The sequence below is a fragment of the Athalia rosae genome, chromosome 5 (assembly GCF_917208135.1).
Source record: "Athalia rosae chromosome 5, iyAthRosa1.1, whole genome shotgun sequence".
NCBI lineage: Eukaryota > Metazoa > Arthropoda > Insecta > Hymenoptera > Athaliidae > Athalia > Athalia rosae.
The window spans coordinates 5,243,361-5,775,148 of NC_064030.1; the positions used below are offsets into that span (position 1 = coordinate 5,243,361).

General features: G+C 45.4%; 3 protein-coding genes across 17 annotated transcripts; 1 reads left to right on the plus strand and 2 right to left on the minus strand.

Annotated features, from left to right (window-relative positions):
- Positions 1–3,997: 3,997 nt before the first annotated feature.
- On the minus strand, positions 3,998–378,551 carry LOC105684152 (teneurin-m). Of its 9 annotated transcripts, none has more exons than XM_048656241.1 (16): positions 377,200–378,551; positions 249,708–249,787; positions 178,167–178,466; positions 23,925–24,107; positions 20,969–21,053; positions 19,757–19,920; positions 17,026–19,644; positions 16,056–16,333; positions 15,276–15,900; positions 14,846–15,181; positions 14,522–14,729; positions 13,911–13,937; positions 12,894–13,110; positions 11,962–12,797; positions 9,568–11,876; positions 3,998–9,482 (listed from the first exon to the last, which is right to left on the minus strand). In XM_048656241.1, exons 2-16 carry the CDS (start codon positions 249,721–249,723, stop codon positions 7,261–7,263), a joined length of 10,425 nt encoding a protein of 3,474 aa, XP_048512198.1. In that variant the 5' UTR covers positions 249,724–249,787; positions 377,200–378,551; the 3' UTR covers positions 3,998–7,260. The 9 variants fall into 9 exon arrangements, with proteins under 9 accessions (XP_048512198.1, XP_025601787.2, XP_048512201.1 ...); XM_025746002.2 differs by having other exon boundaries at positions 16,044–16,333; XM_048656244.1 differs by having other exon boundaries at positions 16,044–16,333; positions 19,507–19,644; positions 377,200–377,628.
- Positions 378,552–432,889: 54,338 nt separating this feature from the next.
- On the minus strand, positions 432,890–435,484 carry LOC105688174 (protein app1-like). 6 transcript variants are annotated; one of them, XM_048655126.1, is made up of 8 exons: positions 435,366–435,484; positions 435,238–435,285; positions 435,117–435,164; positions 434,996–435,043; positions 434,875–434,922; positions 434,737–434,802; positions 433,995–434,651; positions 432,890–433,715 (listed from the first exon to the last, which is right to left on the minus strand). In XM_048655126.1, the coding sequence occupies exons 1-8, from the start codon at positions 435,426–435,428 to the stop codon at positions 433,020–433,022; spliced, it is 1,674 nt and encodes a 557-aa protein (XP_048511083.1). In that variant the 5' UTR covers positions 435,429–435,484; the 3' UTR covers positions 432,890–433,019. The 6 variants fall into 6 exon arrangements, with proteins under 6 accessions (XP_048511083.1, XP_025601801.2, XP_048511080.1 ...); XM_025746016.2 differs by having other exon boundaries at positions 432,890–434,651; positions 435,366–435,483; XM_048655123.1 differs by lacking the exon at positions 435,117–435,164 and having other exon boundaries at positions 432,890–434,651.
- Positions 435,485–447,104: 11,620 nt separating this feature from the next.
- On the plus strand, positions 447,105–449,650 carry LOC125500888. 2 transcript variants are annotated; one of them, XM_048655043.1, is made up of 3 exons: positions 447,105–447,686; positions 447,753–448,207; positions 449,412–449,650. In XM_048655043.1, the coding sequence occupies exons 2-3, from the start codon at positions 447,955–447,957 to the stop codon at positions 449,570–449,572; spliced, it is 414 nt and encodes a 137-aa protein (XP_048511000.1). In that variant the 5' UTR covers positions 447,105–447,686; positions 447,753–447,954; the 3' UTR covers positions 449,573–449,650. The 2 variants fall into 2 exon arrangements, with proteins under 2 accessions (XP_048511000.1, XP_048510999.1); XM_048655042.1 differs by having other exon boundaries at positions 447,105–448,207.
- Positions 449,651–531,788: the final 82,138 nt, after the last annotated feature.

Consider the following 531,788-nt stretch of genomic DNA (forward strand, 5'->3'; position numbering starts at 1 on the left):
TGTAGTCTGTGTATGTGTATATTGGGGTGGGTTGGAAAACAATTTTTTTTTATTTTAGTAGCGTGGGGGCGGAATTTGTACCTTATGGAAAAAAAAAAATTTTCAAATGTGGAAAAGATTTTTTACTTGACATTTTGAGGTAGCCCACTAGTTATTTGCATAAATAATTGATCAAGTGGGGTACTTCCAGCAAAAAAAAATTTTCCACCCAATGATTACTCGATCGATTGCATGAGTAGATGATTTTGGCTTTCAGATTTGGATTCCTAAGCTGATTATATGTGAGATTCCTCTTGAAGACCAAAAAAAAAATCGATTTTTGAGCAAAAAATAAATCTTTGTTTGAATTGGGTTTAATATGCTTTTCTGACGTATTTTGACCTCAGGAATCCGAATCTGAAGGAAAAATTGATTTATCTCTAAAATTAACTGAGTTATCGCCAATTTTCAGCTTATTCGGGTCAAAAAAAAAAAATTGATTTTATAGTCTATATTAATGTAATTTGAGCTCAGGAATCCGAATCCGAAAGAGAAATTGATTTATCTTCAAAAATGACCGAGTTATCCCCATTTTTTCGCATTTTTTACCATAAAAATGAAGATATCTCGAAGGCAAAAAATCGTAGCTCAATTTGGACAACGGATTCGTATTTCTGAGGTCAAAATACATAAGAAAAGTGCTATACGATGAATTTTAGAAAATAAAAATTTTTGGTCAAAATTTGAGATTTTTCCAAGGGGTACCCCTTACGATTTTTTCAAATTTTGGCTGAAAATTTTTATTTTTTAAAATCGATCGTATGGCACTTTTCTTATGTATTTTGACCTCAGGAACACGAATCCGTTGTCCAAATTGAGCTACGATTTTTTCCCTTCGAGATATTCTCAAATTTATGCCGAAAATTGCGAAAAAATGGGGATAACTCAGTCATTTTTGCAGATAGATCAATTTTCCTTCCGGATTTGGATTTCTGAGCTCAAATTACATGAAGATAAACTAGAAAATGAATTTTTTATTCTTGACCCCAAAAAGCTGAAAATTGGCGATAACTCGGTCAATTTTAGAGATAGATTAATTCTTCTTCCAGATTCGGATTCCTGAGATAAAAATACGTAAGAAAAGTGTAATACAATCAATTTTTAAACTACTTTATTTTTGGCCCAAGAATCGATTTTTTTTTTGGCTTTTCAAGGGTAATCTCACATATAATCAGCTCCGAAATCTAAATCTGAAAGCCAAAATCATCTACTCATGCATTCGATCGAGTAATCATCAATTATTCGCTGTTGGGAGCAGAAAAATTATAAGACATATCGATTGGTTTTAGTCGTAGACCCACTTTGATTCGTCGCAATCCATGCATGCGTCGAAATATTCGAATTTCTCAATTCACCAGCAAACCCGAGCTTAGCTGGAGTCAGGTAGCCACGGGCGCGCGGTTTGTTGTGGGGCGTCACCTCTGCTTAGCCCTGAAGGTGACGTCTCACAACAAAGCGCTACGCTGCTGGCTACTCAACTTCAATTTTAACTCAAAGAAAGAGCATGTGATTCTTCGATTTTATACTTGAATTACAAAAATAACAGGACAAAAATTTGAACAGTGAACGAGTAAAAAACAATCATAATCGACAATTTTGAGTTTTTTTCTATGATTTTGGACCACAAAAAAAATTCTATTACTGGAAGTATCCCACTTGTATAATTATTTATTTAAAAAACGAGTGGGCTACCTCGAAATATCAAGTAAAAAATTTTTTCCACATTTGAAAAATTTTCTGTTTCCATAAGGTACAAATTCTGCCCCCATGCTAAGAAAAAAAAAAAAATTTGTTTTCAACCCACCCTAGTGTATATGAATATATGTGTATTGTACCGATGGAGGTACAAAATATGCATACATAAATATACATGTATACAGCAGGAAAAATCAGCCCAAATGCATTTCGATAATGAGGGGAGGTACTTTGAATTGATTATAACAACGTAATATATTGTTGATCGACTAAACTTTAATTATTTATGATACCTCTGATCAGAAATGATCGAGCTTATTTATTATATATGTATAGGTATACATATATACACAGTTATCATTGTTGATTATATTATCGTTGCAGTTCTATTTACACGGTTTTATTTTACGTTCACCAAATAAAGTTAGGCATGTATAAATATATGGATATTTGAATTTCAGATTCATTTTCAATAAAACCCCAAACGTTAATTGCCAATTACTAATTGTTAGGTTCAATAATCAATTATAACTTTCATGTGTGTTACCTGTCTCAGGTGAGTTCTTCATTTTCTGGATCGGATCTACGACGCAGCTTCAGAAGATTGGTGATGCGCATATCCCGTCGATGCAACAAAAAACTCTCGCACCAGAACCTCGAGATTATTATTTTATTGCGAGATAATATTCGTGTAATTTATTTCCACCACGATAATGATTTGAGCAATCACGTATTTTAGAATTACCTAATCGAAAAGCAGAAGGAAATATATCTACGTCTTTCCTGGTCGATCGTTCTCACTATACTAACTCGCCTGGAGAGGTAACACTCAGCTCGTGTTTATGTTGATTCACGGGGATTAACGGGGATTAGGGAGACAATGAAAATCCGTTGACCTGACTTCAAGTCTAATATCTAGTTACACTCGTATTTCCAATTCGAGAAATGTAGTGATATCTTCATATATTACTTTCATGATAGAATGTGAAAAACTCTGTTACGTGGTTGCTCAAAAAATTTCTACTTAATTGCCACACCCTTCGTTAGCACTGGATTGCCTCGATGAATTTTCCCTTTTCCATCCGATATCTCGAAAATGAATTGTCGATGTGTTTCGGTGTCTTTTCGATCTGTAGGATGAAATTTCCTCAAGAACTTTCAAATCAATCGAAGCTTTGGAATGAGAATCGATGGATTTGCTGGGAGATCGCATGCTTATAATTTTGTTTCAGGTACCAGCGGCGGTCATCTTAGGCACATTGGGGATATGGATCAAATGAAATGTGCTTCAGCTTTGAGAATTCTATTTAAATGATACCAAAATAATTACATGGATAAAAATTTCGCAAACTGGGGCCTATTCAATATGCAAATAGAATTTCTTATACAGAATTATTTACACGCACGTATGGGGTATGATGGCACGTATCTCGTTGATATTATAATACCATTTTTTTTAATCAATGTCCAACGTTAATATATGTATATATGGCATATATATAATATACATTTTGGGGCTTATCGAGACGATGTACAACGTGATGGAACAATAGGAAAAGGGTTTTGGGTAGACATACACAAACACTGGGAAATTTTATAGATATATTTATTGAGTACTTATATTGTAAGAGTATAGAATATGTTCTTATATTAAATATTACATAATAATATAATATTGTAGTGTAAAATAAACTTGTGTATATAAGAATATTTACATAATAATAAATATGTACAATTTAAATTATAAAAAAATTTAGTTATTCATCTCCCAAACGTGTGCAATGGGAATAGTATTATAAATATATTATGTAACCATGGCACATGTTTGAGTGGTTAGATTTTTCGGTACAAGATGGAAAATGAGGGACGTTCATAGGAAAACGGGATAAGGGATCTGTTAAAAACAATCGTTCGTTTTGTTCTTCGTCAAAGTAAAATAGGGTAATGGAGGGTGAAGGATATTTCAAGGAAACAGTTTATGAGATGTAGCTATATACTATCGTGAGTATAATGTAGGTGTCTAACCAACATTAATATCGCTTCTGATTCATATCATGCACAGTGGTTTTTCTCTACGAACATTTACCGCTTTATCTGGTTTTTTTTTGCTTTTTCTTGTTTCTTTATAATCGTTTAGAATCCACAACATTAACAGAGCAAAATATAATTAATTATTATATACAAAAATTTGACGCAGCTTTCATACGTAGCTATGAATTTTTCATCTTTTTTCCTTGCCTGACATTCAGTTCGTTTTTTTTTGCTCATTTCAAAAAATTGACAGGCTTTTCGTGGTCATCGTTTCGTTTTTTTTCCCCCATTTGTCACAAACACATAATCGCTTTTACAATAATTACCGATACACAATTAAATATATTAATTTATATTATTTTGTTTCTCTTTTAAGACATACACGATAGTTATAAAGTATTGCTTTTCTTTGTCACGTTTAGCAACAGTATTAAATATCACCTCATCCAATATAAATTTTTTTGTTCTTTCATTTTTCAAATATTTGTAACGGTTTGGATTTTCAATTCAATACAAAACAAAATTCGACCGAACTGAACTATATATTGACAAAATAATCAAGAAAAAAAGTTAAAAAAAATCACATTGACAATTACGTGAGTCCAAATGATATAATAACCGTAAATATTCATATCATTCAAGTTTAATTATCGTATTACGTATTCTTTTGAGTCAATTTGTTATACTGAATATGCGTCTTTTTTTTCTTCAATGCATTTTTTAAATTATTCTTCATCCTGCAATCGATTAGCCAGTTTCCTACAACGTTCTAGCAAATCTTTTTATAGCACAATATCATGGTAGAGTTTACGGATATAGAGAGAACAGATAATAATCACATCGATATCTTATTTGTCGAGATTGATTTCTACATTATTTTCTGAAGGGGATGAACGAAAATTCTACGATTCGTAACTATCATACGTTCAGACGCTGATCGGTTTATGAACAAAGAGGCATCATCATCCGGTGAAGCAAAACCCGAGAAGTAATAAATGAAATATGACTTCATCTAATTATGAAAAGTGATGGAATTTCAAGTTCAACCAGTCTGAGCACAAATGAAATATTGATGTGACGAAAGCATATACGTATCGAAGAGTACTATTGAGTGTGGCTATACACAATAGATATGTACAGCATATAGCAGTTAAGTTAGTTGCACATTTCACTCGTCGACATCAGTCAACCGAGTATGTTGCATCATGATTATGTATTTAGTTACACCTATGAGAACACAACGGTGGAGCGACGGCTCGCACGTTGGCTCGCTGCATCCCTATTTATTACTTTCTATCGATTACTTTGATACAAACATTTGAAGTTTGATCTATTTTTCAATATTAAACACCGACAATTTATTTATTTATCAATATCATCATTATTATTATAATTATCATTATAATTATAATTATTGTTATTATTATTACATTATTATTATTATTAGTATTATTATTATTTCTTTCTTCATTATTGTTATAAGGGTACGTTTTTTGTTTTTTTCTTTGCTTAGACATGTTAGGATTTTGACGACACAATTCAAAAAATAATTTTCATTTCGAGTAGAAATAGATAGGCGCGGGGAGGGTATTTATACGAGTAATTCATGTTGGACATTACATCATTATGTTTTTGTTTTCTGATCTCTTTTACTTTTTCTTCTTGCATTTCTTTCGATATTAATTATGGGTTCAATTATACCGTCTTAAATTTATGGATACTTATGGCTAAACTTATTTTCTAGGTACAGTTTTTACTTTAGTATCTATATACTATTTACAAGGAGTCTATCATATCGAGAAACGTTTAAGTTATGTAATTTGTCATAACTACATTCATATACGGTACATTTTTATTTATTATTTTTTTTTTCTTGTATCCTACTTTCTGAACATGAATTAATTATGCTGAACGTTGACGGCGCGACTTTCAGATCAGTAGGCCATGTATGTATTGTATTTATGTTTACGGTATATATGTATGCACTGGACTAGTATATCGTTTTATCATTTTACTGATGCACATATTATGTATTATGTCACGTGAAGTTTTCTTTGTATTTTACTAACAATAAGTTCAGCAGACTAACATTGTGACGTTTTTTGAATTATTTTATTCTTTTCCCCTTTTTTTTCATCCCCCTTTTTAACTATTTGCGGCTCTATTATAATTGGTGTATATAAAAAAGCATTTCTTTCAAGATTTCAAATTGGACTTACCATCGTTATAATACGTATAATAATATCTACATTTTTATTATTATAATATAGTCATATTCCATATATTTACATCAGCTTCCACTTAACACCTTGTTAAAAATATCTGTTGTATTTTTTTTATTCTTTCTTAATCCTTTAATTCTTTTTTTTTTTCGTTTTGTTCTCTTTTGTGTGTACAGAGCATCGTTACTGGTGGTAATTAACGTGATTAAAATATTCGTCATTTGTATCACTGCACTATTGTGCAGAGGAGATAATTTTGGAGGCAATACATAATAGGCGCGTCGAAACACAGACTCAATGTCTGAATTTTCAAATATATAAGTTTTTCTATGTGTCATAGACCCTGTTATCAACCCATCAACTGTTGCGCGATTCTTATGCTCTGATTCCATCATGTTCCGTAGCTTTTTCATTTTTTTTTGTCAAATTGTTCTCAAAAGTCATGAATGTCACGCAACATATACATGCACTCATACAAACACATATTATCGCGATCGAAGAGCATTTATTATTACGTTTCTTTTATTTGTTAATTAATTTATTTGTTTTAATTAATGTTATTATTAATTTTTAGTCAGTATATATTTTTTTTTATACTTCGTGTTACTTATACCCCATGTAGAAACTGATTCTATACATTCAAATTTTTTCTGCACATTTATCAATTTAATCCACAGTACCTACTTTTTATCAAACTACACCTGCACATCATTCCTAAAGTACAAGATTATTTTATATCATACGCAATTGTTCATTCTATAAAATAATCACCCCTGTAACAAGCTTTATATTCATCATTTCATTACTTGCGACTAGTTTAATTTTGACACTTCATAGATTATTCTTCTTTTTTTTTAAAACGTTTTCAATAGTAATAATAAGAATAATAATGTTAATAATAATAGTGTTAATAATGGTAATAATATTAATAATAATAATAATATATATGGCACCAACAAGTTCGATACAAATAAAATAATATGTTACACGAGTCTCAGTCGTCTCATTTATTAAGTCGAGGATTTTCCCCATAGCAAAGAGATTTAGTTTATCATTCATTTTGTTTTTTACTTTGCATTTTCACTTTAGTTTATACTTTAGAAGTCTTGTTTTGATTGTTTTATTTCTATACACGTTACCATATGGACATATCACAATGTGTGTGTTATTTATACGTATTATTATGTGTTTTTTGTTTGTTAATTTTTTTTTTTTCTGTTTGTTCACATTGCGTTTGATATAGGTAAAAGTTTAATTATTCTTTTTTGTCAAATCACGAGTCATGCCTGTGAATTCTGTTGCGTCTGTTACCACTCTTTCGTCTTTTCCTTTTTGTGTCTCTTGTAAATGCGACATTTCCTGGATCGTCAGCGAGCTGCGGATACCTATGTACACTGTGAATATCCACACCCTCGTAACCATCAACGTCACCGTGATTTATCAATTCCTCCTTCTCTTCTTCCGTCCAGTCACCGCGACCTTGGAAACCGGCGGCTACTAATTGTTTTTCAATTTCCCAAGCTCTTTCCACCGCTCTTTTGTGAGCGTGTTTTAATATCCTATGCCTCTCTTGCTCGGGATCTGCACCGTATTTTATTACAACGGCTGCGTCTGGATTGTGCAACCTTAATTCTTTCCAGGTTCCAGCCCCATGTTCCGTTGTTTCGTGAGTGGAAACATTAAACATACCCCCCAGACGACGGAGTTCCTCCATATCATCCCTAATCTTCAGGGCATTGTCTTTCACGAAGTAGAATACATCTTGATCGTGAACACTGAAGTGCAATGGCAAAAAGAACGAACTGTTGAAGACCGAAGTTACCACATCTTGAACAACGCTGTTCACCCCATCAACTACGCTTACTAAGGCGCGACCTCCGACCCTTGATACCAGTACACCTTCTCCGAATACCGCTCTTCTGTGTGCGACTCTAGGAAGAAGATTTCGAGTCTTTGGTTCCAGCTTTAGAAGCGGTTTCGGGACGAAACCGAGGTCGGAGAATTTCTCGTGGACCCTGTTGACGATACATTGCAACCCGGACATCACACCGAATTCTGGTGTCAATTGAGGAGACGTGATGGTGGCACTTGGCTGGTAAACCATTTCCTTGGTGTATTCCGAACCGAGCATGGCCGAGACGTCGTAGCCGTAGAGCATGAGCCAACTTGGAAGATCCGTCATGTATTCGACGTTCTGTTTGTTGTTTATTGGGTCGTTGTTGCGGAATCGGTAGATGAATATATCAGTCGGAGTTGTAAGTTTGTTCGCCATTTGCTCCCAAGCTGGTGTCATCCATTGTCCAACCGCTGGATCGTAAAGGCGTTTTTTCAAGTACACGAGTCTTGTGTTAGGATCCAATAATCCACCGTGGAAGTCAATCGGAAGGTAGAAATCTGGATTCGTGTCTTTTATGATTTTACCGAACGGTGTTCTACCCATTTCCTTTATCAAGTTGCCGTTAGTGTCGAACAGTGCCAAGGGAGAACCATTCTGATCGGACGCGACGTAGAATCTTTGTTCAGAGGTCTCAACCGTGATCAAAAAGTCTCTCGCGTCGTATAGGAACCTGAAAGTCTTCGAGGACTTCGGGAAATGCACGTGTGTAATCAGATCTGGTGTTCTTGGATTCGCGTAGAAGTACTGCGTTATATTTCCACGATCGTCGTTCCACGCCACAAGTCTGCCGCGGTCGTCATAGAAGTACCAAATTTGGAATTTATCGTGTTCGAAGGCGTGGATCAGCTGTCCTCTCGAGTTATATCTGTATTTGTGTTCACCTCTTCTGACCACGAAACCCCTACCGTCGTAGGAATTAAACTCAACGTCTCCGTATTGAACAACACGATCCCCGCTGTCATAGCCCAACGTGATTTTCTCGTTCTGTTCCGTCACTCCGATGATGTTACCGTTCTCATCGTAACTGTATTGCCAGTTGTTGTCGGTGTCAGCGACTTCGAGAACGTGACCATCGGCGTTATACGTGATTTTGTCCATCATTGATTCTCTACCGATGTTGAACTTCCTCATTTTTATGCGATTTCTATTGTCGTATTCAAGTTCCATCCTGAACACATCAAGAGATCTTATATTCATCAGGACAGTTTTTATCCTACCGTGATCGTCGTAGTCTGTTATGGTGAAGAACTGCTTGCTTGTATCCTGCATGACGGATCTGTTGAACGTATTTCTGTAAATTCTCAGGTCGCTAACACCCTCAAGAAGTCCAAGGTTCTGGTTGTACTTGATGCGCAATTGGGGTAGTTCCTTTCCATTGATGTCTACCTCGAGTCCGGATATGCGCGCATTACCATCGTACTGGTAGCGATAATGCGCGTTGTCCATTCCGCTCTTACTGCCGAACTTAATCTTCTCATCCTTCACGATTCCAGCGTGGTATTTGTATTCCAGACGCATTTCAAAGTTTGGCTCGTTTACGTCGATACTTCGCACCAGACTCGTCGCTTCTTGATATGTGTAGTGAATTGATGACAAACCTGGAACAAGAAATAAAATGGTCAATCGTGCCCAACAAAACAAAAAGAATCGATATTCAGAAACCAAAATTTATCAGTAACAAACCTGCTAATGTAGTTTCTAGTTTTCCGGTGTGGTCGTAGACGTACGCGACTTTTCCGCTCTGGTGCGGGTAAACTTTGGCCAATATCTGACCGTCGTCATTGTAGAGAATTTCGTACGGATGTCTGTTCATTGGTGAGTAATACTGATACTTGTAGAAGCCAAGGGAAGTTTGCAGAGAAAAGGCGTGAATATGACCCCTAGGAGTGGTCAGAGATTGAAGAGCACCAGCCTCATCGTACTGTAATAGATAATCGCTGCCACGAGGAGTCGTGACTTTTAGAGGCAGACTGCTGAACATGTCTTTGAAAGCGTATATCATCGCCGTTCCATCGCTGTATTTTATTTCGTAAAGTCTGCCTGCCCTATCGAAGCCGTACGTTTCGCTGATATCGCCCCATGTCCAACTGGTCAATCTACTGAATCTGTCGTATTCCAAATCGACACCGGCAAAGATTCCATTTCTCGGTCCCCACTTGACTGGCCTGGCTGTTCTGTCGTAAGTGACATTCAAAAGCTCGACGCGGTCGTCCATAAATACAGCGACCGTATTGGACTCTCTGTCGTACTCGAGTGAAAGAAGATTTTCACCATTGATGCGAAGTTTTCTGCCAACTTGCGCCACTGCCTTGGCATTTCCACGGTTTTTATTTCCCTGTACTCTTCTCAGGAAATATCTCCATTCGAATCTGTTCGCTAGATCACCAGCGATTTCCGTTCGTTGTTTCGCTGGTACCGGATAGCTCTCTCCGAGCAGTGGTTCGATCTCCGCCAAAATGGAATAGGGGACTGTGTCCGTACTTACGGTGTGCAACCAGGGAGTTACTCGACCCACGCTACCATCGCCGAGAACAATCGTTCTTTGTTCCGCTTCTCCGACCTTAGTTACAACCGAGGAGCCCTTGATAAGCATGGAAACAGGCTTTCTGTTATTCTGTCCGATCTTGACGGTGGCACCTTTCACGCTGAGGTCGAATGTTAGACTGATAACTTTACCAGTCGGGGTGACGGCGGAAGTAAGTCTTCCGAATTCGTCGTAATTGTAAACGTAGCTCCTGCCGGTGCTGTCAAGTTTGGTTTTCAATAGTCCGGTGGGTCCGTGGTAATCGAAAGTGACGTTATAATTATCCGGAGTGCTTAATTCGTGGAGCATCTTCATCCTCGACATTCTCAACCTGCATTTCTGTCCTTTGGTATTCTCAATCGAATTTACTTGGCTGGAATAATCCCTTAGCAAGAATACCTTGTTTCCGGCAGCATCGGTTACGGTACTTAGCTTTCCGTTGCTCGTGTTAACGTTATAAGCAAATAGATAATTTGTTTCACCGGTGAGAATGTTTTTCGTTGCGATATGTTGGCCGAATCTATTGAAAACATAGATCTCCTGGGTATCGGGGGAATATATCTCGTACTCCCTTGCCCCACTGGCATCCGGTATGCTCGCCATAACAGATCGAATTCTATAGTTTGCTTGATCACCGATATGTACGATGCCGTCCGGAGAAACCGCTACAGCCGAAATGGTGTTGAATTTCGAACTAGACGCCAGGTAATGATCAGCTTCGAAGCAGTCGCATCCTCGTTCCAAACAATTACATTTTGACTCAGCACCGGCATATGGTGAAATTTTTCCGTCCGTCCCAATGACCCTTACGCGATTTATACGCTGGGAGTCACTTTCCGCAATGTATAAATCCCCAGCGGGTCCGAACCCGATGCTCTGCGGCATTACCAAAGTCGCGTGTGTCGCTAATTCGGTATCGAAAGTTGTCGAGGGTGAAGCGCAGTGTAGCGGACGTCCGGCCACGACCTTGACACGTCCATCGGGTGCTAATTGTAAAACCATGTGATCGTCGATCATGTGCAACGAATTATCCAACGGATTAATAGCCAGCTCGGTAGGCCACCTGAGATGGACCTCCTCAACATTCAAAGTTCCTTCGCAGGGGATCGGCTTCCAATGTGATTTGTGCATGTGGTTTCCGATAACGGTTGTAATTATTCCATCGCGATCCACCATCCTTATGTTCGTACCGTCAGCAAAGTAAAGGACGTTGTCTGCCGATACGGCTACACCTTTGGGGTAAGCGAGTTTCGCATCACGCGCCAAAGCTCCGTCACCGCAATGAGCTTCATCCCCTGGAAGACAACGTTCACCGGAACCGACCACGGTCTCCCAATTGTGTTCTGGGTCGGAGTAATCGTTCGTGTCGCGAACCCGGATTATCTGGTGTGACTCTGGATCAGATATGTAGAGGACACCGTCCAGTGGACTCAATGCTATGTGGTATCGGTAAGAAACTCTCGTCGCGCTGAAATCAGAAACAAGGACGAATTGACATGAGTAATCTTATCGTGATTTTAGAGAATCTCCCGACTTGATCATTGTTAACTTACTTGAGCCGAACGACGGTCTTCACAGTTCCGTCCACCAAAATTTTTCTCACGAGATTGAAGTCACCGACGAAAATTGAGCCATCGGGTGCAGCGGCAAGTGCTACGGGGGCGAGCAGCCTTTGCTTCGAGGCTTGACCGTCGCAGTCGAAGCAGTCCAACGGTCTCTGATGCCCGTCTCCCATTGATGTTAAAATTACTCTTGGCTTGTGTTTCAGATAGATATTGGAACCGTCTCCCTTCTGTAATATTCCTTCGTGGAAATTGTATCTATGATGAATGTCTAGATTCCATCCTCCCACTTCCGATATCGACATATCGTGTCCGCTTAGCTTGGTGGTTTGCACATCCCAAATAATGTCCTTGCAATCGATATATTCGTATCCCACCTTGACCATAGCCGTAGTTACTCCGTAAACGCGTTGCCGATAAACGTTCAGTCGATTCCAAGCGTAAGTGAATTTTATAATTGGGTCGGCTTCGAATGTCTTCTCGAACAAAATACCTTCAATAGTGATTCGCAAGTGAATCAAATTGAGGGACGGTGGAATTGTTTCGGGGGTCAATTGCAGTTGGATGGTTGACAAGTAGCCGGCAGCTCGTGAGCTGTGATACACGAGATTCAGACCGGTACCGGGTATTTGAAGACTCTCTTGTATGACTTGGGACTCAGCGAGAATGGCGCTCTTATCCGGGCAGGCTCCTTGGAATCCGTGTTTCCAGGTAGCGAGAACGACTGGTTTCATAAGATCGTAATCGTGTGCCGCACAAGCGTGGGGGATGTGAGAAATCTGTTTTTCATCTGTCGTACTCATAACGATTTTATCGATTATGATCACCTGAAATTACGTTTGGGGTTTTAGTTATAGCGGACGTTAGGGAATTCGTACAAATAAATTAACAGGATTTTAAGAAGCTTGCGCATGTTTTCCTACCTCATTCCACGGAACGAACACGATATGGCTTTGCGGTTTGAAAGGAGATCTTCCAAACTGAAGGGTGACGGCACCTCCTCCGTTAACGAGTAAATCGAACCATCCATCGTCTCGCGTTAGGGTGAAACCCTCGAGCGGAGTGCTGGTGCTCACTCTGACGCCCATGAGTCCGGTACCAAGGGCGGTAACGACTCGGCCACGTACCACAGCAGATCGGCTGTTGGAATTAGTGTCTGTTAGTAATTGAATTTTGCTTGCTGTTATCGGAGCAACAAAAGTTACGTCTACGGTATGTCTGGTGGTGCTTGATGGAAGAAAACTATAAGTATGTAAGCGATTCTATTCTCTAAACTAATCTACGATGGCTATATGATTACGGTATTTTGTAAAAATTGAACGCGAAGTTGAATTTGAAAATTCAAGTAGACACGAAGGTATTTCTGAATTTTTTTATTTTTTTTCTGGAAATCATGAATTTTTTTATTTTTTTTTCAAACAATGGAAGGTAATGACGCATTGATTTTCGAGTGACAAGACGATAGATGAGATTAAATGAAAGTTTGATGATAGAATCTTTACGGTGATGGATGTACTGTACAATGATAGATATTCTCATTGCAGATATAATCTTAAATCTAGGACAACACGTACAAGTAACACAAAGTCGGAAGCGTAACCAAAAAGGCACGAAACACAATGTAGGAATAATAAGGAAACTCAACCATGCAACAAATAGTGTGATATTGGCAAATGAGCTAGTGATTTGAAAATCTGGGCATAGGCTGAAACGGTGACGGCGGCACAATTGCGCCGGCCGGGCAGCCCCGCTGCCGTTGCGATTATTAAAGTGTAATATAACAATATATATTGCAAACACACACATATACATGACGCATCTATTTGTATATAATATAATATGAATACAAGATATTATTTAATATAATATGCACAAAATATTTTCAGCAGCTACCGTTTATGCTACTAACTTATCTTTTCGTTGCCGTACGTATTTCTTACCTTGTGTTGAAGTGATTCCAGAACACACTGACCCAGCAGCACGGATAAAACAAAGCCCAGTTAAAATTTTTGTTAGAGCTACGATATTTGCGTTCAATCCTTGTCTTTCTGTTTTGTTTGTTTATTAAACTTGGTTTTTGGTTTTTATTAAAACTACGATTTTTCTATTAATTTTCCTCTCTCTTTTTTTACTTCCTGACGGTATTTTAAAAAGTTCCTATATTTCTATAGAGCATGGGCATAAGCTTAATATGGTTAACATGGACTCATACATTCACGCAAGCGTCACTCGGACGGACAAGAGAGGTGCAAGGTACACGCTCGCTCACACGTACATACAAACATATGTACAAAACTGTTGGGATGTGATTTCACACGGGTCACAACAACGCATAGAATATTATAATAATATATAGGAAGGATAACAAGATATATATGTAGCACGTTATGCGTATAAGTATATGGTATGTAGTAAGTACATGGTATGGACTAATGAAAACAGTGTTACTGAATGCAACACTGATTCCGGGACGGACAGTGTCACACGGTGTTGGTGGTTTCAATTCACGAATGATTGTGTATTTGAGGAAAACTGAAAACTTTAAACGTACCTTTCGTTGAATGTCTCCTGGCGAGCGTAGTTTTGTAAACTGCCTTCATCGATCAAGAACTTCATTCTTTCGAAGAATGACGCAGTGATTGCTGGCGGCTGTTTCCGAAGTAGAATGTCGATTGGTTTCGGGGCTGAAACGCAGAGTTGACTATCTCGACAGTGATGATTCGCGCAGCACTCAGGATCCTCGCAATCGACGAGACCATCTGTTTCGGATAAATCAATACGTGAACTTGATGTTTTCGGAAATATCAGTTGAAGCTATAACAAATCTCTTCGTGATGTGATGGATGAGTAACTGGGAGAACAAAAATTCACTCACCCTTGTCATTATCTCGGCTGTCGCTGCAATTTTGCTCCAAAAGGACGCTGCAATCAGTTCCATCCCATCCATCGTAGCATCGGCATTCCCATTGCGCGTCCCCGTTCACCCTGCACTGTCCATGTCCCGAGCAGGAGTTTGGACATCCTTCCATAGTGCAGTGCTTTCCATTCCATCCGGTTACGCAGAGGCAGGTTCCATTTTTGCATTGCCCATGTTCGTTGCACCGTGGATCACATTGCTTCATGTTGCACAGTTCGCCGGACCATCCGGGCACGCAATCGCACGCGTTGTCCACGCAATGTCCGTGGGGTCCGCAGTCGAGATCACACAGTTCTGGAAGAAAAAATAAAAGTTTAAGACGATATTCTGATTATAATTGTTCGTCGCAAATCTGACAATGATTATTTTGACTGGTTGCAATTATTACCTTTTGAACAGTCGTCACCGGACCACATGGGTTCACACAAGCAAGTCTGCGTTTCCAGATCAAAGTTTCCGTGTCCACTGCAATCTGGGAGACACTGCAATGCTTCTTTATCCATCTGGCTGCAATCCGCGCCTTTCCATCCCTTCTTGCAGATGCATGTACCTTCGGCACAGAAGCCATGACCCGAACAAGTTGGATGCGGACAGTCGATTTCCTCACAAAACTTTCCCTTGTAACCACGAACGCAGTTACATTTCCCGTTGGTACAGTGACCGTGACCATTGCAGTCTGGAACTTCGCACTCGTCATGACGAAGAGAACACTCTTTCCCTTTCCAACCAGGATTGCATTGACACTCTCCGTTTATGTATTCTCCACGCTGACTGCAAAGCACCGGGCATACACTGTCGCTGCAATCTTCACCCCCGAAACCAGGGTTACATTGGCAATGACCCAGCAGACATTCTCCCTTGCCACTGCATCCGTTCGGACAATTGTGCGTCATGTCTTCCGCAACCACAGCTATGAAAGCAACTTCTTGTGGGTCGCCGTCGTCGTTGTAAAGAGACAAGAACCAGTGGCCAGGTTCCATGTAGTGCGTTACTTCCTTCTTTATTGACGGTTGCTAGAATTATCGGAAGAGATGGATCATTCGAGTGCCAATTTGCCAGATTCGGAAGTTACTATTATTTTCTCCATCAATTTAAATTCCACTGGTAGTGAAAGAAAAAATTTGACGATAGAATATGATAAGGTGCATGAACATACAATGACACTAACATGGGATGCCCGAGAAGTTCGAGCCTTGAAGCCGCTGAGGACTTCCAATAGATCGTATTGTGTGTGGGTTGGCAGAGCATTTCGCCTTGCGTAAACTCCGATACTCGCTCCTCTGGGGATGTTGTAATCGAAACGGACGTAGGCTGCTTCCGACTGATAAAATTGCATGTTCCAGTAACTGTATGGAGGAATTTCTTTGCTCAATCGCTGGCCGAGCGCCACTTGAGCAAACGTTGTGCCGTCTGGTGGGAATGATCGAGCGGGGAATGTTCGGGCACCTTAAAAGAAAAGCGTATTCTAGAACACTGATTTTACTCAGAGCCGATTCATCCCAAGGATATGATGTGGTATTTATTAGCTGATTTTTGGATGAAAATTAATTCAAAAATTTTTGATTCATGTAAAAGTACATCATCGTATCCAGGGATAATAGTCGGCATATGGAAAGAATGAATGAAAAAAATGCTTTAGCATTCCCAGCTCAGTTTGAATGCTATGCGAATTAGCTGCAGTTTGTATTACAAGATTTTTCGAATACGATTATTTGTTTTATATTAGTCAGTTTATGTAGTTGACTCCATAGAACTGCTAAAGCTCTGACAATCGATGAATCATTGTCACTTATTTCGTTTTTTTATCTATCATTAATGTTACGACTCAGACTGTATGCTCACTTGATCAAATTATACGAGAGAGTTTATGATTTCCTGAAAAAAATTGTTTAGAAAGGTTGATCTGGATCTTTACTACTAACTACGGGTGATTTTTTCACAAACACCACTAACTACCATCGGCACACTAGTTATATTGTAGTCAATCAACTTCATACGTGCAACTTGATGATCGCAACTCAAAATACCAGAAAAAGAAAAAGGTGCTTATTGTTTGACGATGCAAGAGAACAAGCGAAGAAGCGATGTTAGCTAAAGCGGTAGTAAAACGAAGAAAAGTGTAGAAAACGAGGCCTCACCTTCAAGAATCAGGATAGTGGGCTCTGGGGGAAGTGGCGTTGTCCCAGAACACCAATAACCTTCGGTTGTCGTCTCTGAGAAGTCGGTGGTCGACTCCGTGTCAGTAAAATCCGTACTATTTAACCAAGATTCTGTCGTCGACTCTTCGATCTCTAACAAATCTTCTAAATTATGTATTTCAGTGAAATTATTATTCGTTTCTGAATAATCTTCAGAACTGTTAAACAAGTCTGTCTCTTCGTACGAAGAATTGAAGCTCTCATTCTCAAAGTCACGAAGCAAAGCCTCTTCCGAAGCAGTCAATCCCTCTGAAAAGTTATCCTTTTCATAAGAATCCATGCAGGGACATGAGCATTCGCATTCACCACCCCAACTCGGAGGAGGTGTTGTCGGGGGTTGCGGCGGGGGTGGTATTCGTGTGGTTGTTGTTTGTTCAAGTACGACACTTGGATTGCTCATCATGCTCGACATTGCGGGTTGTGCGGGTAATTGTATGGGGCTGATGTTAATTCCAGGAAAACTGTTAATTTCACCATTGGTTGGCACGGACACAGACAACATGTACAGTGGGCGAGAAGCTTTCTTAAACTCTGAGGGGCCCGCGAATTCCTCCGTACCAATCGTCACATTGACGACTACCCGTCGTGATTGCTGTTGAAATTCCGTAGCCCTAGGCACTTCTACGATGTGCACTTGCTCAGATAGCGGATGTTCGGAAATTATGTTTGTGTTAGACGTGATAGAGTTTGCGTTAATCGATTGCGAAGTTTCATGCGTTTCATGCAACGTGGGACCATTGCGGGGGTTGTTAGATGACTTTGACCCTTGGTTTGATTTATCTTCGTGTTGAACGCTGTTATTGTCATCATCGTCATTGTTTGAACGGTCTGTTCCTCTTTGTCCAATCTTATCACCGATTTTCTCGGTAAATTCCTCCTCTCCGGCATTCACAATCATCAAATTTTCCTTTCGCTTTGTCGTCAGTGTCGGGGGAACGTTCTTCGCCTCCTCGATTTTCACTTCATTAGTCGCCAAGTTCGGGACAATTTTTGATTCCATAGGTGCGTCAATAGGATCGGTTCTCAGTTTTACAATTTCAATCTCGTCTTGGCCATAACTGAACACTGGATAATCCCTTTGTAATTCCTCTGACTTTTCAGCTTCTGCAGGTGTATCGCCACTTGAACCTTCGCCGTTAATAAATTCCGAAGAAGAATCTTCGCTGGACAATTCTCGAGTCTCCTTGATAACTCCAGGAGTCTCGAGTACTTCCGATTCATTCAACTTCTCCCTGGAATCGCTCAAGATTTTTTCATCTTGGTTGCTTACGGTTGTTCTAATCTGCTTTTCTTCCTGTCGAGTTTTTTCTTTGTCGGATATTTCCGATTCTTTCACACTGGCCGCAGATTTCGATTGCAGTTCTAATTTTTCCAAAGTTTTACTCGAATTCATACCAGTTTCGCTGTCCACGCGACTTACAACCAACGGTAAAGCGACAGGCAAAACTTCGACGGTTCCTTTCGCAGTGTCTGCATGGATCGCGGATGTATTTACAGATTCGATGTTATCTTGACCAAACGATAAACTAACGTCACCGGGATCTATATGTTTACTAACCGAACGAGAGTTATCTAAAACAAGATCTGCGTTTTCACTTTTATTTTTTTCTGAAGGATCATTAACTATCATCCCGAAACTCCCGCTATTACTTTTTTCATCTATGTTAATGGATATTGGATAATCTGTAGTGGACTTATCTTGCGCGTCTAAATTGGTACTGGTGCTACTACTGGTATAGACATTATTGAACGTTGTTCCCGAAGAACCAATTTTCGTTACAATCATGTCCATGTACTCAGGTACTACTTCGGTTATCGAAGGCACTTTTACATCGGATTTATTTTTATCTGTGGTATCGGAAGTCTCGGTAATTTTATCTTCGTCCGAATTCGGACGTAGCATCGGCGGAGCATCAATTTCAGTCGAAGACTTATTCGCTTTTGATGAGTTTTTCGGAGGAACGTTATCACTCGAATCGTGTAAGTCCGAAGCAGTTTGAAAAGAATGACTGACAGAAGTAGTGAGTTTTTCACGGTCAAGAGAATAGTTAGTAGAGCTAGAGACATTCACAGAAAGCACTGATTCTGGAGTAGACGATCCAACTGATTGTCTAGTTTCGACTATGGGAGCCAAAGTCGAAGTCTCGCCACTAACCTGGTCATTTTTACGCCCATTTAGTTCAGCATGCACACTTTTACTCATATCTTCATGCAAATAGTTCGCCGTTGTTGTCCCGGCTTTGTCGGTCTGCTCAGCTCGATCATTGGGTGTGGAACTATAAATTTCGCCAATACTTTGCGTTTCCAAAGGTGCTTCAGAGGTTTGCAGGAAAGTTTTGTGCGACACCGGGGCATGCTGGTTAAGAGTATCTCTACGTTTGCGCAAATACACACGATCTAAAATATATTTCCGGTAATTACCTCCCGATGACGATTGCTGTCGGGGTCTGCTTGACGAGGTTTTATTTGCCTCCGCAGTTGCCGGCTTTGATTCTGTTGTCTCACCGACGAGAACCGTGCCTTTCGTGCCTTGGTAAGACCAGTGCACCATGTTCGAGGCTGAAATGATAGCAGGCAAATTTGTTATTGCCAAAAGAAAAATTATTATTCATTCGAAAAATTTGTCCACGTCTTCACGATCGTTGACTAAAATCGATGACGTATCATCTACCTGCAACGTAGGTGAGTGCCGCGGTCAGACAAAGTGATAGCATGATCACGACGATGGCAATCAGTTTCCAACTGCACCAATCAATGCCTTTGCGTAGCTGACATCTGATGCTCTGTCTCCTCATGGGAATCATCGATGGCCCGTGGCCGTAAGGTAGCGTAACTCTGCAATGACGAAGCGATTGCGGGATTGTTTACAGGTTTTGCAGATACGATTTACATATAGACAGTTCGGAGGCGTTGCACGTATCGGATCGATCGGAGTTAAATAAACAAGTATAAAATGAAATGAACTTGTTATTCCTCAGCGCGAAGTTTGCGTTAAGCATTTGCCGGAATGGGAATGAGAACGGGGGGGGGGGGGGGGGGGGGGGGAAGTGGGGGGTTCGATGGTGCAGGGAAAATGTTATCATACGCTAACTTGTCCGCGCTGATGAAGCTCAAAGCCGAAACGAAAACTTACGAAAGTCTAACCAAAATATTTAAACGAGATAGTCAGATTCTCAGGGAAAGAAGGACCGTTTGTTTTATTTGCGGAGCTCCGCGACGCAATAAAGATGATCAAAGCCAGACCACTTCACTGGCGGCCTTCGAGTAGTACAAACAATTTCTATATGCCACCGACACACCCCTCCTTTAGAAAACCCGGCGCTTTTGCTATAAAAGCCAAAGGAGAGAACACAAGACCTGAGATATATTATGTACTTTGTTACAACGCATCCCCAATACACACAACTTGACGACGTCCCGGACTCTTTTTCAAAACGCATACACACTGCGGACTGACCGCATTCTCAAGAGTAGCGTAGACACGAGGGAAACAGGGAACGATACTTTTGTGAAAGGCGAGGGGATACGCCGAGGAATCCCGGCTCGACAGAATCCAGAAACGGTGTTAGAATTCAAAAGTGACAATCGCCATTCACCGAGCCTGACTCATTGAGCCCATGTAACTGGCTACTACTTAAAAAAATTCATGATTCATGGCGTTGTCAAGTTCAGCCAGGAGTTGGAAACCTATGCGTTGTTTCGGACGACCGAACAACAATAGCCACGACCCTGGTCATGTTTTTGGATATTTCTTGTAGGCAAACAGATGTGTCATTTACGTCTCCCTACCTCGGTTTATTGCCGTAAATCCAAATGTACTTCGTCATCGAATTTGTACATTAGTTCACCGTAAGACATATATTACAAAGCTGCATATTCTCACCTGTCCATATTGTTTTGTAGTTCCACTTTTATAGGGCTGTTTCCTGTCGATTGATTCTTATTGTTGTACTCATTCTTCGGTATCTCTGTAAGCAAATGAGAAAAAAAACGGAGTTGGTTAGTTAAACATTCCGCGTGGTCAGCAAAGAGAGTTTTGCGTTCTTCTCGGAATAACAATGATAAAATTACAATACTCTGTACAAGTGCATATACACATACATATACATATATCGCGCCATTGAAAATAAAGCACTCGAAGAGTGTAAAGTTTCCTCGTTACCAAGGAATAAGATAGATCAGACGGTGTTGATAATGGAGAGAAAAAGAGAATTGAAGGGGACACCCAAAGCGATCGGATTTTCAGATTACCTACGTCTTCGACGAGATCTCATTCTATACGGAGGAAGTGGTGAGAAACTATCGCGGGAGAAACGAGAGGGCGATAATCTTTGAGAAATCAAACACCGCGCCAGAATAAGAATAAGAGAAAAATTGTTTACACGAAGAGCGAATATTATAATTTTGTACATGACGAGTTCTGAGTAACAGCCGACAGCAGAATGGAAGCCATCGTTGTTTCGAAGGTTTCCAGTCAGCGGGAGACGAAGGGGGTTCTCATATTATCTTCAGGAAATTCATCGATCCTAAAAATGGAAAGGAATTAATTATAAGGCTCGCAGTGGAGCGGGTGAGTTTGGGGGTTGGGCGGTTTCTTGCGTGTCGAACTAATATCCCTGGCATGCGAGACACGCTACGAGGCTCGCTAACGTCGCGGCGATGTTTCTTGCAAGGAACGGCCATCACCGAGGGCTCTGACTGTGAGGCGGCATAGCCCTATACATAATACCGCCTACACACCTGATACGGATAGACGCCCTATGTTGAATCGATAACTATATGATTCACCGTGGGCGGCTAGGATTTCAAGAAAACCAAGCTGCACTCTCTACCGACCTCGACGCACCGCAGTAGGTACACACACACATATACAACGAGATGTACGCGTGAAAAAAATAGTTGATCCATATTCACCGTAGACGCGGATATGACATGTATCTTCCGAAAAGAGCCTCGGGCAACGTGGAAAAAAACGAGAAATTGGGAGGCTCCCCTATGGCGCGGCGCAAGTGTCGATATATATTACTTATTCACCTCGCTATGTAATTACCGGGGGTACCGTGCAACATCCCGCGTAGGTAAGATACCGCGCGGGGGTACGCTGCGAGTCCGTAACGTCGAACGCTCGATATTTCGAAGCTTTGTCTCAGGAGGAGTTTTCGCTTCGCCCTCGAAACCTTCATCCCGATAACTATACCTGCTATATGCCCGGTCTAATGGTCGTTACCGGTAACCTGTTACGTTCGAGTGCAGGGCACGTATAGGTATATATATATCGAGGGCGTGGGAAGTCCGTAATTTTCGAAACCCTTAATTGCGATATGGTGGTTCTTTGTATCCGTTTCACAGTGATTATAGCGTTTAGTATAGATATCAATATTCCCTTTGATTTTCAGACCGTTTCAAAACCCTTTGAGGAATCTCCGGTAGGAGTATACCGGGCGTTTGTCTTCTGAAACAAATTATGGCGCGGGTGTAACGGCCCGTGGGAGTCTGAGGGTGAAGAACTATTATCCCAATAACGTAGGTATACAACTTTGTTAGATAGTTCGTGGTTCGTCAAAGATCAGCTTTGCCTATCGGTTACACCGTGACACAAAGGCTTACCTCCGTTACGTAATTTTCGACGGAGAACATCAATTTCGCCCGTACGTAATCAGCTCCACAGTTATAGGGAGAGGATAAAAAATTCAGAACCGCTCGAGCTATCGTACCACGGAAACCGTGAACTATTGAAATCGATCAATGGTCGATCAATCATCGATTACATCGGTGTAACAAGCTCCGAGGTATACGAGTGGTCGTACAAAATCGTACGAGAGAGTTCAGACCACCGTCAAATATTATATCCACCAAAGCAACGATTGCCATAAATCATCGAACCTTGGTCCGCTTCGGGGTATAGGAAAAACGCGAGACTGTCCCACGCTTTGAAAGTTTTCTTTTCAAACATAACTCCGTTTTGGAGTATACATAAGTGAAAACTGAACCCATCTGCAGAGGATCTGTTAAATTTGGAGGGTCTCGTTCCACGGGATGAAGGAAAATAGGAGAGACGGGGGGTAGATTTCAAGGAGCGGTGGTCACTACCACGGCGCCTAGTTTTAACGGTCTCGTAAAGTTTTAACTTCCAACTCTCCTCTCGAGTTAAACCCAGAGACCCGTGTACCAGAGATGGTATGAGAAAGTAAGTAATTGATACTCTATCCGGAAACTGTCCGTTGGTTTATTTCTGGTCGTACTCGAGAAAGCACGAGGTTAGTTCTCAATTTCTCAGTAGAAAAGACGGGTTTCGCCTGAAACCGTTCCAACGGTTTCAAAGAACTTATCCAGATCACGTGATATTATGCGACACAAGAGTAATACCCAAAAAACTGTTTATCCAGATCTCCTCGAACATCCTTCGATAAGATAAGCCCCTTGATAAATACGAGAAGGACCTCTAGGAGAAACTTCCAACTTTTACCTACCGAATTTCCGTATTCCCGTCTACTGTACGGCGAGTGACGAGGGGAGGAGTTTGCAAATAGATAAGATAATGGTGAAAATGGGACTTTCCTACCCTCTACTTATTTTCCGTTCCGCTTTTACTCGACCTCCGAGCCACCGGTGTATTCTATTTTTTTACCCTCTCCACGTTTCTTTGTTCTTTTCGAGCATCACTTGACACTCCCCTGGCAAATTCCCGTCCATCAATCCTATTATAATGAAACGCCGAAAAGAATCCGTTACGTGATTAGAGGGTACGTTGCGTTCGAGGACGTCGTTTATCGTCAAAAAATTATTTAAAACTACCGACGCGATGGGAAACGACGAGTCGAAGAGACCAGCCCACTCACTTGGTATGTTGTAAAAGTTTCCAGACGGTGTGCGCACCAGACAGGATGGCTCCAAGTCAGGATCACGTTCGTGGTCACTAGTTGCGTGGCTCCCAGGTAATCTTCCGTTCAATCGGCTCATTGTAGGATTACGGGGGGGCACATCGGGTGGGCCCCGCGGTGCGACGTTGTCCAATAGACACCCTGAAACAAGAATATCGAAGAACCCATGTAGTAGTGATTATAATTTTGGCTGTTCAGTGTGTTCCTACGTTGCTTGTGGAATGCCTTTATTCCCAGCACCCTCTTCAAGAGATGATCATAATTATTACAAACTAGAGAGAGAGAGAGAGTTGGGAGCGTTGAAGACGGTCCGCAGTCACCCTAACAATCTCACGACCCTCGAAAGGGACTTATGAAAATCTTGAGTACCTTATAAGGAACCGGAGCGCTCGTGCAAGATCAACGAAAGAGGGAGAATAAAAAAAAAAGAAATCAGGCAAAAATTCAGTTTGTGTCTGTATGTTGACAAAGACTTTCTCAATCTCGCTTAATCGCTTGCTCATCTCTTGGCATTATATTTCTTTACCGTCGTGTTATCCCCCTTCATCCCCTATACTCGCCCGACGGATCTCTCTTGTACATAGACTCGCGAGATCCTTACGCCGTTCGTTTTCTCGGGACTTTTTGCACGCACAGACTGAAAAGTGCACTAAACCATTTTTTACGATCAAAGTTTTTGATAAGTTTCCTTTCTTTTTTTTTTTTTATATCGTCTACGCCGGTCGTCGGATTACATTATATTCTCACGTAGTACGATATCGAATTCATCGGCTCTCTTCCTCCCTAAAAAGATCACGCGTATTAGCGAGTTTGTTTCAAAAAAGACTATAAAGTTGTAATCTTTCCCGGGTTTAATTTCTGTTCCTCATCCGAACATCATCGTAGCTAAAAAAAAAAAATAAAAAAAAATAAGAGAGTTCCGCATACCTTAAGAAATACCGATAGCTAAGCTCCGAAACATCACTTAGACTAAAATTGCGTGTAAAAGCTTCGAACCAGCTGGGTCGCAGTGATCCCGGCTGTTTGACAGAACGAAAGAGAAAAAGACCGCACGTCTAGTTATTGTTGTTAATAGTAGGGCTGGGAGGGTATTGTGCATTTTTTATTTTCCAATTTTCTTTATTTTTTTGTCATCCTCCAGGTAGTGCGGGGTCAGGTACACGGGTTCGTTCGCCGGCAGGATAATGCTCCGTATGCTCACGAATCTCCTTTGCGCGACACTCGAGCTCTTATACGTATATCGGCGATCCTTGCTCGCTTGGAAGAAGGTCCTCCCTGGCTTACTTGACAAAGGATGGTACCCGGAGACGAATCCGTAAATCGAATTATGCACAGGTCGTTGAGCCACGCGGGGCAAATCCTGAATGAAATTTGGGACGTCCGACCAGTACGAGCGCAATGGAAGATCGAGTATGGAAGCAGAATATGGGTGCATACACACAACCGTGAATGTACGTACACATATTTACAGGTACACAGCCCAGCCCCGGTGAAACTCTTCTATAGACACCTATAAGGATCTAGACTCGGTTCAATGAGGGCGCCCTGGAAGTCTATAGAAATCGGATGGCAAAACGCGTAACACAATATCATTCAAGGATCCTACGGGCCAAGAGGCCGTGGCTAATGGAATTTATTAGCAAAGGCTCGGTGAGTGAGTGAGTCTGTCTTTTTTCCCGTTCTCTTTTCATTCTCCTTTATTTATTTTTTTTTTTTTTCTTTCCTTTTTGGCCGAAGTACGGAGACTATGATCCAGGTAAACGTTGGTGGGTCTAGGGCCACTTCACCTGGAATCAAGAGGTTCTCGGATAGGGAAAGAAACATCCCTCGACGTAGCATAAATGAGCAAACATAAGCGAGCGTTTATCGTGGAAAGGTCTGACGTGGAATGAGACATCTGTGAAAGTCTTTTTTTCCAGGGACTTACAACCACGGACTTTCGTACAATTGTTTTTCTCGTCTTATATATACACGCGTTAAATCTCGTTAGGAAATTTCAACGAAGAAGTGGCCGAGAAAGCTATCTTGAGTCTGGAGGTGAAGAGGAAATCTTGAAAAATGAGCGAACCCGGGAAAGAGGAGAGAAGGGTGAAACGGTTTTAATTGGAAGTGGAGTGGCTAGGGGGTTGGGAGGTTTCTTTACTGCTAAGCTTAGAACGTCCCGGCGTGATCTTACCTCTGTATATGTGTGTGTGTACGTGTGGGTGCGAGGCGGCAGAGATAGATAGGCACATGCCCTACACCTACCAAGATTATATACGTACGCGAAGGTATACATGTTTCGTCTATATGGACTGGGCGCACCTACACACCGCTTTACACAGCCGTGTGACGACTCAACCTGACCTTACATAACCCGTAGCTCGGAGTTAACCATCACCTTCCAGAGATTCTCACTGACCGAACCCTGCGAAAAAGCCTTTTTTCCCCACAAAATAGAATTCGGGAAGGTAAGAAAAAACCGAAAATAGTCAGCTTATATAGTTCCCACTTTCCTCATCCAACCTTTTCGCGCGCACCCTAGCAAAGGGTTTATTCTAGCCTAGACCGAACGAAAACTTTAATCTTACACACAGAGGGAACTACGACAATCCGAAGGGGGTAAAGGTTACAAAAAGATCGGGATAAAAATTTTCCTTTTTAAACATCGCCTAATCTGCCCAACGAAATCTACTTTTAAGGATCATCGCAGAGTTTACGTCCGACGATTTCCTTTTAGAGAGTAAAGTCCAGGCGTGCAGCTGCTTCTCGTACATTTTTTACCACGGCGCGTTCGTCGTTGTAGGATATAAAACGTTTGATCAACGATTCGGAAGAGTTGAAACACACTCAGTAGGTCATACAGTTTCGAAAAAGAAACGAAAAAAAAAAAGAGAGAAAAAAATTACGTGTATTAATTTTTCTCGAACAGATGTATTCGCCCGGAAGTTTTTAAACGGTGGCGCGGCGGTGGGGAACAACGTTACGTTGTAACCGAAATTGTCACCTGCGTGTAGAGTGAAAGGTATTATAATAGCGCTCGGTACAACGCGCGAAGATTCATGCCCACGCGTTGAGAAAAACCGGTTTCGGATTTGAACCGCACGTTCCATATAATTCTACAATCGCCGAGTGCAACCGATCAAGGATCTTGATTGCGTACGACACCCACGCGACCGCATCGGCGATCATGCGGGTTGATATTACTTGACGTTTCAACCCGTTTCGCACTGCGAAGAGACGCGACGGCCGCTCTTACAAACGAAAATAAAACGATCGTTTTGATCGACTTCGACAAGCCTATAATCCCGCAGATAATTAATCACGGTTCACCACACGATTCGTATGTGGACGGATACCCTTTCGTATAATAGCTACCAATTACGGGCAGTTTCATAATTATTATACTAAACCGCGAGAATTGAATATTGAAACGCGAAAGCGTGATGATTACATGCTCCATTAATGTATAATTGAATTTTTTACCAAAGCGATAATTTCTCAGTTTTTATCAAAGACGTTGCAGTGCATGCTTCGGGAGTATAATTTACGCTTTTTGAAGTTTATGGATATCGGCTGAGGATCGCTATAGCTGATGGGGTTTGTCGTGGTAGGGCGGATAAGGGTTGTAGGAAACGGAGGTTTGTCCCGCAGAAATCGGGAACAACGGTCCGGGAAGACCCCTGGTTCATGCGATGGTACGGGGATCTAATCTGCAATTAAACCTCGTTCGCAACATCGGACCTCACCATCGGACTTATGAAATCAATAACCAGTAGGAACGCGACGTAGCACGTGCCGATAATGAGAATTGAAGCAAGGTTCGAGTAATAGTTGGATATATTCATAGGATCCCCTTGAAACGCATTGCAACAGCTTACCCGCCCCAGTTCAAGCAGTATTTTCACTGTTATTACGAGACGTTAATTTTACCCGAATGTGTTCTCGCGTAACTCGAGAAGGGCTCCAGGAACGTGTTGCTGTACCCCTCGAAATTTTACAGCAGCCTCGATTATACCCAAGTGAATATAGTACGGTGGTCACAAAATATATAGCAGTGGAAGGAATATTGTCTACGGATGTCCTGATACTTATCTCGAAGGAAAGTACGTCTAAGCCGTTCGACGAAACTTCAGTTTTTCAGCAAAATCGCAAAAGGGTATCACTTAATTGTTTTGATTTGAGGGTAAAAAATCAATATTTCTCTAAACTGGAGCATCAAGGATATTCTGATAAAGTTTGAGCTCAGGAATCTGAATCCGAAAGGAAAATTGATCCATGCATAAAATTAATCGAGTTATCGCCAATTTTCAGCTTTTTGGGGTCAAAAATAAAAAATTTCTTTTTTGGTCTATCTTCATGTAATCTGAGCTCAGAAATCCGAATCTGGAAGAATAATTGATCTATCTTAAGAAATCATCGAGTTATCCCCATTTTTTCGCATTTTTTGGTACAAATTTGAGGATATCTCGAAGGGAAAAAATCGTAGGTCAATTTACTTAACGGATTCGTGTTCCTGAGGTCAAATTACGTTAGAAAAGTGTCATTTGATCAATTTTAAAAAATAAAAAATTTTGGCCAAAATTTGAGATTTTTCCAAGGGGTACCCCTTACGATTTTTTCAAATTTTGACCAAAAATTTTTATTTTAAAAAATTGATCGTATGGCACTTTTCTTGTGTATTTTGACCTCAGGAACACGAATCCGTTGTCCAAATTGAGCTACGATTTTTTCTCATCGAGATATCCTCAAATTTATGCCAAAAATCGCGAAAAAATGGGGATAACTCGATCATTTTTGCAGATAGATCAATTTTTCTTTCGGATTCGGATTTCTGAGCTCAAATTACATGAAGATAAACTAGAAAATGAATTTTTTATTTTTGACCCCAAAAAGCTGAAAATTGGCGATAACTCGGTCAATTTTAGAGATAGATTAATTTTTCTTTCAGATTCGGATTCCTGAGGTCAAAATACGTAAGAAAAGTGTAATACAATCAATTTTTAAACTACTTTACTTTTGGCCCAAAAATCGATTTTTTTTTTTTGGCTTTTCAAGGGTAATCTCACGTATAATCAGCTCAGGAATCCAAATCTGTAAGATAAAATCATCTACTCGTGCAATCGATCGAGTAATCATCAATTATTCGCTGTTGAGAGCAGAAAAATTTAGATGTCTCGATGGGAACAAATCATAGCCCAATTTGATCAACGGATTCGTGTTCCTGAGATCAAATCACGTTAAAAAAGTGTCCCGCAATTGAAAATACTTCATTTTTGACCCAAAAATCGACAAAACTCCAAGGGGTACCACCGTGTTTTCCATGCTATTCCTATGTATTCTGAGCTCAGGAATCCGAATCTGAAAGCCGACTGGATCTATCTATCGAAATGATCGGGCTATCGCCAATTAGTCGATCTAGTTAGCGGATTACGTTTCCACGTAAGGGTTCGAATAATGTCCTAGTCTGGTTTTTGGGGTGGAGACTGAATATGGGAATGAGTTTATTGCACTTGCACTTGCGCTCGAGCATCTCTACTACGTACAAGCAAAGGGAGACAAGCCGCGTGGGCATTATCGCCGCGAATTTATCACCTTGACGTTTCAAAATGCCGGTCTTTTATCAAGACGCCGGTACAAACGGACGTACGAAATCCAACATGATCGCACCTTCGCTACTGCACATTCTACTTCGTGCGATACAGGTATACCTCATTGGGAAACCTGAAGCGTTGCGTTGCGGTGCTGTGGCACAAGCTGCAGTGGCCGTAGGTATAGGATGTATATACCTACCCCCGCGTATATCGGTGATGCACAACTCTCGCCTGTATTATACACAAAATACCCGGGTGAAAACCACCCTTTGCCACCAACGCGTTTGTTGGTAGCCGTGTGTATACCGCGTTACTTTCATGACGTCACACACAATATCAAATTTGCATAATAAAACATCGCGTGCGGCCCAACCTCTCGACGAGATTCTGCTCGGGCTTGCCCGTTAACTAACCGTACATAGTCTCGGGCGGTGATTCGCCACCTACAACCTCCACTACCTTTATGCTACGACATTATTATTCAGATTGATAATTCGTTGAAGGTATAATACAGCTAGGTGGGGTGATTCGTAGCTTCTATTCCAGACCGGGGCGTTGATAATTGAAACTATATGTTAATGGGAAAAAGGAAGGTGATGAAAAAAATTCCTCTCGTAATTAGTGGAGAATCGAGTTTTCGGTGTAAACGCGAGCACCGTTAGCGCGAGTGCTTTTGGTCACGTGTCCATCGGTCCGAAACTGTAAGCCGAGGGAGCTTTGAATTTGTGCTTGCGGCTTACCGCTCGGCGCGCGCGACGGGGTTTGCGGAATGAGGAATCAAGTTGCGTGACACGTACAACTATATAAGGACGATGAAGGAAGGACGGAAGGACAACCGGACATTCTGCAATCCAAAATCTGGCGACTAACCTCGACCGCTAGGAACACCACCGGGACCGTAGCAGTACGCGTACTCGTTGTAATCCATACCGGGTCTCCCGAGTAATCCTTTTCGAGGGACCAGATCCAGAAGCGCCGTGGGATCGCACATCTAGAGAGATTTTAAGCTCGCAGGGGCCGAGGAATGAGAGTCGTCGTGAAATCGTTAAATTTATCACCGAACCATCCTTCTACTCCTACGCCATCCCAATTTTCGTTTTATTTTTTTTTTCTTCAGTTTTTTCTTTCTCTTTCTTTTTTTTTTGGACTATCCCCGTCGCTCGACTAAACTTTGATCGAGATTACTTTTCTCTTTGGACTTCCAAGGGGTTTTCAAAACCAGCTCCTCCGGCCTCTACCTTTTATCTCAAAGATACTTCCGGTGCGTTACCTCCGAACTCCGATTTACTCTGAACGAATTACTACCGTCGTTCTCGTATGTTTCGACAACTTCTTTTTCACTGAACCCACGCAATTTATGCCGATGTCTGATCCAAAAAAAAATTTCACTATCTATATTTGTACACAAGCTTAATATCTCACTTTTCTTTCCATCATTCAAGAATCACAGAAATTTCTTTTCACCTGTACGTAACTTTCAACAATTTTCACTCGATATTTCACAAAGGTTTTGAAAATTAATTAAGATTGAAAAAACGAAATTTCAATTTTTTTTTGTCAAGCACCATAAAATCTGTGAATATTTATTAACGCAAAAACCACCCCTATCGGATCACTTCAATGTACGAACAATAAAATAGTCGAAAACTTTTTCGGATATCACATTTCACTTTCATCACGATCAACCCGCCGAACACTCGAATGTCGAAATAAGTTCCAGGTTGATAAAAAAGAAACGAAAAATCAACGCAAAATAAAAATAAAAAAAAAGTCGAAACTTTGAAGAAAATTCAACTGTATAAATTTTTTTCACGCAAGTGACTCGGTGAAAATAAAATTATCGTCCGATCCTCTCGCTCCCGTAACGCAGCGACGACTGGCAATCCGCGCTAGATTGAAGTCCCCTACTGAACCGAGCACAACTCGGGGAATATAGGGGATGAAATTCGTTCTACCCGATCGGCTATAGACGGGATGGCAAAGACGCCTTACGCTTGCGCGGTCGGCGATAGACTGAGGATCGCTCGAAACCTCGATGACTCCGAAGCGACTGACTGGAGGACTCAAGGGTCCCAGAAGTGAGGGGCAGAGAACGTGAGGGCCGGCGGGGCGAGGCGAAGGGAAAATTTCTCATGCACTCTTTCGGTATCCCCGCGTAGTGGTAGGGGAAGACAACAGCCGGTCGTCGGTCTCAAAGCAGTCGAGCACCCACTGCACCGCGCTGCACCGCGATGCACCGCATGCTCCGGGAGCCGCCGTCTCGCAGTCGTCGTATGGGATATGACGTCGGTAAACGCATACGCACACGCACACGATGCACGTAACGCGCTCCGTGTGATCCGATACACAAACTCGGGGTCCGCGGTGTCTGCCGGTTTGACGGCGATGCGGCCGAGGATGCTCTGGATGCGACTGCAGCGGCCTTTTACCGTCGATCTCCCAAAGGGTTTCCGTACGGCTCATCCCCGCGCCAGTTTTACCGGCCCGGTCTTCTTTTTATTCTCTTTTTCTTCTCCTCGTCCCCCCCACATACCTGAAAGGGGGCCCCTGATTTGAGGCCTTCGAGTGCCGAGAAATACTCCCACGATCGGACGTGTGAGGGTTCGGTGTTTAGCGGAAGATCGCTAAATAAGTTTTGAGATTCACGCGCGCTGACACGGAAGGGGAACAGATATTACAAGCGGGAGAGTGTCGCCTTACAAAAAACTCGAGTCAATTTTCATCGTCGCACTTTTTACGAGAGTGTAATCCTTTTTTCGCTACCTCATTTTTTTCGCAGGGATGCATGGGAAAAGGGAGCACTGCGGATAAAACTTCGAGAAGTTTGATCGAAGCTGAATTGAAACAATGGGATATAATGTGGGAACGGAGTGGTGAAAAAAAAAAAAACGTTCGGGTATAGCTTTTACGCAAAACGTTCTAGTATATTTTTCACGTCTATAAATCGTGTCTGTTCAACCTTTTTTTTCTCCTCAAAACTCCATGTACCACGGTTTCTTTTTTTTCCATACGTTTCGTATACACAATTTTCGTGGTTGCGTCGCGCGATAGCTTCCGCATGTAAGTTCTCAATCCTCTTTTTTCCATCTTCTTTTCATCTTAATTTTAAAAATCGTCATATATTTTCTAGTTTATATCTCAATATCGTACAACCGCGAGGAGACCCTTATCCCCTTAATCCACTATCGGTTGTAAAATACTGAGTTAAGCCAATAAAACTAGCTAGGGTCTCAATGCGGGGGGGGGGGGGGGGGGGAGGGGGGGGTGGGTTTCAAGTTGTTTGCCATGTTGGAGGTACGGGGGGGACGAGCCCAGAGGGGCCATCGCATCTGCATACACATGGATGATAGCCTCGTAAATTGCACTACGCTCTTGGCGATGACTGGCTTCACGGTCGTCCGTTCGTCCACGTCGTACGTACCGGGTTAGCGATGCACGACGTGTCCCACGTTTCACCTAATTTATACTTTACGAAAGGTAATCTCAATATTACATAGGCGAGAATACGTAGCGACGGGTTGTCGAAATGGTATGATTTTTTTCTACTTTTATTTTCAAAGAGCTTTCCCTTCACATCCCTCGTAGAGATATCTTATTTCTCGCCTTCGGATTAGAAAATGATTCTATTTCGGATTTTATTTTAAAATTCTTACCCCGAAGCGACGTGAAAATTAACCAAAGAAAGAACGTACCGCATTCACTGCTGCACGTCGAATGTTATTTCAGTTGTCTTTCAGTTCTGTATTAGTAACGTAAAATCCATTAACTTTTAACGTAGGAAAAAACGGCGTATTACCGTAAAAAATTATTGTATCTACATATATGTACGTATAATTACTACTGCCAGTCTGTCAGCTCGGGAAATTATAATAAGTCGAGGGCCATATGACGAACGTAAAACCGTGCGGCAGTAGATTATACATATGAAGGGTGTAAAAAATGCGCGTTACAAAAAAATCTCCGCGTAGAACTTGCGCACTAATGATTGAACGTGGTAGACTGCCGGCTGTACTCGGATACCTTCCCTTGGCTGATGATCTCTTTTTTTTTTTTTTTTCAATTTTCACTTCTTCGAACCTTTTTTTTTTCATCTTCGGGGTTGACTCGATGTACGATTATCGCCGAATCATTACCCATCGAACCCTTCCTTCGCTGTGACAAAGGTCCGATGATCGTTAAAACCGGAAAGCGATGCCGATTATCGTGAAAAATATTTTGACAACGAACATCTGACGTAGGGTGTAGAAAATTTTTCACTTCCGACCTCACGATATTTTTTACAATTTCTAAATTTCACCATGGAAAACTGGCTATGCGTCCGTTGAAAAGTAAAATAAGGTCATTCAAAACGCGTTTCCCACCTCCCAGCGGGTCACTCTACCGAATATCAAGAGGCAGCATCCTCGGAGATCGCAGGACTTTGGTCGGCAGGATTGAACGCTACGTATATGTATAGCGGCATCCATGGCCGTTGCCCGCCTGCCATCTGGCCGATACGGAATCCGACTTAACCTTTTTTCGTAATCCCAGACGTTTTCCAATCTCGGATGAGAAACTTTTTCCATCACATCCCTTTCCCTTATAAAGAATCTACACCCTGTACACGCCCTTCTCAAGGAATAAGGTTCATTCCGGTGGGTGCCACCCTTTCGCAAGGGTCCATTCAACAAGTATATCAGCCCGAAAATCGGGATTGTCCAAAAATTCGTTTTTTTTTCTCTTTCTTTTTTTTCCATTTTATTATCATCCGTCCTCAGAGTTTTCGCAGACGGTTCGAGGAGGAAGGAATAAAAAATGGAGTAGAAAAGTATGATAATAATAAGAATGGTAAAAGGAAAGAAAGACGCAGGAAAAAAGTCGTTTCTCCGTATTCTTTGTCATATACCTTTCAACTTATACCTTGCGCTCAACCTACCGACCGTACAATTCTAAAATACCTACATCTTCCCGTAGGATTTCTTATTACAGTTCTGCCCCTAGTCGTACGAGTATCCACGGTGTAAGCACACACACATACGCCACAATCGCGTGGATGACGTGTACGAAGTCGGGTAAATAGATGCGGTATCCCTGTCAACTAGGAACATGGTATCGCGGAAAACCAACCCTCGTAGCAAAGATATCAACGACACACGGGAGCCTCTTCTAGTTCTCGGCTCCTTTGTCAGCGTCGCGTTACGTTAGAGTATTCGCGATAAGCGGCGGGTCTTCATCCTCAAATCTTATACTGGGATTGTTTTCCGGCTCGTAGAGAAGATCGCACATCTATTCGGGTTACGCTAGACGTGTGTTCGCCAGCTCGTTTTTTTTTTTTTATAAGGCTTTTCCATTTTCTCGCAGCTACTTCTATCGCGCTCAATTTATTCAAGTCCATCGATTACGAACACGTCGGAAGCCAAGTTTTTTTTGCCGCACCACGTGAAACGCATTCGGTTCGACTGGTGATTAACAAAAGTGGCTGAATCAACTGGACGCAACCGTCCAGGTTTCTTCCAAATTCATCCAACTTGACACGAACAATTTCTCGCACGACGGGGGTAGACCTCGTTACCTGATCCGGTATATGAAAACCTTATATTTCCTACGCAAATATTATATACATAGCTGTTGTTTTTTTTTTATTTTTTTTCTCTAGAAACTGTAAAATTGAGTTGGCGAAGGGCTTCGCCAGCTCTTTGCCCCCGTTATAAAATGTGACAAAGTGTTCGTGACTCATGGCTGTCGACAGTTTGCGGTGAGTCAGTTTTTCACGTTAAATCTCACCCCCCGTTCCCCGGGCTCCTGAAAGTTTCCCCGGTTTGCGCGAGACAAATTATTAAACGAGAGGGTGTCCGAGTACGTGTACTGCCGTGCGTTTACCTTGGCTTGCACCGAATGAGGTTGAGGTTGAGGTACGCCCTGCCAGAGTCTCGCTATTGCAAACTCTTTGATGCTTCGTTCTATGCGGCGCTACACCGGAAGGGTAGGTATAAACCGTACAGACGCCGAAGCTCGTTTACCCCGACTGTTGCTTTAAATACTGTATCAGTGTCATTTTCGTACGATACTTCGGGTCGGCGGCAGGACTTTCATTCTCCGGCCATCCGTCTTTTCTTCCCTCCGTCCTTCGGAAAAGTATGTACCCACGTACGTGTCCGCTGGTTATGTATACCCGTGTACACGACGAGCGCACACCGACTTTCTTAAAGCTAACCGTACAGCCGTGTGGCTGTAGTGTAACGTCAGATCGTATCGCATTCCTTGAGTCCCCCGATTCCCCCGGGTTTTCCTTTCCCCGTGACTTTACTGCGACGTATATACCGTGCGCACGGGGAGTTTCTAGGTACCGTCGACCTTACCGCTATACGAGGCGGTTTGTTGTCGCTTATCTCGAGCCTCGGGGGCTAGACTTCCGGCCATCCCTCTAGCCGACCGAGGCTTTCCAAGCTTTTAGCTTTACTCACTGTCTTCGTTGTTCTCGAGCCACGCGCGTTCCTACGACTTCCGTTGTCGCCGTTAAAACCGCATGCATATTCAAACACCCCTTTCGCGCAATCCGACCTTATTCCTCGAATTCAAATCCTCGCTGGAAAAATCGAAAGCCGACGCGAACGTCGAAGTGGGGGTCGAGTTTGAAATCGCTACGAAACCGCGGACCGGGGAGAGGAATAAATAAGTAAAAATTTAAAGAGGAGAAAAAAATTTTCATCAATTCGAATCCGCGAGTTCAGCCGCAGTCGTCCATGTAAATTGGAAAGCCAATATATTTTTTTAATAGCTGACGTGCCGTACGTGTGTACGTGTGCGTACGTACACTTCATGCCGGGGATAGGAATCAAAAACTATTTGGACTTTGCTTTATCGATCGTTACCGGCGGACCCGTACCCAGTGCCCTGCAATAAATTAAAGGGGATCGCCCGTTTCGTTTGGAGGGGTTGGTTAGCTGACGATGTAGAGAGTCACCCCGACAAAAGCTGTACGAACGCACGGAATCTATAGCGGAGAATTTCACTCGCATCCCCGTGCGTGTAGGTGCGTAGGTGGGGGATATTCGTTGCGATTCCGTGTACACCCCTGGGCGTCCTCGCGGATCAGTCGGTTCCAACGTCGACGCGCGTTGCCGGTAGAGACTCGAGGAGGGATGATTTTATGAGGAAATCGACGGTGACGCCGCGGACTCCAAGATAGCTATGAAATCAGGCCGGGCCCGGAGGGTCGCTCGGCGAAGATGTGCCCCGCTAGATAAGGACGGTAGCAGCGGTAATTGCCGGTAATCAAAAACTAGTAATACGGGCACGCTTCCGCGTTAATTGCGTAAGAGCCCGAAGCGGTCGGCGAACGAACACGCGCCGAGTCAGGTGCGGGCCGAGTGAAAATAAAATATCGCCGTGGGTTAGTTTCGAGGAAGAAAAATCTTTCCGATCCGAGTAGGTGTGTAGCGCGTAACGCGTACGTACGATTCCTTGGAGTTTTCTAGGACAAGAGGGGGCCGTGTTATACGAGGTGGTATTGAAATCGTTAGATTAACGTTACCGTACCGTATAAACGCCCCCCAATGTGCCGCAACGACGCCCAGCATCGTCATAATAATGTTAACCAGACTCGAGATCAAAGAACTCCGATAAATCAGGGTACACGTATTATAGATGTGTAACGCGTATACGTGCGTACATCGTTCTTGAAAAGCTTCCTCCGGTCGCAGGTCGTGAAATATGCCTATTTTTTTTTCTTCCAGCCACACCACCTCTTTTATTTCTTTTTCCTCTTTCCTCAGCCCTCGTTCGTAATTCAAGGATTCGAACGCGAAACTGTTCTCGGTGAAAGCGGGTCGAAAGGACGTGGTGTATATACAATACCGCGAGTTGGGGTGCGAGCGGCGCGATTCGAACTCACAATCAGCCGCAGCTTTCGACGAAGTAGGCAGCGCGGGATTTGTCCGGGCGCCATCTGACTCTCAGAGCGGGATTGCTAGGGGTGGAAAAGGTCTGGTTATCCTAAACGTGGACGCCAGTTCCAGAATGATTATGCTAATAACTCCATGCCCTCCATGTGGCGACGAGATGGCCAGGATTTTTAGGTCCTGGCCATTGCGTAAACCTTTTCAAGTGTTACTTGATGCGAGAGCACGTTCGGCCGAACGTACCGATCCGCGCCCAGGGGGGGGGGGGGGTTTAAGAGAGAAGACGGTCGTACGCAGTCCGATGAAAATGAGAAAGCTCGTTTTTCACGTGTAATCCGTGAGGTCGCCTCCTACCACTTATAGAAATTCGTGTACGGTCTCGGCTTCGGTGTCTGTTGTGCACGTGGCGAGACGACATTTTATAGCTTTCCACCGATGCGCGCGGTCGACTGATCTTACGAAGTGTCGAGGTACGAAGCGTTGAACGGTAGGATAAAAGGTCGCAGCGAAACGAAACGAATATTTGCTCCGTGGTTTTCTTAACATCGACGGTTTTTACCGAACCGTTGATGCGTTGTAACTACATCTGTCGTTTTCTAGTTGGCTTATAAAGTGGAGGAGAGTAGTTTTGTAGTCGCTCGTCTCTTTGATGCCACCGTTGATACGACGACAAGTTGATAAGCCGACGTGTTTATAGAGAGACGGTAAAATTGAATAGATGAAGGACGAAGGGAGTAAAACAAACGTCCAATACAAACAAGGTAGAATTAAACATTTAGCGGGCGCGGATGAAGACGAGTTCAGAGTCTGGTCGCAGTTGTACGACGACTACGTCGTACGCGCCATGCGTTTCGTATTATGTCGCGATAGTTCGACGGCAAGTCGAAGAGAGGCGATTCGCCGGGTATCGGGCCCCTTTTTGATTGATGTCGGCAAAAGGCCTTTCAAGTTCGTGGACCCCTCCGTGTGTCCCCGATGATTACCTAATACGCTTAGGGGATTCCATTCCATCCTATATATGGTCACGAACCGAAACCATAATACAACTATGTACACCGTTTCGGGCACCGCTTCGCTACGCTACATGCGTATACTACCCTACGCTTGTACGCGACACGCACACGTATTCGCGGGAACCTTTTTCACCTCCCTTCGTTTCCCTTCCACCGGCCCATAGAGCCCGACATACGGTACACGGGGTAAGGTATGTGTGTACGTATGTTACGATTGAAAAGCCAAACGAAAAAACAACCCTTTTCCGCACACGTACGACGTACAAACATAATCGTAATAATTCCTACAATTTCATACAGCAGCCAGCGCATGACGTCGTTACAATACTCGCATCTACATCGTTGTTACCATACGAGGAACGAATACGTCCAGATATATAGGGAGAGAGAGAAAAGAAAAGAGAAAAAAAAGAAAAAAACGGAGGGAAAGAAGAGCTGCTACATGGGGTAGGGTGGGAGGAGTCAGGTTTTCTCTCGGTGTTTGGGTGTCCCGTGTCGCATAACCTAGGACCGGGGGCGGTAAGGGGAGGTTTAAAATTACCAAGCTGCCACTCAAATTGCCCAGACAACGAACAATCAGCCCTATTACGTGGACATTTGTCAATGCCGTGCGTATAGAATGCGTGTAGCAACGCGGATACCGTGAATGAAACGTGTTACGAGGTCCCACCGAGTCGAGGCGGCGTTCGTACGAAACGATATTTCCTCCGTTCCGTGGCTGGTCCAGCCTTTTGGCGAACGATTCTATACGCATTTACGAGTATCGCATGATCCGTGTTGCGAATTTCTTTTCTCTTTTTCACTCTCATCACGTTATATCTACGTTAGGCACGAAAATCGCGAAAAATCATGTGGGGGCTGCGATTGTTGAGAGCCTTCCGCGTGTTGTTACGGAAGTGTTTGCGTTTACCCGAACAAATGCAACCCTCCCGAGTCTGGGGTGCTAATGGATTCAGCGAACAAAAAAAAAAAAAAAACCAAAAAAAAAAAACTGCAAACATTTGACGTGGGTATTGCTGCTGCTGTTGATTTTTTTTCTCTCTCGTTTTTTTTTTTTATCTCCTTATTTTTTAACCCGAGATAAAATGTTTGGGGCGGTGCGAAACTCTGGCGATTATTCGCCCGTGGGACGTAAACCTGAAGAACCCTCGAAATTTTGAGCTGGGTTGTTAGGAAATATGCGTCTGCCTAGGCAAACAGCTGGATGTATTCGAATAATCTCTGAAGAGAGAAAGAAAAAATAGAAAAAAAAACGTTGATAAATAAATAATACGGTGGAAGTAATCGACGACGGAAAATCTCTGTCTCACAGTTATTCCGGTAACCTCGATTCTTGGGTTCTGACACCATCCCACCGCAGCTTTCTGCAGTCACTCCCATAAATACTTTAGCGAGCACTTTGATCGATCTTGCGGTGGTTCACCGTATCTACGCCAAAGAAAAGAGCACACCTACGCTATTATCCAGCCGGTGGATTGCCGGTATGTTCTTCAACTGCAGCTGCGAGTGCCCTCAAACGGTCCTTGCAACAATCCGGTAATTTGATAAGACAGTTTTCCGTTGCTGAATTCAGATCTGGGGCGTCACAGATTTAAACGTTCGCTATATATATATATATACGTATAGTTTATTTCACCGCGGAAGTCGGCAATAATTAATGACTACCACCGGGTATGACGAGTACAATCACTCCGATGGAATTGCTTCTCAGGGAAACTATTCGTACCCGCGTCATGCTTCATTCATGAGAAAAAGGTCATTGTCCCGTCTCTGTGGTGCAACGAAATCAGCGTTAACAACGTACGACTATCTCAAATTCGTTCATTTGTAAATGTACGTTATTCACAACTTACTTCCATCGCGGGTATATTTTGTATTTTGTTTTTGTTTTTTTTTTGTTTTCGTATCTTTTTGATTTCTCTTTGGTTTTTACACCGGTCCGCGGTGCGTGGCGTGCAGCGACGTCGCCCCGGCGTTGGCGGAGTGAGTTTAGAAACGCTTTGATATGTCTTCCCCGAGAAATATGACCGGTTGTGGTTCGTTGCGACAGTTTTAAGAGCCTCTTAAAAGAACGCTTCACCGGAGGTTTATGATCTTTTATGTTCCACGCCCGCGAAGCTCGTGTCTCATATCCCTGGTTTCAGCGACAAGGTGATGGTCGTACCGCTGATTCCGTGTCGCTATTGCGCTCGTAACTGCCTCGGAGTCGGGCGAAGTTTTTCATAACGTCTTCACAGAAATGAAAACTATCGGGACAAACATAGATTCGGATGTAACGAGAGCCAGTAAAAATAAGATGCTTTGTTCATAGAGCGCGACCGACAATCTTTCTCCAATCGATGATCCACGATTTTCTTCAGATTTCTTTCCCAATATTGTAACGCGTAGTAGATGTTTGGCTATATATTTCTCCCCCGACGTCGCGCAGCTTCAAGGGTCGAAAATTCGCGGACGTTGAGACGTTCCGTACAGACGAACGAAAAAGAATAAAGGAAAATGAAAATGAAAAAAAACTTTCGTCGAAAAATGAATTTCTTTGTTTGAGTTGGCACGGGGCACTACTAGATCCCAGCCAGCGGCGCGGCCCACCATCCTTAGCCCGGAGTCCCGTAGCTTTCTGTTATATTGACTTCTAGGGACACTCCAGACTTCGCTCTCCCCAAAATACGGCAGTATCAGCACGCACGACTCCTTCTGGTATTGACCGCACTGACCGTAGAGCCAACCCTGTCCCGAGGAGTCTCCGCACTCGACTCGAAACGCGCTATATATAGAAACAAGCGCGTCTGCTTAATCATCGACGAGAAGAGAGGAGAAAAAAGGAAACAGAAAAAAAAAAAAAAAAAAAACGAGAGAAAGAGGAACGGACGGGGTGGACGCGCATAGCTTGATTTTACTTTTTTTCTTTTCTTTTTTTTTTTTTCAAGCAATTATATCCGACGTGAGTCCTTTAGCATCGCTGAGGCTTCCATACGACGCTTGAACAGTCCCAATTCGGGACACCACTTGAAAAATTTTATTCATCTTGTTTCCCTTTCTGCATTCGTGAAAAGAAAATCAACAATCTACCTTTGAATGTTCGACGCAGAGGGGAGACAGTATTACGGGGCTCTTCAGTTTGCTTAAGGGATGTTTGAAGTCTTCGGGGAATAATCAGATGTTTTGTCAATGCGGAGTGTGCGGCTACCCCTGCTGCACCCCTGAGTCTCCGCGCAGTCCGTCCCTTTTAGGTCTATCGGTTACGGTTTTGGGATTTACCAGGCGCCGTGTCTCTGTGGGTGTATAAAACTTTTCTGATAATTACTCTCGTCTCTTGATTATTCGCTGAAATCGTTTGATCGTTTACCTGCGAATTTACAATTTTTAGAAGACGTACTCGCGATAGTCCGTTTCATTTAGAAAATAAAAAACGCTTCGTTATTGTTAAAGTTTTGCGAAAACGATATTCGATCAGGTGAGTTTGTCGGCAAAAATGATCGAACCTTATACCGATTGTGAGACTAGCGAATGCAATTTCTGGACCGAAAACGAAGCCACGAAATCCCGGATCGAAGTAACGAAAGATTAAATGCGAAAACTTGAAGAAAGGGAGAAAGGGAGAAAGAAAATGACGAGCAAAGAAAAAATTAAAAACAAAAAGAAATGGGGAAAGAAACAAAGCCATGAAACTGAGAAATAAAAAGAGAAGCAGAGCAGAAGTGGAAAAAATAAAAATTTCAGATGACTGAGGTGGCGAATGCAGGTCGTCGTCGTCGTCGTCGTCGTCGTCGTCGTCGTCGTGGTAAAAACTCACTAGCCACAGCGTTATTTGTTCCTTCGCTCAAACAACTCTTGTATTTTCCACCAGCGCCTTACTATATTCCCGGTTTTTTACTTCGGGTGAAAGAATTTCGAGTAATTACTAACGTAGATCTATTGGATCAAACAGCGTTTCTAGCTTTAGAAGAGGTCCTCTGCGACGCGAGTTCTCTTCACAGGCGAGGGAAGCTTTTCTTCTTGCAACGCCCCGTCGGGACGATCGATAACTTAGGTTCATAGTTACGTACAGGGTGTGTCGTGCGAGTTGTTCAGCTATACGAGTATCGCGAAACGTTTTATGCAGGCATAAATATTCCGAAGTAGAAAACTGGGGCGTGCGAAGTGAACTGAACGAGAAATCTTCGTGGAGAAGTGGCTTGTGTAACGAGTAATTATAATTTTTAATGATCGAGTTCCCGTACGGTGTGATTGTTTTTTAATTGACATCAATGTGAAAATTGATCGCGTATGTGTTGAGTTTTTACTCCATTCCGTTTAAATATTCACCGCTCGCGAGCGAGCGAACACAGCTGGGTGCGCGGCGGCTCTCGCCGATTGATTGAAATTTGCAATTTTATCCGAAACGGGACACCCCGTGGATAACGAGTGTTTGCTGTTTGGCTATACGTTTTCAATTTTTCCGACTTCAAATGGAGTCGACGCGTCGAGTTTGACTTCGTAATCCCTGGAACTCGTGCTTCGCGTTCCACGTCGAGTGCGATTCAAATTTTTGTCACGATTCCCTCGAAGCTAAAATCGTAAAGTTGGAACGTCGAAAAACTCGGAGCAGCAACACTCTCTTCGAAGCGAGAACACCTTTCCCGCACCGGTACGAGATCTGATTTCTCGCGCACACGATCGGCGGCACTCGTTCTTTACCGTTTGGCAAACGACTCAACTGGAACGAAATGTAACCCACTCAGAACTCGAACGCAGCTGCTTATTAAATTCATCAGAGTTCATTTGGACCCAACCGGAAGATACTTTTCTCTGCCCCAATTGATCTTCTTATACCTCGAGGTCCCCCGGACAATTATAAACTTCCACGAATCAAACGACCCACTGATTTTTCTTTCTCTTTTGTGTCTCGTCGCTCAGAAAACCTCTTTGTTCCATGAATCGGGCACTGTGATGAAAAATTTTCGTCGGAAATCGAGCTAATTTATGAATGTACTTTGAGAGAAAAAAAAACAATTACGTCCATCTGTACTCTTCGATAATTATAAATACGTCTCACAGATACGCAGAGTTTCTGGCGCATTAAACGCCCTTGTATAAATATTATCAGCGTGGTTATGACGGTAGTTTCGTTATTACATCGAGGACCTATACGTAGCCGAATATAATAGCGTTGAAAATTGTCGACGGATAACAAGGCTGCAGTGCTTCCATGGAAATTGTGTACCAATAACGTTCGATCGAGTTAAAGCAATGATATCGCACGGTTTCGATCCTAGCGTAGAATTCACGCTGTAGCTGACAGACATCGTCAATAAAATTTTATCGCGTATACATATATATCCGGCTGAATATTTCGATGACGGTTGAGAATATATTCGTCTCATCGGCTCTATCGGCGCGATGACGATGTCGTCCCCGTTCCTATATCGCGAAATGATTATAATATACGATGGCCGCGCGAATCGCGCGTTTAAGTTCATGAATTCATACCGTGGGGGTGGATTTAGACGGGGTTTCGCGCCCCCTTTCCGATAGCTCGCGATGGAATATTCAACATATAATTGGCGCGATGAATTATCGGCGACGTGTGCGGAAGCATGTGTTAAATACGTGGAATTTTCTGCTATCGGTGGTACGGAAAAGAGATGGATAGGTGGATATATACGGTGGGTGTGAAATGTGGAGAACGAGGGGAAAAGTGACAGTGGAGGGGCTTAGGGTGCCGAAGCACCCTCGGCGGTGGCGATGTGGAGACCTTCGGGGCGTCTCGCGAGGCGTCGATCCGTCGTCGAGGGGATGCCGGAGCATTTGTATTCCGTTCGACGCACCTCAGCCGAGCGCTTGGATTAATCGAAATTCATTGGTAATTTGTTCGCCGAGAACGAGCCTCGATTCGGTATAGGTACAAGGTAGGTAGACTTCGCAATTACACGGAGGGGGTGACTTTTTTTTTTATTTTTTTTTTTTCAATTTTTGTTTTTTTTCTTCTCTCTCCTTCGAGAGCCGCGACGTCGAGATACCCTTTGATAGTCGAGACGCGTTCGAATCTCCGTACTCATTGTCAGTACTTTGAATTATCGTACGCATGCACGCCTGCGAGTAGGTATACAATTTGTCCTAGCGAAGTAGAGGTATATAATTGGAGAGCGGGTCGATTGTGAGATCGGTAGCACAAATCGAAAGAAAATAAAATAAGATGAGACAAAGTGAGACGATAACAATGAGAGGTATCGAAGAAAAATAGCTGTCCAACTGAAAACGAAAATCGACTCGAAGATTCGTGGAAACTGACTTTTTCTCACAATGACTCGAGTGCCTAATTAGTCCATCCTCCCTAATTGAACGCCGCAATTCCGTTATAGAAGCTCGCTGCGGAATACCGGCTAAGTAATCACTTTCCAAGTAGCTGGCTGCTTCTGCTTTTGCTTCTGTTGATTCTCGCCTCCTCGCGTACGGTCTGCGAGTACCGAGCAAAGAGACATTCGTGACGATGCACGCTTATTAACAAATTGCACACCGCAGTCCTCCGATCTGTTATTCGAAATAATTTGATTGTTTCAGGGACCACGTCGATGAAAAATCATTCGCGCAAGTTGATAATTTACTGTTATTTTCAAGTCATGGAGAAAATGAAGACGCTGATGATTTTCAGAATCTTTGACATCGTCGGAAACTCTAGAAAAAATTTGAATCAGTTTTCGAAGCTATGAATTCCCAACAACCTCGACTCACGAACGTCATCCAGCTGTTATCGTTATTCAATCATCCTTATTTTACCGCGAGAATTTTATTCGAAATTTCATATGATATTCGGTTTAATATCTGCAGCCCTTAAAGCTGACCGTGCGTGTTGACGTTGCTGATTTTTTGCAGTTTTGCCGGGCTATTCCGCGCCGGAGAGGAGCGAAAAAGAGAAACTGAAAGAGAAAAAGAAAAAATCGTTACGAGTATTGCGGGGGAAAAATCTGGCTCGTAAATTCACCGCATTTTCGCTATTGCGTTCGCGAAATTCGATTCTTGCTGATAATATACCGACGATTGAATCTGCATTTTTACAACGTTCAAAGTTTATGCGAATGAATATTCCTTGGCACTCGAACGGTTAAAGCCCACAATTATGGTAATTTGTGGGACTTATCTCGACGGTGGGCGAAAATTCAAAGTTAGAAAGCACGCATCCATCGAGTGAAAGGAGGAGGAGGAATGAAAAAAAAACTTCCGATAAGATAAGCGCTTCGTTATTTTGGCGGGTGAGTTCCCTGCATATAGCTTCGAACGTTGGGATCGCAAGCGCTTACGGAAGGAGAATCGGTATCCACGGGGATAAGGTGAACGGGAGGTGAACGTTTCGTGTTCAACTTTGCTCCTCCTAGTTAAATTTATCTGAGATTCTTTTCGGTGACTCCTAGGTGATCGATGGCGCGGCTGATTGCTATCGCGAGACCGGGGACCGGACCCCCGAGACGCCCTCGGAATATCCCTTGAGAGGGACGCTCGCGACGGGACTATTATAACACCCTAGCGAGCTGCTCGCCCTCCCCCCCAGATATCCGCGCTACTGTTCGGATCTTCCATTTTTACAACGAATTAAAAATTTTCAAATCACCATCCTGATTTCAGGCTTCATTCGCCGATTCGATATGATTCGAGAGACAGAACTTTACCGAGGATTTCGCTCAAAGAATGCCGCTGCATAGGAATCCGATACGGCCGAAGTTAACACCTGTCGCGGACGAGGGGGGACGTATTCGCGATCCTCCTCGTGTAGCCGCGGTGCAAGAGTCGAGGGATCTCATCGCCAATTGGCCCTTGGCCAATGACCCTCTCGGCGCGCATAGAAATTGCTTACAAGTCTTTTATCGACGATGGAGTCCGCCGGCCCGTAATTGATGCGATCGAGAAAGCTCTTTTTCCCGTTCACGACGGTGGTCGCGCAGTGCGACCCGGAAGGAGGAACTGAGGAGTTAGTTGGCCGGACCAACTTGCCATTCTTGCAACTACTTCGGCATCTAGCATGCACACGTGTATATATATATAAACCAGAGAAAAAAAATATAAAAAAAAAAAACACAAAAAATAAAAATGCGGCGAAGATCGTCGTGAAAAGGCGAGCTTGGCGCAGATGTTCGACGCATTGAAAAATGTCTACGTGTGTTACACGTTATCCAATTTATTGTTCAACCGCAAACATCGTGCTGTACGCGCGCTCTTTTCTCCCGTCCCTTAGTCGGTTTACGTATGCTAATTTACGAAAAGAACCAACCACGTGGCGATTTCTCGAAGCGAACCGACGTTCCACGATCGGGTATGCGACATTTGTTGTTTTTTTTTTTTTTCTTACTCAACTTGTCACGTGGGGCGCACACCTCGGGCCGTACAAGAGTTGTTTAGGGTAGGACAGACTCGCCGCCAAGGGACCGAAGTAGTTATCTTTCTATCTGCTGTGGAGCAGCGAAGGAATCGAGGTGCGTTGCCGAACCACCCACGACGGGAGGAGGAATCCTCGTGCGCGGCATTGTCCTCCGCATCGGAGGATTTGCATTTTGGGAGCGAAACACCCGTCGACGGGGAGGTTCCCCCGGCTTCGGACAATGGTCACGGCCTCGGGCGGTCAGAAGTATCGTGCTGGGCGAAGGATTTTTCTTCCTTTCAATTTTTTTTTTTTTTTTTTTTTGTTTGCGGTTTATATTTTGTTTATTCTTCTTTCTCTTCCATTTCCCTCCTTCCAGCAAATTTTGTGCAACTCTCGGACTCTGTTTTCGTTCGAATTAGTTTCGCTTGCCGATTCGACGGATCCCGCTGCGGCGTATAGTTATTTATTTTTTTTTTTTTTTCCACTGTTTTTCCGTGCCTTATAAGGTTTTGTGTCAGAAATAAGATTCTTAATTTTCTCCCCGGGGATACCGATTAGTTCCTTCCTTTGTACGAAAAAACTTTTAGGACCAAACCCCCAAAACTTGTATCCGTACGATACGTCGCGGAGTATCCTTAGCTGGTTGATATTTACCCAGGCGCCAGAAAATTGGAAAAATAAACAAGGGATCGATAACCGTGAAACGGGTCTTTGCAGGTATCCTGTACAGTCCTAAATATATCCTCTTTTACCTGGACTCCTAATAGCCGTCCTATACATACATATATATCCTCATAGCGCTTAAGCTATTTTATGGCTGAATAAACACGCCAATTTTCCTCATTATCTTAAGAAGCCAGGAATTCGTCAAAGAATTTCTACCATTGTGGTGGCGAGGAACTTCGTCTATGACGCGCTAGCGGAGGGACTGCAATCTCTGCGGCAGCTCGCATTTGAACGTACCTCACAGCTACATCGCTCCTATGTACAGGGTCGCGTTATCGCAGCTGTTCTCCGAAGGGTCTCTACACAATGCTTTTTTTTTTTTTCTATCTCTCTTTCAAATTTCTTCGTTTTCTTCTCTTCTTCCTTTTAATACCGTCACGTTATTTTCCTCGTGGTTTTAAATCTCTGTACACCCCGCACCACGTACGTACGTACGTACGTACATACGCTTCATACCTCACCGCGGCGAACTATTATAAAGAAGAGAAGGTATTCCCTGGAAATACGCTTTGGCTATGCGTCCATTAAGTGTAATCTTGCAATTTTGCATTCTTACTCGACGTGTAACGAGGTAATGGGAGGCAAGGCCTATCCGCGTGCGAATGGCGAACCATTATCGAGCCGGTGCCGCGTATAACGTACCAACTACCTAACCGTTCGTATCGTGAGAAAGAGACGGCGTAATTTTTCTCCACTGAAACAAAGCGATCCCACTCGAGTTCAATTATATATTTTCTGCTACGATATTTCATTCATTCGATAGGGAAAAGTTTTCACCTTGCTTCCGGTGAACCAAGGGCGCGTCGCGACGCCCGAAAATACCGACTAACAACGGCACCCGCGTTCACAATGCCGATTCCGTCGCGTCGCAACCTTATGTCGTCCAGTAATAATCCCCGCCACAATCGACCCGGGTGTCGGGGCCCCTTTTCCTTGTTTGGTTTCAGAAAAATCTCTGTTTTTTATTGGCCCAATCTGTAAACAAAAACAGGTTGGGCATTTCCATCGCACGTGAGGTGAGGTGTGCGGAGCGATTCTCAATAGTTGGGGTAGGGTTATAATACGAGACAGATGTTTTTTGGGCCCCGCGGTACGAGAATTACGATTCGGCAGCAGGTTGTTCATGCGGGACCTTTTCTTTTTTCCTCCGGGTCCCGGTCTCCGTGTAGATCGCGGGGTCTTATTGGGCCAGGTTCCGAGGTTCTCGTACCTAATAAGTCGTTCGCTTGCCGTATGTTGCCGCATGAGCCGACCGGAGTATATAGATATGAATTTTTATTCCGGCATTTATTTTGATTGCGTTATATACGGAACTGGAAATGCCCTCGGGATGTTCGTGGATCGGTGATCGTCGGGGAATTTTTCACGGTACGTGGAAAAATATTATTTTAACCCTTTTTTCCGCTTGCTTATTCGACGTAATTGACTCTAATCTCTTCCAAAGCTACTGACGTATATCTACCTTAATTCGAATTGTTTCGAATTACACACCGTATGTTTTCGGGATTCGTTAATAGAGACTAATTGATACGACTCCTCGTAAAGCGTTGCTTTTTGATTTTTACTTTTTCTTTTCTTTTCTTTTATTCATCTTCGGATACCACAAGCCGACTTTATCTCGATAATACCGAATGCATACTTGCCTCAGAGGTGAACGACGAGCTTACTTAGTTTCTAATCGTAAGGGGTAAGACGAACCGAACATACCTGGAACAGAAAAAATTTGGAACATAGAGTTAGACTGGCTATGGAAATTCGTAATTCGGGTCGGGTAATATACCTTGGGTAATATACATATAATACGTTATGTCATCGCGCACGTTGAATAATAAAGTTCAAAATCATAAAAAAAGAAAAAAAAAAATACGAACGAAAGTAAAAAAATTCGGGCACACACGTAATCGAAGCGTATATTATGAGGGTAAGGCTTAATGGCCGGAGCGGGATAACCAAAGCTTATACTCGTAAACTTAAACTTTTCTCCTCTCGCTATAAACCAATGACTTGCAAGTCCCCTTGTCGACTGTCACCATCAATCTTTGAGGGAAGGGAAGGGGGGGGGGGGGTTAGCAAACGGTGTATCGAAACACTCCCTGCCTGCAATATAGCACTACAACCCTCGAATAGTTGTCTAAAGTAGGCAACGACGCCCCCCTATTGCCTCTAGATTAAAACACTCCTGCGTAATGTTCAGCCAAATTTTTCTACTCTTTTCAGTTTTGTTTTTTTCTCTCTCTTCTCTTCTCTCCGTATCGTTCCTCTTCTTTTTTTTTTTTTTGTCACGTTACGCCACAAGGGAACTTTCGACGATATTATACGAGGGGAGAAGTTTGCAGTTGGGAAAGAAGAAAAAAAATTCAAATTACACGTGCCCCGTGCGTGTGGTGTGGACGAAAAATTTGGCGAAATCTATTTCTACGTACTTTTCCTTAACGCGTGAGACGCGATACGATTCCGTCGTATAGAATTCGAGGAATCCGGGTGTATCAATTAGGATGAGTCGGCGACATCGTGAGGAATTAATTATTCAACGATGGGTCCTCGCTGCTTGGGCTGATAAGTAATGGAAGAAAATAATAGTTTCTGCAGGCGGCTTACGTAGGATAGCTCCATAGTTATTGTAGAACAGCTACCTTGGCTAATGGCTAGAATGAGTCATGGCTATACGTGTTCTTACGATTTACGCGAGGCACCTACTGTATTCGCCGGGGGGACGGTATAATATCTCAGCTATTCATAAGGATAAGGGAAGATAGACGAACGCTGGAGCAAAGCGTGCGGGAGCTGGCCTAGGTATTAGCTGATTTATTAGAGTTTTAATATCGCCACGATCGAGTACGGGACGCAGCTTGATCGTTCCTTTTAGAGATTAATGATCTCCCGCCATATGCAGAGGGTGTTCGTTCCGCAGCGCGAAGACCTCCGCCTCCGAAGGTACCGAATGATACGCCGCAATAATAACCCAGAGCTTTTTCTAATTCGACGCAGTTGAAACAATATTGAACGATCGTTTCAAACTGCAGCGACTCACCGATAAATTAATCGCAATATAATTTTTCATCGCTGTACAAAGCGTGCCCAAAATCGAGACGATCGTCGCTGACTCCGTCGATGTATTTTTGTATCGAACTGTACGAATCCGGCGAATTATCCTCAATATTATAAGGAGGATTTATACCCACGGTAATGATTATACCGAGTTAATGAATTCTATTGACAACTACATCACCCGGGCTTCGGTAGCCTCCTTGGACAATAGAAGGTCGTCCTGTGTGGTCAACATCTCTTGGACCTCAGTCTCAGCTGTTCCCCCCCCTCTTTCACAAGAACGCTCCTCAGTCTAAGCCCTTTGATATCGGGGCTACCGACCGCCGCTGATGGAGCCCTCAGAATCTTTGGTCCACGGATTCGAGCCATCATCATCTATCTCGTCTCGTTCGCTTACTCATTCCATTAGGCCCAGCTTTTAGGATATATTATCGAGGTCGCGTGGTGTATTCGGTGGTAAACTGAATGCGAGGTGATACGATAGTCGATGAAATAAAACGGGGCGATGTAGGTGCAGCTACGTTCGTACCGGTCGTGGACCATTTTCTGCCGCAGGTTCAGAAATTCCTGGTGGATTAACCGTCGTTTTATCGACATTGAAATGGAAATTCGTTATATACGACCTGGGGGGGGAGTGAATCGAGTGAATGGTCGGTGACCGGTGCTCGGTATTTACCAAATGATGATATTCATAAAGATGCCGTTTCATTGTGATGCGAACGAACTATACATCGAATGAAAGTCCCGGCGCCCGCCGACTCGATCCATTCCCTCCCCAAGGGGGGAGCGAATCGCCGATCTGAAAGGAGTTTCGCTCGAACTTCATAGTTTCCTGCAGTAGCTTATTCGACGAAGAACGGTCATTTCACCCTATCACTTCCACAGCTTCTATTTCTTACAGATATTTCTTTTTTTTTTCTTCTCCGTCTGAACTCCTATCGCTTCGCCACCAACGTAGCGCGGTCGGTTTCCCGAGGGTTGGAGTTAGAATTTTACTTTTACTAGGGGGAAAGAAAAAAAAAAAAACAAATTTTGCGTAGGAGTTGCTTTCTCAAGAATGGAATGTTGAAGAAAGAAGAGAAATGAAAGACAGGGACAAATCATCACCTCGGGAGGACGGAGGGGACCCGAGGAGTAACGTCGTCGGTCGCCGACTTGCGGAACTGCGAAGTTTAATAGTTACGCACCCTCTTATACCAGCTGCGTGGCGTTGACGAAGGTAAAACGTTTTACTTCGTATTATACCTTAAAGCAGAGTTTTCCTAAAGCGACTTCGCCCCGGCCGGGCGAGTTAAATAGGTCAACCGGCAACCCGACATTTTTTGAATTCCAGATCACAATAAATCCACCGATTCAATTCACTCCCTCGCGAACAATTGGCCGATGCATTTGCCCATTTTCGCCTCATTTTTTTTCCCTTCTTTACTCCTTTTTCAAACTGACCCCTTTTTAGAGCCTGTTCCACTGTAATGGAAGGAGTAAAATATTACCGACCTATTTACAGTTCTGTGGAATTTTTTCTCCGCACGGTATCGATTCCTATCTATTCGTAAAAACAACGCTGCATGAGCTAATTGTAAGTGAAAAATTATGTAAAATTTACGTAATGATTTTGACGTGTCCGAAAAACGAATTGAATCGCTGTCGAATTCAAAAACCAACGCAGTCGCCAAAGTTTTCAGAAAAAATTCATCCGTTGCAATTTTATTTTCATCGATCCGTCGATCGACGAACCGTCAATCGCACGAAGACAACCGTTGACAGGTGGAATGACGTTACGGTTGAAACGACTACAAAGCCAATCAGCCCTGCAGAAAAACCGCGAACTACTCGTTGCTCTGACTTTTCCCGATACGACTTCCCCAACTCTCACACGACCGTCGCGTTCGTAATTCCATGTACTCCGTACAGCTGCGACAAACTCTTTCTTCACTTCTGCGTCGGATCGCATTGAGATTTCTTCAAAAATGCGTGTAAAAAGACCGGACGAGGTACGGGCGTAGGAAATGGATGATTGAGAGACAAAAGCTCTAGATATGTCGCAGACAGGTATCGAATGTCAAAGTGATTGTGAGTGACGGACAAAGCTTTCGTTTCTCTATCTATCTTCCTCTCTCCGCAGCGGTGGTGGATAGGATAGGTGGGTGGTTCCTTCCATCCCGCCTACCTCAACATTTTTCCCGAATCTCCTATGGGTCTTTCTCACGTACGTAATCCTTCGCTTCATCTACTTACAGCCGCAAGCGTGTTCCGTTCGAGCCACCAAATACTTTGCTGGTCGTTCCGTCTTTTCTGCGTTGCAATACCTAATCTCGTTATTCGCGGTATTGCGATGCGCGCACTCGAGAGCGTCCGTTGTAATTGTACGTCGAAGGTTCGCATTTTTCCTCGCTTCATAGAAACCGCTACTCCTAAGTAGACCGAAATTGAAAGCTCTTTTATGAGTCCTTCATTCAGCTCTCCAGGCTTCTCGGGGATGGAACGGAGTGCGACGCCACTTTGCCGCATGGCATGTGCGGATTTCAGCCCCCCCAAGCGTCTTGCGGTGGGTGTTTAAGAACCGTGTCCGAAGACTTGCGCGATGATTCTTTTTTTTTTTTTTATTCATCATTTTGTATCCCCGATTTGTCATTCCGGTTTTATTTTTCATCTTTTCAATTATTATTCCGCTCGTAACCCCCGTCGGTTTGCTCATCTGCCAGCAGGGTAGGTAGGGCAGTCATAGGTATCCGTTCCCTGCGAGGATCGATCTGTTTTTTTTTTGCTTAATACCGCCGAGGAGAATGTGATACGGGTGTAGCGGTAAACAAAAATAATAACCCGGATCCCTAGGTAATTGATACTTTATACAAACGAGGTCATACGTTGGGCATGATTCCGGGCAAAGTTACCGTCCGCCTTGATTTCAATCTGCTCGTATTCTCCGGTTATTTTTCCTCTATCCCTCCTCGTCGTTCCCCGTCTCTCGTACCCTCTATTTTTCGAGCTTTTCTCTCCGGATCTGCGTTGAAAGCGTAACGTCCGATTTTGGAAATCGTAAAGGCTGATCTCTTTGATGTCTCGCGGGTCGTGCAGAGGTACCTGGCATTTGTAATAATTTACATTATGCAAACGACCCTTTCAGAGAGGCTGGCTTCTCTCTGTGTCGTTGATTCGGGCTTCCCTCTCCCCGTAACTCCCTGTCTCCCATTTCCTCTCTTTTCTCTCTACTCCCCTCTCTCTCTCGCTCACTCTTTCTCTTCAACCGGGATCACCTCTATTCGAGATGCTATCCGGTCGCGGGATTCGTATGACCCGTCCCCGGAAACATCTGCTGGTTATGCACGAATTCGAGTGAAATCCGCAGTCTCCGAGTCGCGAGGAAATCCAATCCGCGTACCCGCATTTTCAATTTTTTTCATTTCTTCGATAGAAAGAAATAGTTGTTTCTTTTTCTTTTTTTTTTCTACAGACACGGTAGCGAGCGGTATAGAACATAGTTGTGGAAAATGGGTGGATTGATCGGTAGAGGGATGGGGTTTAAACGAGGGAAGATAATTATTCTGGTAGAGGCGTCCGAACAAATTTGTTTTGTGGCGCGCAGGGTGGATGCAGGCTCGTTTGTATACGTATAGGTAGAGAATAGCTAAAGCGTTTCAGCTCAAACCGTGGAACTTTACGGTACTACTCGGTTTAGGGTTCGGTGCGGTGAAATACGACACCGCGAGAATGTTAGCCAGGCTGTGCTCCACCATTAGCTATTTACAGAAACAAGCTGTAAATAGGGAGCAGTGCAGTTGTCATTCTACGGAACGTAATACCGTTCCGATGTTCAACGTTCATCGTTACCGCGTTCCCATATCGTATCCCTATTCCTCCTCTCCATACGAATCCGTTTTCTCCTCCTTGAGCGCGGCGTTACCGCATTCGGAAGGATCGAGATTTCGATGCGCGGGTTTAACGAAGTCACGGCGTTTCATTCGGTACAGATTTAAACACCGAACGCGGAGCAAGATAATCTTTTGAGATTTGGCAACTCGGATCCGTTTGTAATCCAAAATTCGTATCATAAATATACATTCGCCGTATCTGTATAGTCCGTGCGGCATTTGCGAGCAAGTGAGGCGACCGCAAGAGGACATCCGGTTGTGAATATTGCATTACACGCGCGTGCCGGTCGGAGTGCACGAGGTTTCCCCTTGCCTGCGAGAAATTCAGCGGTGATGTAACGTTATCAATGACTTTTTAATGTAATAATGCTCGAGACAGGAAATTAAAGGCTATGGTCTACGTACGTGTATTCGAAGCTCGAACGGGTTTATGGAGATGAGGAGATAACGCACCGTATCACATTCTATCGCGTGCCCGTTTTCCCGTTCCCTTTTCTTCCCTGTTTTCTTCTTTTTTTTTTTCTTCAACCTCGTCTCATTTTGCTTCGGACGTACGTTTCTCTCTTTGGATCCTCTTCGGAGAGGGAAAAATAGGAGTCTGGGACAGGAGCCGTGACTCCCAGTGGTCCGTAACGGGTCGAGAAGATTTATAAGCTCCGTGCTTTACAAAGCGAACGGATCAGCGCTTTAAGATTTTTAAATAGCGCGTGCTGTTTGGTTTCCTAATTGGCCCATTCATTATGCTAATGAAAGACTACGGGCTCCGTAGCAATTCGTTCCGTTTCATAAGGTAAATAATTATTCTTATTTGCATAAATGCAGATGTTTAGGAGCGGGGGCGTACTGCCGTGACGTCCGTGCGATCTGCAGTAGGTAGGTATATACATGTATGTATGTATATACGTAGTACAGTGCGCGTTGCACCCGTCGTCTCGATGGATAAAATAACAACTGCAAAATTTACTTTCTCCTCAGCTATCCCACAGCATTTCCGTACAATTTAAACGCGCTGCTCGTTATTAAGCAGTGTAGTTACACTACCACCGCTATCGTTCACAGTCGCAATTAATTAGCCACCGAAAGACACGCGAACCACGTCTGTTTATAGTTTGCTTTACACAATACCTATTGTTAGCCCACAAAAGTCACAGTTCACCGATTCGGTTATATTCCAGAGCTCGAAAATACCTGATCGCGAGGGCTACTTTTGCAGCTTATACAATAAAGATTAGAACCGCACGACGTTGAGCCATGCGGTGAGCGAGGAAACCGTCCGGTCGGTCTAGCATGGGGGCGTAAATTCCTCATAAAAAGGAAATCTAATCAACGGCTAAGCCGAGGTAGAAAAGGAAAGGGCTGAACGGGGGGGGGGGGGGGGGGGGGGTAAAAAGAAAGAAGGGGGGAGGGTTAACTCGTCCCTAACTCCGTAGACTACGCCGTCGAAAAGTTCGGAACAAATAAGGGCCGCGAGCCGTGATGCGATAAATGAATGGGTTTTCGGAAGCAGCCCTGCGTGTCATAAGGCTGCCTCCCTCCATTTTACTCGAACCCGGCGCCGCTCTCTCGCCGTCGATCGATGTTTCCTCAGCAGCTACCGTCGCCTCGGTTCTCTTCTTCATTTTTCTCCGTAACCTTTACACATCGCGTATACCTACCTATATAGAAATGGATAAGACCCACTAAATTCCTCGGGCGTCGCCAAAAATATCTCTAAAAACAGGATTTATATATATGTACCACTTTATGCACAATATTGCAGTCCAGGCGATACGATCGATAATGTATTTAAATACACGGATCGTTAACGTCCCAACTGTCTAGCGGAGATAAAAGAACGAAGAAAAAGAGTGGAAAAAAAATTGTGGCGGTAAACGACTTCCGTTTGCAGTTCTACGCGACTACCCTTACCTACCACTTTCTCTGGGTTTCCGAAGACGCGCGGTGAAGCTATATAAACGGATATGACTTATGGTAACGGACGAACCGTTTTAGGAAGATATGCGTTTCGATGTAGGGCGCGGGACGCGAATTGAATAAGTAATAGAGGGACACCGAATAAGTAATTCCGAAACACGAGTATTTGCGCAATACGCACAGCGATTTATTTATAAATTGAAAAAACTGAATGAACGAAATAGAGTAGAGAAAGAGAAAATGATTCGGAGGCACAAATTTTCGGAGATCAAAACGTGTATCGGGACCATTATCGCCGGTGCAGGAAGTTTTGTTGGAGCAACGGAAGTCGTAAAACTTGTAAAACGTATCTTTCGGAAAGTCGTCGCCGAGAAGATGTTTGTGTATAAAGTTACTCGGATAAATGGTGGATGTATATTACGGTGCGCGTGTATACGTACAAAGACAGACGTCTGCGCGACGTTCTCAATTTTTGAATGGTAAAAATTGATCCGCTCAAAAAAAATGAGACCATCCCCCGAGTTATACGGCCGAAAACCGTACGAGTTATAAGGTACGTGGGTTACGATCGTGCGACGTCAGCTCGCGCCGTTTTCTCGGCCGGAAATACCAAAAAAAAAAAAAAGAAAAAATGTAGGGAAAAAGTGGGAACAGGAAGAGGAACGAAACGCTCGATGTGGAACATTTGATTACGTATTCCCTTATTCGGACCTGATCCACCTAAGGCTGAAGTGGGATCCCCGGATTTCTCAAAGTCGATTCTGAATTCACTGACGAGCGATATCAGTCGACCGTGGGGAGATGGCGACAAAGAGGGTAGAGAAGAAAAGCTCGGAGGGTGAAGCGAGAGAGAGACAGGACGCGGGGGTAAACGAGATGCTTCCAGCAGGTATACCCGACTCGGCTGCAGAAGCGGAGAATCGGGGGTAGGAAAAAAATGGAAAATAAAAAAAAAAAAAAAAAAAGAGAAAAAAAAATACGACAGCCGTGTATTATGCCCGCGTTCTCGTTCTCCGGTCATCGAACGACGATGGAACGTATAACGTGCGCGTGGTTGTCAAAAGGCAAGAGCTTATCTATCGACTGTGTGTGGCCCGGGTGAGTAGGGGGATCGAGCGCGTTCGCCCGGGCAAAAAGCAATCCGCGTGACAAAGTTATACTTCGATTCAAGATCCCTCCTCTTGTTCGTCGTATCTTCCGATCGTTTTAGCCTCCTCGGGGTCAATCTGAAAATATTACCCGCCTCTATTTCCAATCCCGAAAAGATCTTCCGCCAACTTCGCGGGCTCGGGCCATTTTACATTGTTCTTTTCGAAAGAACGGAAATCGGCAGCGATAATCGCCGACTTTTAAAACGCGTTAACATCAGGATTCTCTCATTTTTCATTTTTCCTCTTGCCTACGTTATTTATAAACTGATACAAAAACAGAGGTATTCCGTTGTCGCATCGAATCACTCGCGGTGAACCGAGTTTAATATTCAACTGAGGGAATAAAGAGAAAAAAAAAATGAAATAAAATTGTGGAAAAGTATTACAACCCTCGTACAAACATAAATTATGTATCGTGTGGTATAATATGCGGAAAGTTTCAACGTCAACTTTATCATCGTTTCCCCAAGAACGACATTTTTACATACCTACCTACTTGCGCGTAGATACGAGGATGTGAAAAAAACCATATAAGCCTACCGCATATATTTACTCGCCTTTCATCTTTCTTTATAAAAAAGAAAGATGATATCGATGTACGGCGAAGCAAAGGCTGGATTTTAGTAATAATTATGACGAGGAAAAGCACTCCGGTTATCAGGTTTAACATTGCCATATTGGATAACGGCCGGAGTCGGTCGGATCGCGTAAATCCATCGAGTACACAACGTTATATACCTATACCCCAAGTACGAACAGAAGAGCCATCATTACTGTGTACATACGTATACACGGCGCACACCCTTTCCTAAAACGAGAACGAAGAGAGGGGCCCGAGGTTTCAGTGAAGTCAGTTGCTAACAATGGGCAGGACAATGCGAAAACCAGGCGGGAGCATAAAGCCCGACAATAGATCGCCAAAAAGGAAACCAAGTAAATACCCACTGCCTCTCATCTCGTACACGGGAATTACATTAATGAAACTAACTAATGCTAGAACAAAGAACAGCTCCGGCGGCAGCCCTGCAGTGCTCAACCGTACCATATCTTTCTGTACTTTGCTCCGCCTCGCTCTACTCTACGATCCTTTTATAGGTTGCACAGGTTTTACACGAAAAATAGATGAATGAAAAAAAAAAACAAAAAAAGAAACACCCGTAAATAGGTGAGAGTATAGCGAGTGAAATGTAGTTTTGGCAAAAAAAAAGCTCCTCTTAAAAACGGCCGCGCGGGAAATTCGATCGGAGAGTTCGGCGAATGGCGAATACGTCGTGTACCACCGTGAGACGACGTACCGCGATAAACCCGTAAGGCTGACCGGGTGAATCCCGGTGAAAAATATATCTTCCTCGCATGATAGTTCGCCATCAACGGGACACGATATTTTTCTATTAAACTTGTCTGAAGTTCGGCGATATACACAAAGTACGCGCGGGGGGGTTGGCGCTACTTTTCCCGCTGCTATCGCTGTGTAAGCTCCCGGGATGAAAGCAGTTTTTTAATATTCATCGGGTACAATCGGTCCCTTTACATTCGTGATAAAGGAATAGTGACTCGTGATTAATGACCCCACGTCTTTGCGATGCAACGGTTTCGAACCCAACGTTATCAATCAAACGATTCGGCTGATCGATTAATCAATGAAAGACAACCGAGCGCGTTTTAACGTGCCACATGCGCTAGAGAAACGGGAAAAAATGAAGATGGTATTTTTACCGACCATAGAAAATTAACATCTGCGATTCGAATTAGTCTTCGTTGGTTGAAAAATGAAATCCACGAAACGGTGTGTGAACGGAGCGAGAGAACGATGACCCTTACCCGGTGGGTTGAAATTCTCGGTGACCTGCCCCTCCTGGAATGACGTTATATTACGGACCTTTTAATGTATTCTAAACGGAGTCCGCGATCAATTCACCGTGGAATTTTTTTTAGAACTCTCAAAGGAATTCAGTGTGACCAATCTCCGACTGTGTTTCGATAAATGCCGCCCAACTGGCTGGAAGAAATTTCGGTTTTTTTTCTTGTTTTTGTTTTCTCTGTAAAAGAGTTAACGTTAAGAGCCCACCACGTATGATTGTGTGCGTACGTTCCGGGTTATAGAGAATCCAAAAATTAGTACCCGTACACCACTTCTAGTTTTAGAATACCTCGAGATATCCGATGAGTTCGGTGAGGTCGAGAGTGACTTATTAAAGGTCTGAATAAAATATCGCCAGTTGGTTTTAAAAGGTATGGAGAGACGACCGCGGGGTTACCAATCTCACGTTAGAAATGCATTCCGTTTAGAGCTTATCGGAAATGGACCGTTTTTAAGGGCCTGAGGGTGCGCTAGCAATACAGCGGCAGTCGATTGCTTTCAAAAAGCAGGGGTGCAGCGTAAGGTGGTATAAAACTTGAATTCAAGCACAGACGACGTTGACTAGAGGTTCCCCTACCCTCTAAGAAAATTCTCGCGATATGCACGTCGGCCGTACACCAGCTACGTCGGAGAAGTAAATCTGATTGCCAATATATTTCATATTCCTGTGAATTGCGAACCAATTTCGATCGTCTATTGCCAATCCCAGGGGCGTATAGTTCGGTTTCTAGTTGCTAATATATATATATATATATATATATATATATATATATATATATATATATACTAGACGGTATATTTTCCCTCGAACATAGTTTCATATTTGCCAAGCCGAACGGGTGTTATTTCGAAGATTGGATGATTTAATTATCAAATTGGGGCGCGACCGCACGCCGTTTGAAACTCGAACCGGATTTTACGAAAAATAATTTCGGATATTTTAGCCGTCCGACGTTTCGTCACAATTGTCAATCAACAACGTGGGCATAGTTTTTCTCCGCCATTGTACGTCGCCGAAGAATAACGCGTCTCGTGACTCGGACGAATTTTCCAACCGCCAGGATTCCGGCACTCGGAAATTTCGAATTAGATATTACAATTTTTCACCGCCAACTTTCGGTGCAGCTTTAAACGGAATATTCGAACATCTAACAACCGCGTACGTCAAGTGGGATTTTGAGAAACGTTCTCCATTATTCATGGGAACTTCGGCGACGCATCCATCGCCCACGTATATGTATATCTACTTTATACCCACGACAATAAGAAATTGATTCGGAGTTCCGGATTCAAAAATACGTTTTCAGGGGATTCTCCGCATCTAACACAGATCTCTTTCAAACAAAACATAGATCTAAGGCCTACTTTCAAATCCTGCCTATATTGTTCGTGTAGAATGACACCGAACATTTCTCCATTTCATGACCGCGATTATTTTTTTCTCTTTTTTTTTTGTCCCCCGAAAAAGAGTCCGGAGTAAAAATTCACGATTCGATGTAGTCCGCAGCTAATATTTCCAATTTATAAATGGCGAGTTGAAAATAAAAATTTGTTAATCGTGATACGTGTACTTCCAGCAGGACCTCTGCATAGTGTGTACTATACGCATTTAGTTGTTGTCCGATGGTTTTAGCGAACGAATCGAAATTGTTTTTATGCACCGGATATAAAGAGACGATGTAAATTGAAAATGAAAAATTAATTTCAGAGGAGGGCCAACGCACCTACACCGCCATTGGCGGCCGTACACGCAAAAATGCCGGTAAAATCCATATTCAGCAAATATAATTGGATGTACATATACGGATGTTATACGTACACTAATGTATGGGCGTATAGAATATCCGGTTATCAGCATATTCCAACGTTAAAAATACGAAGACCGAGGGTCGGACGTCCGTCTCCGTACATTACGCGTATACAGTCGTACGTTTTTCAGGGTAGACATAAGTTACGGCGCACGAAAAACTTTCATCGGCCGTAATTAATTTGTACTTTTTCCTTTGATGAAAATTATAGAGAAAAATAGAAGAGACGAACTGCTTCGCGTACTTTGTTACGTGGAGCGTAATTTTGTTATCACATCGTTTGATTTCAGTTAGCTATTTATCGCGCACTCGTATATTCCAGACGGATGATATCGTCGGCAGACATACGTAAAATATACGGGTAGGTTGTACGGAACATTTTACAACGTCGTTTATCACGACGACACGTTCGCAAGTTTTATACAAAAAATACCCGCAAAGAGAAAAAAAGAGAGAAGATACAACGCGACGAAAAAATCGAAAAAAAATCAAAGAACTAATGTGAAATAACACACAACAGCCCCGTTCGCGTCGGGGGCTTAACGAATTTGAATTCGACGTTCTCCAAGGGCGTGGGTGAAAAACGTGCGGAGCTCAACAAATTCAGATTTACATCGCGATAATATAACTGCGCGAGGTAAGGTAAGTTATATGAGGTAAATATGGTTAAACTTTGAGAAGCGTAGTCAAACGCAGGGTTGGGTTACACTTTCGCTCACATATCTTACGCGCACGTACGTGCACCTATACACAGGACTAAGAGAGTCGCTTGTAGGGCTCAGCACTTTTGGGCAGCAAGAATAGCTCCAGGTGTAGGTTATGGGCTTTTCCCTCAGTTCCCCCGGCTTTTCCGGATGTCTTAACTTTTGAAGCAACTCACTCTCGTATAGGTAGGTATGTTTTATCAGCAACATTTCTCAGAGTGAATCTTCCTTATTTTCTCCTTTTCCTCCCCCTCCCTCTCCTCCTCCGGTTATCCCAATCCTTCTCGTCGTATTTAATGTACATCTCAACCCGCACCCTAAATTTCAACTTGCTCATATACACGTGCGTGTATTTTTATTACGTCGAAACGAATACCTATGAGCAGTGTCTACACGTATATACGTGGTGTCTATATCTGCCGTGTAATTTACCGGAAGTTGTACGTCGCGGAGGTTTTGAGAGTAGTGTCAATTTTAATTAGCTCCTCTCATATCTGGAACTCCCCCTTCTATTTCGTCCCTCGGCGCCATCGTACTCCCGTTTGATTATTCTACGGAGGGACACTCCTCCAGCGACGCAAATAATACTGACAAAATTAAGAAGCGGATCTTCCGATTCGCGAATTCTTTCGTCGCGAGGGGACCGGAATCTGGTATGAATAGACATTTAATACACCGAGTGTACATACAGACGCGTGCGTTCACATCGAAAGAAAAATCTCTCCGACATTTTGGCCCTCCGAATAATCCTGAAAAAATCCATGTATCCTCGAAATGTGTGGGTTTGGCTGTGTTTCTTTTTTTCTTCTTCTTTCTTTCTTTTTTGGCGTCTTCTCAAATAATATTCTCGAATATCCGGAAGTCCCGTCGCACGTGTCCGGACGAAGACGGAATCCCCGTCCATTTCAATCGCCCCGTTTTTTTCTTTTTTTTTTTTTTTGGTTTTTTTTTTCACCAACATATTTCTCGGTCTCAGTAAAGAAACCGAGAATTTCTCGCTCCGACTGAAAAAGCCCCGTATATCGTAGGATTAACGAGCGTCGCGCGATGCAAGCTCGAATACGCTGGGACCTTATGTCCTGCGGAGTACGGTATCGGTTCCGCTTTCGCACTACGCTACTTAACCGGAACATGGGGCGATTTTTTTATTCTCACCTCTTTATTCGGTTCTTACTTTATTTTTCTTCTTCTCTCGTCGGCCTTTTCCTCTCTCCGTAGGAGAGCCGACGGTGTTTGCAGCGCTGAAAACTGCCGTATATGTACCCGTATTGGCAGCCTAGCGCGGTACAGATGTTGGCGACAGGTGACTGCCAACACAACGAATCAACGAAACGTGAGAAATTGCAGCCACCCCATTTTGCTACGTAGGTACGTAGATACACGGTTGTATGTATATATGTATATACACGCGTAGATATATATTGTGTGTCACCGTTGAGAAATCTTTCGACTAGATTTACAGCCGTGAAAAGTCACGGAGGAAAAGAAAAAGCGTAGAAAATTTTCAACCCCTCCGCGACACTCCAGAGTCCCGATCAATAAAATCGTGAAGCAGCCGTACACGATCGATCGCAACTTCCGATGTACGAAAAAAAGATCAAACGAGTAAACGAAAAAACAATTCGAACGGCAGTGCGTAAGAGACAATGAGAAAAAAATCATTTCACCGGTTGGAAAAAAAAAAGAAGAAAAAAAAACATTCATCGAAATCGAAAACCATTTTGAAAGATATAAATTTTCGAACGGTAATTAATCGCCGATTGTGATCCGTAAAGCCATAGATCGCCGGTGGTTTCCGGAAGAATTGTTCGGTCCGGGGTATACCTATATCCGTTGACTTGATATCGGAAACCATCGGTAATGTCAACCGTTGAAAAATGATCTTTGAAACTTCGATGAACAGTCGATGTTGCAGGTATAACGTGGCTACTATATCGAAGCAATCGCGATGACTTATGGACACGAGACGCGGCCATCAGCTGTGATCCAATATCTGTATTATTATACATCGTACGTACGTACGTACGGTATGGCGTGCAGCTTCGTTTAGCGTGCTACACACGGTGCGGTGTAGGTGTAGGTATCTGCAGGGTGTACGGGTAATCGTGGGTGTATTTTTTTTTACTGCCCCGTAGTTGGCGCGCAACGTCTAGATGCGAGACGCCGCGGTAGGGTACTCGTACAGCGGGTGGTTCTATTCCCTTTTAGTGCCCACTCGGAAGAATTTTACGAGTTTTCCAATCACGTCGAAACACACCGTGAGAGAAAGATTCCCCGCAGTTTAAAAGACGGGTTTCGATATAACCGGCGTTACATCGGAGGACGTTAAATCCCAGGAATTAACTTTCTTCCATCGCTTTTCGCGCTCGCTTAATAGCTGTTGTGCAGACGGCGAATTGAAAATCTGTCAAAACAGCCGAGGAAATGTGACGGGAAAATTCTGCGAACGAAGGGACGGTTTATTATCGAGCTAAAAGTAGTCCGCCCGAGAGATAACAGAAATATAATACAATACGACGTTTTCCCAAGAGTACAACCGACTACGTCCGTCCGATGTCCCGCTGACGGAAGTTAATCGCCGATTAACTTTTATATGCTTCGCGAGCGATATTTTTACGAGGATATTTCTATCCGGAAAATGTGTACGTCTTGTTTCGCGAAATTCCGTCACCCGTTTTTCCCTCGCAACTTTGCTCGTGTTCCACGTTTGACCAGCACGTATCGGGTCGCCCCGTTCCCCTGGCCTCGATCGCTCCCCGAGCTACGAAAACCACCGCGGAGCAAAGGGAATCCGACGTTTAATTTTCCTCGCACGTTTTTTCTCGAAAATATTTCGCGATCGCGGAAGATCGCTCTCTCGATCCCGACGATCATCCTTCCATTACTTCTACGTTTATGCGTAGGTACGTACGTACGTATGCTTTACTACGGTGATACTTGACCATCAAAATTTATAGCCGGCTACAAACGTCGGTATGGGGATAATATACATATGTGTGTGTGTATGTACGGTGATCAGTTAAACGAACGCGTTGTAAAGCCGACGACGCTTATCGACGCGACAGTGATCAGAGTTGGAGATTTTAGTAGCTCTGCAAGCACCGAATCTGGTGTTAATATTTACTCACTTGTCAGTTATCTCTCCGGAGTATTTACGACGATAGTTTACTCGACATTTTGTGATCGTTTATAGTATCGGAGCGTAGAGCGTACACGTACCTGAAACAGAATAAAAGAAGAACACAGGTTATTACATGGATCCGTGTGTTTTTCGAATCCGGCGTTATAAGGGAATGAAATCATGAACCGCTTTCTCATTTCATATTTATGCGCGAGTTATTTTTAGGGGTTTCCTTTACGGTTGTACGGCAAGAGGCGAGGAACGCGCGTCGGTAGTCCCAATAATAGATTCGCGGATTTTCGTGAATAAGAAAAGTTTTGAAAGTGAGTTACGAGTCGACCGGAGGTTCGCGTTCTCTTAAATTTTAAACCCGCCGGGGACCTCAGATGCGGCCGCAGGGTTCGCTACGGCTGAGGAGATGTAAAAAATTCGAATCCCTGCGGCGGATTTTGAAATGTTTCCCTTTGTTGCCTTATGGCATATACGGGGGACGTATTACCATCGAATTTTTACGTGCTCCGAAGTACCTTTCGTTGCGTAGCCCCGGTATCCCACTACGTGCCTGGTAACCTCGACGTGTGCGAAAGGATATATGTATATTCGGTCGCATCTTTTGTAAGTCCTTTCACCGCCTTTTCACCAACGCGCATATACATATATACATATATATATGTTTACCGATTCCCGAGCAGGAAACGAAGTGGGAAGATCGGTTGATTTTTCCGCGAGGTGTGAGGTACGATCCTTGATTGCTTATATTGTTACGGGGTATCGCACCGCGCGACCTGCATTCCCTCGTACGTGCTCATATCCAACGTTACAATGGAACAATCGGGACTGCAAACATTTCAGAGTGTGTTTTACTTTCGAGCCATTGTTGACCGGATCCCCGGTGGGAGTCGACACCTCGATTTTCTGAATTTTTAAATCAGTGATCCACAGGTACTCGGTCGCTCCTCGAGTTCGGGCGAGCGCTTATTCTTCCCTTTTTTTTTTCTTTTTTCCTACATTTTCAACGTTCGTTAGAACCCGATGATTTTTGTGAGCGAAAAATTATGCCCCCACATCGATTCGCGATTCGGTTAATTTCAGAACCCGCAGACCGTTCCGAGTCGGTCACGCCACCGCCTAAAACTCACCTATACGCTGCGTGATAAAAAGGAATTGGCGGAGAAAACGGGAACGGAAATAGCGAAAGAAAAAAAAAAATACAAAAATACAAAACAGGATAAGGGTAATGAAGAAAATTCAACGAAAACTTCACTCTGCTAATTGAGACCACGCAAAACTTAAGGGTATCCCCGAATTCCGCAAAACTACAATTCTTTACACGGACTGACGGTTGATCGGGATTTTTCACAGGCGTACAAAGTTTTATACTTTCATTCGTTTTTCGTTGGTCGGAATGGTCATAACTCCGTTCCAAGGGCATTGGTAATAAAGAAAAATTCTTATTTCCGAGGGGTAACTATTATAATGAGTCAGCAAGAACGTAATCGAACGAATGACTTCTCAGAAATGATCGAATTCAGGTATACCTAAACATGGGATCCTTATTTTTTGGGGGCTGAATACGGGGATGAGGAAAGTTGAGGCGGTGATAGTAATTACGAAACACAATAGACGAGCATCGATCATCGCGACGAAGCGGATCTCGCTTATCGCACAGGACGTTTCTTTATTCCCGTCAATTTCACATGTACGTGTGATATTTCATTAGGAACCGTACGTCGCCGGGAGAGTTGCAGAAGGAAAGAGGGAGCGGCGAATCGGGGATACGAGGAGATGCTCGTCCACGCAGGACTCGGAGCATTTGCTATTCCTCCGGTTGTCTCAGTTCCCTAGGCGCTGATCAGCGGCCGCGATGGAAGGAAGGAAGGGTCGTTTGTCTCCGGGGACCTGGATGAGGTGACTCACACGAGGCGTGCATTGGCATTCAACGCCATCACCAGCTATTGTGGATTTTCAACCGTATGAATACGATTAAAGGGTGGTTTATGGGATTTTCGTATATGATCACGTTGCGACTAATCAATTGCCCGGAAGAAAATCTGCTGGGGACCCGATGTTCCATTTTGTAGGATTTTCATACTATACGGCGGGGGATTTCACGTACACACGTGTATCGAAAGTTGGCGTTTCGTGTATCCTACCTATTTCAACTTTCAAGTGGCGGATCGATTGATTCAATGTAACCACGAAAAGGTAGCCATAGAACTCGAAAAATTTGTCGAGAGAGAAATTTGCATTTTCAGTTGGAACGAACGAACGAACGAACGAACGAACGAACGAACGAACGAACGAACGGTTGGTATAAAAAGTGGAATCGCTTCAAATAAAATGGCCAAATTGGAGATGATTGATAGAAACTTTTTCAATTGCATTTCACCCAAACTGAGCGTATGAATAACGAGAAAAAAAGAGAAGAGTAAAACAGAAAAACAAAAAAAAGACAAATAGAACTCGACTAATATCGATTTCGCTGTTTTAGCATCCTGCGAAAGCGGCGTCACAGCGCCGATGTAACGAATTTCAATGATCGTGTACATCCGGCCGAACTTCAGAAAAATCTTTGATCTCGATAAAACTGAATTCCGGTGTCGAAAAACCCTTCCGCAGTTACCTGTCACGTTCCCGCTGACGGTATATCTGAGTAAGTAATTGGGGCTCAGCTACTAAAAAAGTTAGCAAAATAGGTCCCACGGTGGTTTTCGGTGGCGCGTCGCGTCATCGTCGAAATGGAAAGAATCTGGATTGGGTTTAGCCAGAGCTCGTAGGAAGTGTGTATAGCGTCCGTTTCGATCCCCCTCGAAATATACGAACCGGGGAATGCCGACTACCCCATGACGTTATGCGCGCCCCTGCAGCAGCAACCCTCCCTAGGTGTAATCTGCACGTCCCTTATTGAACAGATAATTCCCGTCTGTTGCGATGTCATTAACTTCTTCTTATTGAGGCACGCGTGATGCCACGTCACACACGTACGAGTAACCGATATTACAACAACGCGCGAAACAACACCGGCAACATTATCACCCGCCCATACATGGCGACTCTCTCGAAACGAACAGTCCAGTTTTTCGGGCACCCGGATGAGAGATTTCGAGGGTCCGATCGGTGCCCGTTGAAATTTTCTACTCGGGCCCTTCATCTCCCCCCCGCTCGCTGCACACACTTTTTTTTCCGCCAAAAAAGCTTCGGCTCTGTTTGTATTTGCGATGCGACCCGCGACTGCGGAACGGGATAAATGTTACAATGGAACGTGGATGGCTACATAATTCAAAATGTTGGTCGGTCGCTCGAAGCTATCCACAAATATTGAATACGCTTTTGATTGATTTACGAGAAATGGCTTCGTGAATCGAACTATAGATTTGATCACCGTTCTATTATTGATGTGAATTTGCCTGGAACGCGAGAACGACGTACTCGTCTGCATGAAGCGAGTTCGGTTTTTGGGTTATTCGTGAAATTAAAATATCACGTAAAGTGACTCGGAGTATAGTGGTTTCAGTTCGTCGTCGAATGGAGCGGAGAAAACCGAATGATATTCGAAGGGAACAAAGCTGTGCACCGTTGTTTATATGTGATTTTCATAATAAAGCTCGGAGTAGCCGAAGCGAGGGATGAAGAATAAAGGAACAAGAAAAATGGAATAGAAATAGAAGTGCAGTGAAGGGTTCACGGATCATGGAGCATAGACCATAGCGTATCGCGTGGTACGTGTATACAACTCTACGTACGGTAACCGATTGTAGAGTGAATTTTGTAACAATATTCCAGAAATTTATGACACCCAGTCCCCCCCCCCCCCTCCCCCCCGTAAAGTCGAAACGGAAGTCGACGTCTGTTCGATTCGTTGAACAAAAATCGACTTCGAAATCTCCGATATAACTGAAATAACGGGCGGTTATTCCCTTACCGCAATGCCGTACTCGTATGGACCGCCGCCGCAGCGATGGCAACAAATGCGAAAGATCGAGAGGCGAGTAATAAATAAAAATCGGAAGACCGATGTTCTATGAATTATTCAAACAACCCTCCAAGTTTTTACTAAAATATTATTTGCGGTTTCACTTCACTTGGTGTACCTAGAAGTTTCTGCACCGAGCTTACGATACGCCCACCTTAACCCGCCCGCGTAAACGTATGTACTTGACAGGGTTATCTCTACTTTTTTATTTTTTATTTCATTTTTCATGCGGAGGTGAAAAATACAAGTAATACGTGTGCACCGGTGCACCTCTACGCGGGTACGGTGTCTTGGAAAAATCCATTTCTCTGAACGCTCGTAGGAGTTTACAATGTTATTTTTGCGGGCACTCGTTACGTTTAGTCACGTGACGGAGATCATATTATATATATATAATTTATTATTTGTTCAGCGGGATGCTTCGGTATTGCGAAACCATCGCAATATCGGTTAAATGGCTCGTCGTTCGTATCGTCGTAGCCGCACAGTAGAGTTCTACGCGGTTTGAGCTTAGGGGTAGTTAATAATTACAGGAGAGTTGCTCGTTTTCTCCGTTATTATTTGTTGTCCGTTGTGAATTTTCCAAGAACTTTCGTCGTTCCCGGGGGACAGGCGAACGTCTCCGTTATAACGGTTGTGTATACAAAAGTCCGTTACAACCGTCGCGGCTATCTTTAAAATTCCAAGCGATGAAAAAGAAGAAATTTCGTTCGATCGTCGGCGAACGAATATGGTACTACGCGATACGTGTTTTCTTCAAAATGTTGAACGTACACGATGAGATCCCGAGGCGCGTCAGCGTTGTTACGATTTAACGGCTACCGCAAAGTGGGTACCTAATTCGAAAGTGGTTTCCCCTAAGCTTTCTACACAAAATCCATTAGAATTACCGTTTCGAAATCCTTCTACGTTTAACAACCACGCTTTTAAGTACACGGGATTTACATGTCGGACTTTCTTGCCTCTTCGGAAGCTTATGCCTCAGATGTAGAGATAAAGAAAAATTCCAAAGTTTCGGGCGATAAAAACTGTATACTGTATAACCCCAGCCAGTTCGAACGGTTCACAGATCGCGAATGCGGCGGTCGTTAGAAAATTGACGAAATACGGGAGAGTGAGAGTTTGCACGGTTGAAACTAGACTCCTCCGTTTTCGAAACGGCAAAGTGTACGCCAGTTCGACGTAATACGGTACTTATACCCCCCTCCACCCCACCCGGTATACGGTATCCGTCCGCCCCGGTTGGTTTAACTTTTTCAAAAACAATATCACAAGAGCTCGACAAAAGGGGTAGCGGGAACAACAACAATATTAAACAAGAACAACGAGAGTAATAACAACTTTGGTTTTATTGCAATTAGTTTATCGACCGGCTCAGTACACATCCACGATACGTTATTGCGTATTGTGCCAGCGGAGTTGATGGAAAGAGAGTACCGAATAGGACGCAATAAACACAGTTGTATATCACGCGGGCAACCCTTTATGTATACCTAGTACTCGGTGTACAGAAGGGATGAGTCAACGTCCCCAGAGTCCACTACTCCTCTACATTTTCTACACCATTGATACGATCGTGAGCCGTTATTTCAGTACCTATACGCTGCACCCGCTTCCACAAGTGCCCGTCATCCATACGCCACGGACGTCTACGCTTTACGCCAGTCGAAGCCACGGGTCACTTCTATCCCGTTGAATCGAGTGGCGAATAGTGATTGAAAATTTCGTTGCCCTCCACCCCCCTGCCTGATCCCGTTCGATAGCGCTTCGTTGTTCATAATCCACAGATTCTATTTTTCCAGTCATTCGATTGCGCACAAGATAGTCCGATGTGGAAGTTGCGAACGTCTTCGCCTGACAATGAGTCGGCGAGTGCAACGGAGGGGGAGGGGAAACAAATTTCGCGAATAAACGTCGGGATGAGAAATAAATTCTCCCCCGTGTTCAACGTTCCATCGCGTTTCAGAATGAGCCTATTTTTTCTCGATCCACCTCGTACGTTATACTCGGACATTTATTCTCCAGTTAAATTAAAAACCCCACCCATGTTTTTGGCGATGTTCCGCGCACAACCCCCGTGTCTCACGGTGGGCAGTTTCAGTGACTCACATCAGCTGCTACCTATACCACCGCGCGCTCGTCGCGCGCGGTTAATTGCGTGTGTATTACGCGTGCTAATTAACCTCCCCCTACCCCCTACCCCCTCCCCATGTTACTCGTGTGCACGATCTACGGGGGTATCGTGGGGGCGACCGTCTCTCCCGGTCGTTAATATCCGCGGAATGATAGGCGCCACATGTGAGTACGGAGTTGGAAGTTTAACCTGCAGGCTCGCGGAGGGGCGGGCGCTGTGTATACGTTCATCGATCTTTTGCGAGGCGTGAAACACCCGCTGTACATATACCTATGTATATATATATACACCTATGTGTGGCGAGTTCGTCACACGTGCAGGTATACGATACATATACACAGGTACGGGATACCATGTACATCCGTATGTGCGACGTCGGAGTCTGGACCGTTTGATACATACGGATCGGAGTTTACGGATGTTTTTTAACGGAGTTCGCGTACCGGTCAGAATATGGAAGCGGCGCACTTTCGGGTCAGCCGGTCAAAAATCATCCATTACCCGAGCAAATATTTGACGAGGACCCGCACCCCGGGGTTCTGCTCGTGGGGCTGCTCGAAGCCGCTCGAAACCCCGTAGCACTTTTCCCTCCGTCGTCGCGTCGCGTCTAGCAGTCGTCGACGAACGATATCGCGCGAGTGTTGGGACGAATACGTTTGCACGTACGTACGTGTGTACGCGGGGGCACACGGCTCCTGTCAAATCCACGCATCGTTGCAAAAAAAAAAAACCCCGCGCGTGTCACAGGGGTATAAATAGGTCCGTTAGCACCCGTGCGTCAATCAGAAGATCACTGTATAGTTATCGCTCGTTATCGTCCCGATTCTACTCGAATGACCGCGTAACTTGTAGTCGAGCGCGTTTCTATTTTCGAACACGTACGTGCGTTTGTACCGTGCGCGCTTCACGTGTCCTCTATGCGCTTTACGCTCGGAGGAGATCAAAGTTATAAACGCGACGGTGGTACGTCATTGACGGACGCGAATCGCATGCGTGTGTACGGCGCGCGATACCGTTTGCCTAGAGATTTCGACGTTTCTCATTGCGTCGCGCTCCGACGAGCCCTTATTCGTTATCTCTCGTTGTACACGTAGATCAACTGCGGCGGACGAAGGTCGGCCGACGAAAAGACACGACGAAGCCACGTACAGTCGAGCCGACGCAATTATACAGGAGATCCGTCTTCGTCGATTTTTTTTTTTTACATCCACGTCGCTACGTCTGGTACGCTTCGTACGTTCATTTAACAACGTTATCCGCATCATCGCGATGCTGTCGAGAATAATGTTCAATTGGCACCCGATTCCAGGGGCCCAGATTCAGCGGTATTCGTGCGCAGGTTGTATACTATATTATACATAGGAATCGAGCTTTACAAAGTTTCACGTACAAACGTCGGGGTGTAGTCGTTGTTGGTGGTATGGGTGCACATGGTAAGTAAGTAGTACATACCGAATGCAATCCATCACGACGGGGTACGCGCTGCTGCAGCTGTGTAATAGATGATTCTGTTCCCGTCGACGCCGAAGCCAATGCAATGCCTGCACCTGCTCTGTCATGTTTGTTCGAATGTGTTCACGCGTGCAGACAGCCTTTATACGCATGTGTTGATACCACTAATTACGTATAAGGGGTTTCATACGTCGCGATCAAACAGCCCCGAATTATTATACACCTCGTATATTAACCGGTTATCGATTCGATTCTCTGCGTCAAATAGGTGCGAATAAAGCGAATCCAGAGATCGGATGATATCGTCGGATACGAGGGGATGCCTATAGTTTGTTCGCGCAAAATCGACGTGAGTAATCGAAACGGTTGTCGCACTGTTACAGGAATGCGCGTGGTAACAATTTCGAGAACGGTGTAGCGTAGGTCCGGTACCGCACGAGGTAAGTGGATCCAGAGGTCTGATGAGCATCCGATAATTTCTGAGAATTCGCTGCGTATGTAGGTATGGCGTGTGGTGTAATTCGACGTAAGTGTGTTACGTATTCCTGGATCGAAATTAGTGCCAATAAAACACTCGACGAGGCGTATACCTAATTGCGGCTCGAGTTCTAACTCGGTTAGACTAGTTCTGTGAAATTAGGAATGTTCAACGGGTTGAATTCTTGAGCCTTTGACCGTCCGCTCGTAACGGCCTCTGCTTAACGTGCCACGTTGCCCACAGAGTCACTCGCGCCTACTTTGTTAATTACTAATCGCGTTCAACGGATACGCTAATTTCTAATTTCTCTCTCTTATACTCGCTCACTTTTCAAAGCCACTTTTTCTCTCGAGAGATTTCCACACCTCCACCTCCACCCCCACCGCCTCTTCCCCCTTTTCCTCCCCTCTCGCTTCGCCCTCTCTCGTGTCCTATACAAAATTACTTCGCCGATTGACGTTACGCAGCACGAAAAACTTCCGCCGAAGAATCTCATAACGGACCTCTCACATACACGAGCCGAGGGTCTCGGGACGAATGTTAGTTGCGGCGATGACAGTCGCCTTTCCAGATCACGATTTTCGGAGAATCAGCTCTGAGATCCCTGTGGACTGTTCCGAAATTCTTTTACAGCCACTGCACGGGACCGCGAGGAAGTTCTTTCGCGTGGGAGTAAAACGAGCCACTTCGGAAGCTTGCTTGTTTTAATGGCTTTGGTTGAATTTGTACAATCTCGTGTATGGGGAAATAAAAAATTATTAATAGGGTAATAATCGACGACCCTGTACTGGCTAGTTTGGGCGACGGACTAGTTTTATTATACCGACAAGAATCATCTGAAAATTAGTGGAGTCATGATTTTCGTGTCTTATCAGATTTTCTTTGTAGAATACCCGACGCATCTCCCTCTACGTTCGAAAGACTTCATGCCACACTGAACCACATGGTATACATGTATAAAGAAAGATCGCCCGGCACGCGATTGATGCATCCAAAGTGATGTAGAGGCTTGGTTCAGTAATTTGGTAATAGTCATGATTTTCGGTTCAGAATTAGTTGGATTATATCTACCGCTTTGTTTAATTCTGGGGGCGTATCGTCCACGGAATAAAAGTTTCGAAAGAAGAAACGTCGTCGTAAATTGTCTGGTCATACCGTTGAGGCCGATTTGTTTTAATTATTACAAATTCGTAAAAGCTCTCGAACATCGCGCAACTGCGAGATCCGAACCGGGCCAAAAAAAGAGAAAATGAAAATAGAGAAAAAAAGAAAACAACAACAACATGTACTTTTATATACAACCTACTCCCTCGGAGTACGGGTAATTGTGAATTGTGTCACGATTGCAACATCTCTCGGTTCGTTAACGAAGAGGAGATTAGGAATCTCAGTTGCGTTTCGCTGACTCACGGGCCACCGTCAGAATCGAGTAATTTGGATGAATTTAGCTGGAGAAATTCACGGTTAAGCTAAACGAGGAATTTGTCGCGGCAAAAGAATCGGCGATGAGAAATAAGCGGAGAAAGAAAGAAGAGAAAGTTCGGAGGGAGGAAAGAGAAAGGATAAAGAGACGACGACGATGAGGAGGGTGAGGTGCGAATGACGAGCTCGGGATATAAGGAGAGAAAAAATTATTTCGCAAGAAGGACGCAGTCGGCCCCCGAGAAGACGAGGACGTGGATCAAACGGCTTATCTGGATAATATTATGCGTGATATCTCCGCCAGATTGGCAAGAGCTTTGAGTAAGAGGATATATTAGTTAAAAATGAATTAATATATACTTGAGCTGCGGGTAAGATTCCGCCCTTGGAATATCCTCTGAGTAGATACGTATCGGTTGGGTATATTCATACATAATTTAATTCGAGACAAAGTCATTATATATTCGACCAAATCTACTTTTTTATCCTATGTATCTCGTGAGCTATGAATAGAGTAAATATTGATGAGCGGAATTTTTTCTTCCCTCCTGTTTTCGCGTTATCGATTCGACGGTTTTTATTACCGGGGAGCTTTTTGATCCCGGATATCAATTATTGAGAAATTATAAGTCAAATATCTGGCACTGATTGGTCGATCCGCGAAGTAACGGTGAGCGACGTATATATATATATACGATCGGGGAGTCTGACGACGAAAAAAAGGGAATAAGAAATCGAATGGAATTCTTTTTTTTTTTTCTTTTCTTTCTCCTTCGGAATAAAATATATAAGAGGGGTAAAAGCTGGAATGTAAGGATATTCAGGGGGTTATAAACTTCCGGGATGAATAGCGATGGAGAAATGAATAACGAAGGGGAATTAATCAGAAAATACGGGGAAAACAATAGAATATGAATGAATAGGAATTTAAATAAAAATGTTAATAATAGCTCCCACCACTCACCCATCGATCCCCATCCTTTCCCCGTCCTCTCCTATCTCCTTCGATACGAGACTTAATGAATCGAGTGTATGATCGGTCTTGGATAAATAAGATAACCGAAGATTCTCCGTGGACCATTCGGGTGGGTAAAACCGACTCCATCATCGCTGACCCGAGTATTCCACTATTCGAAATTTTGAAAAATCTATCGCCGAATTTTCCCGCAATCCAGACGCCTCGACGATCACCTCGCTATCGCGGCGATGAAATACGACGCACACCGCGACGTAGCGGATGTGATAAAAATTTCCCTCGTGGTGCAGCAGCCGCAGCGGTAGTGGGAGAGCGTCAGCAGGTAAGACGAAAACTAATTACGCACTGAGAGGATCAGCCAAAGACATTTAATATCCCGCAAGCAACATATTAATTAAACTATTAATTAATTACTCAAACGAGCTGAGATCCAACCAACGTATTACTCCTTCGGAAGAAAGGGTGCAACGGAGAGAGATGGGGAGAGGAAGAGACGGAGCTGGGAAGGGGTTCCTCACCGCATAGTCAAGTCGAGGACGTCGGTGGCGGATGGCAAGAGGCAAGAGGTAAACGAGGAGGGTATTGGTGCGGCGCGGGCCCCGCCCGGGCGTATATTGAAATATAATTAGCGGCGGTTTAATAAGCCAAGGATTTACGACTAGACTATGCGCCGCGATATCCATTCATCGTGATGTGCCGCTATACACACTACGCATTTACCTACTTTATACCCACGTCTCGCGTACCTCGGATCGGATGGGGTGCGTGCAGGCAGCCGCGGGTGAAACGAAGTCGTGCGTAATGAGCGACACACGTAACGGGAGTCGGTATATTCAGTCACTACCGCGTGCCGTACGTATACTACGCCCCCGAACCAACGCAAAAAAACGTCAAAACCCCAACGTAGAGGTAGAGGTCTCCGACTCCCGCGAAGGTGCGATCCGGGGGCGGCAAAGACGTCCTCGAAAAAAGTAAAAACTGGAAGTCGCACGGGGTCTGCGACACCGCGCGGCCGCCGATCCATCCGTGAAAGCTCGAGTGTTGATTCAACTCGCCCTTACGTTTTATTTTTGCTTCTTTCTTTCAGGTTTTCAGGTTTTCTTTTTCTCTCCTCTCGAAGAGGGAGAACGAGAAAAAATTTTTACCAAATTGCGCAACCCCTGTGTTCCTCGAGGCGGTCTTAGAAACGAGGTTGATGAACGCGGGAAATAAAGTAGTGTCAGGTGTTAGGAAATACGTGCAGCAGAATTTTGACTCTGATGTAAATCTGGATTTATGGAAGCCTTTCTAACCGTACATAGGAATGTGCATAGGAAAATCTGTATCACGTGAATTGTACGCATAAGTATACATACGCCATACTATTCGTGTTATATAGCACTGTGTGAAACGTGATTTTCTGAATTATTTAATATCCGAGCAATTAGTGCGGTTAATTATGCAATGGCGCGTGAATGTCGGGCGTGTATAACGCGTCACGGGAAAATGTCGGATGAATATTACCTACTAAATAACGTTCTCGTAGAGTACCGCTGAAATTACATGGTGGGAACTGTTCTCAGTTACCGGTAACATCATGATTCGAAATATTTCATCGATGCAACCTACGACGTATTTATGTCTTTATATCGTTAATATATACCACACAGTGGTGACGTGGGGCCTCGAAGAGGAAAAGTCGTTTGGTTCAGATACTAACCATCGGACAGTCGTTCATGAATTTTATACGGGTAAGCGTTAGTTAACGTCGTCGGATATCGTTTCTTCACATGAAAGCGTCACCTGTAGCATCGTATTTCTCACCAAAAGATGATCGTCCTAATAATAAACTTTAAAAAATTTCAATACGGAACTTTGATGTGTTTTTATGTCTCTACATGATCGGTTCATTAGAGTGTAGGAATTGATCTTCTGAGAAGAATAATGAATAAAAAGTCCGAAATTAAAGAACTGGAATTCGATCCACTTTTGGGGCATTCCACGTCAAACGGGTCACTTTTTCAAAAATATTTATTGAACTCAGAAAACCATGCTCAGACCACTTTTTCACGCCAGAAGTTAGAATTTCCGAAAGCTTTCAATTTGATGTAATAATTTCGCGCAAGAAACACGAATACGTCGATTAAATCCAGTTAAGAATAAATCCCATCGAAATATCATTGATTTTTCACATTTTCGACCGATAAATTGGCGATAACTCGATCAATTTTATAGATAGATCAATTTAGCTTTTAGATTCGGGTTCCTTGGGTCGAAATACATAAGAATAGCATAGGCAACCCAGGGAAAAAAAATATTTTTTTTTGGTCCCAAAATTGAGGAAAACTCCAAGGGGTACCCCTTGGAAAATTTTCAAATTTTGAGCAAAAATTTTTATTTTCCAAAATTGATCGAATGACACTTTTCTTATGTATTTTGACCTCGGGAACACGAATCCGTCGTCTAAATTGAGCTACGATTTTTTCCCATCGAGATATCTCCATTTTTCTGCTCCAAAAAGTGAAAAAATGGCGATAACTCGATAAATTTTACAGATAGATCAATTTGACTTCCAGATTCGGGTTCCTGGGGTCAAAATACATAAGAATAGCATATAAAATAAAATATTTTTTTTTGGTCGAAAATTGACAAAATTCCAAGGGGTACCCCTTTGGATTTTTTCGATTTTTGGGCCAAAAATGAAGTATTTTTAAAATCGATCGCAGGACACTTTTCTAACGTATTTTGACCTCAGCAACACGAATCTGAAAGCTAAATTGAGTTACGAATTTTTCCCATCGAGATATCTTCGATTTTTCACTTTTTAGGTCGACAAATCGGCGATAACTCGAGCAATTTTTCAAATAGATGAATTCGACTTTCAGATTCGGATTCTTGGGATCGAAATACATAAGATTATCATAGGAAAACCAGTAAAAAATGTCGAATTTCGGCCAAAAGTTTAAGAAAAATCTCAAGCTATAGGGATGGGCGTTTCTTGGCTTGGCAATTTTCGTTTCAATTAGGAAAAAAAATAGATGCAACGTTCATCACGTGGGTGGTGGTGACACGATCAATCATCGACGTCCGATCATGTGAGCGCGTGTAATGAATCCGAACGTACGAATCGCTTGATCGGAGTAACATACAAAATCTATGGGTAAAATCAATGCGGCAAAGAAACGTAGGACATGCTTCAAAGATCACGACCACCATCGCTTCCCGGACGTAATGCATCTTTTCCACTTCTTGTCGTTTCACGAATACACAAGAAATACTTCTTCACGCTTGATACCGTCCAATCAGCAGCGACCGCTGCGGTTAACCCTTTTTTATATATTCGTGCTCGTGGTTATCTTCACTGACTGTTTGTTTTAACGATCTCCAACGAGTGACCCTTGCGCAGCATCATTCACCGCACAGATCCGCACCTACTCCGCGATTATTCGCTCGGAAAATGACGCGATCTCCTCCCGACGCGATTACACATCGATGTGAAAAAATTCAAACCGATCGTGTACGCGTCTCCGTGTATTATTTCACGTTGATTAACCATATCGCTCGTTTGCAGTCGTAAGATTCCCATTCGGAGAGATACGGCGTTCGTGATTTATTCTCCAAGTTCGAGCCGCGCGGCGAGATATCGAGCAATGAAGTCATAAACCCGAAGAGAAACGAATCGATCGTCGATGCTACGTGGCGGAAACCACCAAGTTCGTTCCGATAATCACGTTTTTTCACCAAAAAAAAATAAGAAAAGTAATGGATGAATTTTGATCCTCGACGCATACGTACGAAGGACGTGAACCCGCGTGTACGTGTCGTGGTACCCCACATTACGTTCCATAGAAGAATGTAATGACAGAGGCTCTTTTGTGGAGATGTAATCGCTTTAGAATTTTAATCGACTCACGTGCGGTTCGTTTTGCAATGAAACTCAACGGCGCGGCATAATACGCGTTGCGTCGCACGTGTGTGCGCGTTTATAGTATACGTGTAGGACTTCGGTAAGGAGATGATGTCGGGGGAACCACGACTTCGTCTCGTCTCGTTGTCTCGCTTCGCCGGTTATATAGAGATTTATTTATAATTAACATGCAAATGAATGGAGTATTATGGATAAATTCTTATCTGAACTGCCATTCACCGATAACTCGACCTGGGGAATATAATTTGCGTTCTGACAACCTCGTAATCGTGTGCCGGAAGCGATAATAAAGGATCCGTTGTCAGCGATAGCGTTCTCAGTTTTTCGGTAACCGGACGGTTATTTTATTTCTATTCACAGTTTTTTTTGCCTCTCTCCGTAGTTTATTTCAGCCGTTACGGTAATATAACCGGTACCAGAGACGAGGAACGACAGTATCTATCTTCGTAACAAAAACAATTTAATCATCGACCGAGAACGACGACGTCACCGGAAAAATAATGCTAACAAAGAACTGATTACTCCCGGTTTTCTCGCAATCTGCGGCGCGTTACGAAGTTCACACGCTCCACCGTACATACATCGGTCGAATCGATTCATGGGAAGATACGGAAGATTTCTGATGCTCGGAAAATTGTACGTGTTTAATTTTTATCGAACGTTGAATGGAAACTGCGATGTCGTCGGGTGATCAAAATTCCACCTAGTTTCGTTACTTTCACGCGACTCTTCCTCTCATTATCAACCTCGCCTTTTGACTACTGACTAACGAACAAACGTCCACAGCTGGGTGGAACATGTGAATATGCTTTGTGTTAGCCAGTAAAAAGCGTAGGTGCTGTTCAAAGGCCTTTGGTCTACTTGTGTATCAGTTAATTATTTCCCACTTTGATAGTAACTAATTATGGAACGGAAACTTGATAGTCCACGTTGGTTCGGTGGAAGATTGACCGGATGCCACCGTCCAACGAGTCTCCGGAGACTCGGATCCAGAAAGCGGAGAGTCGGGAGTCCCGATTCCGCGTTGCGGTATTCAGATGTATTCGCACCGTAAGTACCGCTGCTCTCGACATTTTTCGTAATTGATCCCTTCCCGACGAAAGGGCGGGAAAAAAAACAAAAACATGGAGAACTACGTTCATCCGAAGGAGCAAAAAGATCTCCATGGCCGTGCCGCCTCCAGCTTATTCTTTCTCATTAGTCTTGCATCGCAGAGCAAATAGGTGGGGGTTCATTTTTCCACTGTTTTGTTGCGAGGCGGTAAAAGAAGTAACAAAACTTGATCGAATTATCGACGAGCGGAGAGACCGCGCGCAGCTAATCATAGTTTTTCTTTTTCAATTCGCTTTTTTCTCTATCGGTCACAAGTTTTCATATCCGGTAGCGTCTGGCGTAACGTTATAGGTAGGTATGCGAGAGCTCCTCCAGGATGCAGTCGTAGAATAATCGCATCGAGAGGACCCGGCGCGCATCTGTTAAATCAGCTCAAATAATCGCAGAGTTAGCAACTCTTCGACTGTATAAACTAAGTTATTCCCCGGTAGTTTCCCTGGAAATGTTGAGTGAGAGGAAGTCGCGGAGGTTCGGGTTGGACCCGGGCGGCTTGGCGCGGCTGGGCTATGTATGTTTCTCCGTACACTTATATATATTTACTGGAAGGTACATCACGTATCGTGAGAGTTGTAAGGTGGAATGAAGTGGCACAGAGCTGAAGAGAGAGAGAGAGAGAGAGAGAGGGGAGCCGAGGGGTAAGGGAGGATTTGCGATGCGGCGATGGTATAAGTTGCTCCGAAAGTGCAACTGCAGTCCCCCGGAATCCTTTTCATCCCCTGCCGCTACCGCACCGCGTTACCGTACCCCAGTCGCACCTACTTCGCGCCCGCGAAATTCCCCCGCGTACCGACTACTCGCAAAATACCGTACGTCTGTGTCTGGTTACGCGACGCATGTGTGAGGAATACACGCCGGCTCCGTCACCGACCTCGCGAACGTATTCAGAAATCGTCACGATCGGTTAAATGAAGACGAATGCGCCAGACGCGAAGAAAGCTAACGTATAGGTATCCCGTGATACGCGCAAATGTGATATACGCGTAAGATAAACGCTGAAAAAATGCCACCGTTAGATCATGTTTTTTAGCAACACTCTCTAGACGGTTTCTGGGCGGGGTATTCGGCTACAAATTGAAGTTTGACACGTTCGAGGCAATCCCATCTCGGTATAGATTAAGGCGAAAGGATTGGTAGTGACGGCGAGGAGGGAAGAAGAGAAGAGGTTTCAGGTTGATTAACCATAAACCATCGCAGCGGCGACACGGAACAACTGACAGTGAATTTTTTCCATTTGTCTATACGTACATATACGCACGCACGTGGGTACGTACCTATGTGGGATGTATACTCGTTGCACCGCGGCGCCCGCACCGACGCCCCTTCTAATGGACTTTCGAATTTTATCACCGGCGCATTCGGTGTCTGATTTAACACTGACTATAAATAATAAAGAGTTAATTGAACCGAGGATTTTCGTTTCTTCGACGCTGCGGCGGCGTTGAATTTTATGAAAAAAAAATTCCCACTTGAAACGATCGCCTATCGATTTCTCGTACTCCGCTATCCCCGAATCCGGTATCGATACATCACACGTATCTTCCTGTTTCTCTACTTCCAGATTTTTTCGAAATTTTATTGCGTCAGGTAGATTTACGATTATCATTTTCATCGGTCGCAAGACTCTGATCCTGATCCACAGCTGATGAATAGCGCGAGACTCTCGAAGTAGTAAGAAGAGAAAACGACATGTTCCGGATCTCCGAGGATCCAAGTTACATAAAAATAATTTCACCCGGCTGAATAACGCGATGGGATTCCGCAGCCGATGAACGAGGGGAAAAAAATAGAATCTGAGCTCGGAGTTAGACTCTGGAGAGAAGATAAGCGAAGAAACAGAAGACGAAGATGAATAAGATGCGGAATGGAAGGGAAAAATATAAAGAGGAAAAGAGGAGAAAGCGAGTCAAGCTCCTATAATTGAAATAATATAAGTACTCTTTTTATATTGCCGCGAAATGATAGAGGATTACGAGAATCCCCGGGAGACGAGGAACTCGGTTTGCTGGCCGTCGAAGCGGGCTGAGAGCAGAGTCAGCAAGACGGTCCGACCGACCACTTCCCCCGTTCTCCGTTCGCCGTTCTCCGTTTTCAGCCCCCCCCCCCATCCCCCATCCCCCATCCCCCGTTGCCATCGGTCTCGCCAAACCCGCCTTACTTTCTGCCACGACCACCCCCTAGTTATACCCAGCTATCATCCATCCCCCCGACCACCCCCAGCGGTTCTCAATCGTCGTAACGTCGGCATCCCTCATTTCCATGACCGACGATATTTTCCAAGGCGCGATTCCCGTTCTAAATTCGACTCGAGTTCGTCGATTCGTTTTATTTTTTCTTTTTTTCTTTTTTTGCCAAATTCGTTTTGGGAATTTCAAGTGCGTACGCACACCGTGGATTCCTTTTCAGATTTTGTCGTGCCGTTAAATAATTTGGATAACGGGGTGTACGTCTCCCGTCAGCTCCAGTGACTCCGAGTGCGCCGGTTTTTCTTAGGGGATTAAACGTGATCGTAGCTTTTCGAGCGAGCTGACTGAGGGTAATGAGGTTAGATGTATACATACGCGTACATAGGTATACACTACCTGTTGTACACACAGGTATTACAGGAGGAGTAGGGAAACGGAGGTGAAAGAAGGAAGACTGGTAAACGTAGACTGTGCGCTGCAGCTCGCCGGAAATTAAAACCGCTTTTAGCTTGCGTTGCAGCTACCGTCGCGCGGTGCCTCAGCGATCTTTAATAGCTTTTTACGCGAAGGCATATAGATATAGTCGGTGTGTACGAGAATAAGCCGCTTGTAAATTAAAAGACACGGAAGAGAACCTCTGCGAGGAATTGATCAACTTATTGTTGATAACAAAAAAAAAAAGAGAAAAGAAAAAAGAAAGACTTTGAATGGAGTGAAAGAGAATAAAAAATAAACGAAGTAGAAAAAGGAGAGTTTCCTTTTTTATGTCACGAGGTGAAGGCTTAGGGGGATTCTTAATCACGCGAAATCCTTCAGCTTCTTCTCCATCCGATCGTCCGCCGTACCGCCGCCGGTTCGAAATCCGAGGATGCGCGTGCGCCGGCACCCTTATTCGTAAATTGAAAACGGCGTGTGGAAACACCGCTGCAGCGACCATGGAGTAAAGAGCGACGTATTTTACCCTAATCAAATTGTAAATTCGCTAAAATGTAAATTCGCGAAATTGTATTCCTATCTAAACCACGCAGGCCTTCCTTCTGTCTCCGGCTACCCTTACCTCTCGCTTGCCCTTCCATACGGCACACCGTGCGCGGCTTGTCTCCCTGTACGTATAATACGCGTACGTGTATTGTATCTAGGTAGATAGTTCGCTGCATTGTATATAGAGGGTATCTGCACGTGTATCGCGCATTACATATACCTAGAGAATGTAAATACGTGTATATAAAGTTTCCTGAAACATCACCAGGCAGCAGGCGCCAGGCACCTAGGCTATTTTCCATTTTCGCGTACACGCGAGACGGGGAAGAGGAAAAAGAAGAAGGAGAAAGGAAGGGTCCCTCGCTTGCTTTCGCGCAGTAAGTTTTTATCTTTTTCACCCCTCGTGGACCGATATCTTTCTTCGTTCTGTTTTTACACTTTTATTTTTATGTTTCTTATTTATTTTTCTTTTTCTTCCTTTTTTTTTTTTTTTTGTTTCGCTCACCCTCACTACCCAATTCTTATACGTATAGGTATATCGTATATACACTTCCGGCAATTTCTACCGGTTTGACGAAGTAGTAGCATTAAAAGGTTGTCAAGGACAAACTTCTCCCTCTCTACCCGCAGCCAATTTAAATCTCTCGAATAAATTCATCGTTTCAATTTACCCGAAAAAAAAGTGCTACTTTCATTTATCTCTCGCCATTTCGTTGCGACTTTTCCATCCATCCCTGCCTCGTTCCGGCACCCCCCCCCCCCCTTTTTTTTTTCCACCTTCAATTCTCACCCCTTCGCAAGGTCGCTAGCGTTTCATTGACGCAACAAGGAAGAACTTTTCGAACAAAATTACGGAGCGAGGCGGGAGGGGAAAGAAATAAAATAAATTCATCGGATTTCCATGAATATGGAAATGAAAAGATGTACAAGTGAAACGCGGGAAAAAAGATAAGGGAAAAAAGGGGTGAAAGATATGAAGAAAAGCGAAGTGGAAGGAAAAACGGACCACCAATATCTAATGAATTCTAATCTAATAAATATCACATCCCCGAACGGGAAATAAATAACAGGGACCGGAGAAGTGGAAGCGCTCCTCGCGGATATCGGGACACGCACCCGATAAATTGAAACCCTTAATCACACGGGAGTGGGTGGTTCGGCGGTCAGCTGGGCAGTGTTGGATCGGCGGTAGAGGGGGAAAAAGGGAAGGAAGTAAAGGGCAGTGGGGCCTTTTATATTTATTAGAATCGCGGACTGTTAATCTAGCTGACCCTCTCGCGTATACCCCTTCGCCGTCGCGCCGTGAATATCGATGTCTCAAATAAATTAACTCCCGTTTTGCCAATATTCGCTGGGCGGGCTCAGTTCGCGGTCCGGCGTATTCGACGCTCCGTTCGTTCCGTCGTACGCTTCGAACGCGCGGCGTACGTCGTCCGATTCGAAATTTATCGACGCAAACTTCCAACCGAGTGACTCCATTCGGGATTGCGTTAATTTCCAAAAGTGTTAAACTCCACTCCCGGAATTACCCCGGCGCTCCGTTCGAGTTGGAATAATCGAAATCCGAGCGGGGATGAAAATTGGCCAAGGTCGGGCGCTCCGAATTCTTCTTTCCCCTCGACGGAGAGCGTTCCGGCGATTCGTATTCAACGCTCTCGGAACTCCGAATAGCTCGATCGTCCGGCTTCTTCACTCACTTCTCGTGGAATCATAATTTTTTTCCTAGCGTTCTATCGATTCCTCGACGTAACGCTCGCTCGGTCGTGAGATTCTGATAACTGGGGCACCCGATTCCCACGTAAAACTAAAGTATTATAGTTATGTGGGAGCTTTTCAAATTTATATCACCAACGAGTTGGTAACTGGCTTCCATCTATTTCGAGTTTCGAACTAACCACGAACTTCCGGCGGTGTATGTGTGGCCGAGTTATCCCTACGTACCTAACGACGAACACGCGTGTCCGCTACGGCTATACATAATATATACATAGGTATACACGTACGGCACCTAACGTACGGTACAACATATCGCTACACTCGTGTACGCGTATACCTATATACCAGTCACGGAAACGGCTGCGTTTCCCCCCTGGGGCGTTGCGTGGGCGGGTGGAACTGATTTCTTGATACGGCCGAGCATTTTGTCAACCAGTGAAGGTCATCCAGGCGAGGCGAGGAAGAGAGCCGCGGATCGCTGGCTGCTTCTGTGGTGCCGGGTTTCGTTGCCGTTCGGGATCCGACGTGGATCCGTAAGGGCTGTTAGTTTCCGTTCGCGTGTTGCTAGCTGTTGGCTTAGCGTGCGGCTTGGAAGTGGCGTGCAAACTACGCAGAGCATCACGGTGATTCTTATACTTTTGCCCGTAGGGATCGGCGGCGGGGGTTGAAATCGTGGTTACCTTCGGCACGAATTCTTCGGCCGTGGTCGGTCTTCTCGGAGAAGTACGCCGGAAACGAAGCTAACTCCGTCCGTTACGCGTCAGTCTTTTATACCGACGCGATGCGGGGTAGGGATCTTTAGGGTAACGCCGAGCTTTTCAAACCCCTTCGGAATTTACGAGGCAAACTAAAGCTGATTGCTGCACCCCTCCCAAAACCGAAAGAATCGAGCGCTCGGCGCAGCCATCGTCGTCTATGGCTTACGACAACCGTGTTTATACAACGACGATCGATACCCGTGCCTTGAGACCCTTATTTTCAGAAGGAAATTGTTAATTGAAGACGTTCGAAATCCCCCGATGAGGTGGTGAGACGGACCCGTTATATCGGAGGTCGTTTAGTTCCTTCGTTACGGAGCATGTTTTCCTCCTCCTTTTTACCAAGTGATAATTGTAGGGTTCTTATCATCCCCGTTTTGAGATTTTCATTCGGCGGGCAATAAATTCGACAATTTACGACAAACGGTGCCCGAAGTCATAAAATTCAAATTCGACGATATTTTCGGCAGAAAAAAATCATCCAAACGCCCAAGATTTTCGCTCTGAGTTCGGTACCATGAATCTCCCGATGTCTTATTGAAAAAAAATTTATCGTTCAAGTTCCGAGCATGAAGAAAAGGGTTGAGATATAACGTAGCGTAAGTTATCCGATAAATTATGTTTTTTTTTTCCCCCTTCAAACGAAAGAGAAAAGCAGTATTTCAGAGAGGAAATCTCTTGTTGTCTTACAGTTTCGAATGCTTTCACCAATTTGTATTAAAAAGTTTCTCACGAGTGACACGATGAATATTTAAACGTGAGGTTGACGTTGACGACGTTTTTTTTTTTTTTTTTGCAAAATGTATGAAACTCACGAATGGACAAAAGTATTTTTACATCAGCCGCTAATTAATATTGGCACAAGTCGTGGGGCCGTTCGGTGTGGTATACGGTACGGTTCGGTTGGTCCCTTTTTCTAAATTTTTATAACTTCTGTTTTCCAAAGTTTGTTGGAAAAGGTTGTAAAAGTTGATGCGTAAAAAATTATAATCAGAAAGCTAGTTATCTGTGCCGGTTTTCAAAGTGGCGCCGCACATACACACGTCGATGGCACCAACGAACTTACGAGTGCCTACGCGAAATGTTTAAGTACCCGTAATTTATATACACAATTCATCGCTAATTGGCACTCTTCCGTACGACTCGTGCTATCGAGAAGCGATCCGTGTACTTTGAAAAAATTTGCGCACAATAAAAATTAAGTTAAATTAGTAACGTAACTCGTAACGAGGTATACACAAAGCGAATCGAATGTGGGCTGCACGCGGAATGCAATTAGCTTCAAGATTTCTACATTGCGGCCAAAAGTTGGTCTTCCTTACGAACGGGACCCGGGTGTCGAGTGACAACTGTAAAAAGTAAAAGGAAGGAAAAAAAAAAAAATTAACGCAAACAAATGGGTAGTAGTTCGTTGGCGCGCCGGGGATGCTGCAGGTCTCCAATTGAAAGTCCCTTCGGTCCGTACCTAATTTATATTTCTTTCTTCTCCTCTCTCCGGATGCAAATGACCCGAGAACTTTTTTCCTCGGCTACCCCGACTGGCGAGAGCGCATCAGTATTCCTCTCATTTGTCCCGCACTGATTGTCTACGTCTCGTAATGGCGCAATCCTTCAGTCCCGGTTCTCCCGAGGAAGCGCAAGAACTTTCAGTTCTTCGGGAACACCGCTAAACCTTGGCCAAGTCACGTAGTGACTCTACCCGAGTCTACCCAGGTAAACAATATTGATCTCGCCTAATGATCTTCGACAGCCGTTCGTCGCTTAAACGTAAACGTGCTCTTCCTCGTCGCTCCCACGCTAGCGTGCGGGTATCCCACCGATCCGCACCGATTTGGGTTACGCACCCTTCGATTCGCACACTCCATGTTGCGCGAACGACGAACGCGATTCTTCGAGAGCTGAAAAAACCGGTACTAGCGTACCGCGCGAATTGGAATTGCGGCGGTGGGCGTACGGCGATGTGTAGTATATCAGGAGTCAATCAAGGGTTGTAACGATGATCCCCATTAGCGAGCGAAGGTATTAGATAAGTTACCGGAGTGCGGGTGAGGGTAGCTTTACGGAGAAAATGTGCGGCGTGTCTCTCCCTCTCTAACACCCTCGTGGGGGAGCTAGAGTTCGAGCGTCGCAGGTAGACGCGTAGGTGTGTGCACTGTACGGATAATGTGCTCGCGTACGCCTCCGCACCGATATCACGAAGGTCCGACGCTCGTCCCGCGACCCCCCCGAGTTCGGTTCGCGCAAAGGGGTCATCCTCGGACGCATCCAAGTTGCACTCACCCCGTCGGTCGATGCGCGCACAACCATGATCTGGGCTCGTGCGAAGCTCAAACTACCCGGAGCTTAAGCCCTCGGCTCGAATCTGACAATGAGCTCGAACTCGGCGTCTCTCCCCCTCGCTCTACGATCCCGGGGACCGACGCGGGACGGGCGACGGAGACGATTTAGCGGAGTGAACACGGGGGGAAAATGGAAAAAGTAACGTCGGTGTAGAATCGATATACACTCGATGGTTCGGATGGTTCGGTAAGTTGAAAGTTCGCGATCCATTCCTCGCACGGAGAGTTTTACGTGCCGTTCGGCGAAAGAAAGGCCCCGTTGGCTTTCCTTTCCCGCGTATGCGATACGCACCCCAGATTCTCGCGGAATGTATCCGAAGGCTAATAGACCGGTGTGGAGGTGGAGGTGAAATCGCGCGGGGGATTTCCCCGGGGATAACCCCGAGGAGAGTGCCGCACGAAGCTCGCGGTAGGGACTGACGAATGAAAACCACTGATCCTTGGATGGGTTGCTGACGTTATAGGAAATTAAACGAGGCTATATCGACGCCAAATAAGCGGAGATATTGATCGCCGAGCGAAACGCTATCCCCTCGTAGCCAAGGATGAGAATATCGCATGGAAAAGGGGATGCCGACGACCACCACCCGATGCACGTTACCGGGGGCCCCTACGGTGCCCCCGGTATGAGTTACTGGTCATATACCACCGAGGGATGTGATCCGAGACACCCTGCAGATGTGTGGTCAGCCACACCGACGTATACGCGTCGGGCCGCGTTGTACGGAAACTTCGTACACTGCACGACCATTCGTCCGTGCATGTTTCCTTCCACTCGCATCGGAGATTGAAACAAATATCGGAGCGATTTCTCGAAGACGGTATAACGATACCGGCGCATCGCGGGTGTTCCAAGGTTCCCCCGAAACGTGGGTACGTACAATTCTCGCACAACTGTGACGGAAGTAGACAGTCGTACAGCAAACCCCTCGCGGAAACGACGAGAGTTTGCGAGATTCGGATCGGAAAATACGCAACGCTCTTTGTGCAATCAGCACCTACCCCAGGAAACCTGTGGGAGAAACTTTCCCCACAGTTTCCTCGCGAGCTTCTCACACTCCGGAATCCCCCGCGCTACTCTCGGTACTCTCGTCGTACCGCAAAACAGTACGGATAATTTCATTGAATTCTAGGAATCTCATTCGAGAGCTCACGGCTCCGTATCATCCTTTGACCTCGAACTGTTAGAGGCCGGGACAACCGCCGACATCAACCGGCTTCTTCGAATCATTGGGATTTTCGGGTTATATTGCATTCTGTTCACGGTCACCCCCGCGACGCATCGCGCTTCGTACGTACAGATATCTCGTCGACCACCTCGAACGTCGTGCATTTATCTATTCATAGGTGTGCCGGTGCGTTTGCGAAGTCCCCCGTCGCTCGCGCTGATTAATTTCTGGTGCATATGAGCGAGCATGCACGTATACACATATATATGTGTATGTTTACAGTGTGCATGCTCGACCACGCGTGTTTCCTTGTCGTCGGACCTGAAAACCGTTGCGTCACCCTATTTGATTCAATGCCGTTGGTGGACGGTGATCAAATGATTTGAAATTAAAATGGACGCTCCGCGAACTCGATACAGAGGTGGTTGCGATTCGTTGCGGTGAACGAAACTCTTTGGGCTTGCCGTTGGCTCCACCAACCACCGTACACCATTTGCGAATGACGCTTCATATATATGATTGCAGCGTACAGCGAGTGTCCCGGGGATTTCAAAGTTATTGTTTACTCGGTACACAGCTGAAATACAATTAATTTGTGTATGTAAAACTCGTCTGGATTCGCTCTTTTCCCGATTGATATGATAGAAACGAGGCCAAAAAACCACGTCCAAATATTGAAACGAGAAAATTTAATGCAATAACATCACTTAAAATCTTCTAGTACAAGTACCATGCGCATTTTGTTTATTCATTGAGTTTTTTTTTTTTTATTCCCAAAAAATATTATATCAATTAGGTAGAAATGCGTACTCGGTCGGAATTGAAACGGTCGTCTCTGAAAAAATATGATGCAATTTTCACGATCTCGATTACCACGAACGGCCCTCTCACGCGGTCATCCGACGGTCGACTTACGAATAAACCTGGCGCCGACTAGCGGTAACGTAATTTTTTATCCCGAGGCTCGGGAGTCAAATTTTGGCGAATCGTTGAAACTGGGGTAACAAGGCTCTGGGGTGATGTCGACGAAGACATTCGCCACTTCGAGGCGTACGAACGTGGCTGGGACTTTATTGTGAAGCCTATCAGTCTCACGGGTGCCCTGGCCGAATGATACGCTTCTTTTTTCTTTCTACTATTTTCCCTCGGTCGCATTCGTTGCCAGATAACGTTATTGTCTAGACTTTGGAGGTAAAAAAAGGTCGAGTGGCGAGGTCATAGTAACGGCGGAGCAGAAAAGATACCTGCGGACTGCAGTTGCAGGGTTGAATATGTCGCCCGTCAATGAAGGGGAGAAAAATTTCCCCAAAAATTCAAAAAAAGCGTCGATATTTTCGGATAGCCACGGCAGCTTCGCTGCTAATCCTCGGGAAGAAAGTAGCGAGGCGTAAAGCGGGATAATTTACAAAAAACGGAAATTTATTAGCTCATGCGAAATCCCTGCAGTGAGTCGTTAGTCCGTAGTAACTGTGTATATATATATATATATATGCATTTGTGAGAACGAACCACTCAGTTTAATTGAATAAAGTTAGTACCCGATTAAACGGCAATATCAGCTGTGTGAAATTGAAAGCGGAATCGTTGGAATCGATTTTATAAGACTCAAATCTACTATAATCCAATTTCACAAGAGATTACAACTACAGCGTGAAGATCAAAGATTTTTTTTTTGTTTTTTTTTTGTTTTTTTTTTTTTTTTTTCTCTCGCAAAGTTGCGGGATTATGTGTGATTAAAAAAGAGATTACGGGCGGATTTTAGAACATCATTAATTACCGAGCCAATTAAGTTATTCAAAGCTCCGACAATCGCGGTATGTGTTTCTTGATTCGTAATATCGTTGTCGGCGAAAGTTCGTGTTTCACAGTCGACTGGAGCACTCGGTGCCCCGACAGATTTATTTTTTGCTCCCGGCTGACGACGTCGCGTCGGAGAATCGCTCGCCAGATTATGTTCTCCGAGCGCAGAAGTTTCTCGCCAAAGAGAAAGAAATGACCGACCGAAAGATACGTTCGCTACTACGACCTGCGATTTCGCAACCACGAAGGACGTTGATTTTTGGTTTTCTTGTTTTTTCATTTTTTTTTTAAATTCGACGGGTATACTTCTTTCGGGAGTTATTGCTACTCGAATTTTTAGGGTCTTGCGTAAAGTTTTTCGAAACGCCCGAAGAAATTAACAATTTTTCAAGGGAGACCAAATTACTCACCGGGCGAGTACTTTGCACGCGCATAATACATATACGAGTAAAATTTAGGCCTAACAAGCAGCGTTCGCTAATAGGCGTAATTAATTATAACGGCCAGTTGTAGCGCCTCGCCGCCGAATTGTTTTAATTATCCCCATTCTAGCCCTAATTAAGAATGTTGCGTAACTTTTGTTATGTTCGGATATTTCGTGTGTTGTTGGCCTGGTGCGCCGCGTTTGTTGTTGGTTTCTCTCCGCGGACTTGATTAAAACTGAGAAACCTCTACTAGACGCTCTCTCCCACTACTTTTCCCCGTTCCCGCATCGCCACCCTTCCGCACCTACGTCTTTTCGCCCTTTGCCTCATCTTCAGCATCACCCGACGTAAAGCCACCCCAATCGACTCCTGGCACCCTCGCGAAAGGTCGGAAAGAGGAGGATAAACTTTCTACCCATTTTCTCGGAAGGAGTTTGTCTTCCAGAATTCTACAGCCGTGTTTTTCGCTCCGTAGAACTAGACTCCCTACTTTCGCTTCCATCCCGAAATAAATTCACCCTATTTTCCCATTTTCCCATTTTTTTTTTTTTTTTTTTTTCCTCCACTTTTCGCTTTTTTCGCTCGACGATATATTCGACCAGTTTTTATTTCGGATCAAGGAACGAGAATTCGTGAACTCGTGCTTTTCCCTGTCGGCGGCAGAACCTGCAAATTTTTTTTTTTTCATCACGGTATCAACTTCCTAAAAATGTTTTCCCGAAATTGATAACTTCATTTTTTTAACGAGTTGGCAGCATGCGATGCATCTTCTCGGTCGCTTCCTGCGAAATGAGGGTGCACCGGAAAATATTTGGAAAAACGAAGATCGAGGCGCACCTTACAATTTGATTAGACACGTACGTCCAGTCGATTGATGCGAGAATGAAGGGAACTCGCACGTTCTCCGTCTGACGTACTATTTCCGGAAGCCGGAAATTATTTATTCATCATTTGTTTATTCGAGGTATACCTGGTCCGACCTAACCCACATTTGGACTTACATACGTCCATTGAACATTTTATTTCTGCACGCCGCTACCTTCTGAGATAAAAGTCTCGTCACTGTCCCGACGCTTTTCGTATATTTTTCATACGGATGGGTGCACGTTCCGATACACGTGTATATATATGATAAAGGTCCTGTATGATACGCGGTGAATCGAAAATAGAACACTCCTCGACACGCCACGTCTGCATGGCTTACACGAACGGTATTTGCATATCGGAGTTACCACGTACGTACATCCTACGTAACTTCAAATTTCGCCTCCTCCAACTTTCATGCAACTATTTTTCCCCACAATACCGTAGTCGCGTAGACGCGTATATAGGTATACGAGGTAATAAGACACCGAATAAACAAAATTCCGAATATGAAATTTCTGCCAAAAAAATTGCTCCAAGAATTTCTCGGGCTTACGGCGCTAACTCGTGAATTACGAACGTACTATCATTCGAAGCGAAGCAGTGCGCCGTCTGTATCACGTACGACTAGAAAAAGTCCAACGTTCGCTTTGCTAAGACGGAGGTAGCGATATGTATCTCGTTTGAGGTTTTCCGTAAGAAAACGCGGAATTTTGAGAGGGCATTTGGGCCGAGCAGGGAGAGTCGGTTGATTAAATTATACCTCGAAACGTAATCAACTCACCGTGTTGCGGATCAAAAAAAGAAAGAGACAAAAAACCGCTATGGCAAAAGAAAAGAATTTTCTCCACCCGGCTTTTCTTTCTTCAACTTTTCATTTTTATGCTTTTTTCATCTCTCACATTCCTCTCGCCTTGCCGGCACATTGACCCAGTTCCACTTCAATTCTCTTCTCGTCCAGGTGAAAACGCTTCCTTTTTTTTTTTTTTTTTCACCGCTTCTCTTCCACTGCGGCACGGACTCGCGTGGCACGGGATATAAACGAGAGAAAAGTTGGTTAATCTATGTTCTTAGCAGCTCACTGTGGTTAATTACTAACCCGGAGTTATAATCTTTCCTAAAATATATGAATCACTGGTCCAATTTATCAAGTTTATCTAGCGTATACCACCGCCATTATACGGACGAAAAGAGTCTCCTTCACTTTTCTGCACTTCTTCCTTTTGCGAATCTTCGCGTTGGGAGAGAAATGAGAAAAAGAAAAAAAACAAACAAATGGCAGTTACAACGGACCACGGGGTACAATTGATTTATGTAGAATCCTCGAAAGATCCGCTTGATTGTGTTGACCGAGGTGTGGGATAACGGCCGGTGAGCCGGGGGACGATCAGGTGTATAAACCTACCTTCGCCTCCGCCCTTTCATACTTTTCCGCGAGTTGAAACGTCGCGTTCGTTTCGTTTTTTATACGAGCCGTTAAATTGTCTTACCGATTCAACGACATCGCGCGGCTCGACGACCAACCCCTGTTCGCGCGGGTCACGCGATCTTCAGGGTGCAAAATCCACTCGTTACTTTTCGATCTTAGATACGTATCCTCGTTTTTTGCGTAGCCGTATCATAAAGCAGGTATAATGCATGCAGGTATGTATTTATGTACGCAACTATAATTGTATGTGTTTATAATACATTTAACGGAGGGGGAGGGGGGTGGAGGTTGCGTAATGTGCGCTAATCGCTACTTGTTCGGAGTAGGCGATTAAACGTAACCGGATGTCGTTTTATCGGTGAAAATGACGAAGGGGAAAAAAATAAAGAACAAAAAAAAAAAAAAAGATGCTGGTTTTAAACTATACACGTACGCGGATACGCCACACTTGGTTGTACAAATATGCCAGAGATTGGAAGCGTGATCGATGCTTTCCTCATGCTCGTTATGCGGAGGTATTGTCCTAAAATTTGTTGACAAAGGGATGGGGATAATTTTGAAAATTATGCAGTAAAATATCCAATTATCGGACGGGAGGGGGGGAGGTCGGTGGCTAAATGAGATAAAATTTGTTCGTCGATGGGGCGGTGCGGCGTGGTACGAAGTCGACTAATAAACTCGTTCTGGATCCGGTCCAATTCTGATTCGGATTCTCCAGACCGCTTGGCAACCCGGAGATAAGTATCGCGGAGCTCAACCACGTCCGGAGTGAAAGAAAAATGAGCGAATCTTTCCGACGACGACGACGACGTAGTAGTAGTATAGGCGTCGAGGCCGAGCTACCACGGCTAACGCGATGTACCCCGCAAGCCTCCTGAGAAATACGAGCTTTTTGTGGTAATATTACCAAAGCCCATGCCAGCCTCCGCTGTCCTCTCTTTGCCGGGAGAATGTAAGCTTCTTGCGAATAGCGAAACGCAGAGAATATTGCACGCGATCAATTCCCTCGTATGTTTAATACGGCGCAACCACCTACGGACTTCGAAATTACGTGGAGAAAAGTTGGCCAGATTCAGGCTCTACCGTATCCTACGAAATAAAGATATAGGATGGGATAGATGTATGTATATGTCTATGTATACGTACATTGCGGTAAAACGTACGCCATCTTTTTTCTCTATCGCGAGATCGGCAGTCGGCGTCGTACGAGCGATTAATCGGGAGCACATGTGCAAAATTTCCGTTCGGTTGCTCGATGATATTGAATTAATACAGGCCCGACCCGCGGGTTGATCAAACCGTGAAATTGATCGATCTACCCCGTCCGCGTACGGATGGATAAACAAGTCACTCGTAGGTATAACCGGAATAATAGATCGATCTGGAATGGCGTATCAACGCTTCGCGCGATAGAACGAGACTTACAATCGGGTCGGACGTACAGCTAGGGCGACCGCGTAGTCTCGACCCTGTGTACTAATGGCACGAGACATGCAGGATGTGATACAACTCGAGTTCCGAAAATACGATTACCTTTGGTCAGGGTGGCTTTTCAGGGACAAAGCGAGTGAGTCGGGATCCAACCGAGTTATCGTTTGATTCATGCGAATTCAGAGCGGTGATATTTTACGACGTGATATCGGGAGTGCTCTTATGGAAATGCGGGAATAATTTCGGCGGTAACATGTGATCCCGTTTGTTGTCTTTCGAGATCGTTTTATGCCCTACTACGTCACGAATGAAATGTCACTTTCGAAGCGGGGTGGAGACGAGGGGGGGGTTTTTGTTGGTTTCCTCAAAATGTCGAAACGATTTGGAGAACCTTTACAGATGTCACAGCGTTTTATCTATACATAGACCGTTGAACTCGCAAGCTCAAAAGCGCGGGGATGAAAAAAAAGAGAGGAAAAAAAGGGTTCAGTCGATAGTGGAGAAAAAATAAAGGAGTTCGAAGGGGGTGGGTGGGTGGATGGGTGGGTGAAAAGAGGGCGACATACTCGCGGTGCCTGCAGTGGCGTCGTTTTTCGCAAAGAGATAAAGGTTGCCGAAAGACGAGTTGGTTAGACGGTAGTTTGGTAACTGGCGAACGAATAAAACTAACTACCATTAATCAAGCCTCGGCCGTCTTCACCGTGAAAGTCGGTCCGCGAGAGAAATAAAGATCTCTTTTTAGCTGCTTTAAATCATGAGTTTATTTCACCCGGAGTGGAAGAGAGAGGAGAGAGGGGGAGAGAGAGAAAAAAAACTGGTAGCAATAACGCGAATAAGGAGAGCGTGGTACGCATATTCCTGGAAAAGGGCGCTATCGTCTAGAATGAAAAGCAAATAAAGAGGGGGAATGAAAAAAAAGGAGAAGATACACACTCTATATTATCACGGTTCAATCCTTTTTTTTCTCTCTCTTTCTTATCCAATATTCTTTTTTCGGAAACGCGAAGAAAAGTATATTCGGCTACGGGGAAAAAAAGGGGAAACTTTTCCGGAACCTCGTAACGCTGATTCCACTTTGATTCGTCGAAACTCATCGCGAATTAAAATTGTTTCAGCCGTACCCATCGTGGCGGATACAATGACAACTGAGGTGCATAACTCGACGTCGGTTATTTCACGTCGGATTTAGAGACACTCGCATTATTACAACGCGAGCTAGCGGAACTCCGAATAGAAGTTTGCGCTCGTTGCCAGGTGGTACACATCTCCACTGCTCGGCAGTTTACGTACGAACGTATCCACCAACCTTCCCTACCTACCTACCCAGCTACCTATCTACTTACGTCGTACAGCACCAGCCAAACCTCGAAACTCACGATCATCCCAAATTTTAGTTTAACCGAGTTGTCCCCGAAGCCGTACCGTCACCGGTTCCACTAGCACCCATATACGCGCTAAACCGCACCGCTATCGCCGAGGGTGTAATTACTCACAATCTACGGTAGTTACACGGAGTTACCAAAAGCTGACTCATACGGTTCCCATCCACGACTAAGTCTTCGCCGGTTATTCCACGTGGTCAGCCATCCATGCCGGTGTTCCGCATGAATCTATGATCTCTTATTTTCAATAATTCCGGCCACACTTCATCCGAGGTCTCGTGTCGACAAATTCGCCTGACGTTCGATACGAAGAATCAGTTCTTCTTTTCATTTCTGACTCGTTCGCACTTGACGATTTCCATGCGGGATCGAGCGTTCGATTTACCGGCACGCGAGAAAGTTGTCGGTTTTTTTTTTTTTCGTTTCAATTATTTCAATTTCACCGCCAAGTTAACCGGCTGTTGACTCAGAACCTCGCGTAAGGTAGGAGAACGAGCTTGCGAGAACCTAAACGACACAAATGCACACACGCGAGTACGCGCATACGTCTGAATATAGTGAGTGCCCAAACAAGAGAGTCTGCTACAGCAGTCATAGAATTCGAACGACGGTTCAGTTGGTCTCGCTAAGTAAGTAAGTGAGTAAGTAAGTGAGAAAAGTAACGTACGCTCTATAGGGTAACAAACTCGCCTCAACGGAGCTCAACTTGCGACCGTCTGGCGGTGTAGCGCATTAGAGGTAATTGTCAGCAACAGTCACGTCACCCGGCCATCCGCTTAGGAGAATGTTTCCGTCTCTTTCTTTCGCCCGTCGTATTTCTTTCTCTTTCATTCTCTACGCTTCGTTTTTTACTTTGCTTTTTTCTCGTTCTCGTCCTCAGATTTTCGGAGCCCCGAGGAGAGAAGAACGGGACGATAAGTGTCGCGCGGATAAGTGAACCGAAAAAGCTAGAAATGACCCTCTAAAGCACACAACTTGAATAAACATTTCTATTCTCCCGATGTATCGTGCACCCCGTTTCGGGCGTCGCTCTTGTACTTCCAACTCGCTTTCGATGCCGATACCTATTTCTGGTTTAAAAACGAAAGAAAAGATATTAATGATAATAGTATTTATCCACGGCCGCTCGAAACGAGATGGAGACGGGGAAAAAAATACGGGGGTTCGAAGATTTGAAGATTTGGTTTTCACGTGCTTCGTAGAACGGGGGAAAAGTCAGCAATCACGGAATAACGGGTAGGTACGGAACGGGCAAACACTATAATGTTTGCACATTTTGCGGCAGGTATTTGAGATCTTACGATATTAATAACAAGAATATTCGGTAACCCGTGAAAGTACCTTTTGGTTGTCGGAAAACTGGGCCAAGATAATATTGGAGATTGCTCCTTACTTCCGGCGAACGTGCAAATATATATATATTTGCAAACGTTTCGCTGTAGTAGAGGTTGATGATTTTTTTTGTCTCCGTTTCCTCTCGTTTTTTTTTTTTCTTTTTTTTTTTCTCCTTTCCTATTTGCGCTCCCTGCCGCGGGTGTTTTCAATTTGTCTTTTTTAATTTTGTTTCTTTTTCAACGTTTTTTTTTCCTTCTCTGATATCCGCTGATATCCAATCACCCGTTTCACCCTCCACCCTTCGCCCTCCGTCATTTCCTCAGTACCAGAAGCCAGTTTCCTATGGTAGGATATCGTAGATATTACGTTATATATACCGTGAAACAACCGGGTCGAAGAAGAAAAAAATACTCTCACACACACACACACGCGCGCGTCATCTACGTCGAACGATTTGATTTGATTTGATTCGATTCGATTCGGAGTTTTATGTTCACACAAATGTGCCTTTCATATTTCATATGCAGGTATTACTCGCGATGACGACTCAAGCGGCCGTGTCGAGTGCTTTTTACCGTGAGTGATACACACGGCGTGTATTCGGCTATTTTTTCTTCCTTTTTTTTTTTCGGAGGGCGCCGTTTGCCGCGGGGGACTTTAGGCTTACTTTATTGTGATTAGGGCTCGATTTTTTTCCATCTCGTTCCCGTAAACCACCGCTTGCGGTTCGCCCCTCTAAAACGTGTGGGATAGGGGGAGAGGGGAGGAGGGGGGGGGGGGGGGGGGGGGGTGGGGGTGAAACTATATTTCATCGGTTTTAAAGGGTTGGACGGGCGTCGCGTCGGGGGTTTCGCTTGGCGTTCGTGGGGCGGATGCCGTCATGTCACGAAAATTCGCGATATCGTTGAGGTAAAACGAGATGGGCGGTATAGGGAAGGCGTTGAAACTTGGCAAACTAATAATTCCCAGTTGTAAATTAGGTCGAAACTCGAGCGGAGAAATTTGTCGAAGCTCTACAATCTAAACTCTGGTAATTAAACAGTTTTTCTCTATTTTTTTTTTTTTTTGTTCCTCTTCTTTCTCTATCTACCTATACGTATATTCACGTCCTCTACAGCTTTTCTTTTCTTTTTTTTTTTTTCCTTCATTTCTCAAAGACATTGCTCACGAATCACGAATTCTGTTCAGGAATAATTTACGGGGATTGTTAAATTGACTTACTCCTCCAACCTCCTTCCCGCCCCACCGCGTCCTCTACATCATTTCATTTGCAAACCCCATCCGAGCCTCCGGCCAACCAGAGAAAAGTACACGATAATAACATCGTTATTAATGTACGTTGAAATGTAATATGAGAAAGCGGGCAAAACCGTTGAAAAAATTAACGCGATTCCGGCCTCGGTATCCACAGCCACCCGCCTCGAAGACGTAGTCGTAGCTAGTTTTCTCCCGTTGTAAAGCCACCGCGGCGTAGAAACTCGACAAAAGGAAGGAAGCAAGGAATGACCGACCAAAGGGAGGCCGGGAGAGCGAGTATTGAACGAGAAGAGCGAGTTGAGTAGGGTTGCAGAGGGCGCTGATGTTGGAGTGAGCGGAAAGCCTCTAAACTCCCGCACCCTGTGGTGCTATGCGAAGCAATAATCTACTCCGCACCCCGCCATCGCTTACACGTATCCGTACACATTCATTCTACACCGGCGTGAGCCAAGCTCGCGTGAAATTCACCGCTGCACTTCGAAATTAGACGAGCGTCGGATTGAGTGGAAAGAATGAAATCTGGTATCGAAATTTGAAAAAAAAAAAACTGAATAAACACGCCTAATTGAACGGAATTAAAGAATGGATGAGTTTTTTTTTTTTTTTCATTCAATGACTCGTAGATGGTCCATATCTCCGTGACATCGATCTACCCATATTTCCATCGAACGATTCACGGCCCTGGAATTTCAGTTTTAATTGTAATGCGAGCAGAAGGGGAGGAAAGTCTTTTCGATACAGGTATCCACTCATCAGCGGGCTTATAGGGGTCGTGTTAATTAGAGCGCATAACGATGGAGCCGAGCTTAGCGAAACCTCGCGCTGCATCGCGTGCGTTCTCAACTATAGGATCGGTGAATCCTAGCGCATTTTGTTAATCCCTGCGCTTACGGTCGGTGAGCCGATTTTTTTTTCTTTTCAATCTGCGTAGGCGCAAATAAACCGCGGAGTACCTTGACTCGAAGAGTTGGACCGGACTCCGCGGACTCTAACGAGGAATGCCCTCCTTTCCTTCCTTGGGAGGTAAAATTATCATTTCGCCGATCACGTCGCCAATTATCCTTCCTTCCTTTTTTCTCATTTTATTCTTCGGAAGTTCCTTCGCCGCACGCCCTTGAACGTCCTTGAATCTAGCGGCACCCGTGGGACGCGAAAGGGCCGCTTAAATTCCGATCGTCTCGATTTTGATTGGATCCTCGAATAAGCTGCCTTGGGCCACGTTCCAAGTTAGAATCCAAGCCGGAGTCGTACTCTCCACCGAGAGTGCTACTATACCCTATATTCCAACCCTCTATTCCCACGCATAGTTATATACAACGCGATCAGCGACGGGGGAAGGTGAGGAGGTGAAATTCCACTAGATTTTTTCCCTCTTCCTTTTTTTTTTTTTCCGTATACAAGTATGTACTTATCCCACAGTCATCGCTGAATCCGTTCTTTCCATTTACTCTCCTTGTATAAGTATTGGAGGATTTTTTTTTTTTTAGCTCTCTCGGTCCATATCGGAAAACGAAAAGTGTGTGATCGTTTAACTGGAGCGAAGGAAATTGAAAGCAAGGCGTTAGATATTGAATTGAAAGATTATGAGAAGGTGAAAATAGGTCGTAAAGATTTTTCCAATGCGATTCTCGAGTAGGCACTAGTTTTTTCTCCCCTCTCACCCGTATTCCTCTTTTAGCTCGGCTCGGCAAAGAATCACTCTCCGTGAAAAAAAAAAAAATAAGAATTTTCTCATGAAAGTTTATAAAAACATACGTACGTACGCTCATATAGGTATACCTACATTTGAATATAATCTACACACTTGGTTACAAAGTTTTTCGATCGAAGAGGAGAGTCATCCCCCTTAATATTTTTCCTCACCGCATCGGTTGGCTGTCCGATCGAGTTTACTTGCGTTTCGGAATAAGAAAAAAAAAAAAAAAACGAAGGAGAAGAGGAGGAAAAAAGTTCCTCTCAAGGCGGCTATCGCCTCTCTGCGGGGTTTCCCTTCGGCCTTTGCCAAGAAAAAACAAGCAAGGGTGCGCGAAGAGAGGAGAACGAGAGAGGACCTCGGGGCATTAGAATGCCAACCCTCCGCGCGAGAGGGTGCACCACGGAGAAGGGACTGTAAGGGTGAGGTGAGGAAAGAGCGGGGTAAGAAAGGGCGAACCGGCAGAGAGTGAAAGAACGATGAGGGCGAGGGAGAGGGCGAGGGCGAGGGCGAAGGCAAAGGCGAAGGCGAAGGTGGGGCGAGGGCAAGTAGGGCGCGGTTCGCATTCGCTTCTTTCAAGTGAAGGCTCTGCGGTGCGGGAGAGCGCGGAAATAACGAAACACCCCGGGTGTTCCGCGATCCCCCGGTTATACATCTGGAGATGTGGAGATGGAGATTCGGATAACGGGGGTCGATTTTCGGCGGGGGTAGGCGGCTTCCCCTCAAAAGTTTCGAGCGGCGTTCGTTGCTCGACTCGAAATGAAATAACTATCCAATTCCTGTTTCAGTTCCGGTTTCCGGAAGCGAAAGACCGCGAGTCCTTCGGTCTTATACGATCGCTCGCGAGGGTTGCGATGCACCCGCGACTTTCTTTTCATTTATTTCATTCCTTTGCCTTCATTTTTACTTTCGATCGAACTAGGTATATACTGGAATATAAAGAGGGAGGCTAGCGGGGTTATCGTACTATAAAAATTTCAGATTTCTCACCCCTAAATACCACCCATGGCAAATATTGATGCGATTGCATACCTTATGCGACGACTCGATGAAACCAACAAGATTTCGTTCAAAATTTGCGAAAAGTCTCCCACAATAATAGGTTTTTGTTCCGCCAACGACATTGCACCGAATAAACGGATTAATTAAATGAATGTATAAATAAAAAATTGAGTAGAATAAGCAGAGTCAAAAGAAGGCAAGAAAAGCGAATTCGTATCTGTACCTATGTATACGTACCCGACCGTCTACCACGGCGGCCTTGATTACAAAATTTATGCCCCCAAGCTACAAATAAATAACGCTTTTCTTTGAAATGTAATTTAGATAGCGCCTCGCGGTTGCTTCGGCGGGCAGACAGAAAGGGGGGTGAGGGGGGTGGTGAAAGGTAGCAGTTGGGTGGTGCTTCGGCTATATTCTCGATGCTTTGCTACGGTTATAATATAGATATGCCTCTCGGGAGCTCGAGATGTCCTCTCCGAGGTGGTTTAGGAGAACAGGGTGGAAAAGTGTAGAAACGAGGGGTGCGGACGGACGTTGCGAGATGGAAGGTTGAACGAGGTGGGTGGCGGGTGTTCGAAGGGGGTGAAAAGAAGCGGCACATTTATTCCGCTTAACACTATTTGCGAAAAACTCATTTCTGAAACTGCGCCGTCTGAACTCACCTACCCCGGTCGTTCGCTTGCCCCGTCGCTCGAGATCCGTTTTGCTCCTCTACTTTTTCTCTTTGCCTTTATTCATAATCTTTTTTTCTCTTCGTTCTCCTTCTCGTTCTTCTTTTTCTCCGTTTTCCTATTTTCGCGTTTTACTACTTTATACTTTTTTTTCCCCCCGTTTTCATGTTTCTTATTATAACGATAACAACGTAGCCGCTGAGATGCGGTTAATATAAGCGCGGAGAATCAGAGGGTCGGATGTTCCCGCAGCTATTCCGCAATGGAAACAAATGGTGCCCGCTTCTAGCCCGCCCGCCTCTGCCCTGCGAGTTCGTTGGTATAGGGTAATCCCGTGGGACACGGGGTTGCGCTGCAGCGACCCGACCCTCTCGGAAGGAGGGGTTGTCTCGAGTGCCTCACTGACTGAGTAAGTCACTGCCCTCTCTCAGACTCGAAGAATAACCTTTGCATCCTCTCGCTCGCGAACCCAACAAATTGCCATGCACTTTTAAGGTGATCCTCCGAGCTTTCGATTTTACGAAACTCCTCACCATTTCATTTGCTCCTCTCAATTTGCACGCTGATTTAATCATTTCGTTAATTACAAGCGTACGTCGGATACTCACCGAATCGGAGAAAATCGGAGCTTTCGGGGCCGACGTGAAATGGAATTTCAAATGCAACTCACCTGAAATCAGAAAATTACGCGTTGTCAAATAACCGGTTGGTGTAACGAGGATGTGGTCGACCGTTAATGGAAACGGAGGAATCTCTCTAGTTTGGGAATCGAGCTTGCGGATTTTTACCCTTCGAACTTTGATAAAACTTTGCGCCTCAGATCGGTTACTTTTTTTTGCCGAGTAGCGAGATGGGCGCAAGCGCACCGTTGTATATTCGTCGGTTTTTCAGGATATCATGAGCAAGGAAGAGTCGAGCGGGTTCATCTAATTAAACCAGAAAATAGAGTTTGAGAAGTAGGTATACGAATCTCGTTATTATGAAGAAATAAAAAAAATGTGAGAAAAGGGGAAAAAAAAAAAAACCTACAACCTTCTACATAAATGAAAAACGAGCAATTCCAACTTTGCAACGCGGAATGAGAACGATTAAGCTTGCCATAAATCTAAAAATGACGAAATAAAACAATTCTGAGAACAAGTCGCGTAAATTATCGTTGGTAGAGTAATATTTTGTCAACATTTTGTGCCGCGGTCGTTCGCAAGTTTATATAATCCGGATAGGTATGTATAAACGTACGTACGTAACGTATATATACTCGCAGACGATACAGAGAAAAAAATTAATACCGATATTATTACGTAGAAAAAATATATTACTTATATTTCTACTCGCTCGTTTTTCTTTTTCTTCTTTTTGATCGTCAACGCGAGTGAAATGGTTTTTTCGTTTCGCAAGCGAATTTATCGTGACGAGGGATAAAAAACTAATATTTATAATACGATTGTTTGAAAACGTGACTATAACGGCTCACCGGCCCGTATCCACGGGGATGAAAAATCCTCACGTAATAACGTGACGAGGTGGGTAACTTCATTTCTATGTAACTTGTGGTTCGATTAATGATTGAACGCGAAAAAAAATCACGTAGCCGCTTCCAACGATGTGGGTACCACGGTGCAGGTACGCGGTACATATTTTACCAAGCGAAGTTCGGCGGTGCACCGAAAATATAGATCAATTTGCCGTGAGAAAGAACGAAATATATTCGAACGATGAAACGAACGACGAGAAGAGAGGAGAGTGAGAAAAATGAAAAAAATGAAAAAAATTTCCACGGTGCCGATTGTGAGTGACTATTTGACGTCGAACGTGGGTAGAGCGTTTTTCGCCCCCTCTAATTGACGGATGGGATGTGTTTTCGGTTTATGAATTTATTATTCATGTACACCTAATACGCGGTGCGCCGCGACAGCCGTGACGATCGCGTATACCCGATACGCAGACTTTCGGGTCTTCGGGGAGTTGTCACAGAATCCTGGGCGACACATCCGCTGTGCGGGCATAACCGACGATTTCATGCGCGTGTTTAGTTATCTTGCGACAGGTGAACTACCACCAATCACCGGTTTGACACGGCGAATCGACGCTCGATGTTATTGGCCCTCGACCAATTTGTTTCACCGCACTGCGCGTATATCTCTGGTTGGGTAGGTACACGCACGTCGGAGAATGATCCGCCGAACCCGTCGCCATATTTATTCATTCGAACAAGTGAACTGACAAAGTTTTTAATCACCGCGAAACAATGTACACACGCGAGATTGATCGAATAAATTTTACACACACGGCGAGCGACGCGAAGGAAAACACGTCGTTCCCCGAGCTCACAGTGAATTATTCCACATACCTTCCTCTCCGGCTCCGATCGAATCGAACCACGGTGCTGGATCGAAATTCCGACGCTACGGCTACCTTAGATTTCACGAAAATTTCAGCGAAATCGGAACGATGCTTCGTTCATTCATATCTATTTATATATCAAACAGCATTCATAAGTCTCTCCGCAGTTAATTATTATCGAGCGTAGACACTATACATGTATTATGTGTACGTACGGAGAACGGAACGAAGAAAAATAAAATACTAAAACTATAGTAGTCCGTGCATTTTAGCGTACGGAACGTTCAATACGACGTATTTACACAGCTATGTATTTATAATGCCTAATATATAACACGCTGCGCACGAACGCGTGAGGTTGTTTGAAAATAAACGCCGCCATGGCTGCAATTATTGTACGTTGGGGTGGTTGAGTCGGCTGTTTAATTTTTTACTTTTATTTTCTCTGATTTAATTTCTTCTCATTCCTCGCCTCCCGCCGGTCCACCGCATCGATAAGGAAAGATCGTCTGCGGAGAGCGAACGCCGGTCTCGTCGCAGTGGTTCTCGAATTGTGAAGTCGTTGAAGAGCGATCGTAATTCATGTCCACTTATGCGTACGTTCGTATGTACGGGGGTATACACCTATGTGCTTTTGGAAAGGCGAAAGTAGAGCCGCGATAGTGTCGCTTCACTTACACATATTCGGCGTACGATGCACGTATTGTACAGAAGCATATGTACGCGTGTATAATTCACGTCCAGTTTGTCAAGTGCCAAGGGATGTGGGACCAGATATCTTTGGACTCATTAATCAAGCTTAACGACCGCGACCCATGCCTGCAGTTCGCCCGGCAATGGGGCTAGGAAGAAACGAAAATTCCTATGGGACGTCATTCCTGGATGGGAATGTTGGAAAATTTGGTTTCTCTAATCAGGGTGTAGTACGGGCTAAGCGTCGGGGCGACAACTTCTGAAATAACGTCAGCGGTTTTTAGAGAGAAAAAATTCGAATTCCGATCCGAGGGATAATTACTCAGATACGCCGTTAGTGGAGTCGGATGGAAAAGAGAAAAAAAGAAGCGAGTAAATCAACTTTGTACCTCGCTCTCGGTTCTCGTTGAGAATCCCTTGTTTCCGAAACCATAAAAATGTTTCTATACACACACCCCGCGTAGCTTGGTTGTTTCGAGGTTTTCAACAACCGAGAGTTACGCGCGATGGTAATTAAAAAATTAACGTTATTAACGCCGGAAACTGCAGCGATGCGACGCGACGGGTCGACGAACTGGCATCCCCTCGTCGTTCTTATTCATCTTCCTTCTCGGATTAACATTCGACTCGTCGATTCCTTTTTTTTTTTTTCTTCCTCCTTCGTTTCTGTCTGGCAATTGTTCTCCTTTGATAAGCGGTGTGCAGCAGTAACTGCGCTAATTACATCGATTGCCGAGAAGCAGAAGGGCGTTGCCCGCAGAATAGAGGAATCGACGAAATTTGAAAACGCAAAATGCCGTAGTCTGCAACCCCTTGAGAAAAATATGGTGACTTGTGTGCGGTACGCGGAGACGCGGAGTAGATTTTAGTACAGAGTGTAGCGTGTGGTATCGATCTGTTGGTAACAAGGTTAACCACGTTCACCCAACTGTCTGTATAGGGTCGCGCCTAGATGCCCGAGATTGGACAGAGATTAGACCAAGAGTTCCAATCCCTCTTCCTCCCGTTCTCTCTTCCCTTTTTCCGCTCATACGAGCCACCCCGATGGCGTCAGGTTCCCCGTCATCCCCCCGTTGCCACTCTACTCTATACGAGACTTTCACGTTCTATTCAGCACTTTACTTTCGCATTTGCATTTCGTTTTTAGTTTTCTTCGTTTCGAAAAAATATCAGGCTGAAAATTTAGATGTAATGAACTCGGAATCTCATTTATCGAATTTCGCGAGTCTTCGATGAATTTTTGAGAATTTTTTCACCTTTCATTTTGTCACCCCCAGGGAGTGATTTGCATGGTGTATATTTTGATTCGAATCAACTGCTGCATTGAAACGCCGTCGACTCCGCGTTTTTCATTGAATTATGACGTGAACTGGTTTGTTTCGTCAGTCCCGAATTGTGTACCGTTTAATTCGATCTAGAATAATTATTACAGAGTAAACATTGTCGCCGTCGGAGTTAATAATTATTTATTCGAGTGATTTGGTCGCGCGCGCGAATACGAATCTGCAAATGCAGCGCATAGATGAATAATAATCGATAATAATTTTTGGCGAAAATGTAATTCTACAAATTACCTTATCAGCTCTGTACGGTCGAATTGACCCCTTAACAAATAAACTTCCCTTCGTAACATTTTCCATCCATCCACCGTCTGTACTGCACGCGCGAAGAACGTAGCCGCGCGCTTGCGCCTCGCTTCCGATAATCCGGAATAACGAGGACTCGTCGAAATAATAATGAAATAAATGTTATTCGAACAAGAATTGAATCTGCGCGATCAAAGCTCATCGATCGACAAAAGATAACCGCCTTTGTATCGCGTAATACGTATACACGTATACGTGTTGGAATCAGCAGCTTGCAGAGGTATAAAAATCCGCGCACACCGCGTACGCCGTAGGTGAAAGCTCGGCCCACCGCCGTTGAAAATGGCGAATTTTGGCGAGTTATAACGACCACTACCCTTACACACAATGTTTCCCAAATCTTTTTTCCCCATTCATTTACGTTGCGTGCAGGTGCGTTTTACACGGGTCGGCGTAATACCTGGGCTTCAATATTATCGATCAAAATGGATCTACCGTTGCCGTAAATACACGCGATATACACACAGAGCTTGTAAATTATAGACGAATGTGAACGGGTCGTGATCCTTTGGATAATGCGTCAAATGAATAGCCTCGTTCAACAATGAGGGTGACTCTTCCATTCCGCCCACGGATTAACCCCTCCTACCCCAGTTTACCTCCTTCTCCTATTTCTATACTGCCCTCCAACTTCCCCTCGCCGACTAGTTCGAGCCCTAAAATCTCCCTGCAGACCACCCCTTCCCGTAATCAGTTCCCGATGCTCTAATGATCAGGGCGCGGTTAACCCACGTCCAACTTTAGTTTCCACCATTATTCCCTAGGTTTTTCATTCGAGTGAAAGAAAATTTTTAGGGGATGAAAAAAACGATTCGTAACAAAAAAAAAACTCAGACAAACTTGCGAATCCTTTGGCGTGCGAATCTATGAAAGTATTGTCTTGCACAACGTCGCGTCGTTTTTGCTTATCTTTGACTTTGTTTTTTTTCACGTCTTTTATCAAGACCTTCTCAAGGGCGTACGGCGTGTATCCCTAATCGGAAATCTGGAGGAAACCGTAGCGTGACTGGGCCGTGTTCGTCGGTAGACAACGAATAAATTAGGGTTAATTGGGGTTCACGTATTGCAAGTATGAGGTGTAACGACTTCCGCCTCGGGCGGGCCCGACATAGGTGTACGTAAATACATAGATCGTATCTATCCAACCGGGATCTGCGAAATGGGTAAAAGTGCGAAATGGGGGGATGCAATTATATATGGACTGCAAAGCTGTGGAATTGCAATAAAATATCCGTTGCTCCCCGTGGCCGCAACGTATATACGAACCTCTTCACAATCCCCGTGCAATAATATCGGAATTCCAATTATCGTCGTTTCAATTTTTTTGCTGGCGATGGTATCATTTTTTCATTCGTTTCATTCCTATTTCAAATTTTTGTTCCACCGAAATCAGTTGTGAAAATTATAGAGAGGAACGATATTTCGTTCGCGGCGCGTAAAGCGACTCTTGGATTTTCAAAATTTCAAAATGACGGTGCGCAGTTCACAGACATTTGAAGTTGACGAGGATGATATAAGCGCGCCACCCACCCCGTGTAATATCACCCGTATAATCCTTCGTCAACTGCAGTATGGCCTCGACTGTAAAAAACAGTTCCCATGTCTCGCACAATAAGGGGTTTAGTCGCAACCCCATTTTCGGGACATATGCGGCGTCGCATTGCAGCTCCCATATATAGAAAGTAATTGTTGTGATTTATCCGGGAGGATATATATACACATTATTATTTGACCAAGTGAAATTAGAGGCGGTCAGCTGGAATATACAATTCACGTTCACACACATTGCGGAAGGGTACTGTACGCGTATGAATATTAGGGTGGGTTGAAAAGAATTTTTTTTTTCATTTTCTTAGCATGGAAGCAGAATTTGTACCTCATAAAAAAAGGAAATTTTTCAAATGTGAAAGAAACTCTTTACTTGATATTTTGAGGTAGCTCACTCGTTTTTTGAATAAATAATTAATCAAGGGGGTACTTCCAGCAAAACAATTTTTTCCTTCCAACGATTACTCGATCGATTGCATAGGTAGATGATTTTGGCTATGAGATTTGGATTCCTGAGCTGATACGTGAGATTACTCTTGAGAATCCAAAAAAAAAATTCGATTTTTCAGCAAAAAATGAATCATTCTTTTGATTGGGTTTATTATGCTTTTCTCATGTATTTTGACCTCAGGAATCCGAATCTGGAAGAAAAATTGATCTATCTTTAAAATTGACCGAGTTATCGCAAATTTTCATCTTTTTGGGGTCAGAAATAAAAAATTTATTTTATAGTCTATTTTAATGTAATTCGAGCTCAGTAATCTGAATCTGGAAGAAAAATTGATCTATCTTCAAAAATGACCGAATTATCGCCGAATTATCGCATTTTTTGGCATAAATTTGAGGATATCTCGAAGGGAAAAAATCGTAGCTCAATTTGGACGACGGATTCGTGTTCCTGGGGTCAAAATACGTAAGAAAAGTGCCATACGAACAATTTTAAAAAATAAAAATTTTTGGCCAAAATTTGAGATTTTTCCAAGGGGTACCCCTTACGATTTTTTCAAATTTCGACCAAAAATTTTTATTTTTTAAAATGGATCGTATGGCACTTTTCTTATGTATTTTGACCTCAGGAACACGAATCCGTTGTCCAAATTGAGCTACGATTTTTTCCCTTCGAGATATCCTCAAATTTATGCCAAAAAATGCGATAATTCGGCGATAATTCGGTCATTTTTGAAGATAGATCAATTTTTCTTCTGGATTTGGATTCCCGAGCTCAGATTACATCAAGATAGACTGGAAAATCAATTTTTTATTTTTGACCCCAAAAAGCTGAAAATTGGCTATAACTCGGTCAATTTTAGAGATAGATCAATTTTTCTTTCAGATTCGGATTCCTGAGGTCAAAATACGTAAGAAAAGTGTAATACAATCAATTTTTAAACTACTTTACTTTTGTCCTAAAAATCGATTTTTTTTTTTGGTTCTTCAAGAGTAATCTCACATAAAATCAGCTAAGGAATCCAAATCTGAAAGCCAAAATCATCTACTCATGCAATTGATCGAGTGATCATGAATTATTCGTTGTTGGGAGCAGAAAAATTGAGACATATCGATTGATTTCAGTCGTAGACCTACTTTGATTCGTCGAAATATTCGAATTTCTCAATCCACCAGCAAACCCGAGCTTAGCTGCAGTCAGGTAGCCACGGTCGCGCGGTATGTTGTGGGGCGTGACCTCTGCTCAGCCTCGAAGGTGACGTCTCACAAACAAAGCGCTACGCTGCTGGCTACTCAACTTCAATTTTAAGTCAAAAGAAGAGCATGTCATTTTTCGATTTTATACTTGAATTACAAAAATAATTGGAAAAAAATTTTGTACAGTGAACGAGTAAAAAACAATCACATTCGAAAAATTTTCTCTCTTCATAAGGTACAAATTCTGCCCCCATGCTAAGAATATAAAAAAAATAAAAATTCATTTCAACCCACCCTAATGAATATTCAACATAAAAGAAAAAACATACACACGTGCACGTTAAGCATTCATGTGAAAGTGAAAGGAAAAGAAGAGAAGAAAAAAAAATGGAAAAGTCTACGCTCATCGAATCTGATCGGGAAACTTATCGCGACATCGATCACGATGCCCCACGGGTTTATTTTTGTTAATTGAAACTAGGGGTGGGATCGAATTTCGTTTCTCTTTTCTATTTCTCCTCATATTATATCATGTAAAACGATACACGTAGGCAATTGTGTTGACATCTGTCAATGAAAGAAATCCGTAGACGCCGAGACAAATTATATAATAGGTACGTACAGTCGCCCAAATTAATATCGGAGCATTTCGGTTTTAGAGATTGTGCAGTGAGTGAGATCGGAGGTTGATTAAAGCGCGGGTATAACTTCGATTCACCCCGGTTATCATGTGCAGAGATCTGGAAGTCTGTTGGCTTATCGAAATATCTCCCATCTCTCATCCGCGAACGTGCGCCACGCTATAAGTAAAACACACACACACACGTGCTTTCGAGGGTTATTATTACGGTCACTGTGGAAAAAGGAAAATCAAACGAGCGAAAATTTTGCATCGCGCGTGTCGCGCTGATATTCGAATCTGACAACTGCAGGAGTGCCGGTCGTCGCTCATCTTCCGCGTTGCGATTGACGTTTCGATATAAGAAAAAAGAAAAAAAAAAATCGATGGAATTCATGTTTCATTTTCGGTAATTCGTCTACATTCGCTCTTTCTGGAGCTGCTGCAAAAGGAACTGAAAAGTATGGGGGAGGAACTCTAGCGACGACGATGCGCGCGAATTAACCCGAAAAATTATTTTCGCTGCCTTAGAAAACGTGGAATATCGGAGCGAAGCCTCAGCTGCAGGATTCGGAAGGGGTCCAGGGACTCACAGATACAAAGATACAACGACGATATTTAGGGGAGAGTACCGCTCGTCCCAATCCCGATTTATTTAATTTTACTCCCTGATTTTCTTTCAGATCGTACGGTTTGATGATTCGCCCGCGTCCGTTTGATTGAATTCGGTTTATATCCGATAAGATACCGAAAAATTGATTGAAAAAATAAGGGGACTCGAATCGCGTCAGAAGCACGACGTACGAGAGAAAGAAAGAAAAAAAAAAGAAGAAATTACCTCAACTTTCTCCCTCATTTTTCATGTACTGATTTTGTTTAGTTTAATTTTTGACGGCAACAACTTTGCCGTCGACTGTATTATCCGCGTTAAAATATACCAGAAGCGAATACGCGCGGGGGAGGGAGGGAGGGAGGGGGAGGTTCGAGTGAATTTTTTTCATTGGTATTCGCGCGAAAATTTATGTGGCTTCAATTTTACATATCGACTTCTTGGCGGGTTCGCCGAACCGCGGGCCAACCGATCGAACACGACAGACCCCGGTCGTTCGGTAGCCGGTCCGCATTTCCTGCTCGCAATTTTTCTCGCCTTTGTACAAACAAGGGAATTTATACGGATCATATTTTCCCTCTCCGGATGCCTCTCGCGCGCCCCACCGAATCCCCGCCGTTCCCTTCGCCCGATTCTCTACTCTGCATCGGACCTCCGGGATCAATCCGCCGGTTTTGTGCGGATATAACGCGGGGCTCCCAAAACATGCGGGTCACGTTCCCGCCCTATTTATTGCACCTTTCCGAAAGCCTGCCTATCTGAATCATTGCATCCCTTTATTGAATGGAAATCGAAATGCATAGTTTACGGCCACGGGCCATCCATGAGAGATAAAGTTTCCAATATCTCAGCTGCCGGACTTCTCGCTGTACGACGCCTCCCTAAAACCCTCGAATTTTACACCCATGACTCGCGGTGGTTTGGATAATCAGTGAGGTTTGGGAGGTATGGAAAAGGGATTCACAGTAACATACCCTGAATCGTAAGATGATGGATAATTTTTTTATACTTTTTTTTCCAAAGTTCAATTCAAATGGTCCGTAACAGGGGGTTCGACATAGCGGGAAATTTTATTTTTTCTTCCCAAAGTCCACGCGGAATAATTTTTATCCCCATGAAATTATATATTCATACCACAAGTTCTTGCTCTCCCTTTTTTTTCCTTTTTTCTTTTTACCAAACTCCTGAAATATATCACGCTTTAGATCATCGCGTCGAGGACAAAGATCCAGTGTAGCCGCGTCTTAAAGTTCTGTGTTACGGCGTTGAGCCGGAGGAAATCCAGGAGTGAGAATGCGCCTGCAGATGGTAAACCGAGGCGAAGAGGATACGGGCGCGAGGCGACGCAGTCGACGCGACGGGGTCTTAGCCGCAGAAACACGAAACCTGACGAAGCTGTATACAGCATCAGCAGCAGCAGCAGCAGCCATGGGGCTCGCAGGGTGTTATAACCCCAGACGAAAACGAAGACAAAGAGGGAGACGAGGGAAGAGAAGAGGAGGTTTGTTTCACCCCTTGTTCCGAGAAAACTCGTAACTAGGTATTTATATATACTTTCATTGCTTCCTTCGGAAAGCTCACGTATTTTTCACCTCTCTATTTACAGCGAAGACCTCGGCTTTGATCAAAGCTGCAGTTGCTGCTCTCCACGCCACTCGTTATTATTTACTACATACCCACGTTACCCGCGCGTGTATCTACGGCTGTACATAAATGTACCTAGCACCTCGAACACGGTTTATTCAACACGATTTGATTGTTTCGGTCGCTACCGAAAAAGTACACCCCTTCACACGCACGAATCAAATTGGCCTCTACTCATGTATTTTTACGCAGGAAATTGTGGATGAAAAATGTACACGTACGACGAAAATAAGTAATAATGAGGCTAAACGAGAACCAGCGGGAGAACGGGTGTACGCGTACGGTGTACGTGTATACGTTCGAATGTAATCATGTATGCATAGATATTAAACTCGACGGCATGAAAGAGGTCACAGAGTTAAAAAGTATTGGTTGAACTATTATTCGCCCACAGAGGCGATACGGCGTAAGAGCTTTTGAGTCGGACGACGACACGCAACATTTTTTCACTGACCACTTATCACCCCTGCGTAGATCTTTAACGAAGATCAAGTTGCACGAGAAAATTAGAAAGGTCAAAAGCACGCGAGAAAATTACAGCCGTCTCGTCCGCGCGTGTGTGTGCGCGTGTGTACGATGAATTTAAATGTGTAAGTGTCGTTTAACGATGCACTTGATTCTTCGACGTTGAATTACGGCCGGCTTATAATTGACAATTACATCTAACCGATAATTGATAAATTTTGGACGAAAAATCTCAATGACCCCGATTTCGGTATCTGCTAGGGATTCGGCTGAGATAAAACAAGAAAAAAAAAACTAAAATGAAATGAAATAGCGCTGCGAAACGAGACTAGGAAAAAATATATCTCGACTGTTTCATCCCTCGTAGAATATGTAGGCGAGCTACTTTACAATATCAATAGCCAGCGGCTCCTACCACCGCCCATGCATGGTAGTGGCTATGCGTACCCCGTATATGGCTTCTGTAATATCAAATGCTTTCGTATATTTCATTTTTCTTCTATGTATAATTCATCTACAGACACACGGAGATAGATACGTGGCGTAGAAATCCCTTGCTCGTAAAGTGCTCGCGAAAGACAAAAACAGAACTGTATGAACAGAAAAAAAAAGGGCAGAGAAATTCTGGAATCGGAATTAAAGATGAACTCGATTATTTAAATAAATGTTTGAAGTACACCGTAATGGAAAAAATAACGAGCTGGCGATCGCCGAGCAATTTTGGTACGTAATATCGGACGATTTCGTGTACATTAGTCACGTGAAACGATGATAAATTCCAGGCATGTTATACGATGTGAGTATAGATTAAGTTCAGTCGAGATATTCATCTTCGGAGAGAAATTGCGAATAGCCATGTCGTTGTGTGCGCGCTTAATAATAAAGCTAGGACAGTAATTCGCGATGTTATAATACGTGGAAAAACTAAAAAAAACTTAATAAGAAATAGAAAAAAAAAATCAAACGAATAAATAAAAGTAAAATAATATAACGAGAACGATGATGGGGAAAAAGAACATGGCTGCGGGATGGGAGTGAAATTACAAGTTGCGCGTATACGTATATACATAATTCAGGTACGCTGCATTGTTGTACATCAAGTGCTTGTTATATACGCGTATTATTACCCATATACACATATCCGTATCGCCCGAGGGTGCGCCGGATGTTCAGGTATTAAGCGGGATATTAAAACTAGAAAGACAAATCCACGATTATGAAATTACTTTGCCGTAGCACACGTTGTGACGTATCTCCCCGATCTCTGGGTACCGGCGCGGGTCGCGATAATAAAATTTTTCCAATTTTCAAACAGTTTTCAATTTCAAAGTTAGCTCGCAACTTAGCGACGCCTATACATCAGCTCGATGAAATAATTGGCTTCAATTACTACCGCGTGCTCTTGCGGGGGCCGTTTAGGATATAAAGAATAATCTTTGCGCGAATACGAATTACACACAAGTTCCTAAAATAGAAATTGTAGCACAGCACGTACTTCGGGCGTACCTCAAACTCCTTCTACCACTGATTCACGCGGTAAGAAGAAAAAATCCACCAAAAATTCTCTAAAATCGGACTCGTGTAAAGCGTGGAATTCGAAAATAAAATCGTCAACGCTCCAATCTTTTGTCGGTGAAGTCGCCTCGTTTGAGTACGGATAACTTTCGAAGAAAAAAAAAAAAAAAAAACAGTGAAAAAACGAAAAACCTGTACCACAATAAATAAATTCTTGTAGAGATAAGAGAGAAAGGTAGAAATTAGTTACAAGCGCACTTAATTAACGCGCATTTTTGGATAATTAGGCGAGTCCGAGTCACGCTATACACTCGGTGGTTCTTTTATTTCACCGTAGCATCAATCGTAGTCGTAGGTACTGTACGCCACAGCGCAACGCTCGCACGCGCGTTCTCCTCTGGTCGGAGGCGCGCTCACGCTCCGGACGTTTGATAATATAATATATATTTTTTCGACACTCGAGCTCGTTATCCCGAAACGTCTGCGGGCATCTCGACTAGACTCGACCATATTTTTTTTTCGCCTTTCTCGCATCAGTCAACCCGCGAGTTCACAAGCCAGACCGCGCGCGCGATTCCGAGCAGCCAGTGTGGCACCGGCGAACCGTTCGAGCTGGCTATACTCGACATACCGAGTGTACGGCTTGAAAAACAACGACAACGAAACAGATAGCTTACACGAAGCGTACCACGTGCTCACGCATACCTATGAAAGCCCGTGTGCACGTACGGAACTTTTGTACGTACGCGCGGAGAGCATCTTCGAGCTGCAGCAGCCGCAGTAACGTCAGCAGACATCGGATGGACCGGAATATACACACTCGTGTGTATACCGGCGTCGTAAGAATACAAATTTAGGACGGAACGGATTGATATTTCAAGAGCGCTTCAGTTCTAGTGTCAAAAATTTGTTACGAGAAACGTTGCACGTTGAGCGCGTGGATACCGTCGCTCGTCAAAATGTGGAATATGAGGAGCATTTTTTTTTCTTTTTTCGTCGGAGAATTCGTTATTTCGGACAGTTGTACAAATTGTGAGTTCGCGGGATCGATGACACGCGTGTGTGTAACGTTCCAAGAATTTCCCTGCGACATCACGGTACGAGCCGTTGTATCGCGCAATCGGATTTGTTACAGATAATAAATATAATAGAATTCGGAGGGTGAGAGTCTGACGGGCTTAGGGAAAAATTTGTATAGATTGACTGTATCGAAATCGCATTATACCGTATACCATTTATACACGTATGTACCGTACGCAGGTTCGCGTATGGCCAATTTGATGAACTTTGACAATAGGGAACGTCGCGTCGCAGGGCGAAGTAACAACACGAGCCGGTACCGAGTAACGCTGCGCCGCGTTCCACGCCGTCGTCGTCGTCAGCGGGGTGCCCCTTTTTCCGACCCGAAGCTCGTGTACACCGTGGGCACGTGCAACGCTCCTTATCGTGGTGGATCAGACTCTGCAGGGAATTCATTAAGCCGAGAGAACCCCAGTGCATATAGGATATATATACCCCCTACGTTGTGCAGACGTGGCAGCAACTAACGCTGCCAGAATACTTTTTTCACAAACAGTATCGTTTGTTGTAACAAACGTGGAAATCGTCACGGGGGAAAACTCACCTGTCTACGTAACTGGCGGGGATCTATTGTCTTGGAATCAGCCGTTACGAATGATCCGAAATTAATCGTTCGATTTCCATGACTCAGTCCGACCTCGTTATCACGTTCGTTGATGTACCGGTGACTTTTGATGGAATTTTAACGCGGGCCACGCCCTCCTTGTTCCGAGCCCTTAATAAAATTTTACACGTGTTCGACGATATTCTGGCTTGCCCCACATGCAGCGCGATAGGCATTGCCGGAGCGTCTGTCGCGTCGACGGAACCACGAGTGCCCTTTTATTATTTTTTTTTTTTTTTTTTTATTATCTGGTCTCTCGCGAAGGGGGCGGGTCTTTTTTTTCTCTCTCGCTCTTGAATATTTCGAAAAGGTTTTTAAGAGCGGTGTTTTTCAGATCCCGTACCAGCATCGCCGACGTTACCAGCAGATGACTTGTTCCGATCAGATTAGCCGCGGTTTTTCCCCCCCCCCTTAATTGACGTACCGTGTCTGATTTTTGAGGCACGGGGCGTACGTTCCCGTTTCAAACGTTCTTTCTAATCTATGCCCCTCCCGCCACTGCGACGTATGTTTCAATTTTTTTTCAACTCTATCACATCGCCGAACTATTGGAGATCCGGTGTGTGTGGGGGGGGCTGACCCACCGCGGTACCGCAGGACGATCGATATTATGCATGTGGAATCAAAGAGAGGAGATGATGCCGTACAATAAACGTACACGTGTACGGCGGTACGTTGTATAATCTAACGGATAAACTATATCGCGTTCGTATTTACATATGTTGGCCAAACTGTCAGCTTAATGAAAAGCAAAGGTTACGGTAGTGAAACTATAGTTCGTTACTTCGGTACATTAATGTTACGTTTACCTATCCTTCGCGTGGGGAGGACTAGGTGCGCGGGTGCGGACGCGCTCCGGTTCGCTAGGTTGCGGCTGTTTTCGGTCGTGACTAAATTTGTAATCACCCCCGGTAACAGAAGCATCGAAAATATGGACTGGGAAATGAAGAAGCTCTATCAGATTTTGCATATTTCAAGTTTTTAGGCATCCAGCGTAGACACGTAGTCCGCCGGTGTGGCGGGTAAAATTATACATGTATATCCCTTTCGAGATACATGACGTACGAGGAGGATCCGTAATTACCGGGGCTACACCCGCTCGCCCGGAGAGGAGACACCAGATAACGCTAAACTACGTGCTTCGATAAATACGCGGAGTCTTTTTCGCGTTGATAAAAAAAAAAAAAAGAAGAGGAGAGAAGCATTTCGCCGTGCTCCCTCGCGCTACCCCCTGTCATTGGGTTTTCTACTCTATCCTATTTTCCTACGTCACCGGGAGGAAAATGAATTACTCGTTATTACGAGAAATTCGTCTACCCTGCAGCACCACCACCCCACCCCCCACCCCACCCCTCGACTCGCGTCATCACGGAGAAAATTAAATCGAGATAAACATGAACGCGCTTGCGATATATAATGGGCAATACCTCTTGAGCGTGATATAAAATTTATGAAATACAAACTCTACCCTTTATAGATAGATCATTCGATTTTGGAATACCGTCTGCGAATGAAGGAGAGAAAAAATAAAATAAGAGACTGTAATATATGTCTTGATTTCGTATGTTTGATAAAAAACCCCATAAAAATTCCACGGTCCTAACCCCGGTAACAATTTTTTTGTTCCTCCGTAACGTGGTGCGTCTATTCGTTAGACCTATTATTTTCGTGCAAGGGGATCGCTCATCACCTGTCCGGTATCGCCCGTATAATACCTATACGTATCGTGGCTGGTCAACTGGTCACCGAATTATACACGGAACCTTGGTCTAGTTGAGCTCCGCGATACCGCCCTTCTCGTCCCGTACTGCAGATGCGCCGAATTACACCCCACAAATAGTACACACACACACGTACGTACGTACGTACGTACACAGGCGCAACGTATACCCTCCGCACACACGCGTTACACAGGAAATGAATTATAACATAATACCACGGGGCTCTACTTTGAATCGTTAAATTACCTGGGCATATTATAACAAAAAATTATATTACTTCACGGCCTCGCGTACCCCGTGTTTAAATTATTTTCAACCCCGTTTTTTGTTAAAGAAATGTTCCCGTGAAATGGTATCAGATCAAAGAGGCTCGGTAAAAACATATGTGTCGCATAAATTACTGCGTTCATTAAATTTTCAATTCACCAGATACTACGCTCGGTTCCTCGCTCTGTTTTTTCTTTTCTCTTCTCTTTCGCTTTTTTTGTTCCTTTTTTCGCCTTTTTTCGCCTTTTTTCCGGACACACGAACGATGCTTATTGCAAATTATTCCATTGAGTCCGCGAGCCTTGACCCGGTCAGCCAGGTGTAAGGACGAGGGTCGAGGGACGTGGATTCGAGGGAAGGGAAGCGGTCGTCTCGTCCGAATTTCGACATTGACGTTGGTCGCTTTTCAGTAAAATATACGACCGACTGTACACGAGGTATCCGCTGTATTATTCGTCATATTTTTTTGCTCCGTTCTGTCGCTTGTTCGGCGACAGTTCCTGAATCGACATCCGGCCAGATTCTTCGAGAATAAACCAGATAGCTTCTGAATTTCCGATATTACGTGAGACGAGATTGAACCGACCTAGAAATAGGACACAATCGGTTCAATCATTTTGTCCATTTAATCATTCAGCGGATTAAATTATAATAAGGCGAACTTGTACAAGTGAGATGAACGAAACTTGAACGGTTTCGGAAAGATTACAAACTTTCGAACGAGGTGTCCACTTCGATTGTCCTATCTTTGTGTGAGGCTGTCCGATGTACTCGTCTCAATTATCCCGACGATTGTGATGTTTTTTTGGTTTTCTTGGTTTTTTTTTTTCTTGTTACGGTGTATAATTTCGTGTGCCTCTAAACGCGGAAGGCTGTTCTGGTAGATGTATAAATAACGATCTGGTTTGCGTTAATTTGGGGCAAGGGGGAACGAAGGTTCGTGGGTGGGCATTCCGGCCGGAGAGAGAGAGAGATGAAAATATCTCGTAGAGCAGAACAGGGAACGGGCGGATGGAAAAGCGAGAGATAAGAACCTTCGGAGGGACACTTAAATCCCATTAAAAGGGACGAGGTCTCTGTCGAGCAAAAAACTGACCCTGATACTGGAAGGCCGCGACACGGAAAGTATGTTTCTCGTCTGCCTCTCTACAACTGACACTTCGGAGAAAAACACCCCTGGCATCCACCCCTCCCGGAAGGACCTGATTCTCCATTAGGACATTCGTCCGACCGACGATCGTTCGTAAATAAATTTTCACGCAATTTTTACAGCTCTTATGAAACCAAGTCCAAGTTTTCGTACGGATCCTGTTCCCCGGTGCATGAAATTTCAGTTGGGTATTTTCGGGGTATTTTCAAGAGCGTCCGAATAAACAGAACAGGATCCTCGGGAATATTTTCGGTGCGGGTGACGGAAATCTGGGTAGTTGAAACAACATCTCAGGGTGTTCGAAACAGAAGCACGGACTCGAACAGGGCCTGCCGCGGACGTGGGATGACGATTATGGTTCGAAGCCCGGGGCGCGTTTTAGTCGGATTGTTATCTTTGGCCCTACAGGGTGGCGAGGAAAATGGAGTCCGCGGGGTTACGGGGAAGATTGTTCGTCGGCGCGTCGTATAAGCGGTGCTTTTGAAGACTGCGGGAAGTCGAAGGAGAACCGGAGTGAAGAAGAAAAGGAACGAGTATAAACGGAGGAAAGAGGAATGGAGGAAGATTACGTTGACCGTGTATTTCCCGATATAGTCACCCGGCAGAAACTGGCTTCCGGAAATCCTAGGATTCGATTACCGCTCCGTGTCCATGGCAACCGTTGACCCTCTCCGACGTTTTTCCTCGTCTCCCGGTACACCCGCTGGTATTCAGCACTAGGTCAAAGGGTTAACGATTACTTCAAGGACGTACGACGCGGACGGGTTGGCGGCTCTCGAGACTTTCGTCATAGCAATTTTGTCACGAGTTTAGTCGAGGCACTTTTGAAAAAAACTCTTTTCAGACGAGCCCACTCAAAACTGAGATTTAGAAAGCACGGAAGAAACGTTCAAAGCTCGCCGCTCAGTTCGCGAGAAACGTTTCAAACTTCTCTCGAAAATTTCGGATCCGATCGGCGACAGCGGCATTTTTCGGACGACCGCGTGCAACGTGTGCACCTCCCGCACTTGAATTCCTCCGAAAAATATAGTTTAAAACAGTACGTGCCTATACGAGGCTACGTACGCGACGTATATCTGCAATCCGCCTTCTATCGATCCCGCAGCCGTATTATTACCGGTTCTGTAGAAGTACTACTTCCCTCTCCTCCTTTATTTCCCCAGTTCCTACAACCCTCGCGAACCTCGCCCCAAACTATACCTTATACCTGCAGCACAGCCAGCGAATGACATTCATATTTTACTACTTTCAGTAATTAAATTCAAAGCAACAGTATCGCGTAGCTGCTGCTGCTGCCGGTATACCGGTAGACTACATCCGACAATAAGTGGTGAAATGTAGATACGTACACACGCGCGCGCACACACGTGCCCCACAATCATATAGGTACGAGACCATATTATACGGTAGAATTTTACCGAGCCAACTAGTGGAGGAAAAAAAGAGGTACGCGCGGAGGATACGAAAACGTTCCAAAGCTCAACATTGTAGAATTTATCTCTGATACGACGAACTTCTCTTTTTTTTTTTTTTACGATCGTAGTTAGGTAAAGCAATCTGCAGCGTATACGTATCGGGGTCTCAAACGTGAACTCTTCACTATTGGAGTACGCGTCGTACGTATTTCTTTTTTATGGTCAAATCGTTCTCCCTTCCTCACGCGTACGGAGTCATCACTTTTACTCGGAGTTATCGAAGTTATTTCGAGATAAAAAAAATCACCCGCAAAACAATGGAAAAAAGAGAGAAGTTCAACCGGTCCTACCCTAAATCGGGGCTTCAGCGTTTACGATCCGTAAGTTGATACCCGTTGTAGCGATGGAAGGCTGTTTCTATTCAACGAAAATATAGAGAACAGAAGTGGGTAGGTAGGTAGGTAGGTAGGTAGATAGGTAGGTAGGTAGCTAAGCTAGGCCCACGCCAGGGTGGCCTGGGTGACCTGCATTATTTATGAAGCTGCAGTCGCTCCGACGAGATGAAGCTCGACCGAATATAGTGGCATACGTCCTTTTCTACCGAGCGATTTCCCCACCTCTCCTAATCTCGTCCAAAATATTATATGCCCGGTATATCGAACGGTGAGGGATGAGCGCTGTACCGGTCCGACCCCTGCAGCGGTTCCCAACCTCCTCCAAGTTACCCCGATTCCCCCGAAAATCTCGATCCAGGTTTTTCACCTCTTTCGAGATCACGTCTCCCGGTTATCGATCAGAAGCACCGATGCCGACAGGAAGAGCCGGAACACCGCGGACTTCGTGCACAACTATCCTCGCGTACACCGATACGAAACGGGGCGAAGAAAGTGTGCGAAAATTTCGTGGGTATCGGTGACCGTATCATCGGGCCACGATAACCGGGGGGGAGGCGGTCGCGTGGTGTTCGTCGAAACACCGATATCGTTATTTATGTATCGCACCGCGGGGAAACACCCCGCAGTTGGCCTTACACCTACGAACGTGGGGTGTGCCGCGCGTGCCCCTATAACCAACGCTATTGCGCGAGGGAAGAAAAGTTCGGCAGATATATATATGTATACGGGCTTTTGGGAATTCTAGGATCTACTTAACGGGGAGCGACGACGAAATTCACGTTGGCAAGTATTCGCGGATTTCCTACTACTCGCACTTTTATCTCCTGGCATCGATACGCCTTTTATTTTTGTATATTCAGGGGGGGGCGGATCGCGCCGGCGTATAGATACAGTTGGCGTTGTAACGTGCCCCGTACACACCCGGAAGTATCTGTAATCCGTTGGATTAGGCGTGCGTATTCTTTATCCGTAAAGCGGGTGGTGGTAACGCGCCGGGTGAGAGCGTAGCTATAGAGGTGGAGGGAGTTCGGTTTCTTCTCCGTGGGGGGTTCGCGAAGGAGTTTCGGAACGGTTCAGAATGGTTTACGAAGGTTTACGGGGGTCCGGACAGACCCGAACCGGGGCAAAGTCTAATTTACAACGCTTCTGGCTCCGAGTTATATATACGAGGGGGTTGGATGTACACCGGAGCCGATTAAGTACGTGCACCGTGGAGTTCCCAGGTTCACCACCCCTCGTAACAACTATGATTATATCTCGGGGTGTGTATCGGACATTTTTTCAACTCTATTCATTTCTTAGAGATGAAAATCGCTCTTCCACCCCCTACTCCTCGCGCACGAAAAAGCTCTCACTTGTATCGAAACCGTATGACGGGTGAAGCCGTGGAAAAAAATTCATTTCGCACCAACAGGTGACGAGAAGGTGAAATCAAATATCTGCGATTTCGTCGAGCTGCGGCCGGGGGATGAAAGGACCAAAAATAATAAGCGTAAGCAAGGACGCGGCGCGGGAGCGCGTTATTCGGTGATACAACGCGTCGGTGGTGGAGTTTGCAGAGGACCAAGGGGTTGGCGGATATGGCGTAGGAGTCGGTCTCGTCCTGAGGGCCGACCGACCCCACGGGGACAGCGCGACACCAAATAATGACCGACTCTGGAACCCTGGATTAGCAAATCCCATCCAGGATTAGGTTTACAGTGCGGGTCGCTCTTGCATCACGCGGAAGGGCAAAGCTCTACGTTTGGGCTCGGGTTTAGAACTCGCGGCCGCGTCGATGCCCGTGACCATAGTTAAGCTTACCCCGGCAAATCTGAACGCGTACTTTTCCTCCGGGTCACGCTTCCAAACACTGCATTCCCCTCCCCCCCCCCCCCCCCCGGCTCTTCTCTCCCTTCCATTTTCCCTAGAACCTACTTATTTCCCAAACTGCCTATTCCCGTCGTAACATCGATCGTCCCCCGGTTGGAAAACTCAGTTACGAGTGTAATTTTTTTTTTTTTTTCTTCAAAATCCCAGAGCACGAGAGTCCCGAAGAAGATCGATATTTTTTCTCGCCGTTGCATGATTGTTTTATAGGCGCGAATCAATTCGGTGACTTTGTGCGGTTGAACGCACAGTGATTGAGAACGATTTCACTTTTTCAATCCACCAAAATTCCCTACGCCTCTCATTACATTATAAATTCGCTAACGAACCTCTGATAAAATCCAACGACCGTCCAACCCCCCAACGGCCAACGGCCAATCGATTTCCCTCCGCGTTCCCTCCTAGACCCGCAAACAAGGAATCTGGCTGCTTAATAATATAATCGTAAGTGCAGATATCTCCGAACCCCTATTTCACTCGATCCAATATTCTTTTATCTCTTCTAGGCGCATCGCCGTACAAATCCTAACTGTTTCTCACGAAGATTGAACGAGATGGCCGAAAGTGGTGGAATTTCGTAGACGCTGACGCAGCGAGACGGATTCCTACCCCCAATTAATATACCTGTACGTAAATTGATTGAGAAGTGGATCATTCGCGGTAAATTATCCTTTGCAAAAGCTATATCTATACGAAAAGATTCGCGAGCTCTGCAACGTCATAGAGTTATAGAACGTTGATTATACGTGAAGGAAAATATTCAATCCATTTTCCTGATCGCACCGCGTTAAATAAACTGAACAAAATCTAGAGGTGAACACAATTTATTTGAAAATCGTGGATCGAAGATTTCGCTGCACATTCTGATTAATCATCGTGGTGATGCCGGATGGAATTTCATTACCGCGCGATACTGCAGTGAGCCGGATCCGCATAAAAAATGCCGATTAAAGCTCTATCGAACCAACGACGAGAAGTTAGGCGAAAATCGGAGTGGGTGCAGCTTCGGCGTGCGATCGCATTTACAGTTTATCAATTATTCAATTATGTAACGCAGACGATAAAAAAAAAAGCATATAGTATTCACTTCGACGATTTTATTTTACTTTGCGGCGGCGAAAAATTTTTTACAGAAATTCGTCCGACCGCGTCACGTGTAACTCATCGTGTGAATTCAATCGATTCAACGCGGTGTGCCCATTATTTCGCGTGTACAATTCCGTATGAAGCGCACTGCACGTTCGCTGTATATTTTCGTATCGCGTTTTTTTTTAAATTCCGTTCAGTTAAGCCGAGCGACAGCGGCCACGCGATCCGCTTACGAGTTCAAAGTTCGCGAGCGGGTTATACGTCCGACACATTCGGCAAATAATAATCCATAAAAGAGGGATGAAAAGCTTCGTCTTTCCGTAGAATCTTTTACACCGGTTAGCGAAAAGTCGAGCGCTTCGGTTACACCGTGTATAATACGTGCAATCAATGACGGCCACCCGGAATATGTATCTGCCATTTGCTCGCGGAGTTCTCACACTTGACCTGGTTGCATTATTCAACATCTGGTCCGCGACTCTCGGGGGACAACACTTTCGACGTTTAGCAAACTTCCGGCTATCGATTCGCCCCTTGGATTTCCTCGCGAAGTATTTTTCAACATTGAGCGATCCGGAGCGCGACCGCGGCACCGGACAAGAGCGAACGCTGATTATCAACGATCTACCAGAATTCAGCTGCGGCCGTCAACAGCGGCGTTGAGTAAACAGATAAATAATCTGCCTCTGATTGCCCCGGGGGTTAATAGTTGGCGTGGCGTTGATTTCGTACGCACGCATGTGTGTGGACGTATGTCTGTATCGTAGGAGAACGTGATTGCAAGCGATGAATATGCAAATGATGAGAAAATTTCCATTAAGATTTTCGCGGAAATTTACGCGTCAGGTGTAGCCTATATATCCGTTCCGTTGCCCTAATTAACTCGTTCTTTAGTATGGAATTCAGATTAGCAATTTTGTGGTTTCTCCTTTCCCTTTGTCTGTTGGGGGGAAAACTTTGCTACTATATACGGTTTAGCAGTCTTCAACTTCCGGTATTATCCCCGCCTTTCATCACTATACAACTTCCGGTTTTAACGAGCAAATATACGCGTCTGGTATACGTACGATATACTTCTATATACATATACATATATATAGTTGGAAGTTTGAATTGAGAAATTTGAATCAAGGAGGGACTCATTAATTCCCGTTTCCCTAGGAATTAAACATCCCCAAATAAATTCCTACCTAATTATAACGCTCCATATAATTTCCCAGCTATTATACCGAAATGTGTATTTCCCACAATTCCGCGCGTTACGACGAGGACTGCGACGATATATCCGGGTAAAGGAGATTTCTCCGAAAATATTTATACGCTCCGGATAAAACGCTCGGGGAATTCCCTTATCGGGTGTACCTCGTACATCCATATAATATACATATATGTATATACATATGAATTCTACGGGACGTGTGCGACGCGCGGCACGTTAAAGCGTAAAATATACGTTGCGTCTGTACCGCGGTGGCGCGGAATCCGTGTGGTGGTGGTCATCCCTACCATCGGCAGTTGATATCCTGAAACAATATCTCCGGGGTATGAATAGAGGGCTTTTGTCCCCCGCGTGCACGTCCCGTTGACGTCCGACGCACGTATATCTACATCCCCTCGGCAAAGGCAGCCCTATAATATAACGCGTCTGGCGTTGCATCGCAGGGTGCAGCGGTCCGCTTTACCGGTATCCTGGGAGGAATTTCATGCGAAACTGCCACAGCTGCATCAACATCAGACGCCGGAGGACTCCGCCGTGCTCCACGGGTTTCCAGATTACGTTCTTCAAGTGTCTCGTAAATTTTCTACCTTCTTCGTCTCAGAAACAAAATGGGAAGGGAGAAAGTTGTCTCGGGTATTTCCAGCGGAGGAAGTGCTTTCCAAAAGCAAACTAATCGCGGCGTGTGTGTATATATACGTTATACGGAATTATTCAACCTGTACAAACTGCAAGTTTATTACAATCAGTTCCCGAGTAACTTGCATGAGTTACTGGCTTCGTACACGCTACTATACGGCTACTGTGGCGCGCTCCCCTTTTTCCAGCTGATACAAATAAACGAAGCATCTGAGTAGCGTAAAATAAATTTAGGGCACACGATACACCGTGTCAAGGTCCCGATCCGAGCGCAAGTGGTCCAAAGAGCGACGTTACGCGTCATCCGGTCTACGAGGCGGAGGGCAAGAAAAATTCGACGTCAAGGCCGCGGTGAATAATAATCCATCGGAGACCGATAGCTGGAATTATCTTGTACGAAATTTGCTCCAGATAATCGGTTCACGCCTCTTCGCGGTTTTTTATTTCTTCGCGTTTTTTCTTTTCTTTTCTTTTTTAAATTCGTTCTCCAAACGAGATGACCGAAACGGGAACGTGTCGATGTTGAGTATACACACGGTCGTGGTTGTCTGCGTGGTCGAAGCGGATAAAAATCAGAGAACGCGAGTGGAGTGCTGATTAATCGTTGATTCGTTGAATTCTCGCTGATGTGCGATGCTTCGATAAGGTTCTCTACGAGCTTACCGGGCGAATCGGACGATAAAATACAAAATCCAGCGGGGAAAATCGAGAAAAAAAATCAGCTGATAGAACGTACAAAGAAAATCGTGGCGTCGTCCCACAGGTGAAGTGCGGGCTACACGGTTGCACAGTAAATATTGTACACACGTTCGTCTGCTTGTACAAGCTACGATGAGTCTACGGTGTAGTTTGTACCGTGGACCGCGCGTCACGGTCACTACCGTAACAACCATCGGCGATCGGACGTTAAAAGCGAGAGGAGCTAGAGTCTGGCGCATCCTGTTTCTCTCGATCCTGTGTCACCCTGTCTCTCTCCAGACACTAGGGGAAGGGCCGTAGGGCTACGGTAGGGTGTAGGGTCGCTAGCAAACACTGGTGTATACGTACGTAACGTGGAACGATGCGTTACGGTGCGTCGTGCCCTGGGACGTCGGGCTTTGCCCTCTGCCACTGCTCGACTGCCCTCTGTGCCTCGTGACACCCGACCTCCGTAGCCTCGATAATGCCTATCAGCTCTACCACGCAGAGATCGACTGTAAGGGCGCGGTTAGGACGCGAACGAATATTCAGATTAATTTTCTCTGATTTTCTTCCGGGAAATTTATGAAGCGTCCGTGAGTGAGGGGGCGAAGTACGGGGCTTTCCGATCTCGAAAACAAAAGTCATCGTTACGCGGGGCTGTACGAGCAGCTTTTGACGCGCTATGGCGTTCGCCAGACCTGATGCCCACGGACTGAATAAATGTCGAATCATGGGGTGGAGAGTCCGGTTATACGATTTATCGCGAGATATTGATGTTGCTTTGATGAACGAAGATTCGTGGGTCGGAGTGGAAACGCACATTTGTCGCGACCGGTCCGACGATACTTCGATCGTGATGTAAGGAGGGGAGGGTTGATTTTTTTCAAAAAAACAGCGACGACGGAATATTCATGCGACCCGTAAACTTTTTGAGCCGTTCGTTAAGCTTGTACGTACCCGTCGTCACATCGCCGAAGTTAAATATAGCCGACTATCGCCTGGAACATTCCACCTTGGCGCACGCTGATTACATAGATCTATACGTACGTTATGCTATCTTCATCCGCGTCGTCGCGATCTCTCAGCTCTTCCGCGAGCTTTTAACAAATTAAACCGTAGGAACAAAGGGACATCATCCTCCGCGGGGAGCCCGAGATCCGCAATGCGCGACGCCTGTCGTCCGTCGCGCGTTAGGTGTGCGGAATACGTATACCGACGATTCTCCACCGGAATCCAACCGACGAGGAGCTTTGCTATTATGTTGATTACATTTTTAAATACCTATTTCACTCGGTTACAACTTACAGCGAGGAACGTCGCGCGAGTTGAAGTATACCGAGGAACGCTGCACTCGTCAATTTTTCCTACCCGACGTTGTGGCGTTGCTCTGATTTCGTTTCTCATCGGTTATGATTGCGGCCTTCGATTTTTTCGATTTCGGGGCGAGGAGTCGAAAATAATATCACCACACGCGAATCGAAAATCCTTATTTTCACAGGTAGGATATACGAAGAGACACGCAGGATTCATTTGAGCGAGAGCTTTTTTCAAATCCCCTGCGAGAAAAGGAGAGCGAAATTCGGGTGTAACGCGGGCACCCTCGCACATCGCATGCATAAATTAAGATTTGTGGCGGGATGGTAATTACCAATTGAGAATTAAGTATGGAGGGAGAGAGATCGAGTTCGAGACACGGTGATAGGGTTGTATACCAGCCGGAACGCGAACCATCGCTTCTTACCTTTTTACTAGTTTCTACTGCGAAGCGATTCAATTTTTCAATTATTCGCTATTCGAGCGTAACTTCGATGTAGTTACACACGCCATGTGTGCTTCGACCATGTGTACACGCATTAGGTGTACGATATTATATGCGGTGATAATAAGGTGCGTGGTATGATATGTACGGCAAGAGTCACGGAAATCTACCGGAACTTTGTCGAGTAGATATATACATATATAGAGAGCTTTCAAAGTGGATTATAGCCTCGTGGCTTATTTGGTGTCATTCATTAAGTTTTGTCAAAGTTAACGGGAGTTTCGTCTACTCCGGGGTCTGAATCCGATATTTCGGTATTATATAACCGCGGTATTGTACGGTGCAGGCCTCGCGGAGGCGATGAAGAAGAGCACGAAGAATAAGAATAAGAATATATATAAGAAGGAGGAGAAGAAGCAAACGAAGAAGGGCATCGTATGGGGTAACTTGAGACAGTTCATCCCTCATCTTTTGTTGCCGTACGTAATCAATACATATATAGAAAATCTCGACGTGTGTGTGTATAAGGGATTACATACAAAGGTGCGTGCACGCGCGCGTACATAATGCGACCATAGGAACGGACGAGTATACAATATACACGCGAGGCGATTGAAAGGAAATTATTTTCAACGTTATTTTTTTTCGATTTTCAAAAAATAATGTTTTTTAGAGAAAAATTCATCAAAGCTCGGCCTCTTTTTTTCACTCTTCTTCTCACGGACCATATACTGCGGATCATATTTTATAAGATTACGGGTTAACGTACCAAATATAATCTCGTTATTAACCTCCGTTAGTCATCGGTCGTAGTGCCCGAATAATCGTCTGTACAGTAGGGTAACTTGTTATTTATGAAAAATCAATAATCTGTCACCCTAATTTCCTTGTTTTTCTTCTTTTTTTTTTCGATTCCTTGAGTCACAGCTTACGTTGAAAAAAGGAAACGATGACCGGTTCATCGATTATCCAAGGCGTTGCGCGCGTACTATTTTATATGTACCTGTTTGTATACGTTAACCCCACTGTGTCAACGAACAGGGGATTCAGGTGTACGATTACATGAATTTAACACCTCTGCCCACATTATACAACACCTGCGCAGCCAAAGATCGGCGGCCTATACCTATAGCGTGGAGACGTGACTTTCTATTTTGAAGTGATTGAGAATGTGAATTGAAAAAGTTTTATACGAAAGTATGGCATTATTTTTTTTTCTGGTGCTATTTTTAGCGATTAAAAAAATTCTACACGATCGATTTCGAAGGCGTTGTAAATATTCAAAAGACAATCTCATCGGAGAGAAATTACGTAGATGGAGAGAGAAAAAATGAAAAAATTCTTCTCGTATTCCTTGGCGCGGTTATTAGCCTCCCACGAAAATTTGGATTATGGCCAGAAGTGCTCGAAAATGGCTGCACAATAGTGCAGCAAATCTACACCGTATAGTGCGGCATTTATACACCTAGATATAAACGCCCGCATTGCGTTACGTGTATACAGGCTACATGCGAATAAATTTGTTGTCATCGGTGTGAAGAAGGTGAAACCGTTAATCGTACGAGAGATGAATACGGGAACGGGAGCGAAAAGCAAGTTGGAGGGTTGATGTCTGGCGGAGTTCGATTTTTTTTTCACGGTTACCTATGCGAGGTGCTTTCAACATTCGAGGATAGGAGAATTATTTCGTCGAATGGTAATGCCGTATCTGCGTTGTTCGATAGGAGCTTTTTGTTCGTTGGCGTGAAAGCTCTGGTGATCGAAGTTGGACTTGTACCTTATTACGATACGTAAAGTCGGCGAGACGTAAACGTAGTGCGCGCGGGTTCAGACGGGGTTGGATATTATTTACATAGAGTCGCGATTCGTGTCTAACCGGGTCGTTGAACCAACCGTTCACAAAGCACAACGAGTTAAGTGTATTTAATAGGCGGCTCAACCAAAGTCAATCTAGTTATTCGTTGATCGTTTAACGTTCAACCGTCTACTCCGCGAGTGTATAGGTAGGGTAATTGATTAGTTCAGCGACTACAGCAGTCGCGACTTCTCGATCGGTCTCCCTTTGTAAATTCTTTGATACTTCTGTCGCGATCGATTAGAGAGTGTCTGTCAAATGGTAGGTATACATAGGTATACGCGATACGCAAGGGATGATTTCCGTCGCTCGATTATTTCGATATTTTTTTCTCACATGCATGAGACAACAGGGTGCGAGTTAGTTTTGACGAAAAAAAAAAAAAAAAAAACATAGAAATAGAGGAGTAAAAAATGGAGAAGTCAGAACTGAAAAATATCAGTGCGAGTTCCTTGGTCAGAGAAATTTCAAGAGTGTCAAGAATTCGTTCGTATTCTTTCGCCGCAGTTTCCAGTTTTCCCTCCTCGCAACCCTCTTGTTCCGGTATTCCCGGTGAAATACGTTGAAAATGTGACTCGGAAGATATCATCGCGGCGTTTCATGCGTCGGTATACATTATACGTTTTCGCGTGTTACTATTTTCAGAAATCTCAAGTCGCCGTGCTTCGGGTACCTACACTGGCTGCGACGTTGGGTTAAAAACCTATTTCTAAAACACCCACCGACTATACTGGAAGAGTTTCATTGTGTCGAGAAGAGGGAAAAAGAGGAGGAATCAAATAAAACGAAAAAAAAAACAATCCACGAGTCGCATTTGTTTTCATTAAAATTCTTCAACTAACTCGGAGGCTTCTGCATTCGTCTGCATCGCCGGTTTATTTTCTTACGTTGATTTCTATTTCTGGTTTCCTTTTGTAAAAAATCAACCTGCACCGTGGTCCGTATACACCCATTGCATATGCGGCGTACGTATATACGTGCACTGTTTAGTGAATGCTGCTACTAAAACGGAGCTTCAATAGCACGTCACTTGCTTTATTAGCGCACTGATGTATTTTCGGAGCATGGCGCCGGACGTCCACCCCTCTTTGCGTACATACACGCTAACATTTGCCCCGAAATATATATATCTGTACGCACGGGCGGATACACATGCGTATACCGCAACGTGCATCCATCGCCAAAAGCCAATTTGCAATCCCCGGTATAGCTGGTACGGAAATTAAAAAACGTCGCGAAATCTGACCGAGTCAAAAATTTGCAGCATCTCGCTCCAGAGATTTTCTCCAGGTCGATATAGACGCGAAAGCTCCGAAAATGGTCGGATTCTTCGAGTGGGATTGCGAGCTCGCCACGTAGCTTTTTACTCGCGGCTAAACTTTGGGGAGGCAAAAAAGAAAAAACAAAACAAAAAAAAAAAAGAAAAAGGGCAATTACCACCTCCGTAACTCGCGTAAGACAAGAAGGTATTAATTTACGGATTACCCGGGGCTCGTCGAGGCGGGGTAAAGTACGCGGGTGGTCCCTAATAACAGAGCAGCGACTTGGGAATGATAGGCGAAGGTTCCTAGCAGGTAGAAATACAAGGGTTGCGTTCGAGGAGCGAGGAGCGCGAGTTGCGGAGAACAAAAGTTCGGCTGAAAAGGGGTGGGGCGGCGCACCGCGCGTCGCACGGAAGCCGGAGAGGCCGGCGGAGTGGGGGAGGAGGTTTAAAAGGAATGAAGAATTAAAGGGACGAGAATTTAAAAAACTCGGAATCCATACGAACCTGGTTGGTACATTGGTCCACTGCTAAGATCGGGATGCCTCTAGGCGCTCTCATTGCACAATACACTTCACGACACTTAAAACAACAGCACCATGATCGCCCGCTACGGAGCCACTGGGGATATAATTATTGCAAAAAAAAAAAAAAAACAAAAAAAAAAAAGAAGAAGAAGAAGAAATATTCAAGGGCGAAGAACAAGACGCTATTCGAATATCCCAGGGCACTTGATACGATTCCGATGCACTTTGATACAGTTCCACTGTATCGAATAAGTATACGCTTCCTGCGTTCAACGTTATCAGTGAATTTCGTACGGTTCGCCGCGGTCACCTCGAGTTCGATGATATCATTTGAAAACACGTTTCAAAAATACACCCCTACAATTCGAACGAAAAACTATGAATTATTCGAGTACAGAACATACACCGCGTTTTTTGGAGTCGAGCGTGTAACAGTGAGGAAATGTACCTGAAAGTGGTTTTCATTTATTCGATAATTCGATTTTATTATCACACTGTCACGTCGCAGGGGTGGAAAAACCTTCCCTTGAGGGTGTTGGGGTGTTTTTTTTCTTTTTTTTTTTTTTTTTCTTTTTTTTTATATGGAGCTACAAACTCGACGATCGTTGCCCTGAGGCAGCGGATGGTACACTGAGTACCGGTCCTCTTTGGTCCTCACGTTCGACCCGACTTACTGCTGAATACCATGGCAGCGCATGCGCCCCTTTATTATGGCAGCCATGCGCCGTTGCTGGTGCCACCGACGTTGCTACCGTCAGCATCGTCGTCACCATCGTCGCCGCCGCAGTCCCCCCTTTTTCAACCCCTAAATCGTCGTTCTACTCCCCTAAAACCCTCCCCCCCCACCCCCCTCCAGTCCCGCAGCACCTGCGGAAGGACGCGCGGCGCATAGCGGCGGAGACCGGTTACCAGTAACCAGCTACCCTCCAACATTCGAATTTCGAAGGGAACGGTCGGACGATCGTTTCGGGGGTTCGAAACGAAGCGCCTATCTTTTTTTCAGTCCTTCTCGATCATTTTCGATAGCCTCATGATTCGACTTGGCTCGAGCTTGGCTTTTTCTCGGTTCTTAGACGGTATCAAGGAATCGTTAAAAATCACTCGGCCACCGATACGTGGAGATAGGGTCAAGTCGTCCCTCTTTTCTCGTCCGGGAAATTGACAGGGAGTGGTCCCTGCGGGCGTCACCCCCCGTATCCCTAGTCTTATCCTTAATTGGTTCACGTGATTCATTCGTCGTAGCTAACTATACGATCTACGGAGCAAAGTACGAGTGGAGACTCTCGAGACCCGCGGGCGATCTCTCTCTCTACTGTGTCACCTTCGTTCGCTCCGTCGAGAGCCCGGGGTGTTACGTTGCGGGTTACACCTACAGGGAGCCTCGCGTCTCTCCGATATATACACACGCGCGCGCTGGACGTTGTTCGGACGTATCGCTTCGGGAACGGTAGCATCTCGGGACGCCCTTACGGGAGCGGATCAGATAAACAAACGGTCGAATATTAGAGTCCGACGTAATCAGGCTCTCAGGTGCGACTCGGTGTTACAAATGTGACAGGTGAGATGAAGGGACCGATTGGATGACGTACGTCATTTGGTACGAGTCTGGAGGGGACAAGTGATTCGTCTACCGTCACAGGCATTACGTACCTCCTCCGGCACCCGAACGGCGATTTAGTAATTTTCCATACCATCGGGAGAAGAACTTCGTCGAAATAGAACAAGGAGAAGCAGGTTCGGCGAGGGTGATCGTATGAGACGTACAAGGCATTTTTTAAATCGAAATTAGATCGAAATACCGTTGAAAAAAGAAGAATGAACGAATTGAATGAATAAAAATTGTTGGGGTCTGGATTATATGAAGAATTGAAGGGGTGAAGATACGTCGTAGTTTATTATTCGCGGTGCGCGGAGGCAGGGCGTCTTTATTGTGGGCCGAGGAAGCGTAGAGGGAAATTCGGAGCAGGGCGAATGAAAGGCAGGGACGGACGGAGGTGAGCCTAGAGTCGGAAGGTGCAGGGTGTAGGTGGGTCGGTATAGGTTGCGGATAGAACTGCTTTTAGAGAGTTCTACCCAAGGCCAAGTCTCGGGTCTGAGGTGGTAGAAGGGTGCGCGGAAGGGTGAATAATAACGTCTGAAATTCGAGACGCGGAATAAAACGATGTCTCGGACGAAGAAATGGGAAGGAAAGTAAAGTAAAGTAAAGTAAAGGAAAGGAAAGGAAAGGAAGAGCCGGCGTACGACGAACGTGTGCGTGGATGTGCAAAGGAACGCGAAATGCCTCTTCCGTAGGTTGTAGCCAGCCAGAAGGGAAAAAGGAACGGGAAAAGGGAGCAGCCAGTTGGTTCGATAAAACGGAATATCTACTAAGGAACAAATGCAGTCGACAGAAGAATGAGCGGCGGGCAGAACAGGGTAGAGAGTGAAAAAGACGGAGCGAGGAATTGAGGCGGATAAAAAGAGAGAGCGAAGGATTCCACGAGTTGAAAGTAGCTCGAGCTGATATAACCACCAAAGAAGAGATGAATTTATGATTCAAACTACATGAACCTCTCCTCCCAAAGAAACCACCCCACCCCACCCCACTCCACCGGAGTCGTCCTACTCGCGCTCTGGGTGGCTGACGCGACCCAAACAAAAATATACGTCTTCGCCGTGGTCACATTTCATTTCACCGCACCGCGAACGCTGCACCTGTCCTTGACAATATACCGACGATTCCCCTGTACTTGCATCTCATAAACAAACTTTGTCCTCGCACGAACGTACAATGAGATGGTCCGGGATCCGGTGCCAAGGCTCACGATGGTACAGACGAAAATATATAGCGAGCCTTTCGATGAGTGAAATGAACGCATGGTCATTCAAACATCTTTAGCTCTCCTAGTTCAGCCTCTCTCTTCGTTGTCTTCAAGCACGAGCAGACGTTGGACCCGACGAGTTAGCGTACGGAAGGCATCAAGTACGGTATACGATTCCGTATTTAATTAGTCTGGGAAAGCTGCGTGCCCTGCGAAGAAGTCAAAGCGCAACAGCGGAGGCGTACGTATGGTAATAATTACAGCGAGTTGGCAAAACCACTTAGCGCGGAGTCGCGCGCGTTTACTTATCATACCCAACATGCGGTCATCAAATATAGCGCTCCGGCTCTCGCGTGAAGTAGCTAAGCCGTATCGCGTCGCGTCGTCGGTACTTTCGCGGTTATATCTTCTCTCCTTTGAACCCCGTCGCGAGAGCCGTGAATCGTGTCCGCGTTAGCTAGACGGCCGCGTACCCACGTACACACCTCGCACGTACGTACGTACGTTTCTACACGGATCTGACGCAGGTGCGAATCATTATTCCGAGAAGTTGAACAACGTCCCGTTCATAATAGAACCGGTGATTTTAAAGGTAAATTTTTCAACGACGAAGCCTGCATCGTCATCTTTACCGAAGGATAATCTTACGACTAGGAAAATCCCGAGGAAAATCCCCTTCCGCGAGCTTGGTAGCTAAACATTACCGCTCCATTTCACGCGAATTGGGAAGAAACTATAAGAAAGTTTAATACGAACGTCGCTGTCGCTGGAAAACCCTGCAGCAGTAGTCTCGGATAGTGCTGGAATTCGGTACTTTCGATCGGCGGTAGTCCGCTTCCCTCGCACCGCGCCGGAGTCGAGCTATCCACAATTTCTTCCCCTCGGAGGGACGGGCAGCCCTTTAAGCCGAAAGTACTTGGAAAGTTCAGATACCCTGATCGCAGTAGCGAGGCGAGAGGAGGCGAAGTGAGACGAAGTAAAGCAGCTCCGGGCACGGGGTTTCTACCGGTTCACGGAAAGATAGGTGTGGGGTGGGGTGGGGTGGGGTGTGTATAGATATATATGACGGGGGGGGGGGGAAGGGGGCGGCGGATGAGGGCGGAAGGGTGGTGCGATCCTCGAAGAGACTTGGGAAGTTGAGCAAACTTGAATGTTTATCGCAGCCTGGTCTAGAGAGCGAGCCTCTCTTTCTCCCAGGTTCGCCACCCAGTTACTTGCTAAGTGGGTTTGAAATTACGTAAATACATGCTAATTAAAAACTACTAACTAGGTAGGCACACACAGCGGGAGCGGATGCAATAACTAGTCCTCGTTCGCCGGTTTCCACCTCCCTTTGGCTTTTCCTAACTAAAGCTACTGCTGTTGCAAGCTCACTGCACACATTGCCGTTGCGGCTAAAGCACTAAGATACACATTGCAAACGTACCTATGGATACTCGAACCTACACCGACATCACCTTCGCTCCGAATTATTTTTTACGCTGAATTTATCCGCGTAGCGGAAATTTTATTTTTCATTCGCTCGTCTCGCGTAGCTACTCTCCTCATTTTAGCGTCGGATCACCGGTGAGTTCTCGGCGGAAAGAAAAATAAATAAATAAAATAAAACAGAAACGTACCATATCCAAAGAAGAATGGATGTAATCAAATTGATGTCCTTTCGCAAGGACGTAGTAGGGCCATACCAAAGAATTATGAGGGTGCAGTTGGTTTGTTGAGTGATTCGAAGGTAATACGTGCAAGAAGTTTTCGCCCTGAGTTCCCCATAAACTGGAAAAAGTCGAGTCGGGGTGCGAGTTCAAGCGGAGACTTTTTTTTACCAGCCCTAAAAAAGTGAGTTGCAGTCGCAATTTGCTGCAACGATTTATTCATTTTTTTTTTTTCCTCCCCTCTCGCCATTCGTCATTTTCTTTTTACGTTTTTTAATTTTTCTTCGTTTTTTTTTGTTTTGTTTCTGTTCTTTTATTTTTGGCCTGGATACACGTGGAACTTTGAAAATTGCGGGAGTACGTTCGGTTTCAAGTTATCGCAAATATTTGCTTGGCGAAGGGCGAAATAAACCGAGTTAGCCGAGAGAGCGAGTGGAGGAGGCGGATAGTTGGCATGTGCTCTACGGCTAGGCCGGCGAGGCGGCATCGTGACGGTGCCACGGAATACCAAGTAACCGAAGTCGCCAACGCGTCTCGAATCGAATTGCCCCTAAACGATTCGACTCGCTTGGAAAAAACCTAGGAACCTCCGCTTCCATTTCGAACCCATACGGTAACACGGGGCGTACAATGAATCCCCGCTGATTCGTCATCCGCAGTCGAAAGAAAAAGTCATAATCCCCGAGCTTTCAATACTTGACATTCACGTACGCTCTACCACCGCGCAATAAGAGAACTCTTGCGCCGTTACGTTGCGTTCGCTCGTTTCTACGTAATCTTTTTATATCCTTCCCAGGTAAAGCGTATATCATTATTCGAGGATTACTCGAGGATTTCCATCGGCCCTCCGTATCCTGCATCGCGGAGAGTGTTTCGCTCTCCGTACCCTTACGCCCGTTCATTTTGTAAACGATCTTTACAAAATCCGGCACTCCTCGAATCAACCGGCGATCCAACCCCCGTTACAAAACCCCTCGATTTTTAAGATTCTTCCATCTTCCCCTCAAATTCACTTAACTAACGACCACGTCTCGTTGAAAAGGACCGAGGAACGACGCGTGCGACTAGCCGGGGTTGAAAAATCAGAGGAGATCCCACGACGCCGGCGGTTCGGGACGAAATTAGAGTGAAACGCTGAGGTGGGCAGCGGCGAGGAATAATAGATAAACTCCTTAACAAATAGTCCTGATTGTCGAGTACAAATCGGTATAGCTACGTACGTATGCGGGGTGAGTCCCACGGGACGAAACGTACACGTACGCGTAAGCGTACGTACGCGATCCTCGACGGCGGACCGCAGAGCTCGGGTAAAGACGGTTGGCACCCAGAGGCGCGGGAGGATACCGGAATGAGAGAAAAAGGAGAAGGAGAAGAAGGAGAAAAAAAGAAGAGGAGAGAAAAAAGGGAGACCCGTTGCCCGATGCGCTGCGTGGGGCACGGAGCTCACTATATATGCTGAATAATGCATTCGTCGGCCTTTCCCATCCGCCTGCATACGCGTTCATTCCATATGTGTACGCACGTAATACTCACGTTGGTAAACGTTGCCGTCGGAACACATTCCGACGCGCGTAAATCCCGACGCGTTTTCTCGCATTATACGTACGCGTACACCCGACGTATTACCTACTACTCACTCTTAGCAACTTATTCAACTTGTTGAGATGAGAGTGACTCGCCGGTAGATTCGTCGGTAGATCCCGATGTTTTATCACATCACCTCGAACCGCGTCCGAAATTTTCTATTCGTAGACGCGTTTTCAGGCAGAAAAAAAAAAAAAAAAAAGAACTAAAAATATTTGCCGCGGTGCGGTACGAGGCTTTTGTTCTCGCGTTGAAAAATGAAGGGTGTCTCGCGACACTTGACTTATACGTAGACGTGAAATATACGCGACTTAAGGGATTTAGGCATCGACCCGTGATTCGGGACTGTTCATCTCCGATTCTTAGGTGGTTGCGCGCCTCCGGTCGAGTGCTTTCTATTCGTCGGATCCATTTCGGCGTCAATGATTCGCTCGGAAGATCTAGAACTACAGATTTATCTCTCTCACCGTACGGGACTCGAGCGACGCCGGTCGAAGATAGTTTTTTTTCTTTTTCTTTTTTGTCCCACGCGTACGTATGCTACTTTTTTTTTCCCCCCGCCTCCCTCGATTCGATCGACGGAGGTTCGAGCTGCTTACACTCACCTGAAACATAAAACAATAATACTTCGTTAAACATACGTCAGGGGAAAAAGAACGTCGTCAATTAACGACTACGCCTGGTTATCCGGATTATTGTCAATCAAGAGAACGTTCGTAACGCTAACGAGCAAAAAATAAGTTTTGTTTTACAGACGGAAAAAATGAATCGCTCGCGAATCATCCGGTGAAACGCGGCGGACGCCGCGAACCGCCCTGAAATTTCAGTCGAAGTGCGGAAGGATCGATCCTAGGCAACGAACTCGAGAAGCGAGGCGTAATTTCAGACATTCTTTCCAGCGTCCGCTTTTCGATCGGGTTACGGTGCGGCGGTCAATGATATTTGTTACCCCCCCGAATCGGTAGTTGTTGGTCCCGCGTTACTCGGCGCGTCGGATTTTACAGTTTGCTCGCTGCCGTTCGATGCTTCTTATTTACGAAGCGGTAACGAGACGACTTCACCAATTTTCTCTACGGATATTTCGACTTAACGACCGGCAAATGCAAATCGCTATACGGTAAGGAATAGTAATTAGTTTTCGATGCCGACGATTCCGGCAAGCGGCACTATACGCATTCAGCTGTATACCGGTGTGGATGTATACGAACGCATACTATACCTATACATATACTCGGGAACAAACTTTCGAAACAGCATCACGAATGCACCCATGCAGCGGCGACACAGGCGACTAACTGGGTGCACAACGACACTTTACCTCAATCAGAGGGAATAAAATAATTTCTCGTTTACCGAAACACCGAAAGAGCCGTCGTATCGAGTAAAGGACGAGTTACGGAGAACCCGCGGCCTGACTCAATTCTCAAGTCCATTAATTTACCGCAGTCTATGGTAGAATCACCGATAAGGCGAGGTAACGATTGAATCAGTGACGGCGATTCTTCGATCGCTTATTTCGAAGCTCCGTTTAAGGGCAAATACTGAGGTGAAATTCTCCTAGACACCATCCTTTATCTCATCATCTGTGTACCCGGTTTCCGGTTGCGATAAAAGATGGACAATAACGAGCCAAGTTGAATGTGTAATCGGTGAAACTTTTGCCGTATAAATTCTCGTCACGTAGAAATTATGGTTAATATATATTATAGGAAGAAGTCAGATTTCCCAAGCGCAAATACAGCTGCGCCTCGGTAAAATTAAGCGTATAAAATCGAAACGCGCACGATTGAGACGTCAGCTGGTTGTTGCGTGTCGAGGAACACGGCCGGCGAGCTTCTCCACTAAATAATTAAAGTCTATATATATGTATATGCGATAATTGGATTCATCGTATTATTATTACAATTAACGATACTGCCTATAAATAGACTCGCGCGGTGGGACGCTCGAATCGGCGTGGTCGTTTGTACGTACGTACGCACGCTCGTCGGAAACGTTTATACCCATTATGCGTATATGGAAAAAAATGATTTGGCTTTCTCTCGGTACGTTATAAACGACCGAATATAACGGATCGGATCCGAGCCCCATGGCCGTTTAAATTATCGACGAGTCTTTGTGGCTCAATCAGCTTCGCTGCCATGGATTGATAAAACGCTAACAATTTGTACCGCGAAGTGGGCGGGCGGTCGGCCATCACCCCGCGCTCGTATTTACGCATTTGCGTGTACGCACGCCTCGCTCGTGTATACCTACGTATACGCACATATGTACACGTGACGTTCGTATATATATATATATATATATCTGTATATATATGTATCAGGGATTCACCCGTGGGTGCGCACATCCTGTCTGTATAGTTGTCGGATGCCTGGATCCCGCCTAGTTGCCTGTGTATATTTTAGCGTCTGTGAATAATCAGCAATCAGCACCGACTGCGGCGGCATCGCCGCTTCGTAGTGCCGCTAACAAACTACACGTGCATGTGCATATCCAGGGTATAGGTACGTACGTACCCAACGAAATTCAAGGGAAACGGTTCGAGACTCCACCTTTCGTGCGGCAAGCTCCTTCCTCTTCTACCTTCCGTACAACTACGTTTGCGTCTAACGACGCATTATCAAATTCAGCCTCATCTGCTACCAAATACGATTAAACTTTGTACCCGTTGCAACACTACATCGGGAATCGTAAGTGCGCCGTGAAACGTCCGTAGAAAATTTGATAAATGTGGGAGTTGTCGTTGCGTAACGCTCGCTTAATTTCGTCTCAACGTATTGCATTTGACGTGAATTTTTTTCGGTTTTTTTCTCCGTTTTTTTTTTTCCCTTCTCCTTTTTTCAACTCGATGCGAAAGTGCGCCTCGGTACGCAATAGTGAACCCCGTATTCGAGAGACACACTAAATACATATAGGTAACTCAACCCTCGGCCCAAAATTCGAGGGTACAAAGTACGAGTATATTTAAATGCGAAAGCAAACGCGAAGAGATATGCTAATCCGTCGGCGCGTTTCAATAAATCGGCGAAGCGTATTTTCGGAGGGACATTTTACCCTGCAAGCTTGCCCTGTAACGGGGGAGAGGGGGAGGGGGAGGGGGGGTTTGCGGGCAATAACGGTAGCGGGAGGACGGTAACAAGAAATGTAAATGTTTGGCGGTTGCGGCTACGTAGCGCGGTGCTCGGCAATGGCGGTCGTCACAAGGGGGTCGACCGTAGGCATCGGAGGCACGCACCGTGGCAAAGCTCGAACATGAGCTTTTCCATACACACGTACACCGCCCTATCCTTCGCGATAATTATAATCCCTGACGAGTCAGACGATCAATCGCGACGCTCGTGTTTACGGACTTTCGGTTCTTAAGCTGATCAGAGGGTGGTTAGCGGATCGCGGTGATTTAAATTCATACGCAAACTTCCGCTGTAACGGCGGACGATCGTCATCTTTTCTCGGAAGAGTCGCGAAAAGATGCGAATAATCACGCGAAGCGTGAGGCAGAGGACACCCCGCGGAGGTCACACGACTCGTAAACGGAGCCACGATCGCCGCGATTCTCCTGAATTTTTTTTTATTTCGTTAATTCTCCTTCCCTCAGCCCCGAGGGACCTACGGACAGAGATCGGAGCTAGATTAGGGATCATTTTTCATGGCCACGGACCGCGTTCTAAACCCGTAATTGACAGCCCTTTGCTTCGGACTACAAAACCATCTCTCTACACGCGGGAATAATTGGTGATCTTATCTGAGCTTTGGTACACGAACGGTGGAACATGGCCGGTCTTCGAATCGGCATAGCTCGTGGATGAGGAAAAAACAAGACGTAGTTTAACGGCTGAGGAAACCACCCCGATCGAGCGATCGCGGGAACTTGAACCGGATCGTGGTAAACGTGGACGTGGTTCATGACGCAGCTGAAGAAATAAAGTGCCGGCGCGCGGCACGAGACCCGCGATCGGAAACTCGGACCTGCACCGCAGCCTGACGCGAGAGTGTTGGGGGTCCTGTTTTATATTCAAGCTCGTCGAGGCGAGATAAAGCAGCTCGATTCCTCGATCATTTACATTCGTGATCTACAGGTGACTCGGCTTAACCCTATTCTTTCACCTGGTTTCTTCGAGGGCGAGGCACGCTTAGAATTATTTAACATTTTACTCCGTCCGCCGGACCTCCGCGTTTCGGTACGGGTTTGTTTCAATGAATATGAAAATAAGTGAATGAATAAGTAAGGGGGTGGGCATGTATATTCGTCGGGGTGAGGCCTCCACGAAATCTCATACCTTCGCTCTCCCTTCGTCTGATCCAACGCGTTATTTGGTTATTTTCATTCAGATTCGTGTAACGGCTGAAACGACGTACGAATCGATGGTGGTATTATGGGTATAGGTGAGTTTTCGGAGGTTTCAATCGAAATCACGTCAAGAACACGAGCGTGCGGTACAAGTACGGATTATATTTTTTCATCGGTCATTAATTAGGAGTCAAGTTTTTCACGCGGTTGAAAGAAATTGATTTTTTCACGTCCCCGTCGCGCAGGAGAGGCAGCTACCCGAAAGATGTTTTCGCAAGGAAGGTATGCCTGTACATATTTTCTCGCTTTTTTCTCCGTTTTTTTTTTTTTTCTTTTATTTCTATATTTCTGACGATACACAGCGAAATGGGGGAAAGCGGCTTTTTAACGGGTGTCGTTATTAAGCGTAGTTATATTTTCGCTCCTTTTTTTTTTTTCCAACGTTTTTTCGCAAACGAGGGGATGCCTCCCGAACGTCATTTCGCACGTACACGTCTAGCAGCTGTTACAGTTTCTCGCCGTTATTATACACGACGTATATCAACACATCAGCTGAAGAGGGAAAAAAGCAACTACATCGAATAAGTAACGAGCCGGTGTAATTGATCTATTCTTTTTTCATCATCTCTATTTTTTTCCACTCTCCCTTGATTTTTCGAACGAAATTTTTCTCAAAAGTCAAATAACGTGCGTCAGACAACCGAGGTGATAGAGTTCGTTGTTGAGGTACGTACACCCTATAGGTACGTACATACCTATAAAAATATTTCAATAAGCACGGAACTTGGGAGGTGCTCGAAAATTTACCACCCTCGCGCCAATAACTCGAGTGAAAATTGACTATCTGCACGTCGCATTCCTCCTTGTAGTTTTACCGTTACCCAAGGGATGTAAGTTCTATTTCGCCCGTATAACGCAAACTTTTGACGCTCTAGTTACCCGCGCCGCTATATACTGCCGGAGCAGCAGTTGCCCTGGGTCTAATGGATTTAGTTTATTATTATCGTACTACGCCGGTCTTCTGGCTTGATATTTTCTCTGAACACCGTGCGCAAAAGTCACACGTGTATTACCTGGAAACGCGTAAATATATGTACGTGGATTTCGTTGGATATTATGTCCTTGTACAAACCAAACGTGCGGGAGTTTGTAATGCAAATAATCACATCGACTATGTATACGCTTACATACGTATACCTATATGCATATCAGGCTCGACGTTATACCTCGGCGCTCGCGCGTAAATAAAACAATATCCTTCGAACGTGGATGCATTTTTGCGTTTCCGCGTTTGCTCGATACATTATTACGCAGAACGCGACGTCGGCGTCGACTTTACGCCGTGTACCGCGCTCGCCTTTCCCCACCGTACACGAAAGGTAAAGCGTTATGAAATAATTTTCACGCGTACAGGCCGCGTGGTAATCCGCCAGGCGGTGAGATAGATACGGAGCTTTGCCCCCTCCCCCTCCCCCGTCCCGCCGTTCCTCTCTCTCTCTCTCTCCCTCCCTCCCTCGTAGGATGATCCGCTTTCGTCATTTCAATTTTGTGTCCCCTAGTGTTGCTCTTTCCACACCAGCCGTCCCCCTCGCGCCATTCTTCATTCGCCCCTCTACACCTTTATTCTCCTCTCATCCCGCGCCTCCGGCCTCCGCACCCCCCTCGCTACCCTTTTCTCGCTCTGCGTCCGCGACCTCCTTGCCCCCTCTCGTCGATCGCTCCTCTCGAGCTGCCCTCCCATCTCCTGAGAATGCTACAGCTGCGCCAGGCTTTTCGGATGCACCGCTTCACCCGCCCCGTTGTCCCACTCGCCACTCGCCGTTTACGCTATTTACGAAGCGACGATTCGGGGCGCCATGTTCGGAGGACGGAAAAATTGCGCGGACCAAGAGTTGAATTTCATATGATATCGAGTTGATCGTTTCTCGGCTCTTCGTCGTTAACCGCTCGCTCATCCCCCATTTTTTTTTTTTTTAATCACAACGAAAGTTCGCCGGCACCCCCGCAGGCCGACGGTTGCGGAGAATGGTGGTGGTAGGTGCATTAGTTTCGACACATTTTCACCCCTGTCTCTGCAGAATTCTACCCCCTTGTGTTTCGATTTGGATAGGTATTACTGCGGGTGTTGGAACGACGGTAGAGTGGTTGCGGGGGCTATTGTATTCCCTAGAAATGTTTGTGTACAACGAAAGGTGTACGGGCCTCGAGTATGTGTATGACGGGGCGTAGTATAAGGTATACCTACTAGACGTGTATCGGGGAATTCGGGGCGACGCTGCGTCACGCCTGTGTTACGATCAGCCCGGAAAGAGAAGATATATCTGGGGAGCCGCAGCGGCAAAGTGCTTCGAAAAAAAGAGGGCGATGACGAGAACGGGAAAGAAGTGGAGAGCGTGGATGAGAAAATGTGGAAATTGTTAAAGTTCAAAGCCACGAGGGGTTTTAACCCTGCGGGCTATCGTTAAATTCGCCGCACCTCCGACGCGTGTACGGCGGAGGGTTACGCGGGCTTGCGGTTTGGTTTACGAAGTCTCGTCGTCGCGACCTCTTAGCTCGCTGTTCGGCTCCAGTGGACTGACCTTTGGGTAATGTGCACCTCAAATATCGCGTACCGTGCACACGCTTGTTACGTGGCCCATCGATTTTCTTTGCCGCCGTATTCCGTTTCTCGTTACTATTTTTTCCGCGGCAAAGTTGCCTCACGGCCGTTATAATAATTCGCGAATTGGAAACCGGATAAGAACGGAGCCCCGGTAGGTAGGTTCTCCGACTAGGAATACAACGAGGTGCATTCGCGGTTCGTTTTATCTTACTCGCTCTCCTCTTCGCTTTCTTTAAGCTTCTTACCGCTCTCGCTCTCTCTCTCTCTCTCTCTCTCTCTCTCCCTCTCTTATTTTATTTCCTCAGTCTCACCAGCCGGGTTTTTTTCTCCCTCGCGGATGTTTTATACGCGATATATTGAAGCAGCGTCGCGTTAAACGCGTTTCGCTTTGAATCCGGCGCATTGTAAAAGTACGAAAGGACTATAAAGTACGAGCGTCCAGGCGTCGCTTGTACTCATTAAAATAAAATTCTACGCCACCGATGAAGGTACCGTACCCCACGCCGAACCCCGCGCCATATTTATTTCAACACTTAACGAGGTCGCATTGCGCGGCCGTAATTGAAATCCCTTTACCCTTCGAAAGGCGGAATCTATCGTTTGACCTGTCCGCAAACTCCCTTCGCCGAGGCAAAGTTCCAACGTTTACCATTACAAACTTCTGCGAAGGTGAGCTGAACATTCGGAATTTAGGTAAGACGGTTTACCCCACACGGTGTATATACTTATCGCCGTCTTTACCAACAATAAAGCGCCCCTTTAAAACGTTCCACTATTATGCACAATTTGTCGAGGGCCACCGCGGTTTATCCAAGTTATTAGTTTCCCTCGCAACTTTCCTTGTAACAAGATTCTTTTATTTTTTTCCTCTTTTTTTTTTTACTTTGTTTTCTTCTTTTTTTTTTCAACGGCGTCGTTTTTCAAGCCAGGGGCTTTCTCGAAGTATATCTCCGTCGAAGCGGCTGGCTGCGTTTTCGTCGCAGATAAAACGAGCTTAATCGTTGCGAAAATGTTACACCGGTACACGTGATGTTCTCCCCGGTGTTGAGGAAGCTCCGAGCGTGTCTCTCGTAACATCCGTGGGCCTTGGGGCCGGCACTAGATTAGCCACGTTTTCCGGGGTAATCCGCGCCCGGCGATAAGAATTTTCCAAAATACACGGGACACGCGATGCGTTCCCGTTCATACTCCACGCCGGTAACATTCATACGTATTCAACGGTCGAGCTTTGCCCAGCTCCTCTCTCTCTCTCTCCCGACGTCGAAAACGGAGAGGCGGAGAAGAGAAGCGAAGAGGAGAAGAGGAGAGAGAGGAAGACGGAGGGAGAGGGCAGGAGGGTGGGAGGGAGAGCCAACGCAGCAACCTAGCACAAATATGAAAGCTTCGGCTTGGCGTTGGCAGGGTTAGTCCCCTGTTGTGTTTACTCTTGAGCGTTCGTTATCGCTCGCTAATTGAGCCCTTGACGCGGGCACATTCGTACGGGAGGGTCGCGGGGGGCGGAGGGGTGGAAGGGGGGCGGGGGTGGGAAAAAGGGGGGTGTAGTCGCGGCGCTACACACGCACGTGAAACGCGGGAGGCAGCGTTCAGTGCCAATGCCACCAGCCAGGCATCAACCGGCAACCGGTACCCAGCCGGTCTAGCTGCTCATTTACTTCCACCCCCTGCCCCTCGCTCCCAGCATCCCTCGAAATTTAATTACATGATTCGCGTAAAAAATACATCAAGAAGCACGCGAGTATTTCTCTCTTTGCGTTTCGCCCCCCTACCCCTCCCCACCCCCTCCACCACCCACCCCCTATTCGGTAAGCTGAAAACTGGCTGACAACGGTTTTGCGCCCCGTAGTCCGCCGGTGTTAGGTGGAGTTTTGTTCGTCGTTCGTACACCCCGGCTGGTACGAAGGTTTAACGAGTCGTGGGGGCCGCTAACGGTTTATCTAATATTTATATACGGGGAAATATAATCCGAACAAACAAGAATGAAAGTTGCGCGGTGTGGCGAGGTTGGGGAAAAAAAAAAAAAACAATTAGCGGATAAATGCATTCGTATTCCGCATATATCCACGTTCCGTATACATACAGCGCCGATAGAACTATCCGGAGAGATGTGGAAAGAGTAAAAAAAACGAGCCATACCTCGCCGTACGTGGCGGCTCAGTTCCATTAAGAGATAAAGAACGCGTCTATCCCGAAGTGAGATTCTTGTCAACGCGGTAGCGCGAGTGTTAGAAGAGTACGCGGCGCAACTCCGCGGGGCCGATATGCGGCGGCGGCGGCGGCGGCATTGGCTTTCGCCGAGATTGTTGAATACCGCGAAGCCGTATCAGAAAATGACGATGCAGCCGTACGATGAAAAATAGCGTCAGCCCTGAGAGTGAAGCGAACGGGAATGAAATGCATGGATTGGTTTAGCCCCGGGGCAGGCTGTTTCGAACCTGGTATAGACAGCGGCGTGATGGATTGCTGGCGTCAGCGAACCCCGCGTCGCTCTCCTTTCCAGCATCCAGCAACGCACGCGGCTGATCGAGAGAAGATGGTGCCGATGCCTTGATGCTCCGGGCATCAAACAAAAATTTCTTGAATTCATCTTCTTAAGTGCATTCCCATGCGGTTACCACCACCACCACCACCATCACCACCATCACCCCTCCCCCGCAACCCCGAAAGCTGAAGCCCTCCGCACTCTCCTTTCGAACGCTGCGATACCGCGAGTCGCATGATCGCACGGTCGGTGAAAGTCACCCTCAATTTGCTCCGCTAACGTTTCACATCTACGTGAGAATCCATCCCTTCTCAAGAGGAGTGTGTGATACGAAGATCGACTAATTTCTCCTTAAATCAACGACAGGGCCCGGCTTAATAGGCACAGGCGTAGATCGCGTAACCGTTCGTACTATACGCGTATCGCACACGCGGGCACGCGCATTGATCATATGTATATCGTACACGTATTCCATTCTCACCCGATGGTTTACACAGGTGGGTGCGGGAGTGGGTGGTAGTTTGAAGATAGGCGAGCGTAAATACCCACGGGCTGTATGTAACACGCCGAGCGTGATCGTCTGATGGCTTGAGAATATAAGTTGCGTACATGCCGAGGGATATGTAAGTCCCATCGTATTCAAACGGATACGATACACGAGCCCGTCTCTGTCTTCGCGTAACAAAATGTTTTTTTTTTTGTTCCATTTTTTTTTGTTCCTCTCTCTTTTTCGTATCCGTATTACGCCGGTGCATTTATGAGGTTGATCAAAAAAAAAAAAAATAAGCCGGACGTGCGACGGTATTGGAACTTTTGTAGTACCAGCGAGATCGTATAGCGTTGTTGATAGGGATCTTTTACGGAGATATACATACATGGGTGAGAAAAGAGTTGGCTGGAAAAGGAGTCTGTGAAATCGTTCGGCGGAAGGTAATAATGGAAAGGGAGGCGTGTCGATGGTGGAAGAAAGCCACCATAAAGCGAAACGATAAGAGCGAAAGATTTCGTATAAGGACGGGGTTATGCGGCAAGGTGGAGTATCAAATTTCGGTAGCGTGCTTGTATACGAAAGATTCACCGGCTCTCGGCTCCTCGCGTACCCTCGGCGAAGAGGTCTGTTCACTTGTCTACATGATCAACAAAATTGAGAAACGCTTCGAACAAAAAAAAAAAAAAAAATGAGAAATCACACGTACGAAAAGGGGAATGAGGGTCTGCAGGCGGAGAGAATCGGGACGAGGTGGAAATAGGAGGCTGAAAACGACGAGCGAAGAATTTCCACGACTCTGCATAACGTCACGATCGGACTCCAACCAGAATTATGCCGAAAAAGTTCGTCATATCTCCGGGCTCGTCGCACCGTGCACGCCCTCGAGGGTTTTCCCGAAATAAAAATGAAGGAATCGGAGCCACCGACGGTTTCGGGGATTCCTTGTTGAAAATTCGCTCTCGTTCATCACTCCGATCATAATTCAACTCGTCTTTCATTTTTACCGGCGTAAGATTCCTCGCGCCAAACCCGCTCCGCCTCGACATTCCTGATCATCATCCACCTCCCAATTATTCTATTGCGTTAAACGTCGTCACCGCGTCTTTGATTCGACGTATTCACGCGCGCTTCGAGGTACCTACGTCAATCGACGGGGACGGAAGATAAAAATTAATAAATAGATCAGAAGCCTGTGCGCGTGAATTCGTAATCGTAAGACCCCTCGAACCGTCGTCGCCGCGAGACGGTGTATACAGAGATCAGTGGATACTTTCGGTAGAAATTATTTCTCGGTCAGAGACGAGTGCTTTTCAATTTTCCTACAAGTCTATCAAGGACCCAGCACTCCGTTGTACAATCCAGCCGTCTTCGGGTGGCGCGGGTCGGGTCGGTTATCTAGCAAAGTCGGCTTTGAAGACTGGCGTGTAAATAGGTGCTCGGTGTCTGGAATAAACGATGATATTGGCAGCGAAAGTATAGAGTACGGCGGTGCAGCGTTTCTCCGGCACTGAGCTCGGATATCGCCTTACCCTTTGTGCCGTAATAAGACGGCGCCTCCAGTGTACACGTAGAACCGATGTACGGTGTACGCGGCGCCCATTTTCCGACTCGGAGATCATTCGACGGAAAAGAGTTACTTAATCTCCGTATATACGACCATTAAAACGGATCTCCTTCGATCATGCCGTAGCAACATTTACCCTCCGTTAAGTGTTGGCTCCCGGGTTAAATCGCTTACCCGGGTCCCGTTTCAACGTATTTCTTCCGCGATAAGACAAAACTATCGCACTGGCGTACACCACCCCGGACTACTTTAGATATCCGATGAACGGTTCCAAGAGCCGCTGCCTCTCCTCTTCGGTAGAAGCGATAGCAACATCGCACGATCGCGCGTGAGCGATTTTTTTTTTTTTTTTGGAAAAATTGAATTTTCCAAATCGAGGAGCGGAACGAAATATTAATTTTTTTTCACCTCGATTAATTCCGGGCGACACACCCGGTATGGATTGTGTGTACAACAGGGATCGTTCGGGAGCAGAGTTTCTCATCTGGTAGCAGCATGGAAATATCGTGCGGTCGAGTAGCGGCCGGGATGGCGGCGGAAAGGCGCGAGATAACGTAGAACACATAAACCCTTGGCGGCTACAAAGCAAACGTGAAAACCGCTCACGACTAACAACGCCCACGTAGATATACCACCGTTCGAGGGTGTTCCGTACGTCGGCGAATATAATGGCGGAAAATATAACGTTGTGAGTAACGTTCGCACCGATTCTACCGGAATGTTTGTACCCCTTGATTTATTTACCGAGACGATATAAATTGCTGGCGATCAATATTCCGAGGATCCGAGCCACGCTCTTATTCATCCCTTGATTGCAATTATTCTCAAGCCTTTCGTATCACCGGCGGCAATATAGGAGGGTGGCAAGTAAAAAAGGAGGAAGAAAATCAAGGGCGTTTCGAGCAGGGTCAAGGTCGCGGTATGGGTGTCGGAGTATTTTTTTCCGAGGACGGGCACTTTCAAAATCCCCAAAGTTTCCGGTCTCCCTGCCGTCGTGGAGATCGCAAACGACGTAAAAGTTGCGCGGCGAAGTTGTTCAACGTTTTCAACCTCTAATGACGTACGGAAAGTAAACTTGTCAATTAATAATCGAAGAATCATCTCGGGGGATTTTTCTACGTTGTACCGCGATACTCGACCGATTCAGAAGCCACTGTTCGAGTTTTGTCGCTCGCTCGTTTCTATATCTGCAGTGTTGTTCAATTTTCGCTCGTCGGATGACCCGTCTGTAACGGTAGCGGCTGTAGATTCAGCGCCTAGCTTCTCACTCTCCACTTTATCAATTACTTGCCATTAGATGCTATCGCTATCGCCGGTACTCATGAGAGTTGGTGGATGAGTCATTCCCACTCGCGAGCACGTATATCGAGTCTTCTCTAAGGTTCTCATACTCGCATTGTCGGACGATCGAGTCACGACAGTAAAACGATTCCTCAATTAAAAGGAGAACCGAGCTCCCGATCGCTCTCGTTTTCTCTCAGGTGCGCGGTGTTGACGCGACAGAAAAAGATGACAGTCGTGCTACCTGATCCTGCAAGGTTGATCAATGACTTAATCCGCACGTGCGAGATCATTATCGCGGATCACCGTTTCCGCGTAAACGATCGCCTGCCGCTGAAGATCGAACGGTGGAATTTCGAGAGATTGGCCAGGTGTGATCGGATCGAGGTAAATGCCCATACTCGACGATCAACGGTGGCGGTAAAAGGCGCACGTGCGTCGACCTTGATAAATTCAGCATTCGCAACGTCGTCGTCTATCGCTAATTCAATCGCACAATTATGGATCTAAAACACACGCCGATGATAATAAAAGAGTGGCAACTCGCTCCCACGGACCATAGAGACTTCGGTCCGGATTAAGATCCTACCCGTTATAGGTCATCGTAGAAAATCAATTACATCCAACTTTGGTCAATTGATTCACTAGCCGGCATCAGATATCGTTGTACGGAGAAGCATCGGAGAATGTATCACAAGCAGCAGCAGCAGCAGCAGCAGCTGTTGCAGTGGTCATGGAATATTCCGAGCTGCCGTGTCAGTTCCAGTTACCATTTTTATACTTCATTTGAAGTCACCACATCGTACACGACTCGCAGAATGAGAAAAAAAAAACGGCGTGTGAATTTTTCAACAACTCCCACTCCGGTTCCCGGCTTCTGCAGGTTGCAGTGTACCGGGAACGTGGGATAGGATGATAAGATTTTTTCTAAAAATATACGCACGGACTCCATGGCCGACTAGGTTTTTCCAATTAAAACTCAGCCAGGTGCACCACCTGTTCAAATGTTCTTATAAAACCCGTATCGCATTATTAAAACGGAGACACAGAGAGCTCTCCTGGTCCACCTGGCGAGAGAGCATCGGGCTCGCAAGGCCGTACAGTCAAGCTGCAGATACAATGCACGCTCTGAGGTTTCCTTAAAAGGAACGAAGGTTGGTCGGATTCGTTCTTGTTTATGGTATGACTACGGTTTTTGCCGGTGCGCTAACCACTCGCACATTGTTCAACGGCGAGAGGATTTCGAACGGGCGAACTGTGACTCGGCAAATTCAAGATCGTAACCGTTTGGAAAAGACGGGAAAAGCAGCTGAAGAGATATCTGCCTACTTACCTACCTACGCACTACGCGTCTCGGTCGTATAGAAAACGTAAAAGTAAAAGTTTTAAGTATTTAACGATCAAATTCAGTTCCTCGTCCAAACTTCGAGGATAAGAGGCGATCGATTGTTCGTTTATCTGGGGGGAGAACGAGTTGCTCCGGTCTAAAATAAGGACTAACGTCCTAACGGATGAACGGGATATTTTTGTTAATTCAAAGGCTACTTATCGTCGCATTACTCTTCGTTGTTTTTTAATTTCTTTTTTTTTTTTTTTGTCACCCTTGTTCCAAACACAGGTATATAAATCGTTGTCATTATCCGCACGACAAATTACAACGACATGTGAGCCACCTGTTCGTACCATCGTTTAATTATCAGCCCTGATCTTTTACCGCGATAAATGTAAAAGTTATAATTACATTTGTATAACAACATTTAACAGGCGTGATTATCTCCGGTTACAAATCGCCGGTCTAAAGCGAATCCCGCTGTCATTTCATTCCTTTATTATCAACTGAAATCTAGCGGTATACCGACTCAAATTTCACTAAATATTTCCCACGTAACGACGAAATCAATGAATTGAAATCACACGAATTTCACCGACCGATTTTTCATAATTCCACAACAATTTTTCACTCCCAATTCTCATCTCCGTAGGTCACTTGTCCGTAACTTGTTTCCGCCTATTACCATTTTGCCGTCAGCAATATACATAGAAGTCATTGTCATTATCTCCGCGATAAATTAAGTTGTCACGTAAGGCAACTGTCCATAAACTCGCTTAATTATCCAGCCATGGTGGGGCGATAAACATTACGGCAATGCGCTCCGTTAACGTCACTCACAGAGGAATGGCTTACGAGCTCACCTCGTCCCGACAGACAGACGGATGGCCGTGCAGAGACGGTCGGTCGGACAGTCATCAGGATGGACAGAGAAACGGACACATTATATTCTATTAGGACACACGAATGCCCGGATGGACCCGCGCAGCTGATCCCGGTGCGACACTACCTTGTAAATACGGGTTTTATGTCCTCGCTGATTACGTGTACTTACGTATGTATCGCAACGTACCGGTCGTGTATTCATTCTGCGAACGGTGTACGTCAAAAATGAAGGGAAGGTTGCATCTTCGGTAAAGAAAAAAAAAAAGAAAACGATTATTTTTATGAAATATGTTTTTTTTTTTCTTTTGGTTCTTTTTCTTCGTAACCGATAGAAAATTAATGATAAAGTTTTACACGAAATTGGTCCGGGATTGAGGAGAGAGGCCGGAGGAGACGGTGTTTATGTACAGTTAATAAAAAGTTTCACCCTCGCCGAAGGGAAGAGGATAGCTAGCAGACGTCTAGAGATGTGGACGGGGGTAACTTTGCGCGGGACTGCGAGTTGGATTTTATCAAGATTATCCCGGTGTTGTAAGTTTTAACGACAATCGTTGAGTAGGCAACGCGCGAGCTCCCTTAGTCGGTTGAATTAGCCAAGCGAGGCCTGGGTTACCGAGCTAATTATGCTCGTTCTCAGTTTTATGTTTGCCCTCGAATACCGCTACGGCTTAAACGTGGGGGTAGGTACTTTTCTAAAAATTTACACCCACACTTGGAACCGGTAGACCGAATCCGCCCGTCAATTTTCATGTAATTTTTTTTATTTCGGGAATAGCAACCTCGCACGTAGACGTCGAGTAAAATAGACACGTGAAATTACGTTCGATGATGCACAGAGAAAAAAAAAAGAAGAAGATTAACGAATAAAAAATATACGAGAGAATTGAGAGTGATTTTTATTCACGTTTAAATATTAAATATATGTAACGCCATGATCGTAACTTATTTGATAGCGTTTCGTTCGCGAAAAGCGTTGATGAACGTCGGCCATGGGTGCCGTGGCAGTCGTTAATTTGCACAACAAGCCGTGCTCGTTAACAAATGCTTTACGCCAGCCCTCCGAAAGGGGCAAGGTGAACTAAAGTCCGCCTGGCAGGGAAAACGGAGGCTGCGGGGGTGGAGCTCGAAATGGGGATGCTCGCAAAATCGCTTCGTAATTTCGTAACACGCTCTCTCTGATTACCGACTATCTAGCAGACCCGGCGAAATACCCTATAAGACATATACACGAAGCGGCGCGGGTCACCTATAATAGCTTCGAACCCTTCGAAAGTTACACACCCTTCCAACTCTCGATTCGCGATCGAATGATATTACGTGCGAAAAAAATAAGGACCCAGCAAAATGAAACCGAGCAGCCCCTGAAACACGAATCGAAAAGTTGATGGAAATTTTAAACTCCCATTCGAAATGTGGGTCGGAGCGATTTTCACCTATTTTGAAGTTTTTTCGAGCATTTGTGAACAGTCAAAAAAATTTGATCAGTCGCGGCTGGTGTCATGGGTCAAAAATTCGGTGACCCTGTTTCCCGTATATTGGAGAAGCGATAAGAAAATTGCGAAGAAAAGTAATTAAAATAAAACACGTCAAAAAAACAAAAAAAAACAAAAAAAAACGGGAATACGGAAAGGAAGTAAAATTACAACGCAGGGCAATCTCGCTTCTCGTTACGAAGATCTAAATTTTTCAAGACCGGCGAGGGCATCGTGAATAGACGTTGATGGGTATAGTCGGATGCGAGGCGGCGGGAGAGGGGTGGTCAGGTGGCTGAAAGAAAAACATCTCGCATGCATAGTGTATGGGATACGAGTGAGTGAGTTGGCAAAGTTGTTAGTTCAGTTCAGAGCAGCTCTGGCACGATGTTCAGCTAGGCCCTGTCGGATGCCCCGAAGGGATGCGGAGATGCTAATGACAAGCGTTGCCTCGTTGGATTCCTTACGGTCGTTGGTGGGTGCAGGGTACCTACCGACGGACTGAAAAGCTTCGCCCTCCAACGGTGGTTTAAAATTTTTCACTGTACGCAAAGATATACGTAGGACGCGCGTACACCGGTGTGTACGTGCGGATAACGTACTAACGTATATATACATACATATATACCATTACCATACGCGGATCTCTTGTGCATAAATATATGCTTATTTTTCCATGCATGTTTGAATTCGCCCCGACTCTAGTTAGATCCGAAGTAGAGAGCGAGCGCAACCGTATACTTACAGCCGGGGTGTATCTTTGCTTCGGTATGTTCAGCGAGACGATTTCTGTTAATTGCGGCCAACTCGGTTTTTCATCGCAACGGTAACACGTAGGAATTTACTTGGGCGTGGAAAGAAGCCGTAGAGGAGGAGGAGGAGGAGGAGGCGCGAGTGAAAACGGTATCAGGAACCGGGGGGTGAGGTAGGATAGACGAGAGTCGGAATGTCCTCCCTACAACGAGCTAGAAGCTAAGGTGCGCCAGAACTCTGGAAGTGTTACTTCCGCGTGCTTTACCTCCTCGGAGACGTTACGCGAGCCCTTGATCTTCCGCATGACCTCTCGCCGAGACCATTCGTCAAAAAAGACCTTCGTTTGATATACCGAGCGCATCGCCGGATATCTTACAACGTAACCGCGATTTCCAACCGTCGGTCGTCGCCTAGCCTCGATCGTCTGACTACCGACCGATTCCCCCGGATCGGATGCCATCCGAATATCACCCACACCTGGCTATCCCTGTATTTGTCTATCCGTTCTACATCACGCATGCCTGCTGGCTAGACATCCAGTTAAAAAGCTGATCCTCGACCTACGAGCTTCATTTTATTGTCCCGCATCTCTTCTGGGAGTGTAAGAGAAAGCGTAATCGACGATACGTAAACAATATCGATACGATATGAATATTCGTTGATAGAAAATTGTTTCCCTTGTCGCGGGGTTCCGCGTCGTGATAATCGCCGTATAAACTTTGACCACGTCAACTTAGCGTTTAATTTACGGCGTTATTATCAATTGTTGTGAATAACTTCGACCGTGTAAAGGAGGATGGTAATAATGCGGCGCGGTCGTTCAGCTGTTAAAAAATGGGTACCTGTCGCGATGGGCCAGTTCCAAAGGGTCAGCAGCGGAGCCTTTTGAACGAGATGTGAGGTCCGAACCCCCCGCGGAGGGACCGACGGACCACCCCCGTTCGCCAACAAGGATGAAAATCAACTCGGACGCGTCCGCCGGAGTAGAAGAATAGAAATGTGTACATGCATAAATAATACGTGGTTCGAGGAGCTGGGCCTACACCCGAAGAGGATAGCGGTATCCCTTTTTCGTCGGCTGACCGAAGCTGGAGTAATTTTGAAGTGCGTCACACGCACGCGCACACAGACGAATTCTTCCTAGAAATCAAAGTGAATGTGGCAGTTTCCTATTCGTTTCTTTTCTTTCCTCCGTTCGTATGCCGGGTAATTATCTTCGAGGATTTACAACCCTTAATCCGTACGTAAAAATAAAAAACGGGCGAAATATACCATTCGCTACGGTATGTAAAGCTTTATCGATTGTTTCAACGAAACACGCGACATTCCGCAAGGATTTTAATGACCGCCAAGCAATAGGATACCGTATCTCCTCCTTTTCCAGACCCCTCTTTCCGCAGACCACGGTTTTTTTTTTTTCTCTCCCTTTTGTCTTTCCACCGATCTTCACGAACCCCTTTAAATAATGGGGATGGAGTACCGATAAAGTCCGATGGACTTGAAAACTGCTTAAAAACAGCGATGATGACGGAAGGAGAAAAAAAAAAAAAAAAATACATGCGAAGCCCACTAACCAGCGTGTAAGTTACGAACGTATAAATAACTTCACCGGAGGTTTACTACACTTTTATCTTTTGATGAGAGTAATAAAATGATGTCGTATTATACGAAACTGCTTCAGGGTTGTTTAGAGTGGATAGAGTATCGTTTCGTCCTGCTACTGATCGTAACGACGTAGCGAGTTATAAGTCGGGTGCGTACACCTGGCTGAGTGAGTCAGTTTTCACTTACGCAAACTTTTACAATAACGATCGCGAATATTTACAGGGCCAGTCGCATCAACGGTCAAGTTATCGGGCGAAGTTTTTTTTTTTTTTCTTTCGTTGAAAAATTCAAAGACTATTAGTGGAGGATAGGCGGTGCTTTTCGATCGAGCGATTTTGAAACACTTGTTACCGCAAGAACGTGAATAAAGCTTGTAAAAGCGCAGAAAGAGGCGACGGGCTTTTTTCTTAGATCATTGCCCTTCGTAGCCTGAAAGTCTATTTTATTATTTTTAGTCGTCTTTCGCGCCCGCGAGCGAGGGGGAGGGACGAGAGTCGAGAGAAGAAGAGAAGAAGAGAATGAAATTTCAAGGTGTATTTACAGAGTTGTATTTTCCTTCGATATTAACACATCGGCAAACAGTCGTTATTAATTTTATTTCCGTTGTTTGTTGAACGCTTACGGAGCTTACTCAACCGCCACCAAAATTGAATACCTTTGTGCCTAACGAAAGTAGGTGGGTGGGGGTGGGGGGTCTGGGAATACGGAGCGGAGAAATATTTATTCACAAACATATTGACGGTTAATTAATATAAAATATGGGTCGATTATCGAGTATGAATTTCCCCCGCAACGGTAGTTGTTTGAGTAAAACAACGCATTCGGAGTGCCGTAACCTATTATATTTGAATATCGGATATTACGTAATCGTAGAGAATTACGCTTTAAAATTAACGCCGGTTCCCCAAACCGCCCGAGCAAAAAAAATTCTCTCCACGAATTCTCTTGCTCGATTCTCAAATCTCGAACGTTCGTCACTCGGAGGTAATTCGCTCGAATTTTATTTTCGCTCATCGAGCATACACGAACCGAGTGCAATAATACGCGAAAGTACGGAGTCATAAAGTAACAAACTAAAACGGAAAGTAGGCAACGCCGGTGATATTTTTAAGCGCCGCGGCTACGCGAGGGGCAGAAAATTTCCATAGAGACCGGAAATCGGAAATTGGTGGCGATTCGTCACGGTCCGACCAAACGGGTACCGCGTTACACCGTGCGTATTTTTGTTTTTCCGGTTTTTCTATTTTGGTCTTTTTTTTTTTTGCGACACGAATAACTCGGTACGTTTCGTTCCGTCATATCGTATACTTATTTATTAAACGGGACGTCGATTCCGGACAGTTTCAGTCGAATTATCCATCCGAATGATTAATATCCACGATGAAAATATCGCGTCTACGTTTCCCGGATATTCGATCTATTTTTACAACGATTGCCGTGAAAAATTCAGCCTCGAGTGTATCGTAGTTCGCGGTCGCACAAACGCGCGGTGACCAGACCCGTACTTTGGGCCTTTTGCTTTATCACCGCCGATACGGGAGGCTGGTTATTTCGCGATGTGGGTAATCGAGCGGAAAGTTTGGATTGATCCAAGCCACGAATATATACGTGTAGGTGCTCGCGTCGCGACATATTATTTCCCGGCAACTGCAGATGATCCGGGTGGATATATGTTGTGTAGGTTGAATATCGAGGCTCGTGTGTGCCGGATGATTAGCCCGTGTAATCCTCGATGAGAGAAGGACGCGAACCGCGTTGCCATCTAATCAATGGTTTTGTTGAAAATTAATTAATGCGATGTTCACGGGTGTATACGTTTCACCTCTGCCAAACTTGCGCGTATCCTCCCTGCAACCCCGTGCGTGTTGACCCTCGGCAGCGTCTCCCGTTGTTTGCCGACCGCAATAAACCCCGTTCCGTTCACGCTGGCCGCCGAGTTTCCCGATTCAACGAATTTTACGGAACCCTATAAATTCTTTTGCGTCGATTCGAAGATTTTGCTTTTTTCTTCCGTAGTACGGGTGATAAATCAAAGTGACGAAGCTAACGTGCGATGCCCGGTAATATAACGACGGGGTCGACTCTTATTTCCGGTAACCTTTCGCGCGTCGGCCGGAATCGATTTCGGAAGCAAAAGTGTTTGAAAATAGGAAGAGACCGGGGTAATTGCACCGAGCCATCATCGGAGAGGTTGGTCGGTTTTCGCGTGGGTAACGCCGCGTTTTAAAATCTCTGCTGACTTCGGTTGATTGTTGAACCCGCGTGTCGGTAGACTCGAGTGAAATGCAGTAGGTGCTTCTGTTGCCGGTGGTGCTGCTACTGCTGCTGCTGCTGCTGCTGCTGCTGCTGGGCTTTAGCGTTTGCGTGGTTGATGTAACGGGCGACGTCAGCATATCCCTACATCACGGTAATTGTGTTTACGTGCGTTTACGGTCTGCTGCAGAGTAGTTGTGTGCCCTCTCAAATTTCAACTATATATATATACAGCAGAGGTGCAGAAATATTTTCATCGCTTCCAAAAACCCGATCAATATTATAGCACGTCGGGCTCGTTTGGCAGGATTCCCAACTTTCGACGTCCTGACTATATTGCTGGTTTTCTATCAGATTATCCTCATTCATCGACTAATGAAATTTAAATGTGAATAATATCTGCGCAAACATTCGGTCGACGCGCGATTCACCCGCATACGAATCCCGCGTCGCTAAAGGTTCGTAACGCAAAACCGATTCGACGAGCACGTCAGTTTTACCGCTGATCGTTAGAGCCAATCAATTATTCACAAATATGGCTACCGCCCGTTGAGTTATTCGCTCGTTCGTCTAACGAAAATTTTCGAAACAGGCCATCGGCGTTCGCTTATCATTTTTTCTTCTTTTTTCTTACTCTTCTTCGTTATTCTAATACCGATGACAGGTCGCTCTTTGCGCGATGACCGGGGGAGTTTTTTCTTACGGTAGCTCGTCGTGTAAGGTGCAGTTGATAAGGACTGAGATAAGACGACAGGCACATCGACCGAATCGCATGAAATATTCATAGAGGTTATTTGTTGTCGTGACACAACGTAACGTAAGAACCAATTAGGGTGAAATCACAGCCAGCGTTTTGCGTGTCCAGCTCTCTGACTCGCGTGGATCGAATGGAGTTCCAGTCCAAGTAATAGCCGGAGCAAGCGACCATTGAATAATAGCGGCATGTTTCACTGTCACATCATATATTCATTACTCCCTCTTTCCTCTTCCCTCTTTCCGATTCTCTGTCCGAAGAAATCTATCGCTACGATCTTCTATTTATTAGAAGCTCCCCGGTCACTCCCACGATTGCAACCAATCGACTCGAAACTTTGTCCTTCGGACACAGCGATACATCGATTCCGCCGTACGGGTGTATTAATTTTTTTCAATCACGCCGCGATTGATACGCCAAACTTTCGCGTGCTCCGGTTATTCGTGTTCACATTGCACAAGGTCATGGAAGTCGAGCGTAGCGAGGACGCGTGTTCAATTTCGATTTTCGTAAGGGTCAAGGGCTAGGGGGTCAATGAAAAGCGATCATCTGGTGGTTCCCCCGGTTAGATTTTCGGTAGCGGCAAGAGCGGCCAGGAAGGAAGAGTCGCCCTTAGCCGGGGTCACCGAGGGGGGTCGTGTACAGTGGCGATGTCTATCGCTGCAGGTGACACGAGCGTCGATGTAAGCAGCAACCGTCGCCGCCGTATCCAACCGTGCCGTCGGAGTGACGTAGGCACAATCTAACCGAGTGTGCTCTTGACGACTGTCATTCTCAGATAGTCAGGAGCCACAATCCCCCTCCCTTACGTACACTACGGCAAACATTTAGCTTTTCCAAAAACCATCCGCGAATCGATGACAAAAAACTCGTACCAGCGTTCCTCCGACGTTTCCGCTAAATTCTCAAACCATATCGCTCCGCATCGACTTCGAAGAATTTCCTGTTTCGAACGTACGTCGCTGGAAACGAAGTTTTTGACTCATTTTCTTTTCCGCGTTCGACCGTGCGAGCCGCGTCTTTCAAGCCGGGCTGCAAAAAGTTTTTGGAAATACTCGGCGGATGTTTGCACGCGATGCGGGAAGAACTTCGGAGTCGTTGCTTTCGAACGGTGACCGTTCGCTGAGTCACCGTGACCATCTGATAACCGATGGTATACGTATACCGCCGCCTCTTGATACTCCCAAGTCGCCGTACTGTGGCCACGACGTAACTGATGACAGAAACATCCGGTTCCGGTTTTATATGCAGTTCAAAGGAGTTCGGTGTTAATTAGCATCCTTAGAGCCTTCCGCCGCGTGCACTTGATGCATAAAATTAACTCGAACTAAATTAACTTCGTCCGATTAAGCGAGCTCGACACATTCGGTAGGGGGTAATGACGCGATTGATTCCAAACTGAAAATAGTTTCAGGAACCAAAGGGATGTGAGTGTATTAAAATCATGAAGTGAAAGATGAATTTTTCACCGAAATCTCAGCGAACGTCTTCGCGTGTAACGGTCCTTTGTTGAAGGAACCAAAGTAATAAGGGACGATACCAAAATGCAGCGTCAACGAAGACTTCGTTACTACTCGTCGCGTCGGGGTATGCGGAGCTCGCGTCTTCACTGACGAACGAGCTGTAATTTGTTTCATTTGTTCAGTTTGTTCCATCTCTGTGGGATAGAGTTTAAGATGGAAATGTAAATTCCCCGACCTAATTTATCTTGGACTTAAGAAATACCACGGAGTGCATCGCTTTGCTTTTGTGTACCGTTAGTGTTATATATATAGATGTGGTAATTGTCCCGCGTTTTTTATTTGCTCAGCAAGATTAGAATGCTCTTCTTTCGAATTCTGACTTCCATTTTGAATATCTCCAAAGAAATTCCTATCTTTGTTGCATCCGTCTTTAGTCCCTTTTCGAATGTATAATTCGTATATGAATCGAGAAAGAAGTTTACCGGTTCTTTGTCATCAATTCAACTTTCTCATTTGAATAGTTTTTCCCAACTCGAGAACACGTCTTCGAACCGCTTGAGATCATTAAAAAATTCATTATTTTCTCGCTCTCCGAATGAACCTGCCGATGAATTCTCGTGTCTACCAACGACAACCACGGGCGGTATTCGTGAAACGGATACGATGCGCCAGGCGCGTGGACAAAACTGAATCCCCCCCCCCCCCCCCCCCCTTATTTCTCTACACTTGTATATCACGTTGGGTCGCATCTTAAATTTGACGAGGGTGAGCGCACCGGCTAGGACATCATAAAAGTCGACATAATTTGACGTGTCTCATGCTCACTATAAGAATGGAAAAGATGGTGTTCGGAGGCCAAAGGCTGAATGCTGAAGACTGAAGAGCGAAAGCTGCCACAGGGCGTAGAAAGTGAGCGAGCCCTGCTCTGCCCACGCTACTTTGAGGGCAGCGGGGAATTCGAGGTAGTAAATGGGTGGGGTCTGTCGGGGGTTGATGAGGCTCAGAGGGGGTTACGCACGTGCGTGGAATGCACCGAGGTCCGAAGCATTCGCCTTGGTCTGCTGGGGAAGTCGTGCCGAAAAGTTCGCTCGATGCTTACCAACTACCTGCTCGTTATAGATACCCACGAATTACACCTGGTCAGTCAGAGAATGTCCGTCTTCCCGTTTTGCTTTCTCAGGCCACGATAATTAATTTTAACCACGTCGAATAAAATTGCGATCACCTTTCGGTATATACAAGTATAAGTTTACGTTACATATGGATAAATTTTATGAATTTTCCAGCTTTGGATGCGGTCAAGTTTTTGAACGAAAGGGAAAATCTTTTCGATCCGTGGTGCAGGTATTTTGTTCTTTTTCTAACATTCGTCTGTTTTTCGTTTTTTTTTCTTTTCATTCAATTTCTCTCCGTCGAATGACGATGCACGGAGTGCAATGACAAGGATGTAAAAATGGTGCGCCGTCATCGAGAAAGAGGTAACGAGTTCGGAATGGTGGATCAGGGATTAATCTTGTCTAATTAACGCTTCAGAATTTTCCACGGTACCACGAAATTCCTCCGAATCGGGGGGGTATAAATAACTAAAACCCTCGACTAACTCGATTTACACATAAATTATATCGAGGTTGTTTTATCAATTAACGTCCTCGGTGATAAACCGACTGTTCGAGGGTATGGCTTCGCTCGACTCGGTTTGGCTGATTTCACTCGCACCGCGTTAGGGAAGGTTAGGAAAGGATAGCGATAGGTAAAGTTGGGTTGAAAGGTTAGAGAGTTGCAGGAGATTCAAGGTCTTTCTTGAATTATATATTATATCGAATTTGCGCGGCGAAATTTCACGTAGTGAATTTCAATATCGAGAGCGTTTCCTCGCGTTTCGCTCCGCTCGGATTTTCTCCACGGAATCACATTTCTGTATATTCGGCGTATCGGCATCGATACCATTTTTGGTACGGATATTATCGCATTAGCACCGCCTAAATATTCATTCCAACACTCTGCGCGTGTTTCCGAAATTATCGAACAGTACCGCAAATTGATCTCGTAAAATGTCGAGTGTCACCGGCAATTCCGTATAATTGGTCAATCAAATTCAACAGTCATCTTTTATCCGTCAGCGGCATCGAAACGAATACGAGAAAATTCTACATGTATATTTAATTTCAACCGGTGACTCACCAATGCGTTTGGGAGATAAAAATATCGGAGCTTGTTAGTAAGTAAAATCGAAAGACAAAATGACGCTGTAGATAAATAAAACGAGGAGGAGAGAATTTTTCTAATTAAATACAGCTAAAAAACAAGAATCCTTAATTTGAGGCTATTCTATACCGTAAGAGCCTTGCTTCCAGGTTTTTATGGACACTGATAAGCCTACAAAGGGGTTTCAATCTCTCGGAAAGTATAGTCATTGGAAGTTGGAAGTATCGGTGCCTGCCCACAACGACGTCCACCCATCCGTGCCCGAAACTTTGTGAAAATTGTTTGAAAAATATATACCGTAGGATTGGACAACAGCGGCACTCAAAATTACACGGAGCTGAATTCAGTTGTGATTTATGAGAATCGGGTGTCGGGTAAAAGTACATTTTCACAAGCTACTTCGGGGTGAATTTTGCTCTCGCGGAGCCCTTAAAAGCTCTACAAACGAGCCATGCTCACGCCTGCACTTCATGGCCTTTACTTTTTCACCCCTTTCGTCCCCATTTTGATCTCGAGCAACGGAGGCGAAGAAGCCTCGCCCTTGCTCCGTCCGCCGGGTGGGTGCTGAGAGTTGCATGCCAAAGAGGCGCGACCGGGGAGTGGTCATAAATTTTCATTATTTTACAGTCAATGCCCCAAAACCCCACGTCTGTATGTTCGAGGCGTGTATGTCCAACCTACGACACGGGGAACCGACTTCAGTCAGTTTCTAAAACTAGAGCTAATATTCTCGAGATTTGAATTACCATGAACTCAACCGCATGAACATATCACGAGTAGCTTCGGTTTCACGAGTCACTCAACGCACGGGTTACTCGTTAGCCGTGTTTTGAAATATCTTAAACCAAGTAACGCCTTACGTATAATGCGATACCGAGAAACTGATTTATGCCCGAAGTTGCAACTTATAACAAGGTGCAGCGGCGAACAAGTTTCACCAAGTTGGCAACGAATAGCTAACCGAGGTGTGTTGTTACACTCGTCCATTACGTTTTCCATGGGAGTTGAGTCGAGATTCTCTCGTCATTGTAGAAGAAAGCCTCGCGCGTCGCTTTCGGCTCTCAGACCGAGGGGTCCCAAGGGCGATGGAACGGGGGGGGGTTGGAAATACTCATTAATCGACGACTTATAATTGCTACCCAGCTACCATGTAGTTGCGCTAAACTAACGGAGAATATTTCCCCTACTCTCTTCTCTCTAATTTTATTCTTCAACAGCGAGTTATTTGATATTTAATTAGTCGGTGGCGCAGAGATATCCGTGTTATTCTACTCCCCGTACTCCGTTAAAAGTAACCTCTATCAGCCCCGTTGACAGTCGTAATTATTTTTGTATATTACCCAAGATTTATCAGGATTATTAACCTCGGTCGACGTCCTTTTCTCTGTACCGTAATAATAAAAGATAAAATTAATTGTCCTTATTCTCTACAGACGCTATCTGGGATGCAATAATATTTTTCAAGTTTACCCAATGCTTCTGCGTCGCGAGTGCATTCACTTTTTTTTCTGATTATTTTTTTTTTTCTCTCCGTACCACACATCGCGGTTGTACGGATACGGGATTCTTACGATTAGCTTCGGCGCAAGCGAGATTACCAAAGATCGCTCGAGGCCACCCAAAGACCGCGTGTAATTTATAGCTAGTTAATGTGGGAGCGAAGACTTGAGAGTCTGCACCTCAGCGTATGGTTTATGCGTAAGCCCGAGGGGTAGGGCAGTCCGCTCTACAGATTCTCTTCGATGGAAATACGATTTATTTCACCTGCTGCCCCGAAGAGCGCACCTCGTTTTTGTACGACCGATAATAAGCTGGCGGAGATTTCATCCTTCAACTTCGAAGTCGACGTGTTTATGTGTGGCGTGAAATTTACCATGCACAAGCGCTACAGTTCAAAGAATGTCGATTCATTTTTCTCTCTTCTTTTTTTTGTCAATAATTTTAATAATTTTTAATTCGAATAATTTTATAATCAAAGATAGATTGTCATCGCGAAGCTCAAAAAAAAAAAAAAAAACGGACGAAAATAACCAGAGAAATTATACGCCATCTCTCCCAGTCACCTCCGTCAGAGATTCTTCTCCTACGGTACCCTATCATTCCGTTTGAGCTCTGACATAATAAAAAATATGGTGGCGCGTAGGCGTGCGTCGGTTATCGGGGGTAAAAGAGGTAGGGGGAAGTCGAGGGGGTTATCCCATCATCCGGCGGGCATCACCGTACTAATAACCCGGTTGGGCCTTGCCATGCTTCAAAATGAAATATCGCTATCAAAGGCCCAGAATTAAAGTAACAATGTTCGAAGCCCAGCGGGAGGCGAGTCGTATAAGAGAAAATGGGAAAGGGTTAAGGCAGCCATCTCGAGTCCCTGCGTTATATCTGCTTACCGTTCTATCCATTCTCATCCGTGTATGAGTACAACGTGAGGAGATGAGGACTACTCGGGAATGATAAAGCCCGGAGTAATCGCTCGACTTTAAAAGGAATTCTAATTTAGAATAACGCATCGAGGGCGAACAACGATTTCCCTTAGAATTATCAGTTAGATCCGAAGAATTGGGAGTGTGCAAAGATCGTCGTATGCTTCAATTTAATTTCTTTATCAAGTTCACAATGACGCGAAGCAATAATGTCTCACAGGAATGTATTTCAACTCCCTGCATAGAGTCAAGTATATATAATGTGGTTTGGAATAAGTACGGGGAAAATCCTCGCACCTCGTTGAGAAACGAGATAATCAGACCGGGCCGACAATGAGGCGAGGAAGTGAGCAAAAGGATTGACCGAAAGTGTAACCGCAGGACGAGTGTGTAAAAAAAAAAAAAGAAGAAAGTTGACGGAAGTGTGGCACGCGAGCCGCACGTACACAACCCGTAGTTAGGTACGCGGGGATGCGACCGGCACCGTCCTCTGGTCGACGTTTTAAATTACTTGGCGCGCGGGAAACAATAAACTCCCAAAGTTTACAGTCTAGCGGACCTCGAAGGTGGCACCGGCATGGCTGATAAAGGGGTGGTGGCTTCTATACCCTGCAGTAAGGGACGGTAAGCCACGGGGCATGGGGGAGAGAGAGGAGGAGGAAGCTAGAGGAGGCTACTCCGTTTAATTTCACTGACTGTTCGCAAACCGGAGGGCCCTGTGCCTCGTCAAGGTGGGAGGGTGGAAGGTACGTGCGTTGTGTACGGGAGAGAAAATATCAGTTTCTGCTATTTTCTCTCTCGCTTCTTTTTCAACCCCCTCCGCGATTCTTTTCCTTTTTCTCTCTCACTCTCTCTTTTTACTTCTCTTTCATTCTCTCTAAGCTACCCTTGAAACGGATTAAAACGCGCACCGGCATTTGCACACCGGCGCGGAGATGCTGTTTTAGCCTTTAGCGAGCCACTCGCCTAATTCCGAGTAGGTATAGTGCGTTGATGCTCGCTTACAATTAGCTACCAACCGGTTGTGTGCACGACGACTTCTAATAGCCGTGTTTCAGTAACTCGGTAAAACGTACCTCCTTCCTCCTCCCAAAAACGAATTATAACCGGATCACGCTCTTCTTAATTTCTGATTTCTTTGCGAGGGTTATTTTCATTCTTGACTTCGTCCCGGAGTGCCTGAGATTGACGAGCTATTCGAAAATTCATCGACGACGTCTTCGCTACACTCCGGAATTTTATTTCCGTCGGAGTTTCCGGGTTGGTTCAGCCAACAATTGCGCGTTAAATATTTCGAAACTCCAGAGGAGCTGTACGTTGTCGTGTGGGAGGCATCGTAATCAGCGGGGCATCGATATCTCCTCTCGCCCCGCTTTTTGCACGACGAACGACTCACCCTCGGGATAACACCGTGACACAGCCTGTTCCACATCCGTGCGTTCGAGAAATACTCTTTGACTTTGTCTATAATGTCGGAGCGTGGTTGCGTTCCACCAGATCTTCAACTTCTTTTTTGATGTATATCATAAGCAGCGAGCTAGCTGCTATTTGTTCGCCAGGAGGGCCTCCAAGAAATACAAGCGACGTATTGTGAACGGACCATTCTATAATAAAGTCTGGACGACGGGAGATGAAGAATGAAATGGGGTAGGAGAGGGAAGGAGACGGTGAATTTTTCGTGTATTGCTTTGTACCGTTGGCTTGTTCGAGGAAATTATGGGGTATGAGGTAATTCACATAATGCACGCTTTGTGCTGCCATTTTCAATTACGAGTCATATTTACGATTTATGGTTACAAGACCATGGCTTGTGTGTTACGGTAAGCGATTATCACCGAAGTTTACAGTGTGACCGTGTATCGATGGTCAGAAACAATGGAAACCGGCTCATGTAAACTGAACAAACAAGGAGTGACGAGCGAAAATTAAGAGATTTCTTTTTTTTTTTTTTTAGCCCGCATGTAGTCAGGTATATCGGTATATAGATATACACGCGTGAGTGGAGAGAAATAAAATGAAAGAAAAGACAGGAAAAGCGAAGCAACAGCCGAGGCAAAGACTCAGGCCCCCATTTCGCCGCTTCGAGGCTCCGCCTTGCCAATTTAAGAGGCAAACTAAATTTAAAAACTTAGTTTCTTTCTTTTCGGTAGTTTCCCGCACTTGATCTACTTTAGGGAAGGAAAAATGGTACGAGGCATCGCTGGGTAGGCAAGATATTTCTGAAAATGAGAAATCAATGTTGCCAGGCATAAGATTTCCGACTGCAAGATTCTCATTTTCTTCGAATTTTTTCCCATCCACGAGATTACCGGTGAAATTTTTCGGATGAAATAGAATCAGGGCGAATCTACCCTTCGTTTCTCGATAGAACGGACGTTGTGTTCTCTTTGTTTTTCCGCAACGCGAACTGGTAAATAAATATTTGCGTGGAGCGTCGAGTAAAAAGACAATCCCCGATCGTATTTCGAAGATAGGTATTTGTTCGAGAATCCGGAAAGAGAATCAGATTGAATCCTCACTTGTGTGTCTCCGGTCGGACTTGCGGGTTGTCGCTTACTCGCTTTTTACCTCTAACTATTCTACTTTTCATTTTCCGCAACCGCAGCAACGGCACCACCGGGCACAACGAACGTAAAATCTAAAAGCTTGAACCGCGACCGTATAGCTCACTGGTTGTCTCAAACGAGTCGCGCGACTTTTGAGATAAAGGTTGAATTACTGTTAGGGGTACGAGTGGAATGCGTTCGAGGTTGGATTAGAAAACTTCAAAGTCGCGATTCAACGAACGTACGTATACCGAGAAACGAACGAAATTGTTTCTTGAACGCGTGGAAGAGATAGCTCTATATATATATAGAGAGAGAGAAAATTCTGCGTCTTTGCTTTTCTCCTTTCCGTGCGCGGCACTGGCCCCTTGTCTTTCGTCCACCAGGTTATCCCTTGTCTACCGTGTTTCGCGTCTCCATTGTCTCTTGAGCAACAAATTACATTCCACCGCGTCTTTTTCGCTCACTGAATTCTTTCATTCGAAACTTCAACCATTGTTTGCGGACCCGAGCGAGGTCTTCTTGCCGTACCGATCGAACAGAGTTACTCAGAAACCCGCAGCGAACCACCTCGTTTCGTTTTCTCGTCGTCGCACACCGAACTTCGTTGCAGCGGTCACTGCCGTGGCCGCCCTTATTTCTCGACGCTTCTGTCGCATCCACCGTCAAAAAAATTCAGCTACACGTACCACTCGTCTCGGTATTTATATTTCGGGAAAAGGACCCGCCAACGGATTTCAAAGACCTTCTCGAGGTCGAGGGCGTGATTTTGGAGAGTGAAAAAATTGGCTACTCTGCACTCTGGAGGTTGAAAAGGGTTCAGCTGAAATTGAATCACTCGTTAGCCAACGGTAATTCCGCGGATGTTGTGATAAGTGCGTTAAGGGAAAAATTTAATACGGAAGGACGAATATTTCGCAGGTAGACAGAGAGAGTTTCTCGAGACGCATCTTATCTTATTTCGTCTTATTTTGTCGCCGACCTTTCCGACTTGTTCCATTTTATTTTCTGTTTATTTTATTTATTTATTTATTTTTATTTTTTTTCTACAAAAAGCGGCGAAGTTTGTTCCTTCGAAAACATGGAAATTAAATTCTGTCCGCAGGGAATGACAAAAGGATGTAAATGAGGGGGTAATTCGTAAACAAGTGGAGGGTATAAGGCGAGGAGATGACGCGAGACCGCGGATCGCCGGGTGGGACGGAGGACGTAGCCGGGAGGGTCGAGGTGAAAAGACAAAGTTTCCGGGACCCAAATCAGACGTAAGGTGTCCTTTTTTCCCTCGGGAATCGCCAAGTTCCGAGGAAGGTTATAGTTACGCGGCCACGCGGACGGTGGCTACCTACTCGACCACGACTTCTCCCTGTGTTTCTTACTCGCCCCCCCCTGGCGCACCCGCCGTTCGGAGGGTGGTCGACATCAGAGACAAACTGCCGTCTTCTTTCGCAATCAGGCGGACATACATAAACATGTAGGCGGGTGGCCACCGGGGATCGCGGAAAAACTCCGCCTGTATCTACGGATGACTAGATGGACCGAGTCTACCGAAAGTTATTCACATACATCAACGGGCCACTTCATCTTTTTACTTTCTTCAAAGTGCGGGGCCACGTTATACCTCGTGATAAACTTGTATTACATCGCTGAGAAAATCGCGTTTCGGATCGCTCGCTCGTCGATGGACTGTTATTACCATCCACCCTAACTGGGATGCGGGAAATTACCTGTCTGCTTTTTCAGAGTGCCGTTTATCTCGGGTCACGCCCTCAACAAATGCACCGTACTTTTCAGACTTGGAACACACGTAAGTGAAACGACGGAAGCACGCGCGGCAGGTGAGCTTTCCAGTTTCCCCGGTAAAATTCAACGATGAAAACACCTGATAGAAGTTAACATAAAATTTAAAAGGAAAAGGTAAGTGAACCGCGAGCGTTCGACCAACGACCAGAGGGCTCGAGCGATAACCGCCGTATGATCTACCGGTCGGCAAGTCAATGGAATTACTCGGGCCTTAGTGCCTGTGCAGGTGTTCGCCTCTACGCCCCCTACTACCTTCGACCACCATTTTCGTTCCATTTCTTTGCTGCACTTTTCGCCTCGACTCCGTAACGTTGCGAAGCCCCGCCGCCTGACTTTCCATCGCAACTGCGGCATCACCCGAGATCACTTCTATCCGCAATAGCCGAGCTAATGCCTCCGTTATAGGCCGTTATAGGCCGTTAACCGAGCTTGACCGACCACAAACGCCCTAGCTCAGCCATAAGCATCCCCGACGGTTAAACCAGCTTTAAAATGGTTTCCAGCTATCGAACTACCGCGGGCTTTGGTGTATAAGCTATAGACGAACGGTGTAGGTGAGATACAGGTACCTATACTTCGTAGCGTCGCTACGGAGTATCCAATAATCGGTTCAGTTATCTGGAGAGTTACTACCGCGAAATACGTCCCCGCGAATCGCTACGGACTTGGAAGAATTTTGTCAGCGATAGCTCCGTTCGTTAACGTTTTCGCGGGAGTTGCGATTAATGACGTTCCACGATAATATAAATGAGGTTATAATAAAGGCTTTGCCAAAAGCTCGGATGGGGTTGGGGGCGGTAACGCGGCTATGCCATACTTCCCCATCACGATTAAGATCGAAATGTCTCGTCGACAAAGCGAGCCAATGAGCCGTACTACAACTTTGAGATTGCCTACAAACTGAGACGAACTTCCATAATCTCCTCCGCTACCAAGTTTAGCAATCAATGTGCGGTAATAGTTTCATTAAATACAGCAAACCCTTACTGATTCGGTTATCTAAAGGCAAACTAATCCTCGGCATCGCGGCGGGCAGACGGAATCGTCAAGTTCTAAAAGCGGTTTTTCATCCTCGAAGATACCTACGCGTGATATCGTGCAAAAATTATCCCCACGCTAAAACTGCAGCGGAAATTTTGTTTTTTCTTCAACCCGAACAAAAAAGAAGCTCATAAAGTTCCCGGTGTTCGATGGATCGATAAATTTACAGAACTCGCTTTCGAAACGTATCTTATGAAAATTCAAGGCGGCTTTCGTATCTCCGGCCACTCATGGTAAAAGGGTTTTTCCTCGGATATTCACCGATCGGCGTTGCAGTAAAGTATGAGAGAGAAAAATAGAGCACAAGTCATAAAGGAGAAAAAGAGATAGCGGCGGTAGGGGCGGAGGCGAGTTTCATTTAAGTTAGAAATTGCTTCTTCCGTAGCGATGATGGGCCGCAAATTGGGCGCAAAACAGAATACGGTGGAGGTGGAGAGGCGGCACCAGACCTAAAGAAAACTGGGAAGAAACGAGGGAAACGTGGGAGACCAGACCTTCCGAAAAAACATGTACATCGATTCTTTGTTTTCGTGTTCATATCGTCTCGATTCATGAGTCTGTAGTTCGGAATAACGTACGGGCTGGATTGAATTTCGATATATTGAAAATTGTGCCTTTCATAAATTCATCCTTGGAAAAGTGTGAGATACGATAGATGTACATGGAAAATATACGAAAATTATGATGTTTGAACTTGGGAAATGTACGAACCCAGATTTTGGCTAACTCGATAACTTTTCTCGTCATACGAGTGCATCTGGATGTGGTTTCCTACGCGAATTTTCATGAATAGAAGTTGAGTGGGCGTCTTTGGTATGCAGGAGCAGGGGTATTTTCGGTTTCGAAACTAGGTCTTTCTTTGTGGATCAATAACCGCGGGCTATAGCTACCTTATGGCTATTCATTTTTCAATAGCTCGCCTTCTTACCTCGGAATATCCGAGATTGACCGCTGTTACATCAGCTTATTACGGGTGTTGAAATTAAAAATATCACCGGGAAGCGGAACACTCTATAGAGGTATGTATAAGGTTCAAATAGATTTCCACACTTGTAATCGTAGTGATTGGACGTTTGAATAATTAAACACAACGTTCGACTATTTGGCAAATCATGAATTTCGGGGCCAAGTGTTTTCAACTATCTTGCCAATCTGCACGAAAAACCGAAGAAAAATTCGATTTTTGAGCAAAAAAAAATCATTTTTCTAATTGGGTTTAATATGCTTTTCTTACGTATTTTGATCTCAGGAATCCGAATCTGGAAGCCAAAATGATCTATCTATAGAATTGACCAAGTTATCGCCATTTTGTCGCTTTTTTTACCATAAATTTGAGGATATGTGTGCTCCAAATATTCAAGATTTTTGGTCTACGAGCAAACCCGAGCTACGCTGGAATCAGCGCAGCCAGCAGCGTAGCGCTTTGTTGTGAGACGTCACCTTGGGGGCTGAGCAGAGGTGACGCCCCACAACAAACCGCGCGCCCGTGGCTACCTGACTCCAGCTAAGCTCGGGTTTGCTGGTGAATTGAGAAATTCGAATATTTCGACCCATGCATAGATTGCGACGAATCAAAGTGGGTTTACGACTGAAACCAATCGATATGTCTTATAATTTTTCTGCTCCCAACAGCGAATGATTGATGATCACTCGATCAATTGCATGAGTTGATGATTTTGGCTTTCAGATTTGGATTTCAGAGCTGATTATACGTGAGATTACCCTTGAAAAGCCAAAGAAAGAATCGATTTTTGGGCCAAAAGTAAAGTAGTTTGAAAATTGATTGTATTACACTTTTCTTACGTATTTTGATCTCAGGAAACCGAATCTGAAAGGAAAATTAATCTATCTCTAAAACTGGCCGAGTTATCGCCAATTTTCAGCTTTTTGGGGTCAAAAATAAAAAATTGATTTTTCAGTCTATCTCGATGTAATTTGAGCTCAGGAATCCGAATCCGGAAGAAAAATTGGTCTATCTTCAAAAATGACCGAGTTATTTCCATTTTTTCGCATTTTTTGGTACAAATTTGAGGATATCTCGAAGGGAAAAAATCGTAGCTCAATTTGGACAACGGATTCGTGTTCCTGAGGTCAAAATACACAAGAAAAGTGCCATACAATCGATTTTAAAAAATAAAAAATTTTGGTCAAAATTTGAGATTTTTCCAAGGGGTACCCCTTACGATTTTTTCAAATTTTGGCCAAAAATTTTTATTTTTTAAAAACGATCGTATGGCACTTTTCTTGTGTATTTTGACCTCAGGAACACGAATCCGTTGTCCAAATTGAGCTACGATTTTTTCCCTTCGAGATATCCTCAAATTTGTACCAAAAAATGCGAAAAAATGGAAATAACTCGGTCATTTTTGAAGATAGACCAATTTTTCTTCCGGATTCGGATTCCTGAGCTCAAATTACATCGAGATAGACTGAAAAATCAATTTTTTATTTTTGACCCCAAAAAGCTGAAAATTGGCGATAACTCGGCCAGTTTTAGAGATAGATTAATTTTCCTTTCAGATTCGGTTTCCTGAGATCAAAATACGTAAGAAAAGTGTAATACAATCAATTTTCAAACTACTTTACTTTTGGCCCAAGAATCGATTCTTTCTTTGGCTTTTCAAGGGTAATCTCACGTATAATCAGCTCCAAAATCCAAATCTAAAAGCCAAAATCATCTACTCATGCAATCGATCAAGTAATCATTGGGTGAAAAAAAATTTTTTGCTGTAAGTACCTCACTTGTTTAATTATTTACTTAAAAAACGAGTGAGCTAACCCAAAATATCAAGTAAAAAATTTTTTTCACATTTGAAAAATTCTCTTTTTCCATCAGGTACAGATTCTGCCCCCACGCTAAGAAAATAAAAAAAAAAAATTTTTCAACCCACCCTAGTAACCAGGCCAATACACGAGTTCCATCGGTATCGAACGGGCGTCAAATACAGCAGTTGCGGAGTTTGTTGAATGTTGAGATTCTATGTATCCGAATATCTTCGGATTTTCATGTCAAGAAGGCAAGGCGAAAGAGATTCGCTCCGTAGATGGTGTGGACATCTTGAAAGGGTCGCCATTGTTGGAAGTGGACGACGGGGTTCAGCCTCAGTAACAAAGGTCGTTATAATTTGTATCATAACGAGAGAAAAGAAGCTCAGTTGAGTGGCCGTGACGTGGAGTATGAAGCAGGAGGCGAAAGGAAAGCGTAAAGTATAGAAAATAGAAAGATGACCCATCCCCCCCGCCCTCCATACTTCAAATTAATCTCTGCGCTATTTTTTCACTGCGGTTGAAGAAAATAATTCAGATCTAAAATCCGATACTGTTGACTCATGGGTACCAGAAAATAAAATCTGCTTCCTATTTACTCCAATCATTCGGAATTTATTTTTTCTCCCCCCGGTAGCAGGATGTATAATATAACTCTACTCCATCCTTTCCTACTTTTCTGACCACCGTGCGTTCCTTGAGTGCCCTCGAGGCGCCTTTTTTCCCGTCAGAATCATTTCAACACATAACCCGCCTTCCATACACTCGCATTCACATATTGCGTGCGGGGTGAAAGTAAGTTGAGATCGTAGAACATGACTCTTCGATTTCAGAATATTTTTCATCATCATTTCTCTCCCTCTATTCCCCAGCATTGTTTTTTCATTTTCCGTTACCCTTGAGAGACGTCCTATACCGATAACCGAAGACTCAAGTTTCCTCGATATTCCCTTGAGTAAAAGGTACACGATGCTGCGAAGCCAGATAATCGGCGAAGTCATTTAGAAACCACAATCGGTCGATCGCTGATCAGGAATACCGCCGATAAAATGGGTCGGTCTACTCTGACGTCGAGAGGTAAAGTTGCGATCAGGCAAGGGGGTCACAGGAGGCGAAAACCAGGAATCTCATAGTCCTAATTTTATTCTTCAACTGCACGAATCGCCCGTTTTTGAATACATCTGGACGCCCGTGATACCCGACCTCCGACCTCCTAGATAAAGTAATTATTCGATCTTCTCCTCGTAGATTTCAGATCGACTAGACCAGACTAGTGTATGGGGTCGAGGAATTGATTCATGAATGAAAATTGCCCGCACATCAAGTAACTACCCACCCGAACCGTGACCGACCCAGGGATCCTCTCGAAAGTAAAGCACGCCGTATTACTTCCGTCTCATTACGCAGCAGCTCAAGGATCAAGACATTACATTGGCTCGTGTACGAATGAATGGTACGAAGGTGGAACCGCGGCGCCTCGTGTTCTTGAATATACCGCGGGTGAATTCGTCACACGAGGGCGTAACTAATACAAAAATCCCTCGATGATGATATTAATGCTAATGGCGTAATCCCCGACGGTGCTGCGAAGGCTCACACAATGATGTATGTATACTTATTACATCCCCCGCCACCGCCGCCGCCGCCGTTGCACGCACCACCTCGGAGACCTAGGAGAAGATGATTGAAGACGCGTGCTTATTAAATGGCATCCGGTGGACCGCGTTTCGGGAACTCAACGTCGCCGTAATGCACCCCGGTACGACTATACGTTCGGCAGTTCGTACCGTACGAAAATGTGCTCTACGAGCTCGATACAATCGTCGAATCATGCGGATTCCAGTGTCATGCAGATTTCTGGGTAATTACTCGTTCGCCCAGGAGGGTGAACGACGTGGCGCGGAGAGGGTGGCCGCAGAATGCACCCAATCGTTGTTCGGGATGTGTTTTACCATCGGGGATATTTGCTCGACTGAGAATTGACCCGTATGATGGATGACGTTCGTTCGGAGCACAAAAGAATCGCTCTATCCGTTTAGACACGGTTACGTTGCCGCTGCGGCTCCTCCGCATTAGATTCCCGGGGAAGAACGAGCGTAACCTGGCCACGTATGAGTGAATTCATGAATTTTTTTCCTCGGCAACGAAACGAATCGGGGCATCGCCCGTCCGGCACTCGTGCGTTTGTTGAACCGAACGCCCGTTGCGACGCCCCTGATCGCTCGAAGAATCGAAAATCACCGGAGTGCTCTTCGAGCAGCGATTTATAAAGAGTTTTTCGAGAGGACCTCGATCGTTACAGCTTTCCCTTGATCGTAATCTATTGTACGCGGGGTACTCTTCTGACCAACTTTCGCACTTCTGTCGCTACTATTCTCCGTTTTTTTTGCGCTCTTCTACCTTTCGCTTTCACTCTTGTACAGCGAAACTCTCAACCTCTTCAACGAAAGTTAAAGTGTCACAAAAGGTGCGTGAGAGAGGAGAAGAATTTCGCAACAGAGAGACGAGAGAAACGAAATTAACGACACCCAGATCACGCCCGTCGGGCGCATCTGATGTATCTTGTACAGAAAAAAATTTGCTCGGCGTACGCGTGTATCGTGGATTTTCCGACGAGTCTTGACCCCGATGGAGGGGTGATAAAACAGGCACTGAGTATATTTGAGGATTTGGGACATCGAGAGAATCCGGAAAAACCCGACCTACGGTATCCTCGGGGCGATGCGTCATCCTGACGGTTTCGCTTACCGAGACTCGACATTAGGTCCATAGAGAAACCGGAGCCTTCCGAACCTTCCACCTCGCGCTCACCGTGGTGTACGCGATCGTCATCCATCATCTTTGAGTAATGCGGGGACACGATTTTCAGTTATTGCGATTTACCAATTTTGACAACCCTTGACTCATTGCCGCGACAAAGCGTGGCAAACGTATACTTCAGCGGTTATAAATTTTTGCAACGCCGATATTTCAGCCTACCCGATGTCGAACGTCGAACGAGTCGAAAGATCTCCCACTCACCGTTATGAACGAGAAGAGTCGAGTCCCGGGCGAGGTTGGTGAGTTCGCTGTCGGTTAGAGTTTCGTCGGAAGCGTTGCCCGAGGTCGGAGTATCGCTGAGTCCAGCCCCGCTCCCCGGCACGTGAAAAAGAGGGTGTTGGTAGGCCCGCTGTTTGTGCTGGTTCGAGTTGTAGTGATTGTGCTGAACTTGATTGGTCGGATGAGAATTCGAAGGGTAAGCGCGACCTCCGCGAAGACTCGGAGAGTTCTCTTCGCCCTCACTGCCGCTGAGGCTGTAGGCTGGGTAAAGCCGTCCCTTCCCTGAAACAGAACATACGTCTCGGAATGATTCGAGTTCTCTCGCCGAATCGCCGTCGAACTTCCATCGCTCGAAACAAGTAGAACTTCCAGTTTCTACGTTATTCCGACGCTTTTTTCTCTCTACGTTTTTTCAGACCTTACGAAACCATTCATTAGACGCGGGGATGGCATTATTTGTGTTAGCGCTAATGGCCGTCCCCCACCGCAGTCCTTTGAAAAAAGAATACGAGGGTCGGCCGCGTCATTGACTCGAGAAATAATCTGTAACGCGTTACATAAGTTTCCCGAGTTTCTGGAAAAGTTTCGTCCAGAATTGAAAATAACCTCGGGCGATGCTTTCACGGGGGCAAGAAGGGCACAAAGCAAAACAACCCCGACCTGAAATTTGGGGAAAGAGGGGGCCCCGTCAAAAGCATCGCACGCACGCAACGCGACACACTTGGACAAACAGAAGAAAAGCGAGACTTCCTGGGTGCGGGGATTCGCTTCCGGTGCCGCGCGGAACCCTCCGTTCTTCGGGCAACGCCTCCCGTTCCATACGTGTACGTTCGTCCGTTAGCGAGCGCGCATCCGCCGATTGACAGATTCACGCGTGCCATTCCTTCGCAAAGATTTTCCTCCTTTATTCTCGCCAGATCTCCTCTTGTTTCTCCGGTGCAGTCGGACGGGAGAAAAAGGGAGAGGAGGTAACACGAAGCCCGGATCCTCCCTTCCGCAAGAAAATGTGACGGGGGCTAATTACTCCCTTGGGAGGTCTCGGGGAACGCGGAGGGCAACAAATATTTTGCCAGATGTTGAACAATCTCAAGTTCTCGAACCCGATACCCTCCTAGGCTGCAAAATTTTCATCCCTTAAACGCACGTACCCCCGTATATATAGTATAATAATACGAGCTACCCGCGAATTCTCAGCCGACACTTCTGGGCTTATCCATGCGCGAGGCGAACCATTCGAGGCATGAAATTTCATTAATTCTAATCGAATCGCGAATTCGTAGACTTTATTCAACAGGCTATCCGAAATCACAATAATCCCGAGGCGTGTGGCTCGAGTGAGAAGGAAAGGAAACAAAGTTCGATGGGAGTGTAAAAAACGAAGGAACAAAAAATACAATCGGTATCCGAGGTCTTCGCGGCAGCGCGGGGATACCATCGCCTCGTACCAACTATTATCTTTTATTGATATTCCGTAAAACCTTGGGCGACGTCGTTGCGGGACAAAAGCTCGAACCATATTTCAGAGCGGTATTTTCTCGCCGACAGTCGATCGAACACCCGTTGGACTCGGTGAGAGCCTGGCTACCTGCTTCGATAATAATCGAACCGCGAAGCGTAATCTCACGAATAAAGGTCGCCCACCTTGTCCCTCGGCTGAACGAAACAGGCGGGCAGGGGGGAGATAAAAGAGGGGATGAGGATAGGGGAGAGATACATTATAATTAGGTTTGATCGTGCATACCGTTAATGGACGCGATGTATCAACCCTGGCGTACGCGGAACTGAACTCACGGCTAACCGAATTACTCCCCGTATATAACTCTCTCTCTTTCCCTCTCTCGCTCTCTTTCCATTTCTCCATCGGTCCATGCTCTCTCGCTGTTTACGCTTTTCCCCTCAGATCCCTCTAAACGCCCCAAGCTAAATAAACTTACCGGGTTTTAACGCTTAACCGGCTTAGCGATTTTATAATTAGGTTACCGGAGTTACTACGTGGATGAATTTGAGAAAAAAAGAAAAAAAAAAAAAAAAAAAATGATAAAAATCACAAGGTCATTTAACCGTATAAAACACCCGAGTTTGAAAATCTTTGGTGAAAACACGTCGCCTCCCAAGCCCCGTTAAATTGCGAAAATAAATTTTCACACCTAGAGAAGACAACTGCGGTATATTATAGTGTATGAAGCCGAGATAGTTTTGGTGGTCGGCGATGGATAACCCGTACGGAATTCGCCTAACGGACGCAAAGATTGACGGGCATCGGTCGATCCATTCGAGTATCGCGGCGCTCTCGAAATGATCCCTTTTTTGTCTTTCACTATTTAATTCACTCGCCTCCTTTCCTCGAGACTTTGCTCTCCGGTGTCCAATCTTCTGATGGACCGGCGCTGCGTCCCAGTCGAACCCACGATCTTTTCGAATAGCGCGTAACTCGAAGAGGAATTTTTTACCCAGTGACCCGGTCCCCGGAAGTCCCTCAGGTCTCTCGCTACCCTCTTCCGTCGAGTCCATACCTTCGGATGACCCGGGGCCAAGTTTGAATAGCCCATGTCCGAAGTGACCAGGCTCCAATCCTTCTCGCCGCCTTACAGATTTCCGAGATTCACACGTGTCGACCGTTCTCACGCGAATCACGAGACTCTACATACCTAGTTTGACGAACAATCGGTTTCTCACACCGGCAACGAATCGCGTATCGAACAATAAGACCGCATACGAGCGTCAATTACAGCGTGGTCGAAATGTCGATATTTAAAAAAAAAACTCGCATCGTTTATACCGGTCGCGGAACGGATGCATTTCACGGTGTGCGACAGGTATAATAACATCGTTTGACGAAGTTACTCCACTTCATAATCGCCGGCAATCAGTAAAATCGATACGAGTCACGTTAGTTCACCAACGTTGAACCGTCTCCATACCGTATCTCTGTACTGTAATTATGTGTACGATGTACCCCGCCGTTCCTTCGGTGCATATAACCACCTTGTACGCCCTTGCTTTCCTATCTCGCTGTATCCTCTTCTTCTTTTCTTCATAAATTGTCAGCTCCGTACGCCCTCTCACGTGTGCATCGTACCCTCCGGTACACGTTGCGCTTACCGGAAGGCTATTTAAAAATACATGCAAATATTTACGATCACGTATGTACACAAAAACACTGGCACACAGATAAACGCACATCGTATGCACACAAGTTAAGAATCAATAGCCGACGGATTCTCGGCGTCCCGCAACGTCCGATCGAGTAATTTTCCTTTGCTTTGCTCGACTGCCGTCCCGTCTATGTTCCGCGACTATTAGAAGATGGTTTGCAGACGGCGCGGACGAGGTATATGACCATACACGTTGCGTACCTATGTATAGAACGAACATGTGCAAAGACGTACCAATAATATCTCTCGGACGTTTCATCGCTCTGGCTAATACCGTACTAGAATTGTATGCGTACCTTCCATATCCACATTCGCTTCTATGATATACATCCAGACGGATGGGGTGTTTAGGGTAAAATCATAGGGCTCTCGAGCCGGGGGTGTATACGAGCCCGTGAAACGTACAGTATGTATACCTGACAGCGGGACGAGAAGTCTGCCGGTTTTCCGTTGTATGCTCGAGACAAACACGAGGTAAACAGGGTCAGGACGTACGTAGTACGTAGGTATACGTACGCGTGTGGGTACGTATCGATCTTCGGTAACCGCGCGCGTGCGACAAAACGCCAGACGGGGCCAGTTACGCTTTTCGTATTATAATGATCCGTAGGTATGTGTGTCCATAGTCCTTTAGCTCGGGTGTTATTACATATCCGAACGGGAAGGACATACGAGGTAACACTCGACGGTTCCAGTCCTTTCCCGATACATGATTGATCCGCGCAATCAATTGACGCTAACTATGTATGAGGCGCCACAAAGTTATTTCATCAAACGGTTGAACGCTGCCACGTTACATCCCTCGAAAAACGATGAGGTCTTTATTAATTCAGTGTCGGACGTAAGGAGGAGACGATCGATGCCTTCAAGGTCAGATACGGTGATACCGGAGAGCTATAATTACCGAGAGTAATTATGGTTTCGACTACAATGATAATTGTTATTATCGCTGCGTATATTATAGTATTTGCGAGCTCACGAATTTGTATGTCAGACGATTAAACGAACCGTTTTCGGTTCGGATATTACCTGGTTATCGACTCCACGTCGACGGATGAGTACGTGTAACGAAAGTACAGCGTAAGAAAAAATTTTGCAATTTTTCACGAAAAATTTCCAAGGGTAGGTAACCCCTTTGCATTTATTTATTCCTGCGATACCGCGGTGCAGTTCATTATTGCAAAACCTTCAAAAACTTTGCAAATATATTCCCGAGCTCCCACGGGCGAAGGGGGGAGACACCCGTGAGGACGAGGCGTCTCCTCCGGATAGCGGTCGAATCCCGTTTTATTATTTTATTTTATTTTATTTTATTCATTTTCATTTCATCCAGCGGCGTCGAGGTGCAAAGTTGGAATGGAAATGAACTTAATTTTAATTAACCGCTACCCGAGAGTGTGAGAAGTTTACGAGGTCCCGGAACGTCGACCGGTAGACTTAGCCGTGCCGATCCTCGCCGCCACACCGAGGATGCAGCGTTGAAAATTCCACTCAAATAATTATTGCGCGCCCCTGCATAAATTCATTGCCTGGAAAAAAACAATAACAACAACGACAACGGAGGGAAAAAATTCAGTCCCCCCCCCCCCCCCCCCAAGTCGAATCGTACGATCTCGATCTTCCGGAGCCTAAAATTTTACCCCAACGTGCGGCGACGCCATCCGACGCAAGGCGACGCGACGCGATTCGAGGGATTGATGAGCGCACTCGAGGGTTAGCATATTCTATTAGTCTATGACACCGATAAGGGCTCTGGACGAAATGTTTGCGTTAGAAGTAGAAAATGTATAAAGCGAAGAGACAGAAATATCAAGATAACTCTATCGACGAGGACGAGGACGAGAGGTTATCGCGTCAGATACCCTCTTAAACAAATATATATGTATATATTCTAATCGGGGTACGGCGAGGCGGAGGAAGGACGTGGACATTGCCTTGACACGCGTTAACTCTATTTACGCAGGTCCTTTAGATACACACGACGGGACACGTGCTTCTAATCTAGAGATTACCGCCTCGCTCGTGAAATAACGTTGACTTTATAGATTTATGTTAATCCGTCTCAAATAGCCACCTATACCCCCTTCCTTTCCGTACTACCGATAAGAGCTTTCACCGCACATACGCCGCACGAGCCTAGGGCTTCGACCTTTCGTCCGACGATGCACATCCCTGGACGGGTCGCCGCTGTTTCTACTGCCCGAGGCCGACGCGTCGATGTTATTCGACGTTCGCTATATCCGCTAAACGTTTAACGTAAATTCAGCAACTGCATTTCGCCGTACGTATGCAAATTTTGTCCGGTGAATGGAGAAGGGGAATAAAATTCAAAATCCACTTACGTCCGTGTCCTAACGAAGAAACGTAATAATACATTTTCGCTCGTTCGAAAACGTTTCCCCCTCTGCATTTTCGGCGGATACGTTTGAAAAAAGCCCGGACGAATTGTTTTTCTCGTCGCGGTGTAGCGAACGGGGATGCGTAGTAATAATAATTGTGGTAAGAATGCGTGATCGTGAAACGATGTTTTTATGGAGCGTTATCTCATGGGATGGATAAATTATTCAATATACCCACCTCGGTAGGCTCGTAAATGCCAACAAATTATGACTCGATATGATCCCGGTAACGACCCACTCATTTCCCTCGTAGGCCGACCGACCGACACGTAGAAATTTAGACGTCCCATAGCTAACGCTCGTTTCCAGTTTTTTTTCCCCTCCTCACACCACCGGGACTGTAGAAATACGAACGGCGGCGGTATAGCACCTGAGAAAACATCTTACACGCTACTCAGCTGGCAGCCACTTTTCGGGGCGATCTGCTTTGGCGTAAAAAGCAAGACGTGATAACTGTATTAGCTTGAAATAATAACGGCAGGGGGTGGAATTTGGCTGAACACGGTTGCCGACGGCGGATGGGGCACGCGGTATTGTTTGGGCAACCGCGTTTACGCCCGAGCATAAGATACGAGGAGAACGACGGGGGTTGAAAAAAAGTACGGGAAAAAAGAGGTGCGAAGAGGGGGGGAGGGGGGGGGGGGGGGGGGGGGAAACCTCCTCCTCGAAGGATAATGTTTCCCAGACATGAACGCGGCGTGCAGCAATCCCCGCCCCGCATTAAAGTCCCAAGACGATTAGACTCTGGTTGCTTTTCCCTGCGCACGTTCGTTATCCTCCTACCACCACCGAAGTAAATTGTCCACGATATAAGTGTAATGATATTAACTGCATGTTTTCCTAATATCGGTAACTCGTTCGAATAGATATATGGATAAATCGATCGTAAATATAGCGGCTGATGTGTTTTCACTCGTTGTACATACGTGTAACGAGTTCAACGCTACTTTATATCGCGTCAAAGGCTCGTTTTTACGAGTGGATTTTTTTACGGCCCAAGACGAAACCGGGGCCACCTGAAACAGCCCGATACATCGACCGCGTTCCCAACCCACGATACGTACGGCTCCTCCGTCCACACGTGATTTTCATCTTCATTCCAGAGAGATTGAAATTCACGTCGGATGACGTTATCTCCCGAACGACGATCATCGGTAGAAGGGGAGAGGGGGGTGTCGTCCGAGAGGTGGATTATTTCTTCATTATTCTTTACGGTATCGGCGTTTTTCGTCGGTAGATTTGACGGGAGGCGATATCGATGTGGAAGTAGTGCAGCGTTACGCGTAGTGGGGGGGGGCATGTTAATTCGGGACATTAAATACCCCTGTAAGATTAATCCGAGTTTAATGGATGCTTGGATTATCTGGCGGAGCTTACGAACCGTTTAACATTGAATGATAGCCGAGCTAACTGCGAATGTATATCGGCGGTCTAGCGCACAACTCCGGAATATACGGTAACAAGCGAGATCTCCAACCTTTTGGTGGTTGTCTAGAGCGGAGAGACGACGACGACGACGACGATGGTGGTGGTACGTATAGTCGTGACGGTGGTTTTCGGTATAGACGTACACCGGGGGGTTCGGCGTCGTTTTCCATCGTCCTTCGTTTCCTCGCGGGACTAACGCGGCCGTCTTGAGATCTCGAGAGTTCGCTCCCCGGAGAAACTTGTAAACTGCAACTCGAGTATCGATGGGAGTTATTCTCTCTTACTTGCCCGGCTCACCGCGCGCCCGCTCTTTTCTCTCTTGTTTCGTCGTATATATCGAAGAGCCGAGAGAATGGAAGGCATCGGCCGCGTTCCCGCCCCCGCCGAAAGAAATTGGGTTATTAATTAGCGAGAGGACTGATTACAACGCTCTTTGATATCTTATTTCCCCGTCGTTCGTATTACTACGTCGTATTATACGATATATATACATATATATTGCGAGCGCGGAGAAGTTCTCTCTCTCTCTCTCTCTCTCTCTCTCTCTCTCTCTCTCTCTCTCTCTCTCTCTCTACTCCTGCAACTCTCTACTATATACGTTCGTCATAAAGCTGACGCAAATTGCACGCCAGGGTGTTCTACTGCAGGGAAGTCATGATGAAGCCCACGTGATATAATCCCGCTACTTCCTACATCCTCAACACCGTGTTTCAACGCGCATTTTTTCTCTCTCGTCATTTCCTCTTACCGGATTAATTTCTCACTCGGTGGACTAAACGCTCCCTCGATTACCCTGGATGAAGTAATATTCGAAATACATGGTAATTTTGTCATTCGTTTATTTTTACGACTCATCAAAGAATGGCTCGCTCGGTCGATGACGTTCCATCGTTGTCGTTGATCGTATTCATCGAGCTCTGGGAAGGTCGGCAGAAATTTAGCGACGATCAAAATCCCCCACTCGTTGATGTGGTCACGGTCACAGGTACCCACAGGATTACAATATACGCCCTCGAGGTATCGTACGGATTCAGTTAGTCCCTGATCCGAGGTGAAATTCTTAAAAATGTAGGATAATCTTTGATAAATCCTCTGGGAACTAGGAATATTTCAGAACGTATAACGTTATTGCCCGAGGGATAAACCGGAGGATAAATGACCATCTCTCACAAAGATTATAATAATAACAACAATAATGACGATGATAATAACAATGAATGCAATGTGAAAATATACATATATATATATACGGTGATAAAAAGGAAAAGATGAATTTGTACGAGCGATATGAACTCTAGTTGGAGTAATCGTGGAGAAGTTGAACAAATAATGTACGCTCCATTAGCACAACGTTATACGGCAAAGTGAGATATTAAAAAAGAAATAAATCGTCACGATGAGTTTGCCGAACTAACTTGCTCGCGAGCTTTTATATCAATCCGTATATAATTCATATTCACCGCATAGAGTGTTCGCCGGAGGGTTTGTCGAGGGGGGTGGGAATGAGGGAAAGGGGGGGGGAGGGGGTGAATTGATGAATCAGGCATTGAGAAGAACAAGATTTCGGACGGTATCCGTACGCTCTTTCAGGTATAAACGGCTGGGGTTTGTTCGCGGGTGATATTCTCGTAGATTATCCCCTTAGTCTAAGGCGCACGGTAGGTATAGCAAGACAATTTAGTACACTGCATCTACTGACCGTAAGTTACCGTGTAGCTACCTACATAAATTGCTGTATCGGACAATGGGTAATTGTGCTACTTCAGCAGCGTACAAGGGACACATACAGTACGATCCGTATATCTATAACCTTCCATGTACCCGGCTATACGCGTATACTACGTGCTCCCAGCTCTCGGATGATCATATATCATATATTAGCTGTATAATCTATATATCGCTACGCTGCATCAGGTATCATCTACTGCTTCGTAGGCTAAGGTCGTGCCCTTCGCGCGGTCCGATGTATTTCCCTCGATACCGCGAACGCGCGAATATCTCGGAAATAACCGTTTCATCGTCCTTGATAATTTTACAAAGGTGTATATGTATAGCCTTATATCTCAATAAGTTGTCTCCTTTTTCGCAAAGTGACATATGGCACTACGGTGTGTTTAAAATGTGCAGAGACGTAACGAACTTATGGAAGAATCACCGATCAATCGAATAGGAAGATCGATTTTGTAGAAAACTAATTAAGAGCTGGGTAAACTTCCACTTTGTTTCGTAAGGGTTCACCGTGCGTTGCGAAGACAGTGGATTAAGTCGGGTAGACCGCAAAATAATTCCCTGCCGCATAAAGGATATTAACACCGATGTGTGGAATATGGTAATGTGGAAAGTTTAGGAAACGCGTATAGCGCGAAACGCCCTTGTAAAGATAGCGCGGTGCGAGGAGCTTCCAGAGGGAGGAGGATGAGGAGGAGGAGGAGGAGGAGTAAAAGTCGGTGGGGTCCCGACGCCGGCTAAAATCCTTGTTAACAAAGCACAAATGCCACGTGATATTCGGTAAGGGAAGTACCGGGGTTAAGGGATAAAGAGGTGCGATGATAAAGGGCCGAACTCGCACTAGAAATCGCACTGTCGCTAAGTAATCACGCGAAAATGGCGGAACGGTGTTTCCTCCACCCGAGCTAACAGCAGAAATAAGAACGCGTCGCGTAATGACACCGCCCGGCGAAGAAAAAGAAGAAAAAAAACAAAAAACGCGAAGGAATTACTGGCTCAGAAATGAAAGCCTCTTCCCGTAGGCGCGCGGGGGGGTGTTGAAAAACGATGAAGAATAACTGATCCTTGCGCACGTGTATTATATCTATGAGAACGACATTGAAACAGAGCCTGGAGCAGACAGGCGGTAGCGTTGGAGGCGCGTCGAGGTGTAGGCGTGTGAAAATTTAGTTACGACGGCGATGGCGGGTAGTAGGTAGTACGAAGCGAAGGGAAGATAGAACGCGAGGAGATGAAGGGAGAGCGTTGAGACGCGAAGGTGAGAATAGAAGGTGGGGTGGGGGGGCGGGAGGGCTTTGAACTTCATAAAAGAAAATGCGATGCTAAACGTTAATCGAATCCTTCAATCAAATTCTCTCGAGTCTCAATGGATACCGATGGAGCCCCGACGTTGGTGAGAACTCGGTAGTCGCGCGCTTATCGATTCAAACGGCAGCCGGAGGTGTACAAAAAACAGAGGAGAAACGGATGCCTCGGGTACTGCGGGGAAACAGAGAATTTAGAATATAGAATATACAGAGGAGTGGAAAACCTGCAAACTTTGAATACGATGTAGGTGAACGCTTGCGAAGGCTATACCACGGCGGATGCGGAGTGTCTGGTTTGGCGCTCTCGCGCTATTGGAGAAACACTGTAAGAGGATATATTCAACGCTGGATTTGCGATAGAATCGAATGGATGTAAACTACCTACGTAGGCGGATTTTCAACGGCAACGGCAACTTAGGGGGAAAATAATGGAGTTGTAAAACGCTCCATTGTTTTTTCCACCGATGCGGACGTTCGCGACAAGACCGTACATAACTTTTGTTTTTCAGGGACTCGCGGAGGAACAGAAACTACCCCAACATTTTGAAGATCTCTTCCGTCGTTCGATTCCGACGCTAAGTCCGCCGGACGGTCGAACGCCGCCGGTCTCATTTGGCGAGAATATTCGATAACAGTGCGACAACGCGACGGTCACATTTCATTACGGGCTATAAGGTGCCCGGTTGGTTACCTCTCGCTTTACGACGTTGTCATCTTACCTATACCGTTAATGACACCGGAGCCAAATTCCACGGAATACCTCGGCGGTGCGCACATCTGTACCTGTACCTCTTCCACCGTTCGAACTTCCTACCGAATTGCAGTAATAGATGACGACAAGTTTTCCAAGTAGGTACACACAACTAAGTGAGTGGACGTGCAGGGTTTCCCTGTGGTGCATTCTGGTGAGTATTATAGTGCCAAGTTATTGGGGTCCCGTAATGGTTGCTTCCAGTATCGTGAGTCGTCGCGATCATAAGGAGAATAGATTGAGAGAATAAAGTAGCGACGCCGAGAGGTGGAGAGCAGGCTAGCCGATAGCCGAAAATTCCACAGCCTCCGAACCTGGAATGGTGTAAAATAATATAAGTTCGTTCGAGCGTTGTATGACCGAAATAACCGTGAAGAGAGTATAAAAAAATTATACCGCACGAATTTCCGAAAGATATCTACGACGCGTCGTTGGAATTCGAAGATTTTTCCCCCCATAAATTTCGGAAGAGTCCCGGGGTCCTTCCGCTCGGACACGATCGCACCAAATGTGGATTGACTATCCAGATTTTTTACAGATACCCAGAAATTCGACAGCTGGGTGGCGAGATAAGCCGAGTATCACTTCGTGTCGGGAATAACGAAAAGCGAAATAAATGAATAAATAAAACAACGACACCAAAAAAACAAAAAAAAAAAAACAGAGGAAAAAATAAACTCCGAAGCAGCCGACTCCGTATGGACCGCGCCTCGCTCCGCTGCAGATGGAGGAGCGCGTTGACGCACGCGGAAATAGGTTGGGCTTGTTTTCTGGTTTAGAGTCGATAATGGACAAGAGTGTGCGTCGCGCCGTTGAGAGAGTTATATAGAAGTCCGTGAAATCTGACGAGTCATGGAATACCCGCTTCCCAGATAACACGTGGACCAGCTATAGCTTTGAAAAGGGAGAAAGGATGACAGGGACCCTGTGTAGCAGGCATGCCTTAATTGAATTCTCGGAAGATTTTTTTTCGTTCTAAAATGCTGTACGTAATTTTAACGGGGGGGGGGAGGGAAAATAAACCTCGAATTCCAAAGCATTTTCGGTGAAACTTCTTACGCGATGCATTCCCCTCGCGATAACGTCACGTAATATCCGTGGTAATTCCATGATCTAAATTCTCTGTGGGATTATAGCACCCCGAATATAAGGATCAGCCGGCCGCGCGTAGGTGAGGGAAAAAAAAGTCAATCAATCGCTCGGTATTGTTTGTACTTGGCTCAACAGCGATTCCTATTTGTAGTTCTGATTGGGTGCGGGCCCGGTGGACATCGGATTTTCTTTAAGTAATACACGGTATTCCGGTAATTCCGTTAATGCCGATGTTGGCGTCTACGGGGTGGTCCCTACACCCTTGGATTCGCCAGCTGCTGGTGTATATGACGCGAGTCATAGGATCAGCGCGCGATTGCGGAACGTGTTAATTCGATTGCTTCCTATCCCATTCTCTCGTATATCGTACCGGATCGGTACGATGAATTAAATTCGCCTATCAACTCCGCGGGGAAACGTATATGAGAGAATTATAGGCGATAAATTATTACGTGAAATTGATTTTTTCCTACGATACGGACGCGCACACACACACATTTTCTCGACGATGTTGCATGTAACGCGGTATAAATCGAGCGAGTCCGAAGGAAGACGTGGAAACACACCCGATACGGCTGTACGAACCCAGAGACGCGTTCACGAGTGAATTTTGGAAGTAACTCACCCGCCGGTTTAGCTTCTCCGACAATGAAGCGATTAGCTTCACGTGGTCAGCCTCGTTATTTATCGTAGGCTTGTTATACGCTCGGTGGTCATTCGAGAAAATTATTCACCGCGTTGTTACTCGAAATATCCGCGGACTTCATATCCTTCTAATTGCTCCGTAAAATCCCACGTGATATACGCCGACCAACTGACTCTAGACCGCCCACTCGACAGCTTGAACAACTCGCCGGTCATATCGTCGCTGGATACGCAATCGGGCTACTATCTTTCATCTTGACACGTCGCATGTCGATGTAATTAAGTTAAAAAATAGAAGAGAAAAAGGATCGGCGCTTTCACGCCTGAATCGGACGTACCGTCTCGCTAATTGTCCGCAGCTATTATAGTTGGTAATTAGCTACCGAGTTGATTTTTGTTTTTTCACGCGTTCGACTCAGCGATGCGTAATTCGTACGATCTTTTCATTTGGTGGTCGGATTTCGGTTGTTGTACAATTTTTTCTTTTTTTTTTTTCTCTCTTCTTGTAAACGTCACTTTGAAATGCTTGATAAACGTTTAGATTCTCGGTTTCAACAGCAGTACGTTTTACGACCCGATACAGAGAAACCTAGATGAAGTTATACGTGTCTATACGTAGTATAAAGTAGAGAGAGAGAGAAGTACAGACAATAACGTTATATCCTCCGGCGTGTTATAATTAAATTCCGGCGAAATGTGATTAGAAATTAGCCGACAGTCAGAGGCTACACACGCCAAGCGGAAACGTTAATATTTTGCTCGGTCACCTCCGAGAATTCGCTTTGATCTTGAAGAGGAGCTACGAATTCGGTTAAATCTTACAAGGATATCCACTTTTTTCGTGGTGTTTGATAAATTTTTCAAGCACGACGGGGTGTGATAAATGTGGCAAACTAAAAACTTGGTTACGAGATAAACGGAGGTGAAAAGGGAAAGAAAAAAAGGAAAAGAAATAGACGAACGTTCGTTTGACTTTGGCAGCCGAGTTTCAACTTTCACGACACGGTCTGTACGCGTGGGTTGAAACGCCGTTACACTTCCGGTTTGCGGCGATGATCGCGTTGTCGCATGCCTGCGCAATCTATCTTTTATCGGAGTGGAGGGATCTCGTACGGAGGCAATGTGCGGTACACACTTTCATAGAGACAATAAACTCGTTCAAAACGATCGGAAAACCTGCTGCAGAGGACGGTGGTTTCGGCCTGAAACGGTGAATATCCACGTGTTTCATTTCCGCCGGTGCACCGGTGAATGTCGTTTCATTCGTTCGATTGTACATCTCATCGTGACGTACCTATACGGTAGCCAGAAACCTGCAGCCTCTCTGCTCCGCGTTTCGAAACATTGAATTTGCATCGGGAAGATTTACTCTTGATTTCCTTAGCCTTCCCCGCAGCCGCGCGTCGAACTTTACGAATAAATTATTCCCCAACCTCCACCGGAGCTACAAGTTTTTCTTTGGTTTTTTAGTTTGGTCTTTTTTTTTTCAACGGATAAGAGCGCGACGTTTACGGTGATCGTACGTGTCCGTATTCTCAGGTGATTCTGACCGGATATTCTTCTTCCTTTTTTTTTCGGATTTTCGTTTCCCTGCTATATAATCGAGCTCACAAATTTTATTGATACTTCAAAGCCCGTCACCCTTCACAAAGGACGAGTAAATATGTTAATTTTTCTGTATTGAAATCTTGAAAAATATTTCGTTATAGTCCATATAGTCCGACTAATGGAAGGGAATTTAGGGGGAGGTTTGATGGGACCGTTTGCCGGGGAGCTCGAAAATAGAAGGAAAGTCATCTGATTTGCCGTCCGGATTTCGTACACAAGGATTGCGAGCGGTGCAGCTATATACGTAACTCGTCCATATCTTTCTTTTCATTTTTATTTCATTCGCATCGGCCACGAATCCGGATTCGACCGGAATTCCGAAGTAAGTACGAAAATAACGCTCCGCAGCCGTCAAATAAAGTTGGTGCAAGGGTTGTCGATTTTGCAACAGATATGACGGCGTTTCCTCCCTCTAGCAGCCGCGTCGCTCTGATCGCTGCAGGAAGACAGTGTCAGAGAAGGTTTCCCCGCTTTTTTTGCCCTTCCCTCCATTTTTTTTTATCTCGCTCTTTGAGACCGTTCCGGAGACGGGGGAAAAAAGGAAAAAAGAAGGAGATGGTGCAGCTAGAACGGAAATAAGATGCGGTTACGCTGCTAGTCGACGATGATAAATGGCTAGCATCGATCGGGTACGCCGCTGATGTACGTTATTAACCCTCTGAAAATCCTCGTGAGATTTTTTCCATGCAGTTGTAAATGCAAAGTGGTCTCCTCGTTTCAGGAGTCGCAGACCTCGAAAACCGCGCGGTGAATGTCGGCCACGCTCCGATCGCTTCAAAGTGACGCTTTTTTTTACAGCGTACTGTGTATCTCTGTACATAACGAACCGTGATGTTCCTGGTTCCGGTAATTTTATATGAGACAAAGAAAAACCTCCGAATCTCGTTATCGTCGTTTTACTTTGAAGGCGTGAGAAGCTCTTACTTAGAAAAACGGAGAAGATACTTGTTCCGTCGGTATAAAGAAAATCTAGGAAAATTGGTGCATGCTCGCCGTACGTATTACGGTCGTGGGCATTTCCCGTAGTCGTCGGTGAGGCAGCAAGGCTACGCGAAATAGTCCGGATTGTGAATTACTATCGCAGAAATAAACTAGTGGTGTAACCCAGTTTCGTCTGTTTTTATTATACCGTAGTCCAATCAAAGTTGAGCAAACCCTACGGAGGCTCGAGCTCGCGAGCTTCCGCTACCTTTTTCCTCTCCCGTAGGAAGATAACATTTCCCTTTTTACGACTTCGGGGAGCCGCCGTATCAAGTCCCGCTGAATTTTTTTTTTTTATTGATACTTCATCCCGTCTATTGTTCGACCTCTCCTCATACCGCCCACTCACCTAACAACCTCCGTCCTCCCTGTAGCTACTTTTCGACCTACCTAATCACCGTTCGATTCGATCGCCTCTGAATATTTTTTTCCGGCTACGCGTCGCGAGCTGATTAAAATTTAGAGGACATTTTCGTGTTCGTAGGTCAGTAACAACGGCGTCGCTTCGACTCGGGCTCTCTCTCTCTCCCGAGATCGCTCGCTATCCCTTCGTCAATCGTTCGTAGATTGGAAGGAACGGATATCCGCCGCGTGGCAGTCTGTCACTATCGCGGTCCGCATCGCCCCCGCGTCCGCCCAACATGTATCTCTCGCACATGGGGGCTGTGCGACTCCCCGCTTCTATTTTCCCCCAGTTTTTCTAACCCCCCTCTTTTTTTCCCCGTTCACCATTTTCCCCTCTCTATCTCGTCTCTTCGTCCGCGTTCTCTCGGTCCTTCAGGCTCACTCGGCATGGAGCGAAACCATTTCTTTTATCTGCTTATCTTCATCCGTGACTGCTTAAAGTTCCCCTCTCATTCGTTCTTTTCCCTCTCCATAGTTTCTTTTTCTTTCGTTCCCTTCCCTCTTTCACCCCCCCGAGCCTCTCTGTCTCACCGCTACCGCTCCTTGCGGCTTTCCATTCTCATTAGCCGAGGTTCATACACAATGCACCGCTTCTTCTCTGTAGTAGACTCCGGTGTGCCCTCCCTGAGGCCCCCGGGTTCCTCTCTTTTCTCAGCCTTATCCGTGCCCACTTATAACGTGTATATATATACATACGGACGTATCTATCTCATCCCGTCATTTTTTTTTCTCCTTTTTTTTCTCCCTGTAAGGAAGTCGACTTTCTTATCCGATTCGCACCGGCCACGAAAAGCTCACCTTTCAACCGCTCCTTACAACTTTGTTAGACACACAACTTAATTCATCTTATCGCTCGTTTCGCGTTTCCGGTATTCCCGTTTTGCACAACCGCGGGCTTCGTATGATTTTGATCTACTCTTAAAAAAAAAAAAAAGAGCTTTTGACTCATGGTTTTTTTGTCGTTGTGATTTGCTTTTTGTGAAAAAATATTTTGTTTTCCTATCGGAATAATTGATCGGTCCTCTGGTTTTCGTCGTTTTTTCCTTTTTCTCTACGTTTGTTGGGATGCTAGTAAGCCCGCTCGGGTCTTCGTTGCGATGTTCGCGAGGGTGTACGAAGTAAAGTGGGCGTCGTGAGAGGGTGTTTATTTTTTATCTCCGAAGTCATGGTATATAAATGCTAGACTCCGCGGAAGTTTCTTCCGTTGTTTAACAAGAGGCTGCCATGGTTCTGAGAAAATGAAAACAATCCAAATAACGTTGCCGAGGAGAGTTAAAAAGTAGAAAAAAAAATAAATAAATAAAAAAAAAAAAATGAAAAGAAACAAAAAGAGTAGAGCAACGAAAAAATCTCAACTGCTCTTCGGGGGAAAATAAAGTTGGGGCAAAAATTTCAGGCAGCTGACAGTGGTGCTTCTCGACGCGGCCTTCGTCCAATTTTTGTTCCTGAAGGACCAGGGGGGTGGGTCACTTCTTCCTTCATTTTTCCATGGAAATCATTAGACTTTGCAGTACTCCGGAATACATATACCTACGTTTTTAAGGTCCGTTGGCTCGCGCGAAGGGAGGCGGCTACGAAGGAACGAAGTCAATTTATAGTGACCCGTGCGTCCCTTTGGAATCGCCCACCCCGGTTATATTCCGCAGTTTTCGCTTTCGAGAATTGAGAGACGCGTTTCCGATCAGAACACGGGGTAAAAAAGAATTCGCCGATTCACATTTTTCAGTATCTTTCATTTCCCGTTCGCGTTGAGTTGCTCCGCTTCGTAGTCAGATCTTTTGTCGACGGACCATCCGAAGCCATTAGAGATTGAAATTTTTGAAGAGAGGCTTGAATCGCGGAAGAGCCAAATGGCGACCGTAAAATATTACTGCCTCATGGATCCAACGCGGCTCCTTTGGTTCGAGAAACTTACGGGTAAGGTCCTCGCGGAGCCTCGGAGAGGAGAAACTGATCTCTGGAGTGGTCGGGGGATGGATACGCCGCGTTAATATGGTCCTGCAAAGCGTCAACTACAGTCGACATCGCGGTGGCGGGGTCGGGAGGGGGTGAGAGGGCCGAGAGGGGGTGGGAGGTGGGAGGTGGGAGGGTGAAAAGGATGGACCCGGAAAGCAAGGAACAGCGAACAGCGGGATCCGTCGCACGGAGATCTATCTCACCCGCGGGATAATCCTCGAAACCCAATTATATTTTACTGCGACTCAACTCCGACTTTCATCCGAGACCCCGCGTGGCTGGTGGCAATGGACGGGAACGAAGACGGACGACGGATGTCGTTTACCCGATGAAATAGGGATTAGCCTGTGTAACTGGAAATTGCTGTCGAGACGAATAAAATCCTCGGTTTTCTGAATAACCATCGGCCGGTTTTTTTCGAATTAGAATAAAACGCGTAAGGAAATGCGCTCTTCGAGCGAAATTCGGGGTAGCGAAAAGGGCGCCCTTTCTCCGCCCCGTTTCATTATTCCCTTATTTATCCTTCCGCGATTCATCTTTCGTATAAATCTTTGGAATACTCGCGCAACGCGCTCTCGACTCGGCCAACCCGCCGCGTTATCCGTCTCCCGTGACCGGGGTCTTTGCGATGCGAAACAACGACGATGCGGCACTCTGCAGCCATGCAATTACTCCCCTGTCATTTCGTTATCAAAATGGGACAAGTTGGCCGAAGCGACTCGCCGGAATGGCCACTGCGTTCCCGACGTACCCTCCGCTATATATATTCGTTAAGTGGTCCACCGGAACGTTATCGCGCATCCTTCCATAATTATTATTCGTTTTGATAGCGCGAGTAAACGATCGAGTTCTCAAGATTTTATACACGCTTACAGAGAGGGTAGTACTTGTGCGAGTATAAACTTTGAAGGACAATTCGAGCCCCAGATCTGGAAATTCCGGTTATAAGCGAGGCCTTTGTCAAAATTTTTCCCATATAATAGGAAAAGATCTTCAAAGTTAACGTCAATCTCAAGCTCGATCAATCAACCGGTGATTTCACTTCGTTGCGTGTAAACAAGGGATATGTCAAAGGGAAAATAGATAACTTTATCCGCCGTTTAATTCCCGTTGTACCCGTGCGTAATTTTGAACAGATTTCAAGGGATCGATGCAGTTGGAGTAAAAGTCGCGCCTTGAGGTCTTCCGAGTTGGATAGGTTTGAGGCGAAGTCCAGACCCCGTGGGCAACGTCGTCGACGGGCCAACGCGACGTAGGGGCGCGTATTGATCCGGGATACGTCGCGCGCATCACGCAATCCTCGGTAGTCTCCGTCAGGTTCCGGTAATCTTCGTTGACCAAATTCACCCTATTTTCTGACGTCTGTATCCCCCGCAACTATCCCGTCCGCTTCTCTCTGGAATTCACACAACCTTCGGTCGCCGATCGCTTCTTTTTTCGCCTTATCGGTTGCACCTAGATGTTTTTGGATAGCTTCGCGTGTTCTTCAAAAGAAATCGAGAACGAGATCATATCCTCGCTCACCGAGAGACGCGGGGACACGGGGACAAAAATTTGCACGATTTTATCAAAGGAAACGGAATACCGATTGATATATCCTTCCGGCAACGAGACTTTTCTCAATTTCCATTCAAGGAATCGCTTTCCGATCCATTTTCAAATGTTCCGATTTTACTCGATGTTTCCTCGGAACTCACCGCTACAAAGCGGTCTACCGAATAACGAGCCATTCGATCTTATCCCTTTTCTATATTACCTGGTTAGCAAAATTTAATATCGGTACCCGCAGAAGCAGCGGAAGGCGGCATAGCGGTAACCAAGAGCGCTAATAAGACGCCATCCTTACGCGCTGCGGGATAAGTAGGCGGATAGACGGGTATAATGTATAGGTAGTGGTTGTAAAGTTGTAGTGAATCCCTGTCTATCTAGCAATAAACCACGTTCACGGAAGTAGGCATAGTTTAGGTTTAGAGAAACTTCGATCAAACAAGAAATTAGGATTCACGCGCGACCGGTCAGCCAGCCGATCACGGTATTCCCCAGAAGCACCCGGCAAAAGGGAGGTTCTCCGATCCACGGCACACACTCGCCCTCCTCCTCCTCCTCCTCCTCCTCCTCCTCCTCATCCATCCCTCTTCTCCGGCGTCCCACCCACGGAAACCCCGCAAAAGCTTGCCAACCAAACGAAGGTCGAAGCTGAAGCTGAAGCCGAAGCTCGACTGAAACTGGGGGGTGGAAAGGGGGTGGGGGAGGGAGGGAAAGGAGGTGGTTGGCCACCGCGCCGCGCGAGTGGATATACTACCCCGTTACCAGGGCGGCTTTGGCAATAATGATGTGCTCGGAATGCGAGCCGGGCTCGCTAACACGATCCTGATATATTGTAAATTACGCCCTCACCTCAGAGCGACGAAGCACCGCGCATTCTATGTACGACTATACGTGTACATATGTAAATAATAATACATCTCCGGGTGGAGATATATAGACGCGGTGTACGCGTGCACATCTACACGCGCGCAATGTATTACAACAGTGGTGGTGGTATCAACCCTCTCTTGTCGTACCGCGCGCTTCGTCGTTTCCTCCTCACTTAATGGGCTTCGGGGTAATCTCCGAAAATATTATATCGTTCAGGCGCGCTATCCAGGAGTAAAAAGGCGAGCGTGAGCAACCCGGAAAAAAATAAGTGAAGCTAAGCTGGAAAAAAAGAAACAGAAAATAAAAGAAAATAAAAAGTCGCACGCCTAACGTTTTCCAAAAAATTTAACCGGAACGACGATACCTTTTTCTTATACATTCGTTCACGCGCATATATACATAGATATATATATATACACACGGTTATTTTTCTTCTCTCGCTACGAAAAAAGGTCACGGTAAGGGTTTCTTCTAATGGTTCGATTCGGGGAACGTTACACGCGTTCACCATACTCATATTACGGCATTATACACCTTTGCGATGATTACGCACGAACGGAACTCGTTGGTACTGATTTCGCTAGACAATTAAACGTGTACGTGAGTCGACGTGCGGAGGAACTCCGGTGGGAGGCACAAGAATTCTCGCGGAGAGGTGGTCTTCGCGGGTGCGTGGATAGGGTGGCGTCACAAAGCTACGCGCGTGTGTATATGTATATTCACCGGCGAAACTTGCTTCACAGTCGAGTGAAGACGTCCTCGCTAATAATATCTTGTATCACCCCCCCCCCCCCTTCCCCCCTTCTGTTCTCGCACGGTTATACCACCTTACCCTCCGCCTGTTCCCTTTCCTTTCGTTTTCTTATCCTTTCCCCGTCTCCGCTCCGCCGCTCTTCCTTTCCCTGGAGAAGCCTCTTCTCGTCCTCGTCTAGTCGCGCGCAGTCGAGAAAGTCGAGGTAGCTTCTCGCTCAACAAACGTTATTACTTTCCTTTAAGCGATCCGCCTCCGACTCCCACCTTCGCTTCTCCACCTCTATTTCCACCTCGACTCACCTATACCGAAGCCACAGACGCCACCGCTGCTTTCAATAAACCAGCCACGACTTAATGGGTGGTTTATGTAAATTCTCATTCTAGCGTTCCGCGGCGACCGTCATTGCGCTATCCTTGAAACCCACCCGTACCACACCCCCGTAGTCTCGACGTTTCTTAGAGATCGATGATTTATCCGATCCCCCAGATTTCGCTCCGTTTCGGTAACGTACGTACGTTCGGGGTAACTCGTCGTCGACGGTGACGGTGTGGTAACCAGGCGAAAAAAAAGGGCCACCGGTGGTGAAATAAAAAATAGAGAAAATAAGGGAGGTGAAAAACAAAACTCCTCCGGATAACGACGAAGCGGCGACTTACCGGTGTGTATAGATTGTACTCGGCGTCGGACGTGACTCGAACGCAGATCAATCGAGAACTGGGAACGAACCGCCGTTGCGGGAAAACTGAAATATAGAGAGAAACGGAACGAGAGGGAGCGAGTTGCAGGTCCTGGTGGCAGGGTCTTCATTTTAGCGTCACGCGTAACAAGGATTTAATCAGTCAGGACGTCGGGTTGGGCTAGGCAGGATGCTCGATAGAAGTACACCAACCGTTAGCAGCAGTCGAGCGTTCCACGAAGCTAATTGAATTATTAAACTGGTTTATGGCTGGTTGATCCACCTTTGAATTGTTTAATTTTGAAGTAACGGCAGCGCGGAGTTTAATATAATATCATTACAAGATCGTATATAAGCCAACCAAGGGCGTAGTGGATATGGGCGCTAGATGGTGGGATTCGCGCCGGAATTTCTACCTTTCGAGGTCGCGCGAGATCCTCCGGACCTTTATCGGGTCAGCGACAATCCGTTTCCCTATAACCTCCTCCCCCCTACCCCCCATACCATATCCCCAAACTTCAACGCGCACCAGCGGGTATCTGTCAACGCCGTCTTCCAAAGATTAATGAACTCGCACCGAGAAAAACATCCTGTTACACGTGCGTATACCAGAAATATACTAGTGCCTTTATTGGAAACTACCCTGATTCCACGCGTGACCCGAGGCTCGACTCGAGGGCGGATACGACGGAAGAATTTCTAACAACTGAAACGTTCAAAATATTTTTCTTACTCTGGTAGTTTTTTTTTTTCCTTTTTCGTTTTTTTTTCATGCTACGTTCGGTGCATTTAACTCTCGTAATCGCATCGGCTCAACTCTCCGGCAATTAGAAAAACACAAATTAATCCGTAGGGTGGTAAAAAAGGTAGCGCAGCGTTGCGGAAGTAGCTGGGACCGAGGATTGTGGCCCATTCATTTGAACCGGTATATACGTATACGTATACGTAAGAGACGTTTGGCTCCTCGAAGCGAGAAGGCTCTACTATTCGGCGGCACGCTTTACAGCCCTCCTGTCAGAGGTAAAATTATTTTATTCTCTCGTGATAAAAGTTTGCTCGGTCGTGGAACCGGCAATTTACGTAAATTAAAAGTGGAGGGTAGGGTACGGGCGGGATTAAGGTACGGTAGGAGGTACTCGTGCACCTCTACTTGCACCTCCTCAGCTGGAAATGGACGTACGTAGAGGGCCGCAGAGAGAGAGAGAGAGAGAGAGCAGGGTAGGTAGTGCAGTGACTCGGGGTTGTAAAAACGGAAACTATAGCGAGTGAGAGTTGTGATATTAAATTCTTGAAGAGGTATCTCGGTTCGTTCAGATTCGTCACGTTCTACGTAGTATTTTCATCCTCGCGTCCCCTCGCCGCTTCTTCTTCTTCTTCTTCTTCTTCTTACCCAGCTTCTCGTACTTCTTCTTCGAATTTATCCTTTGTTTTCACCCTTGCGGACAATTAAGCGACCGCACTCAATTATTTAAACTTAAAAGAAATACTTAATTACAACGGGAACCGCGCGCTCGCTCCGGCGACGGGGATACAGCGGAGATTTCTCATCGAGGAAGAAAACTTCGCTGGCGATCGGACTTTTGCTAAACTTGATTATTAATTTGTAATTAACGATACCGAGGTCTTCCCGGTGAAATATTTCCGCCGTACAAGGCGCCCGTGGAAATTCAACCGGCGAGAATCGTTCGGGCGCGCACAAGCGAAACAAGTGTACCCCGGCACACCCGACGAAGGTTCGGATAATTTTATTTAGCCGCAAAACGATCGCACTCACCTTCGAATTAGGTAGGATGAAATTAGGATGAAAGATCTTAGGACGCCCAAAGTCTCGAGTCCTTTGATTCTCTCGGTCGGCCGTCTTGTTACTCGATAATTCAATAGCGCGATACACAACGCGATTCACCCCCTCGGAGTAAATGTTCAAAGATCTTCATCCGTCCGTGGAATTTATCCAAAAATTATATTCGTCTCCTCCGTAGAATCCACAGTTTCGAAAACGGATTCGATTGAAATTCGAAATACCTTTCAGAGCCCTGTTCTCCTTTTATTTCGCGGTTTCGCTAATCCATTTCGTTTCGGTATCCTTTAACTCGTATCGTCGCGACCCCGTTGGCTTGTTTATCGTTTTACGTATAACCTATTTTTGATATGGCCTAGCGATCGGGCGTCGAGCGTTAATTAACTTTAATATATACGCTGCGGAGATCCATTTGGGGTGGGCGTCCGCAATGTGGGGTGGTAGAGTAGGAGAGGGGCAGTTATTATCGGAAAAAAACAGAGATAAAAATCGAAGTTTTTGGCTCCGTCAGATTTCACAAACCAAACAGTAGGTATATGATTGATGTAATAACGGTGCTTCGTAGGTATTGATTACTTCCGTAAAGTTCTCTCCGTTCATATATATATATATATGTATATATATAGCCTATGTATTCGTTTTCCAAGAGTACAAAGCTGGCGTGTACCAAGAAGGAAGAGGTGGTGGTAAAATAGCACAGGGTTCGATGGAAGCTGCACGGGGGTAGGAGGAAAACTTTTTGTTTCTCGCTAATGAATAATAACATTGTTGTTTCTCTTGGCGCCATCCAACGAGACTGGTGAGCGAGTTCGTCTTCCTTTTTCCCCTTCCCTTACCGCTTCGCGATCCCTCGCTCCACCGTTCATAACGTTCATCCTCATCCCCATCCCCATCCAAGTGTATTTTCGCCGCTCCTTCATTTATACCATCGTGATTTTATTGCCGTTCGCTTTGACATTCTACGCCTCACGGCATTCGAACATGCTAAAGATATAAACCGAATTTCGAATCTCGTAATTTTCCCTCTTTTTCTCATCGTAATCATATTCCATATTCCCCTTCAATTTCATCTCCAAATTACCAATTTAAAAAAAATCCCTGACCTCGAGCCACAACTAACGAATGAGGCGCGTTTAAGTTTTGCACGGTAACGGCAGAGGAGGAGGGAGTGTTGGGAGTTGTAGAGCGTCGTTCCGAAAGGGCTAGGTTGGGGTATATAAAGGGGTGTCTAGCCAAATGTGCCGCACGTGATGTTGCGCCGCATTGTCTCATCAATCGAGTCGTCTCGACGGAGCGCGCGTCGGTATAGTTTCGGGGGGGGAGGGTGAAGGAAAGGCGTAGAGAGAGAGAGGAAGGGTCGGAGCGAGGGGTGCACTTATCCAGGCCCACGCTTCCGGTTCCGCCAAGTTATCTACGCTGGCATTCACGCCTTCTCTCGTTGCTTTCCCTCACCTCCTCCCGCGCGCCTTCCCTTTCCCCATTGTTGTTTTAACCGTGGACTAGGGTTTCCCGAGCACTGCATCTTATCTCGTCTCGACTACTACCGCTGCTACTACTTCGTCACTCGCCACGAATTCGCCATTCGTACGAATCATCCGCGCTGTACGGCTCGCGATATTTTTTTTTTTTTTTGTTCTCCTCGTCGGAGGGTCGATTCGTTGCGTGAAAATACATCGAGTTGCGAAGGGTCGTGATTCTAATCGCACAGGGGGGTTTTCTACGACAGTATTATCAGAGTGCGATTGACTTACGATTACGGCCGCAGATTTTTCATATACGAGGAATGCGGTCGTCTGACGTTTGAGCTTACCTGTAAAGAAAAAAGAAGAGAGACGATAGAATGAATAGAGGAATGTCGTTATTAGTTGTATAATACCGAGCTATGAATAAAATGAAATTGTGGGAAAACGATAAAGCTGGATTATGCGGATCAAAGTATTTTCCAGAGCGTGAAAAAGAGTAAAATTGAACCCAGCATCCGGCTCACCTACCGTGCCACCGGCACCGCATCGCGTCTGTCAGCTGTCTGTGACGGACGGATTTTAGCCCTGGGCCCTGCCGCGCTGCCACGCGTCGACCTGTTTGATGAATATTTCAACGAGTGACAACACCCCCCCTCCCTCCCCCCGCCGTGCTCTCACTTCCAATATTCTAGCATTTATTCTCGCTACGTAGAGATGTATGCGGTCTTCGCTCTTTTCTTCTTATTTTTCTCGCGCTCCTCCTCACCCACACCCTTTACACGCGGTCTTCTCACCCTCCGCTCTAGTTCCTATATTATAAATGTACCTATACGTAGGGTGGAAGGGGTAGCGATAGCGTTGCCAATGTATAATATCAAAGCGGTAGAGACGTTTACATATAGACGCGATCAACGCCTCGCGCGAGCGAAAGATATACGAGATAAAAGAATGGCTCCTCTCAATCCATTTCCATTTTCATTTCTGCAGGTCGGATGGGTAGGTACTACCGACAATTTTACCGCGAACAGAACTTTTCTAGAAAATTCTTTATATCGCCGATGTAAAGTGTAAGTCGAGAGAGAGAGAGAGAGAGAGAGAGAGAGAGAGAGAGAGAGGAAAAAAAACGTATACGTATTCGGGGTATAGGTGGGGCGTGGAATGAAGGAAGAAAAATACCGAGAGATGGAGAGATGGAACTCGAAGAACGAGATGCCTAAAAACTTGCATCACGCATGCAGGTCAGACCTCGTTAGGCTGCGCGCCTTTGGCAATTTCCCGAGAAAAAAAGATGAAGAAAAAAAAGGCGAAAGAAGTCGGAAGAGAGAGAGAGAGAGAGCGGGAGAGCGTTCTTTGATAAAGCGATGAGAATAAAAAAGGGCGTGCATTTAGCCCGAGGCATGACACGAGATGATTCGCTGATTTCACTTTGGCAAATTTTTCGCCCCTTACGTCGCATGCGATACAAGTCGTAAATATCGATGGTTCGTATGGAGATTTCGGGCTGGATCGAGTACGGTAAAGCGAACGAGAAGAGAGTCGGAGGGGGGGAAAAAAAAATAAAAGTCTTAAACTTTTGAAAGAATGAAGACTCCGCGTACATAGTAGGTCGCAGTTGGTGATAAACGACTGCGTCAATTGGCGGCGTGGCTCGAAACTCGAATATAATGGTCCGTTTGCCGAGACGCTGCCCTCTGAAATATGGGCGACGATGCTTCATCGAAAATTCTTCAGACACCATGATTACAATGGGTTAGCTCTTTTCAGTATTCATTCGATCTGAATAATGTAGCTTTAAATTATTGGTTTCACTCTGCGCAGGCGTTAAATATCTGACTGGCAGGCTATTCCATTAAACTCTTCTTATGATATTAAAAGAAGCCTCGATTTCCAACGCCCGCCTCTACCCTACCACCACCACCACCACCACCACCACCGTAATGCCACTGCTCAGTCAATTTTCGACGTTTAGTATTCATGATATGGAAGCCGCTATTAGCTTCGTCACTTCTATACCGCATAAATCTTCCCGTAATGAAAATCCGGTCGGGTCGTTTGGGTTGGGTTAGCTTTGGGGTTTGGTTTAGGGAGAGATCGGGAGACGCGATTAGGTCGCTCCGCAAAAGCGTATCTTTTTTTCCTCCCTCTACTTAAATTTAGTTCAGTCGAACCGCGGCGCGACACCGAAGCCGAAGAGAGAGGAGAAAAAAAAACACTGGAGAATAAAAAAAATAAATAAAAACGTATAAATGTGTACCGGGGGTGTTTTCGATTTTCTTTTTATCTTTGCGATTTTAAACGTCAAGCGCTGGGGGATGTACAGGTATACCTCCGGTCATGAGTACAGGTATAGGTATCGGATTTTACGAGAAAACAAATGAGTCGCTCCAGTAATCATGAAATTGTCCTACCCGTGGCTCAATTTATTTTACAGCATTTTTATGTTCGATTCCCTACCCGAGCCCTCGTGGGAGCACAGAACCTGATGTTCCAAATGGTAGACGGAGCGCGCAGAGGGCAAAGAGGAAAGCGTGGGCTACACCGACGCCCGTTTAATGTACGTGCACAAGCGAGCTTGTGTGCGAAAATCTGTGATTGTACGTCTCGTATTAGTATAAAGAATCGCGATCAATTGAATCGCTGCCTTTCTTTGTCGGAGCAAGAGCAGTAACCGTGATGATCCGAACTTGATATCGTACATAAAGTCTTAGGCCAGTTCCTCTCATCTGTGGTTCCGAAGACAATCAGCTTTTTACGACGGTTTTCTCCTTGGAAATGGTCGGATAAAATTGGAGGGGGCAGGAAAATAATCTCATTCGTCAAAGTTACCTTGTTTTCGCGAACATTCGACGGATACGACAGATTTGGGCGTAATGTTCGATTGGAAAATTGGAGGCTGATCGGTCATCTTTCCGATACGTCGAACATTTCGTTTGCGCTTTTTTTTTTTCACTCGAGAAAGAATCGGTAATGAATTGGAATTTTTCAGAGTCCGATGAAAGGTGGAGCTCGTCGCTAGGTAGGCTGGTTTGTATCTGGAGAGATTAAGCCGTTGCGTACTTTTAGGTGAGATGAAAGATTCATCGGATGATCGGCGGAGTGCGTCTCGCCAACCCCGTGCCGCAGACCTCATCGACTGTCGGTATAGCCTTTTAAGGGAGCTATAAAAGCGGTTTGATAGCTGATCGAAGAGCTCTAGATACAGATATCAACGAGCGAACGTGATCTCACTTTTGAACAGACGTCGAGTTTTCAGTTTTTACTTTTCACTCGGTTAAAAAACACCGTACACCTGTACAGGTAGACGCGAAGGCACGCGAGATCGGGGGAGTCACAATTTTCGCAGGGTCATATCGAACCACATCGTATAATTTTCCAATGATTTTTAATTCTTGAAATTGTCGAACCATCGATACGCGATGTAATTCACTTTTCCCATTGCCGGACGATCCGAACGGTATATCTTCATTAATAATCATGAGTTATTGCTTCTGGAAAATAAGAGGAGGCCGGCGGTTCGTACGGCTACGTGTTTCAGCGCGATGATTAATCGATTGAAAATTAGAGTATGTACAGGTAGTGTGCGGCGTATGATCCGAAGTGAATCCAATTACGGTTCAATTGCCGATAGAAACTGTCAACTAGCCTCGTATATATTCGCTGTTTGATAATTGCAATGGAACAGCTGTACCGCCCCGTCAATACGTGACTATTAATTTATTTTTATCACCGTATCCCCATAATCGACATCCCTTTCCAGGCTTGTCAATCATCGCGCTTACCTACGACCCGCATATTTCACGGTAAATGAGCTCCCGTCGCTCCCACGTTGGGATTTTTAATCGATTGACAATTTTCTTCTTCTCGTTTGGTCGGTAGAGAAAAAAAAAGAAAAAAGAAACTCCACCGAACTTGGAGGTTTTCCGCAGCCGAAGTGGATCACGAGAATAGAGCGCGCGTGTCGGAGGAACAATAGAAAAGGGGAAAGAGGTATGGCAGAGAAACGGCGGTCTCCGCCCTGGCTCTGCAGAGGCAGCATGCACATAAGCGGGGGGCTTTAGCCAGTTAATGTAATTACATGCAGAACGCCGCCGCCCCCCTTCCCCCCCTCCCTCCACCGTGCAGTTAGCCCATTTACATCTGGGGATGTGTGTATACGTAACGTGTACAGTTTGGCTAATACATGAAGAGTCGGTTGTCCTGCGTTGCGGTGCGGCCAGCAGGGTATATCCGCAAACCTCCAGGGACAGATGGACGGGGCCTTGCACTGACCGTCGGCTGACCAGCACTTCCCAACCTATTTTCCACTCGGAATGTCACCGTATCGTTTTCGAAAGGGCTCCGGTTAACGTCTTTATTACCGTAGAGCGAGTTCATTGAATATATTTTTCTCGAAGGGCTCGAGGGAGCGGAGAGAGAAAATATAAAATCAGAGGGTAAAAATTTCAGAAATTCTCCGATGCAACCGCTGCATGTATACATGCACACGTATACCGACGCGTATAATGGACTGCAAAATTCCTGAAACGTAATTGTCGCCCCATATAATATATGCGGGCATTGAATTAATGTTGCACCGGTAAAGTCGCAATTCTTCAAGCGCATTTTGCAGTTGAATAATTGAACTATAAAATTGCGGGGGCTCGTACGGGGCGCCCTAAATTATTCGTGATTTAAAAGGCGGTACACATTCACGAATGCAGAACTAATGTGGAGCTTCACATTCACACGTCTGGTATACACCTGTCCGTGTAAGTCATGGTAAAAATTACACGTACGTACGGTAATCATTACCGGGTAGCGCAGTTTATCGCTTTAGTTACTGCATGGACTTGGGCCATACGATGCGCCCATCTTCTTTCGAGTTTAATTTGAGTATGCATCTCTTTTGAGGAATGCACCCACGTCATTTCACGATATCTTCATTCGTCAGATCCGTTTTCATCGATTTGCGAAACTCGAATGGGATTCCTACTTCGAAGGTATGATCGGATACCGGACAAGTGCCGTCTATTCGAGGTCATCCGGAGATAACGGCATTATCACTTGCCGCGAGTCACTCGAATGCACGTCGGTTTTTTTCTTACGGAAAGCGCACGTATCAACTTTTCCAGATGCAAAGCTCGGAACTTACAACAACCTGATTACGACCGGTGCGTATCGCCTCGAAATTGTCAAACACGTTTTTGACCTTTCGGCGTGCCTTTAGTCGGTCCGGAAAAAGCGAGAATAAAAAGAGATCATCGCATCGGTGTATAAAAATTCCCAGCTCGTCCGGATCTTTCACGATGCGGTATATCGCTGCGGTATTCCTGCTCCAGGTAACTGCTGTAAAAACGGGTTCAAAATTCGCCCCCGGAATAGTCGATAACCACCTGTTGAATTATTCATTCGTAATGATTTTTCAATTAATAAACATGGCCCGATCACGCCCCATTTTTTACCGTGCTGATGTAACGCAGATATACGGCTGAATAAAGAACGACGAATAAATACCAACCCTCTGCCCTCACTCTGCTCCTCACCCTTTACCTTTTTTTTTTTTTTTTTTTTCAGACTTTTCGCGGACGACCGTCGACCCGAAATGTGCGCAAAATCTAGCGCTGTTTTAATCATTGACGCGTTGAACGATCTACCATCTAACGCGAGTAGTTTTCAAAATGAACTTTCCACCGGCTGAATCGATCGAACCGTTCCCGTCGTCTCAACGATTCGGCAGCCCCGTCGTCGAAACCGAGGGTAATCGGTACGAGATTCTCGTTTTCGAGGATGAAAATTCGGGGTCTCGAGATTCTGGGAAGGGGGATCGCGGAGTGTCACGCGTAAATGACGCCCGTGGACGCACGTACGGTGTAACTTCTCCTTGTACGAGCGACTCGATCTTTCGGTCGTTGATCATCGGGCGCGAAACGTCGTCCTGGGAATCGAAGGACGGCTGCAGCTGACTCTAACGGGCAACTTGTCACCATGGCGACTCCGGGACGCGTGCTGGCGTGGCACGACCACCTCGTCCCCGTCTCCTCTTACGTGCCCGGCTGACTCGACCGATCGGACTGACGGAATCCGAAAACCAAGCCGCACGAATATCGCTCCGGGTTCGAGTTATTAGGGGAGCGATAACGCGACGAATGTAACATCGATGAACGACGAGCGGACAAAGGTGCGCGCGAGCCGACGGTGTGCAGTTTTGTTGGAACTCGACGAGATCGGGAATTTATTTAATAGCGGAAAGATTCTTTTATTTTTTCGTACACTTCTCTCCCTTTTCGCTAAAAGACGATACGTGTGTAGTATTGCCTCTATATTTACGACACGTCGTCGGTCGTACGAATGAGAACACTTGCCGGGTTGTCGATCCGTCTCCGGACCCCGCTCACGTGCGAAAGCTAAGCAAACGCTGAGAAAAGCAAAAGCCGTGGCTAAGGTAAAGTTGAAGTTGTGGAGTTTCAGTCGCGGGTAGAGGTATGCGGTTGTCGAGTAAAAAGGGGGAAAAAAAGGAGTGAGAAAAGAAGCTGGGGGGAGAAGGAGGGGAAGCGGTTCGTTCCGTCATCGCGTGGAAGAGGTAACAAAGAATCCGTTTTCACTTTCCATCCTGAATTTCAATGTCATCCCGTTGCGCCACTTCCGGGAGAGGTGGGTGTTACGCTCTACCTATACACGTACGTACGTACACGTATAGGTAGCTACCGCGGCGAATCCCCAGCCCGGCGACGCAGTCTGGCTGGCTGCGACGTGGCATGCAAATGCGAACAGCTTCGCAGCGGTCTCTCTATACTCGTTGTGCAAGGGGAATCTACCCCGGGACTTTACCCTGGGGTAGATTTCTCTCGCGGTACCAACGGCAGCTACCATCCCGCTCGGATAGACTACGAGTCCTTGGAGATTACAAAATCGACTCCGCGTACCTTCCGGTATACCTGTACACAGCCGTTCCAAGAACGACGATGTAAACCGAACCAATGAAACATGTGTAATCTCATTGAACCAAGGTTTCCGGTTACCGTTGCGATACCCCCGCCCCGCACCGCACCTCCCCGCACCGCACCGACGTCGATAGCTGGGCTACCTTCGCCGAGCGCACGATGACTAGCTCGCTGACGGACCGGTGGAAATTGCATCATGATTGCTGAACAAATCTTTGCCAAGTGCGCGGCAAGAGAGACCATAGATGCAGAGTCGAGAGTCGGGAGTAGAGAGTAGAGGAGCCGAGAGTCAAGAGCCGAGAGGGTGGATGGCTATAGAGCAGCTGCGCCATCGATGCACGATTCAGTCATGCATTTGCTTTGCATCCTATACCTCGGTGCATACATACGCACGGAGAACTAGGAGCCCACTCTCTGTACTATTTGTACGAAATAGTGTACAGGTATGCGAAACGGAAACACTGCACGAGCGAATGTCGATGCGAGGCAGCGAGTTATACGTCGGAGCTTGAGCTTCTCGCGTTCAATTCGCGGAAGAGTTTTTTTTCTTTTCTTTTCTTTTCTTTTTTTTTCTTTCATTCTCCTCCACATTCACCGCTTTTCTTTTTCTTCTTTATTATTTTTACTCTTGAGTAATTCTAGAAGTTGGTCGATCTGTCTGGTATCCAAGAATATGCACACATATAGGTACGACGTAAGTAGATATACGCCGACGGCGTCTTTCCGTATTTTTTTCTCCCCTCTTCCGACCAACAAGTTCGGGTCAAGTTCTAGTCCAATTTCGACGATCGAAATAGATCGACGAATGAAAGAAAGTGTATCGCGCGTTGGGGGATCACTGCAGGCTGTACCGTCAGATCTTGGAAGAAACCGGGTCTGGAGCGGCGGAGGAAATTCACGAAAATGGTGAAGGAGTGAGATGGAATGTCGTTAACGAGTCAAAAATGACCATCAGAGGGTGAATCGTTGCGATCGTACCCACCGTTCGTGGCGCCTGTACGCCGCAGACGCCCCAGCGTTGGCATAAAAATAAAACGGCTGGGGACTCGTGTAATAAATTCTCATTTAATACGTGCCATAGAATCACACTTGGTGGCCCGTTACCGGCTCACCCCACCCTGCATCTTTTCGTCTCTGAGAAGAATTAATCAATGATATTAGAACCGCAGTAACGTAAGAACACAGTTAAACGCACTCGTTATCCGAAAGTGTCAAACATCCTAAGTTTCGTTGTTCGGTTTGTCTGAGACATTCGATTAAACGTTCCACCCCCCCCCCCCCTCGTCCATTTCGTTCCCGCATCGTTGACGCCCCATGAACTTTGGGCTGATTAGTCGCGTACGTTATATGGTGATTGTCTCAGATGAGGAGGATAAATTTAACGGAGGGAGCGGAGCGTCGGTTTATTCCTTCGATAATGCATGTACGCTCCGCGAAGCACTTCTGTCGGTCTCTCTACAACATCGTGACGAGCAGACGTTGTCGCGGTGAAAAATGCTGGTCCGTTTGTACTCATTAGAAGATTATTTCGGAACACTCCTAACGAACAATATCAACGTACAGACTGATTCAGATGAATTTTCCAGCGTTTGCTGAATTAGAAAATTGTCGATCCCGAGGTCCGATTTCGAGAAAATTCTATTCCTGTATACGCAAAAGATTTGTCCATTTTTTTTCTTCTCGGCGTCGAATCGTCGTGATCGCAGGTGCACGTCGGTTCAAACGGTATTCGTGTAATCGAGAATGAGAAAACTGAAGGCTTCGTAGCGCTCGATTTGTTGCATAAAAGCAAGAGCTGGGGTCGGGGTATGTGGGTATAATTACCCTAACGGTAAGTAGAAGTAGGACCATGCGAGCAAGGGTTCGCGTGTGTTCGGAATTAGCCAGTATTACGTAAGCTTCGTGCATCTGGCGCAAGGATCTATAAAGGTAGTCGGTGTAAGTCCAAGTGAAATGGTCATAGTTTGTGCTCGGTATGCGGTATTTATGCTTTCGTGCCACCGTGGGCAGAGGGAAGTCGCATAGTTCGGTGAGTTGTAGATTGCAGGTTGTTGGTTGCGGGTAGTTATACACCTACCCTTTGATAATTTAATTTATATCCAACCACTTCTTACAAACGATGACATTTACAGCTAATTGCATGACGGATCGCATGCTATACCTTCTTCCGTTTTCCGCAACCCCTCTCCCAAAAAAACTCCCCACTCGAGACACGATATTTTATCCCCAATAGTATAACTCGTCATTTTCATCGTCGACGAACGAATATTCGCGTTTCGACGAATTTAATAATCAATTCTCCATACACCACATTCGATCTATCCCACATGTATATAATTTGAAAAAAATCCACAGTCAACACGTGTGTATGCAGGGATACGTTTGCCGAATAATTTTTTGTCATTTTGTCATTTTTTTTTCTGTCCCTCTGTTTTTGCTTTGTTCTGTTACCGGAGTTTCACGAGAGAAGAGAAAATGAAAAAATAAAAAAGAAAAAAATTGAAACGGTGCCATGGTTTCAGGGTGCTCGGTTAGATGAGGAATATGAGTGGTCGGAAACCTCCAGGTCGGCTGTAAAGGGAGGGCGAAACGGGGGTGAGATGAGGACGGACAAACGAACGTATAAACGTAGGTGGGCGGAGAGCGTTGGGGAATGTGACGTCACGCTTGACTTACGACCACCGTAAATCAATCCATTGAATTTTACAGTGTCGATATTTTGCCCCGGTGAACGGTTTGACTCGGTCGCCGAGACTGGCAATTCAAAACGATGGAAATATGGAGGGAATAAAAAAGTTTTCGAAGATCCTCGGAGTTCGAACTCTCGTTTACGATTCCGTACATAACTCGGCGATGTTGGTCTTGTTTTTTTTTGTTTTTTTTTTCTTGAAATTTTTAACCTTATCGCGTCTACGGGGAGAACGCTATGAACTTTGGCGAATACTTGTCGTACCGCGAAACACTTGGCACACTTTCTTCGCGGTTGAAAACTAGACGAGCTTGAAACTGATACTATTTCTTTTTCTCGGTACCTCACTTCGTTGAGCTCCGTATAAATTCCGGAATATTTTTCCAGCAGCTAGCGACAAACGTTGAATTTCCAGATATCTCAACGTCTAATCAAATTTGCTAGGGAAAAGCTCGTTCCGCAGTTATATGTTCGTCCTTTTGCTGGTCGTGCATTTTTAGAAACCCATATTCGCTGGAATTCATTACATTGTACGTATACGTACGTACGTACGTATTCCCGTGCGCTTTATACTCGTATAACAGTATCAATAAATCATGAAAAACTTCTCATACCGCGCTGCCCACATAAAATTCTTTAAACCTCTTCCTCTCCCTCCGGCTGATCTCGAGGAAAAGAAGTTCTTCGAGCTATTCGAGTGAGGCGAAAATTCGATTCCGCGAAACTAGGCCCGGATTTGGGGCAGCGGCTAGACCCAGAACTGAAAAGTCGAGCGGAATGGTGGTGCGGCATTGGTACGGTAGCCCTGCCGGTCTTCTTATTTCAGAAGATTTCCCCTGGCGCTCGTTGTCCTTTTCCTGTTTTTCCCCCCACCGTTCCGCAACACCATAGGTATAATTTAAGGTTCATATTCTCGCGGCTTGGCCGGTGTACGTATTCCACCGCTGCTCTCCACCGCATTTTTCTGAGTCGTGTAACGTGAAATTTTTGTAAAGAAAAAAACAAAAACAATTCAACCGCGTCACGGAGGAAGTTCGTTTGAATAAAGCCAAAATCGAAAGCTTCCAGGTGTAACCGTGAAACGTTGCAACTACACTTGCACCGCATTCGTACGCGTTGTTCCGAATTTTTCCCCTCTCGTAATGAAGCTGACCAATCAGCGAGCGTTAACGAAATACCTGCAAAATATATCCACTATGGGAAAAAAAAGGAAAAAAGCAAAAAAGAAAAAAAAAAAAAAAACGAGAATCAAAATTGAGCAACATCCCGTACGAAGGGATCATGAGGGGCATCCTGCATAGCCCATCGACCGTGGGCTGTTGCTGTGCGCCAGCGAGGCGTCAAATTACGAGGCTAAAGCGACGCGTGCAATTACAAAACTTTACACGCCATTTAAATACAACGAGGATCATTATTTCGGTTGTAAAATAAGTACCGTGGGCACCAATGTACCGTGCACCGATGTAATTTTATAGTGGCATTACTTCATTGTGTATGACCGCGATTAGCCACGATTTCCGACGTATGCGTTAATGCGGCATTCGTCGCTACATTCGCCGCTGTCGCTCTAAACAACACCCTAGCGATAATCGAGGGACGAGGGGAGGGGAAGGGATTAGAGATTTTTTTTTTATTTCAACGGGCGGCTGTTTAATTAGCGAATTTCCGTGGCAGTTTCGAATCCACGACCGGCGGCAAAGTCGAAAATCCATCCGCGAGTTGTATAACCGCGAGTTGTTCTTTTTTCACCAACTTCGATTTTCATGCATTATGAAAAAGCAACCTGCGTGAAGACGTGTGTACGGTGCGTCGAAAGTAAAGTGAGAGTCGGTGCAGCTCGGCGGGACCGCGAGGGGTGCTCCTTTTGAATAATTGACGATTACAACGATTCTTGTATGCATGTTTAACGACCACCTCGCGTCTCACCCTACTCGGGCGGATCTCTCTCGCTCTCGCCCCCGCATTCTGTCGGTGACAGAATCTGCACGAGGTAGTCACGCACTCGACCGAGCAGAGACAAAAGAGGCTCTGGATTTCTGGAGGGGTGACAATGTCTCGCGGAGCCTTGTCTACCGTTATACCGAGATCGCGATGCTGTGTTCTACCCTCATCTCCTTCCTTCTCACCGCCAGACAACCGCCCAAACTCGGAGGGGGGGGGGGGGATTTCCCCCTTATTTTTCTCACTTTTATTCAAAGATTGAATTGCCGATTACACGTGTAGCGTACTTCGGATATTTCAGAAGCGCCATTTTTTTCCCCGTCAAACGCAACCCCTACCGAATGTGCTCCGTACCACCTTGTGACTTACGTTTTTCGTGAAAACTATTTTCGAAATTCAAACCTTCCGCGATACGAAACTCTCCGATACAACGGATTTTCTGGACCACTTTTTCTTCGGAAAATTCATCAGAACGTTTCAGGGGTCACCGTAATCGCGCGGACGAACGGGGAGAACTGCGAGCCGAATCTGTTCTAGCGGAGGGTCGTTCATAGCTATAGTATAGCTGTTTGATTCCGTAGCTACGGCACGTGACTTCGTGATTCGATAAAGCTCGTTTACTTTTTCCTCTTTTTCGACCCTCGGACTACGATGAAGGGTGACCGAAAAAGTTCCGCCTCTGTTTACTCGGGCAATCATTTCAACAAATATGGTACAATTAGAAGCAATAATACGCCGGTTTATCCGATCGCAGATTCTGACTCACAAGACTGATCGGTTTTATCATGGATATGCGACGGGCAAATATCGATACAAGTGTCGTTGCGCCGGATCATCGTTTTTCTTCGATCGATCGATCGCAGCGTTCGTACGGTGTGAGCGTGTCCACCGAGGCCGCTTACCGTCCGCAAGGGTTGTCGATTCTTTCGGTATTCTCGAGCACCTCCGTTGGATCATTCGATGAGGTATATCGAAATAATTGGCGCGATCGAGTTGAGCCAATATAGGAAACACGAGCAGTCTCTCCGTTGTATCGAGAATTGATTATCCATTCACATAACGGAGACATCGGCGAGTCGATTACTTCGCGAATTCATTACGGAAGAGAAAATTGAATTTCTTGCTTGTTACCTCCGCGCAACAACAAACCTACTAATTGAAGAAGTAATAGAAAATGAAATTACACTCGACGTCCTCGCTTTGCTACTCTCGTCAAGATCGGTTCGATAACGAAGCAATTATTAATAATCATTTATTCCTACGGAAAAATTTTTTCACGCGAGTTTGGAAAATCTACCGGATGCGCCGCGAGACTCCGTGTTCCTTGGAGGGTGAATTTTCAAATTGACGAAATCGAAGTGAAAAATTATTAATCGAGGAAACGAGAGTGAAGCGTGAATCGACGCTTGGAGAGCGTCATCCGTTCAACGCGATAATGCGAATTCGCGTTACTTTGTTACCCTTACCCAGCGTATAATACGTCACACACTCGGGTAGATTATTTTACTTCAAACACGGCGAGCCTCCTTGAGACAGTCTGCCTTTACCGCGCGAGCTCTTTTTGACGATTTGATGCGTTCTTTTGTACGAACGAACCCGCTTTTCATCAAAGGTTCGTCTCGTAGGTACCGAACGTATGAATTGAAGTTGGCTTGGGGGGTATGGGGGGGAGGGGGGAGGGGGGGAAACGTGTACGGTGCCTCCCAAGGGGTCGAGTCGGTCGGGTATTACATAAACGCTTTAATACGTGGCTTAACAGTTGATACTTATAAGTCACGTGTAAATATTATTTTAGTAAACAGCGGCAGCAGTCCTGCTGCTGCTGCTACCGTTGCTGCTGTTGCTGCTGCTGCTGTTGCTCGAGTTTTACCGAGCGATCGCATATACCTACTCGTATACTTATATGCAAACATATACATATACGCGTAACGCTCTCGTGCGGCGAAGCATCGGGGGTAGAAGAGGCAGCAGAAGCTAAAATGGGGAGTGAAGGGTTAGTTTGACAACACGTGGCTATATTTGCTCAGAAGTTGAATTTCAACCTCGGATATACAGTGGCTCCTGTATAATGTCCCACTATAGCGAGTCTATATATATATATATATGTATACGAAAGTGTCTACTCGTTACGAGAGCCACCGGCGGCGACCTTCTAGCTCCGGCTAACCCTTAGTCGCTCGAAATGTACGAGTGGAGAGAATATCCCGGCCACCTGCACATCCGCCGTTAGCCGACTGGGAAACGCGCAATTTTCAGTGAAATTATGTGTGTACGGTGCAGCGGAGTGCGCCCTTGCGGTCGATGCCTCCGCCGAACGAGCTCACTAATTTTATTTCATTACCGTGTATCTTCACTCGCCACAATTTCCACACTCCCCTTTTCTTCGGATTTCAGTTCTCGCGGCCCAAGTCATGCATAATTTATGCGCCACGATATCCGCGTCCTTTTTTTTCGTCGTTGCGATGAATTTCAAGAACTTCCGTCGTTAGTTCGTGGGGTTGAATTAAATTTGACAAGGTTTTTATCGGCGCGGAATAATTGGAGCAAACTTGAAATCCACCGAGTGCAGATTACGCGGCGGTATCGTCTGTCGTCGGACGTTTAAATTCTGCTCGGAGCCACGAATTAGCGACGAAAACCATTTTCTATTTGCGATTCCTAAACGGATGACCGGGTGACACCTCCTAACTCCGCCACTTCTATAAAGCCCCGTCGGATAATCAGGATCCACTTTGCAAATATGACCAGCTATGCAAACATTCATATCTGCGTTCTGTGCGGGTACCCGCTCAGTCATCCTTCCTACCAGACCTGCCTCTACCGATCATCGGCAACCGGAAGACCGATATGCCGATTTTTTTTTTTTTTCTCATTTCAATACAAATTATTTACGGAAATATCATCATGGTTAAAAATGTACACCACAGCCAGGCATGGAGAAGCAGCGACGTAAAAGATTTGCGAAGTTTCTACGGCTGTGGGTCAAAAGACGGTGAGTACAGGTCAGTAGTCGATAGTGAGGAAAATTGAATTTTTGACGGCGTTGAATTTCCACTTTATTCGCCGCAAAATTTGGAATGTCCTCTATACGTCGGTGACTAGCGTTTCCGTACCGCGAAGTCGGTCTCGGGATGTTGTCGAATGAGGGAATAAAACTTTTCGATGAATAAGATGCACACGTGACGCGCATTCGGTATTATGAAAAGAAATTTCCGGGTTGCAGGTAACTGGGCCAGCAACGTTCGATACGGAGGATCCGAAATCGATTCTATGTATGTGAAACAAACCCGAACCGCACAGCTGCAACGCGCAGGACTCACCCGAATGCAGAAAACGGGCAAAACTGGGTAAATGTCGAAATAAACAAAAATACGTGGTGTGTATAAATATTCCAGAGGATTTGAAACGTTGAGGTAGCGCAGGGTAGAAACAACGTTCGAACAAAAGATAAATAAAATAAAGATTGCAGGTGGAGGGCAAGATGTGAAACGGAGAAGATGAAGGAACGGCACGAAATGGTATCGTAAAATAACACCGTGAAACTGGCGCTGGCTCGTCTGTTTACAAGTGCAGTCAGAAATGAAGGGAAGCGGCATCTTTCCGATTGTTTATCGACGCTACGGAGACGATGCCGAGGGCGCATCCATCCAGAGAATAGAGTGACTTCCGTTACGACTTTTTCGCTTCACTTCGCCCCGTACCGTAGCTGCAGTACGGCAGGGTCGCGCGATACTCCGTAACGCAGCTACCGAGCGACCAACGAACGAATATAAAAGGCTGCGGAGGCTTCGTAACGCACTCTGCTTCCCCTGGGCTAGTATTTCCACGTGTTCGACCCGTGCAAATCGCGACGATGAAAAAAAAAAACCTCTAGAATTCAGAGCTGTACAGCCTGGCAAGAACGAAAAAATTCGCTTCCCTAAAAATTTTTCGGTCAACGGAAGAAAATCTGGAAAAAATTAATTTCGAAACGAATACGCGTTGTCTTTTTCTACGTGATGTTTTACGTTTTCGTTAACGCGAGCGGTGACCAACCACGCGAACAGCGTGATTTTCTGTCGCCCGCAGCTTTTCAAAGTCAAAGTTTGATTTTTTTTATTTCGCCGGTTTTTTCTAGCCATCGTACTAGCAATTAACGGAAACGCGTTGATATTCGGGAGGAAAATATGTGTACAAGAGTGTGGGAGACGGTGGTGAAAAACTTTCGTCCGATTCGCCGGTTCGAACGGCCGGCCGGGGGTTTCGCCACGGTGACGGGGGTCGACGTCCTACCGGCAATAGTTTTGCAGCTTTTTCTCGAATATTTTCTCGATATCGAGCGGTACACGCAAATACCACGTATTCGTTGAAGCGATACTTGGAGCGGAATCGCCTCTGTGATTTCACCGCAAACTCACTATCCTCCCCGCACAGCGGAGAAACGGACGCCCCGACGCCTCCGGGCAAAAGTCCATTGACAATAACCAACGCGCTTGGCTAGCTGCTGGCTTATGGCCCGGGCGTTTCTCCGAGGACCCGACCATCGTAATATCACGGACAATTTCCTCAAAGAATTTGATCGGTCCCTATATCGTGAGGAATATTTTCTACCAACCCATATCTTTTTCCCAAACTACGAGCGTGTGTTGTACGCCTCTGTGTGTGTGTGTATTTTATGTTACGAACACGTAGGTGGTCTCAAAAGACAAAACGCAGCGCACGGCGGATCGCTTCACTTTTCGATTTCCCTTTTGGTAGACGCAAAATATTGCGGAACGGTGGTCGAAAGATCACCCGAATTTCGCGCCGAGTTGGTCCTCACCGTGTGCAATTTTCGTCCGGCGGTGACGGTCTTTTTTTTTCGGACGCGGGACAGAATCAGTCGAAGAGAACAAGTTCACGCAGTTAGTGAATCGAACCACGGCTCGCGTTACCCTAAAAATTGCTGGCTCCCGAACGTATGACGTAAGATATCCGGCACATAAATCTCTCCGGAGAGAAGCGGCGGCGAAGCCGCCGGTTCAAGACGCATCGTTGTATAGTCGAGGCTGGCGTTCGGCCACCCTGACGGGACACCCGTGCGCGCGGCGTTAATGGTCATTAGCGTAGCGGGCTAGTTTTAAATCTCCGACGACGAGAAGCGCCCCGGAGCACCACCACCGGCCGCCGCCCATCCTACGGAGTGATTTAAGGGCGTTCGTCGTTCCCACAGCCACCTTCCGCCAACCACCACCTTCGTTCTCGGCCCCGTTCTGCATACCGCGCCACTTTGTTACTCCGAATTGTTCACCAATCAAGGTACCTTCTCGCTATCCCGCGTATTTCGCACGCCTTTTTTTTTTTCTCTCCCGTCTCCCGACGTTCGCGTCGCCGTACCTCTACACCACGATCGTTTCGTGTACGCGTGTGTACGCGGACGTGCTCGGGAAATCCTTGTACCGGCCACACGTAATAATGATAATAAATAAACAGCACCCACCACCCGCGATCACCCGGCTCTTTAACCCTCGGAAGAGCTTTTTCCCCTCCGACTCTCTTTTCTGTTAACGTAACGTGTACCGTGGCCGGGTACGTGGACGGTGTACGTACAAGTTTCTCATACGCGCTAGTGAGATCCCGTTTTCTTTGCCACTTTGTACGTTGCATACACACTCCGCTGAATAACTCGGGTAATTAACTTATAAATTATACACCGACGCTAAGTGGCGCAAAAAAAAGTAGAGGAACAAAAATAAAATAAAATAAGTAAAAATAAATAAATGAAAAATAAAAAGGAAAATGTAAAAACTTGAACTCGACATAACTTTGCAAACACTTTGCGGATACATCGCGAGCTTTATAGTATGGCATGTGTCGGAGCGTAAGGATGAGATGGTGAGCAGCGAGAGGGAAAGAGACGCTCTCGCTTTTCGGTGAATGCCTTAGAGACCGCGTCGACGACGAGAGTATGTGGGGTAAAGAGGAAGAGCTCTAGGTGACTGCCGTGTCGTATTAGCTGCACCGACTACCTACTCCCGTCCACTTTCTTGCTCGTGCATGTTGTGTGCACAAGTGTTTCGCGCCGGTAGACGGAACAGTGGTGCTGGAACAAACACGGCAAATGCATCGATGCTCGATTTGACGGTGAATATGAACGTGCGCGCTCGTCTACCGACTTATCCTCGAATACCATCTGTGTAAATGCTTCGCATAAATATTGTCGGAGGAAGGCAACTTATGATATATCCACCTATTACCAATGTTCCAAGAAAAGTCGAAAGAATTTGGAAATTTATCGATGATAACGGAGAGGGATTTATTTTTTTATTTTTTTATTTTTTTATTTTTTTTGTTTTTTTTTTCACCGAACACCCCACAGCGTTCCGAAATTGGATGTGGTGTGAGTTTGAAAGGTATGCGAGCGAAGAGTGTACGTAGATACACGTGGGTTCGGAGGGACAGGTAACGCTGCGTATTAGCCGTGGAGCGTCGGTGTGGCTTTCGGTTTGTCGGCAATAACAGTAGATCTGCCTAACGAGCCCCTAAATAAGGGAAAGTAATTTCATGTATTTATGCGTGAGTTACGGTATGCGGAGGAGAGAAAAGCGGACGCGTTCGGGGGGATGTTAAGGGGGGAGGGGGTGGTAGCGAAGGCAAATGGGGAGGAGACGAGAGAGAAAAGGGGGTTTTCCTCGGGGTTCTGCGGGGGCAATTAACGCTGACTTCGTGAAACTGGTACGAAGCTAACAACGCGACCTAACCGCATTCGAGTCGGGAGACACCTACGTTATCAAGGAGTAATTAAAGCAGCTTGGAGATGGAGGAACAATTCGCAATTTCCGAACCTTTCTCAACTACCCTGTACCCGTCCGCGTCGCTCGACCATTCTCCTCCATCTCCCTCCGTCTATCGCTCACCTCTGGCCACGGGTCTGGGCTTCTCTTTGCTTGTACTCCTCTATCCGCGACGCTCGAATTCTCGCTATTTCAACATCCCTGGATACACCTCCTAAAATCGGATATTCCTTTTGACGACAAAATTTACGGCGGCTCCAGCGGTGCGAAAAAGTGACTTTTAATTTCGCTAACTATCGAGACGTAATTCACCGTCCGATGAAATGTTCCCGTCCTTCCTTACTTCCTCGGGGGATTTTCAGCTCTTCAGTCGGGCGGCGAAAAATGAGAAGGCGTCAAAATCGTATTCGAAGCTTTGGCGTACTCGTGTACCCCTGCCGTTTTGTATACGTGTACCCGTGATTCGATAAAACTCCGAGGCTCACGACGAAATTTAATATTCAACGCTATCAAAACTCCCTCGAATTGTTACTCGAGAAAGTTACGTATAGTGTCGGCAGGAAAATCCCACGATTCCTCGGAATGTCTCGTGGCTGTTTCTTTTTTTCTAATAAAATGTGCGTCGGTTATTAAGTTTATATGGCTGCTGGGGGATACGTTGCTGCCTTTCGTTCGGATTCACACGTGAATATCGTGTACCCCGCATCGTATTTCACGTATTGCAATTGTGTTACGCGTACGTTTGTTCTGGTAATAGGAACTTCTACATCGAAGTTACGCCTGCCGATATGTAATAATTGTGGTTCATCCCTTGTGGTGTAGACGCATTTGTAGTTATCGTTGTTAATTGGATAAATGTTTCAGCGTTACGGTAATTTCGGATGAAGATCAATGCAACTCCGAACTCTGGTCAATGTGGAGACAAATTTTGCCCAACCAGAGAACACGATGTTTCGTACCCAGCCGGAGCTTTTGAATCGCATGTGAAGTGTGTCGCAGATTCCTCTATTCGAGACGACTCCCTTCGTTCTTTATTTATCCATCCTACTTTAATTTTCGAATATGCCAGCCAAATGCTACGATTTATTCATGAAATTGATCGACTTAACACCAATTTGTCGACCCAAAATGTGACAAATCGAAGATATTTCGATGGAAAAAATTCGTAGCTTGATTTACTCAACGGATTCATGTTCCTGAGGTAGCCACGGGCGCGCGGTTTGTTATGGGGCGTCACCTCTGCTCAGCCCCGAAGGTGACGTCTCACAACAAAGCGCTACGCTGCTGGCTACGCTGACTCCAGCAAAGCTCGGGCTTGCTGGTAAATTGAGGAATTCAAATATTTCGACCCATGCATGGATTGCGATAAATCAAAGTGGGTCTACGACTAAAACCAATCGATATGTCATAATTTTTCCGCTCCCAACAGCGAATAATTGATGATTACTCGATCGATTGCATGAGTAGATGATTATGGCTTTCAGATTTGGATTCCTGAGCTAATTATACGTGAGATTACTCTCGAAGAAGCAAAAAAAATATTCGATTTTTGAGCAAAAAATAAATCCTGGTTTTTAATTGGATCTAATATACTTTTCTTACATATTTTGAGCTCAGGAATCCGAATCTGAAAGAAAAATTGATCTATCTGCGAAAATGATCGAGTTATCGCCAATTTTCAGCTTTTTGGGGTCAAAAATAAAAAATTGATTTTTTAGTCTATCTTAGTGTAATTTGAGCTCAGAAATCCGAATCCGGAAGAAAAATGGATCTATCTGCAAGAATAACCGAGTTATCCCTATTTTTTCGCGATTTTTGGCATAAATTTAAGGATATCTCGAAGGGAAAAAATCGTAGCTCAATTTGGACAACGGATTCGTGTTTCTGAGGTCAAAATACATAAGAAAAGTGCCATACGATCAATTTTTAAAAATAAAAATTTTTGGTCAAAATTTGAAAAAATCGTAAGGGGTACCCCTTGGAAAAATCTCAAATTTTGGCCAAAAATTTTTATTTTTTAAAATGGACCGTATGGCACTCTTCTTATGTATTTTGACCTCAGAAACACGAATCCGTTGAGAAAATTGAGCTAAGAATTTTTCCCTTCGAGATATCTCGATTTTTCTGGTCCAAAAAGTGGAAAATCGACGATAACTTTTCTAATCTTATAGATAGATCAATTTGGCTTCCAGATTCGGATTCCTGAGCTCAAATTACTTGAAGATAAACTAAAAGGTAAATTTTTTATTTTTGATCTGAAAGAGCTGAAAATTGGTGATAACTCGGCGAATTTGAAAGATAGATTAATTTAACTTTCAGATTCGAATTCATGGGGTCAAAATACGTAAGAAAAGTGTCTTTCGATCGTTTTTAAAAATACTTCAGTCTTGGCCCAAAAATCAACATTTTTTTTAATAGGGTTTATATGTTATTTTCATGAATTTTGATCGGAGGAATCCATCTATAAAATTAATCGAGTTATCGCCAATTTTTCGCTTTTTGAAGTAGAAAAATTGAGATATCTCGATGGGAAAAATTGGTAGACTGACAATGAAAAACTCTGATTATGCGTGTGCAATTACAAAGACCGACCGTTGTATTACAAATCTATCAGTCTACCTTCTATGATGCATTACAACACGATGCAAGGGAAGAAGAATTTATTTGGATTTTTTTTTTTTTTTGATGTACACTCGGTGCCTCTGTTTCTGTACAAAAGGTCTCAAGCTTTAGTATGGCCTCATGGACAGAAATGAACTCGTTGGGTGTACCCTGAACCATTTAAATTCGCAGAAATGCCGCAAAAGGATGCCGCCGATCAGGTGAATGAAAGGGGTGTGAATTTATGAGGTGTGAACAAGATCTTAATCAGGTGATGACAGCTCGTCTGACACCTCCTCACAATAGGAGTGAGAAAAAAAATACGGACTGTGATTTCACACCTCATCACCTATTAAAAAGCCATAAATTATGTTTCAATTGGGGCACGTGCCGTCAGTCGAGATGCCCGAAGCACGTGTAAAAATATGAAGTCGCATTGGCTGACGCGAACTTCTTTTTGATTGGGTGAGCCGGAGCTTGCCACCGAACTCCGCGCGGACTGCATTTGCCCAATGATTTTTATATATGGATTTTGGTGCGAGAAAGCTCGGCGTGGTGGGAGCGTAGGACGTGAGGCGATACGCCGCAAAGCGGTAGAAAGACGAACGAGATAGAGAGCGCTCTGGCCCAACCCGCTAAAATATGAAATCTCGGGCTACGTAACCCGCCATCACATTTCCCGTCGTATCTCGAGAACGAATGATCGGAATTTGATGATGCATTGAAATTTTTAATACGTGATTTCGTGGCCATGAATTTTATTTATAAATTAGGTTCGTAGCTGAATTTGATCTACGGATTCGTGTTCCTGAAACCGAAATGCGTTACAAGGTGTCATACGATCGATTTTTAAAATACTTAATTTTTGACCTGAAATCAATATTTTTCCAGTTATTTTTTCATATGGTTATTTTCATATATTTGGATCCTAGAAATCCGGATTCACGAGTCAAATTGGTCTATCTACAAAATTGGTCGAGTTTTCGCCAATTTTCCCCTTTTTGGGGCAGAAAAATTGAGATATCTCGATGGAAAAAGTTTGTAGATCGACGAAAAAAAAACTCTCAACATGCGTGTGAAATCAAATGATGTGAAATTGAAGAAAAAATGACGGGTCAAGAGTTTAAACGACGAACGAAATGAAACATGGCGCGCTTGTGCAATGGCAGTTTTCAAAAAAATGTAAGCCAATCGCTGATCCGTTTCGCTCCTATTTTCATTCAATTCACACGGGAACGAGAGATGTAGAAATGTCCAATGCTCTGTACGTGGACATTCTACCACCCAGTTGAACCGTACGCGTAAATCGTGTGAGAAGCAGACAGTGGAGGGTCAATGGAGTCGCTTTGTTTCAAAAGGTCTTTGTTTCGAGCTGGTTAAAATTAACCTGAGCACATCGAAGTTAACGGTTGTACAGCGCGGGGCTCCGCCGTGTGTTGAGTAAATAGTAATTTCCTGTTAACGTTCGCCGGTCGATTGTGATGGGCCGTTGAAAAATCAAAAACCGACCAAAATCCAATGCGTGGGACCCTCGGGAGTGAGCCGAATCATTGACAGTATTGTGGAACGTCGTATATAACGTACGGAGCGATCGAAACTCGCGCATCGCGAATGGTTTCTATGCGGAGAGTAATGAGCAAACAAGCGAACGTTATGTTATATAGTTCATTGAGAGGTGGATGAGACGAGGTATAATGTAACCGAATGATGAACGGGTCAGATACGGTGGATGAGTGTAGAGCAAACGCATCTCACTCTACCGACCGGCTTTAATCCCTATCCTATTCCTCTGTGAGTTGCAGCGATACGTGTGTACGGCGGGGGGCGGGGGGCGCGGGGGGGGGGGGGGGGGGGGGGGGGTGAAAAAGCTCTTTGACTTTCGCGGAAAAGCATCAATCACCTAACGGTCAACACGTATCTGGATGATGCCGTTACCGAATACGCAAACACGTCGCGGTGCGCGGTGTACCGTTTTATCGAATCTATCGGTGTAAAGACGTGAATATAGATAAATGTAAGTACGCACGTACATCGCAATTTGACGCGATCCTTTGATCTAAAGTTACCGCAGCGTTCACCTCACTCGCGCACACAAAGATCTAGATTGAGAAACGGCCGCACGGCCGGGGGAGATACGTTCTTGGAAGTTCAAGGGTGCGGAAATTTCTGGAAAAGGGTTGCGAAAATTACTGAAACTTTCAATCAATTATATAGTTGCAGGAATCGAGTGCTATTAGTATTAATTCGATACAAACCCGGAATAATTGCTTTCCTCCCATGGTACATATTGTATGGGGAAATCGGCATTGGTATACTGTACGTAGATATACAGCTCCCCCTCGCTCATCTCCTATTTACATCATCCGGGCAATATCCCTCCCCTTTCCTCCTTCCCTTTCCCTTTCCCTTTCCCGTAACCGAAGTGTCTGGCCACCATGCACCAAGAACATGGGTTTTCAATTACTATGCAATCTAAATCGCGTTGAATACGCAGATTTTACCCCACGACGCGGCATTTTCTACTCAGTTCCCTCCAACATCCTGGCTCACGTCATCGCCGTGCACATATATATATCCGTATACCAGGTGTCTCCGTCGTTTCAAACCCCCTCGCAGCGCCCCCTCATAATTGCCTATGGGTCATTTTTCATTGGTCGTGTTTTACCTTCGCGAGTACGCTGGATCGGAATGACGAACGAGGGGTGATTGATGACATTGTTTTTCGGTTTCTTTTGTCTGTGTGTTTTTTTTTTTTTTTATATTTATTGATTGCTGATTCTCTTTTTTCTCCTTCCCTCGCTCGTCTCGTTTCGTTGTTCTCTTTCTATGTTCATCACTTTTTTGATTTCCACATACGTATATATACGTTGACGTGATTCGCCGATTTATAAATTGGGGATCCCTGTTGTCGATGGATTATTGTAACAATGCACCTGCCACCGGTTGACGGCGAGTAGAGAGAGGTTGAAATCAATGCGGAATAGAGACGGATAATACGCGTAACTTTGACCCCGATTTCCCGATCCTCCATTCTCATATGATCGCGCGTGTTTCTGAAGGATTCATCACAATAGCACCGAATCTTTCGATCATTTTTTTTCTACGGACCCGCCTCTCTCCGCGCGACAAAATTTAATAAAACCATCGAACATAGAAAATAGAATGGATCGTGCAACGAACTAATCGTTTCAATCGTATTATTCGATCGTCAACGTGGAGAGAAAGAGGGGACGTGGTTCAGTTTTATGGGGTGTAATACCAACGTTTCACGACCCTTTCCTTCCCAGCACGGCAAATATTTGATCCACTGCACCGTGGCTAACCCTATAATTTCGATTGATTTATGGAAATTAGTGAGAAACTATCGAGTGTCGTTAGACAACGTTGACCGTGATACCGCAATTTAAAGAAATCCGATCCCAGATATTCGGCTGCACATCGGCCGAGCATTCACGCGATGCGTTAGTACCTACGTCATAGTTTTGCGCGGTTGTCAAGACGGTTGCGCTTCGAGACTTTAATTGATTAATATGACATTCATTGGACTGCCGTACTTGGCGAGACTCGCGGCTCACTAGGAGGTATTCGTGGAAGCTGACTGCAGATTGGTTACCTCGTCAATTAATAATCCTTGCCAAAGTTGTTCCCCTCTCGTCTTGGGCGATGCCTAATTAATGACCCTTGATGAGGGTGGTGCGGTGGCGACGCGATAATATACACTCAGAAATTAAGCCACCAAAAACTTACGGATCTCGCTTACTCAATTAAAATTTCTAAAACTCTAAACTAAATTAGACGGATTAACGTGAAACTGGCAAATCATACGGAGTTGCGAAACGTCAAGTCTCGCAATACCTACGATCGTCCACGTGAGAATGATGATATCGATCGATTCTGAATTAACGTGAGATAATCACGATTATAGCTTTTGTAGCGTCGGCGAGGAACGTGAGTCTTCATACGATTAGTGTCGAGTGCGTTATTCTGTTGCTGAGAGTGAAATTTCGGGGTACGCGGTAAGATCGGAGGGTGGCCGGGCGGGGTCGAAACAAAATAAAATCGAGGGTCACTTGAGGGGACGGCGCGCAGCTATCTCAAGATCCTTTGTCGATCGAGGGAATTTTCGACGTGCCGAGAATAACTTATGTATGGCAATTTTCTACGACTTAGAAACTAGGTTAACAATATTAGGATGCATCTCGGTAAAGGAGGTCGGACGGAGGGTGGAGGGAAGAAAAAATAAAAAAAATCGCCCCCTATTTTTCCTCCCTATCTTACACGTAACGGTGGAAAACCGGAAAAATGTAGTGCATTCGTAACGGACGAACGATACATCGTGCGCGAGATAGAATCGGATAGCGAGATGGGCCAGGCCAACCCTACCCTCCCTTCCTTCCTATTTTTTTCTTTTTTTTCTTCTCTTTTTCCGCCCCAACCACCCCCTTTCCCGAATATAAATTACGCAATTTGTATAAAGAGTTGGTCCACTGCGTACGAGCCTTTCGTAATATATATATTTTGAACCTTTTTTTTTTTTTTTTTTTCGTTTCTTGCGCGCATACGTGTATAGATAGGAATCACGCGTGGTGAAATAGAACGTGCACGAAAATTTCGATCGAAGAATTTCGCTTTTGTTTTCCGAGGGGATTCTTCGTTTCCTATTTTTTTTTTTTTTTATTTCCTTTGCTCTACGGGGTTGAATTTTTTTCTCATTTTTTTCCACGCCATGTTGAATCGAACGGATCAAAGTGTGCCTGGTCTAAGCAGGGGGCGGGTTTTCGAGTAAGTACATTACGTGTATAACTATATCCCGAAACTCAAACACGTTTTTCGCACGCACGAATTAATCTGCGATCTGAAAAACTCGTAAAGATAGGAGAACAATTAAACTCCAAAGCAAGGGGAGTTCGCGGTTGCACCCCGGTGCACAGGTAGGGTATATACATGTGTAACGTTGACTCGACATCCACAAATAATTTCTTCTATCTATTCAAACACACATGGTTAAAAATGTACACTACATAAATATATGCGTACGTATATAACGTGGAAAAGTTACATCCGACGACGAGCTTGCAGGAGAACCTCTCGCGTGTCACGTGATACTAAATAATTAAAGGTGACTCAGAGCATGTTGATAGCGTAACGGTGAAATGAAACCAGCCGGCACTGTATCCACTTAAATTATCAATTTATGGCGTAACAAATAGACTTGAGACGCGTCACGTGAGCGTAGAATTTTTCTTTTTATTCATCGTTCGTTTTTCTCTTCGTTTTTTTGTTTTTTTTTTTATCACTTCGTTTCGTCTGATTCAGAGCGTCGTGCGCACCGTGAAATCAGAAAGTGCGTTCGTCCCCTTTCTGGCAGCTAAAATCGATCAGGTAGTTTTAATGAGAATGGAACTAGCGCGATAGTTCTTTGAGGTGAAGTGTCGCTGAGAGTTCGTTAACGTCCGTGCATACGTGTCAACGGCTCAAAGCTCTGATACGTCAGTGTTGGATGTGGAACGTGGGTAGGTCGAACGGTGCAAAGGCTATGAATCTCCGAGCTGCGAGTGTAATGGTTGGAAGTTTAATCAATGAACGAGTCGGGCCAAAGGAAACTCGTGGGAAATGGAGAAAGAAAAAAAAAAAAAAAAAAACAGACTCGTACCTCCGACTGCATAACCGCCTAGTGTCACCGTCGATGCGTCAAACGGGATGACGGAAATCAACAATATCGGATGCCGAGTAATTTCAAAAGCGAATTCTTAACATTCTGCGATACCAACTACACGAATCTCGAAGTTACTCTTCCATACATTTCTCCACGCACCTATTCACGGAAGGGTTTACAATACGCGGGGGAATGTAGCTAATACGGGGACGTAAAAAGTTTAAATTTTGGCGAGCGAATCCGATGAGCAATTCGGAAGTGCAGGCTGCCAGGCCATCGGGTTAAATTCGCAGACTCGTAAAATGGGGATGATATTACCTGAGATATTTTTCTCCGACGGGTAGAGCTGACAGCGCCGATTTCATGGAGCTAGATTTTAGTATGGCGTCTTAAGAAATCGAGGCGCCACTCTTGCCATTTCGTAAAGCAGACACACTCTACAGATTTTTGTGCGAAAAGCGAAGGGTTTCGCGTAGTAAGAAGCGAAACGGTACGGGACTACGATGAAGCAAGCGAGGGAGGGAGAGATGTGGAGCGTGAGAGTCGGGAGGGAGATAAAGGGGGTGGATTCTGGCTTACACTTTTGTTCGAGTGCCTCGCCACCCCCCCTACCCCCACCCCCACCCACACCCGACCGACTCTGACTTTATGTTTTTTATTCCGCTCGTAAAGTTGATTCTTGATTCCGAATAGCGTAAACCGTTTCGCGGTCGCTTCGTCCTCGCCAACGGCAGCGTTGTTTAACAGGCGTCGCACGCGAGCCGAGTATCGCTCCACTCTTCTTTTCTCTCCTAGCTTCACCTCTTTGAGTTCACCCCCCAACCCACCCCACCCCTCCGCCCCGCCTGAAACCCGCTCTTCGTCGCGCAGCGTTCCAACCGAATCTGCCTGTCCGATGCAGTTTACGATCGTGACTCGCGATATCTTTATCGATCGGGTAGATAGCGAAACTACGTCCATAAAAAAACAAACCAATTTGCGATAATCGTATAGGAGAAAAATAAGAAAAAGCGGGCGGACAAGGAGGGAGGGAGGGGCTCGAGAGCGGGAAAGAGTAGTGGAGAAATTCAGCGAGGGCAAAAACTTCTCATTCCGAATTATTCAGCAGATTGCCTTGGAATTGCTTGGCTCGTCTGCAAGGAGACGCCGTATCGACTTGACTACAAACTAATACCAATCAAGAGAATAAAGAAACAGAGTCGATCTACTTTTCTGCAATATCCCCGTTACCCTTGTAAACTACGTCCGAGATATGGATCGTGAAAATTCATAGGAATCGTTAGGTAATTCATAGAAATTTCTTACGCGTCCCGAAACCCCCGCCGTTCACGCAACGTGATTTCGCGTTTATCAGAAAAATTCTCCCCGACGAGTCTCTTTCAACGGCGAGGGAACACTCGGAGCGCAAATCTCTCGCGGTCGAGATCCCGGATAAAAAATATTCAGACTCGGGTACCAGAAGCACCGCGCAATAATCATTTTTTATGGGTAGAAATTGCCACAAACGCGGTTTATACGACCGACCGTAAAAAAATTGTACGCTTCGGTTGAATCGGGGTTTTTGACGAGGGATGCTCTCCCGCGCCTGCTCCCGCAATGAAATACTCACCTATTCGTATATCTACGCCTACGTGTATCCGTCTTTCCAGGTTTAATGTTAATAAAGTTTGCCGATGAGAATTTGTTGTTCCTACCGCTGAGAACAAATGATTTTACGGCGTTTTACCCGTATAAATTTACGGGGTGGGTGCGGATAACGGTAATCCGTGTAAACATGAACGAAATGAGATTACGGACGAGGCGATGATGGATGACGTCACTTCGCAGGGATCGCCTGTAGCCGCGACGCAAGCGCATCATTTCTCGGGGATGAATGAACCACGACTTTGGCTCGCGTCGAGCTTTATTCGCACGGAACGAAATAGAAAGAAAAAAAAAAAAAAAAAGAAGAAAAGGAAAACTCAATCCTGTTTTGTAAATAGGCTATTAGAATTTGCTGCCCAACTTGGAATTAAGTAATCACTGTTTGCATATTAATTGTTCATTATGAGTTCGCGGCGACGCGCGTCGCTAGCTATCATCTTCTGCCTCTCGGCGACGCCGACGTCGCGCCGTTACACTTGCGGGCCTACGAACTCCTAGGGTGCGATATAATCGAGCTATAAGACACAACCGGTTCCCCGCTCACACTTCACTACCACCTTTCGCTATTCTGGAATATTACAGTCCCGCCCGGGGAGCGATGTATGCAGATTTTTTTAATCATTGTTTGTGATAATTTCAGAGATGCACCGCGCGGTGTGCATGGCTGGCGATGGACCAGGACAGAAAAGATTCTTTGAGAAGATAAAGACGCGGAGCTCGTAGTATGAGAAAACGGCGACGCGAGAGACCGAGACCGAGAGGTATAAGAAAGAGGGTCGTCCTCCGTTCATGTAACATTCATTCGAGATCCGCGGGGAGCACTTCACCGTGACACGGCCTGCTCGTAATTTGCCGTTGAAAACTTTCCAGTGTAAACCTCCGCACCTCAAAAACGTCAATCCTTGGAGTGAAAAATCCGAGCCACCGTAGCCGAGCTACCTCCCACGCCAACGTACGTACCACTTTGGCGAATCCGTCGAACACGTATGATATTTTTACCGACGATTTGCTACCTTCTTTGAACTAATTTACAGGATCACGTCGATCACCCGGTCGATCGACGTACACATTTATGATTACACGCGGTGAGTGGAGGGTCGAAGCTTCGGGGTCATGTTCGCCACGATGAAACTGTTCGAATAAATTGGATTTCATCGGAGTAGATTCGTAGCGATTGCGTCCGATCGTATTTGGGCAACAATTGTAATTCTACCATTAGATAATGAGAATCGTTTCTTACGGCAGTTCGTGTACGTTGTCGAGTCAACTACGGAGGGTCGTTCGGATTCGTCGTATCGAAGGAAAGGCGGATGACAGCGTCAACAAAAACGTACAACCTGCAGCACACCCTCTAACTCGAGTTGCTTGTTTCTGGCTTAATTTCCCTTTCAATTTCAACTGTACACGACGAAATATCCTACCTACTCCGCGTTACTTTACGGGCCTAACTCGAACCTTGTTAAGAATCGGCGTAGGGTATAAAATGAAAACAACGGCTCTCCACGAATAATGAATTCGATTACGGCCTGCCGGCCTGGGGGTAGTTCGACGATGTTACTCGGGACTACACTATAGCACCGAAAAGAGGCAACGGGCCAAAAAATAAAGAGAAAAGGCGAGGGGGAGGGGGAGGGGGAGGTCGATTGATGTTGACGAAAAGGGGTGAAAGTCTAATTAGATTTCTCATTTTACTTCTTTCTTCTTCAAAGGGTTTACTCAAAGTTATTGCAATTCGCCGCTTCGTCACGCGCTCATTCAACTCTTCGTACCATTCCATATTATTATTTATTCATACCATTTCGTGCCTATTTCGAAATCCGGCCGCACCGATTCGATCATTTCATGAAGAATAGTTTTGTCAACTTTTTCCACTTCTTTATCTCTGCGGAATATAAAATGACGCTTCAAAAGTTTCCAGAAATTTACTTCGAATCTGTTAAATTTTAAGGGGTGTGTATCAAAGTGCCCATCGCGTATGTTCTACATGATTTTTTTTTTTTTTTTTTGGTAGCCCTAAATTTAACGACGTTCTTTATATGCGAGTGGACGATAACGAGTTTCGAAAGCCACCCCATAGGTCGGACTTTTCGAAACAATTGGCCAATTTCACGCTCGATTCCCTCCGCACTCATAGCGCATATTTAATCAGTGCTATTCTTATTAAATAACTAATCACAGTTTATTTAACTGGCGGGGGGGTCCGGGTATACGATATCGGGATACCTTTAACGTGTATACCAACATCAGTACCTGCAGCATCGCTGGGGGAAAACTGGAAGTGGAAAATCTCATGAATACACTAATGGGATGCGCTTCTCATCTCCCAGCAGAGAGACTAGCGGCTCTTGCGGACTCTACTATCTTTAATGAGGAGTATTGATAAACTATGAATATACATCCTCAAAGAGCCGCGGTCCGCGCTCATTATTGAATTTTTATTTCCATTCGCCCTGTGTTATTAATAAATATGCATGTCTACCCTCATCCTCATTTGCGGGGATCTGGGGAAATAAGTAGACATTTTGTTCGAACGCATAACTAGCATTGAATGAAAACCCCGTTTGGAATGGGGAAGATATTCTCGTCGACGGATTCAGATTTTATTACGTTAAAAACAAAACAAAAGTACAATACATCCCGTATCTTTGAATCCACTGCTGGGGGATCCTACTACGCGGGGCATTATTCAGTTATTTTTTTACGCTCTATTTTTAACGAAACGAATCGTGCGGCGTGGCCGCGGTGTACGCGGGGGTGTACGTACGTACACGGTACGTGTATCGGTGGTACGCAATCTGGTGAAATTGAAAACAACCCTTGCTTGAAAAAATATCATGAGCTGGGGTCGTATTCTGAGGGTTCAGGAAGCAGGGACAGGAGAGGCTTCTGGACGTCCGTTTCATGTGAATCGGCGGAGCAGGGATTTACTCCATTCAGCGGGTTTTAATGGGCAATCTAGATGATCCCGCGATATACTTGCAGCCATTGTTGTACATTCGGACTAACTCGGGGACCGCCCGATACATCGAAACACGCGAATGCGTTCCAAAACCGGGAACACGGAGAGATGCGGTAATTAGAATGACCCTACGCGGGGTGATCGCTGTGGTATACGCGCGGTACGCGCGGATCGTCCCAACAGACCGATTCCGTTATTCGTTTCAGGAGAAACTCTGGTCGCCGGAGATACGCTGGGCGTAATACGAGCGATAGATTTTGCGGATTTCCCGTTTCCGATCAGATCAGCAAATTCGTATCTCATATATCGAGGAGATGAAAAACGACGGCTGGAATATTTCGCGAAACCTCTCCGCCTCGTTCCTGTACCACGAATGTCTCGGTCCCTCGTGATATGGGCGATTCGCGTGTACCCGTAGCGATGTACCGTATGATATTCGCGGTTCAATTCGAATACAACGGGAATTAATGTCTTCCCTTTGATGTAGGGAGAGGGAGGATAGGTGGTGGTACCGCGTGGTCGGCACGGGGAACAATCGACAACCGAGTCGGCGAGGCGCGAAATTGCAGACGAGGGGATGAGGGGCGAGGTTTCGCGAGCGAGCGTGGGTGACGGCGAAGATCAACGGAATTCCGACGCTAGATAATTATCAGTCGTACCGATTCGTCCGTAGCATCATCTCCCGCGAAAGAGAAACAAATGTCGGAGGGATAAATCTCGGGTCTCTTCGAGAGGGTGGGAAAACGAGGACTTGGTGTTCTTTTCCGACTTTCGGACGGCGGAGTGATGCACCGCGAGTCCGGCGAGTTGCGGTATTAAAGAGAATTAGCGGAAGACTCGAGTTCCGACGTTCCTTAGGTACTCGAGGCACGAAACAAAACGAAACGAAACATTACGCAGAGAACGCTTCGTGTCCCCCGCTCCGACAAAAGACGCGATGGGGGATGCTGCGGTGACCCTTGTCTCGCGCGGCTCTCGTACACATCTTGCGCCTAATCTTGGCGTCTTAACCAGTCGACTTACACGTCCCGTAGACTTAGCGGATGAGATTATTAAGTGACGGGTCGAAGGGTCTTCGAGAGGAGCCCTCGAGGGGCTCCGAAGAAACAGAAGGTGCCTCGTCTCCTTCTCTCTCCTACCCACGCAGCTTCTTTCTCTACTAGGGCGCTACTATTGCGGCGGACATCTTGCTAATCTGGATCTACTCCCGCGGCTCTTTCGCGCCGGGTCTCCATTCCGGCGAAGAAGAATCCAGAAATCAACGAGAGTCGTGGATTAAAAACTTTGTTCCGGCCGAGCCCTTTACCACGTATAAATAATTGTACGCATAGGTATGATTACGCGGAGATACTTGAACCCTTGATAATCCGGCGTTGAGGGGGTGAATAAATAGAAGCCGAAGTTGGGAGGAGGAAAAAAAGCAGCTTGTCTTCATCAGTCGAAACATGCGCTTGGCACCGCTATACATTTATCGCTACGTTGCCGGTGTAACAGTTATCTTTTTTAGAAACTTTCCGCTTTTACTTTTTCTGTAGAATTAGCTGTATAGCCGAGTTACGCGCAACAAGAGGTATCCATAAAACGGGAGAGAGAACGACGAAGAAAAGAGATGAAAAAACAAGAAAAGGAAAGAAAAGTTGAAAGAGAATAAAGAAAAACAGCTTGGAAACTGTGATTACTCGTCTAGAAGCCCCGATGGTAACGTTTTAACTGGCCGCGCGGAGGAGAAAGGGTTCGAACAAATGAAGTAGAGGTAATTACTTGATTACGCAACAAAATTACCGTTGGTGTACCAGCCAGGGCTGGTTTCCAGGAAGAGGTAGACGCCACCCCTTTTCTATGAAGGGATTCAACGGAGGTAGGAAAACGGCGTAAGGGCGAGGGGGGGTGGTACTTGAAATGCAGCCGACTTTCTACTGATGAAAACGAGTGATCTCTCTCAGGTATACGCGATGAACGCGAAGAACTTTGAAATTTATTCGGGATTTTGCAAAGTGGAAAAATAAAGAATGAAAAAAAATAAAAAAAAAAACTCCACCCTCTACTTGTCGAGACGTGAAACTGCCTGAGAGAAAAGTACTTTTTTCACTTGGAACAACTTCGACCTTAATTAGAGGCTAAGATTACCTACCTACTCCACTCTCCCCAGTCGGGCTGAATGCGTGGGTATATAGACATGATTTTTCCTAATCTACAACTCCATTCGTTCGAACTGCGGAAATTCCATTGAGAGTCAATGGTCTGGGGAGAAAAGCGCAAGTGAAAAATCCATATTGGTAATAATGGTGGCGCGTTTCGATTCCGACCTACCGGTTCGAAACCTCCACCCTCCCTTTCCTAGACCGCTCTTCAAACCCTCCTGGACCCTCTTTAACGCCCCGAAGTAGCTGGGCTTCGTTCAGCCGCGCTAATTCAATAATATCGCTGAATCTATTAAGCGGATAGCGTAGGATCAGGGGACTCTAATATCATCTCGTAATGCTCCTTACCTAACCGTACCCAACCGTACCCCCGTACAACCTTCGAACCAACCTCGCCAAGTTTCAGCTATACAGCGGTGCGTAATAGCTTTTCGTTACCCCGAAATTTTCCCATATCGAGGATGTCTCTCCCACTCCCCCCTTCCCTTACCTCCCCCAACCCCACCGTCCGACAACCTGCTCTCTTTTGGGACCTTGTTACAAAGTTTCCGCGGAGGGAGGGACCGGTTATATTTGATGACACGACCGTTCGCACGGTCAATTAATTAAATAATTAACAATGTGATTGCCGGGAAACGTGAACTGGGTATGATATTACGGAGTCGTTAAATTAAAGCGAGATACGATATCTTACGACCACAATTACGGAGGAGCGAAACGGCGAACGCGAAAGATTTCGCATCGGCCGCTCGGTAAATTACATCCATTGATGAATTAATTTTTGTCGACAAAAAAAAAAAAAAAAAAAAAATCCCGCCCGGCGTACCCTCGACGTCCGCGTAGGTATTTTCGGTGAGGAAAAAAGCAAGCAAATAATTTAAGGGGAACGGCGACGGTTTCGCGGAGCGCATTCGTGACACAATAACCTCGGTAAATCACGCTTTGGTAACCCAGATAAGTTCCGGGTGTGGGGGAGAAGAAGGCAGGAAACGGAAGACGAATGATATCTGACAAGTAGTAAAAAGAAGATAGGAGAACCCGCTACCGGTTGATTTCGAGGGAAAGCTTTCACTGCGGTATTGAAGCACTTTGAATTCCTAGCAGAGTTTTGCGATGCGGAAGGATATGCCGCGTCTTTTGACGGTTGAATAAAATGTCAAGCGAACTCGTATAGCTTACACAAGAATTTCACAAGAACATACAATTGTCGGCAATAAAACGAAATGTTGAGAGAAATTTCACTGAATTTCTCCGAAGTATACACAAAGTTATCGCGTAATCTGCCGTGCAGTATTTCGAAAGACGACGTGTTCTCCGGACCGAGATGGAGACGAGGCCAATTTCAATCACCCGAATGGAATACCCGCCGATAATTTCTTCGCAAATTTGGCGAAACGGTAAAAATTAGGCCAAAACGATTCGGTACGCGGGCGACGTAAGGAGTGGGGGGGTATCGGGGGTGAGGAAGAACCTCCCGGAAAGAGACTTCTCGGGTTACTGATCGAGGTAGAGTTCGCATCCGTCTTCGTAACGGTTTCCGACGGTGAGAGTATCACGACTAACGCAACTGACGTCATCGGGTTAACGTTCGGTAGGCAAAGGCAATCTGTCAATATGTCTTTGGTACGTGGTCGCGATGACCTACAACTGTAACTGATACGAGGTGAACTTTTTTGTCTCTCAACGGCATTGGATTATGAAGAAAATCTCGTCCGTACGCTTCGCGAGTACGAAGTGGATCCCGGCTACTCGGTTATCTTCCTTTAACATTTGGAAGACGATTAATCGCGAATTAACATTCGCTTCTCCGAGTACGCCCGCGCCCTTCTCTTGATTCGCGACTTCTTTCACGGCCGTTTTAACCGTTAATAGAGCTCCGTAGTCAAGGAACTTCGTAGAGACAACCGGCTTTATATTCTCATCGAGTTTGTAGACAAAGTGGATTCCAGTCGACGTATTCAAGTTTATTACGTCTCCTTGGAATTGTCTCCGAACAACGCACGTACGATTCAACCCGCTATCTCGGTTTTGCGACGCTATCTCGAGTAAAGAATATTTTCCGTACCGTCCCCCCTGCCCAACTTTGATCGTGTATCCAAACCAAACGAACCTCGAACGACTCGTCCGTCCAAGGTCCTCGTCAAAGCGCATCGGGCGATTCCCTATCTTTACCAATATACCAGAAATTTTCGACCTAGATGTCTCTCGTCCAAGCCTCATATTTTTCGAGTGCGAACAAAATATCATCCCTTCAACGAATCGGTCTGGGAATTAGCCCGAGCGTTTTCGAAGCCCGCATCGTGGTACGAGCGACGTGTACGGTGCGCGATTCTAACTATCTCTTATTATTTTTTTTCTTCTTCTCAGAGTTTAACCAGCTCTTCATTTCATACAGGCATTTGAAACTGGACACCTCATTTGCACAAGCTTTGAGAGCGATGGTATTTTTTCTTACGTCAAGACATCCAATATACTTTCGCATGGTGCACAAGGCAACAATACGCATTTATCTCTTCCATGGGGACCCGCATTGAATAACCCGCAGAACGGATTAAGTTTGTTCCATTTAAGCTCGATTTTCGTAACTTATACAGCGTCGCGATATTTCACAGCGATAGATACGAATGGGACTACGATCGGCATCGATCGTCTTTTTTTTGTTTTTTTTTTTTTGCTGAGCGTCGAAACAGAAGCGAGAAACAAATTTTCAGCAGTCACCTAATGAAAATGTTCGTTCAGTGACTCCCGCGGTGACGTTGTACATTGTGTAGCTTCGGGCGAGTTCATCGCAGCGCCGTCATTGGTAATTTCAATTATCCCGTAACACAATGAGAAAAGGCTGTCATCCGGGTGGGTTAAATTAGCCGCTGATATAGGGTGGGTGTACGTATGGATGTGTTTTATCAATTTCATAAAACTGTCGGGTTCGCAGGGTCGGTCGGTCGGTCGGAGGCCCATCCTCATGAATAAAAGGTGGCCTCGTCAATGTTTCAAAAATGTGAAAAACTAATACATTATCCCGACCGTACCCGTGTACCACCGGGGTATGGTGGAGAGAGAGAGTCGAAAGGGACACAATTTCCGGGCTTTTTAGAAACGAACTACAATACATCCGCTTGAATATACGCCGAGGTCCTTCGGACCCACCCACGGGATAAAGAAATAAGAGAAGGAAGGATCGGGGGGAGCCCTGAAAATTTTCTCCGCACATCGACACGTGTCCGCATACGTTACGGCCTGTGTGGTCCTTCGTAATTATGAATTTTACAGTTTAAAACAGAAAGTTCAGCTGGGTAAAATTATGGCGGGCTTGTATCGCGGTATGATACATACTATATTCTCCCAAGGGTAGACTTCGTTCGTCTATTTTCTTAACTCGACGTCAAAACAAACTTATTCGCTTCGAGTCCCGAGAAGTTGAAGTAATATATACGGGATACGCGTCGCCTGTTATTAGAAAGGGCTACTAAACTACTTCGGTACTACTTCGGAGATCCAGTTCAAATAAATATCCCTCGTATCGAACCTTTTCTAAGGGGTGATGAGAAGTGCAGCGAGTCAAATTGAAATGCACTTTCTTACTCGCTTGTCGTCTGAATCTCGTTCTGTTTTTGAACGAAGGACTTTTTTTTTTGTTAAATTTGTAAGTTAAGTGATGGTGGATCAACGCGTCGCTGTCAGTCTCTGTTATTTCTCTTTTTCCGCCCCCGCCTCCCACCCCCGTATTCGCAATAGCTTTTCACTGTAGCAGTAAATTCGCTCGAGGGCGATTCCAATAACTGGGAACGGAGGTCCCACCCGAAGGATGTAGGTTACTGGGACCTCATTTCCTACGGCAATTTACCGCCAAGCGAAGCCTAACAGGGTGTACGTATACCCTGTTTCTGGAAGGGTATTTTTTCACCCCAAAGTTACGGTGGATGTTGAAGCTGCGTAAGTATTCATTGATATTGTGATCTATTTAAACGCGGATAGGGCGATGTATCGCGTATTTGGAAATTAGAAAATATTCATCACATTAATAGAGAGATGCGGTGGCCGTGGTTACCCCATCGTTAATTAGTTACCCGCGCGGGATTTCCCGCACAGTTAATTGATCCCAGGTTTTAGACGATGCGAAACCCACGTACATGGTTCGTCTATTCCCTTGATGAATATTAGGTCACACCACCGTGTGATATTTTAATGAGGTTGTGCGCGTTCAACGATTGTTCGGATTCTCCAGGATTCATAAATCCGCCGACGGTCAACTTGAATTCCGAACGTGAGTGAAAATCGTTCATAGGTGGAAAAATGTCGTTTCATTGATCTCGTTTCCAGGTTTATAGATGCAAACGATTATCGGTTACATCTGGCTCGATGAATATTCAATTTCACTCCCTTAATCATTAGCAATATCGATCGTTACCGAAATAACGTTGGTGAGGATTGAATTTTAACGAACATTGCGGGCAGTGCCCGAAAAATAAAACTGCTAATTTTCCATCCAATATCCGCAAGTTGATGCACAAAAATTTCGTTAGTTATTCGAATGTGTACAGAATGCCGATGTTCAAATATTCGCTAAAGACCTCACTCATCGTTATTTATCCCCCGTTTTATTATTAAACCCACAAGAGTATAATTATGCCCTTTAAAAATGTATGTTACCACGAGCTCGAACGGTGTACGAGAGATGTCCGAATTGCATTAGCGAGAAAATTTCTAAAAACCAGTCCGAATATAGCCCAACAACGAGCACGTATAGTTTTAATTGAAAATCACGTGCCAATTTATTTCTACCTCGGAGATATAATCTAGCCGGAGGGAGCGAGGGGCTTTTGTAAATAATGGTCAAGTGGCGAGAAAGGTCAGCTAAGGTTGTACTTCGCTCGTGGTTTAGCTATAGCGAGGGTGGAAAGAACTCGACTCGAGGGTTGGCTAGTTTATGACACTGGAAATAACAGTCGCATTAAAATACCGACTCGGGTAAGACATCGATGGAAGCGGGATTCAGCGTGACGAACCAGGAATTAAAGGGACCTCAAAAACGGCCAAAGGGTTCACCGTTCTCCGAAGAGTTATTCGCTGGAAGAATTTACTCAGTTTTCTTTCTCGCCAACTTCTGATTCGCGGCTCGCGTAATTGGACTCTTTTCTTACTCACTCTCTCTCCGTATTTTATCTGGATACGAATACTTTTTTTTCCTCCCTTTTATCTCCAGCGGTGCGAAACGGGCTACGCGGCGCGCAACTATTCATTAGTTTAGAGGTAATCAAAGCGGATCCCGAAATAACCGGACGTAGGGAAAAAAAAAAAAAGAAAAAAAAAAACTGGCGAACGTCGGAGCGTGAGCTGGTTAGAAATCCGGCTCTAAATTTTTCAAGGATTACTAGGTAGGGCTCTCGGCAAATTAAGGGCCGAGCTCGAGAGACAGTTCTGAATGCTCTCGATGTGGGCAATAACACTAACTTCTCGTCAGCGCGATGTGGCGCCGAGGGGTTCTCGGCGTCGTCTCCGCTCCTCGCGGAGGAAGACTTTGGAGTACACCTACTCGGCGGGCATCGGTGTGCCTCTCCCGGCTGTGCGTAGCCCGTAATGAACGGCGAGCAAGAATAACGATTTGGCTTAACAGAAGGCGCCGGGAGGCAGTACCCACTTACCGTGAACACGGACACGTGGAAAGTGTGAAAATGAAGCAGGTTACAAGTTCCACTTCCCAGTTTCCAGAGACACAAAACGGATATATAGTTAGAGACACGGGTTAACTTTAAGAGGGACGACTGTTGTTTCCACCCAGGTATACCCTAAGACCTATTAACTTACGCGATCTCGAATGCGCACCGGCATCTAGGCCATGAGTTATCGCAATGTGCACCAACAAATTTTAAGATGCATATAACCGGTTCGTAGGTGAGTCATGTGCGCGCACCTATACACACGTATATTCGCGAGTATGTAACGTATACCTTATATTCCGACGGAGAAATGCCGTAAGTTCAACTACTGACAATGAGAACTTTGAACATAAGAAAGGTGTGCTTCCGTAAAATTTGTATAAGACGACGGAGCTTGCATTTCTATTGGCCGCACCTACCCTTACCGCATCGTTTTCGTATTCGACGTACCAGAAACTTACCTTGTTTTTATCCGTGCCGAGAATTTTATTGGGATACCGCGTCTATAGAGCGTCTACAGGGGTTTCGATATTTTTACCTAGGCTTGCAGATTCGCAAACTGTACCTCCGAGGTAGATAGATAAATAAATTTCACGACTTCAGACAACGAAGTCTCTCCAAACCGATCTCGGTTTCGCGAAATAAGGTACTGAGACGTCACAAAGTGAAATAAAGCCGATGCGCCCTGGTGGAAAATAAAAATGCGGATCGGAAAAAGGGAATTCAGTGGAAATATAAGTGAAGTGAGTCCGCTGCGAGGCCGGCTGAGCGTAATCTGGTATAACGGACGAACAATTTAGCGAATTGAGTTAATTTGTTCTAGGCACTCTAACACGTCTAGACTATTTCCAGACTTCGTTGACGTCGCTTTCCGGGGGGGATGCCGATAGGCCTTTCTTTCCGGTTGTTGGGAGAAATTTTCTTCACCCGGGTGTGCGATGCGCGATGGCGAATTCAGTTGCAGACCGGGGAATATTGTAACGAACGTAAAACCGCAAAATAGAAATGAAAAAAAGCGAGCGAACACCTGACGGAATTGTCTCCGTCCCGATACACGGATTTTCTTTTTTCTTTTTTTTTTTTTTCTCGTTTCGGTTTTTTCCTATCCTCGAAACGCCTGTACAACGAAGTGCAATTACAGCTCGGTAAAATGTTGAGAGTTTCTTCGATTTCCGAGGTATAAGGGAAGTGGTGAAGAATTGAAGTCGTCGTACTACTTTAGTCGGGGAAATGTTGAACTCGCTCTCTAGGTGCAGGTAGGGAGGGTAAAGAAAGGTTGCAAAAGAGAGCGGAGGAGCAACCGAGAAGCCGATGCTCGAGGCGAAGACAAACTGCGCTTACTCCCGGAGCTAATTTAATTACCTTTCGCTATCTTTGTCTTTTACGTGGTTCTTGTTTTGGCGACCCGTTGATCACCATTCTACGCGGCGTACTTGTCGACCGAGAAAACTTCGGAGGTAAGGAAAAGACCTATCGGGAGACGCCGTTACTTCCTCCGCTCCCGCCCGGACAAACAATAAGCGCACCCGCCACCTCTGCCCTTATTCTTCGCTCGCCTAAATAAAACAACGGACCGCCGAGACTTCGCGGTGCACAATGCGACTCGTTACCGTTACACAGTCGGCGGGGTACGTCGACGCGCGTGCCTCGTGTACCCGACGCCATTTTATCCGGTAATTGCGCATTGTCTTGCTAATCGAATACAATTCACCCCGTTTCTCTTATTCCTCGTATCTCTTTTCATCCGTCCCCGTTCATGCCCCCAAGTTTTCTCCACCGTATTCCCATTTTCGTCGTCGACCGTTTCCCCGGCCCAGTAATTCCATTTGCGCGAGGATGAGAATCTCAAGAATTCATCGCGGTTCATCGACGGATCACGCGTTCGACTATTGTCGCAACGACGTAAAAAAGCTCGAATAAATTTTCGAAATTGCCCCCTATGCACGTATGGGACTTCTAGGGTTTTAAACGGTTCGTTCAATCAGTCCTGAAACTTTTACGAGGTTCTCTTATATGGGCATCTGTCTCGACGGGAATACTCTGCCCGGAAGTTTTCTCGTTTCCTCCCACTTCCCTCGAATTTCTCGATGGGTACGACGAAGAAAAAAAAAAAAATCGTTTCACTTGGAAATGATACTTTCTTTGGTTCGCTAAAAAATCCCCGAAACCTCAGGCGACCTCCGAAGAATGAGAATCGTAGTTTTTCGCCATCGCGAACAATTTTCGTCGCTAGAAAATTATGCGAAAACCAAAAGCTCCGTCTTTTTAATAAAACTGCTCCCTCGAGAAGAGGTAATATACCGTGAAAGGGTACATAGGAATTCAAGAATGCAATTGCACCTCGTGTTTTTTGAGCCCGCGCACGGCTATGACCGTCCAATTATATTACAACGTCGTGTAATTTTGTCGTCTCGTAAGATGGATAGATATCCCTCTTGTTACGGTTGAAATGCGCGTACGGCGGAGTAAAACGTACCTACGTAGGGCGGAGAATACGAGGTAATATTTTCCATCGGTAGAAAGAGGGTCCTGACGGAACTCCGCCGCGCCGTGTCTACCTGTTGTTTGTACGTTGACAGCAAGCGAGGACTGAAAGCCCCGCGACATTGGAAGGGATGACGGAACTGCTCTAACGTTGTGTTGCACCGCCGTATCCCCTGCACAATGTGTTTCTCGCAGTTATTTCAGTCTGAATCGCGCACCTATACCGCTTCACTATGCGTCGCGGTACTCTTTCCGTTATCCACCGAATCAAACTAACGGGCATTGTTAGCTATGCCCCAGGCGGAGACATTGCCATTGGAGCCATTGTTCCTATCGTTGCGACCTCCGCAAGCGGCGTTGTTTTCTAATCCTCCGCATCATTTTCTTTTCACACTTTTTCTTTTTCATTTTCATTTTTTTTCCATTTTTTTTTTTTTTTTTTTGTTTTCATACATCCAACCGGTACGCGGAATCCCTCGATTTTTACCTCCACTTTCTTTTCCCCGTCGCTTTGGCGCGCTCTCTTTTTTCCGTGAACCACCGCGGTGATTGCGATCGATAATCTACACATCGCTGCATCAATTCCTCGGTATAAATAGGTGGATAAATCCTCGAAGGAAAAAAATTCTACGAGAGCTCTGAATTTCTAAGCCTATTCGAGGAATAGGAGATTCCCCCTTAGGTAGTTCCTTCATTCACTGCAACACCATCGCGTGCTAATTGATTACGCACACCTCGCACGTTTACGTAACGCTAAGCAGTCTAATTAACAGGCGTGAAGGAGATCAGAGAGCTGCTTGTCGAATTCAACCTACTTCGGTTGTAACGTAGGCAGCGATTCTTCCCCAGAGAGATGTATCCGTACCTTGATCACGTACGCCTGCATATACAGGTATGTTCTCCAGCGTAAAATACGCCCCCGTTTTCGACTCCGACCGTAATTGACGAGGGAGGGAGAGAGAGGGAGAGTTTTAACGCAGCTATTACACGCACGAAGCGGAGCCGGCGATTCAGACGAACCGAGTAAAATCAGTGAAGGATCAGAGAAGAGAAGCGAGCTGGTGGAAACGAAATACGACGGATCGCGAATGGAGAATAGGAGAAAACGATGGGGGATTATCAGTAAGGAAATATGAGGGGGAAAGGAACGAGCAGGGGCAGCCGGTGCATCGGTCCAAAACGGGGTGCCGCGGACAATCGATGTTTCCATCAGTTGCAGTTCGCGCGGCAGTTATGCCCCGGTGCAATTGTTATTGACAAATTGTAATGCCACGGTAATCAGTCACGGCGGATACAAGGTCCGCGACGTGGGACACGGGAATCGCTGACCACCCGTGTCCTGCCCCCGTACAGCCGTGGTGTTCGAGCGCCTGAATCGAATATCTTTGACGGTTGCGTTTGACCCAAGGATTAATCGTAGGTGATTTGCCGTTCTTGTACGCAATTCGGTAGCGTTGAATAGCCGCATCTATCAGCGCCGTGTGTATTCGAAGAATCGGATCGACGAGGGCAACGGTAAGGGGGGGGGCGGGTAAAAAATAACGACGAGATTTGGATGTATACCCGGAAATCTTGCGCCCGAAATTCCCGCACACGTGGCTCAGGATCGGCGGAAAGAAATCGGTTCGGTCAACTTTTATCCCATTTGAATGGTTTCGGGATAAGCGATATTCCATCGAGCGACCAACGCTGCAAGGGAACAATGATCGATTACCTTCGGAGTTAAGTATGAAAATATCGCAACGGACAGGTCGGGCCTAATGACCCGAGTCGTCGATGCGAAAGGGTTGCCCGTTACCCCGACCGACTCGAAAGCTCCAAGGTCGAGGGTGCAGCGCACGCGACTGCGCCTCAGCAGAACCGAACTATTGTAGAACCCCGTGAACGTCAGCGGGCGCGTGTCTGCCGCGTGTAACTTTGCCCCGACGACACCCTTTTAACGCTATTCCGAAGCATTCGATGCTCACCGGTAATACCCGTGGGGTGTGGAATTATGAATATATATACATATCCGTAGCTCGTATACCGCGTGAAAGTTGGCGGGACTAAGACGCGCGATGCAACTAATCAAGGCGAGAACGACGCCCTGTACATCATTTCCCATGTGGCAGCCACATGCTTACGCGAAGCAGATGAGGAGTTGCAAACGGGGTTCGACATCCCCTCGAAACGCGTTTATGACATTTTTTTTTACGAGCTGCAGCTTTTGCAACGAGGCTTACACTTCGATCTCTTGATTTTTCGTTGCGTGAAACTGTACTTTGCATTCAGCTCTCATTATGCTGCGTTCTTGAGTCTTTCTTAGTCTGTGTAAATATTTTTGGGAACGCTGTTAGCGGATTACCTTTTTGACCCGAAGTAAGACCCGATGAGGATCGGAAGGTGTTCGAAGGTTTCCGCAAGGGTGTTGACCAAGAAGAGAAATGAAATTTGTCCTAATCCAAGCTGACGGAATCCAATTCTCGATCCAAACGTAAACCCAAAGCAACCGGAGACACGTAGCTTAGCGTTTACCGGCGCCGCGAAGGAAACGTCGTGGCTCGAGCAAAAGGAGACGCGTTAGTAATACGGCAAGATTCAAACTCACCGTGAATAGCCGTGAGCGTCGAGTAATGGCTTCGGGTGACTACAACGCTAAACACTTAATTGAACCCGAATCCTCCAAGAGCGCCGGGAGACGAGGCAACGGGACTTCACCCGCGGGTCTTCGGGACTGTCTGCGGGCGTCCGAACGAAGGATACCCATGGAAATGTTTCACGCCGGCATTGAACCGCGCGCCCGCGATGACCTCCGCAAAGTGGGGTTGGCTGCACAAGATATCGCATTATTCACCCTGAATGGGGTAAATCAGAGTCCAGGTACTACCTTGGGAGGTTGGTCTGGTTTCGCTTCGCCGCTACCGTCGAGCCGTCGAGCCGTCGGGTCTCGTCTCTCGGGAGTTCAATTATACCGGAGGAACAATACCCTCCGCTCCTGACAACGATCCTGGAACCGCACCGCCGGACCGATCGTCGGATTACGCACGATATTTATACGAATTCTCAGAATATCGTTCTCGGTGCACGACGAATTCCTCGAGCAATGCGCGTCTGTCCTTCTGCCCGATTGGATCGGACGCGGTGAATTACGCCGAATGTTCGTCCACCGGATATCGCGCGGATGCTTTAAAATCGTGTAGGACTTCGTCGATAATCCCCCTCTTTTGTCCCGTTTCCATATATATATTTTTTTTTCTTTTTCTTTCACTCCGGCGTTTGTTCGTCTTCTTTTTGTTTGTTTTTTTTTTTTTCAATTTCAAATTTTGTTTCGTTTCGTTATGTTCAATTTCCATCCCTACGGACCCATGAGAACTCGATTATCAGCTTTTATTTGATGTCGGTGTATACACTGCAACAGCTATTTCAGTAGATTTTCATTTTGTCAAAGGAATTTCTCGTGACAAAGGACGCGGTGATAACGAACCTTTGTACGGGACTGACCTAGTGATACCTTCCGTTCACCTGTAGTTTCCATACGTACGTATCAACCATACGTAATACCACGGGGGATTTGAAGATAAAAAATAACTGCGACAGTTGCAGTGTAAGAAAAAAAAAAATAACGGGAGCAATTCGACGCTGGATCGTACGTATCGATTTCCCATAGCGACGAATCAATGACGATTGTCGAACGATACGTGAGTCTTAAGTCGGGTGCGACGCTCCGGCGAATGCCTCGGGAATGGGAAATATCAGTTTTGTTTTCCGCGGAATGACGTCACGTGCAAAGAGAGCTGAAACGGAAGATATAACGGTACGTCGCCGCGTGTCATATCGCGGCACTTACACGTACGTGATATTAAATCGCTCGATGTCCAGGAATATAATTGCAGACTCGGGTGGTGGAGGAGAGAGCGAGACGATGGCATAGATGGAAGTCGGGGCTCCGACTCGTTACTGCAGCAGAAGGATATAGTCGAGGAGATATCTACGCCGAGCGGGGTGTTCATATAGGATTTTACCTTGGATTTTGTACGTTTGCATGTAGACGCGAGAATATACGTACATACACGCACACACATGTTCGTGCGCGCGTAGGTACAAGGAAGGAAATAATATAATATACCGACGGAATAATTTTGCCAAATGACACTCGAAATTACCCGAATTAATCCGAAAGTATATTACATGCTCCTGGTACTCGTTTCTCCATGCCAACCGTTCCGCGTTGGGGGGGTGGGGAAACCAACCCTACGTACGGTGGAGTACGTACGTTGGGTCCCATAACCCCGTCGTATTCACCTCTACCGTAGCTAGTACACCGCGTTCCACTTGTACCGTATAACCAGCTCTCATTTACACCGGCGGTATATCGCGAAAGAAGAACGGGGCGGGAGGGGACGAGGCGGGGCGAGGCGAGGGGCAAAAAATGGCGTTAAAAATAGATTGAGTTTTTACTACATCGAATTAATTTCAAACACTGCAATTATCGTCTAGTTAAGCGAGGTGATATTTCTTCGGCTAATTGAATATCGCGACACCCACACTTTCCACCTTTGCAGAATCGTATTTAATGGCTTTAATTAAAGCTCAAGGATTTTCGCCGCCGAAATTTCAAACGTTCCGTATCACCGGATTCCATGTATAAAGCTTATACGGTGTTTGATTCCAAATTACGATCGGATGACGATAATTGTCGATGGAATGCACGTTGATACCGAAGTGCTCGCTCGTCAACGATGAAAATTTAGCAATCGGTCGACCGTAGCGGTAAACGAAACTTGGCGAAGGTGAAACAGAGTTCAATTCCATCTCGTCATCTTTCGAGAGCGCACAACTACTCGAGTTTTTGTTCAACGATACAATATCGTAGCATCATTTTAATTGAAGGGGTACAATCTTTGACTGAAGATCAGCTAGACGCATAGTTCTGTTTTCCGATTATACATATATATATATATACGGTAGAGATAAAACTTGAGCGTGCGAACGCGAGTTGCAAAATGTAATTATACTCGTTTTTGACGTAAACTAAATAATGGAAGTTACGTCGACCGTGTAGTCGAAGTAATTTGCTCCTTTAATTTGAGTTGCACACGTTCCATTGTTTCCTTTGCTAATGAATTTCCTCTCACGAAATCTCGGTGAGTAGATGTCAATCGTCGCGAGGTGTATAAAAGGCGAGCGGGCTCTGACGGCGATTTTCGCGTCTTCTAATTCTCGCATCGTTCTACGTTCAACTTCTCGCACTGCAGCGGCGGGTATAACAAGTCCACTTTTCGAAACTTGTAGTCCGCGCACGTACGCGACTTGCCCAACTTGTACGTAGGTTTTATGGACGTTTGATTGGTCCGGCCAATTTCTAAAGCTATTCGCGAACCGCTAATAGTCCGCGTCTAACTTCGTCCTCGACTGCTCAGCTTCCGAATTCGGGAGCTAATTCAACCACACGCGGAGGATGAGCAGCCACCGACGCGCGCGTACACCCCGATCCGAAACTTTCATACACACACGATTTCAAATTATGATCATTTACCTTGCGTGTAGTTCATTTCCTCCGCTCATGTACCTCGGGCTTCACTCCTCTCCGGAGTCACGGGATAACGGGAATATCACCTGGAACAAAAACATCGCAGTCGGGTTAATCTTCTCGGCTGTGGTAACCGACGATGAGAACATTCGTCGGGGCGGGGGGGGGTTTCAACCTCCGGGCTATAAGTAATCACGAAGGATATCAGTGCTAATCGGCGAGATCTATAATAGAACGAAGAATAAATAGAAGGGGTTTTCATCCCGATCATTTCTAGGGGGTAAGGGGGAGTAAATTAGTTCTGGAAACTATTCGAAAGCGGTATCTATACGTCGCTCGGTTTAACCCTCGTAACGCACGGCGGATACTCGATCGGGATAGTCCTCGACGTCCCCGGCGCTTTGACTCTCCCCGCGCGCGACATTGTCCTGGCAGACCTGCAGCGCCGAAGCAGCTGCTTCTTAATGACGATAGGAATGTCGTCTAATTAAACCAAAATATTGATTCAGGGAGGGCTGGCGTCGATATAGCGTTTTCCCTGCACGCGCCCTTCTCTTCGCTTTCTTCGTTGGTTACGTCGATCGAGACTCGAGGTTCGAATATACGTATATATACCGTTAACCCAACGGGTCTCGACCGCACCGACCGCCGCCGATTCCATCGCTGTAATTTCTGACATTGATTCCTTAGGTACGCCAGCCTCGATTTCCTCCAACGACTCGACACCCCCGGGCTAACGAACCCCGCCAACTCCGTAATATACGACGCGAACTTATTGGCTACGTAAGCCAATACCGCCAATGGCTTGTCCATCTGGCGTACTAATTAGCAACAAAGCATACGCCGGCGAGCGTGTAACAACGATAACAATAATACAAACATACCCGCCTCCTCGCCCTTCGCTAACAAGTTTTGTTTTCGCCCCTGCGAGCCTCGCGGGGTGATTGTCCGTCCCTTGAAAAATAAATTACGGAACCGGAAGATTATTTCGAAGTAATTCACCCGGTCGTGGTGGAATTTCGCTCATGAATGTCGTTGGAAATAAGAAACAAGAAGAGTCCGCGGAACGTGTTCCTTTTGTTTCCCATGTTCAATTGACCGGGCATAATCCGAGGCGAGGAAAACTGTACGTAGTATGGCAATGCCGGCCGATGAAGCGAACGTACGAACTAGTGGGAGTTAATGGTGGCTTCGGCGGTTGCCGTCGTAGGAAAGAAGCTGGGAAAATATCAAGGGAGCCGGGGAAAATTCTGTGAACGGGTAAAGTTTCCTTGGCAAACATTACTTACGGAAATACCGCCGCGGCGAGCAAAGGGGCCCGGCCGGCCAAGGGAGCGGGAGAGAGAAGGGTAGCTTTCGGAGAACGCTCGTAGCTTTTATGTACAGAGGAAGGAGGGAAACAGCTGATGGAGCGAGGAAAATAATCGGATGAGGTGGACCGAGAGCCGGATGCTCGGATAGAGAAAATGCGAGAAGGAGAAGACACTCACGGACACAATTCGATACGCTTAAGATAAATTGATACAGATAGATTATGAAGGAAATATAGCGTCTCGGTTATACGTAGCGTATCACTATATACGCAACGGGGAAAAATAGAACATTTGGAAATAACGACCATATATGCCGTTACGGGGCGCTCGGGGACCCCGCGAGGAAAAATGCGACATATTTGCCGGCGGGAAGTCGAGAGTCGATACCGCGTCGCAAAATAATAAGTCCTCGTCGATGTGCTTCGTTTTTTTTCTCCCCCCCCGCGCGTGTCTCGGGCGTTAAAATTCTGACGAACCGACCGAAATATGCATGTGGCTCTGTCGTCTCTCACACTGTTGTGAATTTATTCATACTCTGAGATTATCCGCTTCGCATTTATTTAATTATTGAAAATACGCGAGAAAGTTTGAACTTTCCGAAGCTGTTGCGGAACCGTGATACTTTTTCTTAATTCGAGCAGCTCGATGATTGTAATGAATTGGAAACGTTTGGCCCTGTATCCGTTTCAATAACGAATATCGAGCAAATAACTTTCGGTTGAACGGGTTTCCTTGTGACCCGTTAGAGCGTCGAACTATAAATTGCAGATGAGGTGTTAAATGAGCCGTGGCAAAATGGTGTTCGATGAAAGAAGAACGAAAGAGAGAGGAGGGACGGGGTGGAAGACGTTGCATTTCGAGTCGTACGCACGCTCTGAGCCAAGAAGGAAAAGGCTGCATCGGAGTCGAGGGATTATGAGAAAATAGCGAGGAGGGCCACTCGAAGCGTCCGAGGCAACATATGAGGCTGACGAACCGAAGGAGATATCGATCGCCCGCGGAGCACTTAACGGTGTTCCAATATTAAAGCTCATATCAGAATATAGACGAACTTCTTAGTCGCGCGACTCAACCGTCGAACTTAAGCTCCGAGGCGCACCGTAATAAACCAACGCGGTCAATGACTCGTGATGATTAGAAAGTTCGAAAAATATCGAACAACGAACACGCCATTCTATCGAACGGAAATGGGATTGCGGATCGTGTATTTTTCAAGGTCGGCGTATTCTTTGAGCGAGGGTTCTTCGTCGGCGGTGTGGTTTGCACCGGTTGTACCGGCCGTCCGTCCGTTTCACAGTCGTCGGTAAGCCTCAATTAATTATTCGCGAAACTCCTTGGAGCGCGAAGAGCGAACCGAGCCGGTATACTCTTACCTCTACATAGGTACTACCGCAAACGAGAAAACAATGGTTTTCGGTTGGTCAACTTCACTTTCTCACTTCGGCGGTTAGAGCCACCTCGGTGAAAATCAATGAAAAGTGCAGTATACGCAGGTTACAGAGAACTCGAGTCGGCATATTTTCTGGTGGTAAAAACGAGTGGTGGTAATTAAAAAACTACGCTCATACAAACTCACTTTGCACGCTCATTTCCATCAGACATTTAGTTTTTCTATTGAAATCGCGTATAAGTAGGTATGTACGTAGAGCTCGTAGCCCCCGGGCGATTTCCGACGAAGTACGATTTAATTGAAGAATTATTTGATACGGAATAGCGCTAAAAGTTCCGCACAAGATCGAGGTACGCTGTATTAGGTCCGTTGATTTCGCGACTGTTGAATCGAGAAGGAGAAGAAGAAAAAAAAAAATAATAATACATCCACCGCGTTCCTTTCAAAGGGATTCGAGCTCGACGAAAATGAACAGAGCCAATATCAATCTTTGAACACTGCAGAAGTCAGAATTGGTAATTTAGCCGTATTAGACTTCAGACAAAACGATCCGATCCCGACCAAATCCCAGTAGAGGCACCCCCTTAGAAATTGTAATTTATATTTAATTTCATGCACTGCACCCTCTCTCGCGCCCCATGAGTTTGCGGCGAGTGCACGCGGGGCTAGTTCTCGTGCCGCCGCGATGTCTGTTTCGCATCTTTTACGAGCCCAACGCATGTGGCGTTTCGACTGCAACGCGTACATGACTCACGACGCGTGCAGACAAAAAAACTTGAAGGAAAAAAACGAATGATCGAGTGGATGAACGGGCCACCGTTACGTCCTGTCTTTCTTTTGCCGAGGACACGCCACGGGGGGCGGAGACTCATGGAATTGCACGCACCTGGACGCGAGTGGTAGAATACAGGTGGATTCCGGTGACGCGATTCATAATTTTATTGCGATTTCGTTCCTTCGGTTAGTTCGGTCATTGTAATTCTTGATTAGGAATAATTATGCGGGGGTTATCGATCGTTCGATGTTCGTGTCGCCGAGACACGCAGCCAGCGAATACATAACCGCCGCTGATTTTCTAGACGCAGAAGTTTAGAGGGAGATCGAATATATGTATACCGTGGCTGCTCCGAGGTAACGACGCCGAGCGTCGCGACGTCAATTTATTCACCCGGGGTTTGAGGAAATGATTTAGGTTCGCCTCAAATACTATTTTATCTCATCCTATTAGGACCTCGGGGGGCCGGAGATACCTGATTAAGAATGCACCCTTCTTTCGGGTGTCCGCCAACGACGAACCTCGGGCTGGTGACATTAATAGCGGACCTCAGCCGCGCGATACCCCGCAAGCTCCCGGCTTATATTTCATTCATCCTCCTTGATACTCGCTTCGGTTTCTATATTAAATCTTTATACACGCGGTCTGACGTCTGCCGAGGTCGAATCCGACGTCTTAACAATGCCCTATACACCGATCTTTATCAAATATCCATTACAGAGGGCGTCCCCGAAATACTTCAACGGCGTATATTGCGGTGAGATGAAAAAAAAAAAAGAAGAGGAAAACGCACGTAAGGAAGCCATATTCACGTGCCGAGTGAACGTGGTGGCGTTCGTCCGTTGTAAAAATAAAAGATGTCGCGAAGAGTTGTCGTCCGAAGAAAACGAATACGAAAAACAAAATGATTTTCCGCTTCACAGTCGAACGGTCGGTTGTTTAATTCAGGCGAAGCCTTCGGGGGGAATGTATGCCGAGGGCAATTTTTGGTGTTAAAATCGCTACGGGGGTGGAAATAGCGGGCGTTAACGGGAATACTAATCCAAGATCACAATTTACAAGTTCTTTGTTTCGCAGCTTTATAAATCTAAGCTAATAGCCTGGCGCAAGCCGTGCCAGTGAACGCCAAGCCAACAAGCGATTGCCTCCCCGTGTTTCCCAGGCTTCTCACGTCTCGCGCATACTAAATAGCCTCCCGAAATATAAATTTAAACTTGCCCTTCCGTACCGTTGCTCCGCTCTTTTAAACGTTAAAGGTCCCTCTTTGCCAATTAAAAATATTTTCGTGATATCGATCTAACGATAACACATAAATCCACAGCCCCGGACCCGTTTCCCCCCCCCCCCCCCATTATCCGCCGATGCACCGCGCTTATGGGTAAAGAAATTTTCGTCGATCTCATCAGCGCTTCATCTTCCTCGATCAGCCGCTCCCCTTTAACACCTATTAAACTTATATCGGGTCCACACCGACGGGGGCTCCATAGGATCGTTACGGAGACTTCGGGATACGGGACTAACTAGACGGTAACCAGATTACAAAATTATAGATTATCCCCGGCTGAAAGTCGCCTTCGAAAAGCTGATCAGCCCCGGGGTCTCTATATTCTTGTCGGGATCGATAGCCCTCAGGTGTTCATTGTTTCGATGATATTTCAGTGATTTACGACGCCCGACCGAATGAGACATCGTACTTTTTGCTAATTGACTCGGCGAACCCCGACAATTATGATCCTATCAGGATTTCCCTTATGCTTTCGGTCCCCGGTGCGAGTCTCTCGCCCCGAGGGACGCAACTTGAATAATTACATCCTTGGCGACCCGGACCCTTGATCTGACGGGGAAAATCTGATCGCGAGTGCGCAAAATCGCCGGACCCAGATATATCGGAATTCTTCTTTACATTAAACAGTTTGAAAGCAATTTTCCGAAACGATTTTATCAAATCGGAGTATCGCGTTGGATAGACGTTCGGCGATTCTCTCGGCTCGAATCGCATGAGGGGATTCTGTTTCAATGTAAACTGGTCGGTCGATTTTAGAAACTCGATTATTCGTTTTATCAGTTTTATGCTCGCGTGCGGAAAAATTCCGATACTCGTGTAAGGCTCGTTGTCGCGACGCTTAGCAGGACGGTCACGGTCGGAAAAGACGGCGGACGAACGGAGAAGAAAGGCTTTTAGGATCGGATTCTGCCAGCTAAGGTGAGCTTTTTTCAATCAACGTTATCGCGCACTTGGCAGCTCCGTCGTACTTCGAACGGTGGTTCACGGCGGACCGAATAAAGCACACGCAAGGCTACTGCCGCGAGATTTCGAGAAGAAAACCCGACGGCGGGAAGGGGCGAGGAAAAAGGTAAAGGAAACGGAAAAGGGTGCCGGAAGGGGCGGAAGAGAGAGGAAAAGGCCGGGGCCCCCCCCCCCCCCCCCCGATAGCCCACGGGAGTCGCCGGAGAAGTCCGCGTAGTCCGATCACGTCGTCGATGAATGGTCTGACGAGACTCTCGAAGACTCTGCGAGACAATCGCTTGGGAAATCTGAGGTCCTCCCTTCCTGCCTCCCCCCCAGGTATTCTCCGTCTTTCTCTCATGAGCCGTTCGCCGCACAGTTCCGTCTCTTTCCATCCTTTTTTTTCTGCATTCGTCAGATCCTATACAGCGGCACTTAATCACGCGCGCTGCCAATGATGCGATTAAATTAAAGAGAGAGGCGCTCGAGCGATTCGACGATTATCGAAGATCCGAAGATCGCTGATCGCGTTACAAACGGGAGGAGAACCGATACCCTTTTCCCGGAGGTACGAATCCAGCGGTACAAAGTGACTGACCGACTGACCGAACGGGAGTTTTTTCGACCGCTCGAATCTGGGCTGATTTTCGATATTCTGGGCTTTTTGATCGACGCTTTACCCGGACGAGTGGCAATGATTTCGCGAAAGAAAGTTTACTCCGTTCCAATCGATACGGGGGGGATTCTTATCCTCACCTTACCGCCGCAATACCATCGTCGCACTTCTTCTTTCGTCTCTGACTCGACTCTATATCTGATCAGGGATGTTATACCGAGTCTGAGTGCGACTTCAACTTCATTCCTCTTTTCAGAATTATCGTACCTTCGTTGTCCCGCGCGGCGAGGTATATATCGGCGGGGCAGGGCAAGTACCTCGATGAGATGATGCACTTTACAATTTCCATACGTAAGCTTAGCCTCTCTTGCTTTTCCTTTTAGACGCACCCGATTCACCGTAGCAGGACGATAAAACTTTTTACAAATTCCCATTGAGTCTGTTCTTTTGTACGGGCTTTTTAACATGGAATAGAGTCGACTCCGCGTACATACGTACGTATGCCGAAGTGAAACTGCGGAGGCTTGCGAAGCGCACAGCGACGCGTAGAGCGGAGTCCTTTGATAATTACAGCGAGGGTATGCTTATCGTAAGTTCATTGGTGAAAAATTGAGAAGTCGATTTTTCGGAAATTAAAATTTAGCGAAAGAAAAAACTACATTTCGTTGGATTCATAAAGTCGTCTGGACGGTGAACTCCGATCCACGAGTCATGAGATATCCCATTGTTCGACTCAACTTATTTCTCATATGATCGAACAGTTGAACTCGTGTCATCCCGCGCCCCGTTGCCAGTTGAAAATAACGTGAGTAGAAAACTAATAACGCGAGATAAATGAATGAAAATAAAAGAGATCGTCGTGGCGAGGGGAAAATAGAAGCGAGTTGCACCGCTAAGAGAAAGAAGTAAGTAGGAAACAGCGCAGCAATCCTGACAATAAAGTCGACGGTCAACCGCCTCACGGCGCAACCGGAGACCGCGGTAATAGTTTGTCCACGTGACAAACATGCCCCGTACCACTTTACCGCCGGTATAACTCTTTGTCTTTCCTTTGTCCTTGGCAGATATACTCGCGTACAATTCTCCCCCCCCCCCCCCCCTCCGTACCTTACTCCACTTTCTTTTTCCAAAGCAATGTACCAACTACGCCACGTTCACGGGGACGTAGTACCCCGAAGGTATACACGCCGTCCCGTCAATTGCTGCCTGCACGCGGTCTTTATGAGTTTGTCAAGTTATAACGCCGATGTCTTATACGTGCAAAGCTTGCGAACGACCTTTTACCTTTTATCGCCGATCCTTACTCACCTGCCGTAGATTACGGAGGCAGAGGTATTTATTTCCGCGGCTTACTCAGCGGAAAAAAGATCGACGCGCTTATCGTTACACGTTTCACTTCGGAGAATCATCGTCTATCGACAACGGCTCGTTACAATTTCGACACTCGTACTTTTCGGAGATGATAGTTCCTCAAGCATAATTAAAAGATAATTTCTCATTCGTTCCGGGGCCTTTGATCGCTTAATTACTTCGCTCGATTAGAACTGGAGTCCGGGGGTAGCTGCTGACGAGATATTTAAGTGAAACGCGACGTAGCGACCGGAGAAGAGACGGAGACCCTGGGAGGTCTCCCTTCCCCGAGGTCTCCGGCTACCTCTCCTCGCCCTCTGAACCTTCTCGAGGCGAAGGTCCCCCCGCTGCATTCACGCGGCGGGCGGTTACGTTGCGTAAATACGATTCTTCGGTACACCTCTTTGTATTATATCAACGAGGACGCGGGAATCGACAAAAGTGCGCTAGGCCCTGAACTGGCTCAACGTGTTTTTGGAGGGGGCGGTAAATTTTCTGAACTCGTAAGATAAGAAACTCGTTCGTTTCTAAGGCTATAAGCCTTAATTAGTAACTCAAAATTCCCATGCACTCTTTTTTTACCTTTTTTAACTTCCTTCTTTTCGATTCCAAGTAAACATTCGGATTTCATCGACCACTGAGCCTATCACGAATCATATTGAAGACGAAGAAATTTTCAATTAAGTCATTCCCCTTTTGATGATCACACGTGCGCTTCTAATAAGTAAACTCGATTATCTGGAATTCGTGTGTACGTAAAACGGTACGTATGAGGCTATAAAACGAAACGATCACCCACGTGTATTCTTGCGTTGTCGTGTTGTGTCGTCAAAGCCGTTGAAATTTATTTATTAATAAAAAAATGACGGGAAAAAAACTGAAAATATGTTTGTAATGAAAATGGTGGAAAAAGAAAAAAAAAAAAAAAAAGAAATGAAATGAGAATAGCCGCGCTGTACAGCGAACACGAAGGAGCGACACCGGGGGTACCTGTCGGCAACGCCCACGCCCTCGATGTTGTCGCCCGTAAAACGATCACCGGGATTCGTCGGTGCATCGTGTCGGAAAAAAATTCAGCGCGACTATTCGATGTCGTCCATTTTTAGTGGTGTAAGAAAAACCGAATGCGTATAACTTACAGGACTGGGAATGAGGTCCTACGCGAGGCGGCAGCGGCAGAAGCATCAGCCTCTTTAGCATAACGTGTGGATGCTGAGAGAAAACTCCGGCGAAACGAGGTGTGTGTATTCCATGGATGGAGAAAGAAAAAAAACTCCAAAGAAATTCTTTACGAGCTTACTTTTTAAGTCGTACAGACATAGTTATTGCCTCCGGAGTTTTTAATTTCGGATGGCTTGTCCGTCACGGTTCAAAGTTTGGGGGCAAAAAATAAACCCGAGTATATATACGCCGAGCTCGTATAAAACGGAGGATGGTGAGAAATATGGTATTGATACGGCGGTTTCGCCTTTCGGTGATGGAGGGCGAGATAGAGTTAAAGACGAAAAGCGATAAAGCGAGAAGGAATACGGGTAGAAAAAAAGATAAAGAAAGAGTAGGCGTTAGGTATAGACGAAGCGCGGAACGTCTGGGCATAAATCTTTCCGGACGGTTATCAATTTCTTCTCAACAACTGGAAAAAGGCGGAACGGGAGGTCAAGCGAGTATATCTGTCAATCAGGTCGGGGGTAAAGTATCGCAGGGCATTCGATATCGTCGTCTGAGAACAAAAACGAATCGAATCGCGCCCTGTATCCTTACCATTCTTTCTGTAATCCTCGGTTTTCACTCACTCGCGCGTACGACGACGCAACTCGATGTTCGCTTAACGAATGAAATAATTCAAAGAATTATTAATCACTGTTTCCAAAAATTATTCGATTAGGCGAAAAGTGGATATTCCATCCGGGAAAATAAAGTGAAACCGACTCACCCACCGTGTCGCGATAATCACGAACGATTATAGACCGGCTCTCACTCGGAGACCTGTCGATACACTGATTGTAAATCACAATTTCCAGCTGTAGTACGTACGCACGGTGTTGCTGATGTTTACTACGTGTAAGTCAAGCCGTTTAACCTTTCATAAATTGATGGGATAATAGCGTTATCGTACACTGCAGCGCCGGTGAACTTGAAGATCATTTGTCTGACGTCAGCGTGTCGGGTGTATAGTTTAGGTAATCGTATACGTCGACCGTATAGTTCTCGAACGGTCGAACATTTAGCACAAGTGGGAACTGCGCCGTGATACGGTGTAATTACGGCAACGCGATTGCAACGATGATTTTCGTTTTTTCTGAATTTGGAAATTTTCGAATAGGAGAACTACGGATGAACATTTCCCCCGCCAATCGATTCAACATCAACGCCGTGCTACGCGGGAATCGAAAGTCGAAGGGGAAAAAAAAATCACCAATAATACCCCAGGTGAATTAATTCGTGTAGACATGAACCTGCTAAATCCATGACACAACCTGTGTGCGCCCACTTAGAGGTAATCCGAACTAGCTGAGACTACGGTGAACGGTATCTCCGATTACTTTGCGGCTCCCACGGAGCGGTGGAAGTCCTCCACGGTCGCCGCGTCGGTCGGGGCCCCTCGGGCGCGTGCAACGTGGTGTATAAACTGTCCTTTACGGTAGTACGTAACACTACCCGGTTGCTGACAAAGAATCCAAGAACTTGCCGCTCACGTCCGACCGGGAGCTGCCACTGCCCGTGTCCTACCTCACGGAGCTTACCTTGTAAATACGCGCGGGTTACACGCGCTTCGTCCGATGTAACACGCGCCCCGCACGAAGCCAGTTTTTTATTCGGGGAAATACGCCGTAAAAAAGACTACGCATCGTTGAAGAATTTCCCACCGTTCGCTTACAATGGCGCGGCGTTCAACGATTATTCGGCGAATGGGAATTCCGTTTTGGGGCAGCTACTCCACTTTCAAATGGACGAAATTGGGCAATCGAATCCGACTTTTTTTGAATCGAGTTTTTTCTTTGTGAAAAATTCACACGAGTCACGCGTCATTCGTGCAGGAACAATCGAACGAATCACTCGGATTACGAAGTATATTCGACACGAATGTATTCCGGAATCAGGAAAAAAAAAAAAAAGAAAAAAAAACGGAATATCAAGTTAGGATATTTTTCGTAGGACGGAACGTATCCACCCAGTACGTTCAATTCATTGTACATTCTCGTTGGATGCGGGCCGGAAGCAACGGGAGGTTAAGCTTTGGTACGTCCGGGTGAAAAAGTGTGGGGTAAACGGGGCAAGGTATAAAATAAATTTGCATCCTCGACCACTTAACGGTTGCCTGCATCAGCCTCGTAGGTGTCTGCAAAGTGGCGAGCGGTAGCAAGAGCTAATTTGCTCTCGTTAGCGGGACTGCGTACATCGCCGCGCATAACGAGCCTCGTCGTTTTATATAGTTCCATTACACTTACGTCGTGTCCGAACACGGGGATAATGTATTCGCGCTCTGCAAAACTAAAAATTATGAAGCTCGAGTATATCCAACGGGCAACCCCTGGCCCTCCGCTATCGGCAGACTCGGGATCTGCGGAAATTCCGGCGCGTAATTGGAATAAAATAATTGGACCAAAGCAGCCGCTTCTGATTCTCTGCGATAAAACAAAGTTTACTTCATATTTTTTCAACTAAATTAATTTTCTCGCCCACATGCATCAACCTCGGTTTCCCGATAACGGGAGACACATCCAGTCGCCCGCATTTCGTCTGATATTCGAGCGGTATCTGGTTACGTGTTCGATCTATTATTTCGTCGGGTAGGCAAACCCTGGAAACGCTCGAATTTTATACACGAGATCGGTTGTAGACGAGGCCAATTTGGGTAGCCTCGCCGCGCGTGTCGCGCGGCCAGCGTTTCTGCGATGTAACGCTTTTTACATTTGGAACGCGCTCAACAGATAGAAACAATCATTCATCGGGCAAACTGGCAGATCTGGTGCCGCTACACCGTTATATTCGGCAAATGAAAAGAGGGGGGCGGGGGTGGAAGGGAGGCGAAACGGTGTATCGCATACCCCATCTCGCACATGTGCCGCGAAGCAGCCAGGTTTTTTTTTCCTCGTTACGGTGGGCAGGTTTTTACACCGAGCCAGCGAATATCAAAAGCAGCTTGCTCGGAATTACCACTCCGATGCTCAGGTGAGGTTACGGTATCCGGTGTTGGGCTGGAATATATATAGATGGGTGTCAGCCTGCTGGTTAGCCTGCTGGTTAGAGGGAACGGAGGATGGGGTTGAAAATGGGTATGAGAATGGAAATGGGGTGACTCGGTACACCCGAGTGGCCACTGAGCAGAGATACCACCGCTGACAAATAAGCCCGATTACAATGGGCAAACTCGGGTGCCGTCCTGACGTTGAGGAATGATAGCTCCACTTGTTACAAAACGTTTGCCCCGACTCCCCACATCCTTTCCTTTTCCGTGCGTGGTAACATCCTTGGGTTAAGATTACACGTAGCAGCCACGCTTAATCTGGACACACTTAACACCCGTGCTACCGCAATTACATCAATCCCCGTCTCCGACTAGCGCGAAAAAAAAAAAGATGCGATAGATTTTACGGACGTCGAAAAGCGATCGATTTCTTTTTTCTCTTTTTTTTTTCCTTTCTTTTGCAACATTTGTCACTGTTGTTAGAGTCGTTCATGTGGACCTATTGATTCGTGGTGATGAACTTTGAAACGAATATTGAAATCCACTGGAACGAAGTCTGAAGCGAAATATTCGCGAACAGGATACCGTGTCAATCTAAAACCAAAACTGTTTATAGCCTCATCAATTAATCAGGTATCCCGGGAGGCTGGAATACCGCGAAGACCTGACAGACGGATGTAGCTGATCATACCGTTGATTTATTATGAAGTGAGGGTTGATGAAATTCTTATTGGAATGCTAAATACTTTAAACAAAAGGTCGTAAGTGGTGATAATTCAATCGTCACAATAGTTGCTACACATTTTGCACACGCGGTGTAAAGTGAGATGAGATGAAACGTGGAGAGGGTGAGACGTCGGCTGTTTTATCTCGCGGATCAAATCCCGCATATGTCAGCGGAAATCTACAAGAAGATGAATTAATCGACTGACTGCAGTATTCTCAGGAAAAATCGTTCCTCAAGTTAAGGTGTAAGATTATGCGGTGACTATGATACACGAGTGTATTTTTTTTGGATGAACAGACACATTTAATCGTATGTTTCACGAATACAGCCGAGTCATCATACCCTGTCCACGGAACAATTCCAAGCATTCCTGAAAGCGATACATGGACGACAACTCGATCACTCCGAAAAGTGAAGAATTGGCGATACCTCAATCAATTTTACATATAGATCAATTCAGCCTCCAGATTCGGATTCGAGAGATTAAATACGTGAGAAGAGCATAGTAAACCCACTTAAAGAAAAAAGATTGAATACTGACCCTAAAATCGAAAAAATTCCAAGTCAGGCAGACACGGTCGCGCGGTTTGTTGTCGGGCGTCACCTCTGCTCAGCCCCGAAGGTGACGTCTCACAACAAAGCGCTACGCTGCTGGCTACGCTGACTCCAGCAAAGCTCGGACTAGCTGGTAGATTGAGGAATTCAAATATTTCGACTCATTCATGGATTGCGATAAATCAAAGTGGGTCTACGACTAAAACCAATCGATATGTCTTATAATTTTTCCGCCCCCAACAGCGAATAATTGATGATTACTCGATCGATTGCATGAGTAGATGATTATGGCTTTCAGATTTGGATTCCTGAGCTGATTATACGTGAGATTACTCTTGAAGAAGCAAAAAAAATATTCGATTTTTGAGCAAAAAATAAATCCTGTTTTTAATTGGATCTAATATACTTTTCTTACGTATTTTGAGCTCAGGAATCCGAATCTGAAAGAAAAATTGATCTATCTGCAAAAATGATCGAGTTATCGCCAATTTTCAGCTTTTTGGGGTCAAAAATAAAAAATTGATTTTTTAGTCTACCTTAATGTAATTTGAGCTCAGGAATCCGAATCCGAAAGAAAAATCGTCATATCTGCTAAAATGACCGAGTTATCCCCATTTTTTCGCGATTTTCGGCATAAATTTGAGAATATCTCGAAGGGAAAAAATCGTAGCTCAATTTGGACAATGGATTCATGTTTCTGAGGTCAAAATACATAAGAAAAGTGCCATACGATCAATTTTAAAAAATAAAAATTTTTGGCCAAAATTTGAAAAAATCGTAAGGGGTACCCCTTGGAAAAATCTCAAATTTTGGCCGAAAATTTTTATTTTTTAAAATCAACCGTATGGCACTTTTCTTGTGGATTTTGACCTCAGAAACACGAATCCGTTGAGAAAATTGAGCTAAGAATTTTTCCCTTCGAGATATCTCGATTTTTCTGGTCCAAAAAGTGGAAAATCGACGATAACTTTTCTAATTTTATAGATAGATCAATTTGGCTTTCAGATTCGAATTTCTGAGATCGAAACACACAATAATAACATATAAAATAAAATATGTTTTTTTGGTCGAAAATGAAGTATTTTCAAAATCAATTGTAGGACACTCTTTGAACGTAATTTGACTTCTGAAGCACGAATCCATCAACTGGATTGAGCTACGACCAAATCCAATCGACTTATCTCCGTCAAACCCATCGTAGAAGCGAAAAATTGCCGAACGCAATTGTACGTTTCGATGACTAGATACGAGTTAGGAGAATGAATAAAAATCTCACTCCAAGTTTTCAACTCTATCGGACGGCCGAGCATCTGTAATCAGCGGCATTACATAACGTGCAATATTACGCGAGAAAATTTGAGGCGAGGAAGTTCGATGGGCGGAAGAGAATGGAATTGAAAAATGGTAGAACTACGCTATCTATCGAATTCACCCGATTAGAATGAGCATCGCGGAGACTACTGTTCGGTATTATATACGTGTCTGCCGGTATTTCCGTAATCCTGTGGGATTTAACAACCCAGAGAACGTCCCTCGGTGAAACATTGAAATATTAAACGACCGGGCTGTGTTTCGCAGTTGGTACCATCCGCTGACACAATGAATATCGTACCATCCCGTGGTGGACGGTGGGACGTCCGCCGGGTCTGTTCGTGCGGTAAATATTATAATTACTCCGATCTATCTGACATAACTCGTTTATACATACCGACATACGTGCTCTAGATGTGCATCCGAATACTCCGCAATTCCCGGTGCGATGTATCTGCCCTACTTACGCACACGAACGCACACACATTTACGGAAAACGTACCGAGTCCGCGATCATACAAAAACGTCCGAATATGTCGAACCGTGGATCGGCACCCCGACATGCAGTCGGAACGCGGTTTGTTTCCTCCTCATCCCGCAGGTCCCGGAGAGCTCGGTCGCGGGCATGCTTGTCGCATAAATGTATGTACGTCGATAAAATTCGCTCATATATATTTAGATATTGGCATGTTACCTGCGCCTGCAACGCCGCGCGACATCCCCGTGCGACGGTGCGTTATAATTTATGCGACAAGTCACGCCGCGAATCTCCCTCCCTCCCTCCCTCCACCCCGATCCCACCCCCCGTAAATGCGTACGGGGATAGGGGATATTCCGCGAGGGTGGAAAAGTTTCGCAAACGATCGGCAAACTTTTTTGACATTTTCTACCGTCACTCCGATTCCGAAACCCCTTCGTCAACGGCCCACGCGATGAATCTGGTATTAAACGAGACCGTCACGGAATCATTCATTTCACCTGGGGGCATGGAATGTGGATCGCGCGATGTACGAGTGTGCTGGTGTATAGAAAAATCCGACAATGCGGTCGCGGCGTTTTTAAGTAGACCGCTGGATCGAAGCGTGAGAAGAGAAGTGAGAGAACGAAGAAAAAACTATTTAAATGCGCCGCGAGCCGGTGACAAAACGGTGGGGACAAAAGGCACGTGCATAGAGAACGCGTGCCCCCTGTGATAAAAGAGAAGAAGAAAAATAGTACACTTTGGTGTACCCGGAATCTCCTGGGAGACAAAACGGTCGTTGAGACAAAATAAACCACCTGCGGCAAACACACGGAAAAGACACAAGTGATCAAGACGAAGAAAAAGAAGAAGGTAAAAGACCGGAGGATGGAATTCTTTGCAACACCTAACAATTCCGTACGGTTCATAACTACGAGGAATTCACTACTTGACTCTGAAAAAACGCTAGTCAATTTTGATTCGGGGAAAAAAAATATCTCCTTCGGAGATCCGAACTGAAACGAACTTGATTCAAGTTTGTCTATGATAGGAAAATTCCAGCCTAAGACTATTTGCTATGTATTATACCCTGCGAACGCATATATATATCCGATGACGTATGTAAGGACAGAGGTAGGCAGGTGGACCGTTGTGGGCGGTAAAGGGTGAAGTGTCTCGAAGGTTCAGAGGTATTTGGTACGACACGGTAAAGCGTGTGAATCCATTCGGTCCTTCAGTCGCGAGTAAATCCTGAGAAGCGATTTCAGGGCTCAAAGTAAAACGGGCCGTTTGCTTTGAGAATCTCTTGTCCCGTGCGAAATTTAAAAGCGATGAATGTTGATTCCCTCAAAACGGTCGTCGAACGGCTGTATCCCAAGGTCCTTCGAAAGTATACGTCCGACGATACAAAATATATTTTACATCTCCCGAGCTGCGGGCTAGCCAAAAACAGGAAAATAGCGTGGCTAGGTGATCCCGACGTTCGGGTCAAGGGAAGGCTCGCTATAGGACGGTTTTCGAAGAATTGACCCAACGCACCAGATACCGTATCTCGTTATCGTTTTGTAGAAATCTTAACGCGAAGCCGAAGGCGGCTGGGAACCACAGCCAAACGACGTTCGCTAAATGGACACGGGCCAGGGGCAGTAAAAGTACGCGCATAAAAACCTTCAGATATGACCGAAAATAGGGGGTAGGCGAGTGTCGGTCGCGTACATAGCCGGGACGACGACGAAGTGGAAGCTGCTGATGGGCCGCCGAGATCCGAGTCGTTGCAGCTTATGGTGGAAATCACGCTTGAAAGCGAGAGTGACGGGGCATCGATAGATACCGATGATATATGGACCGCCCCGTTTCCCTCTATTTTTCGCGCCCCTCCGATTCCTTCTCTCGCAACACCGATATTATCATCGAGCGAACGGGTGAAACGAAATCCATGGTTCGTTCTAAATACTGGAAGTAAAAGTGGGCGTAATTTAAGGCTGAAGAAATCGCGTGAATTGGATGAATTAAGGAAACGGAGTGAACGCGTCAACAAAGCTGCGTAATGAAGATACCGGGCCTGGGTGGCGGTACCACCGCGAAGAAGGGAAGGAGAGGAGGAGAGAGACGGTACGGAGGGGTTGGAATGAGGTAAAGGGGGTGGGGAGGGGGGGGGGGTTGGGAAAAGCGTGGCATAGAAATACAGCGCGCTGTCGGCGCGCCAGATGCTGCCAGCCGATGGAAATGTAAAACTGTGACAAGTCCCGGAATAAAGTAGCTGAATAAAATACAACTAAATCCCCCCGCCGGTGTTCCTTCCTACTGGAATTCCTCGGAAAAGTACCCGAATGAAATGCGCCGAAGTTGTTTCGCAGAATGCTGCAGCGCATCCGACTTCTCGAGATAACAAGGGCGTTCCGCGATCTCCGCTAGCGAATGTTATTTTTAATTTTATGATCGAACGGGAAAATCTTTCCTCGATTCTCGTGCGGCTCTCCTTCCGATTCAAAGGTCCAATTCCATTCGCATTACACATGCCTTCGCCGCGCGATGCGAGCGGACAAAGAAAGATAAGGAAAAAAGGTCAAGCTTCGATCCCGTTCCATCGGACTCACAATCAGTCGGATTCGATCGGATCGTTGCAATATCGTATTCCGCCGCTATTCCGAGAATAAATGTTTGAAATAACGATAAAGTTTGTTTGAGAACTACAGCAGCGTGACGGGCGTCGGTGAAGTTAGTAACTTTATGCTCGACTTGTTTAGATTGGACAGGAAACATCGTGCGCCATTGTTAGTAATTTGGCACTTCGAAGTCAAGCAGCCTGTGTAATTCAACTACTGCCATGGTTTACTACGGGTGTCCGGATGTCGCTCTACCTAGCTACCCGGTTACCGTTGCTGTTGCCGTCGCCGCCGATGCTACTCCTGACCACCAACGTACACCGACCGCCGACAAAACTTGTGCGGGGAAAACAGGAGACGCGATACTTGAAGACAAAATTATAGCTATAACGAAGGTGTTGCGAGGAGGGCGCGATTCGGATTCGAATTCTAGTCGGTGCGAATATTGCAGTTCGCGCGCCGATTCAACCGCGGATAGCATCCGATTATTTGTCTATCCGTTCGCAGCTGGATGTGCTATTTCAATTGGACCGTGCATAAAGCCTAGGTAAGAGCTGGAGGTGTTACGAAGCCGTGAACGCGATTAAGTTAGCTGCTCGGCGAAAGTATTTGACAAATTAACCGTCCGCTCAAGCTGACAACCTTGATTCTCATTCATCTCCGGTAGAAACGTCGCGCGACATGCAACGCCGAAACTACCGACACACCCGAGTCCGACGTATAACGTGCATGCGCTCCGCGTATATCACCGCGCATGTATAATTCGAAACAGTTTAATTTTCACTCCATTCCTCCAGAATTAACTGCGTCTCCGTTGTAACTGCGATTAAATGACCGTGCAACGCGAAACGGAGCGAATATTTTAACGCGGTTATCGGTACGCGGCGAAGTTGAGAGTTGAGGGAAAAAATCGGATGAAAAGCTGGTCGACTATTTTCAGTTTTACGAACCCATTTTTTGGGAGACTGACGATTCGTTTTCCGCACCACTTTACCGTTATTGATGAAAAACGGTCAATTTTCGGCTTTATTCTTCTTTCTAAAGTCTGAGTATGATATTTATTTCGCTGGATACAGTCCGAGTTGTTTCCATAATTCATATACCCACTATCTTAACGAAACAACCGCGTTATTCTACCTCCTAGTGCTCCGCCGTAAAGAAGATAAGAAGGGAGAACTTTTGGTCTAACTTCTAATGCCCCTTTTCTCGGGCATTTAAAATCCGTAAATTTTCATAACGGTTGCAGAACTTCGACGTTTTACCACCCCTCCCGATGGTTCCAAAAAGGGGAGATCGCGTAAGGTAACATTGAATCGACCCCTCGATATGCACCCAATGTGTAAAATATACATGCACAAGGGTGGAATAGAAAAATGATAGCACTCCAACATTTTTCCTATCTCCTCCAGACTACTTCTGAACATACAAAGCATCTGAGGTATTTTCGGCAAAATCACTCAGTCTGACCGTTATATGTTTTCGTTCAATCTTTGCTTCGGATCTCAGTTTTTGTGCGTGGATTGGATCAAGCCTAATTTTTTGGTCATCGGTCGGATGATTCGACGATGAAATCCGGTGCGATATTTGACCGAAAAATTATGATTCGTGAGAGAAATTAGGGTGGAGAGTCGTCGTCGCGTATTCCATCAAGTTAAAACGACTTTTGAATATTTGTTCAGGTGAGAGGGTTGACTTCCAGCGATACAAATATTAACGCAATTGCAGGGCAAAGGTTGAGGGTGACCCGGGGAAGCCATTGTATACAGAAACAATAGTAATTAGCCTTATCTACAGTCAGCAAGATTGCGAGGCAACAGAATCGCCTTCCATTGCGCTCGTATTACTTACCCATCCCGTCTCGTACCGTCCCAACCCATCCCATCCCGTTCCGCCGGCGCTACCCTCTGATTTCCCTGTCTTAGAACTGCTGTTATACCGGTTAATATCCGGTCTCAACGTCGTGAGATCTTGGATCGGATCTTCCGGCGCCATTCCGACCGCGTAAACTTTACGCCTTCCCCCCCTCGACGATACCGTTCTTCCTTTCGATCAGATAGCCAACAAATTACCCCTAAGGAGATTCGTACACTCCTTTGATTATGACGGATGAACCCGAAGCCGGCGTGGACGTACGCTTGTGTAGAAAACTCGTTGTAACGGAACTCGGCAACGCTGGGGTCTTCCTTTGAATATACAACGCATCGCGATCCGTACGGTCGCTTTGCGAAGGCTCGAACGAACTCTGGAAGATTGTTTTATATTTTCGAGGGGCTCGAGTCGCCCCGGTCATCGCGGACGATTTCAACGCGACATCGAAGAATCGAATCACGCTCGGATATTTGAAAGTGAACATCGGCTAAAATTCATTCCGCCTACCGATGCGAATCCTGCATAGCGAATCGGTTTCAGCTTCCACGTTTCATTTCCGATAAAATTTACTCCTTCCTCAATATTCCGTTGCACGATTCTCGAGCGCAGCTCGCACTGCGCTTCCCGCTCGAGCTTGTGCTGTACGCGGGTAGAACAGCCTGGCGAATAATACTACGCGGGGTAGACAATCGAGACCATCGTCGCGCAAAAAGCTCTACTGTTTTTCTTTGAATCTCTCCCGTTTCATCCGGACGCACGATACCGTTCCCCCTTCTAACGCCGAGAGAAGCCCGTGTAGAACCTGCGCGGGTACACTTACTAGTAAGTAGGAGTTTGTGAAAAAAGAAACACTTCGTCGTTCCTAGAAACACTACTCAGGGCGTCCTGTTCGCAAGATTTTCCTCACTCTTCCGAACTCCGTTTTTTCGCTTTGCCATTATTTTTCTACCCTACAATAGCTTCTCTCCCGGACGGCTAGAAAGAAGAAGACTTTGTAGTCAAACGCTGTTAACGGTTTCTTGTCGGCGAACGAATTCAAATGAGGAGAAGCAGGGGAGAAAATATACATATATGTACATTATTTCGAAAATAAGGATACATTTTTTTCGAGATCGATCCGGCGTTGTCGAGTCATTGGAAAATGTTCGTATGTTCGTGAGATTTTGCAAATTTAATAGTGCAGAAGGGTATAACGGTTTGTTTAAAACTTTATCCCGGAATTTTCAGTCGAGCGGAAGTGCTTTTTCGCCGGTGCAGCTGGAGCTGCAGTTATAGAAATCATTGAAAGCTCTAGTAAACAGATACCTGGGTATAAGGCTGGATATAGTTGAACGCGAACGAACCCGTAGGTTTTTTTTTTCGTGTATTTTACGACCCTCCAGCGCTTCTTCAGATGCAGTAGCAGCAGCAGTAGCGGCAGCAGCAGCTTTACGCGCGGAAGTAAAAATCCTTTATTTTACTTGGCGTGTCACAATATTCCTCGCCTCGTAGAACGCATTTCATTGTAATGCTATGCCAAGGTGGGTATTCCACAAAGTCGTGACTCGTAAATAAATTGTAAAGCGACCGTGGCACAGTTATCTTTTCGTATTTATTTATTCACCCCCTTCTGTTTATTTATTTATTTTTTTTTTTCTCCTCCCCATTTTTTTCCGATCCAGTAAACCAGCTGCAGCTGCAACCGCGCTATCTCGGCCGGAGTTCGTATGATTATTTTAAAGAAATGTAATGTCGATGATGAATTTTTTCGTAGGAATGAAACTTTCGGGAAATTTCGAGAAAACCCTTCGATCAATTCGATCGATTATACCGTCACGAAATTTCGGGGAGTCGCGGTGTATACAGTTTGATTATTCTCCATCAAATGACAACGATTACGGATGGTCCGGGTTCGGCAGTTTATCTACAATTCGACGAGTTTAGAGGCGAGTCGTAATCCGGCGAGGAACGGGTACGCCAGAAACAATTCATGCTCGTGTACGCGGCGATATCCCACGACATTCGGCACAAATAATTCCAAAGCCTGCATAGATTAGACCACCCCGATCGGGTATGCCACACGACGCTGCCCCGGGTCCCGGCTGTAGTGCGCGTACATTTGAACTCCACCCTTATTCGGTAAATACGTTGTTTGAAACTTCTTACATTCGGACAGGGTCTACGGTTCGAATTGACCCAGAAATTAGCTTATGCAGGGTGTTGCACATGCTTTCTTGTTACGTTGTACAACACGTTACAAATTACTTTCATCCACAGGGGCGTTCACGGTATACACGTATCGTAGGTAAAACGGACGCGTTGCACGTATTATGTAACTATATCATAGGTATAAATACTGCGCGTATCGATGCATATATATATATTCATAATACCATATTTATCGCAATTAACTATAACGCCCGTATGGTGCGTTTATATAAATAATATATCGATGATGTGGTATAACGCTTGTACAAACTTGTACACCTGTGCTTTACATAAACAACGTATCGCTGCATGATAATAATTAAAATACCAAAGTTGTTATATCCGACCCGTATACGTACATATAATCATAACGTGTGTTGTACGAGTTAATATGCATAAAATTAATGTTTGTTTTTTTGCATCGTGTGTACGTATACGTATTGTATATACGCGTGTAATATTACACTTTTATCGGATGATCGATTGCACGGTGTGTGAGAATAAAAAAAAAAAAAAGAAACTAACAAGGTGTATAACCGAGACGGTATTTAAAGACGATTAAATCTGTTGGCTGAACGCTCGTACAGCGCGCGTCTCGATATAAGAGGGTCTTCGGTAATTGTAAGCTTCCCTCTCAGGCGCTAACAAGCTTCCCTAGACGTCGGTCGGCGTCGCTTAGCGTCGCTCAGTCGTCGGGTGAAAACGAGTATGAGCGCTAACTCGTCGACGCGCCGAAATATAATAACGTATTATTAGATTCTAATGTGTTTGGTGCTCCACGTAGATAGCTTTACCAACCTGATACAACGTAATTACTCGACGCGCGCGCCCAACTTATTATTTTCACCCAATATCACGGCCGATGCAATTACGTACCGACTACGTAACACACCTATACACCTTTGCCTAAACCTACACCCCACGTCCGCTTTTGACGAGCGACCGGCTCCGACGCCCAAAAAATCATTCCGCGGGACAAAAACCCCCCCGAACAAACTCGGGAAGAGAGCGAGGCAATAAAACGGAGGAATCGCTTCAAAACCAAACCGACGTAATAAGTGATTTAAATTTATCGACTGGATTCGCCCGGTCAACCCGCTGCGGGGCACCCGATCGGTTCACACCTAGTTTTCAGGCCGCGGTATCGCCGAATGATTTCACCTGAGCACCTGCTCACCTGCCCACGACCCGGAGCGCGAGGTCGGCCCCGTCTCCGCCCTCCTCGTTCCGTTCGTTCGGACCTTTTTCTATGTTTTTTATGGGACGCGGAGGTTCGCCCCCGGAGGCGTACTCCGCACTACCCCATGGCGAAATTCTTTTCCCTCGGTTTTGTACTCCCCCTCCCCCTCCCCCTCCCCCCCCCGGGCGGGGTACTCGTTAACCAAAGATTTGTGGCCGCTTAGGCGTTTGCTCCCATTAAGACGTGGTAGTATCGCGGCCCGCCGTTGTCTTTCCATTTACTCACTCGTGTCAGTTCGGTCAGTATTCGGGGTCTGTACCTCACCGACCGGTAGAAACACGGCCCTAAATAAAACAGCAACGGGAACGAGGCACTTCAAACGAAAATCGCGCGGACAAGGGTACATCGTAGCTGTGCCTGCGTACTTTTTTTTAGAGGCGGGAAAAGTTCGTCAGATGGTTGAATAAGACGAGCTACGATTCTCCGTGCGGATGAGGGTCTCGCGATGTAAAATTATACCCCCTCCGGATAGGGATGTTTCATCCAACAGATTTGTCACTCGTCCGACCAGCCGCTAATGTACGCACGAGAATTACCGATCAACACCTCTTCAGCGCTGAACCGTGGGGCCGCGACGTTAAGAGTGAAATATACGCGCTATTTAGTTTCAATTTTATGCTCATACTCAGCGTTTAAGTACACTTCACACGTGTAGTGTACCCGTACGTTGGAACTTGGATATGAAGTATGAAAAGTATAGGGGGTATAAAAATGGGAGGGAAAGAGATGGAAGCGAACAGAGATTCTCGCTGGGTGCTCCAGTGTCAACGTAAAACGTATTAAAACGACGCACGCAGGTAATTGGAGATGACGGTACTATAAACGATTAACTCCACGACAGTTTCGGGTGACAGGGAACTCTATACTACAACTTCTGATTCTCTCCGATAGCTCTGCAGCTTCGGTGATACACTACGGATGGTTTTTTTTTTTCTTTTCTTCTCTCTCACCTTCTTCTCTTTTCTCGACGGATTCTCGCTCGGACGAGAATTGGCCCGGATTCTCACGCGCGAAGCGGATGAGAAAAAAAGTTAGGATTTTGCTAGGAATAGCGAATGATTTTTTACGAGAGCGCAATCTACGTATATCGATTGAGGGGCAACGTTCCTAGGACTGCGCACGTAATAACAACGCTCCTCGGGTTGTATATGATTGAACGAAAACAGTCATTGATTGATTTGCCCCGCAGCGGGCATATTTATGAGCTGTCGTGTTCAGAGATTATATTTTCCTCGTAAGAAACGTGATCCCCTTTCCTTTCGATCCGCCATCGCCCGTCGCCCATCCCCCAACCCCTTCCTCTCTCCCTTTTTCCTCTCTCTCTCTCTCTCTCTCTCTCTCTCTCTCTCTCGTCACTCCCTCGTCCCATTCCTCTCGCCATCTTCGTTCATCCCATTCCCTCTCCTCGTAACCCCCAAAGGTTTGGATGCGGGGGATAGGGGTGAATGGTGAATAGCGAGGAACGAAGAGATGGGTATGTGAGGTGGGGGTGTGGCAGGGTGTAGGTTTTGTTGGCCGACGGGTGATGTATGAAGCCCACCGTATTGCTTGTGCTCTACATAAATTCAACCTCTCTCTTCCCTGGGTATAACTTACCCTATTCCCTTACGCTATTATACGTCACAAATCCGTATGTAACATTTAATATCAGCCCAGCCCAGCCAGCCAGCCAACACCGCGGCACAAATGAGAAAAATTTCGCACCTCCGACACATCGCACGTTATTGCGATCAACTTTCTTGACCGAAAAAAAAAACAAAAAAAAAAAAATCGAAGAACATGCAATTAAAAAAATTATCACGCCGTGCGCACGTCATACATCGCACCGATCAAGCTTCGCGTAGGTGACTTTGAAATAAAATTTAAAAGAAGGTCGCGCGAGGTGCCCGTTTGACCCGCGCGTCTCCGACGTACGGAACTCTCGTTTCAGATGAGTTATTCCGGGGCAGGTTGTTATAACCCGCGGGCGAAGAACCTGTCGTGACAGCTGCTCCGCGGGCGAACCCTTCTCGGGGCCCGTGGTTACACGGGCATTAACGCGTAATGGGCCTGAACGTGGGCCCAATCTTGACCGAAAAATCTTTCCCGCCACGTTCGTTGGTAGTCGGGTGTTTGGGTGACCGAAAGTGGTAGGTGTTACCTATAGTTATAGACGGAAGAACGGGGGAGCGATATTTGGGAGGAACTGCGGGGATTATTGGAAAAGTATATTTCGATCGAGACGAGCCCGGGTCACCCATTAGCGTCCGTTTCTCCTCAGGATTCGATTGTCAATCGGAGAAGATTCCCTAGGATTAACGTCCTCCCGGCGATATCCCGACAAAGGGCCGCGTGCCGCATTCACCGTGAAATCCGGCTTTCGTTTCGATTCTTCGCGGAGTTTTGCGGTCCGATGTTCCGATTCGAAAATTTCTAGGCCCACACGAAACCTGCGGACACCTTTGAAACGCGCGACGTGCTGCTTAATTTCTACGCTCACCGCCCGATCCTTCGATTCGTAGAATAGAACGCGCGATCGCCGGGACCACGCCACACCTGCTGTCGTTCATTGACACACGTAAGGTTCACCTCATTTTTTCGTACAGTCAGATTTAATCCGAGCCACGGGGACCTAAATGCCGGACGATCGAGTCTCGGTAACAATGAGAGAGAGAGAGAGAGAGAGAGAACGTGATATTCGTTAAGTAGGGGCTACGGTCAGCCGACGTTTCGGAATTTATATTTACCCCTGCACGCACCCTCTTCTCCCGTGGATACGTATACCTATGGTATACTCATACGTACGTGCGGTACGAAGCTGCGGGAGAAAGAGTGTGCGCGGTGTACGAGAATCACGAAGAAACGGCAGATGAACAACGGATAAAGGATAAACGTGCAGAGATAAGTTGAGACGGGCCGTAGGGGGTTGACGCGAGGTGGTTGGCTTGTGGCTAGAGTCACACGAGCCTTGGTGCAGATAACGAGAAGTTAGCCGCGAGGCGAAGGTAAAGGGATGGGAAAAAACGGGGTGGAGAGAGAACGGAGTAAGAGGCGGTGGCGGAGGTGGAGGAGGAGGCGGAGGTAACGGCAAGGTGCGGTACTCGTTCGCATTGAGCATCTGCCCGCGCAACAGTATTTTAGCCGCGAGCTACGGAGTCGAGCCGAAACCGCTTATTGTAGTCCGCCGTTGTATCTGATTGGTAAGATTTAATGAGGGCTTGATAAGATTCATGGGTAAGATTGTGAAGAAGTTTGGTGTGAATAATGAGCTGAACGCCGGTGTATGTATGGCCCTTGATAATCTCTGCGGAACCCGGACCGGCCGATCTAAGATTAAAATTTCGTCAACCGAACAGCTTCGCCGTACGAACCGCGCGTAGTTGTATATCGAACATCTCTATCCATGTGAGAGCCAACACTGTGTAGGAATCAATTAACGCCGATGCAACTAGACTTGATTTCTGTTCACTTTCAAACCACCGGCAGACAAGGGTTCGAAATTGGTACGGAAATCTTCAGGGAATAATTATTCGTTATTACTTTTTTTTTCAGGGTCGTGTTTCGATGGCTTATAATATTTCTAACAATAAATCTAAGAGACGAAACTAAACTTTCACATTCCATTGGACAAGTATCAAATTTCGGAATTTCAGGACAGACGAGGTAACCCTATATTCGAAGAGTATGGAATCTCATTTGTGAATCTGTATATAAAATCTACGAGAGTTACAGCGTTATAGGACTACGGAGGGTCAGAGAGCAAATTAATTCCCGATAAATCGTTCGATCGCGATTGAACGTCGGCTTCTCGATATAATTCGTTACTCGCTATAAGCGATTATATTTATTCATTGATGATACGTATATCTACGAATGTGTATATTTCATCCGTTCTTTGGTTTTTTTTTTTTTTCTTTCCCCAGGTAGAAATAACCAGATCGATGGAAAAAGATCGATGCGTCCAACGGACCGAATGTGGGTTTCGCCAAACGACGGGAAGACATTTGATATTGAAATAAATTTTGCAAATAGGTGAAATATTGGCAGACGTGATCGTTGACAAGGTATTATAATATCCATATAGCTGGGAGCTGATCTCCGGGCTGAATGATTGTGCGGGGGAATGAAAAATTTTGAAATATCGATTCACCGTAGGAGATTTAAATGTATTACCATACTTTATGGAATATATTAGTAGACATTACTTAACCATTGGATAGGTGAACGGGTATTACTAGTAGCTCCTGCAAATAAAGCGGCTGGATGGCGTATAGCTAAAAGTAAGAGGCGTGCACGTATCCACCGCAGCCTCATAAAGCGATATTGTTTTCTCTCTGGGTCAAAACGCTCTGAATATGGATGTTTCTCTTGTATATAATACGGGAGAAGAAGTGCAGTGTACGTTGGTGCACGTACACCGCTCCGATACAGACGCAAATATAACTATAGGGATTTGATAGCAGACTGCGCCGCTATTCTTCTCGCCGCTGCCGCTGCCGCCGCTGTTCTAGGGAAACAACCTGCCCCAACAACTGCCCCGGGAGCTTGTAATTTCATTTTGCGACCGTATAATAAGCCAGACCGGGTCCGACGCTCGGGTAATTGGTATAGAAGAATGAGAACGAAAAGAAGAAAATCTTGTTGAGTAGTAATAAATAGAGGTGCACACCTTTAATTATATTAGTGTCAGCGATTCCTCCCCCCCCCCCATCCCCTTCCCCCCCAACTTCCATCCTCGTAATCACCTCCTTGTGCAACCCGGCTGACGTCTCGTTAGCGATGGCCCAGAGGGATCTTCATTTACCTGCACGATCCTAATTCCGAGTGTCGCTAGCCCTACCTCCACCTATTTCTCTTTCAACGTCCACAAATTATTCACCCATTCATTTTGAACTCTTCATCACCGTTCCACGTACGACCGAAATATTACCCATGACATGGCGACAATCAGGTGCACTTAGACGAACACTAAATCACCATCACATCCTTCTCCTATTTTTCTCCTTTTCTTTTTCATAAGTAAAAACTATCTTTGGTGATTATCGTAATTGATTCTTTCCTCATCGGAATGAAGTTGGAAGATTTTTCCGTTGTTTCTCCGAGGACCCTGCGGTACAGAGGTTCGAAATCAAAACCAACGCTGACCGAAGTTATCGAGAGCGTAGAGTGGTTCCCATGACGCGAGACGTTGAACGGGAATTCAGCCATTCTTCAGGATTATGTGGTTTTACACTTAAATAGATCCGACGGCGTGTGTAACGTTTGTTAGAAGCGCGTCTCTTACGCGCGGGTTTATAAGCTCGGTTTACGAGTTAAAAATCTCTCGATCATCCATTCGTCACTCGAGTATACGCGGTGCCTTTTTAGACTCGCGTACCAGAGGCGTATTCGTCGATCCTCCCGTGTATGCGTCGGGATTTTGAGATGCCCGCACATCGCACGAACAAAGAGAACAATGTGAGAAAACGGTACTCCACAGGTGTCAAACCGAGCTACGGACTGACTGGGAGAACTATAATTAATTATGCGTACGAATTTGACTGTTAATGGCTCTTTGTCATAATTTCTACAAGCGTTTACCGTTGCGCCGTCGCATCGTGTCACTCGACGAGCCACCGCTGGCTGCTAGTACGTTTCACAATTCCAACTATCGTCAGGGTGATAATTATCAAGCAATCCCACTAACGGCGAGTAAATTATCACCGTGATTTTTTCGTTTTTTAATCAAAAATTCAAATTCTCTGGTTTCGAATATCCGGCAGTGTGGGATGAAAGACAAGGAGATTTCTACCAATATGGAATCCAATTACGGCGTCGTTTATCGTACAGCGATCAGAAGCAGCATCTGAAAAAAAAAGAGATTCGAGAAACAATTCTAACACGTTGCATCTCGAGTCTGATTGCGAAAGATTTCGTATGATTTCATCACTATCAGCTCGATACGCAGGTTCACTTTTTAACCACAGTTTCTGTATTCGAACGCCGTGATTTTTACGAATTTAATATCTCCCTCTGAATTTATGCCCCTCTTTCCAGTCGGTATAGAGACTTCCGGTCGAATTTTCTCATTTATTCGCGCAGTAACCGCGGCGAGGGACGGCGTGGGCGCGTACCGGGAACATCGGGCCCATCGGAAGCACCTTCCCAACTTTCGAGTCGCCGGGGGAAAAATGGTGATATTTGCTGGCGTATTTTGCAGGTTTTGCACGCGTTGTTAAAATATAACCAAGCGCGCAGACTGCGCCCGATATTCGAGAGCCGGGGATTTCGCGAACGCTTTTTTTATAATTTTTTTTTTTTTTGGTTATTTATTTATCAACTCCGCATTCGATTTTCTCCCCTCCGCGAGGGGTAAAATAAATGTGTAAAAAAAAAAAGGGAGAAGCGAAATTAAATGAAGAGTGAAAAAATCCGGAAAAAAAAGACTCGGGAGGAAGAAACTGAGAGAAAGAAAGAAAGAAAGAAAGAGCGAGCGAAGTGATTGATGGCCGACTTAAAGTCGCACGGTCGCTTCTTGCGTGGGCATATAATACGACAAAGTGACGTATATACGTTACGGGGTAAGTGAAGAGTCGAGGAAGTCTTAGCCGGGGTATGGGGTGTGAAACACGAAGGCAGGCATCTGCAGACTTGGTTAAACATAAGTAAGCGTATTTCTGATTTCTAGTCGACGTCAACGGCAACGCGTAATATAGTCTCGCCTTCGGGATGCTGCGTGATCCTACGGGAGATGACGCTTGTCTCGTTAGCCGCTCCGGGACTGCTCTTTACCGAGGATCAAGCTGATGACGTGACGAAGCATTAGACGCGGAGGTGGCTCAAACAATTTTCCTGTTTACCTGACGCGACATTTCACGTAGCAGTTGTAGTTTCCGTCGACTCCGTCTACCGAGGAAATTCGCCGATTCCGTAGCTCGCTACGTTTCGGCTCTGCGCGCGTATAAATCAGCCGTGAAAAAAAAAAATGGCATAATAAAATAACGGGAACCAATCTCGGTTATCGTAACGGCAGCAGCCTCGACCCGCGGAGCGGTGGAGACCGAATATTTTCACTCGAGCGATTAGTGTCCAGTAATTCACTCGAACCGCGGAATTAAGGAGATAGGAATTTGGAATGCCGGAGGGAGGAGGGAGGAGGGAGGAGGACGGAGCCGGGACCGTACGGACGCGCGTCGAATCAAATTTGAGATAAGGATTTCGGTGGAAAAGAATTATTATTCCACGGCTTAATAAGACAGGTAAGCCGAGCGGTGTCGTAATGGTAATCGTAGTCGTATAATCTTTACGCGTCGTTGGTATACGACGTCAATTCTAGGAGAGCGTGTGCGTTCGTCGACCGAATCTTCTACTCGAACGAAACTTGTGACCTGCAGGACATCAAGCGGGAGCGGCAAACGCGTAGGAGCACTTTATAGACTAAAGCGATTATCCCTACTTGGTGGCTCTCGAGAAATCGCTCGGTCCTTACGGCCTCCGCGATACTCCTCCGATACCCGCGGCGCGGTCATCTTTGTAAACGTTATACGAAACCACGGCGTCGCGCGCCTCGTTTCACACCGGTCAAAATGTGTCCCCGTATAGGTTTCTCATGAAACGCAGACCGAAACAAGCGTATGCAAACGACGATTGTAACCAAGGTACACACGTCGTACATCACAATATTTGTTTAATCTCCCGCAATTGACAATCTTATGACAATCTTCTTCGAAAGATTGATAAAAAATTTATGAGATGCGCTCGGTATGGATCTTGTGCCCATCTTCTTCGAGGTCTACCTCGCTGTTGTAATTATTTTCTTGTCTTTTGCGGTGAACGGAGAATGGGGGGAAAAATTCGGTATTCCGGAGTCCCCTCAGGGACCCGCCGATCTAGCGGTAAACACCAAAGCGTTTAGAAGAAGTTCCAGCTAAGAGACATCAACGTATTAATATCACGCGTGACATCAATATGCATGTAAGCCGTCACTCGGCAGGGCTTCTCTGTCGAGTTTAGCCCCGTATCATTCATTATACTCGTAAGTCTTAAGCCCTGGACACATTAAGCGGATCATATCCTTCGAGTCCGAAACCCGCAGGTTGCTAGACGCCGCCCGTCTAAACTCCTTTGATAATCCGTACGTCGCTTCAATCTTGCGCTGCACGCGGTGCACAACGTTAAGTATATTGATAGCTACCTGTCAGACGTCACACGGCCATCGAAAATACCGTCGGCACGGTCCAAAGGAAGTAGGCGACTGAAAATTTTCCATTTTTTTTTTTTTTTTGGAAGGAGAAAAAAAAAGTGAACCGCAACGTCGTCTCACCATAGAAGTACCGCGAGGGTATTATACAAAGGTGGTCCATCCTCCATTTCTTCCCAAGAATTAGATGAAGCGTAATAAACAGGAGCGAGCCAGAAAGAAGAACGCTGATCCGACCATTTAAATACCTGCGATGTGAACTTTCGTTCCTTTTTTTTTCTTCAAGTGTGGGTTCGGGCGAGTGCATAGAGAAGAATTCGAGTGAATTTCTGTCTTGCAATTTCGTGCATTGTGCGAACGTCCGTAAGCTCGAAATAATAAATAAGAGGGTGAGGGGTGTCGGCTGCGCTACTCGACGTTCGACGTATCGATGAGGCCGCGATGGTATCTATGACGTAACGTATTCTGGTATATATTTCATGATTGGTAAATGGCAAGTGCGCTTCGGTCACCGCGTCCGCTAACCGAAATTTAAAACCGATCGCGTGTGCGGTAAAATAGAAAAAGTATGTGAAAAATTCACGATAAATCACCAGGTGAGCTTTTTCAGGGTGACACGTTGAACCGACAGAAATGTGGGTCGACCGATTATGTCTACCAATGTGACGGAATTTGACAGAGCTGAGTGTCGTCATCGAATCGAGCGACGTGCACGTTATGGATATCCCGTAACTAATGCTCTTCGCATCACCGCTTACTCGTGCTGTTTTTTTTGTTTTTTTTCTCTGTTTGAATTTATTTATTCATCGTTTTTCACATGTGCACGCTTCACAAGTGTACGAATATGAATTACGTCGTACAGGTATGCGCGCTACGACTGAATTTACGACTGCATTAAATTCGACCTAGAGATGCGACCGTGTCTAGACTAGGGCTTTTTCCTCGTTCATCGCATCGTCATCCAGGTCCTAGAATATATAAAAGTAACGTCGGGTCATTAGTCACGAGGCTTTTGTCCTATCGGGTAATCCGGATAAAAATTGTCAGAAAAAGTGAAGCGTAGCTAAACAGAAAAATCCTAGCGGTGAGGTGGAGTCGCTCGAGTGGTTATCCTAAGTGCGTGCTAACGACGTAACCCTTTCACGACGTTTCGAAACTGTTGCTTTTATTTCTAACTACGTGCATTTCGTCTCTTGTCTCGGAGTCTGGAACCAAAGAAAAAAACAAAAAAAACAACTAACTATGAGAACAGAAGAAAAAAAAAAAATACAAAGAATATGAAAACAGCTTCTAGGGGCGCATCTGTTATGTAAGAACTTTTGAGATAAGACATTGCCGGAAGCGGTTGCTGTACAGGAGGTGCAGTCTGACGTCGCCTAGTCGGAAATATAAATTTCACCGATTCGACGGTACATGTGAAATGTTGGAAAATCGGCGAATAAAATAATCCACGAACCATTATTTTCAACCCGATATTTTCATTCAGATAATTTCGGATCCATCGTCAATCCGGTGGACTTATCGTTGTAAGACGTATGGTCGCACGGGGTGAAGGAATGAAGAATGATTCCGATTCCCAGCTTTCATTTGTGAGTGTATCAACTGTCAGCAGATTCGATAATCTTTATAAATCATTCTTCAAACAATCTTCTCAGTTTTAACAATAAAATGATTCTCATGTCCGCGTCCGATTGATAATGAATATCTGATTATCAGAATTTTGGTTAATATTCATCGGGAGGAACCCCATATCTGATTTACTTAGGTCACGTCAGAAGTCAACGACAATTCCCAGGGCAGAAGTAATCGATCCGTCGAGGATAAGCCTGAAATTCTTCGCGTCTCAGCTGGCAAAGACGCATCCCGAAGGTTCTTTTCCACAGCAAAAAAATCAAAGACTTCGGTTCAAGGGACGGTACACGGCATGTGCACCAACGCGTCCGACGTCAACTGTACCATATTCTCAAACGTGTCCACAACCATTTGTTAAGCTTAGTCTTCTCTGACCCTAATCACCCAGCGAGATGTGCGACATGCTGTATACCTTCTCTTCGAGTACGTTACGTGCTTTCGAAGCAAAACCACGGAAATCCGCGGAGATTTGGGGTAATTTTCGTCGACCACCGAATGGACTCGATTCTTTTTTTACCGACTACTCGACTCTGCGAATTATTGCCACGTCATGAGGCGGTAACACTCGAAATTTCCAGAAACAATTTTCAATCAAGACGTCCAAGGCTCGGTATTTACGGTTCATTAAAAACTGCAGCCAACCGCTATAATTTTCATCGACGTTGCCCAAACAACACCACAGGTGTTCGTGGCTTTTAGCGCGTACATTAGTCGGACACCTACGAAGATCCGGTGTTCCGGCCAGGGTGAGGGACATTGACAGTCGCATTCGGTAGCCCCGGAGACAAGACTGCGCGACCGAATTCTCTCCCCCATCCGAGTAACGACAATTCTCTGCGGTTCTCCTTTAGCGATCTGCAACCGTCGCCACCAGAGACGGAGAGACGTGGCGGCTTACGCATAATTAGCGCGAGGCCACCCACGTGGCTTCACTGCGGACCAATTAAGTACCACCTGGCATGAGAATTCCTCGCGTCCCAATTACATCGAGCTTCACAGAGCCGCGTCGCGTCGTCCGACTGCTAAAAAATCTTTACCCGTAGTCGTCGTCGTTATTTATCCGGTGACGCCTGAAGCTTATTGTTTTTTTTTTTTTTTTTTTTTCTTCTCCTCATAATCTATTTATAGTTCACATCCCGTGTACACAACGAAGCTCGCGGCAGCTTCCGTCACAAAGTGAAGATCTTAAGCGCGGAGCTGGCCGGCTGACTCTTCGGAGACATTGCGAAGGGAAAGAGATGGAGGGATAACGCCGCTCGAGACTACGACACACGCGAATCACAAAGGCGAAATGAGCGACGGTAGGTACCGTGAACGGTGAAGATTCATCGACCGTGAGGCAATGACGGGTGGGCTCTAAATTTAACGTACATTCGGAAGAATTTAGCGCCGTGTCGTTGAGTTTCATCGCATGCGCCCCGCGGTAACTCGTTCCAGAGATGAATTACCTCGGTACCGCGGTATAGTTATAACGCAACGGTGTTTCGCAGCTAGAGTACATTACGTTTGTGTCGCATCATGTCTGCTTCAGTTTTATACGCACGCGGTGGAAAAAAAATCTTACCCCGTTGTCGCTTCGTATTTCCAGCTGTTTTACGCTTGTGCCATCGAACAACCTGCCGGTCGAATCGTGTAGTATACATAGTTGACTAACAAGTTTTGGGGCGGGCGAGAGGGCCTTGTGTGCGGAGTGCTTTGATAGAGGTGAAAGACGCCCGGATCCAACACCAAACTTGCCCATCAACTACACTTAGCATACATGTATACCTTGCGCGCCTGCTTTGTCGTGGGAAATGCACCTGCTGCAGCTATACGATCGTGGAAATCACGAACGAACCAAATAACCGAGGCACGGCCGAGGAATTTATTCAACAAAGACTCGATAGGTACGTACGTACGTGGAGCGGAAAAAAATTCGAAAATTGAAAAATGCCGTGATATTGGGTATAAATCTGTGCGATAATCGTTATCGTCGGACGAATAATGAATTCGTCGAAAATGAACGTTCCTTTCGTTCCGGATCTCGACTGTTTCGGAGTTTTTTTTTTTGAAAAATCGAACGATTTTCCGGGGTGATTTTTTTTCTCTTCCCCCGGTACAACTCGGTACTTTTCTATTTTACGAAGGTACAGAGTACGCCCGCAGCCGGTTTTCCTACCTCGTATGTCTCGTATCGGAAAAAGCTTAGCGAGCAAATGTGTGTCAGCTCCGTAGTACATAATGGAATAATGCATCACCGCTAATCTCGCTTCCATTCATACCGAATTTGAATTTGAATTTGAATTTGAATTCGCGTCCGAATATCGAGGGCACACCCCAAGTGATATTTCTTTCGCCGAAGGTCACACGTGGTACGATTGGCGTCGGGTGATTTGCGATCGAGTTATTCGCACGACTCGTCAAAACCGTCCGACGCTCGCTTTAATTCCCGCTCTATATTCTCAGGCTGAAAACACACGTGGAATATGAACCGGAAGCGACTACACGTTACCTCCGGAGCCCGAGAAAAACCAACCCCGTGTCCCACGCGATATAACAGAAACCATCATTGTCGAAAGTAATGGACTCTTTTTACTCGCATAAACCTCCGTGACGTCCAACCTGACTTTAGTAAGAACATCATCTCTTCTTGTCTCACCAACACCGAGCCATCCGCTCTCCGCTCCGTCTTCCATTCGCCCCGGTGTTCCGGCGTGGCGAAGCGCACGCCGGTGGAGTGGCACGCGGGCGGTCTTATTAAAGGTGGCGATTTATCGCCGGTAATAACGCCGAGGTCTGGTGTACTCGGGGTGCTTGTGCTACCGGTAGCGGTGCGGTACAAGTACTGTTACCAGCGGCAATGGTTCGCGGTGGCAAATGTTTCGTACCATTACACGGTGGCGGTGGTTCGGGGAGAAGGCGGCGAGAGCGAGTCGCAGGGAATTGCGAGGGTTGAATACGTGGATATACATACATATATGCAGATACGTGAGCAACGCGAGGAGGTGGTGGTGTAAGCGTGTATGCAAAAGCTGGGAAATCAGCCGACGTCGGCGTCACGTTGACCGCAAGGAAAACGCCCGGTTGTATTACGCCGCGAGCGTCAACGGACGAGTTCCTAGACGCGATAACGCCCCGCGTCGCTACGCGACGATAACGCGCTACGAAATTAACAATTCCTCACATTTTCGTGGTATTCGAAATGGATGGAATCCATTCGGTCTGCATAGGCTCGGGGTTTTACGGGTGGTAAAGCCCTCGTCGTTTCAAAGGATGGAACAATGGTTATTGCACGCCGCAACAAATGGATTCCTTCGCGGTTAGACGGTGACAATTATTTTAGCCCTCGCGGTCCGCCGCTCGGCTTACGGAGATAGTTTCATATTTTTCACGCGAATCGCGATTCCCCCGCGACTATATTTTCTTACATTCTTACGCAACTGAACAATCGTACATTTCTCTACTTACCTCCGTAAAAACGCAACCGTGGCGTAAAGTTATACAGTACATTGTACACCGATGTATAATACGAATCTGGGCTTCCGCGGATACTACACGCGGCGAACATGTAGGTCAGTAGTTATGTAGGGCAAATAAAGTACGTTTGTTAGGCCGCGAGGAGGAAGCAGCTGCCGCGAGTCGTTTCATCTTTCACCCTCACCCCTTTTCTCTTCTCCCCCGTTGTGTATTATTTCTCCTCGCCCCTCCGTCGCACCGCTTGTCTTTTACATCTTCTTACCCCGGTATAGGATTCTTTCGTGCCATCGTGGGCTACATCCCGCAAAATACCCCTAAGCGACCGAATAGTGAACCAACACCCGCAGTACGTAGCGGTAGCTTCGCAGTGCAAACAGAAAACACTTTCGAGAAACTCTTGTGTATACTATGCATATTTCATACACGTACACGGTTTATGTATACGAATCGTATATACCTATATAGCCTGTGTACAGAACTCTGCACACATGACTGGGTTGAAACAAGCCCGAGATCCCGCTCACCCCTTGAGCTCTCGAGTACATATATATATATACATATACGAACAGCGGTGGCAATGGGTCCGAATCGATTGACTGGCTCACTGTCAAGGAAAACCCCTCCCTATACCATTCGCGTCTATTGTGCGCAAACTTCCTGCAGAGATTAGTTATTATTGTATTTAATATTTTATCAAGCCCGGACATTGTGCTGTACTTGAATGTAACGGAGGGGCCTGAACAGACCGGCTGTAACGACGTTCCGCCCGATCCAACGTGCGCGCAACACGAACAGAGGTAGGTAGTCGTAAGACTGCCCCTGGGCCCACCTTAATAATCCTGTTTCGGAAATCGAGCGTGCCGACCCGCGCGGGATCGCGGGGAGTATTCCGGGGTACGTATTACCGGAGCGCAAGAAAAAAAAAAAAAAAAAAAAAAACAACTTGATATTCTTCGAAGGAAGATTTTCGCATGGTGCGGAGAGGGCTGAAAGGTGTCTACCGCTACACCGGCGTCGCGTTGGGAAACGTCGGTGTACCACGTACACGCACACACCCACACAGTCGATGGAAATTCATCGACATGGAAAAAGGCTTGAAGTTAATAATATTTCCGTACGTCCCCTCGGGCGACGGAAACACGTCGCAGCGCCGAGGCACAGACGTCCCGCTGCTCTTTGCAGAGCTTTATACCTAGCCCATACAGAGAGGAGCGTTGCTCTCACCGTTACGACCACCACCTACTACCATAACCATAGAATTCCTCGCTGTAGGCGCCAACGCCTCGGCAAAGAGCTCCGGGTTATTACGCACGTTCATTGTTGTTCGCTCACACTTTATTGTTGTTTCAATTACCTCGCGGAAAAGACACCCCACGCGTCGCTCGGTTCACCGGCGTGTCCTCGACCTTTACCCCCTTTTACCACTCTTCTTCCCCCCACCCGTACCCCCTTCCCCCCCGACAACCTTAACCCTCCTATCTCCCACATTCGCCTCCTTCCACCGAATACAAACGTACAGGGCCCGTCGTCGGCATATTGTGCATGCATAATTTAACGTGTTCAAACAAATAACAAAGTTTTCGCATGCTGATGAAGAGCGACCCCGCGCGCTTTGCGAATCTTGGCAAGTTTCGGCGATGCCGAACTGTCGCGTTTCATTTTCCGTTGTACGGATTTGCATTCGAGAATTCTTTTCAATGGGTATACAGATAGGGGTGACGGAGAACAAATGTACTTATTGCCAGACGAACGTACGTGGGCATAAATACTCGCCGGTCCCTCCGTGAAAGTATGTGCCTTTCAACCATCGAGATTTACGATTTGAGCGTCCTTCTCTCTTCTTTTTTTTTCACAGTTATAAAAATGCGCAGCAGCTTTTTGATCTCAAAAGGACTCCGCGTACCTTTCGATTCCTTTTTTTTTTTCTCTCCTATCGCCTACCGAATAGCCGTCCGACGTAGTTGCGACTTTTTATTTTTTATCTCATTGGATACCCCGGTGTACCCTTGATGAGATTAGATGTGCTTTGCTCCGTGGCGTTTTGGTGGATGGCCTTTCGATCCGCTGCTCTAAGGCTGCAGGCTGCAGCTGCCGAGTCTATTCATAGAGACGTACGCAACGCGGGATCTGGCGTTCAATCTGAAACGCGTGTGTACGATCACACGCTGCCGGTTCAAATCGAACACACCGCGTTCCCGCGTTGCTTTCAATCAACTCTCGTTCGGCCGCTTACGCGTTCCCGTGACCTTGCGCATCCAGCACCGTCAGATCTTCCCCGATTCTTGAGGTGGGAGATTTTTCGGCGCGTCTCCTCGTATTTTCACGGAAAATCTATCGGGGAAATTCTCGGGATTCCCGAGCATCGAATGAATTTATTTGTACGAGTTTAGACACTCGAAAAAACTGACAATGAGAACGAAACCCCAGTGCCTGTGGGCATGAACCGTCATCATTAATTCACACCCCGATATGCCCATAATTTATTCTTTTATATCGACGCTCTACTGATCGCCATAAGGCAAATATTTGACGGTTACGTCGCACGCGCCCTATACCTCCTATACCGAAGTACAGATTAGGTACGAGTAATGAAGTTCGACGTCAAAAGAGAAAGTCGATCGAACCGCGTTACGGATTGTAGATTGTATACCTGTACGACGGTGTTAATTCCATAGGAATTCGACACGAGATCATCCTATCTTTTTCTTCTTAAGAGATCGTTTTTTTTTTTTTCTTGCCCTTCTTTCTCAACGGCCGAAATTATACCGATTGTCTGCGGTGTTAACGAACTCGTTCGAACCCTCGGGGGTCTCTCGAAGGAGGCACGCACAATGGTGAAGAGTTTTCTACGTTTTCGGCATGCAAATTGCAGGTAACCGTCTTATATGCGAAGAGAATAACTTAGGCGAAAAAGGACTTTTATGGGTAAGGCATGGAAAATATTTGAAAATATTTGGCGGTACGAACTACGTGTCTGAAGGTCGTCCTTTCCCTTTTTTTTTTTTTTTTTTCTTACGTTATTTATCGTTATTATTATTATTTTACTTCACGTGTTCATGTCGTCTGAAAACGCAGCCAGACGCAATTCCCCCCTCTGCCACGGTTCGCTCGGGTCGTGGGTGAATAAAGTACGGATATACAATATGAGATCTGATGCTATGCACGGTAGCCTACTACGGTGGTACAAATAAAAACGTACCGTGTACGAGATGAAGTCTCTATCGGCTCAAAGTGGCGGGGAATTCGAATCAATATTGACCGAGGCACGCCGGAATCTCGAGGAGTCGCTTGTCGGTCAATTGATCGAGTCGTGTACGCGAGATGACCGAATGATTCGTGCGAGAGTTGGTGGTGCCGCGAGAGATTATTATTCGTAAAATTTTTGTCCAACGGGGGTGGCCGGAGAACTCTCGCGACGTATGAAATTGTGTTTTTGTATCCTTTTGGCACGCGGAGTTGTTTTATCTGTTTGGTAAATTTGACTTTTAATTAGAAACAGTGCACGTGAGCAGAAATACTGAAGCCTGAAATTCAATTACACGGTAACATTGCAGTTTTAATAATTAACCACCCCTTGTAATCCGAGCTTTTGTCTCCGGCGGTGGGGGATTGTTGGATTTTTAATCATGCAGTGGGAGTTTCGTAGTACTTGCAAAATTTTCAGACAACGTAAGTAGGGAAGAAAATATGCCGGGACGAATTTTTACTAGAGATAGCTGAGAGACACCGTAGTTGCGGTAAGGGCGTCTCTCGCCTTAATTTCCATTTGTGTGTACGTATATTTTTACCCCCCCTACGCTCGTACTCCCACGTACATCTACGTTTTTCTGGTCTACCTCCGTCGACGTCGAAACAAAGCATTCCAGAAACACGAACCTTGGTCCGAGATCTTTCAAGTGATTTGTCAAAAAGATTCCTCCCTGGAATTTATACTACTTTGCCGTAGGAATATATACGCTGGCGCATACCGGTCTCTTTTTTTCCCCTTCCGAAGCGTGGATCGAACCCAACTTAGGGATCGTTGAATAGAGCTACCAAAAAATTGAGACATTCAGCTTTTGTTTCAGAGTTACAAATTGTTACTACAGAGTACACGTGCGTGACTGCGGTATAATCTCATCTTAAAAATAGAAATTAAATTAAATTAAATTGAAAACTTTTTTTTCACTCAAGATCCGAAGGTAAATTTCTTGGCCACCCAAAGCAGGATTCACCTTTACAATTAGCTTTAGTTGTTTAGTAAAAAAGCTAGCAGGTGCCGGTCGGTGAGCATCGCGTTAGTCTGCAGATTACTTGTAACTATTAACGTTGTATGGGTAGGTACGCGAAGAGTTTTACTATTTTTTCGAACCTTTTTTTGTCGTGCGTTATTATATTAGATCTCAAGATCATCAAGTCGGCTAGCCGGGTTCCGAGGCCGGATGACTCCTGGAAAGTTTAATATCCGACACGCCCACCCAGCCGAACAATTTGCGCGGTCCCTTTGTGCAGCTAAAGGGTTTAATAATTTGGTATTTTGAAACAATCTTAATTGCCATTTCATTCCATCAACGGGCCCATTCAATAAATGAAATAATCATCTCAGACTGTGCATGTCATCTCGAGTCCACCTGTTTCGAAAATTCTCAATCTACTTCACGAGACGGGCAGAGATTCGTGTACACGCTGCGTGGGTAAGAGAGAATACGAGGGGGAAAAAAAAAACGAACGAACGATCACGGTGAACGAAAAATTGAAAAAAGAGATATATTCGTTAAGAGCGACAGAGCAGCGTCTCGGACGAATAATACGTCGACGTACAGGGCTCGGCGGGGTGGACATCAGAGGGGGTTGAAGCTGCGAGGGAGATTCTTTGAACAATCAGCGACTCTTTGCAAGATTTGCTCGAGCAAAGGTGGCGGGGAGGGTCGGGGTTCGGGATCGACCGGCAAGGTGATCCTCGTTAGTGGCTTCAGACGCTTTAATTGCCCCCTACCGTTGACCCGTCAGCGCGTCGTCGGGAGTTGTTGCAGCCGCAGGCGCGCTACTCGCGACTCGATAGTTTTACACGTCACCGTAGAACACTTTGTTCTCCTTGTACCAACCGTTTACTTCTCGTTTACTTTCCACCCCGTCCCGAACCTTTTAGCGCCTCAGGTTGCCCTTATTACGTTGTCTCACTTTCGCGTTCTAGTTCACGGTGCACCACCGAGTACACCGTTTCTCATGCTCGCCACTTTCCGCGCTTTTTTCTCCGGCCATACGATGAACGGGGTGGTATTCGTTCCACCGTAGATGGACCTTCGGCCGGAACCCGATAATTCATACTCACCCTGATAAACGAGGACTGTTTTTTTTTTCCTCGTTGAATCATAATGGGGGAAAGCAGTGGCAATCTTTGGACGTCGTTTTAGCAAAATTTTCAAGGGGGGGGTGGCATCATTAGGAAAATGTCTCGGTCCTCCGCATCGCCGCATGGGCTACAACAAAAAGAGGGAGTAAGAATGGCGCGGGGTGCTCGCTTACTCCGGGATACTTAACCTCGCCTCATTAATTATCTGATCCTTGTTCCTCGTAACAATATATTTCATGAGACCCCTCACCCTCTCCGTCGTGATCCTCGGTGTCTTTGCCGTACCCGCCATCCTCACGGTTATACCCTCGACGATAGATAGAAGAAGACACTTCCACTCTTTACGCTCGGCTAAGCCCTGACGGCGTACCAGAGACCGGGGGGGTCGGCAGGGAGGTGGAAGATATTAGAGGACAGCTACTAACAACACACGCACACTTCATACTTTTGACGCTGGAAGCACCTCGCGGAGAGAAGGAGAGAGAAAGTTCGAGCAAAGCTGAAGAAGGTAATTAATTAAGAGACGCTCCGGAGACTCGACCTAGTTCCGGAGAAGTTGAGCACCCCGACGAGTTCCCGATTATAAGGCTCGCTCGACGAGTTTGTCCGTTGAAAAAAACTTGCAAATCCCTATTTCATCCCCTTGTAACGCAGCTGCGAGTCGGCGCTACCCGGATTTTATTCGCTCCCGTTAAAAGTAATCCCGCTTATAGGTAGGTGTGTGTATCACGGAGAAACGTCGCTGCCTAGATTTCAGATTTCAGATTTCTCAGTTTCAAGAGTCCCAGCTGTTCGATCCACGCCTGGGCTTCTAATTCACTACTTTGCCAACGTCAAGGGCGTCGCGAGGTCAACGACGACTTCGACGTGCATTACGGGATACGTTCCAACAAATGGACCTCGGGGGGGGGCCCCGCCGGGTGGCAATGTACGAAGATTTTAATGGAACCACGTAAGTAGCTTGCACCGGGGCACGTCGCGCTCCGCACTTCTGATTTTTACTTCGGAAAACAGTTGCTCGGCTGAATCGCGAGAATCGAGGTACGGGGCCAGGGCCGAAAAACGGGGGAAAAAGAGGAAGAGGGGGAGAAAGTACGAAACTTTGCAACGTCCTGCACCGCACCACACCATACCCTGCACAATATCTCTCCCGAGACAATGTACTCGTCGAAGTAACGATATTACCACATTTTCTTAACTACCTATCTCATATTCTCTGGAGTACCGCTAAATTATACACGCGTGGTATACACTTCCTATAAATTCTACTCTCCGCACCGCCTTGAATTCAACGGCCAACGTACCCCCTAAGAGGTGGGTATGAGGTGCGGGACCCGGTTTTCAACTCCTGCTAGCAACTCGCAGTAAGAAATAACCACGTCAGGTGAAATCCTTCGCGAGCTGGCATTGCTAGGGACGTTTATTTATGACGATTAATCATGAGCTCGGGAGAAGAGAGGAGAGAGAGAGGGAGTAAGGTTTTCGAGTAAAAGGCGGTTGATGAAACTGAGCGAGACCGAGGACAAGGATAACGAAAATGAGCAAACATTAGAATAAAGTGATAAGGCAAGCCTATAATTCCGTTGACAATGCGCTCGAGCACCGTCCCGGTTAGGTTTACCTCGCGAAAATCGAGAAGGTGGAGCGAAGAGAAAATGAGAAACACCGAGAGGAGAGGAGAAGAGGAGAGAGAGCATCGTTTCGAATCCTTCGAAACGATGCTCCAAACTTCGTTACAAAAATTACATCGCCTCTCCGCTTGTTACCGCCCCCCCCCCCCCCTCCCTCCGCCCTGCGCCCCCCTGTTTTGTCTTTTGACGAATTCGCTACAATCTCCTCGCTTATATCGATGCTTTAACAAATTCATCTCCATCGGGTCATCCTTCAGTCTGTACCACCTACCGCTACAAGGTTCTCCTCTAAGAGGAAACGCTAAGCCCGTGCCGCCTTCAGGAATGCCTGTGAACCCGGCTAATGAGCAATTAGTAGCGTTGCTCCTCCGGTTCTCCGAGTCGGCCTCCGGGTCTCCGGTTCCCCGGCATCGGCGGCATCGGCGGCAGCGGTAGCTATTCGAACGGAAAAACGTGCCCACCACATGGCACTACCTCCTCGTGGTAAAACGTGATCCAGCTGTGTAACCCTTGAAAGATTTATCGTCGCATCTCGCGTTTATCGCGTGCGAACGATTAGTCACTCCTTCGCTTATTTAACCAACGATCCTCGAGGAACTCCGTCGAGAAATTTCGGTGATACGCTAGAAAATCTCCTCAACGATTATCTCTATTTTGAGGCAACGTAGAAATCAAACGGTCGCCCATCTTCCCTCGTCGTTAGAGATCGAAAGCTTTGTAGACGACGTCACGCGTTTTGCTGGGGATGAATCGATCCGCCCGTAGGAACAAACGACACTGGGTTACGGGGACAAACGTACGGAGACTATTTCACCGCTGTTGTCTTTTGGGTAAACAATGCCAGGGGTGGATAGCGTCGCTTCGTCGCGTATCGACGTGTATATCTACGACCTCGGCGTTATACAAGTGTGACGGAATACCAGCGCAGCAGACGGAGTGTTACGTGCTTACCCCAGCGTGGCACGAGTTTGCCCTCTGGTTATACACACAGGCGACCTGTACCTACCCCTCCGTATACGAACATACATAGCCACCCACGTGTTTACGGAATAGTTGATATTTTTGTAATGCATTTTTCCACAAAGAGTGGACGTGTAATTGTCGAACCAGGACGACCGAGAATAATTTACAACTCGAATCGCGGTGTGCGTCGACGGAACAAATTTTATCACATCGGTAAATATACGTATGGGCAAGTACACAGGGAGAGTAGATTCGGCAAACATGTGGGGCGATCGATTTTCATTGACAGCTGCCCACGGTCTCTCCCGAGATCAATAGACGAAATTTCGAACTCGCCGAAATAATTACCCGGTCAATTGATCGGTTTTTGGTTTTTTTTTTTTTTTTTCCAAGTGTTGATCCATTTGGAGCGATTGTCATGTCGGTTGTTAGCTCCGGTGGAATCTAATAATCCGCGGTATACTATAATACATGAGTTTCCTTTCGTCGGATCGTCGGTTACGAGCTAATTTTTTGATCGACCGATATCGTGGGATCGTATAGAAATAGCCGAGGCGGTATTACATCACCCGTTTTCCGCCAACGGTTTTCTTTCCACCTCGGACATTACGTTGGGTTTACCGAGTACCGTGGAATGCATCGCGTGACCCCGATCCGTCAAGGGAAAAATCCAATATTTCTTTGGAAAGTGTCATTATCGCGGTCGAAAACAAAAGGGGGAGAAGCTAGATGAGCGCCCCAAATTGATCGAAATCGAATTGTGAAAGAGGTGAAACGAATCGAAGTCGCGCGCGCGGTTCGCGCTGCCGTTTGCCAAAGACACTTCCTGCTCTTCTCTCTCGTCCGTTTTTCTCTTTTTTTCCTCGGTCGGCGGGTAGTACACAGAGAGGATGCCCCGCTACCGAATGACAAATGGAGACCGCAAGATTGCGCCTTCGACATCCAATTAGCCCGTCCTGTCCCTCCTTCACCCTTCACCCTCCGCCCTCCGCTAACCCCGAATCGCGTCCTTTCCTTATTCCCCGTGACGCCAGGTGCAGAGGACTCGAGGATCTTCTTATAAACAACCTGACATCGGTTGAATCTATCGTTTCGAGGACATTTAATTAACAAAATTCGAACGTTACCGCGCGCCGATACCTATTCTCGAATTCGAAAGAACCCGCCGATCGAACCGGTGAATTATTCATATCAAGATTGATTGATCAAGGTTAATTACCGATCCGATTGATTGGGGGCTGTTTTCGTCAAAGTTTGTCGAAACTCGATGTTTCGCGACAAGTTGCGATCTACATCATGACAGATTTGACGAACACAATGGATTCGGGTTACGATTTAATACAATTTGTACGAGTAACTTGCGATTGAAGTCCAGGCACGGCGGGACGAGAAGCCAGAGAATTATTATACATCGTGGAAGATAACGCGGCTGGCAAACAGCTCCTTAACTCCGTCGGAGAAACTGAACTATTTGTTTGAAACCACAGACAAACGTTGCCAGGAAATCGGAATGTCGACTAATGATAATTAGAGCGATTCCATCTGCTACTGCTACCCTGGCAACGTCATAACGCGGTCTAACCAACTAACTAACCAACTTTTAAACTAAACTGTGTCCACTAATTATGCCGCGCATCGCACGTCTACACAGTTTAACCGCGTTATTCCGAATAACTTTGAACAAACTACCTATCCGCGCACTTTGGATATCTCCGTAGTTTGCTACATTTATCGGCGGCCATTAGTTTACATCGAAACGGATCCAGAGCCGCACTTTTTCAGTCAATTTTCCCTCACCCTCTCCGTCGGAAAAGTGTGCTCACAATTAGTCGTCAAACACAAGCCCGATAAGACGAACGTCTACTAAATTATTCCACACGCGCGTTTCTTAATTGCTATTGTTTAGACGTCACATCCTATCATTATTCTACGAGGTACCGGGTCCTCGTCGGTTATCGACGAATAACGTACAACGCGACGATGAATCTGGTGAGCCGATTAAAAATTTCATCTACGATGTTCGAAGCTAATTCGTAACGAGGGTGCCCTGCATATAAATACAGGGCTATGAGTTCCTCGGATTTCGCGATTCGTGATATTCGACATATATATATGCAGGGGATTGGGCGGTGCCCGTGCGGCAAGATTCTCCCTCAATTCCTGCCACTCGAGGTATTTTTCACCGGTTATTTATTTATTTTGTTAGGTATTTCTTTTTTTTTTTCTCTTCTTTACTCACGTTGCCACAGAACTCGGTGGGTACTTGATTAATGACTGTGAAACTCACACGGTACGCTGAGGTACACGCGGCAGGAACCCTGCTGACTTACCTGAAACAAAGAAAAGCGTGGTTATTAATGGTTACGATGATGAGATAAATTAAAGTAGTCTTCGATATCGGCTGGCGTCATTATCTTTCTTCGTAACGCACCCGTATCTTCAGAGGACAATGCACCGCTGCCATTCGTATATAGTGGCTGACGCGTGCACCGATCGGATTTAATAACTATATAAAAAAAAGGGGCATTCCTACCCACATTATCGTGTCGGATAGCGACGGGGTATTTATCATACGATGGAATCCGTTTGATCAAACGTCAACGTGTTTCGAGACTATGTTCTCAGTATTTGAGCTACCTTTTTTTTCCGACGTGTTACCAGATGTAGAGATTCGTTCGTCTGGATCCTCGAGACTTTATCATTAATCTTTGTCTTTGTCCGACGTCGTGAAGGTGAAATTAACTGTATCATATCCAGTTGAAACTATGGAGAAAGAAACACGAATTCACACCGCTGCGAATTCACCTTCACCCGCACGAAACTTTTGTCACCGTTGCGTCGAACGAGCGCGAGCGGTTGTTGCGGCGACAAAGGAAAAAAAAAAAAAAATGGAATAAATTGAAAATTGAACGAAAAAAATTTCAACCGAATCCTCGGAACTTCGATTTTACCGAGCATCCGCGGGGTGGGAGATTTTGAAGCCGAGTGTACCGGCTGCATGCACCGTGTACGAGGTGCGGTCGCGGTAATGGAGATATATGTGTCGCGGTCAGCATTCGATAGATCATGAAACAAGGCCCTCCGCAACGTTTCGCGATCAGCGATCGATACATTAGCCAACGTAACCCGTCGGTGTTTCATCATTACCGTTCATCCCTCATACACACACTCTGTTTTGCGCGATGTGCACTCCGTTTAACCGTGTAATATCTGGCCGAAAAATTCGTTCTACGAACGTCGAATCAAAGGTGCCGATACGCCTACCTCGCGTACGTGAGCATTTGCGGTTTTCCCTATACAACGGAATGATGTACCCGGCTGAAAATACGATTGCAGCTCGACGGAGTGCTCATTTTTCAATAAACTTCGTCACGTGGGCATAGCGCACGCGAGGTGTGTTGTAATCACCAAAATGCACGTCAGGTTTCATGCGATGTCGAAAGGATAATATTTTATCGGCCGAGTACAACGATACTCGCGGCACGCTTTCGACCACCAGTTTTACGGAAAAATGACAATGATGCCCACACCCCATCGACTCGAGATTAATTTTTTCCGTACGAACCGCGCAGGCGACGATAACCAGTCGGCGAATCATTCGACGAAGTGTTTCGCGCAATTTTCATAAGCCGGGTGATAAAAACAAAAAAAATAAAAATAAAAAAAAAAACGAACGAATGAAAAAGCGTAAGAATGGAAAAAAGGGAAATACTCTGTCGGAATATTTTCGGGTTTGGGACGTGACACGTTGTCTTTTTAAGACAAGCGTGGCTCCCCCGCAGGCCCAATAACTCGGTAATCTCAGACAGAGGTTTTTCAGAGTGACGAATTGAAATACCAAACAGAATCCATTGAAAGGACTCGGAAAGACTTGGAAATCCGGGCGGAGCCTGTAACCTCAGAGGTGAGGAAAAAGAGAGAAGTTGGCTACATTCGTGCGTCGCTGGCTTTTGCGGAGAAATGACAGATATCTCCGACACACCTGTGCCCTCCACTTTCATCCGTGTGCTACCCCACCCCTGGACGCGAATCATTCGACTTTCGTGCCGGGAATAGAAATGTACGCGGGTATATATTCTCGAAAGTATTTTTCATTCTTTGTTGCCACTATACCGTAGCGCGGCGTTCGCAACCCTACGGGAAGAAAATTCCTAAGTAAGGAAGAGAAAAAAAAAAAAAAGAAACGAAATGCAATAAACAAAGTGAAGCAAAAAAAAAAGAAAAAAAATATGCAGACCCAGTGTACTCGGTAACGTTTCATTTTCGGAAATTTTCTTAGATCGTATCTTTTATTTCTCATATTTGTTTGTCTCATAAAATGCGTCAGTTTGAATTGTTTTCCAGCCAAGTTTATACGAGAGGAACTGGCTTTTCATATGTGCGGTATGACCGTACACACCGCGTGCAATTCAACCGAATCGCCGCGGGAATCCGATGGTACCGTTGCGATAAATCAGCTCTATAACTAGATACCATAGAGTTAACATCGGGGTGAAAAATGTGTGCGCCTTTGTTATTTTAGCTGGAGAAGAAAGCTGTCGTGAGACGGCCGAACGGGGTCAAGGTTGACTTTTCAGACTAACGGTATAGTTAATCGATAACACCGTCTCTCGCTATAGACGCAACATCGCCGGTTTCGTTATAATTCGCGTATCTGTTCGTCGGAAAAAATTTTCATAAAAAGAGCGACGAAGCGGGATCGAAGACTCGAGCGAGTGGCCCGGATTTTCGGCGGCAAAAGCTCCGAGATAATCGAATAACGAGGACACAGTCGAATCGTGGGTTGGGATCAAAACGAAACGACGTCACGTACCTTATACCCCCTGACGTTCGCTTATACTCGGACGGCCGTGCGCCGATCTCTTTGAGTTGGAGAATCGAGAGTGCGAACTGATTTGGAAAATTGAGGTGCTTCAGAGTTCAATCAATTCGAATTGCTCGCCCGAGCGTTGATATTCAATTAACGAAACGAACCAATCGGGGCTTTCTTACGCCGGATCGCCTCTTCGGATTATATTATTAACTTTCGCTAGATTTTATTGAGCTATGTAAGCCGTTCGATGACGACCGGTGAACGAAACGAAGCTCGAAAGAACGGACGGGAAAAAGGAAGGTGAAAACCAAAAAAAAAAAATAGTAGCTCGAAGGTGCGGTCGCGATGGCGTCAGTCGATGCCGAGAAGAAGCGTCTCAGCCGTCGGTGATCGGGGTCGAACGCCGTCGAAGGAACGGGTCGAAGATGGAAGGGGGTGGAACAATGAGGTGGACCGCACCGGCACCCCCGACTTAAGCATAATGGAAGACTGATCGCGCTGTCCATTGCTCGAACCTCAGCTATCGCTCACCGATACGACGCCCTTTCCGCGGTGTGTTCGCTTCGTTTTCCTCTTCCTTAATTCCATCCGCGGGGAAAATCTTCGGGTGGAATCCGAGCGCGTCCGAGTCAGACGTTTCTCACGTCACGTAGTTGAACTTGCGACGGCTAAAGACTTTCTTGAGCCGATAATTCCGATCGATGTTAAAGACCTCAAGTTTTCAAACGGGTTGAAACCATCGGGGATGAAAAGCGGTAGGGGACGGGTTACGATAATTGTTACTAATTCATCCGTTCTCCTTATCCCATCGAAGTTTCCCTCCGATATCCAGGGGAGATACGAACGTCTCTCATATTCCTCGAAGGGCGATAAAAATAAATTCGCTGGTTTCATGTCTCGTGAAATTATATCATCGTAACGTGTATCATTTTTATACACCACGTAACACGTAACTGTACGCAGTGAGATATATACGTATATATATATATATATATGTATATATCATCCGGTGATTTCACGAGTTGATAAACCGTGACGCAATGATAATTGCAAAGCTGAAAACATACGGAAACATTTTCATAACCCTAGCAGGCACCCGAGTCACGCGACGCGACGTTATTATAGTTTTTCTAAATATGTGTACGTACATCAGCGTCGTATCCGCACGCTTTCGTTGCACCCGACGAAACCCCTTGCCAGGTGCACCGCGCTATGGAATCTACCGCAAAAAAAAACCGAGTCCCACGTTTATCCGATTCGTGCGATACTCGAACCATCTGAAATTATTCCAGCAAAAATTCACCTCCGGAATTTTCAATTGACGTGCGTGCTTCTCGGACCGAAGTCTGATAAAACAATCGCGGACCAGTCTATAATGCCTCTTCCCCGAGGGGATGGAAAGATCCGTATAAGTTCGAACTCGGATGCTGCGGGCTGTCGGAACGCGATAGCAGGGGCCCCGCTGTAGAACGAGATATATCGGAGCCGGGGGTAACCAGATAAAAGTCACTAACGCAAGTAACAAAGGTTTCTCCGTAAAGCTGGAAAGGAATACCGCCCGAGCTAAATCGGGAGACGCATTCTTTCGCCCTAAGATTACTCAATCATCCCCTATATATACCCGACGATAAGAGTGAATTGCACCCTTGTTTGTTATTTAATTGAAAAATTCGGAGTAAAACGAAAGGAACGAAAAAAAAAAAAAAGGAGGGAAAGAGGGAAGAAAAAGAATGGTCGGAGCCGATGTGACCTTGTCCCTCAGGTGGATCGGGTGTGGGGAGGGGGGGAGACAAAAAAATTGAAACGAGGCGGTGGAAAGGGTCCAGCTCCTCTGCTGGATGAAGTAAATTATTGTAACCAGAGGGAAATATTCGAATATTTTTTTTTTTTTTCTTTTTTTATCTTTTCATTTTTACTTTCGTTTTCGTTTCGGGGTTTTCCTTATCGTAAATTATACGGACCGATAACTCATTGGGATTCCTTGAATCACTCTTTGTTTCGGAGACAACGGTTCATTTGCAATTCATTTTCCAAACGAATTTACAGGAACGCGAATGCCGGGAGCTGGAAGAAAACTTTCAGCGAGCCATTTGTTATGCGCGAGTGGCGTCCAACTAAACTAAAACTGCGAAGAGGACGTTACGCGGGCGCGGCGCGGCGCGAGAGAAATCGAAGGAGAAAATAAGATAAAAGAAAGGGATGGGATCTCCTGAGAGAAACCTGCTGCAGAATAACGGCACGACAGGTATAAAGCTTGAAGTGAAAAAAATAAATAAAAAGCGGGTATAAAAAAAATAAAAAAATAAAAAAAATAGAAAACTTTCATCTTGTAAATAAAAGTTTGGAAAACTTTGCGATGGGTACTGTATACGTATATATATGTATACCAGGGAGGGAACGCGTTGCGACCACTTGCGTATGACTCAACTTATAACGATATAAGTCTGCGGGGTGAAATATCGATAATATACAAAATCAACGGGAAAACCAACAACTCGAATCACCGCATCGATTATATACAAGTTATGCGTGCCCGAAGAAAGTTGTTTCAGTTCTGTTATAATATACGTCAGGATACGCGCGTGCAGCGAAACCATATATCTACGCGGGTGCGTCGATCCACGTTACACCGTTAATATATTCCAGTCGACGATCAATTAGCCGACAAGTAAAACGTCGGCTTTATTAACGAGACTGTCGATACTCGTCGAAGAGTCAGGACTTCGGTCGACTCGTACGCGTCGCGTGATCAACGGATTCGAAGAATCGGGTGTCAAGAGCGATGGAAATGAGTGAAATATATTCCCCTGTTTGTCCTGTAAACACGGCGATGATCGTATATAATTTATACCGACTCTTGCCCTCGATTAATTTTTACCTTTCGTAAATATTCGAACGAACGAACGTGATTTCATCCGGAATTTCACCCCGTATAAATATAATAACCGAATATACGTACATACGACGCACGGGTGGAGGGGTGCAGGGGAATGTGCACGAGGATACGAGGTGTACGTGGTTCAAAGTATGGCGTCCGTCGCACTCGGTGCATTTCGCAGATAGGAGGATTTTGATTGAAAGTTGGATGAGGCGGAATAAGGAGTTTCGAGTGTATGGATGATATGACTTTTCCTCGGCGGAAGGTGACGGCGCCGCGCCGCGCGCCAGTAACACCCGTAGACGCCCGCGGGGCGCTTAAATTTTTCAAGAAAATGTGGAATTTATTTGAATCCCTCGATGGGTTCCCCGAGATGGGTTTGCCGGGTGACAACGTGCTTCTGCCAAACGTTATTTCTACCGTCCAGATATTTCCCGATGTGACGAAAGGAATGTACGGAATTTTATTTTACCCCAGATATGAATGAAAAAAAAATAAAAATAATAAAAATAAAAATGAATAAAAAAAAAAAATACCACACACGACGTCGACGACGACATCTTGCTATCTCGCGATAGGCAGATATATAAGCTTTCGTCGGTGCCTCGTAGCCGCAGGTAGCTAATGTCAGGGAGCCGGGGAGATTCTCATATCGGTTGTACCACCGGTGCCGCTGCGACGCGAAATATGATGAAAAAAACAAAAAAAGACAAATAACAATAGTAATGATATAGTAAAATTGCGGTGAAAAAAAAATCCTATAGCGGCGGAGCTTCTCGCGCTCGAAAGTAAATAAAACAAACAAACAGACGGCAAGGGGTTTACGAAGCTCGTCCGTTAACGACACCTGGGGGAGCAGAAGGAACGCGCCGGCATTCCCGGACCGTCTGCCGGTCAGGTCATTAATTTATCACCCCAACCTCCTCCGGTTTCACCTTCATTTTATGAAACAAGTCCAACAAAAAAAGCCTGCCCCCGGACCACCGAGTCCGAGGTTGGCTCTCCGATTGAACTGTTATGTATCCACGGGGGTCACGGGGGTTCGGGGGTAAAAACTGGCTAGCCCGCGGGCCGCGGGGCTAGTCCCGGTGATCCGCTACAGAACAGAGTACAGAGTAGGGAAAAGCGACGGCGGCATGCGCCTGGAATTTTGAGGGGTTAAATTGATGTTTTACGAGGGTTGTGAGCGCGAGAGGCACCGAGGGTGAGCTTTTGGCCGGATGATTCGAAACTCGAAGAAAGTCTCGGAAGTGAGGTAGGAGCACGGACATCAGGTAGGACGGAAAGGAGTAACGCCGTAAGAAGAGTAACGCGTAGTGCGTGAAACGCCCATCTTACCCTACGGAGGGGCGGGTGGTGGAAAAGTATACAAGGGCAGGGTAACCGAGGGCTCGGGGTCACGCGCCTTGTTTATGCCGGGAACCACTCAACCGTTGCTCCTTGAATTAACCTTTTCCGTCGCCTGCAAAGGACAGAGGTCCTCGCGGCCGACGACGTCTTACGGTATAACCGGAGGGCGGAAGGTCACACGCCGGATGAATTACTGACCCCAAAAACCAGATTTACTCAGAATTTTACGGTACCCGGCAGGCGAGGGTAAACGAAAATTAGGAAGTGCCGGAGAACGGTCCGGAATACCGAAAGGGCGAATATAATTTTTCGACTTCATTAGTTCGCTTCGTGAAATAGAAAATTGTGAGAAGTATTTCGCGGAGCTGTATATGCGGTGGAGAAAACAAAAAAAAAGTGAATTATTGAATGCACCTGTCTGCAAACTCCGAGCCGGAGAAAGCGTCGAAAGATATTCCATCCCCGTCAGCTGTCCTTGTCTTCATTTTCCTTTCGCCATATTTTTCGTAAAATCAGAAAATTAACTCCCGCACCATCCCGTCTATCCCTGTACACCGACCTCCTCTTTCGAGACGATAGTCGCGAACGAACGCCTCGGGGCGTTCCCTGCCCACTCTTATGATTTAGCGCTAGTGTTTTCTTACCGTTCGCAAGAGCGCCGCTGTAGCGCGTAATCGTTTGTCAACGACGCGCCCGCGCCGGGCTTCCATCCAGCACCATAACGTAATTCTTATCCCCCTTTTACTCTTTCCCTCGCCTTCGGTGGCGATCCGCGCCGAGACGCCAACAAAATAATAGCCAAAGGCACGTTGCGAACGGGGTGGGGGGGCCTAGACTCGTAGAAAATCTCTATGATATTTCACCGTCTTACCCCCGGCGCGTTTAAGGACCCCCCAAGGAAAGCGGAAAAACGGATTCACGTTCATCGACTCACGTCTCATATACCCGCCGCGTTGATATTCTCACATTTTTATGAACCGCAATTAGCACGGCACGCACGAACAATTGTGCGTCCACGGGAAAACTAAACGTCGGAGGAACGACGCCGGGTGAATTTAATTTTTATCGGACTTTTAACTTCGCCTCGTTCAAATATTAACTTCTCTTCGCTTGTGAGAAATTCATCCGGTGTACCGCTACCCGTTGAGGTGTTTGCTCATTCGAGGCACCTGGTCTGGCCAGCGAAAAATCCTCACAGGATTTCAGAGTACGGTAAAGCCTCTACTTTTAGCTACTCGGTAACTCTGGTTGGCACGAGAACTGCGACGTTCATCTGAGCAAAAAATAAGTGCATCGAAGAATTTCGCGCGCTGAATTTCCATTTAGAAACTTCGAGGGACCTTGGAATACTCGCGACCATCCCCAGATAAGTAACGAATCGTGCTTCGAAATTGCGCGGTGTTTCGCGAACTTGAATTCTTCCACGTAACAATATCGGATGGGGTAGTTCAGCCCCGGATCATAAATAAATTTCTCCTCCCCGCTGGTTTTGACAGGCCGCCGCGATAATACTGACTTATGTAGGTCAAGTTTTGATCGGAGGGGAATTCTTGGATTGCTCGAAATTCCAGATGAACCGGATTCAGACCCACTGGCGATTTCTCCAAGGTATGCGCCAAGTTGCCTGAAAATTTCCACCATCTTTACCTCCTTGGCAGCTGACGGTTATCCCCACGATACCACCACGAGGGCGAACCCTCGACTTGCCGAATAGGAGCGGAAGCTTGTGTTCCTATTGCTAATTAATTTCAACACTACTCGTAATAACTCTGCTCTATTGACCGGAAGACCCGCTGTCACCACCCTCACCGTTCAAGTGACTCGGGAACCCGTTAATGGTCGCTCGAGGTCCGCATTATGCATTGAAAAATTATATCTCCTTATCCCTGTGAAATCCCTCCGCATTTTTCCGGGTCTAATGCAAAATTCACGACAGCGATAATAATTCAACGATCGAACCGCATGGGAGTGCGCGAGTATAATGATAGTTTGATAGAAAATTGAGAGATAAGCTTACGTAGAAAGGTATATCAATAAATACTTTGAGTATGTGTTCCGATAGTTTCCCTTCTTTCATCTTCCGAATGGTACTTTTGGGTAGACTACGGATACTGTTCTTGGTATTGAACGGCCAATTTTCTGTCTATAATGGTTGCACGGGGGTGGAGGAGTCGACGTTGGGTGGGTCTTCCGGATGTTTCTGCTTTTGACAGAACCTTGTCGATGCGATATTGTTATACCCCACTTAGGAAGGGGCAGTGAACTTGGACCGTAAGCATCGGTACTGTTTTCTCCCTATAAACATAAAGACGGAAAAATTGAGTAACTGTCTTATTGACGACGGAAACGGTTCGTTCGGACAGAAGACGTTTGCACATCCCAAAATTTCAAGTCAAGTTCTTTCGCACGAAAACCTCCGTGCAAAATCCGTGTTACGTCCAAGCGAACCTCCATCGATCCGTCGTCCGCACGAACAATGATTTTTCTCATCCGAAACGAACACGGCGGTGGGTTTTCTTCCGCGCAAAACCCGTTTCCTCCCCGATTCCATAAAAATAATAACCCTAACGTCGTCCGTCTGCACATACGTACGTGATGACGATTTATTTGTTGTTTTTTTTTTTGTTGTTTTTTCTCTTTTCACCGCTGATGCAGCGCGATGCACGGTGCACAAGTAGTCGGTCATGAAAAGGTGAACGGTTGAGCTACCTGCAGCTACCACCCGGGCACAGTATTTTGTCGCGTGACCGCCGTTGCTCGCGTGACTTTGGTACGCGCATAGAGGTAAGCGAATGAGTATGAGGCTACGAGGCCACGACCCAAAGGGTACCTTCGACCTCTGATTATCGCGAGATCGTGTTAAAACGTCATAAACTAGACGGTGTGCGGTGCCGGTAGAAACTAGTCCTATTCCTGCACCGTATAAATCTCAAAACTGAGATGCTGAGAACTGGAGGATATCGCGGTGGGTTGAAGCGATGACGATTTTTTGAGGGTAAAAGAAAAAAAAAAAACTCGTTCGGCATACGATTCCATGTTGAGACGGGCGATCGGACATAGAGGGAGATTTAACGCGTGACCGCGAATAACGCGAGCATATTCCTAGTTAAAAATCTTAACAGGAGTCGCGGGAGAAGATCCTGATGGTAATATCTTGGAAGTTGATATTCAGAGGGCGTCTCCCAATCTCGAATGGCTGTAGACTCCGCTCCGGTGGGCTACGAGGTCATGAGGCAAGATTGTGTGGCGAGACATTAGCATGCCGTGTTCGGGCCCTGTGCGGTTATCAACACTGGATTGGCCACAGCGTGCCCCGACTCTCAACCTTCCACTCGGCGTTATACACCCTCCGTCTCGCTCGCCCCTTTCGCTGCGCCGTAGGAGATCTTCATCTCTTCATCCGCGGTGGTACGTTACCCAAGATTTTACAACACCCCGTTCATTTTAAGCGCGAGGCAGACCGAGATCGGAGTACCGCGGAGGAATGAAGAAAGGAAGAGAAGCGGCAAGCCACCACGTACATCGACCACCTCAGCGGCAGCTGGAGCTCACCGCGAACCCGTGACCTACATTAAATTTCATTCTCTTATCTCTCTCCCGCTCCTCTCGCCGTCTATTCACCTTTTTTCTTTATCACTTTCTCCGGGGTCGCTCCGTTTCTCTTTTTGAGGTTGCCGTGTGCCTTTTAAGAGTCAAAAACTGGCGCTCCCAACGGCTCTGTGTATAGCACACGCGGCGGACGCGTCGGGAAAGATTAACTCAAACTTGCGGAGAGAGTGTGACTTTAAAATTATCCTCACGAGTCGAGCGATTCCTCGACGTACCTTATTCGTATTTATCGGATCACGCCACTCTCTGTCGAATATACTGAAATAATTCCAATGGCATTTATTCGAAATACTGTAACTCGAGGGTCTCTCATGTACGGTAACACGTCACAATTAACAAGTGGAATAAAATACTTCGGTCACGCAATTGTCGGGCGAAGGAGGGGGGGGACACGACGTTTTCTTGGTTCTTTTTTTCCTTCCCCCTTTCATTTGTCGCCCTGTTTCCTTTTCACGTTCCCTCTATCTCTTATCGCGCGCACGGCTGTGCTAGAATGTGAGTTTTCTCGAGCACGTTCGAGTCTAACGTTTACCACGAAACAAACTATCGTCCATGAAATTTGTCGATTTTTTCGGACACTCGGTGCACAAGATGAACAAGTTACGAAAAAGATTATGTTAGAAGAACTCACCCTGCCGGTGGAGTGAATTTCTATTTCAACGGCGTAACACAATTTTCCCCCGACTTTCGCGAATGTAAAACAAAGATCATATACAGTGATAACAAGTATACGTATGTAGGCGCGGAATGAATCGTAAAAATGTCATAAAACCGCAACTCCTCGCCCGTATATCAGCGTTGCTCGAGCGGCAGAGGCGACGACTAAGGGTCCGTTCGCCGCAAGATGTAATGCTTCACGTACGGAAGACATTACACGCTATAATGACGAGAATATAAGGTAAAATCGATGCGTCGTATTCGACGTCGAAAAACAAAAAAAAAAAAAAAAACAAGACAAAAAAAAGGAAACCCGACTTGTTCCTTTCTCTTCGTTTCGTGACGGAGGAAGTGCATGTAAGAATGGGAGTAAAAAGATGAGAATGAAAAGAAATGGGAGAACGAAAAAGTGGAAGAGGTAGGAATGTAATCCCCACTCGTATTTTCGGTGAATAAACTAACCCCTTGTTACACGTGGGAGCGGTGCGCGTTCTCACTTATGTAGATTTTATACAACCACCACCACCACCTATACGGTCGAGTTGAACGGCCGGATCGCTATTGTCTTGTTACACGGCTTGTTAATTTCCATAAGACCCCGGGGGGGACGAGGAAAGTCGCGGGTGTGGGTCTCCTGGTTTCACAGAGATAAAGTCATAACCGGTGGCATAAGAGGTAACGAAGGTAAGGAATTACCTCCGAGTTAATTAAAATATATCGAGTGGACCGCTCACGCATCGGAGCAAGCAGCTATCAATTACTCTTCATTCGGTCGTTTAAATCTGGCGGAATATAACCGAACTCACGCAGGAGCGAATCACTCGGTATATACGGTCGGTTCCTCGAGTTCCTCGACGGTCGTTCTTCGCGGTTCCTCTTCCAGCTGGCTTTTGCTACTGCAGGTTTCCACCGACTCCCAGGGGTATGGGGGTGCTTAGTCAGCCGGTGACGTTGATGGAGATATGCGCTCCCTAAAAACCTTTTCAGAGAAGACAAATTCCGTTTTCGAAAGAGGAAGGGGATGAAGAAAAAAAAAAAATAAATTCAACCAACAGACATTTGGCGAGTGAGAGAATTCGGCTCGCTCAACTGCCCTCTCCGGTTCATCTGCTTTACCGCACGAATCTGCCGAATACGGGGAACGAATTTCCCCCGACAGAAAAAAAAAATAAAGAAGTTTTTCGAACTTGAGTTTCGCTCCGTAGGTCAAATGCGTCAACTTCTTCGGCACGCGATAATTTACCCAAACGTTTCGACGAATTTCGGTGCTGGTTCCAATTCAAAAGACGTAAACGATAATGGGACTGGTGGGGTGATAAATCTAACGTTGATTTACCGAGAATGTTCGGAAGGGATTTTATAAACTCGGAGCATGTACTCGCTACTTACGATACTCGATGGGGTCATTCCGCAGGTAGGCGAAGTCGTGCACGTGATACACGTGCCGGAGTGCAGTGCGTGACTTCCTGTTCAATCCAGTAGTTTTGTTTCCCAACTTTTACGACGATTCGTTACTTCGGAATCAACAACCTTGCCCGCGGGAGCTTCTCCTTTCTCTCCTCTCTTCCCCCAAAATGTCTGGACGTTTATACTTTTTTCATAAATTATTCTTCCGGGAAGCAGACGAGGATGAACAATCGATTCGAGTCATCTCGACTTTCGGGTGGTCCCCATTGTCTCGTATTCGGACAAAGGTGTTCTGCTGCTGCTGCTGCTGCTGCTGCTGTTACCGCTACCGTCACCGCCGCCGCCGCCGCCGAGAGTGGAGACGGTGCGGTGTAGACCACGTTGGATATCCGCATCCGTTGACAATGGCGCGTATTGTCCGTAGAAAGTAAACAAAGGACAGCGGTGGTGGTAGTTGTCGGTACGATCTACACGACTTCATTAAGTGAGTAAACATGTTCTGACCAGGCGATAAAGCCGCGGGACAAGCGCGTTAATGACTCCACAGAAATGTAAAATTCAAATTGTTGTGTCGTTGTGCCCGGCGTACACCGTCGAAAAGTGTGTGCGTTACGGACTCCCTGATTTACGCGTACCGTGTTGACCACAATATATACCCACGTCAACTGTACGCTTCCTCATTGTCGCCATACACACCGGTCAGAGTAATTTCATCGTCAAGTGTAACTCGACCGGCCCCCCGCATAAATTTTCACCACCGCTAATCAGCGCCCACTGATTTCGGCTCCGGTCGTTCGACGTCCATCCTCCGATATTCGGACGATATAATCTTCGCTGAAGAATATTTGATCACCGCACCGAAAGCTCGTCCGACGAATTTATTCACATTTATCACAAAATCACCGCATCTAAATTAACGCGCGATACGTTATGGTTATATCTTACTCGACGGACGTTAATCTGTCAACACCACGGCGTGTATTCCGTAATATATAATCGACGACCTATGCCCCCGCGTCGTTAATCAGCGTGCATCGGCTGCCCTCGATGACTCGTGCATCTCGTTCGAGTTTCACTAAAAAATTCACGTCTCTAATTATGGCGGAACGCGTAACGGTTAACGATGAGTAACCGAGTCGCACCGCAGTCCCAAGTTTCCGGTCTTACGGAACTTAACGAAAATTCAATCGCGAATGCATACATTCCTCGCGGCTACGCGATACGTGATTGTTTTCGCAAGTGAAAATGCAAACGAGTCGCTCACTCAGGGTGAGTGAGTCAACGGGTTTTTCCAGAAAAATGATTGCGTTTCACCGGAGAATCGAGTCCTGATCATTTTTCAAATCGACGCTCCGAACGACGGAAATAACGCGATGCGTTGTCCTCGTCGTTTGTTACGCACGAAAAATAGACGAGAGTAACTTCCAACCCCCGCGAGAAATTCCCTGTACTTTTTCTCGCTGTAACGGAAATCTATCCCCGTATACATAGCTGCACGGGTCTTGTTTCTTTCTCTTTAAAGCTGCGTCGTTCACCTTTGTTAAGTGTACCCGACTTCGTTCCTCCCACTTTCTTATTAAATCGATTCGGTAGCTCCTGCAGGTGCAGAATTATCCGTTAATTATTTCTACATATATATATATCTATACCCGTAAAGAGGAGTAAAGGCGGGCACGGGATGGTACGGGATACAGGTGAGGTTGATGAATTTTGAGGGGCGTGTGTAATTTGCATACCAAACACAATTATAATAATATATAGAAAGCGGAGAGCCATTTCTCTTCGACGCTTCGGATCAAAGAGTCGTGGCGAAATTCAGTTATCACAACAAGTGAGCGAGTGTTTCAAACATACCGACCAGACCGAGAACGTGAGAAGAAATTAGAAATAAAAAAAAACAAAAAAAAAAAACGTATAACGCGATTGTTCGTCAAACAACTCTCCTAATGCACCATAATTTTTCCACCCCTACGCCGCCCGCTGCATATAATACAGACCACTCGAGATAAGGGCTTTGGAGTCACGACGAGAGCCTAGCTTCACATAGTAAGTATTATAAATGCATATCCTTATTTCACGATCTCGGTACACGCGCGTAAAAGAGAATCGTGCTTTCTTCTCTCGGCTAACGTGAGATGAGTAAGGTACGCGAGGTTGTCCCTGGTTAATGTAATAGAAGGAGCGTAGCGGGTAAGTGTAAGGATAAAAGACTCTTGACGAAAAACAGAAGAAGAGAATAGAAAAAGCAGTCCTCGGGAATCGGAGATAGAATGCCGTCTTTCCCGACATATTGATAATACGTTATCTCTTACTCCCTCCCTCCCTCTACCGCCCCTCCTCCCCGCCCCCCCCATATTCTCCCTGTGCCCGTTCTCGCTCCAGACGGAACTCGACTCTCTATCTACTAAGAAACCATTTTGTCTTCTCTCTGCAGATCGAACCGATAAGAACCAGGGGACTTGTGCAAACTTTAGTTTCAATTCGCGTTCGTTGAAATACCTATAGCACCTATTATACGTCTGATGAAAAAATAACAAGAAGAAAAGGATAAAAAAAAAAAAAACAGGACCTACGGCTCCCTGGACTCGCGGATCTTAATTTCTGCTACTGTCGAGTAACGTCAAACAAATTCAGTGGAGGAGGAAGAGAGAAAAAAGCGGTGGACGAAAACAAAAAAAAAAGGATATTCTACGTGGTTAAAAATTATATAGTTGTAAAATTTACCGGTGTCGGGAGTAAAGTGGGCGAACGTTTTTACGGGAAAACTACCAACCGCGGGTTACGCTGTCTAATAAAAAAATTGAACGTAGCTCGCGCGAAAGTAAAACAACGAGATTGTCGCATGCCATGCGCGGCTTGAGCAATAAAAACATAGATCGCCAGGTCAACCGGTGCTTTTATCTTCTAGCATCTAGCAACTACTACCCCGCGAAACATAGGACAGTTGCATTGCGGCAACGCTACGGCAGCTCTGTGCTGCTTTTTAATTTATCCCTAGCGGATGGTTTCACCCGTTGGTTCCGCAGGATTGCGGACCAACCGAAGCTGCGCCGTGTCAAGATTTTTATATTTATACCTACGCCGCACGTACGCGGGCATTACCACGGACGTACGTAGGTCACACGCACACCGCGGTTATTTTGCATTTCGACTCGATTTTGGAAAAAAAAACAAAAAAAAGAAGTATTACAATTTTCACCGCTGGGTGTGTTCGCTCGTTAGCGGTAAAACTTGAACATTTTTTCGATCGACGAACGGCGGGTGTAGAACCTAATAGAAATTTGAAATAAAGGATTCCCCCATATGTTTGTCGCACGTCGTTCCATCCGCGTAATTTAAAATTTACGTGACATCCGGTAGCGTAAAACGGCCGGACAAACCGGCGATTCAGTATCGTCGTTCAAAGGATAACGGACATCGACGCGATTTCATTTCCATTCAAATGGCGAACTGGAAAAGGAATCGAGAATCGAACGAATCCGGCGGTCGACGACGCGTCTGATTCGTCGATAACGATCCCCGCAGAGCCGTTCGTCAAACTTCCAAACTAGACACGTTTCGACGCGGACCTTTCCCACCCATATACATAATTCAATAATTTATCCGACACTCACCATATTTACGAGCTGTATAAGGTTTACGACGGACCCCCGGTTTCACTCTGTGGTATAAGGACGCACGCGCCCGGTAAATCTATTAGGCAGTAAACACCGAAGGCAACGCAACGCAACGGAGTTGGCCCGGCATCTGTCGTCTTCGGAATAACCCGGCCATCAATAAGAAATTAAAAATAGTATTCGCCGTAAATCTGATCCCCCGATGTACGAACGAAAGCTAATTAATCACGCCGTGATTAGCCTGAGTGAATTCAACGACGATGGCAGCGCGCGCGCTACTCACGCAACTCCGCCGCACCGCGGAACTCGACACCGTCGACCCGCGATCCACATCTACGGTCGTTGTATTTTTGTACGGGAATTCTTCGGGTTACTCACCCGAGATTCACTCGCCCGATCCCCCGTTGTCCGGTGTACACGTCGAATCAACGGGGAACAAACAACGCGCGTCCGATATAATATCGTGCTCGTTCCTCCCTTCCGCTTTCATGTTAGGTAACTCCGAGTTCGAAGGGAACCGGACTTTGAATGGAATTTAGGAAGACGTATTAACGACGGTGGATTGAAACTTCACCGAAGACAGCGATACCGCGCGTGGAAGTATTCCGTGCTATAGACGGCCGGAGGTACTCTCCGCGACTTCCTGCGGCCGCACCCGCTTCGGCGCGAGGCAGGGTAGGGCAGGGAGGGCCTGGCGTGTGAGCTGCCTCTATAAAACCACTGTCAGTCATCGTTAGTTAGTATCGCAGGGCCCGATATTACGCCCATTGTTGTCTCGTTAAATTAATTGTTTATTATATCAACCCAGCCCCGTCCTCCTATGGCATAATCCAAGCCACGGGCTTACTATAGTTTCCTTGGAAGATTCCTCCGGTCCCTCGCAGAATGTACACCAGAGATGAGAGACGAGAGCGACGAGAGAGAGAGAGGGAGAGAGAGGGAGGACGGGGGTGGAGGACTTAACGCGACGAGACGTTGGATTGATGTCGGATTATCCGTTGAAGGTCGGAGGATTAGCTCGGCGACAAACGTGGAAGTTTGCGTCGTAGTCGTCGTCGTCGTCGTCGTCGTTGTCCTCGTCTCTTTCTTTTCTTGTCGCGTCGGTCTCGTCCGTTCCAGGTTGAAGCCACGTCGTTGTTGAGCGTGAATCTTGCGGGGCTTTTCCTTTTATTTAACGCGCGGTAGGAGTAGACCCTATATCTGCTGTATAAACGCCAGCGCCAAGGTGTCAACGTTAACCGAGGGCGTGAGACCCATCCCGGCGGATGAAAAGCTTCTTTCGCTCCTTCTCCTTTATTCCCACCCTTACACACCTATTCCCGTTTATTCTCTTTTCTGATTTTATTCCAACGCCCCTCGATATTCGACTCGCCGTTCGTATCGTTCGACCATCGTTTTCTTATCCTCTTGACTTCGTGTGACTCTACGCGTCGCGGACCACCCCGTCGTAGATCGGAACGCATTTAACGCGGGCTTATCGGTAATGGATTGAAAGTGATTTTATGAATTAATGCCGGCAGAGCCAAAGAAGGGCATCCGAGTTATCGGAGCTATGCCGCAGTGACATGCCACTCGAAGCCCTGCATAAATATCACTGAATCGAGTCACTGTACATCATTTTGTGTAAATCACAGTAATTGGTGGGACCGAGACGTCCCGAATTCTTAAATATATCTTTGTACGCGCGTCTTTGAAGAAAGAAGCGAAGTTTAGGGGATTGATAAGGGGCAATATTGTTATCATTTCGGTTGTACGGAGAAACGAGAGAGGGAAGAAACGTGAAATCGTATTCGGTGAGAAGAAGTACAAGGCTGCAACGTGGAGATAGCTCGTTAAATTAAAAGCACTGGGAATCTTATATATTCGATGATTCATGGAATCATAAAACGTCACGACACCCGTCCTCTTATCCATTTAAATTTACATCGCGCAGCTGAGAGATTTTGGTACTTTTAGACACTGTTCCCTAAATGAAATTTATTACACTTCCTTCGTACAATCAACGTTGCTTGAGATCTCATTTGGACGACGTTCGATCGAATGCTTTTTCGAAAAAAATTTATCAACCTAACGTTACACCGGTAGATTCTCGGACAAGAAATCAAAAGTCAAGCTACCTCCATTTTTTCGCCGCAAAAAGCTAAAAGTTGGCGATCGATCATTTCCTATTTTTTTATCGTCATTAAATCTTCGGAACCCTTTCACGGTGAACCCCGAGCCTTTGATATAGATGCGGGTCATGTACATGTTGACGGTGTAAAATTTATCGTTTCAAGCCATAGAAGCAGACAAAATATAAATCGTCTGTAAGAATAAAATAAAAATTGTGTCGTCGAACCGAGATGACACCCTTGTTGGTTGTAAATTTAAAGAGGAACGGATTCGATGCCGTTTCTTTTTTCTTCCATTCGAAGGAAAAGCGTCAAGGATCAATGCGGGATCGTCGTCGTATAGTTTGCGGTAGCTGATGGGGGGGAGGGGGGGTGGCGTTCGAAGAAATAGTGCAATAATCATTGGCAGTGACGTGTTTCCACAACCATAAGTCTTACGGTAGATTGTAAAGTGATCCGATTCCGCGTCAGCCCGATACACGTCGATGAGATTGCGGGCAGCCGATAGGTAATCGACCCGTGGGTGCGCCGCGTTTCTCGCTCGCCAGTTACAAATATATTCAACCGTGCAATACATTTTACGTCCGTCCATCCTGCGCCCACCTATGATTTATATCGTCCTTCGGACGACGAGTTAATCGCCATTCAGAACAGGTAGCTCACTGTGGCTGGCATTGTTTCGCGGTGAAACACGTCTCTCCGGTGTCGTCGGCGACTCGGCTCGTCGCCGAGGATACCGTGATTTTCGTACGATGGAATCGCTTTATCACGCAATTAATATTAACGATGATTCCCTTCGCCACGTGCTAAGCAAATGAAAATAGTAAAAAGTCGCCGAGAAACCTCACGAGGTGTTCGGTTGGTCACGTCTTCCTGGTGCCACGTTTCCGTATGATTTCGACGAATACCGAGTAGCGGTTATTTCATCACGTTCGCCAGATTGCTGAAAAAACTGACGCTGTCGTATTTTTCGAATCAGCCTTTCTGATTAGAGTGGTATTTTTCTAAGTACATACAATTTATCTGGCGAATTCCAGCTGTGCGGAAGTTGAGCCATTTTTCCCCGGGTATTTCGAGAAGCTGGTTCAGTGCTCCGATGTAATCTTGCGAAATTACTTCCCATAATACAGACAACAGTTTGAGTCCTCATGCCGTCATAATGCGGTTTTTATTGTAGGTGGTTACGTAACGCTTTCGTTGTAACGAATATTTGTATGCAAGCCTGTCTTACCTGGTGTAACGTAGCGTCGCTTCTATTGCGTTTTCTATTTTGCGAAATTTCAAGTTTTTTCCTCTTTTTCCCAACCAGCTGCTGACGCAGTCGACGGCGTCTATGGAAAATTTTAATTTACCAAGTTGCTTTTCTCGTTCTATTATCTACAGGGAATCCGTCCCCCCGTATTCAAGCGGCAGTTGCAGAAGTGGAGTAGATTCATACGGTTCGAAGCTAGGCGAGAAGGCAAAAGATATCATATTTTTCACTATCTATAGCTGCACCACTCACTCGAGGGGATATTTTTTACTGCGAAAAGAAATAGAAATGAACGGCCGTAGAAGAAAGAAAAAAATCGCACCGGGTAGACAGACCGCTTGAGTATCTTTCGCGTCATACTATATATATACATATATATTTACCTGTCCTCGCGAAACGGACGGACTGCAAAAATAAAATTTTAACAACCCTTACGATTTTCAGAACACGACTCTCGAGTACGGATGATTCTCTTCAGCCTACGGAATCCCGAGAATAGTGGCGGCAGAAGAACTCGAAGATCTTTCGCCCAACTTCGAAATTACGTTATTTCTATGTTCGAATACTTTCATTGTGACGTTCATACCAGAAATTGGTCTACTCTAGGTGAACGGCGGAGACCAGTTTTGTTTGTTTACGAGGCGATTCGCGTGGCTATTTTGCGATGCGATTCTCTTCGACGAAGTGCTCGGGCACTGCAAGTTAAGTTGCGCGAGTACCGGCAACTCTGCAGCATCCGGAAGGAACGGCTGCTGCCATGGGAGAATGATTGAAACAACAAGCTGGGTGCTGGGGATACGCATTCTTCGACCCGGGGCGATTACGCTACGCCATATCGGGGAAACTGGAGCTTCATCCCGTTGTCAGGGCTCGGCATTTTAAACTCACCGTTTGCCTGCTCTTCGGTACCAACTCGGCGTCGTGGCGTTGAACTCCGCAGAAGTCGCGTCTCAACGGTTCGGATTGTCACGTCGATTTCCGAGGTGAGTCAAATCACGGCCCCCTTCCTTCCCAAGGGTGAACTCGGGAAGTCACGTCAGATTCACTAGCTCACTTGATCACGTGTCGGAGAATCGATGCAAGGACCGAAAACGAGTGAAAGAAAACAGAGTCCGCTCACTTATTATCCACGGAAGCGCCGAACCGCGTCAAGGTCAAATCAAGAATCCTTTGGCAACGGAGTTAACACTGATCCCCGAGGTATGTGCACCAATTCCGAAGTTCTCAGCACCAAAAGTTTCTCACTTAAGAATTCCGAGATGATCCTCAAGTTTCAAGGTCACCGGCAAAATCACGCGTCACGCCTGTCAAACTTTTAACTTTTCATAACTCTGGAAGGGATTTTTTTTTTTCTCGCTCAGAGCTGCTTCGAAGTACTCACGGAAATTCCATCTCGCTTCCCCTTTCCTTTTCTCGTCGTTTTTGCTTCGGGAAGCAATGTACTTTATTTGTTACAACATTCACGGGGTTGACTGTACGGGTATAGGTACCTATATGTAAGTAAAACAGGTCAAACACAGACCAGTAAATTTACCTCGTTAGGAGGCTCAGCAGCGATTCGAGAGGTGATAAAACGGGTAGAAAAAAGTCGCGTGTCGCATTTTCAGAAAAAACTAGCATAATTGATTCTCTGATAATACGCAACTCTCGGAGATCTTATCCCGTCAGTTATAGAAAGGCGCGAATCAAATTACACAGCGATTAGAAAATTCTGATAACTGACCGCAGCGGTTCGCTATTTTTTGATTTATGTGACGAAAAATAATCTGACTGTGTTCACGCAACGACAGGCAAAAGTCGAAACTCCGCAGTATCATCCCCGATCGTTGTTTCAAAGATATTTCAACCGAGTCAAGTACATGCCGAACTATCCCGTTTCTCTGTAACATCAGGTGCGGCGTATGTACGTCGTACATTGGAGAGAAACGTTGATGAGAAAGAAAGAAAAAGAGGAAAAAGAGTCCAGGAGTGAGCGGGGGAAGACCGAAAGAACTCAAGTGTCAGCTGTCAATATGGGGTTGCCGCGGAACGTGCTATACTCGTACTCAGCTCACCCAGTTACAGACATTCTTGAAACGCTAGCTGCAGGTCTAGCTTTTTCTCTCTACGAAGTCCGATAATAACAATTTTCGTTATTCCATTTCGGTAGCATAAAAAACATCCTCGAACAACTCGAAGCTCATATCAATAACCGCGGGTAGGAGAAGGAGGACTCGAGAGGCGGCAAAGTCATCTCGATTCATTCTCATCGAATTCGGTGATCGATGAAGAGTGTTGAAGAAAGGATGATGATGATGATAATAATGAAAATAATAATAAATGAAAATAACAAGTGGCAAGGAGAGGAAAGGTTTGTCGAAGATTAGGCATGTCACATAACGTGTCGGAACGGTACCGCAGGGTTGAGGTCGTAGAGCTTACGAAAATATCATCCCCATTCCCGTACAGCGGGAGGTAGATGAATTTCATAGAAGCTTCTCTTACACGTGTAACGTGGACGTATGCACTCCTGTTGAAATATACGGAGAATCTCCCCGTGGCATGTGTATACGTATGTATGTGTTGAAGAATAAGGGAGTATTTTTTCGTTTTATCGTTAGTTCGAGTATGAGAATCACGTGTCACCGCTGCTCATAATTTTATATTTTCATGACGCGAAAAGCCGTCGGTTAGTCTCACACCGCATACGTATACGTATATTTAGCGCAGGTAGTTAGATACAATGAAAATGGTTCGAATATCCTGGAGCAGGATGCGGTAGGACGTGTCGGTGGTGCGGATTCGAACCGCGAATAACAACTGCGGAATACTAGCTGAAGAAGTGCGGTTGGAAATGTGCGAAACCCGGAGTCCTCTGGACGCGACTGACGGTGCGACCCTACGGTCGGGGGCCAAATCCACCCTCGCAACTACGAAGAAACGACGCGCCGCGCCGCGCCGCCGCGCCGCCTTGGTACCATTCCTAGCGCCGATGCTTCCAAGATATACGGAGATACGTTTACCGTACCTCTGCAACCCCCGCGCACTCGCCATCCCGCGCGCGATTCCGGGATCCGAAATTTGGAGCGAGAGGGACGACGGACGAACGGGGGGGGACGAAGATGCGAGGGAAACGAGAGGGGAAAACGATCGGAGAAAGAGACAAGGAGAAACTCCAACACTAGGTAAGTGGAAATTGGTGTAGGCCGTAGTCGAGCGTAGTCGCCAAACGGAGATGCATTGCCTCCCGCGGTATCTACACGCGTGTGTTCGTTACCTCGACTGTACACACGAGGAAAAGAACATTCGAGGTAGTTTCCTCCCCGTTCAAGCTACGTCTTGCTCATCCTCGCCACCCCCGCGCATCCCCCCCCCCCCCCCCCCCTCCTCCCTTTCCACGCGTCGGAGGGGTTTCGTACACGGTCGGTATTATGGGAATGAGAACTGCGACTCGCCCAATAAAGACTGGGAAAACGGTGGATAGCTGCGAAGTGGGGTATAAGGGAATTAAGTTATACATTTTGGATAACACCTCCGAGACCCTGGAGGAGGAAGTGCTGCTTCTTCGGTGCATCTAATGCATACGATAACGGAAGTGTGCGAGGTGTGTGTACACGGAGTTATCAAGGCTGAATTTTCACGCTAAGATTTGCGGTTGCGCACGAAAATGTCCCGACTTATCCTCAAAGAGATTACTCCGCTGACTTTAAATTAAAAATTACTCCACATTATTCTTATTTCTCTGGTTTAGCTGGATGAATTCGCGGAGTGCGAAACTCACCCGGGGTATTTTTAACCTTTTTAATTTATACCCACTTCCGTACAACTGCGTTGCGTCGAGGGCAGATAAAGGAATAAAAATAAATAGGTACGTGTACATGAAATATGCATGTATAGACATTTAATAGATGTGTAAGGAAACCTCGCGGCGGTGTAGCCGAGAGAGAGCGAAGATTAAGTGATTTTTTTTTTCACAATTACCCCGAAACTTGATCTTTGACACTTACCTGAGCTGGCCCCCTTTTGATTTCGCGGTCTTCAATCAACGTCGCGTCGTAACGCGATTGCGGCATAGCTACGCTCCGTACAAGGGCCACGCACCACGCACCACGCACTCACGAATAATTAATAAATTATAGAGGGGGAGGTTTTGCGAGCCGCTTAGAATAGAGAACCGAACACCGCGAAGTAAATCGATTCCGAGCTGAAAGCTTCGGAGAAGGAAGGAAGCAAGGAAGGAAGGAAGGAAGGAAGAAAGGCTTACGTGAGTCCTCTATATTGATATCGGGGCAAGATTTGCCGCGATCTAGATGCTCGGCTAATACCGGAGAATATTAAAGCCTTGGGCTAGGTCAACTGCCAGCTGGCTTCCATGCACGAAGGCGTAATGAGGTGTAAACTCTGACCTGCATTTTGCGCGGAGAGAAAAATTTGATATGTTACCCAAGCCCCCAGCACCCATATCTCGCGCTATGCTATAACCGTACCCACGCGAGGGCTGCAAACCTCCAGGTATATCCGTTATAACCCACCCTATAGCACCGCTGATATTTTATATCCATAGTTCCAACCGTGGCTAAAAGTTATCGAAGTTGAGGTCAGCTCCGACTAACTATATAAATTGCACTGTTTCAATTTCACGTTTATCACCCGCACACTTAACGTCCCCTACCTCACAAATTCACCCCTCGTACCCCTCGCTCCGCTACACCAGCTGGTGAAATACGCGGACGAAGTTTTTAGAAATTATCTTTCGACTATTGACCATTGACCATATCAACTATTTGGATATTTCGACGTTTGAATTTCCTCCTCCCAGCCTCGTATATGTGGATAGATATTTTTTTTTCTCCGTCATTTCGTTTCATTTCCTAACTTGTTCTCGACGGGATTCCATCGTGCGGGGGGCCTTGGCGAAATCCTTACTCCCTGAACTACGGCGTTACAATTGGTTTCGGCTCGATCGTACGCCGAACGGAATTCTTGGCACACGAACAAACTTTTTAACGGCTCTTTATCCCTCCAAAAAGTGGAACGACGGTGCCCTTATGCTTAAACTCTTGTGAAAACGGATCCACAAGTTATGTACGCGGCGAGGCTTACCTTTATTGGAACGTAAAATCTCTAGACGTGCGTACTATATGTCGGGTGAGTTACGCCGCGAGAGCCGCGGCATCGATTCGGATCTCTCCGATATAAAAGGCGTCCTCCTATAAGTTACGCTCGAAATTCTTGAGTGGCAAAACTTTTATAACGCACAATTTGTCAACCGCATCGATTATCGAAGGGCGCGACTATCCGAAAATAATCGTACGCTTCGGGGGGGAATCGAAAACTAAAAATATGCGGCGAAGTGAAAATGAGAAAGAGGGGAGAATGAAAATAAAATCGGAACACGAATATATACCTATAAGGCGAACGAAATGCAGGGCGGAACCCGACGAAATATTTCTGTCGCTTCGCGCGATTCGCGCTTCGTACGTCTGAAGAGAAATAAGAAAAAAGTAACCGGCTGCGTCTGAGTTCCGGTAGTGTATTTCCAGGATATTCCGGGTTCAGCCGCTGCACCGCACCAAAAGCTGGAGTGGCCTGCGACTGACAGTTCGGAAATAAATATTTGTACTTATTTCAACGATTAGTCCATTACGATCGTTGGAAATCCATTACCTCAACTGTCATACACTCCGCAGATATAGTACAAGTGCAAAAGAAACAAGACCGGGTTGTTTGGTCTGAGCAAAAAAAACTCATGCCACCCGAATATCCCTCATAAGCATCTGGAATCGCGACCGCGGCCTCCGTCCACGTCATCAACTGCCCTCGGAGGTAATCGGCAATCGCGCGATTATCGGAATCGGGGGATCGACCAGAATCATCCGGTGATTCGAAACGTGTACCGTATCGGAACGAACGAAGATTCGTAGGACCGCAGAACCTAGTTACCTCGTACAGTTGTACGTGACTCTAGGAGAGTCGAAATATAAGCGAGGGGTGCAAGAGGATCCCCCGACAATCCTCGATATCCGACAGGTTGATCCACGAGAAGAGAACTCTGGGCGACACCGGTTAAGCGGCGTAACGTACAGCTTTTAAGGGTGGTTCCAGGGTGGCGCGAGACGGTTGGTTGTGCAGTGACGGAGCATGGTAGAAAGGGGGGGGGGGGGGTGGGTGAAGTAGGGGCAGAGGGGGTTGTGCGACGTGACACGCATTGAGACACGTATAACCGGCGATTCGCGCTGCATGCTAATGGCTCTGGCTGGAAATCACAAGCGTCAACCAGACACGGTTTCGGTCGTAGTTGCCACCGTTGTGTCTACCGGGATTTGGTGCAGATTCAATTGAACGCTTTGACGCCTGTCGGACTATCGTCGCTTACTTCCGTACGCGCAGATCTCCAGGTTCTTCACCTCTCGTTCGCCCTTCGAAGCTGATAATACCGAATCTGCTGCGAAGAAATTTTAATTCCTTAGCTAGATGCGAACCAACCCGCAATCGCACGTCGGTCGTCTACATCGTTCAAAGCTTTTTCTTTTTTTTTCTCATAAAATGTTCCCATGTAAGCGCGTTCATCATTACGCGAGTAAGCACGATAAATATGAGGGAGTCGATACGGTCGCGCGGTATACGTGGTCGAGGACGGTTGGAAATTCGTTAAAAATTGACACGTATCTCCTTCGGATTACCCGCACGGGGTGAGAGTCTATATGGAATAACGGTGTAAGTATAAAGTATAGGGAAATATAAAGAGCCGGTATAAAAATAGGGGAGGGTTACGCGGCGGAATAGCTGCAGCGGCGGCAGAAGCGGCATCAACGGTACGGGCGGTACGCGCGAACGTCGCCTAGAAGGCTGTACCCAGGGCTAATGTGTTTCAACCAAAGACTAACGGCCCCACATTTTACACGAAGAGGCGCTATGAAAGATGGCGCATTACGAGATAAACATTATAAACTGCGCCGCCCTTCCAACTTGCGTCTTGCCAGCACCGCGTATAACCGACGTCCGTCGTTGCCCCGGTTCTCCTGCACGTCCTCAAAGAAAAATCTCACACCCCTGAAACCGTTGCGTTGTGTCTTGACTGAGCAGCTTTTTACTCGCTTCATTTTGTTTTTCTTTTTTTTTTTTTTTTTTTGTTCATAACGGTCGTTCGAGATTCACGGGACGCGGGGCCCACGTCCGTTAAATGAGATTGTGCTTTGCATCGCGCGAAAGAGAAGAAGCGAGAAAGACTCACGCGTCGAGCTTATTCGCTCGGTCCACCAAGGATTTCGAGATAAATGAGGAGTAGGAATTAAGAACTGATTTCATCTCGCACTCATTACTCATCGGGCGACGAGCTCACGTGCCCGTTTTTGAGCGTTGGCAGCTTTTAGCGCAGCTGTCGCTGCCGTGCGAAATTTTTAAAGATCTTCAGTTTCTAGGGTGCCTTTGATTTGACACCGACTGAAATCTAGGTGAAAGATTGTCGCGGAGTTCGCTTTGAATCCGACCCGTTGCGATTATTTGAAAATAAATTTTTTCAAGCCCTCGTTTTTTTTTTTTTTCTTTTTGCGCAAACCCAAATCCAGCTCAAAGCTATTACGCCGTGTTACCAACGCGAGATCAGCGAAATTTAATAAAGATTAACGAGTTTGTTGAAAAATTTTTCTTCAGCCGACTAATTAGAGGTGAGTAATCTTTTGCGGAGTCGAGTAGTTCTCTTGAGTTGGAAAAATGATTAACAACTGAAACCTGTACGTGTATACGACTCACTTATACCGAAAAGGGAATAAGTATGCCCATTGCTATTCCATCAGAAAAAGTGCCGCAAACTATGCAAAACTAGAAAACAAGTGGACATCGTTTATATTGATAATGTGGAGAGTTTTACTACCCTATTTCCCCCCCATGAGTTCACTTCGCAATCACATATTTACAAAGTTGAACATATGGCTGAGAAATTGCGTTGGAAAGTTTTCTACTTCTTGAAGCAAATATAGAGGTGTAGTATTTATAATTTTGGTTAATCGACTTCTGAAAAATTCATATGAAAACTTCCGTTTTTCTTCCACTGCAGTATTTACTATCATCGATCGGGTAACTTTTTCGTTAATTTGTTGAGTGGAACGAAACAAAATACAAGTGTAATAAGACGTTACAGTATGGTCGTTCTATTTTATACCTGGAAGGAATAGCCCGTGGGGTTTTATTTATTTTTTATTTTTTTTTTTATTATTTTACTGAACCCAAAGAACAAACCACTAGAAACCGTTCTATGTTACGTGGCTTTTCATGGCTCTCGAGCACGACTGCATATTTAAATCGTTAAAAAACTCTGTAGCACTCATTCAGGCGCAAGTGTTTTTCTCGGTCAGAAGAGCGTCTTTTTTATTTATTCATCGCGCACGGTAGTCGAGCTTTTCGAGACCAACTACCGGATTCCTTCGCATCGGAGAGATCCTCTTCCAGAAAAATGATGACCGATCGAAACTCGAGATACGAGATGGAAATTCGTAATTTTTAGCTGAAGAATTCGAGTCCGGAAGTTTAATTGGTCTATCTACAAAATTGATCCAGTTATCGCCAATTTTTCACTTTTTGGAGCAGAAAAATCGAGATATCTCGAAGGGAAAAATTCGTAGCTCAATTTTCTCAACGGATTCGTGTTCCTGAGGTCAAAATATATAAGAAAAGTGCCATACGGTCCATTTTTAAAAATAAAAATTTTTGGTCAAAATTTGAGATTTTTCCAAGGGGTACCCCTTACGATTTTTTCAAATTTTGACCAAAAATTTTTATTTTTTAAAATTGATCGTATGGCACTTTTCTTATGTATTTTGACCTCAGGAACACGAATCCGTTGTCCAAATTGAGCTACGATTTTTTCCCTCCGAGATATCCTCAAATTTATGCCAAAAAATGCGAAAAAATGAGGATAACTCGGTCATTTTTGAAGATAGATCAATTTTTCTCTCGGATTCGGATTCCTGAGCTCAAATTACGTTAAGACAGACTGAAAAATCAATTTTTCATTTTTGACCCCAAAAAGCTAAAAATTGGCGATAACTCGATCAATTTTAGAGATAGATCAATTTTTCTTCTAGATTCGGATTCCTGAGATCAAAATACGTTAGAAAAGTGCCACACAATTGATTTTGGAAGATAAAAATTTTTGGCGATAATTTAGAAAAAATCCAGCGGGGAATTTTTTTGATTTTGGGGCCAAAAACCAACATTTTTTTCCCATCGGGTTTCCTATGCTATTCTAATGTATTTTGATTTCAAAAATCCGATTTTCAAAGCCAAATTGATCGAGTTAACGCCAATTTTTCACTTGTCGAAGCTGAAATATTGAGATATCTCGATGGGGAAAATTCGTAGATCGACAAAGACGAATGAAACGGAAATGCGGTGTGCGCGTAGGTACATAGCTCGTGACTGACGAAGACGCAACAACTGGAGGTCGGAACCGCTACCCTGATTGCATCTAACTGTCGCACATTTTACCGGAAACTATTTTTCGCATCGTTGAAAAAAACCCGGAGTTTGTATTCGCCTGAATTTTTGCCATTCGCAGCAAATAATTCCCGATAGTGCGCGTCTGCGAGTTGCCTACTCACCAGTTATAGGTACTGCAGATTGGCAACATACGTGCGATTGACGGTGATGGGTGAGATAATAGATCTGGTGTATCGCTTACCTGAAACAAAAAGAGACACAATACTTTAAATAAGTTTGCTGCAGTTTAATGATTCATTTCACCGTGAACAATACGTGTGTATCCCTATCATATTCCTTTATCCGAACAAATCTTTTCTCACATGTAAATGTGGCTGTTCGAAGTGATTGGCAGGTGATCGAGGAACTTTGCGAAACTAGTTCTGAAGAATATGTCGGTAGATCTATGAGAGTGATTCTCAAAATTTCAATTCGAGTTGTAAATTTCTCGAAGCTGTATAACACGGAATGCAGATGGGGAAGAAAACGTTTCGTGAAAAATCGTTTGTCGAGTAGAAAAATGGGGAATGAGAAAAATGGGATATTAGTTGAACCGTTTTTCAGCGGAGAATGAGAGTGAAATTTTCCGACGAATGAAAACGAGATTCTCGCGGCGAATCTACTCGATAATACCGGTGGCTATGCGAGGCAGTGAGAGCTTCGCAGACAGAACGAAGCGCGATTATCTCGGACTTTGCACGTGACAAGCCTTTCCTCCGCGAAACTAACGATGTCTTTGCTTCTTATCTGCCTGGTCACGTACGGCGATGCAAAATGCCGTGGATAAGGATCGCGGCATTCTCGGGTAATTTAGCTGGTAAGGAAGTGTCGTAAATAGAGAATGTCGCGTCGCAAAGACTAGGACCGCCTAACTCCCCCTCCCCCTTTTCTCGCTCTTCCTACTTCCTCTTTTGTGGACATCCAAGTTGTGGAACTCAAAATGCGCAAGCGCTATTCCACGGCGGAATATTCATGCCCCCTTGCAATTCCGTCGGTCGCCTTTAAACGCCGCGTCATACCCATACATCACTCCGTTTCATATGTTTCGCATCTGTATCAAACAGCTACCGAAAATCGTCAAAAGGGTGTTCTCCACCAGTAAAATCCGGGAATTTGGATTACGCGTATAAATATTACACGCTAAATATAGACTCACCCCCTTTGATCTAGTTCACAAATTTTATTCAGTTCACCACCCATTCATATATCACCGGTTTCATCAACAGATTCTCTCGTTCGGTTCGATCGTACGTACAACATCGATCTATTGAGCACCTGTGTCATACATATTATTTTGATATAATTAAACCTGCACGTTTCATGCGAAAATGTTGCTCACTCAGAATTTCCCATGATTATAACACTGTATTGATGAAATCGAAAAATCGACGATATCGCTGGTTGCTTCGTGGCGCGTAGAATGGTATCATTTTCGGTTTAATTTGTACACTGGATGCACGGTATTTCGGGTGACCGAAGTCCGGATGAAAATTCTCGCGTTTCAACGGTGAATTTTCATTTCCATTTGCGAACGTAGCGCAAATCCGTTACCCCGATCCCGTACACGGATATACATTCGAGTCGGTCGTTTCTCTGGGCCAACAACTGCAATGATACAATTAACCCCGTAAACTAGAGAAGTTTCCCGCCACGTCGGAGACGCTAGATAATATCGCGACCAACTAACGACCATTGTTACTGACTAAAGTCGCATTAAACGCCACGTGTAAAGCAGCCCCCTGTTCATTACGCAACTGACATCGACGGGCCGGCCGGCATCGATGTATAAATTGTCAACCGTGGAGTCATTGTATTGTCAGTACGCAAGAAATCCGTATTACCCGCTCATAAAAATTCAACGGATCGGAATCTTTGTAGAGATGAAAAACTGCCAGTTTTTTTTAAATTTCTTATTATTTTCCTCGTTCTTTGTTCCTACTGTTTTTTTTTTTCTTTATCGATCGTTCTTGTTCCCGTCTCGCGACCACGGCGAACCGGTTGAACTCCAGTTCGCCAGTTGCTGCATCCATCATGTTCTCGCCACTTTGTCACCGCCACTGAACAACGGCGCTTTAAAACGTATTCACGATTCGAGTATAGCTATAAATTTTCATCTCGTTGACAGCTGTCTAGCTTTTTAATGTTTCTCATTTGCCAACGATGCCGATGATCGTAACGCCGCGACCGATCGGTACTCGTGAGCGTCGCACGATTTTCGAAATCCTCCCCTAGCTAAGATCACAAATATATTTCAGGTCATCTTAGAAATTAGATGAGACGAATTTAAAATATTTCGGACATAGGTACTCGTGAGAAAAGGACTGAGAAATTTTCCGCAAATTCCAAATCCGGAAACCGGGAGCTCTTTTTTCGAGGTAACCATGGATCAAAAACAGATATTGAAAATTCTTGGGATATTGTATGGTCAGTAAGAGTACACGTAGAATGACGCCGCATATGGGCTTTAGAAATACATGGTAACCGCTAGCTGGCAATTACGCAATTACGCGAATGGGTTTCGTAAATTGAATCGTACCCGTAAGGCAGTGATATCGAAAAAAGCTAAAAAGTCAACCTGCGGCCCATTATACAAATTGAGAGCTAGGACGCCGGTACGGAGTTAAGGGAGGGAGAGAGAACGGGGTTCGTGTGCTACCAGTAAGCCCAACTGTTTCCGGAAATTGGAGATTATTTTTATCCGGGTTCTCGAGATTACAGGAAAATACGATTTCACGGATATCGCACTGATATTGTGAAAATATATCCACTGTACGTACGTTGTCGACCCTCAAAGTCAACACCGCACTGGTATTCCTTCAGTACTCTCATTTTTACGATTCTTCTTTTCAATTCTCTTTTTTTTTTTTTTTTTTCTCCCATCATTACTTTCAATGGAGCCTCATTCGGCATCTTCATTTCGATGGCCCCCGTGCCACCTGTACCCCGTTACTCTCCCCTCGGCTACAGCACCTTCGTCTCTGAATTCATTCTTCTTTGTTCATTCTCATGACTGAGAGAAAAAAAAAGGAAAATTAGGTACCGGCTCATCATCCCTCGTTTCGGATGTACGGTATGATTCGCACTTTCAATGCAGTAATTGTACAATTTTTTTCGAACTATATACACGAGGAAAAAGTGTGAGAAGATGATGTTATCTAATTTGCGTGGGGGGTGCGAAAACAACCTCGATTCGGTGTGAGGAAATATTCAGAGGAAGGAAGGCAAAAATATCGAGTCATGCGGGCGTGTGCCGAAGGGTAGCTATCTTTGGCCCGTTTCCGATTTAGATTCAAATTCAAATTGAGAATGAAAATGAAAATCGAAACCATTGGAGACACTTGGTACACAGTTCCTGGCTCGACGATAAAAAGTTAGTGTTCTACTTTCTCGTGTCCCTTTGCGCGGCGCAGGAGAACGAGCCGAAAGTAGAGAAGGAATTAGAAAAAGAGCTATAAGGTCGGGAGAAAATGAGAAACGAGGGAGGAAGAGGGAACGAAGTCCGCGGCGTCTGTTTGGCCCCCCGTTACAAGAGAAAAGCGGGGGACCATTTATTTAATTCGGCGAAAGTAAAGTCGTTTCATACGAAGGGATTTGGCGAGTTCCGAAAATACTAAGCTCTTTTTATTATCAAACTTTTCAGTTTCATACCTTAACGCGGTGCCGCACCGATCCGCACCGCGCGTCCACGATTTCTTGACTTTTTCCTTATTCATAATTACTTAATACATTATTAATAAACGCTCGACTTTACATAAGCTCGAGAAATACCTACACTGCACTCTACTTCGGATAGGAAAACTTCCACAGATTACCTCTCAAACATTTGCATACAAGAACTTCACGGAGCGGATAAGTGTCACCGCTGCAGCTGCCGTTCACCTGCATCTATATTCGTTCGAATACCGCGAAACAAAAATATTCGGAGAGCGACCGACCAACTCCGAATAACGTTTCCGAATCAGACCTCATCTTCCTCATCGTCTTCGTCCCCTGTCGACGTTGGGGGCGTAAAAATTGGGTGGGAAAACGTCCGCTATTCGCGGAGTAACCGATCGTATCCATAGCGGTACGTAACGTAGGTTCTACGAAAGGTATAACGATGGTAGGTGAAAGGAAGGTAACTTTCGAGGTAGTTTTCACTATCCGCGCGCACCGTGAAAATAGATCGATGGGGTGGCCACCGCCGAGACGAAAAGGGAGGACGAAGAGGAAACTGCAATGTAGCGGTAGCGAGCGTGTGGTGCAACTTTAGTAGTAAATTGGAGGTAATTTGCGAGAGAGGTAGCCAGCCGGCCAGTTAGCGAACCGGATTAAACTGCATCCAGAGAACACAAAGCGATGGGGAGGTTTACTGGCAGACGATAGAACCGGGTCGCTAATCACATTGATGACGAATTAAAGGTTCGTATCATCAACGGGAAACAAAAGACCCCGCGGAGAAAATTCTTCGTCCTTCTTTTTTGTACTTCATTTATTTAATTTTGTTGGTTTCTTTTTTTTTCTTCTTTTTCCATTCTCTTATTCAAAAGCAAGTTACTCGCACTCGCGTTAACATCGCGACGCTTACAATGCCCGGTGTGAAATACGTTGCCTTTCGCGATGCAGATTTCAGACAATATCGTTATACGGAGAAACTTTTCCAGCGAGAACAGTTAAATTTATGTATTATCGTTATTCGAATTACCTTCCGGCTTCCTTCGCTTTGTATTTTTCTATTTTTCTTTATTCTCTCCCACATACACCTATGTACACGTTTACATTATATTCCATTCAGGCGTTACTCTGGTTAAAACTTTTGGACTCTGTATAAAATATAAATTCATACCACGTATACGCACGCACAGTGTACAACAATAACGCGAAATCCCACGGAAGAGCATTATTTGCCGTAATGATCATCGGCCGCTGAAATTATGTGTCGAGATCGTCCTCGCCGCGGTGCGAGCGGAGCGCGTGATTACGAAAAATGAGTAAACGGGATTAGAAATTGGAGAATAAGATAATCTATGGAGCGACGAGCGGCGGTTCGTGAGAGAAACGATTCCGCTGTTGAATCTGAGAATCTGAGAAAAATATATCAACGAAAATAAATAAGTATTTCGGTGGACGCCGCGAGCCTTAGGAGGCTCACAGGAGCAGTTGACACGTGAGATATACGATCGGCCGTATAACAGCCCAATAGATTTCCTGACAAACCGTAAATGCAAATTTACGAGGGCTTCGGCCAATAACCGTTGTCGAGCGTGGGCGTATCAAGAATATTATATTTTTCACCGAGTCGGTCTTCCAAACATCGGGGACCGCGAACGCGGAGAGGAGAAGAATTCATAATGAAAAATTAATCTCGTCCGCAAAGATAAAATGAAACGCGGATCAGAGGAAAAAGAGCGTCGAACGCCGCGGCGTTTGAAAAGAACGATCGGCCTTCGGATGTTCCCTGGCTGAGTAACATCCGCATCCACATCCTTTTTCAGGATGTAATAACTGGATCGCCCTAGAATTATTCGTTTACCCTTTTCGGAACACCTCGTTCTCCGTCCGATCGATGCCGCGCTGAAAAAATGAGCGTCGATGCAAATCGTTCGTTTTTACGCGGCCGTAGCTCACGTCAAAGACACTCGTCCCGACGCGACGCGATATGAGCTCGTACCCGAAGAGGTAAAATTGGACTCCAGAGGGGAGGTAAGAGTGCCGGCAAATCCTGGGAAACGCCCCGCTCGTTTGCGCCCGGAACCCTTCTGACTTACGAGCAGATTAGGAAACTTAGCGGGTCGAAACCGGGGCCCGAACTACCTCGGGTCACCGCCGCCACACCGCACGTTCCATACCGAGTCCTGTTGCCCCCTCGAGGCCCTTTGAACGCCCTTCGGGCCCCTCGATCGTCGAAATGCTTCCAGAGGTTCCTACGCCCAGCGGACTTAGTAACCCACCTATAACGCACACACACACACCTCCGTATACCTCACTCGCGTTTAATGCTCCACGGAGACAAGGGATGCTGCGCACAGGTTCACTTATCGCTTTAAATCCCGCACTCCTCGGAATAGGCACGCTGTTTGTGGTCACTGTTTTAGTGCACCAATTTAATATGGCTTAGTTACAACGTCGCCCTTTGGGGCCCTTACCGAAGAGCTATCCCCGCATTTTATCCGGAGCGTTAATCTTGCGGTGGAGATGCAATTTGGAAAAATATTTTTTCAAGTAGTTCTGCGACGGAAATCTTCGAGCGTGTACAGCAGAGGGAGAGGGAAAAAATGTACATCGCATTGAACGAACTCTGTCGCTTTTTTCTTCTTCTTTTTTCTTCTTCTTCGACTCTAAGTTTACGAGGGAGAGGAAATTCCTGCTTTTCAATTGTGCATTCTCGACGGAGCAGTTTTTTTTTTTTGTTTTTTTCTATAAGAATTGAGATTTTAATTGTATAACACGGTAATTATGGTATAAACTTGGTCGGGAAGTTTGTACGATCCGCATCGCGCGGAGCCGGTTTCCCTATTGGACAAGTTTTCCGAGGGAAACGATGAAGAATAACGAGCTGGTAGAGCACGAAGGATGGAAAACGGCTAACGGTAAAGGGAAGAAAATTAACCGTATGCTATACTGTCTACGCAAAGAGGGCAAGGAGCGGGTGAGATTTTTACAAAATCTCGTACACGCGTCGCGAACGCCCCGAATCCGCCCAGGAATAATATTCGCAGATTGCACCGGCGGCAGCCCTGCGCAGCCGACCTTTTTAACTGCAGCGATAAAACGAACGGGAGTGAACCGTGCCAACTATTTCGAGTTCAAGTGCTGGGAAAATATAGCGAGCATCGTATTCAATTTCACTATTTTTTAATTAGTATTAACTCGATCGTTAATTAAACTACATCAGGATCAATCCTCTAATTAAAAGTCATTCTTATTATCGTCGAGTTGAGTGAAAAAAAGAAAAAAAAATCGAAGAAAAATAATATGCAAATAAAATCTAGCCTTTGGTCTACACGGTTTGGCGTTAAGCTATAGCCGCTGACGCTCGCGTATATATTCGGTCTTCATCGAATTTAATTTATAAGGGCGACGGCGGAGGGATTTTATTCTTATTTTTGATGTCCCGCCGTGTTCCCTCATCCCACGTCGCGTTTCAATTTATCAGAAACGTCGCTATTAGTAGTCTGGATCGTATATCCGCGACCCTGATGAATTCATCTTTTTGTTAATAATATTATCGAAGCTTAGTTCGGATTTCGGGAACTTTCAAACGCCGCTATATTCGTTCCGAGTAAAGTTCTTTATTTGTCGTTTAGGACAAATGGAGTTGATATAGTGGCTTCGTTGCGCCGGAGTCTTCGGCATTTTCGTCGGAAACACTTCCGAGGCATCGGTGGGGCGTCTATAAATCCACCCACCTGACACACGAGTCTCGGAAACCGGAGAAAAATAGCGGGAAACACGTTTATCTTCGATTTGTCCGCGCGCGGCTTGCAAGTATACCCCCCCGTAAGATTGAAAAAGATCATATCCTCGTCCTCGCAATTATCCTCTACGACGGCGCGGAAACTTCGAGATCCGAAAACTCGCGTCAGGCCCTGATACCGCGGAGCGCCACGGGGTCAGTGAAAAAAGGAGAATGAATCGGGAAAAAAGAGTGAAAAATAAAATGAAAAATACGAACGCCGTTCCCGAATGCCCGACTCCGCTTTTCATAAAAGTCAAAAAATATCTCACGTAATGCGTTATTTCTGAGATATGAACGGACCCGGACGTAAATACGACCCAGAAGGTCCGACGTAATTCACCGAATATTTCCATGCGATAAAAAAATGAACGTATCACTACACCGCCACTCGAGATTTATGGCTACGATTTTACCCTTATCTACATATACCTATACGTTTACTAGTTTTGCCGCGACGTGGCTGTCCGATGTTTCTCTTCTTTTTTCCCCCATTCTTCCCGTATAATTTTTATTCAATTTTTCTCCGTCCCCCGGAGCCGGATATCCTGATTATTAGTTCCAAATGAAATCCGGCGAGCAAAAATCAGATTTCGATCGAACCTTGGCGAATACCGGTGCACGCACAGAGCGAACTCGAGCTGGAATCCCGCTGGAACCGACAACGGCCTTCGCGAGGTCATCAATATTTTATCAGACACATATCGGCTAGCCACCTCGTCCATCTTGATTTGTTTTTTCTATCACCCGTAGATTCCGCCGAGGATAAACCTGCCGCACGGATTTATTAATAGAAAACAAGAAGAACTCTGAACGAAATCTCGTTCGCATAGAAGGCCGTTCCGTTCTCCGTTGCATATTATTTAGATTTATTTCGCCTCATCTCTTAACACGAAATACCGAGAAGAGAATGCAGTTAATTTTTGAGCAGCAGCTAACCGGCGAGCCGTGGGCTAGGCGCGCGTGCTTCGTAAATATCGGGTCTCGAGTCGACGATCAATTAGGAGAATTGGCGGCGCTTCCGGCAGACGCGGTATTACGTGCTTTCGTAACCCGCTTCAAGGCATCGTCGGAGTGTAATGTTGTACGGGTATAATAATACGGAGGTATATCGTGTACGGGGAATTTTTTATTATACGGCATCGTCTAGTTGACTCAACTGTTTATCAAGTAATTCCGACAGAAATTTATCCCCCTTTAGTTTGACGTGTGCCTGTTTGTCAAAACAGTAAGGAAATACGTTAAACAAACACGACCTCCGTTCGAAGAGGTCTTCGGCTCGTCTGTTTCCTCGTTCGTATTTTTTTACTTGTCTCTTCGCTGCACCAGCTTCGCAGGGGAACGCCGCGCCGGTTCTCTGAAGGCGTGTAAAAAATAGACGAGCTGCCATACGTGTCGGTTCGGGATAAGTTACGTTATTACGCATCGGAAAGTCCACAAATGCCGGCACGTTGTATTTTACGTTCGCCATAATTTTTTATCTCACGAAAATTTATCAATCATGAAAAATCGATTAACATAATGTTTTATTCATTCCAGAAACCCGCCGCGGACGCTGGAAATTGAATAGAGAGTGAACCATTATCTTGAGATAATCACAGCTGGGATCGATGGACTCTGACTTTCTCGTATCGAGACAAGACTACTTGTCTTCCGACCGCCGGAGTTGACCGAACATTACAGTGTGCCGTTGAGATTCCGAGATTTCGATTGAAGGTAAAGAAAGAAAAATTTAGATCATCCGAGACGATGTAAAAATTCGGAAATTAAGACCTGATCACTGATAATTGAATCTAAAAATATTTAATTAAAACTTTTCACCTGTAGCTGTACGTACAACGGTCCCCCTTTCCGATACGCGGTAAAATTATTCTTATACTGTGCATGAAATTGAATTGAAAATATCCAAAAAAGAATCACCCTCGTGTACACATGTACAACCTGCGAAGGTTCCTCTTTTTTCTCTTGACGAGATTCGTCGGCAATTGATGAGATGAATTATTATACGTCAATAATAATTATTCGAAAAAGGTTTTAATTATCAACGCTCATTGTCAAAGTTCGAAAGAACACTAAACTTGCGCCAACAAAATTATTCCAACTTTCGTATAAATTTTTTTTTCTCATATTAATTAATATTTCAATGGCTCGCAAAAAGTTCGCATATTTACCTCGCGAATTATTCTCCTTACTCGACAAACTTTTAGAAATTTTTTTTTCCATTCGTTTTTCCCTTTTTTCATACAATATATCTTTAAATATGTATATATATATATTATTTTTATTTCGACTCTCTCTGTAAATTAACTTACACCATCCGGTCCTCGATTCGAACCCTCAAGTATAATTCGCTGGATCTATTCAACCTCCGCGAGTAATTCATTTGAAGTTAATTCTATTACCCAAACTTTATATTGAATGCAATATCGACTACTCTGCGAGCCGAATCCACTTCTCGCATTCGAATTCCTTTTTGACAATTTCAATGAAACTCGGTGGGTATTGAGCCAGAATGACGTGATCGAATATTTTTTAACCTCCGGATCAAACGTAGATTCATCAAAGTAAACAATAAGAAGAAAAAGTAACGAAATCTTTATGTCGAACACGGCGAAATCAATTACATTTTCAACGTGATAAAATTTCATTTGGTCCCTTCGTTCTTCGGTCAGTCCTCCATCTACAGTTTCAGTCGCTCGAGAGCTTTACACCCCCCGGATTCCGAGCCTGAGGTAAAATATATCATTTGCATAGGAAAATCAGGACTCTGGACTTCATAACTGATTTCCACTTTTTTTATTTTTTTAGGTTCCTTTCTTGTAAAGTTAATTAAAAGATATCTCATTTTTTGTCCCTCGAAAAGCGAACATTTGGCGATAACTGTGCTCGCGTGCAGTGCCGGTTATATTTATAAAGTCGATACGCCGAGGTACATCAATATACGCATAGCAGCGTCGAGTTTCACATTTTTAGGGACCCACCAGCTATTAATATACTCGGTAGTTTTCAGTTCTACAAATCTCCTCAACGGCCACCTCTGCAGCGACAGAAAACCGGAAAAATAAAAGTTAAAAAAAAAATAACCAAGTTGACAAGAAAGAAGACGGAGATGTAAAAAATTGACGATTAAAAACAGTCAAGCGCAGATATTCTGAGAAGAATGCAATTAATTCTACGGTTATTTGTAAATACGACTCTGAGAGATGAGCTCCTTGCGGTCGCGCCGGGCCCCAGAGTATTTCTTGGATATAGCCGTAAATTCTTCTCTAACGCCTCATCTGGGCTCGTATTATACACCGTCATCTTACGCGAGCCTCTCTGTCTCACAAAATTAAATCTCGTTCGTATTAATAATGTGCACCCATAGATCATAAAATTGAGCGAATGAGTGTTGCGCATTCGAATCCACCTGTACGTTGATATTCGAACAATTCGAACCGGATAAATCATTTTCAAAAGTGGTTGAAAACTTTGATGAAAAATGTTGAATCTTAGGCACAATTGAGCAGCGACTATTCACGCGTAATTTGAGAGTAAGTCGCGTAGACACGTGTAACGCAGTTGTAAGAATAAATCACCGAGTGTCACTTCGGAGGGCATCGAGCACGAAAAGAGCGGGCGAACGTACGCTCTTATTCGAGGGGACGGGAAACATCTGCCTTTTCCCATTCAAGATCTTGGCTCACTCGGAAGAGCTGGAGGTCAGAAGTTAAAAGTTGCATTCTTACGGGGAGAGTACTTACTCTACCGGGTATTTGTACGAGTCTTGGTTACGGTAATGCGTTAAAAACTCCACTTCTCACCCCGGGATGCCTTCTTCGCGGAAACCAAACAAACGACCTACCCCAACGTTGGTGGGGAAAAATAAAAAAAAACCAGACGCGATTCAACAGCGACAGGTTCGCCGCCGAACTTCCACTTCCTTTAGCGGGTCGTCGGTACGTAACACACCCGTCAAGGTCACGTGACGAGGGACGGAAAGGGAAAAGGACTGGTGTATTTGCGGACGGGGCGAAATAAATGCAGATATCGCGATACGGATATTGCGTCGATCACGGGGCTCGGAAGTGGAGCTGCAGACGCGATTGAACGCTAATTTCAATTAGCATTAATATGTATTCATTGGGTATCAATATTATATTAACATGTATTGCGCACCGAGAATAAGCGAACGGGCGAATTTAGCGAATTCTGAATAGATGGTCCGCAGATAATCCGCAATCTACAGCTTATGGCAATTGAGCGTGATAATGGCGTTGTTATGCGTTTGATATAAAGCCTCGTTTGCCTGTTTCGTGTTACGTTGCGCCGCATTACTTCGAATTACGTCAGGCTACGTCGCATTATGCAAAGTTACGTTACACACCGTGGCCCAACGCAACACGTTACGTTACGTTACGGTTTTAACCTACCTGTACAATATGTTACCTACGTGAACCCGAAACCTGCGGCCAACGTACCCTGGACCCGCCTTCACGGGCACCCGATATACGTATAAGACCAAATTAAAACGCCAATCAAATCGCGCCCAAGTGCGTCGATAAAATCGATGATAAACTTTTTCACCCGCTCGAAATCGATTTCGCTCCGCCTCGCGTTGTCCCCGCAGATAATCTTGGCACGGGGGGGGTGGGTCGGAGCTAATTCATCCGAAGAGCGGCCGGTACCGAGAAACGGAGGCACGATGAACGTGTGCATTATTTCATGAAAATTAATTGACCCCAATGACCCGCGACGAATAAAACAACCGCGAGATTCGTATAACGCGTTTCGATCTTCTGGGAAGTATACTTTTTCCGATATGCCCGCTATCGCACGGTAGACATATGCACGTGTACATCCCTTCCGCGATAAAACGATCATACGTGTTCATAAATTCAATTTATGATCCAACAAGATCACGCAACGTTCCACTCACACTGTGGCCCGTCTGTTCGTGGATTAACGAACTCCAAATATTCCAAAAGCACGACGGTCACGAGCCGCTCGACGCCCATCGAGTACTCTCGCAGCAAAGTATCGAGCACTTCGCATAGTAATAAGAAAAATATTTACCTTACGCCAAGAGAGTTCAAAGGTGGATAGTTCGTACGGACCTTCCGGTGATGAGAGCAAATCCAATCTAAGGGTACAGTGTCCTTCTATCTTATAATATATGTAGACGCCCCGCGTCGTTAGCCACGTACACACACGAATACTACGTACTGTATTCGTCCGTACGTGTGGCACTTCTGTGTTACATACACGTCGGCGTATGTGCTGCAGGCTTTTACCGGATATTTCGGTCACAGCCTAACCAAACAACCCTTTCGTTCGCTCGTCCGTGTGTATCGAAGTGCGCGTGTATTTATAATAGACATACCATACGCACGTATATGAATAGCCGGTATGCCTTCGTGACCAAGCTTGACATCCTTTCACTGTGGCGCTTTATTCGTCGTCGACAAATATTCTTACACCGAATAAAAACTTCTTGGTAGCACTTTGAAACGTGGGCAAACACCCAGCGAAGAAAGAGCAACAATTGTGGCGGGGAGTTTGTTAAGTCGGTCGTCTTCGCCGTGGGGTACTTGTAAAACCGAGTTGTTCTTAAGATTCAAACTCACGAGGTGTCAAATTTTTTCATCCTTTTTTCACCTTCCGTCTTATCAGAAGTAACTTCGGTGTTTCGTTTCTCACGCGACTCTCGAGAGCAGAGAGCACCGTGCACTATCAACGCCGTCGGACGCCACGAATTCCACCCGGAGTTACAACGATCGTTTCATCTTCGTGAGAAACTGGTCGAGATAACGAAATTATGAGTGCGAATGAGTTTTGCATTAATTTTCCGTTAAACGAAAACTCCGAAGTCTCTTGAAGCGAGGCGATGCGACGTACGTACGAGGTGGTTCGCCTGCGCCTAAAATTTCGCGAAGAGTCGAACGGGAGAATCACCTAGTAACTCGACGGCGATAAAAGTGCACCGGGTTTACGCTTTTGCACGAGGTTTGTTAAACATTCGGAACACAGGTAGAAAATCATCTGCAAAGTACACAAAGCAAAACGAACCACGTAGGATCCGTTTACACTTGGACCACCGCTGACATGGAATTCACGCCGCCGGTATACACGAGCTTTCATTCTAATTACACTATGGTGCAAATTCTATCCACCCACCTTTCATTATCCAACAAGCGCTAACAGCCGACGGCAATGTTTTCCCGTTTTAATTATACGCTGGGCAGGTGGGACTCTTCGTCTCTCGCTAGCTGCCGCCGCCGCCGCCGCCTTCCTTACTCCTCGCTCACTGGCCTTGGGTAACGTTAGGTATGTTCCTATTTAGATGCCTATAATTGACGCTGTGTTAAGCTGCGGGGCTTCCTCTGCCTCAACTTCGTTAATTCATCCTAAACGACTGCTCCTCACCTTATGATAATAATTAGACTGCGGTCGAAATTTGATTAGGGAGCCCGCGTCGCGATTCTTACGTTCGTTCGAACGCGCGAGTAAAAATTAACGCACTCGATCGTTTCGCGATACTTATTCGTCGTCGGTGTCGCGACTTGGCGATAACGCCGGTGCATTCTTGATCGAGGAAATAAATGACCCGGTCAAGTGCGAGACGCGCGAATCGGATACTCCGAGCCAATTACGCGATACGCTCGTCAAATCAGGCCATTTAACTGTAACGTCGGTAATGAGCACTGCATAGCGTACGAATCGAGTATGAATACGCGCTAGAAATGTTACGACTTTCGGGACTTTCGTCTTCCGTATTCGGGACGAATGAAGGAGAATTTAATCCACGCTCAAGTTTCGGAATTCAGAGCGGTGCGATTCTTTGATATCCGCAACTTGTCACCTTGTTCGAGATTGTGCGAGCAAAGTTATATGTATATACGACATCCGCTCTCGTCGATTTAGAAGCCGAAGGATAAATCTCGGCGAACGGAAACTCTGCACAGCCGAGGTCTTTTCGAATCAACAAAGGGGTTAATAATATGACGATCTATTTTACGTGCGTCTAAAAGGAGGGGGATCGTTGGGGCGCGAGACGGGTGCTACGAAAAGGCAAAGAGTGAGAGACGAGAGGGTGCTCTTATTCCTCGCGTAGCTTGGAACTATTATTTTCGTCAAGTGTTTACAAAGGGACCATTTAAGCGTCGCTGGTACGACAGTCGGGCGCCAAACGATTTATAAAACAATAAAGCAACAAGCGAGAGAGAGAGCGAGCGGGTTATAACGGCGGAGAAGGTGCAGCCGTACGGCGAGGGTGAGGCGGCGAACTTGCGTCACTCGGATGACTGGCTCCTGGTTAAGGTGTTGAAAGTTGAGAAGTACGCGCGAGTCGCGCCCCGCGTCTACGTAAACGTTTCGGTAATGGCGGGTTTTAATGCTCGCCAGCTGAGTGACGCCCCTGGTTACTTTTGAGGTAAAAGGAATATCTCCCTATCGTCCGTTGCTTCGTTCGTTCATCTTTTCGCCGAGCGTCCGTCCGTCCGTCCGTCCGTCCATTCATTCGTACCATTTATTTCCATTATTCACTCGGCTGGGGACGTTTTATTTTTACGCCCCTCCGAACGAGAGGAGAAAGAGAATGAAAAAGGGAAGGAGGGCCGAAGGTATTCGGTACTCGCCTTAGCGCAGCAACCCGAAGTCTTTGTGCTTTTTTCGCCGATGCGAGCGAGGGAAAGCTGCAGTTGGAGTTTGAGGTTTGAAGTTTTTTTTCGTTTTATTTCTGTTCTCTTACTGCGTCGTACTTTCTTCTGTTCTCCCAAAGTCTTTTCCTTCTTTTTTTTTTCAAATGTACCGAAATGTTTGAGGACCGGGTGTCGAGTTCCGTCTATCCTCGCCCCGCCAGGTTCGTTCGATCTACGTAATACGAGTGGTAAATTTTAAATGCCAAAAATACGGCGGCATACGCGGTACGAGGAGATCTCTCTTTTTTCTTTTTTTCGGTATGCGCCAAGGAACCGTTGACGGATGAATATTTCTCTACGAGAGCGCGGGGTGGGTCTTTGCGTGGGGTGGAATAAAAATAAAACGAGTTGAGAGATATTGACAGGTGACATGTCGCGAGTCAAGTCAGAAATTCCGGACGTCAGACAACTTCTCTTCAAAGTATAAATTCATACAGAGAAATCCGGGAGGAAAGTAAAACGAGGAAAAGTGCTGACATTATGGTTGCGAGTGAAAGAATATAAAAAGCTCGCCGCTTCCACAAAAAGCATTCCATCGAGTGCCTCCCTCCTCGTATCACCCACGCGATTTATTTGATTTTAACTCGAAAGTACGCACGAATTTTTTTCACCTCGTACGTATATCAAGGGGTTGTTCGTAGCGGTCCGCGATTTTCGATAGGGTGTATCGCGGTGACGACGGTTACGTCTGTAGTACTCCGGGGCGAGTCTAACGAATCGGGTTCGACGAGAGCCACGAGTTGTTACACCCTTCGGAATCCATTTATCGAATATAAATAGAACGTACGACGGTTTCGCGGAAATGTGGATTCGTACCTACATCGAGAGTAAAATTATTGCGGGTCTTGAACGTCGTAGGAATTACCCGCGATACGCGAAAACTCCTCGCTCGTACAAGTCTGGCGGAAATACTCGAGTCTTCCGAACAAGTGGATGAATATACATGCGTTTGAAAACGCATGGAGGGTGCTTATAGAAACTCCGTTCAAACCTTGAATGATTCCTTGCTTGCACAAATACACGTGTACTACACATACATAGAGAGGCGAATATTTAAGGTTTGAACGTACGTACGAATGCGATGCATGTATACGTATATATTCTCCGCTTTCATAGGTACGCGTGTATTACGTGTGTACGTATACTCAACGGCTTTCTGATTCACAAAATTAGAGATACCAAGAATCTAAGCCTTTTAATTAACGTAATACCCCATATACAGAGGCCCAAATACCTCCAAGATCAAAGCTCATAATCTCTCGAAGCCTCCGCGGTATTTGAAAAACCCTTACAAGCGTGACGGGATTTTATCCGCTTGTCCTTTCAGAACATATCAATTTTCATCAAAATTAATTCAACTTGAACAAACCCAAACGAATGTATCCCAAGCGACGCTCGCGTCAGACACCAGAGGCGGCGCAAGTTTTACCGAAAATCTCGTAACCCGCTCATCGTCTTTTCCGGAATTCGATTTCATCCCGATAATCAATTCGAGACCCCGCGCTGCCGGAGTAACGATTCCTCCCTCGATGCTGCGCTTTATCTAAATTATGAATCATCTTGTACAATGAGACACGTAAGACGGAGGAGAAGGAGGAGGAGGAGGAGGGGGAGTGCGGGAGGTAGAAGCCGCGGTATAGGCGTCCGTAGCCGCGAAAGAAATCTACGCGAAAATCTGTAGAAATCTGACAAATTGCGGCCATTCGAGGACGGGGTGGTTTTTCGAGGGGGAATGGGGTGACGCTGACAGATCGTTTGATTAGCTCGCGTCGTGAACGCGTCGAAGAGGCGAGGGCGAACCGAAGGACCCCGTATACCGCGGTAAAGGACGCTTCGCGGGCATAGGTAGGTAGGTGGGTTATCGCTCGGTGAGGGAGAGGGGAGAGTACGAAAAGAAGAAGGACCAAAAGAAAAAAAAAGTAAACGAAAAAGAGCCAGAGGGATGAACGCCGAGGGGGAGAAAGAAGGGCAATGCTATTTTGTTATTTATGGTTACATTACCGCGAGAGCTCCGCGGTATCTACGGGGAGGCGACGTAGACTCGGGATGGGGACACAGAGCGTATAAGTGCGTGAGACTTGCCGCGTGTGAAACTAAAGTATGTATAAAGAGGGGCGTACCGTATAGCGGTATAGTGCTTTTTGCACCGCGATGCTCACCACGCGCTTAATCCGTCCAGCTGATCGATCAAATCGATCTGCAACAATTCTCCCGCTCGCTTCCCAGCATGATACGATAGAACGAGCAATCCCGGATAGTCCGATATGAATATCTCATGCCCGCATACACGCTAAGAATCAATAAACAAATATCATTCGTGAGATTCCGTTCGAACGTTGAAAAATAAAATAGAATTGCGACGAGAAAATTTCTGCAAAAGCGTAGATCGTATCGTTTGGTCTTTTGCAAAAGGAGAAAGATGCGCGCGTGAGGTGCCTCTGGCGAAAGACGGATTCAAAAGTTGCGAGGTGGGTAACGGATGAATGAGATCTCGGCAAAAAATTAATTAAAGAGAAAGAGATGATAAAATTATGGAGAATAATACGGGGACTATCTTTCTTAATTCTTAACGCTAACCTTTGTCTAAGGGAGATAATCATTTTTTTTTTTCTCTTCCTCTCCGTTCAACTCACGTCCACAAGCGAAGGGGGAATCGGTATTACTTTTCCGGCGAGAAAAAAAAAGGCGGAGGAGTCGAATGCGACGAAATATATCGCATGCGGAATACGTTGCGGGCCGCTGCCACCGGCACCTTAAGAAAAGATGTTTAATTAAAAGAAATTTCGCGTGTACACCCGCGCCTCCCCCCCGCCCCCCGTATCTCGGAGCTGCCAATCACCGTGTTTAATTACTTGCTACTTTTTTCATTTAAACTTTTTATTGGCAGTTAGGCAAATGTATGCACGGTGTCATTAACATTCATTAACATCATCGGAGTCTGCACCGCCGGTGAGAGTGTACCCATCGTTCGCAATGATTAGGCCCCTCTTGAATTTGTTTTCAAGAACGATATGCAAATTACGACAATTTTCTTTTACCTTTAATTTGGTTTACTTTTATCTTCTCTTTTCTTTTCTTTTCTTTTTTGGCTTTTTTTTGTTTTTTGTTTGTCAAGATTGTACCGTAAGGAATATCCCCATCGCCGCCGCTACGTTTCCTCTGTATACAAGGGTGTTGTATATTAATTATACCGAACCCAATTCAACGCTCAAGGCTAGAAAATGATTTATCATCGAATGACCGAGACTCAGGGGATCGCGAGAACAGTCGTTACAGACGGCATGAAAATAAACGTCTAGCCGTCTAGTCCGCCGACGATACATGGACATACCTACATGCGTACACTTCCACTCATATTTTCTATGTTAGGGTATAATACCATTTCTTATTTCTTTATCAGTGATGGTTTTTTTCTTTTTTTTTTTTTTTCTCCTTTCCGCTTTTTCTTCGCTTTTCTTACGATTCGGTAGTAATTTGAAGCCTTGTCCCGACACGAAGCCGCTGCACAAGCAAACCAGCCATCGAAATTCGACACGGGGTCAACCGGCACGCCGGTTAACGATATCCTTTTGAGAAAAAATCATTCAAAAATAAGGGGACATCGAGTGTTTTTTTGCTTCAGCGGGTATGGAAAACCCGGGCTTGGATACATCGAGGTCTGTCGCAGGGTTCTTGAAATAATAAACACAAGTGGCTAGCCAGCCATCGTGTCTGCCATTTTATACCACCGCTGCTTATAACCGTTACACTTGAGGAGGGTGATCTTTTACCCTGTAAGCTCTACATTATGGCGGTTAGGTATCCGTCTAACTTCGCTGTAGTGTTTACACAAGCTTCGTCCCTCGGTTGCTTCACATTTTGAAATAGATACCGTGAGAGACGCGTGTCCCATTGTGACCGCTGTGTGTGCGGTGCGGGGTGGCTCACGTTCTTTTATTTGTTCATTTTTTTTCCTTTCGTTGCTTCGGAAATAAATTTCGCTGTAGTACAAGCACTTCTGACCTTCTTAAGAAAAAAGATTGACTTCGTTACGCGGCGTTATTTGTAGTGCCTCGTTAATTTAGGGGTGGTCGCAAGTCTTTCAATTTTTCACAGGCAAACACCCTTGAGTAAAAGGTATTTTATAAGAGTTTCTTTCGCGTTACGCCGTTATATCTGTGGTTGTACACTCGTGTGTACTCGATAGCGAGTCGCTGAGGCGACGCCGACCTTGAGGAGCTTTATCTTTCGGTCAAGGTTACGAAGGTCGGAACGAGTCATATCTACACGTTTAATGATCACTCGGACTAACGCGCGCGGTAACTTCGGGGTGCGGCGATACGACTCACCGCCGCCGCGCCGAAGCGAGCAAACAAATCCGAAGGTGATAATACTTTTATTGACACGACGAACGGCATATCGTCGTCATTGACGGGGAATCGGAGCTGCTTTCCATCGGACGGACGGGCGCTTGTCAAATTTCGTACACTGCATACCGAACGCAAACTAACCCTTGTTCATCGTCGCAATGCTCAATTTCTCAACGTGTATCGGATTAAAATGGATGTTGATTGAAATTTATTGAAAAGCGACTCTGTTCCGATCGCGTTCGATTATGCAATTGCAATCAAGAATTCTGGGAGGACAAAGTTTTTCGTACTATGGATAATCCGTCGAACGAAGGGAAAACCTTCGCGACGGCAAAGATGGGACCAATCGTGCGCACGAAACACAAAGGGTTACGTACCCTTTATGATGGCAGCGGGTTCTAGGTTGTAGGTTGTAGATTTTGGGCTGAGTTTCTGACAGTTTTGGCTCCGTTTCACTATTACCGATACTATTATTATTGTTATTACTGACGGGCCATTGCGTTTTATTGCAACGGTCGGGTGAAATTTATTCGGAACGCTTCGCTGATTGGCGTTTTAAATTTCGCGCGTCATTGAACGCCCGCTACTACCTTTTTGGTGCCTTTCCGAAAATCAATAACTTATATCGGAAAAGGATCGAAGATATTCCCTGCAGAGTTTCGTCTTCGCCTTCGCCTTCGCCATCCGAAGTGAGAGGACCGGGGGGCGGGGGGGATGAAGCCGCGCCACGGAGAATAAGAGAGAGAGAGAAAGTGAAGTGGTGCTTAATTGAAATTCTGAGGATTCCATGGCAACCCTTTTTTTCGGCAATTTCGTCGTTTGCAGCTCTATGGGCGTGGAAGTTTTCGACTAACACGCCCGAGGTTCAAGAATGCATTGGTATACGTGCAGAAAGAAAAGAAGAAAGAGCGGGGGAATAAGGGGAGAGGGATCGGGAATAAGATCGGGAGATATAGAAAACAGGCTCCGATGGATTTGGGAGGCGAATATAGTCACGTTACTCCTGGCAACTCTGACGTTAACGGCCTCGTCAAAACCTTATTGACATTCTCCTTTCCCTTATCCAAGGTTTTCCTTGGCTAGTAATTGCTGCCAAGTCCCTTCCACACCTAACGGGACATCAGAGGGCATTACCCAACCCTTTATTATATCACGAAGTTCTCGTTATCTCGCAAAAATTGACCCGTTTCGGTATAACGTCTGCCATTTGTATTCCCGGCGGCGTATTTCACCGGTTAGAAATTTCAAAATTGCTCCACGAGAGGACGAGGACGAAAAGGGTTGCGAGAAAGAGAGTACGGGAGAATTGATTAAAATATCAATCTACGCTCCGGTGGAGCCTGGTTATATCCTTGTTTTATCGTCTTCATTATTTTGTTTTCTCTTTCGATTCAATTTCATTACCCTTGCAATGTGATTCTTACAAGAATTTCGCCAACCAATCGTTATCCGAATTTCTCCGGAGGAGTGTCTCAGATTTCTTTGAATATTCAAATTAAATCCAACCAGTTGTGGATTCTACTTCACGACGCGTCACGTTATTTTTCATCCTCTAGCCGTCGAAGAATATTTCTTTTCCTCCGCCAGAAATATAAGTTTCACACGACCGAACGTGAACAAACGCGGTGTGTATCGCATGCAAATCAGATGCACTTATACAATGTTCGTAAAAGATACGCGAGCACGTATCGTGAATCGCGGAGGTAAATTAAGCGACATCCTCGAGGATGTATGGACATGGTTTTGCGGGATAAACGTATCGAGTCGAAGTTTCGCGGACTCCATCTCGAAGAGAGAGAGAGAGAGAATCCTCAACGTTGCCCACCGGGTTTCGGTATTCGGCTAATGGACTCGATATCTTCTCATCTCAATATCACCGCTGCAACGGAGCGAGCCATTTGGTAAAACCGCTTTGCATAAACATGTTCGTAGCGGAGTTGCGCGATCCATAGATTACCAATAAAGATGACAATGTCGGATACGGTGTAGCGGCGGTGCGATGAGTTTCCGACGATCGTACGGGTCGCTTTCTCTGCCTCCAGTTTTACAATCGCAAAATGAAGACATAATAAAAGCTAATTGCTATTCAGCCGCGCACGTTACACCGCAACTCTGGATACCGCTACATTTCCGAAACCCGTATGACGTTATAAATGCGACGTATATCCCGGACTCTCAAACTCAAAGATTGCATATTTTCGTTCCTTCTCATCCTCCCGATCTGATATTCAATCAGAAACTTGGTTGATGAGTTGCGGATTGCGGGCTTGATAATATTCCACAGTACAAAAGGGTCCTAGGGTTGATCTAATTATTTATAAACGCCGAACCCCGCGGATAAGGTATAGAATTTGAAATCGATGCGATCAAAGAGCCGGAAAATCTCGTCAAGGGACATCCGCGCTCCGGATCTAATCGACGGAAATTACAATAAAGTTCGAAGAAAATGAGAGCGAACTAAAGTAATGAAACGCGGAGGGCCGGAACGGGGTATCGTAGCTGCATAAAACGAGCAAAAACATCAGCCAAGAGTGTATCGAGCGCTCGTGCGAGCTCACGCGGTGGTTGATGGGTATAAGGTGAACGTACACGTGACACGAATACACGTCTTTCCGCACTATATATCGCGTCAAGAGAGATGAAGCAGCAGGTCTGTTTGTAGGACAGCGCGAGTAACCTGTACCACCACCACCACCACCCACGGGCGGACACACGAGTAAGGGGAGCGGAGATGAACGGAGAACGGAGAGTGAAAGGAGATGCAGCATAGGTGCCGTGTGTGGTCTGGGATTTCGGATCTGGGATCTGGAATTCAGATACGTCGGGCATATTTACGCGAGGCACACAGAGACAGCAAACAGCCGGAGCGCTGATTTAAATAATGTATCGCCAAACACTGTCCCGTCGTCGTCGTCGCGCGGTCCAGGGTGGCGTCGCCTCCCGTCTTTCCCGCATATATCCTTTCCCTCTCACGTGCCTCGTGCGTCGCCTCCGCGGCGTCGGGACTTCCGTCATTGAAACGAAAAAAAAAAAAAAAGGAGATAAAGAAAATTGAAAGAGTGAAAAAAAAAAGAGAAAAAAACTCGTCGAATTAAACTCCGACCGTAACATTTCGTGCCGTATACTCTCGCGTAGCGTAGGTCGAGCTCGCGAAAAACCCATGGAAATTTAGCGGGGTAGCTTCGAGGCCTCCAACGGCAACCCTTTTTGTTGTCGCATGTACGTACCCAACTAAAATTCTTCCCTTCTATATTTATATCCCCTTTCTCATCCTCGTCGTTTCTCCGCGTTCGTCCCCTCGCCCGTATATTCATTCGACTCGCGGACGGTCCGGAGTCCACGCGGCGTACAAATTGGCGGACGACGAGGAAAACAAGCGGGAACAATGCAGTTTCCTGTCGGGACGGAACGACCGGCGAATCGGCGAGGAACAAGGGGGACGCGGGACGGACGGAGGTACCGACATTCGTACGGAGCGAGTACATGACATTGTCCTCGCACCGCTCGACCGCGGTCTAGGTATAACTGTACGTGGTATAATGAACGCACTTTGCATCTCCTCGACAAAAGTGGACCTCACCTACTCCTCTCCCTACCTCGACGTCGCTTCCCCGCTCTCAAAATTTCTAGACCACCGGTGATATTCTATCGGCAAAAGCCCCCCCAGGATTTTCACTACGCGGGAGTAAATAATGAGTTTTTGATTACGCGACTCATCTCACGAGGAGCGGAGGAACGCCAAGTCGGCGATGACAGCCCGAGGGAGCTCAACTTTGACCTCGCTTTTTTCTTTATCGCTCAGAAATTTGTACGTTAGAAGCTTATTATCGAAGCTTCAGACTGCCCGATTACACAGCGCTTGCGTCGCCTCAGATTTATACGCATTCACACGCAGGGGAAAAACTGTCAAGAGATTTGATTATTTCTCTTTCTCCCTATGTCGTCGCAACGAATTTATTTGATCGACCTTCGAATTCTTTTCGAAGAATTCGGTTTTCTGGATCGCGAACATCCGACGCAGGGTCCAGAAGCGGAGCGATGTCCGCGGTGGAACTGGATTCTCGGCAAGTGGAATTGTATCGGTTTCCAAGTAATAAATAAACGAGGGACAATAAAGGGCTGTATATGATACCGGACCGGTGCCGCGGTACGCGTTCAAGCTCCGCGCCTCGTCCGTCCGGTCATTGTAGTACGCCGAACCTATAAACTTCGGACACGTCCCTCGCCCCGCCGTACAACCGCGACACAGACGTCCGACGGACAACGTTCACCGTAAAATCTCTTCCAATATTTCGATGAGGAGTTGTCATGCATTTCCGCCGATTCTCATCTGCCGAACCTCCGAATGGGGATATCGGATAGCCCACAATTCGGCGATGGGACATAAAGTGGACATAAACCCTCGCTGCGGGACCTAAGGAAGGATAAATAAACGGTATTCCCTGTTATCTCGATTTTTATGTCTTCCATTCCGGAGATTCAATTATATCTGTTTTTCATGATACAGCGACTCGTTCCATTGTTCCGTATAAACATATGTACGTGATCCGAAAACGCGACGATAATTACTTCGGGCGTGAGCCAGCCCTCCGCCGGTTTTGATACTTTTTATTTCACATTTTTTCACTGGTTTCAAGAGGTATTCATTCGAAGTATCGCTGGTGTACGGCTAGCCGGTGAAAAGTAATTGTTTGCAACGGATCATACGAACGATTTAATCAGGTATAGGCGACGCGCTGTTCGACGTGTACCGCTGGTAGTGGATACACGGAGTGGGGAATCGAGTGAGAAAGAGCATTTATAAAATGAATGTAAATCAGCGAAAATGTTTAGCTGGGGCGAATTTATCACCCTGCATATTATGGGTATAGTTTACCTATACCCGCCGCCACAATCGAACAAATTGAATGAAATCCGAGCTCGTCGGGGGCTCTGCCTTTTCCAGGTAGATCGAAAACCACCCTCGTATACACGCGATCCCGGTAAACTTTCGAATCAAAATCAGGTTCATCTGTATATTTTATTCCTCTCTCTATCCCCCTCGAAATTATTTCATTTGATTCCGGGTTTCGCCTTCTTGTACGAGGAATTGTAACGTCCCCTTGGGGTACCCACGTGACTACCTCCGACTACGTAATAAGCGAATTCGAAGCGATTGGCGAGAAATAATAACGTCAGCTGGTCCTGATGCCCATTCTCGTAAGAAAACGTCAACGTTAACGACCAGCTGCAAACACGTGCACGTAATTCGAGGTAACATTTATAGAGCGCGATACTTTCAGCCCTCGTTCGCAACTTCCGGGCAATTATTTACACCCTCTGTAAATATTACGATTCAATCCCGTACAGGTGCGTAATATTATTCGAGCGAAATTTTTCAGGAACGGTTCAACTTGCGGGAAAAGAATTGAAGCGCCACACGTAGACAACGTTGCAGATCGGTACAGCTTGTACGTACTCCACGGCTACGAGTACGCGAGTATAGGTAGTTCAATTGAAAAAATTATTAATCCTGCGTCAAACGTGCCGCTGTCAAACACGCGTTGGATATAGGTACATATAACTGATCCCGATATCCAGGGAATTTCAAATATTTTATTTTTCCACCGCGCAAGTTTCCCGGAATATCTAAATGGTCGGGCAGTTCGATGAGATCAATTATTCAACACGGGATATTGAGTTTCGGGAAATTGTCGATAAATTTTATCGTCAGAAATTGAGCATTGCAAATGAAGAGGTGGATTCAGTTATGATCGGAATATCGAGTGAAAACTGTAGTGCAGAAATCTATTGAATAATGACACAACATCCGGCGTTTTCAATGGTACAACTGCACTTCGATTTTGCGAATAATCTATTTTTGGTTTTCTTAGATCACAGAGGGAATGTTTCTCAACGTGTCCCGAAAATCCGACCAAATCTTCAAGGATAAAAAACTAGCGAGGTATGGAAATCAAATCATTTTTGGCAGCGGTGATTGCAGGATGCAAAAATTTTCAGCACGCGCGAACTTGTGCAAGGATTTAATCGAAAATGAAATTGCCACATCACCGCGATTCTATGGAAAGCAACCAGCTGCCGATGTCAATGACCAACGCGGGTCCGATACGAATTTAAAAGCAATGAATTGTTCCCTCGTCAAAGCTCTGTAATCTCGCCCCACCTCAGACGGAGATTTAACGGGGCTACGTCGTGAATAGATTTTCGAAGGTCTTCCCACCATTCAGATTTCAATTGCGTTTTTTTTCCTCTTTTATATTATCCAGCCGTGTGAGAAACGCGAGGGAATGTGGAAATAATTAATGGAGTATAGCTACCGCGTTTTCATTATCCTTCGACAAACTTAATCCTTGCGAGGTGATAGTTTACAAGGGGTTGTTCCTTTTCACCGATAATATAAAGCTGAGAATAGCGAAACTGTTGGGTATTCCGACGAAGCGAAGTTTGAACGGGATTCATTGTCGGAAATAGACGCGTAGTGTCTCTGTACGTACGGATAGAAGCGATAAAACTTTGAACAATTCCTAGCGAGAGGAACGATATCACCGATTACGCCGAGTGATCCACCGAGGCTTTTTCGGATACGTGGTTGGCTTTTCATTTCATTTCGTGAGGTTCTCGTTCGAATTGGCCCTCGATTTCGTCGAATATGAAGCGATGAAATCGGCTCCCGCTTCTGACCAACGCGATTCTTTCAAACTACTCCACTTCGGCGACCTTTCCGCCACTTTCGCTCGACTAACTATTTCACTTACCCTTTCTTTCGCCTACCCTCTGGCGTCCGTAACGCCGCCGTCACCCCTCCAACACTATTTATACAGGACTCTCCGATCTTCGCCCAAAGCGCCACTTTCGAAACTCGAGGTTCAGACCCCCGCTCCACCTGCGATGTGGGGAATAAGGAGAGTTCTTTTACCCCGACCGTTTTCGTCGCGGCTCCCCTCGTCTTCTCCTATTTTATCTTTCTCGTCTTTCATCACCCGCCGCAGCGTATAGAGCACAACTGCCGCATTATCATTATATTGTTTTTCCAATACCCATTTAATTACTTCTGACGCGAGAAAGGCTTTTAGCATCGTGTAAGGAGAAAATAAACGTTGTTCGAATATAACGGCGCGGACCATTTAGTTCGTCGAATGTACCGAAGCTCGCCGTAACGCGCATTTTGCGACAAAGAATCGTTCGATGATTATCTCTCCCGTGTCAAAAATCCCTCCCATTGTTCTCCTCGGAAATATACCGTCCGGGAAAAAAAAAAATTTCATAAAAATCGATTCGCCCCAAACACAACGCGGAATCGGAGCTGTCCGAATAACGTACATCTATACTGGATTATGAAAATTTTCAGATATTCGGTCTTTGGCGTCAGCCAGCCTCTGGTGCGGGACATTCCGGTCGACCGAGAGCCGGGGAAAATGAAGGGGGAAAATGAAGGAGAGAAAAAAGCGAAAATACGGTCGCGCGAGTCCTTGGCACTGTTGAACGCCCGAGAAAGGACCCCGCGTATATTTCACCGGGGGGATGCGGGGACGGGGAATGGGAGGTCGAGGGTGGACGTACGGTCACTTTTCAATTCGCTTTTCAATTTCGACGACCGGGACTTTTCCCATCCACGTGGAACGAAGAAAATCCTCGAGTGTTTGGGAGGGCGGTGTGGGGGGTATGCGGTAGCGGTGGGCCGACTCACCGGGGCCAATCTGACCACTTATTTTCCGTCACCTAACTCACTCAGTCCCTTCGATTTATTGTCTCTCACGACCTTACTCGAAAGGATGTTGCTGCCGCGATGACCGTCCCTAGGACCACCGGCTAATCCCTCTCCACCCCGTCCTCTTATTCGGCTTCGGATGAACGTCACTTTCGCTCCGCTAACTACTCCACTTAACCGAGTTTCTCGCAGGGTCCTCAGCTCTGGGGGCAGGTAATTGGCTAACCAAAAAATTTTGCACATTGTCGCAACGAATCTCTACTCGTCGGTTGATTTCCAAACAATTTATTTCGACTTTTCGTCAAAATTAACGGCGGGGATTTCGGGCTAGTTTTGGAGTGGCCAACTAGAATCAGGATGACCGAAGAGTGAAATTGCAGCAGGCTTCAGCGGCTCATCGAGGAACGAGCAACTATTCAACTACCTACCTACCTATACCTATCCACCTACCTACCTACCTACCTACCTACCTACCTACCTATGCAGTGATCAAAGTGTCCAGGTAAAGTGGTAGCCCACTTGGTGTGTTAATTAAGCTCTGATGCATTAGCATGCGCGGAGCTGGTTTCCATTGACCTCTATGTCGGGCCTTCCGCGACCTTGCGAGCTTTCTGAGCCCTCAAAGCACGTAATTTTTATGCGCTCGCACGAGCTCGTGTGCGGGGAAACATTTTTAGCAAAGATTAAACTTGAAATACACGAGAGAGAGAGAGAGAGAGAGGGAGAGAGGGGGGGAGAGAGAGGGAGAGAGGGAGAGGGAGGGAGTTGTCTATTGGAAAGAGTGGAAGTATCCGGTCGTAGCGGAGGCTATTGCGCGAGGGGTGGTTCGCCGTAGCCGGATTTCAATCGAATCTCAGTTAGAGGATTTGGTTTGTACGGGTTGTTTACGCAGTGTCTTATATTGCCTTCATTTCGCTGTTTCCAATAGGAAGTTTTTCGACGTTGCAACGTCTTCCGTATAATGAACCCGTTCGTATTTCCTTCTATTGGCGGCAGGTCGCCAGCTACCGGAACTAACTTCAGGAATCGAGCCAACGAAATTATTCCAAGACGTCCCTTTCGCTATATCTATACGTATAAATCCCTCGACTTTTGTCTCATAAACTTAAAATTCTCGTATATTTCCAACCTACGTACATCTCTACACAAGTTAACGAATTTTCGGTTTGCCCGTGGGGCACGGCGCGACTGCCTTCGCGCCATATTTGTTACACTTTAATACAGCAGTGGAGTCTACGTGTATAAAAGTCTCCGCAGTTTTTTTTTTTTTTCTTTCTCTTTCTTTTATTCTTTCTCTTTTCTCAGTTTCTTTCTTTTCACGAGATTTTTTGCTCACGCGGTGATATTAGCAACAAATCTTAGTAGCATCTGGCACGAAATGTACTTACTTTTAAGAACTGGTCAGAACGTCGCCGTCCTAAATCACCGCACTCGCGGCCCAGACACTCCTAAGTGTCTGCGCTTCGGAGGTATACGTGTGCGCGCGGTATGCCCTATACGTTGTGTACGATACGTACGTACGTATTAAATACGTACGATTGTAGGTGTAGGGAAGAGACGCCGACACCGTCGGAAGCTCAAACGGTGCCGGGAGCACGTAAACCGGAAGTGTGACGCGTGCTCGTAAGATTCGCGATTCGCGTTGCTCGCTATTCCCGCCACGCTTCGGGACTCCGGTGTAATAAGCATTACGCGATTAGCGACGCAGACTCCTTCCGTCGCAGCCTATCCTGCGAGTCGCAGGTATCGCAATCTTTCTCGCTCGTCCTCAAAGCTCCGCCTCGGAGTTGTACGGTGGAGTGAATGATTATTAATAGTTTAGCTCCGGCTGAATTATTGCCAGGAGGTGAAAAGGCGTCCGTAGCTTCCGGAGCAACGCCACGATTTAATGGAAACGGCAATCAAAACGTTAAACATCCGACTCGATGCCGATAGGAGATCATCATCGACGCGGTGAAAAAATAGCGAGTCATTTTCCGTTCATTTGCCATCTAATGCAAATTTTTATTTTTTTTCTTTGTTCTAGGGGGTCGGTGTTTGCGAAAGTTTTTGATAAATGTTTTGCGGTCGAGGGGGGGGGGGGGATTGTTACACTCGAGATTTGAGATTGAAATATTTAAATAAACCAGATAGCATTTCGACAACTCCGCACTGTGAGTCTCGGTTGGATTCTACGAGCTTTGCCTCGGTTAATTTATGTAAGAAAAATATGAAAGATTTTAACGGTGACAACGTCGTTTGATGAATAGCCGGAGAACCGATAGCGAGGGATGACAGGAACGTATTTTATGATCTCGTGCGTAGACAAATAAAGATTCGTTTCCGACGAGGAGACCCGACGCGATGCCCGGGCGGTTATAGGAACTCGGGAAAAGTATGCGGGGGAGAGAAAAAGGGGGGGAGTGAATAAGCGACTTCGATATCAAACTGCCATCCCGTTATTCAACGGAAACCCAAACCGGGGTGGTGGAGGGGTGGGGGGGTATGAGAAGCGCTAGCGGGCTGTGAGATCATATAAACAATTCAGGAAACTTCGATTATGAAACTTCTTGATAGATAAAAAGTGAGACGGAAGGTACGGAGAATCTCGATGCGTTATCCTAGGGGTGGACAAAAGCTCGAATGTGACCCGAATGGAAAGCAAATGTCACCTTGCTATTATAACTTTTCTCCGTGTAGCGGCACCCTTGATTCAAATGCAAATGGCGTGTCCTTCGCACCTTCGACTTTTCCGGTCTTTCCGACCCCGCTATTCGAACCACTTCTTCTGCTTTTATTTATTTGTTTCGTTCGCTTCGCTTCGCTTTCGTTTTTTTACACGTTTCACCGGTCACAATTGGAACGTAGTCTCCGTGGCTTGTGACAAAAGACGCCGAATGAAATATGTGATGCTCGTAACGAGTCGGAGTTCTGGGATACCAACAGCTCGAAGACAATATCTCCAGAATCTCGGTAGTAATTCGCTTACTTGAGCGTGAAATGTGAATAATTTTTCGTTCGAGAAAAGGAACAGAAATATGTAGGCAAAGCAGAGTACGTTACGTTGCACATCGTATAGCGGAGAATGGTAATAAATAGTAACGTGTTCCCCCCTCTCGTGAGATTGTACAACACGAGAGAATCGCGCGGCTGTTCATATCTCGAATTGCATTCGGAATACCATATATACTATAGAAAATGCAGATTGCAGAAGTCAGCGGCCACGTCTCTCGCGTTGAGGGCTAGCTCGTGCATGGCGGGTCGGTGAAAACTTTTGCCGGGTTATATTTCATAAAACCCCGGGTGACACCGTCAGCTGGTTTTGTACTCGAGACTTTGGAATTTCGAAGGAAACCTCGTCCTGCTTGAACAAGAGTTTATGGAGAAACGAAATAAGCTTTCGAGCAACAGCTAGTTTATTCAGATTCAGACGTAATACCGACATCGGTCGAGAACTTTGTCGTACACATACCTCCTCTTAGCGTGTACGTGTACCTAGTTATGGCTCGGGGATACCCTATTTCGAATTTATTCGTTCATATTCGTTCGTTCGTTTTATCGCGGATGTCGTAGGTTTTTAACTGATTTCGACAGTTTCCCAATCCCTGAGGATTTCAGTGAGCGAAATATTCATTTACGCGAGAATGCAGCGATGACGGTAACTGAATCCGAATAATTCTTGCTCCGTAAAACAGCTTGGATGTTCCCGGGTTTCTTTAGAGTCACCTTGGGAGCCACTAGAGCCAGTTATCCCATCCAACGTTGCCTCCCGGCATCTCCGGTGTCGTGCATCAGCCGATATAAATTATTATCAAAAGACGGGCTTCCACGATACGCTTTTCGTTACGTAGTTATATTCTCAGACTCATATCTACCCTCGACAATAACCGATGTCAGTTTTCATCGACTCTCGAACCTTTCGCTGACGTTCACTCCGCAGTTTACGTACGATTTCTTCTACGCGTGTAATTTTCATCTACGCATCTATTCGCCAATATAACTCCATCGGATCATCGAACGGTTTAGCGAAAACGGGCTTCCGGAATGACCCCTTACCGCGACCTCCGAGAGTTCGCGGTGTATAGGAAACGGAGGAAATTTCGTATCGTGGCCTTGGGCTTTTCGAGCAACTAAAAGCGTTCGGTGGTCTGAATTTCGTTTTATTTCACTTTACTCGTCAGTCACCCTCGTTTTAAAGTTGAAAGGAACTACGGGGCGATCGTTCGCCCCGTAGCACCGCGAATCTTCGTGATCGAAATTAATCTTTTCAGAATTTTAACCGAAACGAAAGTAGAGTGGTCTCCGCTTTTTATACCCTCGAGTCGATACACCGGCAGCCTAGAACCGCGAACCTTTGACTTTGAATCCGTGTACATATATATATGTGTATGTATTCTGTCGCGCGCACACTCACAGATTGGAAAATCTGATGTCGTAAGAATTTCCGAGATAAATAACTACGGGAGATGTTTCTAAGCTTGCTATTCGAACTGGTGAGGTCAGCGAATTGAATTACCTCGCTTCACCTGCTATCGGCAGGATACTTGCCATTGACTAAATTCTACCTCACGCCCGATACGAAATTGCACGAACACCAGTGATATTTCAACGTAGTAATAACATCCCGCGGTTGTTCACGTGATATGGAAAACTGGTCATATAATTCATAGTTGCACCTAATTGAGATCTAATGATCCGATGAGACTTTTGATTGACGGGAATACACGAATCAGGGTAGATATATATGCGAGCACTGCTGAGAAATTTCATTCCGCGGAACACGACATCTTCCGACCAACCGAAAACGATGCGAGTCACACGAAATTTCGAATATTATCGAATTCCAACGCTCGCAAAATGTGTTTACGTACGTATATATTCAAATATATTGTAGGTGGAGCGGACTCATTTCTCAATCGCTAACCCAAGGCACGACGCCTCAGTCATTCGACAAATTTCGCGAGGGTAGTCACGTAGCTCGTCTCCGCGATATATTCACATGTGAATTAATGTGATAAGCTTCCAAATTCCAAACAGTTTGAACGATTCAAGTGCCGGTACGCGTTCGTCCATGCGGATTGCAACTCGTGCATCTTCGAAATTGGTGAGTGACGAATTTTTTACCCCATTTGTATTAAAAAAATTTAAAGGGATACCTCTTGGTTTTCTACGGTATTCTTACGTATTTTAAGCTCAGGGATCTGAATTTGCAAGCCAATTTGATCTACTCGTCTAAATTATCGGGTTATAGCCACATTTCCATTTTTTCGAGTGGAAAAATCAAAATGTTTCCATCGGCTTCACCTCCGGTATTCGTATTTCTACGATCGACACGCTCTCACCTCTGCATGTATACAGGCGAGAATTTGACCCCTACTATGTTTACGTGTCGTCCTCACGCACATAGGTTGTTACACAAATTAGAGTCGTATCAAAACTCTATACTCCGTTATTTCTTCTTCGTGGATCACGGCACGGTAATCAACGCCGTTGGTTATTGCGTTGAAGTGTACGACGGTGGATCAAATTTATGACGTTGAAGCATCAGCAGCGGTCTTTCGATGACCAGATCAGCCTTTTCTTTCCATGACATCGCCGCATCCCAACTTCGAATCCAACTCACCACGCTGCGCCAGAAATTTTCAACGGTCTAGACGCTCTCAAATCCGTCCAGAGAACTTTAATTCGCGCATATCGCAACTCCGCGTAATAAGTGACTAATCAGTCCATCTACAGCGTATTACACGGGCACATGTACATTATGTTGCCCGCGTTACATGCAGATATGATCCCTGGAGTGTGAGCGCGCTGCAGTGCTTCGTGAAACTCTAAACCGCGTTTAAAGCCTGAAAACTCGTCGTCGTATGAAAGAGCACTTAAAACACCGAGTATCTAGTTTATCCCGTATTACCACGCCGCAGGGGAGGTTGTATACGGTACACGTAACGGTACACATTGTTGTAGCGAAGCCCAAGTGCATATACTTGGACGTGATCAAATTTGAGAGGTCTCTCACAACCGCGGAGTTCGGTGCGGCATATTTCTCCATCGCGTGACGTACGTACGTACGTACGTACGTACAGAGTATCAACCTATACTCCGTAAGTGGTTACGCCGACAAAGCTTTTTCTCCGTTTTTATTGCCGGCGAGCATCTCTTTCTTCTTTCTTCTCCGATACGTTGTTTACGAGGGGTGTCTCGTCTATTCTCTAAAATTTAATTAACGACAACTCGCGTATCGCTCGTTTTATTTTTACCTGCGGTTAAATGAGAGAAGAAAACATTTTCACCCCCCGAGAGCGGTTCCTGTCTTCGCCTCTGTTTATTATTCGACAACCGGATGTCTCGAATCTTCCCGACACCCCGCTATCGCGTGTCCGTGGGCGAAGGGGCGTAAGCTCCGCCAATAACCGTGGAAAATACGCCTTTTCCTTCTAGAGCCCGCGATATAGATATACCTTAGTGTGCATAGAGATATTCATGCATGCTAAGTCCGCCTGTAAGTGGCGCTACGCCAAGCGATAGACGAGAGGAAGTTTCTCGCCCTTCGGGGACACTGAACTCGTCATCGCCACCGTATTATAATCATCCTGCGCTCCCAAAGGGTTGCTTGAAAGTTTTTAAAATTTCTACACCACGAAATTATACGACGATGAAATACAGAGCGAAAAATAACTTCGGAATCAGCTTTGAAGGTTCCCCGTTCACGAACACTCGGTGTAAACTCGTAGCCGCGTGCGCGTCCTTTAACGCTGGATCGGGATTATGTTACGCGAAAATAAAATCATGCGTAATTATTGCTTCGTCGGTATCGGATCTCCCATGGATTCGTCCGACTTCTACGGTTACATAAATATTCCGATTACCCTAAGCGAAACGGATCGATATATCGGGGATGACGTGGCTGGAGCTAATTCACATGCAGTTTGACTGCAGTCAGCAAATAGTGGAGACAAACTTGTCGAGCTGGTTTCAACGTTACATTAGGTTTGCTTTATGTATACGTGTATAACCCATCTACCGATCGTATGAGCTAGTCCCTTCATCGCCAATGTACACTTGAAAATAATTAATTCACTGCCTGTAATATGCATTACTTGGCGGATGCGAAAGTCGAAGAACTGTGTTCCAGCTGAATTTGTATCATTTTAATGGTTCGAGCTTTTATCGATCTCGTTCATTCCCAAAATTAATTTGCACAAGTGGATCGATTATTGCATGTATTCGTGGATTAAAAATCGATGTGAAAAAGTTTGCTCAAGTTTCCTCCGATCGTAACGTTCGGCGATCACTTGTCATTCCGCGTCACCGATATATTGAATTCAGCGATGGCCGCCGGGGTCACGAAACTTTGCCGTAAGCTGACCAATGTGTAAATATATCGGCTGCTGTTCGATCATAACGTCTTCGGCGAGGAGGGGTAGTTTGAACGGCAAGACCAACCTCCGTAGTTTGTTCGTACCGCACCAGTTTCTCTTCAGGGACTTCCGAACACGGCCTTTGACGAGTTTCTACGTAAGGTAGTGAATTCTCATTTCTCTCCATCGGCAAGATGTAAACGTACGTTCGTAGAGACTGAGCCATTCATGTAAATGTAAACTCCGAAGCACCAGCTGTTAACAAAGTCGTGATAATAATTTTGAATAACCCTTTGGATACGTTATTAAAGTTACGTAATTTTGTAGCTGCCTGAATCATACATTTTTATAACGGCCACCATTAACGCGAGAAACTTTAAATTAACGTCTACTAAAACCGATACCTTGTGGTATAAACTTGTCCGTTGTAAAAGATTGTAAAACTATTAATTGTTGGGCGTGTTCGAATAACCGATTCCACGAGATGATCGGTTTTTCTTTTATTTCTCGAGCATATCGAGGCCAGTGGGCTCTTCGTACGTTTCGGTCAACAGCGAATCGAGCCTCAAAGGATAAAAATAATATCGGTGTTAAAAATCGATGTCGAGTCTCTCCGATATCGTATAGCGAAATAACGAACGCTACTCTTCAATCCCATCGATAATCCATGCCGAGTGCGATAATTTGTCAAAACGATCCCACCGCGACAAGCTATACTTACGGGGGACGACTCCGGTCGATACGCGATCGCGACAAACTGCGAAAAACAGAACGAACCTGTGCCCCCACAGTTACGAGTACACGCAAACTTCTTGTACTGCCGCACGTACCGTTTCCAAATTGATTTTACCAGCTCTTTCGAACGGAGGAAAATCGTAGACATTATTTCGCGGGGCGAGAGAGCGATGGGCGCATTTTCACGTATTCCTAGAAAATATGAACAAAAAATTGTCGTTGCTTGCTTGCCAAAATGAACTCTGATCGCTGAAACTAGATCGGAGCGTCACGTTGCGGGTGGGATAGCTTCGGATGAACAAACAACGGTAGGTTGGATCGCGCGCGAACGAGAACTCAAATTTGCCGGAGTACGGGAGTTCGCGTCTGCCGGGCTCCGTTCCATCCGCTTCAATTCGCTAATTTCCAACATAAAGCTGTCGCCTGTTTCTAAACCGCGAGCTTTTAAGGTTCGGTTTTGGCACTGTACGCCCGGATAAATAATTCGGGACACTTGCCTCTGTTTTTTGGATTTATGAAAATGGGTCTGCAAAGTCGCAATATGGTTTTTTCTCTCGTTTCGTTTTTCGATAAAATCGGCGGGTACAGAGGGAAAAGTAACTATGCGCATAAATCCGAATGAAAACAAAAGTTAATTGTTCGGAAAGAGAAATATAACTTCTGCCTGTTGCTGCCGCTGATATAAATGGAAATATTATTGAATTCCTACGTCGAAAATATCACGCGACTCGATCGAATCGTTGATTCCGATCATTTTCTGAGGCTCTCGGGAGATATTCGGTCGGTCGACATTTCCGAAACCGAAAAAGAAACCTTAATTTCAGGTTCGTACGTTCCGTCATCTCTTCTGGATATAAACCGTCTCTTTTATCGTCAGCTGCACTTACTTTGGGACAAGCTGCTGCAGGGGTTAAGTAAACATTCTTCACAATCTTATCCCCCGTTCACTTCAGGCTCTCAACCTCTGGACCGGCTTCTTTTTTTACTCTTTCCCACGTTAATGCCTGGCCTCGCTCGCGAGTACATGTACATCGAGTCACCCCGTACACCGAGGGGACTTTTATATCGATTTGTCCCTCATTACGTCCACAGTATCGGTAGAAAATCGCCACAATCATCAACTGCAAATATCGAAATTGCACGGCTTCTTTTCATTCATTCGAATATTCAATTTTTACCACAATGATTTCAGGAGACAGAAGCGAACACGTTGTTCAAAACGCTTGAATTTTTTTATCGGCAGTTTCTCCGAACTTTTTTTTTTGCTTTGATCCGCCAAGCTGCGAAACGGTATCCCGACGCGCAACGCTGGATTTTGTCATTAAAAAATCGTTGCGATATTATTTTCGTTATCATTATCGTTATGGATTTTAGAGCCTCGGAAAGTAGTTGGGGTGTTTGGTAATTCCGCATTTTGGTACTTTGGCGTTAAAGCTACGAGCTTAGGCTTTGTAACGCCTTGGAGCTTCCACCGCTTTTCGAAGCTGACGCAAATGCTCCGGGTGACTTAAGCTCAACTCATGTCAGGATTCTTCGATCGTTACCGGACACCGCTAACTACGCTTACCTCGACTAGATTATGTACCTCCTCGACTTTGTCAACGATTTGTGGTGGACTTAATTCTAATGTACGATAAATCTGGTAGCGAACAACCCTTCCCAACTTCTGAACCCGAATTGGAAATTAAATCCTTGATTAATGGTCTGCAAATTTGTACCACGGTAAAAAGTCTCTGCTAAATTCGTGCGAAGCGATCGCCGGCGAATATCGGCTCTGATATTCGCTGCTAGTTTCCGCGATACACGGTGAGTCCTGACAATGACGTCTCCTATTATTTTTCGATATTTGTGAGGATATAACCTGCCAAGTAAAAGTTTAATACGCGAGGACTTTGGACTCCCTCTAAACGCGCGAGTCCATGCTTTATAGATACCAATATCCAAGATCAATAAATAGCGTGAAATGAAGTTAGGTTGTCCCTATTTCCACGTACTATATCACACCCGTCCGTACGCGAGACGGAAAAGTCACGCGCGAAAATGTCCGCGGTTGGCCAGGTGGCTGGTATATCCATAATAAGAACGTGTCACGGACAAGAGCTTCGTGTCGGGATAACAACAAATGAAAATGTGACATCTGCCAATCCACTTTGCCCGAAAGGGTTCGAACGCGATATTATATAACACGCTCAGGTTCGACGGCTATCATATCCGCCGCTTGGTACTGCGTATGTTATACCAATGGACACTCCAACTTTATTCTCCACGTATGCTTGGAAAACTATTACATACCTCAAAAAGCTCTATCGCTAATTTCGAGCCAAATCGAGCCATTATCGATATAATCCAAGGACGATTCTTCCTTTCTTTCCTCCTTAAATATCGTTGTTTTATTGTTGTTTTTGATATACGTACGTACGTCCACTTCGTGGTAATCGACAATCCGCTCGGACGGTTTTCTCTTTTTATATTGGAAAAGTTATCGTGCCCTGCATTGTACAATAATAATCATTTCACCCTTTTCGCCGTTGATCAGGATTTACCATAGCCAGAGTCGGAATGACGAGGTACGTGGATTGGCTCAATGAAATTCAGTCGCATTTTAATCATTCGCGGAGGATTAGGTGCATAGATTTCCAAGTTTGGTCTTGGGAATTCAGAAGTGAAGGGGAAGGGGAGCAGCCACGGGTACGACGATCTGGTTAGCGAATACGGTAGACACTGGTTTTCTTCAAATAAATGCGCGAATGCAAATAAACCAGGTGGCGAACCGGTGGGAGGAGTTGGACTGACTGAGCGACGTAATCGCGAATTCCGACGGGTAATTAGTAACGTCGACCTTCCTGATTGCTTCGATTTTTCTTTCTAACGGCTTCTGTTAATTATCGTCCCCGTCGATACACCCCCCTCCCCCCCTGACGCATCACCCGGTACGCCGGTAACCGCGTCTCACTTAATGTACGTGTATATTCGTTTACGAAATTGGAAAATCGAGCACTAAATCTCTGAGCCGCGTGGACCCAAATCCGGCAACCAATTCGAAAGAGATGAATGTACAATCTTTAGTCAATCCACCTCCGTCACGCTATGCACGATTGCCACGCCGTTTTCGCCTACCCCTTTTACTCGTTCATTTTATTTTATTCCTTTTTTTTTTCCGTTCGGAAACGAGTATCATTTCGAAGCGAGTTAGAAAAAAGGATGAAAAAAGGACACTGCCCAAACTCCACGAACGTATTATGTCTGCGTCTGTCTCTCCGCCTGGTCGGAGCTGTCTCAATCAACTTATCTCGTTCCGATGCGGAATACAGGAAATTGAACCGAATAGACAAAGATAAAAGACCCGGAGCGCCGCGGCAACGGTCGGGTATAGGTACGCGGAGACAAAGGAGAGATTGAATGGACGACGGTTGTAATTTAAAGGTTGTAATTACCACCTGAGAAATGAAAATAATTCGGTAAAAAGCTTCTGTCGAAACTAATCACCTACATGCATGTATCCTGGGTTATTACACATGTGCTCCTGTCGAGAATATAATACAATTTTCACCGCACTCGTTTAGTTCGTTATTGACGCGGTGTAAGGTGTAGAATAGGGTGGGTTGAAAGAAAATTTTTTTGCTGCAAGTACTCCACTTGATTAATTATTTATTCAAGAAACGAGTGGGCTACCTCAAAATATCCAGTTAAAAATTTTTAACACCTAATGATTAATCGATCGATTGCATGAGTTGATGATTTTGGCTTTCGGATTTGGATTCCTGAGCTGATTATGTATGTGATTACCCTTCGAAAGCCAAAAAAAAAAAACGATTTTCGGGCCAAAAGTAAAGTAGTTTGAAAATTGATTGTATTACACTTTTCTTATGTATTTTAACCTCAGGAATCCGAATCTGGAAGAAAAATTGATCCATCTCTAAAATTGACCGAGTTATCGCCAATTTTCAGCTTTTTCGAGTCAAAAATAAAAAATTCATTTTCCAGTCTATCTCAATGTAATTTGAGCTCAGGAATCCGAATCCAGAAGAAAAATTGGTCTATCTGCAAAAATGACAGAGTTATCGCCGAATTATCGCATTTTTTGGCATAAAATCAAGGATATCTCGAAGGGAAAAAATCGTAGCTCAATTTGGACAACGGATTCGTGTTCCTGAGGTCAAAATACATAAGAAAAGTGCCATACGATCAATTTTAAAAAATAAAAAATTTTGGTCAAAATTTTAGATTTTTCCAAGGGGTACCCCTTACAATTTTTTCAAATTTTGGTCAAAAATTTTTATTTTTTAAAAACGATCGTATGGCACTTTTCCTATGTATTTCGACCTCAGGAACACGAATTCGTCGTCCAAATTGAGCTACGATTTTTTCCCTTCGAGATATCCTCAAATTTGTACCAAAAAATGCGAAAAAATTGGGATAACTCAGTGATTTTTGAAGATAGATCGATTTTTCTTCCGGATTCGGATTCCTGAGCTCAAATTACATCAAGATAATTTAAAAAATCAATATTTTATTTTTGACCCCAAAAAGCTGAAAATTGGCGATAACTCGGTCAATTTTAGAGATAGATCAATTTTTCTTTCAGATTCGGATTCCTGAGGTCAAAATACGTAAGAAAAGCATATTGAACCCAATCGAAAGAATGATTAATTTTTTGCTCAAAAATCGAATTTTTTTTCGGTTTCTCAAGAGCAATCTCACGTATAATCAGCTCAGGAATCCAAATCTGAAAGCCAAAATCATCTACTCATGCAACTGTTCGAGTAATCGTTGGGTGGAAAAAATTGTTTTGCTGGAAGTACCCCACTTGAATAATTATTTATTCAAAAAACGAGTGGGTCACCTCAAAATATCAAATTAAAAATCATTTCCACATTTGAAAAATTTTCTCTTTTTATAGGGTACAAATTCTGCCCCTATGCTAAGAGAATAAAAAAGAAATTTCTTCCCAACCCACCCCAGTGTAGAAGTCTAGTTCTTTCGTTGTGATATTATACGACGAAGGTTGACATTTATTGTGTGAGAAAATCGAGGTTTTTTAATGATCGATAAATTATTTAAAGGCCATTGATTTGCTATGTAAAGATTAAACAGCTGGTTTTATCCAAACCTAATAGTGAGTGCTTCATTATTTCACGAGTATTCAGAACCGGCATGCTCCACATTCCATTATCGAAGTTAAATTCACCGGCCGAGTATTGAAAATTTGTTTTTAATTGGCGTACAGCTGAAATGTCAAGTTTTTGTTATATCAATTGTCGGATTTCAACCGTGATAGGTACTATATGCGCCCGCATTTTTATTTATATTATATTTAAAATGCCGGTAGCCCCGTTTCGAATTCACATGCAACAACCTCGGTGACCGCGAAACTTTTTCACAAGCCCGATGAATTTTGAATGCGAATTCGAGCAAATGTGCTCGTCGTTTTTGGAGAAAAAAAAAGACCATAGGGAGGAAATCCAAAACGCGTTCACTGCAGTAAAAACGGTGGTACTAATCAGCGCATATTACTGCGTACTATCGGCGGAATTACTTGGTGAAATCATACGAGTTGTCCAAGTAGAAGCCGCGCGTCCGACAGCGATGCACCTAATTCGGAGATTATTTTTTTTCGTTTACGGAAAATGAATGACACGTTTCAACAACGATAAAATGGAATGTAGTTCGTTTGTTTCGCCTATCAGATTCATTCGATTCAGCTCAACCGTGTCTGTCAGATTACACAATTCAAAGTTTTATGAATCTCATTTTTTTCTGATACGAGTGAGCTGTTGCATTCGTACTAATCCATAATGAAATATATCACCCCGCAATCAGTGTGAACCGTTTTTTTTTTTTTTTTACTTTTTTTGAAGAGGATCGTATATTTCAACGTGTATTAAAAATCTATACATAGTGTAACGTTTCACGAGACACTTTACAAATCTAGGCAACGGAATTCAGTTTACCAGGGAGCTCTTGGTCAGCGGCGTCCCGGATACACGTGAAACGCATCCATCGCTGCCGTACGGCAACAATGAACGTTGATTTTCCTGTTTCACAAAGACAGTGTCAATGACTAGGCTGATTCCAAAGCTATAGTTCCTGTCGGGTCTCCCGTCTGGTTCCTCCGGGACCAATCAGGATGCGATTCAGATATAGCGGGATGGATCTAAAACGACCGCCAATCCAATCGCGTTTGAATGTGAGTTTTATGAAGACGACGCGGCCGCTGCTAACAATAAGTAGAATACTCATTTCGTAACTCCGGAGCACTCGAATACCATAAATCATCGAGCGTATAAATGTGAGCAGGCACATTTATTAATTTGACCAAGAGGCCTCAGATCCCATTATACGGGGTTACGAAGCAGAATCCGATTAGCTCCATACATACTTATGAAGTTCTACGGTTGTATCTTCTACCTCGCGATCGAATCACCTCCCAAGATGTGCTTTTGGGATAACAATTTTAAACCAACAACAATTACAAGTCACGGACCCCCAAGTAGCTCAATTTAGATATAACACCACCTCACTCGTCATGCAATTAATATAATCACATCAGTGTATCACATTAGGCTCTATTAAATTTCGTTGCTTTTTAACCGCAGTGTGCGTCGCGCTCTCCCTTTCTCTCTCTCTCTCTCTCTCTCTCTCGTTCATTCGTTTGGTCCTTTCCATAAATTTTCATCATCCACTGCCCCCAAATGACATTCTTCTCTCATTGTCAGACTGCACCTCTCTAGTTTGGTCAGTATCTTTTACTTCTTTTTTTTTGCTTCTTTTCCTTTTTTCAATTCCACTTTATCACGGTTTCCGTCAGTCCCTACGACGGATCAAACGGAGAGTGGATGTAGAGAGTAGCCCGTTGGTTTGTGGTACTGGTACGAGGGGCCAATAAGAGCCGGGGGGTCACTACATCACGCGGGCAACGTTCAACGGTAACAGAAACGGCGACTACGTACAGCGATACGGTCCAATATATTACACAGATAGGCATGCTAATTCAGCTTCATCCCCCAATGGCACCAGCACATTCCTAAACCGCAGGTATATCGATGCGCCAACCGTAAATGTATGGAGGTAACGTGCGTCTGTTTGACCGTGTGGATTCGGAGGCAGGCTCATACACTACCGTGAAACAGTTTATTTTTTGCTTCGCCTAAAATACCACGAAAAAGTGTCTTCACTTCCGCCGTTGTCTACTTGATCTTGATACTAATTTTTCTTTTCCATTCGGTTCATTTCAAAACGAATATGTACCCCTATCGGTTTTGGAAATTGAAGTGACGCCGCGGGTTAATTTTATTTCACGTCGAATCAGAGAACGGTCGGCAACATTTGGAATCGTTTCGCTCGGTCGGAGGATGTCGCGTGATCTGGAACACTGGAGATCCCGGGTAACTTATGGTCAACGGTACGTTAGCACCGCGAATGGTTTCGAGTAAATCCGGCGCATCGTGTTCTATTCTAAATTGTAGGCCGAAATCTACGCGCTATCGAGGTCTTCGCGTAGGCCGTGGATTTTAGAGGAATAACATACTCGTTACTCGGTATTAACTGGACCGGTGCGACCACCTGACCTGACGGTGATAACGATTTTATCGCAGCTGCACGGATTATCGCCAACAAATTCCGAATGTAACGGCGATTCCCGTACGCGTTTTGAGCCTTCCAATCTATTCGCAGTTATTCGCCTGTTCGCGATTTATCTCGTCCCCTTCGGAGTACCTATCCGCTCGAGAAAAGTACGTTATAGTGCAGAGAGAAGTGTTCGAAATGGGTACGTGTTATTGCGTCTATTTAAAGGAACGTAATCGAACGGAGAACGACTCCGAATCCTCCTTTATTTTTCGACGCTCCGGAAACTTCCGTCCAATTGAATACATATACCTATACATATCGAACTTCCATGTGAAATACTCGAAGAAGGCACACGCTACGAAGCCAGTTTGTCAGGTGTTGAATTCCCCGAAGCAGGAGACGGGCATTCCGTGCGAGTCGGATGCTTGGAAAACGCGAAACTAGTAACGCGCTCGAGTGAATTACCTCCGCACCCGTTACGGCCACTGCGGATCATTTCTACTCGATTTTTTTTTGATCCGAGATTCTCGCAGCATTCGACTCATTATCGTTGAATATCTTCACTCCACCGACCTCCGTCCTTTCCATTTCAATGTCCACCTACGGGAGTTGACATTTCTATAGTCGTGCCAGGTTCGTTCGTTGATTGATCTGATAAAGGGTATGATGTGAAACGGGGGTGCGAGTATTTTTGAAGATGACCTAATCAGGGGACGAGAACGCCTTGCGGACAGGGTATGTCCGAAGAAAACAAAGAGACAAAGGTCCCGGCAATTTCTTGGGTTACGTCTTAGGCAGCTAGATTAGTGTAGGTCATGAAGATGGCTTCGAGGGGAGTGTTGCGGTCATTCGTGTCCAGCAGGGTATTTTATGCTCCATTAAACGTGAAACGTGTCAAACGAGAATTACGAGGCATTAACGAGTTTGCGGTATATACCGAAATATAGATATACCGCAACGCGAAGTAAAAACTTTATTAACTATTTAGTAATATAAGTGGATTGAGTTGGGAAAATTCTCGCATCGTTAACTCTATTACATCCAGTTATTCCTGAATTTATGGAGTCAGGTATGCCATTTCGAAGTTTGACTCTCGTAGCTTATTCCCTGTATCCTAATAATTGCCGCGAGTGCATCAATTTTCGTTTCTCTCGTTTGATCCGTTCGTTTTCACGCGATCCAAATTATCGTCTCGTGTGTAGCGTTATTCCTGTTGACGTATTACCTTTTCGAGATTTAGATCTGAGAGCGTCGACGCGTTTCCCCTGGAAGCTCCGAGGAGCAATTGAGCTTTTTTTTCATATACGTATAATAATTTCACCCTTGATATCCACAGTTTACAGATTTACCGTTTCGCCGGAGCTCGGAAATTTTCCCTTCGCCAACCCCCCACCCTACGTACGTTATTTCATTACCCACCCGGCCTTTTCCTAGCCGACCGCACTCAACCTCTACCGTCGGGAGCCCTTCGCTCTTTTCCTCTTCCTGTTCCAGTTCCTCTTCCTCTTCCTCCCTCTCCTTCTCCTTCTCCTTCTATCTTTCCTATTCCAGCCTTTCCTCTTTTGGCTCTTTTTGTTCGCTCGATTTCTCCTCGTGCCGACCCGCGCTACTCGCCCACGTTCTAACCGACTTTTATATTAATTAATTTGCTCAAGAGTTTTAACGACTTATTGCACTTCAATTAACTCTATTTAAATTGAACAATCTGGCCTGCGCACTGCCGCCACGTATCAGTCCTACAGCTGTTTGAAAAACAATTAAAACAATAAAAAATACGCGAACGTACCCGTGTACACCTCTACACGTACACACATAATTCGAACAAACGGAGTTTTCTGGCTCTTCAACTACTAAAGTCTGCCTCAATTCCATGCCTTGTTTACCACGACTACGCCTCGCTTAACCGCTGACGCACGTTTTTCAATTGTGAAAAAAGGAGGAAAAAAATGGAAAAAAAAATGCAATAAAATACCGGTTACTCCTAGATTCCGTGGTGTACGTGCGTTGTACTACCCCTGCGGGAGATCCGCGAATAAAAAGACGAGGGATTTGATGGTTCGAATTTCGTAGAGAAATAACTCGAAAGACGTGTAATAATGCAAGTTTGGGGTGCTGATAAAAATTCTGCGATAATAACAATCAATTACTCGGTGTTTTATACGAAGGCGGAAGTTAAACTGGCAGCGATAAGTAACTGCTAACGTTTGGCTCGTAAGTAGAGAGAGCGGAATATGACGGCAATCGGAAGCAGGAACAAATACCACCGGAGATTTTCTCGAGCAAAGAAAGATTAATCGAGGCGCAAGGATCCGGAAGCAGAACCTGCCGGCGGAGAAGAAGCGGGAGCGCGTGTATATCATGTATAATAAAATACCGAATATGAGGACGGTAGTTTTGTAGTCGGGGAATGTGTGTGTGTGTGTGTACGGAATATGTGCGGGATGGAGGAGGAAGCGGGAAACCGCGGGAGGTATCTTTAATCATCTCATCGGGTAACTGCAGACAGAAACTGCGGCGTAGGTATAGTCGAGCGCGTTGCATCTATCCCTTACGCGCGTTGCGATATATTATTCTACGTTGGAGAATTTTGCTCGTGCAAACCTAAATGACGCTCAGCTTCATCGTTCGGTCCTCGATCTGTCCGTAATTAGAATTCAACCAAACTTATGCTCATCGCTGAGATGTGTCAAGTATTTAATCAAAGCTAGGTCGAGGGTGGGTGGGACAATGGATGCCGGCGGCTGCGACCCTTCCCAACGCCCGTGCCCTCCGCAGCCTGACAGTACGACTGGGGGTGCAATTATGTCGACCTCATTCCCGGACAGCTTTACTTCTCTTCCTCTCATTGTACTCCTCCCTCTTTCCTCTTTCATCTGCTATTCCTCAGCTGTTCCCATAGATTCGCTCTCCTCACTTCCCGGCGCATTCTCCTCATATTCTTCCCACTCCCACCCCCACCCCCCTCCCCCCCCGACGACCGGCCGGCCCTACTCCGCGTTCTAATCACTAATTCGGCACTCCGCTCTCCGATATCATTTCTTCCTTTCTCCTCGCCGGTTTTTTTGCCGTTTTCTTTCGCTGGCCCTTTTTCCTCCCTCTCTCGGCAACCGCGAGCCCCGCCTCTACCGCGCCGAGTTGTCCCCGATGCGAGGGGACCATTACCGTCCGCGTTACTTCAGAAAACAATTAACTTCACAAAGCATCCGACCAACTCTTTCTCTGAATATCCTACCCGGGGAGAAAATATATATCCACGACGCGAAGCGGGCGCAACGCAACGCCGGAACGACGCGACGCGACAACTGTCACCACGTAGGCCAAAATCCACCTGCTACCGATTCGCTACAGCTGCTGCTGCTGCTGCTGCTGCCGCTGCTGCCATTCTGTTGCCTCTCGCGAACGCTATCCCGTTTCTCTTCTCCGTCCCAGCCTTTATTTTCGATGTGTTTTATTTATTTATTTATTTTTTTTCCTTCGCTTTTCATCCTGCTCCCGATATTCATGCATCTTCATTTACCCGCTTCCGTTTCATATCGTCGGACGATTGACTCGATGGATTATTATGACATGGTTCGAAAAATGAGTAATTGTAGAGTGAGAGCGTAATGACCGGGACCGCGTATGCATTTTCGGTGTACTCGTAAACACAGATGTCCTGTGGCATTTTTGCGGCTTTAGCAATTTGTTTTACCGGGTTCGAATACCCCTCAAACACGGGGAGAAAAGTAGTGGATCGTTTTTACGAAAGGAGATTAGTATCCGATCGTGATACGTGTATTTACACTTGATTGCGATACCTCGGTAAGTACGGTGGTATTTCATAACCCGGAGATCGTGATCTTGATCAACGCCTTTCTTTCCTATTTCTCTGCTCTCTTTTTACGAAACCGCGTTCCTCGCGTCCGATTGTTAAATCGAAGTGCGGTGGAAGAGTATTAAATAAGAAGCACGCGAAGGGCGAACGACGAGGGTGTAAGGAAATATAGGATTCGCTCGAAAATATAGAAAAATTTTCTTGCCGGTCGACGTATCGTTACAATATTATTATACCGCACCGATCTTACCTCACATACCACCTCTGCATACACTACTTTTATTTCTTTGGCCATTCGCACTATCGCTCCTGCATCAGGCTGCATTTATGCGATCGTGGCTCCCGTTCTGCAATGAAATTCTTTATGACTACCAAGTGAAAATTTACTTGTCGATCGAGGCGTCGCGTCGGTCGTCTCAGGCATTTTATTACTCTAGTTTTTGATCGATTGCTGCGATATTGTTTTATTTCATCGCTTACACGTCACCTGGCTTCGCAATTAGGGATTTAGAGAATGAGGGAAACGAAAGACTCGACATTTTCTTTAACTTCTTCACAAACGTTGTGCATGTGAAAAATATGTTAGGTCGAAAGAATGATCATCTCTCGCCCCGAATGAGAAGTTAGAATACACCCTTCGCAGGTAACTGAGCTGAAAGAAAGAAAGAAGGTGAAAGAAAAAATCGGGGAAAAAAATCAGGAGAGAAAGAAAAAAAAAAAGGAACAGAAACTCCACATCGACTCCCATACGCATACTTTTTCTTTATTGGATTTTCTTCATAAATAAAATAAAAACTCCAAACTTCCCGCAACTTTTTGAAAAGCAAATAGATTTTTATTTCTTCGTTTATTTTTTATTTCCGTTCGCTCCTCGCCGCGAAATTTTTCGGCATGGTACTCGATCACCACCACCGAAATAGAATCTAATTTTGTTGTAACCAGTTTTTCTTTCGTTTTTATTTTCATATCAAACAGCTGTTTACTTATCATATATGTATATTGGTACATAAATGAACCAATCGGACGACGCTTCACGTGGCTCCCTACCGTAGAAAACTTTTCAATTGCCGTGGACGGAATAAGGGAGAAGAAAAAAAATTTCCACCGCGTCAAACGTCACGGCAGTTATACGTTAGTTTTTCCCTTTTTTTTTTTCTCTTTGGTTCTTTTCCTTTATTCATGAGATCGTTCTTCGTTCGTCCGTACGTCTACGTACAATATTTATTATCCAACAGCTGGTAAAATTAACTGGAGAATTTTTTATTTCTCCGATCCGCTAAAGTCCGTCATTCGGTATACTCGATGATTCGAGGTAAACCATCAATTAACGTCGAATGCGTCCGCTACGTTTTATCAGAAATTATGATATCTCTCGACGTTCGGAGAACATCGAGCGGGACTATCTTCTCCTAGGAGAAATTAGGGGAATTTCCAGAATTCTTCTTTCACTCGACAACGATATACCCGATGCAATTCACGTATCAAGGCGGTCTGCAGGGACATCAGAAATGTCGGTATATAAGGTCGTGCGGACGTATAGCAGCCTCGTATTACGGGACGATTAAGGTGGTGATAAGCTATACCACCGAGGGGGACGGGCTGTCATATGACGTCATCGGACAATCTATAGTTATTAGCGGAGATTACAGGCCCGGCAGCAATTTAACGGAATGACTACCTCCCGTCCCTCCGATCCGCGGCCTAGACTTCTCACACCCTCTGTCGTTCTCGGCCAATCACCGTGTTCCAGTCGATACATTGAATTAATGCCAATTAGATCTGCTTAGGGGATTAAGCCCATTCCTTCCCGTTTTCTCCAATTTCAAGAATTAACCAACCGACTCGTCGGATAACCCGTGTTCTTGCGGTCCCGTCATTCATGCGAAACACGCGAACGCGTCCATTTTACTGCAAACAAACGTCAATTCGTCGTCGTATCGTAATTCAAGAAAAGCGCTCCTTGCGATTCGCCTGATTCCGTTGGACGATTTTTGATTCATCCATTTTTTTCGCCGGAGTCACGAGGTGTCGGGTTTCGCCGTGCGTACGAATGACGATTACCTTTTGTCCCTCTCGTACGCGATGATTGGCACGTGGAACATCGGCGAAGAATTATCGTGGGCGTTGACAGGGTTGAGAATACAAACGAGCGTGGGCATGTCCGCAAAAGCTCTGTAAACTTTATTCATGGATTGCTAGCGAACTGACAAGCCTGTAGCATCAGACCTAAGCCTAAATCCTCCGTGATTGACTGTCAATTATTTTTGATTGCCGTCAATTCGTACGATTCACGGTAAGCCTTTGTCAAGATGGATTTCACGGCCATTTGACAACGGGGTTTTTCTCGTTTTTAAAATCTAACAACAAACCGCGCTATCAATCCGTTTTGCTTGATAACCGAGCCTTTTTACCGACGTATATTTTTTACAAAAGTCCTTTCAACCGTTCGCGTTCTGATCACGTGGAAAGTTTCGGAGTAACGGCACGAGGCGACGATTCGAGATTGAGAGCGGAAAAATTACGAGTACCCACTGGATAAGCACCAGATTTTTTCAAGCTCGTATCTCATCGATCCGGCTGCTGAAAATAACGAACCGTTCGCGCGCGAATTAAAAACTGATTCCAAATTAACGGGGTAATCGCGTCCGATGAATCGACTCTCACGGAATCAAGGGTCGGGCTTTTTGATTCGATAGAACGTCAAAATTAAGACCGAGAGAGTATTACTTAACACGAATACCTGCAAAACAGCGGTGAATACCGAGAGCATTTTGTGATAAGAATTAAGCAACGCCGTCGCTATCACCGGGTATAACTTCACTCGCGAACACTCTTAGGTGAATAAAAAAAAAGTCTCGCGTGTTTTCGGTTTCAATACGGTGGAATAATTTTACCATAAGCTTGGCTATTTTCGCCGACTCAATTAGCATAACTACTTCGCTATTTTTAATGTCTACATTTCGCGCGCGCAAAACTCTTTGCTCCGTAAAAATCCCTGCATCCAATAAAGTCTTTATAGGTATACCTTCTTCGTTTTTTTTTTTATTTTTCATTTTTTTCCCCCCTCCACTTTTTCCTCGGAGACGATGTTCTCGACGTTGCAGCGGGATTCATTTTCACCGCAGCACCGGCTATTACTAGAGCTGCGCCGTAAAAAACTCCGTAATTATCTCAGGTCTCGATCGTAACACAAGTTACGAATCACCGGCTCGTACGTCACGTCAGAATGTCAACTAGGTCGGGCTTCACTGCACAGCATAAATATAGATGAGCGTGTAGGTAGGTCGTGAAGATCACGCGAGTGATTTCCGTTCATCACATCATCGTGGCACACATGCGCACAGAACGAGCTATCGTGTTAGGGTGGAATAAACTACGGGAAGAACGAAAAGGAAAAAGGAGGAAAAAAAGAAAGAGGTAAATTTAAAAAACCATCGACGAAGTAAAACATGAAGTAGAGCTGCGATGTCGAGGTATAACGCTGTCACGTTCGGTTATACGAGCGACACATTTTACTCCGTCACCTTGTACAATGCACGATTGATTTTTTTCGAAATTAATGGAAGTAACAAAAAAAAAAAAAGAATTCGTGTGGACGGAGAATCGAGGGAGAGAAATTTCTCTTCTAATTTTTCAGAATCCACCTTCCCATCGTACGTAACGTGAATAATCGTCAATAATAGAGAAAGAGAAAGAAAAAAAAAAAGCGCGATATCAGCTCCCGGGTGGGTAGTACGAAATTCTAACTAAACCAGGTGAAATTGGGACGGAAAACTGTCCATCTCTGTGATGAATAGATGCGGGGAAAATGGTTTAAACGAGCCATGTGAACTTTCTGACACCGTTTGTATCGGTGAAGCGATTATAAATCGTTTGATCGGAGAGGCCATTGTGTAGAATAAATCAGTGATCGATCGGTGGTGGTTCTCCCTGTCCCTGGTTATATCGTTTTGGCATAGTTATAGGTGAGCGGTGTCGGTGAAACAAACTAACAACTTCGATCCACGTACGCGGCAGCTACTACCTGTACACGTGAGTCGCGGACATTCGACGTAACTCGTACCCTACAACGAAAGGGATAATAATCCCGGTATTTTTTTACAAATATATAACATTACGTCGCTACGTCACTTGGAAGCCACGAATTATCGTTACGCGACGTACGATCTATCGTTACAAGGATCAACAGATCGACGATTTATTCGCAATTGATCGACCGACACGAGAAAGTTATTTTCACGAGCTTGACAGCATAATTGTGGGTTCACGGCGAACGTAAAGTTTATTTTTATTTCATTTAATCATTCACCTCTCTCCCTAGCTTCACGCGATTCACTTTTTTTAATGTGCACGTGCACGCGTATTTTCAGTACAGTTGTGAAATTGACCTCGATCGAACTACCCCAGACGTCACATTTTATGAAACATTATCATCGCCGCAGACCCGCACCGCTCGTTGTAATTAGCGATTGAACTGAACAGCGTTTAAAGCAGCTGACGGTTTTTTGTCGCCGGCAATTAGGAGTCAGTCAGTCAGTCGTTCTAAATGCGTCAGTTCTTTACTTGTTGTTCTTTTACAAGCTGCTGGTGTGAGCGTAATGCACGCAAACACCCCCGGTTACGTCTATTTCGTATTCAGAAGCTTGTGTGGTACGTGTCCAAGAATGAAGGACCACCCAGAACGTACAGTCCATCGTTTCGATTATTTTTTTTTCTCTTCCTCCGATCCCCCCTTCTTTCTTTTCTACATTCTTCGGTCTATTCCTCTATCCTCTATCTCTGAATTACACCGCCGTCCTAATACTGCCACAGATCCCCTAGCATATATCCTCTTATTTTACGTCTGTAAGTACAGCCTTCGTTACGCATTAGGTCCGATCTATATTCGTCCACTTTACCGTATACGTACGCTACGTGTAACCGCGTTTTCCAAAGGTATGATCATTCGTGACCGGTTCTCCCTACCGTTTCGAAAAGTAATTTTCGATGAACGAAAGCTCCGAGCGGTACAAGCTTCTCAATTATCGTTACACGTGAAACGCGCCCGGAACTCCGAATAGTTCGTACAGTTTCAGGGGACATTTTAAACCGCGAAAATCGATCGGAGTATCAGAATTTTCCGATATTCTCAACGGCGCCTGCAAGGGTAACGCGGGGCGAAAAATTTTACTCTACGTTACAAGCTAGAAACAGGTTTCTAAGACCACGGTGACGAAAAAGTCATTTAAAAAGAGATAGGAAAGCTCTCGTGCGGTGCTTAACCTACTGCAGTTTGATATTTCTATTTTAGTTCACGATCCCGAGGGATCCGCGCGTGGCGGAGGGTCGACGAAAATAAAACGCGAGCGAAATTTGACGGAAAAATTTTCTTTCGCTAGAACGATCCTTCTGCACGGGAAAATCATTTCGCGGTAAAAGCAAACGAGTAGGAAAAAAAATAACGAGAGAAAAAAGAAAAAAAAAGAGAGAGAGAAGAGAAGAGCGTAAAGAAAAGGGAACAAAAAGGAGATTCGAACACACGAGAGATGATCGGTCGATCGGCGTTGAAACGGAAGCGATCGAGTTATATCCTTTGTACGCGTCGCCGAGCTATGTGCGTCGGCCTTGGATATCGCAGACGGACCTTGAAATACCGGGAAAATTTCGGAGCTTTTTTTACCAGCGACGGGCGAGGGGTTGAAAAATGAAAAGTAGCGACACCGACAGGGTGGGACTAACAGAGTAAGTCGACTCACCAGCCACGTTGAAGCCGGTTTCTTAATCTGAAACTTTCGAAGCCGGGAATCGGACGGTCCAACGGTGCGGATCTTCGAATGTTGAAGTTACTCTCGATCTCCTTTTATTTTCCTTCACGTGTCTTCTAATTTACTTCCATTCGAATCACTCGGTTTTCTCGTTACAGAACGGTTCCTGCACTGTCTTTTTGTTTCTTTTATTAGCGGTTCTTCGGTTTCTTTCAACGCACAAACTGCAAGTATACACTGAACGTCACTCGAAGATATACAATTATACGGTATATATGTATATACACCGATGAGACAGACGGTCGGCAACGATAACTTGACGCCGAATATTCGAAAAACTCTTCAGTCAGTATCGTCACGCAACTGCTGTAGATCCAAAGTATAAACGTGGCACAACAACAACTTTTTACCGAGTTAAATTTACCCCCGAAAACTTTTCCCAATTGAATCTTGACTACGTTTCTCTAGACTTTTTCTTTTGTGATATAATATCCAGAGAAATATATATATATATCTCGCAAAACCGGTACGACGTGAATTTAATGGTACAAAGCTCGCGTGTCGTTCGTTTTCAGAGGTGGAAAAAAGTTAAACCGTTGATACAAAAAGAACGAACCCTTATTCTCACGGGTTGTACAAACTGCTGCTGCTGCAGTTATTTCGGTCGTCCGAATAATTCTGCCAATACAACTTCAGCGATTGTTTCTCAACAATTTCCGAATGTCAAACGCGTTTAAAACCCGTACGTGAATCTGAAAGATTATTCGTCGTGCGCTACAGTGTCGTGGAAACACTTTGAGAACGATCACTCGGCGATACGATCGTAAGAATATCCGCGATTGAATCGAATCGAATTTAATTTATCTTTGATCCCGCACGATCGGATCCTCGGGATCGTGATACAGGGGTGCGCGGGCGATATATTTTTTTTTCGCATATATGTATCTTCTCTGTGCAGGGGTGTCGTTTTTGTCAAACGTTCATCGACTGTAGTATCGCATGGAAATGCGTAGCCCAGTCGAGCTTCCCCCCTCGACTATCTTTCGCCGGTTTTCTCTTTCGCTTTTGTTTCACTGAAAGTGTGGTACTGCAAATGAAAATTTGTAATCACGGTTAGCAAAGACCGTTTCTTCAATTCGTCTCCATTGCGAGAAGAAGATGTATTTTGGTTGTTGTTTTTTTTGTTTTTTTGTTTTTTTTTATTTCGCTCTTCGATTTCGACCGAACAATCGCAGACGGTATTCAACCAGCGGCACGCCGTCCGCAAGACGTACGCATCGATGCCGAAGCGTGGCTTTGACAGTGGGTGGCAAGGACTCGCGAAGGAAACGTCCGGTCGCGAACAGTCCGCCGAGCGCACTGAGCTACGATATCATCCTCCGTGGTTCTTCTCGATAAAACGAGGTTCGGGGTTCGAAACCAGGCTGCGCTTGCGCTACGTCATGCGCCCCGAACGAACGCAACCCCCGGTGACTATCGTTCGGAATAAGGTGTTCCGCTAAAAAGATTTACAGGTTTTCTTCTCCATTCTTCGTCTATTTTTCACTATTTTTCTCACACAACTCCGTTCTCACGCGACGTAAATATTTTCGAGAAATTTTCGTCTGCCCGCGAATCTAACGCGACCGGCACTGATTCGCGTCCAGGTAAACTTTCCCCGCCACACCGCTGCCGTCGTTAGTAACACGATTACGCGGGTTTTCGACCTTTGACTAAGACCCGATCTTCTTCCGGTCGAACAACGAGCTCGTAGCTGGTTGTATATCTACGTAACGATCGTCTCGCTAAATCGATTTTTATCCCCTCTCAGATTTTTGGGTGAAAATTACGTCAACCGTGATGATTTTGGAATGTTTCAGGGGCATCCGATCATCGCGGACCTGAGAATAGAGAGCCAAGTTTCCGGAGTCTGGTCATCGTTGAGAATGGTTCCCCGCCAGCCAATGGAGCTTGGATCCGAAGACCTTCTTCGAAACATTAAACCTATCGAAGGTGAATTTTATTTTACTCTCTCGGATATATCTCGATTTCGATTAGGAAATAGGCCTCCCTCGGCGATACGAGGGTGCGGGGGAGATGACTCCGCCGCGGTGACCCTACTTGGGAAAGTCTTAAGCCGGCCGTCCGTATATCCTTGAATGGGTATTTCCTCGCATATTGACTCCGCCAATCTCAGCACCACGCCCATTACATCACCGAAGATGCTTGGAGAGGAAAATAAATAAGGACCCAATAGAAGTTGACGAAGGTTCGATAAATACCGTATAATTCAGGTACGTATATTCGGCGCGGACAAACCTTTCAACTTCCCGAATACTTATAAACTTTTCATCGAGGTTTTTCCCCCCCGTTATATAACGCACGTTGGGTACTCGATCTGCTGTTCCTCGTTCGAGCGAACGGGGGAACAAGGAGCAACGAGTAACGACTACATACGTTACGTATCGATTAAGCTGTGACATTTGAAAGGGAGTACGTTATCTTCGTTTTCACTTTTCCGCGGTATCCACGTCCGCGGAACCCATCGAATCGATATATCAACGTGAACGCGTTTCTTTTTTTTTTTTTTGATAAAGATCAAAGATCGATGTGGACAATGAAATACGACTGTACGGGAAAGCGATCGAGCGCGTTACGCCGGTGCATCCGAGAGGGATTAATTCGGAAACCAATCACTTAATCTCCTCTGCCTAACGTACACGCGACCGGTCACCCCTGCTCTGGCTGCTTCCAGCAGCGGTGTACGAAATGCCGGATACCAACGGAACGATGCAACTTGGCTGCACGCTGAATCCCAGGTTGTTCCCCACTGTGGTGGGGTACCGTTCGTTACTTTGTGCGCCAAGTTGTACACGGTGATCGTGGGGATGCCGTTGAATAGCCTTTGACGTTACACGTCCCGTAGAAACGATTCTCCGAGGATTTAGCATCCGCTTCAGTTACGGCCAATACATGGTCTACCGGCACGTGGTTGGCTTTCATATCGTATCACCACCTTCTACCCGCCAACCGCCGGGCGTATCGGGTGAGATACCTGCAATGTTTCCGTGTCGAGACGGAACGGAATTTGTCACGGTAATCGCGTTCTCCGACCGACAAAAAAATCCTCCTCGGAACCGGATGGAGAAAAAAAATGATAAAAAAATGAACGTACGCTGGTGGTAGTTTGAGATCAGCTTGACTAGAGGGGAGAGCTTCGGCTCTTTCAATTATTTTGCGATAGCGAGAAAGGTGGTTTTTAGCGGTGGCTGTCGTCGGTAAGAACTGCCGTTGAATCAAGTTAAATCCATCGCGCACGATTGACGCAGTGCAGGGTGCAAAGGGAGTCGGTGCAGTACGGGCGTCAGGGTGGAAATAAGATTTCAAAGGAACGGCACTCTCCTCCTCCTCCCCCCGCCCTCCCCGTGATTTAGCAAAAGTCTACCAGATAGAGCTGCGGCAGCACAAATCAAAGGGTTCTACAGATGGATGGCACGGCGGTGGGCTCGAATCCCGTAGGTTTATGGTATCACCGCATTTTCCGTCGCCTCGCCCACGTATATAGCTGCAGACGTTATAGACGAAGAGGAGGGAGAAGTGAGCGAGAGACCGCCGCGGAAAGTGGTATGAGGAGGAAGTCTAATCCGTAATGGCATTGCGAATATCGCGGGCAAAAGGGACTGCAAAGGGATGAAGGACGAGGGAGGAGGGAGGAGGGAGGAGGGACCGGGGATAGAGGAGTCCTGGAGATGAGCGACGGAAGGGTACGGTCCGTACAAGTCAGAGGGTAAAGGATGAAGAGTGAAGGGTAAAAGCCAGAGGCGCGTAGGGTGCGTCGCCGACACCCGTGTCATTCATCTTTATTCTATCCTCGGCACTAATTTTACCATTATTAATCGCAGCGGCGTTATTAACGCAATCCCGATGCGCTGGAAGAGGATAGTCGAATTATAAAATTCAATCGGAATGCTCAAACATTGCAACGGTTGAATTCGTTCGACTCGTTGTCGGAGACGCTGATACGAATACGCGAAGTGCGTACGTTTCTAATTTCCGGCACATTTATTTATCGTTTGATACGAACGAATCGTTTTCACCAATTATCGCATTAGTCGTTCTTCACGAACGACTCCGCGGACGATGATTGAAGGGGATGCTTACGGATGTGAAGTTTATAGTGCTTATGTTTTTATTTTTTTTCTTCAATTCAGGGAAGTGGGCAGGAAAACAATTCGCGGGAATGATTCGCGAAGCGAGAAAGGCCGAGACGAAAAACTTTGGCTACGCGGAACCCACCCGGTAAAGTTTAGAAGTGGAATAATTACTGGGCCATCGAGGTGCCATTGGTTCATCGCGGTTCATATTCACCTTCTTCTTCTAACCGACTCCGTCGAGAGCTGTTTCTGATCTCCTCGCGTTCTTGGATTCTTTTTTTTTTTTTCTTCCATCCTTTCTCCCTCTCGTTCTCCTCGCGCCTCGCCCGTTCGCTCACATTTCATCCCTCCCCCCCCCCCCCCCCCCTTTTTTCATCCCGCTCCTCTCAATCCCCGGACTTCAGCGTGTACCGCCCTTACCGACTGCAGTAGGGACCCATGATTAAAAAATAATAACCCCGTCCGCTAATGGAAGTCGATATCAACGCCAATTACTACACAACCGTGGAAACTGATCCGCGGCTAAAGCGGCTCAAACTTGTGAGTAACTTGAAGAGGAATTAAAGTAATTAATTACCAACTTGACCTCACCTTAACTAATTAATTAACGGCCCAGAATCTCAGGCAACTCGAGGTAAGTCCCGAGCACGGGTACAGATCGGCTGTACCCTTGACGCGAGCGAATCAAATTTCATGAGATGATTGGAAATACGCCGTAACCGCGTTACGGAATATATTAAAAGAGATCTTCGTATTAACATCCTTCTCTCTCGTCGCCTCTCGCGACTCGCGTTATGAGGTTCGTTTCGACGATTTATTTACAAAGCCGGTATAATTACCGCATTCGAGAGATGCGCACATAAGGGGCGCCTACGTCCGATTTAGAAAACAGATAATACCAGGTATAATGAAGATGTTAGAGAAGCGTAGGCCGACGCCCAACAGAAATTTATTCGGTATTCGAGAATGAGTTCGGGTGAATTTACAAGTAACGAATTCTCGCCTTCAACTCACCTTAACTGATCGACTAACGACCGAGAATCACGGGGGCAACGCCAAGGTGAGCGCTGACGACGATAGCGATCATCGTTGACGTCGGGTAAAATTGAAATCCTGAAAATCTGTAATTATCACACGGGCGCGCGAGCGAGAGAAGAAAGTTAGAGAAGAGAGAGTTATACCAAACCGTTGAACGCACCTGGTGAGAACCTCGTTCCGTACAGCGGTATCGCGACGTGCCCTCAAAGACTACGCGACGTACGTTACGTCCTTTGACGAATCGCAGACCTTTGACTCTTGACTCGCCGCGCGAGATGATTATCCCCTATTCCTAAAATAGCATAGATACGAAGGGAACAAACGTTTTAACCCACCGAGGACTCGACGTACAACGGAGACGCGTCTGCCGCCTGGTCTGGAGGATTGTACTCTTCGAGAATTCATTCGGTATTCCGTTGTACTCGGATTCGACCGAATTTACGCGAAAATTTCAGGGGGAATGTTGATCGCGGAGGGAAAAACGCCGTGCGAAAGTATTTTAGGAGGAGGGCAACACGGCGGAAGAATTGTCAGTGAATTGCACGCAGCGTGTGGAAATAAAGATTGATGATGGCTCCGAGGACTACGACGTCTACGGCTCCCAGGTATAAAGTTATACTTACAACTGCTTCCAAGTCTCCGACGAGCACGCAACCTTCTTTGGACAAAAAAAAAAATAAAAAACAAAAAAAAAACAAGTTATATTTTAGTGCCTCTATAAATATGGGAACTCTTTTTCCAACGTCAGTGTTATAAGAACGGTTTTATACTTTCATTCAAGCGCCCTTTATTCTTGGCTTCGAGCACGAGACTTGATTACTCGTGTGCCGTATAGATATATATATATACACGTTATATACCTATACCCACCCCGCACCGTTCGCTCCTCGCTTCAAGGCGGCACGTGTAATTATGACTCTTTTAACGTTCTAACTTTCCTCGAGGTGATTAAAGCGACTGTTAAACTACTAGATTAATTTCCGCGTCTAGCCGTGTCTAAATTCACACCTGGAAAAGTGAAATAACCGATTCTTTGACTAGCGAACGTAGTGAAAGACATTTCTTAATGAGAACTGCTTACGGTGAATTCTTGAAAATTCTTCCTCCATTTCGAAAGTTCAAAATTCATGTGGCTCGAAACGTTGAAAATCTCGCGGTCAATGGGACGTTGACTGCGGAGAGCTTAATTTCTACCCTTCCCCCTCTGGCCCCTCAAATTCCGAGTCTGCCTAGGGTGGAATATTTTCCAATAACATCGCGCGGAACAAAAAGTGAACGAATTTAACCTTGGGAAATTTATTCCCTGCAATTATGGATCGGTGGAGCTTGCGACGTCCGGTAACGACCTTGACGAGGTTAGTCGGTTGATACGCAGAAGCTGGGACGTATGTGCTTCAACTCACCGTTTTATTTACACCCGTAACGCACGTTCGTCACCGACTGCACACGCTTATATGCATACACACACGTGCATTTACCTATACTACATAATATGGTACAGATAGGCGTGTATACGCTTCACTTTATCGACGGCTTTATTCCGGATTTTCCAAATTACGTCCCGTGCGAAAAAAAGATAAATACGGGCGGACCCGCAAGGGCTGACAGGAGAGCTGACGACGAGGATATAGCCGAGCAAACAGGGGATGAGGTAAAAGTTGTGGGGCGGGGAGGGGGGGGGGGGGGGGTAGAAACCGTGAAAGAGTGGGAGGGAACGAGGGGTGCGACCAACGAAAGAGAGAGTGGGCTATATCGCCGCACAGTTTTCCAGGATCGGTGTGATTTGATAAAGTAATCCGATATATTTACGGCATTATTTTTCGCAGAGTCGGCAGGCGCCCACCCCGGGAGTGGTGATTTCCTTCTCCGACGTAGTCGAGTCTGGAAAAAGGGGGAGGAGAAAAGGGGGGATCGAAGGAGAAGGAGACGACGAGGGAGGGGCGAGTCTTCTCGCGAGGAGCGTTCCGGTGGCGGCGTGGAATCTAATGAATTTAAGCCGTCAATAATACGCGAAAGCGAGGGGGCGATCCTCCGGTTGATGGGAACCCAAAAGCTGCGCCAAACTCGGTGATCGCGAACCGGCACCGCGCGACCGAACGCGGGGGGGAATGAGGTGCGAAGGGAGAAACGGGGAAAAGTGGGAAAACGGGGGAAATCTCCCGGTGCCTCTGGTCGGGTACCACCGCGCCGTTACGTTCGACCGCCCAAATGCAGTCACTGTGAAATTAACGAATTTCGCACGATGGATGTACACTAAGCACAACAATTAGCGGGCCACCCTGTTTTTGCTCCGAAAAACGTCCGATTTCGGAAACTCATAACCGTTCGAAAAATTGAGGTAGAGAGTTGTAAAAAATAGTATTTTGAAGCGTGAAGCTTCACCTTTCAGATGCTACAGGTCGATTTGAATTGCGTTTTTGCGTTCACTAGTTGTACTCTCCTGATTCAATTCATGTCGAAAACGTCGAGTGAACTTTTGACTTTGAGAAGGTGCACCGAGTGTCTCAGTCGGTAGATTTCAATTTTTTTGATGTCATTTTGAAGGTTGAAATGTTCCTTTGAAAACACGTCCCTCAAATTTTCCGTACGATTTTTTTCGCATGAGTTATGCGACTCTAAAGCAGTTATTGTCCATAAATCTCTGATCGAATACCCTGACCGACACAGTTATCGTATCAAAGTTTTTCAAAAACGAATTTGCAGTTCAAAACTTTGACTTTACGAAACTCTATCGCAGTATTTCCTTATCTGAATTTTCGAAGCTCTGTCACCTTCCGTATGCACCCCTGCGCATCTCCGTGTGAAAGCTTGAAGTTTGACCCCTTGTAGGTAGCGTAAAAATAGCGGGATGGGTGGCCCGTGATACCAAGTTCAAGCTTGAACTGTCCCCTATAAAATGCGCACTTTCGTTTTTTTTTATCTTTTTTTTCCATCGCGTTATTCAACTCAGAACGCGAACAGAAGATTTAACCATTACCTCCGGCATCAGCATTACCCAAGGTGTACCGTGTAGAGGTTGCTCGGTAGGATTTACACCTCGTACCTTACCTCGTGTGTGAGTATGCATGCATTTTGTGCGTACCAGAGATCAGGACCCCATAGTTCGTCAATTCTACGGTATTTTTTGGCTCCAAACCTTCTCTGGTACGTGTAAGTGCGATTTGCTCGTGGTCGTGTCTGTGTTTGTTTTTGTGTGTGTTTATGTCAGTGTATGACTAAAATCGCGTGTTACCGCCTCAGAGCAGAATTTTTCGTGTTCATGTTTAGAACATGTAGGTGGGGTCATACAGATCGTCAGCACAAAAATCGCATTGTTGTAAAATCTCGCGACGTTAGGTTGAGCGCTGCACGAAATTTGGGGGGATATACCGCAATATCAAATTCGAAATTGCATCAACATGCACGAGAGATGCCGCGAAATAAAGAGGCAAAGAGGCGGTAACACGCGATTGCAAATCGCAAATACACGTACCAGAGAAGGTTTGGAGTCAAAAAATACCGTAGAATTGACGAACTATGGGGTCCTGATCTCTGGTTCGCACAAAATGCATGCATACTCACACACGAGGTAAGGTAGGAGGTGTAAATCCTACCGAGCAACCTCTACACGGTACACCTTGGGTAATGCTGATGCCGGAGGTAATGGTTGAATCTTCTGTTTGCGTTCTGAGTTGAATAACGCGATGGAAAAAAAAGATAAAAAAAAAACGAAAGTGCGCATTTTATAGGGGACAGTTCAAGCTTGAACTTGGTATCACGGGCCACCCATCCCGCTATTTTTACGCTACCTACAAGGGGTCAAACTTCAAGCTTTCACACGGAGATGCGCAGGGGTGCATACGGAAGGTGACAGAGCTTCGAAAATTCAGATAAGGAAATACTGCGATAGAGTTTCGTAAAGTCAAAGTTTTGAACTGCAAATTCGTTTTTGAAAAACTTCGATACGATAACTGTGTCGGTCAGGGTATTCGATCAAAGATTTATGGACAATAACTGCTTTAGAGTCGCATAACTCATGCAAAAAAAATCGTACGAAAAATTTAAGGGACGTGTTTTCAAGGAAACATTTCAACCTTCGAAATGACATCAAGAAAATTGAAATTTACTGACTGAGACACTCGGTGCACCTTCTCAAAGTTAAAAGTTCACTTGACGTTTTCGACATGAATTGAATCAGGAGAGTACAACTAGTGAACGCAAAAACGCAATTCAAATCGACTTGTAGCATCTGAAAGGTGAAGCTTCACGCTTCAAAATACTGTTTTTTACAACTCTCTACCTTAATTTTTTCGAGCGGTTATGAGTTTCCGAAATCGGACGTTTTTCGGAGCAAAAACAGGGTGGCCCGCTAATTGTTGTGCTTAGTGTATATTTACTGCGTTTTCGTTGGCTCAGCAAAAACGTCGAACTGTTTATGAAGAGCGTTTCGGGTTTGGGAACCAGCGAAACGATATTTCGGGGGTAGAGAAAAAGCGAAAGCGCTCGGTCGCGCCAATCGGTGCGCGAAGCAGGACGGAAGTCACGACCCCCTCCGACGGTCGAATCTCCACGGAAATATTTGAAAATTGCGGCAACCAGCAGACCGGTCGTTCGAACCGAGATAAATGAATTGTTTTTAATTTCTCAATTCAGACACTTGGGCTCACACTCTCCAAGTTTTTAACGAACCTCGTGAACGCTGTACGGAAAAGAACTCGACATCGGTGGGGGGTGACCCGTTCACTCGAAGATATTACCTTGGCGAAACGAACCGTTCGGACACCTCGGCAGCTTCCGGAGATCCTTATTCCGGCACCTGGTCCTTGGAAATAACGTAGGTCCCCCTAATAGGATTCGAGTAATTAATTACTAGCATTTGCATAAGCCCTCGTAAACTTTTTTTTCTTCACTTGTTTTTTTTTTATTTCTTGTTTATTTTTTTTTTTTTCCTCGTCGCTCAGCGAGTGAATAATTTTCAGGGACTTTGTGAGAAATTAACGATTATGTTAACGATACCTGGCGCTTGAGGCACTCCCTTGTTTCGCTGGAACGAACTCTGATAAAGAGCGGACTCTCTGCCGCGGCGGGCGGGCGGCGCGGCGTTTCGTTCGGTTTCGTTTGGCGCCGGGTTGCGTTGCGTTGCGTTGCGTTGCGTTACGTTGCGTTACGCCGTTGCGCTGCATCGCGGTCGTCGCGACGTCGCACCGTCGCTGAAGCCGACACGCCAAACTCGGCGACTCTGACGTCGGCAACGGGCAACGCGAGAGCTGAACATGGCTCGGGTAACGAGATTTGTCGTCCCGAATAATTAGATTATCCTTGCTGGATGGCGGCGGGCCACGTAAAGCCACGGTTTCCGTAAAGTGAAGGGGATGCTACTGGGATGGCTACAATATGCACACGAATGCAGTGTGTTTGCTAATTAAAAAAGCCTCTTTTTGCTCGTTCCCGCTGCGGGTAGATTCTACCCTAGAGTTTTTTGCCCTCGACCCTTTCCTCCTTCTTTTTCTCCCTCGCTTCCTTATCTTTCTCCTCTTACCGCACCTTCGTCTATTTTTTTCATCCACTACGCGCTCTCCGCCGCCACTTTTACGCCCACCCAACGCGCCGTATCTTCGAAAATAGGTTGAAATACGCGTACAACGGCACTCTTCGCATTCTCATCGCTCTTACCGCCAAAAGATGAACTTTCGAAGGGGGCTTACTTTGCGTTCCGCATGAAATTGAATTCTCTTAAAATTACTCGATTTTTTTTTTTTTCTCAAATTTAATTACATCCTCTCTCAATAAATTCTGAGGGAATATTATTTCTCCCCACCTTTCTAGGATACGTATATATATAGAGGTATATTTACGAGAAACGTCGCGACTTCCCGGCTATTTTTGTTATTCCCTCTCCCTCGCGCGACGGCGGCCAATAATTTCGCGCACTTCTTCTCTTCGATTCACGCACTTTTCAAAATTCACGCACATCGGCACGCGCGTCACGATTCTTCAGAACTTATACTTCCTGCCTGACGCGCCGCGTCGTCGCGACGCGATAAAAGAATGCTGACGAGTCGTTAAGTTTTCAGGCCTCAGCTTTGTCCCGTTTTTTTTCCGGCTCGATCCACAGCGTAACTCGAAAAGCAACCCGTCTCGATCCATGCGACGCGAATCCCCCACAGTCTACCCTATCAACAATCAGTACATGTCCAATCAATTTTCAGCGTTAGCACACACGCGCTTTGTGGTGATATCTATTATTCCGGTGAACTGACTGAATTCCTACCGCACGCATCACGCGTGATCTCACCGTGACAATGGGGCCCGCGCCGCACGACGCTCTCGCATCCCTATACTATATTACGCCGGAATATATCGGTATAACTCGTAGAAAAAATCGGTAGAATACAAAAACTTTTCGAACCGAGTACCCGACTAACGCAGAATTAATTGCGTCACCCTTTCTTTCGATCGAGTTTGATTTAGAATTTTGAGGAAATCGATCGATTGCGATAACGCGCGTCTTGTACGTCTCAACTGATCGACGTGTTTGCTGGTCAAATAAATCGAGTGACTATTTTTTGTTCGGAGTTCATTCTCAACGGTATAATTGTACATCGAACCGGGCAATTTCCACGCTCATACGTCGTTTACGTGGCGTATGTAAAATGATAATGAAATTTTCATCACGTACCATTGCGCGTGGGGCCAAATTCAATTGCAACGTATATTTAAGGTAATTTTTGGGTGAAAATAAACCCGAAGGTATTATAACTTTTATTATACACCGGTTGCGTTACACGCCCCGGTTTACCGTAACTTTTCCACGTGTATAATTAGAATCTAATTTGCCCGAGAATGCGGCGTACTGATCGGACCGTGTATATTTATCGTTATGTTCTCGACGGAAACTATAATACGCGCTCCGTTAATGCAGGGGGTGATTTGTGAAGGTTCAGAAAACGTCTAGATGCACGGACGCGCGGTTTTTACTTAATTGTCGGTTGATAGCAAATCATGAAGATGTCAGCGCGATAGCGACGTACTCTGATGGACCACACAACTTAAATTATACACGCCGCTAATAATAGCTCTCGCTAATGCCTCGTGACAGTGCAATACCATTCGTATCGTAACGCATTTAAATTATAGATCTCGCTCGACGTTTGTTGAAAATTTCCCTTTAATAACGTGTCATCAAATAATTTACCTGGACAAACTTTCACATCCCACCGCCGAGCTAGGGTTGTTGAATCCTTGGATTCGATCCTACGCGTCGGCACACATCGGCGCTGAATTCGTTCGAAATATTCTAGTTCGGGGTTGAATCGAAATTAATTTCGCTTCATCAATTTCCGTCACAATCTTTGCGTGGAAATTATAACAGATCGCCGAATCCTCGGAAGCGCGTCGAAAACAAACCACCGCTGCAGACGTTGGAAGAGCAGCGTTGAGACCGGGTATCTCGGACCAGAAATCGTTGATTCACAGTCGAGACGCAAACGGGACCGAAGTAAAACTGCACCATTCGATTAATTTCGTTGGAAATTAGACGTTCGCGTGCGTTCGGAATTGCCAATGATCCCGGAGACGCGCCATCGCCTTAGTTTGCGAAAAAAAATCCAAGAAAACTCCAGATCCAATCCCGCATCGACTTACGAACCTCCGAACGTATCGTACACGTTATTGCGATTCATTGTCTCTTTGATCGTCCGACGGAGACGACGGACCCGTCCGTCGTGCGAAATCGATCACTCGGATTCCGTTTATACAAAATCTTCGCAAGCCCGAAAAAAATTTCACAAAGCCATACGTCACTCGATATTGGATTCCCCCGGGGACGGATGATCGAGGGGGGAGGAGGGGGAGGAGGGGGAAAAAAAAATCTGTTATTTTTATGAACCGCGTGGTGTACCTGCTCGTAATTTAGCATCGCGTAAACTCGATGTAGGAACGACGAACACGGAGAGCGGATCCTGAATCGAGAGCCGGAGCGGGAGGCGAACGAACATTGTGACCGGTTCGATGAATGGTTGCGAGCCGGTTCACCACCATCAATGCACATATTCGATGCCAGAAAAGGATACGGGGTAGCGATCGTGTCTGTGAACTTGAATCTGGAATACAATAGACCCAATGAAATGCATCATCATTGTGTCTATCTCCCGTGCAACTTCGAGCTTTCGATTCCCGGATGCCCTTGCAAGTATTGGATATCAATGGCGGTATTGCAACAGCGTTCTACAATTGGATGAAGTCATAAGCGCGTTGTCCATCCCCTGTACTAACGCTGATGAAATGCAGCCCTTGAATTTCGTCATTATTACCGCCGCCGATGCGGCCGAAGGAAATAACCAAATCAAACCTCTCTGGATATTAATTTCCAGTTGGTTATCGCGGTGAAATTTTTCCCTTCAAACTTCCAACTAACATCGGGAGAAATAAACCGATGCGACGTGACGACACATTGTACACGTTTACACCGTTAAACCTAGAGTTAAATGGACGTAACACGAGCGGGTCGCCTCGTTCGAATCGATACAGATTCCTAGACGTGCCGTTCTGACCGATTTTCCACGTAGCGGATTTCGTTTATGAAATCGCAACACATTCGTAGTTCTTAAAACTTTATAAAAGGACGGAGTCCGGTAAACAAAGAGAATCTTTCTCGCGTACATCGGTGGTGATGAAATATTAATACGTCGAGTCATCGCGGGTAAACCACGGAGTTGAGCCAACGACTCGAGGAGTAGGTAGACTCACTGTTATTTGTATTCCAAATACATCTCGTCCGAGTTGAGTCGAGCGTGGGTATTGTGAGTTCGAGCATTGAATTCATGAAATAGTTATACCTTATATTTATAATATCCAGACGCATCTTGTTCTCGTTGGTCGCCTCATAGACGTCAAAAAGCTCCGGGTAGCTAGTAACAGCGGCATAGAACTCCGCGTGGGACGGTTTTCATGGACCTGCAGAGAATGGACTCCGCTATTCTTTCGGGTCTATATAAAAGCTGGTTCTATGTATACGGCCTATACAATCGGGTTCAACGATGCTGAGGGTAGATAAGAAGCCATGATGGCGTTGCGCGCTGCCTGAATTACTTGGATGGAAATTTATGTAATAGTTTATGAATTTTTTAACGCTTTCCTGCGAGCATCGGCAACTTCCTATGCGAGCGTAAGTACCACGCGAAAGATGTTTCCGCGTGTCGTGTATCCCCCCCCCCAAAAAAATAAAAATGAAAAGAGAAAAAGGAAACACGAACGCCGCTCCGTCGGTTTCTTCCAGCGTCGTATGATAAAGAAAATGAAAAGAAGGATTCATCCGTCAAAAGAGGTATTCCTGTTATCGTGAACATAAAACTTTCTCCGCCCGCTATGTGGCTGCCGAAGGGGGGGGTTTGCGCAATGCACGCTATAACGCGGTGGTCATCGCGGTTCTGGTCGGACGATCTATAGATCTTTTGAAGCATGTTCGGCCCGCGATACCCGTAGAGCTGCCTTAAGAGCCGCGAGTTCCGTGGGTGGTATCAGCCAACATCCAAGTGATTTACAGGTGCAACGAGCGGGCAATAATGCCAACTGTTGGACCCCGTTGAAGTGAATTATGTGAATTAGTGGGGTCTTATGCTACCGGTTCACCGACGCCGACACGAAGGTTATCCTTCGAACGCCCTACGGACGCGCTCTAATTTTCTCAACGCCGGAAAAAGAGATGCATGAATAAAATAATACGAAACTCCTGACTCCGGCGACGCGCGGTCGCTTCTCAAAAAAAAAAATCACCGAACGATTCGCGTGTCCCACTGAAAGCACAACCGTATTATACCCGAACTCGCAACGACGAATTTTTCTCCTCAGCTATAACGTGTAGAGCTGCCTATACATTATGTACGGAGAGTCGAGGTTGGCTCTTAAAAGGTGTAATATTCAACGTAATGACGAAGCTTTCTCACTCTCCGTTGTAACACTTCGTTCTTTTTTTTTTCTCTTCTTGCAGCGGACGGTGCAGCAAAATGTTAGCCGTGAGAATGAGTAACGGTCAATTTACGAACGCCCCGGGCATTTCGGTGAACGTCGAGGTGGTTGCAACAGCGCGGGGTCTTGCGAATCTCTGCGGACCGTTCAGCCCGCGCCAAGATTAAACTGCATTATACGTTCGAACTTCACCCGGTATAGTTTAGAGCGTATTTAAATTAATGAAGGTAACGATCGCCAACATTCATTTATCGGCATTAGTTAGAGTTTGGTACATCGAAGGGGAGAATAGTTTCGGAAACCCCGTCCGATATCCACCTGCGGGATCGAGACAATTATTTGCATAGGCGATTCAAAAATAACAAGATTCCGGAACAAACGTGCCCTCGTATTTTTTTCCCCGTTCTATAAAATAGAATGAAGATAAAACGAACAAAAAGTGGAAATGGACGTGAAATAAAAGAAAAAAAAAAAAAGAAAAGAAAAACCAACGACGACGAAAAAAAATCGATGGATGTAATAGCATCGTGTCAATTGGCGACGAACAAGCACGGAATACAAACGGGAACTATGGAAGATCGTTTTTTCGGTTGGACAGTAGCTACAGCTACGGTTACACGGGGGCCATAGTGAGACAACAATGCACGTGCCCGAGCAAACACAGACCCGAACGATCACGCTTTGGTAATATTTATCCTGCCGTTTGATTGGCCGACGATCAGGTGCAATATACCCAAATTCATCGGGAGCCTTTGTTACGCGTTTATTTTCATCGCGGGCGGCTATACTTTTCGTTTCCATTTCTACGAAAACGCGACTTCTTCAGCGAACGATGACCCTGTACGATACCAACTCCGAAAGCGGTCGCGAGAAACGGTAGCCCGTCGGAGCCGTGATATCGAAGTCGATCAGCATCAATTTTACACTTACATCAAGATCTAAGTGATCTAAAGTGAATGTATCTTATCGAAATTGATATCGATTTATCCGATGCCATCAACTGATTATACGTGTCAACTTATTTTACGTGACCCGCATATTAGTCGCAGCCGGCAATCAACAGCCATCGTTAAAGACAAAGGCCAATTGAGGAGAGAATACCGAATGAAACACGCATCACACGTGTAACGTGTTCGAAGCAGGTGACACATCTGCGAGACAGTTTTTCCGGTTTAATCAGAGCATTTTTTTTTACCTCTGAACGCTCTTGTTTTTTTTTCTCCTCTTATTCAGGCTGAGCTGATCCAGTTGCACGTAGCCGTCGAATGGAAAAATTCTCGGTTCGTTTTTTTCAGGAGTTTTGTAATTTTTTACACGTGAAGTACAACGAGCGGGGGAACTGGATGAGATAACTGGCCCGATTCCCCGGATTCCAAGAGCGTTACGACCCGGAGTTCGGAGTCCCGATGTAACTACACGCATATCGGTACACCATATTCGTACAAACAGCTGGCTTCACCAAGGTAAACGCCGGCGCATCTGTCTCTCGCAGGTGTTCCTTATTACGGTCTCCGATGAATCGGTCGAATATCAGTAATTATCAATGCTCCGTATAGGCCGCGTACTTTTCACGGTGAAAATTCTGTCGCGAAACAGAAACTCACCTGCCCCACGTTTCAACTCATTCGAAGTGAAAGCTAATTTTCTCATTTGATGATTCGAAAATGACAAAAAAAAAATCAGTTGAAATATTCTAGCAAAAATCAATCCTTCCGTTCGAAGGTAGATAACGTCGATGACGAGCTCTCCTGACAGACTCCCGTCGCTGGACAGGACTCCGGAACAACCTGAAACGCTCCGTCATCGCCGGTGAAAAAAAAAGAGTCCTCTTCTCGGTATCAGAAAGTCTCGGTGAAGCTGCTAGAGATCAGGTGAGTCGATTCGGCCCGCTCGTTATGAACGTTCATCACCGTTGATAGTGAGAAGCAACGCAGTTCGAATTTATCCCTATAATGTAGTTCCTGTAACCGGGAAGGAAGCGACGCCCGACAGACGAGTAAACCTGATGCGGATGATGGTCTTCCTTGTCCCGGGTGTAAGCGACGCTCTCAAGTTCACAGTAGCAGTCGTTTTAAAATTGAACGAAATGTTTTTCATTAAACGTGACACACAGTGGCGCGACCGGGGTATTGTGCGCAGTTGTTGCGCCTCGTGAGTTATTGCGGTCGGGGTGTCCTGACAATGGAGTTGGCTGAGCTACTGCAACGGCAACAGCAGCAACAGCAGCCAGCAGGGTCTCGGATACGAACCGCATGCAGGGCATAACGGGGCAGGGCAAACCGGGGGGGGGGGGGGGGGGGGCGGGGGGCAGGGAAGGGAGAATTCCTCGTCGATGCATTATTTATCACGGTATTCGTCGAGCATCGTTCTGTTCGCCGTGTTCAATGTGCTCAACGTGTATGACAAGCATTTTCATGTTAATTCTAAACCCCCGGGGTCATTACGTCTGTTACCTATCGAAAGAACGACCGAAATCGTTTCGCTATCTGGTTCTCCCTGCGCCGGACAATGGGATGAAAAAGTTTTTCAAGACGCACGGTAGGTACGGTACGGTGTTGAAATTTGATAGCTGTATCACGATATCCCGTATAGTTCCCGATGCTCTTCGGTTCCGGCCGACGGCGAACGACGGAGTTTTTGGGAAAAAAGTGGCGTCCACGGGGCGTTTCAGACTCGTACCCTTGACGGGACCGCGGATCGGGGTGGTCTTTTTTTTTTACGCGATTTTTTTTTTCATCCTCATCGCCGGCGCAACTCCGAGTTCCCCCCGTGACTTTGTACGCTCTAGTGTAACGCGGATACACACTCTCCTAATTTTCGATATTACCCGGGTGCGCGGAGCGCAGTCTCCTCCCCATTGCTCGTTCTCTCGCACGGCTAAACGCGCTGCGTATTACAACGTTGTATTTACTATAGCGGCGGGTCCTGCTGTAATACGAGGGCATCGGGTATATATGATTTTCATTTGGGTAAAAGGTATCGTTCGACGTAGGCAAAAAATCAAGCAGCTTGCCGCCGATGAAAAGCTCGATTTGTTAACGCCACAGTGGATACTGTGCAGGCAATGTCCGACCGACGGTTATTTTCTATTTAACTTTTGACCCGCACGACCGTTGCAAAAATGAATAAAATTTACCGCGTGTAGAGCGGGGTTTATACTTTATGCTAAACCGAATTCTTTACATTTCCATATCATACTAGCCATTAGCAAATGTAAATCCACGACTTGCCGTACAAATGCATACAGAAATCAAAATTTAAATTCCCACGATCGAGGTTTCAGGCGGGACGTTGGGATTTGAAGTGATAAAACGCGTTTTATATCTCAGCCAAGGGTATTTCGTTCGGAATTATTTTACAGGGATTCAATAAAATCGCAATTATTCGACATCTCCAGCTCCGGGCGAGATTCAATAGATTTCATTTAGCGAAACGGAAGAAACTCCGTCGGCTCATCGCCATCGTTTATCGGGCTAGATTCCGTACGCCGCATTTCTATTCCCTCGATATATCCGCTTCGCCTTGTATAGTTACGTGAACGCAACTCGTCTTCGCACGTCTGTTATTACACCAATACGTGCATCGGCCAAAATCCGCCGTTACGCCGTTAAAATAGCAAGTGGCGACGATTAAAGTGTCGTTTAAAGTTTTAAACAGTCCATCGTTGAATGGTTATTAATGGTCAGGGGGGTCGACAAGTTTTTGAGCTCACGGTGAATGGCGGGATTAATGAAGATATTATGCACTCGATTACTGGTGCCGGTTAAATGGACCGCGATGCCAGATGTAACTTCGAATTTACTCGTACCGATCCACGTCGACAAATATATCAAATCCCCTACCGATACCGGATTACGGATCGGCGCGACGTCCTTTTGGAAAAATACGTCTATCGCTCACCCAACACGCGTTGCAATCGCAAATGAATATAAGTTTCTCCCCCGAATCACAAATTGAAAATTATATCCCGACCGAACAAACGCACGATTTTGCACCAGGATATAAAAAAGTCGAATGTTGCCGAGGTAATGATTGCTGAAATTATGTACTTCCGATTAATTGAAATGTAAAAAATCGCCAAGTCAAGTTAGTCAGCGAACACCCACATCATGAATGTATGACGGCAGCGAAGGTTGGAAAGGGTAGGAAAAGGGAACGTAAACTGAGAGCCGAGCTAAAAGTCATTAGGGTTGCAAAATCAGGGGCCGTGACTGCCCTCCCCCCCCCCCCCCCCCCCCCCTCCATTCCAACTGCGCCCGTCACCCCATTTCCCTGCATCCCTAACTCGTGTATACCTATATACGTACGTGTGTGTTATATGCATGTACGCGACACCCGCGAACCCCTCTGGAATGCAGGAATACACGTTGGGTGTATATATATATTTTCATATAAATACATTGAGAACTACGTCCTGAACAAATTGAGATATATCGCTCTTTATTATGCTCGAGTACATTCTTAATTTTGCCAGGCTGCACGACGTTCGTCGCGGTGTATTATTCTTGACAATAATTATAATATTTATAATCCTAATCGTGGTAATCATAGATATAACCCAAGGATGGTTACACACCTGACTCATGCGATGTTTGACTTTCTAGAGACAATTACGCGAGCAAAGTCGTTTTGACGCCGACAACTTTTTAAAATGATCATTAAATTTTCAAGGGAAAAGCCCCTCGGAGTTTTCGAACGCATTTTCCATCCTCCCGCATACTTACTCGTCTGAAATGAATGTAGAGAACGCGGACAACAGGCGAACGCGGTAAAGTAGAGGAAGAAGAGCGGTGAGCGGCCAGTTTCCTTTACTACAATAAACCACCCGAACCCCCCTAACTCTTTAACGTTTCATGCAACCATGAAATTGGGCGTTCAGATTTTATTAACGAATTCATTCAGAAGCGAATCGCCGCCGATGAGTTTTTTTCTTCCTTTTTTTTTTCTATCGACTTTCGTTCCCAACCGAGTTATTGGGGTGCGATCACGATATGTCGAGAAAGCGATTCCACCTCTTCTTTTTGCCTTTCACACCTGTCATTCGGTAGAAACGTTGATACAGGCATTAATAGTAAACGATTGTTAATCGTCGTGTTAACTATTGATCAAGGCTTCAAACAGTGGGGGTTGTTTGATTGCTACAAATGACTGGGGACGCCGGGACTTCGAGCGTTGCGTCAAGATTGTATGGATGGAAAAAAAAAGCTCGGAGAATTTTCTCAGTCAATAACCGCGCGTCATGGTGCCCCGCGTACATTGAAAGGCATAATATAACCCTTTGAAACTCTATTCGTCGCGGGATGAAGTAGATACCTATCAGTATTCAATATATGTTGCTTTATCTTTGTTATTAATTTTTAATTAACGCTTCTTTTATTCGCCGCGATCGTCTTGCTGCACCTCGACTTTTACCGCTGCTCCTGTTTTCTTCCTCTATACTTCGTACTGGTTTTTTTTCACCCGCTTCTCACCCATTCAATTTCCTTCTCCGCTTTTCACCGCGCTAACTTATTGGACAACTATTGTTCAGCTCATATATTATACGGCTTTCTTAAACCAATTTTTATTTGAAAAGCCGCACGCCACGTTCGATAACTTACGTTCAACCTATTAATTATTGGTTTTGGTCTCTTTTACGCCGTGGTATATTAGTGTAAAGAAATCATGAGCAGCTCCGAGAGAAAAGAGAGAAAAACAATTTCTTAAAATTAAAATTAGAATTGAAAATAAAATTGGAACGCCGACCACAATTTAGCCTTTGATTAGAAAATTACGGTACTCGCGTATGGTCTAATAATTCACCGCGAGCCGCGGCGACTCCGAGAACTTTCTCGCCGCATTTGTGGACGGGGTGCATTTTGGACGGCGGAAAAACTACCACAGGCTAAAAACCTGGAATTTTTGATTCAGAAATGTAATAATTGTCGAAATGGAAGGAGCGCAGTGATCCCCGATTCCTGTACCTACTCAATTTCGTCTCATTTTATCAAACTACGCTTAGGTTGTAATAAAAAAAATGAATTGGACAAAAAGCAGCAGCGCAAACGAATTTTGAATATGGTAATCCTCGGTGAATCATTCGGCGTTCTACCTATTTTTTATTTCCGTGTATATATATACCGGTATCACAACCACCCACAACGAAATCATAACTTCACACACAACCACGTTTTACAGAAATTTTATTTACGTATTACGGGCACACAGTAAAATGGTTATGGTATTGTATCTGAATTTTTTAAACTTATTTCACGCGCTAGCTTTTACGACCGTTCTTCTATCTACGTTTAGGGCGACATAATATAAGAACCATACGCGGCCCGAAGCTCACAGTTATATTACACGAAAGCCCTTTTGTCCGGGTGACCGTTGTTTGCCTTGGTTTCTTACCTACTTTTCTACTCTTTATATCCGTTCCCCGACTCCGTTCCGTGTCACAGCTATAAAAATGTATATAACGAGATAACTTTGCGGGCTTTGTGTTTTTCATCCTAGAAAACAATTAATGTCTATAAGATGCTCCGCGTTGTTCCACCCGGTAGGCCGCGATCTCTACACTACAGCGGTATTCGACGTCTCGTTGTAAAATAAAAAATAAAATAAAGGGGGGAGCGGAATGGAGAAAATAAAACGATAGGAAAGAACAAACCGAAAATACTCGTTTGATGCAACGCACACGCGACAAACGGCATTTATGACTCGGAACCTTACCATAAATTTTCATCAGTTTCTACCTCACCGTAGAACGCATACGGGACGTGGTACCGCCTATAGGACCGTACACGAGCATTGTTACGGATTGTGGGAGGTCAGTCGTTAATCCAGATTGATTAATTCTCCTCAATGCCCCACCAAAGAACGTCGAACTTTTCCTCCTAAGCCAGTATTCATTTTTTTCTTATTCCCTCCTTTTTTCTTTTCTCCCCCTCAAGGACCCATTACCACCCGGCATTCGATACGTGCGGAATAAAGAAATATACATTCCGACGGATTTAAGAATAATTTATGCAGTAATGGCCATTGGATTATTCAAACTCCTAGAAAGATCTAGGCTATCGTATTATACGTTCTTTTTTTCTTATTCTCTTTTTTTTTTTCCTTTTATCGATGAAGACGCCAAAGTCGTCCTTTTCGAGGTATTATTATTTCATGAATTTTATACCGATCTATTAATTTATGTAAAGTACAGAATAACGGTCGTTCGAGAGGAGTGGCGGGTGTATAACAAATGAGAATATCAGAGTGATTCTCCATCGAATAGTTTTTCGGTTGTAAGATCTATAGGGGTGGTAGTTGATCGGCGTTATAGCACACTTCCTACCTTCCCAGGTGGCTCACATATTTATCGTAACGTTCGGAGTTCCTTTTGAGTTATCACGCGCGTTGCACGCCGTGCGCCGCTATCTGCAAAAATCATGGATTCTCAAGCTGTGCCGTACATGAATTGCTTTATGAGCAATATTTTAATATTTTACCATTTTACTATTTCAGTAGACCCCGTACAGGTGCCTACTACCCACGGGCTACGATCCGGGCTAAAAATTTCCCCGTTCTCTCGCTTCCTCTTTATTTTCCTCTCCCGTCTTATTTCGTCGAGCTCCATCGGCTGCAGGCGTTGGAATTCGACGGATGGTTGCGGCGAAAGAATAGAAAAAAAAAATTCCGAACTTGTGCAAAATATTCAGACGAGTCGCCGTTTTCATTCTTCGAAGAAGAACCGAAAAGCGGAGCCCCTCGAACACGCGAAGTTTTCGCATCGACCGGTTCGTTCCAATCTTCGAATGGGATCGGGGGGCATCGGATTACCCGAGGCTACTCAATTAATCCATGATCAGGTTGTACGTCAAATACGTAGCTGATGTTATTCCGGTGGATAGACGTGCGGTGCGCAGGCGATATCACCGACGGGATATTTTGTAGAAGTCGAGAGCACCACAGCTCTGATAAATCTGATAAGTTCTCCTAATTTGAATATTCGGTGGTACACATTATCAAAATGTGATATCGACGAGAGAGAGCCGCTCGCACGTTCAGGTATACGAAGCAAGTGGAAGCTGCGTATTGAAACGCGGTTGTAATGCATACAGATTAGATCAATTTATAATAAGCTGGGTTTGCTATGGACGGTCCGAGTCCGTAACCGCGGCGGTATACATATATGTACACCTATACATATGTACGCTGGTATATATGACACCCGGACTAGGTATATACCTACTAAATTTGTATTTAAATTTTCCGCGTTTATTACCACAGTGCCGCGTATTATCACTGTTTATGGGCCACCTAGGCGAGCCCCGCCCTCCCGCCCTCCCCCCCGTAGCCACCGTGCAGCTTTGCCGCGCTCGAAACTCGTAGCTACTACCTATTGATAAAATTGTGAAAGGTATCTATTCTGTAATTAAAGAATTCCGCCGCTACTCGAGGAGTCTGAGCGAAAAAAGAATCGTCTTCATCGGGTGGCACGATTAATCAAATTTCTCAGAAGATCGATCTTTGAGGTAGAACCTCGAACGAACTTGAATCGGTAATTCGCAATAATAAGTAACAAGGAAACTGCAATTTAATTTCGTACATCAGAATGAAAAGGGTGAAGTTGCTTTTGTGCAGATGAATATAACAATACGGCAATTTCTGCAGTTGTATCACAGCAATAGGTTTTCCTCGGTGAAGGTATCGCTTGAATCTCTTCAGCTTACAGTAGCAGTGCCGAGCATTGTTCTAAAGCTCTGGGGGTTTCTATTTACAAGAACAATATATCTTTGCGTTGGCTCTCGTTTACGCGGTATGGAAGCGTATACACGGTTTGCCAACCGGGGGTTCATTAATGATCCAAATTACTGAATCTGTTATTTTTATAACGGTCCCAACGACGCTCCCGAATATGATACACCATTTTCTTTCCACGATAACTACTTGGCTACCGCGGAAGCTTATTTTTTATTAACGCCACGCCGTTAGTATTAACGATATTTGTTGAAAATGAGGGGGTGAAAAAAATGTGCAAACTGCATCGCTATCGGCTCTTGGCGAACGAAATTTCTCCAAACCACGATGAAAATGTGCATAATTAACTGGTCCCGGTTAACGAAAAAATTCCCTCCTACGCGATGACCGCATTTTTCATCCGTCGAAGGTACGCGGGTTCGAGTTATCGACGTTTTTCAAGAGTTGTAAATATTTGTGAAAAATATATTTTTACAGACGGAGATATGTGTTAATTCATAGCCAAAATTTTCCCATGCCCCGGGAACAGCGGCGTCACCCCTCACGCTGCCGCGGTGTGCTACGGCGTAGAAAACTCGCTGTTAGAAATCTGTACATAAATTTGTACGTAGGTTGTAATTGGTTACATGCACCACCCCACGGTATACATATATACAATAAATAATTGGTTAGATCCAAGTTTCCCGTAGGGATTTCGAACAAAGCCGACGACAGCTCAAGTTTTGCGAAGCCAAAGCCACCGTAGTAGCCTCGGTAGGGGGAATAATGTGCGTATATCGCATACGTGTGCGCGCCTATGTAATATATTTCTGCATTCACATGTAGCGCGAATCGCGCACGCCACAACGGACCCTACCGACACCGTCTGCAGTGTCGTATTCCCCGTATACACAATGTATACACACATCGGGAAATGGGACCGAAAACAGGGACTGGAAAGCGACAGATGCACGCAACGCCACGGACGCTTATACGCCGGTGCAGCGCGGGATCGCCGAACGTTCTCTCAAATAAACCGTAGTAGCTGCTGTGTTTATACGCATGTGTTCGGTGTACGTGCGCACATGTATTACATTATACGTACCAACGTACCCACCCCCGAAGCGGCAAATGAACCTAGGCGCCTTAATATATGGCTCCTTATAATTGCCCGGCGATAAATTAATACCATTTCGCACGCATGTGCCGCACGATATATAGAGCCATTGTTTTAGTCGGAGAGAATCCTCGGCCGTATAGTGCCAAGAGAGACCCCCCCTTAAGAAACGGATGTACCGTAGATCAGGACTTTGCGCATACGAGCTGCAGCGAAATTTCTACGGTGGAAAAAAATGAATCCATCCAATTGAAATTGGCGAGTAGTCGAGGGACTCCGATTCCCGAAGTCAAAATGCGTAAGGGAGGCGTCATACGATGGATTATGAAAATACTTCATTTTTGGAGACAAGAATAAATAATTTTTCGCCGTTTCTGGGGTATTCGTGCGTTTCTGGAGCCCAGAAATCCGAAGCTGCCTACTGAATCGGTTTTGGCTATTTGGAATCATATACACATCTGCGAGTTTTTTTGCATTGCGAGGTTCGAGCGAACACCTCCTTTTCCAAGATAGGCAATAGCGTGACATATATTTGACGCGAACGTGTGACGGTGGAGCAGTTTTTACGAATTCTTTTTTCGTTTTTGTCATGTACTTTTAATTAATACCTAGCTCGTAGTTCGCCTACTGTATGGGTATAAGCTTCGTGACCCAACACAAATTGACGTTATAAATTAGAAATAATAGTTTTGGTTATTACATCATATACACCACATGTGATGAAACCCTGAGAGGGCTGCTCGTAAAAAATTCCACCCTTGTAGTCCATTACTGAAATCATAATATATAATATATTCCAGTTAACGCTGACTGCTGCTGAAATAGCTCATCAAATGCCATATGAATAAAATATCAGCGTATCTTGATCCATTTATAATTTTATAAACTCTTATGCGAAATGTAATACTGCAGACCTATAGTACATTGAGCCTTGGTGCTATCCATTTATTACAGAGATATAATTCACAAGCGCGTAATATCTCATAATCGTTGGTTGGACCGAAATCGTTTCAATTATCAAATTAATTCCGATACAAAATGTTTCCAGAAGCAGCAGGGGGTGGACGACTTTTCTGACAGCGAATCAACTTTGAAGTGTTTACACCGTCCCTTATTCGATGAGGTAAAGAGGAAAGAATTTCTTTTTTTTCAACTGCAACATTGCACAATTATTGTTTTCTCATTTTCTTCGTCTCCAATTACTACACATCGCGAATAACCATGCAAACCGTTATCGGGAGAAAAGTGAAAAAAAAATTTCTTATCACATCACTTTCCGTGTACACCGTATCGGAAAATTTAACGAGACAATATTGCCAATTATACAGGTATAATGACTGGGGTGAGTTAACAAAATTTTTTTTCTTTCATTTTCTTAGCATGGAGGCAGAATTTTTACCTCATAAAAGAAGAACATTTTTCAAACGTGGAAATTTTTTTTTCCACTTAATGATGACTCGATCGATTGCACAAGTAGATGATTTCGGCTTTCAGATTTGGATTCCTCAGCTGATTGTGTGTGAGATTACTCTTGACGAACCAAAAAATAATTCGATTTTTGAGCAAAAAATGAATCATTGTTTTAATTGGGTCAATTATGCTTTTCTTACGTATTTTGATCTCAGGAATCCGAATCTAAGAGGAAAATTGATCTATCTCTAAAATTGACCGAGTTATCGCCAATTTTCAGCTTTTTGGGGTCGAAAATAAAAAATTTATTTTTTACTCTATCTTAATGTAATTTGAGCTCAGGAATCCGAATCCGAAAGAAAAATTGATCTATCTGCAAAAATGACCGAGTTATCCCCATTTTTTCGCATTTTTTGGCATAAATTTGAGGATATCTCGAAGGGAAAAAATCGTGGCTCGATTTGGACAGCGGATTCGTGTTCCTGGGGTCAAAATACTTAAGAAGAGTGCCATACAATCAATTTTTAAATATAAAAATTTTTGGTCAAAATTTGAGATTTTTCCAAGGGGTACCCCTTACGATTTTTTCAAATTTTGGCCAAAAATTTTTATTTTCAAAAATTGATCGTATGGCACTTTTCTTATGTATTTTGACCCCAGGAACACGAATCCGCTGTCCAAATCGAGCCACGATTTTTTCCCTTCGAGATATCCTCAAATTTATGCCAAAAAATGCGAAAAAATGGGGATAACTCGGTCATTTTTGCAGATAGATCAATTTTTCTTTCGGATTCGGATTCCTGAGCTCAAATTACATTGAGACAGCCTAAAAAATAAATTTTTTATTTTTGACCCCAAAAAGCTGAAAATTGGCGATAACTCGGCCAATGTTAGAGATAGATCAATTTTTCTTCCAGATTCGGATTCCTGAGGTCAAAATACGTAAGAAAAGTGTAATACAATCAATTTTCAAACTACTTTACTTTTTGCTCAAAAATCGAATTATTTTTTGGTTCTTCAAGAGTAATCTCAGATGTAATCAGTTTAGGAATCCAAATCTGAAAGCCAAAATCATCTACTCATGCAATCGATTGAGTAATCATCAGGTGAAAAATGTTTTTCTTTAACCCACCCCAATAATGACTTCATAGGGTATCCATGCACTCGGAGGAAAATCGCATCAACTCTTGCTCCAAAAAAAGTAGCGTCTTTAACGAGGCGTAAGGAAGAAAAGCGCACGAATTACGGCATTACACTCGACAGGAATACGTTGGTGATATCAGCTCGCAAAATTAAACGTCTCTTTAAACGTCGAGGCCTCATTATCGCACAGAAGGCCATTGAGATTACTTTTGTGAACATGACACGTAAGTGACCCACCCAACCAATTCATCTGGGATATCACGTGTCGGTTTCCCGCTCACCGTATTACGTTCGGGCCACATGAGACCGTTTCGGTTGATATGAAAAGCAAATTTATATGAACGACAAAAAAAAAATAACAATAAACGAGAAAAAAGAACGAGTGCCACTCGTGGCGGCACGTGGCTTCGCACATGGTCCCTCCGACGCCGATTCATTAGGTGGCGGGTACACCGTACAATAAACCACACTTGAATAAAACAGAAATGTTACATCACTTTGCGGGACGCATCCCGCTCGTGCATATACCTATGTACGTACATACGTATGTGAAAACAAAATATCCTTCCCTTGGCCGCGGAAAATGCATCGCACTCGAAGACTCTCTTCGATATTTATTCGATTTTTTTTTTTGCCCGTTCTTTTTGAGGACGCGTTTCGCTCCAGTGCCGGTTCCTTCGCGTCCCCCAAAGTTTTGTGCCAATTTTTTCGACACCGCTGGTTCTACCGGGGAAATTATATCGGGGTGAAAAAACCAGATATATGTGTAATATTTTCCTTTTATTTGGGCAAGAACCTTTTTCTATGCGTCGCACATACGGCGGTGTTGTCTTATAATCTGTGAAATTATTGACTTTTGAGAACGAAGCAAAAATTATCTCCACTTATGTTTATTCAGCGAAAATCCATCCACTTGACTCCCGTTGGTAAACGAATTGCACTTCTTCGATTTCGTTTTCACATTCATCCATCCCTGTGGCGAATAATAGGGATTTTTTCACCATGTACTGCGGATAATTGCGTGCGCTGAAAACTGTGAAAACGAAGAACGATATATCGCAGACTCAAGACCCGCGATTATCCATTTCAACCATATCACACGCCCGTCGGTTGCATACATCGATGTGCATAATAACGTGTATTATTTACTCGATCGTGTAAATATGTATACACATAGGTATGCGGTGTATGTGTATGAATAGAAGCGCAAGGGGTGGTGCGGTGCATGTACCGTAGGTGAGCTCTATGTAAATAAGGTATTGACCTACATATCGTAGCTGTTAAGGCTACGCTGTATATTGTATTGCAATTTACCATTGCATCGCATTACCGTACACATACACACGTCCCCCGCATCGCGCTACTCTACCTAATCCAGTAGCGTCATTTTCCATTACGAAGCTGAATCCCGAGTATCTCAGATCTGTATTCTACGTATAGTCACTCTATTATTTTTCTTTCTTATCGGTACGTGCATTCGAAATCGAACAATGCTTTGATTGCTTTTTTTTCTCCGTCTTTTCTCCCATTTTCCGATGCACGTTATCTTCCTTGCTGCGAAATAACCGACTCGATTCGCTCTTACTCCGAACGACACAACGTCCGTTTTTTCCGTAACGGATACGTAGCTCAGCCGTCATCGGATCATCTAGGATTCGAACCATTTGCCAAAAAATCTGAGAATTAGAATTCTTTAAATTCGAAATTTGCCAAAGCTACCTTCGGAAGCACCTACGGCAGGGCGTAGAACCTGTGCTGCCATCTCTCAGCCATCGTCGGACGCGCGCACCCCTTGAAAACTACCCTTAACACGTAAAGCGTTGATCCCATGAGGAATTTCAATATTAGCGGGGGATACGTCACTCATTAAATTTTCGAAATTGAGTCAAACGACGTGCAAATTGATGCGTGTAATAAATTAACAATCACGCTCGCGTATATCAATGGATTGTGAACTCCCCTCGATTTTTTTTTCCAACGAATCCGGTTTCGGGTTCAACCGTGAACTCATGTAAAATAAATAAGCGAACCACCCATTATATTATCACCGATCCCTACGAGTATCGCACTTTTGGAAGAAACGGGAAACTGGTGAAACTAATATGCTTTTTTTTTTTTTTAAAGGAACGTACGGAGTAGAAGCTTGCGAGGCAGATAGCTCTGGAAAAAAGTAGTCTTATTCTTTGTTACGGGGGGAAAGGCGGAGAAACTATATTGCCGAAGAGAAGGAGTAAGAGTTCATTTATATCTATCTAACTGAGCCAAGAGTAACTTTGACCAGCACGTGCACCCGTCGCACCCCATCCTAGATCCTGCAGGATTCGAAAGACCCGTAGAAAAAGGGGGAGAGGCGCTGCATCAGGGCTTGAATAGTGTAACGCTATATAGCGATGTTACGGAACGGGGGAGTCCGGTATACGCGGCTGAATGAGAATAAAAAAAAAGAAGAAACTATAGAGAAACCGTGGAAAGGGCACATGCAGTTACAACTTTGATTCTCTCCCGGGACGACATGAGATAGGAGAACGAAGGGCAGGGGGAATAAAATGTGGAGGGGGTCGTAGGATGGAGGGTGAAACGAGGGGAGGGGGAGGGAGCGAGCGAGCGAGCGAGCGAGCCACCGGCTGAACCGAGGAGAAATTGAACGCTCTCACATCCATTTGTCTCGTTATAGTTTGCCGATACTACCCGCTACCAAGTTCACCATCAACTTCCACTTTTACGCGGATTCTTGCCACTTCCTCAGACCCCCTTGTACCACCCCCGTGTGCCTTTTATCAAGCACCCCTTTTCACACCTCGTTCAACTGTGCCGGCCACCCCGGTCCTCCAACCGATGACACTTTAAAACACCCTCTAAACTCGGATCGAGATCCCGTTCGCACTCGACTACTGCAACCGAGTCTCATTCGTCGATGATCGGGGATGTACGACGAAACTTATGGAACGATGACAAAAATTTCTACAAAGTAACCAAAGCCAGTTTACTCCAGCGGTTGCCATCGCGGGGTTATGATGAGAAATTATCCCTCGGATTCGGAAAAAATAAAAAAAAAAAACGAAGAGAGACGTATCTAATTTTTATCCGACGATATAACGGAGCGTTACACGGTATACCTATGGGCGTCGGCATCATCGAGGATGGCTTGGCCAATTCTAGTGCCCTGTATAATTGGATAGTAAAAGAACGCCTTATATCAACAACCCTGGAGCAGCGATGAGGGGGAAGGGCTGCTCTTTCCATTTCCGCGCCCTTCCTATTTCTTGCCTACAGGATAATTAGGGGGATAGGTTCTTGCAGCTGTTGGAGTATACCGTAGCGTTGCCGATGTAGGAACGCTGCCGGGGAAAAAAGTCGTTACAAAAAGTCAAGTCAGATCAGCGTCGAGAGGGATGCTGCTACGCGAGGTGCAGAGGGGCGGAGGCGCTAGATTAGCGTGATCTCCACTGATAACGTCTTAGCCCCCCGCGTCCCCCCGCCCCCCTCCACCGGTTCCCATCTTCTTTATCCAAGAAGTTTCCCCCCCCTCACCCCTCGACTGACCTCCGGTGACCTCTGGGTCTCGCAGACCCAATCTCAACGCTACGTATATCCGGTCTACAGCAATCACCCGGAGTCCCAGGGTAACGAGGGTGAGTGCAAAGTGCAACTTTTGAAGATATCCTATTAGAAATAACAACTTTTCTCGCACGTGTTAGAATTCCACGGTAAATTGACCCTGTATATCTATACGGCGGGTACCCACCTCGATTACACGTGGTCTTCGTTCATAATGATATTGTCCGGCGCTGCGAACTCGTTATATCTTAGATGATCGTCGCTACCGTTTACGCTGCGAACCGTTAGAGTCGGTCCGTGTAAATGTTCGAATGAAATTAACCGATTCTCGCGATATCGCCTCATACTCTGGATACGTCGTCGATCAAACTTACAGTCGAGGTGGAGCCGCCAGCCGACACTCTTCCAGATAATAAGGGGAGGAGATTAATCCTCAATTTAACCGTGACTAGATATTCATACCGGTGAGTATAGTCTGGACCGTTTCCCCGTCGCACCGAGAGAGACTGACGCTCGAAGCACCGTGAAACGATAGAAGACTGTATTATCTCACGTTTTCACACTATCCCGTACTTCGCGTCGATTCTATTACATCTACATTACGTAACACACACGGCGAGGGAAACTCATTTGCTTCGACGCGTACGGCTTAAACAATTTCACCCGGACTGCTGAACTGCACGCAAAAATTCGTAGAGAAATATTCGATTTTACCTTATTTCTCGTATACTGTTTTTTTTCATTTTTTTTTTTTTGTCCGTTGTTTCGTTCACGCAGGGATTACATACGGTGCCAGCCGAGATATCGCGAATTTTCCAGTGTACGATTTTCCGCAGTTCGTAGTCGATCGCGATATAAATAAGAGTCGGTGGCGCGGAGCGAAAGAAAGTAATTGTGAAACTCGAGGAAGTGGACGTTATCGTAAGGCAGGTGGGTGCCGTTTAATAATTTTTATCTTCGTTATTGTTACGCTTAAGAAATAATCACCGTTAAATTTGAGGAAATATTTTATGGACGGGTGAACGGGCATGAATGTAAGCTTGTGAATTCTCGTTACACAAAAATAATGGAGATTATTAAAATTTAAAAATGTCCTTCGTCGCCTTCGCGCTCTACTCGTTCCGCCGTACAAGAGAGGGAACGCCCATTACTTTCAAGCACGGTGCTGACGTCATTAAATAAATAAAGATAAAAACAAACAAACTGGGCCGTTGCGTCGCTGCTGTTACTACCGTCGACGTCGCGGTCGCACCCCTCCTCCCCCGCGTCCCGCCCTCGACATTTCGAGTTCTACAATGCCATCTCCAACGCTGACGCTCCGTCATTAATTAGATTTTTATATAAAATAAAAAACAAAACAGTTGCCCTTTGCGCGGTTCCGAATGGCTCTTTGTGTAAACTGTGCTAATTGCTGGTTTAGTTTGTGGCGTGCGCCCCTTTTTAACGCTCGCGTTCCCGCTAACTAAGTTTGTTCGTTCCGCGTGTGTCCATAGGACGACGAAGGGTTGCGTTCAATTGACTAAAAAATTATTTCGAAAACAATTCCCGCTACGTCGATCCGATGAAAAATTTTTTACTCAACAACCAAGCTTTGTGATATCACCGCAATTAGTCCGAACGCGAGTTTTCAATCCTGATTCAAACCGCGCCCTAATCAGTGCGTCGTCATTCCGATTTTATTTTCCCGTCGAATAAACCCTTCTACAGAATATCCGGATGCACGGAGATCCGACGCATTTTCCTGTGGTATTCAACGCTCGCATCCGTCTTATTTCCTGCAGGCTTAACGCGTCTGGAGTAAAATTTCCCCGCGGTGTTAGGCGCCAGCGAGTACCTACTTTTTCGACTAATCAGATGATTCGGTCTGGCTGCAGTCGCGGCCTATCACCACTGTGTAATTCGACGTCTCGAATTTCGGAATCCACGACTGCGATTCGAGTGAAAATTCAATTGATCAAGGAACGAGCTTATTTTCCGTATGATTATCACCGTCGATGTGGAAATCGGATCGAAAATTGCATCAACGGACGATCGGAGTAATTATTTCGATCTTTTTGTCGCGGTACGGTAACCGCGGTGTGGCGTCCGCTAAATTTCAGTCGAGCCGGGGGTCGTGTTTCAATTAACCAAATTTTCTGTAAATTAAGAATAATATTGTGGGAATATCACGCATTGAATAATAACCCCGCTGCTCTGATGTTTAAGCCGCGAAGGAATACGAGCCAATAAATAATATGTTTACAATAAATAATCGTATCACGATACGCCGGGTGAGGGGTACAGGTCACGTACGTATACGGTCATGATGTTATCACTATAATCGATGCTCGATAATATCCTCCAATAAATTTGCATGATAACGAAGAGGATTTATATTATCGGAGCGGGGCGTGTTTCACACTGCACCGGGACCAATTTGTTTTATATTTGACGTTACGGACCGGCCATAACATATTTTTAACGTTTTCTTCATGATCTCCACGGTATCCACGCCATATTCCCGCCCCGGTCTTTCCAACGTCGAACTTTTCCTGCTGAATCTTAGGAGTCGTTGAAATATCGTAACGACAAAAAAGGAGACTACCTACTCTGTAGTCTGAGAATCGATCCAACTTTGGATTTATTTTTTTCAACAGTTTTGTTCCAGTCATTCTGCGCCTCGAGTTTTACTCTGCGTACACTAGCCGGGCAGAACATTTTACAAACTGTTTTTACGGCCGCATAAACGTTTTGTAAACTACAGTTTTTATACTCGCCGCAAGCTAAGCTCTCTATGAGCAGTAATTTCGCGGCAGGGGCTAGGGGGTTGGGAGGATAGGAGTCAAGTTTTACCGTGTAAGACTATCAAGGTTGGAATGACAGTCGACGGCGGTCGTAGCGGTTCGTTTTAACGGTGTTTAGAAATTTTCTCCCTCCGCGTGAGAGGGGGAGGTAGGAACAGCGTGAAGGGGAAAAAATTTTGCCGTCGAAAAAACCGTTGGCGATATGAAAATCATAAATATTCGGAAACCGACCACCCTCGATCAAATTTGCATTGTCAAATAACAGAAAAAAAAACCACAAAAAACAAAAAAACAAAAAAAATCCGCACGGTAAACGACGGCGTGTACGGGGTACACGCGAATTGAACACACACACATATAGATTCAGAGTCATGTTTTTGACCATCTGTCAAATTTCAATTTATTGCTCACCGATCGCACCCCGTGAAAACCTTGCGGTTCCGCGTTTTCGCACCCTTGCACGCGAAGATGAATCTTTCATTTATTCATTCATTTGTTTATTTATTTTTTTGTCGAAACGTAATAAAAAAAACACCGTTTTCATTTTATACATCCGTAATGGACTTGTTCAATTTTCGGTGTCCTCGGTGTCGTACACGCCGGCTGAAAACAAAGACGCGATGCCGCAGAGGCGTATTTCGGGGGTTGAGGATCGTCTGGATAGTTTTTATTGCCACCAAAATATCGTCATCAACGAACTTAATCGCGTAATAAAAATCTTTCTCCTCTCTCTTTTGTCTAGCCGAAAGAAAAGTGTCGCGGTTTTACGGTGAAAAATAAATCATCTCGCCCGTCCAAACGATGTATAAGGTCTGAAAATACACGCGACTTTTCACTCTCGTAAAATTTTCTCGCTCGACATTCCGAGCGGCCGGTTATCCGCGTAAAAATTTCATCCGTAATTCGGACTCGCGATACGATCCGCGATACTTTCGATGATAGATAATGAATTCCGTCCTGATTCTGTATTCGCAATTTTTTTTTTTTTTTTTTACGATTCCATCCCCGTGTATTCGCACAGTTTTATTTCTCACAGATGATAGTCCGTATAATATCGTGGAGAACTCGAGACCGGAAGTTTCCCTTTTTACCTTTACCTTTAGCGCGTATTCCTTGACTGCCGTTATTGTACACACCCCGTTGCTGTATCTATTCGAATGAAAAGCAACGAAAACTCATTTACTCGAGACTCCTAACAACGTTCGTTAAAAAAAATCTCTTCTGAAAAGCCTCAAGGAGAGGCACATAATCGTGACTTTTACAGCGTGACGTTAACTTAATGGAAAATTGGCATCGGTATAGGGTACGCGCGCATGGGCGTATATATACGAATATCTACCTGCCTATGTATATACAACAACATTCAGGACTCCTTCATATTATTAAGTAAAATATTCTCATTTATATTTTAATGCAGTAATATAAAGGCTCTCGCATATACTCCTTATGTGTGTACGTACAGGTACGCGTAAGGGTTTACAACTTGCGCGGTCTTCGTGCCGACTGGAGGCATCAAGCTACGTTCGTTATTTTTCCGCAAGTTCGATGATAAAATCTTTTTATCCGTAATCGTTAAAATCGTTAAACTTACGGATACACGCGCGAGCGTACGAGTAAAAAAATGTAGTGTACGGCGAATGATACCGGTCGCTCGCGTAGCTGCTGACGAGGGAAAAACGGGGTGTGTATGTCTGGCTGGTTGGGTTGTACTTCTTAAAAAATGTAAAATCTGCAAAAGCCTTCCAATTCATAGAATCTCCGTGGGAGCCATCGAAACGGCGCTTTCGAAATTCCCGTAACAATTATTTGTATCACAAAGCCGACTCGAGGAGCGCGCAGGGCGATAATATGCATAGGAAAGCTTAATACCCCATCTCCGTTGCACTTGGTCGGATGTGCGCCGTGCGCGCTACCAAATGACTCGGAAATAAACCGAAATTGCATATCGAGAAGCTCGCCTACGTGAAGTTATACGGAATCGCGTATACGGTGGGTAGAAGAAAAAAAAATATATAGAAAAGGTAAAGAGAAAAAAGCGATAAGATGAAAATAGTACCGCGGCTTCTTTCAAATAACAGTCGCTCACCGACCGGGTGAGTTGAATTCCGAAAATTTTTGGCAACTACCCATAAAAGTACGTACAGTTAGGGAATGCCCAAATCCCTTTGTCGAAGCGAATATCTGAACGTAAATATATTTTTCCATTCAACCAAATACGCAATTCAATCGTACGCTCGCAGACTATCTTGCCTCTGATGCATACTTCGTCCCATTCCTCCTTGTTTTACCTCGCCTAACGTGAGCGTTGTTGAAATTTTTTTTTTCGGGACATTGAAAAACGCGTATCGTATATCCCGTAGCGAATTTCATCCATAGTTGACCGATGTCACGTCATTATCCGCGTTTTACCCCCACCGTTGTCGATCGACGACCACGAACCGGTGATTGCACGCTCGTATTCGGGGAAAACGCTGATATACTCCGTCGCTGATTTAATCATCTTATAACTCTTGTTCGATAGATTGCGTCTAAATTTGGTAATTAAATACCGAACCATGATATCGGTGCTCGCGGTGCACACAACTTCACAGGCATATTATGTCGATACACGTACTCGTCTACGCGTATAGCTGGTACGTTTTTGGAACAAACTTCGGATAGGTCGCACGATGCGTTCACCTTCGATCGAGAACGCGATTGTCCAACTCCAGAGGTTTCGATCATCGCTCCTGCGGGTTTTCGCGCTAAAATCTCGCTCTCGGCAACGATGAACAAAAATGCGAGAGCATCGAGCCTAGGCGATACAATCACCGGGACCCTTGGTTCAGAAAATTGTCGTGGTACTTGAAATCGGAAAATTTCTGTTAGAATTCCGTTTGATTTGTCCGTTGAAACTTGCGGTACGTAGACCTCCGAACAGTTTCCAGATTGAGGCCACTGATTCCGATTTCGCCGATTCGGGGTTCGGCGTTATGAAAACGTTGTCCACCACTGCCGCGTTGGCCCGTCTGACTTTGAACGCCGATCTAGATGCCGCTCGAACTCTTTCAAAGGGAATCCATTTATTGCAGAACCAGCTTCTGGGTCGCGTCCAGGATACCTTATACCCGCTCTAATGACAACTTTCAATACGTCGGTACGCCGCGGCGCCCTATCACTGCAATTGCTCTAGGTATACTGCGACTGGCAACCTCGATTATACCCCTGAGATATTGCGATATTACATCGAGAGGTCAGGGGACTCGACGATACATTCTTTTCAGACCTATTCATGACTCCGACAACCCTGTCCTGAGCTCCCCACGCCATACTTCACTCGGAATTGTTGGGCTACATCGATACGGACGACCTTCGATGTTCGACGGGTCTCGTTGTTCGCATTTCGAATCGCGGGCGTGAAAAACGAACCGGTGGACCAGAAGTTCGGTTGAGAAAATTTGGAAAATTTGCACGAATCCTAAATCGCACAGATATATCTATAGGGATTCCGATCGCCGTTGGTACGACCGGATGAAATTGTTAACGAGAACGTGTACTCAACTTGCGAGAAGCTACGCACGGTAGGAAGATTACCTACACCGCGCGCGTACAAGCTTTAATATTTCAGCCTTTGGCGAAACGCGCGATATATATATGTATATATATATATTCATATCGAGCAATGAGGATCCCGTGGCGAACTATACCGTATATCGTACAGACTTACGGGCTTTGTCTGGTACAAAGTATGAGAGTGCCGGCACAGAATCGGATTAGTCAGGAAACTAGCGAACGAACGTTGTAGAGCTTCCCTGATTTCGCCCATTCGAACGATAGACGTTTGTTCCAAGAGTTTCTGCGCAATCTACTGCGGAGCGTGTAAATTATATTTGACTAAAAATTTTCACGAATTCCGATTCCGAACTTCGTTCTTTGATAATTCCGGTGCAGCATTACGACGTCGGTTGAACGGGTTTGCGTGAAATATAATAATAACAATGACGGGGGGATAATAATAATGCGGTTGATAACGACAAAAGGTACGAAGATACGTTCGTGGAACTCGAGTCGTGTCTTCGATGTGGGAGGAGGAGGAGGAGGAGGAGGAGGAGAAGAGGTATACCTATATAGGTATGAAACAGCTCGCCGAGCGACGCCTGAAAAATGTCTGGGAGCAATCAGACGCCCGCATGCTTGGATTACCAGTGGCGACTCCGTTCGCCCTCCCACGACGAGGACGGTTTCTCCCTTGAACCGTTCAACTAGCCTCCGACCCACCGAGCCACGTACAATTCAACCTCGTCGATTCTCAACACGGGCTGCAAATGGAAGGAAGAAAAATTTCTATCCAGAAAACCGGTACACCAACATCTTACGACGCTCACCCACACCCCTCCAACCACGATCGCCGAAGGTGAGGGACAATCAACGCGCCATTCACTCGCAGAAGAAGCAATTGTCGACCGGCGTAGTCCTGAAAGTCCCTGTCTTCTCGGTCGGATTATCCTTTGACCGGGCCAAGATGAGACAATAATACAGATGGCTTTCGCGAGACAAGAAAAACTTCAAGTTGGACGAACCTAACGCCCTGTGGAACCGAGAAAATTTCTTATTATTGGTTATCGTTAGAACCGCGAGATTCCCACTCGCCGAGGCGACTACTACCGCGCCCCGTTCGTCCGTACGAACTGTACGTGTCTGTGTATATATCCTTTTGTGCGGATGACAACCGATTCCATAATGGAAAACCAGCTACATACGTCGTTCGCAGTATTGTCTCGACGATTCCTCCGAGTAGTTACGGATTTTCGCTTTCATTTAACGCCCCATTGGCTTTCTCTTCGCTAAAATGTACACGCGATACCACCGAGGTACCGGCTATTCACTTTTCGGATCGGCCTCCCTTCCGCGGAAAACATTCTCGTACGGCAAAAATTTTTCTATATAATAATAGCAATGATAATAATGAATTATCGGCCCGTATGATACGATTCAAGACCTGATCGCCTCGGTAACTTTTTGTACGGGGTAAGAACTTTTGTCGTCATCGAGGATTTCTTAAAACGCTCGCTGTTCCATAATACCTTTGCGGTATACATGTATGTGCACGGTCTGCACCAAGGTAGACATACGCATAGGCGAACAATAGTTGGTGATAACGTTACAGAGGAACCGCTCGGAAAAATCGGGAAAGGGGTAGAGGACAGGGGTCGGAAAGGGTCATACTCACAATGTGGAGCTGACCCAGATGCCCCGGGGCAACCTGGTGCCGCCGTCGCGTTCGTGTTCTGAGATTTCGATACATCGATGCAAGCGCGTATAAGTTGTATCGACATCTGTTCGTGTCCGTACAGGTATTACAGAGACATACGTGATAGCGAAACGTCTTTCAGAGTCGCTCGGTTGACCGTGAGGAGTTTCTTAGATTTTTAAAGTATATAACGTACATTATAGTAACGAGAAAGTTATTGTTCGCTGATGTTTTGCAAGCCCGCGATTTTCAGAAACGCTCTTTTTACCGAACCCTCGTCCTTTTGAACTTCTCTATTTCATGTGAAATAGATGTTTTCCAAGTATGGATTTTTAATAGCCTGAAAGCTGCGGAAAATAATATTTCTATCATACCGCGACGCTGATTGTACAAAGCTTTCTGCAGATGGGATAGACGACGTGTATGGATTGGTACGAATTGCTGTACGGGCTGGTTTCCAATGAGGGCTGATTTACGCCGGCTCGAGAACACGCTGAGATTCTCCGACGGTACGAGGACGTTATCTTATCAAACTTTATCTCAACAAACCCCTAAAATTATCATAACGCGTACGCCTCGTCGCCCAATCATTATTTGGTTTTTATCGAATCGGTAAAAATTAGAAATTCGTTGTACAAACTACGGAAAGTGAGCCGCTGATTCGATATAGGTCAGGTCGCTGGATGTTTGAAGTTTATTCAAATACCGTCGGCAAACTTTGACGGAAACTTATTCAAACAGAGATAATTCGGTGACCGTTCGGTAGGGGGTCAACGAATTACGAGGGTCGCCGATTCGGCTAAGAAGGGCTTCAAACGGCGATGATAGACGCTTCGACCGTGGACCGGGTGAACGCGAACGGGACACCGGGGGGGTGGGGGTGAATTCATAAGTCTCAGGTCATACCGGTATGGCCGGTTACCGTTCGCCCTGCACTGTTTATACAGACATGTGTCACCGGGCATAGTTCGACACGAGTCCCCTCGGACCTTTGCCCTTCGTTTTTCGCGCCGTTCTCCTAATTCCATTATCGAAGAGTTCGCACCCCTTGGCCACCCGCCAGATTTCTCTATACCACGCCACACCCGTTTCTGGATCACGCGTTATACCCACGAAATATCTCGCGACAAAGCTCCGATACGTATAACCGTGGAAACGTGGCCAGTCAAATTACAAAGACGCGGAATGTTTTTTTTTCGGATTTTACACCCGATCGAGCGAACCGTTAGCCCCGGCTCTTCGTGTGTCGGGGCAGCCTGATTCGGGTTTACCCAGTTTATCAGAAAAAAAGAAAGAAGAGGAGAATGTGTACGCCTAGACTGCAATCCGATGAATTTCGGATAAAATTCAGCCGACAAATATACGGGGAAACATACGATAAAGATAAAAAGCTACCAGCCGTTATTTCAATGAATATACGTACGTATACGTATATGCACGCCTAACCCACCGTCGTCGCGTCAATGGTGATTCCATCTATATCCAGAGGATTTTCCGACCCACCGCGTCGGTTCATTCAACGCGCGCTCTCTCCGTACGAAAGACCCGGACCTTATATTTGGTCTGCCAAAAAGCGGACAAATTTTTCACAAACATATTGCAGTCGGTAGTGCAGTATGGGATTAGGAATCCCAGCTTTTTTCCGACTGATCGGACCACGTTGCATTTCGGGAGGGGCGTACGACGGACTTTATCCTTTCTCCGAGCGTACGAGCTCATGTATGTATACCTATGTAAACCCCGTGCTGACCCGGCGCTGTCCGTTGGTCGCAGTTTTCGATTTCCCCTTTTTCTTCTTCCCCCCTCTAAGTTTCCGCCACTTTGGTCCGGGGAATACGACGCGCGACTTTTCCGTATCAAACAAACGGCGACGGGGCGGCGTGGCGCGGGGTTTCCATATATATTCAATGGCACCGATCACGTGAGCGAAATCTTCGGAATCAAATCAAAGTTATAAGCACTCGAAAGAGTGCGACGGTAAATTTGATTTTCTCATATCATTTCACCGTTCGATTCATTCGAGGGGTCGATTCTGCCCGAGATCAAAGGCGTACCCCGGGTTAAATTGAATGTTCCGACTCTCGATCGCCGATATTTTTTAACAATTTTCACCGAAACAAACCGAGAAAAAAAGCTCTACATTTCTGCCTGCAATCGTGGTTTTTTTCTTTTCTTTTTTTTTTTTTTCGTTGTTTTCCTTTCTTCGAGAACGAATAATTCGAGTGCGATCGGGAGATTATACCGTTACCGACTTGGCAGCTGCAGCGAATAATCTTTACGCTAGACGAGTACTGCGGATAGTACCTATATCGAGGAATGGAAGAGGATAGAGTCAAAAACGTGGGAGACGAAGGAGGAAATCCTCTCGCAATTGTCATCTTAGATCAATCAAAGGCGGCGAGGTAATAGGAAAGTCCCTTATTTCCGGCTCCGAGTTCCAAGCCAATTTGTGCGTCTCTCTTTGCGAGGTGGCGAGAAGAGGGAAAGCAACTTTGCATCGCTCAGCCCGGCTGAACCTGGGTTTTGGCTTGCCTCCTCTTACCAGCGAGAGGATGTTATCCCTGGGGTCCTTCGGGGTCTTCGGGGACGCCGGAGCCCCGGGACCTGGAAGAACGTCTCTCTGTATTCCGCCGCGTTCTTTTGTTTCTTTTTCATCTCCTACCGTCTCTCTCGCTCTCCACTCTACAATTCCCTCCAATTTTTTTTCTCACGAAACAAGTTTGTAAAATGCAATTTTCCCGTAGGTTGACAAGTCATCTAATCGTACGCAGTCTTCTCCACTTTTACGTAGTCTCGGAGCTACGCTTCACCTCTCTTTCTTTTCAACCGCCTTCTTTCAGCCCCATTTTACTCCCCCGTATACCACCACCTCTGTTTGCAAACTATTTAGAAAACACTTCTCACCCTTTTTCCCGAGTTTAACTTCAATTTCGAATCACCAGCTTCGCAGACTGGGACCATCCGTCCCGCGTGTACATACCTCGATTGCTTCCAAATGAGATGAATACGTTTCTCTCTGATTTTTTTTTTCCTCCATCTCTCACTCATTTTGTACCCGTCGCCTATCCGAATATAAATTCACCAGACGTTGAAATACACGAGTTCAAACGCCGCCCGGCCTCCCGGGCCACGAAATTTCTTCATCGAGCAATCCGCACCAATTAATAGATGAACGATGAGAGTGCGCATTCGTTTGGCGACTCGGTCGTGCACCCCGTCAATCGCTACAGGGGCAGTAGAATACCTGGAAACGCGGAGTATCGGGGTTGACGAGCCGCGAGTTTCGCTATTTCGCCGAAGCTCCGAAGACTCGGAACAAACCGATACCAGCGGTAGCGAGAGGGGGAGGAGAAAAAGGGGGGGGGGGGGGGGGGCACAGGATGGTTCAGGTAATTCCGGGAGCCGTTCGGGAGACGACGAAAGGGCCAGAGGGTAACCGGCACGCGACACTACCTCAGCTATACCGGAGCCTGCCATTAATCAGGACCAAAGCAGATTTATCGGCTGATTGTTTCAAACTTATATCTACTCGTGCAGACGCTGCCCTATCTGTTTGCCGGGCTTGCGGGAACTCGGAAACCACTCTCGCTGCGCGCATATACTGCAACCGCTTCTGTTACCAACATCGATATACCGTACGTATAACGCTCTACACACGATTCTCTCACCTCGCTTCTCGCATAGCTGCCGGCGCCGTTCGCCTTCAGATTCTGATAACTTAATTTTCTGTGAAGATTACCAGCGTAATTTACCTCTTCGGTGATCGTCGTCTTACAGCTCTTGCTGCAACGCGCTTGTTTATTACGTTTCGCGAAAACAGAAAAAAAATAAAATAAAATAACAAAACGCTGAAACATTAAAGGAAGAAAAAAGATAGCGGATTTTCAGCGAGCGGTGTTGGACCGTTCGTGCGGAGAATATATATGTATATACACCCGCCTGCAAAACTTGATTACATTTAAATTTTTTCTTTCGCTTATTGCCGGGTGTACAAAAAAGTTGCTCTCTCGACTTTATATTAAAGAAACCCGTTTCCTTTATTTCTTCCAATTTTCTGTTCATTTTGACGCGTGTGGAAGCAACGGAGCGGTGCAGGGGAAGCGGTATTTCGGACGTTCCCGCGACGCGACAATTCAACCCTCGCAAATCACGCTTCTTTTCCACTTTACGCCCCGTCCCGTATTCCGACGCCTCTCTTTACCACCCGGCCCCCGTCGCCTGTTTCTCCCTCGGTTTCTATTCCGACACTCACCTCTTCTTAAAGTTCTAGCGGAGTCAAGACTTTGTTAAATGACAGACGCGTAATCAGCGGCATTGGATGGGCGGAGCCGAAAAGACTGAAACTGATAAAAGTACCAACTTCCAACTGCTCGGGACGCGAATCTATTCCTCGCTCTCCCTCTCCCTCTCCCTCTCTCTCTCTCTCTCTCTCTCTGTCTACCAAACGTTCGCCAGATGCACAACTTATATATACCAAGAGGAAAAATGTACGAAATGAGATGTCACCTACAAAAACTACTCCGCCTTTTTCTCACCCCGAAAACGGATTATTTTCCGAGTTCATCTCCTCGATACCGCCGCCGCCGCCGCCGCTGTTGCTTTCGCTGTCGCCGTCGTTGCGCTGCACCGGGTCATTCCCCGTAAAAACTTGTTGCAAATTTTTTACTCTCCTTTATCCGTATTTCGTGGCGAATTAGAGAAAAAAATAGCGCAAGGCAGACAACCGTGAATCACCCCTACGATCATTAAATTTATTTCCATAAAGGTGCGCGACCGTGATACATGTTATAGGTATTTGTACGCGGACTTCTTCTCGTTGGTTTTTTTTTTTTTTTGCTCGTTTTTTTCGTCTCTTCCAACTTCCACGGCAGGATCTGTCGAGCACTCAAAGTATGACCACGGCTTTGCGAAAACATGGCGTAGGCAGATAAAGGCGTACATGGGCAAGTATTACAAGCCACGCAACGGCGACTGGCTGATAGTCGGTAGCGCAGATAGCGGTGCGGAGCGGACAATAATTGATCGGACCGCTAAGCTGCCGCTATAAGCCTCTGATCCTATTACAGCAGATACGCGGTAGACATGGGAACCAGCGAACTTCATCAGGACCCGCGTTCCGGGCCTTATACACTACTCGTCCGGGAAATCCCTGGACACGAACAAAAAGTGCTTATCAATCGGTTGCCTCGAATTTTCTCCCCTCGACGTGATTAATTTTTCGGTGATTAGGTGAATTTAAAAACAGTCTTCGCTATACAGGCGAGAAATGAGAGCAAGATGAGGGATCGATGCGAGCCTTTTCGTCGATCACGCGTTAATTTTCATCGAAAGATCGAGAGAGAAGTAAAAAGATAGGGAGGAAGAGGGGAACGGGTGTCAATTTTGGGTCGTAGCTTGTAAAAGCTCCAGGGTTTTAGTCGGCCCACTGATTATTGTGAAAACGAGGCCTTAATTGCTTTTGAATTGCGATATTTACGGGCGCTCGGTATAGCTGCCCGTGGCTATTAAACCGTGGATGCCGTTGGAGGTGTCAACTGGACGTGAATTTAACGCGAGAGCAACGATAACGGGGTACAAATACACATCATTTTTCGTTTTTCTCGCTATATTGGTATTGCGATAAAAATTCTCAAACATTGTTCGGTACGGTTGGTTGACGGTTCGAACCAGATGGGAATTAAAATGACCTGGTTACGCTTCCCGGGAGTGGGAAATACTGACGAAATAAATTGCGAGTATGACACGTTATCTCTACCAGCTGTGATCTTCGTTCGAAATATCGAGGAAAAATTTTTTTCCACCTAATGATTACTCGATCGATTGCATGAGTGGATAATATTGGCTTTCAGATTTGTATTCCTGAGCTGATTAGACGTGAGATTACTCTTGAAGAACCAAAAAAAATATTCGATTTTTGAGCAAAAAAAAATTATTATTTTTTAAAATTGATCGTATGGCACTTTTCTTATGTATTTTGACCTCGGGAACACGAATCCGTTGTCCAAATTGAGCTACGATTTTTTCCCATCGAGATATCTCAATTTTTCTTCCCCAAAAAAAGGAAAATTGGCGAAAACTCGACCAATTTTGTAGATAAACCAATTTGTATTGTAAATCCGGATTTCTGAGATCAAAATATATGAAAATACCCTATGAAAAAATAACTGGAAAAAATATTGATTTCAGGTCAGAAATGAAGTATTTTAAAAATCGATCGTATGACACCTTGTAACGCATTTCGGTTTCAGGAACACGAATCCGTAGATCAAATTCAGCTACGAACCTAATTTATAAATAAAATTCATGGCCACGAAATCACGTATTCAAAATTTCAATGCATCATCAAATTCCGATCATTCGTTCTCGAGATACGACGGGAAATGTGATGGCGGGTTACGTAGCCCGAGATTTCATATTTTAGCGGGCTGGGCCCGAGCGCTCTCTATCTCGTTCGTCTTTCTACCGCTTTGCGGCGTATCGCCTCACGTCTTACGCTCCCACCACGCCGAGCTTTCTCATACCAAAATCCACATATAAAAATCATTGGGCAAATGCAGTCCGCGCGGAGTTCGGTGCCAAGCTCCGGCTCACCCAATCGAAAAGAAGTTCGCGTCAGCCAATGCGACTTCCTATTTTTACACGTGCTTCGGGCATCTTGACTGACGGCACGTGCCCCAATTGAAACATAATTTATGGCTTTTTAATAGGTGATGAGGTGTGAAATCACAGTCCTTATTTTTTTTCTCACTCCTATTGTGAGGAGGTGTCAGACGAGCTGTCATCACCTGATTAAGATCTTGTTCACACCTCATAAATTCACACCCCTTTCATCCACCTGATCGGCGGCATCCTTTTGCGGCATTTCTGCGAATTTAAATGGTTCAGGGTACACCCAGCGAGTTCATTTCTGTCCATGAGGCCATACTAAAGCTTGAGACCTTTAGTACAGAAACAGAGGCACCGAGTGTACATCAAAAAAAAAAAAAAAAAAAATCCAAATAAATTCTTCTTCCCTTGCATCGTGTTGTAATGCGTTATAAAAGGTAGACTGACAGATTTGTAATAAAACGGTCGGTCTTTGTAATTGCACACGCATAATCAGAGTTTTTCATTGTCAGTCTACCAATTTTTCCCATCGAGATATCTCAATTTTTCTACTCCAAAAAGCGAAAAATTGGCGATAACTCGATTAATTTTATAGATGGATTCCTCCGATCGAAATACATGAAAATAACATATGAACCCTATTAAAAAAAATGTTGATTTTTGGGCCAAAACTGAAGTATTTTTAAAATCGATCGAAAGACACTTTTCTTACGTATTTTGACCCTATGTATTCGAATCTGAAAGTTAAATTAATCTATCTTTAAAATTCGCCGAGTTATCGCCAATTTTCAGCTTTTTGGGGTCAAAAATAAAAAATTGATTTTTTAGTCTATAATGATGTAATTTGAGCTCAGGAATCTGAATCCGGAAGAAAAATTGATCCATCTTCAAAAATGACCGGGTTATCCTCATTTTTTCGCATTTTTTGGCATAAATTTGAGGATATCTCAAAGGGAAAAAATCGTAGCTCAAGTTGGACAACGGATTCGTGTTCCTGAGGTCAAAATACATAAGAAAAGTGCCATACGATCAATTTTTAAAAATAATAATTTTTGGCCAAAATTTGAGATTTTTCCAAGGGGTACCCCTTACGATTTTTTCAAATTTTGACTAAAAATTTTTATTTTTGAAAATTCATCGTATGGCACTTTTCTGATGTAATTTGACCTCAGGAACACGAATCCGTTGTCCAAATTGAGCTACGATTTTTTCCTTTCGAGATATCCTCAATTTTATGCCAAAAATCGCGAAAAAATAGGGATAACTCGATCATTTTTGCAGATAGATCAATTTTACTTTCGGATTCGGATTCCTGAGCTCAAATTTCATCAAGATAGACTAAAAAATCAATTTTTTATTTTTGATCCCAAAAAGCTGAAAATTGGCGATAACTCGGTCAATTTCAGAGATAGATCAATTTTTCTCCCAGATTCGGATTCCTGAGATCAAAATACGTAAGAAAAGCATATTAGATCCAATTAAAAACAGGATTTATTTTTCGCTCAAAAATCGAATATTTTTTTGGTTCTTCAAGAGTAATCTCACGTCTAATCAGCTCAGGAATCCAAATCTGAAAGATAAAATCATTTACTCATGCAATCGATCGAGTAATCATCAATTATTCGCTGTTGGGAGCAGAAAAATTAAGACTCATCGATTGGTTTTAGTCGTGGACCCACTTTGATTCGTTGCAATCCATGCATGGATTGAAATATTCGGAATTCTCGGTCTACGAAGGAGCCTGAGCTTTGCTGGAGTCAGGTAGCCACGGGCGCGCGGTTTGTTGTGGGGCGTCACCTCTGCTCAGCCCCGAAGGTGACGTCTCACAACAAAGCGCTACGCTGCTGGCAACCTGACTCCAGCAAAGCTCGGGCTCCCCGACTCAACTTCAATTTTAAGTCAAAAAAAGAGCATACTTGAATTACAAAAATAAGAAGAAAAAAATTTTGAACAGTGAACGAGTAAAAAACAATCACAATCGACAATTTTCAGATATTTTCTATGATTTTTGACCAAAAAAAAATTTTTCCCAACCCACCCTAGTAGATACCACCATATACAATGCTGGTCAATCAATTCACAAAATTTATGTGTTCCGTAATAATTTCAGAATAAATCATATGTTCTTGTTCCTCCTATTGTTTCAGCCCCTGTTTTTCGGGGGTCGTTATCGTGAGTCAGGAAGTCAGAATCGTCGTTGTAAAGGGTGTACCGCAGCTGTCAACTTAGCAGGAAATAGACCGATGCAATTTGTTCGCGTGTATATGGGGTAGGAGAAAAGGGAAGCCAAAGTCCTCGATAACAAAGCACGACGGTTCGTTCTGAGCTTTCAAATTGGCCCCTCTCACCCCATCGATTCGCCATCGAGCGGTGAGTTTGTCATTCCGTTTTGAATTAATTTGTGCGAGTGACGAGTGTCGCTTAACGCGAACGGACAATGCGAAATAATACAAGGAATGCAAACACCGTAAGCACACACCGACGCCGAAAAAATCCATTATATCGCAGCTGAGAACCGAACAACGATCTTGATACCATTAAACTTTTGATCGTCGCGATACCCGCGATAGAAATCCGGCTGTATAGCGACGACTCGAATCGCTCCCAACGTAAAATCGATCGCCTTTTTTATACGGGGATGGGGATGGGTGGTGGCGGTACGGTAAGGCCGACGCGTGAAACGTTTTTGGGTTACAGCCCTTGGGGTTTTTTGAGTCCCGTGGCTGCCGGATTGCCCCGAGCGGGTTGCACGGCGCAACACACGTACGCGAGCACTCGAGTTTTAGATTTGCATGACAATGCCGCGTCATTACAGTTCGACCCAATCAAACGTAGCGAGTAGTTTGCTCTCGAGTGTTTATTACCAATGTGCTATGCAAATGGTTGGCTTTAGGTATAACTGTATAGCTGCCGTCTGTATCGGTGCACGTATAGCCGTGTGTATATACATATATATGGAAGAACTTCATACCTGTATTACACATGTAGGCGCAAACGCAAGTGCAACGGTAACGTGCGTCTATGTACGTTATGTGCGCGAATGCATGCACACACGCATGTATTATCTACACATATTACGGAGACTAAACATTTACATAGAAGTACACATGGGGCGTGTTAATAACATTCATCGGACTTTGGGGTGCGTCTGGGTGTGTCGAATATGGGTACGTGTGGGCAGCAATGGTAACAGCAGCAGCGGCGGCGGCGGCGGCGGCGGCAGCAGCGGCGGCAGCAGGAGGGAAAATGACGTTAGTGTCGAGCGATGCAAATGATAGCGTGATTATAGTCGTGATTTACATTATTGCGTTGTCATTAGACCCGAACGCGACTCGTTATTCGGCCTTTGTTCGGGTCCCGCGATTCGCAAGAAATACGAGTCAACGGAGCGCGGATTTTTCCTTCGTAATTATCGCGATATCGTCTCCTCTTCTTTTTTCCTCCTCGCGCTCCTTCTCTATCCACTTCTCCCTCGGCCTTTCCACTTCCGGTGGTCAACGGTCAAGAATTCTCATTCATTATCCTCTTTTGCCTCGCGGGCTCCGGGGCGAGCACGAGTAGTCCCAGACATAATCTCGATCCCTATGTAAATAGAATATACATGTAGTTCCCAGGATCGGAACGTGGGATCTCATCCCGTAGAGAAAGCAAACGAGATCTTGGCACCTTATCTCGGAGGCTGCACAGACGTGTATACGTACACTGCGAGGATATAGATAAAATCGTATCTCGAGTAGGCACGAGAAGGCCACACGCGGGTCGACCGAAACCGTCTACGTATATTACGAGCACATTGTATATCCGGCGCGGCTTTCCCCGCTATTTCCTCCGCAGGGCGTTACGACCTACCGTTTCACCGAACACCGAGCCGACGACATCCTCTGCAACACTCGCACCAGACGCGTCCGAAACGTTACGTTTGTAATCCGGTCTTTGTTCGTAGGTGGCAGACGTATTTGGTAACGATATGCGTAACGTTTCTCCCTGCACTTGACGGGGTATAATTTTCAAGAGTATCCGTACGAATGTACAGTGGATGGAATTCCTCGAGTCGGTCGGATAATGCGTGGGCACCTACCCACTTCTCTTGTTTCAAAAGAAGAGCTCGTGAACCGCAAGTGTCTTCTCGCCTCAAAAATTGAGACGACGAAAAAGCTGAGGCAAGTTTTGCGTGCGACAATTTCGAGATCGGGAGAATTTCGTTATATTCTTCACTTTTCCGATTACACGTAAGTAGCGCGCGCGTCGGTCGTGGACTCGAGCAGGTGTACGATTGTACGAAAATGCATTGTTGCATACCTGTATGCACGTCGCACACACGTAAGTGTTTGATACGTGGAGCGTCGGGAAGCCGGTAGCCCGTACAGCGAGTGCAGCTCGGTGGTCAGCGGACAGCAAGTACCCACACGTAGTCGGTTCGTGCTCCATTATTTAGCTCGTATCTCGCGAGTCCACGCGCACCCCAAGCCCCTTTACGCCTCATACCCTCGCCAAATACTGCTCAACGATCGCTACAAACAAACTGCATTCACTTAATTCGACACCGGCCGCTTTCGAGTAAGATAAAATGCTCTTCGAATTCACTCCTACCACCGGGCGAATTTCGAGTGCCGGCGATTCGATAGCGGAAACGGTATATTTCTTCCCGAAAAGTAAAATGGAGAGGTATCGAAATTTTTATCTGTGATATTCACGCGGAGCCATCGAATCCGCGGTGAGCGCAACTGACGTCGGGACGCGCATACGCTTGTACCGGATAGGCGCGAATTTACCAAAATTAAATTTTAGAACACTCGGGCTGAATCGACGGCGGCTAATCGTCCTGTTTTTTATTCGATCCTTGAACGTTGAACGTTCATTTTGAAAGCACGAGTTCAACGGTTGCAATACGTGCGCTATGGGGATGGAATATTTCTTAGGCGATAGCGGGAGGCGTGCGATACGGGAGCTCGCATGGAGTACGTTTGAGTTTATAGTTTCACCATCGTAAAAGCGGAAGTCGCGTTAGAGTTGAACGCGTTTCGAGGAGAGATCCCAGTTTTATACTACAAAACTCTTTACGAGATAGTGATCACACACAGAGACAACGAACACTCTTCCGTTCACTCTATGGAAATGTAAGGTATCCACTACGACCTTTCTATGGTACTTCGGGCAACAAGTTACGTGGACCAGCGTATTCATCCTGTCCTCAGGATAGCGGTGGTCAGACGCGATTCCAGTATATTATTGAAACGCGTAAACCTTGCAAGGTATAAACCGTTCACCGAGCAGATTATAGACATGTGAACATCACCTGAAAAAGGTGATTCCGTTTAAACTCTACTTCAGAATGGAAATCCCGCGCTTCACACTTGAGGGCCCAAAATCGTTCTCGTGGTTTGGAAGAATATTAACCTTTTTGAAGAAAAAAAAAAATGGAAACAGTTCAGATCAATTTTAGTCCAAAATTTGGGTGCGTGAGGAGTGATCCCATAATTATCCCACATCTAATTGTCATCTCTTTTCGCAGAACGTTTAAATCTCCTGTGCAAGTTGATCCGTGGGTTTACACGATTGCTCCCGTGGACCCTATGGGGTAGCGCTATGAACACGGGTCGCTATAACTCATTGTTTTTGTGCCCCCGAGGCGAGATGTTTGTACGATATCACATGTCACATATTTCGAGTAGGATTCCTCGAGGGTTAATAAAAATCTAGGCTGTTTTTCCCTCGTTGGAGGGTGCCTTGATGTGTTCGTAGTTTTGCATTAGGAACTACATCGCTTATTTTATTACGGTAAGGTCCAACTTATCCGCACGGTTATCCTTAACTTACATTTTATCTTATCCTTCGGTATTGTTACACGCGGGGAAAAAGGTCAGTTCCGTTTATAAGAGGCACGGAATTTTATGATCAAAAAAAAATTTTCCATCGACTCATAAATCGTGTTCGAAACGTAACACTGTCAACGTTCTGTAACCGAAGTCGACGAGATAAAAAATTTGAATTTCTGCGAGGTGTACGTCTATTTGAAAAACAAGTAGCCGGTAGGAGAGGAAGATTCGATCGGGTCAAAGGGTCACGCGGGAGAAAACCTCGAATGATGAAACCCTCTAGATACGAAGAAGCACTCACCTCGACGGTCTAGGGCGAAGTGCGTAGCTGCGCGAGAATTACAATGAAAGCAAACGAAGGGAATAAAAACTAATAAGGTGCCGGTTTTTATGGAACAATAGAAAGTTTTTCTTTCTTTCCTTCTTTCTTTCTTTCTTTCTTTTCGCAAGTCGTTTTCTCGAAGATAATAATTTCCCCGCTCACCTCATCTTCTTCCAGACCGTGAATTTTCTACGGTGGTATAAAAAATAATCACACCTCCGCGATCGATTGATAAAACAAACTCTTCGCGAATCTCTGTAATATACGCATAACCATAGATATAGCCTGACCTTAAGGCATGTTTCGCAGGTGCTTTCATAGGTGTAAAGCTCTTCGATCGTCGTCTGCTGAGACGCCGATCGCGGTCCCTCTCGTCGGATTTCAACAAACACCTCCGAAAACGAAGGGCGCGAGTGCAATTTATCCATCGAAATGGCTTTCTCATCCACACACTGTAATACGCATCGAGTGAACAAGATGCGCCCGATAATTAGATCCGCGAAAATCCCATTACGATTTATCGGCCTATTACAACTTTTGAAGAACTAATCCCCAGACGTCCCGTTAGCCAGGGCGATAGATGCGCCCGGAAACGATCCTGCCCCTACTTGTTTCTTTTTTTGTTCCTCCTCGGATGAGAACACCTAAATCGGTCCGCAGGAATCATAATTATTTCCCTACACCTCGAAGTTACGAAAGGCAACCGTCTCCCGTGTATACCATCAAGTTTGGTAAACGCCGTCGTTGCATTTACTAGAATTTGCCAGCTCGCACGGCTATTACTCTACTCGTCGTCGTTCGCTATAACGTAGCCCATTCAATGCTACAGGCGGCCCTGAAGTCTCGATTATGTGATATAAAGCTGCGTCTACAAGGACTACGACGGCTCAACTAAGAAAGGGCACGGGGTGGCAGACGCGCTGCACCCCTCTTGATTGAGCCATAGCGCAAACACATGTGCTGGTGGCAACGGTCTGATTGGGATCCAGATGGGCTCTTTCCAGCCTTATTGTAGACTCCCAACCTCTTACTTTGCCACCCGGCAATTCCACCTCTCGAATCGACGCCTCCAGCTCATTCGGCGAGATCTTCGCAGGCAACAGACGAACAAAAAAAAAAAAAAGAGAGATGAAAAAAAAAAGAAAATCCCATCGTGTTTCAATATTCTGGAAAAAAAATATCGAAAAATCCGGCTGATACTCGTACAGCCGTGCCACCCCGTGCGACGTTGGAACGATATTATTTTGAAATCGCTTTCATTCGGAATCCAGAGGTGGTAACTGGAGTTCGCCGAAGATCGATGGATCATTCGGCGGTCCTCGACGGCGGGAATCGGACGTAAAAAATGACCGGGAAAATAGTGGAGAAAACGGGAGAGAGGAAGAGGATAGTGAAAATGAAGAAAAACAGAGAGAGTAAGAGAGCGAATTCGAACCCTCCGGTTACCTTCTTCGGAATCCCATCTTTCTCCGGTAGTATACGAGCTAATCCCCGAGTTAATGTTGTTTGCGTTGTTCGATGCCAATTAATTATCCGTATACCTCCACGATTTCTCTTAACTAGGAGAGACGGCGGATAAACGGACCGTCGAATCGGTTCGGGTAACGGACCGTTACTTTACCACCTTGCCGCGCCTTACTTCGCTACACTGTTTATATCACTTCCAGCCACCACGCTCCGCGATACCTACCTTAAATTTCCCCTCAAAACCTAGTAATCTAACTGCTACTGGTTGCCTCCTTTTTTTTTTCTCAAACTTGGAATCAAAATGAATATGGTAGGCGTTCCGGACTAGTAGACAACTGGACGCAATATCGAGCTTTCCGACGTCATAAAAAATAGAGTTTCTCATCAGCCACGACTTTGAGAACTTGGTTGTTCGGTGACCCCTAGCGTGGAATTTTTTTTTTGAGAGCTGAAAAGTTATGCTCGTTTTATACATTTTTCAAAAATTTATAACACACAGACGGTAGTGACTGTCAACCACCCGTTCGTCGGTGGTTGAAAGTCGTTCCGTTCAGCAGCTGTTTCTATACAATATCCGTTATAACGAAGAGCTGGAGCATTGTCTCCTCTCGTGGCTGTGGTTTCTGAGAAATAATAACCTTTGAGACGTTTACTGAATTCTCATTCAAAGAGGTAACCGTGTCTCTAATGTTTAACATCCAACCAATTTCAGGGTTTTGTTTCAAGCGAGCCAAACGACTGTGCTTGATAGGTGTACGACGACGTGTACCCCCGTCGTGGATAAGAGGCGCCGCTTCTCCCGACCCTTGACGAAGGTGTTCCAAGGTGAAGATCTATAGACTACTACCTAACGTCGGGTGGTTCGCTCGGTTTGGGACGGGGTGGATACACGAGCGCGTGATAAACATTTGCCACTAGGGACGCTAACGAGAGCCGACGGAAATCGGGGGCAATTAGCTATTGCGTGTGGTATGATATTTTTTTTTTTTTCTTTTTTCCCTTTCAAATGTTCAGAACGGCGGATGTTCGAATGTTGAGTCCGAACACGCCGTACGTTCGGGAATCGACGCTTGGACGGTAACTGACTTCTCACGTTTTCCATGTTGATTGTGGACTCTGCGCCATCCGCGCGTTACCTCACCTGCATAATTCCACCAATTTACAAGCATTATCGCAGCGTTGGATTTGATCACGGGGAATTAGGTTACCATGGTGCGGTGACAGGTCCCATAACGCAGTCAACGCATCGGTCAATCAATCCACCGTGTATCCCTTATCGCCTCTTCGTGACAACGCGCCGCGACGCGCGATGAAAATATAATCTTGATTCGAATCGCTATTGAATGGTAATCGTCGTCGTGGGAAAACTATACCCAGAGTCAACGAGTCTGTTGTCCAGCAAAGATATAATTATCCCGAAGAATTTCCTTTCAGATTCAAGAGGTGACATTCGATTTTCCGAGGACCGGTCGATGATCGTTGTATCTTTTCGGTGAAGGGGGTTCGGATTTGCTAGTGACGAATCTGACGGTGAAGCCGGTGAATTTATGGTTGTGAAAAATTATCGTCTACCCGATGGCACTGAAATCGGTGAGAAGACCAGGTAAGACGTCTGCGAACTTTCGAAGAGCGGGAGATATTCAAGTATGGAAATTTCTCTACTCGAGCATCACGCATGCGGAAATATAACGCCTGTAGCGGGAATAGCAGCAGCTAGAGGTAGCTGGAGGCTTCCTATCGCTACACTTCCTACGAAATATATTTTACCAGACTGCCGGGCAGGGTAAGAATATGCGTTCAGGCATCTTTGCGGTATCGACTGAAGCACCATTGTAAATACATTGGCTGTATAGGACAGGTACGTAGATCCGTATATGCGACATGTAAATATACATATATACGTACATATATTCGCACGTACCAAGATCCAACTATGTACATTCGCATACATCGGTATCGCGCGCATAGATATTCGCGGCGCTCGGCATTGCCACGTCGTGGAACTCCCTCATGTTTTATGCGTACATGATGACCATTTTACGTGGCGGGGACAGATTGTAGCGAGAATTCAATACGAATCGCCGCGACGGCGTATTTTTATTTTCTTATTTTTTTTGTTTTTTTTTCTCCATTTTCAATTTTCCTCTCTTTCGAAAGCTTTCACTTACACCGTTTCACGATCAACAGGCGTGCACAGCTCTCGTATTTCTATGAGCGGAAGTACCTACATGTTTTATTGCGATAACGTACACATATTTTGAAAATAGAAATGTACCGTGACTTCTGCCGCAGAAACAGGGATATTCGGCGTTAAACTGTAAGCTCTGATTCGGTTGAACATAATCGTGACATGGGGTTGAATTTGAATTTTCGATCCAGGTATATGACATTTTGAATACGTTCACCGTGAGATACGATAAAGATTTATTTGTGCATATAAATTTCGTGAACAGATAATTCGAAAGATTGAACATCGTCTAAAAGTGAAGATATACCAGGATGATGATTACATCCTAGGGAAGAAATCCATGCGGCGTTTAGGCTACACCATCGATTCTCCCGGACACGTTAGCTATGGTTGTGAGGACAGCCGAAGTCAAATATAAACTCTCGCGCAGAAGGTACCCACCGACGACGGCGAAGGGGCAGTTCAGGGCGACGTTTCTGTAGACCCCCACGATCGTTGAGACGATCCGCCTTATGGCTTCGATCGGATTGGCGCTGCTAAGTCCGTTCTGAACAGCTTCTTGGATAGCAGCGGGCAGATCTTGCTGTGAGCTGATCGTGCTAGCTACTCTTTTCCTTGCCTCGTTGAACGTACCTTCCATCCCGCGGAAAAATGGGTTGAATGGCAAATTTGGGATTCTGGGGATTGTGAGATCCAAGGAAACCGAAAAATTAGGATTCTCCGCCGTATTGTCTTCGATATTCGAGTTATTTGAGGACTCCGCCTGTCTGGGAAATCTAGGATTATATCTGGAATTGAAGAAATCCAAGTACTCCGAAGGAATCCCTGGCAAATTTGGGATTTTTGGGATTCCTGGAATATTCGGGATTTTTGGTATTCCTGGAATATTCGGGATTTTTGGTATTCCTGGTAAATTCGGGATTTTTGGTATTTCCGGTAAATTTGGGATTTTGGGGATTTCTGGCAAATCTGGGATTTCGGGAATTTCTAGATCCGATGATTCAGGGTTCTCCGCCGCATTGTCCTCGGAATCTGAGGACTCTGCCTGTCTAGGAAGTCTACGATTTTCGGAATCACCAGTTCGAGCTCTGAGAGACATGGGGAATATCGCATCGAAGAAATTTGTAAGATCAGGCAAATTGGGGATTTTGGGAATTCCTGGAATATTCGGGATTTTCGGTATTCCTGGTAAACTCGGGATTTTGGGAATTTCCGGCAAGTTTGGGATTTTGGGGGTTTCCGGCAAATTTGGGATTTCGGGGATTTCTAGATTCGACGATTCAGGGTTCTCTGCCGCATTGTCTTCGGAATCTGAAGACTCTGCCTGTCTAGGAAGTCTGACCCCCCAGGGTCTGAAATATGGAGGAATCACCTCGTCGGTCCAACGTGAAAAAACGTCCATTGGCGAATTTGGGATTCCAAGACTCCAGAGATACAATTCAAGGTTGGCCGCCTCGTTTTCTTCGGAATCTGAAGACTCCGCCTGTCTAGGAAGTCTCCGATTTTCGGAATCACCAGTTCCGCGTCTGAGAGATTTGGGGAATATCGCATCGAAGAAATTCGTAAGATCAGGCAAATTCGGAATTTTGGGAATTCCTGGAATGTTCGGGATTTTTGGTATTCCTGGATTATTCGGGATTTGGGGAATTTCCGGCAAGTTTGGGATTTTGGGGATTTCTAGATTCGACGATTCAGGGTTCTCTGCCGCATTGTCTTCGGAATCTGAAGACTCCGCCTGTCTGGGGAATCTACGATTTCTGAAATCACCTGGCCCACGCCTGACAGGTGGAGGGAGTATCGCATTGGCCGAACGCTGAAAATTATCCAATAAATCGTAGAAGAGCTGTGGTCCCGGAATCAGAGGAGCCCCACCAGGAGGGCGAGGAATGGGACGTTGACCTCCTGGAAAAGGTGGTCGGGGATGGTGCCAATCATGCAAACCAGGAAAAGGTGGTACGAAGGGCCGTCTTGGGTTCCTAGTCTATAAAAACCAAATGAATAATTTCTCGTATAAGTTCTCGTCGAAAAAAATTAATTTTACCATCAGACTACCGATTGTAACTTACCGTAGTTGATGTTGTAGGTGCGGATGTTGTTGTAGGTGCGGAAGTTGTAGTAGATGGTTCGGTTGTCTACACGGAAGAATAATAATTGTGTCATTGCATGAAATTTAGACACATCAAAAAAAAATAATTCAAACTCACCGTAGTTGCTTGCGCAGTAGTAGAAGCACTAGTAGCTGCTTCGGTCGTCTATAAAAAATTATGAACGTTATATTCTCGTACAAGATTTCTATCAATTTCAAGAGCAATGATTGTGGCTCACCGTAGCTGCTTGCGCAGTAGTAGAAGCACTAGTAGCTGCTTCGGTCGTCTATAAAAAATCATGAACGTTATTTCATCGTATAAAATTTTCATCAATTTCAAGAGCAATGATTGTGACTCACCGTAGTTGCTTGCTCAGTGGTAGAAGCACTAGTAGCTGCTTCGGTCGTCTATAAAAAATCGTAAACATTATATTATCGTATAAAATTTTCACCCATTTCAAGAGCAACGATTGTGACCCACCGTAGCTGCTTGCTCAGTGGTAGAAGTTGCGGTAGATGATTCGGTCGTCTATACAAAAAATCATGAAATTTACATCATTCTATTAAATTCACGAAAACGAAAAAAATGATCGACCGATTTGTACTCACCGTAGTGTCCTGGGCTGACAAGCAGCCCACTAGAACGAAGAGTAAGAGAAGCTTGCAGTGCATCGTGCCCGGGGAATCGTGAACCACAGTACATGCCAATCGTGGTGAACGATGATCCATTTATACGTAGTCGTAGAAGGCCATGTTTACCCTCAACAATCATAGAAAATAATGGTACCCATCTGTCCTGCATTGTTACGATGAAGAAGCCGATGCTTGAATTATCACCTGTTTAACCAGCTGATCATATCTGCACAGAGTTCCGCATTCTTGGACAAGTCGTGATGGTAAGCGGAAGTTTGCGCTATCTACGTCATCCCGTATGTAAGTTATTCACGCGAAATTCATGGTAAGAGGGATGAAATCAATGATCCCAAAATACATCTCGAGGTGGAGTTTTGTCTATGAATTTCTTCGCTCCTTTGGTACGGTAGAAATAGTTGAAGTAATATTCAAAGCAAAACTTGAGGCAAGTCTAAGAATCTTTTATATGAGAATTTTCCAGAAGGCCGATTTTCGCGTCGCAACGATCCCTCCACGCTCAGGTCGCGGTACAAGCAGCCCCGGGCAGAGCTTTCTAGACGAGCCACCATCTATCGACACAACTCCAAACTATTCCCCAGATCTTCATCCCCTAGTCAACCATCCCTTCTTATTCTTGAACGGGAGTTGGAAAAGTGCCAATTCGCTTGCATACATCGACCCTTTCTGACAGTATTACGTGGAATAAAACCCACCGTACAATCCATTTCCATGGTCCGAGAGAAGATATTCTACCACACCATTGGCACGAACCTGAGATATGAAATTTATATCACCCTTATAACTATTATTGCGAAAATCGAGAGCTGCGAAGTACAGGAGTGTATACCGAAGTTTTAAAACGCGGTATCGCCCAAAGCACATTATAAATTTCCGATAATTTCAATACATTAATATCGCGATGTTCGCGAAGCCCTAGTATTTTCAGCGCATCGTTGATGTAATCATTTTAATGACATTGTCTACGAGAACTTAGCGTCCAGAGACGGGCTGATTGTGAGTGTGTGTACAGCTGAGTTACAGCTTGTATCGTAGTAACGATCGATGGTTTTTATAGCTCGTCAATTCACCACCTCGCTGATACCGCCGATCGCCGGAGTCTATCGAATTAATTTCTCCTCAGTAAATGAATTTTCGTGTGTCGTGTACAGGTATAAACATTTTCTTACTCTCTCTCTCATTATGAATGACGCGGTGTTTTCAGCACGGTAGACGTACGCCACTTAATTACGGTTTTGAGGGTATGAAATTAAATAGAAACAAACGCCGTTATTTACGGGTCTTGAAGCCAGCGGTGCGGTTGGCTGATCAATGTAAGCTTAATCATTTTATATCGTGAATTTGAGTTCCCGTTGATAAGCAATTTAATAACGGAAACAATGGGTTTCGAGAAACCGACGGCTGAGAGAAATCCCAACTGGATGAAAATGTTCAACTTCGGTGAGATGTGTGAGTCGGAGATATTCAACGACGGGTATAGAAAGAAAGCGGAGGTACGTAGAGCTGGCGGAAAAGTTGGGAGAGGAAAGACCAATTGAAATTGGGCCAGGAACCTGCCCCATCCTGACTCTTCGTCCGTACGTGATTAGCTTGCGAATTCCGAGATCACTTCCAGCCTCTTGACGTCGGCATATCGAGGCCACCAAATTTATGGGACGTTTAATTATCACTGCGCCAGCCGAATATCGAATTCCCGATACCCCGACTCGCGAGATTTACCGCATGATCTATCCGGGGCCAAGACCGATACCCGCGGGAGGCTTATAAATGCAGAGATCACACGAGTGAGTGAATGAAAAATTCGCCAAACCGTTTCAAGACGTCGACGTTTACGTTGACATTTGACGGGCGTAATTCTCGATGCACGAGTTGCATCCCCGCCGTAGTTTCGAAGGACTCGGATGACAATGTGAGTCGCAAGGGCAAAACTTTGCGAACGAGCGTCGTGGGAGATATTAATACTAAATATAGAAGTATAAGCGAAGGGTGGAAACTGCAGACACGAGGCGGCGAGCGGGGGTGATGTCTGGGTATCCCTTGGCAGCCATGGAGAAGTCCCGACGCGTGAACCGTCACCCGAGTCAACTCGCACCTCATCCGTAACCCTTCGCAATCAATGCCCGTCTGATATTTGATCCCTTCGCGTCTTTCGTCCAGCAATATGGCCGATAGTTGCGCCTCACGAAACTCGTCGCGCTTCTTTCCTTCCATAAGGCGGTGTACGTATGATACGTTACAAAAAAAAAAAAAGGTTGAACCTCGAAAATGCTGCATAATATGTTACGTTTGATTTATGTACCGCCAGACCGGTATGGCAAATAGCTCATCAATCATTCACTGCGTAGCCTTAAGTGAATCGTCCTCGGCCTTCGGTTTCAAATAGAAAATTCACTAAATTGTTGTTTTTGCTTAGACTTTAATAGATGATCCTCGACTGGAAATTCAAAACGACGTGAAAAGAAAAAAAAAAAAACTTCAAAATTGAAAAGCGAACAGCCGAATTATACGAAGAACGGTGCCTACATATATGCAGCATATATGCCGATCAAGCGGGGTGAAATTTTAACGAGCATTAATTCATTGCGTGACATGTATAGCGGAGTTTCATGTGAACAATATTTCTGTGGGTACAAGGTATGTGGATTCGTATTTATTCTGAGTTTCGCATACCAAATTCTCGTTTCCTATTTTTCATTTTTTGCTATTGCAATATATCTATGCTATTGCTTATTTGGAATCGAATAAATTTGAGGGAAAAAATCGCACGGGTCTGACCGTTTCGGTCCGAGCTGGAAGGCAAGTTGAATTTTTGAATGTAAACTCACATTTATTATCCTCGAACCCGTTTCGAGATAATCGTAATTTTATATATACGAACCGTACCAAAGGTAGTTCCCTATCTCGATTTCGATGGAACCGATATCGTATAAAAATTCTCTTCAACTGCCCGCACTACGACCGCATTTCAAAATTCAAATTATACCGTCAAATTCGCATACCACCTCCATTTGAATACACATTATCCATACGTATACGCGAATATGAGCAAAGGATAGAAATTAATTTCATGCAATTTAGACGGCATGCATACAGATTGCACCAGGGTCCTTTGTTCAGTTGTCAAGGCTACGCCAGTGTCTGATCGTCGTTCTGATGCGTTTCCTCGGTAGTTCGCCCGTGTACGTACCTTCCCACGTATACCATATCTAGGCGGGGACGTACGTACGTACCTATACCTACGTCGTCGACTAAAGGATAGAGTTCTCGCCAGGGACGACGACGTTGTGCGGAGGTAAAACGGTGCGAAGATTGGACGCAGATGCGAAGCCAAGATTGCCAACGACTTGATAATGTTCGAGACACTCCGGGGTAGGAACAGCCGAGTTAGGCAAACTTGTGTTTCATTCGAAAGCGTGGCAATAGGTAGGTAGTCCTCGCGTCTCGCGATCCACCCCGGCGCGACGAAAACGAGATGAGCGAACGGAAAAAAAAAAAAAAAACGAGGACCTGCAAAACGCTAGGTTTCAATTGATCGACACGTGCCCTGGATAACAAAGCTTGTACACAATGATGATAAAAACTTGTCGATCGTCCGATGTATATCGTACACGCATACCTACCTTCTGCTTAAATATGTTTACCGCCCTATTCTAACATACTCTGTAACGAGATGAACGCCTCCTCCCCCGCTCGTATTCCTATAATGTTGACAGAAAATATCGGACGATCGTGAGCGCCGGGCGTTGGGTCCGGAGGAACTGGCGAGCCGTTGACGAGTCGAATGCAACGCTATAGCTGCTGAGAATCAAAATCTAACCGGATTCATGTTTGCGTCCATCGTCACGGGGCTTCGGGTCGATTAAATGGAACCATTGAATCGCGAACATTGCTACTGACATCGATTCATTGAATATCAGTCCTCGTTAAACGCGGGGCAGCCAATTGCCCCGGACACCCGCGATGCAGTTATATACTACCACGTCTGCATGCGCGATATGACATTCGTTCGTAGCTGCCGCTATTTTACCGAAAATGATGCGTGTGCCGGCAACAGAAACGCTCTAATGACGTGACATCGGCGTTTTCAATCGAACGTATGTTTCCATCGGTGTCTCCTACGCCCTTTCTCGAGCGTGAATGTACTCGGAGAAACGAGCCTCACGTGTGTACTTGACACCGAAAAAAAAAAACAAAATGACGAGGTTCAATCGAAATTGAACGGAACGAGGTGTCTTCCTCAGACTGTCGTTACGGTATCCGGTGAGATATCCGTGAATAGGTTCGACTCGTGTCGTGACGACGTAACGCAATACCATGAGGGAAATCGAACAACGGTACGAGTGTCGAACGCTTGACCAAAATTTGGGGAAAAGCTAATTCGTAGAGTACCGTTATTGATCCCCGATGAATTGCCGGAGATCACGATAAACCCCTTCGGTTTGTTCGGAAGAGTCCGTAACAAGGGAACAGCATTACCAGACCGTCAAATCCAACCCATCAAGACCACCAACGAGCAGCTTATCCTCTCACCGGTCCGTTGCCGCTCGCGTATTTCATCCCTCCAAAGTACCCCGTCATGTTACTCCACGTGCAGTTTGGGTTATCTGCAGTGCGAGAACACGCGTGGATCAGGTGGGAAATGGGAAACATGAAGAGGGAGCGCGAAGACGCGGTAACAGAGCAATAGCTCTGGTAGAGGGTGGACGACGCTCCGGTAGGCGAACGTGTGATCCTTGATGAAGAGCCCGTACACCGCGAGGCTGACCGGTGGCCGGTTGAAGGGTGTAGTCGGTCGGTCCTCGGTTAGACGGGTTACGAGGTAGTTGCCACCCGTATGCCGCCTAGATGATTCCGCAGATGGCTGAGCCGTGCTCTGTAGTAGGTCGACGGCGACGTACATACGTACGGACTACCGTCCACTTCTCTCGAGTAGACTCGCCAGAACGACCGGGTAACCAGAGGGCCGCGATAGAACGTCGTCCCAGGATTCCCCATGGCTGTAAATCGATCGAATCGATCGACTGACGGCCAACCGGCTTCAAACGCTAACAACATCGGAATTCAACCTCGGTGTTGTTCAGGTATCGAGGATGTCGTCATCTTTAGAACGACCCAAGGCGCTCGAGCCGGACACCTCACGGTTGATCCACGCGGACGTCCCGAGTCCCAAATCACGCATCTCAAAAGGTCGGTCGAATTCGAGTTACCCCAGCATTTTTCCATGAGATACCTGACCTTAGCTTACATGAGGTGAGGGCGTTGCGAGCAATTATTTATTTACGTCCGCTGATTCGTGGTTGTTTCGAGTTATTCACCACCTTCGGAATGGGTTCTCAGATCTTCCATAACTTCGGGGGCGAGTGGAATCGAAGAGCCCATCGGAAAGTTGATGCATCTTTATTCCCCGCATAATAATCAAACTACCGTCCTTTGACCGTTCGTTTGGCTCGGTACGGACCGGGAGTTTTAATAAAAATTTTAGATGCCACAAAGGTGTAGAACTTCCGAGCGCTCTCACAGGTACGATGGCTTAAATAATTCTTGCGAAACTCCTGTTAGCGGTAAAACAATTCGACCTTACGCAAGTTGCTGGCTACTAATTAATAGTTGCTATAATAATTAACTACGCAAAGCTTCTGAATCGAGAGCCTATAAATTCCGCAAGTTTCCTTGTATCAGAAAATTGCTCACAGTCTAGAATATCCTTTAACATCTTTCGCTACTAATCAAAGCGTCATTTGGTAAACGTCAGGATAAATGATATTTCTATAAATCAAGCGTGAATCCACAGTCTGCAAGTTCGGTAGTTATTTTTCATCCCTTTTAATCGTGGATTTAAAGGGAAATATTGTCCGGGTGTTGGTGAGGCTGGCCAGGAGATGGGGGAGGTGGAAACGACCCGGCAAGAGAGCTAGAGCAGTTATTTACAGCATGGACGAGGCATAAATTACGCGGGGGTTTTATGGAGCCAACGCAGACGTGTGCAGCGGCGGTAGGTGCGAGGTAGGTAGCGAGTTGTTTCATCAAACAGCGTTAAACCAGCCGCGAGAACGTTAAAAAATCGAAATCACTACTTTGCTGCCCAAAATGAAATGGAAATAAATAACGGTGCAATTTATTTCGTTTTCGTTTAATCCACCTCTGACGCGGGGAAATGACAATTTTCAAGACCCAAGTCCACCGGGTATAATAAATAATTAATTACACCACTGAAACTGATTAATATTTCACTAATTAGTGCGACACTTAATTACGTTCCGGCTCTGGATTAATCACCCCTTTACACGTAAGTTTAAAAAATTGTGTTAATTATTACCGCTGTAAGGGTGAATTTCCCGGCACGTCCCCCCTCAGCACTTAACTTACTAAATATCGTACGGAAGAAAAAAAAACCAAACTTTTCTCTAGCCTTTTGAACGAAAAGAACGTGGCACATCGTTTGAAAAATGTAGGAAAAAATTCGTCATTTTTTAGGAACAAAAAAAAAAACTCGTCAAATGCGAACTGTCGAATTTCGCAAAGTTTCTTCAAACTTGAGTATCTGAAAGCTGAAAGGATCGAGGCAAAATCGCGATGGGGTAATTCGAATTCAATTATCCCATCACGCTGAAACTATGCCCCGTAGAAATTATACCGTAAATATTATCTGCGTTTGAGCCGCCTAGATTCATATTAGCTTCTAACGCAGCATCAGCGTAATGGGTACGGTTGCAATTCCATCAGGAATATCAAAGAGCTTAAAATAAATACGGGAACGTATTGCGGAGAAAAGTATTGTAATTATACTAATAGCTGAGATAGATAGTGGCTCTGTGATGTGGTTCACCACTGCAGCCCGTTTCTCTGATCGGCCAACCCTCCTTTCTACTTATTAATATTAGAAACTACCCGAAACTCCGCTCTCTACTTACAACTCTTTACCTCTGGACCGGTAGACCGATACTTTTGGAATCTTCCAACTTTCAATTACTTATTCCTATGCAGAGTTCGTCCGTTCTAGCCGCGGCGGTAAGTTTGTACGTCGGAGAAAATAAAAGTTTTATCATCGACAAAACCAACTCTATGAACAGCTGCCACTGTTACTGTCTTTAAGGAAACCCTACCTCATCCAGTTTCAATCTCCCTTCTTACACGACCGGAAACTCCGCCACGTAATCAATAACTTGTTACAAAGCAGTGGGGAAAAGTAAAATTTCCGCGTTCCACGATCATCCTATATATAATTAATCGAACCGTGTGCTCCGCCACCTCGCAAATTGCGTTCCCAAATATAGCGACACGCGGGCCCTTCGAACGACGAAAAGACCTATTCGACGTATCCCGTACACGCGTGTATACCTATACCTGGGCATACCCCGTAGGACGCAGCAAGAAACAGCGGTGCTGATTCAGCTAAACGTAGCCGTGCGCGACACCCTACGCGATGGGAACGGGGAAGCAACCATACGTCGTCATCATCGGGATTGTGTAACTGGCAGGCACCTGCAAAACAACGTTACGGAATAATCCCCGCAACAAGGATCCCCTTCCAAAATCCGAGCTCAATTATTCGAAACAATGGCGAAAATTCTTGGACCGAGTAATGACGGGGTGGAATCCGTTTTCGAAATCAATCGGGAATATCCCCGTGTTATGTATGTATAGACGGGGCCAATTCTACGGTGCAATTTTTACATAAGAGTCGCGATGTGGCGCGAACGTATGAAAGTGGAAAAATGCGGGTGTAACTACGTCACTCCGAGTCGGAGAAATCCATTGGCCGGAGATATTGTATTATATTTTATTGGTGGAAGGTATACTGTATATATCGAGGTGACTCCGTAGAAAATAGTGGATCGGGCGATAGAGTTAGTAGAGATATATAGCGTAGGCAAGAGCCCTTAAAATATGTGAAAACTTACGATTCAAAATATCCCTTGGCCAGAGTTCGGAGGGGTGGAAGGAAGTTGCGGAGGTTGATGGCCCCCGTGCCCCGGGTTAGAGGGAGGATATTATCTAAAGCCGGGGTGCTTCGGCCGTCGCTCGCTTGTAGGGGTGTCGTGTATCTCGAATCGTGAACGTTCCGCGACGAGACTGCGTCTATACCGTGTACCGTGCTATAACCTTGTGCATATATACATATCTATCCTATCCGTACCTACGCGCGCACACGTATATACATATACAGATTCAAGATTGCCCGGGTATATAAGTATGGAAGAGAAGTTGGATTGACTTTATCCAAAGGAATATTTATCGGATGGATATTGAAATCGATAGCTCCGGCCTCAGACACGCTAATCTATGCTCGCGATTTCCTGATCACCAAGATCCCGGAGTAAAGAAGAAAGAGAGAAAAAAAAAAAAAGAAAACAAAGATAAGCGAGAGAGAAAAATCAGTCAGGGGTGAAAAGAGTCCAATTGGAAATTAGTTTGACTTTTATTTCCTCGCTATTTTCATCACAGACATTACCCCTCTCTTCGTTAGAGCGCATTGATGTATCGCTGAGATAGAAAAAAAACTCAACAAAAAAAAATGTACATTATTTTAGATATTTTGTAGCGAGTAAAAAAATTTCATTGTACGTTATAGTCTCATTTTGAATTTGCATGGAAATTTTTCACGAATCGGTAACGTTACTACGTACTCGAACATGAAAGGGTATCGAACTTCCATTGACGGATCTGGCACTCAAGTTTTTCTCTGTACCGATCGATTGAAACTAAAAAAAAAAAAAAAAAAAAACGGATAAAAAAAAAATCAGAAAAATAAAGAGACAAACAAAAAACCAACGATGCAAAAAAATAATGCAAAAAAAAAGGTAAAATGGACGTAGAGATAGCGCGTACCGAGGATTAAACAAACTGGGAGCCGTTTCTGTTTATCGCGCCATATAAATACGGAATTAATTAAAACTGCGGAGTTAATTGAATTTTTATAACCTTTGCAGGGACGCTCCTCGGTGCTTCACCGCCGCTACCTCACCGAACCACCTCGACGATCCGACGCTCCGACGCCGCACTGTGTTAACCGGGTATGTTATAGTTACCCTTGTAGTACTACGACTACGGGCGAACCACCCCCTCCCCTCCCCCTATTCCGGTGAGTGTTACGAGCTTAGGAAATATTACCAACGTTGAGAAACACCGTGCCCGCGCCCACTGCGAAACCCCTCGCCGTATATATTTATGCTCGCAATAATTCCGCTACCCAACCTTCGCCGTTATTGTATCAGACAATTTGCACCGTTGACATTCCGTCGTGATGATTAGGCGATGAGCATCGCCCGATCGACGTCTGCGGCGGATGGTTTTTTTTTTTTCAAAAGAAGACAACTCTCGCTTGAATAATCGGCATGTTCGGGTCCTTAGTTCGAGGATAACGTTGTCGAGCCGCGGCTGTTGCAGTTGATTCTGCGGACCAAAGAGCAACGAGCTTTTCAGAATCTACTAGTGCTACTCGAGACAGTCTCCGATCAACCGAGTCCCGTTTAGCCCGACTGAGTTCGCATGGAAAGAAAACAGCCTTCAAAAGTAAAGAACGAGGCAATCTTTCGAACGATCGAACGTCTCCATTCGACTTCAAGAGACATTACGACCCCCTGCCACCCCCCTCCCCCCCCCCATCCGTGCCTGGACCCCGACCACCCATCTGTTCGGGTACATAGGTATATACACCGACGGATCTTCCGATCCGCATGTACCATGTACGTATGTATATCCGTATATAATACCTATAGATAAAGAGATAGGTATGACTCGCGAATACTTTGGACAGACGATCGCGCGTTCTTACGCGATGGTGTGCAACGTGTATAGGTATACACATACGTATGTATACGGTATGTACATTGAGAAGAACCGGTGGAAAAGCTTCGGGGATAAAGAGGGTGAAGAGGACGAACGCGGAAATGGCAATGGGGTTGGGGGAGGGGGTGGGATTCGCAGTGGAATTTTATATTCGTTGAATATCGGACCCAATCAGACATCCTCACCGACCGGCCCTCCAAGCGGCCGCATATAAATGCCCTCGATTTCGTCTATATAATCATGGGAGTGTGAAATTAACCAGCCAGTCCTGCACCAGACCGCAAACTCGATCCACGTGCTACCGCGCGACCCACCGCATCGCGTATTGGTTTTCTCCAATTTTTACGGGGGACTTTTACTCCTCTACGCTGCCTCGATATATCCATGCCCCTCGGTGCGCCCTCCCCCTCATAATCGCATAGCCTATTTTTCACCCCTGATTAAAGGTCGTCAGAAATAGTCGATCCGATCTTTGACCCGGCTCGGATATTTTCTCACCTCTGTCCAAACTTGACCAAAATTTAATCGAGGTAAATAACGTGTACGTTATCGCAGCGTAAGATGATCCTTGCGAAGTCTCCGCGAGAAGCCTAAAAATCGCTGGTCTCTCAGGTCGTTAAATGTAGGAGACGCGAAGCGAGTCAAATCAAAAAAAGGACGATATAAAAAGTAATGCCGAGTAGGTACGCCACGCGCCGAGTAAGCTGGATCTGATTAAGGGGTTGATAAGAGGCTGGAGTGGCGTCTGTGGATCTGCGTTAGGCCCTCTCAGGACTTCGTTTTGCGAAAACTGCAGTCGGCGGTTAACGAGGAAAAATAAAAGACCGGAGATTCAGACGGGGTTGTTCTTACCAGCGCATCCTGGGACTTCCTCACTCTACCTCCGCCAGTTTCTCCGCATTTTTCACCACCGTCGTCCGTACGACGAATAAACCGCGATTACCGACCTCGGAAGTATTGCAGCTTTTTAAGCGATTCATTTGTTACGTCACGTCGCAATCTATACCCTCGTGACTAATGAGTTTCCCAAATAAACAGAAGACTTCGCGCGAAATGGGAACGAGATAGATAGAGAGAAAAAAAGAAAAAAAAAAAAGAAAAAGTAAGAAGAAAAATAGAAGGGTAAAAATGTGAAAAAAAAGTACATTCGCCGTCCCATGACATGGCGCGCTCTGGATCGCCCCGGCTCGGTCGGTTGACGCGATGCTCGGCTTTCAGTGTGAAATGAATGCTTGTAATTACGATGCGTCCTGGTGGAACCAGCGCTCTACCCCCTGGCACCCGATTTCGAGGGTTCCAAGTTCGAACGATGGAACGGTTTTGCTCGGTTCAGTTCGGTTTCGGTCCGCTTCGGTAGAGCCGGCTGGTCAGCAATGATAGACTCCCGCCGGTCAGCATGCAGCTTCCCTCGATGTGTCCGTCCGTCGCAGAGCTCCTGCCCATCCTACCATAATGGTGACTAATTGTAATAGCCACCCAACGCCCGGTGGAGGTACGCGGGACGAGAGGGGACATCGGTGCGCCCGCCGCCTCGTTTATTTTCGCCAATACCTAGTCTCGCTTAGTCACGGACCTACCGTCCATTCGTCTGTATACGCGGTAGTTCGATTTCCAACGTGTACCGCGCGATGCGGTCCTCTGCAAGGTGGACATTGGACGCCGGGATAGCGTTCGAGCTCACGGGATATACGCTGCGCGAGGTGAAATGAAAATAAAAACAAGTATCGCTATCCGATGGTCAATGCTCTATGAATATTCCACGTATCGGTTAAGAACCAAACAATTTGGAAAGCCTTGCATACATCCCCTTAGGTAGCGGTCTCTCCTCCTGTTTTTTTTTTTTTTTTTATTTCAGCAGTTCATCGCTCGACTGGTAGCTTCCTAATTGGTACGCTTTGGAAGATATTAGCTTCTGATACTACACACGGTGCCTTTTACAGGGCTCTTTCATCCCGGCAATTTGTAAGGATCGCGGGGTTAAGGAGGAGTCGTTTAGTTTTTTGTTACGCAGGGGTCAAGATCGTTCGAAGGGAAGGGGAGACTTTCCGGCATGGTGATCGGGAGATGGGTGCGTCGTAAGTAGTTAACGCAGAGGGTGTGATAACGAGTCTTATTAATTACGACACAGATTGATCGCGTAACCTTAGGCTCACAGGGTTCGAGGGCTTTCCCGGGCTTAGCTGCATTCTCGGCAACGGATTTGCATACGTGGTTCACTAATTACAGACGTACTTCACGGCGTCATCTCTGCATTTAACCCGGCGATTAGAGGACACCCGCCTGTACTGCCTATCTTCTAATTACATCTCCTCTAACGATCGGACAGCGCGTCGGATCAACCGCGAAATACAGCGGACTGAAATATGGAGAGAAGAAATTCAGCCGATCATTTTTCGAATTAATAACACAAATTCTAGAAATTTTTATTACTCTAAGAATGCGTTGTTACGAAATTATGTTTATTGCTTTCAATAATACACGAGGATTCAGGTATGCGAAGTATGGCAGTATGAAAAAACGTTTCAGAGGAACTGATATCCGACATTTGATTTCTAGATCCTCATTGACGGCTGGTGAGAAGACACGACGTCGTCGTTCGCCCTTTTGAAACATGCCGATCGAAATATTTTAATAAAAATGCAATCCTGGGCTGGAGCGGCGTACATAAAGCTCGCTGCAGGTGCATCAATACACGTCATTACAGGGTGAACGGCGAGAAACTACGAGGAAGAGTCAGAGCACAGGGGAAAATGTTGAGATGAAAGAGGGTTGCGAACGAAACGAAACGAAACGAAACGCTGCATGTAATCAACGAATGAACACTGAACGGGAATCGCGTTGGCACGCGCAGAAAAAAATTACCAATATTTCAATTGCTATTCATCGCGTCCAGTGCCGTCTGCAGCCACTGGTAACGGCGCAACGTACTTTTGCAATTCATACATGCAACAGGGAGGTTCAATGTCTCTTTCAGTCGTATTGGGTCAGTCTACGGATTCCGGATCTATTGGGTATGTTGAAAAAAAAAAAAAAAGTTCCCCCCCCCCCCCCCCCCCCCCCCCTCCGCGCAGAACTTCACATCGTCAGCTGCCCCATGTAAATTCAGTATGCGACTGGTCTGTCTGTCTGCCCGTCGACGCACATCGGTGTACGTAAAAATACATATCCATTACCTGTGTACCTTTTAACGTCACGCTACAGTCTAACGTACAAATAGTTAAACGAGCAGTCCGGCTACGGTTAGTTGAAAATGCATGGTGAAATATTCTTCACCGACGAACGATTTCGCCGGTGTAGTACGTCCGTATGAACGTGACTTTCCGACCCTCGTTACAATCCAACGCCGCGAATGTAATTATGCCTTCACGTCTACGGCATAGGCAGTATTCGCCGTAATTTACGATCAGGATTCCGAGCGTTGCGAATGGGTTATACTTTACAGTAGTCGCACAGCGGAGCTAAAACAGCTTCATGTGCTAGATTTAATTAATAATTGAGATTAGAAGTACGGGATGAGGCGCTCGCGGTACATCCAATCAAAGTCCTTACCTTGCAGAATCCTTAGCACGCCGCCAGTTACCAGTTTTCGACTTTCCTCTCACAGAGGAGATGAGGTATCCTAACGCCCCGCGGTCTCCCGTTGGGGAGAACTTTCCATCGCCCCTACGTTCCGTTAATTCGCGACTCGCGTTCGGTACGTACCTACCCTTTCTGACGCTGGAATTTTTCCGCGACGACCGGAAAGTCCGTAAGGTCCGCGGGACGCAGGACATCGCGTCAGGGGCGAGAATTTCGAAAGCGAATACGGAGCGTAGAGCGAGGCGAAGATGAGTGATAACGCCTACCGCGAGACAAAGGTAATTATTATTATCGGATCTGGAATTGGCAAACAGTCAAGAATCACCCCAGCCAACAGGTATATCGCCCGTCTCACCCGAGCTGCTCCAATTCTGTAGCGTTTACTGCCTGCTGGTGCACCCTCCGGGGGTTGCCTCTCGATTACCAGCTGCCTCAGACTGATAGTATACGCTTATCACATTCCGGTTAATATTGGTATTAATACGGTTCTCGATTAAACTGATCCGGAAACCATTAGCGTTGCGTTAGAACTGTCCGTCGATTCATTCCGAGACCTTGTTGTACTTGCCGTTTGCAAGACGGGAGGCGAGTCGCTCGGCGTTTCGACAACCCTTAAATCTTATTCCAATTTCACAGGTTCCATTCGTGTTCGACCCAGATTAGGGAAGAAAAGTCACACCGGGAGACGAGCTCATTTTGGCTTCGAGCCAGTTGTGCTGGTTCTCCATTGTACACACTGCCTTGGACAACCTCACGCATACGTGTGGATCCTAGCTGCACTTGACGAATTTTCCTAGCTTTTTTCTCGTGAAAAACGAGGTGAAAGAAAAGTCGGAGATGGAAAAAGGATACTACAGATTTAAAATATCGACATGGTAAGCCTAATCGTAATTTCATACTCGAAAATTATATTCCACTGTGCATTTATGTAGGTATGTTGCGCTTTGTGGAGCGGAAAGATCGAGATCGAGAAGAAACATTTTTTTTTGTAAAAATCATAGAAAATATCTAAAAATTGTCTCGTTCACTGTTTGAAATATTCGAATTTCTCGGTCTTCGAGGGAGCCCGAGCTTAGCTGCAGTCAGGTAGCCACGGGCGCGCGGTTTGTTGTGGGGCGTCACCTCTGCTCAGCCCCGAAGGTGACGTCTCACAACAAAGCGCTACGCTGCTGACTACGCTGACTCCAGCAAAGCTCGGACTTCCTCGTGGACCGAGGAATTCAAATATTTCGACCCATGCATGGATTGCAACGAATCAAAGTGGGTCTACGACTAAAACCAATCGATATGTCTTATAATTTTTCTGTTCCCAACAGCGAATAATTGATGATTACTCGATCGATTGCATGAGTAGATGATTTTGTCTTTCAGATTTGGATTCCTGAGCTGATTATATGTGCGATTACTCTTGAAAAACCAAGAAAAAATTCGATTTTTGAGCAAAAAATAAATCATTGTTTCCATTGGGTTTAATATGATTTTCTTGTGTATTTTGATCCCAGGAATCCAAATCTGAAAGAAAAATTGATCTATCTCTAAAATTGACCGAGTTATCGCCAATTTTCAGCTTTTTAGGGTCAAAAATAAAAAATTCATTTTTTGGTCTATCTTATTGTAATTCGAGCTCAGAAATCCGAATCCGAAAGGAAAATTGATCTATCTCCAAAAATGACCGAGTTATCCCCATTTTTTTGCATTTTTTGGTACAAATTTGAGGATATCTCGAAGGGAAAAAATCGTAGCTCAATTTACTCAACGGATTCGTGTTCCTGAGGTCAAAATACATAAGAAAAGTGCCATACGATCAATTTTAAAAAATAAAAATTTTTGGTTAAAATTTGAGATTTTTCCAAGGGGTACCCCTTACGATTTTTTCAAATTTTGGCCAAAAATTTTTATTTTTAAAAATTGATCGTATGGCACTTTTCTCATGTATTTTAACCTCAGGAACACGAATCCGTTGCCCAAATTGAGCTACGATTTTTTCCCTTCGAGATATCCTCAAATTTATGCCAAAAAATGCGATAATTCGGCGATAACTCGGTCATTTTTTAAGATAGATCAATTCTTCTTTTGGATTCGGATTCCTGAGCTCAAATTACATGAAGATAGACTAAAAAATCAATTTTTTATTTTTGACCCCAAAAAGCTGAAAATTGGCGATAACTTGATTAATTTTAGAGATAGATGAATTTCTCTTCCAGATTCGCATTCTCGAGGTCAAAATACGTAAGAAAATCATAATAAATCCAATTTGAAAATTTTTTTTTTTTTCGCACTAAAATTGAAAGAATCCAAAATTGTATATTCTCAAATTTTCTCGATTTCACGGCCAACGCTCAGAATGTAATTTCTCGTATGGATTATTTGTGGACCATAATCTACTCATTCGCTTCATCTCCATCCACCAGCCTGCCCTTACAAATGTGCATTTTTTGTGACCCCCAATCGTAAAAACTGAATTTTGGCAGGGGCGAAATCTGTCATTCTGTCGCACAACGCTTAACTGCTGACACATCTGTCATTTTGCATTTCATCATCTTTCGGTTGATCCATTTCTTTAGCATCTTATCAGCTAGTCAAGATACGAATGAAAAGGCACGTAGTGCGTTCAGATTCACATCAATTTCTCAGGAAAGAAAAAATGTAAAACATCGCGAATCTCATTGTCAGTTATATACGCACTAGGTCTGTCGTAGTTACTCCAAAACGCGGTTCAATTCCCGCGTGCTTTGTTCGTTACGCGTGTGTCTCGCTTTCTGATTAACATTCCTGGATTTACCGAATGGAGACAACGCTTTATGACCCACTTGACGCGGTATATGAACACGAATTCAACGACAAACTGTCCGCCCTAGTCTGTCCTGATAAACTGCCAGAGAGCTCACAATGATTATATAACCGTTGTCGGGCTCGAGCACCCCCCGGAGTTGTATGTTTTTGCTTTATATATTTATTGCCGCGTTGTTTGAAAATCTCGAACGTGTCGGGCGCAAAGATGATATTCAACGGCGACGTAGTTTTCCGATGTAAGTAAAATTTAGAGGGAAAAAATACACCACTCATCCCACCCGACGTTATTCCGAGGAAATTGGAATCCTAGAGAAACATATTAGCTCTAACTGTGCTGGCGCAAAATTGGTTTTTTAAAGAAATTTTCCATAACTACCCCGCGTACTCATCGTGTCATCCGACCGGTTCGTGATCGTAGTCGATGTCGGCGTAGCTTCGCGTTCAGCATACACGCGAAGTCGGAAAATAAGGGATGATAAGTAATCGAATGAATTCGCGTCGGCGCACCTCGCAGCTGAAGCTGATTACCATCGCGCGATATCGAAAGAGAAAGAAGTGCATTTTGACAAGCGAGAATACCTCGAGCTGCAGTTTAATGAGACTGCAGGTGGTGGTCGTCGGTGAAATTAAGATAACGAGACGGTTGCCGGGTAGGTTCGACGTCTTCGCATCATTCGCGCACCGACATAAATTATAAACGAAGAAAGAAACGGCGACAGTTTTTTTTTTTTTTTTCGGGCAACTGCTGTCGGTAGAATTGGCGGGCATGGAAATCGAAATGAAAAAGTTGCGCGGGTTGTAGGAGGAAAATAAAATGAGAAGAAATCTCTTAAGCCCCTTAGCGAGGCAATACGAACTGATTTCGAATCAATATTTAATCATGTAGGATTTGTGCCCGCCCCCTTCCTCCGAGGCAGCGCTCAACCCCATACTGCAGCCTTGTGTATAGGGTGTGAGATATTCCCAGCTGGAATTTTATTTACAGTAAAAAAGCTCCGTTCTATATACTGAGGAAAAGAAGAGGGGGGAAAAAGAGAAAAATTTAATCGCGTCGTATTATTTAGAAAATATCTGTCAGACTCATTTGACGTACAGCCTCGCATAGTTCGGATCTCGATGTTTCTGCGAATCGAACTCCGATGAAATTCTATAGAGAATATTTTTTCCCTCTCGCGCCACGCGGGGCACGATATACACGCCGTGTATGTGTGTATACGAATTCCTTGTGCACGTCGTACGCCAGACGTTTCGCGAGCGGGATATTCTCATTGACAATTACAAAGAGAAGCGAGCGAGAAATTCAACAAGTGAGATATCTGAGCTGCGAACGGCGGAGACCTCGGTACGAGTACTCCGAGGGTTGGTGTGACTCGACTGCGAGCGCCCTGGGTTACGGTGGCTACGGTTAGGCAGGGACCACTTATCTAGCATTCGTATGCAGATGGACCGTCGCTTAATTAGAGAATGCTAAATACAGACTTCGTCGACTAGGGGCGTCGCTTCGCGGTGCTGCCACGCAGTCGTCCGACGTTTGTAATCGCCTGTAATCTACCTGCGGATAGCTAATAAGCGCGTGAACGCTAACGACTCGACTTTGAAAATCAGTTGGATTGTTAAGAAGTAAGTGCCGCCTCTGTTCGCTTTCCTTTCCACATTGTCACGGTGAGTGAGCGGTGGAAGATTATCATTAAACATGAAATTTATCTTTCGTTCAAATTAAAACGACGGATGACGATAAACTATACCGATAGCACCGACGATTTTTTCAAACCATGTGCAAAAAAAAAAAAAGATCATCGGATAAACTGTCCCCGCACATGTGTATCAAATTAGGAATTTAAAAAAAAAAAACGCTTGATAATTTCGTCGACTGGCCGCGTGCGCGTGTTGCAGGTTGCGGATCGCAGAGGTATATTGAAAGAATAAATTTGATTATGAACAATTATCACAAATGAAAACCGACGCGCTCCGTACGAGTGTCATTGGCACGTGCGCGGGCGCGCGCGAGCTCCGCAACACACCTCGACGGAAATGACGTAATAATTAATGGCTACGTATCAATTAGCCAAAAGGCAATGGCGGGGAAATATGAGGGAGGTGGAGACGGAGGGGGCCGAGTACCTAGCGCAAACTGGCAGTCAGTTTTAAATCGGTCGCTGTTGCGCGAGAGAGCCGCGCCCTATTAATTACCAAAGGCTTCATCAATTATGTTTCGTGGCGCGTGCGATTTTTGACACGCTAACGTATCGCTTGGCCAGGTGTCACCCGGCCGAACCCCCCGGTCTATACCCCCTCGACGTCGACGGTCGCCCGCCGTCGCGAGTGAAAATATTGTCCGTTTCGAAAAATATATGCACGCGAGCCGATTTATTGCTGCGAATTCGCAAAACTGAACCCACCCCCCGCACCTCGTTTTCTCGACCAAACACCACATACCACACACGACCAAACACCCATACGAGCGTTAATTATTTTTTAATCGTCACGGCTACCGTGCGATGATCGCTCCTTTAACCGCGCCGTATCAAAGTATAGTCATTTTCACGGTACGAACGAACGTTAGGGAAATGGTTTCCGAAGATTTCAATCGATAAACATGTTCTCAGGGTGAGGCACCTAACCGTTGTAGCATGTTCCTGAGGTCGCTGATCAGAGTCGTCCTTTTATCCTGCCGAGATTTTCGTGAGAGGGTCTCATATAAAGCGCGAAAATACAATTTCCAAGGGGTGGTTTCTAAATTTGGCGCGAAATGGCATTTTCCTAATCCCACGCCACTTTGAGTGAACAAGTTTACGTGCGAGCATGTACGTACGGATACCTAGTTGTACATGTACACGTACATACCGTACCAAACCGTAAACGTACACGTATGTGTACACACGACATATTTTATTAGAGAGGGTTACATAATACGACTGAAGGGAGATGGGAATAAAGGGAAGGGGAGGCGGGCGAGTTACAGAGGGAATTGAAATAAAGCCATGTGGAAACAAAATTCCAAATGGAATCACGTTGCGCGGAACAAAAAAAAAAAAGAAAAGTGAACACACTCCCGTTGATGTATAGATAAATAATGAATAATAAATCGGTCTAATAAACCATCTAGAAAATATTTGGCAGATTTTCTTTAGGAAATAAAACATAACAGGTGTGCGAGGATATATATACGTACATAGTTACGCGTGAACCGGGATTAGGAAATGGAATTTCCTGCCGTTGAAGCAAAACAATCGAATAACGGAAATAAACTGAGATAAATTGGAGAAGCCCCTCTTTGAGGCCTTTTTCCTTCAATCTTTCTGTATTTCTTTTTTATTCGGTCTCCGTCTCTCTCTCTCTCTATTTCTCCTCCGTCGACACCTCGTTTTGTATCTCTTCTGCGCCACGGTGCGTAAATCATTACGGAAGAATATATTCCTTTTATTTTTCATCCAATTTTATTTGATTATTTTTCTTATCCCCACTTCCGCACCCCAACGAGTCCCTCGTATCCGGCATGAAGTAGTAATTTTCTGAATTGCACGGACGTAAATATATACGTGTAATAAAAAGAAAGTTTCGAACCTGATCAAAGCAACCCTTACGCCTTATCTGCATACGTCGGTGCGGTGGATATCGTAGATTTGCGCAAAAATAATACACGCCGTTTCCAGAATGTAAATGGAACTCGAGAGTTCCGTCGCAGCTGGTCGCTGCAAGGGCTTCTGTTCTCTTGGAGTAGGTAGGTATGTATCAAAGACCGCGGGCTTATTTATGGTACCGGATGACCGCAACGCTCCCTCTGGAAGGGTCTTCTTGCAGCCGGGGTTGATTTGCCGCAGGTGCCAAGCAATAAGAAACAAACTCCGTGAGAATGTCTCTTGACGTCTAGCCTCGGTTTTTGCCAACATGAAAGCGCTTTGTGTTTATGCGGCCGGTGCACACGCGTGCACAAATTTCTTAAACGTTTTTGCTTCGACGAGGCGCGATCCTTATCGTTTTGCGGTTGAAGGCCCGCTGGAATAACGGACGCTCGATCAAATTTAATTCATTCGGAAAAAATATTATGCTCGCAATTCTTTTTTTTTTAGGGCACTTTTGAGCATTTCGTTTGTAAAAATTGAATAGGTAGATTCTAGGGCGGTTCACGGATTCCGCAATCGGTAAAAAAACGTCGAAAAATCACGAAGCGGAAGATGAGATACTGCAAAAGAGTGAATATGAGGAAAATGGCGAAGCGAGAGTGGAAGAAAAGAACCGATGATTTGGCGAGCAGTTTATGGAAAAGAAAGAGAAATAAGAGAGAAAAGGGTAGCTGCAAGCAAAAAAGAAGGGGACACGTGGCTCGAACAATTTCATCCCTAACCGAGAAACTTTTCTTTTCAACCCGACAAGCCTCTTATTGTGAAAGACAATTCCGTGGACTATATAGCATGCGGCATATCTTTCCTCTGGCTTCGCCCTTGTCGCCACGGCGCGGATATATTTCCGCCAACAAACACTACTTTCTCATCTCGCTACTTTTTTCCCACTTGACTCTGACTCTCTCGAGCTCGTCGTTCTAACCAAACCTTAGTTCGGTGGTAGATCCTTGTTTTTTATTATTTATTTTTTTTGTTTTTTTTTTTTCATTATATTTTTTCCACTTATTTTTTCGCCTCAGACAATGCGCCCTAACTGGGCCTACCTATTTTCTCAGTTGTCGCTATTCACCCCTGTCAAATTCGTCAAGTTTTCCGTTGAATTTATCGCTGGATTCATCCAAGCCTTCCCTCAGCCCTTCGTATATCTTCGTTACCGCATGTATACCATTATACTACTTTTCGCACACTCGCTATCTCCTACGCCCTCGTACGGTGTAGATCACATCCGAAGCGGCAACTCGTCGGTGGTGTATGAAAAATAAATTTGATCCTTATTTTTTTGTGAAGCAAAAAAAAAATCTGATACATTTTTTTTACTCGAATAAAATGAAAAGTGAAAAAAAAAGAGAGATCAGGGCGCATGCTCGGTAGTACAGATTACAGTTTGGAAACATTTTCACGAGGTAATAGATGATTTGCATTTATATTAGTGTTCATCGAGCTGTAGACAAACTCGGGGCTGTCCCTCCTCGACAATTTTAACAGCTCCTTAACCCCCCCCCCCTCCCCCCTCCTCTCCATCCCCTTCTTCCCCCTGGCCATGAAAAGTTTAAACCTCTCGAGATTTCGCTTAATCGCACGGAATGATTGCAAAGATATATGGACACGCGTATAGCAGTTTTTGCCCACAGGGATTAGAAGTTGATCGCCTCTGCATGGGGTGTAGCGACTGTTAATTCGCCATCTGATACTGTGCGCGGCGAGCGCCGAATGTCTTTTTAATTTGAAATGGTAGCGGAACAGAATCATCTCGTACTCCGCCACTCCACTCTGTACGCATTATAAGGGACCCCGCGTCCAAATAGGCGGAAAAGAGTTTGGAAATTAATCCATCAGCCGCGTGACTTTTCCCATCGGATTTCAACGGCAATTCATTCCGTTAGTTTTAGAATAAACTTCTGCACATGACAGTCGAAGTCTCACGTACAACGAATGAAATATCACGCAATTTATTGTCTGCAGAAGCGGGGGTATCAAAAGCGATAATATTTAGAGCTGATAAATTAATCCTTTAATTAAATCCCGCGGTTTAATCAACTATATTAACACTGATTTACGTTAATGGCAAAGTTATCACTGCAGTAAATCAAAACAACGTGAAACGCCGTTAGTGCTACGCTGGCAAAGTACGCGAAAACCACAAGGTTGCCGAACTACCAGCTAGTCCTCGGCGTTAATGTTGTCTCGCGCGCGGCGAAAACTTTCCAAGATATAACTCGTCAAGGGCGGTTTTGCAATGCGTCCTCGACAAGTCGGAAATTCGAGGGAACTCGAGGACTCGACGAATGTCGGTCGGCTCGCGAATCGAAACAATCGAAGCAAAATTGAAGAATCGCCGTTTCGCGGGGCGCGAGGCATTGACATTGGGCTCTCGGTCTCCCGGCAGTCCACCGCCGTTTCGCGTGGTCATAACTTCGAAAGATCGATGGTAATTTACACGTCAAAAACTTTTCACTGGGTTTAATAAACCCCTGCACGCACCCACCGTGGATCACCGACCCCGCGAGCTAGGCTACCGCTTTCGTTTCTGCTTTTCTACCGTCGTACACCGGGTATACATATACACCCACTGACAGGTTCTCCGTTAATACAGGAACGTCCTTCGTAATCAGGCTTAAGTCGATGACGCCACGGGACACGGAAGGGCGTCAAACTCTTTGGCAAGGTGATTGGTCGATCTAATTATCGCGAGCTTACTTCGCCTGACGCACCGCTACGTATACCTCGTGTCTGCGAGCACCACCGCGCCGTTCGAAATCGTGTTCGCTTTCGCTTCAGCTCCCCCTTCGCACCCCCCCGGTAGAATCAACCCCTCGTATCCGCTGCCCCCCGGCCCCCGTAAATTCGTACGTTGTCACGTATAAGTATACGCGGATTCGAATCGCATCCCGTGCGAACGCAGTTCAACTGCCACGAGCGATTCCGGGCGGCCACAGGGCGGGCAAATGCAGTCACCGCGGTGACCGTTGCAACCTACTATGGATATAACGAACCGCGCTGCCATTACTATAATTATATACTGATACCAACACCATTGTTAACTATCCGCTGTAGTCGCCGACCAGCGACGTTCGTTCGTGGGTTTTAGGTATAACAGTCAGTAGCCCAAAACTGTACAACAATGCCGCTGCACGGCGGTGAACAGAGACCAAAACCATGCCAGTAACTTTATGGGATTCCATAATTTACACGAAATTTTACCCACCGCTGCGTACTATACCGGCCCCACTTGGCTACGCTAAATTTACTCACTGCAAGTGTTAGCGACACGTTTACATTTTGTGGAACGTATCGTTCATTCGTTCTCGATATTCACCCTTTTACAAAATCGCTTCGATGTAGTCGAAGAAGAGATGAAACAAAGAATTTCGTCGATCGACGATCGGAAATTCTTCGTCACACGTTGGTCACATTTTCGCCGGACACGTTTCCTCCGCGGTGACGAAAGATGCGGGGAGGAGAAAAATTTACGACATGTCTAACGTGAGTCGTGGGTGAAAAGAAAAAAAAAAAATCCGTCTCGACGTTTATGAATATTCAGTGAAAATAAATAAAATTATGCGAGAGAATGGCGGTAGCGGGAACAGGTAGTAGAACAGCGGCAGCCTCGGTAGAGAACGAACGGTACGTGCGGGTCCGTAATATTTAATTGTAGGTATGCACTAACGCTCGGAGTCCCTCTGGTTTTTGTGCTTCACACGAGCGGGTGGGTCGGCAAGCGCGGATGAGGTGTGTGGGTGGTTAGAGAAAGCGGTAGTTAAATTAATCGTAAAACGCTATGAAAATAAAAATAATTATCACGCCTTGCTTGATTTTACAGTGCGGGGCGTTTGTTGCGCTCATTTTGATTTTCCGCTACGTCTGATAATTAACGTTCAATTAACACGTCATCGCTGTATAGGTATGAAATTAAACTTTTTCAACGCCGTCCGTAGGGTTCAAAATATTATAACACAATAAGTCACTCCCGCTACTCGATTTTCTAACGAACCTAACTACACAGTTGAGATTAAACAAATCTCCGCAAAGAGCTATGTATATACCCACGCTCGAGTCTAGTTCTTTTTAACCCAAGAATCTTAATAATACCCGATTCGTAATTTTTGCATACCTTGTCATTATAAATTTCCACTTGTTAAAACAACGCGAATTATTCTAGAGCCGACCTTCCGACCTTGACGAGGGCCCACCGGGTGTATAAAGCAAAATATAACGCTGGAGGAGGGAGGTACGCGACACGCCCGAAATTCCCCGTCTCCCGCTTACGTCTGTCTGAAAACTAGGTGAGGATAAGGCGGGATAACTCAGCTCGCTAGGCGAGGGTGGGTACGTGTTTTCTTCCGCAATTACGCGGAGTTACGTCATCCCGCTGTTTTATGATTCTCCCGTCTCCATTTTACGCCCCTTAAATGCCGTGTCACCGTCGTAAAGTCACAGTCACTAACTGCAAGGAGTGCATAATTCGAAAACCATAACGGTTTCTCGGGGGGGTGAAGACGGAATGCCCCGCTACATCCGGAAACAACCGCATCTCGCGGGCGGCAAACGACGCGCGTTATATCTGCGAAGATGCTGTTTAAAGGAGCTCGGATACATACGGATGGAACGACTCGACAAACAGCCACCGATGTTTGTCCTCCGATGATCTTTTTTTCTTTTATTTTCATTCGAGCTCCGTCCCCGTCGATCGGAATAATCGAGGTGAAGAGATTATCGTCGCCGAGTCCGCGGCTGTAGCGTTTCAGTTTCGTAGCAGTTTGCCTAAGGTTTTACTTCAAAGATGGCTGGAAACTGTCGCAGTCTCTCCGGTGTGCAGATCACGTCTTGACCGCACCTCATCCCCACCGGTGCTCGTCTCAGCTATACGGAGGTAGTAGCCACCAGCGTCGACTGCTCGTCGTACCGTGAACGAGCTTGATTGTCCATATTGTCCACATTGTCCACATTGTCCGGCGAGGCCAAGTTATGGACTAGCACTCGTGAGCCGAGGCAATCGTCTCGCTTCTGGTCTAGAGATAACAAATCGCCGTGAGACAGAGTCGCAGTTTACCGGAGGTAAATCAAGGTGGTAGATCGATAAGGTCAGGAGCGAGAATTGAGATTCTTCCGGGTCACGATGCCCCGTCTCCGCTCCGTTTCCGCGAGGGAAAAAAGGAAGTACAAGAATATAAATAAAAGAAGGCGGCTTGGCTGTCGTCCACAAACTGCAGCGACGGTCGAAAATTCGTCCAATCAAGACGTCATGCGGGAAAATTTCTGAATTCCATATTTCTCCGGGTATATCCGAGGCGGACACCACCCCGAATACTCCGCCGGGTCAATCCCGGTCATTCTTGGATTTGTAGATCTCGCTGAGATATCGCAACGGTGCCCCGCAGGTACTAAACACTAGCCAGTCGCAATAACGCTCGGAACTGCAGTCGGGAAGATAATTGAAAGCTACGACGAAGTTGCCGGAAGAGCATAAACATTGCAGAATTCATTGACGCGCAGCAGTCTCGTAATATACATTCAAATTGCCGGCGCATCCTTATTGCATCTACACATCACTAGGTACCCGGCAATCGTAAGTCGCGTTACACGTTAGGGATATCCGAGCGAAGACGAGGAACATAAAGCTGACAACTCCGAGGCTCGGTACTCTTCTCTCTCCGCGCCCGACGACACGTAAAATGGGATTCTCGCCAATACCTCGGGGTTAACCGAGCAATTAGGAAACGGACGGACTTCCGGCGACCGTCTAAGCCGTTGTTAGATTTTTCTAGATCATTAGGCGCCTTCAGAAAAATTGCTTCGAGTCGATCGTAAGCCGAAGAGGATATTCCGTGATCGGAAGGCAATTATTACTTTTTACACCCGTTCGTTGTCGAGCAATAGAGTCCGGACTAATGGCGGTGCAAAAAAATTTGCTTTTCCTCGCACACGTATCGGTATCGACGGGGCACTTTTTCGAATACTTAAAATCGATATGCGATCCGCGACGTCTACCTGACTGGACAACGTCGCGCAAACCGTACGCCAGATTCACTCAGGATTTCGGATGGAGGGAAAAAATGAACGCGAGCGGAAGAGGAAGCGAAACGGGGACACCCTCGTTAGCTTCTATCACCCCAGAGACGCCTCCTTTCCCCCGGCGACTGACACATCCATTTTATCCAGTTTCAGTCGTACCGAACTCGTCGGTGCACCCCGTGTACAATCGTTCGGTAATTCTTTCCAATCAGTCGATTGTCGAGGCTAAAACTATTGTGTCTTTCCGTTCGGCCTCTTTATCAACCCCTGCGCACTTTTATAACTCGGAAGAAAATCTGGAGGGCGAGAAGTGCGGTCAATCGGGCGATAACGCTCCATTGTGTTTTAAGAGCCTTCGAGAGGACCGTTTCACCCTAGCTGCTTTAGGCTTTTATACACACCGAGAAAAGAGGCATCCTCGAGGGGCGGGAGGAGGGGGGTGCGCTCCGGAAAATCAGCGGTTACCTGCCACTGGCGTTAATTGAGGGAGAACCCGTCGGAAATCATGTCTTCTGGATCGGAATGTCGACGCGGATGCTTCGACGGTCGCTTCTCGTTAGGTGACCGCGTTGGCGCTAGTCTGGATTTTTATTACTTGTTGAATTTGGCAAAGACGGAAAATACAAGGCGAGAAACGTTCCGGAATAAGAATGACATAGTAGGGGATCTCATTTTTCCCAAATCGTTCATCTTCTCGATACGGTAAAACAGAAAGGAAAATAGCCTTTACGGCTATACGGAGAAGGTTGAATATTTGCGCAGTTCGCTGAGGGGAATCGTTCACGGCCAGAGATTTACGTTATGTCCACGATCGTAAACAAAAGCCTACCCCGCAGACTTGACACAACCCTCGATAAACCTCGGATCTCACTTTCCCAATCTGGATTTCCTTACGTTCCAAGGTCAACGTAGCCGGCAACCCGATCCGTATCCACAGATAAGCCACGAGACACCTCGCCAAATGCTGACCGTCGATGCATTGTTTGACTGAAAAAAAAAATTTTGCGTCTCATGGCTGACAATTTTTTTGTCTACCGTAAGAAGTGGACTTTTCACTCTTTCGTGTGCAGCAGCGATAAATGGAGACGATCTAAAATAACGCCGGGTACATATAACCCTCTCGATTCAGCTGCCGCAACATCGGGCGAGTGGAACCAGAATCGTAAGCCATAAGCAAAACGAAGCCGCTGACTAATTCCGTGCTTGGCTAGTTTGAAGTATTTCGTTCCTTCTGGCAAACTTCGCCAACCAAATTTGCCGAGCCATGCGCAGCCATACATAGTTATACTATACATATGTATAGCCGAGCAACAACTCCGTTGTGAGCTTGTCGCGGTAGCGAAAATTCACTAACTGCGTAGCGAATTAGGTGGGAGGCGAGGAAATCGGAGAATGGATTCTCAATTATCTGGCGAGAGGTGGTTCGGCTACGTGTAAAGCCGGTCTATGAACGATAAATGTACTTACGGACGAAATATCGCGGCATCGGTTACCGCCGATATACGGCGAGGCATTCGCACGGTGGGAATATATTCCGCGGTTAGAAGATATACCAGTTGCCATCACCTGTGCCCAACCTCCGAAGTGTGATATCACCTGAGATACCTCCTAAGCAAGCTAATTTGCATTTAAATGAAAGCTGGGAGTCTCTGAAGTATGCTTCCAACTTCGAAGTGTTTGGTCTCTGTCACTTCGGAGCTATCGGAGCGTTTCAATGTCGAAGAAATTCATCGCTATTCAATTGTTTCCAGAGCGTAGAAACGCCCGAATCCGCTCTCACTTCGGAATACTTGGAGCGTCGGATTCTATCGAGAGATTTGTTCCGAAACAAATTCGCATACCTCAACCGTCCGTCCGATTTCTCTAAACGCGGATCGCTTAGTCTCACAAATTAATTATAGTACCCACCGCGTAATTTGACTAAAACCAAAGTCTTGTCCGCCCCTCGTTCGAAAGGGGGACCGCGGTACACTCGGAAACCCGAAGTCCGTACCGGAGGCCAAATTTTATTCAGTTTCAATTTGATTTTCATAAAATTTACCGAATAATCTTATCACCTTCGGAGCGAGGCCGGGTTTTTCGGGTTTTTAAGCCGTTTTATCGAATCGCTGAAAAGATTCTATCACCTTTCCCAATTTGGTAGTAGACGGCTAATCTCGCAACAGCCAAGATATTACGAAGCAAGCGATGAATAAATCCCATCTGGAAGTGACGCGATCGTTTCATTGGTGACGATTTTTCAGCGGTTGAACTCGAGTTCCGAATCGGTCGTATTCGTGCGTTCATCGAACGAGTCTAGAGTTCGAATCTGGATCCGACCTGACTTCGCCATTATCATGAAACCGTTCGGAATTGTAGAACAGGCGGAGCACACAGTGGAATACTTTTATCGAACCCGTACCGTGCTCATTAATTATACAAGAACAATTTCACCCTTGCGCGAATGCCAAAAGCCTGCGGTCATCGGAAATTACGTATACCTATTCTAACGCGATTCCGTCCATAGTACCGATGTGGCCAATGTCCATCATTTGCGAGAGAATCTGATTCTCCATTTAGAATAGACTTGTCGGATGTTTACACGCGATAAACGTGTAACGTGAAATACAATATAACATTAATTGCACCGTGCGAATCCATCGCCGTACAGCTGAGTTTCATATATAAAATATAGTTCCGCACCTACGGATTCCAACCGCTCTCTGACCACCTAATGATTAATTCCTCGGTTGCCGAATAAATTCTATGCCTGCCAAACAATATTCTGTGCCCACGCGAATAATTCAGTGGCCGCGCATCTTTTCGTGGTCATTCGATTGTTGTCAACCTTGCCAAACGTTACCGAACTCCAAATGTTCCACAGCCGATATCGAAACTTGAACTAGAAAATACACTGCAGGGGTGTTGAACGATGCGTAACCGTCTTTGGCCTCGTACTACGGTGCATTCGCCACGACACAATAGTGCACGATGATCGAACGTCGAGTGAAAATGTAATTCCTTGATCGAGGGGTAGCGTAAGATCTTTTTTCACTTACTTTGGTTTTTTTTTTTGTTTCTCCTTATATTTATGAACACGATGGTGATGCCGCTCGATGTCGTGATCTTTGCATTTTGGGGGGGACGGGTAGTTTTAGGCGAAGAACACGAGCAGCAGCGGGGATAAGTGTCGCGAGGTTACGATAAATCAGCAGCTGCGATATGCTTTGCTCAGATTATCATTTGCGCCCTGCGGTGACTGCATTATTCCAAGATCGGGTCCTTTTCCTTCTCATCTCTTCTTTCATCGCGGTCGGAACCCCGTGTAACTTATTCCAGAATCTTGATAAACGGCTCGATGTACTTTTCCTGGCGTTCGCTCTATTATTCTTCCCATAAGTCCAAAGTAACGCGAACTAGGACCACGAAGTGTTACCATAAAGTAAAGTAACTTCGCTCCCCTTCCGTTCCCTGTCCTCTGCTCCTCCCTCAACGCTGCTCTTTCATTTTCCTTCTCTATCGATCCCGTCGTCATCTCTCCCACGTCCCTCGCTTTACATCTCCCTACGAAAGACCAACGTCCACCTTACATGGGGGGGGGGGGGGGGGCCTGCACTTAATTTCCCTGGAACCCGAAACCTCCGGGTGACCCGAAACTACCCTTGAATAACCGTCATTCAGTGCCAAAGTGACGGCTTGAGTACCCACCTCACAACCTTTGGGAAAATTTAGGGTCACCTTGAAATTCAAGGTCGATCGATTGATCGGTTCGCTGCGAGAAGGCTTACGCTATTTTTTTTTTTTTTCACACGACATAAATTTCCGGTGGTCATCGAGTTGGAGGAAAAGGTTTGATAGGTCGGTGAAGAAGAACGTTCGGTAATAATATCTGGACTGAAACTCGGAAATCGTTATCAATTTTTTGTCTGTTCAAATACTCTACTGTCGTGAATATTTAAAATCGAAAACTTGGAACAGCGTATCAGAGAATACTGGAATAATAATATTCTCAAATCTCACGCAAGAAGAATCAGTGCAAACAACTCGATATTACCGTCAACATTAAATTCTTCAGATGCGTGAACCTCTTCGATTTATCCTATTGTTATATCTTTCCCTTAAATGACGTATAAATAAGCGACGGAGCTATGTATCGAAGGCGTCGAGTCCCAAGTAAATAGGAGAACCTGCGGTCTCCGGCAGGACTGCAGCGGGGAGTGAGCCGGGGTGTCGATAATTTCAGTCATCTATCACCGTCTGACAGCGCTGAAAATAGTGCGCCAAGGTAGCGAATTCTCCGGGAAATGTAATCCATGCATCCCACCGGGTGTTACGTACACCCGATCCGAACGACAGTTCTGTAATTCTATGTCCAGACGACCGAATTTCCTACGAAATCCTAAATATGCTACCTGATGTCTTGTAACTCGTTGTAGAAATATAATTCACAAGATAACGTCTGGTCATTAAAGATCAATGATGAAAATCAAATTATGAGCGAATCGAGTGCTAGCAATTGATCGAAAAAGTTTCGTCCAACCTTCATTACAGCGAAAGTGAATTTTTTTCAACCCGTTCATAATCCGTTAAATATTCATGTGAATCATCGTTCGCTAGAATTTGAGTTCACCGTCACCGTTGATCGTTTATTCAGACTTTTGAAAAAAAAAAACAAAAAATAAAATCATCGACGTCGTTTCTCGCGTGGGGTCTCGATGTTTTGCGACGGGTATAGACGTCAGACTGTGAGAGGCGCACGGGATTGTCCATAGGACGTCGGCAATTTGGAAAGCTGCGGATGTTAATGGTAAAATCCTTGGAAGTTGGATCAAGGGGTATTAACGAGGATGGCGTATTGTATCGTTGTCGTCTACCCGCAATTGGGTTAAGCTCAGGACTCGCCCAAAGCCATCTCTAGCGTTGGTCAAATCCGGCGGGCTTCTAGTGTTTGCCCGTAGCCACCGTCCTTCAGACGCAAATGAGCGGCATCCTTGCTCGTGTAAATACAACACAGACTTTGCAGCGTGTACATATTGTCGTACAACTGTAATAATGTGCTGTATAATAATCATGGTAGAAAATCCACGATCGGGATTACCGAAAGATGATCGCAGTCGCTACGACATCGAGACACCGATAGACGATCCGATTGTCGGGCCGTCGGTGGTGTGCGTACGGGGGGAGGGAAGGGAGGAAATCTTCTTTGAAAAATTCTCAAACTACGAGAGAGAGTTTTATTATAGGAATCGAAGAAGGATCAGATAGAATTACTGATAAGGCCTACCCTCAATTCCGTTCGCAATTCCCGGGTTTCGTCAAAATGGCGCCAAAGGTTACCCCTATTTGCCAACTCTATTATTTGATCTTCCGGTTCATCAGAGGGCCGCGATATCCTCTTTGCATTACCCCAAAAGTGTCGGCGTCGCCCTATTTCTTTCACTGCCTGCAGAGAAACCGTACCACCATAACTAATGTGCCAAAGACGAAACGAACGTTCTTAATCTCTTGGATTCCTCGAGTATTAGGACCGCCGACTCGATTCTCTATATATTTTCGTGCGGCAGCGAAATGATTATCTTCGTACGAGCGACGAACGGAGGACGGCATCGATTTTACCGAGATTTCGGACAAAAGCCGCCAAAGCAACCACCGGACACGGGGAATTCATACGACTTTTGTATCTGTCCAGCAATTTTCTGGACAAAGAAGAAAAAAAGAAAAAGAAAAAGAAAAAAAAAAAACTAAACAAAACTTCTAAAACGTTGAAAAATTCTTTTACCTATTAGTTTCATAAATTCGTTGGAGTGGCGACAAAACGGCGATTCTCCCTGGTATGAATAGCCATACGAACGAACGAACGAATGAACGAACGAACGAACGAACGAACGAAGCGTCTGCTCACCAAAGCGTTGTACTACAGCTGAACTAGCAGCAACAATAGCATCCATTAACCTTTGTGCAGTTGTAACTGCAGTTGCGAGATAGCGGTATAACGCCGGTAGCTACTACTCACTATCCGCTGCAGGCTGGTCCAGTCGCTTATAACCATTTCGCGTAATCTCAACAAATACATTCGTCCGGGGAAGTGGCCGATGCCGAGTGGAGGCTGAGTGGACCAAAGTAATTATCACCGAGTTTACCACAACGTGGTCACCGCCGGCCTCAGACGGACCACCTCCGCAGGTCGCCCGTAGTTCTCGTCGCACAATGTACGTACCGCCGAGGAGACGGACTCCGGTCGACTTTAACACGTCGTGGCGACGATATTCGGCCGTCACTCCTCGATTCGACGCGAAAATATAGCCCCTCGAATTTCAAAGAGAAATGCAGATACGTGAAGACTTCGGGCTCGTAGTTAAATTGCTTCCGCTTTTATCGGGACGCGAAGATCAAAGTTTTATTGATATTTCATCTCGCGTATGAATAGGGAGGCGAAGAGGGGTGGGAAAAATAGGGTAGTGTACGCGCGGTGTGATTCTTGAAATTTTTACTGATATTACAAAGTTTTCAGGCTCGAAAAATAGAGCGTCGATAGCGAACGTATACTTTCGCTTTCGCTAGTTTCTATACCATAAGCTTCTCAATCTCGAAGCACGCGCTGCAGACTACTGTACAGATATAATGCTACAGGTAATTACGTTATTAGACTGGAGCATATATACCCCGCAGGCTCACAATGATATCTGGCCAAACCAACCGCCATTTCCACCGTTAGCATCGCCACTACCAACGGCAATGCCACCACCACCCCCACCCCCCCAGACCGTCTTTAAATTAGTATCGAGCTCTGAAGCATCAAAAGTTCCGCAAACCCGCGGGAGAGAGCATTTTCACTCGGCGCTATCTTTTTCCCATCCCTTTCGTTCGATACACATGCCGTTATACTCAGGGACGACCGAATTTCCATGAGACTATGAACGTATCTTCTTTTCATCGATCTTCAGACCGACTGAGGTATTGACATTTATTTAGTCAGTATCCAAAGAGCACAATGTTTAATAGGAATTTTTATAACCTTTGTACAAGGTTTGCGGAATTCTCATAACTACATTGTGCGATCGGTTTGCCTTTGTAGAAACGATCTGTGCGATATTCGTATATCCTCTTGTGCAAACAGTCGTCACCAATTTTTCTATGAATTTCGAGAAAACCGATTTGGCGTGGAAAGTTTATTATATTTACCGCCGTCTGCTCGTTTTTTTTCCGATTCCAGGATCGATTCGGGGAGACTGAAACTCTGCAAGAAGTCATCGATAAATTTGGGAGAGAAACTATGCGAAGCGCAACTTTCATTCGATCGCGATAAGAAAGGGAAAAAGCGAGAAAAAAGCAAAATACCACAATCTGTTTCTTTGCGAAGGGATCCTTTCTTTGTACTCGGATTATTTGATTTTTTTTCCTCTGCCCCCCTTCTCGAGATCTCTGCACCGCCCAATCGTCCAATCGTCGAACAGTTAATATAAATTTCTTCTACATTTACCTCGAAGCAAAGTTATTAAGAAGGGAAGGAACAGACATCAGGGAACATCGAATATCGTACCACCACCACCACCACCATCCCGCGGAAAAACCCCTCCCGACATTCACCATCGCGTAATCTTCCGAGAGGCTCCAACCCTCAGATTGATGCCTTTTAATTTGCGCTTCGGTTAAATTAAAATCGACTTAGTATTCCCTTCCCCCGCGTGCCAATTCGACCGCTCTACTTCTTTCGCGCCCTTTCTCCGCTCGGTTGGTTTTTTTTGTCTCTAGGAAATCCGTTGGCTCGTTTCAGCCCTTACGCTCCTTTGGAACCGCGAAGTTCGGACCCTGGGCGGATGGAACGGTGACGTTGACTCATCGCCCTAGTTTCACTGATCCCCACGTCCGATTCTACCCAATTCTCGGCTCTCGCGACATACGTCCCTCTTTTCTCACCTACCGAAAGAGCTTCGGCGATATTAATTTTCCGGCAATTTATCACCACCCCCGTGCGAACCCCGCGAATGTCGATCCATCTGCATTACACACACACACACAGAGTCGTCGACGACGCGGTGGTACACATGCACAACAGTTTTGTAAACAATTGAAGCCAGCTCAATTTGATTCAACCGCGTTGCCGGTGATCGTTTGAGGCCTCGTTGACATTTTCTAACGCCCCGTTTCTCTCATTATTCGTCGATATTTATCGGAATTTCAAATCTCGATGGTGCGTACACGTGACTATACAACGTTCGACAACTCGGTTCGTTGAATGACTTCATTTTATCGAACGGCAGTTCCCCCGCTACGTACCGGTAGGTATTATTCGGGGCGGAGAATCGCTTTGATTATGAACTCGGCTCCCTCGTTATCCGACATTTAATCTCGTCGATGAGGGGTGCGCCTGGTGAATCGCGACGCGTCAACATTTTCTTAACTTCGTCCGACGTGTTTTCTCAGAAAAAGACCGAAGGCGTACGTACCGTACCGCTAACGCTGTGCAGCAGCGGGTACTGTACGTATGTAATAAGCAAACTTGAAGAATTGCTAAGAGTCTGCAACGCCGAGCATTCGTCGGTTATTTGTTTAATCCGGTGCGCTGCAGACGTCGTACGTCCTAGACGTGGATCGTCATCTTTCTTCACGTTTCCTCGTTCCTCCGTCCTCCGGTTTCTTTATTCAGGCTTCGGGCCGCTGTTACCCCTGCCAAACGGCGCGCGACCGAGTGCGTCAACTCGACGTAAATGTAGTTGTTACCTCGCAGTCGAGACGGTTGCTGCTCTCGAGACACTCGACTCGCACAGTCCACTACCCTCTGATGTTCCCGGCTCGGAGAACTTCCTCGCTGACTTTCTCGGCTCGGGCGACACTTTCTACCCCCGCACTTTTTCGGACCACCTCATTTTCTTCCCCTTCTTTCGGCTCGCGCCGCCGTTTCCACACCGTCGTACTTTTCGTCGAAATCTATGCTCTATCCGTTCGATATTGATCGGAAAGTGTGTTTCAGGTCGTGCACCCGATGACTGGATCAAACTACTTTAATAACCTCTGACAGCTTGTATATTAGCGTGCGGGTTAAACTTGGTACCTTCGGAAGTAACGCAATATCGTCTGGAGATCGGAATTTCGTAGCTTCTCGAATACCTATAACACAAAGGATTACTCTCGGGTTATGCAGCTGCACTTGTATAAGGGAAGCTCCCCGGCACTTGAGGTTGCGGAATTATGTTGCTCTGTGTGTACTACGTGGGTAAGTTCTATGCGTAATTTTACGATCGTAGCTTCGCAATAATGGGACGACGCGATTCCGTCCTTGCCATTACACGAGGAAGGTCCTGCCATGAATACAACGACATTACGCCGAGCGGCCCAGAACAATTAAGGGAGGTAACAACAAGCGTGTAAGTAGGTAGGTGGATGGTTACTGTGCGGCGTATACAGATAAAGTTAACTGGAAACGCAGATATCGCTCGCCTATATTCCTATATCTGTCGGGAGAATGCCTACCGAACCCCATTATCCCCAATGTTCTCGGCAGATATCGAATCAGAAATCTACGCGAATGATGAATCAAACGGGAGCAAAAATAAAAAAAAATAAAATAAATAAACGTTCAAATAGACAAAAGCCGAGAGCCGGATCAGAATCAAACGATGCCTCGGGCCGGAGCGGAGATAATTATGCCCTCGGAAATTCCTTCTTCTCCAACCTTCGATGAGGGGTGGAGAAAAAAATAATTTCTCAACTCCTTTCCGTCGTACAATTAGAAGCGGTTCTTCGGAGATATAATGATAAGAATGAAAATTATCCGAAGAATTTTCAGTCTTCTCTGCATAAAAGCCCATAAAAGTCTAGCGTAACAAAAAAGAAAAGAAAAAAAAAACAGAAAAAATAAAAATATATACACTCTATGCAGGAAAAAAAATTTAATTGCTGACAGCGCTCCCACGGAAGATATAGTTTCAGACGCGGTTCTGACGTTCTTACCTCAAAAGATGTCGCAGTTTACACATCGTACGCGAAACGGACGGACAAACAGACCTTTTACTTTTCTATAGCGAGTAATTAGCAGCATTATAACGTCACCTCATTAGTAGCTCACGAGCAAGTTCCCTACTAGAGAGCTTGCGTAGTTGTATGCATTTATTTGCGTCGAGCACATCGCGTTGAAGACCTTGAGAGACTGGAGAGAATTTGAGTGGAGCTAATTTGGAGGCAGGTACTCCACACCTTATAGTACCCACTTTCTGAATGGCTCGAGTAGAAGTAAAAATAGTTTCCGACAATATTTTCACCACCGTGTACAATTCTACTCTAGTTTCACCGTATATGACGAATGTACGTACGTACGTACGTACACGTACTTCTGACGAAATCCGCGAGTGAAACCACCTCAGTTTATCCCTCGCGGACTAATCGGCTCGAGAAATTCTCACGTGAACGAACGCGCGTTGAGCTTTCATTAAGCTTTTGGCTGCTACGCGGCCCCACGGTGCTTCGACTACGACCGATCGAGCTCGCTCGTTTTACACAAATTTCGACAAATTATAGGGCGTGACCGTGGACCGTGTAGGAGACAGTTTCAAGTAGGTGACACAAGTTACACATGAAGGAGAAGCTGAAGTACAGACGTATACCTAGATACGTGTAGGGGACGCGTGAGTAGGAAACTGTACACGAAGATCTCACAATTAGTAAAAGTGGTAATTGCCGTCCAGACGCGCGATTACTAATTATTCCCAAATTGAGACCAGTCTATAGTCCCGGGCTCGTCGTTGTAGTCGGAGGAGTTGAGTGGTCAATTTGGCTCGGTAGAACGAAATCATCCCTCTGTAGTCGTACGTTGGTTTTTAGAGAAAAGACCTCGTGTCACGATTCGGCGAACTCCTGACTATTGTTGCTTAGAAATGGTAAGGGAATTTCGAAGCATTACGTTTATAATTTTCCGAAATTTCACGAGGGTCAATCAACCGTGGTTGGGAAACTCGTAAAACTGTACACATATCTCCGGCTTAATTGTTCAACGAGTGTGTGTATTCGTGTTCGCGCGCGCGATACCGTGGAGCTAGCGAGACTATAAAGTCGACGAGAGTCGTTGAAGTAATTCGGCGCACTTTGTTGGCTCTACGCGTTTTTGGTCAGAGTCGCCGTTAGGAATTCCAGGTCGAAACTCACATCCGGGGTGAAGTAATAGAAATTCCCATAAGTGGATACCGAGCCGATCTTGCATAGGTCGCGAAATGTACCTTGGCTCGGATGGTTGAGTAATTTAATGCAGATTAATTAAAACAGTTCCTAACTGTGAAGGACCCTCGGGAATATTAGTGCCTAGCAGGTGGGCAGCTGCGGTTCTTCAATCTGTAGTGCCTCGGGGATTATAGGAGAAACCTGCGTTTCCTCGAGGAGCGTATGCAATAACGCAAGTGTTGTTTAACTATAACTACAATAACTACAACCTGCAGCTCGTGCACAGCGTATCCGCGATATAACGATTGTAAACTCGAGCGGCGGACAACAATATCCAGACACTTTATAAATTATCCTTCGTCCGCTCGACGAAATTCCACCACCGCGGGTCAGACGGTCGACAAATCAGCCCCACATATGTCTGCCGCTTTTTCAATTTAATACAAAATTGTAACTTGCCCCCGCTAATGCTGGGATATTTATATTTAGAATTCGCTCGAATACAAGATGTCAAATATTTCAGGCATAAGGGGCGTTGGGTGGCATTCAATTTTCGGGTCAAAGTCTCGCGACTTATAAAATCCAACTTCACGAATCGTGTCAAAATAATTGTGCTAATAACCGTGCGACAACTTTGACCATAATTTAAATAACTTTGACGTTACGCCCAAAAATTTACCTCACAAATTTATCAAACGCCTTAATACCTGTATTAAACCTTTTCGAGTTCTTAAAAACTTTTCGAAACACTCCTCGTCTCCTTACCCGTCGAATAAGCCGGGGTGGGGATCGATTCGCGAATCGGTAGTAATCTAAACAAGTTACACGTGACGCGGAAAACGTTGATAGTTCCGACGTTCAACTTTTGGAATTTGGGGCGTGAAATTCGACTTGACGCAACATCGAAATGGCGTGTAACAAAACTGCATTGCAAGGATGCGGCAGCTCGGAAATTAAAATTAAAAACGTGCTAATAAAGGGGGTAAAGCGACAAAGGGCAACGTTAAACGAAACGAGAACGAGACGGCTGACCGCTGAGCGCAACGAAAATTAATATCATCCCATGCAAATGTGTGTAACGACGCGCGTATAGAAAGTGTGAACCCATACGAGGCTCTTTGGCTTGGTAAATTTTGACCGACGCCACGCGAGGATTTGAATGATAAAAATAATTTTACGTTCGCCGGCAGAATCGAGGGACGTTTTAATCCGCGGTAGTTCGACCCCGGGCAATATCGTCGGACTTTTCCGGGCCGTCCAAGTTGCGAAAGTAAAAAAATGGAATCTACAATTTGGCCGCGGCAAGGTCAGTCTTTTATCAGCGGAGGCGCACCGCAGCTGGCACACGAAAATTACCAACACCACAGAGTTCAAAGCGTTCCCTCGGGCTTTGACTCAACAAAAATAGCTAAATTCTCGGTCCTAACTCGCATTGAAATGCCGAATAAACGAGTGAGTGAGCTACGTGTACGGCCGTACACACCGCTAAACTCTACGAATAAATCATAATTTTCGAAGCCACAGTTAACGCCGCGCTCCACGCTCGCACCTATACTACAACCGTAACTTATTGTTAGACCAACAGAATTCGCTCATCTTAACGAGAAACTATCTGCGGTACACTTATCAGCTGCGTTCGCGTATCGTTCGTACACGATACGGCAAGTTAAACTTGCACGGATTATTATTCCAGCCGCAAACGCATCGTCGATGCTAACGATGGGCTACGGTACCTAGCGGGCGGGCTCTCCCTCACTCTTGACGCTCTTTGACGTTGATGGGTGAACCCGAACCCCGGCGACGTTTGCATCGCCGCACCTTCAGAAATTAATTTCAATTATTCTACAGTTAACAACGCAGTAGCCATTGGCAACACCTACCGGCCCACCGTTGAATAACGCCGGTTGTTGTTATTGGTCATTTCGAACGAAACCATCCGTGAAGCATCGTCGGGCGCGATATACATATATGCAGACCGTACTGCGATGCCCGAGAGAATTATAACGGCGATAAATGCTAATCATCGATAACCACGTCGCGACGTACCCGACGAAGTACCATATTCGCAACGGTGAGACGTTAGCCCTCGTGCATCGGAAATGCATTTTCTAATTTTCCGCTACGATCGGCGCGAACGGTATGAAATTATATTTCCGATCGACTCCAAACTTTGCTCTTTTCCCCTCGCGCGGTATAACGATGCCCCGCGCGCTAGCCCCTGCAGGATCAACTTTCCGCTCTACCGCGCCAAGACAGCCTCTGAATTATGAAGGTCTCTTCGTCAAATTCGGTATAGCCGCGGATCCGAGTAATTCGGATTTTTATCGCCGCGATCCCGTCGCGACGCACAATCGCGCTTGTCTAGCATTCTTTTATTTCGAGATGGACGTGTTCGAGACGGTTTCAATTCATGTGCGGTAAAACTTTTTTTTATCAATTCTCTTGCGGAAGTCCCGAAGATTTTTTCTAAGTTTGAAAATTGAAATAGCGTCGATTCACTTCGCGACGGTGTATCACGCATGTGATTCGGAGATGTAATCATGGTCGTGGAAGCGTAAGTTTCTGATATGGATCGAAGCGACTTGGACGAGGAATTTACAAGCCATCAATAGGGATCTAATACCGTAGCTCGTTGAAAGCTGATAATTACTTGGCCAAGTAATGCTAACTCGAGGACGTATTTGTCGTATAAACAAAATCCGTTAATCTCCAGGGATTGAATTCTGCAAGATCGCTCGTCTATAACAGTTGAGTAACTCGCTTTACGTGGAACCTGACTCCCGCGCGAGTATGAAACTTCAATGTACGTGCACGTAATCTACGTTGCACACGAACGCAAAGATTGAGTACTCGCTACCGAGGACGGAGGACGGTGGGAAACGCTCGTTGGAAAATTCGCCTTTATGCACGTTCGGCAAAGTTTGCGAGCGGGTGGAATTCGTACAACAACCGTACCGGCCTTCGCGTTGCAGCCAAGGTATGCCGCGAGCGGCGAGAATCCGTTGACTGCGGTACGACCACCCGCCCCCCCCCCCTTGTGAGGGAAGAAGCGTGGAACACAAGAAAGTGAAAAAATAAGGAACAACCCTTCGTCGAATCGCTCCTTAAAATTACGCTCGTCGATCAATTGCGACGTCGAGGCTTCTCTACGTACCACGTGGTTAGATCGACGCCAGAAACTCCCGACGGAGTTCGGTGTACCCGTGTCTAGCTTACACCCGCTGTATAACTATGTATACCCGCGGCTTCGCGGTATAATTATCTTCCGTCAATTGCTTATCGATTCTCCTCGCAATACCGCAAGAAACTATAATATACGAGTACCCCGCATACGAAATGGGTCGAGAAAAGTTATAAATGGCTGAGATGAAGTCTGACAAAAAACAAAAAAAAAAAAAAAATAATGAGAACGCGAAAATCGATCGATCCACCTCATTAGCGCTCGCGATGATCGATTGCTGGGATATAATTTTCATCTCGTCCCGGTTCCGTAACCAGAGATTTGAATATTTCTACTCGCAACTTGATTCCTACGAGACGCGCCGTTCGTGCGACGAATTGAATTTTTTTTCAAAACCGCATCGGCACCGCACACGCACGTAGCGGTGTATCCCGTCGACCGTAAACTCGACAAATCACGGCGCAGATTAATAGTATTTGATGATCAACATTAATCACGGTTAACGCGTCTGAACGTTCTGCCTTGAAATTAGGCACGTAGGATAATTAGCCGGGGGATGAGGTCGGTTGACGTGCGTCTGACCGTTGTGGCTTGTAGTAGCCCGGCCCAGCCGCCTATAGTTTGCACTATCAATAGTGATGACCTGTGACCCGTGCGAGCACTATTGATAATTACGATAATTACGATAATAATCGTTACACCCAAATGTATTACAAAATATCCCGTGCGGATCGGCGCGACCGCGGACATTATATGGAACTTACGTCGACGCAAGCCTGATTCGAAATTCTGCGATTCTGATAAACATGGAAATCGATGAATTTTCTCACTAATTATTGGTTCGAGAGAGGGGGGAAAAAAAAAAGAAAAAAAAGAAAAAAATAACATAAATTCAGCCATCACTGCGCGTAATCAAAAGTGATGGGGGAAAAAGTACTGCACCTAAATATCCAACTCGCCGCTTTGACCTCCCCTGCATGAATATTTATATTACCATCGAGTATTTTGTAGGTAGCATAATTATTGGGAGCGAAAATACGGCGAAAATTGGTTTATTTCATTCCGGGGTCTTTTTTTTTTTTTTTCCTCCACTTTTTGCGTCCCGTTTGCGCTTTTTTTATTTACCGGAATACGCTTTGCGCGCCAGGTCCGTGAAATTGTGCGGGGTATTACACATGCACTTTCTAATGTGCAAATTTGAAACAAGCTTTGCGAAAGTTTTTCAAAGTAAATATCGTAAAAATCAATTTTCCGTGGCGTGTCAGCTACGAACGTCGGAGTTTATTTTTCTTTTATTAGATTTTCATTCGCCGCACCTGCATTCCCGGTGTGGGTAATCCCTGCTGCTGCAACTGCACATTGCGAACCGGCGGCGGAAGGGGCAGCGGCGGGAAAGTCGCTAGACACATTCGAAACAGGGGCAACACTTTTATAAAGGCTCTGTTGGCGCATGGAACCCGAACGTATATATAATCGTTTGTATCGTCCTCTTCTTTACAATGAAATTAAAACAAGTGACCCAACGTTCCGCACGCGTCCCGGCTGCAACGTTAATGCATATTTGCTACCGTACTGCTGAGACTTGTATAATCTGTTTTGGTTGAAAATCAAATCCAGGATTCAAACCGTATAATATATATACGCGCGTGTGCGCGTACACGCGTTTGCTAAATACCGGCGTACGTGAAATCCGTTTCCGATTATACATAACTTTGAGTTTGCGTCGATTTGCAGATGCGTTTTATACGGTGTAAAAGCTGAAAATCGCATAACGAATAAATTCGTGACTTAATCCGGGTGGAGGAAAAAAAATAGTGCACAGGTTAAGAAAAAAAGAGAAACTCAACATTTCGTTGACCATTGTATGGGAGCAGGATTGGAAAAAGTAAAGGGATTACGGTTTTATGAATTTACATACAGGTGCTCAGCTATAGACGGTTCGATAATTATTTGAAGCGTAACGGACTTAAATAACTTTGCTCAAAATTTCGTTTCATAATTTCACGGGCGTTAAACGGACGTTTGAAAAAACGCGGATGAGGGGAGAATTATATTTTCAAGGAAAAAGTAAATAAATAAATATGATAATGGTAAAAATGAAAATGGAAATAAAATTAAAGCAAAATTCGTTACATTTGTATGCATTGCGTGCATCCCGACGCTCAACTGGGGCGCGCGGACTCCGGAGGTGCAACTCTCCGTTCCGCGCCGCGGCCGTGTTAACCCCACGGTGAATTCAAATAATTAGGTTACATTAAACGAGTTGTAAAATGCATGCCCGTTCAATACAAAATAGCCAGACAACAGGATAACCTAATAATCATTGACTTTTTATCCGAACCCGTTCCGGGGGTCGATGAATCGATTCCGGGTAGAGCGCGCGGGATAAAATTTGGCAATTTTGCAAATGTAACATAATCCCGCGGTCGGCAACGGGAATTCGGTGTTATAACGCAAGTGAAATTTGACGAACCTCCGACGGAACTGCGACGGGAAAAAAAAGTCGATCGCGCGGAATAAATTTTCGCCCGATATTTTTTCGGAAATCGTAGACCGAGCGGACGGATTTTCGGGACATCAGAGCGAGATGGTTGTTAATTCATTAGGATGGAGTATATGAACGATATCAACTAACGTTGATCGACCCAACGTACGCAGGTCTGCCGGGAGGGAATTATCTGCAGAGGGCGAAGAGACAGAACACACAAGAGAAACTAGTTGCATAACGTGTAGACCGACTCATTACGTTACGATTGCACGTGTACATTGATGTTTGCCTATGCGTGACCCCGCATCGTTCTAAGTGCATATAACTATTAACGTTACCCGGAGTCCATGCTCGATGTCGATAAACCCTAGAAATGACTTATGTAGGCATCCCGTAACAGGCGTATCATTATACACCGGTAACTCACGTTTATTTCGTTACACCGATGCTGAAGAATCGAAAAAATCCGTTGCGACGTCTCGTTCCGTCGTTGAAAACATTTAAGGAAAGTGGCGAGAAATTTGTCGAATCAAAGGAGTCCGATTCCCAATTAATGTGATCGCGATGAACGTCGACGTATGTTCCGAGTACGCAAAAAATGAAAGAGAAAAAAAACAAAAAATACGTAAGCGAACCCGTGAAATGTGAAGCCTCTAATCTGTCCGCTACTCGATTAGGTTCTGATCCCGTATTTGATTGTCAGCCATCCGATCCTTTGCTCCGTAATGCCGTGGGAAGTTATACCCTCCCATCGTCTCCCTTGCCGCTTCCATTATTTTTCTTTAAAGGGAGAAGAAAAATAATTTTTCGCGCGAGGGAACTCCGCGATTATTCACCGCCGCTGCTGCTGCTGCTGCTGCTGCTGCAAGCTCGTTTCTGTTCAACGAATAACCGCTGTACGAGGGTGAAGAAATATTTCATATAGGTATTATATGTACGTACGTATATACGTGTGTATAGTATAATCCACCGTAAAATTATGCACGCGTGTACGGTAATAGTTTTACGCGTTGATACGGACTTTTATAGCTTTACGAGGAATAAAAGTTGCTACTAATTTGCTTACAGGAGTAGCGTTTATCCGAGAATGGGAAAGAATAAGAATAAACATTTTTATGGGTCCATTCAGAAGCGAGTGAGAAGCTCGAGAAGTTTTTTTATAGATTCTGAAACAAGGAGAGTCATTTCAGGCTCGCAGGGCTTCGGCGATAACAAAGAGTTTTCCGCCATACCGATCGGAGGAAAATTTTTATTGGTTACTCGTTGACCCCGCAAGGTCGGACGCTCGCTACAGCTCGGCTATCATTATTCTCGCACTGCTGTAACCAAACGACGTTAGCCGCAAATACCGACAATTTATTACCGTTCTATCACGACTCCGCGTTCCGGACTTTAGACCCCCGTGACATTTTCCGGATGCTTCGAGGATAAAGTTAAGATTAACGATACTTTTCCGGTATACTACCTGCGGGACCGGTGGATACGGCCCCCACCGACTCTTAACCGCCGAGAGGCTCGACGTATTCAAGGTGCCGAGGTAAATCGTTCCACGTACATCAACGTATATCGCGGTACGTTGTACGACCGCGGTGCCAAATCCAGATTTGATGTTTATCGACTTGCCATACACCCCGTTAAAAGCTCCGTGCCGGTAACTTCTTAACGCTATGAAACACTCCGCCGCTTGTTAAAGTCAATAATAACTTGCGTTTCGACTCGTCTGCGGATGAGTAAAGACAGTCAGCCGAGGAATTTCGGCTACGAGGCACGTCATTGTCTGACTAATCAACTAAAAGCCGTTTATTGACTCGCCGAGTATCTCGACGTGCAGCATAAGCATTATCCGTACTCGACACGTCCCTGGTCCTAATGTGAGCGAGTTACGCGTCCAAAAATTCATCAATCCCCTTCCGCCGACAAATGACGCATGTCGTTCGATCAACGACGCATTGATTTCGGAACGGAAATGGTGGAAACAAACTCAAAATGATCCGAGTCAAAAAAAAAAAAGAAGTGAATCTCGATTCCGTCGGGGATCTCCTCTTCGAGTGCCTCCTAGATTCTCTCCTCACTCCGACGTCGTACGGAACATCGCGCGCGATGCAGTCGGTACATCCAAACGCAGCGGAGCTTGCGTTGAGATCCTAGCGGTGTATAGGCGGTTGTTTCCGGACAAGGGTAAGCCTTAGAATTCCGGAAGAGGAAGACGAGCTCCGATTGGCTCTAACGACGGTGCTGCGGTGCTAACCGGTAACGCTGAAGGACGAGAGAGCGGCGGAAGGGCCCGGGAGCGCGAGATGTATTCCTGTAACAACTTATAATTTGATAGAACGTTGGCTCCCGCTGCTTCGCATTACGCTGACGAAATTCACGCCCGCCTCCATATCCCAGCAGGTTTTGGCTTCGTAGTTTTGACGCAGAGTCTACGCGATTCTACCTATGTGTGCCCAACGACATTCCGACGTTTCGCCGTATATCCCCCACGGTCTCGCGTGTTCCGTTGAGATAGTGTAATTTTGCTGATTATATCGGCGATGTTTGCCCTGCGCTCCAACCAGATCTGCATAGGTAGCTAGCTACCGGTGGTGCTGCTGCCGCTGCCGCTGCCGCTGCACCCAAATGCGTAACGTACGGTGGGTATACCTAGTCGGAGAGGGTGCCTCCATCCTCTGACGTAATTTAGCCATCGCCAACAACGAACAACGAGTCGCGGTATCTACATACGCATACATTATACCTAGGCTGTTCTCTGTACGGAGCGAACGTGTCTGTGTACATACGCGCGCCTGCACGTAAATGCACCGACACACCGACTCCGATGTGCGATACGTACGTACACACGGTGCACGGAACGGGGTGTACCGTGTTCTCTGTTACCGTTTCAAATACCGTCGATGGACGGTCACAGCAAGTGAGTTCGCCGACTCAGCAGATTGCTATCAATGGAGACAAATTGAGTTTTACCACTGATTGATGAGGCGGGAAAAGTTACGGCATCGGTAAACCGTTTTGTATTATATATATATATCGTACGGGTTGTACATATGTACACGTCCGGACACATCGAAGGTGTGACGGCGTGGCACTTTCGTACGCGCGCCGTTTGGTATTTCGGTGTCCGCGAGGAATGTGAGCGAAGATAGAATGAAGAAAAAAAGGGTCAAGTTGATCAATCGGTCGGTTCGCGGATTCCCTCGAGGTTCCATTTCAATATTATACCGCAGGCCCGTGTAAGAAAACACGTGAATCTCATAAAGAGGTTTTTCGCGTAAACTTTATTCGAGTGATTTGGCAGCGGGACGCATTTCGTTCGGAGCCGCGGAGAGATATCGCGATATTATACGACGATAATGGTCCATTCAATAACATCGCAAAGACTAATAGCATCGGCATTGTGGTTAATGGTCGGGGTGGCTCCGAGGGTGTCGCCTCCCCCCCCTCCCCCCCCTCCGCATCACCTATGTGGGTTACGCCACGGTGGCCCCTGGTGACTACGGAGAATACGGCCCGGCTGCACCAACGCTGGTGACAAATAGACGCGTCAAATCGACCTCAAATCGAGCCTCCGAGTTTACCACCTATACCGCTGGCAACCAACCACCGCAAAGACATCGACTGGTAATGTAACCCGAACATCACTCACTCACCGCGGAGTGCAACGTTGGACCAATATTCGAGAGTGCTCTGTCTGCGAAACTCTCTCTCTCTCTCTCTCTCTCTCTCCCTCTCATTTCCGTGCACCAGTCGAAGCCCCGACTTCCTCTCTTTATTATTAACCGTACCTATAATCCCCTCTCGAACTGCAAACAATCGTTACATAGGCATAACCGACATTCACCGTCTGCGTGTCTACGCTACGATAGAATTTTCATATTTCCATCATTTTATCAGCAGCCATTCGTTTCTCTCTCTTCAATTTCGTACGTGCGTTGCCTCGACACTCGCCTTATCGGAGGTCGCAAACTCCGGACGAGTTAAGAGTCGCGAGCTGCAAGCCGCAAGTTTCCGAGCTGCTTCGCTAATGTTTGCAATTTTCGAGGGCAGCGTCGAATCCCGCGGCGAGGCGAAAGCTCGCCGGATGGACGTGGCGCGGAAGGGTACCGAACCGACGACGACCGCTGCGGTACGGGCTATCATCCCTATGAGGTTACCGTGCCACTAGCATCGATGGTCTAGCAGCCAGCCGCTCCGCATCAAGTATCACTCTATTTACCCGTCAAATATTTGCGCTTTTATCGCAGAGCGCCGGATTCGCTCCCTCTCGCGCACCGCCCGATCCTCCGTAGCCACTTTGTATACGCCTCCAGCATCGCGCGCTGGCTTATTTTCGTTTCCCGGCGGGGCGAAAAAAAAAAAAAGAACTTGCCATAGGATTCACGCTCGGCTGAGTGGCGAGTGCTCCGCATCCTTCGGCACGTTCAAATAATAATATATTTCTAGTATCAAGGTGAGAATTTAGTGTTTTCATTCGCGCGGTACACACACACCCGGCTATATTTCCACCGCCAAAGGGTGGCGGACGTTCGTTCGGTCATATTTTCTTTTCATCGCGGGTTTTGCGAGCGCGCTACCGATACGCGATTAATTTTTGGCGGCCCGCGTACCTGTGCGGCCGAATTCGGGGCGAAGAAAAAAATCCGATCGCCGTAATTCGCGAAAATCTGATTACACGCGGATGGAACTCGTATTATACAAGAAGATGCGTGGGCTGATATCTTCCGCCGTCTGGCGGGATGGTTTTTTCATATAGGTATATTATATACTTTATTCCCGAGCGTATTTTTCTCGGAACGATAAGACGTTTACGAGACGTGGCTTCCCCAATACTCGAATTCAAAATCCTTGAACAGACGTAATTCAATCCGCAGTCCCATCAGACAACAATGTCATCTGAAAAAAGCCATCTCCCCGGGCCGTCGATCTCTCGAGGCATAATGCGTTTATTATGAATCGCGGGGAAACGCGTATGGAAATCTTATAGAATAAATTTGATCCGGGTGAAACACCCTCCTTCCGCAGCCGTTTCCTTCCCTATTTCAGCCGGCTGTTAGCCTGCCACCGACAATGCAACCCGCGGGAAAGATTTGTTCCGGAATGCCGCTGCGTGCCTACTAGCTGGTGCACCGACCGGCTGAGAAAAAAGTGTAATAGGGATATCGGGGGGGGCTTTATCCTACCTCTTTTCGATCGGCTGTACGCCGCACTCCAGCGCGGTTCAAGTCACATCGCTTTACACCTGGTGAACAACTTCGCTTTTCAACGATCGGGTACCACTCGACGCGATATATTCAACTTCTACCGCAAAACTGAACCAACCCTTCGCAGAAAAACCTGCGGGGGTAGATTTGTTTGGCCGACGATCCTTAACGAGGAACCAATTCATGGAAAGGGTTCGGTTCGATCGCTCTTTGTTCGTCACGGGGATTCTACGCGTGTGCTTTATTTGCTTAGTTTTTTTTTGTTTTTTTAGTTGATTATTGAACTGGCTGGCGATGCCATTTATATCTGGTAGACGACAATTGTAATCGAAGCGGGTCGTTATCATAGAAGGAATTCAGGTACGTTTCGTCGGTGATGTCTCGACTTGAGTCAATTGTCAAGCCCCCGATCTGCGAGGTCGAAGGACGAGGAGTAGGCACAACTAGTCTAGACGGCGATCGCGTCGACTGACATTTTATGACGGTGATTGGCTCTACACTTGTAGCCATTTCACGGGTATTGTTGCATTGTTCGGTCGGTGATTGGAATTTAAATTTTATTCATAGGATCGTTCATATCCGGCCAGTTATATATTCAAATCAAGAAGCCGCCGCAGCGCCTATAGAACAGTTCTCGCGCGAGGTGAACACTCGTTCGGTTATACATATACCGCTGTACGGGGTTGCTCCGGATCGGTGGTGCGAACAACCCGTCGTAACCCTCGCCCTACACAACACCCGCCCGCCCGCCCAACAAAACGACCTTCACCCTGCCAAACGGAGCCGCTCCAAAGCGATTTCGTCGATATCCAGTGATGGATGAACCTCCAATTCCCAGTTGGACCGCGCTACATCGTACCGTTCCCAATCGTCCGTCCGCGTATTCGGCGAGGTGAGGTGAGGTGAGGTGAGGTGAGGTCGGAGGAACGAAATGATGCGGTTCCAAGCTACCTTTCGCTCAATTTCGGCGGTTAACGACAAAATTCGACTCTCTCTTCCATTGTCTTTCTCTTTCTTCTTTCATCCTCCTCCTCCTCTCTCTCTCTCTCTCTCCTTCTCTCTTAGCCAGCTTTGTCAGCTTTAATAGTACAATCTATAGAGTTAACGTTATCGAGATCAGCTATACCACCGTTTAGCAAGCGGCGAGATCGAACGACGTCGTAAAATCCGAAATTGTGCCGTTGGAATCATCATCGCGGGGAATCAACCTAGGCCAGAATACACACACGCGATCGCGCCGTGCCGCCGCTGCAGCTCGTTCCGACGCGTTACGTAACATGGCGGTGATTCGCATGAGTTTTGGGTATTGCAGTGAAATTTGCCGAAGCTGCCAAATGGAAAGCACCGGCGAGCGGAGCTGTAGCGATGGGCGGGTCACCGAAACGTCTGAAAAGGACCGTCGTAGGCCGGTCACGGATTCGATGCACGGCTGCGTTTTTCCTTCAGCCTTTTCCACCTCCCTTCTTCCTTCCTCGACCAGAGGCCACGTATCGACTCCCTTTTTCCACGACCTCCCGCCCTCTGACCCCCCGGAACCGACTCCCGGAATCCTAATATCTTCGTTTGACGTCATGCCAAAGACGTACCCTTTCTCGAATCGTATAAGACGGGGCCGTTCGAGTTGCAACGGACGATGTATAAGTATAGCGTCGCAACGCATCCCCCGGAGGAAGATCAACTTATTTTATATCTGGCCGCACGTTATTTCCGTTCGAACCGCGCCTCATATTCCGACCACGCGATGTTTCAGTCTCCCGAACGCGATACGCTCGGTTTAGTCATTATTTTTCTATCGCACTGTGCCGTGCAGACCCTTGTGTAATGAAATATGAACCCCAACGATTTTTGGTTTCTACTTTAGAGTGGAAAATTTCACGACAACGCCGAAAACTCGGCCAGCTTCTGAACTTTTCTTCGTCGAAGCGTGCGTTATAAATCACGGGATAATATTTACATTGAATAATTAACTCTGATAAATTATTCCGTCCGAAAGTGAATGGCAAAAAATCGTCTTTCTATCGTTTCTTCGTCGGATGTGATCACTTTTTAAATTATATTCGAACTCGCGTCAGTCTCCGACTATATCTTCTTCGTAATACGCACGATGAATTTTCGATGATTTACGAATCAATTCCCTCATTGTAATGAAACTTCGAAAAGTTTTTTTTTTTCTTCCAACTCCTGACGTTCTCTCTCTCTGAGAAATTCAACTTCCATCGTCAATCTGGCTACGCAGTTATAGTCGGAGTCTCAAGTTTCAAACGTGTCGAATATGACGGTTGAGAATTCCCGATCGGCAAGAGTGTCGCCCAAATTAATCTGGCTGTTGTTATAACAGAAGCTGTTTGCTTTCGGGCGGATGGAAAAGCCAAATAGAATATAATTGCGCCTAATTATGCGTATTTTTATTGGCGTTGCGCGAGTCGCGCGTTGAAATTACCTCTGTTTACCGACGGTGCATTTGATTCAAATTACTCATAGGTCAACGATGCCGCTTTCGCCGATTCAGCTCGGTAGCGATTCGTCCGGGGATTATTTCAACGATCCGGGTATGCCTCTTTCGAGTATCCGTCAGGGGGGATGAGCCGTCATTTGATTTTCAACCGTGATTCGTTTAGGCGATATGGATTTTCGAAGAAGAACGATAGATGAATAATAGAGTAAGAGGGAATCAAGTTTACTTTAATTTGGTTGCCATTGTGAAGTTCCACCGCAACGAGCGCACTACCTGCAGGTCTGAACCGCTAATGTTTGGCATTAAACCAACCGAATTACTACAGCGGTGAATGACGACGGCCCTGAATCCTAGCCGCCACAGGGGCGATATTCGATCGAACAATTTCAAAGCTCGAACCATTCCCGAAAATTTTCCAAACGACGATTCGGTGTATTATTTCTTTGTTTGATCAAACTTTATCATTCTTCGATTCGAGAATTTGAACCTCCCCCCCCCCCCCCCCCCCCCGCAATATTTCATGCACCCCATTCGATAGGTGGTCGTATAAAGTATAAAAAAGAATTTGTTGACGCAAAAATCAGCCCTCACGGGTGACCGGAGAACCGTGTTTCAATTTAAGTTCACCGGGCGATGCTTTCTCCGTATTCAAAGCACACGTTTCAAGCCCCGGGACGCTCGGCTATACGTCAGCGTCGTCGAGCGTTAGCTACGCGTCGCGTAACCGACAAACCGACGTCCCGAACCCCACGACGCCTCACACATCAGCCACGTCTCGCTGAACCAAACTATATCCTGATAATCATGCACAATTCCGCAGACATCGTCGGAATTTTCAAAATTCAATCGCGGAACAACGAAGAGAAGTAGATGAAAAAAACTACTTTTTGGAATCGGGTTAACGGCGAGAGCTAAGGAACGAAGGGAAATTGAGGATCCGATCGAAAAGGAGATTCAAAATTGAGCGCAGGTATCAGGAGGTGCGATCGGGTTGGTTGGATATATATTATCTGTCGCACGCATCGAGTACTACGCACATGTTACCCCAAGCGCGTAGTGCGACAGAAATTCGCTGCGACAGATTGGCTCGGATAAATTAATTTCATTTACCACTGATTTAGGTGGATAGCGGGGTTAAACGAAGTCGCTGCTTCGTATACGAACGTACCTCACGCTACGCCATTCGACGTTCCCTTCGAACCCCTACTACTCTTCGATATCAAGAGCTCAAGGTTAATCGCGCGATAGATTAAGTTTCCTGACTGAATCACGGCCCACGTAAGAGACAAGAGAAGATAAAATGAAAAAAGGATACCGGAGACGCAGATAAAGGGAGATAAAATATACTCGGAAAATTGACCTGCGTAACCACCTATGAAATGGAAACATTCATCTCGTTTTTTGTCGCCGCGCTTATTAGGATGGGTTGGAAAACAATTTTTTTCTTTTATTTTCTGAACATGGGGGCAGAATTTGTACCTTATAAAAAAAGAGAATTTTTCAAATGTGGAAAAAATTTTTTACTTGATATTTCGAGGTAGCCCACTCCTTTTTTGAATAAATAATTAATCAAGTGGGGTACTTCCAGCAGGAGAAAAATTTTCCACTTAATGATTACTCGATCAATTGCATGAGTAGATGATTTTGGCTTTCAGATTTGGATTCTTGAGCTGATTATATGTGAGATTACTCTTGAAGAACCAAAAAAAGAGTCGATTTTTGAGCAAAAAATAAATCATTGTTTTCATTGGGTTTAACATGCTTTTCTGACGTATTTTGATCTCAGAAATCCGAATCTGGAAGAAAAATTGATCTATTTCTGAAATTGACCGAGTTATCGCCAATTTTCAGCTTTTTGGGGTCAAAAATTAAAAATTTGTTTTCTAGTCTATCCTTATGTAAATTGAGCTCAGGAATCCGAATCCAGAAGGAAAATTGATCTATCTTCAAAAATGACCGAGTTATCGCCGAATTATGGCATTTTTTAGCATAAATTTGAGGATATCTCGAAGGGAAAAAATCGCAGCTCAATTTGGACAACGGATTCGTGTTCCTGCGGTCAAATTACATAAGAAAAGTGCCATACGGTCAATTTTAAAAAATAAAAAATTTTGGTCAAAATTTGAGATTTTTCCAAGGGGTACCCCTTACGATTTTTTCAAATTTTGACTAAAAATTTTTATTTTTTAAAATTGATCGTATGGCACTTTCCTTATGTATTTTGACCTCCGGAACACGAATCCGTTGTCCAAATTGAGCTACGATTTTTTCCCTTCGAGATATCCTCAAATTTATGCCAAAAAATGCAAAAAAATGGGGATAACTCGGTCATTTTTGCAGATAGATCAATTTTACTTTCGGATTCGGATTCCTGAGCTCAAATTGCATCAAGGTAGACTAAAAAATCAATTTTTTAATTTTGATCCCAAAAAGCTGAAAATTGGCGATAACTCGGTCAATTTCAGAGATAGATCAATTTTTCTTCCAGATTCGGATTCCTGGGATCAAAATACACAAGAAAATCATATTAAACCCAATGAAAACAATGATTTATTTTTTGCTCAAAAATCGAATTTTTTTTTTGTTTTTCAAGAGTAATCACACATATAATCAGCTCAGGAATCCAAATCTGAAAGACAAAATCATCTACTCATGCAATCGATCGAGTAATTATCAATTATTCGTTGTTGGGAACAGAAAAATTATAAGACATATCGATTGGTTTTAGTCGTAGCCCCGCTTTGATTCGTCGCAATCCATGCATGGGTCGAAATATTCGAATTTCTCGGTCTACGAGGGAGTCCGAGCTTTGCTGGAGTCAGCGTAGCCAGCAGCGTAGCGCTTTGTTGTGAGACGTCACCTTCGGGGCTGAGCAGAGGTGACGCCCCACAACAAACCGCGCGACCGTGGCTACCTAACTTCAGCTAAGCTCGGGCTCCCTCGTAGACCGAGAAATTCGAATATTTCAAACAGTGAACAAGACAATTGTTAGATCTTTTTTATGATTTTTACAAAAAAAAAATTTCCCTTCAACCCACCCCAGCGCTCATCGTATGTCAGATATTTAATACAATTGAACGCGGGTACGACGAAGAAGATGATGATTCGATATACCTGTTACAGTACGCGATGGAACATGAACCGTGCTCGATGATATACAAAAGCTTCGAAGTATTCGAAAGGCTGATACTACGGTGGAATAAGATTTTCTCGCAGAGGTCGGTGCGAACGGGTGAAAATCTTAATAATACAATCTTGGCATCATTAGCAGAAAGAATGGTGTGAAGTTTTAATTAGTTGTGTAATTTCATTCGGAAACACTCGCGAAACCAACGCAAAGACTTCCATTGTGTTTTTATTCATGACTAAAGAGATAGCCAACAACCCTATCTGGTTCAGCGGCACGAGCGCCCGGTAGTGGTGGTGGTGATGTTGCTTCTCGAACAAACACCAACTTTCTTTTTCCCTCTCCGTCTTCCTTCATCTCTTTCGGATCTTCCCGCTACCCTCTGTCTGTCATGAAACTTTAACTTTTGCCTTGTTTCACCCCTCGACTATGTAGCGATGAAACGAGTTGCTGCTTCATATACAACGAGAAACGCAGAACTACACGATCCGAAAGCAGAAAGGGTTTAAGTATTTATCCATTAACCCTCGGGCAATTAAAATTCTTTATTAACACGAGTTATCTCGGTGATCAGAGGTCGAGTAGACGTCTTGATTGAGATCAGCTATCGTTCGCTCGCTCGCTGGCTGTTCATGTTTTCTAAGATAATTTTTATTTAGCTTATGAGTATTTTTACACAAAGAGAGCGGACTCTTGTTTTTCCTCATCCTCGAAAAAAAAAAAAAATCAAAATTTAAAAAAGTAAAAAATGCAGAAAGAAGAAAACAAAATAGCTAAATAAAACTTGGAGTTATACCCTCATTTCCATGATTTTGCTGCTACGAATCAAGTTTTCGAAGCCTGATCTTCGAAGTAGTCCGAAATCAGATGTGCTCGCCAATCTCGCTTGATCTCGTCAACGGATTCTTTCTGAAGTCTAACAATACGTCAAAGATTGTACCGCGAGCCTGGATAGTAGAGTAAGTAATCGCAAGTGTATCTCAGAAATTCAAGGCGTGAAAAAAAATTTCGTTCATTTATACCCTAGCGGGGTTCGTAGTAGCGGAATGATGGAAATGAGGGAATATTTCCAAGTTTTTTTGACGGTCTCGTGTTCTTTTTTTCAGCGTTTCGGGCGTTTTTTTCATTTTAATTTCCCTCTTTCGAAGATAAGGAAAACTAAGAGTCCGCTCTCTTTGTGTAAAAATACTTATAAGCTTAATAAAAATTATCTTAGAAAACATAAACAGCCAGGGAGCGAACGAAGTTGCGGTGTACCGAGCTACCGCAGTTGTTGCGCGCCTTCAGCCCTGCAGCCGCACGAGCTGTAAATTATTTTTCGAAAAATACGAGGTTCCGGAGAGCTGCTGGAGGGGAAACCGCTTATTATTTGGCGATAAGAAAATTAATTACATCGCTGCCGTATTTAAAGCCGACTCGTGCAAATTCGTTGTCGTCAAGTTTTAATAGAATCTCTTTTACTCCTCGTGGACAATAATTGAACCGATCCTCCTCCTCCGCCTTCCTTCTTCGCCTCCTCGAATTGCGCGGCTCAACGCGAGCAAGCTCCGGGACGATATTATAACTACATAAATTGCCGTAAGCAAAATAAAAGCCGCAGAGTATTATACCATCGTAGCTCGTTACAGAAACTCCCAATACGATGACCAGGTTTCGTTCGGGAAATTGAAATGCACGTATATACGTCATGCCAAGTACCGTAAAGTCTACTTGAATGATGAATCTATTGCGACAGGAACAGCAGAAAATCACGACATCGATGCGCGAACTAGGTAGCAGCGCGATGTAGTGAGTAGTGTTCTCATAATAATTCGGATTGACGAGATAAAAAATCGTCACATTTTTTCATTCTTATATCGGTTATCTACAGGCTTGTGTGTAATGAACATGTAAGGGCTATCTCATCTCACGTGATAATACCATCAGATACGAGTCCCTCAAGTTTGGAACTATTCTGAAAATCATTTTCACAACGCAAATGGGTTACAGAGATAACTTTATCAATTTGTTTTCACCTTCGAGCATACTTTTTTAGAAATAAAGGCTAAAAGTCTTTCGATAATTTTCAGCATCGAGTAAACGATACCAATAATACCATCGCGATAGCGAAGGCCATCGCATCTAGAAATTCCTACGCCAGTAATTTCTACTTACCGTATATTATTTCAGTGTACGCGGTGACTACGGCGGAAACAATACGAACGGCAAACCCATAGGGAATAGCGAAGAATAGCAAATATTCGCAGAGTCTGAATATCAGCGATATTTCATTAATCTCTCTCCACTTGGATCTCGGGGCCAACCGATTCCCGCAAAACTCTCCCACCTTATTCTGTCCCTTCTCAACCTGCTACACTTAACTCTGGGGAGTGTTATTTGATTGCCTATGTATTATACAGATCTATGGATACAGAGCTACGGTATCTTCAACCGCGCTATTTCAGAGAAGAAATAATTTCAATATTATTAACGGCATAGAAAATTGCGCGGTGAGGTGAGACGCGGAAAAAGTAACCGTCGGTTATCGAGGTCTTCAACTCATTGAAAGAAACTCGTAGCGAAATAAGAAAAAGTCCGAACTAAATCGAATAATAACAGCTGCGTGATCTGCGGTGAAGGCGATATCTACCCTTCGTTGAGGGCTAAATTTTCGAACTATGTGAATACAGTGATTTAGCTCAACCCGGCAAAAGTGATACGTGTGCACGAATCATCGACTAAGGAGCCGTTTTTGATTCTTGACAGCAAGAAAAAAAAAAAAAAAAATTAAAAAAAAGTACAAGTTTGACAAATCTAGAAATTTTTTGCAACGTAACGACCGGCACTTCACATTTGGGAAGTCGTTTGCTTAATTCGTTGGCAAGTTTTTTTTTTTTTCTCTTTTTTCAGGAAGATATTCGAGCGGTTTTGTCGAAAATTAACGACGAATTAAATCTTTTTCGAGGCAAGATCCAATAGGTGGTGGTGGCGAGAACGTCGGCGAAGATAATATTCCGAGACCGTAGAGTAAGATATCGAACCGTCTCATTACGATAATTTCCCAGGAGGTGGCTGCATTTTTCTGATTTCCTTCGTTCCCTTCGGTTGGCAGCGTATTTCTTTATTTTCTTTGCGGCCCGCAGGAAAGCCACGAGATGAAGAGAAGAAAGCCTGGTGAAGTGGTGTACAGGGTGAGGTGAAGCGAGGTGAGGTGGAGAGACTTTATATCGTGAGCCGCGAGCCGAAAATGAAACCATTTATTGGAGTCTGAAGACCTGCGGAAGAAGCTCGGGAATAGAAGCAAAGCTAAAATAAGAAGGGAGAGTCGAGGTGGCGTTTGATAAGGCGAGAGATAAGTATAAGTTGAAATTTCCTCGTAACGGTGCAGATAGAAGCGAAGGGGAGGTGGGGGGTGGGGGGTGGGGGGGGAGAGGAAAAAAAAAAGTAAAGGGGATGGAAAAATCGATAACCATTAATACGGTACAAAGCTTTTTGTGAATAAAATCAAACGCGTTTCTTCAATAACCCGCAGCAACCAATATCCTTCTCCTCGAAGATTGCCGGTATATTGCGATCGGTTTACATTGGAGATTGATCAATTCTGGCCCAATAAAAATCCCAAGGGTTACCGCGGATCGTTTTCGGGGGGGGGGGGGGGGGGGTGCAAAATACAGCCGCGTAATATCACCTGATCGGGTTAATTATAGGAGCCTTTGCGTGTAGTTATGCGCTCCATTTCCCACCTCGGAGGAGAAGCTCTCTCGCGCTGCAACGGGTTTATACTTCTCCAAAAGCAACGACCGAACTAATACCTTAATACCGAGGGAAATGCATCGCCAAACGCGTGCAAGCGGCTTGGAAACAATGACGTTAGTCGAGGGTGCGGTAAGCGCGACGCGGAGAGATTCCTACGAAATCAACGAGGCGTTATACGAACATATTAACGTAGCTGAACGCGGGATTTGGCTGACTCAAATTTTAAGGGAGGGCCTCCCCCGACACGGGGACGCGTAAAAAGAATTTCACCAAGAGTCGAACGCCTTGAAAAATTAACGAAACTAATCGACAGCCGGATTTCATTGGATTGTATTCCTCGAGAATACGCGTTTCCGTAGGTATAGGTATACAACGGTAATTTAATACGCATTAGGAGCTGTACAGCTGGTTCGTGCAAGGATAAAACGGATGTGCCGTATTATTACAACCGCAATGCGTAGGCGCCGGTTTCCACATAGTTTTCCGTATATCTGATCCTCGGTATAATTCCGAAAGCGCACGCGCAGCCTGAATTGCTATGCACCCGGGGTGAATCGGCTGCAATTGCCAATATATCGTTAGTACGAGCCGTGGATGTTAAAATGGTCGGTTGGCTTGTTGGCAGACGGCTCCAGTCTCGGGTTTACGAAGGCGAACGGAGAAGGAGGATGAGGATCAGTATGGTGCACGAGAGAGGATGGCGCTTTGGCCGATTTTAACTCGCGCCAACAAATTGAAATAATCTAATTTAATAGCACCGGTGTCGAGCGAGGCGCAGCGAAAGCTCTCGGAGGATTCTACCGCGCGGAATAATTCTTAGGAGGGGTAGAAGCAGGCGGATTCTATAGATACAAACCGAATTTTTGGTTCACTAATTTCACTCAAAAACAACAATCCGATATTCGATAAACGTGTGTACGTCTGACGCGGTCATGCTTTCAGCTAATCTCCGAAGAATCGATTCCCGCTAATCAACGCCCGATAATTTCCTTTCGACGAAAAGCGAGAAGTGATTCGAGATGAAAAGGCAGCTTGGATTAACTCGGACGTCTTCTCGATATCCCGTGATCCCCCGGATCGTCTTTTCTTTGTGGGGTGAAAGAGTACCTTCGTTGGTACAAAAAAAAAACCGGTAGAATCTAGCGAGTCCAGATGCAGCATCTTTCCTTTGAGAGAGGTACCTAGACGATCGAGCGGCTATCGCCGGTCCAGACTCACCTTTTGTCTTGGTGGAAAAAAGTTTTCGAGAAGTAGAACTATGCGAAGATAAGAGGAAAGCCGGCGGAATGATAAAGAGATGAAGAGGTACCAAACAGGTCGCTCCCGAACTTGATTAAGTCTTGAGGGGAAAGAAAAAAAAAGGTTGCCGGTGTGCAGCGCGCTGTGAAACACCGACGACGGTACATGTAAGAGGGGATTAACGGAAAAGCCGGAATAGCCGAGACGAGATGAAAACATTTGAAAAAAAAAAAGAAGGGAAGAAATCAGGTGGGCGAGAAAATCAGTGTACAAAAATAGAAAACGAGTCGGAAAATTTCGTCGAGCGTGGACACGAGGATACAAATTGCTGGACTACAGTCGTAAACTTTACGGTGGCAGCGTAGAGCTTAGACAAAAAGTCGAAAATCATGAACGCGGAGGAACGACGGTGTAAAATATTCGAACTTTCGAGCAGAGTTTGCAAATTCATGGTAATTCCGGATCACGAATCTCCCAAATGAATTTAATTTAAAGTTTCCTACATTCGCGCTGCTATATAGTTTGCGGAAAAACTTTAGAATTCATAAATACAATTTGAATTTTCGCAATTTCACTCGACAATTCGGTATACTGTCACGGTCGGTATAGCTAGGCGGGTATAGGTAGGTGGGTAGTTGGGTATATAGCTACAGGGTGGACGGGTGGCTAATCGTTGGATGCCTGAATACCGAAAATTTAATATAAAGTTATGCGGAACTTGGCTCAAGGATTCCGTGTTATAAGTTGAAAGTATGTTAATAGGTAATGGATATTTGGACGTCGTATTATAATTCGTTGCCTATCGGCCTAAGCCTCCGCATATACCTGCGGAATATCAACCCAAAGGTCCCTTTTCACGTCACTCTGTCACCTCCAACGGGCAATTCTCCAACTTTGGCCGGATATTAAAGCGAGTTCTGTTCATCGGTTATCTGACCGAATGGGAGATCCCGAAACCCGTCAGCTCGCATGATTTGTCACTCGGTGTGAACTTTTTACCCGTCAGGCCGTCGCTGTTGCTGCGTCAATTTTTCATAAGCGTATCACCGGACGGACTTACCGAAGCAGTTGACTACGTCCGCACCGGCGAACAATTACGTGATCGGACGCGCCCTTGCGTTTATCCAAAAGTTTCTACCTGGTGACCTGCCCGCAGCGTCTCGAACACCCTGTCGGTCTTCGCCGATTCTGTTTTTTTCTCATACGTTTTATCGTTCGCTGAGAAAAATACACGATCGTGAGAATACAATGCGTCTGTACGACTGTATCTTGAAAATACAACAGATGAAATCGGAGAGAAATTTGGAGAACACGAATTTCGCTCGTTGATCCACCGAAGATCACATTCTCTCCGGTAATTGATAATCCGTGTGGACGCATTTACGGGTTGATAGAAATGATCTCGGTGTACGAAATCTTTTGCGGTATTACATCGAGACAGCGAAATTGGATTTTTTCGATTCCACGACTGCGAGAAATGAAAAAATAAAACTTGATAAAAATGACAGGACGGTAGGGAAAAAAGGGAACAAATGCAGCGCAACTGCTGTTAGCGAGAGTTTAATCTGGCCGAGGGCAGAGTGTGGTAATGATTGACTTGACCTTGAGACAGGGTCGACGCGATAGCGCTATGGTCAGTAGGCACCCCATGCACGCACCTCGAGCAACGGATCTATTATTACATCTCGTGTCTTCTCGTGTTTTACCGAAGCTTGGCAAAAAATAAAACTGCTGCCACGCTCCGGACGATAGACGCCCAGCCATAAATATTATATATCACGCGACTCACGTCATTTACCACGTGTTATAATTTGTAATAGCCGATGGGCCTGCGGCGATAAGGGACAGCAGAAACTTATTGTAACATTACGTGACGCTCCCCAGTTCGCACAAAGTTTATCCGTGAAAATTCGACACGGTGTTTTTTATTTTATTTTTTTTCTATTTTCTAACTTTTTTTTTTTTTCTCTTCACACCGGTAGAGAAAAACTCGTTCTTCCATGGAAATACACGCCATCCGTGTGTAACACGGATGAATAAAAAGAACGCCTTCCGTCGCGAAACTCGCCCAGCAAATACTCTTTTCATCTTTCCTCTCCGCCAGCTTCGTTAGAAATTGTAATTCTTTGGAAAGGGTAGATGGATACACGAGTGTGGAACGAGGAAAGCTTTTATACCTACACCTTACGTTCACCACTCTGTCTCCGGCGACGACTGGCGAAATACGTTTCAGTTTCACTTGCAAGTTTTCAGTTTCAAGGGGTCCTTCCCGCACTACGCCTGCTCCGGGGTATATTCCTTATTTCCGCGTATCCCTCGACTCAACTCTCGCTAGGTTTTACCCACGTATCGTGAGACCCGCCAGATTTCAGTCCTATCACTCTTTCGACGAAATCCCTTTTCTCGTATCGTCTGGAGCTGCTGATCCGCGACTGCAGTTGACCCCCGACGAATACAGCGGAGACATGTATCGCATTTTTTTTTTTTTTTTTTTCAAATCGAAGTAGCCTCGCAATATCTTCTCAAAGGATTAGAAACATCCGCTTCTGACGTAAAATCTGGACGTGGCTTCGTCGGAGGAATACATTTCGCTCGTCGGGCGTTATATATTTTGAGAACCGATGTAAAAATCTCCAAAAGAAGAGAAGCCGATGAACGCGGGGGAGTAAGAGCGGATTTCTTTTTTTTATCAGATGCTGAATTTTAAAGAACTCCCGAATCCCGATCAACGATTCATACTCGGGTGTTCATCTTTTTATACACCGCGCCACTCGATGTCTGTCGCTTGTTTATTTTCACACCGAAAATCCTCGAACCTTCACGCTCCACGAAATACTATGCAAAGGATACTCACCCTCGATTCTCTCGCGATGAGGATCACGCGCGGGAAAGAGGAGAGCGAAACGGTAGAACGATGAGAATGGCTGCCCCGATCGTCGGAAGGACCCCTAGAGTAGAAGAATCAACGGGCGGTACGAACCAAGTGAAACTTTCCTGCATCGAGAGCTGTAATTGCCGATCGAACGAGCCGCTCGCTTGCTTTCTTCGACTTCCACTTTCACTTGGAAAAGAATGAGCGCGGCGCCGATAGTGGGCCGTAAAAGAGTCCTTTTTCGAAGACCTTCTCGATATCGACTCTGGTTAGAACCGTTGACGAAATGAAGTGGATCCCGGATAGAAACGGAAAACAACGCTAGCTCGGTCCCATAGGTAATTCAGCCAGCGTAAGGCTCGCCAGCGACCGGCCTCGAGCTCTTATTGGGGGTCGGAAATATATGGACGGAAATAAACCGCCGTGCCTCCAAGATGAAAGGATGATAAAGGCAGGCCGAGTGACCGGAGGCATGCAAATTGATAGTAATAGCCATCCTCTCGGGTCCCTCCGGCTCCGTCCCCTCCTCCTTCCATCCTGCGGGACTTCGCTCCTCCGCGGACGCGGGGTTTTCCCAGTCTCGGAGTCCGAAAGCGGGTAGCTCTCTTCCCCCGCCCCCTTTCGACTTTGCAACTCCTCGGAACCCGGACGCGAGCCACCGCGACCAGTCGGCGTGATTTACATGGGGAAGGGTGCGCGGAACCCAATCCGTATGTGTCACCGTGTGTCTCCGCGAAACCCACCGGCCCCCCATCCTTGACCGCTCGTAGAAACGCGGTGCGACAACCGGGTTCAATAATTCGACCGAGCGGATCACAAAGGATATCTCCAAATTATTGGCAGGCCGAGTCGAGTGGATCCTCGGCACGGGGAGAACCTCCGTACCTTTCTCGGTCCGCGTCTTCTCGGTCGTACGTAAAAATTGATTCGAATGGAAATTTTAACCGGTTCGATTTGCGCTCGATGTTGTAAAAACGCGAATGATTCCGAAGATGCGGACGTGGGGTTTTTTTCCTCCGATAAAAAAAAACTCCGTACCAATTGCGGGCTTCTTCCCTCCTGTGTTTCGAATTACCTTCGTAGGAGAACGTGGAGAGATAAAAATATCATTAGGGTCCGGAATATAGTAGGCCATATATTTGAGGGTTACGTAAAAGCGTACGAGGTGCTTTGCCAGTCGTCAAGTTTGTAACGCCCGTATAGCTCGTAAACGTAATGTTTTAATCTACCGATCCCTTGCGCCGCACTCCCCCAACCCGACCCAAGAATTTATTTGCAATAACACTCGGTAGGATAATATGGCGAATCTGTCGGCTAGGGGTGAGGATACCGGTGTGAGTGTGAGAAAATTTCGGAGAGGGTCGATGTGCCTCAGCAGCTGCGTCGCGCGTATAACGCGCCTACGAATTCCGCCGGTCTCCGGTCTCTATTTTACACACACACACGCACACGTATATACGAACGCGCGACGGGATCATCTTCACGCGAAGCGTGCCCAGAGGAACGATATCCTAAACGCGCGCGCTCAATTAGGTGCGTTAAAAACCTGGAGAGAGTGAGCTTTCTCGTTCTCGCCCGAGCAGCAACGTCCTCTTTGCCCTCTCGGCGTCAGTCGTGCCATAATCGTTCGGTTTCTACGGAAAATGGGGGGAGGGAAGGAGGGAGGGAGGGAGGGAGGGCGGAGGGGGTCGCGACGTCTATCGCCCGTTTCGGAGATAACTGCGCGGAAGTCATCGCCTCCCGAGTCTCGTAGAAACCCGGTGTAATAACACCCGGGATTCTAATTCGCTCAAAGCGTACTACAAATGATTCGACTAAAATCCAATTTCAGAGGAACCGCGATACTCGAGGGGCGAGAAACGAACGGAAACGAAATCTGCGAAAAGTATTCGTAGATGTTTAATTCGCGATGAAAACTCGAACGGATGAGGAAAAATTGAGAAACGGAATAACGGATTGAAAAACAAAGAACACGGGATAAAGTTTTGAAAACAAGAGTGCGTTCGAACGGTATAGCTGAGTGGAAGTCGCAAACAGGCCGTAAGGTAACTTATCACTTTCCCTTAATCCGGATCAGCGACTCGCGGGACTTGGAAGCGCTCGGCTAGAGCTTGCGCCGTTAAATATTCAAAAGAAGTCTGCCCGGGTGTAAATCAGAAGGGCACCCACTACCCATGGGACTTGGACGCATTGCTCCTCGGGGACCAACGAACCTTTGCCGGCTGCCGACGCTTCTTCACACCCCCCCCGTAACAATTCTATATTCGCCGGCGAATACGCGATGGTGTCGAAACGGAGGTTCAACCGGTTCATGCGGTAAAATTTTCCGCACCAGTCCAATATTCCGATCGTATACCACGTGCGGGTAGAACGTCCTTTATCGCCGAAAGTGGATTATCCTTTTTATTGAAAGAAAAAAAAGAAAACCCAAATGAAACAAAAGTTATTTTAGAAGTGAGGATGTTTGTAGGACGAGAGCTCTCGTTTGTATGAAAGGGCGAATCAATATTTCATATACCTGCGCAACAACCGGCTGATTGCGAGAGCTGGATAATTTACTTTATTTCATTTCTTTCTATTTTTTTATTTTTTTTTTTGTTTGAACACCGTTTCCGAAATTATCAATCTGTCAAGTCAACAGTCATTGGATGAAAAAAATTTTTCATCCAATTCCGAAGAGCGGATTCGGTTTCTTCGGTCTTGTTTGAATTCTTCTAAACGCGTCATGATTCAATTTTTCATCAATTCACGTCTGCACCGTAACAGATGTCTGTGCTTTTATTTTCACACCGTACGACATACGCTGGGGTTATGCATGCGAGTGGCTCTATTCCGTAGCTACTTTTAACTTCGTTTCCTGTAAGCCGAAGAGTTTTTTGAACCTGTTTAATATTGCAGTAACAAGATGCACATTATTCAGTAGATTATCCCTCTCGCTTTCAGAAATAAGGGGTGCAGTTGTGTGTGCCGCGGTAATCCTAATATGAAATTGTTATCAGGGGTTCCCCCGTATAAGGCTGATATATATGGGACGTGTTTTGCATAAAAGTATCAAGCGCGGATACGATAAGATCGAGCATTACTCAACGATGATTAAATTCTTATTGCCACATTAGGGTGGAAAAGTACGCTGATCACTCGTGATGCGTTTATGTACAAACAATCAGAACTTTGATGCTTCTTCGTTTTTTTTCATAATTTCAGAAACAACGTCCGTCGCAAACCAGATGGAACGAGTATCGATGAAGAGATTTTTACCGGAAACCCGTTCGACGATTTGAAAAAACTAATTATACCGATAACGTAGTTTAACCGATGATGTTCCGCAGTCCGAGTACGCTAACGTTGTTTGAAGTATTCACTTATGCCGCTGCTTCATACCAGCCGATTGAGGTTCGGATACCGCATAGCTCGGTTGTAGGGAAAGTGCGCGTTTAACGTTTTCAAGGCAAATATCGAGCCACCTGAATTAATGGGGGTCGTCTAGGCCACGGGTTGAGTGCTAAGTAATTAAAGGGATCCGATGCTTTCACGTGGTATCTACGTATAACAGCTATGTATATATTTCAAAATAGCTCGCCAATCACCAGCGGCCTCAGACTCGCAGACGTTATGGATAAAAAGGATTCGACGAAGCGAAATAGAAAAAAAATACGTATCGTCTGTACGAGACTTACCGCCGAGATGATTACAATGTCAAGGCAGAATTTCACATTAATTTCATTTAGGGATCTGAGGAATTTCAGACCGAAAAAATTGACGGTATTTTCCATAATAATTAAAAATTCAAACGTCATTCTGCGAACGAAGAAAAAGGATAGAGAAAAAAAATTGCAGCTCGAAGTATACCTGTAATTCTTGTCTCTTCCACTCGAACATCGCGCCAAGGATAACAGATTCGAATAAAAATCTTTGAAGATTTCAAGGTTTTATGCAAATTAGAAAGGATCTCGGAGGTCCTGGGCATTTATTCCGCGCGATTATTGAACGTCGAGTCATCGAACGAGGGCCGTGTAGTCTGGCGTTTGAAGGATTTTCGATCGCGTTCGATTTCTCTGAAGCACGACGACGTCGACGATGATAGTCAGCTTCCGGCGTGGTGCTGGTTTTCATTTAATTACGGTAAAACCTAATATCCCCGGAAGACGAGGACCACTACTGGCTTTTTTTTTTTTTTTCTCCTCCGGTTTGCCGAGCGCCTTGGAAATCCTTGGAGCCGAAGTTCTCTCTCGTTGAGCACGAGTGGCGCGAGTCTCAGAAATTGCATCCTTGTTTTTTTGTCTTTATTTTCGCTATTCTAGTCACCGTGCTTTGAGGCGTACATCCTTGATGACATTCATGGCATCTCTACGAAATTAATTAAGACTTCAATAGCGTTATCAATAATCTAGACCTGGACCCAATCAACTGCTGCTGTATAAGGTGGTCACAATAGGAAGAAACGGCGGATGATTTTTTCCCTTTTCTTCTTATATCATCTGTTCGTTTTTTTGAAATCTTTTCCTTTATTACACGGACAGATAAACGGTTCATTAAATTTTACCATAGTTAGTAAAGTTTGCGAAATCTTCAATAAAATACTGGACTACTATCCCTGCTGAAATCAAATTACCATATCGATATCACCCTAGTTCAATTGCCATATTCTCTTCCCTCGTTAAAAACTCAGTTCTAATTCGAATATATTAAATGAACGATCGAAGTCGTGCGATTAGCGACGGGATCGTTATGCGCCGTAAGAACAGAAAATTCAAGCGGTATTTATTAATTTTATTTCACATTTTTTTTTTTTTTGTTTTTAAAATTTATTTATTTTTTAACAGGTACTGCAGCACGAGCCAAACATACATACTCTGGAGTGGTAAATTTTAAGGTGCGGGAAATATACTAAATTAAAAGTAAGTTTTTGTTAGTGCCCCAGCTCATGAAGTCACAATATTTAACGTTGGACTTACAAGAATTACCGTGAATTCAAGAAATGTGCAATTACACCGAAAAACTTTTTCGTCCTCACGAGTAGTTTTAGTGAAGCGCAGTTTAAGAAAAAACATTAATTCCATGAAATTAATCTTCCGGCACGTGCACGGTGCAGCGCATCTCCGTGAATACCTCATACGTATCTCACTCTACCTTTGAAGCCGTTTTTCATTTTCTCTCTTTTTTTTTTTTGATCGAGGTAAAAATTTTAGGTGCACGAACGAATTTGTCTCCGCATACCTTCGTATCGCTAATTTGTTCGGGAACGATTGACAGAGGTCATCGAATAAAGTCCACAAAAAATGGATATGCAAAAAACGAAATAGAAAAACGACCTGCACAAAAAATGTGGATCTCGATATTCTGAAAATATCGATTTCATACGCTGTACCCGGTGCATGGCGAACGTCGATAAATAGCTTGTGAATACGACGAATTATAAAACTCATTTAATTCCAATTTAGGATTGTAAAATGGTGCCGCGGTATTGCTACTTGAATCCCCGCTCGTCTCTGTTGCACTGGTCTCTCTGTTTTTCCGTTCTGTCTGGCCCACCTCCTGGTTCGCAGTACCGGGATTTCACGGACCCCGCAGACCCACGTTCCCCGCGTTCCTGTCTGTTCCCGACGTGGTGCGGTACAGGTAGGCCAGAACAGCGTATCGTGAAATTGGTACTTTGAAATTTCATTAGTGAAGTCAGGTGGCGTCACAGATTCAATTAGCTTTTTATTGTATCTCGAACTACACGACTGTCAAACCTGAAACTATACAGAGAACGCGTGTATCTACACGGTGTCACAGAGGAAAACGACACGCACCCCCGGATTCGTAAACTTTTCACGCGATTCGTTGACGACAATTTTCTATACTTACGGGATTTTCGAACCAGCATTACAACGGAGACGCGTTATCGTGAACGTGAATTCTGTAAACCGTCGTGACATAATTTTCGTTATGAATTTTTCGGGAATTATTGGCGACCCCGAAATTAACGGGCGCTTCCACGTGAGTTCATTATTCCAGGATTTCGCGTGATTTAGTAAAGTTTAACAATTTAGATATTGCTCAAAGCCAAGACGCGCGACTTGCTTACGTTAAAACTGTTGTGCAGCACGTAGATTATAACTATAATACCATAGGTGCAAAATAACCAAATTCCATTCCCCCTTCTAGTCTAAGTATTTAATAAACATACTGAAGTAATTAATTACTGCAAGGGGTTGGTGTCTACTGGAAATGTATAATAATAATGGCGATGATAATAACACGCCATGCGTAAAACGTTGGAGGGTAAAAACAACCCTGAGTGGTCAGGTGATTTGTGGAGACGATATAAATGCTGCCTGCACATAACCGGAAACCGAGATGAAGCGCGTCGCCGTTGCGACGATTATCGGGAACGCTGAAAATAAGTATGGGATTACCGCTCGTTTGGTGATCGTTTTAACTACGTCGAACCTAATTATTCTTCCATTATCACAGAAACGACGGTGTAAATTCTCCGCGGACGGGGAATGAGAATAGAGGATCGGGGGGGGCAAGGTTATAACGTTCATGAATATAATTTAAATAATAACAGTGATCAATCATACGCGAGGAGAAATAAGCGACACGCGCTACAAATAGAGGGTAGTAAGATCTGCTCATTACCCTGTGACGCTACGGGCTTTCCTCCTTCCTTTTTTTCGTTTTCATCTCCTCCTCTATTTCTTTGTGATATTTTACGGTTCAACTGAATTACTTCCTCATCCGGTAAGGTATGTACAGCGCACTGTTGCCTAGGATAAAATTTATGTAGAGAAAATCCGCTGCAGACGTGGATTCCTATTTCGCGAGAAAATCTACCCAGAAATACACGAGACTCGTGCGCGGTACGTCTAAAATTCCGCAAACTTCATTTCGATGGATTCTCATTACGCAAAATATCTCATCTCTGAATTATATATTTTCTCACTCCTCAGGATTTTCGTTTTTTTTTTTTCGTTCGATTCATATCCGCGGGACGACACATTCTAGCTCGCGAAACGGTCGACGACGTCCAAAGCACGACGGTACAAACGAAACATGATAATGTGAAAATTCGTCGTTATACCTGCCGCGTACGAAGCGAAACTCGTGCGAAAGAATACTCGATATGGGAACAAAGGCGAAAATCGTCGATGCGAAAGTTCCGAAGAAAATCAGCTAGCTGAAGGTGGAAAGAGTTAACGGCAAAAGTCTGGGCTGCGAAGCGTCAAAGTCGCGTCTATTTTTGCATCTTCTACCCGCTACACCCGGATCCGTATACCTATGTACACGCATAGATAGACGGATAGACGGATAGATGGATAGACAGATAGATAGATAGATAGTGGAAAAAGGAAGGAAGAGAAAAACATGCACTCGACATCGTCACCGCAGCCGCAGCAGCAGCAGCAGCGGCAGCATCACATCGTCGTACTTTTCTGGCGGAGAGAAGCAGGTACACAATATAGGTACATAACATAGGAAATAAACATCTGTATATACCGTTCAGGTGGAGGTTAACGGAAGTGACTACTATTGGTGAGAGGAATCGACACGTTAATAAAAAGGTGTGTGCGTAGTGGGGGATGAGGAATAAAGAGGAAATGTGACGGGAGTACGGAGGGTTGGAACGACGTTTCCTCCAAGGTACGTAGGTACAACACCGTCGAGGAAGTAGCGAAAATCTCTTATATAGCGCGGCGTACGCTGTACGAGCTCTTCTGGCGACCCCGAACCGACGACGTCTACCCCCCGATGTTGGTGGAAAGCGAACGCCCGGGGAACTCTGGGAATGAGGTGGTTAGGGACCGGGTGGTACGGAGGTCGAGGAGGAGAGGGGTCTTATCTCCGCGCACCGAGATTGACTTCCTTTCTATCCATTCACCCGCTCAAATGAGTTCCTTTGATAACTGTTGTGCGATCAAGTGTGCTGAATGCTGAAGGGTTTAGTGCGGCAGCGGTCGCGTGCGCGGACTCTATACCTTCGTACTCCGCCTGCTTGTTTTCTGCGGTTGAAAATTTTCTTCTGAAAAAAGTATCCGTATTCAATTATCGATGTATTTTGTTTTACAATTTTTCCGTTCTCCGTTTCTCTATCTCCTCGATTTTCGAACGTTGGGAATAGCGTTTCTCACGATAATCGGCAGCTGAGAAAATTCGAATGAAGCGCAGCTCACATCCGAGAGGCGTCGGTAATAATATGTAAATAAATGTATGGACCTTCCTATGAGTCTGGTTAGTTCCAGGGGGTTGCGGGTTGCCTCCTGGAAAAGTATCATCGGCTATCCCAGCGGGATATGTATAGGAAAGGGCGGTATACTGGTCTGGCACGATCGCGCGTCGACCAAGTCCTGAGACGGTATAATATAATTTCAAAAGTGCGACGCGCGAGCTGAAAGTTTTTCTTTAATATATTCTTACATGAGCCCGCAGATTAGATTAAAACGGCGAATGCATAAACCCAAAGTGTAGTCAGGCGGGGAGTGGTTGAGGGGAGGAGGAATAGGAGGGGAGGGGAGAGGAGGACGTATACCCACCAACCAGCGAGACGGTAAATGTGCACGGTTGTATTTATGATTTATGTATATCTTGAAAAACCAAGAAATGAAAGAAAACCAAATTGGCTCGGCGGAATGCGAGATTGAAGAGAATCGCTAAGAGGGAGACAAAAGATCATTCCGCCACTACTTATGATAATATAATACCGTGGAGGAATTAAGATTCTAAGGGTCTCTTTTGCCTCATCTTATCGATATAGCTCCCGCAAAATCTTACGGACGTGTCGAGAGCCGCCCGCCGAGCTGCCTCTTCAGTTTTATATCCTCTGGGCGAAGCACATGAGACGTCAAAGAGGTTGTCGGGATCACACGTCGATAGATAAGAAACGAAAAAAGGAGTGAAAAAAAAAAATAAAAATAAAAAAAAAATACCGAGTCTTTTGATGCTGTAGAATCTTGAAATATAGTATGAGCCAACGCGCGACGGCGTCGTCCTCGCAAGATCCGCAGCACAATAAAAATTAAATAAAATTCCTCGACCTTTAATATGAATAATAATGGAAAATGAAGGAATAATTGTGTTCGTAAATTTTGTAGTTATAATATTATTTAAGAAGCTTTGACGGTTAACACGACGTGGTTTCATGTAGAAAGAAATTAAGCTGCCCTTCATCCGGACCACGAACGCGCACACCTTCCTGAAAATTATGCACTCGTTTACCTCTACGCCCATCATGCAAACAGTTACGGTTTCGGGCAGCGCGTGGCGGGTAAAATTACATTTCCAATTCATGAAACGTCAGTTAGTTACGTACACGTGTGTGTGTGCGCGCATATATACGTGAACGGATATGCGGCTACATATGAATACATATGTACACATATATCCTTATGACGTATGCGAAGTGAGCCACTCCGGAGGGACGGAAATTGTAAACTACAACGGGAAACCGAATGCGTGAGACTTTATATTTATTAATTTTTTTTTTTGTCCATCTGACGTTAGGATGTTCGATTATTCCAGCTACGACATCCCCATGAATTAGAATATATATATATATACGCCGGCATTGACAATATTCACCCGAGTAAGGGTCCAAATCTCATAGATAAATCGCCCCTAGAGTTGTATCTTTTCTGGATGGAATATTGATCGGCCATTTTTCCCTCGATTAGAAAAAAGTACGGCAATTGGTTTGAATACAATTTATTTAGGCTCCGGTGATTCTTGGACGGAACTTTCGGACAGTTCTTCGGCAGGGTCCCCCTTCGTATTTTTGAAAAGAGGTCGCTGGGGAGGATTCAAAATACGCGGAAGAGTCGGATAAGGTAGACCTAATCGTTGATCGAAATCGCGTTGACCCTGCATTTGAAGCACGGTTAAGGATATCTATCCCAAAAGAGATCGTAGGCAGTAAGGATGCCGTTCCTGGGATGGGAAATGATTTTGAGAATGTTGTCGTAGCCGCCATAAAAGAATCGAGATTCCCGGATTCTAGGGTCGACTAATCAAGGATACCCTTATGCGCCGTTGCGTGATGATTGAATAAAAAAATACCGGCCAACACTCGGAACAAAAATCGATTCTCCGCTTTATTTCGGAGAACCTCTTCTTCGAGCATCATAACCATACGCATATCCCCTCTATCGCGATACTACCTTTCCTCCTTTTTCCCTTATCTCATCGATCGAAGGGGCATAAGATTCCCTTAATGCCAAACGATTTTACGCAGTAAAATCCTCGCCTCGAACTCAAAGGAATAATAACGTCGGACATGTTACAAGTGGAAACCCTGCCTACGGGACTTGAATTTAACGAATCTTGGGTTTCATATCCGGCCCGAGGGGTTCCATGGAAGTACAAGGGACAGGGACGGTACGGATCATCGGACCAATTTTATAAAAAAGTACAGAACAAGCCATGTACTCCGGTTCAATCATCCCCGATACTTCCCCCTGTTTATACATACACGCGCGTATACGTACGGCCATTGAAGAAAGGATTCAAGGAATCGGGGTTGCAAACATCGAAGCGGAAGAAAGTGGGGGCGGAAGTACGAAAATAGTTCGATTGTTAATTCGGAATTAAAGCTGGAGCACGCTTTATACCTATACCTACCTGTAATTCGAATAGGCGGCGCGTTATATGCGGTGAGTTGGTGGAAAACTTTTGTTCCATCTTACGGCTCCGCTGCTGCTACTGTAGCTGCGGGATATAGGGTACAAATAAGTAAAGAGGAAGAAAGATAAACGCCAGATTCTAGATGCGGACCGAGTTGGCTCTTAATGGCTCTTTTAAAATTAGCTTCCTCTTAAAAGTTTCGGTAATAAGGTGCGGCAAAATTTACGAATAACTTACTTAACGTCGAGAACTGTTTGAACGGAAAAAGAGACCGCGTGGTGAGAAAAAAACGACACCAGAATAAAGATCCAGTCAAAATATAGGAAGAGAGGGTGAGGTAGAAAAAGAAATGTGATGTAATTTCTTCTTGATCGTATAAGAAATCCTCGTTCGACCGTCGATGAAATATAAATGGAAATTTGTCGAAGAATTTTGAGGCAAACAGAGCCAAAAAAAATCGGGATGCGCGGTTCCGTGTATTTTTCCTCGATCACCCGATTCCCCTCCTCCGTAACTCTGGGCAAAGACGCCGATACGCCTTCGAATAAAAGCGAAACCAAAAAACGAAGATCAGGTAGAGTGATGGGAGATGAACGGGTTGACGGGTGGCTTCCAGAAGGTTTGAATTACGGTTTTGGACGCCTCTTGTTCTCTCCCTAACTTTGAAGGTGCACGAGAGACCATTATGGCGTAACCTAACGGGAAGATTGAATATATTTCGTTGGTGTACAAGCGGGCGCACCGGACTCTCCTCCTTCGGCCTTCCTTGTCAGCGCAATCAGCTCCAAATTGACCCTTACCCCGCAAGATTAACCGACGCTTGTTCGTGGGAGTCCCCGTGGATGACCAAACCTTTGCGTATAGTCGGCGGGTCGAAGCTTTCGAATGGCCGAACGAGCGTCGGGATTGTTGGAGCCACGTCACCGTGGCTATGCAGACTACAAGGGTTAGCCGACCGTTGTAATCCGAAACACAAACAAATCCGAAGGCAGTCAAGTTACATCGAGTCCCTCCCGCTTGTCAGGGGGGGTTGGTCGGTTGGGATCGGTAGTTCGCTCGCACGGCCCCGATGTCCGCATGCTATAATTACCACGCGGTAATTATAACTTAGCCTAATTGCTAGAGAAAACTGAGGGAGGTCACGTCAAATCCTCAACAAACACGCGTGCCCTACCAGCCCCGGACAAAACCACCCCCGTATGTATAGGTACCTTTGCCCCTTGTCCGCCGACGGAGTTTCCGCAGGGGTCTCGGAGTTCGGTTAAACCGCGTGTGATTGCGAGCTTAAGAAGAGGGAGACACATTTCGTTGACGTGCAACGGCACCTTCACCACTGTGCCGTCGAGTCCGCTAAACCGCTTTCCCGACTACGCCACCGACGGTCGAGATCAACCGTTAACCGTACCAATTGCTCGTCTGATCACCCGCGGAAGGGAGTCCTCCCAAGGCTTCTTTTGCAACGTCGAAGTTTTCGATTTTTTTTTCACTAGAAAATAAACGATCGGAAAAACACGATTTCCTCGATCTTTCGGGGGAGGGGGGGGAATTATTTATCCTCTCGTCGATCAAGGTATGCCGCGATCGTTGCTGACGTGAATAATATGATCGATGGTGTTGAACCGAGCGAGAGCGACCGTAACACGTTGCAGGTGCGGGTTAATTGGAGCGGCGGATCTCGCGTGCCGCGTTCATCGCGAAACGCTATCTCGGCGCTGCACGCTATAATATCAAAACGATCAAAAAGATTGCAAAGAAAAATCGTGAACTATTCAGCGCGATTTTACGTACACCGGGATGAAACGTTACGCTCGATGTAACACGCCGACAAAAATTGAGATCTCGAGTTACGAAATCGAACGATTATTCGGTCTTTCCGTCCGCTCAGTTAATCCCGAATTATAGACAAGGGACGAACGCGTGCCCTTCGGAAAATAGATGGACACGGATGGCCGGGACGGAGCTAAAGCGCAAGGACGGAAAACTTCACGTGGAACGAGACACTCGCGGGAAACCGTTCCCTTATTTATTACCCAGCGTGGAAAAACAGAAGCCAGTCGACTATAAAAACCATGTAAACGACTCCGCGCGTAGCTGGCGCACGAACCAGAGACAATGAACTGCCGTTTTAATGCGGAATCAACGCAATATTTTTCAATAAGGGTCCCCGGAACGCATTACCGGTCTTCGCGTAATATATCACCTCCGTAATGACGCTCCTCGCCTTGCCGAACCGTTCTCTACGAAGGGAGTAAAAATTCAGGCGACGAAAGACGAGTCTCACCGGGACAAACCGCGATGTACGTTCGAGGCCCGAAGCCAAATGAAAAGCGGCACGTCGGCGTAATATTATATATACACATTAGAAAAAAAATGAAACACCTTGATTGGCTCCATTTTCCTTCGCACTACCGCCGAGACTCGAGTAATTAGAATCCTCCGCTAATTGTCAATAGCTTTTTGTGGAAGAAAGGTTTCTTCCCTTTCCTGTCTAGACAAACCACTGTTTCCACTAGCAAAAGATGCGGACAAAAAAAGCTCTCTCTTTATCGACCTGCGAGTCAAACCTGCGACACTGGGCTCGGGACTGCAGAAACGTTAAGGGGGCACGTACGGGTTGAAATTAAATTTCCCTTGATTTATACACCAGTTTTTTCAATTCCTGAATATTTTCGCCACTTTAATAAACATTTTGCGAAATATAGTTCGACCTGTGTACAATGTGCCCACCGTACAGCCGTCGATAATTTCTGAGGAAAACTTTTCGTTCGCAAAAATTGCGTACAAAGAGAAAGCTTTTTTCTCGTGTACGAAACGACGGGCGTCTCGCGGGCATGTGCGGACCTTACACGGCTACGTAGTCACATAACGCCCGTACGTGGAATCATGATTTTCGGGAAGCGGCGGCGGGTAGGTTAGCGTCGCTGGAATGTCAGGTGTTGTTAACCTCTTCCACAAACTGGGCTCAGACAACGTTGGTTATATGCGGAGGGTCCCACCAGTGCATTTAGAATAACTTACAGCATCACAAGATTACAAGTCTGCAGTATAAACCCTCCTTACACGTTCCTAGAGGACCTCGGGTGCCGCAGAGCCTCCGGTAGGATGGGGTGACTTGGGGTGGGGGGGGGGAAAGGAGGACGGGCTATTAATTAAGAGCTTCCAAGGGCTGTTTCAACCCCCCAGCGTTCTCTAGCCTCGTCGCTGCTCTTCTGCTTTTACCAGTGTTCGCTCTCGTCCGACGTACGAGAAAAGGTTTTCCAAGAGCCTCTGGGGTAGTTGGATCGCTTTTTAATACTATGTTGCCCCGCGGTAATTTCATAAAATATTTCAAGACCTCCCCCAATAAGGATAGAGGTAATTGTACCGAGTACCCACCTGTGCCGTAGAGATTTTTCTCTCACCGATTACGAAGCTGAAGAGTGTAGGTATACATATAACGTTGTGTACTTTTATTTGACGTTACTCGCGACGCGAAAGCTCCCGCCCGCCTACCGCCACATACTCGCGCTCCCTGTTGCAAAAAGTTAACACCCCCCGTCGTCGCAATTTCGGAGCTCTATGTCCGTTAATTATTCCGAAATGTCCTGCAGCCGTTGCCCCGCGTGTAATGAGAAGATGCAGGTATTTTCGGCGAAGGGTTAAGGAAGATTCCTCGGGGGATGGAAGCGAGGGTGGAAGACGGAAAGCGCAGGAAGTCGGAATCGGGGGGGACTAAGGCCAAGGGGAAGCGGCGATAATTGTCGGGATGCCGACGTCTACTCCTGGCCCCCGAAACTAAGCGCGAGCACGAGGTCGTAGATTACGGACCTTATCGCCCGTCAGGGACTTGAAGATCGTCCTTACGACGGAAATCAGATCGAAAGTTTCGCCGAAAAAATTCCGCACGTGTAAAAAAAACTGTGTACTCGACTTATTTCTCGCAAACTTGTCGTCATATTTTTGATGAACGAAAAAAGAAACGTCGATTTCGCGGTGATGATTTTATAGGGCGGGTTTTGAATTTTTCAAGAGATCGCTTCGCCGAATCATCTCATTCGGGATTCTGTGACTATTTTGTTCGCTACCACCGCGTGCGGCGGAGTCGAACGGAATATGTGCATTGGAAATTCACCGAGCTGCATTTACACTTCAATAAACGTTATTACTTCGTGTCGATGCAAATCAACAACAAACTTACTTTTCGAATAGTGGCGAAAGGGCGCGGGATTTTCCGCGGTACCAAACGGCGTAGACGCCAGAGAGCTCAACGCACGAGGTCCTGCGCCGTTCACCACCGACGTCTCATTGAATATAAAATGCATTACCGGAGCGTTTCGCCCATTTTGACTCGGATTGTAAATCATTGCGAATAGACCCTAAGGTTCGGGGGGGGAGTATGACGCGCCTTATTCATAGCCTCGGTGGTATGAGAGAAGTAATTTTAAAACCGTGAAGTAAAGTCAGCTAAGGCGTTCTCGCCTCGTTCGACATGCCGCGTAACCATCGGCACCGGAAACCGAACTTGTCAGTCAAAACCCACGACCATATTTTCCCGCTGAATTCCTTTCGCCTTTCGAATTATTCATTTTTTCATTACATGGCGAACTTCATCACATCCGAAGCTTGACGGCTAAGGAAATTGGTGTAGAGAAGGTGAACGGAATGGAGAGAAAATTTTTATTATTTGTATAGAATTTGTGTTTTTTTCTTTTTTTTTCCTTTTCTTTTATTTTTTCAATACGTGTGGCGTTTGAAAGTCGGCGATGAGTGGGCAGTGAGCCAGTACACGGCTGGTACATTCGTACAGTCCGTAGCACAGCGACTGCCGGCGATACAGGTTGAGGAATGAAAATCCAATGAAAGCCTTTCGGATAATCGGTTCTCCAGTTTTCTCCCCCCCTGCGTGGGGTGGTTCCAGCGGCAGGCAGCTAGACCATGCGTCAGCAGTTAGCACAAGGCCAGGGAATCGAAAGAGTCGAAAGCCCGGGCTACCGTGCCAAGCCATACCTAGAGCGCCATGAATTAGGAGTTATTACGCCTTATATTATATGGAATATACCCAGTGAAAGCGTAGGAAAGGCCACCCCGCCTTTCCTGTGCCGCGGGGTGATATAGCGCGTGAAATTTGTCGCCATTGTGCTGGCAGAACTATAACGAGAGTAATACAGGCGAGTCGCTAACTAGCCCTTGTTATATCGCGGTGACGGTTGTAGCGCGACGCTGCAGACCGGGGGCAGACAAGAAGAGACGACGCACCACGCGGCTGCGGTATACGTGTAAGCGGATACACGGATGGGTCGCGCACGATTGGCTGTTAAACTTTTGCGTGTTTTATCCGTGTTCAAGTATCTCCGTTCGCCGACAATTTCGTGTGCGTCGGCCGACTCGCCCAAACTAACAATCCCTAAATACCTACGACTCACTGCGCCGAGGATTTCCTCTAATTTCCTGATTACGCCTATTCTGTCCCGAAAATTATCTTCGATTCGACGAACTCTGTGAAAGATCGGGTTAATTCCCGAACCCGCGAATCACTCCCCCGCCCAAAATAGGTACAGTCAAGTTTTCCCCTCCCCCAAGAAAGTCTTTTGTTCGAAATCGATCTTCGACGGAAATACCGTACACGCGTATGACGAAACTCGAAATGTCCTTTATAGGTCCGTAATGCGCGCCCTTCGACGTACGCGATCCGAGGGATGAATTTCCTTCCCTAAATTTGTATCTCATACGAGGTGATTGTTCGATAATAACCATTGTCTCGTTTTCGCGGCGCGGAACTTGAACTGCTACGGATCCCACCCCAGCTTAGAAAAAGCCCTTTGACGCGAGGTTGAGGCTTTTGAATTATTGACGCGAACGTGGACGAATGCGATGCTTGTAAGGCATTTACGCATAACGTGGCAAACGCGCGGTTTTCCTCCCCACGACGTTATATATTACGAATAATAAGACGACGACGACGACGACTATTCGATTCAACGTCTAGTTTAGCATCGGGGAGAAGTGGGAATAAGGAGAAGAAATCGATGGAAAGAAGAAAAAGAATAAGACAAAGGAAAAAAAAAGATTGTGAAATCCGCGGTGCATGGGCCAGGGGGCCGCGACGAACCCCTCTTTATAAATAAATCCCTAAAATCGCAATTCGCCAATAAAATGCATAAAACATTCGGTAAATATCGGGAATGTCCCTGGTTTCTTTGAGGGGGGAAACGGTATTAAATTTCATTTTAAATGGTCGACCCTGTCAGTCCCCGTGTCTCCCCAGATGTCACGGGGCGACATATCCTTCCTTCACATTCCTCCATCCCACGTCGTTTCAACCCCTCCACCTACCCCGTCATCCCCCGCGATTCAATGCCTCGGGTATCTTACGCGTCTTATATACAAAAGACAATGGAATCGTATTATCCGTTTCAAACAAGAACCGCAAGACCGTGAGGACTTCGCTAGACTCTGAATTGAATCCAAGATTGACTAGATCCCGCGTGGCTCGTGGATTTCGAGAAGGAAATAATAGCGAAAAAAATTATCGCTATCCGACGAAAGGAAAAAAAAAAAAAAATCGGAAGAACCAAAAAAAAAAACACATGCGAGATACGACGTCCGATGAAACGGATTTTCCCCCTGAGCGATGACGATGCATAGGAAGGTGAGTTAGGTGAAGATATCAGACGAAGCAATCTCACACGAGTTGGTTTAATGTACTCGTCAGTTGTCGCCGAGATTCAGTCAGGCCTCAGCTGACGTACCGTTAGAAATCGGAGGGCATCTCGCGTGAATTAGAAGATAGGTGCCCTTGATAGGTCCTTTTCAGATCCTCCTGGTGAATTCTCATATCTTCAGAGATATCCGAACTTTCGCTGGTTCAATCGCATCCATCACGTTTCTCGAGCTCTTTCCCCCCCTCTACTTTATATTTTATTTATTATCGCGGTCTTTCTCTACTTTTTCTTCTCAATTCAAGGGTGCCCCCGAACATTTCGAATGAAAGCTCGAGCCGGATCGGTCCCGGAGGTTTTCAGAAAATTTCGACGTGTGGTGAGTGGAGGGACAGATATTGTGAGCGGTTAGGTAGAGCTTCGCTCGCCAAATGTATTATAAAATGAACCGCGTACCACTCAAAAGTGAATCGGACGCAGGCGTTAACTAAATTCAACTGTTCCGAAAAATGGACGAAATCAGGCATTTACGGACAGGCGCGCAACGAGAATGTCACAAATTCAGAATTCTTTTTACTCTTTTAACAACCGAGCAATCTTTTACAATGTCAACCGATAAATGGCGCGGTTATCCCCCGATACTGCATCGATCAGATATCGTTCGATTGAACCTCAACGTCTGTTCGCTTCAACGCCAAATTCAAATTTTATCGAAAATTCACCAACCCGTGCGTGCCTATTTTCAAGCAGGCGTCCACGCGAAGCGATGAAAATTATTAATGCGATAAAGTAGGCAGAATCTTCGAACGAACCGGTCCCGTAAAAGAGATTTCATTTGTCCGAAGAGATTTTTTTTTCTCTTTAATCTTTTGTCGCAACTCAAGGACTCGAAATTCTCGAGTTTATTTGGGCTCGGAGATAATATTTATCCTTATTCTCACGGTAGGAGGATTTAATGTCCGCGATATTGCAGAAGAGGCTGACAGTAAAATTCAACATCTATAGGACGGAAAATAAAATTCAGAGACCTTACGCGAAATGTATGCATATATATGAAAAAGAGTGCGATGTGGGAGTGGAAGATCGTCAACTAAGCTAACGCTTGGATCTCGTGTGTGTGTGTGTGTGTGTGTGCGCGAACGAGGTCGTGCACATCGTGTGCTTTATATAGCTTGTGCCGGTGACAAGACAATTTGTGCACATAAATCACTATGCTGCTTCTTTATAACATTTAATATGAAATTCGCAGTCTCATATCCCCGTTACACATATATACCTATAAGAGCGATCGACCTTCGGAAGATGCACGCCGATATACACGTTGGTAACTCGCATCGTAATATCGCGTGCCCGGGGAATCTCACCATTTTTGTAGCTGTATGTAAAGTTCAACGATATTTCAGTGTCATTTGTTGAAGTTTTTTCGTGCATTTTTCGTGAAAAGGAAGTATAGAGCGAACGGCCTAGAAAAAAGAATTTAGCGAACGTTGTTCTTTTCTATTTTTCTTTCATGTCCAACTCGTCGTTGTACACCTTTACATGGATATGGTTGACTGGGACGTATAACGTAGCGATTCATTCTCGGCACGTCCGCATTTATCCTTTTTTTTTTTTTTATTTATTTATTTTTTTTCCTCTCCGGGAATGAGTGATAACTCAACGAAATCGAATTATACCTTCGCCCCGGCAAGTTGCCGCAGTGGTAACCAGGTGCCATCAGGTGTACCCTACATTTTATATTTGATTATCATGCCCGGTTGCGAAGTTCAGACAGCGTGGCGGACCATTTCGCGGATATGCCTCCGGCGCTGCGGACAGAAATTTTACGCCATTATGTACGAAATGTCGGTCGACCGTACGAAGCCCGATACCTTAATATTGCGACGGCCGCACGCCGCATTTCTAATCCGCGTTTTAATCGATTATCGTCTACGGCCAACGGCATTGTCTTTCCGAAGTGGAAGCGAATCGGAAAAATACTAGGTCCGATGGTCTTTCGTTCGTATCGATTTTTTTTATTCATTTAACTTTCACGTTCATTCCAAGAGCTACGTATTGATGTACGAGGGGAGTGAGTCCAGAGTCCAGAATCTTTCGGCGAGGGGTCGAAAGGTCGCGAGTCTGAGGGGTTTCGACGAAATGGTCAAGACTCAAGAATAGGAATTGTTGCTGTGTGCTCCCGTCGTCTCTTGTTCCCCGATACTCTCCAGGAGAGCCGTTCAAAACTTGGCATGGGGGCGGACGAACGTTTATAGATAAATCGGTTGCACTTCGAAGCATTCAGTTTCTTATATATTTTCGGGATTGAACCGGCGTCTAAGTGGCCATAAAACGCGTACATCGGACAGGCGAAGAGATATCCCTTATTATAGTCCACCGTTCCACCGTAGATGCAATCTGTAGAGGAAAACTCTCCTGATGCGATCGGATGTACGACCCGATAAATTTGATGATCGGTCGATAATAAGTAGAATACAATTAGTCGGATTATAAAGACTTTCTCGACTGTGAATCTGGTTTATTTTTTTTATTTCAGACGAGCCATTTGAGACCCAATTTTTTTATCGAAAGCAAAAAAAAAATATCTTTACATTCTCTTTTCTCCCCTACGACGTATGTACCCGAAAATTTTTCAGCAAACCTACCAGACTTATAAAATAGTCAAGGTGGCGAGCGTAACGTCAGCAGGCGAGTTAAGGCATCGTCTTCGATAAATTTTCTAGAAGTTTAATTTCATTTTATAGGCATGATACTTTAGCGGAATCGCCTACACTTTATACTAACTGCCTAAGGGCATACCTTCGCAGAGGTGTGTACGGATACCACGCTAGGGCTTACCATGCTCTACCATTCGAGTATTTTACCCGGCCGAGAAATTATAGGATATTTCCTTCTAAATCATGACGCGAATGCAACTACAAGGTGTAATTATTTTCCCGTTTTATGTACTGCGAGGTAGGGAGAAGGTTTCGTAGACACCATAACGTGAGCTTTATAAATCGTAAGAGGCGAGGGAGACTCGATCCTGGCTAACGAACTCGAATTTGACCACCATACCTTTACGATCCATGATTTCAGGCCCTCGCTTCAGATTATTAAGTTTATGTCAGAACGAGGTGGTATCACGCTGATTAACTGTGAGAACTTCCCTCGGTATTTGTATATTAAGAGGTGATTATAAAATCTTACGCCGTCGTAGTAGTAGTTCCACGGTGGTATGGATTTTTCATTTTTTCTTTCATTTACCTCTTCCGACGCGATATGCGCTTCCGAAGTGAAGAAATCGCACGGCGATGCGATGGTTGCTGCAGTTGATTAAATTGTTTAGCAAAAACTTTCCGCGATGGGTTGTTCATGGCGAAATTAACGTGGTTGCAGAACCGAACTGATTGGATAGCTTTTCATATTTGTACTGAATATTCAGTTTTTCGCTCAACCCAAGGGATGGATGAACTTTCCAATTTCGGAACCAATCTAACTGGGGAAAACAAACAAAATGAAAAAAGATTCTCGCGTGGAAAAAAAACAATGCAAAAAACGCACAACACATTACCGGTATCGCGCGCACGTCAATTTGAAATTAAATAACGTTAGAATTTAAATTTGACGCGGGTATTACGATCGCTGAATGATTAAAGGAAAGTTTAATGTAAGCTCGTCTCTTCCACGCCAAATCCTATATAAGCTTTGTAAAACGGCTGAGACCACGAGATGACACATCCGTGCGATAACTTAGCTCCGGCATCAAGCTAAGATACCGCCGTCTTCATTGCCAGCGTAATCCCTTGTCCCCAGAATTCTTAACGAGCTATAAAACGAGGGCTAACTCATCGGCCTGTACACGTAGCTGCGTTAGACGTTATAATCCGTCATAACTCGAACGTTGCCTGCGAATGTTTCATTACCTTCATAGAATTTCAACTCGGAGTATTCGGCGTATAAGGTTTAATACATTTCGGTGAAATTGCCCCACCCACCGATATATACCCCTGCCATCGGAATGAATAACGAAGTAGTAGCCGGTTTCACATTGCTCGCAAACTTTCTCTTCGGATTTCCTATTTTTTATCAGAAGGATTTTTTTCATTTTCCCTTTTCTTTCCTTCGCTCTTCTTTCTCTCTCCCTCTCCCAATTCTAAAAGTTTTTCTCGACAAGCGACAGACGAGAAACGGGACAGACGAGAGGGATACGTATATCGACGGTTGGTCGTCGCGTCGCGCGTTGTGGCAAAAGAAAGTTTTTCACTCGCCTACAGACCGCCGTACCGTACTACGTACTACCCACACCCACACACACAGACACACACCTAAGAACTTTCTGTTTAAGCTCTCGGTCCAGATTCAATGTAGCAAAGTACATCATGATCATCGCAAAATCTCTCGTTCCTTCTGATAATAAATAGTGAATTCCATCCGCCGAGTGGTCGTACTAGCCCAGACAACGGTTCGATATCATATTGTCCGTATATCTGTAGCGGCGCGTTTCAAGTCTCTCTGTAAAGTAAACGTTGAACTAATATCATAATTGCTCTCAAAATTGTCAGTGTGGAAGCACCGAGACTTTCCAGTTCTGGTACGCGCAACGGTTGTAGTATAATAGCATTTTAGTCAGATGAACTTCTGTCAATCTGTGTATTACCTACTCCTACACCTACTCCGTACGAATTCGCATAGGTCTTGCTGTCTTGGAATTACAATAACGAAATCATAAGCGCTCTTGCTCTGTGCCGCTTCGCAAGAGATTCATAGAAATTATCGTTTGTTTCAAAATAATTTTCCATTAATACGCGGTTGTTTCAAATTTCACGGCATTTGCCTCACCACCCACCCTTGAACAACACAGTCGAGTCATCTCTGAAGCTGAACTGGAACTATGGGGAGCTTGAAAAGCTCTGACAATGCGACGAATCATTTTTCGCGAAAAGAAACTTCTTTCTCAGAAGAAAGATTAACGGTACGGTTAACTCATGTTCATTTAACATTTCTGAGATTTGACGAAAAAAAATTCATTCTAATCAGAAAATTAGATTTCTAGTTTTCAACTTTTGCATCTGATCGAATTCACTCCAAACAGATCGTTTCGATCTGTCCAGATGGATCGTTATCTGCATGGATCCAGTGTGGCCGAAACATCTCATCTTAGGATTGATTTTATTGTTAGCAATGAATCTCAAAATACAGACAAGATTTGATCTGATTGGATTCGATTGGATCTGATGGAAGGAATACCTGCGTTATTATACAATGTCTTAACACGCCATCGGCTTGTACAAAGAATGTCGGAGGAAAGGGTGTAGTAAACGCGTTTGCGAATAGTCTGGCTACCTATAGCGTTGGTCTGTTTAACAAGCGTAATTTTATAACGATTATACTTGCATGTCGCTTAATTCGCGATAGTTTCCTGAAAGAAACAGAAATATCTAATTTACATTCAGAATAAAGATTGCATTTAACGATATGTAGATGCGAGAGGACTGTACAGCTTGCGGATGACTGAAAAAGGTAGAAAAAAGAAATCGGAGAAAAAAAAAAAAAGGTCGGGAGGTAAAAATCTAAGAAAGTACAACATCTTGCAATTCGAGTTCGAGACAATTCCGATGGAATGAAATGCAAATCGGAAAATAAAGGTAACGTCCCGGAAAATTAAGTACAATTTGAATAACGCGAATGGTAATATTATCAGACTGATCGATTAAAGCAATAATACTTTCGTTTCCCTCCCCCCCCCCCCCACCCCTCCCCTGCGCCATTTTTCTTCCGCGGAACGAAAATTAATACAAAAAAGGTGAACCAATTGCCGGTCGATCCTCCCTTCCGGTTGTCCGCAGTGGCAAAAGTTTCAAAAAACGATAGATTCGTTGCAGGTACGCAGAATCTGTCACGACTTGTCTATTAACGACGTTCGACTGTCCGTGGTTTATCCTACGTTGGTTCGATGTATTTGAAGACTAAAAATACTTTCGCGTTCGAGTTGGCTCTGTAAGAGTAATTTCCATTTCTGAGTAACGTTGAGCACAGTCGCGAAGTGCTACGGCAATACCAAAGATTCTAAGATCGTAATGTAGGAGCCCTTAAAGCAATGCTACGCAGGTTTGATTGTTTAACGCAACCAGCGTGAACGAGAGAACGTAAGCTTTTAGCCAAGACAGTTCAGGGTGCGCGGGAAACTGACTGGCTCCCTAGCAGGAAATTGCGTTCCATTGTAGCGGGACTCTGTTTGCTTTTCGAGCTCGTAGGGTTTCTCTTGCCATGCCTTCTGTATCAGCTCGTTGAATGAACTCTGAATGATAATTACACCTAGAAGTCCGTACACACCGGTACCTACAATTACCGCAGCTTATAGTTGAACTATGATATACCTGGATATTATATCTACTCATTGTGGGTCCGGTGCGACGGTGTCGCACAAATTTATGGAATGAAAGTCAAGTTATCAATCGTTCAGAATCAACAGGTTGAGGAGGTGATTTTGCGTGTGACTTATAGTCAGTAAAAATATGAGTAGATAACTTTTCTTCTTCTTCTTTGATTCGAGATTCTGGTGATTTCGATGAATATGGGGTAGGTGTTCCACGTCAAACGGGCCACTTTTTTCAAAATAGTTTTCATACTCGACGAAGCTTTTCTGACGAATGGCAATAGATTTTTTTTCGGCTTTTCAATCGAAGAACAACAGTTTTTTTTTGGGTTTTCTATGATGTTCCTGCGTATTTTGATCATAGGATCCAAATCCGCAAGCCGAATCGATCTACCTACGAAATTGATCCAGTTATCGCCAATTTATCGATCCGAGAATTGCGAAATCAAGGATATCTCGATGGGAAAAAATCGTAGCTCAATTTTCTCAACGGATTCGTGTTCCTGAGGTCAAAATACATAAGAAAAGTGCCATACGATCAATTTTGAAAAATAAAAATTTTTGTCCAAAATTTGAGATTTTTCCAAGGGGTACCCCTTACGATTTTTTCAAATTTTGGCCAAAAATTTTTATTTTTCAAAATTGATCGTATGGCACTTTTCTTATGTATTTTGACCTCAGGAACACGAATCCGTTGTCCAAATTGAGCTACGATTTTTTCCCTTCGAGATATCCTTAATTTTATGCCAAAAATCGCGAAAAAATGGGGATAACTCGGTAATTTTTGCAGATAGATCACTTTTTCTTTCGGATTCGGATTCCTGAGCTCAAATTCCATTAAGATAGACTGGAAAATCAATTTTTTATTTTTGATCCCAAAAAGCTGAAAATTGGCGATAACTCGGTCAATTTCAGAGATAGATCAATTTTTCTTCCAGATTCGGATTCCTGAGATCAAAATACGTAAGAAAATCATATTAAACCCAATGAAAACAATAATTTATTTTTTGCTCAAAAATCGAATTTTTTTTTGGTTTTTCAAGAGTAATCTCACATATAATCAGCTCAGGAATCCAAATCTGAAAGATAAAATCATCTACTCATGCAATCGATCGAGTAATCATCAATTAATCGCTGTTGGGAGCAGAAAAATTATAAGACATATCGATTGGTTTTAGTCGTAGACCCACTTTGATTCATCGCAATCCATACATGGGTCTAAATATTCGAATTTCTCAATTCACCAGCGAACCCGAGCTTAGCTGGAGTCAGGTAGCCAGCAGCGTAGCGTTTTGTTGGGAGACGTCACCTTGGGGGCTCAGCAGAGGTGACGCCCCACAACAAACCGCGCGCCCGTGATTACCTGAGTACAGCAAAGCTCGAGCTCGTTGGTAAATTAAAGAATTCGAATATTTCAACCCATGCATGGATTGCGACGAATCAAAGTGGGATATTACAGACAAATTGCGACTAAAACCAATCGATATGTCTTATAATTTTCTCGCTAAAATACGTTACCAACGTGTCCTGCAATCGATTTCAAAAATTTTTTTCCTCAAACGTGCTATCCGAGGTACGACCATCTCGTGAACTTCTAAAGATTGCTACGGCGGTATGAGAGTACGCGATGCATCTTTGGCGACAAAGATAAATATAAAAACTGCAACATCTCAGGGATTTATTGCATATGAGTTCTCGGATTTGTCAATCGACGGGTGTACCCCACGCAGCCTGTTCTAAGCCACTTATTTCTTCGAATAAACGTAATAAATCAAACGTTGCCAAAGGTTTCTTCGATAACTTTTACATAGGTATTCGTATCTATATACTTATGTATCAGCTAACACCGAGGCCACCGGGAAACCGGGAACCGCAGGAACCGCGAGACCGTCTGGAAAAACGCGTTCGCTTCTCCACAAATGGAGAATTGCAAGAAACGAAAAAGTGGACCACAGCGAAGCTATATAACCCGAGAAATAAAGAAAAAAAGGGAGGCTAGGGGAGGAGAACTTAAATCACTTTCACGTACACCACGCTGACGCAGGACAACACTCCGCCTATACACTGGCGATAGAGTATCTGAAAAACTAAGCTCACCACTCACGACCTCGAGCACGGACTTTGGGAGTGCCTCCAAATCAAAAAAAGAAGAAAAGAAACAGACGAAAAAAAACAAAAAAAATCAAGTCCGTTACATAAAAGGCGCATGACGTATGAAGCGGGTCGAAAATCGAATCCTCGGCCACCCAGAAAATCGAGTGTCGTAGAGCAACTGAACCGTGTCAGCCAATTTATGACACGTAATTAAAAGTCCAACGCCAGCAATCAGCTGCTAGATCTTCCCTTCATGATTTTCCATAAATTAAACGTTTAAACTATACCTGCACCGGAACACCAAGCCAAATTTAAATGAGATTCTCTTCAGACTTTTACATTGCACGCTATTCCAGTACGTTGAGGTCGGAGTCAACGTCAAGTTTCACCGCGGCATATTTTGTCTTACAAAACTCGATGAAGCGAACTGAGATTTTGAACTGCTTTTTTTCCGTCAACGTCTTGAACGGCGCGTCAAACGATGATCGTAATTATCGGGTTCGCTTGTTTTAACCGACGATTTTTCACGTTCGATCCGCGGAGAAAGTAATTCCGCGCAGCATTTTGTACCCGCGCCGCGGCATTCCCACCCTCCCCCGTATAACGTGACACTCTTATCGGTATTTTATACAGTTTTATTTCCGCCGGCGCGTTTTACATTCAGAGATTTATCTCCTACGTTTCGTTAGAGTTATATACGCTGTACATAGTCAGGAACGGTGTAGCACTTAAATTACTCATGTGGTCGGCGAGAATCGAGCTGAGTTTCAAAAAGGAACCAAAGTACGATTAAAGGCATACGATTATCCATGTCTCTTTTGTAGAGTGTACGTGTGTACCTATGTGTGTACATGGGCGTACCGAAGACTTTGAAAGCCAGCTAGCGGAGGAAATCCCGGAACATCGTGTAAATTTTTATCCTGCACAGTGATACCGATTTTTTCTCCCTGTATTTTTTTACCCCTTTTTATTTTTATTTTTTTTTTTTGGTTTTTTGTTGAACGGCCACAGTAATACACCCTGGAGAATCACCCCCGCACGGGAGTTGAACAGGGTTTGGAATTTTTTTTTTTTTTCGTCCAAAGTTTTTGAGTGTTTTTTGGTCTCTCGTGGAGCGGGCATTAATTTTGCAGGATTATAGTGGCTTCTTCGTTGAATTCAGAATTTTGTTAATTACACTTGATTCTGATGATACCCACCCTACGTCATCAGATATCCGTAGCGATATCAAGTTTCGGGGTGCGGTATCGGTGATGCGGAAAAAAAAAGAAGGAAAAGGAAAGGAGGAACGAAAACCTCCAGGTAAACGAAATCTTTACGGGATCATTTAGCAAAACCGTGTAAAAGTTGAAGGTCGGCTGTAACTGATATCGTTCGGGGGTCAGGGGGAGGAAGAACTTATTCGAAGTACGAGGCCGTAAAAAACCTGTCCAAATTAGCGAACAATGTCAATGCTTATTGTAGAGAGGGAGAAAGCGAATCGCTAAACTTCCACCATGGATTCAAGAAGCGAAATTATTCGAGGTGTTCGAGTGGGGTAAATGATTTTTGGTAATCCAAACAAAAATCGATCGATATTATCAACGCCGACAATGCATCTGCATCCCGGTACGGTATAAGGTTATAGTAGTCAAAAGTTGGTTGATTGGGCTGATTGCGATGTATACCTATGTATATCTGCGCAGCCTCGAAACAGTTGGATTCGACCAATTGAAGTCCTCCGAACGAAAGGGGAGCGAATCGAGCGCGGGGTAGCCTTCCTCTCATTATACCTTCGAGCGTTCGAACACAAAAGCCGAACTTGCTTGAAAATTCAGACTCGGCGAATCGGTGAAATTTTTTTCCTCTCTTTCTTTCCCTTTCTCTTTTCTTTTTTTTTTCTCTATTTCTTTCCCTCTAATTTGTAAGGTAAATTTCCAATAGTGACGCTGTCGAGGCGAACGACTCGACTCCGTTCGGCGTAGCCGGAGCTACTCGGTATAAACCAACCTACTCGAAGCTTTGATTCATTGTAAAGCTTTACGGTTGCCCCTGTGTGCGTCCGCCAATGCCATCGAGAATGTAAAGCAACTGGTAAAAGTTACGAGACGAGTTAGATACGGGACTCGGGGGGGGGGGGGGGGGGGGGGGGGGGGGCTGAGACCCACACCCTTAAAGCTCGACGGAGAGTTTCAATGTTTCGTTCGGTCCACGCTATAGCACCGGAAAGGCTTCGGGAAAACTTTAAATGACAGATAAAACATGCACATACACGTACCGGTTTCGTACGAAATTCGGTTGTACACAGCTGCAGCTATAGAACGTGGCGGGTAGGCGTGATTACTCGCTTACCTGCGCGTAATGAGGACGTTTCATTTTGAACTCGGTATTTTAATTCAGACCCAACGCGTACCTGGAAGTGGGAATCTTTTCGAATCTTGGCGAACCTGACCAGATCAAACGGCTAATAGCATTTTTGCAAAGTACGAATACATCCTCCCGAAGCTGGAGTTTCGCGTTGGACACGACGGAGAAATAAGATAAGAGAAAAGAGAAAAATGGAAGATGAACAAACTCCAATCTACAGCGGCGCAAATACTTCGGAAAGAAAAAGTGAAGGGAAGTATACGTGTACGCGTACAGAGACAACTGTTATCTCTGTGTACGTACATACCTAGCCATTTACTCCGCAGACGGTATGGAGGAAAGTGGAAAACATTCGCAATAGAAACGTGCAAATAGTAGCTGGTGTAATCCTCGTTAAAAAATGTTATTGCTCGTTGAATTTCGCAACATATCCCATATCTCGCGCTAGCATCCAGCGCGACGGTCGTATAGTAGCGCACGTATGCGAACCGCTTCGACGAAATCCCAGAGAAATCGCTGGGATTAGTCAGCACGTTCACCCCGGTACGATTATGAAAACAAACAATAGATTCACTCGGGCATCATTGTCCCACATGCAATATAAAAATGTGGAAGCCAGTAGCCTGTAATCATATGCCGAGGCTGTCTGAGTACCGGAGGAGTTTCCGGTATAATATAGAAAACGAGAACAAAAGACCTCGTCATTTCTGTCTCCGTGTAGAGGTGGTACAGAAATAAGCCGCGAATCCAAAATTCTGAACGTTGAGCCCCGAGTATAGACAGAGATTCGCGGTGTGTTTTGGCAGCCCTTAAAAAAACTCCACCCGTTCAGCGGGGATCATTGGTATTCCCGCTGAATGCGCGGCAATTTTTTTCGGTTAGTATTTCATCCGTTTTCACCGGTTTTTCGCACACGGGTACACAGGCGATTGCTCATCGTCGATCAACTCAGTAGTAATTATTGAATAATTGTTATTTAGACAGACGTACGGCCATCGGCAAACAATTGTTAAAACCCCCAGAGCTCATTTGTAACCCCGACGTCAATTATTATCCGAGTTTGAATCTCTTTTAACGACCGCCCGTTCATCGGGTATCGTGAACGGGCGTTAACGGCTCTGGCCTCAAAAAATGAAAGACCGTGAAAAATGTGTTGGGGGGGAAAAAAAGAGCGAAATCCACACCGACGCGTAGTACACCGACCGGCGAGATCCCTAATTCACTTTTGGACTTGCGAAAGCACTCTGGATTTTTCAAATTTTCCAAATAAGCTAATTTCACCCTACACGCGACGTCGAGATCCGACGATCTTATTCCCGCTTTTGAAGTAGCTTTCACGGTTTCCGGTAAGAAGTGATTGACGATGATTGACGTCGATGGCGATGGCGATGATGAATATGCTACATAATCAATTAATTATGAATCCTTTGGGAGACCGAGGGCGGGTATTCCATTGGATACATAATCCAGTGCCTAAAACCCCGAATACCGGGTATATATACCTATGCGCTGTTATTTCAAGTAATGGCGTGTGTTTATGCACGCCAAGTAACTAAACTTACTTACCTGCCTACTCCTCAAACCGAACGTATACATGCATACCAAGGACCAGGACCAAGCGAAAGCTCAACCTCTCCTCGCTTCGAATGATAATAAGATTTGACTCATTAGAAGTTTCGTTAGAGCTTTGTTTAGGTACCGTACGGTGTTGCAGAGGAGCTCTACGAAGTCGTCGAGAGAACCTCTCCAAACGTCTCTCTTTCGCTCAACCATTTTCATTATCCGCCGTAGCCTCCTTACCCCACCTCCATCTCCTACTAATTTTACGGATCTCTTTCGTCGCCATTTACATTTATACGTTTCCATTTATTCATTCGTTCATTTATTTATTTATTTAGATATTTTTTCTTCGTTTTCTTTTTTTGCTTTCTTCCTTTCTATTTCTTTTTTTTTTTTTTTTTTCTTATTTCAAGCGTGACCGTTCGTACGACTTTTTATTCATTTTCTGGCTATGGATATACATATTTGCCTTCATACGTATGCAAGAAGGCACATAGACTCTGCGTATTATACAACGTATTTGTAGGATAATTTCAACGCTGGGTATGCATATCCTTTCAAGAGGAAATGCTTGCTTCAAGTATCTATAGATCGCGGCATCCATTCATTGGGTATATTTCAAAAAAGAAACTACGAGTGGTCCGTATCACCAGCTATTTATTATCGTGAATCATCCCGAATGAGAGTCTTTCGAATGTACATATTGCGTGTCCGTGGATGTGTGTACGTCTCTTGATATACCTAATTACATCCTGTGCAATACGCCGAGTATAGCGCGCATTGTACAACTCACAAACTTCCGCTCGCCTGCACTGCCGGGTGTTTGCAGAAGCAAATGAAGTTAATACACGGTATATCTCATCTGCCACTGTACGCACGTGTACAGATAAAATTCCAACGAGTCTGGAAAAAATTTCGCGGATAAAAAGATATCGATCAGCTGTTGGAATTCATCTTCGTCGGGGATAGGACGAGCTCCGTAAGCCGCTGAAACGAAATTCGACAATCGATATCCACTTGCGGAAAAGTTGCTTTCAAACGGAAGACGATCTCCATACATGCGCGGAGGAAAACGAACGTATGGAAATATTTCCTTTCGGGGATAATCAAAGAACGTTTCGGAGCTGCTGCTTTGTCTTTCGGAATTTCAAGATTTTTCGAAGATTCGTCGTGTACTCCAGAGGCGCCCTAGTTTCCTTTGTGGGGAAACAGAAGGATAGGAGCACGAGGGACCGAGAAAATGCTTCTGTATAGTATACGAATATAATGACAGTGTAATGACGACGCCGACGGGGACGCGGGGCTTTGGGCGATATAAGTTTCGCACAATACCGACCGGAAAATTAAATTCCAACGAGGCAACGCGTTCGACGCAGTCGGTTTCTCTCACCTTCCCGCGATACGTACGTATATTTCAGTTTCACCTTCATCCTCCCCCCTCCCCCGCGAAATATTTTTTATTTCCTTCGTCTAGCGTCAAAATTCATTGCCGTTAATCTCCCGTAATCAATCCGCACCTCTAATCCCGCTAATCCACTCGGCGATTCCAATCTTATTCCTTATGTACGTATAAAACGGACAGAGTTCGATATTTGATGTAATACGGTGTTAAAAACGTCGCCGTCGGAAAAGATACGATCATTTTAGCATATCCATCATCCGCTGTACGGAGGGGTATGGATTCCGGTGGAATCAAACGTCGGGTAAAGTCAACGGGGCAAATTTCGCCCAGGCGATTGAATAAATCAATTTTGTAGCTTTGGCTAAAGTCGAGAGAGGATGACGTGGGGGATACGAAGTGGTATGAGAAAGCAATAGAGATTTGGTTGGCTTATTATCACGTTGCCTAAATTGGCCCGCGGTATGAATGATAAATCTGGACTAGGCAAATGCAGTAATTAAACATTGGCTAACGAGTCATCTATATGGTAAACAGGATGGCTGGCTGCCTGCCTACCGCAGTTGCAAAGCCACCGCAATATCAAACCAAAACCCTGCAGTATCGCATTTTCTCCTCGTCCAATCGACGCGTACCCCTCCGGCTTTTGAAACAGATATTCAATTTTTCTTTTCTCCTCCACTCATTCATACGCTAATCGAGAATCTCAGATTATACGAATTATTCCCGTCGGTTTTGAAAATTTTGCACCCCATTTTCACCGAACTAACGAAAATATAAAGCCGAACAAACGACGTCTGTCGAAACTCCGCAGGTCTCTTTTACTTTTTGCTGCGGGTAGACTGATAATTTTGACGGAAGATAAAATACGGCAGATTGATAACGCGTCCGTTTTGGCCCTACGAGCGCTTTTCTCGATCCGCGTATAAGATACTCCTCTGTACGACGCTGCAGACTTGGGTGGCGTAATTTTGATTCGACAGGAAATGGTATGCTTCGTGAAAAGTACTTTCACCGGTCCATCAGCCTCCCGTGGGGTTCGCGGCGTAATATATCCGATGATGGGAAGGATTCTCGGCTGCCCTCGGAGCCCATTATTACCCCCACTTCGACCCGGCGGAGATGGAGAGTTTGACAAATTGTGTTCAGAGAGACACGCCGGTATATCGGGGCAAAATGGGTTCCATATATTTTCAAGATTGAACATTACCACGGGAATATTGCGCCCAAGAATTGAAAGTATTTTCCCTCGACCCGCGGTGAGAATTCGGCTTTGCAAAAGCGATGAAAAAGACAAGAAAAAAAAAAAACAGAAACGCAACACCCATTTTTCGATGAACAATCGGTGAGATCTGGTCACAAATTCTTTTTGCCCTCCCGTCACCGGATAGAAAAACTGGTATTTTTCTAACGGGTTACAAATGACTAAATATACACAGACGCGTGCACACGACATTATCGAGGGAGGACGTCAGTTTCAAAAAAGCTCACTATACAGGTGTATCGATGTAATTTTTGTGGGCACAGGTTCATCCGTATTTTATTCAAGTTCCGCACCTCTCGGAGACATAAATAATGCACAACGTCATAAAGAAATCCCATACCAGCCATAAAATTGATACCATAGATCACGCTCGACGAAAATATGTTAGATTGTAGAATTTTCCAGCGAGCTGCTCGACCTGCGAGAAAGCTGCAGGTTCGTGATATATACATCCCGCAACGCAGCCTTATCTTTGCTCACCGAATTCTAATCTTTTTTTTTTGTTTTTTTCATCATCAAATTTTGCAAGCTCGTCAAAGCCCCGAAGCTACGCAGCTGACCGAGGTATACGTCGCATGCAATTCGCAATATACGCCATTATATTTGTCGGGCTTCGCATGAAATTTCGATAAAGCGGCAAGACAGCGTGATTAGGCTATCGGTAGTGAGACGACGGTGGGTAGGATTTGACTTAAGGGAAACTTCATTAGACGTCGCATTGCCCGGAAACTTGGTAATTGACGACTATCAAATTTTGCGGTCGCTGCTGTTGAACCATGTATCTCAAAGTTCTGGAACTAACGGTTTCCGAGGTGGAAGAATTTTCGCGATTGGTGAAAAACTCGGTGAAAATAATGCGACGACATCCGCTCGCTAATTTTTATTTCTCAGTTTCTAATTTGCAGCCTGATTTCAAGCGCGGGATATTCAGGTGCGGCGAATGGTTTCGTAGTAAACGTCAAAAGCATGGATATCGAATTGCGGTAACTTGAAGAAAATTAGGCCGTTCAAATTGAGAAATATTTTCGCAGATATTTCAACTACAGAGGTGAACGTCTACGGCCGTAAGCTGCTATGCGACGCGAAGAGCTTGATTTTAAAAATAGAGAAAGAAAAAAGACAAAATTGTCGTCGTGGACTTTTGCAACCGGGAAAAACTCCGAGGGACTTCCGGTGGGGAGGGAAATGCAAGAGCTGCTTTAAGTTTGGGGTAAGAGCAAACTGCTGTTTCATGAAATGGATCGGATTAAATATTATTATGAGGAGGAATGAGATGTGTCGTACTCGCCTTCTTTACCTACCGTTTTCTTTCTCACGTCATTTCATTTTTCCATCTTATATTCCCACCTTTCTCCACTAACGCGAACACCCCCGTCTGACCAACAGTCTTGAAACTTTGACTCCCGCCCCTCCATCGATTCCTCACGCCCCCGAAGACATTGGCCCATTCATTTTTTATATTCGCTTTTATTTTACTTTCGTCGCAATTTTCTCCGCACACACCCACGTCTACATAAGATACGGTACTCCTCACATTTTTGGGAATCGGCATAAGGAAGCTTCGCCGCACATTCGAAGGTAACGCGATTTACTGCCGTTTGTAATGACGTGTTTTTTTTTTTTTGTTTTTTTTTCTAACGCTCGCAAATTTTTGTCTATCCGATTTTTGTCTGTTTCATCTGACATTTATTTCTCTTCAGCTCTTATAAAGCTGATTGTGAGTCGCTAACGACGCGCCGACGGTTGTACTTTCAAGTGGGAGAAATTTTGCTCGTGGAGCGACCTTTTCTCGACGACCGTTTCTTCAAACCCTTCGATAACAAGGGTCGCTCGAAGAAGTCGGAGAAAACTAGACCTGCAAACGATCAAACTACAACTACGATAATCATACCTATCCAAGAACGTAGGAAGCTTCTACGTCCCGTAATAAAAATCCTACCTACTCATTAACCTATTGCAGACATATTGAGCGAGTCATTAGTTTGATTCATCACGAGAATTGGTTCTTCCGTTCGATGTTTACATCCGTAGGCGATGAGCTTGTATTATCAACCTTTTTTCCTCGTACGACGATCATTCAAAGACTTCTGAGGAACGAACATATCCAGCTGTAATAACACGATAATTATTTTTTCTCCGAACTCTATTCGTACGTGTAATTTGTGGCAATGTGCATTCACATGCGTATTTGCGTAGTTATTAATGCAGGTTGTGCGCAAAAACAAGTGTTCGCGGAGCAATAATACGATATGAATGATCGGTTGTAATACGAGACTGTTAGGCGTACGGTAACTTATGCAACTGCGCAACTGAAAATGTAAAAATGATATACGGGTAGGTATAAATCTAAAAATTACATTTTTGAATAGTCAATTTGATTAAACATTTTATTATTGATCGCACACAGTACAGGTCGTTATAAATTCTGTTTTTTTGATTATTCCTCGACAGGTTGGATCAGTTACCGTTGAATAATTCGTCGGAATTGTTAGTGAGTTTCTGAAAAAGTGCAGCTGTAAATTTGATCCAGCGTTATACGTTTGTCAAGGGGAATCTGATCACCCCGACGAATTCTTAGCGTGGATATTATACGCCTTCTGATAATATCTCCGCACCCACGCCTAATTGCATTCGGAGAGACGCGAAAATTTTGCTAAATTCGGCTAAACTACGAAACGTGGGATTTTCTCGCTTGATAGTCAGCAGGCTCTCTGATTCATTTGCCCTTTGGTATCAGCGTTTTCACGTCCCGCGGCAATTACATTAAAAGTTTCTTTAACGGGCTTGAGAAGAGGAGATGGAGAAGGAGAGACTGCTGAAGAAGGAGACGAACGTTGAAGTTCTTTGCAGGTTCGAAACTGCAGAGCTTGAGTAGCAAAAGAAATGAAAAAGGATAGAC

Bases quoted from the DNA above. Each gene is read 5' to 3' on its own strand.
- LOC105684152 (XM_025746002.2), bottom strand. The intron at 19,645-19,756 runs GTAGATGATACG...CTATCATTTCAG, and splicing joins GGCACTCACCTACGTTGCAG to CCTCGAACATGGTGCACTGG. The intron at 13,938-14,521 runs GTACGTTTAAAG...CTGCTGGGTCAG, and splicing joins CAGGAGACATTCAACGAAAG to TGTGTTCTGGAATCACTTCA.
- LOC105688174 (XM_025746016.2), bottom strand. From the start codon at position 435,428: ATGCACTGCAAGCTTCTCTTACTCTTCGTTCTAGTGGGCTGCTTGTCA. The intron at 435,286-435,365 runs GTGAGTACAAAT...TTTTTTGTATAG, and splicing joins TGTCAGCCCAGGACACTACG to ACGACCGAATCATCTACCGC. The intron at 434,923-434,995 runs GTGAGCCACAAT...AATTTTTTATAG, and splicing joins CTACTGCGCAAGCAGCTACG to ACGACCGAAGCAGCTACTAG.
- LOC125500888 (XM_048655042.1), top strand. From the start codon at position 447,955: ATGAAAGAGGGTTGCGAACGAAACGAAACGAAACGAAACGCTGCATGT. The intron at 448,208-449,411 runs GTATGTTGAAAA...CCAATTTCACAG, and splicing joins ACGGATTCCGGATCTATTGG to GTTCCATTCGTGTTCGACCC.